The sequence below is a fragment of the Callorhinus ursinus genome, unplaced genomic scaffold (genome assembly GCF_003265705.2).
Source record: "Callorhinus ursinus isolate GAN/ISIS: 27379988/994484 unplaced genomic scaffold, GSC_fseal_2.0 scaffold85, whole genome shotgun sequence".
NCBI classification, from domain to species: domain Eukaryota; kingdom Metazoa; phylum Chordata; class Mammalia; order Carnivora; family Otariidae; genus Callorhinus; species Callorhinus ursinus.
In genome coordinates this window covers 127,177-571,360 of record NW_027397147.1, presented here as the reverse complement: position 1 = coordinate 571,360, position 444,184 = coordinate 127,177, and the positions used below count along the sequence as shown (strand labels likewise).

The 444,184-nt window shown below is 41.5% G+C and overlaps 11 protein-coding genes and 1 long non-coding RNA gene across 33 annotated transcripts in view; 6 read left to right on the top strand and 6 right to left on the bottom strand.

Annotated features, from left to right (window-relative positions):
- The window catches only part of ANKS4B (ankyrin repeat and sterile alpha motif domain containing 4B), a 15,974-nt gene extending 10,256 nt beyond the window's left edge, over positions 1 to 5,718 (bottom strand). The window contains exons 1-3 of the mRNA XM_025855433.2: positions 5,465 to 5,718; positions 4,565 to 4,609; positions 3,057 to 3,299 (exon numbers count right to left, since the gene is read on the bottom strand). Of these exons, the coding sequence (XP_025711218.1) occupies positions 3,057 to 3,220 (164 nt within the window). The 5' untranslated portion in view covers positions 3,221 to 3,299; positions 4,565 to 4,609; positions 5,465 to 5,718. The remainder of the gene's footprint in view (positions 1 to 3,056; positions 3,300 to 4,564; positions 4,610 to 5,464) is intronic.
- The window catches only part of ZP2 (zona pellucida glycoprotein 2), a 30,647-nt gene extending 5,535 nt beyond the window's left edge, over positions 1 to 25,112 (top strand). Inside the window, exons 2-18 of the mRNA XM_025855432.2 lie at positions 11,376 to 12,770; positions 14,814 to 15,120; positions 15,211 to 15,299; positions 16,245 to 16,328; positions 16,718 to 16,812; positions 18,381 to 18,533; positions 19,371 to 19,412; positions 19,769 to 19,930; positions 20,670 to 20,766; positions 20,860 to 21,041; positions 21,785 to 21,911; positions 22,537 to 22,724; positions 22,808 to 22,899; positions 22,998 to 23,122; positions 23,282 to 23,471; positions 24,712 to 24,847; positions 24,922 to 25,112. Coding sequence (XP_025711217.2) covers positions 14,870 to 15,120; positions 15,211 to 15,299; positions 16,245 to 16,328; positions 16,718 to 16,812; positions 18,381 to 18,533; positions 19,371 to 19,412; positions 19,769 to 19,930; positions 20,670 to 20,766; positions 20,860 to 21,041; positions 21,785 to 21,911; positions 22,537 to 22,724; positions 22,808 to 22,899; positions 22,998 to 23,122; positions 23,282 to 23,471; positions 24,712 to 24,847; positions 24,922 to 25,047 — 2,139 coding nt within the window. The 5' untranslated portion in view covers positions 11,376 to 12,770; positions 14,814 to 14,869 and the 3' untranslated portion in view covers positions 25,048 to 25,112. The remainder of the gene's footprint in view (positions 1 to 11,375; positions 12,771 to 14,813; positions 15,121 to 15,210; positions 15,300 to 16,244; positions 16,329 to 16,717; positions 16,813 to 18,380; positions 18,534 to 19,370; positions 19,413 to 19,768; positions 19,931 to 20,669; positions 20,767 to 20,859; positions 21,042 to 21,784; positions 21,912 to 22,536; positions 22,725 to 22,807; positions 22,900 to 22,997; positions 23,123 to 23,281; positions 23,472 to 24,711; positions 24,848 to 24,921) is intronic.
- A 15,650-nt stretch (positions 25,113 to 40,762) lies between these two features.
- On the bottom strand, positions 40,763 to 54,543 carry LDAF1 (lipid droplet assembly factor 1). 4 transcript variants are annotated; one of them, XM_025855435.2, is made up of 5 exons: positions 54,408 to 54,543; positions 51,870 to 52,069; positions 46,623 to 46,791; positions 44,992 to 45,130; positions 40,763 to 41,661 (listed from the first exon to the last, which is right to left on the bottom strand). In XM_025855435.2, exons 2-5 carry the CDS (start codon positions 52,008 to 52,010, stop codon positions 41,580 to 41,582), a joined length of 531 nt encoding a protein of 176 aa, XP_025711220.1. In that variant the 5' UTR covers positions 52,011 to 52,069; positions 54,408 to 54,543; the 3' UTR covers positions 40,763 to 41,579. The 4 variants fall into 4 exon arrangements, with proteins under 4 accessions (XP_025711220.1, XP_025711221.1, XP_025711222.1 ...); XM_025855436.2 differs by lacking the exon at positions 54,408 to 54,543 and adding an exon at positions 53,554 to 53,674; XM_025855437.2 differs by lacking the exon at positions 54,408 to 54,543 and adding an exon at positions 53,477 to 53,630.
- A 4,857-nt stretch (positions 54,544 to 59,400) lies between these two features.
- On the top strand, positions 59,401 to 240,301 carry DNAH3 (dynein axonemal heavy chain 3). Its single transcript, XM_073887961.1, has 61 exons — positions 59,401 to 59,883; positions 64,007 to 64,111; positions 64,633 to 64,855; positions 67,827 to 67,899; positions 68,277 to 68,451; positions 70,297 to 70,486; positions 72,214 to 72,409; positions 75,765 to 75,890; positions 77,065 to 77,260; positions 79,223 to 79,402; positions 83,983 to 84,119; positions 85,849 to 85,954; positions 86,143 to 86,321; positions 98,821 to 99,005; positions 100,224 to 100,347; positions 103,735 to 103,888; positions 104,680 to 104,824; positions 109,810 to 110,021; positions 114,158 to 114,249; positions 118,063 to 118,177; positions 121,256 to 121,372; positions 122,168 to 122,347; positions 123,545 to 123,681; positions 127,476 to 127,677; positions 132,962 to 133,054; positions 134,611 to 134,721; positions 137,592 to 137,706; positions 140,420 to 140,618; positions 142,074 to 142,182; positions 142,410 to 142,523; positions 143,227 to 143,403; positions 145,588 to 145,679; positions 146,505 to 146,724; positions 147,307 to 147,441; positions 148,816 to 148,927; positions 150,758 to 150,999; positions 154,041 to 154,141; positions 156,249 to 156,354; positions 159,355 to 159,484; positions 162,678 to 162,923; positions 181,818 to 181,921; positions 184,368 to 184,662; positions 186,456 to 186,635; positions 190,242 to 190,365; positions 190,455 to 190,611; positions 190,842 to 190,985; positions 199,018 to 199,684; positions 201,262 to 201,427; positions 202,952 to 203,168; positions 204,254 to 204,436; positions 210,426 to 210,624; positions 213,726 to 215,867; positions 223,803 to 224,028; positions 226,156 to 226,400; positions 228,011 to 228,127; positions 231,812 to 231,966; positions 232,782 to 232,949; positions 234,522 to 234,664; positions 237,430 to 237,634; positions 238,316 to 238,453; positions 239,903 to 240,301. The coding sequence occupies exons 1-61, from the start codon at positions 59,845 to 59,847 to the stop codon at positions 240,254 to 240,256; spliced, it is 12,219 nt and encodes a 4,072-aa protein (XP_073744062.1). The 5' UTR covers positions 59,401 to 59,844; the 3' UTR covers positions 240,257 to 240,301.
- Positions 240,302 to 243,682: 3,381 nt separating this feature from the next.
- LYRM1 (LYR motif containing 1) lies at positions 243,683 to 263,418 on the bottom strand. 11 transcript variants are annotated; one of them, XM_073887956.1, is made up of 6 exons: positions 262,458 to 262,578; positions 258,395 to 258,493; positions 250,302 to 250,450; positions 246,498 to 246,620; positions 246,057 to 246,149; positions 243,683 to 244,522 (listed from the first exon to the last, which is right to left on the bottom strand). In XM_073887956.1, exons 2-6 carry the CDS (start codon positions 258,456 to 258,458, stop codon positions 244,406 to 244,408), a joined length of 546 nt encoding a protein of 181 aa, XP_073744057.1. In that variant the 5' UTR covers positions 258,459 to 258,493; positions 262,458 to 262,578; the 3' UTR covers positions 243,683 to 244,405. The 11 variants fall into 11 exon arrangements, with proteins under 11 accessions (XP_073744057.1, XP_073744055.1, XP_025711172.1 ...); XM_073887954.1 differs by lacking the exons at positions 258,395 to 258,493; positions 262,458 to 262,578 and adding an exon at positions 263,304 to 263,418; XM_025855387.2 differs by lacking the exons at positions 258,395 to 258,493; positions 262,458 to 262,578 and adding an exon at positions 263,304 to 263,399 and having other exon boundaries at positions 250,302 to 250,461.
- DCUN1D3 (defective in cullin neddylation 1 domain containing 3) lies at positions 263,294 to 298,288 on the top strand. 3 transcript variants are annotated; one of them, XM_025855378.2, is made up of 3 exons: positions 263,294 to 263,427; positions 294,337 to 294,872; positions 296,027 to 298,288. In XM_025855378.2, exons 2-3 carry the CDS (start codon positions 294,442 to 294,444, stop codon positions 296,508 to 296,510), a joined length of 915 nt encoding a protein of 304 aa, XP_025711163.1. In that variant the 5' UTR covers positions 263,294 to 263,427; positions 294,337 to 294,441; the 3' UTR covers positions 296,511 to 298,288. The 3 variants fall into 3 exon arrangements, with proteins under 3 accessions (XP_025711163.1, XP_025711162.1, XP_025711161.1); XM_025855377.2 differs by lacking the exon at positions 263,294 to 263,427 and adding an exon at positions 263,775 to 263,885; XM_025855376.2 differs by lacking the exon at positions 263,294 to 263,427 and adding an exon at positions 263,784 to 263,958.
- Positions 298,289 to 306,553: 8,265 nt separating this feature from the next.
- Positions 306,554 to 345,593, bottom strand: REXO5 (RNA exonuclease 5). Its single transcript, XM_025855415.2, is given in 21 exon segments — positions 306,554 to 306,845; positions 309,659 to 309,777; positions 310,957 to 310,974; positions 310,976 to 311,145; positions 311,365 to 311,581; positions 312,413 to 312,505; positions 314,879 to 315,016; positions 315,515 to 315,619; positions 325,792 to 325,912; positions 326,653 to 326,756; positions 328,072 to 328,174; positions 329,173 to 329,267; positions 329,413 to 329,551; positions 331,062 to 331,177; positions 332,138 to 332,226; positions 335,126 to 335,269; positions 338,910 to 339,006; positions 340,105 to 340,231; positions 342,110 to 342,222; positions 344,953 to 345,094; positions 345,491 to 345,593. Coding segments are annotated over 20 exon segments (2,328 nt in total). The 5' UTR covers positions 345,091 to 345,094; positions 345,491 to 345,593; the 3' UTR covers positions 306,554 to 306,763.
- On the top strand, positions 324,529 to 354,887 carry ERI2 (ERI1 exoribonuclease family member 2). Of its 4 annotated transcripts, none has more exons than XM_025855418.2 (9): positions 324,529 to 324,538; positions 346,890 to 346,957; positions 347,044 to 347,127; positions 347,648 to 347,775; positions 348,475 to 348,631; positions 349,779 to 349,879; positions 350,139 to 350,220; positions 350,798 to 350,886; positions 351,068 to 354,887. In XM_025855418.2, exons 4-9 carry the CDS (start codon positions 347,752 to 347,754, stop codon positions 352,373 to 352,375), a joined length of 1,761 nt encoding a protein of 586 aa, XP_025711203.1. In that variant the 5' UTR covers positions 324,529 to 324,538; positions 346,890 to 346,957; positions 347,044 to 347,127; positions 347,648 to 347,751; the 3' UTR covers positions 352,376 to 354,887. The 4 variants fall into 4 exon arrangements, with proteins under 4 accessions (XP_025711203.1, XP_025711201.1, XP_025711202.1 ...); XM_025855416.2 differs by lacking the exon at positions 324,529 to 324,538 and adding an exon at positions 345,551 to 345,637; XM_025855419.2 differs by lacking the exon at positions 324,529 to 324,538 and adding an exon at positions 345,592 to 345,637 and having other exon boundaries at positions 347,049 to 347,127.
- ACSM3 (acyl-CoA synthetase medium chain family member 3) lies at positions 353,415 to 393,712 on the bottom strand. Of its 2 annotated transcripts, none has more exons than XM_025855421.2 (15): positions 393,580 to 393,712; positions 379,310 to 379,403; positions 373,483 to 373,752; positions 372,712 to 372,922; positions 368,863 to 369,070; positions 366,103 to 366,246; positions 365,831 to 365,987; positions 365,476 to 365,555; positions 364,100 to 364,223; positions 363,053 to 363,133; positions 358,451 to 358,552; positions 356,760 to 356,887; positions 356,556 to 356,655; positions 353,926 to 354,045; positions 353,415 to 353,533 (listed from the first exon to the last, which is right to left on the bottom strand). In XM_025855421.2, exons 3-15 carry the CDS (start codon positions 373,699 to 373,701, stop codon positions 353,447 to 353,449), a joined length of 1,761 nt encoding a protein of 586 aa, XP_025711206.1. In that variant the 5' UTR covers positions 373,702 to 373,752; positions 379,310 to 379,403; positions 393,580 to 393,712; the 3' UTR covers positions 353,415 to 353,446. The 2 variants fall into 2 exon arrangements, with proteins under 2 accessions (XP_025711206.1, XP_073744053.1); XM_073887952.1 differs by lacking the exons at positions 379,310 to 379,403; positions 393,580 to 393,712 and adding exons at positions 373,911 to 373,963; positions 374,062 to 374,177.
- On the top strand, positions 365,972 to 397,523 carry LOC141371665 (uncharacterized). Its single transcript, XR_012376786.1, has 3 exons — positions 365,972 to 366,098; positions 366,226 to 366,387; positions 397,096 to 397,523. It is a non-coding gene; the product is annotated as an uncharacterized lncRNA (long non-coding RNA).
- A 12,260-nt stretch (positions 397,524 to 409,783) lies between these two features.
- THUMPD1 (THUMP domain 1 NAT10 acetyltransferase adaptor) lies at positions 409,784 to 429,704 on the top strand. 3 transcript variants are annotated; one of them, XR_012376783.1, is made up of 6 exons: positions 409,784 to 410,096; positions 412,009 to 412,183; positions 420,220 to 420,468; positions 421,386 to 421,830; positions 426,121 to 426,155; positions 427,779 to 429,704. XR_012376783.1 is itself a non-coding variant. In XM_073887949.1 (5 exons), the coding sequence occupies exons 1-4, from the start codon at positions 409,866 to 409,868 to the stop codon at positions 421,802 to 421,804; spliced, it is 1,074 nt and encodes a 357-aa protein (XP_073744050.1). In that variant the 5' UTR covers positions 409,784 to 409,865; the 3' UTR covers positions 421,805 to 421,830; positions 426,121 to 426,559. The 3 variants fall into 3 exon arrangements, 2 of the variants coding, with proteins under 2 accessions (XP_073744050.1, XP_025711212.1); XM_073887949.1 differs by lacking the exon at positions 427,779 to 429,704 and having other exon boundaries at positions 426,121 to 426,559; XM_025855427.2 differs by lacking the exons at positions 426,121 to 426,155; positions 427,779 to 429,704 and having other exon boundaries at positions 421,386 to 423,696.
- Positions 424,682 to 444,184, bottom strand: part of LOC112811383 (acyl-coenzyme A synthetase ACSM4, mitochondrial) — a 35,568-nt gene continuing 16,065 nt past the window's right edge. Inside the window, exons 2-13 of the mRNA XM_025855446.2 lie at positions 442,761 to 442,971; positions 438,517 to 438,724; positions 435,695 to 435,838; positions 434,721 to 434,877; positions 432,653 to 432,732; positions 430,391 to 430,514; positions 429,594 to 429,674; positions 429,362 to 429,463; positions 428,752 to 428,879; positions 428,555 to 428,654; positions 425,959 to 426,078; positions 424,682 to 424,815 (exon numbers count right to left, since the gene is read on the bottom strand). Of these exons, the coding sequence (XP_025711231.1) occupies positions 424,729 to 424,815; positions 425,959 to 426,078; positions 428,555 to 428,654; positions 428,752 to 428,879; positions 429,362 to 429,463; positions 429,594 to 429,674; positions 430,391 to 430,514; positions 432,653 to 432,732; positions 434,721 to 434,877; positions 435,695 to 435,838; positions 438,517 to 438,724; positions 442,761 to 442,971 (1,542 nt within the window). The 3' untranslated portion in view covers positions 424,682 to 424,728. The remainder of the gene's footprint in view (positions 424,816 to 425,958; positions 426,079 to 428,554; positions 428,655 to 428,751; positions 428,880 to 429,361; positions 429,464 to 429,593; positions 429,675 to 430,390; positions 430,515 to 432,652; positions 432,733 to 434,720; positions 434,878 to 435,694; positions 435,839 to 438,516; positions 438,725 to 442,760; positions 442,972 to 444,184) is intronic.

Genomic DNA, 444,184 nt, shown 5'->3' with positions numbered 1-444,184 from the left:
GGTGTTATGCTGAGTGAAATAAGTCAATCAGAGAAAGACATGTATCATATGACCTCACTGATATGAGGAATTCTTAATTTCAGGAAACAAACTGAGGGTTGCTGAGTGGTGGGGGGTGGGAGAGATGGGGTGGCTGGGTGATAGACATTGGGTAGGGTATGTGCTATGGTGAGCACTGTGAATTGTGCAAGACTGTTGAATCACAGATCTGTGCTTCTGAAACAAATAATGCAAGATATGTTAAGAAAAAAGAAAAAGAAGAAGATAGCAGGAGGGGAAGCATGAAGGGGAGTAAGTCGGAGGGGGAGACGAACCATGAGAGACGATGGACTCTGAAAAACAAACTGAGGATTCTAGAGGGGAGGGGGTTGGGGGATGGGTTAGCCTGGTGATGGGTATTAAGGAGGGCACGTTCTGCATGGAGCACTGGGTGTTATGCACAAACAATGAATCATGGAACACTACATCAAGAACTAATGATGTAATGTATGGTGATTAACATAATAAAAAAATAAAAAAAAAACAGTGGCACAGATTTCTCCTTTAAGGTTACAAATGAAAAAAAAAGTGCAAACCGTCTGTAATCTGTTGTTAAATAATTGGAAGCAGGTTTCAGAATAGTTTGTATAATATAATTGCCTTTTATAAGGGGGAAAAATGTTCTTGTGTGTACATGTTCTCAAAGGAAAAAATCTGGAAGGATTTATGCCCAAATGTTAATGACTGTGAAAATTGGTTTGATTTTTACTTTATTAAATATGGCTTTCTAATATGATGCAAAAATTTGCAGTATTTGTGTGTCCTTTAAGAATCAGGGAGGAAGGGGCGCCTGGGTGGCTCAGTCAGTTAAGCATCTACCTTTGGCTCAGGTCATTATCCTGGGGTCCTGGGATCGAGCCCCACATCAGGCTCCCTGCTCAGCAGAACATACCTATCACTCCCCCTGCTTGTGCTCTCTCTCTCTTTCCCTGTCAAATAAATAAATAAATAAATAAAATCTAAAAAAGAATCAGGGAAGAAGATAACTTGCTTCCATTAGAAAATGAAACAAAACAAAAAATTCATGTACACTTTATAGGCAAAATGAAATTTTGTTAATTGGGGCCATCTTCCAAGTATAAGATAATATATGTAGTTATTGCTTTTCATCTTTAAATTTTAAAAAGAGAGATTATTCTTTTTAATTTTTACCAAAGCCAGATATTGGATATTAATGGTTACCACGTGATCCACTGTTAATGATCAATGACTGATTAACTTCTAAATTCAATTTTTAATGTTTCCCTTTCTAACCCCCTTAAATCTAATTGGCAAATTGATCTCACACAGTTCCTAAGCTATGGTCAATATGGGAACCTAAGAAAACCTGTACAAGACATTTTTTTTCAGCCTATGTGCTCCAGGGCAACTTAACACAACAGAACAAAGGGGCCTTACCTTCCTCTTCCTCCACCCACCACAACATCCAGTCAACTGTAATAGATTCTGCATCCAAACTGCCGCTCAAATCCATCCCTGTCTCCCCATCCCACTGCCACTGCCCTCGTCCAGTTTGTCTCTCATGTCAACCATTAAAACAGCCCCTGAACATTTTCTGTGACTACTATACAGCTGCCTGAGCAAGTTTTGTAAACACAAATCTACCAGGTTGGCTACCCTGCGTAAACCTGACAATGGCTTCCCCTGGCTTTAGGACAAAGTTCAACTCCCCAGCAGCGTTTACAAGGCTCTTGTGATCTGGTCTCTCCCCTTATAACTTGGCCTCTCCCCATTAAAGCCACATCCAGCCATGTTCAGCTTCAGTGCCTTGAATACACAGTGCTCCCATTTGGGGGAAGCATTCTTCCTTCCATCTTCTGGCCAGCTTCTTCTCACCTTTCAAGTCCCAGCTTCAAGGCTCTGGAAAGCCTACCCTCATTCTCTGGATTGGATAGCTGCCTGTGTTATTTATTTGGTGCTGTCTCTTTCCCCCTTTGTAACATACATGACTTACTTAATTTCCATCTTCCTCTCTTAAATCTGATCACCATAAGGAGAGGAATGGTGTCTCTCTCGTTGATCACAGCATCTCCAGTCGCCAGTAAAATGGCTGGCACATTGCAGATATATATAAATAAATATGTACGAAATTGAAATTAATTCACTTAGCTCCTTTATTAACATTTTCTTTTTTTCCTTTCTTTACTCCTGTTGGGTTATAGTTGCCAACACTGCCTAGCCCCTCTGGTAACAAGCAGAAGAAAAGAGCTAGCTAATTCCTGCATTAGAATTGGGGGGGGGCAGTGGGCATGTGTATATATCTAATAGTAGAGAGATAATAAAGTTCAGACAGGCTGAGGTTCCCTTTTATAGTTTTAAAGTCAACTACTTCATCTAAGAATCATGGGCTTGCATTAGGATTGAATATTAATAAAAGGCTGTGGGATTATAATGGCACAGACAAAAAATAAAATAAAATAAAAACACATCATTTGTTCCAATCAAGATTGATATCTTAAAATTAAGTAGAGGGCGCCTGGGTGGCTCAGTTGTTAAGCGTCTGCCTTCGGCTCAGGTCATGATCCCAGAGTCCTGGGATCAAGCCCCGCATTGGGCTTTCTGCTCAGTGGGAAGCCTGCTTCTCCCTCTCCCACTCCCCCTGCTTGTGTTCCCTCTCTCGCTGTGCCTCTCTCTGTCAAATAAATAAATAAAATCTAAAAAAAAAAAGTCAAGTAGAATAGTGATTCATTTTTAAAGAGTCAACCATTTACATTTCATGGAAAAGATTTTTAAAAGCACAGAATTAAAATATATCTCCCACCTCCAAGGCAGATAATAAAACCTTAAAGTTCAGAATCTTTCCATGTGTGGCTCATAAGGGATGAGCCATCCCCATGGTGCCAGTTCTTAGTGTGAAAAGAGCACCTGTAGGCAGTTTTCTCTCTTTCTCTAAAAAGACAATTATTTAGACAATCTATAAAGGACAGAGTTTTCACTGACTTCCCTGTCTCTTGCTGCTGTCTGCAAAATCCTATCAGAAGCACCGTCTCCAATCAAAACTAGCAGGTTGAACTTACCCTCGGCTGCAGATGATTTCTAGGGCTTCCAGATTCCCATGGTAGGCTGCCAGGAGTGTGGGAGTCATGCCATCTTCATCAGCAAGATTCAGATCTCTCTTGGTAGCCTCTTTCAAAAGTTCCAGGTAGCTATCACTAGCAGCTTGGTGGTAGCGAGTAGACATTTTTTCTGCTCACCAAAGTCTGGCCAGGTATCACTCTCCAGGCAGAGCAGGTTGTCAGTGCAGCAGCCTTCCTACAAAGCTGGTTAATCAGTGACAAGAAAGAGTGTCACCCCAGGACAAAGCTCATTCCAGCCTCCCTCCATGGAAGTCAGCCAGAAAGGTTCATGGCACTGAACTTGGACCTTTCGTTTCTGGCATGGCCATGACATTGAGTATTAAGGACTCCTGTGTTCATCTTGAGTGTTGTAAGGCACATTTAATTTCTTTATATCCGTTAGCAATGTAATACTGGTCATCTAGGCACAGAATGTACTAGTCTAGTTCACGGGGGAGGTCTATTGTTTAAAACTGTTTTATTGAGGTATAATTTTTATACTATGAAATTCACCCATTTTAAGTGTTTAATTCAATGATTGTTAGCAAATTTACAGAGTGGTGCAAGTATCATCATAATCCAATTTTAGAACATATCTATCACTCTCAAAATATCCCTCACACTCATTTGTAGTCGATCCCCAGTCCCGTTCCCAACCCCAAGAAATCATTAATCTGTGTCCTATCTCTATAGATTTGCTTTATATGGGCATTTCATATAAATGGAATCATAAAATATATAGTCTTTGTGTCTAGGGTTTTTTTTTAGCTTCATATAATTTTTTGAGATTCATTCATTTTTTAGTATGTAACAATACTTCCTTTTTATTGCTGAATAATATTCCATTATACCAATATACCAAATTTTCATTATTCATCCAGTAGCTGATGGACATTTAGATTGCTTCCTCTTTTTGGTTTTATGAATAATGCTGCTATGAGCATTCACACAAGTCTGTGTAGACATATATTTTTATGTCTCATTTTATGTCTCATGTTTATACCAAAGAGTGGAATGGCTGGGTCATGTGGCAATTTATATTTAACTTTTTCAGAAATTGCCAAACTGTTTTTCAATGTGACCATACTGTTTTACATTCCCACCAGCAATGGATGGTGAGGATTCTTCCATATCCTTGCAGCTTCTATTGTCTTTTTGTTTATGGCTATCCTTAGTGGGTGTGAAGTGGTATCATTCTGGTTTTAATTTACATTTCCTAATGAATAATGATGTTGAGCACATCTTCATGTGTTTACTAGCCATTCTTACATCTTATATTTAAATTCTTTGCCCATTTTTCTCTTTGGGATATTACCTTATTAATGAGTTATAAAAGTTCTTTATAGATTTTGGACAAAAATCCTTTATTAGATTTATTTTGAACTGAATGAAAATGAGAACACAACATCTCAAAATTTATAGGATACAGTTAAAACAGAGCTTGGGGAAGAAATGAGCAGTTTTTATACCTGATTCAGAAAAGGAGAAATAAATCAGTAATTTAAGCTTCCACCCTAAGGAAAGGAGGAAACAATAGAAAAATTAGTGTAAATAAAGAGCACAATATGAGACCAAAAACATGGTCCAAATCTATCTGTAATAAAAATAAATGTAAGTGGATCAAATTCATCAGTCAGAAGACCCAGACATATCTTATTTACAGTAGACACAGCTAAAATATAAAATTGCAGAAAAACTGAAAGCAAAAAATGGAAAAGTTTTATCAAGAAAATGCTGACGAGGGCACCTGGGTAGCTCAGCTGGTTAAGCGTCCAACTCTTGATTTCCTCTCAGGTCATGATTTCAGGATGGTGAGATCGAGCCCTGCTTTGGGTTCTGCACCTGTCAGGGAGTCTGCTTGAAATTCTCTCTTTCCCTCTCCCTCTGCCCCTACCCCCCACACACATGCATGTGCACTCTCTCTCTTGTTCTCAATAAATAAATACAATCTCTTTAAAAAAGGAAAATGCTGACAAAAATGGTATAGCTATATTTACATCAGACAAAATATAGTTTAAGCCAAAAAAATTGCTAGGGATAAAGATAGATAATATGTAATGATAAAAGGAACAATTCATCAAGAAAATATGATAGTCCTAAACTTGTATGTACATAATAACATAGCCCCCAAATAGAAAAAACAAAAATTAATAGAATTGGAAGAGAAAGAACAAATCCACAATCACAGTAGGAGGTTTTAATACACTCTCTAAATGTTATATATCAATCAGACTAAAGATCAGTAAAAATACAAAAGATCTGAACACAATGAAAAAGCTTGACTTAACAATCCTATGCAGAACTCTATACTCAATAGAAAATACATGTTCTTTTCAAGCACACAGAAAATATTTATAAAAACTGCCCACCTAATAGAACAAGTGCAGGCCTCAATAAATATCAGATGATAGGTTTCAACGTAGACCCTGTCCTCTGAAGACACAACAACAAAATTAGAACCCATCAACCTACATAGCCGATGAACTATTTATATATTCTCTTGTGGTATATATTTTACATAGTTTTTACCATCCAATACATACCATTTTGCATTGTCTTTTCCTCTCTTTAATCCACCATAAGTTATTTCCCATATTGTTACAAAGTCTTTTTTAAAAAGATTTTATTTATTTGGGGCGCCTGGGTGGCTCAGTTGTTAAGCATCTGCCTTCGACTCAGGTCGTGGTCCCAGGGTCCTGGGATCGAGCCCCACATCAGGCTTCCTGCTCCAAGGGAAGCCTGCTTCTCCCTCTCCCACTCCTCCCTGCTTGTGTTCCCTCTCTTGCTGTGTCTCTCTCTGTCAAATAAATAAATAAAATCTTTTTTTAAAAATATTTTATTTATTTATTTATTTGACAGAGAGAGAGAGAACAAGCAGGGGGAGCAGCAGAGGGAGAGGGAGAACAGGCTCCCTGCCCAGCAGGGAGCCCGATGCAGAGCTCGATCCCAGGATACTGGGATCGTGACCTGAGCTGAAGGCAGGCTCATGACTGAGCCACTCAGGCACCCACAAAAATCTTTAATATGTTTGGATAATAGTCCATGTAACTGAAGTGAGGAAGACCTATTTTCAAAGTCTGTAACGTTTATTCTTCTTATCTCTTTTTGTCTAAGCCTTTATTCCAAGATAAAGTATCTGTTCACTTTGAGAAAGTACAACGCTTTCATCTGCAAGCCCCTCACAATAATTAGCTCCAAGGGTCAATGTTTGTTCCTTTTTGTGGTTTCTATGAGAACACCAGTAGAAGCTGTATAAGCAACGTGGAGGGCAGCAGCATTATTTATTTGAAAAGGGGGAAAATATTTTTTTTTTTTTAGCCCAGGGAGAGTGAAATATTCAAACATGATTGTGGATACTTTGAGAACAAGGTAATGTTCCTCAACTAATTTTTGCATGAGCCACTTTAAACATAACTGCATTCATTAATGCACTCTAAAATAGAAAATCATATGTAACCTGAGAGAGGGCTTCTCAAAGATGGATTATTTGTAGTAGAATGCTAAGTGCCATTAAACAAGGAGTCCATTACGAGATGAAGATGATGATGATGATAACAATGGTGGGAAGAAGGAGAATAAGGATGAGAATGGAAGCAAAGATAAAGGAGGACAGAGCAATTATAGACAAGAAGAAGAAGAGTTGAAAATGGAGGAGAAGGAAGAGTTTCTCAACTCCAGTAGTACTCATGACTTGGACTTAAACTCTTCTGTGAAATGGTAAGACATCTGAGCTTTTTTTTTTTTTTATGGTAAATCTCCTGGCACACTTTGGCATTTCCTTGGAAAAACTTCTTCTTCAAAACAACGGGTTGGCAGGAGGGGAAGAAGGAAGGGGGCGGAAATCGGAGGGGGAGACGAACCACGAGAGACGATGGACTCTGAAAAACAAACCGAGGGTTCTAGAGGGGAGGGGGTCGGGGGATGGTTTAGCCTGGGGATGGGTATTAAAGAGGGCACATTCTGCATGGAGCACTGGGTGGTATGAACAAACAATGAATCATGGAACACTACATCAGAAACTAATGATGTGATGTATGGTGATTAACATAACATAATAAAAAAAGAAAAAAAAAAGAATGGGTTGGGAAGGGGAGGTAAAGCAGAAATAAATCCCAAACTTTAAGAGCCTCCTTAACCCATTCCCTCAAGATGAGGTTGACAAAAGAGGGTTGGACCTAGAAGATCTGAAGTCCATATGATCTAGAAGAACTTACAGCATCTACTTGAATCTCTATTTCTTTGTGGATAAAATCGGGGAATATTGCTCATGATCATATCATCATCTAAGCTTATAATAGTAAAGGTGAAATGAGCTAAAATTCCTTACAAACTCTAAAGTATGGTTTTACAAATGGAAAGAAGCCATGTGATTGTGGCTAAGGGAGCAGAGAGAGAGAGAAGTAAAGCTTAGTAATTTTTATTTTCTACTGTACTTCTCAAAGTACGAAGGAAACAAAATTGGTAGAAGATGGTGAGGGCAGAGACTAATGAAAATAAGACAGATTTGCATATAATTTAGACACTAACTGCTCATGAGAGGTCTGGAGAATTGTGGGGCAACTGTGGCTTGAGTTTATGTTTTGATAGTAATTGGCCTGTGGAAATAAGTAGGTGAGTCTGTTCCAACAGTATGCTGCTGGGCTCTCTGAAGGTCAGAGAAGAATATCTGCCCTACACACTGGTGGAGAGACTTAAGGGTCAGACTTAAATGTCCATGACCTTCTCCTCAATTGTTCTATTACCAAGCAAGTCAAGGCCCTCATCAACTTTCTCTAACCAAACCTGCCCTTCCCCCACCTGCCTATACTCCTGCCGTATTAGTATAACTTTAGAGAAACATCCAGCTAGGGACTTCTATGTCCCTCTGGCTGCCACTTAGGTTCAAAGGGAGTAGGCTTGCTTTCCTCCTTTGTTTTCTTAAAAACTCACTTATTATCTGACATTTCAAGCATTTAACTATTTCACTTTTGAGAGGCCCGTAGACCCAAACACTTCATTTTGCCAATGACCCACAGAAAACAGGGATAATTGGGCCCCGAGGGAAAGCACTTGGAGAGTCTCTCACTAATGGATCTCCTCCTCCATGCAAAGCAAAGGCATTGTCCACTCTTCATTGTTGTGTTTATAATTTTACAGCCTCTCCTGCCACCGCCCAGCTACCTGACAGCTGAGTATTATAAACAGTTGTCCTATCTACCCTGGAGTCCAATCCTGGCTGAGAGGAAGTAGCCCTTGAATGGAGAATTTACCTAGGATTCTGACTTATGTATAAAACAGAGTCCTGTGTGTTCCTTTGCCCAGGGAGAGAGATGGAAGGAACAAATATTAGTGGTAGTTGGTACCTCCAGTCTACCCCAAGGAAAACCAATGCCAGCAAAGTGGAAACCAACTTCTCCTTTGTTCTGAAAAACCATTCACTGCTAATTGGGAAAGAAATTCAATGGCTTGTGCAATCCAGAAACACATATTTTTATTAATGAGATTGTCCCCTAAACCTCAAGAGATCTGGTTTTCACAAAAGCAGCCTGTATTTGTTCTCCAAAGCTATTCATGCCTAATTACAGAGGAAATTCACTTGTATGGTAGGGAAGCACATTTTCACCTAATAAGGAAAAAGAAAAGATCTAAGCAAAACGTTTGCTTTTAACAAGATTACTTCAGCTAATGAGCATCTTATTATGAATTTTAATGAAAATAAAAGCAATAACAGAAAGTGAAAAAAATTAAAAGGGATTACAAAAGTCCTGTTGTTACACAGAAAACTTAAAGGAATTAAGCAAGGTCATAAGAGGCATCATTAATACACGACTTTATGTTCTGAACTTGGGTTTGTGAGAAACCTACCTGTTGAGGTAAAGACATTTTCAAGTCCATTATCCAGAAAATGTCACTTACACATGTATTTTTTTCCTCTTCAGCACAGCAATAAAACTCTTCAACACATTTGATGTGGATTTTTCCTATTCAAAAGAGATTGAACAACCCTGCTTCTCATTTAAACACATACATCACTCTTAAAATACAGAGAAACTTTCTTTCCCACGTTCAAGGTCATTGGTGGTATTTTTCTTAGAAACATTGTTAAATACAAACATGAGGCGATCAAAGGAACCATTGTCTGCCCTTTTGTTTTTTTTTCTTCTCCAAATGAAAACATTTATGAAAATATTTAGGTGGGTAAGTCGACTATTGAAATTGTAATGTTCCTGAAGTATTGATTGGGCTTAATTTATTCACATAAGTTTCAAGCCATTCGAAGCCCTGTTTCTCTGCCAGAAAAACAGAGCTGTTATTGTACCATCTGGTTTGCATGAGGAATCTCTTGGCATCTCTTAACTGCACATTTTATAAATGCTAAATCCCAGATGGCATTACATTGTAACAGTGGAGAGTTTTATAAAGGTTTCCAAAAACAAATTCTTTAAAATGTGAATGCTGGATAGTCTAAGCAGGGCCCATGAATTTAAATTCTACACTCCAATCAACTGGCTCTGTTAGCTAGACAAATTTTCTTTCTCTTTTTGCCCTTTCCCCTCTCTATTAATTACTGGCTCTGTGAATTGAAGACGTCAATCAATAAAATCATATGACCTGAATACTTACCCAAAGCTTAAGTTCTTATAAAAATTGCAAGAACAATGATCACTGGAAAACCTGTGTCAGCTGCCATTTTGTTTCAAGATGGCAGAATTTACCACAAGGGAGGTATGTTATAGCACCCATTAGCAGATCATCAAATACCATCAAAACCATTCAACTCTCTCAAAGCTGATAGTTGGATGGGAAACCAGGCAAATGTGAACACCGTGCATTGTGTTGAAACAAAACTCTAATACAGTAGTGGTTAAGAACATAGATTCTTAGGTTAGAGACTGATGGACACTAAACCAGAAATTAGATTCCATCACTAATTTTGGCAGATTACTTCTGAGCTTCAATTTCCTCACCAGTAAAATGAAGAGAAAACTCCACAGAGTATTGCAAGTAATATTATTTACAGATTATTTACAGGGTTGTTGCAAGTAACTAGAGTTAGTAATTGTAAAATACTTCACATGGTGGTGTGGTGTGTAATCATTACTCAATGAATGTAAATTAGTAGTCATCCTACTGGAAATAGAAGAAGAGGTAGAGTAGAAGCAGTAGTAGGGGGAGCCTTCTTTAGGTCAATCATAGATGTATAATTACTGCATTTTCTTGAAACTTCTCTTTCCTCCGCATTTTTCTCTTCAGTAACATCAACAACTAGGACTTGGGTTTTTTGGTCCTATCCCTTACCATGGTACAGTAAAAAGAGTACATATTTTATAGTCACACAGAGTTGTATTTCAATCTGAGAATATGTATTTGTCTTCTAGTGGGCTACCACAACAAAGTGCCTCAAGCTGGGTGGCTGAGCCAACAGAATTTTTTTTCTTATAATTCTGGAAGTTAGAAATCTGAAATCAAAGTGTCAGCAGGGTTGGGTCCTTCTGAGGGCTGTGGGGGACTGTTCTGGGCAGCTCTCCTCACCTTGTAGATGGCTATCTCCTCCCTGTGTCTTCACATTGTCTTTCCTCGGTGTAGGCCTCTGTCCAAATTTCCTCTCCTTCTAAGGACACCTCATACTGCATTATGGCCCACCCTAATGATCTCAGTTTCAGTTAAATTAGAGGCTCTACCTCTAAATACAAAAAGAGCAAGGCTTTCCACCACATTCAGTTGGTCAAACCAGCCAGATTCAAGGGGGAATGAAGGGCACAGGGAAGAAGCTACCCTCAAGGGGCACCTGGGTGGCTCAGTCGTTAAGCGTCTGCCTTCAGCTCAGGTCATGATCCCAGGGTCCTGGGATCGAGCCCCGCATCGGGCTCCCTGCTCGGCGGGAAGCCTGCTTCTCCCTCTCCCAATCCCCCTGCTTGTGTTCCCTCTCGCTGTCTCTCTGTCAAATAAATAAATAAAATCTTTAAAAAATAAATAAAAATTAAAAATAAATAAAATAATAAAAATAAAAAAAAATAAGCTGACCTCAAAACATATTGTTAAGAGATGGGAGTAGAGGTAGAGGTGGAAGATTGTGACTTTTCCAACAGATCTCCACATCAGCTTCAGAATTTTAATATCAACTAAAAGGAATATGCTGCATTGCTAAGGAGATCTTTTCTCTATTTCTGTGGGAACAACTGCCCTAGCTACTACCTATGAAGTAATCTGTGTTTATACTTTTAGCAAATGGGTTTTTATTTAGAACTGAGCCTTTTCTGTCCTCCATTTCCCTAAGCGTCCCTATCTTTATATTTACAGGTCGATGAAGCTTCGTATGCCTTTGTCCCAGTTCTTTCTGAGCCCATGACTATCAGGAGGCTTATTCAACTTGGATCTGTCTAAAGAACCAGAGGGGAAAATGACATTAACACTGTATAGTTACACTGTTAAAGGAACTACCATATGATGTTCAAGAACATTCTCATTGACACAATCTAATTTATTTTCTCAAGTTAAATTCATATCTGACATTTGAAAGCTATTTTAAGCTGTATTAGCATAGTTGGTAGAAGTTTCTAGACTTCTTATTTATCTTACACTGCTAAATTCTAATTAATGCCATCTTGTTCTTCTAAAGCTAACTGAAACTGCAAGAGAAGCACGGAGTTTTAAAACACCCCCTCATACACACACACACACACACACACACAGAGACAGAAAGAGAAAGAGAAAATCATAACGAATTAGAAAGAGCTTGGGAATGGACATCAGGACCTAGTTTATCACTGGAGCTCTGCTGCTAACTTTCTAGATGATCTTGAGCAAGTTACCAAACCTCTTAGGCATCATTTCTTCATTTTACAATAGGGATATGGACTTTAGAAGCCTCATGAGCCAAATGCACTCACTTGGGTGTTAATCCCTTTATACTAGGAAGTGTGAACCCATGAGCCTTTGATCCTATGGCTTACACTGATCACTTAAATACAACTCAGATCTGTTACTGCTGTTATCACTTTATTTTAATTGTTATATTATCACCAAGACAATTCAATCAATACAGAAAAAAATAAGTCAGAAAAACAGGAGTTTCCCACCTCCTTATTCCTATGGATGATATAGTACATATATTTACAACCAGTAGTAGAAAGAGAGCACAAACCAATCACAACCGACAACAGTTGTAAATGGCGAGCATAGCCTGACTGGGCTGGACTGCCTGATTACCTGCACGGTCTCCTCCCCTGGGTAACATGGTTAGCTCTCTGGAAATGCCTTCCTGGATTTCCAATGCAAATACACGTTTATATACCCATGCACAGACACATAAATATACAGACATACACGTAGTTTTTTTCTTTTTTTTAAGTAAAATATGAAAACATACTAATTATACACCTCTAAAACTCCAATTTCATTGTGGACATCTTCAGTATCAGCATCCACAGATCCACCTGAATCCACAGATTCATTTCAGTATCTGAAGATATTCATAGTTTATCTAACCATCTTCTGATGATAACATTTAGGTTGTCTTCAATTAATATGTTTATATTGTAGAAAATAAGCTTGGAATTTAAGAATTGTAAACTGTTGCTTATAAGAACTGTTTTCAGAAGTAAGGAGGGCACCTGCCCAAATAAGACAACAACACTGCCTTGTTCTTATGCATAACAACCTAAAATTCAAGAAATGCCTGGTGATTAGCAAGCGGTAAGTCACCTCAAGGACCCTCTGGGAGAGACCCACTCAGAGAAAGGGAATACCTTGTAGTGATTAGCAAAGTGTGCTAATGAAATTAGTCTCTGGTGTGCTCACCACCTTCACCAGCGCCCACAGTGGTCCTCCTCTCCATGCCTCCTGCTCAGGGCTTTTGTGCTGCCCCTTAGTCTCACAGAACCCCAGTTTGGGGCTGAGACCAGAGCTGCCCTTTCTAAAGCAAGACCTAACACTCTAGAGAAAAAGCACAGTATGGGGGCCAGGGGGGGAAGAGAACTTGGGGGCGGGGCCTCAGAAGGTGGAGCAACACATCAGCCTATTGCCTCTCTCACCACCTTCTTACCAGGTCTCTCTGAATCTTCCCCCCACACTCCATGCTCTCCTGCCTTCCCATCACAGCCTTAACCCATCATGGTGGAATACCTTCACATCTGCAGAAAAGGTGTCACTTTTTGGAAACTGTACTTCAGAGGAAAGGAGTAACTAATGCTATCGTGCCTCTGCTCAGAATCTAAATCCTGTCACCATCTCTACTCCCAGAGACTTGTTTGTCCTGACTTTTGCTCCAGCTCCCCAATTCCATATAACATAATGGGTTAATTCCCACGAAGAAGTTAACTGCTAGCAACCACTCATTTTCTTGCCTCCCTCCCTCCAGGTATTTGCCAAATTTCCTTGATCTTAAGACTCACCTGTAGTGCTTGTTAAACAATACATCTACCCAGGACCCTCCCCTGGAGAGCCTGATTCCACAGCTTTTGGGTGAGACCCAGGAATTTGTGCTGTTAATGAGAGCCCCATGTGATGTTTTAATCAAGGAATTTGGGGAAATACTACTCTAACCTACAATTGTATTTCAGACACCTATAACAGGGAGTGGAAATTACTCCTAAGGTTACACCACAAAGACAACACATAAATCAATAATTGCAAATGTGACCCCATGACTTGCACAGAATTTGAACACTAATCACCTATTAATAGAACATGGGTATTAAGGAGGGCATGTACTGCATGGAGCACTGGGTGTTATATGAAAACAATGAATCATGGATCACTACATCAAAAACTAATGATGTATTGTATGGTTACTAACATAATATAATAAAATAAAATTTAAAAAAACATGGGTTGCAGACATCTAGGTGTCTCAAATTGCAGTGAGAGATGCTGAAAAGATATGTTGATTGGGCTTAGAAAATCTGAGTTCTCAACATGGCTCTGACAGTCAGTTGTCAACAGGCTGGGGTAAGTTGCTTTGCCTCAGTTTCCCCATGTGTAAACTCCCAACTGGTACACAATATGACATTCTTATTTAAATCACTATGCTCTTTGACCCAGAATTTCTACCTCCAGGAATTCATCCCAAGGGTTAAGCAGGGAAATATACAAGCATGTCCATCATATTATGGTTTATGATGATGAAAAATTGGAAACTTTTGTAATGTCTATCATTAGGAACAGTTAAATACTGATTTATCTAGACATTGAACATGATGCAACCTTAAAAATGGTAATGGAGATCTTTATGTTTGATATAGAAAATGTCCATGACATGTAAAATAGTAAAAGCAGGTTATGAAACAGAACTTAAACTTTGATCCCACATTGTTGGTTTTAAGTGTGTGTGGTGTTTGTATAAAAAGTCCATAAAGTTACATATCTAAATATTAGCAGTGGCAAGATTACAGGTGACTTTTTCCTTTTCTCTATATCCTTCTATAATTGTCTAAATTTTTTGCAGTATGCTTAAAATTTATACTTGGGGGAAATAATATATCATCTATTTTCTGTAAAGGTACTGCATGCACGTTGCCAGAGTAATGTCCACCATAGCCAGAAGGCTAGGGGTTACATAAAGGAAAGGTGATATGAACAAGAGATATTCTTTCCTCAATAAAACCCACCGTCTTCTTTCTCTCTACATTGGAGTTGTAAATACTTTGCCCAGAGAAACTAATTTTGCCCAGTGTTATGGAGAAAAACACCAATTCATTCACCTGGAGCCAATTTCAGGGAACTCTGGTTTCATGGCAGGTCCGCGGAGCACCTGGTAGAATAACCGAAACCCAAGTGTCAGAAAAGGCAGAACTATGCTTCCTTCAGGCCTTCCAGAAAGCCTCACCTGTCCCAAATCCCTCCCTCTCAGCTGGGAGGGCTGGAGAAGACTCAGGTGTCTCCAATGGGAGAGGGCAGGGTCACATCCTGTTTTCTGCTATAAAAAAAAAAAAGCACAGAGGAGCCCACCCACCTACCTGGTTGATTTGGTGATATATTTGGCCATGGCGTGCAGACAGAAAGGAGATGGTGGGAGTCCCTCAAGCTGGTTTAGTGCAGATTGGAGGTGAGTAATCCTGGCAGCAGAGGGAGGGGACACAATGGCTTTATCTGCTGAAATTCATTCCTCCTTAACTCTCTCCAAATCTCCTTTTAGCACCTACAGGTCACTTTCTTTATTCTTCATCCTTATGACTTCAGTGAACTCAGTAGGTGTTATTCAACTGGGGAATCCTGCCTTCCCAGGTATGCCTGTTGGGGGAGGGGAAATGCCTTTAGCATCTCTAAAACAGGTTGCAACTAGATAGCCAGGAAACCTAAACGTGGCTCAGATAATCTCCACTCACCCCCTTTCTTACCTTGACCAAGTCAATAAATTTTTCCATTGCTTACCTAGGGCTCGCTATACTAGCTAAACAAAAGATCTTGCAAAACACCTGTACTACTTTTTACTCCCTCATTGCTCAAGCTGTATGGTATCCAAAGAACAGCAAAACACAATGCTAAGCGCCCATCTTCAGGAGCAATCATTTTCAAATACGAACTCCTGCTTAAGGAAAGCATCAGCATAACAGACAAAATTGGAGCTGTTCCACTTATAAGAGCTTTTCAAACTTTCACCTGAGCGGGAGGATGTAGAGTAGCAGATTATAGGTAGAATTTAGCCTTTAAAAAGGGTCCTTTGGCTTATGTGGGGCATTTTATTTGAGGTTTAAGTAATCTCTACACTCAACGCGGGGCTCGAACTCATGACCCTAAGATCAAGAGTCTCTCATGCTCTTCCGACTGAGCCAGCCAGGTGCTCCACTTAGGACATTTTTTTTAAACTTCAAGTTGAAAAGTCTTTAGACAGAACATTTGTTCTCCAATTCTTCACAGACCTACCATCCCCACCTCCATCAGCTTCACTGTCAAGGTTCTAGCCTGGTCCCTGTATGCATGGTTAAACCTAGACTAGAACTTCAGAAAGCCCCAGGCATTTAACTGGGGCCTTTCTTACAGCTTCTTGCACAATAGTTATATCTTTTTCCACCAATCTGTGAGCTCCTTGAGGGTGGGGGTCAAGCTTTGCCTCTCTCAAATGGTATCCTTCCTTGATGCCTATTGGAGAAGAGGTGCCTCCATACACTTCTGTAGGAATCCTGCCTCCTGCAGCTCAGAGATACCCTAAATGCTTCCTTTGCTCTTCAGGTACTGTCATTTGCTATGAAAATAGAATGGAAGTGGAATTTCCAAGGAATCTGGGCACCAAAAAATGGCATGCATCTGTGGTGGGTAGGTAATGTGTATATTCTTACCTTAGTCTTAGTAGAAAGCCCTTGGCTCAAGGCTAGCCCCATTTTTCAGGTGAACAGAATACATAGTTGGGAGCAACTCGCATCCAATTCCCATGATACCCTAGGGGTCCCTGATTTGCATGATGTCACCAAGAGTGGAAGACCTTGTCTTTCCTTAGAAACTTGTTTTATCTCAGAATCCCCTGGGAAATTTTTAGTTGCAAATCACAGCATCTCTCAAAGCTTGGGTTTTATCACCCACATGGGACAATAAAAAGGGAAGTGATTTAAAGTAGCTTAGAAATGGATTGGCAGTCTTGGCTATGTAGCTTTGGTTTACTTTGTCACTGAAATGTACTTTTTGGCCCTTTGCTCTGGCTTCTGTAGATCCCTTTAGTTTTGAATTGTTGAACTGCACTTCTATCCTGGACCCAGAAAAACTCACCCTGAAGGCCCCATTTGAGACCTGTGCCAGGAAAGTAGTAAGTAATCGCTTTGAGGAGTGATTTGGGAGGTAGTATCCTAGTAGTTACTACTAGTAACCCTACTAGCTAGGGATATAGGCTTGAGGGTAGAGCATTTATTCTCAACCAGGGGTGGTCAATGTGCCTGGTGGTGGTAGTTGGTTGTTTTTTGTTTTTTTTCTTTTTGTTTTGTTTTTGCTTTCTGTTTTGTCTGCCTAGGGGATATTTGGCAATGTTTGGAGACCTTTTAAAGACCTTTTTGGTCTGCCACAGCTGGAGTGGGGGGCTGTCTATACAAGCTGAAGCTGCTGCTAAATAGCCTACATTGTAAAGGGTGGCCCCCTTTAAATGCCAATAATGCTGAGGTTGAGAAACCCTGAAGTTGGGGCCTTGGTGTGAGTCCTGGCCTTACCACTATCTAGTTGAGATCTCTAGCAAGAGAGCTAACCTTTCTAAGCCTTTGCTTGTTCGTTGGAAAAGGGGGATTATCGTACCCTCTCCAAAGGGTATCTAAAGATGAATGATAAGATGCAGATGAAGAACTTGTCACAGCAACAAGACACAACAAATGCTCAAAATGAGCTATTTTGATCTGTAACCTCCATGGGAAATGGAAGGCTATTTTGGTGCTGGCAAACAGAACTGCTATGCTATAAAAACAGGTGTGGGAAGGCAAGCAGCAGCTGAGCAATAGGGTTTTCTCTATTGCCAAGCAATGGTACTGCCTAATCAGGGTTATTGGGAGCAGTAAAAAGAAACCCACCAAGCAGTTCTCAAGCTTGTAGTGCACAAAGAATCACTTGGGGAATTTGGAAGGTATAGACTTAGTTTATTTAGCTCATGACTTAGGTCTGAGGTACATGGTAGAAATCTGTTTAACTGGCCACTTAATCTAATTCCATGGTGCAGATCTTTGGTAATTTTTTCCTTTCTCGAATAGCCCTTACCAACTTTTAGAGAGCTTAGAGTTGCTTTCCTGTAGAACAGTGGTCTGCAAACTAAAACCTGTGGATGGCCACATGTAGCCCATGGTATGCACATGTGCATGTGTGTAATGGTCCTTGAGCTAAGAATGGTTAGGTTTTAAAGGACTTAAAATAAATATATGCTAGAAATAATATGTGGCCTAAAAAAGCCTAAGATATTAATATTTTAGAGAAAGGGTGGCTGTCCCTTGAAACTATAAGTTCCCTAAACCAGGGGAAATACCAAAGTTGGCTCTGCCCAGCACCCAGAACAATGGCTGCTACATAGGTACTCAATACATGTTTGAATGACTTGGGTAGAGGCCCCAAATTAGCTAGAACCATGATATTCAGACAAAGGTAAATGGCAAGAAGAACTCAAATAGAACTCCATTCCCTGAAGCTCAAGGAGCTATTTGCTGCCAAGACAGGAGTATTCCTGGGATATCTAAAAGGGTTAGCTCTAGAATCTGTTGATAGAGGAATGAGGTACCTTCCAGAGCCTGTGGTACTGGTAACCTCAAGAATTTTGCCACTCAGCTGGGTCCAATGGTATTATGGAATTGCCTTTCCCCGCAGAGGTCCCAGCACTTAACTCTTCTTACCATGCCATTTACACAGTTTGGCCAGCACCAGGTGACCATCAGTCTCACAGACAACAGTACTGCTTCAAGACATATGGCTTTCATATATCCGATCAGCTGTCCAGTTGTGCAAGCAGAAGAAACCCATGAGCATGCAGGATCCACTATCTGCACAAAGGATTCCATGTCTGTGAGTGAAGCAGGCTGACCGCTTCTCATGGCTACTATAAGGGAAATGTGGTGGTCTACACAGAGCTGGGGTTAGGAACAGGATCAGGATTACAATCCTGTATTCACTACTAATTTGTTGAGTGGCTTTGGATTGATTTCTTAACCACACTGAGCCTTTGTTTCCAAGTCCAAAATAGGGGACAATAATATAGGTGGTATAACAATAAAAAAATTTTTAAAAAAATTAAAAAATATCTTATAGGTGGCACTGAGAATTTAGAGGGTATATACAGTGCTCAGCACACCATACCTAGCAGTAGAAAAGATTCCATTGGTAGCTGCAATCACATTAATAATCATTTGACAAACTGAATAGCTGTCATGCCCCAGGTTCTATGCCAGATGATAGCATATAGTAAAAACGCAAAACATTCCATTTACATATTCAGGAATTTTATAGTCTAACATAACTAATATTGATAATGGACAAAAAATATATTCATACTTTGTTATAACAATGATAGAACTGCATGGCTTGACCTAAATCTTGATTCCTATGGACAAAGGTAAAAAATGTGCATCTAAGAATCCATTGTCTTAACTTAAAACTGGAAGGGAGCTTAGATCTTCCAATTGCCTTACGGCATCAGAAGCTCAGAGATGAAATGATACCTGAGGGCACAGCTAGTTTTCTTGACTGGGCGTGTGCCTTTTCTTAGTATGTGCCACAACCAGGCCTCTTGGTGTAACTACACAGCAGTTCCTCTGGGCGTTTTGCACATAGTGTCAGGTAGCGTGATTTCAGAAACTTGCTCCTCCAATTCAAAGCCTCACATCATGGTTTCTTTTCTTCCAGTTTACCTTTAATGTTGTTCCTGGCATGGCTGATGAAAATGCGGTATGGAAGTAATTTTTAAATTACAGACCTAAGTAACCTTTAGTTTATAGTAAAGGTAACCTAACTTCAATCCTGACTTAAAATATTGAATATGGGATGTCTGGGTGGCTCAGTTGGTTAAGCGTCTGCCTTTGGCTCAGGTCATGATCCCAGAGTTCTGGGATTGAGTCCCGCATCGGGCTCCTTGCTCAGTGGGGAGCCGCCTCCTCCCTCTGCCTGCGGTTCCCCCTGCTTGTGTGTGTGTTCTCTCTCTCTGACAAAATATTAAAAATAAATAAAAAATAAAATATTAAAATGACAAATAGTCTTAGGGTTAAGGTGAGCACCAGCCCTCTAAATGAAACTTCTGTCTTTAGAAACCCAAGACTCTGAGATGGATCATGGAGGTTAGTGATGGTGTAAAAGTCCAAACTCTGACTTTTAAGGAGGCCATGACACAAGGATATAATTTCTTCTTTGATAAGAACAAGCTAAGCATCCAAATGTCATTCAATGCCACTGGAGTGACTCACTACGTGGTAGGTGTGAATCTTCTTGTACCACCACCCAAGCATAGACCAGTATTTCTAAGTCCAAGTGTCCTCTCAACCATGTCTTCAAATGAACTGAGAATACAATTGATTTCACAGGTATCTTAATGCCTGCCATGTGCTAAGCCCTGCACTGAGGACTAAAGATACAAGGGTGAACAAAACAGACCTGTTCTTCCCATAGATGTATAATCATTCTATAATGTGATAGAGGGTGGTATTAAGTCTTCTATGAATTAAGGTGTTCTGTTTTATCCTTTTCCTATAATATGGTTCTACTGTAGGAATTGGTGCTTTTGGGGCCAACAATCAAGACACGAAGTTAATGAGTTAATGAACAGGTCCTGGCACCTAAGCAAGCACTTACATGTCAGCCATTTTAACAAGAACAGTCCTGTTACACATTTGAGTATAAACTGCACGCAGAGTCCCGTAAACCTTTTCTGAGTGCTGTTACCATAAAATCAGCTTTTGCTCACATCTGCCTAGAAATCACCTACAGGTCCTACCATTAGACAACACTAACTTGACAGGTGTTCTAGTTTTAAAATCTTGTAATCATAACACCTGATGAACAGTACCTGGACAAAATGCTTAAATTCTACTCAGGCCAAAATAGTGCCCTATACTTGAGAATATGTTTGCCCTGATGATTCTTCTAGCTTTGGTTAGAAATTCAAGTAAACGGATGTCTTTAAAAATGTTTCTCCCTCCACCCCACCCTCAGCAAGGTAACAGTCACCTCTACACAGCACCTGTGAAATTGATACAAGAATCTCTTGGGCAGAAGCTCATCTTAACAACACAAATGCTTTGTTTGTCAGGTAAGGCCCTAGGAAAGGGCAATTCCAGTTGTGGGAGACACTGTTATGGGGACTAAAGCTGATCATAGGCATTGTGTCGGCCATTCCTTCTAGATCCCGTGACCTGTAATGCCACACATGTGACGCTCACCATACCAGAGTTTCCTGGGAAGCTAACATCTGTGAGCTTTGAAAACAGGAACTTTGCCGTAAGCCAGCTGCATGACCATGGGATCAAGAAGGAAGAATCCAAGGGCTTGAGATTGCACTTCAGCAAAACTCTTCTCAAAATGAAAGTATGTTCTTATCATGAACCACTGAGCTTTATGGAAGCCTGGCTTGAAGCACAGTCTTTAGGATACAGCTGATGACCATAAATTCTAACTGTCCATATAATGGATTCAAACTCGGAAAGGCCTCAGTTGATCACTTTGCCTAAGTGAATTATCAAGTAACTGAAAATCACTCTCAAACACCAAGCCTCTTTGAACCACTGCAATGAAAGTTTTCTTTTTTTTCCCCTCAGTTCATTGAACTGCTTTTTAAGTCGTTAATGATGACCCTCTTAACGCCCTATTAAAAATAGGACAGCTTGATCCAAACAAAAGCGTCCTCAACTGTTCTCACTGAGGCCATTCTTGACAGATGCAATTGCCAGGGACAGCAGAGAGTAATCTTACGTCGGGGTATGTGTGTTTTGCAATAACATCTGACAACATTTGTAGAGTCCTTTTTACTCAGACCTGGCTTGGCAGAGGACTCGGCTCTTTGCAATCGGATCTGTTAATTCAGGCTTTAGTGTCTAGTACAAAGAGCATGCTGAGCTGGGTATTTCAGGGCATGAGTTCAAAGCAATAAATTTTCTGCCTAGGAAGTCATCCTGATCTGGAGAAGTGATAGGCTCTCTTCTGGTTTAAAGGGAAACCCGATTAATTCTGGAGTGTGCCCTACAGGTATACAGTGTATAGCCTGCCTCACTGTGGGCTATTCTGGGCCCCCAGGGCTGTGGCTGCTAATCAAAATTCTTGTCTCATTTCAGTCCTCTGAAAAATGCCTACCCAATCAGTTCTACTTAGCTTCACTCAAGCTGACCTTTGCCTTTAAAGTGGAGACTGTGTCCATGGTGGTTTATCCCGAGTGTGTCTGTGAGTCACCGGTTTCTATAGGTAAGAAACATTTTGTCCCTTAGCTCTTGTGTATATGGGAAAACAGTTTCAGACACTGTATTGCTTATACTCTGAGGAAATTGATCAGATCAGAAATCTCAGTGTAGCTGCTATAACAGAGCCTGAAGAAAACACCTTCAAAATATACATACGGGTAGATCTCGCTGTAACGGATCCATGTTTAAGTAGCCTGGATATGTTCTGCATTAGGAGCCTGAGCCCACCACCTAAATAAGATTGATTCCAACCTGTAACTAGAAGGCCTACAAAAGTTTAAAAGACTGCCCCCAAATGCCTACAGATTCCTCAAGGACGTGGAGTAGGTATTTTTTGTTCAGTATTGGCTCTGCCCCTGTGCTTCTCTTACTTAACCTGTATCCAGTCAAGCCAATGGGAAAAACTAGCTCCTTCATCAACTGCCCTCCCACCCTGCATTCCCTTCCCCAAACCAATCAGGATTTGTGAGTCTTGTAAGAAGGGACATAATGACACAAGACATTACACTTGAAGCCATAATCTGACCCTCAACTCACTTTAGCCCCTCAAGGTTTTCTCTTCATCCACACTTGAAGGTTAGTAGATGACCATTAACATGGCAAACATGTTTCTTTAAATTCTTATCTAGTTATAGGTGACCTGTGCACCCAGGATGGGTTTATGGATGTCAAGGTCTACAGCCACCAAACAAAACCAGCTCTAAACTTGAATACCCTCAGGGTGGGAGACTCGTCCTGCCGACCTACCTTCAAGGTTCCATCTCAAGGGCTGACGCTGTTTCACATCCCCCTGAATGGATGCGGAACAAGATATAAGGTGAGTGCCAGCAGATTATGAGGTGTTAAGACTGGACTGTAAGATCACTGGTCACCCACTTCTAACCTTTCTCTAATTTTAAGTTCAAGGATGACAAAGTCATTTATGAAAATGAAATACATGCTCTCTGGGCGGATCTCCCTCCACGCACAATTTCCAGAGATAGTGAATTCAGGTGTGATGCAATTGCTACTTAAGCTCCACATTAAGTTAAAGCCATCTTCTAACCTAAAATTCATCTTACCACCTCACCCCTCCCCCCATTTGTTACAGAATGACTGTGAGGTGCCATTACAGCAGAGATGACCTGCTAATAAAGACCGATGTCCAAAGTCTTCCTCCTCCAATGGCCTCAGTGAGGCCAGGTCCACTTGCCTTGAGCCTGCAAACCTACCCAGGTGAGACCTCACAACCTAAGAAGTCCTGCTTAAAGACTTTCAGGGAAATCTTGCCTGGACTTTCTGATGCTGCCAGACTAATGGAGCACTAGTGATGCTTTAGCTCCTACTGCCACCATCAACAGCTTGAGTACTGAGGATGTTTCCATTCCATTTCAGATAAATCCTACCTTCGACCTTATGGGGACAGGGAGTACCCTGTGGTGAGATACCTCCGCCAACCAATTTACCTGGAACTAAGAGTCCTTAATAGGTCTGACCCCAACATCAAGCTGGTCTTAGATGATTGCTGGGCAACATCCACCATGGACCCAGACTCCCTCCCCCAGTGGAATATAATCACAGATGGGTAGGTATTCTCAACCCATAAGGTAGCTCAGCTAATCAAAAATTGTCAGTGAAGGGGCATCTGGCTGTCTTAGTCAGTAGAGCATGTGACTCCTGATCCTGGTTTTAAGTTCAAGCCCCATGTTGGGAGTAAGGATTATTTAAAACAACACAAAACAAAAAAACAAAAAAACAAAAAAACAAAACCAAAAAAACAAAACAACAAACTTTTAGAAACAAAATTGACATGAAGAGATAAAACCCTCTTGGGTTTCAAAGAGCACTCTGTAACAAAGGCCCTGATCTTTGTGTTCATTAGTAACCAGTCCCTAGTCCAATAGCATGATTCATGCTTTCCTCTTACCTTTGAATTTAAAAGAATCGGATCCTCCCCAAGGATGTCTGGCTCTAACACTCTTGATCTGGAGAGACTAGATCTCCAGTTCCTATTCTACCACATGCCCCGTGTGGTGCTATGTACTCCACATGCATTATTTGAACCTCACCACTCTGTGAAATATACTAGCCACCTCACTTCATGAAGAAACCCATGCTTGCTGCTTAAATAACTAGCCCAAAGTAATATTTAGTAAATGGTGGGATTTGAAAGCCTATCTGACTCTAGCCTGAAGACCATAATGCTATTAAGTTGTAACTACACACACTCATGAATTGGTATTTGTCCTGGGAGCTCTGCCTGCAGGCATCTGCACCTGGATGGAAACTGCACATTACCTTCCTTGAAGCTGTTGTAATCTGTTGCTAAGCTCTTGAACTCCAGGTACACGGCTGTGCCAGGATTATGTGTAGCCCCACCTTACATGCAATTTTCCTTACAGCTATCATCAACTGCCATCAAAGAGATAAAGTAGCAGGAGTTCTCTACCTTTGTCACTGACCTATACTAACTGCCTGGGACATACTAGGCACTCAGATGAGTAGGAAGAATTAAGCCAGTGAGAAGAACTACATACAACACTTGTAGCTCCTGATAGGTTTAGCTGGCAAACAAATAGGTACTTAAATTGTATCACTGTAGGCTAGAAAAATAGAACTGGCATGTATAACCCATGACTTGATATTGTTGGATAGGCCACGTCAGAAAGTATATTAAAGGCACAGATAGAAGGTAGAACAGTTTGAATGGTGTTAGAATATATGTGGATGAATTTGGGCAAGTGTTGAGTCAAACTTGGGGCAGGGGGGCCAGGGGGTGGGTTGGATAATGTGGCTGATGTTCTTCCTTGGTGTGTGCCTCCCAGCTGTGAATACAACCTGGACAATTACAGAACCACCTTCCATCCAGTTGGTTCCTCCGTGACATATCCTAATCACTATCAGAGGTTTGATGTGAAGACCTTTGCCTTTGTATCACAGGCCCAAGTGCTCTCTAGCCTGGTAAGCGATTAAGTCACCCGGGACAGGTTGAATGTTAGTGCATCGGTTCTACTTCACTCTTGTTCTATTTCCAGGTCTACTTCCACTGCAGTGCGTTAATCTGCAATCAACTCTCTCCTGATTCCCCTCTGTGTTCTGTGACTTGCCCTGTGTCATCCAGACAGCGGCGAGGTAAAAATTTCAAGTCCTTGTTACTGTGAGTCCTCAAAGCAAGCCTTATCCTTTCAGAATTGGAAGCTTTAAGAATGAGGGCTGTGGGGTACCTGGCTGGCTCAGTCAGTAGAGCCTATGACTCTTGATCTTGGACTGGTAGGTTTGAGCCCCATGTGTGGTGTAGAGTTCACATAAAATAAAGGAAAAAATTGAGGACTTCGTTAGGACTCTTCACGTATTCCAAGAAACCTTCTCAGCCCCGTCCACCCTGCCCATATGATAAGGCTGAGATGGCAAGTTCTTGATCAGACTTTGGGCAAGTTTGGTTTTGCACATGGACTGGAGCCTGATCTTTTGCAGAGATGACTCTGAAAAGTTACTGTTGTGGAGTCTAGGTGGACTGGGAACTTAGTCTTCTTGGGCTATTCTTGGAGAGTTTATCCTGTTTTTACAGGAAAGTATATGCCCTCTCCTGCAAAGGTGGGGAAAACCCACATAGAGCCGGGGACTCGGCGGAGATGTGCTCTAAGAAATCCATCGGCACACCTCTCTCTACTGGTCACTATTCCAGAGGTCAGACACTAACTCCATTTTCTGTCCCCAGCCACGGGCACCACTGAAGAGAAAATGATAGTAAGTCTCCCAGGACCCATCCTCCTGTTGTCAGATGGCTCTTCACTCAGAGGTATGGATTTAAAGCCTAGGGTACTTCCTGGACGCAAGTTCTTAGATTTATATTTAAATTTAACTATGCACAAATAATACATGCTTACAGTAATCCTAAGTAATAAAACAATGAGTCTGTCTTCCTAGCCATACCTTTAAGTCTCTTGTGTACTTGTCCAAAAATCCCCCTTTAAAAAAAAAATCTTTTAACACAAGTGGAATCCTCATATGTTCTACCTACTTGCTGTATGTTTTTTTAACTTGTTAGAACCACTTAATCTGTATGGAGAACTACCTCACTGCTAATAGCTATATCAGATTCCATCTACATGGCTCTATCTTAGCCACAGTCCTCATTCTTGGGTATCTAGTTTACTTCCAGTTTTGTCACTAATGCCATAGTAGAATGCTCTTAAATCTTAGCCTACTACACAAATTTGGGATTTTTTTTTAAGATTTTAGAACACAAACTACAGGGGCAGGGAGATTGGGGGGAGAGAATCTCAAGCAGACTTTGGCTGAGCCCAGAGCCCAACTTGTGGGCTCTAACTCAAGACCCTGAGATCACAACCTGAGCCAAAACCAAGAGTCAGACCCTTAACCAACTGAAACACGCAGGCGCTTCCAGGAGATATCTTTCTAGAAGTGAAACTATTAGGTCAGAGGGCATGTGCCTTACTACTGCCAAACTTTAGTCTGTACTAGATTGTGTTCCTGTTAATATCCCATATTTTCATCCCAGATGGTCTTAATTATAGGCCTACAATTTGAAAGTAAGCTGTCTTAAATCCCTAACAACCTGCAAGAAGTCATGCACTTGGGACCATCTCTATTAGTGCCATAATGTTAAATAGGCTGAAACGGGTTCTTTCCTGCTGTTGACTCATCTGATTGTAGATTAATAAAAGCAAGTAGGAAGTGGGAACAGCCGCGGGAGCAGAGCAGAGAGAGGAGGAGTTTGGCTCAAAGAGTAGACTATATTCCTGGTTGTAAGCTTTCCAAATGAGTCCTTTGAGGCTTAATCTCCCTTCTCTGGGGAGCCTCAGGCTTTGACTTAGGCCTTTTGATTTAAATGATCTTAAGACTTGAATGTCTGCTTCCTTCCCAGATGCTGTGGACTCGAAAGGGCACTGGGCTGCCGGATATGTTGCTTTTAAGGCTGTGGTGGCTGTGGGTGGCTTAGCAGGCCTGGTGGCAACTCTAGGCCTCATTAGCTACCTGCACAAGAAAAGAACCATGATGTTAAATCACTAAGGATTTTCAAATAAAGTGGTTGAAGTAAGCTGCCTGCTTTTACCTCATTAAACTTACATGGAGTTCAAGGATGGCTTCTTACCGTCACACTTGTAGAGGGAAGGTAGAATCTTTCCACAATCCTAATGGGCTTTGGCTGTGTAGATGCGAATAAGGAAATTCAGGACTTAATTGCTTCCTGTCCTTCAGCTTTCTCTGACCTCCCCTCCCAAAACTGGCAGTGCCAGAAAACTCAACCAGCATGGGTCTTAGCTACAGTCCAGCTCTGGGGCTGCCTTTAGACCACTAGTCTTTCACCCCTCCATTCATATATGCAAGATGTGGAGACAAGAGGTCACCCTTAGTCACTAGAAGGGCAGAGTAACCAGGTGTTCCCAAGGAATTAATTTAGTGTTTGCTTCACTATTTCCTAACTCAAATTACTCTTTGAAAGAAACTTTCCCTGAGAACTTGAAGGTATTCAGTTATTGTTCCCTGTATTCATCATGCAATTTGAGAGCAGCAATCTCCCTTGGAGGACAGGAAAGAATATAAGGTTCTGGTTTTCTTAGGGGCAATTACAACATTCCTAGTCTCATTAAGCCTCCACAGCTGTACAACAGCCCCTTAGCTGAGCCTGGAGAGCTGCTTTCCCACTACCTACACTTGATTATTCCCTCCTCCTGAGCCTTTTTCCCTTGAGGGTCCCCCCAGCTTCTACACTGCAATTATCTCAATAGAACTAGTGTTTGCTTCACACTGTAGCTCTAGCAGACTATCTTCAAGATAACGAATACAGAAATGAACTCGATTGTATCCTTCAACTAGAAAAACCCAGATCTGAACAAGAACTTTTGCTAGGGAAAAAGTCATAAAGCTTTTAAATGTCCGTACAGGGCTGGGAGGTGAAAGTCTTTGGTGTGTTGCGAACTTTTTCAACCCTCAATTGGGAGTAGTAATTCTGACTTTTTAAAAACCTTCTTGAGGAAAGAATATTACATATATTGCAGTTCTTTAATGGTGGATTCCTCCTTTTCTTCCAATATACCTTTTCATTCTAAATCCTTTGAGATTTATATGGTAGAACTCAGCCCTGGTGTGGGGAAGATCTGTGTGAGAGATCTGGTCTTTCTAGAGTAACAAGGGTCAACAGTTCAAGTTATCTCATCAAAGCCCTTCTTTGGATAGAGCTTTCAAAGGGAATAAGGCCTTAATCTGCTACTGGTAAATGGTCTTGGAGTCAAGGTTTTCTGTGACTGACAAGGTGAAGTGTTACACATTAGAACCAGAAACCTTGCATGTGCTGTACTTTTTTAAATGGCATTTAAAAGTTGGCCACTTCAGGGGTTTCCTGTTCCCCAGTGGTAGGCTGAATAATGACATCCCAACAGGTCCACCTCCTACTCCCCAGAATCTGAATATTCTCTACATGGTCCCAAAGGGACTTTGCAGATGAGGCTAAGGGTCCTGACACGGGGTTATTATCTAATAAGGCCCCATCACACAGATCCTTATAAAAAGGGCAAAAGGATCAGAGTCAGAAGACGTCCCAATGGAAGCAGAAATCAGCAAGCCACAGAATGTGGGCAGCCAATATTAGCTGGGGATGGCAAGGAAATTGATCTCCACTAGAGCCTCAAGGAACACAGCCCTGCTGCCCCATTTTGGACTTCCGAATTCCAGAGTTGTAAAATCACCAGTATTTTATGCTACTAAGTTTGTATTAATTTGTTGCAACAGCAACAGGAAACAAATACATAATGAGTCCCTACCAACAATACTTTGCTAGAAATGCACACATTTTACAGAAGAGAAACTTGGGCCCTAGAGTAGCTTGTCCAAGATATACTATCTTGATGAAGGAGCTGGAGCCTCTCTTCTCCAAGTTGGTCTGTTTGTGTAGTGTCACAGGTCAGGATCATGGTGACCTGGCCTCTAGGCTGCCCCCACAGCAGGTTCTGATGTTTGCCACAAATGCTGGAGCAAACTCAGAGAAAAGCAAAGCTCGCTGGGGAGCAGCTGCTGGGATGAACACTTGTTGCCATGGTAGCCTGGAACAAATACAATGAGTGATTGATTCAAGTTATGTTCTCAACTTCTGAAGGTTCACATCCTACCGTACATGGGGGAGGCAGCCTAGCGCTGTGGGGAAGAGTGAGCTCAAATCGCAGGAGGCTGCTCCTTCACCCAGGCTCATGTTGGCAATCCCTCCTATGCAATAGGGATGAGCCGTAATTGTCACACAGGTCCCAGGAGGTAGATGAGGGGCATGTGTAGTCTAACACTTTACCAGACAGTTCGGATAGTAGAGGTTACAGGGGCTGGGAATGGACCTGCATGCCTTGGGAAGTCCCCTCTAATGTTGAACTTTCCTTCCCTGCCCTGTTCTGCTGACTCAAGCAGTTTTATGAAATTTGTCGGGTTCTGAATAAGAGCTGGGCTTGGGTTCTGGATCTATGTCTCTCTTCCTGTGCGGCCTTAGGCAGGTGGAACAATCTCTGAGCCTATTTCCACATCTGTAAAATGATAATAAAACCTATTTTGGTAAAAACGAGACAAAAATCAAAAAAACTATTTTGGGGGTACCTGGATGGCTCAGTCAGTAGGACATGTGACTCGATCTTGGGGTTGTCGGTCCAAGCCCCATGTTGGGTGTAGAGATCACACAAAATCTTAAAAACAAAAAACAAAACCTACTTTGAAAGCATGTGAGGGTTCAGTGAGATAGTCAGTAGTCAAAGTCTTGGCGTATGTGCTGCCCAGTCAGCATTGGAGCCGACTAAATAAAACCACAGAGATAAAATTATAAGCAACTGGCAGTTGGAAAAAGCTATGTGCTAGATGAGAGATTCCTAATCAGGCACATATTTTGAAGAATATACATGTCCTGACCCCACCTACTAAACTAGAATCTTCAAGGAGGGGGGTCTAAGCATGTTTGGACTCTGTGGGAGGCCAAATAATGGCCCCAAAATATCCATGTCCTAGTCTCAGAAACCTGTGAATGTTCCCTTCCTTGGGAAAAGGGACTCTCTGCACACGATTCATTTAAGGGTCCCGGATGGGGAGATTATCTGGATCATCCAGGTGGGTTCTAACTGCAATCACAGGGATCCCTATAAGAGAGAGGCAGGGTGAGATCTGATGACAGGAAGGAAAAGGCAATGTGACGATGGAAGCAGGGACTGCAGTGATGCACCATGAGTACGAGGGAGGGGCTACCAGCTGAGGAAAACAGGTGGACAGCTCTTCAGCTAAAGGAGTTCAGGAAAAGGGCTTTCCTCTGGAGCCTCTAGAAGGAACCCGCCTCACTGGCACCTTGACTTTAGCCCAGTGAAACTGATTTTAAACTTCTGACCTCCAGAGTAAATTGGTTATTTTTAAGCCACTGGCCCTGTGGTAATTTGTTACAGAAACAAGAGGAAACTAATACAAGCTCCTCTAGTGATTCTGACATACATCCCTGGGTAAGAATCACTGTATCAGACAAAGGCAGAGGCCGCCAAACTTTGTCACAGACAACGTGTTACAAACTCACATTGTTGCTCACACACAGGGATTAAGAACACAGGAGCAGTTTATTGTTTCAAGGACTTGGCAGATTCAAGTTGCAACCGGCTTCGTTTCTAAACTATAGTATATCCTGGTGGAATTGAAGAATTGCTGAGGACGCAAGTCCATCCTGAGATGGGAACTGAAGTCATAACCCACTGAGGTACCAGAATGAGAATTACCTTTTATGGCGCTCTCTGCTGTGCCGATAAGCAGGAAATCCATGGGGTTACATTCCTTTTGGCTTGAAGGTGGTGGTGCGTGGGGTGGGAAGCTACCTCACTGTGGGCAGGACAGGGGTCCGCAGAAGGTAGAACATGCAGTGCCTGGCATATCTGTAGCAGCTTCCCCCTGATGAGTTGATGGATTCCAGTGTGTGTAGGCTGGGCTATTAGGTAGCATAAAGTACCACTTCTTCTCTTGAGAGATTTCCCTGCCAGAGGTTAGAGTTCTGGCTAACCTCTCCTTGGTCCCAACCTGTGATCACACAACACCCCAGGAATCTTGCTTTGTGAATAAACACAACTAAAACACTCATGAGTGTGCCGGGACTGATACTGTAGGCTGCTTAATCAGAAAGGGTTTCCTTCCCCCTTTCTTTTCCTGTGATATTGTGATTTATATTAAGAAATATATATTTGGTCTTTGTCCCCATGTAGCACAGAGCTCCTAAAATACTTTGAATTTCCTAAGTGTTGAGAGCAGTTAAGGAGCCTTTTGTTACATTAATAGATAACTTTGGGAAAGCCCCTAGATAACCTAGAGAAGGGGGTGGTTGCCAGGGAAACCAATCTTGAATAGAGGGTAGAAACTTTCAGTCTTACCCCCTTGATTTCTGGGACTGGCCAGTGACTTAACTGATCACACCTATATAATGAAGCTTCCATTAAAACCCCAAAGCAGAGGATTCAAAGAGCTTCCAGGTTGGAGAACACATGGAGATTTGGGGAGAATGGTGCTTTCAGAGAGGACATGGAAGTTCCTTGTCCTTTCTCCATCCCTATGCATCTCTTCCATCTGGCTGTTCCTGAGTTACATCCTTTAATAATAAACCAGTAATCTAGTAAGTAAACTGTTTCTCTGAGTTCTGTGGGACACTCCAGCAAATCAATCAAACCCAAGGAGGGTGACATCAGAACCTCCCATCTGTAGCCAGACCATCAGAAACGCAGGTAACCACCTGGACTTGTGCTGGCATCCGAAGCCAGGTGGGGTGGATAGGGACAGTCTTGTAGGACTGAGCCCTTAATGTGTGGGATCTGCTGCTATCTCCAGGTAGATAGTGACAGAATTGAGTTGAATTGTAGGACACCCAAATGGCACCAGAGAATTGCTTGGTGGTGTGGGGAAACCCCCATATGCATTGAATTGGGTCCCAGAATCCCCTTCTTCCCTAATAAGAGAACTTTGACTCTGTTCTGGAATGGCATAGTATATCCCCAGGGGATATACCCTGATGGTGCTAAATAATCAAGATAAAGTCTCATTCCCCTTGCAGATCAGCTACCAGCAGCCATATGGTTCTGTTCGATGAGATTTAAAGGGATATTAGAAGGGAGGCATCTGTCTTTTTCTTACTTGTTTAAAAAAAAAAAAGGTATGTAAGCCTAGCCCCTTCTCTTCCTGTCTGTGGATGTGGTTGTGTGACATTGTGATTCTTTGAGCTGTGGCAGCCATCTTGTGACCATGAGGAAACAAGCCTAATGACACTATCTGAGAATGGTGGAATAAAAACATGGAAAACCTCAATTCCTGATTAATTCATTGTGTTTCCTGAGTCAACCCTGCAATCACTTGTATCTTGTTAAAAAGAAAGCCACAGGCCCCCCAAAGGAGGAACTCGTGCTAGGCCAAGTCACCAAACCAGAGCTTAATATCTAATCTCATTGCAGTTTTAACCTCCCCCGGAAATGAAGTCCTTTTTTTTTCTTTAAGATTTTTTTGTTTTATTTATTTGACAGAGAGAGAAACAGCGAAAGAGGGAACACAAGCCGGGGGGAGTGGGAGAGGGAGAAGCAGGCTTCCCGCTGAGCAGGGAGCCCGATGCGGGGCTCAATCCCAAGACCCTGGGATCATGACCTGAGCTGAAGGCAGACGCTTAACAACTGAGCCACCCAGGCGCCCCCAGAAATGAAGTCTTAACTGGTCAGTCAGGACTTTTCTAGTCAGCACCAATGAGGTAATCTGTCACATGGGCCCTCTCCATTCCCCAAAGAAGGATGAGGTCACCCAGCCCTTCCCCCTAAGGGAAAGTGACGTTGCCTAAAGCAATCTTTTCTTTTGCTAATAACACCTTTGCTCCACCCTCCTTCCTATTTAAAAACCTTCCATTTTCTACAACTTCTCGGAGCTCCCCTCTACGTGCTAGATGGGATTCCTGACTCGCTTCAAAAAACCAATTAGATCTTCAAGTTTACTCAGTTGAAATTTTGTTCTTCAACAATCTTTCATGTTTAGTGAGATGCTAAGGATTCCTATTTTTTTAAGGGAGGCAGTTTGTTTTTTGTAGGTAAAAGTATTCAAAATGATTCAGGATTAAAGAAGCTTTATTTTTAGAAGAATGATTATGGCTGTAATTTGCATCTATAGGAACACACCAAGTTACATGTAAGCTTTCTTTTGGATTAATAGCCAAATTTGCATAAACCACAAATAAGAATACCTTCCATTAACAAATTTACTTTGCTTTGGCTCCCTCAAGGCACAAGAGGACCAGAGTCTTATTCTATTGATCTTTGTATTCCCATTGGTCCTTATGGGAGGGAAGTGATTTGACCAAAAATATAGTACAAAGAAGTTCGATTCTGTGAAAATTAGTAAAGGGAACCCCCACTAAATGAAGTCAGGACATTTTGGCAGGGGAAGCTCCCACGCCCTACCACTCCAACTCAATTGCAGACCCAACAGGAAGAGACTGACGTGACTGTGAACATAGATACCACTCTTCTACTTCAGCCAGAGGAAGAGTTACTTTCCTCATTCCCCACCCCACCCACCAGGCAACAACCAATGAGAAGCCACTATACTTCCAACTCCCAGTTCCTCTAACGGACTTTTAGTTCATAACAGTCTTCCCAACTTACCCCTTCTCTCCTTAAAAAAGCGAGCCTTGGGGCGCCTGGGTGGTGCCATGGGTTAAGTGTCCGACTCTTGATTTTGGCTCAGGTCATGATCTCAGGGTCATGAAATCAAGCCCCACATCGGGCTCTGCACTCAGCGTGGAGTCTTGCTTGAGAGTCTCTCTCTCCCTCTCCTTCTGCCCCTCCCACTCATGCACTCTTGTTCTCTCTCTCTCTCTCTCTCTCTCTCAAATAAATAAATAAATAAATAAACCTGTCTCTCCTTTATTTCCTGGACTTGCCTACAGTTTTGCTGCAGCTTGTTTGTCAAAGATTGCAATTCTCTTTTATTCCCAAATAAATGCATCTTCTGCTGGTAAAATAATCGTCAGTGTCTATTTTTGAGGTTGAGCATTCAAAGCAGACAGTATGGTCTCTTCACTTCCATACCTAGGGATGGGTCCTCCCCCCCTTAATGGTGTTAGGGTCAGAGGAGCAGGAAAGATGCCGTGAAGCAAGCCCTGGATGCAGGAAACATGGGTTCCAGCCCAGGCACTTCAGACTAACAGTGGCCGTGAGTAAAGCAGTGGCCCGTCTCTGGCCTCAGGTGTGCCATCTTCAGGAAGACAGGATTAAAGAAGGCTTCTATGACCTTGCTACCCAAGACGTGGTCTGTGAAAGGCTTCACCTTGGGAGCTGGTAAGCAATGCAGAAACTCAGGTCCTGCTCCAGACCTACAGACTCAGGATCTGCCTTTTAGCAGGACCCTTGTACGAATGCACATTTACGTTTATGATGCACAAGTCCAAAATTTCTTCCAGTTCTCAGTGCTGTTCTCTGCTGAGCCAGCTTCAGATTGCTGGATATGAGCTCCCTCTTCTGGCTCAACAATTAAGCACTTTCTTTAGGAAACACGTTCCATTTCCACCTGCTGTTTTTATTTTGTTTTGTTTGTTTTGTTTTGTTTTTTGTTTTAAGGGTTTCAAATGGGGCTTGAAGCTCCAGCACCTACACAGGGGCATAAGGTCTCCTACGCATGTGTATGGGGCCTTGAGTCTCCTCCCAAGTTTTGGAAAGCCAAACGACACCCACTGCCCTCTCCAACCTGGATGGCTCTCCAATTCCCAACTGCCAAGTAGTCCAGCTTCCCTGTGTCTCATCCTTGTCACTTCTGCTTTAACAAAAAAGCAGGGAGAGGGGAGCAAAATGAGCCTGAGCCGGCAGCCAATGATGGCATTCTTGCGGCATAGTCACCAGCCAGCTCTGAGACCTTTGGCAAATGGTTTACCTGTTGGCCCAGTTTCCTCTCCTGCCAGTTGATGAGTATGGCAGGAAGATGGAACAGAGGGAACTTGCAAAACTGTTGTGAAAGGTCAAAAATGGTAATGGGTATGAAAGGTCTTTGGAAAACTGACATCCTTCACAAATGTGAAGGTGTTTTCCTGATGCCATTACTGTAACTGCTTTAGTGCAGACCTGGCCGATTCCAGCCTCATCCAGACGAGCTCAGCTGCTACTGAGCCTAACACTTTTTTTTTATTATTATGTTATATTGATCACCATACATCATTAGTTTTTGATGTAGTGTTCCATGATTCATTGTTTGCATATAACACCCAGCGCTCCATGCAGAACGTGCCCTCTTTAATACCCATCACCAGGCCAACACATCCTCCCACCCCCCTCCCCTCCAGAACCCCCAGCTTGTTTTCCAGAGTCTATCGTCTCTCATGGTTCATCTCCCCCTCCGACTTCTCCCCTTCATTCTTCCCCTCCTGCTGTCTTTTTTTTAACATATAATGTATTATTTGCTTCAGAGGTACAAATCTATGATTTAAGTCTTGCACAATTCATAGTGCTCACCATAGCACATTCCCTTCCCAATGTCTATCACCCAGCCACCCCATCCCTCCCACCCCCCTCCACTGCAGCAACCCTCAGTTTGTTTCCTGAGATTAAGAATTCCTCATATCAGTGAGGCCATATGATACACGTCTTTTTTGATTGACTTATTTCACTCAGCATAACACCCTCCAGTTCCATCCACGTCATACATTGGGGCGCACGTATCCCTTCGGATCCCTACATTTGTATCTTTGGGGTAAATACCCAGTAGTGCAATGGCTGGATCGTATGGTAGCTCTATTTTCAACCGTTTGAGGAACCTCCATACTGTTTTCCAGAGGGGTTGCACCAGCTTGCATTCCCACCAACAGTGTAGGAGGGTTCCCCTTTCTCCACATCCCCGCCAACATCTGTCGTTTCCTGACTTGTTAATTTTAGCCATTCTGACTGGTGTGAGGTGTATCTCATGGAGGTTTTGATTTGGATTTCCCTGATGCCGAGCGATGTTGAGCACTTTTTCATATGTCTGTTGGCCATTTGGATGTCTTCTTTGGAAAAATGTCTGTTCATGTCTTCTGCCCATTTCTTGATTGGATTATTTGTTCTTTGGGTGTTGAGTTTGATAAGTTCTTTATAGATTTTGGATACTAGCCCTTTATCTGATATGTCATTTGCAAATATCTTCTCCCATTCTGTCATTTGTCTTTTGGTTTTGTGGACTGTTTCTTTTGCTGTGCAAAAGCTTTTTATCTTGATGAGGTCTCAATAGTTCATTTTTGCCCTTGCTTCCCTTGCCTTTGGCGATGTTTCTAGGAAGAAGTTGCTGCGGCTGAGGTTGAAGAGGTTGCTGCCTGTGTTCTCCTTTAGGATTTTGATGGACTCCTGTCTCACGTTTAGGTCTTTCAGCCATTTGGAGTCTATTTTTGTGTGTGGTGTAAGGAAATGGTCCAGTTTCACTCTTCTGCATATGGCTGTCCAATTTTCCCAACACCGAGCCTAACGTTCTTAATTCTTGTTTGTCCCCATCAAGATTTCTCAGCCTCGGCACTGACATTTGGGCCCAGATAATTATTTTTGTAAGGGGCTGTCATGTGCATTGTAGGATGGTTAGCAGCATCCCTGGCCTCAAGTCCCCAGAAACCAGCAGCAGTCCCTCTCCCAAACACACACACACACACAGTCATGACAATCAAAAATGCCTCCACATGCTGCCAAATGTCCCGGGAAATAGGCTCTGGATTCATACTTCTTGGTCTTTTCTGGTCAGTGGAAAATGTTGTTCAGGGGTTTCTATGTATAAAGTTCTAGGCTACCCAAAATGAATATGCAGACATTGTTTCCATCCCCAGAGCACTGGTGGAGAGGGGTCAGGTAGGGAGGATAGAAGGAAGGACAAATAAAAGAGAATAGCAGCAAACAAGAGACAATTTAGTCGAGCAAGGGTATAATTATTCCACGGTGTTGTAGCAGTTTTATAATCTAGAGATCACTTGCCTCAGTCTCCCAAAGACTCCGGTTGGGCGGCATTCTCTTTACAGACTAAGGAAGTCAATGCACAGAGAGATTGTCATTTGTTCACCATGATTGTTCCACAAGGGCTGTAAGTATAAAGAGAATGCACATAGCAAGACATGACTTCACGGAGGTATGAACCTGGAGCTGGGCTGTGGAAGGTGGAAATCTTTTGAAGTGGGAGGTTTGGAAGGGGGATGCTCCAACATCATTGATTTTGAACTTTTCTGCCACACATGTGGATACTATCCACCATAACGACATACTCAAGAGGCACACCAGATTTATATATAATCCCCACACCTTTCCCCCAAGAAGGCAAAGAAAGCACTTCATTAATTCATAATTGTCACAACTCTTACCAATCACTCAGGATGTGTGTGTGTGTGTGTGTGTGCATGCCTATTTAATCACTCATGATATGTGTATGCACGCATGCACATGTGTTTTGGGGGTACCATGGCATAGGTAAGGGAATGCAGGTTATTCTCAAATTCTACCCCCTCTATCTCCACCTTTTCTCTCCTGCTCAAGGAAGCACAGCAAAACCTACGTGAAAGTACTCAACCTTCTCGTGACAACTCACACCTGATCATGCCTTTGCCAGAGTGTTGCAACTGTGCGCTGAATCTCCTGGGTCTTTTTAAACATTTTATTTTTTTAACTAATCTCTGTACCCAACGTGGGGCTCAAACTCACAACCCCAAGATCCAGAGTTGCACACTCTACCGACTGAGCCAGCCAGCACCCCTGAATCCTCTATTCTAAGCAAAGCAGACAAGAGAAGTCATGCACAGGTGCTAGTTGAAATGGTCTTGGGGGACCATTGTCTACGGGGACCACTCTAGGGGGAGCCAACCATTCACATTCCATTTTATGAAACTGGCAATCCCTGGAGTTCTTTGACACAGCAGCGAAGATATGGGTACTGTTAGAGACAGCATATATTAGGGCATGAGTCCAAATCTCAGAAGGACACAAAGGCAGGTGGTGGAGTTGACATTGAACCACATGCTGGCTACAAGGGTGGGTTTTGCAGTCAGGCAAACTGGGCTTGAATCCCACTTGTTTCTGAGTGCCCTTGACAACTTAACCTCTCAGTCTTCCAGGTTTTTCATCTCTAAAATGGGTGGTAGTGAGGACTGACTGAAAATGTGTATTGATTTGTAGAGGGTTTAAGATAGTGCCCAACACATGGCAAAAACAGGCTCCTGGACAAACTGATAAATTAACATTCTGGCTGTATAAAGTCATGGTTTTCATGCTCTAAGGATAAATTACCTTTCCAAATGAGTCACACATTGAACAATGCCTAAAAGGCAGGCACCTTTTGAATAATCGGGGGTCCTAACATTCCTCCAAGCTTGGCTAACAATAGGCCTTTCACATGTTCCTGTTCCACTAAGTTTTAAATGATGGTGCACTGTGTGTTTTGACAACTATGCTTTATGGTTCTATTCTGGGGCAGGCACTCTGCTGGGTTCTGTACATTATTTTACTTTGATCAGCAAAGGCCTTGGGCTCCAGGCAATGTGATGGAAAGCCTGAACTGTAAAGCCATGATTTAGATGCCACATTTCCTGGCCAAATTAGTGAGTCAGTTCTGCTCTAAATCTTAGTTTCACCTCTAAAATCCAGAGGCTGATGGATATAAAAAAAAGAGAAGCCAGCAGGGGCAGCTTGTGATGGTTCTTACCCAAGTGCACCTTGCACTTTGCAGAGTTTGAAGCAAGGATGTTCACGTAATCAGAAATATGTTTTAAAACGATCTCTTGGCTACTTCTAGGAAAGCATTCCATAAGATGGCTGTGTAAAGCCCTCAGCACTGAAAACACTTCCAAATCTTGTATCCCCAGCCCAGACCTACACTCTTAAGCTGTCTACCTCACACACCCTATTCATGTTAAAAAGGCCTAACTTAATATGAGCAAAGGAGATTTTGAATATTCACCCAGCCCCCATCTCAGAAAAGTGTCTCTATCTACCCACTGGCTCAAGTTAAAAAATTAGGTGCCATCCTATGTCCTCCCTTCCTTCATCACCCACATGCAATCCATCACCAAATGCTGCCGGTTCTCCAAATTAGGAAGGTCTCCATCACCTCCATCCCCGTGTGGCGCCACAACCATCCTCTGCAGACCTAACTGGCCTTCAACTCCTGATCCACTGACCATGGAGTTATCTTTAAAAATCCAAGTCTGATTGTGTCCCTTTAAAATGCATGGTCTTCCCTTTGCTCTTTGATGTAAATTTCTTATTCTATGGGGCCCTGCATGAAGGGCTCCTGGCTCTCTTTCATTTGCCCTTTACTCACCAGGCCCAGCCACACTGACATCATTTCTTTTCCAGTCTTTGGGCCTTTGTGTCCCTGTGCCCTCTGCTGGGAACATCCACCCCCAGCTCTTGGCATGGCAGTAACTTCTCATTCTTTGGTTCAGAGAGAAAATCCTTGCTTGCTGTGATCAAAGTGGCCTCCCCTGGTTGTCACCCTTTTACTTTCTTCCGATACACTTAACACAATCTAATATTTTGTTTACTGGTTGTAGCAGGTAGACCTAGGGTGGAATCTGTGATCCTGACTTCTGGTACACATGCCTTTGTGTGATTCCCCTCTCGAGCATGGTTGGGACCCGTGATTGCTTCTAACCCACAGAATATGGTGGAAGTGACAAGATACATGTGATTACACATACGTGATTATGCTACTTAAGAACGTAATGCCTGCCTTGCTAAGAGAATCTCTTGGTGGCTTCAAAGATGCAAGCTGCCATGTGTGAGGTGCCCTATAGCCTGAAAAGAACTGGATGCTGCCAATGACCATGTGGGCTTGGATGTGGATCCTTCCCCGGTTGAACCTCAAATGAGAACCCAGCCCTGGCAACACTGCGCTTGTAGTCTTGCAAAGGACCCAGCTAAGGCAGGACTCCTAACACCCTGAAAATGTGAGATAACATATGTTCTTTTAAGTCTATAGTTTGTCGTAAACTGTTCTACAGCAACCGTTAATACACTTGTTAAGCGACTCTTGTGTTAGGAAGTAAACCACTGGAGGCCAGGGGCCTTTTCATTTTTCATTACTGCCCAGCTGGGTAGATGGCATAGACAGATGAGAGCAGACACTTGCATGAAGAAAAGAAAAATTTAATAAACACCAATTATTAATACTCCATGTGCTGGCAGGAGTACGCAGTTCTTTTTCTCTAAGAGGTAAAGCCACCTTTAGGGACAGGCGTGGCTGTCATGGGATTCAGAAGTTTCCAGATTAAGGCTTTTATGTCCTGTAAGTAGGACAAGTAGCAGGCTTTTTATTTCATCTGCCCAGCAAATATTTCCACTCCGTCTCATATTCCTTTGGGAGTATGCACCCCACCCTATGCAAAACCATTGGGGCTGACGTAAACCATCCCCTGGCTCCGGCATGAACCTATGTATGGCGTGGCCCTGCCCCATCTGCACAGTCCACCCTCCTGACCACTGTGATTGTTCAGGATTGCTCACATGACCCAAGTCCGTCCAATCAGAGCCAAACCCAGAAGCTGACATATAAAGCCAGAGCTGTTGGGACCTCCACGTATGCAGGGCCTGACTGGAAAAGCAGCTCACACGAGGAAAGCAATGCTGAGGGATGAAGGGAGAGAGATGCCTCAAGATGCCGCTTGAACCCCTGGATCCAGCAGTGCCTGAAAATCTACCCCCTGGCTTTTTAGTTCAGTGAAAGGAACTCCCGCCTTCTGCCCGCCCCCCCCACTCCCCCCCCCCCACCCCGCTTAATGCCACTTTGGGTGGAGTGTCTATCACGAGCCCTGTTACCCAGGATCTGCCATGAAATCAACGGAGAAGGAATAAGGGGGGGTCTGATGTCTAGGGGGTGAAATAAAGAGTAAAGAAAAAAAGCTCATCTACATAAATATTTAATAAAATGCCACAGCAGACCACTGAAGAAGAAATCCCGCAGGATTTTAAAAGCTTGTTTAGTCCTTTAGCATTTTCATAGGACTTTTTACAGAAATGGCTTAACAAGCCAAGTTCTTTCAAACAATACAAAAGTATCAAGTGCAAATATTTTCAAGAGTAACGGCACTTAACAGTACTCAACATGGAAACTCTTTAGATTTCCTTCAAAAGTGCCCTTGGCCATAAAGTTAACTTTGGACTCTATTTTTTACCCAGCTCTGCCTGAGAAGCCATTATTGCCAAATGTTGCTGATTTTTCTGATAAAAAGCTAATAAGGCAGAAGAGCTTGATCTGTTTTGCTCTTTCCCCACCTTTCAAATAAGTGAAGATATAAACAGCCTCTCTCATTTTTGAAAAAAAGAAAAAAAAATCCACAGTTGCCCCAAACTGGGCCCTTGGACACAAGACTGAGTCTTTGGGGTCAAGCTGCCAGGCTGTAGAGGCTCAGGACTGGGCCAAGGTCAAGTCTGCACATTGGGGAGGAAGGGCAAAAGGCAAGGAAGTGCTGAGCCACTGCAGTTCTCTGCTAATTCTCATGTGAGGGTGGGTCAGCCAACAGAACCACAGGACTCATGCAAGAGCAACAAGACCCCCAAAGTGGCCCTTGTGGGATCCTAGGAATACATGAAAAAGCCAGAGGCCACTTCCAAGGAGTGCTTGACCACCCAGCCCCCTTCTGAGTCATAATCCCAAGGGCTGAGTATGATCCACAGCCTTCGAGAAGTGCTTAGAAAAAGCTCTGGCTCCGCTGGGCCGGTCATTCCTGGTAGAGCCCTTCTAAGTCTGCGGACTTCATAGCCAGCTGACAGTCGCCACTGGAGTTTTGTCGTGTCAGAGGTCTGTTTGGTAACAAGAGGAAATGGTTAGCTCTAGGGCCTCTTTGAAGAGCTTTAATTGAGAGTGCACAAAGCTGAATATATGGTATTCTTTGTTGGTTTATTTTTAGCTGCTTCTTGCAACCACACCAGATTTAAGGCTATACCTATTTTATAGATGAGGAAACTCAGGGCAGACTGAGTCAGGGGTAGGGATTATGCCCCTTCCCCCTATTCTAATTTGGGTATTGCAAATGAGCAGTGCGTGAAGTTACAAAAACATGCACGGTAAAAGATCTAAAAAAAAGTACAAGACAGACAAGGGGATTTTAATACAACAAAGTAAAAAAGGTCACATTTCAATTAACCTTTAAGAAACTACCACTTACTGAGTTTTGGTGTACTATCAAAGAAGAACATCCATAGTGCTCTGAAAAAGCTTTACCTCCCTTTGCCAGCCGCACATTTGTGAGGCTGGGTCTTCAAAACCCAGCTGACGTCTATTAAGGCAGACATTAAAGATATTTGTGAAAGGTAGGAGCACCTGAGTGACTCAGTTGGTTAATCATCTGCCTTCAACTCAGGTCATGATCCCAGAGTCCTGGGCTTGAGCCCCGAGTCGGGAATCCCTGCCCAGCGGGGAGCCTGCTTCTCCCTCTTCCTCTCCCTCTCCCTCTCCAGCCCCGGGCTTGTGTGCACTTTCTCTCTCTCTCTAACAAATGAATAAAATCTTAAATTAAAAAAAAAAAAGCTATTTGTGAAACGTAAAACTCAGTCATTTCATTCTATATTGGAAAATATAGTTACTTTTCATAGAGATGTTATTTATATCAACAGGTAATACTGTCCCTTTTATTTATTTATTTATTTTTTTAAGATTTTATTTATTTGACAGACACAGTGAGAGAGGGAACACAAGCAGGGGGAGTGGGAGAGGGAGAAGCAGGCTTCTGCGGAGCAGGGAGCCCGATGCGGGGCTCGATATCATGACCTGAGCCGAAGGCAGACGCTTAACCATCTGAGCCACCCAGGCGCCCAATACTGTCCCTTTTAAATGAGTATTTTTCAAATTTGTTAATTTCTACTACAGTAATTATTGGTCCATTTAAACCACATGAACAAAACCTTGGGAAGACTCAGTAATTTTAAGAAGGCAAAATGTGTCGAGAACGAAAAGCTTGAGAACCACCACCCAGGTTAAAACAATGGGTCCTGGTGCCTCAGTTGGGAGGACGAGGTGAGCGTAAGGAGATCAAGGACAAAGCTTGGAAATCTTTTTAATCTCTTCATTGACAAACAGGTGGTATTCAGATTTTGTTACTCCTTGTGGTATAGCAGAGCAGGGTTCAGAGGCAGGGAGAGATTTTTGGCTCAGAAGCATCAGCTTCAATAAGCCAAATTTAAGCCAATTATTTCTCCTTTTAACCCCTTTAAGACTGAGAGTGATCAAAACAATTTATAAGAAGCTGGATGTAATTCCAGGGATATCAACCAGGCAATCCTGTGACAACCAGCCCTGAGCTAGTTTAAATTATACCCACTTCACATTTTATTTTCTAACCTGAGTAACAACAGGATAACATTTTGGTAAGAAGTTCAAGGGCTGGTTGCTGGAGTGGTGGGGGGTGGGAGGGATGGGGTGGCTGGGTGACAGACATTGGGGAGGGTATGTGCTATGGTGAGCGCTGTGAATTGTACAAGACTGTTGAATCACGGATCTGTACTTCTGAAACAAATAATGCAATATATGTTAAGAAAAAAAAAAGAAGAAGATGGCAGGAGGGGAAGAATGAAGGGGAGTAAGTCGGAGGGGGAGACGAACCATTAGAGACGATGGACTCTGAAAAACAAACTGAGGGTTCTAGAGGGGAGGGGGTGGGGGGATGGGTTAGCCTGGTGATGGGTATTAAAGAGGGCACATTCTGCATGGAGCACTGGGTGTTATGCACAAACAATGAATCATGGAACACTACATCAAAAACTAATGATGTAATATATGGTGATTAACATAACAATAAAAAAATTAAAAAAAAAACTAATGATGTAATGTGTGGTGATTAACATAACAATAAAAAATTATTAAAAAAAGTTCAAGGGCTACTCTATAGAAAAACAAAATTCAGGATATTGGTTCTTTTAGCGCAAGGGTTGGCAAATTCTTGGGCCAAATCCAGCCTGCTGCCTGTCTTTGTAAATAAAAGTTTTATTGGAACACAGCCATGCTCACTTGTTTTCTTATTGACTATGTTGCTTTTTGGCTATAGCAGCAGAGTTAAGGAGTTGCAATACGGACCACATGGCCCGCAAAGCCTAAAATATTTATCATCTGGCCCCTTACAGAGATTGTCTGCTGACTCCTGTTTTGGAATCACTTGGAATCTTGGTTAAGAGGTTTTGGAGTTAACTGACCTGCATTTAAGTCCCTTCTCTGTTACACTTTGCTTTGGGATTTGGTTTCATTTCCCTGGTCATAGGATGGAGCTAGAACCTGCCTCACAGGGTGGCTGGAGGATTATATGAGCTAAGGCCTGGAAAGTGCATAACAGAGTCCCTGGCCGGAGCAAGTACTTGATGGGTATTAGCCACTATCATCAATTAAGCAAGAGCTTAAAGGAAGCACAATGGAGTCACATCCTACTTGAAACTTAGATTCTACATTCAACAAAGATAAAAAGATAAAAATCAAGCATTAAAAAAAAATCATCTCTGAAAATCGCTCAGGAGGGTGGCCCATTATACACAAACTGACTGTCTTACAGTAATTCCAGCATAGCTGGTTTTCCCTCCAGTATTTAAATAGATCACTGTTCCTTCAGCTGAGGCTCCAGATGAAGGGTAGCTGGCGTTTAGGAGCCATAATGTAGGAACAAAATCCATACCATCAAACACAAGATCAAACTCAGTATGGTGACACACTCACATTCTGAAGAGCAGAGAATGAAGATAGACATTGGGAACAGCAGATTCACAGCCCCCTGTATCATCCTGAGATATATGCACGGTGAGTGGAATGGTGGCTCATTATTCTCGTAGCCCCCCGCAAAAAAAACACCTTATTTTGAAGTTTTGTAAATTTAATGGCGTCTTTTAAAAGGAATCAATAACAGTTACTTCACATAGCGTTGCCACAACAACAAAATGAGTAATTGTGTGTGGTGGATGATGACGGTATTTTTGTTTGTTTGTTTGAAACTCCATTGTCAATTCTCATTTGGTGTCTGATGTGTATGGAAAACTATACAGAACACCGGCCTCTCACAATTTGACTTCTAGACATCCAACTAGGGTTAGGGTAGTATTTGTGAAAATCCCCCAAATGGTAAAGATTAAATTACTGCATTAACATGTATTTACCTGGGAGGAAACCAGTAGTTGACAAGGCTGGAGACCATGACATAGGACACTATGATTGTCCCCGACACGGTGAGTGATACGAAGCTCAAGCCACAGAGGACACAAAGCAGTGAGAGGCCGCCCACAGAGATGACCAGTCCTAGAGGAGAGCACAGTTAGAAGCATTCAGCTAAAACAAACTGAAAGCTGCCAAATCCCAAGCCACTGGTGTTTATGATAGTTAACTCAGATTTTTTAAGTGAGGAGATTTCTCATAAAAATCAGATTTCCAGCATCACTTAAAAAGGAGGTAACCTAACTACCCGAGGGGGCCTCACTGCAAGGCAAACACCCTTTTCCTTGTCTTGGGAGGGGTCAAAGAGCTCAGAACTCCAACCTCATGGCTACAGTGATACAATTTCAGGGACGGACCCTGAAAGGGAAGGAAGTCAGAGAATATAAATAGATGTGCTGCTTTTTCACAAAGATTTACAAAATCCTCGATCTGTGTTTTTCAAAGTGTGGTGGACAACCACTGTATCAGAATTAGATGCCTCAGGAAGGCTTGTGTAAAATTCTGATTTCTGGACCCCACTCCAGAACTACTAAATAACCATCTCTGGATGAGGCCTGGAAGTTTGCATTTTCAAAAAACAAGTAAACTTACACACACTCAAGTTCTAGATTACTTTTCTAAAGGCTTTGTATGTGCTATTCCTGTTTAGAAAGTCTTTTCTTCCCCAAAGGAAACAAAAGTTGTTACATGTCTTTAAATCCTGTCCTCTGTAGAGCTTTGCACAACAGGACCAAAAGTGGCTCCCTTCTCCTAAATTTGCTTTTGCTACAATCCTCTTTCACTCCTCCACCCATTCATTCATCCATCCATCTATCCGTCACTATTTACTCAGCAGCTTCTCTGCCAGGCTGTATTTTGCCCATCCGTCGATGATGCCCACCTTCTCCTTCAGGGGTAAATTGCCTTATCCACAGTCCCTTGGGCAGGGAAACAACTCTGGGTGCTCTTAGCTCTGGGAAGCCCTAGGATAAACCAATGACCCAATGGCAACCAGCTCTACGGCCAGCATCTTGTGGTTTGTGATCTGACACGAAAAAGCAAACTGAGCCAATCAGATCTGCCTTCTCAGTAATTTTACCTTAGCTACAAAGGGAGAAGGTGACAGTTGGCAGTGTGACCTCAGGAGGAAAGGTGGAGAAGGGGGAACATTAGTGCCTAGCAAGACACCTGGCATGCAACACATGTTCAATAACAAGGTGTGGAATAAATTGGACTCTGTTACCATTTGTGCTGAAACCACTCTGTTGTACCATGGGCTCTGCTAAACATTTTATGGGACTCTAACTTTCAATCCCTACCACAACCCTTTGAGACAGTATTATTATTTCCCCAGTTTACATATGAGGAGTTTGAGGTTCAGAGAGGGTAAGTAATTTGTCCAAAAATCACACTGGTGGAGGTAGGATTCTAATGTGGACTCCAAAGTGCCCATCTTGTAACTACTCTGACAATCCGCCTCAGTCACTGTGACCTTTTCAGGAACAGGAACATTGGATGAGAGTGGCAGCTACCCAATAAATACCCGTGCCCCTAGCTGAATCATTTTCCAAAGATGCTGAACAGATGAGCAGGATACCTTCCAGTAAAATGACTCCCACAAAAGCAGCCAGGGAGGTAAGCACCACGACGAGCAGGAAGAACCCAACAGGAACGGCTGACATGACCACAAACACCAGCACGGTGAGGGCCATGAAAGGGTGCCTGTCCAGGTACTGCCCCACCGCAGACTTCATGAAGGCAACCACCTGCAGGCAAGGGAGAAAAAGCCAGGACTGAACACCATGTCTGAACCCCAGGCTGATGGATCCACCTGGGCTGCAGGAAGTATAACTAAAGGCTAGAAAGTTGGAGGGCTCGTAAGGAACATAACAAGTCAACACTAACAATTCTCCCATGGCATGAGTCACCCTGGCAACAACTTAAGGCAGCGGTAGACAGATAGCAAGTTTGTGGGTCCCACCCAACCTCAAGTCTTGTGAAAGGAGGAAAGACCCTGGTCATGTTTCTAACACTTCACACACACCCTCCCAAGGGGCCCTCGGCACGTGTGCACATGGATGTAACGTCCACACGATTTATCTCCTACTGCATGCTGAGGTTTCAGAGCCACGGCCACCGAGGCACATAGAGGTTAAGTCCTCGCTACTTGGCATCACCTGGGAGCTTGTTATAAGCTCAACATCTCAAGCTCTGCCCCAGACCTGCTAAATCAGGTGATTTTTAATGAGCCCCAGGTGACCTGTATACACATGAAAGTCTGAGAAAGGAATGGGACTTGCCTAGAGTCACACAGCTTCCAGGTGGCAAAATCTAGGCCCTCAAAGATGAATTTTTTCACTCTAAACGTCAAATGCTTGCAATGGCTGCCACCTTGTTAGGAAAAAATGCTTGCATGTCGTCAACGTGGATACCACAGTGAGGCCACAGCCTGATGACTACTGCAGGCTTAATGAACAAGCTATCTTCCTTCATTAGGCACGAGAGTTTGTTGATCTGGCTCAGTGGGGGAGGGCTGCTTTATGCAGAGCTGGCCCTAGAAAATCCACAAGGATGGCCTCCCCCCGTCTTCTTAAGCCCCATTCCGTTTCTCTCCTCACTACTGACACGTTAGCTCCTGTTGTCTTAAAGGTTCCATCATTCCAGAACTTTTCCCCATCAAAACTTTCATAGACATTGGGGAGGGTATGTGCTATGGTGAGCGCTGGGAATTGTGCAAGACTGTTGAATCACAGACCTGTACCTCTGAAACAAATAATACATTATATGTTAAAATAAAAAAAAAAAGAAGATAGCAGGAGGGGAAGAATGAAGGGGGGAATCGGAGGGGGAGACGAACCATGAGAGACGATGGACTCTGAAAAGCAAACTGAGGGTTCTAGAGCAGAGGGGGGTGGGGGGATGGGTTAGCCTGGTGATGGGTATTAAAGAGGGCACGTTCTACATGGAGCACTGGGTGTTATGCACAAACAATGAATCATGGAACACTACATCAAAAACTAATGATGTAATGTATGGTGATTAACATAACATCGTAAAAAAAAATACTTCCCAGGTCTCATTCCTTAAGGCCTTATAGCAGCTGAAATGAAGAGGAAATTCAAGCTATGGCGAACACGGGTACCACTACCCAAAACACACGTGCCTCCTGGTGACTCCAATGGTGGGAATCTGGGGGCCAGCTGGAAGACATGAGGGTTTTGTAGTTCAAGGTGATGGTGATCAAAGTGCAGGGTTCATGCTGCTTAAGTAGAAAAGGCTGTTGTTCCAAGAAGCCACTGCCATCGGCCTTGGGGCTTCAGCATTGCCTCCTTAGGAGAATCTCTAGGCCTGACAAATTTCACTTCCAATCAGGCCACAAAAATGAAACAAAACAAAACAAAACATGGCACAATGCCCACCAGCTACTGCCTCTAGCTACTCCTGAGAAAAGCTACCAGACTTGGCTATTCAACTTCTCTAGCCAGAGATGACTATACTAGGAATGCCTGGCTCAGATAATCAGAACCCAATGAGACTCTCCTGTTAAGGCAGCTGAAGGTGAGCAAGGAGGGGTCACAGGAGCGGGGCTGGTCCCTGGAGCTGTCGTAAGTCTTGATTGCTTTCCGGCTCTAAAGTCCGCATATATTCTTAGTAAAACCACCCAGGCATCCTCTGACAGACTGAACTGTTCTCTCTGGTCCTTACCATCAAGAGACCCAGTAACCACAGTGGGGAGCAGATGAGGCTGGAACACTCGAAGGCCAGGCTTATGAATTTACACCCGGACCCCCCAGCATAACAACCACATGTGGCTACTGCACACCTAAAATGTGGCTAGTGTCACCGATGAACTGGATTTTTAACTTTAAATTCTATTTAAAAACTGAGAGATGCTTCAGTCACTGGAATGTTTTGAATTACATTTCAAATTACGTATGTTTCAAATAAGTTTTTCAAATGTAAGTTTTATGAAATCTGAATAGAGAGCAAGTATTTTCAATGGAAATTTAGTATCTGAATTGAGACTTGCACTAAGTCTATTAAAAAATGTAAACTATCTCATCACTAATTTTTAATATTATTACATGTTGAAGTTATATTGTTCTGGATATACTGTGTTATATAAAATATATTGCTAAAATTAATTTTAGCCTGTGTTTTCTAAGATAGTCTCCCATTTCCCCAAAGTCCCGGCAGGTCTCAGTATTCGTCTGCTTAAGCTATTTCGAGCGGGTTTCTGACTCTCTCAGCCTATGTCAATGAAGACTTGACATTCCAGAGGCTTCCTAGAAGAAATTATGGAGTTGTTTCACAAACACTCCATGTAGAAGCCCATCTGGTCTTTTCTGGAATTTCAAGGGCCTATTAACTCTGAGGAAAGGTTAAAAATTATCTGGGGGAAAGAAAGTACCTAAATATCCCAGAAACAAGGGGATGTTTATGTAAATTATGGTTATGTCAATCTGATGGAAGGTTCTACTACCAAGCAACTGTTCGGAAGACCTAAGATTCAATATAGAAAAACACCAATATGCAATATCAAACAAAAATAAAAATACAGGACTATATCTGCCATAATTACAACCATTACATACTGAAGGGGCCTACTACTAATAATAATCACCATCAGTGGATTTGTTACTGATGTGTTTACAGGTGATTTGCTTTCCTTTTTCCTCAATATTACTGAGTTAACACAACTCACATTAATTAACATAATACAAAATTTTAAAAGAAACTACTCTACCTTAGGACTATCCAAAGAACATCAGGGCTTAGCTGATAATCTGTCCCATCACTCTGGGAGTCGGCTGGCCTAGAAGTTATCCAGCCCAAATCTATTCCAATGACCACGACTGAGGATCTACAACAACGAAGTAAAGAAATGCCAAGAAACCCAAGTTCATATGCTTTGAAATGTCTACTTCAGAATGTAGACATGAATATTAAATAAGATGTGCCAAATGCCTAACACAGTGCTTGGCATATAGTAAGTGCTCAATCAGGGTTCATCAATCTACCGTCAATCCCTATTACTTGCAGATTCTATATTTGCAAATTCACCTACTCACCAAAATTCATTTGAAGCTCCAAAATCAATATTTGTGGTGCTTTCAAGAACATGTACAGAGCATGGGAAAATTTAAGTCACCTGAAACACATGTTCTCAGCTGAGGTCAACTAGGCAATGCTCTTATTTCAGATCTTTAAACAACTATCCTTTCCAAGGTATATTTAGTGCCACCTTTTCTCGTATCTTATATTTTTTGTTGGTCATTTAACCATTTAAAATAGCAGAAGTACTATCTTGTGTTCTTCACCCTTCATAAGGGTGTGATCCGCCTTAAAAGGAAATAGGTGTGTTAGATAAGCTTTGTTCAGGCAAGAGCTATAGCGCTATTGGCCATGAGTTTAACGTTAATGAATCAACAACATATACTAAATAAGTTGTTTTTAAACAGAAATACACATACAACAGTGTATATACTTACCAGTTGATGAAAATGTTGTGACCAGAAATTTGCCAGTCCCTAATCCTGTATTCCCCTAGGAGACATTATTCAGCAGTTGTTTGAGGTGCCGCCAGAGAACATAACTAACACATATGAGAACCAAACGCACATGCAGATAAGCAGGACCTTTCTTACTAAGCTAACTTTTAGTAACAAGAGTCTCAGCCTGCTGACTAGAAAGCTGCTTGGCCAATTTAAAAATAGCTTGCTAACACCACAAAGAGGGCCAGAGGCATTTTGGGACAAGTCCAGGAAAGATCTCTATAGAGTATATTTCTCTAGACTGCAAAGTCCCGTCTCTTCAAATAGACCCGAGGGGAACCATGCTGTCCAATACAAAAAAATAGATCACAAACCAGTTCATTTTGTTACACGCACTTACGTATTTTATGGGTATTTTGTATAGGAAAAAAACGTCTAGAGGGAAATACAACAAAATGTTAGTATTATCTCTGAGAGCTGTTTTTTTCCCCTGACAAAATGCTTAATGACATATAGAAGAAAGAAAGATAAAAATTTGAGAAAGTAGAATATGCTATCTCAAGCCCCATTGCCCCAGAATGGCTACTAAACACCTGAAAAATGGCTAATTCAAATGGAAATGTGTCGTTAAGTGTAAAATATTCACTGGATTTTGAAGACTTATTACAAAAAAGAATACAGAACATCTCAATAACTTTTTTCATTAATAACTCTTTATGATTACATATTGAAATGATATTTAGATATATTTGGCTAAATAAATTTTACCCACTTTTTACATTTCAAATGTGGCTACTAGAAAATTTTAAATTACATATGTGGTTCATATCATACTTCTATTGAACGCTGCGGTTCTAGTGGAAAACTGGACTCAAATTCTAAAGTTGGCTTTAGCCCCTCAGTCTCAGGTAACAGGGCAAAATTCACAAGAAAACAAAACAAAAAAGTATGGTATCTGTGGTACAGACTGAGACCCACCCTCTATATCCAGCTAAAGAACTCCATCTACCCCGAGGGTAGACATGCAACTAAATTCTAGTCTACGAGATGTAATTGGAAGTGCTATGTGTGACTTCCAGGAAGTCACCTTAAATTAGAGGTGGCTTGTAAGTCTTTCTCCCTTTTCCTCCTCCATCCTTATTACCTGGAATGTGAATACAATGGCTGATGCTTTAGCAGCCATCTTGGATAATGAGTTTGAAGATCACAATTTAGACACCATGGCAGGGTGGTGAATTACAAAGATTTCTGACCAAATTTCTCCCACTTCAGAGAGAAATAACCTTCTATGGTGTTTAAGCTGCTGTTATTTTGGGATTTTCCATTACATAGCCTGATTGGAAACTGACCTTTGAGTTATTCTGGATGGATTCTATCAGCAAAGACAGCTTCTTCTGCAGCTCCTGCAAGTCCTTTGAGGTACTCGGGGGCTCCTCTTTTGCCATCCTGAAACCCACTCCGGTCTCTTTAGGGATTAATGCTTCTACCATTAAGCTGTCCAGGGCAGGGCGCAGTCGAATCTCTCATGTCACCCAGTCTCTTGCTGTCACTGGTGAAACAGAAAGTACCCTGAACCATTAGTAGTATTCACCCAGCTATAGTTCAACAAAAGCTTCTATTATCCTCACACAATAGGTGGAGGGTGGATTGGCAATATCTATCAGAATTTCTAAGTGCCCACGCCTTCATCCAACAATTTTCTAGGAATCTGAAGGAAATAATCAAATAGGTATATCAAAACATACAAAAAGGATGTGCAGTGCAATTCTATGTATAGAATATAATAAACAGCAAAACACTGGAAAGAAGCTAACGGTCCATTAGTAGGAAATTGGTTAATGATAAATTCATAAAATGGAGTATCGCACAGTGATTAAAATGATAATGTAGACATCTAGTTAGTGACATGAACATGTCCATAAGTGAAAAAAATTATAAGATATCCCATATGGTTACATAAATGTATTTTATGTTTATATTCCATAGTAAAAGACCTAGAAGGATATATATAGATCATTTAATACCAAAATGTTAATGGTATTATCTCTGGGGACTTATGTTTATTTTTTTAGCCTGACAAACTGCTGCAAAGAATATGGTAGAACTTCTTAAAAAAAAAAAAAAAAAAGAACAGAGTAGAAAGCTGAATACACCATTTCAAGTCCCATTGCCTTTTTTCCCCCCAGAAAGCCTTTCTTAAATAGTGATGGTGGCCAATTTCTTTATTTACTACCCACACTAAACAGGTTGGCTTCCAACCACATAAATCATTCTCTATTTTCCTGTAAGTCTCCACTTAATGGGTTAGGTGTCTCAAGGGCGGACTAAGCCACAGTTATACTCTGTGACTCAACAGCCTTTAATTTCCAGGACTGTCCTAAGTTCATGTTAAAAACCAATTTGTTCAATAAGATATTTTTTAACCCCTGTTGGATTTTCATATAAACGAATATATCGTTATTTTATATTTCCCAGAACTGTAGGGTTGAACACAATTTCTCCCTTAGAAATGACCTGATAATAAAAAAGCCTCAGAGATCCTGTCACAGTGGCCAAAATTAACTGAGTGATGTTGACATCTGTTTACCATGTTGACTATACCACATGGCAATTATGTGAGTTAAGGGGGAGGAGTTTTTACTAACTAGACCCTATAGGGTCTAGAACGCAGATTAAAGTACATTTTCATCACCCCAGCTAGAGAGCCTCTGCTACAACCCCCTCCGTCAAACAGGAACCCTTTGGACAGGAAAGAACTAACCCCTCCACAGCCATATTCTGTCTTTGAAGCTGCAACTGGCACAGATCTTGGATTTGGGACGTTCCCAGGATATAGCTCCCCTAATCTCATCTCTGCAGCAAGCAGATACAAGCCCAGCTCCCCTTACAGGTCTCCAGAGGCCTAGGGAACCCAAGGGCCACCCAGACCGGTTTGGGGAGTCCGATGGGAACGAACCTGGGTAGAATGCCATGGGCCACAGCCGTCAAATATATCCACCTGCCTACCAATCCCCAGACCCCCTTGTCACTCACTCTACAGAGGAGGTCTCCCCAGGAACTGAGAAGTCTCTGGAGGGGAGGCAGCAACCCCTTAAACCCCGCGCGGCCCGCAAGTTCCCCGCCTTCTCCGCTCCCTCCAGGCTGATCCCCAAGATCACTGGCCAACTCGCCGCTCCCGGGACTAACGGCCACCCCGAGCGTTCCTGCTGGAAGGGAGAGGCGGCGCAACACTTGTTGGGGGAAAGGAATGAGGCGCGGCTCGGGCCTACCCAGGCCGCCCCCTCCCCATCTGCTTCCAGTCTCTCGGCCTTCGAAAACGCGAAGGGGAGCCTCCAGACGCCCAGCTTAGGGATCCATGGGTAGAGGGGAAGAGGAAGGGAGGCAGGTGGAGAGGAGGTTCCGCGCACGGAGGCTGAGAAAGGGGGGTTCACGCGGGAGTGGAGTCATTAATTTGGGGAGAAGCGTCCACCTTTGTTACTTGGAGCGCCCCACTCTGCAGTGAAGGGGGTTCCCTCGGTATAGAAGAGAGACCTGTGGGAAGGAGTGTACCCATTTTCATTAATCCTGGGGAGAGGGTTTGGAGACTCCCCCGCCAAGTTTTCCAAAAAGGGTCAGGGTCTCCGGGGTGGGATGGGGCTGGCAACCCTTTTACCAAGTCTAATGGTGGGTGTGAGGGTGTGTGAGAGCGTGCGTGCGCTCCCAGCCCGTCTTGAGGACTCGAAGGGGTAAGACTTCCCTTTATACTAAACTGCGGACAAAGGGCCACAGCGCAGGACACCCATTGCCTGCTCAACCTACGCCCGGCGCCCCTCCATTTGCCCCTCCCCTGTGAGGGGGTCTAGCCAGCCCGGGCATGCTGTACCCAAGCAACCAAGCTGCGAGCTCACCGGTCCTGGCTGCCGCGCTCACCAGGGTCTGCAGGCGGAGAGGAGGGAGGCGGGGGGAGGAGGAAGAGAAGGGAAGAACTCTCGTGGGCAAGGGCGGGAGCGGGACCCTGTTTCCTGCCCCGCCCAGGCTGCCGCCTTCCCCCGCCTCCGCCTCCCCCCCTTCCTTCGCCCCGCCCCTTACTCCGCCCCTCGCCTGTCCGCGTCTCTGACAGCCGGGCTGGTTTCGGCTCTCCCCGCCCACGGCTGGAGGGAGCCGGCGAGGGCGCACCGAGGCCTCTGGCCGCGCGCTCCGCGAAGCGCATTCCCCTCCCCCCCCCCCCCCCCCCGGCATCTTGGAGCCACCCTGACAGGCCCTGAATAGTTTACAAATGAGAAAACTGAGGCCCGTCCTACACCCTTGGCTTGAAGTGAGAGTGCCCAGGCCACCGCCGAGACAGGTGGACTGGCCTCTGAGCACCGGATGGCGCAGCGTCTTAGGGCTTCCCCTGCCTAAATACCTACACCTGAACCACCTCTTTTGGAAACATTCCTGGAGCCCAGGACACCCAAGGATGAGGTACGGCCTTGACCGGCAGGTTTTAGCCATTACTTCTCACGCAGATATCATGAGCCAGCGAGACTCTTAAAGATGGGTGAGGTTATTTTCTCCATTTTTTTATAATTGAAAAAGTCTAAACCCAAGTCCCTCAGTTCCACGTCAGAGCCGGACACATGTTCCCTGGTCCCAAATCCAGCCCATAGAGTAGGGTTTCTCAATGGCAGCTCTATTGACATTTTGGGCGGGAAAATTTTGTTTTGAGGGGATGACCCTGTGTTTTGTAGAATGTTTAGCAGCGTCCCTGACCTCGACCCACTAGATGCCAGTAGTCATTCCCTCCCTCCCAGTTGTGACAACCAAAAATGTCCCCAAACACTGCCAAATGCCCTGTGAGGGGGCACAATCTTCCTGTTAAGAACCACTGTTCCTGTTAAGAACCATAGGGGTGCCTGGGTGGTGCAGTTGGTTAAGCATCTACCTTTGGCTCTGGTAGTGATCCCAGGGTGCTGGGATCGAGCCCCGCCTCTGGCTCCCTGCTTGGGGAGGGGGAGGGTCTGCTTCTTCCTCTCCCTTTCCCCCTCCCCGCGCACACTCTCTCTCTTAAATAAATAAATCTTATATGTATACACACACACACACACACACACACACACACACACACACATATATATACTGTCATAGAGCTACTGGTAAAGACGATGGGCTGGGGGGTCCAGGGGTCCTGGGGTCCCAACAGTCCTGGGCCCTGATCTCAGGGCTGACTTTTACTCTGTGACCTTGGGTGAGTTAACGCTCTGGACCTGGGTTTCATCTGTAAAATGACAGGCCTCAGCACTGGCCTGCTACTGCATAGTTCTCAGGCATTTTCCATCCAAGGACCTCGGTGGACCTACCTTTCCTCTGTGACCTACATCCATAGCAGCCTGGGAAACAGTCATGGGGTTTTAGTGAGGACCGATGCAAAAATAGCTGTAAAGAAGTTAGTACCTATCTGGAGTATAGGAGGGACTCAAAAAGATTTGATGGTACAGTCTTCTACCCACTAATATCTCTAGAAATAAACAGGCTGGTGGATAAAGAAATAAGCTTGGGGACAATAATAATGAAGTTAAGGGATCCCGTCCAATTCCACAACAGCCCACAAAAGGGGAGCTAATGGTGGAGATAGAACATGGACAGATAAATGCCCCTAAATTCTTAAGTTTCGGGCAGCCCTGTGTGGCTTCATGCATTTTATTCTGCTGCAGTATGATGGGTGCCCCACCTAAAATGTTGTGGGGTTTTTTTTCCCTTTAGAACAAAACATTACAACTGTCATTCCCTGGTGGGCATTGCTTTGGAAAGCTGAACTGGGGCCTTCCCCAGAATTTTTGTTCAAGGGTGCCATCTAGGGGTGGCTTTGTGAATTCTCTACTACCCCCCACCCCACCTCTGTCATTGCAGGGACAGCCAGGTTTTGCTTTTTTCTTGTGTGTTGGCTGCCTTTTCCACCATATGATGGGTTCCCTGATGGCTAGGATCTTAGCTTTCTCCATATCATCAGGACTCAGCTCATGACGACCATTGATGGCTCAATAAAATAAAGCTATGTGCAGCCTCCTCTTTGCTTTTCAAAGGTTACTTTCTCTGGCTAAGCAACCATTTCAGGTCTTAGGAAAGACCTACCAGGAGCACTGCGCTCTGAATAAGAAATGTGTGAAAATTTCCCAGCAACACATTGAGACCCTAAGCTGTTAATATCACAGAGAGAGAGAACACCCAGATTCTAGCTGACTTCTTCTCCCCCAAATTGCCAGTCTTAGCAAATAAAAATCCAGGACACCCAGTTCAAAGTGAAGGTAACTTTTTTAATGTAAGTATGTCCCAAATATTGAATACTCACACTAAAAAATTATTTATTTACCTGAAATTCTAATTTTACTGGGTGTCCTGTGTCTTATCTGGCAACCCTGTGTACTTGGAATTGAGGGATTGAGGGACTTGAAGCCTGCATCTGTCTTGGGAATGATCAAACAGAAAGTTAAGTCAGATAATTCTGGTGCAGATGAAGTGGCCAGGGCTTGGATGGGGGGCGGGGAACATAGCATTTTCATTCTCCTTAGTAGATATTTTATTTATTTTCTATCTTTCTTCAGACCATATGTAGGTTTTTGGTTAAAGCTGGGGAGCAGATTCCAGAGTCAGGTTCAAATCCCAACTTTGCTCCCAACCTAGCTGAGTGACTATGGGTAGGTCACTTAACCGCTCTGTGTCTCAGTTTCTTCAGTTATAAAACTTGAGATAATAATTGTATTTATTTTCTGGGTTGTTGAGTAGATTTAGAAATGATGCTCATTAAGTGCTTAGCACAGTACCAGCAGATACCTATAGCTCAGTACTTGAAAGCCATAATCATTGTTTTGATATTTTTGAACACAGGTAGACTTAAAGTACACTAACTTTCAGATGGAGACATGTCTCCTACTCACCCGTGGGGTCATGAGGCTCATTAGCATCCTACCAGTCCCTTTCTACTTACTCACTTTGTTGAGTTACAGCTGCTGGTTTTTGTGGGACATTGGGTTTCATGCCCCATTATAGGAGGCCTGGTAATAACCCCATTGCTGTCTAAAGCAAAGTCTCAAACCCTGTCTCTAATTCATTTATTCCAGATACTTTTTGAAACTGTATATAGTATGGTGTCTAAATGTGGTATATGTCTGATTGGTTAGGAGCCCCCAAATGTGGGGTGAGGATCAGCTGGAAGCTGGTGGCACAGGAGTTAAAAGGATTTACCTGAGGCAGAACAAAGGAGACAGAAGTTTACTGAATACACCGCAAGGCAGGGATGGGTGGGAGTGCAGAGGAAGTAGCAGGTGGGGGCTGTTTTTAAAGGCAAAGATAGGGAGGTGTGGGAACATACAGAATTCTCCCCTTTTTGGTAACAGTGCCTGGTTGTAAGTAGCCCATTGGTTAGTTAGGGCCTATGGATATTTTGAGGTGGGTCATCTGATGGGCCTCTCTGTATTCAGCCAGGGGGTGGCTGTGGGCCCTGCCTACATTCCATTGCTCAAGCCTGTTTGCCTAAAAGTGGCCCCTACCTATTTGCCCGATGATAGAGAGTACAAATATAAGAGATGAGCAACCACAAGGTTATTTTGAAAGTATGGAGTGCTCAACTTTGAGGAAGAAGTAAGAAAAAGGAGCAAGGGAAGTACTTGGTGCCATGCAAGTGCTCATGGTAGGATCTCAGAAATGTTTGTGTTCAGGTCAGGTCCTTTGTGGAAAGAGCACTGGACTCGGGTCATGAGGACTGGCTTCGACTTGGATCGGTGTTTCTTAGGAGTCGCATCAACTTGGGAAGTTTACGTATCTTGCTCAGTTTTGATTTTCTTGTCCACAAAATGGGAACAACATGGAGTTTGGGGGAAAATTGAATGAAATGACAGATACGCAAGCATGGCACCCCAAAAGAGCTCAGTAAGTCTAACTTGGTTTTGAGAGAACTTTGAAAGCGACCAAGTAACACGTGCTTTGAATATTTGGGCAGCAGCTAATATTGTAACTGTCAGTACACATGTGCGAGTGTGTGTGTGTTTCTACGTTTATAATAAGGATTACGTTAGCCACAACATCTATGGAGTGCCTCTTGCATGGGGTGACCAAGCCATCCCACTTTGCCTAGGACTGAGGGGGTTTCCAGGATGCAGGACTTACACTGTTAAAAAACCCAGACAAATGGGGCGCCTGGGTGCCTCAGTCGGTTAAGCGGTTGCCTTCAGCTCAGGTCATGATCCCAGAGTCCTGGGATCGAGCCCCGCATCAGGCTCTCTGCTCAGCGGGGAGCCTGCTTCTCCCTCTTCCTCTTCGTGCCTCTCTGCCTACTTGTGCTCTCCCTTTATCTGTCAAATAAATAAAATCTTAAAAAAAACAAAACAGAGTATCCCACGGAAACTGGGACCGAGTTGGTTGCCCCCTGCTATGTGCAAATTGCTTTACAGACATTATCTCATTAAACTTTTAAACCTTACCCTATGAGGTGGGTACTCACCTTGTTGCCATTTTACATTTAAAAAGGACACTTAGATAAAGCAACTTGTTCAAGCCACTTAGCTAATTAATGGGAAGGGCGGGATCTGAACCCAGCTGTGTCCAGCCCAAGACTAACCACCATGCTATTTGCATTTAGACTTCACCAAAGGCTCAGTCTTTCATTGCCACTCACCTCCATATTCCCAGATCATTGCTAACACCCTCCCATCTCCGCTTCTGTCGTCAACGATTTCTGCTGCCCAGCCAGGCCTCCAGCAAAGGAAGACACCCACTGAGTCAAGCCCAGTCTTGTATCTGGGCACAGCTGAGGCCCCTCCTTCCTTAGCAACAGACGCTGAAACCTGGTTACGGGCCCCAGGGCCTGGGTGCAAGCAAGCACCTACAATGTTAAAACAGCCCGGAGAAGAGGAGAGAGAAGAGCTCATGCTGCCAGGGTATTGTTCAGCGGGTGTTTCCTCCCTCTTCTCTGTATTAATATGTAACTCTGCTTCAGTTTTTCCTCTACAGTGAACTCGGTGTGTTCCTGAAAAAGTTCCAAGAGAGGAGCTCTTCAAGTGGAAGGGAAGACTGGCCAGACCAGGAGGTGCTGGAAAAACAGCAGAAAAGACCAGCAGAACCCCAATTCTGTCCCTTTATTCTCTAGCTTCACTTTCTTTCTTCTACCAGGGAACTCCCCAGGGGCCGAAGTCTATGACCTCAGAGAGGCAGCCCTGTGAACAGAGCTTTCAGAACATTTAGAAAGTTCCATCTTCTGCGTCATCCCCATTATACTATAAGGAAGTGTGAATTTCAGAGCCACTAGTAGGAGAGGATTATCCCCGGAGAAACTGGGAGCTCTTTATTCATTTTGTAATAGGTCCAATTAGAATGGACAACATGAGTGACATGGGTTGCTCATCTCAGAAGGTAGGTGTGAATTTTAAGGTGTATTTCTTTTTTTTTTTTTAACCTGTATTTTCAACATGTAGGGAATGGGGGGGCATGGGTGGGAAGGACGTTTCAATGATAGACTAATTGCCATTTCAGATCCTCTTGACTGAGCAAGTGTGTTTACCACCTTTTTATGTGTGTCCTTTGAAATATGCTTTTTGCTGAATTAGGCTTTTGAACATCCCTAGGTTTTGCTGTGAAAATTTTAGGAGTAGATACCTGTTGTTCCTTTCCCTTCCCTTCCAAGGCCATTAGATGTTCTATTTCATCCAACAATTCCCAACACTGGGTATACATCAGAATATCCTAGACAGCCTCTTGAAAACAGAGACTTAGCCTCACTTCCAAAGGTACTGATCCGGAAGGGTTGGAGTGGGGTCCCCAAATCTGTATTTTTTAACTAAGAATTGAGTGATCCTGTTACAGCAAGGCCTCAGGTAAGCATTTGGGAATGGCCTCCAAGAAGAATGTGCAAACAACATATGCAGTCAGAAATCAGCCCTCTGAAAGTAATAGTTCTACCCGATCTAGGTGTCAGAATCTTGGTTTTATTTATTTATTTTTTTAAAGATTTTATTTATTTATTTATTTGACAGAGAGAGAGATAGCAACAGCAGGAACACAAGCAGGGGGAGTGGGAGAGGGAGAAGCAGGCTTCCCGCTGAGCAGGGAGTCCGATGCGGGGCTTGATGCCAGGACCCTGGGATCATGACCTGAGCCAAAGGCAGATGCTTAACGACTGAGCTACCCAGGCGCCCCAGAATCTTGGTTTTAAAAACCAAGATCCACTAGGTTGCCATACACTAAAGTGCCCAAAGGAGCATTTTAAATTGAAACTTTATGAAATTAAAGTGGATTTGTTGATAATGACTGAATCCACAACCTGAAATGAAAACTCCCTGCAGTTTACCAGAGAAAACACTTAAACATTAACATTTTTAACAAACCATTTTGCATACTGGGTAGTTCTTACAAAAATCACTATCTCTTTCCCCTTGAAGATGCCACAGAGAATTCTTAGCCGGGTATGGTCAATCAAGAAAAGTATCTTTGTTCTGTTCTGGAATTGATTTCTAGGTCTGCTGATGCTGTGTGTATCCCACGTTTTCCTGTCCCATGCACTGAGATGTTTTTTGCTCTCAGGGTATTTATGGCTCTGTGTGTATAAGTCTTAGTCTGTGCCTATAAACTAGCTCAAATTTAATTTGTTCTTCAGAGGTCTGTTCTATTATGTTCTATAAAATTCTTAACGTTGGCTTTCTTGCAAAATGTTGTTTTGCTTTCTTTATTTTCCCAAGAATGGCTTATCTCTTTGTATGATGATTCAGCTGCCTCTGTGTCTGCCCCTTGGATGACCATCTCTCAGTATGGAGGAGCATAAATATAATTCAATCTGGCTCAAACCCAAAAAGGAATCTCTGGGCTTAAGTAACTGAGAAGTCCAAATTGGATCCAGGAGTCCAGCTGCTGTCACTGGGAGTCCATCTTTTTTACCTTCTGGGAGTTATGCTTCCTTCTATGTTGGCTTTATCTTAAGGAGAGCTTTATTCCCACATCAGGCAAAGATGACTATTAAGAGTGCCTCTTTCTCAGTAGGTCTGGTGAAAGTGTTAAGAAAGTCTCTGATCAGCCCAGCTTATGTCACAAGCCTGTCCCTGAGCAATCACTGTGTCTAGGAGGATGGAGAATCCTGACTGGCCAGACCTGTGTCACATGCCCTTCCCTGGAGCCAGGGACTGGGATCAGTCTATTATACAGTACAGACAGAAATTGGAGAAAAGCCAGTTATGTCCCCTTAGGGCTGTGTTCTACTTCTTGGTAGGAAGAGTAACTTCCCAATTGGTGTCAGGGCTGATGTCAGGTTTACTCCAACCACGAGCAGAAGCATGGTGACCAAGACACCTGAATAATGTTAACTTCCTCCTCGACTGCAAAAGGTCAGGGTTTGGGGGTTAGCTACTCGTTACCACTTTTGTTGGTACTTACTCAAGATGTCCAAAATTTGAGGTGTTTGCTTGTTGCTCTTTTAATGAAGATTTTTATTTGAAACAGATTTAAAAGCTAGGCTAAGGGAAAGATTTCCACTGACCACAAAACCTTCTTGCTTGCAAAGACGAAAAACAGGCAGCCGTAACTTATCAATCAGTATATGTTGTACATCTGGGGTCCTGAAGGAAATCATAAACGACTTCATAGTGCTGAAAGTGCTGTTGCCAGAATCTACCTCAGATGGTGTGATACCCACTTTGCATGACCAGGTTCCTTTCAGTCTGATGCCAGAGTTCTCTCATTTTGTTCAACTGATAGGTGCAGATCTGATATTCATTTTTTTAAGATTTTATTTTATTTGAGAGAGAGAACGTGCACATGTGTGCATGCACATGAGTGGGGGGAGGGGCAGAGGGAGAGAATCTTCAGGCCGACTTCCCACTGAACATGGAGCCCGACACAAGGCTCGATCTCTCCACCCATGAAATCGTGACCTGAGCCAAAACCAAGAGTCTTATACTCAACAGACTGAGGCACCCAGGTGCCATTCTGATATTAATTTCAGTAGTGAAAATCATCTTGGAGATAATTGATGAATTCTTAGATCCTTAAAGTTGAGGTCAAGAGGAGAGAGACAGAGTTGTTTAAATCAACAAAGTGAATTCTTTATGAATTCTTTAAGCTAAAAACAAGGTCTGTGAGTCTTTGTTTAAATTGAAGCCCAACCAACCCTATTTTTAATGAAGTTCTGTTGGTGAGTCTGATGTGCCACAATTTTTGAGAATAACTGGATTAGGCCATTAGACCAGTGGGCCTGTTGTATGTTTTTAAAGATCTCAGGCTTGCATCTTTGTTTATGAGTTTGCATGTCTTCATTTAATTTTAAGATCAACACCTTCCTAAAGTAACTTGTCATATTAGTGATACTTGCTATTTCCAATGTGTTGGGATGCAGAGTCATGTGTATTTAAAAGCACCTCTGTGTGGCTAGGATGTGTTACCTATATATTCTCTGAGCTTTAGTTTCTTCAGGTTGAATGTGGGTATAAAAAACTGTCATAAGGCTGTACAGTGCCTAGAACAAAATAATTCAGAATAATGATAGTGTTGTTGTTGTTGTTGTTGTTATCACTATTTTCTGAGGTTGAGTCATCAGTGAGCAGTTGGTTAGGGCATGAGGGTGGCTAACATCTGCTTCATATACCCCCTATCTGCTACCCCCTGCCAGTTGCCCTGCACGACATAATTTGCTGACTCAATTAAATCAAATCAATCCAGTAATGTCTCGTCTTACAGAGTTCAGTCCAAAGTCATTGCTTAAGGTAAAAAGTCATGGAGAGTCAAAAGTGCCCTTGAAAATCCCTTAAGCCATCTTTAAAGTGCTGTGTAGAAACACCTCTCAATAAGTCCAGCCCTGCAGTTTTCCTCTATGTTGGGACCCATTGCACTTTCTCCATCACAGCCCCACATAAGTAGTGATCATGCACGTAGGGGCTGGGTCCTAGGACAGAAACACACACAGAATTGCTCAACACTGCAGTCACATTTAGCTCTGCTCAGGAGAGGTGCTTGGGAACTGAGACTGGCCATCGGAGCCACACGTTCACCCCTACCTGAGGGTCACCCCTAAGTGCACATTCACTGAATGGATTGGTGGACTTAGATACCCACACCGTTTAAGTGATATTTTTTTCTTTTCACAGGAAGTGCAGAGTTGCTCATGCGTGTGTCAAAAGCACAGATAATACAATGCCCCTGCATAAGCCAATTTTTTTTGGAATTGTGTATTTGGTGAAATGCAATAGTCCATTTTTTAAAGTTAGACCCTTGAATCACGACCCAGGATAGGGTAACTTGGGGTCTCCCCAGGGGAAAAATATATGTTAATTTACTCATAGAGGGGTAGCCAAGGAGAAAACACTGGAGGAGAGACAGACTGCTAATTTAAAAAATGAAACCTACACCATGGATGGGGGGTGAGAAGGGTGTTTAGTGGGCAGAACTCTGTAACCTAACCTCTTTCTTGGGGATCTTTTTACTCCATGCCAACCTAGAGGTTTGGAAATCTTTCCTAATTCCTAAAGAGTGACTTTGTTCCCATTTCTCACAGATCACCAAGAGTGACTCGATACATCACATGAGCCACTCCCAGAGGCGGCCAGAGCTGCCCCCTCTGCCTGCTTCTGCTAAAGAGGAACCATCTGAACTCTATCAGGTATGTTCACCTGGCTACTGCTCTTCTGCTGGTACTCCCCGGGGGCAGGGAGACAGTCAGACTTGACAAGTGGGATCAATGGCGCTTTGATCACTTCTGCTACCAGAAAAGTCTCCAGCTGTGTGGGGGAAAAAAAGCTATCCAGTAGCACAAAGGTGAGTTAGGATCCAGCCTTCTCCCTTCCCTGCTGTGTTGTTGAACCTTTCTGAACTTCTGCATCTTCCGTTATTTTTACACTATAGCCATGTCCATAAACAATAAAGATAATAGAAGTAAATTACCTGACTCACAAATATACCGATTATTGAAAGCCAGCTGTTGTCCTTGACATCAGAAATCATGCTCACAGTGGACAGAGAAGTGCAACTGGTGACCATCCAAGAAGCTTTTTCCTGAATTTGTAGAAGGCAGAAACAGCATAAGGCACACAGGACTCCCTGAGTCTCCATGTGAGTGGAGCTTAAGCTACTTCAGAGGTGTCTTCCCCCGTGTCATACTCCTCTGTGTTTCTTCCCTTGTAGATGGTCATGTCGCACAGCTTTTATCCCCCCTTGATGCAACGCACATCGTGGACCCTGGCTGCACCCTTCAAAGAGCAGCACCACTACCGTGGCCCTAGCGACTCCATTGCCAACAACTACTCCTTGATGGCCCAGGACCTGAAGCTGAGGGACCTGCTGAAGGTTTACCAGTCGGTCACTATCAATGTCCCTAGAGAAAAGATGGTTCAGAGGCTGCCATTAGGTATTTGTAGCCATGTGCCATACCAGCTCAGAATGGGACATTGGGTGGGATTTTTAGTCCTGGGTTCTAGTCCTGGCTCCTTCGCTTGCTGCAGCTAACCTTGGATAACCCCACAGAGTCTCAAGTCTTCTCATCCATGAAACGAGAATGATTGTAATAGCTAACATTACATTTACCATATGCCGTATCCCTCACGTTTACCACACACCAAGCACTTGTGTTATTGATTACTGCATAACAAATTACCCCCAAAACTTAATGGTTTAAAACAACCAGTACTTATTTTCTCACGGTTTCTATGAGGCAAGAATCTGGGCATGGCTTACCTGAATGGTTCTGGCTCAGAGTCTCTCACAAGGGTGCAATCAAGGTGTCAGCCAGAACCACAGTCATCTACAGGCACCCAGGGAAGGATCCTGTCCCATGACCACTCAGGTCCTCAAGTCCTTGGTGGCTGTTGGCCACAGACATCAGTTTCCTGCCACATGGGCCTTTCGATGGGGCAGCTCACAACATGGCTTCTGGCTTCCCTCACAAGGGAACAAGGGAGAGAGCAAGAGAGAGAAGAGAGCCAAAAAGACAGATACCAGAGTCTTTTGGGAACTTAGTTTTGGAAGTGACATCCTATCGCTTTTTCTGTATTCTATTTGTTAGAAGTGAGTCACTAGGTCTAGCCCACATGCACAAGAGCATGATACCAGGAGGTGGGGAATCACTGGGGCCCATCTTGGAAGCTGCTTACCACAGTACTTTATATGTATTAATTTATTTAATCCTGCTGGGTACACTGAAATCTGCTTATCCTTCAGTAATTCTTAACTACAGTGTGTGTTGGAGCCTCTTCATCTGCCCTCTGTCTCAGACTTATTTTCATATTTTTCATTTTTCTCTCTGTGCTGTGTCTGGGTGAGTTCCTCAGATGTATCTTCTAATTTACTAATTGGCTCTTCAACTCCGTTGAGCCTTGAGTTTATCACATCTAATGAATTTTTTTTTATTTTCATGATGATATCTTTACATTTTCCGATTTTCTAATTGGTTCTACTCATGAGTGTCACCTCTGCCAATTTCTCATTTTACTCTTGTGGGCATAGCTCTTTCAATATTCCTGGGAGGATCTTAAACATTTATTTTGGAGCAATGTTTGTAATGCTGTACTGTTTTCACTTTGTGAATCTATCCCTTGATTGTTGAGTTTATTAGCAATCTTTCTTAGTATTTATTTTTCTCATATGTTCTGGGATTTTAGTTTGCAGGCTTGTGTTGAGAGTTTTTTCCCTTCTTGGTACATGTTTCCCCCCCACCATTGTTTTTATTGAGGTGTGATTCACATACAATAAGATGCATAGATCTTAGGTGTTCAGTTCAGTGAGTGTTGACAATTGTTTAAACCATATAGCCACCACCTAAACAGGATATGGGGCATTTCCACCACTAGAGAAAGTTCTCTTGTGCTCATTGCCAATGAGTTCTCTCTCCTACCCAATACCATCCCACTCCAGTGTAACCACTTTCTGATTTTTGTCACCATAGATTAGTTTTGCTTGTTTTCACTTAGAAATGTAGTCAGTGTGTATCCTTTTGACACATCCTTCTTAATCTGACTTTTTTGTTCTTAGGCTTCATCTGTCCTCTTAGGACCTCAAACTAGCACCAGACCTTATGTTGGTGGTTTAGAACTCCCATCCTAGAGTATGTCAGAGGGGGAGACGAACCATGAGAGATGATGGACTCTGAAAAACAAACTGAGGGTTCTAGAGGGTAGGGGGGTGGGGGGATGGGTTAGCCTGGTGATGGGTATTGAGGAGGGCACGTTTTGCATGGTGCACTGGGTGTTATGAACAAACAATGAATCATGGAACACTGCATCAAAAACTAATGATGTAATATATGGTGATTAACATAACAATAAAAAATTAAAAAAAAAAAAAAAGAACTCCCATCCTAAGGTGATATTTGGATCTTGTAGATGTGGTCCCTCAGCTGTGTGAAGCTCGGCCTTGTTCTTATCAGTCTTTCTCTGTTGTCTCTGGCTTCCTTATGAATTGAGGATCCCTGTGCTTTATCTGTATGGCAGTTCTGCTCTGTCTTCATGGGTAAGACAGCCTTGCTTCAGTCCTGGCTTTATGCTGTGAGCCTAGCGCCAGTCCCTTACAATCATAGAGTGTTTCTGGATTCTCTTACTCCCCCAGGTATCAAATACCTAACTACTCCTTGCTCTTGGACACAGAAGCCAAGTTTATAACTTTTACTTCATATTCTGTGCATTTTTGGTCCACATAGAAAACATCTTGTTGAATATTGTAATGTCTTTTTGATTTTTAAAGAGTCTGTTATTGTTGTATTTGGAATAGGAGGAGCTCAAAGTATGAACTCAGAATACATCTAGATTAGGAGTCTTCAGTTCTTTCTGATTCTGTCAAAATGTCTATTTAATATTATGTCTTTAACACTTCTCTGTTGTTGTTTTAGGCTAAAGACTTAAGCATGTTACAGTATCTAGTTAAAGTTTACTATTTACTGCAAATGTTGTTGGTTTTTCTATTTGTAATAATCAGGTAGTGTTTCCTTTAAAACAAATATACTAAGTTTAAAAGTCTGCACCTATTTAAAGGAAAACATTGAACAGTAACTTCCGATGTTTAGAAAATAGGGCATATAGGGTCAGTGAGTGAATCAAGTAGGCAGTTATTAATACTTGTCAGTTGTATGAATGAATGGAAGGTATGTGCAGCCCCATTTCACACTGGGGGAAGCTGAGGCCTGGAGTGTTGAAATTACTTCTTCAGAGTCACACAGATGTTTAGTGGTGCATGTGGGACCAGATGGCCCATCTCCTGCCTCATCCCACTGTGCCAAGTCTACTTCTCTTAGTATGCTCTGGGACTGTCCTGAGAGTCATGTCCCTATGGATAAAGGTTGGCCCAAGGCTACTGGCCATCCCTGATGTGTTTCTTCTCCACTGTTCTAGCAGCTAACTATTCTTCAGAACCCAACAAGAAGAAAAGAAAGTTCTCCCCTAGAGACAAAAAGGATCCCACCAGGTAAGTGTCCCTGTGGGTGTTGGGGATTGAAGGACACCAAGCTGAACTACAGAAGTCTGTGGTCTCATTAACACCATGCTCTGCATCTTGATTTCAGAGCATTCTCATACTCCAAGTAATTAATGTTTTTTTTTCATCAGTCCCCTTAACCCAATTTTTTAAGGCTCTGAATAAAACTAAACCAGCTGAGCAAAACCAGTTCTAGCATACCTATGGGTGTTCCATGGTTAGAAGTTGTCATTGAAGGACCCATGCTAGTAGATGACACAGAGGAGAGGGGCTTCCCTGCACAACAACACTCAGCAGCTTGAAGACAGTAGGCCTGACACAGAGCACCTTTGTGGAGAACCAAGGGCTGAGCTGTGCCTACTCTTCAGGACCAAGCTGGCCTGCAATATCTCAGTCTCATCACCCATAAAGAAGGAGGTGGCGACATCTTTGGCCCTTCCAGGAAGCAGGCCAATGAGTCCAGAAGAACAGATTGGTGTGATGTTACAGCAGGAGATGGAAATAGAAGGTAAAGAAACCCAACCATCTGAGTCAGACTTAGAGGTACGTTCTTATTGCTTCCTTTCTCTCAATTTGCTGAGTATTCTTGGCATCTCAGTGATTTTAAACTTGGGGAGAACAGAATCACCCAGGGAATGTTTTAAAAATACCAAAGTCCAGACCCCATAACAGACTACTGAATAATGGTCTGTGTGTGTTTGTGTGTGTGTGTGTGTGTGTGTGTGTGTGTGTGTGAATTATTTTAGTAAGTCTTAGAAACCTTTGGGTCCTCTTAGAACATAGGTTGCAAAATGCTGACCCATAAGCTAGGGTTGCCAGATTTTGAAAAACAAAACAAAACACAGGCCACCTAGTTAAATTGGAATTTTAGATATACAATGAATAATTTTTAAAATTATACTAAAATACTAAGTGTATAAATATATCCCACTTCATCCTATATTTTATCTGGCAACTCTACCATAGGCTGAATTTGGTCTATAGATGTGCTTTGAAAATGAGGGAAATCTCACATAAGCTGAATTTCTAACCTCTTTTGAAAAAAAATTAAGATCTTTGAAGCTGAGAAGTAGCTACTTCTGTTAGATGAAAAATACATTTTCCAGTTCGTGAAAGTCTCCGGTATTCTGTATTATTTTCTTACATCCAGCCAACTTTCATTGATTAACTACCTGCTTGGTTCTAGGTAGACTTTTGAGTTTCTAACCTATTTTAAAAGAAAAGGAACAAAACTTTAGAGCAAATAGCTTATGAGTTTATAGTGTGTATAATGAAATGATTTATAATAAAAATCCTAGTGACTGAGTATGTGCTATTGGCAAAATTCCATACTAAACCTTCTAGATGCTTGACCCCATTCAAGATCTGGGTACTATGATTATTCCTGTTGTCCAGGTGTGGAAATTGGGGTGAGGTCTGATTAAGCAACTTGCCCAGGGTTACACAGTCGTTGAGAGGCACAATTAGAACTTAGACCAACTCTGACTGGTACCAAAGTCTCTGTGGCAGCATTTCTCACCCTTGCCTGAAGATAAGAATCACCCAGGGTGCTTGTTGAAAAACCCCAAACTGATTCAGTGGAGCCTATGGATCTGCATTTTAATAAGAGCCTCTCTCCCCACCCCAGGCAGTTCTTACAATGAGGGAAGTTTGGAAGTTTCTTCTCTATAAGGAGCTTCCATTTAAGATTGGAGAAAGGTGAGCTCAGCCTCTTCTGACCACAGACAATTGTCACTAAAGGTCAAACCTGATTTCCTACACTTCGTGCTTCTCATCTATCTTAAAGTATTCATTTCTAGAGCTAATCAGCTATCCAGCAGCTTAGCGCCCAAAACAAACAAAACTTCCTGAAGTCACCAGATCACATTGGCCATTTTTGTTCAGTTTGTGTGTTTTTGTTGCTTTTCTAAACTCAGAAGCCCACGGTCAGATTAGAAGTACTGTAAGTCTCACTCGGACTTTGGGGAATTTTCCCTCACTGTGGCTCCAAGCCACAGGATCAAAGTGCTTTGTAGGCCATTATTGTCGTTGAGAAGGGTGAATTACTGGGTCCATTTGAGGAGCTTGTTAATCTTCCTAAAGTTCACCAGATAGGTTCCCTCTGTCCTGGCCTAGTACTCATTCCACTGTTCCTATCTGCATAGCATTTGACAAGTCCATCCTTATACCCCACTGAACTCTCTGGCTCTGGTTGAATCCTCCAGGGTCAAGGAAGCACTTGCCTGCCATCACATTGCAGTGAGTGTGTGGCAATGGGCCCAGAAAGCCCGATCGTAGGGGGTGAAGGGTGGGGATGAGTGCTGTGTGAATAGGGCCTCTTGGAGGCTCACAGGTGTGGGCAGGTGGGCACAGTTAACCAATCACAGTCATTATCTTGCATTATGGAAGAGGTACTATTACTATTTGACCAATGGCATCCAAAAAGACATGATTGCCCCCGAGGAGGATGAAGTGATGCATCGGATTTCAAAGCTGATTTCTAACACACTGCTGACAAGTCCCTTCCTGGAACCCCTGATGATCGCCCTGGTGAAGGAGAAGGAAAATGACTACTACAGTAGCCTCATGAAAAGCATTGGTAAGGCTGGGTGTAGATGGGGCAAGGGGCTCCCTTGTGGAGGGCACCATCTTTCTCTCACTATCAGTCCACCCTGGTTCCTCTGAAAATGCCAGAAATATCCTTTTCATTCAAATACTGTCCCCCACATCACTCATGTAGACATTAGCACTTCCTGTACTTTGATGTGCACCTACATGGGGCTCTTGTGAAAAATGCAGATTCTGATTAGACAGATCTGGGGTGGAGCCTGAGAGCCTACATTTCTAACAAGCTCCCAGGAGCTGTGGATGCTGCTCACCCCAGGGCAGCACTAGGAATAGTAAAGGTCTACTTAAGTTTTAAAATCTAGCTCAAGACCTGCCTCTTAAGTATTTTTCTATCTCTGCAGCCCTCAGTGGTCCCTCCATCCTCTGCATTCACTGTACTTACTGTCTCTACTTTCAACTCACCCTGTTTTGGAACATCTGCTGGGCCATTATTTCTCTTCCATGATCTAACACTGGTGTTGTCTTTTCATTTCTTATGGGTCTTGGCTCCCGTATTAGACTGTCAGTTCTTTGATGGTGAAGGACATGTTATTGATCATAGCTCCCCTTCATCCTTCGGCCCGTATCTTGTACACACAGTAGGTCACTGGGAAATATTTAACGATGGTGAATAATGTGAGAAACACATCAAAGGGGAGTGGTGATCATATGAGTTCCTCGCCTTCCTATTTTATCTGGATGATAGCTGCCTTTACCAGGTTGTCTAGTTATTTTTAATTTCCTAATTAACTTTCTAATGGTGTCAGTGTAATGGCCCCTTGTCTACTGTAGGATAGAACCAAATTCATAAGGATAAACATGGAAAGTCCTTCAAATTCCAGCCTCAACCTACTTCTGCAGTCTTATCACCTTGAACTCTACCACTTGCATCTGATATTTCTACCCCAAGATAATTCACGGCACCTTGAGCCTGTTTTACAAAAGTCATAGAACTGCACTTCATTACATGCTGTTCCTTCTGATCCCTGTGCTCTTCCCTTTCTATCCTGTCTACAAATTCCTACTTATTCTTCCCAGTCCAGCTCAAATGTCACTTCCTCTGTGAGACTTTTACCAATTTTTCTCTCCTTAGCATGTGAAATATTTGGTCTCTAAATTTCCATTTTTTTAAAAGATTTATTTATTTATTTTAGAGAGGGAGGGAGAGAGCAGGAGGGAGGGGCAGAGGAAGAGGGAGAGAGAAACCCAAGCAGACTCCCTGCTGAGAATAGAGCCCAATGCAGGGCTCCATCCCACCACCCCGAGGTCAGACCTGAGCTGAAGCCAGGAGTCAGACGTTTAACTGACTGCACCACCCAGGTACCCCTAAATTTCCATTTCTAAGTATCTGATGCCATCTGTTGCATTGAATTTTTTGTGTGACTGCTTAGGTGTGAGAAATCAATTAATGAAGATTGAGGCATCAGCAAATACTAGTTCATTTTCATACATGATACTAGATATCCTAGTAGAGTTCAACCCCAGATTCTAAGCCTCAGACTGTAAAGTTACAGTCCTCCATGAAACATCTCAGAAAGAAGACACACCAACAGAGTGGAGCTTCCCCAATTTAGTTATACCCAGGGGATTATCAACATAATGGGGATTATCAGTGTAAATGGTCAGAGGCTTATTTACATTCTAAGTGCTGCAGCTAAGAGCACAGAGTGTTCAAGGTCCCTACTTACTAACAAAGTGTTTGCTCTGTTGCTTATATAGTTGATTACATCCTCATGGACCCAACAGAGAGAAAAAGACTCTTCATCGAGAACATTCCCCGCATGTTTCCTCGAAGAGTGATCCGAGCCCCTGTGCCCTGGCACAGTGTCTACAGGAATGCCAAGAAGTGGAATGAGGAGCATCTGCACACGGTGAACCCCATGATGCTCAACCTGAAAGAACTGTGGTTTAAAGAGTAAGAAGTTCCTCCCCTCCCTTTTCTTTCCCTTTATTATTTGCCTGCAAAAGACAGTATCTTATGCTGGGCACAGTGGGGGTAGCCCTGCCCTTGCAGGGAGATGACAAAAATCCTAGACCCAAAATGCATAGGAACTGTAAGTGACAGCTCTCCACGCAGTGAAGTGACCCTTCTTTATCCTCCCATGACACCCTGACCCTGTCTCTAAGTCCTGGCTCATACTGGTAAAGAGCTCAGACTTGGAGCCGGCTGCTCGAGCCCAGATCTTAATTCTGTCGCTTCCTAGGTAATACAGGTGTGTTACATCATCTGTCTGTGTCTTGCTTTCCTTATCCCTAAATTTAGGATAATAAGAGTTCCTGCTTCATAGGGTTGGTAGGAGGAATAAATAACTTAATACATGCAAAGTACTTAGAACAGTGCCCGACAAACTGTAAGTACCCCTTAGGTGTGAATGAGCCATTACCTCCATGAGGACATGTATCACACTGAATTACAACTGTGTGTGTGCTAGTTTATCACTCTCTAGCCTCCGAGACATATGGGGGGGATTGGGTCTTATTCCTTAGGTAACTCAGTGCCAGCACAGGGATGGCAAGCAGGGGTCTCAGTTATGTTCATCAATGACTAAAGTGGCCACAGCAAGTGAAGGAGTTTAGAGAATATAGGAGCCACTTTTTTTTCCTTTATTCTTCTAAATTGAGATATAATCCACACACCATAAAATTTGCCTTCTGAAGTGCACAGTACCATAGTTTTTAGTGCACTTACATATTTGTCCAACTCTCACCACTCTGTCATTCAAAAATATTTTCATCATCCCAAAAAGAAATGCTGTATCCATTAGCAGTCCCCCACCTCCACCCTTTCTCCCTTCCACTCAGCCCCTGGCAACCATTAATCTGCTTTCTCTCTCTACAGATTTAACCTATTCCGGACACTTCATATAAATGGAATCACACAATATGTGACCTTTCGTGTCTGGCTGCTTTTTGCTTAGCATCATGTTTTCAAGGTTCATCTGACATTGAAACATGTATCAGTATTTTGTTCCATTCTATGGCTGAATATTACCCCACTGCATGGCTGCACCATGTTCAGTTTATCCATTCATCACCTGCAGAGAAAGACTGTCATTTGGCGGTGGGCGGGGGGGTACGTCCATCAAGGGAGGTGTAAATCCTGGTGGGAGAATGAGGCCACGCAGGATTCGCTGAGAGGTCAGGCTGATGACAGGATGAGTTGCCACCATCTGAGTTTTTTATTAGAAAAACTAGAGGCAAATATGCTTGCTTAATTTTGATTGGCTCAACTTACCAGTAGCTCAGATATTTTATTTTGGGAAGGCTCTGTAGCTTCCAATGTGTTTAATCTTAAGGGAGTCCTGTTACTTGGAGAACTTACTTGTTTATCACATTCTTAGTTGTACCTATATTTCCAAAGAGAATTGAGAGGGAAGTCAAGCTGGCATGGAGCCCACCAATGGTAAGAAATAAGCACATTCCCTTCTTTGGACTAAATTCAGTTTTCTAAATCATTGGAGGTGCCAGTCAGGACACTGAAAAAAAGTCATTTTCTAATGAGGCAGAAGTGTAGGGTAATAATTTACAGAATGGGCTCCCAAACTATACTGCCTAGGTTCTGGTTCTTGCTTTGTCAGTAACGAATGGTGTGGTTTTGGGGAAGCCACTCTCTCTAGGTCCCTGTTTCTTTATATGTAAAATGGGAATAATAATAGTACATACCTCATGGTGTTTGTTGGATGAGTTGTTTAGAACAGTTTTGGCATATAGTAGTTGTTCAATAAATGAAGGTACAGCTTTAGCTATAAGCATTTTTATGGCCTCAAAAAATATCCTGGAAATTAACAAAAAAGGTCAGTCTCAGGGATGGTAAAATTTGCCAAATGCTCACTGCTGAGAAGATGTACACATACACGTGCATTTAATTTGATCATGTAGTGAAGATGGCAAATTATTATAGCTTCTGAAAAGAAAGGATCCTTACCCCTTGTTTTTAGGGGTTCCCTAAAGATTATATAGGCAACAAAAGCAAAAGTGAACCAAACCCATTTAGAAGATTATTGTCCGTTGAACAGCAACAACAACAACAAAAAACAACAGTGAGAAAGATTTGTTAAGGAAATGATACAGACACCTTTTCTCTGTGACCTGCATGATTTAATTTAAAAAATTCTAAGAAGTCACCTAGTGATCGGTGAAGGGTAAGGGGCTTGGGGGCCAGAATGAGAGTTGTGGTCTGAAGAGCCACTGTAGGAAGTTTGTTAGGACTGAATTAAAGATAAGTAATGTAATTTCCAGGTGGTGACAAGGGCCGTACTTGGGTTGGATATCAAATGTGTGGTGAGGGAGGTCTCGGGTTCTATTTTTCCTTCCCTAACAGTGCTTTGTGACTGGCCAAACAAGATGGGGACCAAGTTCACCACCTCCACCAAGAAGGAATAGAAATGTAGGCTGTGGGATTTAAGGATGAGGAAAAGTGCCCAAGAGATCGTTCCAGTGGATGATGAAAACGGGAAGCAAGAAATGAGATGAGCTAAGGAAGTGAGCAAAGATCTAATTGGAAAAGTGAAAGGCAATGGTGATTTAAAAGAGTGATTTATAAATGAATGGGGTAGACATCTGGAAGAGATATGGTGGCCCTCTGAGCTAAAAGAGGCCTTGGGAATATGGTAAAGGACAACACATCCATTGATCTGAGAGAAATGGGAGAAGATAAGAGCCTCATAGGAAAAGGTGGAAGGAGATTCATGTGTTCAATCCACAGGTTGCTATTGTGTGCCTGGAATATGTAAGGCACTATGCCAAGGGATACTGTGTGTGTCTTGGTGAGCCTGCCAGCCATCGAGGGTAGGCCTATAGGGGGATTTTGTGTTTGTTTAGAACAAAGCAGTCCTTCAAGTTGTCCTGAGTAGCGCACCTGGGGGCCACATTGAGGATTAGATGGAACCCACTTGATCATGAAGGTGTTGCTTCTCTTGACTAGTCTTCTCTGTCTTCACTGTTAAAGAACTTTGATTTGTCCATTTGATATCCCAGTTCCCAGCCAGGCAAATACCAGGTTGGTACCAAAACCCCGCTCCCCAGGTGGTTTACCCAGAGCAGGACACATAGGAAGGCTAAGTAAACACCAGTTGAGTTGGCTCATCTATCTTCTCTTTGCAAGGTTCCTCTGGACTTTCTACTCCCTCCTCAGACTCTCAGATTTTTCAGATATAATTAGTTTTACTCTCCTTGAAAAAAAAGGATATATGCCCTTTGAACTTATCCTACAGAGTTCATTTTTTAAGTGTCTTCTCGGCCCAGGACATTTCTCCTTCTCTTTTTGGCAGATTTAGAGACCTCAGGTTTGTTCGAACAGCAGAATTACTGGCAGGAAAATTGCCTCTGCAGCCTCATGAATATCGGGATGTGATCCAGAAACACTGCATGGAAGCACGCCAAATTCTTCTCAACAAGTCAGTATCTGGCCTCAGAATGGGACTGCATCACAGTATTATAAACTCTCTGAGTCTCCCAGCCTGGAGGTTGGACAGTGTGCTGACTTCCCACTGACCTCTTCCTCTTGCTCCTTCCTTCCACATTTCATCCCCCGACAGTCTTTGTGTCTCCCCATGTCCACTCTTCTTCAGCCCTCCCTCCTGGTCTCCCTCTACCTTTTTGAAATTCTCATTATGATTCCTTGTTGGGGGTACCACTTCTCTTCCCTTCCTCTGAAGTCAAGTTAGGCTTTGCTAGGTTACATGACAGTGCATTTGAATGACTTGTGTTCAGGTGGCCCAGATACACACTGCAAGGTTCCAGGGTTAGGGAGGTTTCCGTCACTTAGATGATTCCTTTTTCTTTTGCAAATGCATGCAGGACTGTATCCAGAGCCAGAGAAATCCCCTTATGTAAAATGATGGTGATAATACCTACCAATGGGTTTTTATTATCCAAGACAATGTATACACAACCACTGGCACCATAGTAGCTGCTCGATAAATATCCTAGTTATTGTCTTTACAACTATGGCTGTTCCTAGTACTTTTCTGGTTGTTAGAGGAATACTTTTCTAGAAATCAGAAAAGAGATATGATAGGATGAAAAGGCCAGTGGTTCCCAATGGGAATTAGAAATTAGGGGAGGTAGGAAGAAAGAACAAGGAGGCCTCCATTTCTTGTTTTGCTTTTCTTATTTCTAGTCCCAACTTCTGAGCAGCTACTGTCATCCTGGAATTTCTCTTCTGACATTTTCTTCTTTTTCTCCTCTTTCTCTCTTTCCCCCTATAAAGTCTGAACAGAGGCCAGGCATTTGCCAGGGAGAGAGGTTGGACAGAACATTTCAGTTCCTTATTGCCCCTTCACCACCATCTCTGATTATAATGAAGAAAGTAGAGACTCCTAGAGCAGGATACGCCACCAGCATCCCTTGTGTATTTGGGTATTGCTCATGGAAGAGTAGTCTCTCAATTCAAATCTTACTACTTTCTTCCCAGGAAAGGGATGTTGGCAGGTGAGGTAGCCAGGGATATGAAAATACCAATTTGGAAAGCTGCTTAGATCTGCCTGGTCACAGAGAGTGGGGAACATCTGATTGGACTTCTCTGAGCTCAGAAGAGCTTCTTACTCAGGTGCCTTCCTGTCTTTACAGGTGGATCCCCACCTGTGCCCAGCTTTTCATCTCACAGAAGGAGCAGTGGGTCCATTTTGCTCCCAAGAGTGACTATGACTCCTCTCGTAACATTGAGGAATATTTTGCTTCTGTTGCTTCCTTCATGTCACTCCAGCTGAGGGACTTGGTCATTAAGTCTCTCGAGGACCTCGTCTCCTTTTTCTTGATACACAAGGTATGTAGGGGACCAGCAGTAGGCCCATTTGAGGGGAAACAACTGAGACAATCAGAATTCCATCACGCAGGTTCTCAGCTGTGAGCCAAGGATAAAAAATAAAAAAATTCTTGATTGCCACACACATCGGATCATTATTAGCTCATGAAAATGATTTCTGTGAATCACAGCATGCTTTCCTGAGATAATTACTGCTAAACTGACCAAGTTCTCCGTAAGTGGGGAAATTGTTAAAAATATTTAAAGAAAGATGGAGTAAAATGGAATTCATGCCCCTTATAGGAGGGAAACAGGTCCCTTTTTGATCCTCTCTGTTAAAGAAAGTTGAAAAAGTTTTATTATAAATCTTTGGCTTGATATTTAGGGAGTGTTGTGTGTATCATTGCAGATGTTGACTTTTTGTTCCTTGGTCTTTGAAAGGGGCATTCCTGAAAACAAAAGGCTTTGTTGACCTAATTAATAACTTTCTTCATGAAACTACTTCAGTGAAGTTAAAATAAAAGCTAAAAGCCAGAGTCCTGGTTTTCAAAACCTCATAGTATCCCCTAAACTCAGATAGCCTGAGGATTAAGGAAGATTCATTTGGATTTTATACCACATGCACATTTTACCTTAAAAAAAAAGAGTAATAAAAATATAAAATTGCCTGGTTATAAAAGGTTAAATTCTAAGTATTTTTCCAAATGAAGTAAAGATGAACAATTGACCTTTTACTCAAAAAAATGTAGAAACCAATGCTGCTGAATTTAGGCTGTGATGTTAGCTTTCTAGCAAAAACCAATCGATAGATGTCACTATAATCATCTACTTTGCTAAGCAGAAGAGACTCAGATGTGGGAACAAATCCCACTCTACAATTCCACACAAAGGGAAAAGTAAAATATTTGTATGTCTGAAAGAAGGGGAAATTTATGGGTATTTGATGTATGATAACTATTCAACCAGTGTTCATCAGTCATCCTCAAACAGATCTGGAAATGTCTAACATCATTGACTTAGACAAGTACTGTACAACTACACTATGACAATTTCATTAGGCATTGTAGTTTATGAGAGGTAACATATATTACTAGCCTGGTAGGGAATTGTAGATATCTCCATGCCAATATTTCTGTTATACGAAGGTTGACATTTTGAAAGTTTAAAATAGACTTTTCACTCATTAGCAAGCTCCATTTGAGGCATACAGATAACTGTTTCTACTTTTGAATTCTGTCGACAAATTTTTGTTGAGCACCGACTGTGTGCTAAATGTTGTCTTGGATCTTTTGGAGGAAGTACAGGGTTCAGTCACAGATCCTGCCCTCAAGGTTAGAGTAGAGAAGATAAGATGTACCTATACATCTCTGCAAGACAGAAAGATAAAATACCATGAAGGACCATGAGAGATGATGGACTCTGAAAAACAAACTGAGGGTTCTAGAGGGGAGGGGGGGGGAGGGGGATGGGTTATCCTGGTGATGGGTATTAAAGAGGGCACGTTCTGCATGGAGCACTGGGTGTTATGAACAAACAATGAATCATGGAACACTGCACCAAAAACTAATGATGTAATATATGGTGATTAACATAACAATAAAAAAATTTAAAAAAATACCATGAAGGAAGTGGAAATTTATAAGTTCAGAAGTGGAAGAGATTATATCTTGCTGGAGAACAGGGAGGCTTCCCAGAGGAGGAGATTTTGAGCTGAATTTTGAAGGATAGGAAGGATTTGGAAATACTAATGCAGGAATTTCTAAGCAAAGTAAGCATACTGAATAAAAGCTTTGGGGAAGGGAGAGTGGATGAGCTCAGGGTGGGCTCAGCCATACCTAGCCCTTATTTGAACATGAACAGTGTGTGAGACTCTGCATTTCCTTTTCTGGTGTTTGTGTCATACTGTGAATGGGTAAAATTCACTCCTTTGATTCTGGAAGGCTGCACCTTGTGACAGCCACCATATCTTAATGTCTCCTAAAGGATGGGAATGATTTTGAGGAGCCCTACCAAGAGATGGAGTTCTTCATGCCTCAGCTAATCATGATCAAACTTGAAGTCAGTGAACCTGTTATTGTCTTTAATCCATCTTTTGATGACTGCTGGGAGTTAATACACAACTCTTTCTTGGAAATTATTAAGAACTCTAGGGAGATCCCCAAGGTATAGTATCAACTTAATCATTTGTTTATACCTTTATTTACTTATTGACTAAAATAAATTTAAAATGGCTGTTTGTACAAGGTATTCAGGTAGGGGAGTTTTACTTTGGGAGATAAATACCAAAGTAAAGGGGAGTATGCCTCCCTTAACCCCAGAAAGATTTGGGCCATAAAGAAATGTCCATGTATTTGAGAATTGTGCTTTTATTTTATTTTTTTTAAGATTTTATTTATTTGAGAGAGAGCTAGTGATTGCATGAGGGGGAAAGGTGCAGAGGGAGAAGCAGACTCCCTGCTGAGCAGGGAGCCCAATGTGAGGCTCAATCCCAGGATCCTGAGATCATGACCTGAGCCGAAGGCAGATGCTTAACCAATTGAGCCACCCAGCCACCCCTACTTTTATTTTATTTTTTTAAGATTTATTTATTTATTTGAGAGAGAGAGCACGCGTGCAAGCCAGGGAGGGGCAGAGGGTGAGGGAGAAAACCTCAAATAGTTTCACCCCTGAGCATGGAGCCTGATGTGGGGCTTGATCCCAGAACCCTGAGATCATGACCTGAGCCAAAATCAAGAGTCAGACGCTTAACCGACTGAGCCACCCAAGTGTCCCAAGAATTGTGCTTTTAATAAGAGCAGTAAGAGTTACTTTGTGGGCCGCCTGGGTGGCTTAGTCGTTAAGCGTCTGCCTTTGGCTCAGGTCATGATCCCAGGGTCTTGGGATCAAGCCCCGCATTGGGCTCCCTGCTCAGTGGGAAGCCTGCCTCTCCCTCTCCTACTCCCCCTGCTTGTGTTCCCTCTCTCGCTATGTCTTTCTCTGTCAAATAAATAAATAAAATCTTTAAAAAAAAAAAAGTTACTTTGTGAGCAAGTAGAGTCCCCCCCTTCCCCTAGCCCCCCATGATCCAACTTCAAAGGGGTAGATGTGTCCCAAGCCATATCCAACTTGGGTTGATTCACGATGGAACAATGCCATGAACTCACCAAGAATCTTCATAAAACGATATCTCATTTAGTTCTTGAAGTTCCATATGTTTGTTTGTTTGTTTTTTTGTTTAACCACTGAAGGCATCAAAGGGAAAGATGGAAGCTTTCCTTCCTGGTCCAAGCCCCTTCCAGTTTCCTTTCCAGGGTGGCATTGCTAATCATATTCCAGACACTTAGCAGACTTTTAGTGCTGGGCAGGATCACCCACATGAGTGTGATTCTTTTGTGATCTATCTTCTATTTCCCTCTGGGCGGTTGATGTGGCAAGATCCCTATGTGTCCAGCCCCACATAGGGAAGGGAACTGTGGGATGTTTTTCTCTCTCTCTCTCTCTCTCTCCTTCTTCTTCCCCACCCCCTCCCTCCCCAGGCATTATGTGTGATGTAGTCTTCTACTTAGAGGATTCTAAGAGCTCAAGATGAGAGTTGGGGGTTGTAGAGCAGCACATGAGGCCAAATGCTCTAGTCGATTTTACCAGATAACTCTAAATTTGGGGTTTCGAACCCAACCAAGCCTGGTTAACAAGAAAACTGGGTGTGTGGAGGGGGACGAAACAGTAGGCAACTCTCCTACCATCCATATCCCTGGGAAGGAAATGAAAGAGAAGACCCTGTAATTTGGAAGGATAAGTGTGGGGCTTGGGAACAGATAAAGTACATACCACTCAGGTTCCCTTTCACTGCTGTCGATTAGCAATGTTTGCAAGCAGCTGGGCTAGGAGAGCCCAGGGCTCATGTGGTTGCTCCAGCAAACACTGAGCAGGGATGGTAGTAGATTTAGTGGATTGTCATGGCAAGAAGATAAGAGTCACAGGTCACAGTGTGTCCTTGGGTTGAAAGCTAGGCCCAAGTGAATGCCAATGGGACTTTATCAAGCTGTGAGGAAAAGCAGCCCCGGCTCAGCATTCTCCATCGAGAAATGCTCACAGCGCTGGCTCCTGCGTCAAACTCCTCAGACTATTTTATCTCTGAACTGGGTATTAAAACGTTGAAAGAATAGCCGCTCGGGTTGAGTATCTAATAAGAATATCTAAGAACAGGGGCACCTGGGTGGCTCAGTCTTTAAGTGTCTGCCTTTGGCTCAGGTCATGATCCCAGGGTGCTGGGATCGAGCCCCGCATTGGGCTCCCTGCTCTGCGGGAGGCCAGCTTCTCCCTCTCCCACTCCTGCTTGTGTTCCCTCTCTCGCTGTATCTCTGTCTGTCAAATAAATAAATAAAATCTTTAAAAAAAAAAAAAAGAAAAGAATATCTAAGAACAGCAACAGGTAGACAGTATCCCCAACCCCTACCAGACCTGCCTTTTTTATGGTTAAATATACATTTTATTTTATTTATTTAAGGATTTTATTTATTTGAGAGCATGTGAAGGAGGGAGCACGAGTTGGGGGAGGGGCAGAGGGAGAGGGAGAAGCAGACTTAAACGACTGAGCCACCCAGGCACCCCTTTATTTATTTGTTTTTAAGGTTTTATTTTCAAGTAATCTCTATACCCAGTGTGGGGCTTGAACTCACAATCTTGGCTCTTGATCAAGAGTCCCATGCTCCACCAACTGAGCCAACTAGGCAGCCCCCTAAACATAAACTTTACGTCAGCATGAGGTTTTGAAAATAACAGTTTCAAGGTACAGAAGGGAAGCCTATTTATGAGAAGGTTACTAAAGGAAACCAAAGTAAATATTAGAAAATACTTGTCTTAGCAAAAAAATTGAAACATGGTTGTTGTAATACTGATTGAAATGAAAAGAGGGGAATGAGAGGCATAAATAAAATGAGGTGGGGTGAAATAAGGAAGTTTTCTAAAACTAAAAACACAATAAGGAAAATTTAAATCGGAGCACCTGGGTGGCTCAGTAGGTTAAGCGTCTCTGTCTGATCCCAGGGTCCTGGGATCAAGCCTCACATTGGGCTCCCTGCTCACCAGGGAGCCTGCTTCTCCCTCTCCATCTGCTGCTCCCCCTGCTTGTGCTCTCTCATGCTCTCTTTGTCAAGTAAATAAATAAAATCTTTAAAAAAATTTAAATTAGCATTAGCAGCCATGTCAATGCATTACTTTTATAATCAGAAATATATACTCTCTCTCTCTCTCTCTCACACACACACACACACACACACACACACACACACACACATACATTACTGTGGAAAGGGGCTACTTGGGCCAGTCTCTCTACTGATGGGAGAATTTTCTCACTCAAAGTGCCAGGGAAATCCCAAACTTGGAGAAGTGTGCAAGCGTAAGCACTGAGGGTGATGACAAGACCAGGAAGTCAGGGACCAGAGAGCTGGGGAGATCAGCAGATGATAACCGTGATTATCTGGAAAAGACATCATTGATCTCATCTTAGTTTTACAGACTGCTCTACCAGCCACATTTAAAGGGCAATAAAAGGTGTTACTTCCTCTTTCAACTGAAGACTTCTTCCCAAGAAACAATCCCTTATGCTGCCCACATGTAATCTCTTGCATGGCCTAGATGTACCAGTTGTGTGTCCCTAAACCATTTCATCTGTACGCTTGACCAATGCCAGATCCTCCCTATCTTTGCTTTCAACCACTGTCTTCAGTATGGCCACAACTAAGTTGTTCCTCCACTGGCTTAAAAACCTTCAGATTGTCCAAAGAGGGAGGACACAGACTATTTGCACTAGCTTTTCCCCCTTTCTAAATCAGTGCATTGTCATCCATGGTATATAACTGTTGTCACCAAGTAGAGCCCTCTGACAGTCTTTTCTGAGACCAGTCACTATCAGCTTTCTTAACAGGGAGGGCGGTGGGTCCCCAGCAGGGACTTGGATGTCTTCGTGAGTCATGCAAGTGAGAACATTTCTCAGGGACACATACATGCCATTAAGAAGTTAGAGAACTTGAATTATCAGAAAAGATACTGTTCTAGCTTTATGACCATAAAGCCATAGATTTTTTTTTTCCCCCTGAGGTGAGAGAAGCATCTAGTATCTCTCCTTTTCTTCAGATGAAGAAATGGAAGTTCAGAGAGGAGAAGTGGCTATGGTCACATGGTTAGTTAGTGGCAGAATCAGAATTAGAACTCATGTTTCTAGTAGTTTTTCATTAGTAAAAGCTGATGGGGGTGGGGGACAGGGACCATTGCTGTAATATTCACTCAGTCACACAGTATTTATTGAGCACTTACTATGTGCCAAGCTCTTGTTGAACCCTTCATAATACTGAAGAAGTCAGATACGATCCAAGCCCTCATGGTATTTAATCCCATGACAAACCCAGACAAGCTCATTACACATTATTTAATTATGATTATGCTGTGTGGGAAAAGTTCAGAATGTGAACTTTAAGTAAGGAAACCTAACATCCTAACTGGAGGCCCAGGGGAATTCTCCATGGACCAGAGACTTGAAAGGATGAGGGAAAGATGAGTAACCCAAAACCAGGGAGAGGAGAGAGGACAGAGGTAAAGAGAACAGGAGGGTGATTCTGGCACTATCCAAGAGGAAAAAGAGTGAAAAAGTAGCTGATATCCCTGGAAATGTGTTTGTTGCAAAAGATTTTACATTTTGGTGCCATTCCCTTCTTGTGTCTCATGGATGTCTTATGACATCAAAAGTGGTTTTTGTTCTTTAGGTGGAATCTGTCCTGTTCCCAGAGTTGAAAGGCTATAATCTGATTCTTGGAACTGTTAACACTGAAGAAAAACTAGTTTCTGATTTTGTGGATCAAACCTTTGAGGTGTATCAGAAAAATCAAGTTGGGCCCCACAAGTAAGTTGGTTTAGTTGTAACTTGGCCATTTTGGTATTGGTTTGTTTGTCATCAAATACACGATCACTGTTCCCACACATCAGAAACACATACATAGTAAGAATAGCCAATACTTACACAGGTATTACTATTTAACCCCATTTTACAGTTGAGGAAGCTTTCCCAATATTACAGAGCAAATAAATAAATGAGCCAGAATTCAGATTCAATTACAGGTCCACCTCCATTATCTGAAAGATGTTAGGCCAGACAGGTTTTGGCATTTAGAAATTTCTGGATTTTAGAAAAGTCACGTAATACATATATCATACCTGATGATGCAGCTTCAGCAAGATCTGAGGAAGCACCTCTTAATTAAATGTGTTGATATTTCTATAGTGAACAATATGAATATTCACCCAAGTAGCCTCACATTGGTTTAGGCCAGCTTTTGCCATCAAATGAATTCTGAAGCGGCTTTCTGTTTTCAGAGCTTTTTGGATTTAGGAATTAAAGGGGATTGAGGACAAGTTATCTGAATGCTCCTTAATCATCATACTATAGAATATCTCACAGTTGCCCATGTGAGCAGTCCCTAGTTTAGGGGGATCATATAATACAGCTTCCAAACTGAGACACTTTGAGAGTGAAGAGGGCTTTATTAACAATTACCGTGGGACAACGAGTATAAATCTGGGCTGTCCCAGGCAAACCAGGATACATGGGTTTCTTGACCATGGCTCTGTCAACATTTTAGACCAGAAAACTCCGTATTGTGAGGAGCTGCTGTGTATGGTAGGAAGTTTAGCAGCATCCCTGACCTATACCCATTACTTACTGGTAGGATCCTCTTGCAGTCATTACACCCAAAAACATCCCCAGATGTGGCCAGATGTCCCCTGATCACCACTGGGCCCCCATGGAACTAATTCTGCTTACTCCATTATCATCTTTATTTCATTTTATTATTATTTTATTTCTTATTATTTTTATTTTTTTTAAGTAGGCTCATGTCCCCAAGATCAAGAGTTGCATGCTCTACTGACTAAGCCAGCTAGGTGCCCCCATTTCATCTTTATTTTAATTCAAACTTTTTAAAAAGACTTCATTTTTAAGTAATCTCTACATCCAACGTGGGGCTAAAACTCATAATCCTGAGATGCAGTGTTACATGCTCCACAAACAAAGCCAGCTAGGCGCCTCTAATTCAAACTTATTTTAAGTCACAGCATCCCAAATACATCCTCCAATTTGGGAGAAATCTGTCCAGCCATTTTTGCATGATCTGATAAGAAGGGAAAACTTAATTTTATCCAGTTAGATTTTTAGGTTCACTAGTTCCAAATTCTCATCTTAAAATTTAGACAGAATTTTAGAGCTGGAAGAAGGGATAGGAACTACTGTTTATTGCATATTCACTGTATATCAGGCATTGTATTAGATGCTTCCTATGTACATTATTATTAGGTAAGCCTTACAACAGTCCTATGAGGTATTACTATTTCCACTTAAAACTAGAGAGACTGATCTTTAGAAAAGTGCCTAAGTTCATGCAGCTAGGAGGTGGCAAAATTGGAATTTGAAGCCAAAGTTCTGAATTCCCAGTTTACTATACTTTTTGCCACATTCTATTTTCCTTTGCTGGCTTGGGCTAATTTTTATGATCTTATGTCTTCATTTGCTACTCTTCCTAATCTGATTTGGTGACCTGTATTTGCATGTCTGATTTTATGCTCTTCGATTATGGAAGATACTTAAATGTATACAAAAAGTATGATGACTTATTGGATAACATGGCGGAACAAAACATCACCGCGTTCCTGAAAGAAACTCATGAAATTGAGGATTTTGTGACGGTAGGAAATATCACTTGATATTCCATATCTTGGTGATACATACTGCAGACAATCCACTACGTAGTCAGTGTATTTTGTTAGGATATATGTTGTGCTCAGCATTGGACTAGGTTGGCTGGAGGTGAGGCTGGGGCAAGTGCACGTTGGCTAAAGGCAAATCAAGCTACTGACTGTGCTCCTTTCTACAGAGGATCAGTAGCATCAAAAAGCGGAGAAATGAAATTGCATCCATGCACATTACCGTGCCTTTGGCCATGTTCTGCCTTGACACCATGACCCTAAATTATGACCTCTGTGAACGAGCCCAAAATCTTAAAGACCGTCTGATTCAATTCCAAGTGGACGTAAACCGGGACACCAATACCAGGTACTGTTATTGTGGACAGAGAGATAGCAACAATATTTGGCGTGAATGGGAGAATGAAAACGTGGCCAGAACTTGCCCCTTCCAGCAATGAACAGACAGAACTTCTAGCTCAAGTTGTTTCTGCCCTAGAGTGAGGTTGGCGGGGAATTCAGGTTCAGGCCAGAAGGTGAACTGTGGGGCTTGGAGCAGGAGGGTGGAAAGCATCCTGGAGATGTCCATCTCTATCTTTCAGACTTTGCTTTCTTGGAGGCATCTTTAGGGAGACGCCACCTCGTGGGCTTGGCTGTCTAAGGTCACAGGCCTTCTCCCCGGCCATATAGCACATATTCAGAGACACAGGGTGCTTACTGCACCCTCCCCCCCACCCCCCCCTCCCGGAATCACTCCTGTGCAGGCTTCTGCTGTCTGAGGATTCTGTCATTCAATCTTAAGCTCTATTCAAACTTATTTTAAGTCACAGCATCCCAAATACACCTTCATTTCACTGGTGACTATATATTAGTCACGATGTTTTGGGTTCTAAGGGATAGAGGATAGAAGCCCAGATAGACTGGCTAAAGTGAAAAGGGAATTTGGGGCTCATGTGTTGAAAAGTTCAGGAATTGCTAGCTTTGGTAGGATGCAGTGTTTCTCCCTCTACTTTGCTTTCATTCTCTGACAGGCACTGTTCCGTTTGTGGGCCCAGCAGCTCTAGGCTTATATCCTCCCAGGTTCCCATCCAGAGGGGAAAATGGTTTTTTCCCTTTCCAGTTGCCTCAAAAAGTCCTGGCCTGTGTGACACCAGCCTAACTTGGGTCTTTTGTGCAGCACTGAACCAAGCTCCATGGTGTAACTATTTGAAAGTTACAAAATGATTACTCCATGCCTTTCTAGCTTTCTTTTTCAGAGTGCTTTTAACTAAAGACTAAGATGATTTAGCAAGCATGACCACTACTAACAGTGGTATATGTTTTATTATTCTTATTAAATGTAAATAGATAAATAGATAGAAATATAGATGTAATTTTAGCATTTTATAGCATCTTAAATTTACAAAATACATTTCAGAAACTCATGAGCAAATTTTTTAAAATAATTTTTTATTATTATGTTAATCACCATACATTACATCATTAGTTTTTGATGTAGTGTTCCATGATTCATTGTTTGTGCCTAACACCCAGTGCTCCACGCAGAATGTGCCCTCCTTAATACCCATCACCAGGATAACCCATCCCCCACCTGCCTCCCCTCTAGAACCCTCAGTTTGTTTTTCAGAGTCCATCGTCTCTCATGGTTTGTCTCCCCCTCCGACTTACTCCCCTTCATTCTTCCCCTCCTGCTATCTTCTTCTTTTTTTTTTAACATATATTGCATTATTTGTTTCAGAAGTACAGATCCGTGATTCATCAGTCTTATACAATTCACAGTGCTCACCATAGCACATACCCTCCACAATGTCTATCACCCAGCCGCCCCATCCCTCCCACCCCCCACCACTCCAGCAACCCTCAGTTTGTTTCCTGAGATTAAGAATTCCTCATATCAGTGAGGTCATATGATACATATCTTTCTCTGATTGACTTATTTCACTCAGCATAACACCCTCCAGTTCCATCCACATCGTTGCAAATGGCAAGATCTCATTCCTTTGGATGGCTGCATAATATTCCATTGTGTATATACCACCTCTTCTTTATCCATTCATCTGTCGATGGACATCTTGGCTCTTTCCACAGTTTGGCTATTGTGGACATTGCTGCTCTAAACATTGGGGTGCATGTACCCTTTCGGATCCCTACATTTGTATCTTTGGGGTAAATACCCAGTAGTGCAATGGCTGGATCGTATGGTAGCTCTATTTTCAACTGTTTGAGGAACCTCCATACTGTTTTCCAGAGTGGCTGCACCCGCTTGCATTCCCACCAACAGTGTAGGAGGGTTCCCCTTTCTCTGCATCCGCGCCAACATCTGTCGTTTCCTGACTTGTTAATTTTAGCCATTCTGATGGGTGTGAGGTGGTATCTCATTGAGGTTTAGATTTGGATTTCCCTGATGCCGAGCAATGTTGAGCACTTTTTCGTGTGTCTCTTGGCCATTTGGATGTCTTCTTTGGAAAAATGTCTGTTCATGTCTTCTGCCCATTTCTTGATTGGATTATTTGTTCTTTGGGTGTTGAGTTTGATAAGTTCTTTATAGATTTTGGATACTAGCCCTTTATCTGATATGTCATTTGCAAATATTTTCTCCCATTCTGTCGGTTGTCTTGGTTTTGTTGACTGTTTCTTTTGCTGTGCAAAAGCTTTTTATCTTGATGAAATCCCAATAGTTCATTTTTGCCCTGGCTTCCCGTGCCTTTGGCGATGTTTCTAGGAAGAAGTTGCTGCGGCTAAGGTCGAAAAGGTTGCTACCTGTGTTCTCCTTTAGGATTTGGATGGACTCCTGTCTCACGTTTAGGTCTTTCAACCATTTGGAGTCTATTTTTGTGTGTGGTGTAAGGAAATGGTCCAGTTTCATTCTTCTGCATGTGGCTGTCCAATTTTCCCAACACCATTTGTTGAAGAGACTGTCTTTTTTCCATTGGACATTCTTTCCTGCTTTCTCAAAGATGAGTTGACCATAGAGTTGAGGGTCCATTTCTGGGCTCTCGATTCTGTTCCATTGATCTGTGTGTCTGTTTTTGTGCCAGTACCATACTGTCTTGATGATGACAGCTTTGTAATAGAGCTGGAAGTCCGGAATTGTGATGCCGCCAGCTTTGCTTTTCTTTTTCAAGATTCCTCTGGCTATTCGGGGTCTCTTCTGGTTCCATACAAATTTTAGGATTATTTGTTCCATTTCTTTGAAAAAGGTGGATGGTATTTTGATGGGAATTGCACTGAATATGTAGATTGCTCTAGGTAGCATTGAGATCTTCACAATGTTTGTTCTTCCAATCCATGAGCATGGAACATTTTTCCATTTCTTTGTGTCTTCTTCAATTTCTTTCATGAGTATTTTATAGTTTTCTGAGTACAGATCCTTTGCCTCTTTGGTTAGATTTATTCCTAGGTATCTAATGGTTTTGGGTGCAATTGTAAATGGGATAGACTCCTTGATTTGTCTCTCTTCTGTCTTGTTGTTGGTGTATAGGAATGCCACTGATTTCTGTGCATTGATTTTATATCCTGTTACTTGACTGAATTCCTGTATGAGTTCTAGCAGTTTTGGGGTGGAGTCTTTTGGGTTTTCCACGTACAGTATCATATCATCTGCAAAGAGTGAGAGTTTGACTTCCTCTTTGCCGATTTGGATGCCTTTGATTTCTTTTTGTTGTCTGATTGCTGTGGCTAGGACTTCCAATACTATGTTGAATAGCAGTGGTGAGAGTGGACATCCCTGCCGCGTTCCTGACCTTAGGGGAAAGGCTCTCAGCTTTTCCCCATTGAGAATGATATTCGCTGTAGGTTTTTCATAGATGGCTTTTATGATATTGAGGTATGTACCCTCTATCCCTATACTCTGAAGAGTTTTGATCAAGAAAGGATGCTGTACTTTGTCAAATGCTTTTTCTGCATCTTTTGAGAGGATCATATGATTCTTGTTCTTTCTTGTTAATGTACTGTATCACGTTGATTGATTTGCGGATGTTGAACCAGCCTTGCAGCCCAGGGATAAATCCCACTTGGTCATGGTGAATAATCCTTTTAATGTACTGTTGGATCCTATTGGCTAGTATTTTGGTGAGAATTTTTGCAACCATGTTCATCAAGGATATTGGTCTGTAGTTCTCCTTTTTGATGGGGTCTTTGTCTGGTTTGGGGATCAAGGTAATGGTGGCCTCATACAATGAGTTTGGAAGTTATCCTTCCATTTCTATTTTTTGGAACAGTTTCAGGCGAATAGGTATTAATTCTTCTTTAAATGTCTGATAGAATTCCCCTGGGAAGCCATCTGGCCCTGGGCTTTTGTTTGTTGGGAGATTTTTGATGACTGCTTCAATTTCCTTAGTGGTTATAGGTCTCTTCAGGTTTTCTATTTCTTCCTGGTTCAATTTTGGTAGTTGATACATCTCTAGGAATGCACCCATTTCTTCCAGGTTATCTAATTTGCTGGCGTAGAGTTGCTCATAATATGTTCTTATCATTGTTTGTATTTCTTTGGTGTTGGTTGTGATCTCTCCTCTTTCATTCATGATTTTGTTGATTTGGGTCATTTCTCTTTTCTTTTTGATCAGTCTGGCCAGGGGTTTATCAATCTTGTTAATTCTTTCAAAGAACCAGCTCCTAGTTTCGTTGATCTGTTCTACTGTTCTTTGGGTTTCTATTTCATTGATTTCTGCTCTGATCTTTATTATTTCTCTTCTCCTGCTGGGTTTAGGCTTTCTTTGCTGTTCTTTCTCCAGCTCCTTTAGGTGTAGGGTTAGGTTGTGTATTTGAGACCTTTCTTGTTTCTTGAGAAAGGCTTGTATTGCTATATACTTTCCTCTCAGGACTGCCTTTGCTGTATCCCAAAGATTTTGAATAGTTGTGTTTTCATTTTCATTGGTTTCCATGAATTTTTTTAATTCTTCTTTAATTTCCTGGTTGACCCATTCATTCTTTAGTACGATGCTCTTTAGCCTCCATGTTTTTGAGTTCTTTCCAACTTTCCTCTTGTGATTGAGTTCTAGTTTCAAAGCATTGTGGTCTGAAAATATGCAGGGAATGATCCCAATCTTTTGGTACCGATTGAGACCTGATTTGTGACCTAGGATGTGATCAATTCTGGAGAATGTTCCATGGGCACTAGAGAAGAATGTGTATTCTGTTGCTTTGGGTTGGAATGTTCTGAATATGTCTGTGAAGTCCATTTGGTCCAGTGTGTCATTTAAAGTCTTTATTTCCTTGTTGATCTTTTGCTTAGATGATCTGTCCATTTAGTCAGGGGGGTGTTAAAGTCCCCCACTAGTATTGTATTGTTCTCAATGTGTTTCTTTGCTTTTGTTATTAATTGCCTTATATAATTGGCTGCTCCCACGTTAGGGGCATAGATATTTACAATTGTTAGATCTTCTTGTTGGATAGATACTTTAAGTAGGATATAGTGTCCTTCTTCATCTCTTATTACAGTCTTTGTTTTAAAGTCTAATTTGTCTGATATAAGGATTGCCACCCCAGCTTTCTTTTGGTGTCCATTAGCATGGTCAGTGGTTTTCCACCCCCTCACTTTCAATCTGGGGGTGTCTTTGGGTCTAAAATGAGTCTCTTGCAGACAGCATATCGATGGGTCTTGTTTTTTAATCCAATCTGATAGCCTGTGTCTTTTGATTGGGGCATTGAGCCCATTTACATTCAGGGTAACTATTGAAAGGTATGAATTTAGTGCCATTGTATTGCCTGTAAGGTGACTATGACTGTATATTGTCTGTGTTCTTTTCTGATCTATGCTGCTTTTAGGCTCTCTTTTTGCTTAGAGGACCCCTTTCAATATTTCTTGGAGGGCTGGTTTTGTGTTTGCAAATTCCTTTAGTTTTTGTTTGTCCTGGAAGCTTTTTATCTCTCCTTCAATTTTCAATGAGAGCCTAGCTGGATATAGTATTCTTGGCTGCATATTTTTCTCATTTAGTGCTCTGAAGATAATCATGCCAGTCCTTTCTGGCCTGCCAGGTCTCTGTGGATAGGTCTGTTGCCAATCTAATGTTTCTACCATTGTAGGTTACATATCTCTTCTCCCGAGCTGCTTTCAGGATTTTCTCTTTGTCTCTGAGACTCGTAAGTTTTACTATTAGATGTTGGGGTGTTGACCTATTTTTATTGATTTTGAGAGGGGTTCTCTGTGCCTCTGGATTTTGATGCCTGTTTCCTTCCCCACATTAGGGAAGTTCTCTGCTATTATTTGCTCCAATATACCTTCTGCCCCTCTCTCTCTTTCTTCTTCTTCTGGGATCCCAATTATTCTAATGTTGTTTCGTCTTATCGTATCGCTTATCTCTCGAATTCTGCCCTCGTGATCCTGTAGTTGTTTTTCTCTTTTTCTCAGCCTCTTTATTTTCCATCATTTGGTCTTCTATATCGCTGATTCTCTCTTCTGCCTCATTTATCCTAGCAGTTAGTGCCCCCATTTTGGATTGCACCTCATCAATAGCCTTTTTGATTTCGATTTGGTTAGATTTTAGTTCTTTTATTTCTCCAGAAAGGGTTCATTTAATAACTTCCACACTTTTTTCAAGCCCAGCTAGCATCTTTAAAGTCATGATTCTGAACTCTAGGTCCGACATCGTACTAATGTCTGTATTGAGTAGGTCCCCGGCAGACGGTACTACCTCTTGCTCTTTTTGCTGAGGTGATTTTTTTCGTCTTGTCATTTTGTCCAGAGGAGAACAGATGAATGAGAGAACAGAATGCTAACAGGTTAACAATGTCTCCAGCAAATATACTCTATACAAATCAGAAAAGACCTGAAACCAGAGGACAAGAAAGGGAAAGAAAGAAGAGAGAAAAAAAGAAAAAAAAAGGAAAAAGAAAAAAATAAAAGCAAACAAAAACAGAACAAAACAAAAAAAGCCAAATATGATCAAATATGATCAGGCTAGTGCGTAGATCAGTGCCACACACTAGCTTTTGGGCATATTTTGGTCTGTTAGAAGAAAGTGCCTGCTAAAATTTTAAAGGAAGAAAGACTTATATATGTACAAAATAAGGGTTGATACAATGAAGGGATGGCAGATGACTGAAAACATGAAAATTATAAAAGATTTTATAAGAGGGATTGATAAGATAAGAAGTTGTTTTTTAAAAAGAAAGAAGAAGATTTAAAAAGAAAAAGAAAAAAGAAAAAAAAAGGGAGAGAATGTGATCAGGCAGGAGAATAGAACAAAGCCATACACTGTTAGAAGCAATTGTATCTCAAAATTTTAAAGAGAGAACAACTTATATATATATGCCAAAAATAAGGGTAACTACTATGAAGGGATAAAAATATGACTCTAAAAATGAAAAATAAAAAAAATTTTTTAAAAAGGGATAAGATGTTGTTTGAAAAAGGGAAAAAGAAAAATTCAAAAAAAAAACAGTTAAAAAATTAACTTTGAAAAACTAATGAATTATGGTAAAAAAGCCATGAATTCTATGTGCAGTATTCCCCTAGCGCTGGAGTCCTCCTGTTCTCCTTGATCGGTAAACTTGGTCTTGGCTTGCTGGCTGTTTGTGCTGATCTTCTGGGGGAGGGGCCTGTTGCCGTGGTTCCCAAATGTCTTTGCCGGAGGTGGAATTGCCCCGCCCTTGTGAGTCCGGGCTAAGCAAGCTGCTCCGGTTTGCTCTCAGGAGCTTTTGTTCCCTGCAAGCTCTTGGTACAGAATTGGAGGACCAGGGTGAAAATGGTGGCCTCCCAATCTCCACCCGGAGGAGCTGAGAACTCGGGGCCCTGCTCCTCAGTGCGCCCCCAGAGAATAGCAGTCACTCCCGTCTCCCCGGTCTCCGGCCGCACTCTGTGCTCACCCAGCCTGTGACCGAGCGTTTCTATCTCTGGCACCCGACCACGTGTGGAGTCTCCAAACCCAGCAGATCCCTGAGGTGCACTTCCGCGCCGCTCCCCCCGGGGGAGGAAGGGGAGTCTCCCTGGATCTGCCGCTTGTTGGGTCCCTGCTGGGGGAGCCGTGCCCCGACTGGGCCACGGATCACAGTTTATGGCAACCCTGAGCTGAGAGCCCGCGCCTCGGCTCCGTCTCTGCAGCCGGCTTCCCCGCTCCAATACCTGAGAGCTCTGGCGCACTCAGGCACCCCCGGTCTTTCTGTGACCCCGAGGGTCCTGAGTCCACACTGTCCCGCGAGGGTTCCACCCCCCACTTAGCCACTGGAGCGACGTCCCTCAGTGGAGCCGACTTCTAAAAGTTCTGCTTTTGTGCTCCGCGGCTCCATCACTCGCCAGAAGCGGCCGAAGGAGGCCCCCTCCCCCGCCATCTATCCTCCCGAATATCGCCTCGGATTCACTTCTCCGCATGTCCTACTTTCCAGAAAGTGGTCGCTTTTCTGTTCAGAGTTTTGTTACTGTTCTTATCTTCGATCTCCTGTTGAGTTCGTAGGTGTTCAGAATGGTTTGATCCCTATTCAGCTGAATTCCTGAGACCAGAGAAATCCTGGTCTCCTACTCCTCCGCCATCTTGCTCCACCCCCTCTCATGAGCAAATTTTGGATAATAGTAAGCTACCATTTTTCCAGCACATGTTATAGTCTGAGGACTGTGTAAGCATTCTGAACATTATAGATCTAATCAAGTCTTTAAACAACCCTAAAATGTTGTTTGCTATTCTCTCCATTATATTGATGAAGAAACTGAGACTCCTAAGAGTTTAGGAGATGGCACATACAGGGTTCACCTCATTTATTTTGACCCCAAAGTCCTCGCTCTCAACCACTGCACTCACCACACTCAGCTTTCTCACAGAGTGATAAAATGGTAGGATTCCTGGTTTAGGAGCCAGAAGATTTGTGTTTGAACCTAAGACCTTCCATTTATTAGCTGTGTGTCCTCTTGCTTTACCTTCTGGATCTTCACTGTCTTTGCCTATAGAATAAATGTTTGGGACCAGGACAGTAAAAGTACTTCAAACTAGTAAGACACTTTCTTTGGGAATTTTAAGCATCAAAGAAAACTTATTTTGTAAGCAATAGTCCACTTGTTCATGTCAAATCAAAGCAACATGGTACCTTGGCTGGTCAGTCCTTATCAAAATAAGTGTATAGTTAGGCCTTTTAGATATAAGTGAAAATAAAGGTCTCCTTATGAACCCAGGGATTTCTAAGGATGCAGAAACCACAGGTTGGTGGCTAAGATTCTTTCTTCCTGCCTTAAAAATGGTGACTCTGAGTTATTGGACTTTCTCAACAACCCTACGAGTAGGTAAAACAGATATGAGCAAGATCCCTTACTGAATGCAGGAGAAAATGAGGCCCAGAAAGAAAACCTCACTTGCCCAAGTAAGTGGGTTTGAATTTGAGTCTTCTCCTCCCAAACCCTGTCCTTGTCACTTCATTGTCCTGCCGTCTCTGGGAGTGGGGTGCCTTCCTGTTGCCAGTGACTAGGTGCACCCTAGAATGGGGGTGCTCTGCACATAAAGGCAGGGAGGGCACTTTGGAGTGCATTGGTAGGAAAGTGGGCATGCCATTCATACCTACTACAGGTACATTGGTTTAAGGCTGCTAAAGCAAGGACCTGAAATATTGATGAAAAATTCAAGGACCTGTATAGAGATACATAAAATTATCCCTGGGGTCCAGCTGCTTGTTTCCTTCAGTGTGAGAACTCTTACACTAATAATTATAACAGGTAGAGAGAGGCCATGGATTGATGCAGGATTTATCAGTCCCCTCATGCCATCTCCTACACCAGAGAATAGCCCTGTGCTTATGGGACCTCTGGCCTTTTAGATTTTAAATCACTTCATCTGTATATGTAGAAAACAATGTTTTCTGTCCTCAGCTTATCCCTGGATATTGTTAAGGTGTTGTGTAGGTCAGGTGCCTGATATCAATGACTCATATCAGGGACCTTTTAGAGAGTTTAATAGGTAGTGGGTTTGCTACCACCCTTCTGGGCCTTTGCAAGAAACTGATAACTAGTAGCCACATAATGTTTATCCTCTGAATTCTCATACAAAAGGGAGGAAGGATGGATTCTCATCTGGTAAGAGTCTATCAGACTGAGAGGACCTACCTATATTAAGCAAGGCAAGATGCTATAACAAATAGACTTAAGATGTCATGACTGAACACTATAGAAGTTTTATTCTCAGCGTAGCTCCAGATTGGTGGGGGAGACCTATGGTACATCCAGAAATTCAAGCACATGGTGACTTTACATCTTTAACCTGTAGCTTTCAAGGTCATTCTAAGTGTTGACATCCTAGACAGTTGGAAGGAGGAAAGAGCATGAAGGGATATGCAAGGACAGTTTTATGTGCTGCCCCTGAAAGGGATACTCATCCCTGTTTCCCACTTCACACTGACTGCAACTCAATCATGTGACCATACCTTCGAGGGACTGAACTGTCTCCCCTCAAAATTCATGTGTTGAAGTCTGTCTTAGTCTGTTTGGGATGCTACAGCAGATTACCATAGGCTGAATGGCTTATAAACAACAGAAATTCATTCCTCTCAACAGAACATTGGTTCATTCGTGTCTCTCAGTTCTGGGGGCTGGGAGGTCCAAGATAGAGTCTCCAGCAGATTTGGTGTCTGTTGAGAGCTGGCTTCCTGCCAATGGGTGAGGGGTCTCTCTTATAAAAGCTCTAAACCCCTTTATGAGGGGACACTCTCATGACCTATTTACCTCCCAGAGCCTACCTCCAAATACCATTACATTAGGGATTAGGTTTTAACATGAGAATTTGGGGGTGCACACACATCCGGTCTACAGCAAATGAGGTCTACCTCACAAATGAGGTCACAAGGATGGGGCCCTAATCCAATAGGGCTGGTGCTCTATTAAGAAGAGGAAGAGACACCAGAGCTCTTTCCCCCTCCACTACATGAGGTCACAGGGAGAAGGCTGCTGTCTGCAAGCCAGGAAGAAAGCCCTCACCAGGGACTAAGTCAGTCGGTACCTTAACCTTGGACTTTCCAGCCTCCAGAGCTGTGGGAAAATAATTTTCTGTTGTTTAGACCACCCAGTCTGTTGATATTTTGTTATGGTAGCCCAAGCTGATGTGTAAGATCCCCAACTAAAAATACAAAGGAGGCTGGACATGTCATCTAGCTCTGAAGTGGAGACTACTACGTAATAGTGCAGTAGATAATTTTTCTCTGCAGAAAGTTTCTAAATTGTATGAAAATTCGTTTCTACAATCCTGGAAGCATCTGAAAAGATGTTTTAATCATTTTTTTCCTTCGGTTTGATACAATTAGCTTTGCTATGGAGGAGTCTCTATACACGAAGAAGGAATATAGAGTGTCAACTGTTCTCTTCAATTAAAACAAAACAAAACAAAACAAAAAAGAAGGTATATTGAGGACTGAAAATACTGAGAGAAGTGGTTTTTATCTATAATGTATGAATATCAACATGTAATGATCATTTACTAATAACAAAAACTGTGGTAGCTATTGCTAACATTTCTTGAGGGCCACTCTGTGTTTGGCATGGATGTATTGCAGATCATTTGTTTCCTAATTATAATTAAAATACTGATGACACAATGGAATATTATGCAGCCATCAAAAAGAATGAGATCTTGCCATTTGCAACGACGTGGATGGAACTGGAGGGTGTTATGCTGAGCGAAATAAGTCAATCAGAGAAAGACATGTGTCATAGACCTCACTGATATGAGGAATTCTTAATCTCAGGAAACAAACTGAGGGTTGTTGGAGTGGTCGGGGGTGGGAGGGATGGGGTGGCTGGGTGATGGACATTGGGGAGGGTATGTGCTATGGTGAGTGCTGTGAATTGTGCAAGACTGTTGAATCACAGACCTGTACCTCTGAAACAAATTATGCAATATATGTTAAGAAAAAAGAAAAGAAGAAGATAGCAGGAGGGGAAGAATGAAGGGGAGTAAATCGGAGGGGGAGATGAACCATGAGAGACGATGGACCCTGAAAAACAAACTGAGGGTTCTAGAGGGGAGGGGGGTGGGGGGATGGATTAGCCTGGTGATGGGTATTAAAGAGGGCACGTTCTGCATGGAGCACTGGGTGTTATGCACAAACAATGAATCATGGAACACTACATCAAAAACTAATGATGTGATGTATGGTGATTAACATAACAATAAAAAAATTTGAAGAAAGAAAAAAATACTGATGACAATTATCATTGTTTTTTTTAAGATGTTATTTATTTGAGAATGAGAGAGTGTGAGAGAGAGAGCACAAGCAGGGGGAGCTGCAGAAGGAGAGGGAGAAGCAGACTCCCTGCTCGGCAAGGACCCTGGGATCATGACCCAAGTTGACGGCAGACACTTAACCAACTGAGCCACTCAGGCATCCCTCATCATTGGTTTTTGCATAAATTAGAGCATATTCGAATTATCCTTAGGGTAGCATCCTTTCTCATAGTCTCGTGTTTGAGAAGTAGGCAGTTAGATTTAGTGGTCCTGGTGGTTGAATGTCAGTTTCTCTTTGCCCCAGGAACTACCTCCAGCACATGAGGATAAATTTGCTGACGTACTGTGAAGAGTAGTGATTACCAATTAATTTAGTGCTCTACTTCAACATAATATTCAAGGAGCTGCTATTGGTGGTGGTGGTGGTATTCGTGTTGTTTTGGTCTAAATCTGGATTCTACCCATGGTACATTGAATGAGCTAATATGTATCCAGTGATTAGAATGGGGCATGGCCCATAGTAAACCCATGAGATATTATTTCCTTTATTACTGTTTTTTTTTTCTTGAAGTGTGGTGTGCATGTAAATATTACCCATCACGGATTTGCAGGTAGAGAAAAGTTGGAAACCATTTTCCTAGTCCCCAAATAAGAATGATGCCTCTTTAGCATAATAGATCTTATAAGATAAGTGATTTTAGATGATAATGGTGATAGTAGCTGTTTCTCTCTCTGTAGCATTTGTAATCAGTACAACACCATCGCAGACAAAGTCAGTGAGATTCCTGCCAACACTGAGGAGCTGGTATTCCTCATTGAATTCTTAAAGAAATCCAGTGATGTCACAGTGTTCAAACTCAGGAGGCAATTTAGAAATGCAATTGAACGGTTAGAGTTTCTGATGGACTATGCAGACTTGCCCGGTAAGTCCACGCCCTATAGATTTATATGCGAATGTATATGTATATTTATACTTTTAGAGATAAGGAGTCGGGAAAGAGAGTTAGCAGTCCTACCACTTAAAAATCAATACTGGGAGAGCATCCCCATATGTTAGAGGGACTCATTCCACACCCTTACCCACAGGAATTCTAATCAAACCAAGGGGATCTTATTGTTAGACAAAAAGAAGAAATATCTAGGGATTTGGTAAGTTCTAGATGCCTCTCTTGGTATCTTGTGGCTGGTGTTTCTGAAAAAGTCACTTCCAAATGCAGAGTCCTTTTATAAATGGATAGATTTCATCATCTATAATCTTAATACAGTCCTGCCTTTGAGGAGAGGCCAGGGCACTTTCCTTCAAACTCCTGCATATCTTAAAAGGAAAGAAATGGCCAGAGCCCCTTCAAGGCTTATTGGGCCAAGGTAGAGTTTTGTAGGGACGAGGTTCTGAAGAAAAACTGATACACTATCCACAAGTCAAGTTTTCAGATCCTTCTTCCAGCTCAAAATACCTGTGAATTACCTGGTGTTCATGCTGTTTGGGAGGAAGGGTGATGGGAGGGAGAGACGGGGACTGGGAGTAGAAAACAGTACCCTAACCATCCACCTGCACATTCATGAGCTGTGCCCTTGACCTTGTGAACACACAGTGGACCTCTGCTTCCTAAGTTCCCAAGGGTACAGAGGGAGCCTAGGGCATTTCAGCTGCCCAGGGCCTTAGGCTGGGTGGGGCATCTGGCACTGACTTTATTACTGACATTTAACCAAAAGGGAGACTGGGACTCAAATGAGGCGACAGTTTAAAGAGGAGAACCGGAACTTGAGCCCAGATCTCTACTCTACTCAGACCCAGCCTGGGAAAGCAGTGAAGTATAGTGGTTAGAACATCGGCTTTGGAGTTGGTTAGACCTGGGTCTGAAATTGTCTCTGCTGCCTTCTAGCGGTGTGACCTTAACTACTTGGCTAAATTTTGTTTTCCCATCTGTAAAAACAAGGATGATAATACCGTTGCCCTTCTAGCCTGGCACTTGGTAAGTGCTCAGTAAATGTTAGCTATCATTCATCCATCATGGGCCCATCCATTCATTGCCTCTCCCTCACCCACTTCTGTTGACCTCTTATTCTGCTAAATTAATGCCCTGCATGCTGACTGACCTATGTTGAGCAGTGTCCTGGAGCAGACTATATGTGTTTTGCAGAAGAGGATATCAAGTTGAACAGCACTCTGCTCCTCTGGCCCGACCAGATTGAAGATATCTTTGAAAACAGCCGAAACTTCCTCCTTAACAAGAGGGATCAGGCCGAGATGGACCTCATTAAAAGGTACAGGGAGAGTGTGAGGTTGTTTCAGAAATGATGCCCAGTTTGATAAGTTGCTGCAGGTTCCTGGTTCTGCTCAGAGCCCCCCACAGCAAGGCATGGGTAAAGGCTGAAGACAATTGGTGGAAAAGGAATTTCCTTTTGTTTCCCACTGAGGGATGTTCTCTTTAAGCCTGCTTCACTATAGTGACCCTGCCAATGCCTTCCCTCCCTGCCTTGAACAATTGGAATTTGGCGGTGCAGAGAGAAAAAGACAAAAATAGTGGCATGGGATAATGGCCTTGCAATAATAATAGCAAAATCATCAGCCTTACATTGGAGACCAAGGAGATAGCAAGACAGGGATAATAGAGGCGTGGTAGGAGGCTGAGAAATTGCCTGTTTTTTTCAGCTGGTCTTGTTCAGTGCTAATGTGGCCGTATCATTTACTCATCCATTATTTGTCAATTCAACCAGTATTTATTACGAATTTTTACTGTGTGCTGTGCTGTATTCTAGACATGTAAGTGTGTTTGGCTACTAAATAAAGATTTTAATCCAGTAGCAGAGAAAATACAGACCTACTGAAAAATCAAACAGTGTCAAGCAAAGTGGGCCAAGTACCACGTGGATGGTAAAGACATACATGCACACACGGCCATCCCAGCTTGTAACACTTGGTTGATGGACTGTAGAGTCGTTCCAGTTACTCTCCCCTTCACACGTGAAACTCCCCCCTGCCCAACTTTAGGTCCTATAATCCCTGCAAATACTCACAGGAAAGGAAAAGAGTAGATAAAAGCGGGGATTCCTACACAGAATGGGAGTTTGGGCTGAAGGAGAAAACTATTTATTCGCTACCTTCAAAATATGGCCTAGGTCTGCCATCCAGAAAAAACAATAACAACAACAAAAGTGTGTGTGGGTGTGTGTGTGTGGGGGGGTGGGGGGGTGTGTATATACACAATTGTATGCACACAATTTTTTTTCTTCCAGCAGCCTTCTCCTCTCTCTACCCAGAACTTTTAGCCAAATGGGTGCTACTGATATTTTTAAATTAATAGACTTTATTTCTTGGAACAGTTTTAAATTCACAGCAAAATTGAGAAAGTACAGCGTTCCCATCTACCCCATGTCCCCTTATGACCAGCCTCCACCATGGAACTGATTTGTAGGTTAGATGAACAGGAACAAGTTTCTTCATCTTTTTGAGCCTCAGTGTCCTCATCTGGAAAATGGGATAACAGAGCCCATCTCAGGTCATCTCATTTCATGAGAGGTATCATTGTGCAGAAGGACGAAATGAGATGACCTGAGATTGTGCCTGAGGGGTACCCAGCACATGGTAGGCATTCAGAAGCTGTCCATTTCCTTCATCCTTTGGACAATGACTTTTTTGGGGAGAAAAAAGTGCTTCACTTCTAAACCACCACCTTGCAAGCATACTTTTGGAACAGCGCTGTAAGACTACTTAGAGGCAGTAAGTGCTGTTAAAGTTCAGAGGAGTGAGGGGGTGGCTCTGGGGAAAATGGGAACTGTCATTTATGATGAGAGGAGAAGAGCAGTGGCCATCCCCTCTTGGAGGGGTGACTCAGCCTGATGGCACCAACTGGTTTCTGCACTCTCCACAGCAGAGTTCAGCCAAGGAGGGCTCCAGGAATAACCCAAAGCACTGGGCTCAGCCCTCTCTTTGGTGAACGCTCAAACCTCACGTCCATCATTTTTGCATTAATCCTGAGAACGGTATGTGAGGGGGAATGAGCAGTGTTCATTTATTCATTCGTCTTCTGTGAGAGCAGCCCCGTTCCCTCTCTAAAAAATGACCTATTTTACCAGCCCACGTTAATTTTTGGCTTTGGCACTAATAATTCTCCATTTGCTGCCACCTGACTCCCACCCCCCAATTCCTTCTTCCACCTTCTTCCTCCTCTGTCCACTCCGTGCCTGGTCGACTGACACCCATAAACCGCAGCCTCTGACTCCCTTGTCTGTTGGATCCAGGTAGGGCTCCCCCAGTGGGGAGCCCTGAGGAGTTTGGACAGGGATCACCTTTTCTTTCTCCTCTCTCTCCCTGTTTGGCCCTGGCACTCTGGTAGTAGCTTCATCCCTCCTGGATGACAATTCTTGCTTCTCATGGTTTCAGTTCCCACTGTTTTCTTGACCCTAGGGGTCCTAGTGGCTTCCTTCTGAGGCTACCCTATCTTAACTGTGTAGGTCGTCCCATCAAAGCCTCTCTCTTTGAACATTGGAGTGAATTCCATTTCATGCTGGAATTCTGACCAATCCACCATTTTTAAATCTCTAAATTATCCTCCCTTAGACTCCAGGTAGTCCCACAAATACAACTCATTTACTCAACCTGAGTGCCTACTATTTACTAATGACTGTACTAGTATGAAATATATACATATGTATATATTATGGAGATGAAAGTACTTTGGAAACTATAATGTGCTAAGCAATTGTAACTTAACACTATATAGTCTACCCTGTTAGAAAAAAGGAGAAGTAACTGTGCGACTTGCTTTGTTGCTAAAAGGTCATCCCTGATCATTCTAGTAAACTAGCCCTCTACTTACATCCCTAGGCACTCTGCCTTGTTTTATTTTCTTCAGAGCATTTATGCCTATCAGGAATATCTCATTTTATCTTTATCTATGTATGAATTTATCCACCCATCTATTCACCCACCTACCCACCCATCAATCCATATGTTTCTTTTCTTTTTTTTTAAAGATTTTATTTATTTATTTGACAGAGAGAGACACAGCGAGAGAGGGAACACAAGCAGGGTGAGCAGGAGAGGGAGAAGCAGGCTCCCTGCAGAGCAGGGAGCCCGACACAGAGCTCCATCCCAGGACCCTGGGATCATGACCTGAGCCAAAGGCAGACGCTTAACTGACTGAACCACCCAGGTGCCCCAATCCATGTGTTTCTTATCTAGGTCTCCCCAAACTAAAATACAAGCTCCATGAGGATAGGGAGCTTAATAGTGTATATCACAAATGTTTCCCTGATGCCTAGAGCAGTCCTTGGTATGTATCAAGCCCTTAATAATAAATAGCTAATGGATGACTGAATAATATATATATATATATATATATACATTTTATATGTGTGTATAGAATAGGTATTATATAGATTTCATATATATGCACACATATATATTTACCCATACAGGTAAACATCTGGAAATGTTTAACTGTCAATAGGGTCATACCAGACATCTTTGGGAGGTAGGATTTTAAGTAATATATATATATATATATATATATGTGTGTGTGTATGTATATATATCATGCACCAGAAAATCAGATTCTCCCCAGGCTTGAATATGGGTGAGAAATTGCTGATATTTTGAATATCAAAAGTGGAAAGTCCAGGTGTGATTGGGCTGTTCTTTGCTTTTAGGTGCTCAGAATTTGAGACGCAACTTGAAGGCTACAACAAGGAACTGGAAGGGTTTAGGAAACGTGAAGTGATGAGCACAGAAGAAATGAAGAACAATGTTGAAAAGCTTAATGAGCTTTCAAAGAACCTAGATCAAGCACTGATGGAATTTGAGGTTTGGGGTCTCGGGGCCTGGGGTTGGAGACTTATGACTGTCCTACCCTGTTGGTTCTGCTTCTTGATTTTGGGTTTTCCTAACATCACCTGTCAGGTGGATAGTATTGATTGGTGAATTGACCAGTTCTTTCATTGGCGCTTTCAACTACCTTTTCTTACAACCCTACATTATACCAGCATTTTTGTTAGTCATTGAGTACACAAAAAAGAAATTACAGTAAAATAATTGCTCACATACATTGAGTATTTCTTATATGCTCAACAATGTACAAAGGGCTTCTTATGCGATATATCCCTTCATACCCATAACAAACGTTTGGGGTGGGTACTGTTATTGTCCCCATTTATCTCTATTTAAAATAAGAGAACTAAGGCTTGGAAAAGCTAAGTAAATTGCTGAAGGTCAACGAGTAAGTTCTTTAACCATTAAAGTTCTTATTTTTGAGGCAAGTCAGCATAAGAAGGGGAGGCATCATGTAAACAGCTAAAGTATATACGAAAATTGTGAACATGGGGATATGGATTTGACAGAATAGGATCAAAGATGATGGAGCAAGTAGCAAATTATCCTCGAGTTTCATCCAGCTAGATCTTAGCTGTCACAGCTCTCAGAGGTAACCCAGAGGAACTTTCTTACTTGAGTCCACGTCTTATTTTCCTCTCTCGCTCTCCAGATGAATTTACATTTTCCTCAGCTTGGTTTTCAAAGCACTGAGGAATTTGCTATGGTGGCCTTTAGGGTTCAGAAAACCAGCTGCGCAATAAACAGCACCCCCTTTTGCCCTGCAGCTGATCAATAAGGAGGAGGAACTGTTGGAAAAGGAGAAGAGTACCTTCCCTCTCCTGCAAGCCTTGATGACCAACAAAGTGCCTTATGAGCAGCTGTGGCTGACGACATACGAGTTCAGCATCAAGTCAGAGGAGTGGATGAACGGTACACTCCAGGCTCAGTCTACTGGGACATGGTGGATGATGGGGTAGTGGACCCAACCCAGCCAGTTCTAGAACAGGATTTGGACTTCAGATTTAAGCTAGATTTTTTTTTTAATCATATTCTTATACTCTGGATTAACGCAGCCACACAGTCAAATTTTTCTGATGTGATAATGATGGAAAGTGGGGTTTGAAGAGCCAGACCCATTGTGCCACGGTATAATAGAAGAGGCAGCCACCCAGAGCCATAGATTGCAGAGAGGCAGAGGGGGTGGGGAGAATAAGATGGCCTTTCCACCACTGTGCTGCTTCAAGAAAGGCCAGAATGCCACAGACATCTGTAAACTACTCCTTTTCTCTAGATCCTGGAGGCTAGAGAGAAATGGAGGGGGTAAAGTCAACAGGACTTAATGATGATCTGATATGGGGCAGGGGTCAGGGAGGAAGAGGGAAGAACCTAGGGTGACATCCAGATTATTGGTCCAGGCAATTTGGTAGATATTGCCATCACTGAACAAGAGAAGTGACAGATTTATGGGGGGAAAAAGACCCATCAGCTTGAATATACCAAGTTCAAGATGTCTGCAAACACCCAAATGGGAATATTAATTAGCAGCTGAGTATATCAGCCTGCAGTTAAGTTATATGTTTGGGGGGCAACTTATATTGGGGAATAATTGAGTGTAGATTACAATTAAAAGCCATGAGTGATGTCACCTGGGGAGAGTGTATATGAGCAGAGGACAAACTCTGAGCCCCTTAGAGCTGAGCCTGCAGTTTGCTTCTGGCACTTCAGTGTTATAAGCACAACTGTGGTGAACATCTTTGTCATCAGTTTAATGCATGCAATTATCATTTTCTTAGGCTAAATTCCCAAAAGTGAAATGGCTAGATCAAGGATCATGTGATGAAAATTATTAGGATTTTATTTATTTTTTTAAAGATTTTGTTTATTTGACAGAGAGAGACACAGCAAGAGAAGGAACACAAGCAGGGGGAAGTGGGAGAGGGAGAAGCAGGCTTCCTGCAGAGCAGGGAGCCCAATGTGGGCTCGATCCCATGACCCTGGGATCATGACCTGAGCCGAAGGCAGACACTTAACAACTGAGCCACCCAGGTGCCCCCAAAATTATTAGGATTTTAAAAACTTGTTGTTAACTGTCTTCCAGAAAAGTTATGTTTTAATTTATTACCCTTCTATCAGTACTTAAGAGTGCCCATTCTTCACACCCTTAACGAACCTGGGAATAATAGCTTTGAAAACTGTTTTTGCCAATTTATTTTTATTTTTATTTGCTGACTTATATTTAAATTGGTATTTTCTTTTTCATTTAAAAAATTTTCATTTTCACTGGTGCTCTTAATTTTTCCAAGTAATCAGTCATATCTATACAATTATAATATTTTACCTTATTTATTTATTTGTATACCCCCTTTTTTACTCACTGTTCTGTGTTGACTAGCACTTCCAAAATAAACAGTGGTAATAATGGGCACCCTCATCTTATTCGTGATTTTAATGAGAGCTCTTGCAGAGTGTCACCTTAAACATGATGCTTTTTGTTGGTTTGAGATACAAAATTTTTATGATGTTAGGGAAATATTTATAGCTTACCAAGTCTTTTTATTAGAGATATTGTATTAAAATTTTTTTGCATTTAATTTTTTAATTTTAAATTCATACACAGCAAAAAGGACATTTTTGGCATATAGTTCTATAAATGTTAACACATATATAGATTCACCACAGTCAGAAAGCAGAAGTTTCATCAGTTCAGTAAAATTTCTTGTACTGCCCGCTCTGTAGTCACACTCTACCCCCAGCCAGAGGACCTGGCATTGTTGAGCTGTTCATTGTTAAATGGTTTCCTCTTTTTGAGATTGTTATATAAATGGAATGATACAGTGTGTAACCTTTTGAGAGTGCTTGTTTCGAGGACTACTTTGAGATTCATCCAAGTTATTGGTTATAACCATTGGTCCTTCCCTTTCATGCTGGGTAGTATTCCATTGCAGGGATATACCAGTTTGTTTACCCATTTACCCATTGGTGGATATTTGGGCTGTTTCCAGTTTTTGGCTGTTATGAATACAGCTGTTGTAAACATTCATGCATGAATTTTCATGTTGACATTAAGTTTTCATTCCTCTGGGGTAAATGCCCAGGAGTAGATTGCTGGGCTATATTTAATATATATAACTTTATTTCAAAAGTGTCTTATAATAGTAAAGTATCCCTAATTTCTTTCTTCCATCTGTTGTGTCATTTCTGTTATTCATTTCATCTGTATATAAACTAATCATCAAACATACTGTTGCTATTGTTATTTTGAACAAACTGTTACTATTAGATCAGCTAAGAATAAGAAAAATAAAAGTATTTATTTTACCTTCACTTACTCCTCTAATGCTCTTCATTTCTTTACATAAGTCTGAGTTTCTGACAAATCCTTTTCCTTCTTTCAAGAACTTCTTTTAACATTTCTTGGAAGGTAGGTCTACTGGCAACAAATTCCCTCAGTTTGTTTGTCTGAGAAAGTATTTGTTGCTCCTTCACTTTAGAATGATAATTTCTCAGGATAGAGAATTTTAAGGTTGGTGGGTTTTTTTCTTTCAATGCTTTAATTTCATTCCACTCTCTTCTTGTTTGTGTGGTTTCTGAGGAGAAGGGGAATGTAATGCTTATCTTTGCTCCTCTAAAAGTATAGTGGTTTCCCCCCGCCCTGGCTTTTTTCAAGTTTTTTCTTTAGATTTGATTTTCTACGGTTTGAATATAATATGTTTAGGTGTAGTTTTTGGCATTTATCCTGGATCTGTGGTTTAGTATCTGACATTAATTTGGGGGAAATTCTCAGTCATTGCTTCAAATATTTTTTCTGTTCTTTTCTCTTTATTCTCCTTCTGGTATTACCATTACTGTATGTTATACATCTTGTAGTTATCCCACAGTTCTTAGCCATTCTGTTCCATTTTTTCCCCATCTTTTTTTCTTTTTAATTTTGGAAGTTTCTAATGATATATCCTCAAGCTCAAAGATTCTTTCCTCACCTGTGTCCAGTCTACTAATAGACCCATCATGTCTTTTCATTTTTGTTACAGTGTTTTTGCTCTCTTGCAAAGATTTGTTATTGCTGTTTTTTATTTTTTTTAATTGTTTATTTGAGATAGAAAGCACACACACATTTGAGCAGGGGGAGGGGCAGACAGAGAGATGGAGAGAGAGAATCCTCAAACAGACTCCCTACTGAGAGCAGAGCCCAATGTGGGGCTCAGTCCCATGACCCCAAGGTCATGACAAGCCAAATCAAGAGTCTGACGCTCAACTGACTGAGCTACCCAGGCGCCCCAGCTATTGCTATTCTTTAGATTTCCTGGATCATCTATATAAACAGTCATGACATTTGGAAAATTAAGACATTTTATTTCTTCTTTTCCAGTCTGTGTGCCTCCTATTTCTTTCTCATGCCTCATCATACTGTCTAGGACTTTGTGATGTTGATTAGGAGTTAAAAGAGTGAAAATCTTTGCCTTGTTCCTCATCTTAGGGAAAAAGTATTCCGTCTTTCATCATTAACTATTAGAGATTTGTTTGGTTTTGTTTTGGTTTTTTAAAACCACTTTATTGTGGTATGATCGATGTGTAAAAAGCTATGCATATTTCCAGTATACTAGAGTATAGTGGTAGTATAGGCTTTTCCTAGATGCCGTTTATCAAACTTAGTAAGCTCCTTTCTATTCCTAGTTGGTTTAGAGGTTTTTATCATGAATGGATACTGAGTTGTGTCAGATGCTTTTTCCGCATCAATTGATATTATCATGTGATTTTCTTTTTTTAGACTGTTAATATAGTTTATTACAGGGGCATCTGGGTGGCTCAGTCGGTCAAGCATCTGCCTTCAGCTCTGATCATGATCCTGGCGTCCCAGGATCAAGTCCCACATCGGGTTCCCTGCTTAGCAGGGAGTCTGCTTCTCCCTCTGACCCTCCCCCCTCTCATGCTCTCTCTCTGTCTCTCTCTCATTCTGTCTCTCTCTCTCAAATAAATAAAAATCTTTAAATAAACTATATATATATATATAGTTTATTACATTGTTTGATTTTTCAAATATTAAACCAGCCTTGCATTCCCATGAAAAACCCAAACTGGACATGATGTATGTGTTTTTATATATTGCCTGGACACTACGTATATTTCTCTTTTTCTTTTCAAAAAGTTTTAATTTTTGATTAGTTACTTCAAAAACATCAAGCTGATGAAGCATGTGAAATTAACAAGGCTTTATTTAGTCTCGGTAGCCATGAAAGAAAAATGTTTCTGAGTAAATTTGCAATATCATGATGCAAGAGTTCATACCGATTTGAAATGTCCAAGGGGAAGAAAGCAGCAGCATGGAAGGATTTTGACTGAATGTGAAACCCAAATGCTGGAAGATCCCTATGAAGAAAAGGAGGAGAAGGAAATTAATATTTTGGAGTGCTTTTTTAAAAATGAGGGGTCATTCTTTGTTTTTAAAAAAAAATCTTAAGATAATTTCAAACTTACATAAAAATTGCCAGAGCTGTACGAAGAACGCCCCCATCCCCCAATTGTCAGTATTTCACAGCATTTGTGGAGCATCTTTACTGCTTCTATAATAGCATCTACAACCACCGCTAACAGTCGGTTCCCTAACTGCACTTGCATTACATGCCAGATACTGTGTTTGCCCCTTAGCTCACTTAATGTTCACGATCACCTACTAGGGTGACCATTATTACCCCTGTATCATAGGTAGCACTGTTGAGGCTTAGAAAAGTTCAGGAAAACACCCCCAGGGTTTCATTGGCTAAGGGGAGCGTTCAGATCCAGACTCAACTCCAAAGGCTGTGCCTGTTCCAATATCCATACCATAGGCACCATTCTAATTTCAGGGACTTAAAGGTGCACATGACTAACATCCACTTGGTGGGTCTGACCGTTCCCTCATCCCATGTTTTCTATTTCAGGACCCCTCTTTTTGCTGAATGCTGAGGAGATCTCTGAGGAAATAGGGAATATGTGGAGAACGATATATAAATTGACCAAGACCCTAGCTGATGTACCTGCACCCAGGCGGTTAGCAGAGAATGTGAAAGTCAAGATTGACAAATTCAAGCAGCACATCCCCATCCTCAGCATCTCCTGCAACCCAGGAATGAAGGACCGGCACTGGCAACAGGTCCCTGTCACCGTCCACCCCTACCCAGCCCAATCCATACCAATCTCTGCCTCGTTCTGGTAGCCCTTTGGAAGGCAGGAACCAATACTGGGTCAAGCTTCTCCTTTCTGAAAGGGAGAATCTACTTGAGACTAAAGGGGCAGTAATGGGAGGGGGGAGGGAACAGGCAGAATAGGGGGGTGAAATGCCTGCCTCTTCACATTAACAGGTTGACCCTTTTCTTTGGGGACCCCATTGCTGATGGTTGAGTATTGCTCCAGCCAGTGGCCACAAAGTCTCTCCTGGTCAGCCTACCTAAGCAAATGGCTGCTCAGGGTCCTAAAGGGTGATAAGGGCATTGAATTACAGTGGGAGGGACCTTGATTTGTCCCTTGACCTAGGACAGACAAAAGAGAAAGCCACACCTTTTCCAGGGGCCTCCTGACAATGCCAGATGGTTTCTGCTTGCGCTGACTACTGTAGAGCCTCATTGTCCAACAGGCTATGTTCAGAAATAACATTTCACTCTTCTTTCAGCCCTTTGAGTCTATAAATGAGAATAATAAATATTCTCCCTAAAAATAGTTGGGACTTTTATAAGCAGCCAAGTGTGAGGGTGATAAGTGCGGTGTGAACACTAAGCAGAAAAAAGAAAACTCACTGTGTTTCTAAAATAATCATCATATTCAAGGGCTAGCAATGGCCTTGAAACGTCCTCTACCGAGGAGTTGCTCTGTGTGGAGGTGGAGATGAGACTGGCTCTCCATAGGCAGCTTTCTCTATGATTTGGCCTGGAATTCTTCCCTGGAAACCATGCACAAGACTGTAGGACAAGTCTCTGGAAGGACCCAGTCTGAGAGCACACATCCATTACCTTTCAGAGAATGAAGTCTGAGCTAGGAGCATTTTGATCTCTCTGGGAATACAGAGATCTTGATACGTGAGAGATTCTGGAGTTTTCTGTAAAAAGGAACTGCTTTTAATTTCCCAGAAAGCCTTGAAGCTCAACACCTAAGCAAAGGATATAAAGGAGGGCAGGGGAGAGGTCACCTGAGTACACTTCTGGTCTTGCACTGCCCCAGCAGAGGGGTCTGCCCTGGGACAGCTGCCCCCACTTACAGGTGCTCATAGGGTGCCTCTCCCCATGGACCTAGCCTTACTAGAGCTTTGACCCATTTGGAGGGCTGGGGAGGTTGGATAGGCAAGTGGCCTTTGGTAGTGCTAGGTCTCTCCATGAGATGACACTTAAAGAAAGTGCCCTGGTCAGTGGCACATTTAAACAACCCTCCCAGGAGACTCGGAAGGCAGTCTTCTCTACCTGGTGCTTTCCCTGTGATAACACTGTTCTCACATGTGGGCACTTTAAAAATCCCAACCATTCCTAGACATTCATAATTCTCATTTACAGATCACTCAGATGGACAGATTGGAAAAAATCCTTAGAATTAAAAGAGCAATAGCAGTAATAGCTCGAACATACTGAATACCAACTATGAACTAGGTATTGTGTTGTAGACTTTGTGTGGATTCCCTCATTTTATCCTCCCAGCAACCCTTTGAAGCAGGGACTATCATTGTCTGCATTTCACAGATTATAAGAAAACTGAGGCTTAGAGAGAGTAAATAAATTGTCATGTGGCTAGTAAGTGGTAAGAGAGGGAATTGGAATCTAGATCTGTTTGACTGGGGGAAATGGGACAAGAAATATCAGGTTAAAGGGGATAGTATGCCATAGATAACCATGGACTATAGCCCCAGGATGGTAGCTCCTGAGTAATGAGCCCCTAAAGTGGAAACCCAGTGGCCTGAACAGTTAAAAGTGAGCTCAGAAAGGAGAGAGGTCACCAGATACACACAGGGCTGCCCCCACTCAGAGCCCCTTCATGCCTGCACTGTAGGTCAAACCACAGGCCACCCCGGTGATAGCCACTGGCCTGGGGAAGCCATTCTTTGCCCTGATGCATAACTCAGGAAATCCATTTGCACAGATTCTGCCTCTGGCAAGGGACTCTGAAGGTTAAACCACCTCTAGCTCTTTAAGGCTACAGGATGGATCTTCCAGGGACATGGGGTGTGGGGCGGCTGTGCTGTGGTTTCTGACCATTTCCCAGAACTTAGGCAGGAAGGGCTAGTCCCTCAGTTTGGGGCAAAGATAGCAGCAAAAAGGTTGCTACTGTGGTCTAAAACAAGATGGAACAGGGTGATGTTTGACCTTAAGAGGAAACCACACTTATGTGTACCAAAGCTGGCCCTCTAGGACATTGCTGCCCAAAGAAAATAATACAAGCCATACATCCAATTTTGAAGTTTCTTGTAGCCACATTAAAAAAAAAGCACAAAGAGGAGAAATAAATTTTATGAATATATTTTATTTAACCAAACATATTCAAAATATTATTATTCAATAGGTAATCAATATAAAAATGTTAATGTGATCTCACATTGTTCATACTAAGTTCTTGAAATATGGTATGCTTTCACACTTAGAGCACATCTCAGTTTGGGCTAGTCACATTTCAAGTACTCAATAGCCACAAGAAGCTAGTGGCTCCATATTGGACAGAGCAACCAATTCTCTCTCTCTCATTCTCTTCGAATTAGAAAACCAGATGCTTTGTTAGTCTCTGTAATTAACAAAAGCAATTAAAAAACCACAAAACTACCAATCTCTGAGTCCTTCCTATGGGCCAAGTACTATGCCAAGTCCTTTGTATAGTTATGTCATTTAATCCTAGAGAGAGTATGAAAGTACCTGTGTACTTTCAGGTATTAGAGAATAAATCAAAGTCCAGGGTCACCAGGAACAGTTGTGCAGGTTGTACACTCCACAACTCTAGGGAATGTAGTTTTTGTGAACCACAGTGTGAAATGTATTTTTTAGAGTTATGCAGTGTATAACACTCACAACTATATATAGAAGACCTGAGAGACCCACTAGATAGGATGGAGAAGAGCTTTTTAGTCAGAACTGGGTCCAAATCCCAATTCTGCCATTTATTAGCTGGGTGGTCTTGGACAAGATACTTATTTTCTTTGTCTCAGTTTCCTTATGTGTAAAACAGGAATAATAATACATTAGTATCTTCCACGTCATTTTGGGGGGATGAAATAAGTGAATAAGGTTCTTAAAACACTGCCTACTTCATAGCGGCCCTCAATAAATGTTAATTCTATGATTTCCATTATCTTAGGGGTCCTCCAGGTGTCCTCGGGCCCTGCTTTCATTCCATAGTTACTGATGCCTATTAAATGCCAGTCCTAGGGACACATGGCTAAATAAGATAGAACAGGCCCCAGCTCTCATATTCCTTCTTGCTCAGACATCCCATAGTCCTCCTGGGGCTGGACAGAGACAAAATGGGGCAGTAGGTGAGGTTTCTCCTAGAGCCTCATTTTCCTTCAGGTCCTCCTACTCCTCTTGAGTGCATGGAACCCTCATCCTCCCCAGATCTCTCAGTCCTTGAGAGAAGTGTTCAAATCCATCAGAGACTTCACGTGAGACCTCCCTCAGGGATATTTTCACTTAAAAAAAATAAGCTTGGGGTAGTATTTACACCAAAGTCATGCGCACAATGAGTGCTAACCATTCCAACAATTTAGCGTGCTGGGGTGGAAAGGAAGATATTTGGGCAGAGGTTTCCTCCCTTCCCAGCATCCTCAGATCGCAGAATTGGGGGGTCTGCCTATCCCATGTACTCATGACTCTCTCCTTATACTCAACAAACACTTACTGCAGCTTCTGTCATAGACCAGACTTTGCACTAGGCTCTGGGAGCACAAAAACAAACCAGATCCGGTTCCACCCCACAGGGTGCTCACAAGTTGGCACGAGGCAAGTGCTGGTGGGCAGTGATCCCCAGTAAACCAGATAGAATGCAATGTGGCCCCTAGGCTGCCTCCCACATTTTTAGACCTGCACCATCCAATTCAATAGCCACTAGCTTATTTACACAGCTATTTAAATTTAAGTAAAACAAAATAAAAATTAAAAATCAGTTCTTCAGTCACACTGGCCACATTTCCAGGGTTCAATGGCCAAATGTGACTGGCAGCTACTGTAAGGGACGGCGCAGAGTAGAACATTTCCATCACCATGGAAAATCTACTGGTGCTACTACCTTGGACAATACACGTTTGTTTTCCTCTCTCTTCTGCAGATCAGTGAGATTGTTGGCTCTGAAATAAAACCCACAGAAACAACTTGCCTCTCAAATATGCTGGAATACGGGTTCGGCAAATTCGTTGACAAGTAAGATTCCTCTTCCCCACTTGAGGAAGCTTTTCAGTCAGAGTATCTGACTTCCCACAGGATATGACTGGCCTCCTATCAGGCTGTTTTTCTCCCTCTGGTTCAGGGTGACTTAAGTGTTTTTAGTAACCTCCCCCTCAAGTGACTAGCTACTGGTGAAACTCACTTTCAGTGAGTTCAGTGATGACGGATTGTGACTAGAAAATTGAGTCGAAGATTTTATTTCAAAGGGAAATTAAAAAAAAAAAAAATAGTTCTTGGAAACTGAGCTCCAAGCCCAGGTCTCAGTGACTTCAGGTAAAACCATTCCACCTTTCTGGGCTTCAGTTTCCCCTTTTAAACAAACAACAGTAAACAGGAGTGGCTCTCTGAGCCCTTAGGAGTCCGAGAAACACAGTCAAGTGAGAGAATTCTTCACTTGCTTTCTCCTTTTCTCCAAATGCCCCTGGAGTCTGTGTGCAGGAATCGGTGCTATTTGAATTGTTGTTTTTAGGACCAGATATTCGGAGGACTCTGATGGTTTGTCCACACCTCCTTCAGGGCAGAGGATGGGAGATGCTGTATTTCCTGGACCAGAGTCCCCGTTAGACAGCTGGGTTCAGGTCTAACTCAACACACATGCTTCTCTGGGCGTGACCCCACACCAGCTGCATCAGCGTCACCTGGGAACTTGTTAGAAATGCATGTTCTCAGGCCCCACCCCAGTCTGCTGAATCACGAATTCTGGGTTTGGACCCTGAAGTCTGTGTTTTAACCAGTTTTTCAGGTCAGCACTTCCAGTGTAGGAGCCACTAGCCACGTATCCTACTGAGCCTTTGGAATAAAACTATTCTGAGCTAGAGATGCTGGAAGTATCAACAAGGGCTGGATTTCAAAGGCTTATTAAGGGAAAAAAATACATATCTAATAAGTTTTAATATTGGTAACATGTTGAAATGATAATATTTTGGATACACTGTGTTATGTTAAATTGTTAAATTATTAAAATTAATTTCCCGTTTCTTTTTTACTTTTTAAAAATATGGCGCCTGGAAACTTTAAAGTGTGGTATTTATTTCAAATGGGCAGCACTGCTCCAGGTGATTCTGATGCATGACAAAGTTTGGAATCCCTTCTCTATTCTTGTGGGGATAATAGGTCTAATCTAAGGTGCTCCCAGACCCCCAAATCTCCCTGCCACCTGAATCCCCCAATACCACCATTACAAGTTCTCTTAGAGGAGTGGCCTGGAGACACATGCCTTTCTACCAGGTGTAAGTTATTTCATTAAAAGGCTACATTCTTCCCCTTTAAGATATTTCTAAGAGATACCAGCTATTGAACATTTATGCTGCACCAAGCATTTAATAAACATTAACCAACTTCTCCATCACTATAACCTAATACTGTCGCTACTATTATTATTCCTGTTTTACAGATGAGGAAATAAGTTGATTCGAATGATTAGGTAACCAGCCAGAGGTCACAGTAGTAACTGAAAGAACCAAGACCTAAGCCCAGACTTGACTGATTCCAGAGCCTTAACCATTAGCCAGTACTGCCTAAAGAATAAACCCATCTAAGGAGACAGAAACCAAGCAAACACACAGCAGCTCTACCACTTCCCATGCCAGTGGGCTCAACTGTGACAAACCCAAATGTGGTGACACCTTGGCTAAGTTGTTTACCTCTGTGTGTCTCAGTCTCCTTATCTGTAAAATGGGAAGAAGAATAGTAGCTAGGTGATTAGAGTTATGGTGGGGATTGTGACATAAGGCATGTAACCTGAACTAAGTTAACATCGAAATTCTCAGCCACTACCTGTGAGTGAGATGTGACGTCCCCCTGTGCCCCACCATCCCATAGTTAATGCAGCTTTATCACATGGCACACAGTTCATGAATTTCTTTAGCACATTTGGGTAAGGTCAACTCTTGACATCCTTCGAGGCCTTCGAGGACTCCCAAACTCATTAGTCCTTCCCCTGTGCAATTATTTGCATAATTATAAGTCATAAAGCATGTTGCAAACATTTCACTTAATTATACCAACAACCCCTGACGTATGCAGATGGGGACCTAAGGCCTGTCAAGTGACTTGGTCATGGCCACACAGCCAGCCACACTATTAATTATTTCCTACATGCACACTCATTGTGTTCATCTCCCACAAAGGCCACATTTAGGTTGATGACCCTGCGGTGGAGGTCTTGATTAGTCATTCTTGGGAATGTGCCTCATCCACTGCTCTGAATGAGGCTGTATGAGGGTTCTCAGCTCTGTTTAGTTGGCCCTATTTGGCTGACTACATGTGAATAATTCTCTTGCTCCTTCTGACAAGGAGAGAGGAAAAGGCACATTGTGGGGGAGGAAGAAACATTGGACTAAAAGCCAGAAGAACTGGTGTCTAGACCTGGTACCGGCACTCCCCAGCTGCAAGTGTGGCTCTGGGCACACCACTTGCTTCATCTGGGCTTCGGTTTCCTGTAAAGACCAGATTGTCTCTTCTGCAGTCGGGCTTGCAATGAAAGACAAGTGCTGAGGCAGAGAGAATAATCCCTCCTTCTCCTTCCAAGAACTTGGCTTCCAGGTTCTTCCCAATTCCCAGGCCACACCTGAGTTTAGGACCCAACTCTCCTTGTGGAAACAAAAAAGAAAGGAACTTGTCTTTCCCCTTTCTATGGAACAGAGGGGCTATAGATGTGGACCCAGGAAAAATAGCAGTGGTTTTTAAAAAAGGTAGGGACAGGGGTACCTGGCTGGTTCAGTTGGTAGAGCGTGTGACTTGATCTTGGGGTTGTGAGTTCAAGCCCCACAACTGGGGACATCCCCACCCCCACTAGGAGACATTTGACAATATTTGGAGACATTTTTGGTTGCCACAACTGACAAGAGGTGGGAACACGGGGAGTCTGCTACTGGCATGTTGTGAGTAGAGCCCAGGGATGCTGCTGAAAATCCTACAATGTACGGGATAGCCCCTCTCTCCCAACAAAGAATTAATTATCCACCCTGTCTTAGTTTGCTAGGGCTGCTATAATGACTGGGTGGCTTAAACAACAGAAATATTTTCTCCTAGTTCTGGAGGCTGGAAGTTCAAGATCAAGGTGTTGGCAGAATTGGTTTCTTCTGAGGCGTCCCTTTTTTGCTTGCAGAAGGCTACCTTCTCCCTGTATCCTCACATGGTTTTCCCTCTGCGTCTGTCTGTCTTAATCTCCTTTTCTTATAAGGACACCAGTCATATTGGATTAGAACCCACCCTACTGACCTCATTTTAACTAAACTACCTCTTTTGTAAAATTTTAATTCCAGTGCGATGAGCACTGGGTGTTATATGCAACTGATAAATTATTGAACACTCCATCTGAAACTAATGATGTACTGTATGTTGGCTAATTGAATTTAAATAAAAAATTTAAAAAATAATAAAATTTTAATTCCCATATAGTTAACACACAGTGTTACACTAGTTTCAGGTGTACAATATAGTGATCAACAACTGTATACGTTATTCAGTAACTGAACTACCTCATTAAAGACCCTATCTCAAAGAGGGGATCTCACATTCTAGGATACTGGGGTTTAGGACGTCAACACATGATTTTGGGGGAAAAAACAATTCAGCCCAAAACACAGCCCACAGGCTGCTAGCACAGAGGGTAAGAAACCTTGCGAAACATTGGAGCTAGCTGGCACATCTTAGAGTTGGATAGTAAACATTTTAGTAAAATTAAGGGCCTTTTGAATTTGTCTTCAGGGTGAACCGAAATTCCTCCTTTGCTGTGTTTTCACTGCCCTCCCCCTGTTGACGTTGCTGTTGCTGTATTCTCTTTAGACTGGAGCCCATTGGTGCAGCTGCCAGTAAGGAATACTCTCTGGAGAAAAACTTGGAGAAAATGAAGTCAGACTGGGTTAACATGACATTCAACTTCATGAAGTACAGGGACACTGTGAGTGTCAGTCCCACTGCCCAGCCCCCTGATAGCAGCCCGTTTATTATGTAGTAGCTTACAGAGTGGAGTCATTCAGAATTGCAACAGAGCTCAGGAAGGAAGGATCCCTAACATCTTTTTTTTTTTTTGTAATTTATTTTTATTGAGCTATAATTGACATGCAACATTGTATAAGTTTAACACGCACAAGTGTTGATTTGATACATTTATGTATTGCAATATGATCACCACCCTAGTGTTAGCTAGCAGCTCTGTGATGTCACATAATTATCATTTCTTTTTTGTAGTGGGAACAATTAAGATCAGTCTCTTAGCAACTTCGGAGTTTTTAATGTGGTCTTGTCTATAATCACTGTCCTGTGCATTAGATTGTGTCCTCCCATCTGCCTTCATGTGCCAGTTATTCTTTCTTCCAGGCCCCACAGAAAGGGTGCATTTTTTTTAAACAATTTTTTTTTATTTATTTATTTGGGAGAGAGAGAATGAGAGAGAGAGAGAGCACATGAGAGGGGGGAGGGTCAGAGGGAGAAGCAGACTCTCCGCCGAGCAGGGAGCCTGATGCGGGACTCGATCCAGGGACTCCAGGATCATGACCTGAGCTGAAGGCAGTCACTTAACAGACTGAGCCACCCAGGCACCCAGGAAGGGTGCATTTTTTAAATGAGAAAGGCCTTTTGATTCAGAGCAACAAGCTTTCTCAGTGAAAAGGAACTGAACAAGACTGCTGAATTAGCACCCCCCAGGGAGGGCTTCCCCACCCCTGTCCTTCAGAAGCATACTTGGGTAGGGGCGCCTGGGTGGCTCAGTCATTAAGCATCTGCCTTCGGCTCAGGTCAGATCCCAGGGTCCTGGGATCGAGCCCCACATCGAGCCCCACATCAGGCCCCCTGCTTGGTGGGAAGCCTGCTTCTCCCTCTCCCGCTCCGCCTGTTTGTGTTCCCTCTCTCGCTGTGTCTCTCTCTGTCAAATAAATAAATAAAATCTTTATTAAAAAAAGAAGAAGAAGAAGCATACCTGGGTAAACAATGCTTAAAGCATCTCAAAACAAAATACATATATATTTTTTTTTCAGGCACCCCTGTTTTTTCTAACGTGCAGTGCAGATTGAGAATCTCCCTGTCCCTCAGGCTGCATGTTACCTTTTAGTGACTTCTCCACTGCTTTACTTTGAAGGGTCACGATGCCTTGATTTCATGTGGATAAGAACTGGAGCTGAGCCAATGGAAGGGAAAAGAACTGGGGCCTCTCTCAGCAAGACCAGGCAAACAAGGGTACCAGCAGCTTGGTGCCACACCACCTGATGGGATTAGATACTGCTGGAGGCTGTTGGGCTGGGGTGAGGGGTTGAGCTGGGGAAACTGGGAACAGCTCAGTTGCACCCGGCCCATCTTAAGAGTTGTTGGGGGTTTTTTTAAATTTTTTATTGTTATGTTAATCACCATACATTATATCATTAGTTTTTGATGTAGTGTTCCATGATTCATTGTTTGTGCATAACACCCAGTGCTTCACGCAGAACGTGCCCTCTTTAATACCCATCACCAGGCTAACCCATCCCCCCACCCCCCTCCCCTCTAGAACCCTCAGTTTGTTTTTCAGAGTCCATCATCGCTCATGGTTTGTCTCCCCCTCCGATTTACCCCCTTCATTCTTCCCCTCCTGCTATCTTCTTCTTCTTCTTTTTTTTTTTTTCTTAACATATATTGCATTATTTGTTTCAGAGGTACAGGTCTGTGATTCAACAGTCTTGCACAATTCACAGCGCTCACCATAGCACATACCCTCCCCAATGTCTATCACCCAGCTGCCCCATCCCTCCCACCTCCCCCCCACTCCAGCAACCCTCAGTTTGTTTCCTGAGATTAAGAATTCCTCATATCAGTGAGGTCGTATGATACATGTCTTTCTCTGAGTTTTTGAGTGATGCATCTAATAGACAAGGATTGACAGCAGAAGGGAGTCAGTCACAGTATCATTTTATTAAGAGCCACACACACCTTCCAGTGCAGAGCTACTGGTAGAAGGTAGATGAGAGAATATATCCTAGCCCCAATTTAACCATCCAGATGTAGGCTTCAAGGAAGTGAAAACAGAGCCAGAAAGGCCAGACCTGCCAGAGAGGGGCAGACCCTTCTCAGCTTGCTCACCACGGTGGCCCAGGAGAAAGAGTGCCATTCATAGGAGCTCTGACCTTCAAGGCACAGTAATCTGAACAACTAGTAAAAAATGGCCCCCTTAGAGTATAGGCAGAAGTTCCCAAACTTTTTTCTGTTTGTGATGCCTTTTGTGTCTTAGTACTTTTTTCATAGTTCCCCTCCCTGGGCCAAAAGAAATTCCTAACAGCTTTGTTTATGAAGTAATTAGGTTCAAACAACTTTAGTAAGTATTTGTATCCTATCAACAACTGTTTTTTAAAAAATACATATAAATTGAAAGAAAAAAACATTTGTATCTCCTTTTTGAATGAAATTGCTGAGTTTGCTGCCATGCCCAGGAGCCCCTCGGAACACAGTTTAGGAACCACAGGTCAAGGGCCAGTCAGATTAGCAGTTGATCCTACCTGAGGATCAGCTTGCCAGCAAAGCAAGTGGACAAGGAAGTAGGAATATAGAGAAGGGAATAGAACATGCTCCCCCTCCCCCACCCTATCCCCAACAGATACTAGTTGCAGGTATGGGCTGGGATCGTATTTGATCTCTGCAAAGGAGGTAGAGAATAAATGTCTAAGAAAACTTTCAAGGAAGGTTGTCTGGGTGGCTCAGTCAGTTAAGCATCTGCCTCAGGGCCGTGATCCTGGGGTCCTGGGATCCAGCCTCACGTTGGGCCCCCTGCTCAGTGGGGAGCCTGTTTCTCCCTCTCCTTCTACCCCCCACCCGCTTGTGTGCTCTCTCTCTCGTAAATAAAATCTTAAAAATAAAAAAGAACACTGTGAAGGAAGAAAATAGAAATTCCATCCTCTGTGAGACAGATTTCTGCCCTACTTGGGTGGATATCTGAGCTGTGGGGCTTTTGGAGATCAGCATGAAAAGTAGGGGGTCTTGTGGTTTTGACAGCTCAGGAAATCTTTCTTTGCAGGATACAAGCATCTTGTGCACAGTTGATGACATTCAACTGTTACTTGATGATCACGTGATAAAGACCCAGACCATGTGTGGCTCCCCATTCATCAAACCAATAGAAGCAGAATGCCGGGTAAGAGGAATGAGGTTGAAGGTTTGTGATGTCTCATTAGCTTTGGGTTTGTTGGAGGAGGGAGAAGGTTTTTAAGTTCAGTTAACAAAGAAGCTCAGTTTTTCCTGATTGGAAAAAATAAATAACACAAGACTGAAAGCAATAACCATCCAAGTAAGCATATGGCACGCTGAGGCTTTGCAACAGTCTGCCAAAAGAGAAGATGAGATGATTTTAATGCACTGAATAAAAATACATTTGGAAAGTATTTTATGGGCTAGAGTAATCTAGAATGTAAACTACACAAGGGTACAGGTTTGGCCTCCTCTGCTCATTGTTTATAGAAATGGCATAAGCTAAGGGCACAGACTCTGGAACCAGACTGCCTGGGTTCAGATTCTGGCTTCACCTCTTGTTGTGTGACCTTGGACAAGTTACTTGAACTGTTCTGCATCTGTAAAATGAGATTTATAATAATATCTCCCTTACAAATATGTTGGATTAATTGGTTTCACATACATAAAGCACTCAGACCATCACTTGTCACAGGGTAAGCATTATGGCCCCTATTATTATTATTATTATTCCACTAGAAAAAGAACTACATGAGGGCAAGGACTCTTGTTGGTTACTTTCATTGCTGAATCCACGTTGCCTAGAACAATGACCAGAACATAGGGGCAAATACTGAATAAGAATTTGCTAAACAAGTGAATGAGCAAATAAATGAATGAATCCATCCAATTTGTTCAGTCAGTGGGCCTGTGTTGCAGAGTGGCAGATTAATGACTCAGATATGAAATGCTAAATTCACAGAAGTGGGAAGAAAAGCTGGTTCGCGTGCAGGAAATTTTGGATGCCTGGTTGAAATGCCAAGCCACCTGGCTGTACCTGGAACCGATCTTCAGCTCGGAGGACATCATAGCCCAGATGCCAGAGGAAGGCAGGAAATTTGCCATCGTTGATAGTTACTGGAAATCACTCATGTCCCAAGCAGTAAGTTTTTACTCCCTAGCATATCTCACCATCAGGAATGTGGGATGCTGTACAGATGTTCCTCATTGTGCATCATAGCCATGTCCCTTGAAATGTATAAGTAAACTAGATTTTTTCAATATTTTTATAAATTTTTTAATAATTTTGAAACTTATTGTTACTAAAAATTGGAACATAGAACTATGTAATACAGAGAATGGAGGACTTTTGAAAGCCCACCTTCCTAGAGGCAACTGTTAGCAGTCTGTATAATTTAGCTCTCATTCCTAACAAGATAGGAGACTTTGTCACAGGATAATGCAGTAAAACTTTCATAGATTGAGGATCATTTTAGAATTCAAATTCTCTTCCATATTCAGTTACTTATTTAACAAATGTTTATTTGGTACCCAGCATTGAACTAACAGTCAGAAAATACTTGAAGATGACTAGAATATGATTTCTGCCTTCATAGAATTCACTGTCTTGTAAGGAGAGAGTCTTAGGTAAATAGGAGAGCTATAGTAGAAGTATATACAAATAGCTTTTAGAACACAGGAGAGAGATATAGTTGTCTGGGAGTGTCAAGGAAGGCCTCCAAAGGGAGCAACATTGGAAATAAGCCTTGAAGGATGAGTTCACTGGGCGTACAAGGCAATCAGGAGTATCTATTAAGAGATGATATCTTTTCCCTTTTTGAAGTCAAGTGTGCTCAACTGGGGCTCCCTTGTATAGAATTTATCTCAAGAAAATTTATCTGCTCTAGTGGGCATTTATATTGCCCAGCAAGTAGAGCCAGTTTTCATGATACCCTGCTTCCTCCAACTCTGTATTAGTTCAGATTCTTTGGTTGCAAGTATTAAGTAACACAAATTCAACTGATTTTAGATTTTAAAGATCAAATTGGCTGATTTTAAACTTTAAAGATTGAATTGGCTTTATTAAACAATTCATAAATCAGGCAGCATCCTGTCTAACAAATAAAGGGACACTCCAAGGAGTTGTACAAAATGGACGGTTTTTGTAGAAGGAGGGAGTCAACCATGACCTGAGGAATAAGATCATGGTGTATGAGCATTCACGCTTGTGGGATTAGGAGGCTAAATTAGCTGGGCAGGGAGGTCAGTAGTTGATAGACTGGTCATATACTCATTACAATGATCAGTCTCAGAATCTGGGAACCCCATGGTGATTCTCACTTTTTTTGGTGAAACCTAGGTGAAAGATACCAGGGTTCTGGTGGCAGCAGATCAGCCACGGATGGCTGAGAAGCTTCAAGAAGCCAACCTTCTGTTGGAGGACATCCAGAAGGGGCTGAATGATTACTTGGAGAAGAAGAGACTATTTTTTCCCAGGTATTTGGTACTGTTCTTTTGTTTGGAGTTGCATTTTTGACCCATTTATAGGTAGAATTACATTTTTTCATCCTGAGAGTTGGCTACTACCAACCTATTTCATAGTCTTTCCCAGTTCTCCATTCTCCACAAGACAGCTCTCAGGGGGAGGGCATGTCTTCACGGTCATTATTTTGAATGGGCTTGAATGGACACTAGTAGGGACCAAAACCACACCTTGGCCATCCATCATGGTCAAATGCCCAACTGAAGGGGTATAGTAGTCATGATTAAGAGCCTAGACTTTGGAGTTAAACAGACCTTGGTTTGAGTCCCACCTCTTTGACTTATTAATCTTGAGACCTTCAGCAAATCTATCTGAGCCTCAGGTTTTCCACTGTAAAATAGAAATATAATAATGGCTCTTACTCATATATTTGTGTAAATCAATGAAATAATGCATGTAAAGCATTTGGCTGTCTAAACTGTTTAAGAAATGTCAGTTGAATGTTTTTACCATCAAATGTTGTAGTTTCTGGTGGGTATGTTTATAAATATTTGACTCTTTTTTTTCCACAAGAACCAGTGTTCTTCTGCATAAAAGTCAAAGTCATTTTAAAGGGCTCATTCCAGAAAAGAGGGTCCTCGCTCCTGATAATCTGTCCATGTCTAGTTCACATGGGTGGTCACTCCATGTCATTTGGATGTAGGTTTGATCCCAATGTGCTTTTAAGAAAAGTAAATTTTAGTGTTCCCTTATATGGAGACAAAGTTAGTTTCTTGCTTTCCAACACAAATTTTTAAAAAGTTATTTGTGTAGGATTCAGAAATGTCCTGGTGTGCCTGAGAAGGTAAAATTTTAATTTATTTAATATTAATTTTGTGATGTAGATAGCCATATATGGCTGACTAATGGCTTTAGGATTGGACAGCATGAATACAGCACAAATAGTGGAAGGAACCTCGATTTGAAAGCACAAAACTTAGGAAGAGGAAACCCCTGAGATTTGGGCTTTTAGTCCTATTCCCACTACTGTTATTACTTACAAAAATATAAACAATAGTCAACACTACCACAGTATTTACCATATGTCAGGACACTGCCCTAAGTGCCTTACCTGTATTAACTTATTTAAACTCACAATAATCCTATCAGGTTGGAAGCATTATTATTATCTGCCTAATAGTAACTTGCCAGAAAACACAAGACTGGTAAATGGACAAGCTAGAATTCAATCCACGCAGTCTGTATAAAATAGTGAGTTATTTAACCTCTCTGAGCCTCATTTGCTCCCTAAGTCATGCGCGCGCGCACACACACACACACACACACACACACACACACACACATTCAACGTGTGTTTATGCATTTTTATAGAATAAAGTCAAGCACTCTGAGAAAACACTTTGGAGAATGTTATTGAATCAGTTCACATATTTGAAATTCATTGTATCTTGAAAATACAGATTGCTAAATAATGATTTTATGTTAAGTTATACACATTTTTTAATAATTATTCTTATGGCCATTGAGACTTATTCATTATCACACATGATGAATCCATAGAGATCACCTGTTTGAATTTTACTTGGCAATGGGAGATATTGATATCATTAGGTATTGGTAAGTTAGTCAGCCAACAAATAATTATGAGCTCTTCCTATGTGCTCAGCACTGCAGCTATAATGCATTAGTTTGCTTTACTGTGTAACAAACCTCCCCAAAACTTAGAAGCTAAAAACAGCAACTATTTATTTAGCTCACAATTCTATGGGTTTGCAAATAGGGCTGGGCTCAGGTGGATGGTTCTTCTGGTCTAGCCAGGTGGTTCCTCTGGTCTCAGCTGGATGGTTCCTCTGGTCTCATGAGGGCTCATTCATGTGACTAGAGTCAGCTGGTAGTTGATGGCCTCAATTACTTGTCTAGTGCTTGGCTTCCTTTTGGCTGGGGCCACCAGGATAGTTGGGCCACATGTCTTTTATCCTCCAGAAAGCTAGCCTGGATTTATTCATGTAGTGGTGGTCACAGGGTTCCGAAGGCCAGCAAGAGTGGAAGCTTTAAGGTTTCTTGATGTCTAGGCTTGGAACTTGCACAAATTCATGTTTGCTATAGTCTTTTGGCCAAAGCAGGACCCAGAGCCAGGCCAGGTTTGAGACATGTGAAAACAGACTCTACCTCTTTTTTTTTTCTTTTTTTGTGTAGTGTTCCATGATTCATTGTTTGCGTATAACACCCAGTGCTGCATTCAATACGTGCCCTCTTTAATACCCATCACCAGGCTAACCCATCCCCCACCCCCAGGCTAACCCATGCCCCCACCCCCCTCCCCTCTAGAACCCTCAGTTTGTTTCTCAGAGTCCACAATCTCTCATGGTTTGCCTCCCCCTCTAATTTCCCCCCCTTCATTTTTCCCTTCCTAGTATCTTCTTTTTTTTTTTTTTTAACATATAATGTATTATTTGTTTCAGAGGTACAGGTCTGTGATTCATCAGTCTTATACAATTCACAGCGCTCACCATAGCACATACCCTCCCCAATGTCTATCACCCAGCCACCCCATCCCTCCCACCCTCCCACCACTCCAACAACCCTCAGTTTGTTTCCTGAGATTAAGAATTCCTCATATCACTCTACCTCTTATAGAGAGGAGCCATAAATATTGTGGCCATTTTTATAATCCACCATATACAGTGAAGACCATAATCGTGTGGTTCCTCCATTATGGGACTTTCAGTTTGGTGGTTACAGTAGAGGTTTATACCTTTAACATTTCCTGAAGGCTTGTGGTTGCTGCTTGAAGGGTCTGAGCAAGAGAATGAGCTTATCATTTCTAACTTAAACATGGTCAAAACCTCTGCATGTAGATAGTGATGTAATGTGTTGTGGGGTCCTGGAGCAAACAGTCCAGAAAGAATTCTTGAGTCATTTTTGGTGCAAAAAGGTGGTTTTATTAAAGCACAGGGACAGGACCCATGGGCAGAAAGAGCTGCCCTGGGATTGTGAGGAGCGATTGGTTGTATACTTTTAAATTTGGGGGTTGGGGTAGAGACAAAGGAAGTTTCTGAAAGGATTGTCATATGTTAAAGAAGACTTACGGGATCTTGGAGGTCTGGCTATTGTCAAGCAAAGGTTGCTTTTTGCCTCTAGCAAAGCATTAACATTAAGACAGTTGTGAGTTCCTGGAGGAATGTCATACTCTGCGTGTCTCAAGTACTTGTCAATGGGTTGCAAAATGTAAGGAAATTTAATTTTACCTACATTTCCTTTTGCCTTTGTTGTACATGTCAGATAGGTTCATTAATAGCATATTTCTTATTTCACACCTGTAACATGTCATACCTGGAGATAAGGAGATTTTCTCTCTTCTACTCAATACTGACTGTATTAGAATCACCTGGGATTTTAAAAATATAAATCCCCAGACCCAACCCCAAATCAATTATATTAGAAACTCTGGGCAGTGCAACCTTAGCATTGGAGTTTTTTAAATAAGCTTCACAGGTGATTCTAAAGTGCAGCCAAAGTTGAGAACCACTGTTCTATCCAGGTTTGTCCCAAAAGGTAGCACCCCACCCCCAAACCATATCAAACTCATATATACCAGGTTTCATCCTTTTTCTTGCTCTGAGTCAAAGTTGTCTCCACCCTCAATGCCACAGATGAAAAATCGTGAAGGGGAATGTGCCTTAAAGAAGACTCTAGAATATGGCTGGTGTTCACAGGGTGTCCTCTACATTTTGGGGAGTATCACCTCTTTGGGAAAAGAGGTTCTCAAAAGAGATTCCAGTTGCCATCATCCTTTGCTTTGAAATAGGTTCTTCTTCCTGTCAAATGATGAGCTGCTGGAGATCTTGTCAGAGACAAAGGACCCCCTCCGCGTGCAGCCACATTTGAAGAAGTGCTTTGAAGGAATTGCCAAGCTAGAATTTACAGACAATCTGGAGATTGTGGGCATGATCAGCTCAGAAAAAGAAGCCGTCCCATTCAAACAGAAAATCTACCCAACTCAAGCCAAAGTAACTCTCCTCTTACTCATTTTCATTCTTTTCTCCATAACAGAGCAATACAGAGAGAGAGGCAGAGAGCATATTGATTGGTTAAGCCCTTGGACTCAAGTTCCATACTGCCTGAGTGTGGAACACCTGGGTTCCACAGCTTAGTGACTGGGCAACTCTGGGAAATTGCTTAATCTTTCTGAGTCTCAGTTTGCCTTTATGATGTGGGTTATACAGCAATCCACACGACACACTAAATTTATGGAAGGATTTCAACCAAACCTGTTGCAGAGGCAATAGTAGGCATCAGACCCAACAGCTGATGCTGTTCAGATCTCCATGAGCACAGCCCAGTTAAAAGTGATCTGGTAAGGGGTGCCTGGGTGGCTCAGTTGGTTAAGCGTCAGACTCTTGATTTTGGCTCAGATCCTTATCTCAGGGTTATGAGATCGAGCCCCGTGTCAGCTCCGTGCTAAGCACGGAGCCTGCTTAAGATTCTCTCTCTCTCCCTCTGTCCTGCCCCCCACCCCACCACCATTCATGTGTACCTGCCTCTGTCTCTCTCAAAAAAAAAAAAAGTGATCTGGTCAGACAGCTTGCTGGGGCAGGTGTTTTTATTTTATTTTTTTAACTTAATTTAATTTTATTATGTTACTCACCATACAGTACATCATTAGTTTTGATGTAATGTTCCATGATTCATTGTTTTTGTATAACACCCAGTGCTCCATGCAATATGTGCCCTCCTTAATACCCATCACTGGGTTTACCCATCCCCCCACCCCCTCCCCTCTAAAACCCTCAGTTTCTCAGAGTCCATAGTCTCTCCTGGTTTATCTCCCTCTCCGATTTCCCTCCCTTCAATTTTCCCATCCTTCTCCTAATGTCCACCATGCTATTCCCTATGTTACACAAATAAGTGAAACCATATGATAATTGTCTTTCTCTGCTTGACTTATTTCACTTAGCATAATCCCCTCCAGTTCCATCCAGGTCAATGCAAATGCTGGGTATTCATCCTTTCTGATGGCTGAGTAATATTCCATTGTATATATGGACCACATCTTCTTTATCCATTCATCTGTTGAAGGGCATCTCGGCTCTTTCTACAGTTTGGCTATTGTGGACATTGCTGCTGTGAACATTGGGGTGCATATGGCCCTTCTTTTCACTACATCTGTGTCTTTGGGGTAAATATCCAGTAGTGCAATTGCTGAGTCATAGGGTAGCTCCATTTTTAATGTCTTGAGGAACATCCACACTGTTTTCCAAAGTGGCTGTACCAACTTGCATTCCCCCCAACAGTGTAAGAGGGTTCCCCTTTCTCCACAACCTCTCCAACTTTGTCAGTTGTTTCTTGCCTTGTCAATTGTTTCTTGCCTTGTCAATTTTTGCCATTCTAACTGGTGTCAGGTGGTATCTCAATGTGGTTTTGATTTGAATTTCCCTGATGGCTAATGATGATGAACGTTTTTTCTTTTTTTTTTAATTTTTATTGTTATGTTAATCACCATACATTACATCATTAGTTTTTGATGTAGTGTTCCATGATTCATTGTTTGTGTACAACACCCAGTGCTCCATGCAATACGTGCCCTCCTTAATACCCATCACCAGGCCAACCCATCCTCCCACCCCCCCACCACGCCAGCAACCCTCAGTTTGTTTCCTGAGATTAAGAATTCCTCATATCAGTGAGGTCATATGATACATGTCTTTCTCTGGTTGACTTATTTCGATCAGCATAACACCCTCCAGTTCCATCCACGTCGTTGCAAATGGCAAGATCTCATTCCTTTGGATGGCTGCATAATATTCCATTGTGTATATACCACCTCTTCTTTATCCATTCATCTGTCGATGGACATCTTGGCTCTTTCCACACTTTGGCTATTGTGGACATTGCTGCTATAAACATCGGGGTGCACATACCCCTTCGGATTCCTACATTTGTACCTTTGGGGTAAATACCCAGTAGTGCAATGGCTGGATCGTATGGTAGCTCTATTTTCAACCGTTTGAGGAACCTCCATACTGTTTTCCAGAGTGGCTGCACCAGCTTGCATTCCCACCAACAGTGTAAGAGGGTTCCCCTTTCTCCACATCCCCGCCAACATCTGTCGTTTCCTGACTTGTTAATTTTAGCCATTCTGACTCGTGTGAGGTGATATCTCACTGAAGTTTTGATTTGGATTTCCCTGATGCCGAGCGATGTTGAGCACTTTTTCATGTGTCTCTTGGCCATTTGGATGTCTTCTTTGGAAAAATGTCTGTTCATGTCTTCTGCCCATTTCTTGATTGGATCATTTGTTCTTTGGGTATTGAGTTTAAGAAGTTTTTTAAAGATTTTGGATACTAGCCCTTTATCTGATATGTCATTTGCAAATATCTTCTCCCATTCTGTCTGTTGTCTTTTGGTTTTGTGGACTGTTTCTTTTGCTGTGCAAAAGCTTTTTATCTTGATGAGGTCCCAATAGTTCATTTTTGCCCTGGCTTCCCTTGCCTTTGTTAATGTTTCTAGGAAGAAGTTGCTGAGGCTGAGGTCGAGGAGGTTGCTGCCTGTGATCTCCTTTAGGATTCTGATGGACTCCTGTCTCACATTTAGGTCTTTCAACCATTTGTAGTCTATTTTTGTGTGTGGTGTAAGGAAATGGTCCAGTTTCATTCTTCTGCATGTGGCTGTCCAATTTTCCCAACACCATTTGTGGAAGAGACTGTCTTTTTTCCATTGGACATTCTTTCCTTCTTTGTCAAAGATGAGTTGACCATAGAGTTGAGCGTCCATTTCTGGGCTCTCGATTCTGTTCCATTGATCTATGTGTCTGTTTTTGTGCCAGTACCATACTGTCTTGATGATGACAGCTTTGTAATAGAGCTGGAAGTCCGGAATTGTGATGCCGCCAGCTTTGCTTTTCTTTTTCAAGATTCCTCTGGCTATTCGGGGTCTCTTCTGGTTCCATGCAAATTTTAGGATTATTTGTTCCATTTCTTTGAAAAAAGTGGATGGTATTTTGATGGGGATTGCAATGATGAACATTTTTTCTTATGTCTAGCTGTTTGTATGTCTTCTTCAGAGAAGTGTCTGTTCATGTCTTCTGCACATTTTTTGACTTGGTTATTTGTTTTTTGGGTGTTGAGTTTGAGAAGTTCTTTATAGATCTGGGATACCAGCCCCTTTGTAGTGTCATTTGCAAAAATCTTCTCCCATTCCATGGGTTGCCTCTTTGTTTTGTTGCTGTTTCCTTTGCTGTGCAGAAGCTTTTTATCTTGATGAAGTCCCAAAAGTTCATTTTTGCTTTTGTTTCACTAGCCTTTGGAGTTGTATCTTGAAAGAAGTTGCTGTGGCCAGTGTCAAAGAGGTTACTGCCTATGTTCTCCTCTAGGATTTTGATGGATTCCTGTCTCACATGGAAGTCCTTCATCCATTTAGAGTTTATCTTTGTGTATGGTGTTAGAGAATGGTCGAGTTTCATTCTTCTGTGTATAGCTATCCAATTTTCCCAGCACCTTTTATTGAAGAGACTGTCTTTTTTCCATTGCATGTATTTTCCTGCCTAGTCAAATATTATTTGACTGTAGAGTTGAGGGTCCGTATCTGGGTTCTCTATTCTGTTCCATTGGTCTATATGTCTGTTTTTGTGCCAGTACCATGCTGTCTTGGTGATCATGGCTTTGTAATATAGCTTGAAATTGGGCAACGTGATGTCCCCAGCTTTGTTTTTCTTTTTCAACATTTCCTTGGTGATTCGGGGTCTTTTCTGATTCCATATAAATTTTAGGATTGTTTGTTCCAGCACTTTGAAAAATGTCATTGGAATTTTGATTGGGATGGCATTGAAGGTATAGATTGCTCTGGGCAGCATAGACATTTGAACAATGTTTATTCTTCCGATCCATGAGCATGGAATATTTTTCCATCTTTTTGTGCCTTCTTCAGTTTCTTTCATGAGTGTTCTGTAGTTCCTAGAGTATAGATCCTTTACCTCTTTGGTTAGGTTTATTCTAAGGTATCTTATGGTTTTTGGTGCTATTGTAAATGGAATCAATTCTCTAATTTCTCTTTCTACAGTTACATTGTTAGTGTATAAGAAAGCAACTGATTTCTGTGCATTGATTTTGTATCCTGCCACATTACTGAATTGCTGTATGAGTTCTAGTAATTCGGGGGTGGAGTCTTTTGGGTTTCCCACATAAAGTATCATGTCATCTGCGAAGAGAGAGAATTTGACTTCTTCTTTGCTGATTTGAATATCTTTTATTTGGGGCAGGTGTTTTTATGTCAATAAAACGTTATGGAATCCATGTTATTTTACTCAGGTTTTTATACAAGTGTCCTTATATAATGAGTAAAATGTAAATTACTCCCACTCCTGCTGAACCTGACAGCACCGTGGAGTAGAAGTAGACAAGCACTCTTGGCTTTACTTTGTTAGCATTTTTTGCCAGGCACACATGTAAGTAACCAGGAGTCGTGTTACCAAATAGACACCAGCTAGCTCACAGGTACCTGGAGTTAAGAGCTACAGTGACCTGACATTCTAAAACTGAATCATTTGCTGCACATTAGAATTACCCGTAGAGCTTTAAAAAAACAAAAACAAAAACAAAAAACATCCAAAAGTCCCGGTTGCATCCTGTAACAATTAAATCGGAATGGCTAGGAATGGAAGTCAGGTGTCCAAATCAACTGGAATGATTCCAAATGATTGGAATCTCCAAATGATTCCAGTGCACAGCAAAGTTTGGGAACCATAGGAATAAGGCAAGAATTAGGACTGTTCGGGCGCCTGGGTGGCTCAGATGGTTAAGCATCTGCCTTCGGCTCAGGTCATGATCCCAGGGTCCTGGGATCGAGTCCCACATCGGGCTCCCTGCTCCTTGGGAGCCTGCTTCTCCCTCTGCCTCTCTCTCTCTCTATCTATCTCTCATGAATAAATAAATAAATAATCTAAAAAAAAAAGAATTAGGACTGTTCATTAGAAATGAGCAATTTTGTTTTATGAATTGAAACATAAATGTATTGTTTGCTTTCTGATAAGTTGTGTTTCAGAAAATGACATGAAATGCATGTTAAGAATCCCCCATTTCCCCTTTTAAATCACACATACTTCTCAGAATAAAAAAATATAAATAAGTAAATAAATATAAAAACATAATTAAAGAATATTGGCTTGGAGGGGTGTCCCCTCCAAGACCCCGAGTATTGGCCTTCCTCCAGCCTTGGTGCAGAGAGAAAGCTGGGTCTGCCCATGATCCCTCCCTCCGGGCTTGGCTAACTTGCTGCTGGTTTGTCTCACCCCTACAGGGCATGGTGGAAAAGTGGCTCTGGCAGGTGGAGAAGATGATGATTGCCAGTATGCAGGATGTTATTAGACTTGGGATCGAAGCATATGTCCAGGTAAATGAGAATCAGGGTACACGTGCCAAGGTGTGAGTACAACGACAACAACATTGGAAAGAAGGTTAAATGGATCAATTCGAAGTACCCCTCTGCCTTCTACCAAAACCCACCCAGACCCTGCTGGGTAACACCTGACCCCTCTGTGACCCTGCTGGGCCTCTCTCTTCTTTCCCTCTGAATCCTGGGGCGATGCACATATTTCTGGTGAAATGTTGCCAGTTAGAAGCAGGTGGCACAAGACAAGATGGTTAGCCAGAACACTCTGGCTGCTACCTGCAAGTCCCTTCTGTGAAATGAATTGATGGCAGGAGGTCTTTTTAGAGCACCTTCCAATTAAGCATTTCTCCCTCTAGGCTTTTCATTTACAGTACACATGCCCTGAACGGTACAACTCATTAAACTCCCAAAGCATTAGGGGAAAGAGGTATGACCGAAGGAAGCCAAAAGAAAAGAACTGTGGGCGGTCACTCTTCAGCCAGCTCCTAGCAAGGTTAAATGTAGGCAGACCAGGTCTTTGTGCTCCTTGACTTTGGGTGCCTTTTCTTCTTACTTTTCAGGGCCCCACCCCCATGACCCCTTCCATCAAACAGAAGAATATACTAAAGTACGGGGTACTGACCCTGCTGTCCCTCTTAGAAGTATTACACTATGAATGAAAGGCCAGTCCTTTGTCCTATGATTTATTTTAACTGAAAAATTAAGTTAAAGAAAAATGGTGAGCTGTATGGAATGACTTCATGCCGTTGCATCTAGAGAAAGAGTCAGCAAACATTTTCTGTAAAGTAAATGTTTTTATAATGTCTTCAGCTGGGTGGGCCACACACACTATTTATATTTGCCTTCACAGTGCAGAAGCAGCTGATGGACTCTGAAAAACAAACTGAGGTTTCTAGAGAGGAGGAGGGTAGGGGGATGGGTTAGCCTGGTGATGGGTATTAAAGAGGGCACATTCTGCATGGAGCACTGGGTGTTATGAACAAACAATGAATCATGGAACACTACACCAAAACAAATGATGTAATATATGGTGATTAACATAACAATAAAAAATTTTTTAAAAATGGTAAAAAAAAAAAGAATGGGTGTGGCTGTGTTACAATATGCCTTTGTTTACAAAAACAAAAGCAAGGCCAGATTCAGCCCTCTGGTGTAGTTTGCCAGACCCATAGTTTAAAACAAGTTTGGCAGGGTTCTAGGCAAGGCTGAGGAAACTGGCCCAGCACTGCAATATTATGTAGCCATCAAAAAGGGTAGTTATGAAAACTGTCTATGAATAGCACCTTGATTATAACTGTGTAAAATCCTTGGATTGGGACCTTAAGAAAAAAAAAAGAGTTGATGAGATTGTTGATGTTTTTTTTTTTCTTTTTCATAAAATTCAGGGAGGAAGACATAAATCAGTAATCCCAAGATATCAAGTATGGTAGCTTCTGAGGGTGGAGGAGGATTTTGTATTTGTTGAGGGGGTATGGTGGTGGGGGATGTTTTTCGATGTTCGTTTAAGTCCCACAAGATGAACTGACTGTACCACATGCCCCTCTGCACTTTCCCAGTTCCCTCGTAATCAGTGGGTCTTGCAGTGGCCTGGCCAGGTGGTCATCTGTGTCTCCTCCATCTTTTGGACCAAGGAGGTGTCCCAAGCCCTGGTGGAAAACACCCTACCGGTAAGTGAGCGTGTCATGAAACTGGTAGAGGAGATTCAAACTCGATTAGGATCTGAAGGACATATAATTAAAGTAGCCATGTTTTCTAAACAACAACAAAAAAATCACAGCATCCAACCATGGCATAGAGAAGCCAGGGTTTTCATGGGGACAGCAGGATGGAGAATTTGGAATTGGAGCTGTCCCGGAGTTCTGTAGTGTAATACCCCTCATGGTCCTTCCCAGGCAGAAATTCTAGGCTGCAGAATTTTAAGTTTTTATCAGTCTTTGCTTCCAGGGGTCAACCTGGTAGAATTTCCACCAACAGAGACCTCTGGTCTTCTTCCTGGGCCAAAAGACCACCTGGTCCCATTTTCCCTTCCTCCTCCACCATTACCTCCTTCTTACCACCTGCAGTTGAACACAAACCCACCTACAGCTCTTCCTTCAGTGTTCTCTTAAGACCAAGAGTGCTCAAGTCCTGCTTGTCCTCAGATCCAGACATGCATATTTCCACTTAACTCCTGCCGTTGAGGCCAGTGCTTGAGAGTTCAAGACCTGGATTAACTTGGGTTCAAATCCTGATACTTTCTCTTGTTAGCTGTGTGACCATGGGCAAGTTCCTTAACCTGAGTCTCAGTCTCCTTGACTATATAATGCGCCACAGTGCACCACATTGTATTATAACATCATAGTACTGTATTGTGGGAGATTTAAATGAGATGCTGACAAGTTAGCCAGTACTAGAGCCCAGGCTATGAACCCCACAGGGCAGAGACCATGTCTGTTTTGCTCACTATTTATCTCCTGGGGTTATTGCAATGCCGAGCACATAGTAGGTGCTCAATAAATATTTACTGAACAAATGAATGGTAACTTCATTCCCAACATTTTCACCATGGTATCATTTCTCATGATGATCTCATCAGACCTTCTGTTCTTCCCCCTATAGATGACTGGCTACGGACCAGAAAATATTTCAATTTACTATATTTTGCTTTATACCTTAAAATTAGAACATGAGCACTTGACCAAGGTTCAAATTTATACACATTCTGTGTTGATAAGTCCTACAAACATATTGCACTTGACACTTGCAAACTGCTTTCATGTATTTCGTTTCAAACTTTTGAAACACTAAAAAATTCTGATTTTTGTGACTGCATCTCTGTGCCCCAGTTTTCCTACCTGTAAAAGGGGGAGACTGCCTCCCATCACACACCCCAGCCCTGGAGTATATGGATCCTGAGTAATGTGGCTCAGCATCCTAAAGGAAGCAGGTGTTGGTACAGGATCGTCATCCATCCATCCATCCATCCATCCATCCATCCCTTGTTCATTTAACAAATATTTATTTGACATCTCCTCCATGCTGGAATGATGCTACTAGGCAAAGGGATTTAGAGTTGAATGAGAGAGACATGGTCCCTGTCCCCATGGATTTACAGTCTAGTGGGGGAGATAAAAAGTCTCTTTGCTAGAACTGTGATAAGTAAAGTACAGGGATCCAGGAAGCATGGGAGGAAGGAAAGAAGTAAGAGAAGGGTTAGGATTAGAGACGATTTTCCAGAAAAAATGGTGTTTAAGAGGAGACATGAAATATAAATAGGAATTAGCCAAGCAAACAACAGGAGAAAGAGTGTTCCAGAGAGAGAGAGAGAGACCAGAATGTGCAAAAGTCTGAAGATGAAAAATATGGTGCATTCCAGCAACTGAAGGCACTTGAATCTAGAATAGCTGTGGAATGGGTGTGGTTCAGAAAGATGTGTGGAGCAGCCCTATTACCAAGGGTTTTACAGACCCACAGCAAGGGCAATAGGGAAGCATTGAAAAGGTTGTTTGTTTTTTGCTGTGTGTCCGGGATCTTTATTAACAACAACAACAACCATCAGTAATTTACTGGATACTTGATTCAAATTGTGCCACGTGCTTCACCATCTCATTGAATCTTCAAAACAGCTCCAAGAGGTAGCTGTAATTATCTAGACTCGACAGGAGACTGAGACTCAGAGGGTTAATATCATTTGCCCAGAACTGCATAGCTAGGAAGTGGGGAAGGTGAGTTATGAACCTAAGGTGGTCTCCGTTTTTCTTCCTTTTTAAAATTTATTTCTGTTTTTTAACTCTTTATTTTGAAGTAATGTCAGCCTTACAAATAATATTGCAAAAATAATGCAAAGAATTCTCATACACCCTCCATCCAGAATCCCCCAATATTAACATCTTGAATAACCATAGTACAATTATCCAAATCAGGAAACCAACATTGATGCAAGACACATTCTTACCTAATACGTAGACCTTTTAAATTGGCTAATCTCAATTTAGCCATTTGCCCCACTGATGGCTTTTTGCCTGGTCCAGGATCCATTCCAGGATTATTGTTTACATACATTTAGTTTTCATATCCCCTGTGTCTCCTTTAATCTGAAAAAGTTCCAGAGTTTTTTTATTAATTCAGATTTATTGCATAATTTCTATACAGTAAAATTCACCCCTTTTAGTGTACAATTCCAAGTTTGAACAAACACATACATTTGTGTAACCACCATGCCGATCAAGATATAGAACCGTTCAATGCCCCCCCGCCCCCCAATTCCCTCAAGCCCCTTATAGCAGCCCCTTCCCCTGCTCCATGCCTCTGGCAATTACCAATCTGTTGTCTGCTCCTATAGTTTTGTCTTTTCCATGATATCATAACAATAAAATCAAGGAATCTAGCCTTTGAAATTTGGCTTCTTTCAATTAGCATAATGCACTTGCAATTCATCTAGAGGTTAATGAAGGGGGTGAGGGAAAGGGACCTGGAGTGGTAGAGCATGCTGTTCCCCAAGCAGGGGTTACAGAGGAGAATCCAGTTTAACCAGTTGTCCCTTCTATGCCCCCACCAGGATTTTCTGAAAAAGAGCAACAATGAGATTGCACAGATTGTCCAGCTGGTGCGAGGGAAGCTGAGCAGTGGGGCTCGACTCACCCTCGGGGCCCTCACGGTCATCGATGTCCATGGTGAGCAAGGAGGCTTCCCCGGCATTGTTGACTGTCTAAGAATGGCAGCCAGGCTTGCTGCTCTCCATTGAGAGCCTGGATGGAGTGATTCAGGGTCCCCTTTGCCATTAGGGAGGGGCTTCTGCAACTGAGAGTAAGGTGAGGGGGTAAGGAGAGAAGCCAGAGCTCCTGTGAATGTCCAGCATGTTTTCCCCTCCCAAGCCCACCTTGTTTCCAGGAAACCTCCAAGCAGGGCTTTCCCTGAGACAATGGCAGCCCAAGCCATTTCTGAGATTCACCAGCTTGGAACGATTTCTTGAGGCTGACCATAGCTAATATTTTTAATACTCACCAGGTGCCAGGCTCTGTGCTAAGTGCTTGACATACATTATCTCATTTTTATACACACTTCTCAAATTAAGAACCTGAGGCTTAGGTAAGTAACTTACCCAGAGGCATACAGCTACTAAGGAGCAGAGGCTGTTTTATACTTTGATATAATTGATTTAATTGTAGTTCTCTGTCTGTCTGATTCCAAACCCAAGAGACTGGAAGTGGGCAGTGTATGCAGGGAGGCAGCGGTAGAGAGATAATGCCTTCCAGCACTTCCCTGAAATTAAAAAAAAAAAAAAAAAAAGAGGAGGAGGAGGAAGAACTGGGGTCTTTATATAAAACAAACCACCCCCTCACCCTCACTCCATCACCACCAAAGAAACAGAAACTAGGGCTGGACTAGCTGGTTGCCTGGAAACAGTGTCTCTCTTGTTCATACACCCAGCTTCCTCCTGGCATTTCGTGGCATCTTATTCTCCTTAAGGTTGATGCTCATTTCAATCTAATTTCTCTTGGATAGACTAGCATGAAATCAGGGAGAGAGAAGGGAGAATGTGATCTTCATTTGGTAGGAAGTGCAGGTGTGGTTACTGCCCAAGGCACCCCAGAGTGGTGGTGTTCATACACATGCACACACGCCCATACACACCCACGCACAAAACATGCACACACATACACACTGCATCATGCAGGCATCCCCAAGTCAGTCCCTTGAGATTCACCTTCCTCTTGGGTCCCTCATGGAGACCCCTACTCCTGCTACCAGTCTATGATTTCCCTCAAGAACCTGGAGGGAAAATAAATTCCTCAGGAAGGATGGAAGAGCTGTTGGTATAATCTTCAAGGACTCTTCTTTGGAGGGTTTTGGATTTCACCGTCATAAAGACTTCTCTTCGCAGAGAGGCAGTAGACTTGCAGAAGCATCCCTTTACAAAGTTATGTTTCTGAGATACTAAATTCGAGCTGCTGTCCTACTTTTTTTTCTTTTTTTAAGTAGGCTCTGTGCCCAGCGTGGGGCTTGAACTCATGACTCTTGAGATCAAGACCTGAGCTGAGATCAAGAGTTAGATGCTTAACTAATTGAGCCACCCAGGCGCCCCTACTGTCCTAGTTCTGAGATCTCAATAGCTCTCACCTAAGAGTTCCCTAAAAAATAGCTAATGATTTTTAGAAACCTCTGTTCACTCTTCAACTTCAGGGTCTCCCATGATGGTGAGAAAATTAAGTTAGGCTCATAATCCTGTGAGAGAAAGAAGGAAACCCAGAGGTATATCTCCCATCTGGTTTCTCAGGCCCCCAGATGGAAAGACTATATCTAACTATGGGTTCATGGGACCCCTTCCCTTGCCTATTGCATCAGGCCAAGCTGACTGTGTTCTCCTAGGATATCCTAGAAGCCTGGAACAGGGCCAAAAGGGTCATACTGGAGATATGACAGCATTTGGGAAAACTACATATTACAAAACTCTCTGGGTCAGTCCCCCAAGAATTTGGGAATATTTATACAGTAGCTAATATTTATATAATCTTTCTTTTCTTTCATCTGTCTACATCTGCATATACATGTAGATGTGTAGATATTTATATATGTATATATATATATGTACATGTAGGTATATATATGTGTGTGTATACGGTTGATCCTTGAACAACATGGGTTTGAACTGCACAGGTCCACTTACGTGGGAATTTTTATCAATAAATACAATACAATACTGTAAGTGTATTTTCTCTTCCTTGCGATTTTCTTAATTATTTTCTCTAGCTTACTTTATTATAAGAATACAGTATATAATACATGTAACTTACAAAATATGTGTTAATTGGCTGTTATCTGTAAGGATTCCAGTCAACAGTAGGCTATTAGTAATTAAGTGTAAGGGGAGTCAAAAGTTATACACAGATTTTTTACTGTACCGTACCCCAACCTCCACATTGTTCAAGGGCCAACTGTATATACAGTTAATCCTCTTAATAACCATATAATAACCCTATAAGGTAGGTACTGTGTTATCCCCATTTTACAGATTACACAACTCAATAGAGAGGTTGAGTAACTTGCCCAAAGTCACTAACTAGTTAATGGCAGATTCGGAATTAGGATCCAGACAGTCTGATTTCAGAGTATGCACTTTTAATGCCTCTGCTGTACTGTGGGAGCAGACAACACAGCAGATTCTCTGCCTGGCTCCTTGGGAGAAGCAAAGACCAGCTTCTGAAAGAAATTGCTACCTGCAGGTTAGGGGTAGGCAGGGAGACTAGTTGAGTCTGAAAGTGTTTGGGGAAGAGGGAGGGGTGGCCTGGATGATGTCCTCAGATCTCCTCTGAACAGTCTGTGGATATAGGAGTATGCTGACAGCTCTGCATTTGTGTGTTTCCATGTCTGCATCTGTCCCAACAGCTCGCGACGTGGTGGCCAAGTTATCTGAGGACAATATCTGTGATCTGAACGATTTCCAGTGGATTTCCCAGCTGCGTTACTACTGGGATTCGAAGGATGTGCAGGTGCAGATGATCACCACAGAAGCCTTGTATGGCTATGAGTACCTGGGGAACTCCCCCCGGCTGGTGATTACACCCCTCACTGACCGCTGCTACAGGTAACCTCTGCCCCTACCCCTGTCCAGACCCAAAGGGTGAATAGAGAATTCCAGAAGGAAAACCTTCTGGGGAAGAAGGTGAGGGGCATCTTGAGTTTGTGACCTTTCCCTCTACATTTCATATTCTGAGATTTTAGAATTTTGCCCTTAGTTACCATGGTCCCACAGATGGGCATGGAAATTAGGCCTTGGGCCAGAAATGAGAACCCAGTAGGAGTCCTAATGCACATTGATGTGGCCAAACCAACAAGCAGAACATTGATGCCTGTCCTTAAAAATGCCACAGTGCTTAAGTAGAAAGCTCTCTGATGGCAGGAATCAAGATGGTGCCTGGAAATCCCATGGACGAAAGCAAGAAAAGGAGCCAGGTGAAGGACTCTGGCAAGGAGTCTCCAAGCTCAGCCAGCTGATGAGACGTAGTCATTCTGTGCTCAGCAAAGTGCTTTAGCACTTTCCTTGGTATTCATACCATTAGAAATCTGACCTCTGTGAATGTGTCAACTTTGTGATATTTAGATTTTCTTTGATTTTGTATATTCCTTAAAGAGGAATTTTTTGTAATCATAAAGATAATTCTTGAGTATTATTTCTTTCAAAGCCCTCAGTCACTTATTTTCTATGGTCTCTGATTTTTGGTCTTCATTCATTCATTTATTTCACCTGTTATTCAATAGCCATTTCTTAAACTCTCCTGTGCACCATGCATGCCGTCAAGAAACCCTCAACCCAATGGGGTCAGGGGACAGAAACGTAGTCAGATGAGTATAAGATGGTGTGTTAAATTAAACTATAGAGGCTCATACAAGGGGCTGTAGAGCCACAAGTGAAGAACACATCATTAATTTCTAACATTTATTTTGTCCCTACTCATCAAATTGAATCAAAATACAGGTCCTAAACTCGAGAGTTCATAATCCAGTGAGAGAAATATATTTATTTCCACCACTCCATTAGTTCTGGTGATCTTTGGAATCTGGAGCTTATGAAGATTTTTAACTTTTATTTGATTCATTTGTGTATGTATTCATTTATCCATTCAATCATTCATTCAAACAAATGTTTATGGGTGCCCACGCACCAGACCCTGGGGTTACAGTGCTGAGTAAAACAGATTTGTTTACAATGATGATATATTGGTCATATAATCAGAAAAAAATTAAAGCTATTTGTATGAGTCAGAACAATATAAAGCAAAAGTCAGTTTCTTTCCTATGTCTTGGGACTTGGGCACCAAATTCCTCTTCTTTTTTTTTTTTTAAAGAGAGGGAGAGAGGCAGGGGAGGTGCAGAAGGAGAGAGAGAATTTTAAGCATTCCACGCCAAGCATGGAGCTCAAAGTGGGGCTCAATCTCACAACCCAGAGATCATGACCTGAGCTGAAATCAAGTCATTCACTTAACTGACTGAGCCACCTAGGTGCCCTATTGGGTACCAAATTCTTATTTTTTCCCCTTAGGACACTGATGGGGGCTTTGAAGCTGAACCTTGGGGGAGCTCCGGAAGGACCAGCTGGCACAGGCAAGACAGAAACCACCAAAGATCTGGCCAAAGCTTTGGCCAAGCAGGTAGGGAAATGCCATCTATTCTTAAGCTCTCTTCCTATTCCTCTCTCGAACTCCTATCAGGAGAGTTGGCATGAAGTTCAATATGGTATAGGGGGAGAGAAAGAGTGGGGCCCCAGCTCCTGCAGTGGAATAGGAAGAAAGGAGCCCCACCTGTATTTCATGTGCAGGGTAATTCAGATATGAGAGAATCCATCCCTAATGGTGCCCACATCCTTCCTTCCCTCTAGTGTGTGGTCTTCAACTGCTCAGATGGTCTGGATTACAAAGCCATGGGGAAGTTCTTCAAGGGACTGGCCCAGGCTGGAGCATGGGCCTGTTTTGATGAGTTCAACAGGATTGAGGTAATGCTGCAACTGGCCTGCAGAGCAGGGGTTGAACACGCAGGGGCCTTTTTCTGGGCTCTCAGCTCCTCAGTGACAGGGCGTTATATATCCTCTAAAACCCCTGCACAGAGTAAGTACTCAACAAACTAAACAAAAACAGTCCCAAGAAGACAAAGTACATATTTTATATACATATATATCCTCATCGTATTCATTCACTCACTCATTCAAAAATTTACTGAGCAGCTAGTACATGTCAGATACTCTGCAGTTTTTCATGACACAAAGCTAAGTAAGAAATGAGTGATACAGTTTAGCAAAAGGAAATAAAAGTTAAGTGAAACTAATAGAAAATGATAGAAGTCCATTGTAGTGGTATAAAGGAGCCATCACAGAAGAGAGGGGGGTGATTAATTCTATTTGGGTGGGGAATTTAGGTCAGGAAAGGTAAACATGCAATTAGAACCAATAAACACTGAATGTATACGATGGATCAAACATTACGCCGGGTACTAGAACAAAGATAAAATTCTATGGAAATTAGTAAAACACGCACACACACCCCAATTTTCTTTTTCTTTACCAAAACCCCATATCATACTCCTGATTTTGATGTGAAGGTCTGGTTCTCAGATGATTGGGTTTTGTCATTGCTAAGTGAGGGGTCCTCTGGCAGAGTGGGGCGGTAGGAGCTCACATCAGCCAGCCATTCTCACCCCAGGTAGAAGTGCTGTCTGTGGTGGCTCAGCAGATCCTCAGCATTCAACAAGCCATCATTCGGAAGCTAAAGACATTCATCTTTGAAGGCACTGAGCTCTCTCTAAACCCAACCTGTGCTGTCTTCATCACCATGAACCCCGGGTATGCTGGCAGGGCTGAGCTGCCAGATAACCTCAAGGTAAACATCAGCATGTGTAAATTCTGCGTGTACTTTATGGTGTAGAAACCTCTAGAAGTAACCAAGGATCTCCCGGAGAAGGCAAATAATGGGTGACATTTTTTTGGCTGTGAGAAGTAATAGTGGAGCAACGATGGTGGTAAGATAGGCCCCAGAACATAACTACACCCCCAACAAGGTCTCATAGGGAAGGGTACATATACTTGATGAACCATGGCAATTAGGAAACAACGGACCCTGGAACAAGGGTCACTGTTTCTATCATCTACAAGGGGTCAGACAGGTAATATAAATGAGAGGAACCAGCTGGGCGTGGTAGGGATGCTGACGAATGCCCCATCCAGAGGCAGCAGCCCCTACTTAGCCCCAGCCTGTTGTCGCCAAGCAGGAATTGTCAGGTCTTCTCATTTTTCAGGAAAAACCAGAAATTTGTATTTCTACATGTAATCTGATTTTGTGATCCTGGCTCAATGCAAAAAAAAAAAAAAAAAATCACCGTAGGCCAAACAAAAACATCTAATTATAAGACAGCATCAAAGTTAGACACAGAGAGCTCTGGGAAGCCTGGGCTGAACCCACAGCACTTGGGTGGCTCAGGTCGTGACCTCAGGGTCCTGGGATTGAGCCCTATGTTGGGTTCCCTGCTCAGTGGGGAGTCTGCTTCTCCCTCTCCCTCTGCCCCTCTCCCTGCTTGTGCTGTCTGTCTGTCTGTCTCTCTCAAATAAATGAATAAAATATTAAAAAAAAATAAAAACAAAAAACCTAGGCTGAACCACATAGAGCTCCCCTTTATTACTATGGTTAAGCCGAGGTGGTGTCCCCACCAAAGCAGGCTGTTCCAACCAGCTACAGAGATGACAAGGAAGCATATATGTCCCCATTACCTACTGCTGAGCTGGCCTCAGTTACAGCATGGCAATAGCCATTGGTCCTGCTGCTAGTGGAGAAGGACGGCACCTCTGAAGGGAAGAGAGTCACCAAGGCCATCTTCAAGGGAATAGGCTGTAGATGACCTTAGCATGCTGCTCTCATGGGAGAAAAAACCCCAAAGTACAAGATGGCTAGCTCTCCTTCTGTGGTAAGAGACTTTAGCACCCCAACCGCATGAAAAGAAGTACCAGAGAGAGCCTTCCAGGTCTACTTCTTTATGGATATTCTTCTAAGTCATTGCTCCATCCCTTTGAGTGGAAGACACAAGAGAGACCCAGCCAAACCCACATTAGTACTTCACCTGCCAAAAACGCATCTGCTTAGTGCTCTGGAATCTTATTCAGACACTTTCTCCCCGCCCTCCAAATGGAAGAGTCAGGGAGATCTTAGGAATGGCTCTTCCCCTCTAGGCCAGCATAGGCCAGTGAGAACCAAAGTAGAATTTGGACCCATATTTCTTCTTTTTACCCCCCAACCATTGTGACTCCCCACTACACACACACCCTTCCCAGCCAACAAGCCTGTTAGGTCTGCATAAGCAGCTTTCATGAGACAGTGTGGTATAGGAGAAAGCACCAGGAGTTGGTGTCAGGGAGCCTGGGTTCTAGTCCTGGCTCTACCTCTAACTAACTGCTTGACTTCTCTAAGATCTAAGGTAATAACAATAGCTGATGTTTATTGAGCACTCACTATGTACCACACACTTTTCTAAGCACTTCACTTACATGGTATCATTTGTTCTCATGAGAACGGTATGGTTGTTGGCCCATTTTGAGATGAAAGAACTAGAGGGCTTATATTACTTGCCCACAGCCAGTAGGTAGCAGAGCAAGGACACAAATCAAGATCTGTCTGACTTCAAGATTCTTCTGATATATTATTGGTCCTGCATTCCTAACTGACTTCCTCTGTCCCTGTTGAACACAGGAAGGTTCCAATAGTTGAATGATGCTCCTTTGGCATAGGAGAATGAGGTTTTGTTAGAATACCAGCACCTAGGGCCTTCCACATAACCACTGAGAGACCCAGTGTGACAACAGGTACCTGGACAGGGCCAGTGGGGAGGTTAGCAGAGCACTGGTTCTATCCAACAAAGATGGTACCTCTGCATTGACTTGTCCTCCTGCTTTCCTTTCCTTGATTTTACTAGAATGGCCTGAACAACCATGCTGCTTCTCTTTGCATCTGTAGACATACCTTCTCCCCAGTGTTTACTGTTTGTGTTCAGGTTCTCAATGGCCGTTTCTTTTCTAGGCCTTATTCCGGACAGTAGCCATGATGGTGCCAGATTATGCCCTCATTGGGGAAATCTCCCTCTACTCCATGGGGTTTCTGGACTCTAGAAGGTATGTTACATTGGTTTTCCAGTAGATTCTAAAGGCTCTGAAAGAGTACCTTCTGTGTGGTGGATTCAAAGTAGGTTGCCCATTGGAAGAAAAGAGAGAAACTTGAGAAACGGACTTTCATTCCCTAGTTGATCTGAAAGCACATAGCCCTGGCTTTTGTCCTAACCCCATCCCTGACCAGGAAATGGCCCAGATTCCAAAGAAAGGGCCTCCTCTCTCTTTATGTATACTTGGACTTCTACTAAAGAAATTGGCCTTTCTATCCCAGCCCTGCTACACACACACACCTTAAGGCAAGACTTTAGAATATGAAATTATTCCAAGATTGAAGAGGAAAAATTTAATATAATTTGGAATTAACATTATTATCATAACATTTACTGACTGAAAAATGTAAAGCATGGACATGGAAAAAAAGCTGTCATGTTACAGAGGTGAATAAAGGGAGTTTCTTCTCAGTGGTCTTGAGTCCCACTCTCTAGGGATTAACATTGTTAATAGTTTAATGTTTCTTCCAAAACGTGTGTGTGTGTACTTGTACATTCACATATATGCATAGAAGTATTACACATATAATTTCTTGTACAGTAGATTGTACACATATGTGTCTGTTCTTGCTCTTTTCCTCCTAACTTTGAAAGAGTTAGAATGCTTCCTTAGCTCATCATGGTAACTATTAAAAGGACTTCAAATGATAGGGCTTCTCTATCAAGTCCAGGAGCAGGCGTGGTTCCTGACGGGACAGGGCACAGGGATGCTGGGAATGTCTGCTGAGCAGGACCTGGTCCTCTCTGGCGGTCTGCAGATGTGTCTCTGCCCTCCTAGTCTTGCCCAGAAGATTGTTGCAACCTACCGCCTGTGCTCAGAGCAGCTGTCCTCACAGCATCACTATGACTATGGCATGCGGGCGGTCAAGTCTGTGCTCACTGCCGCTGGCAACCTGAAGCTCAAGTATCCCGAAGAGAATGAGAGTGTCCTGTTGCTCCGGGCCTTGCTTGATGTCAACCTGGCCAAGTTCTTGGCTCAAGATGTCCCTCTGTTCCAGGTATGCGGTGCTTTGGGACCTCAACCAAGCGCTGAGGCTCATTTTCTGTGGATGAACTGTTTCTCTGGCACCCTCTCCATCTCCAGCCAACAACCCCACCACCAGACACCCTCCCCCAAATGTTAGATAAGAATAGTGATAGTACTATCCCTGTCTAGTTCCTGATTTTAGTAAAAATGGTTTCACTGATAGAATAAGATCTGCCATTGGGTTTGGGTTTTGTTTTAACCAAATGTAGTTGTTTTTTTTTTTTTTTGGAATTATTTTAATGCCTCTCTTCCTAATCAGGCTGGGAGCTCCATAAATGCAGAAATCATGACTATCTTATTCATTCTCAGTACATTAACTGGTAGATAATACAGTTTATTAAATCTTTGCTGCCTTGTAAATTTATTTGGGAGGGAAATCATGTCTTACAGATAGTGTTGGTCTTTGTAATTGTGGATGAGTTTTGGCATAGAAAAATGAGGTTTGGAATTTTACAAAGATTTCTGCTGTCTGTAAATCTCATTTTCAGAAAATGTTGAGGTCATGCTTCTGACAATTCATCCTTTCCACCTTCTCTCAAATTCTTTTTAACAGGGAATTATATCAGACTTGTTTCCTGGAGTGGTTCTTCCAAAGCCGGACTATGAAGTTTTTATGGAAGTGCTGAATGAGAACATCAAAAAGATGAAACTCCAACCAGTGCCTTGGTTTATTGGGAAAATTATCCAGGTTGGTTCCATGTATCCATACAGGGATGCGCCTATTTGTTCACTCAAGTCAGGAATTGAAATTGTGGTAGATTGCAACTCAGTAATGGTGATCAGAAGTGCCTGGATAGAGATGGAGGTGCCTTCAGGTCTCACTTCCAGGAGTTGAAGTTGAAATTCAATGTTTTTCCTCTGACCATCTCCCTTGGGGTTCCTTTTTTTAAATTTGTGGATGAAACAAAACCTTTGGAGGGCATTGGGCTACAACTAGTCAGGACTTTCTCAGTTTCCAGTGATAGAAACCCAACTCAAACCTCCTTAGTCAACAGAAGGGGATCTGTTCACTTACCTAACTTGAAAAGCCCAGGTGTATGTTGACCTCAGACACAGCGGGATCTGAGAACCTTTCTCTTCATTTCTGGGCTCTGTCTCTGAGTTACAACTTCATTCTTGGTTGGGTCCCCAACAGCCTCAGTCTTTGATTGTCCCAGGTTCAAGCCCAGAAGGAAAAAGAGCATTGCTCTCCAGATGGCTTCAGCATAGGTCTCAGGATTAGCTTTGAACTGTGCTGTAAAGCCACATGACCACCCCGGAACCAATTATGGGGAAGATCATTTATATTTTACAGCATGGGGCCTGGCTTGGAAAATACCTTTTACGGGCTGAGAGTTCTAATCAAGTTAGAACTGCATTTAGGCCTCAAAAAAGGAAGTTTCCAATTTAAGTACAATTTGCTAAAACGACCACTGTTTCCTTTTCCCCTTTAAAAGCAAATAGAAATGGCCTAATGAAAAAATTAGAGGCATTAAAATCAGACAGCCATGTGTCCAAATCCTGGCTCCACCACTGTTGACCATGGGCAAGTTACTTAACCTCTCTTGGGCTCAGTATTCCCACCACTAGAAGGTGGTTAATGATACCTGAATGTATTAAATGAAATAATTTAGGTAAGTCACTTGATGCTTAGCACATTGGTAGGTACAGAGCAAATAGGAATTCCCATTTTTTAAATAATATGAAACATACACATATATTTATTTATCTAAAAGATATTTATTTATTTATTTATTTATTTGAGAGAGAGCATGCAAGTGAGGGTATGGAGGGGCAGAAGAAGAGAATCTTAGACAGGCTCCATGCCTAGCACAGAGCCAGATGCAGGGCTCAATCTCTCAACCCTGAAATCATGACCTGAGCCAAAATCAGGAGTCAGACGCTTAAACAGCTGAGCTACTCAGGTGCCCCTATCCAAAAGATATTTACACTATAGATCATCAGAGGTAGAAGTGACTGTGGGAACTCCCTTTTGGTCCCTCATTCCTCACTGACTTCTGACTAGCTTGCAGTTCTGGGAGGTTTGCAATGATTAACTGCTTAAAATGATGTCTCCTCCCAGATCTACGAGATGATGCTAGTAAGACATGGCTTTATGATTGTTGGAGACCCCATGGGTGGCAAGACCTGTGCTTATAAAGTGTTGGCTGCAGCTCTGGGTGATTTATACGAAGGTAAAGCTCATATCCCTGGGTTCCGGGGAGCACAGGACTCCCCAGTAGGTTGGCTGGCTCCATGGAGATAATGCCAGGCTGTTAGTTTTGCCATCCCTGGATTGTGACATCAGAGCTAGAAATAGAACATGGCACACAGATGCCTGCAGGCAGAAAATAAAGGTGGGGGTGGGGGAACTTCTAATGGGGATTTTATATGCATGTTATTAAGTGGAGGAATTTTCTCGAATTTCTCAAATGCTGAATAGTGGCTTCTCCAAAGGCTTTCCAATGGGAGAGAAAGTCCTGCCACTGTCCTGAACAAATTATTCTGAAAGCCAATTATTGCATGGTTTCTTTTCTTCTCCTTTTTTCTTTTCATCCCTTCTTCCCTTCTCGTCCCTTCCCTTCCCCCCTCTCTCCCTCCCTCCCTCCTCTTTCTTCTTCTCTCCCTCCTTTCCTTACTTCTCTCTCTCTCCCTCCTTCCCTCCTTCCTTCCTTCCTTCCATTTAATGTAGAAGATAAAACCTCAGATTTTATCAGACACAGACCTTGGACAAATGACCAGACCTCTCTTAGCCTCTGTTTTCCCACCTGTGAAATGGGATTGTTGTGAGAATTAAATGAGATTATGCAGGAAAATAACCTAGTGCAGTTCCTGCTCAACAAATGGAAGCTATGTGTATTGCCAGAGAAACAATTTTGGGGTTTTTTCTTTTATAAAAAGCGAGCCTGTGGTGTTTGTTTTTAAGATTTATTTATTTATTTTAGAGAGAGAGAGAGTAGAGTGGAGAGGGAGAGAGAGAGAAGTAGACACCAAGCAGACTCGGTGCTGAGCCTGACACGGGGCTTGATCTCAAGACCTTGAGATAAGGATCTGAGTTGAAACCAAGAGTCAGATGCTCAACCAACTGTGCCACCCAGGCGCCCCACAAGCCTGTGGTTTTGAAAAGCAATGCCTTCTATTTACACATTCCCTTCCAGTACTTCATCTTAACATGTTTTTTCTAGTAATATTTGTTGATTGAGTTGCTGTTGGATTTTTGAGGTTTTTGTTTTGGAGACTAACTTGGCCCTAGTAACTAATTAGGGCATTTCAAACTTAATATTCTGGTCATTTGAACACAGTTTAGGAAACTAAATGAAGAGAAAAGAGGCTACCCCATTGTTTTTGCCTTGGGATTGTGCAGAAATGGTTATTTAGTTCATGGCTCAGGCACTCCAACTTTTCCTTACTTTGAAGGATCATTTAAAAGGCTGGTTATTTTCAGTTCTGTTATCAAATGCATCTGATGTGCCATCTATCAGCCTGTGTTGGGTCCTAATACTCTCATGGTATGAATGTCTCAGGGAACACTTGCTGAACAGCTAAAGAAGAGGTTTCAGGGCTAAACTAGTTCTTCAGATAGAGGGGAAAAAGGTAACCAGTATTTTGCAGAATCTTTTAAATGTCAGCTGTTTCCTCATTTCAAGTCAAGGCCAAGGTTCTTAGGGTAGCTGTGAGAGCTGGTACATAAAGACACCTGGTAGCATGGACCTCTCTCCCTTAGTGCTTGAGTTCATTTAGGCTCAGGCAGATCTCTTTGGATCTGACCAGCACATTTGCCCTGTTTGAAATGAGACTCAGAAGAAAATATGGTGAGAAACTAATGGGCATAATAACCTAACAATTTAAGTCATTGTCCATCCAGATATCCTAATCTTTGTAAGGACTGAATACAAATTTTATAAGGACTCTCCTTGGAGGGCATATTCATGAATGTTGGTTGGTCTTTGAGATGGCATTATCTCTTGTCTAATGTTCTGGTCTCAACAGAGCCTTTGTAACTCATGTTGGACCTTCTTGCCCAGCCAAACAGATGGGAGAATTTGCTGTGGAGTACAGGATCATCAACCCCAAGGCCATCACAATGGGGCAGCTCTATGGGTGCTTTGACCAAGTGAGCCATGAATGGACAGATGGTATCCTCGCCAATGCTTTCCGGGAGCAAGCATCTTCAATATCTGATGAACGCAAGTGGATTATATTTGATGGGCCAGTAGATGCTGTTTGGATCGAAAATATGAACACAGTTCTGGATGACAATAAAAAGGTACTACTGAGTCTCCTGTCACTTTTACATAGGTAGGGTATAAATCCTCTTATTCAAGTGAGTAATTGACCAAAACTATATAATACATACATTCACTACACTAATAATAAATGCCCCACAAGAAAGTAACAGCTTATGAATTATGCTTCCATTTGTACTTGTAGTGGGTAAACTATGTGTGTTTAGGGATAATGTTGCATCATGGTGTTGGCATCTTACTGGACCACTAGCTCTAGAATTGAGCTCTTGTATTGGGCAAGTCACATAACTTCTCTGAACCGCAATTTCCTCATTTGTAAAAAGGTAGTAATGAAACAGGGATATTGGCAATTAAACAAGTAGCACATACATAGTGCATGATATGTGGAATGTGTTTTGGTTATCCATTGCTGTGTACTTAGAGACTTAAAACAACCACTTACTTTGTTCATGATACTGTGGATTATAAATTTTGGAAGGTCTCAGCTGGGCTCAGCTGATCACTGTGATGTCAGCTAGGGCAGCCATAGCTAGAGGATCCACACCCAAGGTGGCTTCCTCCCTCAGTGCCTGGGGGCTCATTCCTCCTTGGCCTGTCTTGTCTTTGTCTCTTTCTCTTCAGATAGTGTCTCATCCTCCAGGTCTCTTTAGGTGGCTTGGATGTCTCACTTAGTGAGCTTGGAGTAGTGGCACTTCTTACATGGTGGTTACTTTTCCAAAAGGCAGGAAGTGACAGTTTCCAGGAAATTAAGAGCTGTGCTTGGAACTGGTGTAGCCTCACTTTCTCTCACTTCCATGAGTCCAAGAAGTCACAGGGGGTGCCCAGATTCAAGGGAGTGGGGAGAGAGGCTCCACTTGATGGAGCGGGGACAAGGCCACTTTGCGAAAACACATACAGGATGGGAGCTATCTCTGTAGCAGTCTTTGGAAAATACATTCTGCCACAGTAAGCATAGTGCCTAAAGAGCTTGGATTCCAGAGCTGGACAGCCTGGGTTCAACCCTGCACTGCCACTTGCCAACTGAATGAACCCAGGCAAGCTATTCAGTTTCATCATCTGTAAAATGGGGACAATAATGTCTACATCATAGTGTTAATCAGGAAGATGAGATAAGTTAATATTCGCAAGATGCTTCTAATAGCACCTCGCATAGAACAAGTGTTATCTTACTGTAGGTTAGAATAAAACAAAATTTATCACCATGTTAAGGAAGAGTTTCTACACCGAATATACATGATTATCAAATCAAAATATACTTTCTTACTGCATTAAAATTTCACAAGACTATGAGTCATGCTCAACAATGGAAGGCCTAATTATCCAAATTACACACGCACACTAATTATAGCATGTGCGTAATTTTGATTACATAACATATAAAAATAGAAGTGTTTTATTACATGATATAGACTATGTTATAAAAGCTAATTGTACAAATGTACTTGTTGGTCTTGAGATAAGTATGAAGAGTCATGATCGGGGCACCTGGGTGGCTCAATGGTTAAGCATCTACATTCAGCTCAGGTCATGATCCCAGGGTCCTAGGATCGAACCCCACATCAGGCTCCCTGCTTGGCAAGGAGTCTGCTTCTCCCTCTGCCACTCTCTCACGCTCTTTCTCTCTCTCTCAAATAAAATAAATAAAATCTTTAAAAAAAAAAGAGTCATGATCAGTGAATTTCCGGATGACTCTTCTCGTCCCTGGGTGTAAATCAAACTACTATCAGAGGTACAGATGTCTTTTACTTTTCCTGATATTCAGAGATGGCACTACTGGTAGTGTCAGCCCATAACCGCCATGACCTTCCTGGAGATACATGTAGTGACCTGTTTCCAGATGTGTTTTATGTAGGCCAGGTAACATACGAGAGGCTTTTTAAGCACAACTTCGGGTGAGCAGCAGTGTGATGGGGTGATGGGGTTTTCCCTTTGCCCCTGAGAGACCAAAGCTTCAGACAATCTTATGTCTTAACTATCTCACTTGAACCCCTGTTGGCAAGTGGGAAACAGCATCATTAACTTTGTACGTACACTGAGTCTGCCCTATGTATTTTGCACTACTTTCTACAGGGACATACCTACTAAACACTAGGACTTCTGATGGCCTTTCCTTCCATTCCAGAAAGGATTTGTGGAGATGTTCTTGTCCCTCTAGCCCTGCACCCATCCATGAGGGATTCCAAAAGGAGTCTTTCATGGGAAACAAGCAAATAAAACAGGAAGAAGGTGTGCAGTTAAGTTCTATGTGAAACACTGAGTAAGAACTATGAGACTTGCTGTAGTCTCATGGCTTCCTGATCTTCCACCTAAGGCTGCAATTCAATGACTCTCTGACCTCCCTATTTATTTATTTTAATATTTTTTTGAGAGAGAGAGAATGCACGCTTCAGCAGGTGGGGGGGGTATGCAGAGGGACGGGGAGAGATTGAATCCCAAGCAGCCTCCATGCCCAGTGTGGAGAGATCATGAGCTGAGCTGAAGTCAAGAGTCAGACGCTTGGGGCACCATCGGTTAAGCGGTTAAGCATCTGCCTTCGGCTCAGGTCATGATCCCAGGGTCCTGGGATCGAGCCCCACACTGGGCTCCCGGCTCAGTGGAGGTCTACTACTTCCTCTCCTTCCTGCTCATGCTCTCTCTCGCTATCTCTGTCTCTCTCTCTCTCTCAAATAAATCAAATCTTTAAAAAAAAAGAGTCAGACGCTTAACTGACTCAACCACCCAGGCGCCTGCCAACCTCCTTATTTAAAATCACAACTCATCCAGCCCTGGCTGAGCATTCTCCAGCCTCCTCTTCTATTTAATTTGTCTCCAAAGCACTTTCATCATTTTATATGCTGTGTGTTTTGTTTATCATCTGTTTCCTCCCAGCAGAATGTAAATCCCAAGAGCCCAGGGATTTTTGTTTCTTTTATTTTATGCACCTGTGCCTGACACATAGTTCGTGCTCAAGAAGTATTTGTTGAATGAATTTAAACCATCTCTGTCCGCGCCGAGGCCTTTCGCTTTCAGATGGAATTTAACCCCTTTGCCTGACACCTCCACCTCTGCTTTGCACTTTCAGCTGTGTTTAATGAGTGGAGAGATTATCCAGATGAGCCCCAAGATGAGTCTGATCTTTGAGCCAGCGGACCTGGAGCAGGCCTCTCCGGCTACTGTGAGCAGGTCAGTCAGCCTTGCCCTGGCACCCTGAGGGAACACGTGGCCTCACTGACCCTAAAAACCCACAAATGTGATTAAGCCCTAGCAGATCACCTACATTATTGGTTGTCCCTCTGATTTATCCTAAAACCAGTCCTCAATCCACAGTGCTGATAAGAGTCTAAAATCGGGCAAGCACTTTGGAAAGGAATCTGACATTATTGCCTAAGACTGAACCTTCATATGCCTCATGACCAGCAACTCTACTTCTAAGAAATCCTTGTCCATGTGCAATAAAATTCATATACAAGAATTTTCAGAGTGGCACAGTTAACAATAACAAACACTTGGAAACAACCCAAATGCCAATTAATAGTGAATGCATGTGTAATAAAGTCACAAATTATAATTTTTTATCATTTGATTTTATTCTATTTTATTTTCATCACCATAAGTGCACTCCTTAATCCGCATCACCTATTTCACCCATCCCCCAGCTACCTCCCCTCTGGAAACCATCAGTTTGTTCTCTATAGTTCAGAGTCTGTTTCTTGGTTTGCCTCTCTCTTTCTTTTTCTTTTTTCCTTTCTGTTTCTTAAATTCCACATATGAGTGAAATCACATGGTATTTGTCTTTCTCTGACTTATTTCGCTTAGCATAATATTCCCTAGCTCCATCCATGTCGTTGCAAATGGCAAAATTTCATTCTTTTTATGGTTGAGTAATATTCCATTGTATAGATATATCACATCTTCTTTATCCATTTATCTATGGGTTGCTTCCATAATATGGCTATTGTAAATAATACTGCAATAAACATAGGGGTGCATGTATCCCTTTGAATGAGCATTTTTGTAGCAAATTGTAATATTTATATATCACTCAAAATAAATGAATTGTACTGACATGGAACTCTATGCATAAATCTTATTAAACACATTAAGCATAAAATCTTAGCAATACTATATATGAAGTAAGCCCACAATATTACATACAACATAGTGTCTCCCTTTAAACCTCTAAAACCAACAAAAATAAATATATATATATCTTAGGAACATATAGAAATGATATAAAACTATCTGAGAAAGAAAGAGACGGGTAACCATGAGATCCAAGATATGGTGTTCCCTCAGGTGGGGAAAGCCAGGGGTATAGGATAAGGGAGACCATCGGGGTTAGATGAAGGTTATTGTAAAGATCCTAGCTTCTGTCTGGGATCTTGGGTTCTGGGAGGTGGGTTCATGGGCACTCACTACATTATTGAAAACAATTAACTGAGAAAGGCCATGCATGGGCTAATGATAGTGTGCCAAGGATGATAATTAATCTAATCCTGTGCACCTGAAGTTCTTAAAAAAAAAAAAGAAAAGAAAATCAGTCCACACTCCAAAGAGCAATGGCAAGTTAGACCAACTTGGGCTCCCACCCTGGCCATGCCAATGTCTAGCTGTGTTACCTCTTCCAGGTCACTCAGCCTCTCTGAGCCACACTCTCCTCATATCTAAAATGTGACCGTTAAGAAGCATATTTAGAGATAAAGGCCATTAGGCCCTAGCATAGTGCCTGACATGTAGTAGATACTCAATAAATGGCAGCCGTATTAGTAACAAACAAGAGAGCACCTAGATGTAACAGAATGGGAAAAGAAAACAAAACATGGACTATATAAAATATCAGTACATGCTAATGATAATTTTAATAATTTCCATGGATTAAGAGTTTTCTATGTCCTGGAAATGGTGCTGAATTATTTATTGGCATTTTCTTATTTAACCACTATAATAGCCTTATGAACTATGTATTTTTTGTATTTCTTGATTTATGACAAGGACGTAGAATTTCAAAGACAATAAAGAAAACTTGCCCAAGGTTACTCAGATAGTAGAATCTAGGGCAGGGATTTGAACCCAGATCTCTCTAACTCCCAAGCGCCAGCTATTATCCCTGGTCTCCATCCTTTCCTGACAAAATCTGGGCACCTTCCCTTTGGACTGGAGCTGGTGAGGGTCTGTGCCCCAACCCAAACTCCAGCCCCTTACCTTACCATGACTGCCTGCATTTCCCTCACCCCTGTGAGCTTGGGAACCCAGATGTGGACCAAGCTGGTCCTCTCTTTGTGCTTGCCAGGTGTGGGATGATCTACATGGAGCCCCATCAACTAGGCTGGAAGCCCTTGAAGGACTCATACATGGACACCCTGCCCGCTAGCCTCACTGAGGAGCACAAGGAATTGGTGAGACCATCATGTTCCTTTCCTTCCCCTCCCTCCCTGTCTCCATACTCCTCATTGCTAAGGCCTTCTAGGCACATCTTCACCTTCCTAATTCCAGGATGTAGGAAGGGGCAGGGAATTCCCTGCCTATCTCTAGTTATCTTCTTTCCTGGCTGTCTGACATTTTTCCAGTTTTCTTCTCCCTGTGGCAAGAGTAGGATAGTATGGAGGCACCTGGGTGGCTCAGATGGTTGAGCGTCTGCCTTCAGCTTGGGTCATGATCTCTGGGTCCTGGGATCGAGCCCCGCATTGGGCTCCCGGCTGGCTCAGCGGGGAGTCTGCTTCTCCCTTTGCCTCTGCCCCTGCTTGTGTGCTCTCTGTCTCTCTCTCTCAAATGAATAAATAAAATCTTAAAAAAAAAAAAAAGAATGGGATAGTATGGTCATTTTCTCCTTCTACGTTCTCCCTCACTCCCCATCTCCCCAGGGGAGAATTCTGATGCTTTAGAAACATTCTACATGGTGGATGGAATGTCATACCTTTTCCCATTGCCCTACTTGCAGAAATGTCTCTAGAGGTTGCTCTAAAGATAGGCCAGATTAGAAAGAGCTTTCTTCCTCTCTGTATTGCCACTCCCCATCCTGGTGACCTCGACTCCATACCTCCCATAGCTAGGGAGCTGGAACCAGTTTAGAAAAGTTGTATTGTAGCTATTAACAAGTGTCTGTCCCCGGGCGCCTGGGTGGCTCAGTTGGTTAAGCAACTGCCTTCGGCTCAGGTCATGATCCTGGAGTCCCAGGATCGAGTCCCGCATCGGGCTCCCTGCTCAGCAGGGAGTCTGCTTCTCCCTCTGACCCTCCCCCCTCTCATGCTCTCTCTCTCTCTCTCTCTCATTCTCTCTCTCAAACAAATAAATAAAATCTTTAAAAAAATATTAAAAAAAAAAGAGTGTCTGTCCCCTTCTTCCCTTCCTAAAAGAGGGGTGAACATTCAGGTTAGGTGGGTACCCAAGCATAGTCTCAGACTAGGGAAGCAGGAAGGGAGAACTGAAGCTTTTGGTGCCTCTTGTCTTTCCCTGTGTTAGTAGAGTGCCCTAGGAAAGTTCCCCACTGAAGAAGGCTAAAAAAGTATAGTTGAGTTCTCTTCCCACTGCAGAAACATTCCTGTGAGCTATGGCCCCTTTCCTGTCCCATTTATATACATGTACAATGTATATAATCACATACATTTATACAGATAGATGCCCACATGCACATCCACAGACCAATCTACACATCTGCACGGGAAGCCTTCAGGGACTCCTCAGTGCCCTTAGCTCAAAGTCTAACTTTTTTTTTTTTTTAAGATTTTATTTGAGGGGCTCCTGGGTGGCTCAGTCAGTTAAGTGTCTGCCTTCAGCTCAGGCCGTGATCCCAGGGTCCTGGGATCGAGCCCCTCATGGGGCTCCCTACTCAGCAGGGAGTCTGCTTCTCCCTCTCCCTCTGCTCCTCCCCCCACTCATGCTCTCCCTCTTTCTCTCTTTCTCTCTCACTCTCTCTCTCAAGAAATAAAGAAATAAATAAAATATCAAGAAAGATTTTATTTATTTGAGAGAGAGCATGAGTGGGGGGAGGGGCAGAGAGAGAGAGAGAGAAAGAAAGAAGCAGACTCCCTGATGAGCATGGAGCCCGACAGAAGGCTTCATCCCACAACCCTGAGATCATGACCTGAGCCGAAATCAAGAGTCAGATGCCTAACCACCTGAGCCACCCAGGTGCCCCTGAAAGTCTAACTTCTTATCAGGGCCTCTGAGACTGTGATCTGGCCCTGCCCACCTTTCCAACCTCATCACCTACCCCCCTCCTCAGCTCATTACCCTGCAGCCCTTGTGTTCTGTTCTCATTCCTGGAAGAACCCAGGTTTCATCATCTCAAGGATTTTGCACCTCTTCTTCCTCCTCCTGAAAATGTTGTCCCATTTTATTGTGTGAGAGATGATTCACCTTCATCATCCAGGTCTCAACATAAAGGCCTCCTCCTCTAAGAAGCCTTCCCTGACCACCCTATTAAACACGTCCTGTTATTCCCCCATTTTAACACCTTTGTTTGTTTCCTGCTAGTACTTTACATGACTTGTAAGTATTTTATTTCCTTGCTTGTTTAGTTATTTATTGTTTGTCTCCCCTGCCCCTCAGTAATTTCCATGAGGGCAGGGATCTTGTCTATCTTGTCAATTGTTTATTCTCAGCACCTACAACACTGCAGTTACTAGATGCTCAATAAATATTTGTTGACTGGATGAATATACCACATATCCATGTATACATATATATTCATATATACATAAATGTGTCTATACATTTATAATATAGATATGTATCCATATATATACAGATCTATTAATGTATTTATTCAGTGATGACCTGCCTACTTCTTAAAAAAATGACTTAAGATGATTTACAGTGACAGCCACAAATACAGTATAACAAAAATGAAAAAACACTCGAAGAGAAAGGAGGAATTTTTTTTAAAAGAATAACTGGGGTGGGGAGCAGAGACAAGAATCATTATACCCACAAGTAAGTACATACAGAGAATTACTGAAAATGAGCTCCAAACTTAGCTCTGCACTTCCTGTGGCCACTTTATACAGGAGTCCAGCCTTACAAATGAAGAACAGTCATTTGAAAATCTTATTTAGAATTCCTAACATTTTTTATACAAGCAAGTGGGACACCCAGTCTGGGTGCTTAAATTTTTCATGCATCTTGTAGCTGACCCACAGTAGGTCCAAGCCTCTCTGAGTATCCAGCTCTGGGCAGTGAAATGGGAGGGGTGGGGTTGGACTGTGGGCTGCACAGTCCATTAAGTAGGAAGCTAGAGTCAGAGGCCTCGGTGCCTGTGGTCTTTTCCCCAATATACTTACACTCAAAATTAATCAACAACCTTACCAACATCTCCAGCCTTCCAGAGTTGTACCAAGCCCTTGGTCTTAAACTCATTGTTTTGATAACATCTCTTCAAATTTCATTTCTACCTTTAGGTCAATGACATGTTCATGTGGCTCCTCCAGCCCTGCCTGGAATTTATTCGCCTTCAGTGTAAATTTGTGGTCCAAACATCTCCCATCCACCTTGCCTTCTCAATGATGAGACTGTATTCCTCCCTGTTTGGTACGTGCTACTTACAATTCTTTTTTTTTTTTATTAACATATAATGTATTATTTGTTTCAGGGGTACAGGTCTGTGATTCATCAGTCTTACACAACTCACAGCGCTCACCATAGCACATACCCTCCCCAATGTCTATCACCCAGCCACCCCATCCCTCCCAACCCCCTCCACTCCAGCAACCCTCAGTTTCTTTCCTGAGATTAAGAGCCTCTTATGGTTTGTCTCCCTCTCTGGTTTCATCTTATTTCATTTTTCCCTCCCTTCCCCTATGATCCTCTCTCTTGTTTCTCAAATTCCTCCTATCAGTGACATCATATGATACTTTCTTTCTCTGATTGACTTATTTCGCTTAGCATAATACCCCTAGTTCCATCCATGTCGTTGCAAATGGCGAGATTTCATTTTTTGATGGCTGCCTAATATTCCGTTGTATCTATACACCACATCTTCTTGATCCATTCATCTGTTGATGGACATCTAGGCTTTTTCCATAGGTGGGCCATTGTGGACATTGCCGCTATAAACACTGGGGTGCATGTGCCCCTTCACGTGCTACCTACAATTCTTAAGCCACATGAAGGTGGGGTAGGTGTGGGTTATTTCTTCTGCTCCCTGTCCCTCTACTCCCCCAACAATGAGACCAGAATTTTGGTCTAGAACAAGCAAGCATTTGGAGTTTAGATAGTAGAGTTTAGTGGAAAGAATCCCTATGTTTTAGCTTTACCCTTAATCTTGGATTGATTTCCTGGGTATTTTTATGCAGTTTACCCCATTCTTTCTCATGTTACATTCCTCATCCATACAATGGGAGTAATAATTTTTGTCCCTCTTTACCTAACTAGAATATCCTAGAGGGAAATGAATTTAGATAATACATGAGAATGTATCTGAGAAAAAAAAGATCCTGAAAAAAAAAAAGACTGAAAATTTTCCCATGCTAAGAAAACTTACAAGAATCTGAATTCACAAAATACATGGTTACACTATTAAGAGAACTGATTACATCAGTCTACAAAACTGGGGAACCTTCTCTAGGACATGGGAAGTACATAAATCATAGAACCATTTGTTTAATAGGCCTGGAGAAGTTCTCTGTAACTATCTCACATAAAACAAATTTCACTGAATTCTGTGGGAAATGACCAAAGATGTGTCGATTTGGAGAACTTTTATTGGATGCCGTTTCTTTCTCAAGATGGCACATAATTCAAACTCAAGATGGATCTTCCTACAACTCCTCTTACATGAACATTTTCTCAGCATTATAGGTGCAGATAAAAAATATAACATGATGAACAGTTGAGTGGAGACTTTCTTTGGCTACATATTACATGATTTTCTGAAGTTAAAATTACCATTTTTTCAAAAGCACACTAATTGTATATGATGCCATATATTTGCATCATTAGTTGTAAATTTTTAGTATTTTCCCAAGCTCTGTTTCCTGTCCTTGTGTAGTATCTCCACCAGGAAGGAAGGCACCGTATGAGAAATGGACTCATTTTCCCCAACGCTGAGTGACGTAATCTCTTGCCTTCCCAAATCTATAGCCATGAGTCCTTATCAGGAGTCCTGAAAGGCACACAACTACTAAAATCCGAGGACTGGGTTTGAATGCACACGTACCTGATTTCAGAGCTCTAACTTTTTACTCTGTCAATGCTAAAATGCAAGAGCATGGTAACTATGATCAACAAGGCCTTAAGATAAGGAATAATAAATACATTTTTTAGCCTTTTATTTAAAAATAATTTTAGACTTGCAAAAAAAATTGCTAAAAGCATATATTGAGTCACATATCCCTACACCTAGCTTCCTTTAATGTTAACATCTTATATAACCAAGGCACAATGATCAGAATAAGAAAGTTAACATTGATACTATATACTATTAACTATACCACAGCTTTATTTGAATTTCACCAATTTTTCCTCAAATGTCCTTTTCTGTTCCAGGATCCAATTCAGGGGGTCACATCTTTTTTTTAATTGTTGTATCTCATTCACCTCTTCCCATCTATGACCATTCTTCAGTCTTTCCTTGTCTTTTTTTTTTTTTTTTGAGTAAGCTCTACACCCAACATGGGGCCTCATGACCCTGAGATCAAGAGTTGTATGCTCCACCGACTGAACCAGCTGGGTTCCCCTTTCCTAGTCTTTTATAACTGTCACTTGATAAATACTGGCCAGTTATTTTATAGAATGTCTCTCAATTTAAGTTTACCTCATGTTTTCTCATAATTAGATTAGGGTTATGCATTTTCAGTAAGAATACCACAAAAGTGATGATGCATCCTTCTCGGTGCATCATCAGGGGGTACACGATGTTGATAGATCTAATGACTGGTGAAGGCTCTTTGTCAAAGTTAGTTTTGGCCAGACCCACATTTCTCCACTGTAATGTTCTGGTTTTCCCTCATAATTAGTAAGTATTTTGGGGAAGATAATTTGAAACTATGAAAATATCCTATTTCTCCTAAAATTTTCACCCACTAATTTTTAACATCCATTGGTGGGTCTTGCCTACCACAGGTAGAATGGTGGCATTTGCCTAACATTAATTTTCCATTTCTATGTGTATTCCTTCTACATTTACTAATTAGAATTCTTCTGTAAAAAAGAACTGCTCTTCCTTACTTATTTGCTAATTCAGTTATTTACTCATTAAAGTATGGACTCACTCATGGATGTTTATTTTATTCTATGGGTTATAATCCAATACTGTAATTATTTTGTTCCTCAAATGTCTTCAGCCATTGAGAGCTCCTTCAGGTTTGTTCCCATGTCCTTTCATAATTACAAAAAAATTATAAAATACATACATATATATATATTAAAAATATGTTAAAATATAAATATATAAAAAATAAAAATAAGAAAAGGGGCACCTGGGTGGCTCAGTTGATTGTGTCTGACTCTTGATTTCAGCTCAGGTTTTGATCTCAGGGTTATGAGTTCAAGCCCTAAATTGGGCTCCATGCTGGGCATGGAGCCTACTTAAAAAATAGAAAAAAAATAGAAAAATTATTAAAAACTAACAAAAAGTATATGTGGATAAAGGATCTGGCAGGTGATGGCCACTCAGCCAGCCCCCTCCCCAGAGTCCTCACCGACAAGACCACCCAGTTTGTTTAGATCTGTATATAAGCGGATATATGCAGCTTCTCCTGAGGTTCCTTTTTCTTGCTTTTAGATGAAATCAAGGAAATAAATGAGGAGGAAAGTGAATTACATGAAGGCCTGACAAGCCAACAGATCTTTCTCTGGCTGCAAGGGCTATTCCTCTTTGCCTTGGTGTGGACCGTGGCTGGCACTGTCAATGCGGATAGCAGAAAGAAATTTGATCTGTTTTTCCGCAACCTGATCATGGGTATGGATGATAACAATCCAAGGCCCAAAAGTGTCAAACTCACCAAAAACAACATCTTTCCAGAAAGAGGTAACTTAGTACCTGTTTGTTTTGTCTTGTTCTAATAATTTGGGTCATATGGTTCCAAATCCAACCAAAACGTGTGGCCCAAGTAAGGGCTTTACAAAGGCAGGGAAAGATTTTGTAGCTTGCCTGATTGGGTTCAGGTCTTCACAGCTGACCCACATATGTAAGAGATGGACAGTTGTGAAGTCAGGGTCTTACAGGATGTTTTAACTATTATTTTCATTTAGAAAAGTTGATAAAACTTTTTTTTTCAAAAATTACCCATAATTCCATCACTCAAACAGGGTCCAAGAGATAGAATGAGAAATATAGCACTTGTGTTTTTCTTATTCCTTTCTAGTCCTGTTCTATGTGTTTACATTCATCATATCATGGTGATTATGACATTAATATTTATTGTAATTTTGTCATTGTACTCTAATATCATATTGAAATGTTTCCTTTTTTGCCACATACATTATCTTCAAAATGGTCACTTTAATGACTATTCTATGTGTGACATCATTTATTAAAAGATAGAAAGATTTTTTTCTTTTAAGTAGCTTTTACTGTTTTTTTCTTACCACCATAATAATATATAAAATTAAGAAAATAAAAACCAATGGTAATCCATGTACCCAGAAATAATCACTTTTAATATTTTTCTTCCAGTTTTTTTCTGTACCAAAAAGAGCATCATACTATAAATGCTTTCCAAATAGCTTTACTTTTTGTGATTATAAAACAGTATATAAAGGGCCATGAAATAACTTCTGGAATGATAGTAATGTATACATGGAGAGAGATTTGGTTTACACTAGATAGGTGCATTTGTCAAAACTCAGTGAATATACACGTAAGATTTGTGCATTTTACTCTATGTAAATTTTATATCAAGAAAAAATATAAACAAATATTGAACAGTAAATGATACAAATGCTGAAGCTTATGGGGAAGTGTATAGATGTATACAATTTACTTCGAAATCTGTCCAAAAAAGTAAGATGGCTTAATGGATGGCTAGAAGGACAAACAGGTATATGATAAAATAAGTAAAAACTAATGGTAAAAATCTAGGAGAGGGGTATACAAATGTTTGCAGTATGATGTTTTGAGTATTTATGTTTAAAACTTTACATAATAATAATAATAGAAGAATGAACAAGTAGGTTCACTACCCCTCTACACAGTCTTTCCTCAGCACATGTGGCACACTTTATGTGATATGGTCATCTGTCAGATGAACTGCGTATAAGCCCCGGACCATTAGTTAGATAGTAGTACATTCATTCTTTTTTCTTTCCTTTTTTAAAGATTTGTTTATTTTCTTTATTTGAGAGAGAGAGCAGGGTGGGCAGGGGCAGAGGGAGAGGGAGAGAGAAACCCAAGCAGACTCTGCGCTGAGCGGGGCTTGGTCTCACAACTCTAAGATCAGGACCTGAGCTAAAACCAAGAGTCAGACGCGCAACTGTCTGTGCCACCCAGGCGCCCCCCTTTTTTCTTTCTTTCTTCTTTTTCTCTTCTTCCTCCACCTTTTACTTGTTCTTTGATTTAGAAGATTATTTTTTATTGTGCTGAAATACGTATAACATAAAAATTTACCATTTTAACTATTTTTAAGTGTACAGTTCAGTGGTGTTACACATTGTTGTGCAATCATCACCACCATTTATATCCAGAACTTTTTTCATCTTCACACACTAAAACTCCATGTTCTGTGAACACTAACTCCCCATTTCCCCCTCCCACTATCCCCCTGGCAACAACCATTCTACTTTCAGTCTATCAATTTGACTACTCTAGGTACTTCATATAAGTAGAATCATATAGTATCTGTCCTTCTTTGACAAGTTTATTCCATTTAGTAATATCTTCAAAGTTTATGCATGCTGTAGCATGTCAGAATTTCCTTCCTTTTTTAGGCTGAATAATATTCCATTACGTGTATATACCACATTTTTTTTCTCTATTCATCTGTCAATGGACACTTGAGTTGCTCTTACTCTGGCTATTGTGAATAATGCTGCTATAAACATGGATGTACAAATATTTGTTTGAGTCTCTTGCTTTCATTTCTTTTGGCTATATGCTCAAAAGTGGAATTTATAGATCATATGATAGTTCTGTATTAAAGTTTGTGAGGAATTGCCACAATGTTTTCCATAATAGTTGTACCATTTTACATTCCCACCAGCAATGCACAAGAATTCCAATTTTTCCACATTCTCATGTATTGTTTTGTTCTGTTTCTTATAATAGCTACCCTGAGTGTGGAATGCATTCTTGATTTTTTTAGAAAAAATATGAATAGATCATATAATTAAAAAGATATATGTTTTTAAAAAGACTACCACTATTAACATTTTGATAACCATCATGTTAGACATTTCCCTGTGCATATATGTATGTATAGATTTATTTTTTCAAACATGGGATTGTTCTGCTCTTGTTTTTGTTATTTTCTGGTTTTTGCTATCATTAACAACATTGTGATGAACAGTGTTCTGGTGGCTACATACTTGCTTAACCCATGTGTATTTTCTTAGGATAATTCCCTAGAAATAAAATAGCTAAATCAAGGATCAATAAAATTTTAAAGATTTTGATTGTTAAATTTCCCCCTTGCCTTCACCATTCCTGAGTATTACCATTTTTTAAAATCTTGGGCAATTTGAAATGTGAAAATGCTATTTCATTTTAACTTTCTTCTTTTTGTAAAAAATGTTTTAATAGACTAATTTTAGAGCAGTTTTAGGTTTATAGAAAAAATGAGCGTACGGAGTTCCCACATGCCCCTTTCCCAAACCACCCCTCCCTCCCAATTTCCCTCTTATTAACATCTTGCATTAATGTGGTACACTTGTTAAAATTGATGAACCAATATTGATAAATTATTATTTAACTGAAGTCCATACTTTACATTTTTGCTCTTTGTGTTGTATACTTGTAAGGGTTTGACAAATAATATCATCTATCCACCATTACAGTATCATACAGAATAGTTTAACATTGCTCTAGAAATCCCCTAGCTCTGTCTATTCATCTCTTCTCCCCCTTAACTCCTGGCAACCATTGATTGGTTTACTCACTGTATAGTTTCACCCTTTTCAGGATGTGATATAGTTGGAATCATACAGTGTGTAGTCTTTTCAGATTGGCTTTTTTCACATAGGCATATGCATTTAAGACATTTTACATCTTTGTGTGCCTTGATAGCTCATTTCTTCTTATCACTGAATAATATTCCATTGTATGGCTATTTATCCATTCACCTATTAAAGGTCATTTAGGCTTATTCCAATTTGGGGAAATTTAAAAATAAAGCAGGTATAAACATTCATGTAAAGGTTTTTGTATGGATATAAGTTTTCAATTCGTTTGGTAGATACCTAGGAGCGTGATTACTGCATCATATGGTGAGCCTGTGCTTAGCTTTGTAAGAAGCTGTCAAATATGTTTTCCAAAGTGTTTGCACCATTTGTCATCCCTACCAGCAATGAATGGGAGTTCCTGTTGCTCTACATCTACATCTGCCTCAGCATTTGGTATTGTCCATTTTGGATTTTAGCCATTCTAATAGGTGTGTAGTGGTATCTTGGTTTAATTTGCAATTCCTTAAAGACATATGGTGCTGAGCATCTTTTTTTTAATATTTTTTTATTTTAAAGTAATCCCTATACCCAATGTGGGGTCAAATTTATAACCCTGAGATCAAGAGTTGCACACTGTACTGACTGAACCAGCTAGGTGTCCCTTGAGCATCTTTTCATATTCTTATTTGCCACCTGTATATCTTCTTTGGGGAGTTGCTGTTCAGATCTTTCACTCATTTTTTAATTAGATAGTTTGTTTTCTTATTGTTAAGTTTTAAGTGTTCTTTGTGTATTTGGATATAAGTCCTTTATCAGATACATATTTTACAGGTATTTTCTCCCACACTGTGGCTTGTCTTTTCATTCTCTTAACAGTATCTTCTATAGAGCATAAGTTTTGAATTTTAATAAAGTCACCTTATCAATTTTTTTTCTTTCATGGGTCATGCTTTCTGTGTTGTATCTAGAAAGTCAGCAGTAAACCCAAAGTCACCTAGATTTCCCCTATGTTATCTTCTAGAAGTATTTTAGTTTTGTGTTTTGCATTTAAATCTATCATCCAGGGGTGCCTGGGTGGCTCAGTCAGTTAAGCATCTGCCTTCAGCTCCAGTCATAATCTTAGGGTCCTGAGATCGAGCCCCACATCAGGCTCTCTGCTCAGTGGGGAGCCTACTTCTCCCTCTGCCTGCTGCTCCCCCTGCTTGTGCTCTTTCTCTGTCAAATAAATAAATAAAGTCTTTTTTAAAATAATAAATAAATCAATCTATCCCTTTCAAATTAATTTTTGTGAAAGGTTTAAGATCTGTCTTTTTGTTTGCTTGTCTATAGATGTCTACTTGTTCCAGGGCCAGTTTTTGAAAAGACTATTCTCCATTGAATTGTCTGCTCCTTTTTCAAAAATCACTTGACTATATTTGTGTGAAAGTATTTCTGGATTCTCTAGTCTGTTCTACTGATCTGTCTATTCTTTTACCAATGCCATATTGTCTTAATTACTATAGCTTCATAGTAAGTCTTGAAATTGGACAGTATAAGTCCTCCAACTTTGTTATCCTTCAATATTTTATTGGCTATTCTAGATATTTTACCTTTCCAAAGAAACTTTAGAATCAGTTTGTCAATATCTACAGAATAACTGGCTGGGATTTTTATTGAGATTGTGTTGAAGCTATAGATCAAATTGAAAAGGGCTAGCATCTGAACGATTTTGTGTCTTCCTATTCATGAGCATGGATTCTATCTCCATTTATGTAGATCTTTTTTGATTTCCTTCATCAGCATTTTGTAGTTTTCCTCATATAGCTCTTAAACATTTTTATTAGATTTATACCAAGTATTTCATATTTTTGGTGCTAATGTAAATGGTATTATTATTTTAACTTCAAATTTCTATTTTTCATTTCCGATATCTAGGAAAGTACTTGACTTTTGTATATTAACCTTATATCCTACAACCTTGCTATAATCACTTACAAGTTCCAGTAGCGTTTGGTTGATTCTGTTGGGATTTCCTGAATGGATAATCATGCCATCAGCAAACACAGGTGTTTTTTTTGTTTGTTTATTTGTTTTTTTAAGATTTTATTTATTTGACAGAGAGAGACACAGCGAGAGAGGGAACACAAGCAGGGGGAGTGGGAGAGGGAGAAGCAGGCCCACCGCAGAGCAGGGAGCGGACGCAGGGCTTGATCCCAGGACTCCGGGATCATGACCTGAGCCAAAGGCAGACGCCCAACAACTGAGCCACCCAGGTGCCCCAACAAACACAGTTTTATTTCTTCCTTCCCAATCTTTTATTGCCTTTAAAAAAAAATCTTATTGCCTAAGCTAGGACTTCCTGTATGATGTTGAATAGGAGTGATGAGAGGGGGCATCCTTATCTAGTTCCTGACACTAAGTATGATGTTAGCTGTAGGTATTTAGTTGATATTCTTTATCAAGCTGAGGAAGTTCCCCTCTATACCTAGTTTACTGAGAGTTTTTATCATGAATGGTGTTGGATTTTGTCAAATGCTTTTTCTGAATCTGTTGATATGATCGTGTGATTTTTCTTCTTTAGCTTGTTTCTGTAATGGATTATGTTGATTTTTATGCCTTACATACCTGGAATAAATCCTGCTTGGTTGTGGTGTGTAGTTTTTTTAAATATATTGTTGGATTTGATTTGCCAATATTTTGTTAAGGATTTTTGCATCTGTTTTGATGAGAGGTATTGTCTATAGTCTTCCTTTCTTTAGTATCTTTGGTTTGGGGATCAAGGTTATGCTGACCTCATAAAATAAATATGCTCTTATTTTCTGGAGAAGATTGTAGGAAATTGGTATAATTTTTTTCCTTATATGTTTAGTAGAATTCATCATCTGGGCCTGGTGCTTTCTCTTTTGGAAAATTATTAATTGTTGATTTAATTTTTTAAATAGATATCATTCTATTCAAAGTATCTATTTCTCCTTATTTGAGTTTTGGTAGATCATGTCTTTTGAGGAATTGTTTTATTTCATCTAAGTTATCAAATTTGTGGTCATAGAGTTGTTCCTAATATTCCTTTATTATCCTCCTAATGTCCCTGGTATCATTCGTGATGGTTCCTCTTTCATTTCTGATATTAGTAATTGTGTCTTCTTTCTATTTTTCTTGGTTGGCCTGGCTAGAAGTTTATCAATTTTATTAATCTTTTCAAAGAAACAGCTTTTGGTTTTGTTGATTTTTATCTGTTGATCTTCCATTTTCAATTTCCTTTATTTCTGCTCTAATTTTTATTATTTATTTTCTTCTACTTATTTTGGATTTAATTTGCTCTTCATTTTCTAGTTTCCTAAGATGGAAGCTTAGATTATTGACTTTAGAGCTTTCTTCTTTTCTAATATATGCATTCAATGCTATAAATTTCTCTTTAAGCATGTCTTTCACTGCATTCCACAGATTTTGAAAAGTTGTGTTTTCATTTTCATTTATTTCAAATATATTAAAATTTCTCCTGAGACTCTTCTTTGACTCATGTATTATTTAGAAGTCTGTTGTTTAATCTTAAAGTATTTGGGGATCTTCCAGCTATCTTTTTGTTACTAATTCCTAGTTTAATTGCATTGTGGTCTGAAAGTATATACTGCATGGTTTCCTTCTTTTTTTTTTTTTTGAGTTTATTTGAGAGAGAGCGTGAGAGACATCACAAATAAGGGGGAGGGGTAGAGGGAGAATCAGACTCCCTGCTGAGTGGGGACCTCGATGCAGGACTCGATCCCAGTGGGATCATGACCTGAGCCAAAGGCAAATGCTTAACCAGCTGAGCCACCCAGGCACCCCACTGCATGATTTCTACTCTTTAAATTTTTTTTAAGATTTTTTATTTATTTGATAGAGAGAGATACAGCTAGAGAGGGAACACAAGCAGGGGGAATGGGAGAGGGAGAAGCAGACTCCCCACTGAGCAGGGAGCCCAATGTAGGGCTCAATCCCAGGACCCTGGGATCATGACCTGAGCCGAAGGCAGACGCTTAACAACTGAGCCACCCAGGCGCCCCACTACTCTTCAAATTTTTTAAGGTGTGTTTTATGGCCCAGAATGTGGTGTCTCTTGGAGAATGTTCCATGTGAGCTTGAGAAAAATGTGTTCTGCTGTTGTTGAAGTAATCTATAAATGTCAGTGAGGTCCAGTTGATGGTGATGGTGCTGCTGAGTTTAACTATATCCTCATTCATTTTCTGCCTGCTGTCAATTACAGATAGAGGGGGTTTGAAGTCTCCAACTGTAATGTTGAATTTTTCTATTAATTTTTGCCATCCTATCAGTTTTGCCTTATGTATTTTGGTGTTCTGTTCACATTTGTAGTAAGCAAACAATCTCTAATTTTAATTTCTTCTCTTTTTAACTATAAATGAGATTGAATTTTATATATATAGCAGCCGTTTGTTTTTCCTATGCCCTGATTGGTTTGTGTTCTTTTTTTTAATGCTCTATTGTAGGGTTTTGTTTTGTTTTTTAACAGACTTTAGATGTAGGTTTCCTTTTGTTTATTTTCCATGGAATGTTATGAGTCCTTTCTGTCATCATCACTGAGGGAAAGCTTTATTGTCTGGCTTCCATATATCATCTCTTTTCTTATTTTTGTGTTTTTGCCCTTTTAAGATAGATTTTTTTTTCATTTTAATATGTCACGCACAACTTCAGTTATGCTTTTACTGCCTTGAATGATTTTAGTTCTGCTGTCGTTATCTTTTTTCCTTGTTATCCTTTCTTAGTGTAACAGTTAAAAGCAAGTCACATTGTCAGGGCTTGAATCCTGCCCCCCAATACTTACTAGTCAGCCTTAAGGAAGTTGCCTATCCCCTCTCAGTTTCCTTAATTATAAAGTGGAGACAATAATAGTAGTATGCAGCCATGGTGTTCTTGTAAGAATTAAATGAGCTAATGGGGCGCCTGGATGGCTCAGCTGGTTAGGCATCCAACTCTTGATTTTGGCTCAGTCATGATCTTGGGTTGGGATTGAGCCCCACATCGGGCTCCACACTCAGCATGGAATTTGTTTGAGATCTTCTCCCTCTCTCCCTCCCCCATCCATGCTCACTCTCTCTCTCTCTCTCTCAAATAAATAAATAAAATAAATTTTAAAAATTAAAAATTAAAAATAAATTATATGTAACACATATAAACACACTTAGAATAAAAGCATGGCATATAGAAAGTGTTAAATATTAGCAATTTTTATTGCTGTCTTCTCATCATTGTCATCATCATTCTCATCTCTATTAGCTCATCCATCTTCCTTTCTTTAATGTCATCTTGCATTTTTATCTTAGCCTCCTTGTGGCTTTTTTTTCCTGTTTAATTTTTTTAAAATGGTGTCTTTTTGTACTCTATTAGGATTCCGAGGGATTTCCTGAAATTTGGTTTTGAGTCTTACATTAAGCAAGGTTCAGAGGTATATTCTTCAGGTATAATCTCCATATTATATTCCTTTATATGGCAGTATTTTTATCACAATTATTTTCTGCTTTCCATATCCTTCCAGATCAATCTGTTCATGCTTTGTGTCAGTAAAGATGGTGCACGAGGGGCGCCTGGGTGGCCCAGTCATTAAGTGTCTGCCTTCAGCTCAGATCATGATCCCAGAGTCTTGGGATCAAGCCCCACATTGGGCTTCCTGCTCAGCGGGAAGCCTACTTCCTCCTCTCCCACTCCGCCTGCTTGTGTTCCTGCTCTTACTATCTTTCTCTGTCAAATAAATAAATAAAATCTTAAAAAAAAAACTGTAAAAAAAAAAGAAAGATGGTGCACGAAGTGCCCTTGACCCCATTCTTGGCCCACCTTGTGACAATATCTTACCTTTCCTTCTGCAGCTGGAGGGCTAGTGATGTATACAGCTCCCACTCAGTTTCTTGGTAGCTTTGCCCTATAACATCTATCTACTGTGATGGCCTTGCCTCCCCACTCCACATCCTACTCAACTGATGTAGTATAAGAAAAACTGTAATTTCCATATGTACTGCAAATTGGCTTCTTCATATACCTTCTTTTGCAGCAACTACTTTACTTAAAAGCAAGTTTGGTTCTATAAAGGCCATTCATAAGACTACAATGACACCTTGCAAGTGATCAGTGCAAATTTGTCCACAGAAAGTTAAGCTTTACTTTTTCAACATGGTAATTATACACCTCTCTTTCTGCTAGTTTTCCAAATTCTCGCTGCTTTTGGACATGATCAGGGTAAATAATATTCATATAACACTTTTATTTTTTTAAAGATTTATTCATGTATTTTGGGGAGAGAGAGAGAGAAAGCATGCATGAGCACAGAGGTAGGGGATAGAGAGGGAGAGAGAGTCTTAAAGCAGACTCCCCTCTGAATGAGGAGACCAACACAGGGCTCCATTTCATGACCCTGAGCCAAAAGCAAGAGTCAGATGCTTAACCAACTGCACCACCCAGGCATCCCCATTTAACACTTTTAAAATAAACCCAGATGCTATAAACTGTGCTCTAGAGTAAGGAACAATAAGATGGCCAACATCCAATGACCACATATGATCAACTAATGCCATCTGTTGGGGGCAGCCTTTTCTATTTGTTTCATCTATCACCATTCTAGAAAAGGGAAGTTCCTCAACAGAGGGGCATCTGTGGCTCTTTACTTTGGAAGACCGTTATCTCACTGAATCTCAGGTATTCTGCCTGAATCCTCCTTACTCATTATAGACTGGAACCCTGCTGCCCCTTACAGCTCTAGAAAGAGCCTGGTGAGGAGAAAATGAGACAGTCCTCCCAGATTAATACCTGGCAGGGCGATGGAACAGCTACCCAGTTTTCTCTGTGGGATGTAACCTGAGTCTGTGCATCCTGGTGGCCTCTGTTGCGTTTCCTCATGCAGTCTTTTGAGGTAAGATTTCCCATTCCAGCTGTAAATTTTGCTTAGATTTTTTTTTTCAGTTGTTGTTGTTTTTTTTTTTTCCCAGTGACATCATTCCACTTCTTTCCCTTGCGCCTTAATAAGTATTTTCGTTTGGAATTTCAAAGCTTCTAGCCAGAACCCATTTGAATCAAAAGACATGTTTTAACTACTAAGTATGCTTTTATATATATATAACTTTATTGAGGTATAATTTACATACCATAAAATTATCCCATGTAAGTGTACAAATCAATGGTTTTTAGTAAATTTGCATAGTTGTGCAATTGTCACCATAATCCAATTTCAGAACATTTTCATCACCCTGATAAGATCCTTCAGGCCCATTTTCAATTAATCCCTGTTCCCATTTTTAGCCCCAGGCAACCACTCACATTCTCTCTGTATATTTGCCTTTCTCAGGTATTTCATATGTATGAAATCATGGAGTATGTGACCTCTCATGTCTGTCTCTGAGTATAGTTTCTTATTATGACCTTAAAAAGCTTAAAATGCCTTTCTAGGTTTTCCTCAAGGTCCCAGGGTTAAAATTCTCATGGTAAGAGCTCCAGGGAGGTCTTCCCTGACCTTAGGGGACATTGTAATCCCAGCTTTTCATGTTCGGGAGCTGTGGGCTAAGTGGACTTCTAAGATAAATGCTAGAGGAACTACATTGGGGAGCATATATTAAGGAAAGCAAACAGGCCTTTGGAGGATTCTCTCAAGTTTGGGTTCACATCATCTGACATAGATCCTTGTTTGTTAACCCAGAGATTTATTTGTCCAGAAAGTGCTAAATTTCCCTTTATTCACCCATTCACCGTGTGCCTTTTGAAAACTCACTTCTTTGTTGAAAAGTTTACTTTATTCTCTCAGGTGTCAGAGAGGAAAACAGGGTGAAGTAGCGGTGGCCAGAGGTAATAGAATTACCTGGATTTCTACTATTTCTACTATTCTCTTCTTTCTGCCCTTGTAGCTGGACCTGAGTTTGTGTTAAAATCACAGTGCAAAGTGAACAGGAGCCATTGCTCTGGTAAGAACCTGAAACCTAGAGCTGAGTTTTCTCAGCTGAAACTATCTGTGTACTCAGAGCTATGCTACATGTTTGACATGTGTATCTCATTTACCCTCTACAGTGATTTTCTGAGATTGACATAAAATCAGGCCCATTTTACAGGTGTACAAATGGTAACCTTAACCAAGGTCACATAGCTAGTAACTCTTTTACTCAGTTGAACCTTTTCTGTTTGGCCTAATGTCCCTATATCAAGCCACAAACTAGCTCTAGCTAATCCTATCAGCCAGGGAAGGGAGACAAATACTTTTCTGATTCATGCTTTTAGTCTCCTTTTTTTTATTGTAAAAAAAAAATCAATTCCATTAAGTAAAAATTACCAAAAAGCATCTCTTTGTTCATACCACCCTCTCACAAGTATTTCAGTTTTCAAAAAATTTTCTGTCTTTTCCACCTGATTTCAGCTCTCTACCTAGTTACCATAATGACATATATTCTATTTTTATTCTATTTTCATCTGTCATTCTTTTTTTTAAAAGATTTTATTTATTTGAGAGAGAGAGAGGGAGAGAGCACTAGCCAGGGGGGAGGGGGTGCAGAAGGAGAGGGAGAAGCAGACTCCCCTCTGAGCAGGGAGCCCAAAGTGGGGCTCCATCTCAGGACCCTGAGATCATGACCTGAGCTGAAGGCAGATGCTTAACTGACTGAGCCACCCAGGCTCCCCGATCTGTCATTGTTTCTTAAAAGCATCTTTTATGTTAATACTTAGTTTTTGCAAAATAATCCATTCATCTCATAAAACATAATTTTGACTGGTCTCCTAATGTGAGACATGTAAATTATTTCCAAATTTTTGCTATCACAGATGGTGCTGCATACTCATGTATAGAGATTATTTTCATTGTGAATTATTTCCTTATGATAAATTCCCAGAAGTGGGCTTTCTGACTTAGACTACAGAACATTTTTGTAGCTCTGTAAGCATAATGCCAGATTGCTTTCTAAAAGTGTTATGCCAGATTAACTTCTAGGTAAAGCTGCAGAGTGATGTAGGATAACAGAGCTCCCTCCTTTAATACCTAATGAAATGAACAAAAACAACAACGGCACAATTACGCCTAAGAATTTCCCAGCAACAGCTAGAGAAAATGACTGGTTCTATAAACATTGAAAAGTGGTGGGCAAGAAGAGAAACACAAGATCTGGCATGCTGCATCTCCCAACCCAGAACGCACCATCCCACTGTCCTCCTAAGAGGGATTTTGAAGAAAGGTGGTGAGTTGACAAAATCGTGAGTTCTCACTCATCATCACCACTGTGGAGAGAAGTGGATTACAGTGGTGCCTGCAGATGCGAACAATGTCTAAGAGAAACCCTTGGGCATGAAGCCCCTGCATGCTTCTGTAGGACCTTAGTACAGGTGGGAGAAACTACCAGGGTTTACATCTTCCAGAGCTCTGTGCTGCGTCAGGGTTGTGAGATGAATCGTACAGGAGTGTGGGGCATTTCACTAGTTGGGTTGGGAGTGGAACCATAGTTCAGGAAAGTTGGCCAACTTGTAGAAAGAGAGTGTAGAGCCCAGGTTTCCTAGCAAGGGCAATTGATATTTCCTTTTACCCAAACCCTGTAACTTCATGCTACGGAAAAGAAAGCCACACACCAGTCCTTGAATTGTGGTCGGGAAAGTTGGGGAGATAAGCTGGCTTCTGATAATGTTGGGAAAGATGTCAAGAACTTAAACCTGATTGTATCAGAGCAAGAATGGTATGAAAACTATGAACATGAGAGAGAGGCAGATAGACAGAATGAATGAATCTAAAAGAAAACCTTACCGGGGTGCCTGCGTGTCACAGTCAGTTAAGCATCTGACTCTTGGTTTCAGCTCAGGTCATAATCTCAGGGTCCTGGGATCAAACCCTGTGTTGGGCTCCATGCTCAGTGCAGTCTGCTTAAGATTCTGTCTTCCTCTCCCTCTGCCCCTGCCTCCCCCTCTCTGCGTGCACACATGTGCACTCTATGTCTCTAAAATAAATCTTTAAAAATAAAAATTAAAAAAAGAGGGGCACCTGGGTGGCTCAGTCGGTTAAGCATCTGCCTTCCGCTTGGGTCATGATCCTTGGGTCCTGGATTTGAGACCTGTGCCAGGCTCCCTGTTCAGCAGGGAGTCTGCTTCTCTCCCTCTGCCCCTTCCCCCAGCTTGTGCGCTCTCTCTCAAATAAATAAAATCTTTAAAAAATTCGTTTTTAAATTTAAAAGAAAATTACCTAAGAAACAGAAAACATTTCTGCTGAAAGAACTTAGTAATAACATGAATTTAGTTTTTTAAAAAGTTTTTTAAGTTTAAAAGTTTTTAAAAAGCTGAACGGTGTGGTACTGGCAAAAGGATATAGAGCTCAGTGGAATAGAATTGAGAGTTCAGAAATAAGCCCCTCACATTTATGGTAAGTTGATTTTTGACAAAGATGCCAAGATAATTACGTGGGAAAAGAATACTCTTTTCAACAACTGGTGCTGGGACAACTGAATATTTACATGTAAAGTAATGAATTTGTTCTTGTACTTCACACCATAGTCCAAAATTACCATGAATCAAAGTCCTAAATTTAAGAGTTAAATTTGTAAAATTGCTAAAAATTGTTAAAAATAAAAAATAGAGGTGCAAATCTTCATGACCTTGAACTAGGCAATGGTTTCTTAGGACACCAAAAACACAAGCAACAAAAGAAAAAATAGGTAAACTGGACTTTGTCAAAATTAAAAACTTTTATGGGGCACCTGGGTGGCACGGTCAGTTAAGCATCTGACTCTTGGCTTCAGCTCAGGTTGTGATCTCAGTGTTGTGAGACTGAGCCCCACGTCAGGTTCTGCACTCAATGTGGAGTCTGCTTTAGATTCTCTTTCCCTTTCTCTCTGCCCCTCCTCTTTGTTCTCTCTCTGTGTCCAAAATCTTCTTTAAAAAATTAAAAACTTTTGTGCTTCAAAGGACGAGGTCAAAAAAGTGGAAAGATGACCCACAGAATGGGTGAATTTTTTTTTTTTTACAAATCATGTGTCTGATAAGGGACTTATATCTGGAATATATAAAGAGGTATTACAACACAATAATAAAGAGATAACCCTACTAAAAATGGGCAAAGTAACTGAATAGACATTTCTCCAAAGAAGATACACAAAGAGTCAATAAACACATGACAGCATCATTAGCCATGGGAAATGCAAATCAAAAACACAATGAGATACCACTTCACAACTAGGAGGAGAATAATAAAAAACACAGAAAACAACAAGTGTTGGTGAGAACATGGGAAAATTGGAACTCTCACATATGTAAGGGAAATGTAAAATGGTACAGCAGTGTTGGAAAACAGTATTTGATAATTCCTCAAAACTTAAACAGAGTTACCATATGACCCAGCAATTCCACTCCTAGGTATATGCCCAAGAGAAACAGAAACATTTGTCCACACAAAAATTTTTTTTTGTTTTTGTTTTTTTGTTGTTTTTTTTTTCATTTCTTGAAGCCAGTTAAAGGCATGTGTTTTTTTTTGTTGTTGTTGTTTTGTTTAATTTTTTTATTGTTATGTTAATCACCATATATTACATCATTAGTTTTTGGTGCAGTGTTCCATGATTCATTGTTTGTTCATAACACCCAGTGCTCCATGCAGAACGTGCCCTCCTCAATACCCATCACCAGGCTAACCCATCCCCCTACCCCCCTCCCCTCTAGAACCCTCAGTTTGTTTTTCAGAGTCCATCATCTCTCATGGTTCGTCTCCCCCTCTGACATACTCCCCTTTTCTTCCTCTCCTGTTATCTTCTTCTTTTTCTTTTTTCTTAAAATATGTTGCGTTATTTGTTTCAGAAGTACAGATCTGTGATTCAACAGTCTTGCACAATTCACAGCACTCACCGTAGCACATACCCTCCCCAATGTCTATCACCCAGCCACCCCATCCCTCCCACCCCCAACCACTCCAGTAACACTCAGTTTGTTTCCTGAGATTAAGAATTCCTCATATCAGTGAGGTCATGTGATACATGTCTTTCTCTGATTGACTTATTTCACTCAGCATAACACCCTCCAGTTCCATCCACGTCGTTGCAAATGGCAAGATCTCATTCCTTTTGATGGCTGCATAATATTCCATTGCCACACAAAAATTTGTACATGAATGTTCAGAGCAGCATTATTCATAATGGCCAAAAAGTGGAAACAATTCAAATTTCCACCAACAGATGAGTGAATAAATAAAATAGAATATATCCATACAATGGAATTTTCTTTAACAATAAAAAGAAGTGAAGTAATAATACATGCTACAACATGGATGAAACTTAAAAATATTATGAGGGACACCTGGGTGGCTCAGTCAGTTAACTGTCTGACTCTTGATCTCAGCTCAGGTCTTGATCCCAGGGTTGTGAGTTCAAGCCCCACATTGGGCTCCACCCTGGGGATGGAGCCTACTTAAAAAAAAAAAAAGCAGATAGATCAATAGCTCGATCATGGAGTAAAATAAGGTAGTCATAAAAGAACACATATTATATGATTTCATTTATACAAAATGTCCAGAATAGACAAATCTATAGAGACTGTAGATTAGTGGTTGCCTAGTGCAGGGGATTGGTGGGGGAGATGAGGGATAACAGCTAAAAGATATAGGGTATCTTTTCCATATAATGAAATGTCTTAAAATTGGTTATAGTAATGGCTGCACAACTATGAATATTAGTTCATCATGTATACATATATTTTTAGTAAACCATTAATATGGATGACTTTCATCTCAATAAAGCTGTCTTTTCAAAGTTTGCAGATGAGGTGATAAAACCCAGAATTAGAGGAAAAGAGGGATTAAAAACCAAAGAACAGGTGCACCTGGGTGGCTCAGAGGGTTAAGTGTCCAACTCATGATTTCGGCTCAGGTCATGATTTCAGGGTCGTGAGATTGAGCCCCGCATCAGGCTCCATGCTAGGTGTGGAGCCTGCTTGGGATTCTCTCTCTTCCTCTGCCTCTGCCCCTCCCCCTCACCACCCACCCACCAGGTCACACATTCTCTCTCTCTCTCAAAAAAAAAAAGAAAAATCTTGTCATTTGCAATGATGTGGATGGAATTAGAGGGTATTATGCTAAGTGAAATAAGTCAAGCAGAGAAAGACAATTATATGATTTCACTCATATGTGGAATTTAAGAAACAAAACAGAGGATCATAAGGGAAAAGAGGGGGGAAATAAGACAATCAGAGAGGAAGACAAACCACAAGAGACTCTTAACTATAGGAAACAAATAGGGTTGCTGGAGGGGAGGGGTAGGGAGATGGGATAACTGGATGATGGGCATTAAGGAGGGCATGTGATGTAATGAGCACTGGGTATTATATACAACTGATGAATCCCTGAACTCTACCTCTGAAACTAATAATATACTATATGTTAATTGAATTTAAATAAAATAAAAACCAAAGAAACAAATTGACAATGAAACAATACCATTAATGATCTAATAAATATATTAGGAATAGCAAGGAATAAAGTGTAGACATCTCATAAATGGCTTAGAGGGAAGGGTTGAGAGAATTACACTTACTATAGAAGAAAAGCCAAATACATTAAAGTGATTATCAATAATATGATTGATATGGAGGCCAAACAATGCTAATTCCTTAAGTAGGTAACTCAGCAAATAGTATAGACAATATATATAAAGATATAAATGAGAAATTATTCCTAAAATGTTAACAAATTATGAGCATGCTATGTTTCAAGAAAAACTGATATAGAATAATTGACCAAAAGACATAGCCCAAATAAGTTATTGGGCTTACAGATAAGAGATTGCATCACACATCTAGATAAGGAAAAAAAGGTCAGTGAAGGGGGAAGTATCTGATGGATCTCACACTTCCACACAGCAACTTAGTACACAGGGAAGCATAAGACAACAGTCAGAAGTCTGAAGGAAAGAAAATGTGACATGAGAATATCACTCTCAGCCAAGTCACTGTTCAAAAACAAAATCAGCTGACAGATATTACCAAACTTGCAAGAACTGAGAGAATAGAGCACCTATAAGTCCCTTCTTGGGAAAAAAAGAAAAGAAAAGAAATCAGCCAACTGACTGGTTGATCAATCAAAATGAAGAACTGTTGAATGGTCTGTGTTAAAAGCCTTAAATTTCAGCATTGAATCTATTGAAATATAGACCTCAGACTAAGGAATGGGAGAATTATGGTTATCCTCAGCAACAACAAAAGACCCCAGAGGAGGGGAGATGGAAAGAAGAGTGAGTTAATAACCTCATAGCTTATAAACGAATCAATGAAATTGGTCTAATGTTGAGTCATGTGGATTTACAAATGAAATATAATGTCTGGATTTGCTTCAAAATACTCCAGACAGAGAAAGAAGAAAGGAAAGGGATGGGAGAGAGAGGGGGAGAGGGAAAGGGAGGGGGCAAATGAATATGGTGGTGATTAGTGGTGGGGACATGGATGAGACAAGAATAGCGAAATGCTGATAATTATTGAAGCCAGATAATGGGTACATGGCAGTTTATTATACTATTCTCCTTACTTTCATGTATTTAAATTATTTTTTTACATGATAAAAAGTTAAACTACAATCATAAAGTTGGACTAAATGATTTTTAAAAGCATAACGTTAAGCCTATAATCACTTAAAATTATTTTTTAGTTAAGAAGCATCATGGGGCTCCTGGCTGGCTCAACCAGTAGATCATGCAGCTCTTGATCTTGGGGTCATGAGTTCAAGCCCCACATTGGGTATGGAGATTTTTTTTTTTTTTTTGAGAGAGAGAGAAGTGCATACGCACATGCAAGTGGGAGGAGGGGCAGAGGGAGAGAGAGAATCCTAAGCAGGCTCCACTCAGTGTAGAGCCCATTGTGGGGCTCAATAGCATGACCTGGGCCAAAATCAAGAGTCAGACGCCTAACCCACTGAGCCACCCAGGGGCCCCTGGAGATTATTGTTTTTAAGAAAATGTTTGTTAATGCCTGTTGGTGATGGTTAAAGGTTTTTATAAATAAAGATTTTTTTTTAAGTGTCTTGCTGAGAGAGTATATCTTAAAAGTTCTCATCACAAGAAAAAAAATTGTTACTATATGTGGAAACAAATGTTAACTAGTCTTATTGTGGTGATCATTTCTCAGTATATACAAATATCAAATATTATGTTGTACAGTTGAAACTATTATGTCACTCATACCTCAATTTTTTTTCAAAAAGCATCTTTTAGGAAGTAATATCTCTTGTAGTAAATCATGATTTATCTGAAGTTCAGCAGGTCCTTCAGTTTTACTTCAGTTTTTACTCTCCTTTTCTTCTGCTATGGTTAGGTGTAATAAAATTTAACATCTTTATTTTAAAATAGTATAATATATATCATATATAATAATTTTAATATATGATGTAATTATATAATATATATGTGCATTAATAGAATATGTATCATATATTAATGCATAATAGTGTAATATATAACAGTATAATATATAATATCAAATGATCCTATCCTTATTAAATCCTTTCTTTCATCTGTCCTTCCATGTTCAATGTGTTGTGTGCCAGAGAGAAAGCCAGGATTGCCATCAAAAGTTATTTCTGGATGTGAGATTTGATTTATTGCCTTCTTCTATTGTGCAATACTTCCTGTTTTACCTTATTAAAGTAATTCTTTGTATAACTAGTACCTCTCATTTTTTTATACAAATGATAAAGTCATTACTCTTTAAAAGCTTTTTTCCAGTTTATGCGGTTACCCTTAATGTGTAAGTTTCACAACAGCTCTGCCAGTACTGGTAGTTGTACATTTTCAGAGGCCTCTAGCTGAGGTGGTAAAATATCTTAAGTATGAAATGTAAACCCCCAGCATGCTAATGACCTGTTCTGTGTCTTTGAATCCAGGAAGCATCTATGATTTTTATTTCCTCAAGCAAGGTAGTGGACATTGGTGCACATGGACAGAATATATCACCAAAGAGGAGGAAGATATCCCAGCTAATGCAAAGGTAAAAGAGAGGTATTTGCCATGGAGCTTTGGTTTCTAAAATTACCTGAATTTTCTCTAAGGTGGAGGAATTGATGTCAGTTCTGTATTAGCATTTTTAAGAACTTTCTTTAGAAAAAGTTTCAAACATGAGCTGGATCAGCCTTCAAACGCATGGACTTTAGAGTTAGACACAGATTCCTTACTCAGCCTTCACGCTCTCTGCCTCAGTTTACTCAACTACACAGTAGCAGAAAGAATACTTAAAGGGTGTTTGCAAGAATTGAAGGCATGAACACATGGCACGCATTATGTGCTAGATTCATGTTGGTTGCTATTTTGATTATTAGCATTGTCATGTGGTCAGTGATCAATGCCAGGTGGTCATTGGTCTTACCTCTCAGACATCTCAGCCAAAAAAGATTGTTTTCTTCAAAATTCCCAGAGAAAGATTTCCTTGATGAGAATTCTTAGAGAAACAGGTCTGATGAATGGGTTTTCTGGTTAGCAGATGATTCAGCTACAACTCCTGCTCATTTCATTGTGGAAAATTTGCCTCTGTTAGTAGTATCTCGTGGACATACTTTCATTTTTCTGGGGGTGATTGCAGATCATTCAGGCCCCAAATGGAGTGGTGAACAGTGGATGGAAAAGTGAGAATATTGACACAAGTCAGACAGCTGGCAAGACCACAGCTGTTCCTGAAGATGGTGTGATGAATAGAGGTGGATGTGTGCTGAATTCAGGACACACTCTGTTGGCTGAGTGTTGTGCAGAAGCCCCAAGCACAGAGGTCCAAAACTTTAATTCTCCTTAAAGAGCTCAGTCACCTGAACTCCAGGAGTTTGAAATCGTGCTGAATTCCTGCAAATAAGAGAGTCCAATGCAGAAAAGATTTTAAGTTCTGCTGAAAATTTTCCCCTTGTCAAACAGGTGTTCTAGTCTCTGAAAATAAAAATCTCTGAAACCCAACTTGCTTTAAATTCCATATTGGTAGCAAAATAAGCATCTTTGCCTGGCCCTGCATTCAGCACCACTTACCAGCTACGTGGCTTTGGACAAGTGATCCAGTAATTCTCCAGCCTCAGAGGGTTACTGGGAAAACAGCAGAGGATAATATAGGCAGAACCTCCATAGCTCAGTACCTATTAATTTTCTTCCTCTATACTTCAATTCCTGCCCTGTCTGTTCCTTTTCCTTTGAGCTAATTACTTATCAAAAGAAGCCCAGCCTTTTTCTGCTAGTACACACAGGGCTGCCATGTTGCACAGACTCAGTTGGCTCCATTGACATTATGGTCTAGCTTTGCTTTAGGGGCACCATTTACATAAACCATAGTGTGAACGGTGCTTTCTAGAGTTGTGCAAACAGTGGCTTCCTGTTCACTGGCCCCTCCCAGCCTAGACATATAGGGAGATGTCAGCATATGATATACATCTTCTTTTCCCTTCCTCTGTTCCCATGGAGGAACCAAATGTGGCCAAATGATTGATGACAGGGTTCAGGCTCAGAGAAGCCAAACTAAGGTAAGGTATTCTATTCAAAGTAATAGGGATTCCAGGAGCCTAAGACCAAGGCCTTAGAGTCCATTTGGGGTCTGAATAACAGGAAGAGTGTTATAATCCCCATATTGGAAAAAAAGGCTAAATGGGGGTGGGTCCTAGAACCAAGAATCTGAGTGTTGGAAAAAGCAGATCAGAAATAAGTGCAGGGAATGGGGACTGAGAGTCAGAACCCACCCCCTCAAGCCAAGCAGTAGGATGTCATACGGGAAGTGGACCTTGCCTGGGGCAAAGCAGACAAGTTGGTTCAGAGCAATGATCTCAGAGGGCAACAGCTATAGACCAGTCCTTAATGTAATTGGTGTCTATACCATGATAGTTCAGTGGTTAAGAATATAGACTTGGGAGGGGCGCCTGGGTGGCTCAGTCCGTTAAGCATCTGCCTTCAGCTTAGGTCATGATCCCAGGGTCCTGGAATCCAGCCCCGTGTTGGGCTCCCTGCTCAGCAGAGAGCCTGTTTCTCCCTCTCCCTCTGCTGCTCCCCCTGCTTGTGCTCTCTCTCTCTCTCTCTCTGTCAAATAAATAAAATCTTAAAAAAAAAAAAAGAATATAGACTTTGGAATCAGACAAGCTGGAATTCAAGTTCCTGCATTTCCGCTTACTTGCTGCATTACTTGGACAAATTGCAGAAGAGCTATGGACCGCAGTTTCCTCATCTATAAATCAGAGCCAATAATGCCCATCTTGACATGTATGATCTCATTTAACCCTCAAAACAGCTTAGTGACCTGGGTGCCATTATTATCCTGTCTCACAGATGAAGAAACTGAGGCCCTGTGCAGGTTAAATACTCACTCAAAGTCATAAAGATAGTAAGGGATGGAGCTGAATGGACAGTAAGTCTGAATGCCAAGACCCAGCCTCCCTGGCCCAGTAACAACACTATCCCATGTCTTTGTGGTACAGGTCTCAGAACTCATCATCTCCACAGTGGAGACAGCCAGGCAGTCCTTCTTCTTGAAAACCTACGTGGACCATGAAATTCCAGTGCTGTTTGTGGGGCCCACAGGCACTGGCAAATCAGTCATTACCAACAATTTCCTTCTCCACCTTCCCAAAAACACCTACCTGCCAAACTTCATCAATTTCTCTGCCCGAACCTCAGCCAATCAGACTCAGGATATCATCATGTCCAAGCTGGATCGACGACGGAAGGGCCTGTTTGGGCCTCCCATAGGGAAGAAAGCAGTGGTATTTGTTGGTAAGGCATTAGCCTGAATCTGAACACAATCAGATTCTTCTATGCTGCAGCAAACCAGAATCTCCCACTGTACAGTTCTTTTACTCTCTCTAAGAAATAACATATTTCTGGTTAATGTAATTTAGTATTACTTCCCTCCCCTTTTCTTCTCCATCCTGCTTCCCTTCCTTTCTTCCCCCCACCTTTTTTCCCTCCCCCTTCCCTCCCTTTCTCTCGTCTTTAATTTTGTTTTTCCATTCCTTTCCTCCTTTCGTTACCATGTATTTATTGATTAAGTACTATATGTCAGATTTTTCAGTAAGATATAATCCAGGTCTTTTTGCCTCAATTAGGCTTCCAGTTTCCCCTGAGATGAAGATGAGCCTTTGGATCAGGGAAGGTTACTTTGTAGTGAGAATTAGTTCTAGAAGGGTGTCTACCCTCTTGCATCTCCAAAAACAACACTCACTTTGTGATAAACCCCATATTCCATTTTTTGTCAGATGAAGGTTATCAGTAAAGGAAGAAACCTAAATATTGCTAAATAAGTATTTGTGAAATAAGCACATTGAGTTTCCCCAGGATTTTACCTCTCTACAAAGCATTCCTCATTTATTTCATTTGAGCCTAACATCCCTGTGAGGTTATTAACCATCATTATCATTTTACTAGTCAGATAATTGAGGCTCCAGAAGGTTAAATTCTCTGTCAAACATCAAGAAAATTCTGGAGCCATGACCCAAACCTAGGTTTTTTTATGACAAATACATTACATTTTCCACTCTCTTACTGCTAACTCATAGGGTTGTCATTTAGTAAAAGTAATGCCCTACTGTTCTGGGTTATCTCATGTCCTGTCTTTAAAATTCATGTATTGATAGTGAATATTATCTTTATTTATATCCTTGCCCACTAACATTAGCTTCTTAAAGGCAGAGATCCAATTTTATTTTGTTTTCACTTTCTTTTCTTCCCTTTTCCCTTTCCTTCAAACTGTTCTCCCTTCCTATTTCTTATGGCATATTCAGAAACAATTTAAGCTTTGTAACCAAACAGATCTAGGTTCAAATCTAACCTTCTAGCCGTAGGCATATTGTGATTTAACTTGCATGACCCTTAGTTCCTCACCTCTAACATAAAGGTAATACTATCTTCCTTATAAAGCCATTATTTGGATTAGATGAGATAATATGTATAAAACCCCTGAACTGTTATCTGAAACAAACTGGGCATTCAATCAGTGTTCATTAGAGAAAAATTAAGAGAGCTTCCATTTTATTGAGTGTCTTCTATGTGCAGTCACTGGATCACAATATGCTATTGGTGGAAATCAATCCTTACCCTTGAGAAAGTCACCATCCTTGCCATTTTGATTTTGCTCCACAAAAACCCTAGCTCAAAACTTTTCTCCCATTGGGATTCAGTTGTTACCTGGTGATTGATTGAATTATATACCCTGTTCGCTGGGAGTATGACTATCTTCCTCACCATCATATCCTCAGAAATTAATAAAATGTCTAGCTCATAGTAGAGAATCAATATACTGTGGTTGATGGAATGGGAAAAAAATCAAATGCCTGTTTGTTGATGCTAATCCATGCATCCTTAAAGTCACAATGGGCAGAGATCTCAGTGAGGCAGGAGAACCCAGAACCCAGGAAATCCTCTTCCCATATGGTCAGAATATCCCCTGGCTGAGCCCTGCCTAGAGTGGGAATGGGACAAGTAGGCACAGACTCTCCCATGAAAGGAATATTAATTAGGTTTAAATAGCCCAGAGACTTACAGTATGTGGCCATGCCTTCTTTCCCCAGATGACCTCAACATGCCAGCCAAAGAGGTGTATGGGGCCCAGCCCCCCATTGAGCTCTTGAGGCAGTTGATTGACCATGGTTACTGGTTTGACAAGAAGGACACAAACAGGCTGGACATTGTGGATGTGCTGCTTGTGACAGCCATGGGGCCCCCCGGGGGAGGAAGAAATGACGTTACTGGTACGTGAAAGAGAAAGTTCATTCCTCTTCATCGTCCAGCAGAGCCAGACTACCTTCATGGACAGAGGGTTGGTACAGCGCACTCTGTCCTGATGGAAGGTGGAGAAAAGTATATTTAGGCTATAGCTGGAAGGGTTTGGGCTAGCTCCAGGGAGTGGAATTCGAAGACTTCATATTGAAAGTTGTGTGAAATGGACTTGAAGATGAAAAGAGAATGTGAGAGTCTTTGGCTAGGCCCTGGAGGAACAGAGTTCCCTGGAGGAACTCTCCATATGAAAAGGAGAGTTCAGTGTGGCCAGCACGTGTACCAGGAGGGAGGCTAGATCAGAGGTTCTCAAGCAGGGGTGGTGATGGATTCACCTGTTGGGTTTTTTTTTTTTTTTTACAGTTCTTCAAATTGCCAAAGATAGAACAACTAACCCAAAGTGGCCTAAACAAAATAATAATTAAAAAAAAAATAAGAGCTCCCCCCATCATCTAACAATTCAGGAATACATTTGCTTCAGGCGCAACTGGATTCTTCTAGGATCTGTGTTTTTAATTCTGAGATCCATCCTTGCTTAAGAATCTTAATACCATCTCTAGACTTAAGATTCTTTGACCTCACTCTCCCCTCTGACATTTAGCTTTCTTATCTGTAAAATTTTCCATAAGGAAAATGGACAGGATGATCTTAATTGGTACATTGTGTATCTAAGAATACAGACTCAAGAATGATCACTACCAAGACATGTACTAGTAAAATTCCTGGACTTTAAAGAATAGGAAAAACTCCTTTGGGCATCTAAGCACAAAAGAGTACATGACTTTTAAGAGAAATAAAATTAGAGCATCTTAAAACTATTCAACCACAATGCTTTATGCCAGAAGAAAATGAAATAACGTATTTAAGATACTCAAGGAAATAAAATGGGAGTCAAGGATTTTATAGCCAGAAAAGCTGACTTTCGGATATAAGAGGAAAACTTTTATCAGAATGCAATAAGTCAGATTTATTTCCACAAGTCCTTTCTTGGGAATCTACTAGAAAATGGGTTTCACGTGATCAAAATGACTGTAAAGAAATAGGTGTTATACACAACTAATGAATCATTGAACACTACAACAAAAAAATAAAGTATTTCAATATTCAAAATTTTTAAAAAAAGAAATAGAACAACTGGTAGTAAGCATTAAATATACAGTTATTTGTTGAACTAAGACTACCTGGGAGTGATTATAATATGTAAAGGCTATAAGACCCAGTGATACAGAACAACTGAAAATGGAGGGGAGATTAGGATAGCAAGTACAAAAAGTTTTAAACTGTTTTCAGTTATCATAATTGGTAGTGGTAGTATATTCTTAGTCTAAGGGCTTTGTATAAAGTAGGATTATACAAACAAGTTATTGTGGAATTTTCTATTTCCACTGACCCTTGTATCCTTGAGAACCAGGAGTCTCAGTATGGAAGAAAGGAGATCAAGATGTAATATAGATGAAATTAAGTGAAAGCCCTGTAGTCCTAAATTAGAAATATCAGTAGTAGCTCATGATGTACTAGGTCTAGGAAATAATAAACAACTCATTAACACTGAGCATGCCTACCACCCAGATTGTTTTGAAATCCAGTTTCCTACTAAAAGGAACCATAGCTTCTTGAGAAATGGCTGATTGCAATCTAGGGCAGAAAATATACCAGTTGAGCTTGTAACTTCTTGATATACTAGATAATGAGAAAACTTTTAAAGATTAAATGGTCATGTCAGCAGGACTCAGTTGGCAACATAAGGAGGCCCTCACTGGCCAAAGATGGGAAAATTTGAGCTTCAACAATGATAGCAATTTTAATGGATTGAAATGTATCAAAATATATTTAAATCCATTACTCTATAAAACAATGATAGTTGGTCATTTTACAGAGGATGGTAAGGAACCAATTTATTATCTTGAAAACTGATAAATAAATGGAAAGAATCAAACATTTATCCTGAGTTTCTTATATGAAATGTACCATGGTATAAGCAAATCGTAGGTGAGGGGAAGTGTCTCTTTATAAAAATATTCCAATCAATATATGAAAAAGAAATGATAGAATCAGAATATCACCATTTTACACTAATGAGTGACTTAATGGATCTAGCCATTGAGCATCCGTAGCTACCAACATCACAAAGGGAGAGATATCATTATGTCTCTAATGAAAGAATATACCACTACATGCTATCTGGAATCTGAATCTGATCAAATTTCTAGATCCAACTGCAAATTACTATGAAATACATATGAGGACAGAGGAACAGAATTAACTGCACCATGAGTATGCAATGAACAAAATCCTAACTGTTGAAACTCTACAGATCAAACAGCCCAGATACTCTTATCAGACAAAAGATGAAAGAAAGGGTTGGAAGGGGAACCTATAGATTAAAAGAGACTTGAAGACATATCAAGTTTTTTTTAATTGGGAGGATTAAACTCTGGTATGTAGGAATGAACACTTGGGTGATAAAAACAAAGAAATGCAAGACAGCAAATCACTATTAAAGTCAGGATAACAGTAACCTTTGGAGAGAGAGAGAGAGAGAAGGCTAAGATTGGTATGGGATATATGGAGGGGCATCTATGGAGGGTTGGCAAAGCTTTATTTTTTTACTTGGATGGTAGATATAAGGGTGTTGACCTTATGACTCACTAAACTTTATATTTGTTTTTCTCTGGTTTTCAGTATCTGCATTTTATTTTATATAATAAAATGCTTTTTAAAAACAGATATGCAGACAAATTTACAGAAATAGAAAATAGGTTATTCGTTGCCAAGGGCTCCAAGGAAATGGAGAGTGACTGCTAGTGGGTACAAGATTTCTTTCTGAGGTGATTAAAATGTTCTAAAATTGATTATGGTGTTGGTTTCACAACTATTAAAAAGTGATTGAATTGTGTACTTTAAATGGGTGAATTGTACAGTATGTGAATTATATCTCAATAAAGCTGATATATAGATATATAAATATATAGATATCTAACATTAGACAGGTAAATATAGATATAGGTAGATATGTAAGGATATCAAATTAATAGTGGTTAATTGAGGGAAGAATGGATTTGGTATGTGGGAAGTAAGTCAAAGGTGATGCTCACTTTCTATAAAAGTATTTCTGAATTTACTATTTTACAATGATCACATATTGCCTTCACTTTTAAAAAATAATCTTGAACACTAGTTTAGTGCTGTTAATAGGATTTCTGCAATCATGGAGATGTTCTACATTTGCATTATGCAATACAACAGCCAGCCACTAGCCACATGCTACTCTTGTGCACTTGAAATGTGGCTAGTGAGACTGAGGAAATTATTTTTTTAAATTTTTTATTGTTATGTTAATCACCATACATCACATCATTAGTTTTTGATGTAATGTTCCATGATTCATTTTTTGTGCATAACATGAGGAAATTATTTTTTAATGTGATTTAATATTAATTGGGTTTAAATAGCCATATGTGGTTAGAGGCTGCCATGTTGGATAGCACAGCTCTAGAACAATAAGACAGAGGAAAACATACTCTTTCATATCCCAGCATCACAAGGCCCAGGAGGTAGGTGTGAGTGTGTGTGTTTTCCAGGACGATTCACTCGCCATCTGAATATTCTTTCCATCAACGCCTTTGAGGATGACATTTTAATCAAGATTTTCAGTTCAATTGCTGACTGGCACTTTGGGAAAGGATTTGACGTGATGTTCTTAAGGTAAGAGGTTCCTGTGTATTCCACAATATTGGCCCAGATCCTCAGTTCTGGCTCCTCCTTGATGAATCTCCCTTTCTCTTCCTCCCAAGGTATGGAAAGATGCTGGTACAAGCTACTATGACAATTTATAAAGCTGCAGTTGAGAATTTCTTGCCAACTCCCTCCAAGTCTCATTACGTCTTTAACTTACGGGACTTTTCACGGGTTATCCAAGGGGTACTGCTCTGCCCTCACACCCACCTGCAGGTCAGACACTATCATTTCTGTTATCAAGTTCATTCAGCAATATCCTTAGCTACGTGAATAAACAGTGATAATAGTAGTAGCTAAATTTTATTAAGCATTTATCTCTGCTAGGCATTGTGCTAAGTATTTTATTGTTTAATATAACACAGTCAACCCCAGGATCTAGAAAGAAAACTACCAACTCAGGTACCACCTTCCATTCATACAAATAATTAACTCTGGATTTTTAGGATGTGGAAAAATTTATCCGACTTTGGATCCATGAGGTTTATCGGGTCTTCTATGACCGTCTGATTGACCATGAGGACAGACAGGTCTTCTTCAACATGGTGAAGGAAACCACATCCAGTTGCTTCAAGCAGACTATGGAGAAGGTAAGCCAGACCCTATGAGCATTTGGCCTCAGAAATGGTCCCAAATATTTGACTATGTTAGTCTCAGATTTCAAGTTTCCTTCCTAGAGGAGACTCACAGCTCTGCTTTCTGAATCTCAGGGAATGGGATTAAGTCATCTAGTCATTTGGATTTGATGATATTATACTTGGCCCAATTTTGTTTCACTTCCCTGATAACATATACATTTGTATCTATTCAAAGTGGTTTATGATCTCATGTAATTGTTTATACTTAACTTAAAATACATTTTTTAATAATTTTTTATTGTTATGTTAATCACCATACATTACATCATTAGTTTTTGATGTAGTGTTCCATGATTCATTCTTTGTGCATAACACCCAGTGCTCCACGCAGAACGTGCCCTCTTTAATACCCATCACCAGGCTAACCCATCCCCACACCCCCCTCCCCTCTAGAACCCTCAGTTTGTTTTTCAGAGTCCATCGTCTCTCATGGTTCGTCTCCCCCTCCGATTTACTCCCCTTCATTCTTCCCCTCCTGCTATCTTCTTTTTTTTTTCTTAACATATATTGCATTATTTGTTTCAGAAGTACAGATCCGTGATTCATCGGTCTTGTACAATTCACAGCGCTCACCATAGCACATACCCTCCCCAATGTCTATCACCCAGCCACCCCATCCCTCCCACCCCCCACCACTCCAGCAACCCTCAGTTTGTTTCCTGAGATTAAGAATTCCTCATATCAGTGAGGTCATATGATACATGTCTTTCTCTGATTGACTTATTTCACTCAGCATAACACCCTCCAGTTCCATCCACGTCGTTGCAAATGGCAAGATCTCATTCCTTTTGATGGCTGCATAATATTCCATAATGTGTATGTATACCACCTCTTCTTTATCCATTCATCTGTCGATGGACATCTTGGCTCTTTCCATAGTTTGGCTATTGTGGACATTGCTGCTATAAACATTGGGGTGCACGTACCCCTTTGGATCCCTACATTTGTATCTTTGGGGTAAATACCCAGTAGTGCAATTGCTGGATCGTATGGTAGCTCTATTTTCAACTGTTTGAGGAGCCTCCATACTGTTTTCCAGAGTGGTTGCACCAGTTTGCATTCCCACCAACAGTGTAGGAGGGTTCCCTTTTCTCCGCATCCCCGCCAACATCTGTCGTTTCCTGACTTGTTAATTTTAGCCATTCTGACGGGTGTGAGGTGGTATCTCATGGAGGTTTTGATTTGGATTTCCCTGATGCCGAGCGATGTTGAGCACTTTTTCATGTGTCTGTTGGCCATTTGGATGTCTTCTTTGGAAAAATGTCTGTTCATGTCTTCTGCCCATTTCTTGATTGGATTATTTGTTCTTTGGGTGTTGAGTTTGATAAGTTCTTTATAGATTTTGGATACTAGCCCTTTATCTGATGTGTCATCTGCACATATTTCCTCCCATTCTGTCGGTTGTCTTTTGGTTTTGTGGACTGTTTCTTTTACTGTGCAAAAGCTTTTTATCTTGATGAAATCCCAATAGTTCATTTTTGCCCTGGCTTTCCTTGCCTTTGGCGATGTTTCTAGGAAGAAGTTGCTGTGGCTGAGGTCGAAGAGGTTGCTGCCTGTGTTCTCCTTTAGGATTTTGATGGACTCCTGTCTCACGTTTAGGTCTTTCAACCATTTGGAGTCTATTTTTGTGTGTGGTGTAAGGAAATGGTCCAGTTTCATTCTTCTGCATGTGGCTGTCCAATTTTCCCAACACCATTTGTTGAGGAGACTGTCTTTTTTCCATTGGACATTCTTTCTTGCTTTCTCAAAGATGAGTTGACCATAGAGTTGAGGGTCCATTTCTGGGCTCTCGATTCTGTTCCATTGATCTATGTGTCTGTTTTTGTGCCAGTACCATACTGTTTTGATGATGACAGCTTTGTAATAGAGCTGGAAGTCCGGAATTGTGATGCCGCCAGCTTTGCTTTTCTTTTTCAAGATTACTCTGGCTATTCGGTGTCTCTTCTGCTTCCATACAAATTTTAGGATTATTTGTTCCATTTCTTTGAAAAAGGTGGATGGTATTTTGATGGGAATTGCATTGAACGTGTAGATTGCTCTAGGTAGCACTGACATCTTCACAATGTTTGTTCTTCCAATCCATGAGCATGGAACGTTTTTCCATTTCTTTGTGTCTTCTTCAATTTCTTTCATGAGTATTTTATAGTTTTCTGAGTACAGATCCTTTGCCTCTTTGGTTTAGTTTATTCCTAGATATCTTATGGTTTTGGGTGCAATTGTAAATGGGATCGACTCCTTGATTTGTCTCTCTTCTGTCTTGTTGTTGGTGTATAGGAATGCCACTGATTTCTGTGCATTGATTTTATTTCCTACTACTTGACTGAATTCCTATATGAGTTCTAGCAGTTTTGGGGTGGAGTCTTTTGGGTTTTCCACATACGGTATCATATCATCTGCAAAGAGTGAGAGTTTGACTTCCTCTTTGCCGATTTGGATGCCTTTGATTTCTTTTTGTTGTCTGATTGCTGTGGCTAGGACTTCTAATACTATGTTGAATAGCAGTGGTGAGAGTGGACATCCCTGCCGCGTTCCTGACCTTAGGGGAAAAGCTCTCAGCTTTTCCCCATTGAGCATGATATTCGCTGTAGGTTTTTCATAGATGGCTTTTATGATATTGAGGTATGTACCCTCTATCCCTATACTCTGAAGAGTTTTGATCAAGAAAGGATGCTGTACTTTGTCAAATGCTTTTTCTGAATCTATTGAGAGGATCATATGATTCTTGTTCTTTCTTTTGTTAATGCATTGTATCACGTGGATTGATTTGCGGATGTTGAACCAGCCTTGCAGCCCAGGGATAAATCCCACTTGGTCATGGTGAATAATCCTTTTAATGTACTGTTGGATCCTATTGGCTAGTATTTTGGTGAGAATTTTTGCATCCATGTTCATCAAGGATATTGGTCTATAGTTCTTTTTGATGGGGTCTTTGTCTGGTTTGGGGATCAAGGTAATGGTGGCCTCATACAATGAGTTTGGAAGTTATCCTTCCATTTCTATTTTTTGGAACAGTTTCAGGCGAATAGGTATTAATTCTTCTTTAAATGTCTGATAGAATTCCCCTGGGAAGCCATCTGGCCCTGGGCTTTTGTTTCTTGGGAGATTTTTGATGACTGCTTCAATTTCCTTAGTGGTTATAGGTCTGTTCAGGTTTTCTATTTCTTCCTGGTTCAATTTTGGTAGTTGATACATCTCTAGGAATGCACCCATTTCTTCCAGGTTATCTGATTTGCTGGCGTAGAGTTGCTCATAATATGTTCTTATCATTGTTTGTATTTCTTTGGTGTTGGTTGTGATCTCTCCTCTTTCATTCATGATTTTGTTGATTTGGGTCATTTCTCTTTTCTTTTTGATAAGTCTGGCCAGGGGTTTATCAATCTTGTTAATTCTTTCAAAGAACCATCTCCTAGTTTTGTTGATCTGTTCTACTGTTCTTTGGGTTTCTATTTCATTGATTTCTGCTCTGATCTTTATTATTTCTCTTCTCCTGCTAGGTTTAGGCTTTCTTTGCTGTTCTTTCTCCAGCTCCTTTAGGTGTAGGGTTAGGTTGTGTATTTGAGACCTTTCTTGTTTCTTGAGAAAGGCTTGTATTGCTATATACTTTCCTCTCGGGATTGCCTTTGCTGTATCGCAAAGATTTTGAACAGTTGCGTTTTCATTTTCATTGGTTTCCATGAATTTTTTTAATTCTTCTTTAATTTCCTGGTTGACCCATTCATTCTTTAGTACGATGCTCTTTAGCCTCCATGTATTTGAGTTCTTTCCGACTTTCCTCTTGTGATTGAGTTCTAGTATCAAAGCATCGTGGTCTGAAAATATGCAGGGAATAATCCCAATCTTTTGGTACCGGTTGAGACCTGATTTGTGACCTAGGATATGATCAGTTCTGGAGAATGTTCCATGGGCACTAGAGAAGAATGTGTATTCCGTTGCTTTGGGATGGAATGTTCTGAATATGTCTGTGAAGTCCATTTGGTCCAGTGTGTCATTTAAAGTCTTTATTTTCTTGTTGATCTTTTGCTGAGATGATCTGTCCATTTCAGTCAGGGGGGTGTTAAAGTCCCCCATTATTATTGTATTGTTGTTAATGTGTTTCTTTGCTTTTGTTATTAATTGCCTTATATAATTGGCTGCTCCCATGTTAGGGGCATAGATATTTACAACTGTTAGATCTTCTTGTTGGATAGACCCTTTAAGTAGGATATAGTGTCCTTCCTCATCTCTTATTACAGTCTTTGTTTTAAAATCTAATTTGTCTGATATAAGGATTGTCACCCCAGCTTTCTTTTGGTGTCCATTAGCATGGTCAGTGGTTTTCCATCCCCTCACTTTCAATCTGGGGGTGTCTTTGGGTCTAAAATGAGTCTCTTGCAGACAGCATATTGATGGGTTTTATTTTTTAATCCAATCTGATAGCCTGTGTCTTTTGATTGGGGCATTGAGCCCATTTACACTCAGGGTAACTATTGAAAGGTATGAATTTAGTGCCATTGTATTGCCTATAAGGTGACTGTGACTGTATATTGTCTGTGTTCCTTTCTGATCTATGCTGCTTTTAGTCTCTCTCTTTGCTTAGAGGACCCCTTTCAATATTTCTTGGAGGGCTGGTTTCGTGTTTGCAAATTCCTTTAGTGTTTGTTTGTCCTGGAAGCTTTTTATCTCTCCTTCTATTTTCAATGACAGCCTAGCTGGATATAGTATTCTTGGCTGCATATTTTTCTCGTTTAGTGCTCTGAAGATATCTTGCCAGTCCTTTCTGGCCTGCCAGGTCTCTGTGGATAGGTCTGTTGCCAATCTAATGTTTCTACCATTGTAGGTTACATATCTCTTCTCCCAAGCTGCTTTCAGGATTTTCTCTTTGTCTCTGAGAATTGTAAGTTTTACTATTAGGTGTCAGGGTGTTGACATATTTTTATTGATTTTGAGAGGGGTTCTCCATGCCTCCTGGATTTTGATACCTGTTTCCTTCCCCACATTAGGGAAGTTCTCTGCTATTATTTGCTCCAATATACCTTCTGCCCCTCTCTCTCTTTCTTCTTCTGGGATCCCAATTATTCTAATGTTGTTTCGTCTTATCGTATCGCTTATCTCTTGAATTCTGCCCTCGTGATCCAGTAGTTGTTTCTCTCTCTTTTTCTCAGCCTCTTTATTTTCCATCATTTGGTCTTCTATATTGCTGATTCTTTCTTCTGCCTCATTTATCCTAGCAGTTAGTGCCCCCGTTTTTGATTGCACCTCATTAATAGCCTTTTTGATTTCGACTTGGTTAGATTGTAGTTCTTTTATTTCTCCAGAAAGGGTTTCTCTAATAACTTCCACGCTTTTTTCAAGCCCAGCTAGTATCTTTTAAAGTCATGATTCTGAACTCTAGGTCCGACATCGTACTAATGTCCGTATTGAGTAGGTCCCTGGCAGACGGTACTACCTCTTGTTCTTTTTGCTGAGTTGATTTTTTCGTCTTGTCATTTTGTCCAGAGGAGAACAGATGCATGAGAGAACAGAATGCTAACAGGTTAACAACGTCTCTAGCAAATATGCTCTATACAAATCAGAAAAGACCTGAGACCAGGGGACAAGAATGGGAAAGAAAGAAGAGGAAAAAAAAAAAGGAAAAAGAAAAAGATAAAAACAAACAAAAACAGAACAAAACAAAAAAAACAGAATATGATCAAATATGATCAGGCTAGTGCATAGATCAGTGCCACACACTAGCTTTTGGGCATATTTTGGTCTGTTAGAAGAAAGTGCCTGCTAAAATTTTAAAGGAAGAAAGACTTATATATGTACAAAATAAGGGTTGATACAAGGAAGGGATGGCAGATGACTGTAAAGATGAAAATTATAAAAGATTTTATAGAAGGAATTGATAAGATAAGAAGTTGTTTTTAAAAAGAAAGAAGAAGATTTCAAAACAAAAAGAAAAAAGAAAAAAAAAGGGAGAGAATGTGATCAGGCAGGAGACTAGAACAAAGCCATACACTAGTGATTTAGGGTATATTTTGATCTGTTAGAAGAAATTGTATCTCACAATTTTAAAGAGAGAACAACTTATATATAGATGCCAAAAATAAGGGTAACTACTATGAAGGGATAAAAATATGACTCTAAAAATGAAAAATAAAAAATATTTTTTTAAAAAAAGGGATTGATAAGATGTTGTTTGAAAAAGGGAAAAAGAAAAATTCAAAAAAAAAGTTAAAAAAATTAACTTTGAAAAACTAATGAATTATGGTAAAAAAGCCATGAATTCTATGTGCAGTATTCCTCTAGCGCTGGAGTTCTCCCGTTCTTCTTGATCGGTAAACTTGGTCTTGGCTTGCGGGCTGTTCGTGCTGATCTTCTGGGGGAGGGGCCCGTTGCCGTGGTTCCCAAATGTCTTTGCTGGAGGCTGAATTGCCCCGCCCTTGTGTGTCCGGGCTAAGGAAGCTGCTCCGGTTTGCTCTCAGGAGCTTTTGTTCCCTGCAAGCTCTTGTACAGCTTTGGAGGACCAGGATGAAAATGGTGGCCTCCCAATCTCCACCCAGAGGAGCTGAGAACTCGGGGCCCCGCTCCTCAGTGTGCCCCCAGAGAAAAGCTGTCACTCCCGTCTCCCCGGTCTCCGGCCGCACTGCGTGCTCACCTGGCCTGTGACCGAGCGTTGCTATCTCTGGCACCCGACCCCGTGTGGAGTCTCCAAACCCAGCAGATCCCTGCAGTGCACTCCCACGCCACTCCTCTTGGGGGAGGAAAGGGAGTCTCCCCGGCTCTGCTGCTTGTCGGGTCCCTGCTGGAGGAGCAGTAGCCCGACTGGGCTGCGGAATACAGTTTATGGCAACCCTGAGCTGAGAGCCCGCGCCTCGGCTCCGTCTCTGCAGTCGGCTTCCCCGCTCTGATACCTGGGAGCTCTGCCGCACTCAGGCACCCCTGGTCTTTCTGTGACCTCAAGGGTCCTGAGACCACACTGTCCCGCGAGGGTTCCACCCCCCGCTTAGCCACTGGAGCGACGTCCCTCAGCAGAGCCCGCTTCTAAAAGTTCCGATTTTGTGCTCCGCGGCTCTATCACTTGCCAGAAGCGGCCGGCGGAGGCCCCCTCCCCCGTCGTCTATCCTCCCGAATATCGCCTCGGATTCACTTCTCCGCACGTCCTACCTTCCAGTAAGTGGTCGCTTCTCTGTTCAGAGAGTTGTTACTCTTCTTATCTTCGATCTCCTGTTGAGTTCATAGGTGTTCAGAATGGTTTGATCCCTATTCAACTGAATTCCTGAGACCAGACGAAATCCAGGTCTCCTACTCCTCCGCCATCTTGCTCCGCCCCCCCTAAAATACATTTTTAAGGTTAATTTGTGAGTTGAGAAATGAACTGAAATTTTTATGGTTTGATTGAGGCCCTGGTAAAGCCTAAGTAGAAGAGTGCCATGTTTCCCATTAGTAAATATTTTCTCTTCCCATTTTGATGTAAGGAAAGTTGTTTTAAGCCTATGTGTTTACATCATCTAGTTGTACCTCTATTTTTAAGAAGCTGTGATTTCTCCATAGGAAAATTGCAGGTGTTTCATGTGGCATCCAGAGGCCAAGTGCAGAAGCACTGCCAGGTTCTAATATGAGGAAGAGAAAGCATCTAGAACATTCCTACTCTAGCCACAGAGTGGGGGCCAGGGGTAGTACCTGTACCTTTGTTTGGTGAAGGAGCAAGCACATAAAAAAATTGGTGCCATCCTTCAACCACCACTGGGATCTCACAGCCTGACCACCAACATTTTAACCATTTGGCAAACAGATTGACTCTCACTTTCATGCTTTTTTCTCTAATGCCCTTTCATCATAGTCTTTACACCCATCCAATCCAAATATTGTGTTATAAAAAAAATTATTGATGGACCCTCACTTTGGAGAATTTGCTCAGAGGAAACAAGCATATCTCTTGTTCCCTCCCTCTATAACCTCCCACTGCCAACCTGGTTGGGCCACTGGTGGAATGCCTGGCTGAGATTTATCTTTTCCACAGGTCCTCATTCACCTGTCACCCACTGGAAAGATTGTTGACGATAATATCCGTAGCCTCTTCTTTGGAGATTTCTTCAAGCCAGAAAGTGACCCAAAAATCTATGATGAGATCACTGACCTGAAACAGCTCACAGTGGTCATGGAGTACTACCTGGAAGAGTTCAACAACATCAGCAAGGCCCCCATGTCTTTGGTCATGTTCAGGTTTGCCATTGAGCACATTTCCAGGATCTGCAGGGTCCTGAAGCAGGACAAAGGCCACTTGCTCCTGGTGGGCATTGGGGGCAGTGGGCGGCAGAGTGCCAGCAAACTGTCCACATTCATGAACTCATACGAGCTGTACCAGATTGAGATCACCAAGAACTACTCAAGCCATGACTGGCGGGAGGACCTGAAGAAGATCATGCTGCAGGTTGGAGTGGCCACCAAGAGTACTGTGTTCCTCTTTGCTGATAACCAGATCAAGGACGAATCATTCATTGAGGACATCAACATGCTTCTGAACACAGGGGACGTGCCCAACATCTTCCCAGCTGAGGAGAAGGCTGACCTTGTAGAGAAAATGCAAATGGCAGCCAGGACAGAAGGCAAGAAGATCGAAGTCACTCCTCTTTCTATGTATAACTTCTTTATTGACAGGGTGAAGAAGAACCTTCACATTGTCCTTGGTAAGAAGAAGCAAACTCAGTTTTCCCCTTTCCTCTGGAGTGCCCTAAACTCAGTCCTCTTACAGTGGTCCAAGGATTGATCTAGCCATGGCATTCACCCAGGGGTTTGTGCCTGAATTCCTGTGGAAAATGACCCTCCCCTAAACCACTATTTTAAAACTGTTCCACTCTTCTTGATTCTTTTTTTTTTGTAAGGTTTATTTATCCATTCCAGAGAGAGGGAGAGAGAGCAGGAGGAGGGGCAGAGAGAGAAGGAGAGAGAGAATCTCAAACAGACTCTGCACTGAGCACTGTACCTAATAAAGGGCTCCATCTCATGACCCTGAGATCATGACCTGAGCTAATATCAAGAGTCGGATGACTAACTGACTGAGCCACCCAGGCACCCCTCTTTTTTTTTAATTTAAATTTTACTTAGTTAACATACAGTGCAATATTGGTTTCTGGAGTAGAACAACACCCAGTGCTCATCACAAGTGCCCTCCTTAATACCTATCACCCATCTAGCCCATCCCCCCATACTCTTCTCAATTCTCTAAATTCTCCTCTGAACCTTCTCCTTCCTTTTAGTGCATTACCCTGCTGGCCTCACATCTGGAGTTCTTCTCTCTGTGAATGACATCCCCAATCTATCCAGAAACCTAGGGGTTATATTCATTACTTTTCTCTCATATACCATGTCCTGTCAATTTTTGGTTCCTTGCTTTCTGTTATAACCACCCATTTATCTCCATCCCCACCACCTTTGCATTAGCTAAATTGCCATCATCTTGCCCAGCCTCACCTCTGCAACCTTCTAACTATTCTCTCTATGTCCACTCTTGTCCATTCCAGACCAGACCTTTCTGTTCCACTGACTCAGGATGGGTTGGTTTTTTTTTTTTTTGCATGTATTGCAGATATGATCATTGTGTGTGTACACACACCAACACTTAATATGCTTTCTATCAGGATAAATGCCAAAATTCCATTAGGAATATGGTTTTATAAGGCCACCTGCCATACTCTCCCCTTTATTCTCTCCACTCTCCTCTCAAACCAAGCTTCCCATTCTCTCTCTCTTCTTCAGCCACAATGACCTCCTCATATTTCCACCTGTGCATTATGCTTCCTCCTACCACATTGAGCCTAAATAAAAAAATGTATGGAATTTAGCCAGAACTTGTGCTTGGATGGAGATGGGGTCAGAAACAAGCCAATGGACCCCACTCAACTTCCATGAGTAACTGTGTATGGGGCATCCATGGCTCCCTTATGTCTGAGTCAGCACAAATAGAGCAAGAAGATCAAAGGGCACAAACCATGCTGGCTAAGTGATGCAAAAGATCTGGAAAGGAGAACAATAGGCATGGGAGACTAGTCAGAAGGCTATAATAATATACTGAGTTCCCATCACAAAGTTGAATGAAAATATCCTATGATTCCCCTGTGCTTCCCAGGCATTCATCATAACTATTCCTGTTACAGCCCTGGAGTACCAACAGGAAACCAACCCCTTACCCACCAGAATCCTTGGAAAGAACTGCCTGGCTCCTTGCCTTGGAGGAAGGAAATTAACCAAGTCTGCTTTTCCTTAGCCATGAGCCCAATTGGGGATGCCTTCCGGAACCGCCTGCGGATGTTCCCTTCACTGATCAATTGCTGTACAATTGATTGGTTCCAGTCCTGGCCCACAGATGCCCTGGAGTTGGTAGCCAACAAATTTCTTGAAGATGTGGAGCTTGATGACAATATTCGGATAGAGTAAGCATTAGCTGCATTTTAGTACCCTAACCAAATATTCCAAATTGAAAATCCAGATATTGGCTGTATTGTTATTATTGTTTTAAGATTTCTCAATTTCTGTATAGAAAACCATATTTAGTTAGATATTTAATAAAACACCTTTGCTGAAAAAGAATGAAATTTCATTGTTCAGAATTGTCCTGGAGATGCACTATTGTCATAGCTATGAGAACCTAGCTCTAATAATATAGCTATTTCAAAAGTTTTAGAGCATACATCCTCATTAGGGGTGACAGCGCTACCAAAGGGATGAAAATTGGTTATTATGAGGGTGAAAAAAACTTAGTCTTTTATGTATAAATCACAGATAAAAACAACCCCAAAAGTGCACTTAATTTTAGCTAGAGTAAGGGAAGAGATGAGAATGTTGACTTCCTGGGTGCCCCGTGAAGAGAGTGGTCATGTCATCTGCTTTGTCTGACTCTATATCCTTAGTGTCTAGCAGGTGCCTGGTACAATAATTCAGTTACTGTTTATTAAATGAATGAATGGAAAATGAAGAAGTAGGTAGGGGTCAGAATATTGATGGCTATAAATTCCATTTTAAGCACTTTGAACTTTATGCTTTCGGCCAGAGGACCCTTAACTTGGGTCCATAGGCTCATAAACAGAATTCAGAGGATCACTTAATATGAATGGAGAAAAATTATATGTTCATTTTCACTGACATCCAACTGGTATTTTGAATTTCTTTCAATAATGAATGTAGGCAGTAAATCCCAGTATAGGATTAGCAGGACTTGTTAACAGGAATCACAGTTGTGTGTGTTTTTCTTAATAACTCACTCGGTCATTATAGTTACATCAGTATATCATTTCCTTCCAAGTTGTGGTAGGTTTTAGACCTGCTGCTCAATCTTATTATTTAATGTAGAGGTCAGCAAAGCATGATCTACTGGCCAAGTCCAATTCATAGCCCATTTTTATAAATAAAGTTTTATTGGAACACAGCCATGCCATTTTTTTCCCACACAGCAGCAGACTTGAGTAGTTACTACTATTCAACCATGTGGACCATTGATTTTTACTATTTGCAGATAGTAGAACAGTTTTACTTTCCAGAAGAAGTTTGCTGACCCCTGACATATCACAAATTTGGTTTTTAAAATATTTTGAAGATGATTTCAACATAATTCTTTCCTTTTGTAACCCAGTATATTTTGTTTTATGCATTTTGAAACATTATTCTGCAAAATTCAGAGACTTCACCAGACTGCCAAAGAGTAAGAGCTCCTGCTTAAGCTCTGGTGATTCCCCAAAATGATGAAAAATGGAAATTACTTGCTTGAAAATCATTCTAGTAAGAATATACTCCTCTCCAAAACCTCTCACAGCTCTGTTGACCTGTCTTTGAGAATTTGGGACTCTATCAGGCCATAGTCAGCGTGCACCCTCTCACATCCTCACACCTATGGCCAGAGCCATGCTAGGTCTCTCTGGAGGACACTGGGCCCTGCCTAACCATCCTTTTGTCCTCGGCAGGGTCATCTCCATGTGCAACTATTTCCAGGAGAGTGTGAAGACCCTGTCGCTTGATTATTACAACACACTTCGCAGACACAACTACGTCACCCCCACCTCCTACCTCGAATTGATCCTGACCTTCAAGACGCTCCTGAATACCAAGAGGCATGAGGTTGAGATGATGAGGAACCGTTACCTGACAGGTCTGCAGAAACTGGAGTTTGCATCTTCACAGGTGAGCACCGCCACAAGAGAACAGGCACAAAGGGGTCCAGGATTAGGTGGATGCAGTGAGGCTCTTGTTCAGGTGCAGAATTTAAGAGGTCACTATATAAAGACAGCATCTACTCCTATACTTGCAGAGCTCACCTTGCTTGCCTCAGCCTCAACCCAGCCCTATGAGATTCTGTCTTTCTTTAAGATTTTGGTATTTTGTTCATCATGGATGAACCCCAAATGTGTTATCTCACCTCTTGGGCCTCAGTTTCGTCTTCTGTATAAACGGGCTGTGTTCCACACAAAGACACCACGATGCAGAGAGGCCAGGAGATTTGCCAAGATCATACCTGCAGCCTCGTGAGTAGCCAGTGCAAGTGATCAGGCCAAAACTGAAACTCAGCTCTGCACAATTCCAGAACCTGTGCTCCTCACCAGGCCAGCATGCTGTGCTTCTCCCACATGCTTGCTGGGGACAGTGGTTGCAAGATTGTGAAACCCTCCCCAAATATGCATCTGAGCTGCCCTAGAAAGTAGAATCAGGGCCAGTGGATTTAAAAAATGGCACAACTCTCCTGAGAGGACGTGAGCTCTCCACCATTAGAGGTGTTCAAACAGAGGTCAGAACACCACTTGGCAGGAATGCTTTAGAGAGCATCAGACTCTTGGGAAAAGTGGCCTTGAAAGTTCCTCTTATTCCAGGTATCTCAGGCATGTGTGTTTTTTTTCATTGACTATGGAAAAAAGTAAGTTTTTTTTTTCCCTAACTTGCTTTTATTCTATCTCTCCCTGCTCCCAATACTAAAATTTAGGCTCAAGAGCATGGAGGAAACTGTACCTTTTAAAAAATGTTTAAGTTTACCATTCTATGTCTAGTGTCTAGCACCGCGCTTGATAATTTATAACACATAGTATGAACTCAGTAACTAAGGACTGAAAGATCAAAGGCAGAAAATCCAGCCAACAAATGCATACCCAGTACCATGGTAAAATCATTAGTATTTTCTGCGTTTATGATAGTTTGGAGAATTGTTTCAACTCCTGCCAACCGTGCCATTTTCGGCATTGACAGGGCTGACCCCCCCCACCCCCCTCCCTTGGTAGGTGGCAGTAATGCAAGCACAGTTGACTGCTCTCCAGCCTCAACTCATCCAGACATCTGAGGAGACCGCCAGAGTGATGGTGAAAATTGAAGAGGAGACGAGAGAAGCTGATGCCAAGAAACTTCTGGTGCAGGCGGATGAAAAAGAATCCAATGCTGCCGCTGCCATTGCTCAAGAAATCAAGGTATAAAGAGCCAAGAGGAAAAGGGAGGGAAGCAGCATTTTTCTGGGCTTATCCATTCTCTCACTAGAGCCTAACACAGCCCTCAGGGTGTGTGTGGTCAGGTCCATCCTGCAGAAGAGAAGAGTGAGGCTTGAAAAAGACAGATGACTCTCCAAGCATCACGTAGCTAGTGAATGATGAAGCAGGTCTCTGTGACACCTGGCTCTCTCCAGGAAGAATTATTGTTTTCCACATATTCTCCATCTCACTCAGAGTCAAGGCCCACAAGACCAAACATAATCTAACCTCATCTCATTACTTTTCCCTCATTCACTCTGCTCTGGCCACATTGGCCTCCTAACTATTCCTCCGAGAAGTACAAAGGCACTCTCCCACCCCAGGGCCCTTGCACTGACTGTTCCTCTGCCTGTCTCCTTCACCTCCATCATGTATTTGCTCAGATGTGCCTGGCATGTTACAGGTGTGGAATAAATCATTGTCAAATGATAGAATGTTGAACCTAGAAGACCTCACTTGAAGGTGATTCTTATATCAAAGAATAGCCCTGGGAAGGGCTTTACCTACATTCTGATATTAGAAGAAAATCTGATTAACATTCATGTGATGTTATATATTTCTCAACACTTTCAACTGCATAATTCCATTTGACTGTCACGACTGCCTTGGACTTAGGAATGACAGGCATCAATGACACTGAAGTTTCGTGGCAAACAGAGTTGCACAGCTACTTAGTGGGTTTAGAATCCAAGGCTATTGGCCCTTAGCTCAAGATACTTGTCCCTGCTCAGCAGTTAGAAAATCTTTTTGACCATTCTTCAAAAAAGAGCTTGAGTGAGGAGTAGCTTGTGTCTGGGTTCTAGGATAAATAAGTCATGGGGTACTTTCTTGAAAAGGACAGGCCTTCCATACTGGTTTTTCTCCAGTGAGTCCTGAGACCTGGCCTTTCATAGATTCCCTTGGGTCCAATCCCTGGCCGCAGAGTCACACAGTGAATGCCCTGGATAAGAGAGGTGTGCTCACCCATAGTCCCAGGGGCACAGGCAGGAGCCCCATGGAACCGTAAAAGATGGTGACCACCAGAGACCAGAATCCAGTGGTCAGTGGGTGTTTTGCCATGCCAGGATGATAGTAATAGCTACTACTTATCAGCACCATGCTGGTTTCTTGTAATCCTTCATTTAACAAATATTTATTGAACACTTGCTGTGTGCTTCCTAGGCAGTGGAATAAGACAGACAAAATTCCTTCCCTCATGGAGACTGTATTCTCTTGTCCTTGATTTATGTTGCCTTTTATCACTCCAACAGCCCTGCGAAGCACATGGTATCATTCCCAGGTTACAGATAAGGAAATCATGGTACAAGAACTTTAATGACTTGTCCAAGTTCACGCGGCTACCAAGTGACCGAATCTGGGTTCAGACCTAGAGTTCTCAGATTCTGAAGCCCTTGAGTTTGGCTACTATTCCAGAAGTGGCAAACTGGTAACTAGGGAGTGCATACTTACACTGCGACACACACAGTGTTTTTTTTTTTAATCTGAAATAATCCTCCACTTGTAAGAAATCAAGAGATTTCAAGTAAAAATTCTGAATGTTCAGTTTTTCTTCAGAAGAAAAATCAAGCATTCTGGTAGCACTGGACCTGCATTCCTGGGTTGCCCCCATCAGCAGCATTGACTAGATGCTGCCCCATGTGGCTTCCAGCTCAACAAAGCCCCACCCAACCCACTTCCCACACTCAGATCACAGGCCTGGCCCCAACAGGCGCATGAATTTGCAATTCTTCCATGGTTTTTTACTAGAATTGGGCATGTCAGGACTCAGTATTTGCTCTGCCCCTTCTGAAACTCAGTTTTCTCATCTATAAAATGGGGATAGTAAGAGAAAAACATGTAAATTTTGTAGTATGTGTCCAACACACAGAGTTTAGTGGCAAACATTCATTCTCTAAAACTGTTGTTCTTTACCTTGAACCAAGTGGACTTGCCCGTTTGATAATGGGCAGAGTGGGTACCATCACACCCAGGATTCTGCTCCACAATGTCAGGGGCAAACAGGGACTCGCTGGAACAGGAGGGATGCAGGAGGTGACATGGAGACAACCCACCACACCCATTCCTGGGCAGTAAACTGCTGCCTTGGGTTTCGGTGTCAAGGGTGAGGTCTGACGTTTTGCCCTCTCATCCCTGAGTGTCAGGAGTGACATGCTGGAGGTGAGTCACAAGGTGCATCCAGGGAGGAAAAAGAAGCTGTGCTTGCTCTGAATTTTCCCAAGGACTAGAACCCCTCCCTGAACCTCTCAGAGTTACAGTCCTTCTCCACATGAGGACTGTAATTTTCTCCAATCTCCTCCCACCCCTAGAGATGAGACATCCTGGGAGAGCCCCCGGTGTGGTGACTCCTGCAGTGGAGAGGCTCAGCCAGGCTTGTGGAATCCATCCAGGGATGGGGAGAAGACTGGCAGAGAAAGAGGGCCCAGACCCTTGCTTCCCAAGTACAGCAGTTTGCTTAGAGCAGTCATTTCTTTTTAAGCTAATGAATCATTTCTTTTCCCCCTAATGAGGGTAATAAGTGATGCCCAGAATTGCTTCAAAGTTGACTTTTGTGTTTCATCAGAGGGCACTGTGCTTTATACCTTTCAAAGTGCCCTGGTGTTCCTTGCATTGCTAAGCAACAGGGGGGTTTTGTTGTTGTTGTTGTTGTTGTTGTTGTTGTTGTTGTTTTTCTTAGAAAGGGAGAGAGAGGGGAGCAAGAGAGAGGGTGGGGAGGGGCAGAGGGAGAGAGAGAATCTTAAGCAGACTCCTCACTGAGCATGGAGCCTGATGCCGGACTCAGTCCCACGACCCTGAGACCATGACCTGAGTTGAAACCAAGAGTCAAATACTTAACCAACTGAGCCACCCAGGCGCCCCAGGGGTCATTTTTAATCATAATGTTTTTTATCATAGAAACAAATGATGACGGTAATAACACATACAAAAGAATATTTAAGAACTCAGCTTTAACACCTTTCAATTTTCCAAGTTTCCTTCTAGCCCCTGTCTATACACATGGATAATTTCATGTTACTGCAATCATAGTATCATTGCAATTTGCATCATGCTTTTTTACTTCCTTAACATCGTATCACAAATGTTTTTCCAAAATGTCATATAATCATTTTAATGACCATTTTAAGTAAGTGCTTCTCTCATCAAGTAGCCATTCCCCTGCTGGGCATGGAAGTCTATTCCTTCCTGCCCTGTTTTCAGTGTTTCGAGAGTATAAGCTGGAGTTTCTCAACAGCGCCATGTGTCAGAACCACCTTTGGAGTTTGAAAAATGCAGGTGCCCAGACCTCACCCAGACTGTATGAATCAGAATCTCTGGGTGTGGGGCCTGACCATGAGGATGCCCTAAATGTTCTTCAGTGACTCTGAGGCAGAGCCAGGGTTGAGAATCACTGTTCCCATAATATTATAATTAGAGCCTTTTTGAGGCACTTGACAAACAAGCTTGCTGGGACCCAGGCCGTGCCCCTTAGGAAAGGGAGCAGAACTACTGGGCCACTGGAGGACAAGAAGCATGTGTGGGCCATTAGTTGTCTGGCACATTATAGGAAAGGAACATGGAACAGTTGATGGCACCTGTGGGCACCTGGGATCATTGAAATCCACCAAGAATCCACAGCTATGGCTGAGTCAATACCTTTGGTCTCCTCTGCCACCAAACTCTATCTGAAGCTGACCGTGAAAAACAGCAGGCTCAGGGCGCCTGGGTGACTCAGTCGTTAAGCGTCTGCCTTCGGCTCAGGTCATGATCCCAGGGTCCTGGGATCGAGCCCTGCATGGGGCTCCCTGCTCGGCGGGAAGCCTGCTCTCCCTCTCCCACTCCCCCTGCTTGTGTTCCCTCTCTCGCTGTCTCTCTCTCTGTGTCAAATAAATAAATAAAATCTTAAAAAAAGAAAGAAAGAAAGAAAGAGAGAAACAGCAGGCTTTGGTTTCAATTCTTTTCCTCTTGCCTTGCCCTCTGGGACCTATCCTAGGACGGAAGAGGGAGCAAACCGAGTTGCCCCTGGGATTGAGCAATTTTTGCCATCTGAAGCAGAACATTCCATTTTGATATTGGGAACATCTGATAGGGTTCATGGGGGCAGGGGTGTTGCTTTAATATAATAAAGTCAAGGGGCGCCTGGGTGGCTCAGTTGGTTAAGCGTCTGCCTTCGGCTCAGGTCATGATCCCAGGGTTCCCTGCTTAGCGGGGAGCCTGCTCCTCCCTCAGCCTCTGCCTGCCGCTCCCCCTGCTTGTGCTCTCTCTCTCTCTGTGTGTGTCAAATAAAGAAATAAATAAAAAATCTTTAAAAAAATAATAAAGCCAAACAAAACTTTGCTGCAAGTGTATTTAAAAGACAGAAAACCTGAAATAAAGAATCCATGATATATACACATGTATACACATGCACATGCATGCACACACAGATATAAGGGGAAACCCACCTTTATTTTGTTTGCCTATCGTAAACCTGTGGGATGTGGACTTCCATACATTCTCCTTTGTCTAAGGATCCTTGTTCTCTTGTGACGCTTCACTTCGATCGTGGTAGTGTGATGACTCGTTCGGCTGGGCGACTGATGGAGAATTCACGGAGTGGGAACCAGGGGCCCACAGTTGGAGCTTTGTGACCCGAGCTAACACATTTTGCCTCCTGAGAACTTGGGGTTTTTTTCTTTGTTTATTTTATTTTGTTTTTTTAATTTGGTAATTTGGCTACTAAATAATCTATAAGGTCCCTTCCAGTTCTAAAATCTTATAATGTTAACCTTTCTTTAAAAAAAAAAACATTGAGGGGTGCCTGGGTGGCTCAGTTGGTTAAGCAACCGATTCTTGCTTTCAGCTCAGGTCATGATCTCAGGGTTGTGGGATCGAGCCCTGTTTCGGGCTCCCCACTTAGTGGGGAGTCTGCTGGAGATTTTCTTGCCCTCTCCCTCTGCCCCTCCCTACCGCTCTCTCTCTCGCTCCCCCTCCATTTCTCCCTCTCTCTCCAAAATAAATAAATAAATAAACATTGAGATATAATTCACATTCCATTAATACTCCCTTTTTAAGTTGCATTGCAGAGGTGTTTAGTACAGTCACGGAGGTGTATACCTATTACCACTAATTCCAGATGATTTTTGTCACCCCACAAAAAAACCTAGATCTGTGAGTAGTCACTCCTCATTGCTCCGCCTCCCCAGCCCTTGGCAATCGCTAACTCACTTTCTGCTTCTATGGATTTTCCTTTTCTGCACATTTCATGTAAATGGAATCATATAGCAGGTGGCATTTTATGTCTGGCTTCCTTTGTCTTTGTGGCTGAATAATATTCCGTTGAATTAATTTTGTCTTTGAATGAAAAATAAGGGACAAAACATGCACCATCTCCTTTTCCCAGAGCTCACTACCCAGCTGTAATCTCTGTTCCCATTCCTCATCCTTAAACTCTTGCCTTAAACTCCACCCTATCTCCAAGCTTCACTTTATCCCTGACTCTACCCCTGCCTCATCTCTGAGCTACTGTACATCCCAACCCTCACCCCATCTCTGACCTTCTCCCACCCCTCATGCCTTATTTCTTCCCCAAACTTGCCCTAACCCCCTTCCCAGCTGTCACTCAACCCCCGGGCTTCATCCTTTCCTCCATTTCTCCATCCATCCTTGATCCGTGGGTGTGAAGTTACGCACTACATATATCTCGGGAATTTGTTTAAAACCCAAAGCTTGATTTTTTTTTTTTTTTTTAAGATCACAAATCACATCAAAACCACAGCCCCGAAAGTCCGTGCACACCTCCCTGCTGCCACTCAACGGTTAAAGCCACCCTCCCGTGCTGAACTCCAGGAGGGGGCACCATCCTGGGAGGACGTGGAGGGGCAGGAAGAGCCTCTCCCCGCTTCCTCTATGAAGTGAGTGCCGGGTGTGTGGAGCACCAGGCACTCATCCCCCTACTCCCTCTCCGTGCTGCCCGCAGGATGAATGTGAGGGGGACCTGGCAGAGGCCATGCCAGCGCTGGAGGCCGCGCTGTCTGCACTGGACACCCTGAACCCAGCAGACATCTCGCTGGTGAAGTCCATGCAGAATCCACCCGGCCCTGTCAAGCTGGTCATGGAGAGCATCTGCGTCATGAAAGGGCTAAAACCAGAGAGGAAGCCAGACTCCAGCGGCAGCGGTAACCCCCTTCGCCCCCCCCACTCCCCCTCAGTGGCCTTCACAGGCTGCTCTTCCTTGGCAGGAGGGGTACCGCGCCCTTCACCCACCTGCCCCAAGCCTGTGCATGCTCATCCGCACATCTCTCTCCTGTGCCTTCACCTTCCTCACTCAGTCAGGGGAAAGACAGGCATCTTTAGGTGAGGCTGAGCTTAGTCAAGGCCCCTGCCTCTGCAAATCATTACAAAAATGAAGGTCATGGGGGGCACCTGGGTGGCTCAGCTGGTTAAGCGTCTGCCTTCCTTCAGCTCAGGTCATGATCTCATTGTCCCGCATCAGGCTCCTCAGGCTCCTCAGGCTCCCTGCTCAGCGGGAGCGTCTGCTTCTTCCTCTCCCTCTGCCGCTCTCTCTCTCTCAAATAAATAAATAAAGTCTTTAAAAAAATGAAGGTCATGGGTACGAAAGGACTGACAGAGTAGTGAGTGGTTGCTGGAAAGAGAGACAGGAAGAACTAGAGAAAGATAAACAGAGAGAGAGAAACTGATGGATAACCAGAGAAGGAAAGAGAATGAGACAGAACTGCAGAGAGATGGAAAGATCAGACAGACAGCTGGAGGGGCACACAAAGATATAATGAACCGAGCAAGGAGTCAGGAGGGAGGGAGGCAGACAGAGAGAGGGAACAGAAGAGCTGGAAACGGAAGCTTGGGGCAGAGAGACAGGGGCACAGGGAGGCAGAGACTGAGGTGGGAGGAAGACAAGGAATGAAGTGGAGAAAAGATTAGGACAGGGAGGGACACTCCTATAACCGAACCTAGAAGCATTAATAGGTAGAGTATTCGCTCTCCTTAAAATCTGAATGAGATGTAGGACTTTGTATTATTAATAGCAGTGTCTTAGAACTGAACAAGGACTTTAAAAACCAGCCTCACTAATATTCCTGCCTTTTGAATGCTCCTGTCCTGGGAACAGTCCTGCTATTCCTCTGAAATGCTCGGAAACCCCTGATCCCTCATTCAGAAAGCTCTGGCTCCTGCTTCCCATTGGCTAGCATCTCCTCTTCCAGGATGAGTGTCAAAAACCAGCCCAAACCCCATGAAGAAGATGCAGAGGTGATCAGGAATGGACGAGCAGGAAGTGGCCTTCACAGGAGGATCCCTTAGGGAAGCAGCTGAGTAAGGATGAGCCAGCCCAGCCCTTCTCCAACCTGGGTGCACCCTAGAATCACCCAGAGAGTGCGAAGATTGCTGAAGCCCATGCCTTCACTTCCAGAGACTCTTACTCCACTGGTCTTGGGCACAGCCTGAGCTGTATTTTTTTTTAAGCTCCCAAATGATCTAAGCTGCAGCCAGGGTGAACGGCTAAGATAGGCAAAACATGACCAAGGTCACAAAAGTTCATCCTCTTCTTGGATCATTGATGATCTGCAAAGGGACCACCATTCACCTTTTTTATTTTAAAATTGAAGCAAATGGTGTATATTATTCATTTATCCTGCAGAATTTTAGCCAGAACATGAAGATGGAACAAAAGAGCAATTGAATTCATTACCTTTGAATGTAAACGAAGTAGATCATTTTCCTGAATGCAGACAAAAACCTTCATGGGAAATATTTGTTTGGTTACTGTGCTTGTGTTAGAGACAGGACACATCTGACCTATTGTACTTACTATGATTTCTCAAGTATAACTTTTTTTTAAAAGCCTGAGGTTGGCAAGTGTTTACATGCTGTGAGCTAAAAGGGCTTCCAACTCATTTCTAGCATGTGAGCAAAAGGGGTGCAGCCCCGGGATGGGATCGAGGCTCATTCAATCATTAGGCAGCAGGATGGATGCTGAGGAGAATGAGGGCCCTGCTTTGTTACTGGGTAGGCCAAGGACAGCCTTTTGTATAGTTACAAGCCTACATGCTGCTTCCCCACCCTTGCTCTTTCTCTTGAGACTGCCTCACTCACAAGGACTGATTGAGTACCATCCAGCCCACCTCCCAGACTTGAAAAGGAATATTCAAAACACATACCCGTGGCTCCTTTGCCTTCTCTATGACTGGGACAAGGGGCAACATTCATTCGATACATATTTATTTATAACTGAGTATCAGGCACTATGCCAGATTCTAATAAACACAACAGAAGCCAAAAAAAAGTTGCATAAATAGGTTGCATAAACACTGTAAAGGGAATGGACATTCTAGCAGCTGAGATAATGCTGTGGGAGGGATAAAGTAGCCCAGCTGAGTGATGGAAATCTAGGGAAACCTCTCGGTGGAAGTGACTGTTATTTATTTTTTTAAAGATTTATTTATTTTATTTATTAAAGAGAGAGTGGGAGGTGCAGAGGGAGAGGGAGAGAGAAAATCTCAAGCAGACTCCCTGCTGAGTGTGGAACCCAATGCAGGGCTCCATCTCACAGCCCATGAGATCATGACCTATGAGATCATGCCCTGAGCCGAAACCAAGAGTCAGAGGCTCAACCAACTGAGCCACCCAGGCACCCGGGGGGTGACTTTTAAAAGAGCTGAAGTCTGGTTAGGAGCCAGCTAGATGCCATTTACAGGCTAGGTGAAGGGCTCACAGTAGGGAAGCACTTAAGATCATTGAGGAGTTGAAGGAAGGTTCTTCGTGACTGAAGCCTAAGGAACAAGGCAGAGATGAGGTGGATGAGTTCTGTGGGCCTCCTGGACCACTGTGAGAAGCTTAGATTTTTCTTTATTTTATTTAGATTTTATATTTCCAGAGCAATTTTAAGGTCACAGCAAAATTGAGAGAAGGGTACAGAGATTTCTCATATATTCCTAACCCATACACATGCATGTCATCTCCCATTATTGTACCAGAGTGGAACATTTTTTAAAATTGATGAACCTACATTGACACATCATTATCACCCTGAGTCCATAGTGTATATTAGAGCTCACCCTTGGTATTACACATTCTATGTGTTTGGACAAATATATAATGACATGTATCCATCATTATGGTATCAGACAGAGTATTTTCCTGCCCAAAACATCCTTGTCAGGACCTTGGATTTTTCCCCAAATAGGAGTAACCATTGCAAGCCTTTAAGTCTCAGCCAGAATGTCTTAATAGTAGTCCAATCTCCATTTCTTGTTCCAAACAGGTAAAATGATAGAAGATTACTGGGGAGTTTCAAGGAAGATTCTTGGAGATCTGAAATTCTTGGAGAGTCTTAAGACATATGACAAAGACAACATCCCCCCAGTGATCATGAAGCGGATCCGGGAAAGATTCATTGATCACCCAGATTTCCAGCCAGCTGTCATTAAAAATGTGTCATCTGCCTGTGAAGGTTTGTGCAAATGGGTGAGGGCCATGGAGGTGTACGATCGTGTGGCCAAAGTTGTGGCTCCCAAACGAGAGCGGCTGAGGGAGGCCGAGACGAAGCTAGATACACAGATGGAGAAAATGAACCAGAAGCGAGCAGAACTGAAGCTGGTGGAAGACCGCCTCCAGGCCCTGAACGATGACTTTGAAGAGATGAATACCAAGAAAAAGACCTTGGAGGAAAACATTGAAATCTGCTCCCAAAAGCTGGTCAGGGCAGAAAAGCTGATCAGTGGTCTTGGCGGAGAGAAGGACAGATGGACAGAAGCCGCCCGGCAGCTGGAGATCCGGTATATTGATCTGACAGGGGATGTGCTGTTGTCCTCAGGGACTGTGGCTTACCTGGGGGCCTTTACTGTGGATTATCGGACAAGGTGCCAGAAGCAGTGGTTGGCCCAGTGTAAAGACAAAGTCATCCCCGGCTCCAGTGACTTCAGTCTCAGCAACACGTTAGGAGATCCTGTAAAAATCCGTGCCTGGCAGATCGCTGGGCTGCCCATTGACTCTTTCTCCATTGACAATGGCATCATTGTGTCCAATTCCAGACGCTGGGCCTTAATGATTGACCCTCAGGGGCAGGCCAATAAGTGGGTCAAAAACATGGAGAAAGCAAATAAGCTGTCCATCATCAAATTCTCAGATGCCACCTATGTGAGGACGCTGGAAAATGCTCTGCAGCTTGGCACTCCTGTCCTACTAGAAAATGTTGGAGAGGAGCTGGACGCCTTTATTGAGCCCATCTTGCTCAAGTCCACATTCAGGCAGCAAGGGGTTGAGTACATGAGGCTGGGTGAAAACATCATCGAATACTCCAGGGATTTTAAGTTATACATCACAACCCGTTTGAGGAACCCACATTACCTCCCTGAAGTTGCCATGAAGGTCTGCCTCCTCAACTTCATGATCACACCCTTAGGTCTCCAAGATCAACTCCTTGGCATCGTGGCTGCCAAGGAGAAGCCAGAACTGGAAGAGAAGAAGAATGAGTTGATTGTGGAAAGTGCCAAGAACAAGAAGCAGCTAAAAGAAATTGAAGATAAGATCTTGGAGGTCCTCTCCCTGTCTGAGGGCAACATCCTCGAGGACGAGACTGCCATCAAAGTTTTGTCCTCCTCCAAAATGCTGTCTGAAGAGATCTCTGAGAAACAGGAAATTGCTTCAGTAACAGAAACACAGATCGATGAGACTCGGATGGGCTACAAGCCAGTGGCTGTCCACTCTGCCACCATCTTCTTCTGTGTCTCCGACCTGGCCAACATCGAGCCCATGTACCAGTACTCCCTGACGTGGTTCATAAACCTCTACGTGCATTCCCTGGCCCACAGCAGTAAGAGCGAAGAACTGGACCTTCGCATTGAGTACATCATTGAATATTTTACCCTCAGCATCTACAACAATGTCTGCCGCTCTCTGTTTGAGAAGGACAAGCTACTTTTCTCCCTCCTCCTGACCATCGGCATCATGAAAGAGAAAAAGCGAATTAATGAGGAGGTTTGGTATTTCCTTCTAACTGGAGGTGTCGCCCTGGACAACCCCTTCCCCAACCCAGCTCCTGAATGGCTGTCTGAGAAGGCATGGGCAGAAGTGGTCCGTGCCTCGGCATTGCCGAAAATGAAGGGCCTCAAGGAACATTTAGAACAAAATGCCGAGGAGTGGAAGCTAATCTATGACTCCACTTGGCCCCACAAGGAGAATTTCCCTGGATCTTGGAACTTCCTTAAGGGATTGGAGAGGATGGTGATCCTACGATGTTTGCGGCCTGACAAAATCATTCCAGCTATTCGGGAGTTCATTGCTGAACACATGGGCAATGTGTACATCGAAGCCCCTACATTTGATCTCCAAGGGTCCTACAATGATTCCAGTTGTTGTGTACCGTTGATTTTCGTGTTGTCTCCGGGTGCAGACCCAATGGCAGGTAAGGGCAGAATGTGTATAAAGAACATAAATGGCCCAGAATTCATGGTCGGGTAACAACAGCATGTCCCTTATAGCAGGAATCTCAAACTCAGATGCTTTGAAAGCCAGACCATTAACAGGCTCAGGTGGGGCTAGAGGGGGCTAACTGAAGATTTCTTTTCCCACCTAAAGGAAGCAGCTGCTACTCAGCTCCCAAGCATTGTGCCGTCTGATAATGTGAGCTCAGGATGGCCAGATCGCCTGATTTTTCAAGAGAAATCGGAAATGTGGAAATCACCCATTTTTACATCTTGATATGTCATTCACATTTTTTCCTAAAAATTGTGAGGACCAGACCGGGGCTAGTTTTAAGCCTGCTGTCTGTTAGTTTATCATCTTTGTCTTAAATCATTTTCTATGACTATTGCTTCTCCCAGTTAGGCTTTTCTTTTGATTTTTAAATTAAATTTTTTTTAGATAATTAATACTGTGTATAACTGTGTAGAGTTTAAAAAAAAAGCAATGCAGAAAAGTACAGAACTGTGGCTCAACCAGTGCCATTTTGTCCCCTCAAGGGACATTTGGCAAAGTGGGGAAACATTTTTTTTTTTGGTCACAACTAGGGGCTGCTACTAGAATATGGTAGATTGAAGCTGAGGTTGCTGCTAACCATCTACCCTGCACAGGACAGTCCCCCACAACAAAGGATTATCCCAAAATGGCCCCAAATGTCAGTAGTACTGAGGTTGAGAAACCATCATGCAGGGTGAAAGGTACATCTTCCTCCTAACCCTTCCAGAAGTAACCATCATTACCAGTTTGTGTAGCTTTCCAGAAACCGATTATTGCATGTTAACACTTATGAGTTGTTGACAGGAATAGATTAGTTTTCTGTTCTGTTGGATCTCAAAGCTTTAGTTTTCTCTGTTACTGAATGAAGAAAGAGTACCAGAAATGCAAATGACAAAGGTTGCCATCCTCCTGTGAAAGCTGGGGAGTTTGACATCTATCCCGACCCAGAAACAAAGCCAGCACCCTTGCCCCGCAGAGAAAGTCAGAGGAGCAAGCTGAAATGAACTGGTACCCTTTCCCATACCACAGTGTTATTGTCAAAGATCAATTCATGGCCACTTTCTAGTAGCTTTGTTCTTTTCCCCTATGTCCTTTACATGACAGATTTAAACAAGAGAAATGAGGGGAAACTGGGAAAGGTAAAGAAGAAAAATGGAGGAAAGGTCAGAGTATGTTCTGTAAAATGATGACAGGCCGGTTACATCCAAAGCCTTATGTTGCATATTCCTATCTGTCTGCTAGAGGCCTGATCAGATTCAGCTTGGAGAACTTCCCAGGAGACCTCATGGCTACTGTGTCCCTCGTAGTACCTCACACTAGGAACCACATTCTATCTGGTTGTCTTTCCTGATTAAGATTTGATCAGGCCTCTCAGGCATTGTCAGTGTGATCTACCTCCCCATTCCACTTCCCTTGTAAAGCTCCCCATCGGCCTCACACTTAATGTGATGATGGTTCTTAATCTTGGCTGCCCATGGGAATCACCTGGGAGGGCTTTAAGAAAAATCTCCAAGTGCAGGCCATGCCCTCCACCAATTAAATTAAAATCTTTGTGAATGAGGCCCAGGCATTATGTTTTATAAGCTTTTCGGATAATTCCAGTATGTTTTGGAAACAACCGACCTGATGATTTTTAGCAACCTTAACAAAATTATTCCCCAGATCCCTTATTTCATTAAGGGTTGCAAAACGATGTTTTAATTCTATCACTCCTTCCACATTTAGTAGCTGGAACTCTTCTATAAAGAAGAATTTTCCTTTATCATCTCTTTGGTTTACTTTGACTGTGTGTAGTTCAAAAAGGACCAGCAGAATAGACGTTTGGTTCATTCCTTGATTTCTCAGCTTTTGGATTAATGAATTGGTAACCTGCAAAGTTACTTAAACTGGTAAGATTTTCTTTGAGCCATTGTGAGCCCATAGATTTTTCTTTCTTTTTTTTTTTTTAAGATTTATTTATTTATTTGAGAGAGAGAGAGAGTGTGTGGGGAGGGACAGAGGGAGAGAAGCAGACTCTGCTAAGGGCAGAGCCTGACATGGGGCTCAATCCCACAACCCTGAGATCATGACCCAAGCAGAAATCAAGAGTTGGACGCTCAAATGACCGACTGAGCCACCCAGGCGCCCCGTGAGTGCATAGATTTTAACATGGTGGCTGTTTCAAACATGGCGGTGTCTTATTATTTATCATTCTTTTTGATTCTCAAGTCATTCAGTCCCCGGCCTGTGGGTGCTCCTTCACACCTAAAGTTCTCACATAACCCCAGTAGTTTTTTATAGCTTCCTTGCTGTATAGAATTACCATGTATTCTGGGCTCAGCTTGTACAGACGTTTCTTGAAGGAACTCCAGTTCTTTCGGCAGAGGCCAGGGCATTTGGAAACCACAATCTGGGTGCTACCAGATGGATCATTGATTGAAGACCTTACTGCTCTTTCTGGCTGTGTCTACCCTGTTCGTTCCATCAGTGCTTTGAGTTTTTATCTTCAATGACCGTGCTTTCCATTTCTAGAAGTTTTATTTGTTTTATTCCAAATCCATGTATTTTTTTTCCACAGAATTCTGAATTTCATTATGCTTTGTGGTCCATCTTTTAATGATTTTTAGATGTGTTTCTTTCATGGTCTTTCTTAGAGATTATATTAATCTGCTAGAGCTGCTAAAACAAATACCAAAAACTCAGTGGTTTAAACAAGAGAAATTTATTTTCTCCAAATTCTGGAGATTAAAAATCCAAAATCAAGGCGTCAGCAGGGTTAGTTTCTTCTTTTTTTTTTTTTTCTTTTCTTTTCTTTTTAAGATTTTTTATTTATTTATTTATTTATTTTTTAATTTTTATTGTTATGTTAATCACCATATATTACATCATTAGTTTTTGATGCAGTGTTCCATGATTCATTGTTTGTTCATAACACCCAGTGCACCATGCAAAACGTGCCCTCCTCAATACCCATCACCAGGCTAACCCATCCCCCCACCCCCCTACCCTCTAGAACCCTCAGTTTGTTTTTCAGAGTCCATCATCTCTCATGGTTCATCTCCCCCTCTGACATACTCCCCTTTTCTTCCTCTCCTGTTATCTTCTTCTTTTCCTTTTTTCTTAAAATATGTTGCGTTATTTGTTTCAGAAGTACAGATCTGTGATTCAACAGTCTTGCACAATTCACAGCGCTCACCGTAGCACATACCCTCCCCAATGTCTATCACCCAGCCATCCCATCCCTCCCACCCCCAACCACTCCAGTAACACTCAGTTTGTTTCCTGAGATTAAGAATTCCTCATATCAGTGAGGTCATGTGATACATGTCTTTCTCTGATTGACTTATTTCACTCAGCATAACACCCTCCAGTTCCATCCACGTCGTTGCAAATGGCAAGATCTCATTCCTTTTGATGGCTGCATAATATTCCATTGTGTATATATACCACCTCTTCTTTATCCATTCATCTGTCGATGGGCATCTTGGCTCTTTCCACAGTTTGGCTATTGTGGACATTGCTGCTATAAACATTGGGGTACACGTACCCCGTCGGGTCCCTACATTTGTATCTTTGTGGTAAATACCCAGTAGTGCAATTGCTGGATCGAACGGTAGCTCTAATTTCAACTGTTTGAGGAACCTCCATACTGTTTTCCAGAGGGGTTGCACCAGCTTGCATTCCCACCAACAGTGTAGGAGGGTTCCCCTTTCTCCACATCCCCGCCAACATCTGTCGTTCCCTGACTTGTTAATTTTAGCCATTCTGACGGGTGTGAGGTGGTATCTCATTGAGGTTTTGATTTGGATTTCCCTGATGCCGAGTGATGTTGAGCACTTTTTCATGTGCCTGTTGGCCATTTGGATGTCTTCTTTGGAGAAATGTCTGTTCATGTCTTCTGCCCATTTCTTGATTGGATTATTTGTTCTTTGGGTGTTGAGTTTGATAAGTTCTTTATAGATTTTGGATACTAGCCCTTTATCTGATATGTCGTTTGCAAATATTTTCTCCCATTCTGTCGGTTGTCTTTTGGTTTTGTGGACTGTTTCTTTTGCTGTGCAAAAGCTTTTTATCTTGATGAAATCCCAATAGTTCATTTTTGCCCTGGCTTCCCGTGCCTTTGGCGATGTTTCTAGGAAGAAGTTGCTGCGGCTAAGGTCGAAAAGGTTGCTACCTGTGTTCTCCTTTAGGATTTGGATGGACTCCTGTCTCACGTTTAGGTCTTTCAACCATTTGGAGTCTATTCTTGTGTGTGGTGTAAGGAAATGGTCCAGTTTCATTCTTCTGCATGTGGCTGTCCAATTTTCCCAACACCCATTTGTTGAAGAGACTGTCTTTTTGCCATTGGACATTCTTTCCTGCTTTGTCAAAAATAAGTTGACCATAGAGTTGAGGGTCCATTTCTGGGCTCTCGATTCTGTTCCATTGATCTATGCGTCTGTTTTTGTGCCAGTACCATACTGTCTTGATGATGACAGCTTTGTAATAGAGCTGGAAGTCCGGAATTGTGATGCCGCCAGCTTTGCTTTTCTTTTTCAGTATTCCTCTGGCTATTCGGGGTCTCTTCTGGTTCCATACAAATTTTAGGATTATTTGTTCCATTTCTTTGAAAAAAGTGGATGGTATTTTGATGGGGATTGCATTGAATGTGTAGATTGCTCTAGGTAGCATTGACATCTTCAGGGTTAGTTTCTTCTGAGGCCTCTTTCCTTGGCTTGTTTTTGGCCAACTTCTCCCTGCATCTTTATATGGTTTTCTCTCTGTGAGTGTGTCTATGTCCCAGTCTCCTCGTCTTATGAGGACACCAGTGCTATTGGATTAGGACCTCACCTAATGACCTCATTTTAACTTAATTATCCCTTTCAAAACCCCATCTCTAAATAAAGCCACATTCTGAGATTCTAGGAATTAGGACTTTAACATATGGATTTGAAAGGGACACAATTCAGTCCATAACAGAGACCATACGTAATCTTTGAGGGTATTAATTCTTCTGAATGCTCTATGTGCTGACTATCCCTTATAGTCATATATTTCCTCATGTAGTTTATAATTTGTTATTGTGAGTTCACAATCAGCAAGCTTGTGTTATTTCGTGGGAGTCTCATAATACCTTGGGTTTTAGAAGTGCCCCAACAGAACAACTTTGCATTTGCAAACCCTGATGCCCCAGGGGTTTTGCCATTCTGGATCAATTTTATGGGAAATTTCTCAATTTGGGAATCCCATCCAAAGGGTACCATAAACTCACACCATTCATCCGCACGTGGCAAAGGCTTCGTGTGTTGTTTTCTCAGTGGAGAGTTGTTTACTTTCTACCCAGGTGACGAGCTTCCACATTGCTTCTTGACCAGTAGCCAGTTTCTGGCCACCTTCACATGAAGATGCAGCCCTTTGAGGATCCTAACTTATGCAAAAGTCTCAGTTCCAGCCTCCCTGTCTCTTATGAGTGCAAAAGTCATGTCTCCACAAACTCCCAACATCTAGACTGGTTAAATGAAATATGGTATATTCCAATAGTGAAATACTGAGTAATCACGAAAAAGAATAAGACTTTGCTGTACATATAGTCATACCTCGTTTTATTGCACTCCACTTTATTGCACTTTGCAGGTGCAGTGGTTTTTTTGTTTTTGTTTGTTTTACACATTGAAGGTTTGTGGCAACCTGCATCAAGCAAGTCTGTTTGTGCCTTCTTTTTTTCTTCTTTCCTTCCTTCCTCTTCCTCTTTCTTTCTTTCTCTCTTTCTCCCTCTCTCTTTCTTTCTTTCTCTTTTTTAAGATTTTATTTGTTTATTTGAGAGAGAGAACACGAGTGGGAGGGGGGCAGAGGCAGAGGGAGAAGCAGACTCCCCGCTGAGCAGGGAGCCTGATGTGGGGTTCGATCCCAGGACTCCAGGACCATGACTTGAGCCGAAAGCAGATGCTTAACTGACTGAGCCACCCAAGTGCCCCTCTTTTTTTTTTAAAGAGAACAAGTTGGGGCACCTGGGTGGCTCAATCGGTTAAGCATCTGCCTTCAACTCAGGTCATGATCCCAGGGTCCTAGGATTGAGTCCCACATCGGGCTCCTTGCTCAGCGGGGAGCCTGCTTCTCCCTCTGCCTCTGCCTCTCCCCCCTGCTTGTTCTCTCTCTTTCTCACTCACTCTCTCTCTCTGACAAATAAATAAAATCTTTAAAAAAAAATAAAGAGAACAAATCTACACCTTTATTTACTTTTCAGTCAGTTTAAATCCTTGAGGGGTATAGCATCACACGGTTCTGTGGCCAATGGCCTTGGCAGGAAAGTTGCTTCAGAATTTGGCACAAGCCATGCCACTGTTTCCATGAGCATGAGTTAATTTTCCTCATATTACTCTATTTTTGTTCAGTTTGCCACCAGGAGTCACTGTGTTGTTCTTTGCTTCGTACACATAAGCACATCTCTTGCCTAGACAGAATTCAGTTTCATGTTGAGCATAAACACCTCCAATTTTAAGAAGAGCTGTCTTCTCCCTCTGGTTCTGGAGAAAAATAGCCTTGGAGCACAGCCTTCCAGATGTATTTGTCGATTTAGGAGTCCTGTTCCCAGGGACACCTGGGTGGCTCAGTTGGTTAAGCGTCTGCCTTTGTCTCAGGTCATGATCCCAGGGTCCTGGGATTGAGTCCCACGTCGGGCTCCTTGCTCAGCAAGGAGCCTGCTTCTCCCTCTGCCTGCCTGTCTCTCTCTCTCTGATAAATAAATAAAATCTTAAAAAAAGAAAAAAAAAAAAGGAGTCCTGTTCCCCGCAGGCTCCACAGGCTCCAAGGTGGTAGAAAGAGTATTGGTGCAACTTTTCAAACAGCATTTGCTCACTTCATGTCTTGGGTCACATTTGGGTAATTCTTGGCCATATTTCAAACTTTTTCATTCTTACTATGTTTGTCACGGTGATCTGTGATCAGTGATTGCAACTTACTGAAAGCTCACATGATGGTTAGCATTTTTTAGCAATGAAATATTGTAAAGTTAAGGTAAATGCATTGTTTTTTTTATATATAATGCTATTGCACCCTTAATGGATGACAGAATAGTATAGACATAACTTTTATATGTACTGAGAAGCCAAAAAAAAAATCATTTGTTCACTTTATTGCAATATTCACTTTATTGCGGTGGTTTGGAACCAAACCCACAGTATCTCTGAGGTATGCTTGTATTGATGTGGAAAGATCTAAATGAGAGCAGCAAATGTAGTTTTCTATATATGCATTTATTTCAATGCATAAAATATCTCTGGAAGGATTCACAAAGAGCTAGTAACTTTGGCTGCCTCTGAGGAAGAGAGAAGTGAAAGAGACTTACTTGAAATTTCACTATACACATGCCTATTTTTCTAGTAAAATACATTTGTAACAAACTAGTTTCTAGTTCTTTGGTTGTGTGCTCACCTCTCTAGTTTTGAGTTCCCCCTTCATTTTTGGCACTTGGGAATTTCTCTTTCGTTCAGACTCTGAATTTTTTTCTGGTATGTGTAATTTTTTTTTAATCAAGAATGTCTAAGAGATGATGGACTCTGAAAAACAAACTGAGGGTTCTAGAGGGGAGGGGCTGGGGAGATGGCTTAGCCTGGTGATGGGTATTGAGGAGGGCACATTCTGCATGGAGCACTGGGTGTAATGAACAAACAATGAATCATGGAACAGTACACCAAAAAAAAAAAAAAAAAAAAAGAATGTCTATGTATTCAGAACAAAAGAGGAATCAACAGTAGCTTCTTTTACCCTCTTACCAGAAATCTAAAGCTTCCGCATAGAGATGCTTTTTTTGTAGTTGACAGGAGCCAGTGATTTTGATGTAACCCTTCCTTCTGCATTGTTATTGTTAATATGGTCTTAGTTGGCCTGTCCTTTTTCAAAAGCCCCCTTTTCTTCCTGGGTGCAGGCCTGCTGAAGTTTGCCAATGACCTTGGCATGGGAGGTGCCAGAACACAGACCATCTCCCTTGGCCAAGGCCAAGGCTCCATTGCTGCCAAAATGATCAACACTGCCATCATAGATGGGACCTGGGTGGTGTTACAGAACTGCCACCTGGCCACGAGCTGGATGCCCACGCTGGAGAAGATCTGTGAGGAGGTGATTGTTCCTGAACGCACTAACATAAGATTCAGGTGAGGTGCCACCCTGCCCACCCCCCCAACAGCCTGTTTCTGGGCCCCACCCTTGAGCTCCAGACATCATGCTGGTGGCTGGGAATGCAAAGGTGAACAAACACAGTTCTGCTTTTAAGAAGCTCTCAGGCTAACAGAAGACAGACCACAGATAAGTGATGTTGACACCATGCAATATCTTCCGTACTTGTTTACACAAGAACCATGGAACAGGGAAGGGAAAGTTGGGGAATGCCCGGAGGCCTGACAGTTACGTGGGGTTTTGAAAGATGAATAGGAGTTTGCCAGGAAAGACATTTCAGGCAGAAGGGACAGCATCTGTAAAAGCAAAAGTGTGTATGAAGGAAACACTGAGCCATTATTCTATGACTGTGGGGTATATGCTGTGAGACATTGTTGGGGGATGTACTATGAGATGTGTCTGGGAAGGTAGATTCAATGTCAGCAAATCTGATTTTTTTTTAAATTGTGTTGAAAAAACCTTACCTGGAGTATAGACACCATTGTCCACCATTGTCCACGCTGCTCTATCCTATATTTCTTGGGCTCTGCAGAATTGTAATCAATATTAGAAACGTCTACTTGTTTTTTGTGAACTTTAAGCCCGGAAACACTGGGCCTTGGTTTTTGCATATACAGAAGGATGAGATAAACCAGACAGACTTCAAAGCCTTTTTCAACTCAAATGTTCTCTTATTCCGGGCCAAGGGTCAGCAAACGATGGCCTGCAGACCAAATACAGCCTGGTACCTGTTTTGCTTAGCTTGTAAGCTAAGAATAACTTTATACATTTTTAGATGGTTGGGAAAAAAAACGAAACAAGAATAATATTTCATGACACATGAAAACTAAATGAAATTCAAACTTCAGTGTCCACAAATAAAGTTTTATTAAAATACAGCCATGCTCATTCATACACTGACTGCTTTCACATTACAAGCCGTTGTGACCGAGACCATATGGCTTGCAGAGCCTACAATATTTACTCTTTGATCTTTTATAGGAAAAGCTTGCCAACTCCTGTCCTAGGCCACAAAGCTTGCTAGTTATTTTCATTTTAGTCATGTCTGCCCCAAAACAGGAAAGTGTTTGGTGTTTATTTACAAAGCCAGATTAGGCCATAGTTTATTGTATTCGTGAAAGACTCATATAAGATTCATGGAAGATTTTAAGGGGGATCCATCAGTTTCAGGAATTCTATCTAGTTCGGGATGGTGAGTTGACTAAATACTGTCAATGACACACTCAATGAACAAAAAATTATTCATGCTGACATTAAGGTCTTCTATACTACGGTCCTAACCCAAAAGTCGTTACCTCAGGTGCCTCCAGGATCCAGGAATATAACATACATGAGTGCAGAGGACAGGCACAAGGGATCTAGCAGTTCCCACACTATGCTAGCAGTCATCATGGGCAGTAAGCCTCGCTGTCCGACATCAACGGAGCGATGTGGCGACAGTGGTGAACTAGAAGCCCGTGCCCTTTAGAGAAGAGCAGTGACTGCCTAATACCAAGTGACTGTTGCCATACAGGAAGGCAGGCCCCTTGTGATTGGATTTTCTGATTATTTTCAAGGGAAGGTGGGAATCTAGAATTCAAAAAAAAAAAAAAACCTAGATTTTTAAAAGTTGGCAACTACTTCAAAACTATGCTATAATGTGGTGTTGGTTTGCAAGGTATGGGCTAAGCACCACCTAACTGCAGCCTGAAGTCAGGCCTCAAGCTACATGTTCATAGTCTCTTCTCTTCCTTCCTGGCCACTCCTGGGGTGCCAGGGATAGTACCTGGCCATCACAGATGCTCAGGTAGTCTAGCACAGGCGGGGGGTGGGCAGGGGGGGAATGTGGTGTGGCATTTAAGAGAGGGCCTTTGTCAGTTGCTTCTAAGTATTTTGTCCTTGAAAAACCCACGTGACCTCTGCCTGCCTCCATTTCCTCATTGGTACAAGGGGATAGCTAATCCCTTCACATAGCCACCCTGGATTCAAGTGAAGGAAGGACACATATTCTCATGGGGTTTGGCATCTAGTAGTGCTTAATACACGGTGGCTATTATTTTTTGTTATCGTTTTTCTATATAACTTACTGTATTGCTCTAACTAGTTTAGGTCTGTTGTTCTTCCAGACTCTGGTTAACCAGCTATCCATCAGAGAAATTTCCAGTTAGCATCCTCCAAAATGGGATCAAAATGACCAACGAGCCCCCCAAGGGGCTCCGGGCCAACCTTTTGCGCTCCTACCTCAGTGACCCCATCTCGGACCCCCTATTCTTCCAAAGCTGCACAAAGGCAGTCATGTGGCAAAAGCTGTTGTTTGGCCTTTGTTTCTTCCATGCCATTGTTCAAGAGAGGAGAAACTTCGGACCCCTAGGTAAGAGGTGATAGTGCAGGTGGGCTGCTGGGGCACAGATCACACACAGATAGAGGTGTGTATTCGAGTTTGTACTCAGAGAGGGTTGCCAGTAAAATGCTGTGTAAGTATATGCCGTGTAATATTTGGGACAGACTTAGACTAAGCATGATTTGTTTATCTGAAATTTAACTTTCACTGACTGTCCTGTACTTTTACTTAATAAATCTGGCAGCCCCTATAACCAGGTCACTACCAATGTCAGGGAAAGAGCTGATGCTCCAAAATCAGAGGTCTCCTAATTACTGAAGTAATATGTTGATGAGAAGATTGTAGGCCCTTCCCTTCAATGGGTATTTGCTTATCTTAGGCAGGAGGGAGTTGTCCCTCCAGAGTTGTCCCTCGTGCCTACTCCCCCAGGGAGTTGTCACCAGCTAATTTATGACATTGTAAGTAGTTCTCTACACATGTACGTAAGAATGAAAGAAATACAACCTGGACATTTGTGCTTCTTCCTGAAAAAATAAAAATAAATTTCATTATTAATGTAACCTATCCATGGCCTAACTTAATTTAATACTTTATATTAACTTAATACTCTTGTTAGAGGAGAACATCAAATTGCTAAATACAGATTCTATATCCACTTGGTTTTAAGGTTGGGCTGCCTCTGATTTTGTTCAATAGCCTTGAAATGACCCACCTCGAGGTATTTTCAGCTGTTCTTTTGGGTTAGATAAGGAGGCAAACTGTCCTCTTGGTGATTCTCTCTGAGCATCCTCTTTCCTTCTACCATCACACCATAGCTCCACAGACCACCTGACCCTTCCACAGAGGGGTGCAGGGATGAAACAGTCGTGGGGGGGGGGCGACATTCCCCCTGCATCTGAGTTTCATACACCACATTCTCCCACCACTGTTCTTCCACCCACACCAGATTTCCAAAAATCCACGTAATAGTTTGGCTTGCAACCAACTGGCCAGTTGTGTTTTGTGTTTTGTGTGCCAGACCACGGATTTTATTATTTTGTTATATTTTTTATTTGCACGTAAATGTTCGGGAGGAAATTAAACGTCTTTATTGAACACAGGTCTGACCATACCTACCCTGCTGTCTCCCACCACGCCCAGTTAGTTCATGCATTTGTGGCCCTTTCCCAGACCCACTGGGCGTTCATCACTAAGCCCTTGAAAATGCAAGTGATACTTTCTTCGAAGTTGGCTATCCCATTTTCCCATGAGCACAATGAGGGGAATTCTCAAAGCTGACTTAGTTCTGTTGCCTAATCATAGATACTGTTCTCTAGCTATGCTTTAGTGTTATTTTTGGAACTCTGTGCATTACCACAGTATTCCAGTGAATAATTCTCATTCCACAAATCCCACGATATTAACATCCACCTTAACAAATGGGGAGATCCATAAGGAAATTGATTTTAGAATGGATGTTTTCTCAGGCAGAATGGCTCCCACATTGGCAGTAAATGTCAAGGCTAATAGTTGGCCTGGTGCTTGATATTCATGGGGCTGAAAGAGGCTCCTGATTCATAATGATGCTTAACTCTACAGCTCAACGTCTGAGTGGAAATTATGAGCTCTTGGCACTGAAGCCTCTTCCATGCTTTGTGCAGGTTGGAATATTCCTTACGAATTCAATGAATCTGACCTGAGGATTAGTATGCGGCAGATCCAGATGTTTCTGAATGACTACAAGGAGGTGCCATTTGATGCTCTAACTTACCTAACAGGTATTTATGGGAGGAAGCTTTGCAGTTATAAATCTCCTGTATCATACTCCACCCTTCTACCCTTCTGATCCCATCTCTATTCATTTACTTACTCACTCAGTATTCCTCTTTCAACTAACATTGAGCTCTTACTAATGCTGGTCACCATGCCAGATATTGTAAAAAACTAAGATACAATTCCTACCTTCAAGCGGCTCACAGTCTACAAAGGAAAATATATACATATATATATAAATAAATGACAGGGTACCTGGGTGGTTCAGTCGGTTGGGCATCTGCCTTCGGCTCGGTCATGATCTTGGGTCCTGGAATCGAGCTCCACATTGGGCTCTCTGCTTAGCAGGGAGTCTGCTTCTCCTTCTCCCTCTGTCCTTCCCCGCACTCGGGCTCTCTCTGTCTCTCTCTCTCAAGTAAATAGATAAAATCTTTTTTTAAAAAGAAATAAAAGACAATACAGTGGTAAGTTCAACAAGAGAAATATTTATGAAGTAGAAAGGTAGCACAATGATTAAATCTCAGGGATGGGGTAGGGGATGATCATGGAGAACTTCCTGAAGGCATAAAGGATGAGTTTTGAGGGACGAATAGGAGTTTATAAGTGGAAGAAGAAAGTAGGGTAGGCCATGGGAAGGAAGAAGGAGAGCATTCCCAACAGAGGTTCCCTGAGGTGAAAACAGCACTTGCTGTTTTGTATTAAAGCAGTCTATCAGCAACCTTTTATTAGTCACCCAATATATACTAGTACATAATATGGAAGAACGTAAATGTATAAAATTTGGTTGCTTCCCTCAAGGAACACATCATGTAACCCCAGAGATAGAAGATAAATTATAGACGGGCTAAGTGAGTGGAATACCATGGCCAAAGGTCAAAATGCATCCTAGTAGGAAAACCCTGGGCATTTTCAAGATTACACACAAGTTTCTTCCTTAGCTCCATATGTTAGGGAGTTTGTCTGGATACGTTCCCCGATCATGCGGCAGGCACTCTATATACACAGTCATCACATCCAGTCTCCATAGCAACCTTATGAGCTTCACGTTAGTGACCCCATTTTATAGCTGGTGAGACTGAGGCCTCTGGACAGTGGTTCTCAACCAAGGGCAGTTTAGCCCCCAAGGGGACATTTGGCAATGTCTGGAGACATTTTTGGCTGCTACTGAGTAGAAGCCGGGGATGCTGCTAAACATGCATCATTGTCCTACAATGCATAGGACAGCCCCCACCACACAGAACTATCCACTGCAACATGTTAATAGTGCGAAGATTAAGAAATCTTGCTTTAGAGTAATTAAGTTCAGTTGTAAAAGGTCACGCAGACCTTAACTCAGCACACTGTCCCCTGCAACAAAACCCCAAGTGACACACACAACATAAGGTCAATGGCTATTAGAACTTCTCTAAAGAAGTGAGTCCTATTCCTATCATTTCAGGCCATTCAGAGGCACATGCCAGTGCTCTTCTTCAGAATGCAGAATGAATGTGGGGCACTTGGGTGGCTCAGTCGTTAAGCGTCTGTCTTCGGCTCAGGTCATGATCCCAGGGTCCTGGGATCTAGCCCCGCATCGGGCTCCCTGCTCTGCGGGAAGCCTGCTTCTCCCTCTCCCACTCCCCCTGCTTGTGTTCCTGCTCTCTCTCTCTCTCTCTCTGTCAAATAAATAAATAAATAAATCTTAAAATAAATAAATAAATAAATGTTTAAAAAAAAATAAAAGAATGCAGAATGAATGCATCGTTGCCCTGGGGTATGGTTTTAGTTTTGGACTGTCAGCAGCTCATAAAGCGACCTGCCCCAACCGTGTCAGCCAGCATGAGGATACTCACTTTCCACCTATTCCCGTCAGGATGGACTAGTTAGGCTGAGATAATCAACAATCTGCACATCTCAAGGGTGTAAGAGGTCAAAGGTCCATTTCTCACCCTCTCTACATGTCCAGTGTGAATCGGCAAGGGTCTGTGCTCATTGTCATTATTTATCAGGGGCACGGCTGGCAAAAGCTCCAGTGACTCTCGATGCCACGTCTCAGGACGTATGTGTGTGTCATAATGCCACAGGGAGAACACTGAAGGGCTTGTGCCAGGAATCAAGTGCACACGAACTTGTCTCCCACACCTTGCCCCCTGCAAGGGACCCAGAGAAGTGCAACCTGCCTATATGCGTGGCAGGAAAGAAAAAAAAAACAAATATGGATGATCATTAGAACTCTGTACTGACACTAATCAGAGAGACAGGTCTCATTTTTTGGACAGTTGTTATCAAATTAGATGGCCCAAAGTCAATACATTCTTAATCCGATACCCCCAGCCCTTTAGCAGGGAGAGTAGAGACCTTAGAAGAGACAAAAGCACATCCTGGTGCCTGTAGGAACTTCTGCTCTTGCTACCAGAATAGACATATAAGTAGCTATAAAGAAATGTACCTATCGGGGCGCCTGGGTGGCTCAGTTGGTTAAGCGACTGCCTTCGGCTCAGGTCATGATCCTGGAGTCCCGGGATCGAGTCCCACATCGGGCTCCCTGCTCAGCAGGAAGTCTGCTTCTCCCTCTGACCCTCTTCCCTCTTGTGCTCTCTGTCTCTCATTCTCTCCCTCTCAAATAAATAAATAAAATAAAATAAAATAAAGAAATGTACCTATCAATGGTCTGGACAGCTTCTGCCAGGGCTCAAATTACTCAAGAAGTATGAGCTTCCCCTTAGACCCTTACTTCTCCCTTAATGAACCACCCAGATCCTCCTCCTAGGCATTCAGACCCCTCCAAAACCAAGAGAAGCTGAGGTCTCTCGCCCTGAACTTGGGCCATATTTCCTATTTCTTGTCTGTAGACCTATGTCTTCCTGGAATGGTTGGGATTGGAAATGAGCCCATCTTTCACACACACACTATACACGCAAATGTGTTTCCTCCCTGCAGACTAGTGTGTTGTCCATAACTACAAAATACCAGGTAGCACCCACATACTGTGGAATCTGGACCAGCTAGAAAATGCGTCGTGGGGTTAGTGAGAACAATTTGATGTGGCTTCCAAAGAGTTACCTAATTCTTTTTGTAGAAATCTGAGTGTAGAAACCTGAGTCTCAGAGAATGATATTAATGAAGGGGGTGGAGTATCCCAAAGCAGGATGTATGGGATAATCTCAATTTTCTAAAATAAATAAATATATGTATTTATAATAGCTATAATAAATTGAATGCTTTCTGTGTGCCAAGCACTATACTAGATGTTTTATAAGCTTTATTAACCACAACCTTGTAAAACGGTTACTGCAATTATCTCTACTTCTTGATGGATAAGGAACTGCTGGAATTGGAACCCAGGACTGTCCCATGCCAGGGTGCTTGTCCTGAACCATCTTTCTGTAATGCTTTTCACGTATGTATACACACATACCCACATACCTGAAGAAGTCTAAATGTTCATAGTTACCTCTGGCGGAATTATTGGCGATTTTAGTGTTTTTCTTTCAGTTTATTTCTGCTTTGTAACTTCTAATAAGGTGAATAGGTACTATTTTTGTAGCAAACATAATACCAAAAAGGCCTGGTGTCATCCCAAGGTGAGCATTGGTTTTAGCAACCCTGTGTCTCAGCAGAGCTCCTTGGCTGGAAGAATCCTGTTTTAGGTTAATGACCAAGTTCATTATGACCTTCCTTGGGCTCAACTTCTTCCTGTTGGTTGTCCCCAGGGGAATGTAATTACGGAGGCAGAGTGACTGATGACAAAGACAGGCGTCTCCTGCTGTCCCTTCTGTCCACGTTCTACTGCAAGGAAATTGAGGAGGATCATTACTGTCTCGCTCCTGGAGACATTTACTACATCCCTCCTCATGGCTTCTACCAGGTGAGGGGCTCGGCAATCCCCATGTGGCTAGGGGCTGCAGTGTAGGCAAGGAGGGCCTAGAGGTAGCCTTGGGCTTCCTGACTTAGGCCCATAAACTATTTCCAAAAAGCCCCTAAGAGAGACATTATTACTCTTTAATGAAAACTGAGCATTTGATAGATAAGGCCTTTTCAAAATGTGGGGTCCATCTTGGGGGGTTAAGGGGACAGATGGCTAAAATGAGGCCTTAGTAGTAAACAGGCTAGAAATTGGTACTTGAAAACAAAGGTTCAAAGGGGAAGGACAGAAAAACTGGATGGAAGAATGGGACAGGAAAAAGAAAACAGGAAATCTGTGAGAGATTGAAAAGAGTTTTCTTTTTTTGAACACCTATTATATGTCAAGGCCTAGTCCTCTGTAACCTGACTTATCTTCCCATTTACAAATAAGGAAACTGGGTGTCAAGGTAACACAATTAGTCTGCAATAGAGCTAGGATCCAAATCCAGTTCTGTCTCAATGCAGAGCCAGAACTACTGGGAGGCAGGGGGGAAACAAAGAGAAGCTAGGGGTGGGAAGGGAGATACTCAGACCTCTGCCTTCATACTCACTCCCCAGAAAACTGTATGAGGAAGAGCTTGGGATGTGTTCACCCTGTGTGTGTGTTGGCGGGGGGGGGGGGCCGGGGGGGGTGTTGGTGTGTGGGGTGGTGGGCAGGCGTGACCCGTGCTACCAACCCCGTGTGATTCTTGCTTGGGTTAGGTCTGGCCAAGCCCTGAGTGATCTCTGGGACACCAGGGCACCCGGGTTTGTGTCAATTGAAGATTTCCTTTCCAGTCCTATATCGACTATCTCAGGAACCTACCCATCACAGCCCACCCAGAAGTCTTTGGCCTCCATGAGAATGCTGACATCACCAAGGACAACCAGGAAACCAACCAGCTGTTTCAAGGGGTGCTGCTGACCCTCCCTAGGCAGGCAGGAGGGAGTGGCAAATCCCCTCAGGTAACCAGGTGTTGGGCAGGAGACATAATTCTGTTTCCCGGGCAGTTTTCCACCTGGTGGTCACGCAGGATTGTGGCTGATGACCAGGAGGGCAGAAGAGTGGAGGTCTAGCAGACCCCTGAGGGGAGAGTATGGGTGCCCGGGTCTTCCTGCTGAGAGTCCTTAGATACAGAGCTGGAAGAGCACCAGTGTTTCCAGATTGTCAGCTGCTCCTGGATACTCCTCATGATTCGTTGCTATACCCATATATCATCTACACTCCATTTACATAATATTTAAAACTAAATCTCTTTTGCTTAAAAACATTTCTTTTAAAAGCTGCTCATCAGTACCATAAGTGGAAACCCAATGTCATTTCCAAAAAAGTCATGACAGCCACAAAAAAGAAAATGAAAGTTAAATAGTTATTAGGTTCCTCACAGATGATGTCGCTGAGGCCCTGCTGGCTCCTTGTGGAAAGAGGAAGATCAGCCAGTGTTACAGAGCGTTTAATTAGCACTGATCCGAGACTTTGTCCTTGAGAAGAATGAAAAGTGAAAGGTGGCTGAAACTTGGAAAAAGAGTGACTTTCTCACCATATGATTCAACATGATTTACTCCATGCCCTGGAAACACCTAGAATCAATCATTTTGGGTGCCTTTCATGGTTAGCGCACACTTTATGAAGCGCAGACCCCGTCTACCATCCTCAGTCTACAGATGAGGGTGAAATGAGCATGAGAGGTAGACACCTGCTTCAAAGCATTCATCAGCTCAGGCAGAGCCAGACCCAGGACCACCATCTTCTGATGCCACCATGCCCTCTTCTTTCCCTGTCCTTCCCTTCCCTACCTTCCAAGCTAACCCATGTTCATGGCCTCTCAGCTATGGATTTCTCTTGATTTGGCTCATAGCGCCATAAGTGATAATAGGTATGAAGATAAAGTAGCCTGCTTGGTCTCAGTTTAGGGATGGAAATTCCCCCTCACAGAAGAGAGAAGAGGGAAGGAAGTGCTTGTTCCAAGCCTCTCAGATCCACAGGATGGCCGAGCTCTCTGTCTCTCCCACAGCCGGGTCCTACTCCTTGTTCCTCTAGGCCTGTCCCCTCTCCACTTGGCCAACTCCATTGCCCTGGACTATTCTTGTTCAACACTGAGGAATGGCCTACTGCCTTCCCAGGTGGCCTGTCCTGTCGCTGGCACTGAGCAAGAGGCCCATCTGTACCATGAGCTGGTTCTGAGACGCTGGCTGAGGGAGCTGTAGGAGATGCTCTCCTAGGGCTAACCTTAAAAGACAGGAGTTTGGCAGGGTTCAGTGCTGCCCTGAGGCTACCTGGCTGAGGAGGAATTCCCCGCCCAGCCCTCAGGCTGTCATTGCTCTGCTTTGTTACTTTCTGGGCCAAGAGGCGATGCCTTCCCAAAGACCAGTAGAGAGGTGAGGGCCCTCCTTTTCCCTGGGGCAGAATTGGCTTCTGTGGGAGAGGTCCCAGGAAGGTCATACAGACTCAATGCTCATTGGTTCAGGTTTACCCAGACAAAACCACAGTGCACAGGCCTTGTTTCTCATTCACCTCTCTACTGTCTGCTCTTTAAGGAAGTGATTGAAGAGCTGGCCCAGGACATACTCGCCAAGCTTCCCAATGACTTCGACCTGGAAGTGGTTGTGAAGTTGTACCCCGTGGTCTATGAGGAATCCATGAACACCGTCCTAAGGCAGGAGCTCATAAGATTCAACAGGTGGGCCAGATGGTCTTACTTGGATCCTGGGAACTTGGATCCTGGGAGTTGGAGTGTAGGGGTATGATCTCATGGGCAGTAACAGATGTGTATGCTTGATAAGGGCTGCTGTGCAAAGGAAGTGGCTTGCCTCACTCACAGGGAGGGCTGTCAGTAGGGCCATCCCAGCATGTGTTCACCTACTGTTAAATCATTTTTTCTATTCATTCTCTCCCATTCATGCATATGACACCTGGAAAGTCAGGTTAAAACCAATACCAAGCAGGCTAATAGGAAAAGTAACTATTAGAACCACTTTTCTTAAGCCCTTAGTGTCACGTATGGTTCCAAGTACCATGCTTGTGTTTGCGTTCAGCTGTATAGTAGTCTTTTGAAATATGCACAATTAGTAATCCCTCTGCCACCATTTTACAGATGAGAAAACTGAGACCCAGCAGAGTGAAGTAACTTGCACAAGGTCCCATAGTCATTCAGTGACAGAACTGAGTTTGAACCCAGGCTGTCTGATCCCAGAGCCCATGCACTTAGCCAATACGTGAAATCAATATGAACAGAGAAAGTGGTGGAGAGAAGTTTATCCCATTACCCCAACCACAGAGGTAGGGAAGGGGTGTTATGGGCTGGCCATGGGGCTAAGGGTGTCTGGCCCTACTCACTTCTCCAATTACTATATATAGCATAGAACCCAATAGATCATCTTGACTTGACTTCTAAATAAGACTGAAAGGATTCTCAAAGACCATCTGTGCCAAATGAGAAAAGTCATCACTTCTGCCTTCAAGTCCAAGGTTCTAACTGCTCCCAGTTCTTCATCTGTTACTATCTCCATTTGCCTCATTGCTCAGTTTTAGGGACAGCCCTGACTCTGAAGGACTAGAAAACTGGAAGAATGTCATCTAAAAATTCCTTGCCTTCCCAGTCTCAGGACTAGTTTCTAGAGTCAACAGGCAGTTGGCCATACGGGGGAACCAAGCAAAGTATGGGGTATGAGCTAAAGATGCAGCAGCACTCCTGTGAGTCAGATACCTTGGCATGATGGGAGATAATTGTCATTCATCCAGATATTAAGCCTAATGGCTTGCCTCTTCTAAGGTCACTGGAACTCTTCCTTGGTGGTTGCAGGGGACTTCACTAGCCTTTACCACTGGTCATTGTAACAGAAGAGAACAGGCTAACAGCAATCTTATTTTCCAAAGATGGTCAATGGATTAATCACATTGAGTAATACTCTTACATTCCCCCCCAGTACTTTTTCTGACCTATTCACCGAGTAGTATGAGAAGCCCGAAATGATTAGATGACAGTTCAGCTTCCAATTCAGGGGAGCCATTATTGTGTCTTTTAGGGCAAATGTTCCTTCTCTGGGAGCTAAAACCTTGAAACTAGCAGAACTCATAGTTGCAAAAATAGAAAAAGCTCTTGCAAGTAGGTCTTTAGGTGGAATAGCTACAGATCTTCAGTGTAATCCCTCAGATGGTCACTTTGCCTCTTAACTCCTCAGCAAAGCACATGCACCAAATGTCTGACCCTTAAATTCCTCTTAGTAGGACTATTTAGTGATTACACATCCAGGAATCTCTTTCTTGTATTTGATCATTCTCATATCCCTTTGGCTGGGATTCCAAAAGTCTTTGGAGATGACAAGTTCTCTCTGGTGCATGCTCTTTGGCACTGTCAGGTGAATTCCCTCTGGGCTTGGCTAGGTCTCATAACATAAAGGCCGGAGAGAGAGACAGGCAAACTTGGCATCTCCCAGGATGCCCTTCAGCTGCCTTTTCTCAAGCATGGACCTCATAATCTATAAAAAGAACAACTTTGACAATATGGATCAAATCCCTTCAAATTGTATTACCTTTTTTAAAAAAAGATTTATTTATTTCAGAGAGAGAGATAGAGGGAGAGAGCACATGCATGGGGTGGAGGGACAGAGGAAGAGAGAAACCTAAGCAGACTCCACGCCCAGTGCAAAGCCCAACATGAGGCTTGATCTCACGACCCAGAGATCATGACCTGAGCCAAAACCAAGAGTCAGACACTTAACCTACTGTGCCACCAAGTGCCCAAATTTTATTACCTTTTGACCCAGAAATTCTACCATTACCAGGAAAATCATTAAAAGTTTCCACAAAGATTGATATGGATGGATGTTCCTAGCAATGTTGTTTACAGTGACAACAAACCTAGAAATAACATGTTACAGCAATAGGAAAATTGTTAAATAAAATGAAATACCTTGCAGTCATTAAAAAGGATGATTTAGGGGTGCCTGGGTGGCTTAGTCGTTAAGCATCTGCCTTCGGCTCAGGTCATGATCCCAGGGTCCTGGGATCGAGCCCCACATTGAGCTCCCTGCTCAGCCAGGAGCCTGTTTCTCCCTCTCCTGCTCCCCCTGCTTGTGTTCCCTCTCTAGCTGTCTCTCTCTCTGTGTCAAATAAATAAATAAAATCTTAAAAATAAAAGGATGATTTAGGTTCCTATTGAATTGGAAAGATGCTCCCTCTATGCTAAGAGAGAAAAACAGATACCAAGAAAAATTTATGTTTACATACAGAAAAATTTGGAAAGATAAACATCAAAGTTATCTTTAGGTAATGAGATACTGTGTGATTTAATTTTCTTCTCATCTTCGTAATTTTTCTATGATGAGTGTATATCACTTGTATGACCTTTGAAAGAGGGGAAAAGTGAAAGGAGACCTGGAGTTAGTATACTTGGATAGAATAAAACCAGAGAGACTGGCTGAGCCAGCTCCTTTGTTCTTGCAGGCTGACCAAAGTGGTTCGCGGAAGCCTCATTAATCTTGGCCAAGCTATCAAAGGGCAGGTCCTGATGTCCTCAGAGCTGGAGGATGTCTTCAGTAGCATGGTCGTGGGTAAAGTGCCAGCCATGTGGATGGCCAAGTCCTACCCATCATTAAAGCCACTGGGGGGCTATGTGGCTGACCTGCTGGCCCGCCTGGCCTTCTTCCAGGTACTTGGGAATCAGGGCAACTGGGCACCTGGCATGCTCATTCAGGTGTAGAGGACATTCTGAAATGGACTGAGCACCTACTAGAGACAATCTTCCCAGAGTTGAGGTGGGGGGGGCAGGGGGAGACTTTTCAGAGTCTTTGGAAAGATTATAGCCTATAGAGACAAGAGTAGGAACCAGAATACATGTCACAAACTGGTGGCTCATGGGCCAGATTCGACTGAAAGATATATTCGGTTTGGCTGCCTGGTAATTTAAATTTTTTGAGCAAGTGTGTCAACATTGAATTATTATACATAAAACTCCAGATATTTGTCCTACAAAAAAAAAGGAAGACCTGAAACAATGGGCCTGCATTCCTGAATGGCAACTATTATGAGAGAGTGCTGTTGGCTCAGTTTAGACAAGGCACATAGTTTCCACTGCTAGTCTCTGTTGTACCCCTGATACCAGCTTGCACCAAGCTTTTCTTAAAGTAGAAATATATATAGAAATATATGTCTTTGTACCTTCATTTCAAAAGTGGGAAAATATAAGCTAAACTTAGAGGGCTGCCTGTTTTAAGAAAAATGAGAAAATGAGAAAAGATATTTTTCCTAATGGGACTCATTTACATTATCTGCCTTTGAACTATCTTTGATGTGTTGTTGATTTTGAATTTTTATTTCTGCGGCTCTCCAGGAATGGATTGACCATGGGCCCCCTGTGGTCTTTTGGATCTCTGGATTCTACTTCACACAGTCTTTTTTGACGGGTGTCTCTCAGAATTATGCCCGGAAATACACCATCCCCATTGACCACATCGGATTTGAGTTTGAGGTAGGGGAGCTTTGGGTTAGGCCAGCTCATGGGACCAACCAGGGAAAGCAATGTTGCCTATTTCTTAATGAGTCCGAACATTTGGATGTGTTAAGGCCCAAATGCTTCTGAGATGGTACAAATGAAGTATTTAGCACAAATTAAAATAGCTCCAAAGTTATTCCTGACAGAATCAGAGGATTCCCAAGGCTTTGTCTGTGTGTGTGTGTGTGTGTATGTGTGTGTGTGTGTGTGTATATATATATATATACACACACACACACATATATACACATATGGAATCTTCCCAGAGGAAAGCTCTGCCACCATTATACCATGAAAAATTGAAGCATCTTCCCCCACTGTTTATTCACCATGGCAGACTCTTCCTTTGGAAGGACTCATTTGGTCTTGGGTAGTCCTTTGCTTGGAGTGAAGTCAAAGGAATGTCCAGTAATCAAATATCACTCTGTCCATATATAGAGAGAAAGGAGTAAGATCATCTTGTTGAGAGGTTGCAGACTGGTTGCCTAGGTCTTAATTTAGTTTATGAATGAATTTGATGGTCCTTGAAGACAATGTTAAGCTGAAATTAATGCAATAAAGTAACAAAATAACTGGATAAACATTGGAGAAAAAAGATAAAACCATCTTTTTTGATGTTGAAATGATTGTATACCTAGAAATCCTAAAGACTCTAAAAACACACCTATCAGAATACTGATAGGTATTAGAATACTGATATGGTGGCTGGATACTGGTTAAATATACAAAAATCAATAGCCTTTTCCTATTCTAGCAATAAGTACTTAGAAGTAAAAATGAGAAAAATATTCACAATAACAAAAAGATTACAATTTGAATGATTTTTAAATGGAGTTTGTGATCTCTGGTTCACCATAATCCCTACCACTCCTTGTTTTCCTACACTTGGACCATTTTCTGCACTCACCTGAAGGAATTTGACTTTGCCACCTCTGAACCTAAGCAGTGGTGTGCTGGAGCTGGCTTATATCAACTCACCAGAGCCAGTTGTGGCTGGTTATTACATAGTTGATAGCCTAAAACTGACCATATGCACCATAGACATCAACAAAAACTACAAATCAAGGCTCTATTTCTCCCCACCAGAGAACTGCTTCACCAGCATGTGTCTGAATCTAACCCCTCACTTTATAGATCCAGGTCCAGAAAGGGAAAGGACTATGCAAGGTTGCTAAGCTATAGTTAACATGGCCTCCTGACTCCTACTTTAGTGCATTCTCTATGCCCACCATATATAAGGGCAGCATGCTGACTAGGGATCAGACCCAGTACATGTGTGAGGGCAGGAGGATTATCACAGAAGCCCCAGTGTCCTGGGAAATGCATTTGGGAAAGGCAGGCATTGCAGCAGATATTCTAATCTCTTCATGCTGCCCCATTTAGGGAAATGACAGGTAATAGAACTTACAGCTTCCTCTCTTCCAGGTAACCCCACAAGAAGCGGTCATGGAGAGTAGCCCAGAAGATGGGGCCTACATAAAAGGCCTCTTCTTAGAAGGTGCCCGCTGGGACAGGAAAACAAAGCAGATTGGGGAGTCTTTCCCCAAAATTCTCTATGACCCATTGCCCATTATTTGGCTGAAACCTGGGGAAAGTGCGATGTTTCTGCATCAGAACATTTATGTGTGTCCAGTCTACAAAACAAGTGCCCGAAGAGGCATCCTCTCTACCACAGGCCACTCCACCAACTATGTTCTCTCCATTGAACTACCAACAGACAGGCCCCAGAAGCACTGGATAAACCGAGGGGTAGCCTCTCTGTGCCAGCTGGATAATTAATGGCATCTGTCTCAATGCAGAAAATAAAAGGCATTTCGTTCTTGACCACAGCCTAGCTTTCCTTTCGTAAGAGGCACCTGGTATGATGAGGATGGCAGCAGTTATATAAGTAGAGCACTTGCTATGAGCCAGGATTTCAGAACAGCCCTATAAAGTAGGTTATTATCATCATCCTCATTTGATGGCTGCAGAAACCGTGATACAGAGAAGGTAAGTAAGATCTCCCAAATCAGATAGCTACTAAAATAGTGGAGCCTGGATTTGAACACCGACAGTGGGACTCTTTCTTCAACCTAGACCTTTAGCCATTTGGCTAAGCCCCTTTTTGGTTTTCTCTTGTCGGTTTTGCTATAACTGCCACTGAACTTTTAATTGCTTCTTTCCTCCTCTGTGTAGTCTCAGGTTCAAAGAGGATTGAGCTGCTTTCATTTTTTTAAGGTTTTGATATATTTGAAAATCACTTCTCACAACAATCATGTGGTGGGGTATTATTATGCCCATTTTAGAGATGCAGAAATGGAGGCTTAGAAAAATAACTAGCCCAAGCTTCCACAGTTCATCAGTGGTAGAACTGGGACACAAATACTTCTCTACTAGCCTGCAACAGATGCACAGAAATTTCAGGAAGAAAGGAGACATGAGAGAACCAGTATTTGTTGCAGGCCTACTGCATGCCATGGGTTGTGCCTGGGCCTTTAGATGTCTTGATTGTTCCTCTGTGGTACGTACGACAGTCTCTCCCTCTGGAGGTTCAGGGAAATTATGTAACTTGCCTAAGGTCACCCAGTTCTTTCACATTGCAGAGCCAGGTTTTGAGGCAAGGTCTGTCTGGCTCTAGAAGCCATGCGTTTTTCACTGCCACATGCTGCCTCCCTGCCAACAACTTGGCTGTGTTATGATGTAGAATCTTAAATGTGTAGCTGCAACAGCCATGTCCAAAAAATTTCTAGTTTATCACTGTTTTCCCCCAGGGCCAGCTAGAAGGGAATCCTGAGGGATATGAAAATCACATTTTTGATATATTTACTTCTCAGCTAACTCCTTCACTTAGCTCTTTGGCTCTAAGTGACCTCCTTCAGGGCATTCCACTGGTCAGTTCATTGTTGAGCAAGGACATAAGGCTGGTTTCTCTGCCTCTTCACTAGAAGAAATGTCCTCAAGGTCTTTAATTGTTCCTGAATGTGGGAAGCTTCTGAGAACCAAACAAACATATTCCAGAAACCTTTTCATGGAAACATGGAATTGCTCAAATTCCAATTAAGAACCCTGAATTCTGGTATCAGCAAATTATCTGAGAGATCCTAGAGATTAAGTACAAAAGCGCCGTTCTCCAAATTGTGCCAGGAGGCAATAAAGAAACAGTGAAGAGGAGCAGTCTCTTACAGCTCATTGCAGGTTATTTAATAGTTTTTTGGTTTTTGGCGGGGGGGAAAGACGGGGTTTTTTTTTACACCCCAATGGGGGAAAGAAAGTCAGAATGAATAGAGCTGAAACTGCTGTTATCATTCCAAGTAAGATTGTTAGTCATGTGAGATGGAAAGATGGTCAGGATCCCAAATGCCTGAATCTTGGACTGGGTAAGTCATATTGTAAGCTTGAAGAGAGTGAGGGGGTTGCTAACAGAACAATTGAATTTTAGTTATCTAACCCCCGGTTTCAGCAACAAAAAGCTGAGGGAAGCAAGGACAGACTGTTTCATTCCTCAGGGGTCAAGGGACAGAATGTTTCTGTACGATGGATTAAATTTTTGTAATTTAAAAAATTTCCTCCACTTTGAAAAGAAAGAGTGCCCTAAATTTGAGGTCATTGTCTACTGGGGCCAATATCGTAATTAATGTCTCCCCCTGGAAAGTGCAGTTTGTTCTTCAGAAATCCTGGTGAGTTAGAGGCTGGAGTCCTGGGGCAGAGATGGCCAGAGATGAGCTTGGTGAGAAGCTGCAGGTCCTACCTATAAATAGCTCAGCAGATAACACCAGACAAACATTGTCACCAAGCTAGTCCTTGCTCTTTAAAAATCTAGCTGTTGGGTAAATAGTTTTCAGTCCTTGTTGGTGTTGGAAGAAAATTTCATTGGAAGAGGGGACATAGGGAAGATAAGTTCTGCCTTTAAAAGACCAAAGATGGAGATCTTATAGTCTTCGAGAGAAAATGGGAGGGGGGAAAAAGCTATTATAAACATAACTTATATGGAAGTTTTGGTAGTAATTTGACAATTATGTTCATGTGTATTAGAATATACATCTTTGCAAAGGAGGTTAGGCATATAAAATGCATTTAGATAAGGTTCCTGGCACATAGAAGATACTCAGGAGGCTAGCTAGCAATTAGATGGGCTTTCATTTTGGAAGAGGCTTGGGGGGGGGAAGGGTGGTTTCTCCACTCAACAGAGTTAAAGATGAAAGTTGCAGTCAAAATCACCTTGAGTTACTTAGAAAGGGGCCAGGAAGGAGACAGGCAAGCCATGTCTCACTTGGTCCAGCAGAACCAGTTTTTCCTCCAATGCAAGAACAGATCACTGTTTCAATGGTTGACCATCAGACGAAGTTTCACAGGTCCTATGTTGCGTGAGAAAATGCTTTAACACTAGAACCACCTCTGAGCAGGGAGATGCTTCTACTGTGAGACCAGAGAAGAGAGTGACTGATAGAATAGCAGATTCACGTCTCCCAGTTCAAGCGAGGCTAGGCTTTGTGCTCACTCAATGGCCAACACATCTGCCAGCACATTTAAATTTCTCATCTCTCTTCACCAAAGGCCTGTAGCTGCAGTTGTGTTCAATATGCATAGGTTATTGCTACAGTGATATATTTGTTCTCCAGGTCATTGCCAAGCTCTGCAGTACTTAATCTCAGCATGAGAGGGTGTGCTTCTGCTCACAGGAACAGGCTTGGGGATTGAAATATAACGTTTACTTTGAGACGATCAGTGTGAGAAGGGAATCCTAATCTAGGTATGGGCAGGAAGTTATCATCTGCTGCTTCTGAGGGTCACAAGGCCATTTTGGAAAAGAAAAGAGAAAGACCAAAATTGATACAGATTTGTCTTTATTGGTGATGCTCATCCTCTTTGGAGGTCAGAAGGAATGATATAAGGTACATGTGACTTACCATGGGACTCCACACATGCAGGGGTATAAATCCTTTGTATTTTGATTTCTCTTTGTGCCATTTGTTTAGACATAATTTGAAAGCCACCTTGGCCCTTGTACCTTCTAATTATGTTAAGATAAAATACTTATAATGAATGCAGAATGGTTTTAAGTGAGCCTTTCAGATCCTAAGTGCATCGTAAGTGATCAGAGGCTATAAGGTAACTATAGCCTAACTATATAACTATCTAACACAAATACTCTTGTGTATGTGTATGTTGGGGGCAGGAATGGGTCTCATGTAAAATTTCCATGAAAAAACATAATCAATCCAATGATTCACCTTTTTTTAAAAAGATTTATTTATTTTAGAGAGAGAAAGCACAAGCAGGGGGAGGGGGAGAGGGAGAGAGAGAGACTCCTCAAGCAGATTCCCTGCTGAGTGTGGAGCCCAATGCAGGGCTCAATCCTAAGAATTCGGGATCAGGACCTGAGCTGAAATCAAGAGTCGGATGCTTAACCGACTGAGCCACCCAGGCACCCCCAATGATGCACTTTTTAAGGGGAATGTATCTGGAAATTGGGAAGATCAAAAGATAAAACATACACAAAGAAACACCACTTTCAAGCAAGCCTTTGTTTTTTAAGCAAAAACTCTGGGGGAAAACGCCTAAAAATATTCTGAAGGTGGTGTATAGTTTTATAGTAGCTATGAGAACTTCCAGCAATTGGCTAATTTCTTCCTATCAGCTGGCATGTCTGGCGAATGGCATTTCCATGAAAAAGCTTTGTCAGCCTTGTCTTCCTTCTACAGGCCTTAGTCTTGTTTCCAAATGATGCTTCAGTGGGGGTGCAACCTCTAGGATTAGTGTCATCCATGTAGGCAACAAGACCCTGATGAACTGTAAGGATGTGTGAGTACAGGTCATGGGGTGATTACCAATATTTTGGAGGTTTTTAAGATACTTTAATTTTTGCCCCTAATCAAACAGAAGGGATTTGTCATCTGGTTTACATTCAAGACCTAGTTGGCTCATCATTCTGAGAAATTTTCTTCTGGATTAAGAAATCTCATCATGAGACTTGAGATATACTGGTTTGGAAAGTTTCCTCAGTTTTTCCTGGCTTCGAAGTCCCCGGCCTTGTAGTGGGGTAAGGCCCATTGGAGGCAGATGAATCTGAATAATGAGAATAAGAATAATGATAGTATTAAGAATTATAATCATTACAGCAGCTTATATCCACTGAAGATTTACTAGGTACTATACCCTCTGCTAAGCACTAAATCTACACTGATTCATTAATCCTTAAAATCCTTATATACATTAATCCTTGCAATAATCTCATAAGGAATTAGATAATATCTATAGATTAGAAATGGAGGCTCAGAAGTTAAAAACTTGTTCAAGCTTATATATACATTAAGTGGTAGAATCAGGATTTGAACCCAGGTCTGATTCCAGAGCTGGTATTGTTCTTTGTCATATTGCCTGCATGGAGGGGAAAATGACCACAGATCACATGGTGAGATAAGAATCCAAAGGCGGCGAGAAAAAAAATTTGTGTATACAAAGCTACTCTGTGCATAGTGGGAAACTGGGACCAGTCTAAATGCCTACTAAATGGCTGCTGGGTAAATTATGGCACGTTCTTGTCAAGAGGATACAGCAACAACCATTTAAAAAGATGGGAGGCAGAGACTACCAGAACAGATGAAGTAAAATAAGCAAGCAGCAAAGAGCATGCCCAGGATTCCATGTACATTAAGAAAATGTATGTATGGGGGCACCTGGTCGGCTCAGTCATTAAGCATCTGCCTTCGGCTCAGGTCATGGTCCCAGGGTCCTGGAATCAAGCCCCGCATCGGGCTCCCTGCTCTGTGGGAAGCCTGCTTCTCCCTCTCCCACTCCCCCCGCTTGTGTTCCTTCTCTCGCTGTGTCTCTCTCTGTCAAATAAATAAAATCTTAGAAAAAAAAAAAGAAAATGTATGTATGTACACGAATATAGAAAAAAGACAAAGGATATACTGCCCAACTATTAGGTTGAGCCAGTACAGTATAAAATTATTGTTTCTGTAGGTCAAGAGTAGAACACTGGCAATTTCATATGGCCCAACCTAACAGTTACAGTGGTAACTTCCACAGGGTGAGAAATTTGGACCATTTTCACTTCCCACCTTTAATGCTATTAACAACAAACCTGTCTTTCATTAAAAGAAAAGAAAAATGTTTCCATAAAAAAGATGAAAGTCAAGGGCGCCTGGGTGGCTCAGTTGGTTAAGTGACTGCCTTCGGCTCAGGTCATGATCCTGGAGTCCTGGGATCGAGTCCCGCATCGGGCTCCCTGCTTGGCAGGGAGTCTGCTTCTCCCTCTGACCCTCCCCCCCTCATGTGCTTTCTCTCTCTCTCAAATAAATAAATAAAATCTTTAAAAAAAAAAAGATGAAAGTCAAAAGAGAAAGCTATATAAATATAATCTGGCTTTCCCTTCTATATGTGGGAAAGTTGTACGAGTAGGAGAAATCAGGCATTCACTGACATTTTAGTTTGTTGTAATGGGTTGGCGGCATGCAAGGATAGCTTACTTCCAACATGCCTCCCACAGAAGCTCTAGACTTCTGGGCAAACACTAGCCCTCTTGGTACACATTCTTGGAAATAACTGGGTTGATGAGGATAAGTACCCACCACAAGTTAGCTGGAGTCACACTTACTGGCCTTGGATAAGGAATCTGGTAATGCAGTCCAATTTCAATCCTGGCTGTGCATTCATCTATACACTGTTTAATCAGGTCTGCGTCTGTGAGCTATTAAAAGAGGAAAATGGGTGAGGCTCTTAGTATCTTTCTAATGCTCCTTATGTAGAGGTATACATCTTCAACTTTCTCAGTTCACCAGCCAGTAAATGAAATGTTGAGAATGTGAAAAATCAAAAGCAATTTAATATAAAATTACTGTGGATTAAACATTTAAAAAGTTATGCAATAGGTAATACCAGCACATAGTAAAACATTATTCAACTAATACAAAAGGATATAATATAAAAACAAAGTCTCCCTTTTACCCCTGTCATAGTTCCCCTTCTCAAGGGCAACATTTATTGGCAGTTTCTTTATTTGTCCTTCCAGGGATATTCTATGTAGATAAAAGCATACCTGTATATATTTAGTTCTTTCTTCCTTACACAAATGATAGCTCACTCTGTTTTGAACCTTTCTTTTCCCATAACAACTTGAAGCTCCTTCTAGATGTACACAGCTGCCCATTCTTTTTAATAGCTGCACAAAATTCCAACATAAGGCTGTGTTATAATTTAATCAATTTTTTCCTGATGGACATTTAGGTTATTTCCAGTCTTTTGCCATTATAAACAATTCTGTTATGGATCCCTCTAAAATTGTTTTTGGCTTACATGCAAATATATCTAAAAGATAAATTCCTAGAGAATGCTGGGTCAAAGGGTATTTGTTCATGCATTTTTAATTCTTACAGATATTCCCTCTAGAGTCAAAGTACCCTCTAAGAGGTTATACCAATTTATAGTCCCACCAACACTGAACTGAGGATTCTTCACATCCTCCCCATATTGATCAAACTTTAACCCAATTATTGCAGCAAGTGCTGTCTAGAACCAACCCCCCCCCCACCAAGTAAGATATCGGAGAATGATCCACCTCTTCTTTTGAACTGTAAACTGCCTTGCTCGTTGGTAAGGGGAAGAAATGGCTTTTTAGATTCCCAAATAGTCAAATCGTGGTAGTCCAGTTTGAAGTAAAGGAATCACAAGTTCATTCCGAAAAACAGACTGCCAGGTAGAAGGGCAGAAACCCTTTCATTCCAAGGATGGAAAAGGAGTTGACACGTGGCTCTGCCAAGAGTTTGCAAGTGAGCCTCAAAGCAAAGCTTGGGACTGCACAGTCCCAAATGACACCCACAGTGACATCTGGGCCAGTGAGGCTTGGAAATTCCAAGGGCGCGCCTATCCTATGGTACCTCTTACAGCAGAGAAGGGTTCTAGGAACTGCAATGCACAGAACTACAGCTGGGTCCCTTGGGGCAGAGGCTCAGCTTTCTGACCTCTGTGCTTCTCAGAATCTGCTGCTCTGATGTCCACATTGGGAACAGATTTCCATGTTCCCATTTGCCCATTAGAATTCAGAACAATTCAGGAGATGCCTCTGGATTATTATTAAACTCTTACAGCAAGTGAAGTTCTAAGAAACTACTTATATCTGCATAAGGGACTGGGGAGAAAGAAGCCCCTGATAAAGTATGTATGGTTAAGGGGGATGAGGGCTCCTCGGACTCCAGCTGTCCTTCTGAACAAGTCTGGGTTAGAGTTCTCCAAATTCAGTCGTTCACAGGCTGCCTTCATGATTCTGCTATATCCACACACCATTTACATTAATATTAAACTTTCTCTTTAAATGTACTGTATCCTAAGCATAGTATTTGTAAAATTATCTGATATTATATTTTCTTTCTAATACATGGCAAAACAAGTACATATCTTAAAATTAAAAAACCACGTATCTCCTCCCCAGGCACAAAAAAATCATCTCACTCACGTAGCATCCTGGCACATACACTTCCCTCTGGCTCACACCACACTGGGCTAGTTCAAGCAGAGGCAAAGGAAGGATTGGTTACTGCCATAACTGAGAACTCAAAGGGTCTTGAGTAGTCCTCACATTAGTGAGCTTAAAAAGGATTACTGGGCACATCCTACTATGGTATCTCCAGCACCTGGCTAGACACTGTGAGGCCATGGTCCCCACCTTCAACTATCAAGTTTATTACCTGGGCAGAACAACTATGATGCATAAAGTTCCAGCAAAGGCATGGAGGCATATAACCAACAGGGCAATGACTGCTGCAGATGGCTACACAGGAATTCAGAATAGGTTTCTGCCGTGGGATTGAATGAAGGCAAAGAAGTGGAGGAAGACTTCCTGGAGAAGGTAAGTCAAGCCAAAGTATTTGTAAATGCTCATGAATTTAGTGACAACCACAAGGCAGGGCCCGTGGGATATACAAGAAAGTATAAGACATTGTGTGCTCAAGGAACTGACAACCTGGTTGCGGAGACCACACCAACAAATGAAACAAACAAGAAAGAGTATGACCAACTACTCAGGGGTAGGCATAGGCTAGTGGTCTTCCAACGTTTTGACTACTACTTTCAATAAAAAGTTTCTGAGCCCACAGCTCCATTTATGTACTCATATTGATTTATAAATACATTAATAAATTCATTAAATGTACCAATAAGCTAATAAAAATATACAAAATAGACATTTTTTTAAATGAAAGAAGGGGTTAATGGGAACAAATCCGTTGACTTTTTTTTTTTTAAGATTTATTTATTTATTTATTTGAGAGAGAGAGAGAGAGAGAGCGAGAGAGGGAATACAAGCAGGGGGAGTGGGAGAGGGAGAAGCAGGCTTCCGGCCGAGCAGGGAGCCCGATGTGGGGCTCGATCTCAGGACCCTGGGATCATGACCTGAGCTGAAGGCAGCCCCTTAACCGACTGAGCCACCCAGGCGCCCCAAAATAGACATTTTTAATACACTCTGGTGTGTGGCACAAAAAGTTTGGAGAAGCTGGTGGAGGGTCAGAAAGGCAGAGATAAGCTTCATAAGCAGGTTGGTTTTATGAAGCGGGGAGACCTCAGGGCTTCTGAGAAGGGGAACGTAGGTTGGGAGGGTTTCTTTTGTAGTGCTTACCCGAATTGCCATTTTACACTTCTTGCCATCTAACTCTGAAACATCTGTGAGGGATCCTGTCTTGGTTTTGCTCATTTATATCCCCTGTGTCTAGTCCAGTGTTTGGCACATGATGGGCACTCAAATACTTGCTTACCGAAAGAATGAGAGCAAACAGCTTGCAGAGTGGTAACAGGAGCTAGAGCAAAAATAGGCAAACTGGAAAGGGGAGGTGTCCTTGTGGAAGGAGGAGTTCTGCTTTGGATCATCATGCCTGGCATGAGCTCCTTCAGGTGGCTGGTGAGAGGCTGAGGCTGGGTATTCAGATATAGGAGCTGGAACCAGAAAGTGACTGCATGGTCCCTGGGCCTCAGCACAGAGGCCTGACCTGCAGAGGATCCTTACAGTTGGCCGGCGGGTGTGTGGAGAAGACAGGGCCAAAAAGGACACAGAAACAGGGCTCAGAGCGGGAAAAGAGAGTAGACTGTCAGAAGGTTTCACGAGGGAACAGTGACGGCATTGACTCTGTGAGATCAATGAGAAGGAGGCAAGAAAAGTCAGAAGCTGAAAGTCTCTTTCCATGCTTAGTGCCAGGCAGTCTTCGTAAGGAGCTAACAGCTAATGCTTTATAGTCTGTTGGGATGGGTCAAATCAAGCCTCTTGCAGATGGTCTTCGGCTCCCTGGTGTCTGGGTGGGCAGTCCATTAAACTAGCTAATGGAGGCACTATCTTACCCAATTCTGTGGTCCCAAAGGGCAAACTCACTCTGCTAGCCAAAGAGGCTCGAGTTCAAAGTGAAGTTATGAAGGGAACCCTGTGTCTTAATCCTATTCTCCTCCCTCTGAATGGGTTTATACTTGGAGGTCTTGAATAGGTTATGAATTGAAAACAAAAGTTTAACTGCACACCTCCTGTGGGAGGGACTGGTAACAGGCCCAGTGTGTGAGGAACAGCTCCTCCCCTGAAAACCCTCACTGGCCTGACTTGTGTCACCTGGCTCATGGGGTCTTCTGAGGACGCCGAGCCGCTTATGGGTTGGACTGAGACCTGAACCAAATGAAGAGAGAAACCCAGGCTGGGCTCTGCTTCCCAGTGGTTAAGCAAGCGAGCTCAGCTATGCCTCTGGGCCCTTCCAGCCCCACACTTGGCCACTGTGACCCGTGATGCTCAGTCCTCTCAATTTTCGGATGAAAAAGAACAAACATCACAAGAAACTGCCCTCCTCCTTACAATCTCCAGTTGGGGCCTACTTACATTTTTGTTTTTCTGGAACAGTGTTCTGGCTTCATTTAATATGTACTGTTTTTCTTTAATGGTGTCTTCCATCTGCCCTGATGCCGCCTGCCATTTCCTCGCAAGCCTGAAAATTCTGCGGTACAGGCCAAGAACTTCTTGTCGTGTTGCTGTTGTCATCCTCAGACCCACCAAAATAGAAGAGGGAAAATTTGCATGAAAATTCAGTTTGACAGTAGGTAGCTAGGCAGATGTACATTTTTTTAATCAAGCTCTTTAATTAGTCTAGAAATAATTGCTCTTTCTCAACAGATCTGTTTGGTAGCATTGCCAGAATGGTGCTCTAGGAATACCAGCGATCTCTCAGCTGTCCTTGTATATCATCCCATGGTTGAGAGTTAATGTTTGCCATGACGGCCATTTTTACAAACCTGGTAAACCAAAATTCAAATGTGCTATACTCTAAAGCAGTAAATTCTTTACCAGACTATCTTAGGAACGATGCTTTTAGTGTGTATTTTTGTAAAACTACAACCCTCACCAGAGTGCCTGGAAAAGGCACATTTTGAATAAATTTTCTAGTTAAGTAACTTGAGTTTCATGCAGGGGTTATAAACTCAAGCACCTCTAGGGCCTGGCAGATAAAATGAGAGAACCTGGTTGGGTGGGGACAGTGGCAAAATGGAGAGGATGTACCGCACCCCCCCCCCCAAAAGGAACAGTTGCTACTCAGCTCCAGGCAGTTGCTGCCTTGTAGAAATGAGGGCCTAGCACGGTGCCTGGGTGGCTCAGTTAGCTGGGCATCGGACTCTTGATTCCGGCTTGGGTCACGATCTCAGGGTCGTGGGATCGAGCCCTGTGTCGGGCTCCGCACTTGTGCGGAGTCCGCGTGGGATTTTCTCTCTCCCTCTCCCCCCATTTTCTTTCTAAAATAATAAATAAAATCTTAAAAAAAAAAAAAAGAAATGAGGGCCTAGGAATGCCAAATTTCCTGATACTTTAACAATAGGTAGCAATCCAGATTTTTTAAAATGTGAAATCTCAAAAAAAACATTAATTCATTCTTTTTGAAAGTCTGAGTACCATGAAGGTCAAAAAAAATTGGTCTGCAGCTTCGATTCTACCCAGAGGCTGCCGGGTTGTAACCTCTCTTTTAGTTCATCATAACCTTGTTGAAAATCTCTCTCAAACTGTTGGTCTGCTTCCTTGTTCACGTAAGAACCATACAGTAAGTACAACTGAAAATCTTTCTGATGACTGAAGAGCTTATAGCCTCTTTGGGTTTTTACTCTGAAACATTAGTTTTAATTTCAGAGAACTTGGCTAAGTGAGTCCTGACCTAAGTAGATTCCCCAAAGCTAACTGCGTTTTTAAAGATAAATTTATGGAAAAAAAATTAAGTTTTTCAGATTTTTATTATGAAATATTTCAGATATGGAGAACAATATAATTAACAGCCATATATTCACAATGGATCTTAAGGAATACATTACATATATATTTGTATATACCTTCTAGTCAAATTTCCCTTCCTCTCTCCTAGAATGAACACTATCCTGAATTTGTTATTTGTCTTCTCACATAGAGCTTTACACTTAACATTATATAGTATTGCTTAGCAAGTTTACAAATCTTATACAGTTGACCCTTGAACATGGGGCTTAGGAGCACTGACCTCCACGCAGGCAAAAATCTGTGATTAACTTTTGAGTCCCCAAAAGCTTTACTAATAGCCTACTGTTGACATGAAGCCTCACTGATAACATAAGCAGTCAAGGAACACATATATATGTATATGTATATGTATTATATGCTTTATTCTTAACGATGAAGTAAGCTAAAGAAAGGAAAATGTTATTAAGAAAATCACGAGGAAGAGAAAATACATTTACAGTGTTGTTCTGTACTTAAAAAGAAATCTGTTTACAGGTAGACCTGCATAATTCAAACCCATGTGGTTCAAGGGTCAACTCTCTATATAAAAGTTATTATGTCCTTCTGCAACTTGTTTTTTTTGCCGATGTTCATCTACATTGTTACATGTAGCTCTAGCTCATATGTTCTCAATACTGCAATTCAGTCCACTGTATGAAGACATCCCAATATACTTGTCTCTTCTCCTGCTAATGTCCTAATGTTGGACATTAGGTATTTCTTTTTTTTTTTTCTCCCCCCCCTTTTTTAACTTATGCAAAAACTTCAGCCTGTGTCTTTACTATTTACTTCAACATCTAAAAGAAGACAGAAAAACAAATTCCCACTACTAGAAGATTCTGATAAGTCAAATTTTAGAGAATGAATACTGTACTGCCTTTAACAAATGGGTAGGCTGGGAAGACAAGGACAGATTTAGTAACTGAGTAGCAGGGTCAGGCACTGGGACACCTCACTATGAGTACTGGGCTTTCCTCAAACAGGCTCATCAGGAATGGGAAGTAGGCTGCTCACTGCCCTTTAGGACAGGATCCATTACCAACCCAAGGGGGAGGGGATACCATGTGGAGACTGTATACCTTAGGATGGTCCTGAGCTTATGAGAACTTGGGCAGCTAAATAATGCAAATGGGAGCTGGAAAGAGGTATATTTATCTAGACATTCTAAGTACCTACAAGGAATTTACCTTACAGAGAATTTCTTTTTAATGATTGCCCTTCCTAACCCTGGTGACCTTACTTGCAATGAGAATGAACCAAGGCTTAACCATTTGCTAAAAAGCCTGAAAGCACTACTTCACCCAATTCAAAAGTTAAAAACGAAAATTATAATCAGCACCAATTCTGACGTCCATGATGCCTCACAAAGAAAAAAATGTTTAGAAGAAATGTGTAAAAACCGAGAGGAAACATCATGCTTTGTGGCTAAGAGTAATAAAAACCCATGAGATGATGAGACGATGACTTTTCCTGGTAAGGAAACAGGTTTCTGAGTGTCTAGTTCTCCCTAAAACTCCATGGTTTCAAATGAAAATACGTGAGTCAGTTCCTGTGAGGGGCAGGGAGTCTGTAACTTCGATTAATGTTTGCTTCACTTCCCTGTCATCAACAGATGAAACTTCCCTGACTGCATGACACTTGAGGAAAGTGAAGGATGTCTGGCAAATTAAAACAGCAGCAAGCGTCTCCAAAGTCTGACTTTCATTGGTTTCCTTGTACTACTCGAAAAAGCCACAGCTTCAAACTGTAACTGATCATATACCATAATCAGATACACAAGCCCTGCAATTAGAGTACTCAAGGTAACGAGTAGTACTAACAATTGGTACTTAATAGGACTATTTTCAAAACACTTTAATTAATGTTTTAAGTGTTTTGAAAACTAATCCTGAAAGGGAGATAAGTGAAGTCTCCCTCTCCAACATCAGGTGACCCAAAAAACCCAAGTCCCAAAGACTTCCAGAGAGAAGGGTCTAAAGCTGTATTCCCCATTGTGTATTATTAGCAAGTCTAGATTAATAACACTTCCTTCCAAGTCTTCAGAGAAAAGACAAGAAAAATGCCTCTTTTGCTTTCTTACTGGATTTCTTTCAGTTCGAGGGAATCATGTTTTTCTTACTTTAGAGGTATATACCCATGCTGTTCTCCCTTTCTAGAAGGCTCTCTCCTGACCACCTCCCTTTTTACCTGACCAACCCCTACTCATCCTTCAGTTCCGCAAACATGGGTATCTCAGAAAATCCTCCCCCCTCCCCTCACCACATGCATTGAATCAGGTCTCTGTTGAAACTTCCTGTGGATCCTTGAATTTCTTCTTTGTAGCTCTAATTACTCAAGTAATAATGGTTTGTTAGTGTCTGTCTTGCCCCAGTTGATCCTCATGTTTATGGGGATAGTAACCATGTCCATCCTATATACTGCTCAATTCTCAGGACCTAGCCAGGTGTGTAAATGGTATTCAACAAACGTTTGCTGAATAAATGAAAACATCTCAAGATACAGAAAGCTTGGGATTCTAGGAACAAAACTGACCATATAAAAATTTTTTCTTCATGCTCTTTTCCCTTTGGTTTCTATTTTTGTCTTTGTTCCTAGGAAGCAACCTGTTTGGAGAAAGTGCCTTTTCCCTAAGAGTTTTCCTTCCAAAAGATATAATAGCTTGAAACCAACATTTATTCTTTTGAAACTATGATGTCTCACTACTGGTGCTAAGGCTGAAGCAGCCCCTTTTCTTCACTAGTCTCAAGGGTTGATCTGATGCAATGAGGTCTGCTGAGATTTTCCCACAGGCAACACGAGAAATATCAAACTGTCTAGAGGACCACAATTTTTTTTTAAGATCTTATTTTTAAGTAATCTCTACACCCAACATGGGGCTCGAATTCACAACACCTACATCAAGAGTCACATGCTCCACTGAGCCACTCAGGCACCCAAAGAGGACCATAACTGACCCACAGTCTCAACTGGCCACAAGGTCGATTCCTTTTTTTTTTTTTTTTAAGATTTCATTTATTTATTTGAGAAAGAGAGCGAGAACAAGCAGGAAGAGGGACAGGGGGAGAGAGACAAGCAGAATCTCTGCTGAATGAGGAGCCTGACGCTGGGCTCAATCCCAGGACCCTGAGATCATGACCTGTGCCCAAGTCAGACACTTAACCAACTGAGTCACCCAAGCACCCCACGAAGTTAAGTCTTAAAGAATTCTTAAAGTTTTGTAACTTATTCTGAGATTGACATTTCGTCAAACTGTTTCATTTTACTTCCTTAACCGCAAAACCCCAGAATGAGGAAAAATAAGAGATATGAAGTGTCCCTGGGAGGAAATGTGATTGGAAACTGGTCTTTTTCTTAAAATCGCACCCCATATAAACACAGTACGAAGATAAAATTCACTACCAAGCATCTACCAACTGCAGCCTGTGCCACTAAGCAAAGGCTGACAAATGTTGCTGGCTGGCGTGTTTTGGCCTCTGGTCACAGTTGCGAGATGTTTCCCCTACAGCAGGTGTCCCAAAGATTGGCTGGGAAGGTGATTTTTTTGGATGTACAAATATTTTCCTATTGTGACTCTTTTAATGTATTTTAATAGTCCATCAAACCCATAATCTAAAGTGATTTTGATATAGCAATATAGAGCTTCCTTTAAATAAATGTATTACAAAAGTTTCTAAAGCTGGTTTAAAATATGGGTACATAATACTATAATTTGAGATACAGAGTCTGAAAAACAGAAGTTTCAAAGCCACTGCTCTAAGGCACCCTGCTGTTCTGCCTTGGTGTTTATTCTGGCTGAGCCATCCACGTAAATGCCTGATTTCTGCTAGCCACCCCACTGCACTTAGTAGATACCTATTTGCTCTCAAGCTTTTCTAGGGGCACCTTTTTCTCTGCAACTATCACAGCCAGCCATTGCTATTTTGCAATTTCATTGTGTCTTTTTCTTCACAGTCTCTGAATTCCTGGAGGGCTTGGACTATTTTGCTCATTAGAATAATGATAATAATACTACATTTTGCTTTGTACTTACTCTGTGCCAGAGGCTTTGCTAGGTGTTTTACATATGTTAACTCCCCAAATCATGACAATTCTTTAAGATAGATAACTACCATTATCCCCTTTATAAAGGAAGAACCTGATGCAAAGAGGTAAGTAACTTGTCCAGGGGTCACATCAGCTATTAAGAGGTGGGGCTAGGGGGCGCCTGGCTGGCTTAGTCAGCAGAGACTCTTGATCTCAGGGTTGTGAGTTGAAGCCTTACATTGGGTGTAGGTAGGTGGGTAGGTAGGTAGGAAGGAAGGATGGATGGAAAGTAAAGAAAGAAAAGAAAGGAAGAAAAAGGAAAGAAAGGAAAGGGAAAGGGAAAGGAAAGGAAAGGAAGGGAAAGGAAGGGAAGGAAGAAAAGAAAGGAAGAAAAGAAAGAAAAAAGGAAAAGAAGGCAAAGAAAAGAAAGAAAGAAAGAAACAGGTGAGGCCAGGATTCAAACCCAGAACATCTGGAATCCAGCCGAAACTTTTAATCACTAAATAGGATGCTCAGGGCACCTGGGTGGCTCAGTTGGTTAAGCCACTGCCTTCGGCTCAGGTCATGATCCTGGAGTTCCGGGATCGAGTCCCGCATCGGGCTCCCCGCTGCGCGGGGAGTCTGCTTCTCCCTCTGACCTTCTTCCCTCTCGTGCTGTCTCTCATTCTCTCGTTCTCAAATAAATAAATAAAATCTTAAAAAAAAAAAAAATAAATAAATAAATAGGATGCTCAATCTCAGTGAATTTGATTGAATGTTAATTGCTTTAAAGAGCTTAGCCAGTTGTGACAATAGGAGCTGAACAATTCTGTTCCCTTCCCACAAAAAGCGAAAGACCTTTTGCACCTTGATATGAATAACCTTTTCAGATTTTCTGTATACCATCTGCCCTTCTTCCTCCCCTGCAACTGCACTTCCTTAATTATGTTGCACCTCAGCACCTTTTAAAGAAGGCTGTGCACTTGGTGGGACTGTGCTGCTCTTCGGTTCCCTATGGCAGCTCTCTTCTGCCACTCCACAGGGAGCTGACACCATAGAAGAGGCACCAGGGCTCATTACAGTGCTACCACTCCACAGGCCTTACTGGTCCCACCCAAGCATCCATCCATCAGTACCCACTGGGACCAGGCACAGGAGATTCTAGGGATACACAATCTTGATAATCAAGCAGCTATGGTTCCTGCCCTTCTGAGCTTCCATTTTAGTGGCAGAGCAGACGAGAAACAAGACAAAAACAATTTCTGGTGGTGGTATGTGCTCCTTAGGAATGAAACAGTAATATGAAAAAATGAACAGGGGCAGGGCTATTTTATTTTGGGTGGTGACATTTGAGTTCTGAATGACATGAAGGGGCCTGTTAAAGGGAAGAGTTAAGGGAAAGGTGCTTCAGGAAGAGGGTGGGAACCAACAAAGGCTATGAGTTGGTAAATATTGTCAATGCAGCCAGAACCTGTCGGGGAGGTGAGGCCGCAGGTGAGAATCCAGCACAGGTTGGGAGGGTAGGTCCTGGAAAGGAGTTTGGTTTGTAGTGTAAAAACAAAAGGAAGACATTGGCAGATTTTAAGCAAGTTGGAGTATCACGGTCTAATTTACATCGTTTAAAAATGTGCTGGGTTTCAAATTGTATCTTGCAGATGGTGAAAAAAAGTCTTGCCTAATGCCATCTAATTGACAGGAGAGTTGGGATTAAGAACCAATAAAGTTGGATGATTATTTCCCTGACCAAGAGCTTTCCCATTTTTATTTTGGAGTAATGGGGAAGTAATCAATCTAAAACAAAATAAAACAAAACACACCACCCACTCACCCTTCTACTCTACGGTGAGTGGAAATAGTGAAAGGTCTGGGTAGCCTCCAAGAACCCACTCTACACAGCTCATGTAGGCACGTGGCATGTCTAGATTTAATTTTACAGGAGGCCTGTGGGAAGATATGCTAGTATTAGGGGATTTATCCACTGCACCCTTTTCCCCACCTTTGGAAAGACCATCACAGCATGAACACTGAGGAGTTTAAGAGCAGAGATGAAAATTCCTTCTCCAGATGAAATTTATAGAAGTATGACTCTGGTCTCAGGAATGTCAAAATTCCCAGTGTTGGACTCTCATGAGGCTTTGCCTTCTACTTAAGAAAAAGTGTTGCAGTATAAACAAGGGACAGAAAAGGCAATGGGAATTAACCGACTTTCAAGCCCCAGGTTGAAGGAAAGACTCTTTCCATTCTTTCAATATCTGCCCCTGGGTGGAATTTTTTTTATCTCATAATGATGTAATAGAGTCAAATTTCTCCCCCAACTACTTTATGATTGGGTGGGTGGGTTAGGGTAGTGGAGACTGTGAAACGCACCCAAATGAAATCACTGTCTTACGTGTTCACTGGGCACCCATGCTGGCCTTGTCCCTCTCCTGCTCACCCATCTCCTTACATCTGACACCCCTTCTTTTTGTCAAATGAAGGTCCAAATTCACAGAACTGAAATATTTTTTCTTTGCCTAACTGCTGATTCTCATCCTTGAACTTCCTGTACTTTTTGCAGGGTGCCTTCTTCATGCTGAAATGGGTTCATTTATGCCCCTGCGATGTGTACCCCAGGCACCTCCAGCACACTTGTGTCATACTGTTCTTCCTAGTCTATTCTAAGTTTCTGTTTGGCTTACCTTTCTTCCTCCACTGTGTGTGTTTTGGGGAGCGATAAATTAGAAGGTTAGGACTATGCCTCATTCATCACACCCTTAGGCCTGGTACAAAGTTGGAGCCTAAATTTGTAAGAAGAAGAAATTTACACACACAGAATAGTCACCAGTAATGCCCATTCTCATACATGGTAGTATTTGGACCAGTATTTAAAAATACTAAGTAACCCTCACAAAGATGTTTTCAAGAGTGGTGCTGTGGGTGTGAGGATAAGGAACTTAAGACTCCGTTATTTGGGGAGGAGTCCTTATCAGTTCCATCTAAGGCAGTATAAGACACACAGTTAAAATGTAACCCTTACTCACAAGTTCTTTAAAAGCCAGTAATGGTTGATGCACTGGACTGAAATGATTTACTTTTTCCACGAAGCTTAGAACCAAATATATAGAAAAATGTGGTTCTGATACATTTTTTTCTTGGAAAAAAAATCCTTCTGGGGAATAGATCCATTGCACCCAAATGATCAGGGGTCAAACCTACAAAATTGTAATTTAAAGCTTCTGTCATTTGGAAAACCTCTAGGGAACTGAAATGCTCTCATAATGCCAAAGCAAACAGTTTTTCTTGCCCCGGGAAGCAGAGTAGAGAATGACTGCCTTGGTTTTAGGCATTCAAAGTTTTTCCACATATGTAAGGAACAGAAGATACAGTGCAACTAATGAGCAAATGGGTTCTGGAATGGTCAAACCTGGGTTTGAATTCTGACTACACTGGTCGTCTTCCTGAGCCTCAGTTTCTTAAAAAGTGAAATGGGGTAACAATAGAACCCTCTTCAAAGAGTGGTGGTAAGGATTATTCATGAGATAACCCATGTAAATCACTTAGCATTGGGAGCTAACGAAGGCAAATGTTACCTGAATAGGAGGAAATAAAGAAGAAACAATGAGGCCTCTTTTATCTATGCTAAGCTTTGTCTGCAGAGGGAAAAGAAGCGTGCGGCCTGTTGGCCAATTTATTGCTTTGTGATAGTAATGGATTTTCCTAAAGCTGTTTCCCTCTGATCATTAATAATCCCTGTACAGTAAAGGGCTATTGTTCTTCAGTATGAGTAAATAACCCTGTCAGAGGCACTGCTTATCTTCAGACCACAGCACATACTTCTTACTGGAAATATAATGCAGGTGCCAACATCGAAAGCATGCCCAGACTTCCCTTCCTATTTTTCTTCCTTTATCTCTTACTCCTTGCTTATCCTTTGGCGTGTTTTTCTCCTACATCTGTTATATTTCCTACTTTCTGGTGTACACCCATATCCTATACAGTATCATCCTTACCCAAATCGAATAACCTTCAAGATAAGCTGTGCTCCACACATCTCTGCCCTCTCTCCTCTCTCTTCAATAATAGACAGACGGTCACAGACAGACACACACACACACCCAATGGACTTGTTTCCTGTCCTGGACTCAGTTTTTGGTTACTAGAATCCAAAAAGGGAAGTGTAAAGCCACACATTGTTTTGCAAATCTCAGGATATGCTTGTGTGGTGTACTTAATCATACCACAGCTATTCTCTGAAACAGCATCTTTTTACACAGAAAGAGACAATATGGTGTGTCAGAGATAGGAGGCAGGGAGAAGGTAGATTGTATTTTCATTTTACTTAAAGGAATGGAAATTAGGTTAGGTCCTGTAATATGGGAAATCTCCAGAACACAGGGAAAAACCAAAAATACTGATGTCTGAAAGACTTCGAAATTATCCCAAACAAGATCATAGGAGGCAAGTATGCTCATTCTAAATATACCAGCACAGAAGCACATGCAAGATTATACTTGTAAGGGGAACTCCAATCAGGCTTTTGTAACCAAGAGAGATACAGCTCTTTTTCCTCTCAGAGACAGAAATTCTAAATGGAAACCAAGTTTTGGCCCCTCAATTCAAAAGAAATGGAAGTATCTGTTTCCTTACCAGCATATTTTAAGAGACAAAGTAAGGGTCAGTCAGAGGTGGTGAGAACCAGTTACCAGAAGTAGGAGGAGGTGTTAGACATGTGGGGTGTTATGTGAGCTGGAAATAGATGAAAACTAGGTCAATGCTAAAAATCAACCCCAGTCATTCATTCATAACTATCCAGGATTTCAACCCTTCATAGGAACTGGGGAAGTCCGAGAACAAGAAACACTTAGGTTTAAATTAACATTTAAATCCCTCCTTTGTGATAATTTCCTAGGGAAATGGATTAGGGAACTGACAAAAGAGCTTTGGTTAGAGCATTAGATACAGCTGGAGCTTCCTAGTATCTGACCCTTGATCCAACCATCTGATGAATAACCTCACCTTGCTTGAGTAGGGGTCCCTGCCCTCAAGACAGTTTCTAAATACCCTCCAACTATCAAGTAACTACCAAATGAGCAACTCTTCTCATCTGCAGAGGCAAAAGAGCTCCTTATTAGACAAAATTCCTTGAGAGTAGGAGCATTGACTGCCCCTCTTTACATGGGTGGAACGACTAGCACCCAGAGTACCTTCAAGCTCCTCCAGTCCAGTGCTGACCAACATAATGTATTTCAATGACAGAAATATTTTATAACTGTGCTGTCCAACAGGGTGGCTAGCCACTGGCCACATGTGGCTACTGCGCACTTGAAATATGGTTACTGCAGCTGAGGAACTGGCACTTAAATTTTTATTTAAATAGCTACAAGTAAAAAACCCAAATAAATAGCTACATGTAGCTAATGGCTCCTCAGGAACAGCACAGTGCTACAGCTACACCAAGTACTGCAAATCAAATGCCCACAGGTCAGGCAGATAGTTGAAGAGGAGGGGGGTGGGTGGCGAGAAGCTTATTGGCTCTGACTGTTGTAGTACAGGAACCTCAGGTAGTGTTGCCAGATTGTCTCATTTTTCAAACGAAGCTGAAAATCTGGATTTTGATGTCCAATTTTTATATGTTGGTAAGTAAATTTTAAAAAGAATTTAAACTTAAATCACTTTGTGGGATGAACGGGATGTTTGCATGCAATATCCGTCTTGCCAGTTTGTAGTCTCTAATTTAGGCCAGCCCCACCAGCTCAAAGAAAAAGACCTTATCCAATGCCCCTGCTCGTCAGTAGCAGATCCAAGACTGGAACCCAGGCCTTCTGAAACTTCTGATATCCTTTCTAGATTTTATGAATTTAACCATATCTAGTTTGTGATTGGCAGTGGCGGCAGCAGCGGGACAAAAGCCCCTTTGTCAGAATTGTTGAAATCCATGACTGATATCTTATGAATAGTGTTCCTACCTAGCTATAACCATATAGTGGACCCTACAGGCAAAGCTCTGTACTAGGAGCCAGCAGGACACAAAGAAGAAATAGCCCGTGGAGAGTCAGACATACAAACAATTAACAAGCAAAGTCAGGCTTGCTGTAATGGACACAAATCACCTGCGCACAAGTCCAAAAGCACCCACAGCTGTGGGAGGAAGGGAAGGAAGAGATTTGAGCCAGGGCTTAGACGATGAACAGAAGCTGGCTAGTGGGTTTGGATAAATCTCACTGATTATGAGTGAGTCTCATTATTATGGGATATTAAGGAAGCCTTCTTTTATCTCTGAGACCTTATCTGTGTCAAGGGTCTCCTCTGCTGGCTTCTCTTCTTCTTTGTGTAGTCTCTAAAAACCCCTCTACTTATTTTCCCTAGGACTTTTCCCCTGACTTGTATATCTAACTTCTCAACATCCTCACCTGGATGATTAATAGACCTAGCAAATCTAGTATGTTTAAAAGAGAATTTAGGATATTTCCTCCCAAACTGTTTTCCCTTAGGAGTCATCCTTGGTTCCTCCTCTTCCCATACATATCACATCCAATCCGGCAGCAAGTCTTGCAAGCTCTACTTCCAAAATGCATGATGAATTTAATTATCTGCATTTCCACGGCCACTACCCATCTCTCCCCTGGCCTACTGCAGCAGGCTCCTAACAGGTCTGACAACTTCTACCCTTCTCTATCTAGCAGCCAAGGGATTTTTAAAAAATGTAAATCAGGTCACTCTCCTTCTCAAAATCCTCAGGTAACGTAACAGCCAAACCCTTACCTTGGGCTAAAACGCTGTGCTTGACCAGGCCCTGCCATTTCTTCATCACAGACCACTCTGGCCCTTCTTTCAGTTCCAGCCACCTGGCTTTCTCGCCGTTTCCTTCCTCAGAACCCTTCCCGTTGGCTCTTTTCTCCATCTAGAATGTCCATTCCCTAGCTTCTCTCTTTTCTCGCATCTCTATGAAACCTGGTCTTGTCTGAAAAGCCTTACCCGAATTAGACTGACCCTCCCCCAATCTTCTACCACTTCACCCGGTATTATTGTCTTAGGGGGCATGTGGCACTTGCTGATATCCTCCTTACTGATTTACATTTTAACTTTCTTCTGCACTCGAATAAAAAGTCATGGAGCAAGGCCTCCGTCTTGTTCTCGTTTGTGGACCGAGGCAGTAAGAAGGAGGTTTGCGCTATCCTAGAAAGTCTCCGTAGCCTCTACGGGGCCTCGTTTGGGTCAACCTTCCCCAGCCTGACGCCTCTCGCTCCCGGAATTGCCCCTACTAATCTCCCATTTATATTCAGGGATCTAAAGGACTCAGAAAAGTCTCAGATGGGCCCAACCGGCATCTCAGCGTCCCCACAACAGGCCTCCGCTTCCTGGCCCTCGGGCCGCTTCCCTTGGCAGGTTCCTGAGGCCAGTGGCGATGACACCGAGCCGCCCTCGCGAGGCTGGGGTCACACAAGCACGTCTCCTAGCAACGTCGCACCCCCGCCCCCACCCCATCCCTGCCCCTGGGGAGCCAACCCCTTCCCCCAGTCTCCCGCGCCAGAAGTCAGCGTCTCCATCCCCTACACTCACTCTGCGTCAATCCTGCCTTCCCCCACCCACAGAAGCGCCGCAGCCTACCTCGGGCTAGGAGGAGGCGGTGCCGGGAGCTTAGCTGAGCCGCTGCTGACGCTGGTCGGGCAAGTCTGGTAGGCCAGGCCGGACTAAGCCACCGGGAGGACCTCTGTGGGAGCATTAGTTCCAGGTCAGGGGCAGTCTCGAGTCTCCCTTAAACTTTACACTCTAGCCCACCTTCCGCCGTATACGCAACAATATAGCCCACTTCATCCTTTCCCTAGTTTCCCTTATGCCCCTTTCGCTATCCTTTCCCCCCCCGAGCCAAAAAAATGGTCCAGTCCAGCTCCTCCTAGCCCTCCCTCCGCGTCGCTAGGCCTTTGCCCTTACTTGGCGACGGCTTCGTACGCCTTTGCGTACGTCGTGACGCAATCTTCCACCCGTTCCTCCCCGCCCCTTTTCTATTCTCCCTCCTGGAGCGGGCGGCCTGCGGGGTTACCGGAAGTGATGATGCAGGAGGCGATGGAGGGGGCGGGGCTTGGGGGCGGCCGCCGCCGGTGGGCCGCAGATGAAGAGGAGGCGGCGGCAGTGGTGGAAGAAGAGGAGGCGGCGGCGCGGGTAGAGAGCCTGGAAACGCGAGCGGGGATGGTAGGTGGTTTGGACCTGCCGGGCCGCCGTCGTTTCCAGAAAGGGTTTGACTGGAGGAACCTCTGGAGCAGCTGTGAGTTTGGGGGGGTTTAAGGAGAAGCGGGGAACATTGAGAGATGAAGGGGCGGGGGTTGGGTACCTTCGAGAAAAGGGGGTGGAAGGGGAGGAGTGGAAATCAGCTCCTTGTCTGGACTGGTCCCTTTGGAAGAGGCTGTGAGGGGAGCCTGTGGCGTGTCAGCCGCAGGGCTCAAGAAAACTTAACCTACTGTCCCTGCCTCCCCACCGCCGGCACCCCTCAACCCAGGCCTGGGGATCTGGGGCTGGAGCTGCCCTGGAGAGGGTGCAGACTCTGGTCCTATGGCCCGGGTAAGCGCTGTGAGGTGGGAGTCCAAGCGGGAGGTGGTGGGTGAATCTCCAGCTCCCTCCGCCCTCATTTTCCTCCCCACCCCCATCCTTCTTTTTAATCATTAACAGCCGTGGAATTAAGGGGCTCAGACCTGAAGGCCTTTCTGTGCACCTTTGCTATAAACGATAACCATCTGTGCCTGAGGTAATGGGGCTGGAAGCTTTGCCTGTATCCTGTATAGGAAGTGGGACGGGGTGACAGATGTATTGTTTTTTTCCATTCCCCTTCACCCCTTACCTTACCCCATATACATCCCTCGTTTCCACCTCAGTTCTCTGTGGCTAGGTGGTAATCTTGGTGGGTTTTGGTGGTTTTTTTTTTTTTCCCTTTATGGCACTTGGTACCTTGGTTACCTCTTTTGAATTTGGTGTTCAGCCTCTATCCCAGATCTTAACTGCAAGCTTTGTAATACTTCAGTTACAGGCTGTGTCACATTGGGAGTACCTCTCAATGCCTGGTAGCTCCAAATTAAGATGAGCATTTTCTCCTATGAATACTGGAATTCCAAAGTCCTTGCAAGGATTCCTAAATGGCATCATAGCCCAGGAATCAAAGTCTCTTGTTCTAAATACTTTATGTGTGAGGAATTTACATGTTGTCAACTCTTTCCAAAATGATTTGATGTTAAGCTAATTCTGGATTTCTGTGTTTCTCTCCACCCACACTTCATGATGCACTTCAGAGAACAGAAAACCCCATATTACTTTTTTGTTTCTGCAATTGGACAATAGCTCTTTTATCTTTTTCTCCGTTTGTGTGTCGGGCACACAAGTCTTCAGTGACACATTTGGCTTGTGCTGATTTCCGTCTTATTTATTTAGCTGATTCTTTGTGTATAGATGGACTTAAATGAGAAAATGTGATGTTTTAAAAAAAGAATACAAACCAATAATGGAAAAATTATTTGAAGAAAGCAGAGAATGATTAGAAGATCTCTTTATTGATGTTCTGTTTAAAAAAAATCACCAAGTAGTGCTCTTTTAGCTTGTCGTAGGAATTTCAGAATGAAATGTAATGATTCCTATTTTGGTGTTGATATTTTCTTGGAAGTCCTCTGTTGAATGTGGAACTGTGTTTTCTGAAGGACTTTAAGAGATAGTGCCTAAATTTTAGGGATCCTTTGATTAGAGTGCATCCGTAAATCCTGGCCCTCTATAACTGAATTTATATGCGTATTGCTAGAGGAATTGTAATGGATCCCATCCTACTCATCAGGGCTTTCAGGCCTGATAAAATAATATTTAATGCTTTGTACAAGTAACAGCATGTTTAGATGTTTCACAGAACTATAACAAAAGAAAAGAATGACCACTGTTCTCACCTTAATTGATTTGGAACCAAAGAATTAAAAGTCCAAAATTCATTCATTCAACAAGCAGTATTGACCAGCTAGTAAATCCTAGCCGTTATTTTGGGCTCTCAGTGGACAAAGGTGAATGCAAGCATAAGGTCTGAGCTCTCATGGAGCTCACACTGGAGTGTGTGGGGACAGAAGAAATAAGCATAGAAATCAGATTTTGATAAGTGCTGAAGAAAGAGTGATGTGACAGAAAGTGTCTCATTGGGATGCAGTCAAGGAAGACCTTTCTGAGGAGGTGACACTTAAGTTGAGCTTTAAATAAAAAGAAGCCAGCCATGCAGATATAGGGGAGGAGCCTTCCAGGTTCAGGGACTGGCTAGTGCAGAAACTGGCAAGAGTGACTGGCTAGTTCTAGGGCCTAGGAAGAAAGGGATGGGGTGGAGAGGGTGTAGGGAGGTGAGGGAGAAGGGAAAAGGGGGGGGCAGTAACAGCCAGAGCCTAGTGAGCAAAGAGGAAATGAAAAAGTCTAAGTCAAGATTGGTGGAGGCTGGGCTCAGAATAGGTAGGCAAAATAAGAGTAAGAAGAAGGAAATAGAAAGCGATGCTCCTTTTTGGATCAATTCTGTTTCTTTTCCTAGAGTATTATCACTTACTATTTTGCAGGTACTATTGGACTATTGCAATAAAAGAAAAAGTCACCCCGCTGAGTGGGGAGAGGAGGCAAGGTGGCTGTGGTCACCTGGGTCTTTTCTGGCAGATAAATGTCAAACTGTGTTCAGAATTCAATGGAATGTTCAACTGAGAACACACTTTTTTTTTTCCTTAGAGTATCCTGTCATATGCTGCTATTTAAAATTGCATAACAAGTACTCTGCATATGTTCTAATATATGAATCCTCCTTTGCTTCCAGCCATGTATGAATTTAGGGTTGAAGACTGGGCAAATGATAATAACATACCCCTGTTGGTCTACAAAGACGTCCATCGGGATCTAAGTTTGTTTTGTAGGGAGGCAGGTTTTATGTTGCAATATTTCCACTCTTGTCTGGTCTGCCTGGTGACTAATAACACTCAGCTGAGGTGTAGGTTGGTGCTAAAAGTTCACTCCGTGGATTACATTAGATAAATGACCATTGTGGGCTCAATCCCACTATGTCGGCATCTTTGGGCTGGCATGTAACCAGGGGATGTAACCTACTTTTGCCTTCTGTTGGGACCATTCATCTCCAATAGTCAGCTGCTTTTCAGCCTCACCTTGACCAGATTGTCCACTTGAGAAGCCCAATCAGGACTCCTCCTTGATTTGGCCCTCTTCTGCCATGTCACAGTGCGCTGAAACAGAAAGAATACACTGTTTTCTTCTTTTGAACCCCACAACAGTGACTAGTGTGTTCTTTGAGTGAATTGGCCCTTTGAGCCATGCGGTTGAGAGACTTAAATATTGCTTGGGCTATTTGTAGTAAAGTTGGTATTAGAAATGCTAAATAAAACCTTTTAGTGTTTGGGGAAAAATAAATCAGAAATTGAGGACCCGTCACCTGTTTTAAGTTCTGGTATTTTAGTAGCATCGGTAGATGGATTGTGAGAACTAACTTGAATAGAGCCAGTTGGGCAGTCCTGAGGGTAATGAAGGGAGTGGAATAGAGCCTGGTACTGAATTACTGAATTCCGACTTGAATACAAATGGAAAGTCTTAGTTAGCAAGCTAGTGACTAAAGTGAACAGCTAGGACCTTGCAAACAATAGACTCCACTCTCCATACTGCAGAGTAACACAAGGGAATGGAGAGCTGATAATGAAATACATATATACTGGGCTTTGATCTAGATTAAAGAATTTTGGACTTTGTACGCTAACGCTGGACTTCAAATGCTCTAGCCAATGGGTTATTAAGGTGTCCACTACTCAGTGGTTTATTATAACGCAAGTATGAAAATATCCTGTAGGCTGAAATTTCATCAGCCAGTTTGGAGACTGGTGGCGTTTTTCTAATTTCTGAAAGGGGGTGGATGGGTGGGAGGGGACTTGAACACAGGGAGAAGCCATTGACTCCTACGTTGGCCGCTGATTGTGTTTGGGGAAAGACTCCACAAATCTAAGTGAAGTTGAGTCTTGGACCTGAGCTGGCCTTTTAATATAGGGTACCAGTTGATTTCTTTCTTAAACTTTGGGAGCTTTTGGACACACTCTGAAAGGCGGGCAACCTAGGAGGCCAGTTGATGCCACTTATTCTTGGAGTTGTGTTCTGTATTGCATTAGGTGACTTAACATGAACCTGATACGGCTACTGTTTTGATGTCTGTGCTGCAGTAAGGAGAGTTAATTGTACACTGGCTGCCAGTTGTTTTGAGGTGAAGATGTGGTAACTCAGATTGAAACAATGGTAATTATTTGGTAACTCCTATTTCCCCAGTCCGTGGTAATTTACAGTTACCTCTTGGTGTCTGTTTACAGATGTAGATACCAGTGAACCAGGACCAACTCTCCCTAAATGTTGCACGGTGTGCTGAAGCTGTTTGCACAGCGGACCAGGGTGTTTGAGTTAGTGTCTTTCAAGTCTAGTTTCACTGGTTCTTGTGTCTTTTTCTAGGTGATGGAGGGTCCTGTTTCTTTTGGGGACATAAGGAGATTACCATAGCACCTGGCCATTTAATTAATGAGTGATTACAAACTAGAACTAGACATATTAATTTAGCAAAATGATGAGAGAGGTTGGAAATGGATCAAAGTCTAATTCTTTGAAGTGATATGCCAGAAGGAAGAAAATGGGAGGGGGAGAGTCCCAAAGAATCTTCTTTTAGATGTGTGTGAATGAAACTTTATTTAAATACCATCCATCAGAATAGGGAAACTCAGTAAGTCACTTCTTGAGGTGGTGATTAGCACTTGTTGTGGTAAAATAAGCTGCCTGTGGCCAGTGCCCTGATACCAACCTGAGTGCTGGAAAGGTAGGCATCATGTTAATGGTGAGGGTGTGGCTTTGCTTGGGACTGTCCTGTGAGCTGTGCTGTGTTGTTGGGTTTGGGGCTGAATTGCAGCATGGAAGCTTAGATTGCGGAGCTTTAGGAAACGTCATCTATGTTCCTGTTCTGCCCTGCTGGAGGGCTCAGCCTGAGGATCTAGGGACTGGAAATAATTCTGTCATTGAGGCCTATAAATCCAGACCAGATATGACTGACAGAGGATCTTGGATAGCAACCCTTCAGGACTTCTCATCTTTTTTTGGAGAGTGTTTAGCATCTTTTGTAGCCACTGCCCCAGTCTCTGCCTGTCATTCCAGGAGACAGTGTGCAGGAAAGACTTGCCACCTTATTTTATTAATAGATTGCTTCCATCCTATCAGGACTACAGAGTTTGGTTATAGCTTTTAGCTCCTGTTGGTTGATGAAGAGTTTGGACTCTGCAGTGTCTGCTTAAGGTGCGTTGTTATATGATCTGTAATTCTGATTCTGAACAAGACTCAAGTCCTAGCATTTACTGTATTGGATGCATTCCTCTTCCTCCAGTTTAGGAAGAAGCAGGAAAAAGACCCTCAGAAAACCTTAGAATGTCTGTTGTGGAGTTTTTTCAAACTGGACTATATGGAACCCTCTTGCAGGTCATTGCTGGAGTACATTTTGGTGGAATGAGCGGGTTTTGCTGTCTTTCTCCCATTTCACCCCACGGTGCTTCACTCTGAAAGTTAACTTTACTATTCTGTTATATTGGGCTTCCTCAGAAGATCTCAGTCAAACAAAATATTCTGAGGCAGAAAACAGGTTGAAAAGCAGTGATTTAGTAAGGAAATGGAAATCTAGAAAGGTTATGATAAAGTTGCTTAAAGTTACGGAGCAAAGTACTGACAACTACAGGACTAGAATCGGGTCTTCTCTGTATTAATTTTGTTTTCTCATTTACACTGCCTCATACGTGTCCTTGTAGGCACTTTGTTTGGGTTTAATTGGAATCCTTGTTGTTTGGTCTTTTGTATATCTTTGGTTCTTTTCTCAAACATTTTGTCACAAACAGCTGTTTTTTCAGAGAAGACTCCTTATAACCACTTTTGAAGCATATACGAAATGAGGTTATAAATGAGTAATGGCACTAGTAAGTAGCTGGCCTTATATCCTCAGAATGCTTCTGAAAGTGATGATAGTACTTTGAAATAGGAGTTGAGGCTTTATCACTCTAATTTTTTAAGATAACTTAGCAGGCATGCTGTAGAGAATACCTGTGCAAAATGCTGAACAGATTACTTTCTTTTCCCAGTGACCTGCCCTGGAATCTGAACTGGAAAACCTGGGTATATCCATTGGCAGAACAGTTTTAGAATAGCTCTGGTGAAGCAAATTTGTTTTCATTTAAACTATTGCTTTATATCTGCATGATGATTACCTAGTGGCTGCTCTTTATTTTTTTTTTAGAGAGGGAGGAGGAAGAGGGAGAGAGAACCTCTAGTGGACTCCTTGCTGAGTGCAGAGCCAGACATGGGGCTTGATCTCATGACCCTGAGATCATGACCTGAGCTGCAATAAAGAGTTGGATGCTTAACTGAGCCACACAGGTGACCTGGCTAGTGGCTGCTTTTTATTAAAAAAAAAAAAACATTTTTTTTTAAGATTTATTTATTTACTTGAGAGAGAAAACACGTGCGTGTGTGTGTGTGCATGCGTGCGCTCAACGCGCACAAGTGGGGACAGGCAGAGGGAGAGAATCTTCAAGAAACTCCCCACTGAGCACACTTGGGCTCATTTTCAGGACCCATGAGATCATGACCTGAGCTGAAACCAAGAGTTGGATGCTTAACCAACTGAGCTGGTCTTTAAACAGAAGGAGAAGGTTAGCAATACCACTGCAGTGAGGGTGCTGGCGCTCTAGTAGTGTGGGTTCTAGGTGTTAAGATCACCTTCCACCTTCCTGCTGGAAGTCCCAGGTCCTCAGAGGAGACATTTTTCTCCATTTCAGCGACCTTTTTTTTCTTCTATGAGTGGAATTCAAGAGCAAGAAGTGATAGAATGAATGCTCTGTGTCCATTTTTTAAGAATGTTTCCATGGTTCTTTTACTCCTAGTAAATTAGTTTTTCTTTGAAATAACTAGTCACTGGTTCAGTCATTTACTCAAAACAGTTGGTTTACAGCTGATGCCTATCTGTGGTAAGGAGAAGTTTGCTTGGGGGTTTCCTAACATTTTATGTAAGAGAAAATTCTGAAGACTTCTAAAGGTATTTAGATAGGTAGGTTCAGTTCAGGGAGGAGGATGTGTAGGAGGGTGGGGTGGGGGTGGTGGGGGGTGGTATTATGGGCTGGGTGTATAAGGTGAAGACAAATGCCCATCAGTGGTCCAGCTGGGAAAGGGTAGAAAATGTTAACAATGGCACTCACTGGGGGAAGAGTGGGTAGGGAAGGAGCAGGCCCACAAGATTGCCCAACTTCAGGGAACACCGTTCACAAGGAGGGGGTTGGAGGCCTGTGGAGTTGGGTAATCCAGTGGCCATGACCAGGACTCAGACCACAGGTGTTCTCTGCCATTACTGGAAAGTATATTTCTGATGGGGAGGGGTGAATGCAGGGATGCAGTATCTGGTTTGACCAGATTGGTCTTAAAGATTGCTTGTGGAGTGCTGGCCTAAGTTTTGAGATCTCTTGTCTCTTTTGATTTTACATTTGACAAATCAGAAGTTGGTAAACAAGAGGGAATGTAATGTCCCTGGGCGCATTAGAGTTTGGGTAAAAGTACATAATGAAGCAAATACTACGTAGTGGTGATTGTCATTTAACAATGTCTACTATCCAAAGGGAACAGTTACATGTAAACTATTGAAGTAATCCCTGATTCTCTCATGGAGACTATAATAAATGTGGAATAAATCACAACTAAAATTATTAAAGAGTAATCATTTTTGACTTCACATTTCTACAACATTCCATGTTTTCTTTAGCAGGTCAAATTAGTTCATCAGTCTTTTCTCTAAAAGAAATTTTATTCTACCAGGTACTCTGGATCTGTCCATAGAGCCAGATTTCCTACTCGCACTGAAAATGGCAAGCAGTGCTCTGATTTAGTGACAGCTGTAGATTTAATGATTAGATCAAGCAGGGAAGTGGCTTCTGAGCCACCAGTTTAATTGGTTTTAACGTGGACCTCTTTTTCTGAGTTTTTTTTTTTTTTAAGATTTATTTATTTGACAGAGACACAGCGAGAGAGGGAACACAAGCAGGGGGAGTGGGAGAGGGAGAAGCAGGCTTCCCGCGGAGCAGGGAGCCCAATGCGGGACTCGATCCCAAGACCCTGGGATCATGACCTGAGCCGAAGGCAGACGCCCAACCGACTGAGCCACCCAGGCGCCCTTTCTGAGGTTATTAATTATGTTGTTCCAACAACAATTCTCTGACACCACCTGAGTGTCCAACAATTCCGTTGACACAAACTGTGTGGAGTTAGTGCATACCCCACAAGTTAATGACTCACTCTCATAGGATTGCCCATGCCCACTTTAGGTACCAGCCACAAATATCAGGTAGCCCCAAGGCACCTGCACGTCTGCCTGGCAGACTACAAATTCGGGGTTCCTCACAACCCCCCTCCCCCAAGTTCAGTAATTTCCAGAACATAGGACTCACAGAACTGGGGAAAGTGTATTTAAAGGATTATAGTTTCATTATAAAGGATACAACTCAGGAATAGCCAATTGGAAGAGATGCATGGGACAAGATATGAATTGGCACAGTTTCCATGTCCCCTCTGGGCATTCCAGGCTCCCAACACATCATTTTGTTCACCAACCCTGGAGCTCCTCTAGCCTGGTTTTAGTTTCAGTTGAGGCTCCTTTATGTAGGCATAATTGATCCAATCATTGGCCTGGTGATTAAACTCCAGCCACCCTCCTCTCCCCTGTGGTCTGGAGATGGGGCTAAATGTTCCAACCTTCTATCAAGTGCCTGGTCTTACTGGTGTGGCCAGCCTCTGTCTTGAAGCTATCTAAGGGCCTCCACTGAGTCATCTCATTAGCATAAACTCCACTGTGGTCCAGCAGGGGATCCTTATGAATAACAAAGGACACTTCTGTCAGTAAGGGCATACCAGGAGTTTTAGGAGCTGGCACAAACTGGGGACAAAGACCAAATATATATATATTTTTTTCAAATGTATTTCTTAATTAATACATTAGTACTCCAGCTTTGCATCCCATAAGTAATGAAATAAGGCCACCTAAAGTTGATTTAGGTGATAAGTAACAATATGCATTTACTGTTGATTTGATGGAGTTTTTTGTTAAAGTGCAAATTGAGTAGCTTCAGGTTACAAGAGAACAAATTCGTCCCTTAGTCAGTATGAAATGGCATTCCCAGAATGTGTTATAGTTTCTTGAACTTCACAGGTGCTCTAGCTCTAGACTTCCCTAGTGTAAGAAATGAGCACACTTAATAAGATACCAAATATACGGAATTCATGTTTCCTTTCAGTGTGACTTTAAAAAGATAGTGCATTAAAGAGCATCAGCCCAGTCAGTCTAGGTTTGAGTCTGAACTTTACCACCTACTTACAATTTGATCTGGGATTGAACTGCTTAACATCTCTAAGTCTCTTTTTTATCTTCTTCATGTATAAAGGGAGGACAATCACAGTAAGTAGTTGTGAAGATTCAATAAGACAGTCCATTTGAAGGATATGGCTCAGTGCCTGGCACATATATAAATGTCTAAGAACATCAGCTATTATTAGCTACATGCATACGTAGATAGCTAAGCTCACCTGGGTTGGCAACTCCCAAGGAGCCAGGAACTCTATCGTTTTACTTTTATAGGGGGATGTATGAGACAGTGTATAAAACATTGCTGGGCACACAGTAGGCACAGGTTATCTGTCACTTAAAAATAAAACCTGCTCTGGGTATCTGGGAATTATAGGAGTGACTCTGTGATGGAAACTTCCAGCCTGTTTCCAGAGCTGGCCTAAAATCGAGAGATGGAAAATCTTCCTGAAACTCTATAGAGCATGCACGAGCGATGGGGACCAGGGCCCCATAGCAAAGGTACTGCTGAACCCAAAAATGGGAAACTGATCCAGGAGACTTTCTATCTTTCGCAGTATACCTTGAGGTTTGTTGAGTTGGGCAAAACTACATGGGACTTTGGGAAGGAAACTGCAAATTTGTTTAAGCCAGTCCAGAAAACCTTTGGGAGTCAGTCGGCAAGTACCATGTTGTGTGTGTGCTTAGCAGAGACAGTGAAAAGCCCAGGTATACAAGGTAAAGGGCTTACCAGCTGCTTAAGGTTCACTGGTTGGTGAACTCCCCCGAGGCCAGTCTCTGTTTCTTCCTGTCACTCACCCATCTGGAGATTCTACTCTGGTGGGACCACCACTGGACTAATAAGTCTAGATCCTAGTCTGGCCTCTGCCACCAGTTACTGTGTGTCTTTACAGCCCCTCTTTGAGTCTGTTTCCTTAACTGTGATATACGATTTGAGACCAAATCACTATTTCTCAAAGTGTGGCGTTGGTTACATTTTTAGTGTATCTACTGCTGAAATGAGTATTTGAGAGTGTTTTTTGTACTATTGATGGTACATATGATTTTCAGTGGTACATGGATGAGTCCCTTTTGTTTACTAGTTCTGTATTTTAATGTGTATTAATGAAAACATAGCTAGCATGTCAGACCTTTGTCTTTATGGATAGTGTTGCTTAGGATGACATTAAAGTGGATATGATTTTTTTGAAGCTTTTAAGAAAAATATTGGAACAATAGTTGGAATGGCAAATGGATATGGAAGATCATAAAGATTGTCTAGAAAAGGCTGAAATTTGTAATTTCTAAGGTTCAGTAATTCTGCAGTGCCACACTTGCATGAGGTCCTGTGGTGATGGACACGGTAGAGCAGGTCCAAATTTGGGTGGATTTAAAGACTTGCCTCATTCAAGCAAATTGACAACTTTCTATTTCTGCATTCATGGTGAAAATACCCATAAGTTGTGTAGAATTTAAAATACTGTAGATGTTAGTGGTGATGGCTTTTTTTAAAGAGTAAAAACTAAATAGTATTGCTTCCTCTTTCACCCTTAGCAGTTTTCCTGCAACCTGGATTGATCTTTTGTCCCTTTCATTCTTTGGGGTTGGGACTCCCCATGGAAGCAGCGACCTGTTCTGCTGGGGAGAGAGAAAATGCCAATCCATTCTCTCTCTCTCTCTTTTTTGGCCAACCATCTCTCTTGAATGCACACCAGTGCAGGTATTCTAGGTTCTGGAAGGCTGGGGCTCTGCCCTATCTTAATGTCTGGTATGTTACTTTTTGCTGGTAACTTCTTTAAACATACAGTGTGGCACGTGCCCTAAAATGAAGTTAAACACTGAGGCAAACTATTTAAAAATTTCATTTCATAGGACGCCTGGATGGCCCAGTTGGTTAAGTGTCTGCCTTAAGCTCAGGTCATGATCCCAGGGTCCTGGGATCCATCAAGTCCCTCATTGGGCTCCTTGCTCAGTGGGGAGCCTGCTTCTCCTTCAGCCTGCAGCTCCCCCTGCTTGTGCGCATGCTCTCTCTCTCTCTGACAAATAAAATCTTTAAAAAGATAATAAAATAAAATTTTCATTTCACTTTCTGTCATATTGCTCATAACTCAATATAGTGGGGGTCTGGAGAAGTTAAATGAGCAGTGGTAGAAATGAAACAAAACTATTGTAGGAGGTGCTTTCTTTTTAAGTAAAGCCCCAGAATAAAACTGAAATCTCGATTGCTTAAGAGGAGCCAAGAAAGTTCCTTTCAGATGTAGTCTATGGTTACTTGAGTTTTTTGTTGTTTTTTTTTTTTTTAAACCTTAATTACCTGTGTTCCCTTGACATTTTCTGTGTATCTTCACACTGTCATCTTTCATTATCTACTTTGGTTGTTGGCCTGTATTCTGCAAATGATTTTGTTCTATAATTACTTCAGCATAAAGGCCCATGCATCTGGTATAGCTCCGTATAATAAATTGTTTAACGTTTCAAATTATAATTTTTAAAAATTGTTATAAATATGGTTCCACGTCTGTTATCTTTCTGTGCCATTTATCTAGTCAAGATGAGGTCAAAATCGAGCAAAATGGTGACAGTGATATAGCCCAAGATTATTTTTCTCCTTCATTTGTTTAATACAGAGTTTCTACTTGATTTCATAATGAGAAACTCTCAGATGTTTCCCAACTGAGGTGAAATCTAATGTTCCAAGCCACAAGCCCTCATACTTTGTAAATTTTGGTTTTGTCATTCATACTGTCTTGTCTCCTGAGAGAAGTGGTGACTTGTGGTATTTGGCACGTTGGGAAAGGGCAAAAGCCTTTACTCAGGCCTGTATTTTGCAGTATTAAAAAATCTCTTTTTCCCACTAAAATCTGTTTCATGACATGTATGACATTCATCCTTTGTGCAGATTCACAACACCGCCTTCCTCAGAGTAAATATCTTCCAGAGTCCATTTCCCTTGGTGCAGAGTTTAGTCATTATTTATAGATAACTGCTGATGAGTCTGGGGCAATTCTGAAAGGGGCTGGAGGAGGCTTGTGGCATTTGCCCTTGGTCTCTAGACTAGGGTTTACAAAGCTAGAGTGGGGTTGTTTATTTCCTTCTCTTCTTGGAAAATTGCCATTGGATCAATGAGTCTTGGTTAAGATTTCTTGCAGGCAGCTGAGTTGCTGGGCCTTTAAAGTTGAGAGCCACATGAAAGACTATTCTTTCCCAGTCATACAATAATTATCTCCATAGAAGGATAATCTCCACAGAAGTGTAAGCATTCAAGACCACACATTTAAAAAGATAAAATGTAATTTAGAGTCAGAATGGAAGATGTACAAACATAGTGGTAGAGTTCAAAACCTTTTCAAGCCATTCTTCCATGTTTCCAGCACTTACTGGAGTAAGACCACTTTGGTCTTCTCATGGTAGACTAACATTTTAATTCTTGTAGGAAACTTGAACTTTCATGGTAACTGCAAGTAAAAAAATAAAAATGTGTAATCAAAGACTTTAACTCTTAACTTTAAACCTCCCTAGTCAAAGAACCAGAATTGCTTAGTTTGTCAGGGCATTTTCTTTTCTAAGTTTCCAGCGCAAAACCATTGCCTGGCTTAGCAGAAAGAGATAATAAAATGTTATGCAACAGGTAAAAAATCTTTCCAGTTGCCTTTTCCCCATTTGGAAGGATACAGTTTTTCCTTCCCTCTGAGTAGTTTGGCCTAAGTTCCTCCTCTTTCTGATTTGTAGCTTTACTATTTGCATACAATGCTTAAGTTGACTCACTCAACACCAAGTTCTGCAGGTCTCTAGCATTTCTTGCTTGTGACTCAGCCTGCTTAAGCAAAAGAGCTTTTGATTACAATAGCAGCTTAACAGAACAAAACTTTTAAAAAACACGCTTTTAATAGCACTCTCAATTTCCAAACATATACAAGATATTTTCTAAGAAAAACCAGCCTGTGTAGTTTTCAAATTAGACGTATTTGAGCTGGGGACCAGCTTTCCTAGACGGAATGTGGATCATTCATAGGGAACTTCTGAAACTCAAAACTAATCTTGTAACCTAGGAAAATTTGGCCTCCAGATTTGATGCTTTCACCATTGTATTCAAAGTGAAGTGTGTGTAGTCCGAATTTTTCTTAAGGACTGCCCCTAGGATTGGATACACAGTGTTTTCAGGAAAAATGTGTTTGGTTTTTTTTAAGATTTTATTTATTTATTTGAGAGAGAATGAGAGATAGAGAGCATGAGAGGAAAGAGGGTCAGAGGGCGAAGCAGACTCCCTGCTGAGCAGGGAGCCCGATGCGGGACTCGATCCCGGGACTCCAGGATCATGACCTGAGCCGAAGGCAGTCGCTCAACCAACTGAGCCACCCAGGCACCCAGGAAAAATGTGTTTATGGGTTGCCAGCTATTCATGCCAATACGTTTGAGTGCCTTTTGTGGATCTTGTTCTTAAGGAGCTTATGACGTGGTAGGAAAACAGACATCAGAACGATTAGAAACTATGGTAAAATCAGCGCCGAACAATACCAATGCTATAAATGGAGATGTAGGGGGTGGGGCAGAGAGGCTTTAGGTCAGCTGGAAGGAGTCAGGAGTCCTGTGGGAGGTAAAATCTCAGCTGGGCTTGAAAGACAGACTAGAGAGTGAGGTGGCATTCCAAGTAGAGGTAACGGTATGTGTAGAACTACAGAAGCATGAGAAGCCATGGCGTTTGGGGGGAATGGCAGGTGTTTCAATATGCCTGAGGGATGTGGAATGAAGGGGATGGGGAGAATGACAGTGGTTGAGACCGAACTCCGAACTTTCTTTGTATGCCTTGCTGAGTTTGGATTATCTTTTGTAGGTGAAGGGGAACTATTAAATAATTTTGAGTAGGGACGTGGCATTTCACATGGTGTGTGTGTGAGAGAGAGAGAGAGAGATCTTGCCAGCGATAGCGTGAAAGTGGTTGGAGGGAGCAATCCCAGTAGTAGGAAATCTATTTGTGAGCATGCTGCAGTAAAGATGTCAGGGGCTTGAACTGTGGAATTACTGAGGATGGGTAGATACTTAGGAGTAAGAATTTACAAAGTCTGGCTTAATGTGATAAAACTTGATTGCTTGTATGTCCCGCATGGGTCAGTAGCCTGAAGGGTGCCCTGTTCCATACAGTCACTCAGAGACCCAGGCCGATGAAGATCCCACTATTGTATGTCTTGGTCACCGTGGCAGGGGGAAAGATGGCTCGGATGTCCTGTGCCAGCTCTGCTTAGGCTTAGAAATGATAAGAATCACAGCTCATTGGCCAGAAATAGACACATTTCCCCCACCTCACTGAAAAGAGGCTGGGAAATGAAATAGCATAAATTAGAGTGAATCCTAGAAATGAGAGTAAATACTGCTTCATGAAACTTTTGAGTTATACATACATTTACATGTGTGTATTTGGTCCGGAAGTGAAGTATTACTTCTCACTGAAGGCTGCTGCGCTTAAAGCTTGGAAGACACTGGACTAGGTAAAGCCTTATGCATACCAAACAAAAATCTACTCTTATTTAAAAAAAATGGGGGGGGGGCACCTGGGTGGCTCAGATGGTTAGGTATCTGCCTTCCGTTCAGGTCATGGTCTCAGGGTCCTGGGATCGAGCACGCCTTACTCCCTGCTCAGTGGGGAGTCTGCTTCTCCCTCTCCCCCCACCCCGCCACACTACCCCCCCACCCTACTTGTGCTTGCTTGCTTGCTCTCTGTCTCAAATAAATAAATAAAATCTTTAAAAATTTTCCGAAATTGATGGATAGTACATTGTAAAACTTACATAAGCTTTTGTGGACATTATTGTGTAAAAGTGGCTCATACCATGCATGTAGGTAGATTTGTGCAGTGCCCTTGGTACATAGTAGGTGCTTATTTTACATTAGATTCTTTTTTAAAATGATTTATTTGTTTGATAGAGCTAGAGAGCGCATGCAGGGGGAGGGGCAGAGGGAGAGGGAGAGAATCTCCAGCAGACTCCCTGCTGAGCACGAGCCCAACATGGGACAATCTCAGGACCCTGAGATCTGACCTGAGCTGAAATCAAGAGTTGGACACTTAACCAGCTGAGCTTGGTTAGGCACTCCTACATTTGCTTCTATAGAAAATGTTTGTCAGGTACCAGTTAGCCCTTTTCACGTTACCATATGCATTCCCTGCCTTCTTGGAACTCATAACATAAGATGCAGTCAGTGAAATAATAGCATCCTTTCTCTTCTGTGGACTTGTTATTTACTTATTTTTAAAGATTTTTATTTATTTTTTTGACAGAAAGAGACATAGCGAGAGAGGGAACACAAGCAGGGAGAGTGGGAGAGGGAGAAACAGGCTTCCCACTGAGCAGGGAGCCCGATGCAGGGCTTGGTCCCAGGACGCTGGGATCATGACCTGAACCGAAGGCAGACGCTTATTGACTGAGCCACCCAGGCGCCCCTGGACTTGTTATTTTTGACCACCTGTTTGGAAGCCATGAATATTTATATTCTAGAGGAGGAAAGGATATATAATGCCTTCAAGCCTTGAATGCATATTAGAAGTAACAAATTGTTTATTATAATAAGGTGTCATAATAGACAATTCTTAAAAAAATTCAGTCAGAAGAACTTGCCAGGGGAGAAACCAATGAAATACTTTCTGGTTTTTATTTTTACTTATTTATTTCTTTTTAAGATTTTTTTTTTTAATTTATTTGAGAGAGAGCATGAGCAGCGGTGGGAGGGGGCAGAAAGAGAAGGAGAAGTAGACTCCCCACTGAGCGGGGAGCCCAACGCAGGGCTCGATCCCAGTACCCTGGGATCACGACCTGAGCTGAAGGCAGACGCTTAACCAATTGAGCCACCCAGGCACCCCAACTTTCTGGTTTTTAAAAAATGTTTGGCCTGGAAAAAACAAGTATCAAAGATGTCCTTAAGATTGTTAGGTTGACTTCTTGTGCAATGAGCAGCTGGTGTCAGCCGACTGATGAGCACTGAGAGATGTGCTGTGCCTTTCGAAGGGCAGTGATGGATAATGACTGTTTCATTTGGATAAGCCAGTTGGTGATACTGAGTAAGTAGTGCCCCGGGTGAATAGGAGTTAATCCTGGCTGCCTGGCAGAAGTGGATTTGTTATATAATTTATGGCACCCAGAAGCCCTTTGGGGAGATCTTTATTGTCTTATTATCAAGACAGTATCCATCTAGGCCTGAAGATGAATTCTCGTTGCTCTCATCTAGTTCCACCAGAGTGGTTCTCATAACTGAAAGGGTAGCAACTTGCTGTTAAATGCCTGCACTTGGTTTTTGCTTTGACACAAAGGTACGTTAATCAACAATGGGTATTAGAAATCAAGAAATGTGTAGTTCATGATTTATTAATAGTTTGGAGGGCTTTTTTTTTTCTTGTTAAACTGATTTAACTTTTGAAAAATGACTCATGTTCAGGGTTTCAAACATTTCCTCTTTGAATAGCCTCAAAAAGCGTTTATTAATGTTTTTGTCTTGTAAATTGCTGCTGCAGTTCATTTGTGTCAGTCCTGCCACAGCTGAAACTAACACGGGAGTATCAGATTGGCTTTCCGACATCTGACACAAGTGGGCTCCTTAACTCTTAGTGCTGGTGGATGTCCACTGTTAAACAAGCCTGTACTATTTTTTATGACTCACTGAGAAGTCATGTGGTGGTGTGATCCCCCTCTTCAGCGACCAGCACTTAAACTTGTAATTTTCAACGTATTGTGTTAAAACAAATTTCTAATTCTGGCTGTTTTTCTTTTCAGTTCTAGACCTAAAATTGGAAGCTCTATTTTTATAAAACACTCTCCTAGAAAAGTCGCCGGTGTTGCTACCCAAATATCATAACTGGGCCCGGGGGCGGGGAGAGCAAAAGCTAGCTGTTTCAAATGGTTAAGCAGAATGTGTGTGTGGGTCTGCCTGCCAGCCGGCGGAGGTGCAATCTGCCCTTTGCTTTCTTGGCAAGTGCATCTGGCTTTGAAGGCCCTGATTAGGACTTTAGTTCTTGGCCTTTTCTTGCTGTCCTATAAAACATAGTCCATTGTCCCCTGTGGTTCCAAAGAGATGGAGGGCCTTGATGGTCCACGTCTCTTGTCTTTGATGAGGTCCGTGCTTCAGCCCTCACTTAAAAGCCACTCCGTCATCGACCAAATTTTAGAAAATGTAACAGTGGAATAGAAATATAAAACTGGCCATGAGTCCTTTGTGTTCAATATGCAGTATTCAGAAAAAACTGCTGGGTTATGCCCCTGCATCTCCAAACACCTTAAATGTGTGATGCCTTAGTTGACTGAGGTAAAGAAGAGGCAGTTCAGCTCAGCACCAGAAGGCTTTTCATTGGCGTTCACGTGATTGGCAAGCCCTCAGAGCTTCGCAGAGTGCTGCTTGAATGAACCCTCTGGACTTGGTCCCTTGCTCCGAGGAGAGGCTGGAGTGCTATCCATCATTACTGTGAATTTTTTCCAAGGGACTGGGGTGCATGTCAAAAAGAGGCATGACAGGATGAACATGTTCCCATTTCAGCTTTCACTTTGGCTCTTGCCAGGTTTGAGGTGAAAGTTAGCTTGTGGCATGCGGAGAGATGGGGTGGTATATGCTGGCCGAGAAGCTGTGTTTGTGTCACATTAGTTGAGAACTGATGAGGTGGAGAGTAAGTGGAACAAGGAGACAGTTCCTACTTTATCTTCCCTCTGAAGGTAGAGGAGTGCTGGGAGGAGAGGAGTCCTGGAGAAGTTGGACCTTAGGGAGCAGCTCTGGAGAGGTGAAGTTCTGCATTCTTAGGGCTCGACTGCCTTTACTGTTGAGTATTTGGTAACGTCATCATATAATTAGAATTGGTATAAATGGCTACCAGTTACTGAGTACTAACTTGTGCTAGGGACAGCACTAAGTAGGTTGGACTTATCATTTATTCAATCATGAGTCAATACATTTCAGGTACACAGACTAGTGCCTTGTACAGAAATGGTCAATAAATAACAGTGATTATTATTCACTCAACAGATATTTATCCAGCACTTGCTTATGTGACATAGCTTAGGTACACAGGACAAAGGGGTGAATAAGATAAAATCCCAGCTCCTGTGGCACTTTGCTTCTAGTAGTAGGAGCAGACAATAAGAAGTTAACAGGAATTTCAGAGAGTGAAATGTGCTGGGAAGAAATGAAATAGTGTGCTGGGCCCGAGTGAGATGGTACTTTAGGTCGGTCGGCCAGGGAGCACCTCTCAGCATTCTAACAGAGACCCATCTGATGTGAAGGGGCCATTTATTCTTCACTATGACACTTTGATTTTCCCAGTTCTCAGGTGAGAAAACTGAGGCACAGGTGATTAAGTATACGCTGGGGAGCAGATAGAGCCGAGCTGTACACACACAGTCATCTGCATTCAGAGCACGTCCTGCCCTTCTCCGAAGGGGTGAAACTGTACTGGGGCAGCTGCAGGGGCTGTAGTGTCTGCAGCTGGGTTATGAGTGAGGGGAATGGACGTGGTGCAGTGTAGGTAAAACCCTGATGCATGTCAGAAGAGTTAACATGTAATTTCACAGACCCCAATCATTGGATGCAGAATTTGAGTGTATGAGTGTATGCACGTATGCACAGTTGAGTCTGGGTCCAGAGCTATCCTTAGATTTTCAAAGATATTGATGCCCAAAAGCGCTTATGGTGCTGCTGCTTAATTTTAGGATTTTCTCATAATCTTGTTTCATGAAATTAGGGCCTAGCTGTGAGGGCAGAGTTTTGATAGCATTGCAGTGCCATTTGGTGGCAGCAGTTTTGGCAGGTCAGTATGGGCGGGAAGTGGGCAGGAACGGGGCTGGAATCATCAGATGTCTGTCCCTGCCAAGCCTCTAGGACTGGGTTGCCAGCCATTGGGTATAGAGCTCTATTTTGATTTAATTACCTGCTTATCTTTACACGTGTTAATGAACCCTTTGGCCTCATGCCATATGAGTGCCCGTTTGTGAAATAAGTAACTGTTTGAAATAAAAAAATAAAGCCCAAAACTTGAGGCCTCAAGTTTCAACCTGCAGGGAATGTATTTCCAATAAAGGCACACAAACACAAGCATTTCCTGTTACAGTTTTTAAAACCTGAATACTTTCTAAATAGGCTCTTTGGTGCTTGAAACCAGAGAGAAATTGTTTCAGCAATAGTAATTGAAACCAAGAGGATAGCCAAATTCTGTCAGATCTGGCCTTTCAGTTTCATAGGATGTGGTTTAGATCAAATACCTGTTTCAGCTGGAAGACTGATCATGTTGTTACTGCACAGAGGAAGACTTCCAGGAGCTCTTGCTTTACAGCTATTCACGTGGTGTCTGAGTGCTGGGAGGAGGTTCCTCCTTGGGAACATGAAGATGACAGAACATGCGTGCACAACGGAAGAAAGCAGCTGTAAGTGCTCTGTGGCCTATCTGCTTGAAGGAGGCCGAAGGTTGTAAAAATTGCAATTGGAAAGGTTCTTTTGCCCATTAGTCATATCAGCTTGTAAATGGCATCCTGGTGGTCCACCCAGTTGCAATATAATGTTACAGTTTGCTTGAGTTTGGGATTATTGGTCCTGGTGTTCAGCTAAGGGGTGAAATTGTGGCCTAGTAACTTGGTCCTGGATGATGAATCAGAAGAACCTAGGCATCAGATCTTCTTTCTTCGCTCTGTGAGCAGAAGAGATCTGAGTGACATAGCAATGTATTTGTTAGTAGGGACTCTTTCTGTTGTGACTGAAAACCTGACATCCGGCATATGCAAAAGAGGAATTCATTGGCTCGCATAACTGTGGGGCTCAGGCTTTGATCTGACTTTAGGTAGTACAGTTGGATTCTGGGTGCAGATAATGCCTTCAGAATTCATTTTCTCTTTGTCTCTTGGCAGTGATTTCATTCGTGGGTCCTACATACATTTGAAGTGAGACCCATATGATAAGAAGGGGACCATTTAATCCTCACAGTGACTGTTTGGTAGGCATTACTATTTTCTCTGGTGGTTCTCTGTGGCAGGATGACTGCAGCAGCTCCAGCTTCCTTTACTTTCAGTGCTAAGATTTATTCTGTCTGCTGAGGTCACCTGTATATCCCTAACCCAGTCATTGAATCCAGGGGTATGTGAGGCCCAGGTGGGCCTGAGTCACATAGTCCCTTGTGAGCCCCACCCAACTATGTGGCCAAGAGTTCAGGAGAAGGATCTTCTCTAGTGAAAACTGGCTAGTCACCTGAGGAAGAGCCTGGGTGCTGGGGATGCAGACGAGTCTCTGTTGCACGCAGTCATACCATTTGATACAGTCTGAAGCTAGAAAGCCCAAATAATAACTCTACAGGCTAAATCCAGCCTATTAACCATTTCCAGGGATCCCACAGTTCCGTTCTGAATGAGCCTCCCACACCCTGTAGGAATGTGATTCTTCAGGTTCTGCCTCTTCCATGGGCCAGATCCTTCTGCCCTGGTGCTGAATCTCTGGTTCCGGGACTGTCATTCGTGAGGCCTTAGTTGGTGGTGGCAGCGGCTGCTGCAACTTCTGCTGCTTTCTGATGGGAGTGGGCACAGGTCGAATTTCTTTTGAAAGAATAAGTGGGAAAAGTTAGATCAAATTAAAAGGTGCCCTGTGATTAATCTTTTTCTCCCCATTATGTAACAACACCATCTTGGAATCCTTGAAGCCAGACTCATCGGATCTGTCAGCCTTTTTGATGTGATTCACAGTGAAGCAAGTGATCTTTCTTAACCTGTTTCCATTCTCCTTTGGTGGTTGGATATTTTCTCTTAAACACAATGTCTTAATGTGCTTTTGGTAAGGATTTTTTGCAAGAAGTTGAATTAGTTGGCAAGTATCACAAGATAATGTTGGGAGAAATGCACACTCCCAGTACACTATACAAGTTGATGTTAGTTCTTTGGATTCAGACTGGATTACATAAATATATATAGATATATATACACACACACATATATATAATTTTTTTATACATCCTTTGATCTGTTGGTTCCACTTATAGGGTTTTATTCTCAGGAAAGAATTATAAATGTGCTGAGTTTTAAGTGCATGTTATTTGTTATCAGAGTAATGTTTATAATAGTGAGCTATTGGAAACAAGCTAAATGTCCAACAATAAGAGACTAAACTGACCTGATTTAGTATGGTACCTCCATTCAGTGGAAGACATATGAATATTAAATATGTTTCTTTTTTTTTAAGATTTTATTTATTTATTTGAGAGAGAGCATGCACAAGCAGGGGGAGCGGTGGGAAGAGTGAGAGGGAGAAGCAGGCCCCCGCTGAGCAGGGAGCCCGATGCGGGCCTCTATCCCAGGACCCCAGGATCATGACCTGAGCTAAAGGCAGATGCTTAACCGACTGAGCCACCCAGGCGCCCCTAAATATTAAATATGTTTCAACAGAGAATCCCAACCTTTTTGCGCACCCTCTGTAGTACAGCACGAAATTTTTGACAGATTGAATAGTAGCAGGCTATAAATGGTGTATGGGTTACATGACATAACTAGTGTGTTTGTGGTTGTACCAGTACTACCACTGAATTGCTGCTTTTTTTTTTTTTTTTTAATTGGGAGAGAACAAGCAGGGGGGAGTGGCAGAGGCAGAGGGAGAGGCAGGCTCCCCGCTGAGCAGGGAGCCCAATACGGGACTCGATCCCAGGACCCTGATATCATGACCTGAGCTGAAGGCAGACGCTTAATGGACTGAGCCACCCAGGCGACCCAGAATTGCTGCTCTATAAAAGCATTCTGTGAGAGGAGAAGATTTATATGAAAAAATGTTCAATGGAAAAGATTGTGAAATACAGTGTACAGTATGATCCCACTTTTGTTCGAAAGTTCTAAGCACATAATGTAGACATGCATGTGTTTTCCGTGTGCCGTCCTTATGTGCTCATATAAAAGACTAAGAGGATATAGTCAAATATTAATTGTAAGTGGTGGGATACTAGGGTTTTTTTAAGCTTCTTTGTATTTTCTAAACTCTACAGAGTAACTATGTAATACTTTTGAATTTGGCAGCAGGAGAGAAAGCCTTGGTGGCCTCACTTCTCTGACCAGTTTACTGATGTGGTTGAAAACATACTCTTTTATTATACAGCTCTTTCTTTTCTCCCTGTTCCTCTTCCCGTCTACTGTGCATTAGCAGTTAGCTTCCATCCTGGGCCTCTAGGAAAAACCTGATAAATGTGGCCTTAATGGATTTGGATTTTTTTTTTTAAAGAATTAGCAAACATTTAAGAGATTGATTAGTTACCACATGATGAACCTGAGGCCTTCTTAGAGGAAGTGTGGCTCTAGAAACCACATCTATACATTTGTGGTAATTCTGGTGCCCCTTTAAGGCATTTGGATGCAGTCATTTATCATCTTTATATTGGGTTCCTTCCTCATCTTTCAACTCATTTCAGTTTCCTTTCTTGCCTTTCTTTTACTTAGGGGCAAAAACCAAAGCTTATCTCCAGTTAACTCTTTTTCAGTCACTTTGTGACTACTGAATTGCTCAGAAGGAGATTGAAAAGTGAACAGTTGATGTGGTAATTGGGTGTTTGAGGACTAACCATCTGCAGTCAGGTAAGCCTCTAGGGGGGCTGGTACCCATATGCCAACTGGAAGCCAGCAATCAGTGCCTCATCCGTGGTTTACCTTCAGCGGGGCCTAAGGAGGCTCTCTTAAGAAAGAAAACAAGCAGTAAGCATAAAAGCAGAGATGAAGAATGCAGCAGGCATGCCATTTTTATTCTGGTACCACGGAGCACAGGTCCAGGACGGCCCTCGGCTCTTAAACCAGGAAGGAAACTGAAAAAGCTGGAGCAGAAACAAAAAGAGTAGCCAACTTAAAAATCCGGTGCCCCTTAATGATGTCCAATTTGCACATAAGTGGGTAGCCTGACCTGTCCTGACCAGTAGTGACAGCAAAAAAAGATTCCACGTGTGGGTCAGTAAAATGATATGGCCCTTTTTTGGTTATTTTGAGGCATGTGGGATTAAACATGTAGCTCATTCCTGGAGCTCAGAGACCAAAAATGCTTCATTATTTGGTATCTGGAAACTTTATAGTACATGCGTGTGTTGGCTTGGTTGGATTTGGCAAGTAGTAGTGGTTCTAGCCAGCCCACACTTGGCCTCAGGCCTCCAACTGGATATATATTCTTGCTCTAGTATATTTGAGGTATGCCAGGTGAGGAAGAGTAAGAACACTTTAAACAGAAAATTACTCTGGAAAGCTGGCTGGTCTTAATCATGTGACCTAAGATTATTTTACAGAAATAAAACTAATAAAAATAAAACTTTTTTTCTTAAAAAAAAAGTCCCCCCGCCCCAATCCCTCTTTTCTTTTCTTTTGCACTTTGGAGATTTGTTGATATAGCAAGTCATGTGTTCCTACCCAACCCTAACTGCTGCCTTAGCTTGCTGCTATAGTACATTTTAGGACAAAAAGTCTTTTAAAAGCATGAAAATAGCAGCAGACGGGTCTCGTTTGCTTTGGCAGAGGGAATGGCTTTCCCTCCCAAGTAGCTCTGGGTAAGAGACCTAATCTCCAAAGGTGATCTTGTAAGTCCCAAGTTCCAAGTGACAGCAGGCGACTCTACATTTCAAGTACTCCCTCCGTCTTAGCTCCTTGTTATTTTTGTGAAGTTTACTTTCTAGGAAGTAGTTTACAAACAGCCACCACCCATTCCCTATCTTTTTCTCAGGTCATTCAGCATCTCTAGCTGCCAGGTGGGATCAAGGGGCTCTTGTGGTCTGGCTTTGAGACTCCCAAGGGGGATGGCTTCTGCCAGGACAGTGCATTAGCCCCTGGCGGCTGGAGAAGAGCCATCTGAGGAATTCATGTACTCATGTTCTCTGGCCTTTGGTTGTCTGGCATATATAGTAAGAAATAAAAACATGCACCCAGCTAGCTCTACAGACTGTTTAGATGAAAGCTGGAAAGCGGTTTCTTATTGCCCCTCTGCAGAAACACCAGCATTTGCCGGTGGTTTCTTGCTTCCAAATAGACACTAGATGGGAACAGAATGGGCTGGGTAAAATCAGATGAGTCCCCTCTCTCCAGGAAGTCTCCAAGTAGATCACAGGTGCTTGCTGACACTGATTTTTGGTGCCAGCATTTGCCTCCTGTTTTTCAGCTCCTCATTTCATGAGGTGGTTCCTTGGGTGACAGGCTCCCCATCAGCGGCCAGTGCACATTCCTGAGCAGGCTTCCTGACCCAACCAGCGGCAGCAGCAAGCCAGCAAGCTCTGGTCTGTTTTCCATATGCCAGGGCCTCTTGCTGACCCTGCACAGATCAAACTAAGATGATTAAAGAGAGAGAGGCAGGCCTGCAAAAGCAGTGTAATCTTTCACCCCTTGTTCAGACTGGAGTAGCCCCTGCTTGCTCTCTCCTCCTTTTGGACTTCTGGTCTCATTTTCTCTTGGGTCTGATAGGCTTAGGCAAGAAGTATGAGAACCGTTCACTGAGCAGGCAAAGTGCCAGTCCTTAGAAGGCTTGCAAATTTAGAACTTCAGCCTCGTTGGATGCCAAAAAGTGAGGGTAGTCCCAGAACATTAAACTTGGAAGCACTAGTCTAGACCCCTCGCTTTAATGTTGGGATCCCACAGACTCGGAGGGGTTAAGTGACTTGTTCAAGGGCCCACACCGCTTAAAGGTACCAGACCAGAACCAAACCTGGGAGTTTATTCTGTATCTCTGGTATGTTTAGGTGTTGCTGATGTATCTTTTCATCTTGGGCCATCATCTCCTTGGGAGAAGGGTGTATCTTTGGGACACATCATAGCAGAGAATAGTAGTGAGACCAGTGAGGAGGAATGGCGGGTTTAGAACCAGACGGCCTGGATTTGAATCCCTTTTCCTTTGTAGACGGGCTGTGGGACTTCAGGCCAAATTCCTTAATTTCTCTTCAGTTCTCCTCTCTGTAAAAAGCTTTTATAGTATCTTCCTCATACGGTTGTAGTGGGTTAAATGTGACAGTTAATGTGAATCCCTTCCGTACATGTGTAATCTAAGAGATACGGCTGTTACTAAATGTTTTAAATCACCTTTCCACATGGACCAACGAGATTGGCCCTTTGACTCTTTCCTTTCCATTTGGTGTTTCCAGTCATTTAAAGATCAAACAAAAGCCAGTTCTCTGAAACTTTCCCACGGGGTGGACTTTGGAGTCTGACAGGCTGGTTTTATCTCCTAGTCACCCTGCTTAGTAGTTCAGAAACTTGGGTTTCCTCATCTGTAAAAAGTCTGTGACAGGCTAGGTGGTTGTGAGGGCGAAGGCGATGATGCAGAGGAAGCAGGCAGCCCCATGTTCCGCACATACCACTTCCCCTCGTCAGCCCCTCCACCTTTCTTTCCGTAACGCTAGTTCACACTCCTCTCTCCTTTTCCTGTCTCCAGTCACTCTGTGTCCTTGTGTGGTGTAGCCCTTCATGGTCCTTCTCTCCCATAACAGGTCCTTCTGTCTCAGCAGTAGATAGTAAGCCCAGGAGACCCAGGGACTTGCCCGCACCTCACTTCATGGAACTGCCTATGAGGTAGCTCAGCTCCTGATCCCTCTCTGGAGCCAGAGCAGCAGCGGGACCACAGCCCCTGGGATTGCCCCTGGCCCAGCAGTGCCAGCTCCAGGCAGGCGGCCAGGCCCGCCCCCACGAACAGCCAGGGCTGGCACGGCGCAGGCAGCGGGGGGCTGGGGCCGCTCTGCAGAGAGGGAGGGTGACAGAAGCATCTGGAGCGAAATTGAAGGAGAAAAGCTGGAGGCTGAGCCTGATCCAGCATAAACTGAGCAGAGTTACTGGCATCAATCTTTCAGGTAAACCTCAAAACTATACAATTGTGCTGAGAGGTAGGTTTCCAGGGGTGTGTGTATGTGCGTGTTTTCTTCTTCCTGCCTTGCCTTTCTCCCTGCCCCTGGCTCCATTCAGCTCTTTATGCCCCTTAGCAGAAGCAGGAGAGCAGAATCCCTGTTGAGGACAGGGATGTTGGGAGCTGCTTTGGGTACCTGCGGAGTCCTGCATACCTGAGCTGCCCCCCGCCTCCCCCCCCCCCCCCCCCCCCCCCCCCCGCAAGAGCCGCACTGGCCACTGAAAAGAGCACTGTTCTAGGAGCAGGGAGGCTTGATTCTGTCACCGACTTGGCAATAACGGCAGCAGCTATGATAAACGTTAACATTTCCTGAATACTTTCTGTGGGCAGAGCATCTCACGTGGATTATCTCCTTTACTCCGTCTTGAAGTACAGCTGCCCCATTTTAAAGTGAATGCTGATAGTCACATGTTGGTGCCATCAGCATGATTCACATCCAGGTTTGTCTGCTCCAAGAACTCATCCTCCTAATTACTCTGCCCCTGTTTTCTCCCTTCCTAGATAGCTCCTTGACCTTGCTATGCCTCCATTTCTTTTCCTGTGAAATGGGCATAGTAACTATTCCACAGAGCTACATTTATGTATAGTGATTATAACGTACTACCAAATACAGGGTGGTATTTGTTAATAATGGCGCTCTGATGCTGATGAAATTTGGCTTTTGGGGTGCCCAGATTGTGCTGAGGCTTTCTACTTCAGAGAGGCGGCCGGGATGACCCGCTGGAAAGGCAGCTCCATTAAAGTATAAATGAGTATCAAGCTAGAAATCCTGTCTTTTTTAAACCTACAGAGCTAGGACCAAGGGGAAAGGAGTCTGGAACTAGCTGGAAGCTTGCCCCACTGGGTTCAAGGTGTCCCTAGAGCACAGCAAATACCCAGCTTGATTATACTCAGCATCAATCACAAGGAAGTCTGATCCTATGGAGAACCCTAGCCTGCAGGTGCTCTGGGCAGTGGTGTATTTGAGCAGGGTCAGTGCTGTGGTTCAAGAGACTGTTCTTCAACAAGACCCAAGCACAGGACTCAAGGCAGGGGTAGGTGTCCTGGCCGGGCTTGGGAAAGCTGAGCCCGAGCCCGTTTTCAGATGGGACAAGCTCGGGCTTTCATCAGGCTAACCAGCTACTGCTTGGCTGCTAATAATAATGATAGCTGTCCTCGGTCATTTCCGGGAAGGGGGGGGGCCACTGTGCGGCAGGTACCCTTTATCTGCATTTCCTGATGGAATCCTTACAACAGCTCTGTGAGGCAGATACCATTTTGCAGGTTGAGGAGATACAGGCTTCGATCAGGGTCAACAATAATCACTGGCAGAGTTGAGCTTTGATTTCCAGGTCGGAGCTTTTAACCATGCCGATGGACTGAAACATCACTGCTCTAGGGCATCTCTGGCAAGGCTGAGTCCAAGGGCATCATGACTGCCTGGATCACGGTGGCAGGGCTCACTGGGAGAGGGCAGTGGGTAGGACAACCCTTCCTGAGCACTGGGCACAGACAGTGTGTTGTGCTCCTTCCAGCGGCTGATGGTAAAACTTGCTGTTCTCAGATCGCTGTGGTGACTCTGGAGCTCAGGACCCATCCGTTGGTGTGCTTTCCCTTGGCACTCTGCTGGAGGTGGACTCGGCAGTCTAGCCTAGTGCTAAAGGTGTGTTTCTCAAGCCAGACATTGTGTGATGTTGGATGATTTGCTTTGTGCCTCAGTTTCCCTGACTTCAAATGGGGTTGTGGTGAGGATTACATGAGTTGTAATGTCCATAAAGTGCTTATTAGCGTAGTGCCAGGCATGATATCAAGTGTTCAGTAATTGATAACTGCTGTTATTAGCTGTTAGCCATCAGCTAGCGAGTCCAAGGAGACTTCCAACTTTAAAACACTTGAAGTGCTCTCAGCCTGGGACACTGGGCTTGTGCAAGACGGAGCCTGGGGAAAGCTCTGGGGGCAGAACAGTTTTCCTGGGGAAAGAGGCAGACATAAAAGGGAAGCCATTGAATAATCAGGGGCTGTAGTCACCATCAGATCTGAAAATATTTTCTTCTGGCTTGAGATCATCACTTGCCTCAACCCTCATCCGGAGTGGGGGCATTTCACAGAAAGGGACCAGAATGGAAGAAAGAGATCTGACCTTCTGGTACTAGCTGATTGATCATCTGTTCAAATTGATTTTTCTCTTCCTTTTTCTCATCTGCTGGGCATGTTAAAAGCCTTCAGGTTCTACTGTGTCAGGTCATCAAAAGATGCTCTTATGTGGAGGGCCGTTTGGGTAAATGGGATTAGGACCTCTTTGGGAGGCCCATCTGTTCTGTCCCTACCTGAAGGCCTTGGCGCCAGGATTTGGAGGAAGCTGGTACAATGGAGCATCTGTCCTGTGGGGGTGGGGGCAAGTGGCCTGGGGTAGGTGGGTCAGACAGAGGCCAGGAAATCCTCTTATCCTGCCAGGTACCTGGGCCTCACTTAGCAGCAGGAGCTGAGCAGCAAACCCTGGTGAGTCAGCGTGCCTGGGAATTAGAGTTGCCAGTCTGTGAGCATGTGGGGTTTGTGTAAGTTTGGGCCTTTTGTTTCTTTTAGCACTGTAGTCTTTAGAAACACAAATCTGGAAACCAGACCTTCCACATGGTATAGTCCTGCTTGTTTTTGAGATAATTCAGCTCGAACAGTTGCTTTCCTTGTATGCTGGTCTTCCAAGAATTAACCCCTTGCCTTTTAAAATTTTAATAGGTTGTGCTTATGGTTTATTCGCTATACTATTAAAGCATAAAAAGACTTAAGAAAACATACTTGGGTCTGTCTTTTTCCACAGCAGAAAACCCTTATAGGGTTTCAGTGGGGGGTTTTTTGTTGCTGTTGTTTTGTTTTGGTTTTTGAAGCCTAAGTGGAACTGCAAGTCTTTTGAGGGCATGTATGGGCATGTCTCTCTGTCACTTATTCTCTTTGAGGGTGGAGAATAGGACACACCCTGATACGATGAGTCTCCGATAAGTTATAAGAATGATTCTGGTCGTCATTTTAAACTTGTACACTCAGAATTTACCCATAGGATTCCTTTTGAGGATAACCCCAAATTTATCCAGGCACCATTTGGAGGAAATGAAAGTTCTTTAGGTAAAGTGTAAAGGTCCAACCTTTATAAAAAGCACCCTTCTGCTCATCTCCTAAGAGCTTTGGATTTGGATCACAAAGGGCCATGAAAGCTTCTTCTAGAGCTGGAGAGGCATGGGACTGACCTTGATTTTGGTCCCCTTTACCTGCTATACTTCTGGCTCCTGGTCTCAGGTTCTCTTAACATTGTAATGTTGGTGGCTGCAGTTAATGGCAGCAGGTAGAATTTTACAGGTACTAAGTTGTAGCTGGAGCTTCTCGTGGATTAGTTGAAGTTAAGAATAAAGTCCTGAGAAGACAGAGGTTGCAGAGAAATCACCTCACCCCTAGCCAGGAAATTTCTAGCAATTCTTTAAAAAACACTTTTAAATAGCGTAAGTAATAAATAAACCACCATGATGACTTTGTAATCTATCTGTGCAGACTTTTCTTTTTTATCTAGCAGTTATCCTACCATTTAGAGATGTGTGGATAAATCAGCCCTTCTTTTAAGGTGGAGGACACCCCCTTGGAGGACTGAGCTTGCAGGCCTTGTAGGACCTTCCTGTTTAGTGTGGGCTTGGCTTGTACTCTTCCTGCAGCCTCGCAGAGGACCTGGTAGGGAGAGAAAAAGAAACCGGAGGCCCGGGAACCGTGGTCGGTGTTTGCTTCTGGGGGTGGGCAGAGGAAGGGTGGAGAAAGGGCATTTCACCTACTGTGTGGGGGAGTTCCAGAAAGGAATTTGAAGAGATCAGAGACAAATTTTACTTTGCTATTTGGCTAGGACATTGCTTGTAGTCTTGACTCCACAAATCCTTTACCTCATCTTGAGGCCATTATGAAACTGTATAGTCATCTTAAATGTGGCCTCCCTTTCTCCCTACTCGTCCCACTTAAAAAGAAAATCTGAGGATTTTGACATGAGAGACTAGAAAATGAACTTTTTATTTGCACCTTCTGGCTTAACCTAGGACCAAATAACTTTCTTATGTGATGGCAAGTTGGCAAGACAGATTTCCTCTGGAGTATTTCTGGCAAAACTGTAGTCTTCCTTGATGCGTTCTGCACATGAATCAACCTCTTTGTAACCTGTGTTACCTTAAGAATTTTAGGAATTTTCTTATTGGTTCTCCGTATGTGTGCTAGCGCTGCCTTTCCAGCGTGAAGGTGTAGAGCTTAAGGGGGGTAGGTGGTGATGGACTCTGGGTATCTCCCCTGGTTCATGGTTGGCTCACGGAAATAGAGTGGTGGCCTAGGCCGCAGTGCCCCACAGAGGAAGGGAACGGTGGCTTGCGAATGCCCGTCTCCCTGTCCAGTGATAACTGCTCTGTAATTTTCTTCTAGGTTGGCTGGCTCCTCTGGCTGATGGCATGTTGAGGCACATGGGCCAGTGGCAGCGAGGGCATCTGATCCAGAGGGGGCCACTCTAGAGGCCAGGCCACCAGCACCATGGGCCAGTGCGTCACCAAGTGCAAGAATCCCTCATCGACCCTGGGCAGCAAGAACGGAGACCGTGACCCCAGCGGCAAGCCACATAGCAGGCGGAGTGCAGGCCACCGAGAGGAACAGCCACCAGCCTGTGGCAAGCCAGGGGGGGATATCCTCGTCAATGGGACCAAGAAGGCAGAGGCCACCGCCGAGGCCTGGCAGCTGCCAACGTCCTCTGGAGATGCTGGGAGGGAGCCCAAGTCCGACGCCGAGGAGTCTTCCCTGCAGAGGCTGGAAGAACTGTTCAGGCGCTACAAGGATGAGCGGGAGGATGCAATTTTGGAGGAAGGCATGGAGCGCTTTTGCAATGACTTGTGTGTTGACCCCACGGAATTTCGAGTGCTGCTCTTGGCTTGGAAGTTCCAGGCTGCCACCATGTGCAAATTCACCAGGTTAGTCACAAATATGTCATGTCACCAGGTGAGCGGAGGAGGATGCGTGCACTCCTGGGCAGTGGGGCCCAGCTGGGGGAGAACTGGGTTGGCTTCTTAGGGTTTTGGGTAAGTCTTTCTTTTTTTGACCAGTAACGACCGTCTTGGCCTGAAGTTAAGGAATAACCCACATGACGCCCCGGGGCTGGACGCTGCTGCCCAGCCCCACTGCCGTTTCGGACCTTTCTCTTTGCTTCTGCTCCGTTACTTGTCGATTCCCTCACTCCCTCAGCCACTTGATATTTATCTGCACCTGTCGTGTGCCAGGCACTGTGCGCGCTGGTCCAGGGAGCGCCTCCGTCAGCGCGCGTGCACATCACCATGGCCCTGTGGCCTGCAGAGGTTGTTTGTGGGGAGGGGGTGGCAAGGTCACCCCAAGGTGTGGTTTGCAGAGCACCGGCTTATAAATAAGAACTGGCTTTGAGACACCTCCCCCCCGACCCCCCTCAGTAGGTTGCCCGACAGACTTCAGATGCCTTGTATCTTCAGCTGAAAAGCAGTCTCTGAGATGATCATCAGTGAGAGACCATGTTGTAACCTGAAAGTGTTATGTAGATGTTAAAAATACATATGCAGTTTTTGTTTTTTTAATAACAGAACTTTGATCTGTGGTGGCAGAGTTAGCCAGGTTTATCCAGAATCTTTGGCTCCAAAGATCTCCCTTGGCAGTCACCAAAAGTATTCCAAAAACAAACAACCCATAGAGAATCAAAAGGAAAGCAGGAAAGCAGGAAGACTCCCCGTCTGGGAGGGGAGTCTGCGGCTTAATCACTGTGGCAGAATGGGAAATAGGGCATCGAGCAGGAGAGACTGGAGTTTCGCTTTGGAAGGATGAATAAGTGAATGAACCAACCACCATCAGCTGCCTCCATGTGCCAGACACTGTTAGAAGCAGTTGACACATATTAACGTGTTTAGTCCTCACCAAAACCCTATGGAGTAAGGTGGTGTTCTCACCATTTGACAGATGAAGAAATAGGACTCATTAGTGGAGGAGTTGAAATTCAGATGCAGGCCGTCCAGCCTCAAAGCCATGCTCTTAACTTTGCTATATTGCCTCTCAGCAGATGGTATTGTTTACAAATATTAATTGTGCCCCCTCCTTCCTGTTGCAGGAAGGAGTTTTTTGATGGCTGCAAAGCAATAAGTGCAGACAGCATTGATGGGATCTGTGCACGGTTCCCTAGCCTCTTAACGGAAGCCAAACAAGAGGATAAATTCAAGGATCTCTACCGGTTTACATTTCAGTTTGGTCTGGACTCTGAAGAAGGGCAGCGGTCACTGCATCGGGAAATAGCCATTGCCCTGTGGAAACTAGTCTTTACCCAGAACAACCCTCCAGTATTGGACCAGTGGCTAAACTTCCTAACTGAGAACCCCTCGGGGATCAAGGGCATCTCCCGGGACACTTGGAACATGTTCCTTAACTTCACTCAGGTGATTGGGCCTGACCTCAGCAACTACAGTGAAGATGAGGCCTGGCCAAGTCTCTTCGACACCTTTGTGGAGTGGGAAATGGAGCGAAGGAAAAGAGAAGGGGAAGGGAGAGGTGCACGCAGCTCAGGGCCCGAGGGCTTGTGTCCCGGGGAGCAGACTTAGTGGCTCTAGCCCAGGAGCAGCAGTAGCAGCAAGGGTCTGCCTGCTGCCCTGCAGCCAACCGAGGAATTGGACCTTTCTGGAAATTACTGAAGATCCAGATATTTTCTACTTTACACCTTTCTCTGCCTTGTATCTGAAAGGGCTCTAAAATGCTGTATCATGTTTTAGGCACTTTCTTCACTTTTTGGTTATTTTGGTTATTTCTTTTTGGGGGGGTCCCCCAAAATATTTGAACCTGGATACATGTTGTGTTTTTTTTTTTTTTTTTTTTTAAGCCTTCAGATAGAATAAGCCTGCCATTTCTTGCACAAGTTAGATTTTTTTGTGGGGGAGGGCATAGAGCAGGGAGGGGGGAATGGGACGGTTAGGTTGAATTAACATTACAAGATGATACAGTGCCAGATCTCAGTTTTGCATATTCTGTTTTCCAGGGCAGGTCTGTACTGTGTGTAGTGCTGTTTACAAGGATGAATTTAGGTTGTAATAATTATTTTAAAAGATTTATACAGAATTGAATAGCAGTGTTAACTGTTAACCATAATGCATTAATTCCCAGGTGATTTAAAGCTCTTGGAGAGCCAAGGCCAGCCAAGAGCATTTGTTGTCTGGTGACAACCCCCTTTTAAGCTAATTTATCCGAAACCCTTATTTTCTTCACTTCTTGCTCATTCCTTCTTTGACCTATTGCATTTCATGTTGAGTTCATCCATCAACATGCTGCACCTGTCAGTCAAGTGAGCAGTTTTTTTGTTTTTTTAGAACACATAGTACTGAGAACCACTTAAGCATTGAATGCAGAGAAAGCAGTGCTACCTCAGTTTTGCTGGAAGTAGACTTTGATAGTTTTCTGTTTTTGATGAATTTTCTGTATTTTCATGTTATAAGTGAAAATACTTTTTTTTTTTTCATTTGCCTTGGAGCCAAAGTTTCTGTTCCTGGTGGTCGGAAAACTGTGCCTGCCGGCCAACTGACTTGAAGGAAAACTGTGGTATGGAGCTCTGCTTGAATTTTTTTTTTCTTTAAAGTTTTTTTTTGAGTATCATCAGCTTACTTGTCTGGCAAGGGCAGAAGCCTGGGACTGGCCTGAACTCTGCCAAACAAATATAGAAGTGTATTTAATAGTTAAATGTGTGCCCTTTCCCTTCTTGCTGCACCCATGTTGTCACTTAACCCCCAGGAGTTATTTATTATCTTCTTTGTTAATGTCAGGCTCATTTGGGGTAATGTGATGACTGTTTAGGTTTACATGACCCTCCTCTCCTTCCCCTACCCCCAAATATGTATATATACATATATAAGATATGTATATATTTTACCTATATAAAATATATATATATACACATATATGTATCTATATTCCTTTGTTTCTTTGCCTGCTAAAACTGGCCATAAAAGAGGGAGCTGCCTTCAATATATAAAGCATAAGAAGAGTGCCAGGGAACGTCATAAATGGAGGCTTTTGCATCTGAATTTGGACCATCTTCACTAAAGAGAGGATGAATTTTCTCAGCCCTTTCCTCACAAGAGGGAGGCCCAGTTCCCCAGACTCCTCTGCGTGCTTGCTCCATAAGGCCAGCTTTGGCCAAACTGCCACACAGGAGCTGACTCTGGTCCTACCTGGTTTCAGTAGAGGGTCCTCTTGTTATTTTTCCATCTAAAAAAACATGTCCTCAAAACACTGTACTGGAAGGGTGGGTGGCAGGAACTTGTACAGTTCAGCTCCCAACACTTTGGAACAGATTGAAAAGGGAATCTTTTAAATAAAAACTTATAAAATATTTATACTCTTGAGGTAATGAGAGTTTGTCTATTAAAACATTTGGAGTTTTCTTCCCTACTTCCATCTGCCTCCCAGGTATGTGTTTCTCAGCCTGGGCAGGAACTGCTTGAGTTCCTTTATTAGGAGGAGGCTTATGGCTCCAGGCTCCCGTCTTTCCAAAGATGATTACTTGAGGAGTTCCTGCAGTCCATGTTTTTCCAAGATTGACATTGACATAGGAAACATACTTGTGTTTTGTTTTTTTTTTTTTTAAGATCCTAAACCTGGCAGTTGCCCCTTCTAGAGGGGCAGAAGGGAAACTTTAAAATCAGCCATAGCAAGTTAGCAGTACTGCTGGAAAGCTGAAGAGGGTCTCAGGCCAGATGTCTGGCTTTGTTCTAGCCTAAGACACAAGCTCCTTATATAAAGAGAGTTTCTAGGGGCCCCAGCAGGTTCTGTGGGCTCAACTGTAGTCAGGGTGCCCAGTCTTAAGAGAGACTGCCTTCTCATCTAGCCAGTCCTGCAACCCCTAGTTTTTCCTCATTCTAGACTGGGTAGAGGTTTAAAAAGGGAAAAGGCAGGCTGCTCCTAGCCAGGTAAGGCTCTCTTCTGTCTTAATTACAAGGGTATATGGAGAGAAGTGCACAAAAGAGGGAGGCACTGAGGATCCTGAGGACTCTGGAGGAACTGGATTCCTTCTCCAGCCTACAAGGTGGCATTCCATGCATTAGGTGTGCTAGAATGGGTGGATTTTGTTAGCTATTCCGCCTCCCCACAAAAAGAGCCACTAAATTATTTTTGGTTGTATTTTTCATGACCTATTTGTTACAGAAATGCAATTGAGAAACCCAGAAAAGGGGAGCAGTTAGGGAAGGACTTACAGGTTCTATCCAGGTTGGCTTTCCTGATGCAAGGAATGCCAAGCTTCTGTGGTGGCTCTGGGCCAGCGTTTGACTTGACCACAGGAAAAGCAGGTTTTTTTTGCAAAGGGATCGAAGGTGGGGTGTGCGTAGGGTTTGTAGTCACACTATTGGGAAATGAAAGGTCCCTGTTCCTTTTAACCTAGAAATAGGTTTGCTGTTAAATGAGCAGTATAATTGTGTGGAAGAGGCCAATTGCATGCCCCTCAGGTAAGCCAGTGCGCTCCTCACTTTAACGATGTAATACCAGGGTGGTGTGAAGAGGGGCAGGATGTGGATGCCATTTTGAAAATAGGCAAATATCTGAGGGTGACTACAAGACATTGAATATGTATTGGGAAATTCTTGGTTTTTGGCAAATGGCTTTGAGTTCGTGGTATTTCTTCAGGGATTAGAAAGCTGTATGAGATGAAGTGTTGCTTCATTGAAATGCTGTTCCCCCATCCCTGCCATATTTGAATGTATCATTAACCCCACCTCCTGCAATGACACTTTGCTATGCTTCAGCTGGATGCCTCAACAGTTTTCCCTCATCTGTGCCAGTTGTGCCCACATGTGTAAGTTGGGTCCAAGACTCCCTTATCTACTCTTATAAGAAAAATTAGAGCTGGGTGAAGATCCAAATTTCACCCAAGCCCAGAGGCCCCAAGAAATCCAATTGGAAATGTACAAGGCAGTGTTTTCAGTATTAAACTTACCTAAGGAAGGCACAAACTAGCCTTCTTGGAAAGGAAGAAGGGATTAAGCCACAGAGTTTTAGTCAATCTTTGATACAGTTCTGATCTCCCAGAGGCTGGTGCCAAAATTCAGGCCTCAGTGCTGGAGCCTGCAGGGTGTGGAACTGCATAGTTCATGTGATGGCCTCAAGTGCTGTATTATGCCAAACTGCATCAAACAACGGTGGGAAATGACTGGGATAAGGACTTGGGTCTAAAAGTTTAAAAACCAAAACATCTGTATTTAGGACTGGTTTGCCATTTAAAGACAAGTCTTGAGTGTAGTGAAGCCCAGGAGTAGACCCAGTTATACAATTACAAGGGCTGGAGAGAAGCTGCTGCTAGGTTTTGTTTTAGCTGCCTGCTTTGCGTTCTTCTTGTCTCTTAATGTTTGCTTAGTGATGACTTGAACATCTTGGTAACTGACAAAGGTCTTCCTTTGCGGGGAACTCTAGCAGGAACTTGTTTAAACAGCCGAAAGGACTATTAAAGGTTATTAAAGTGTGTTAATTGGGACTCATTTGAGGACATATCTCATTGATCCTCCTCCTACTCCGTAATCTGTTTTCTGAATTCTAGAGGGGGTTCCCACCCACCCCCTTTCAGAGTTTATTTCTATAGTTAGCTATAATTACAGCATATATCCAGTTTAACCTGGACTGGGGGCCGTGTTTTAGTGAGGATCTGCAGGTGTTTTTCCTTACTGAAAAAGTTATGCTTGAGCACTGGTTGCAGAAGCCAAGATGATTCAAACAGCTTTGAGTAACCATCAGGTTCTGCTTCTGATTCAGGTGCTGGGGCCTCACATCCTCCCTATTCCTCTTGGAAACTAAGCCTGCTTTCACGGATACCTTCTTTTACCACCCACCTTCCCTTTTTACTACTTACTACAACATATTCTTGGATATTGCCAAAGGAAGCCATTCAGTAGATGCTGTGTCTCTCCCCCCACCCTCCAATTTATTCTGGGAGAAGTGTCTTCCCTCTGATTCTGGTCCCCAGCCCCGAGTCTGTAATTAATTGCTCTTACCTGTTGCACTAATGAATATGATTCTAGGTTTCAAAGGGGGAACTTGAAACAATAGGCAAATGGGGGCTTGGATGAATTGGTCCTACAGATACCCTGCCTTAACCCACTGAGGTGATGAGTCCACTACTCATGTGACCCTCCACCTTTGTGGATTCCTCTTGGTTTGTGACCAGTGTGTCTGTTTCTTGAGGTTGTACAAACTTGACAAAGGTCAATACTTTTGTTTGTATTCTCTGCACTGTTGCACTCTCCAAATGGCCCCTTGAATATTTTTATTAACTTGTTACACACACTTTTGTCTTTGTCTACATTTTTCTTTTGATGTTTTTTTTATTTGGAAGGTTACCTGCTGTTGGATTTAATAAATTTGTTTACTTGACTATTGACAATTCTGAGAGAAAAAAAAAAAACACTAAAAAACCAAACCAGTGACTTTATTCTGGGGTGAGATTTATCCGTCGGGAGCCTCTTCCAACGTGATAATGGATAGCAGTTCCTATGCTTTGGAAAATAATCCAGATGGTACAGGATCCTCAGACTTCGAACATGGATGTTGACTTCCCACTCACCAACTTAATGGCCTTTGGGGTCCTAATACTTGTAGGCAAAAAGCAAATGAGTCCTCAGAGGGCCACTACCTATATAGTCTTATTGTAGCAACTGATGTGGATTCCCATGAGAAACAAAGTGATTTTGAGCACTCTGCTAATGGATGGCTCCTACATCTATCAGGTTGGCAGTGATTAAGGCAGAGGAGACAAGCTGAAACTGTCAAGTGCCACTGCTGTGTGACCTTTGGCAAGTTAGTGAAATTCCGAGTTTCCTTACTCATCTGTAGTATCAGAGACACTTAATTCCACCAGAGGGTTAGGATTTAAAAGTCTTTAAAAAGCACCTAAATCACGTAAGTTTAAGGTTTCCAAAAGGATGTCAGGTGAGTAATGCAAGGAATCCAGAGAGGAAGAGATGGGGGTTGGCATGGTCACACAGTCCTCCTAGGGGCTTAACTTCCCTCTGTGCCAAAATGGGGCTGGAGGTGGGGGGCTTAGACTAACATGATCCCTGATGGTTCTATTTGGCTCTTATATCCTAGAAGTCTGATTATGGTAGACCAGTTATATGACCCTTAGCTTCCTTTCATTGTATTTTCTGTCTTGTTATTGTTTATATTCAGGAAAGCTATTGGCCAGCCATCTTACTCACTTCTTTGATGGAGGCCCTAATGACCTTCCCAAAGATTTCCAGCCTCATGTTGGTATCTCCTAAAAATAAGTAAGTATAGTGGTGGGACTAGATGTGCTTTTATTTTTCCTTTCAGTTGGAAAGGACTTGGGAGTCATGGCTACATCCTTTAGCTAGGGAGAAGGTTGAAAGTTTTCCTCAATGAACTGGAATTTTTTTTCTTTTCTCTTCTTCCCTTATTACCAAGGTTAGCATCAGATGGAGGCTGGAAGGAAATGGGGTGGGGGGTGGGAGGAGGTTACATTTTTTTCTCACTTAAAAAGTCTATCTCCAAAACAGGTACTTATAACCCAGTTGGCTCTTGGGGCTTGTGTCTTCTGTGCTTGGGCCTTTCTGACTTGAGCCCAGCCAGGGCCTTAACAAATAGAGGTTTGGAGAATTAGAAAGTGAAAGATACTGATTTGGGTGCTTGTATAGAGCCTGGAGCTATTCAAAGTGTTGATGTGGTGTTGTACAGATTATATATGGCTAAAATCCAGTTTGATTAGATGAGGGGCAAGCAATATCTTCACACCAGAGATGAGCTTAACTGGCATGTAGAATGGATGTTTTCTAGCAGAAAAGGTTTACAGAAGGTAGTGCTGAGGGTTCAGAGAAGTACAGAAGAGTCACCTCAGCACTGGCATCCTCTCTCTTCTCAAACCCAGTTGCCAAAAGCACATGACTGGGCTGGCTCTGGAAATCCCATTTTAGCTCTGGGTTGTGGCCTAGGTCCAAAGGGTTAGTCTTGGGGAAGGAGAGGTAAGGGAGCCAGCCTAAACTCTCCATTTCCTTTCCTTTGTTGTGACTTCTCAGGAGGCCCTGTCTTAATGAAAGCCATAACGCTCTTCTCTGGGCTTAATGTCCTTCCTCTGTAATGTTCCAACCTTGATTCTCTTGCCTTAGGGGTGCTGAAAAAGTCCTAGTGGAATACGGCAACAATTCAGTCAACAGCAAAGCATCTGACTATAGTGTTTTATAATCCATGCTGATGGAGACTCTCCATGGCCCTGTGTTTATCTGGGGTGGTGCTGCTGAAATTGCTAGTATATTAAAATAAAGAGCTACAAAATGGTATGGTACCTAGTATAAAACAAGAAGAAAACCCTCAGGCTTTGTATATATGGACTTACATAGTAAAGGACACATTCTCCTTGATTGGGTAAGTAAAGATAAGTAAACGGGTAAAATTCTAAATATTTGGGGAAAAGTTGCCATATACCAAAATGAATTCCAGGAGGAATAAAGGTTTAAGTGTAAAAATTAAAATTATTTTAAAAAAACATATAGGGGTGCCTGGGTGGCTCAGTCGGTTAAGTGTGAGACTTGATCTCATATCAGGTCTCGATTGCATAGTTCTGAGTTCAAGCCCTGTGCTGGGCTCCACACTGGGCATGGAGCCTACTTAAAAAACAAGCCCCCCCAACCACCACCAAAAAAAAACAACAACAACCCATATATTACTTGTCAATGGCTATTAAATTGATCTCGGGATCAATCAAGACTTTCTAAGTACAAGAGCGAATAGAAGAAATCATAAGACTTCTAAAACTACCTTAAAATAAAAAACTAGCAACATTTTTACAATAATCAACAGATGGACACTGTACTTAATCCATAAGGAGACCTTAAAAAAAACTGGCCAAAAAGCTTCTGAAAAAAATAAATGCCAATCTACAGGATATTCAAATAAATAGAAATTGTATCTATGTAATGGAAAGTTTTTTGTTAACTTACCAAATTAGCAAAGATTTGAAACAAGTCCATGCTAGCTAACACAGTAAAAACTTCTGTGGAATTAAAACCACCTTAGGTGTTCATATGCCTTAACCCAATTTCACTTCTAGGAATTTTTCCTTAACAAATACCATTTATCAAAGATGTATGTGCAAGGATATAATTGGTTGGAGACAACGTCAGTGTCAACAACAGGGGACTGTTTTAGAAATTATGACACACATCAACATGTTGGAATATTCTGCAGCTATTAAAAAATCTGCTTTTGAATGATGTAAAAAGTATGATAGAAGACTGAAATAGTGGCAGTTGTTGACTCTGAGTGGTGGCATTAGAAGCGATTTTACCTTTTCTGGATTTTTCAAGTTTCCATTAATTGGTTTTCTTTATAATAGGGAAGAGGTTATTTACAAAAGGGGCAAAAGAAATGAAAACAAACATGGCTGAGTGTACTAAACCATTCCACTGTGGGCGAGGAGGTCAGAAAATTGGGAGTAATACGTCCAAAGCCTAAATCAAGAGTTGTGTAAAAACCCTTGGGAGTTGCCTTTCTCCCCCAAATGAGAAGCTGCTTCTCCAGCAGCTGCCTTGGCTGCCTAGAAGGGTGTGGGAGGAGAAATGCACAAACGCACTTATGAATGGAATGTGTGTTTTGCAAGAGGCCAAGTTGGCAGCTTTGGCTTCCAAAAGGTGGGAGCATCAGCTGAAAGAACAGTGTGTGCAGACTGAGGCCTCAGAGACCTTATGGTTGGGCCCATCTCTGTAGAGTTCTGGAGTTGCGGGCCCACTGGGAAACCTCCCATCCAGAAGGAAATGGCCTTGGCTATTCCTAGGAGCAAAGGTGTTATTCTTGGCACATGGAACCTAATTTGTTCTGTGATCCTGCACTTGGAAGATGCTCCTCAGTAAATGTCATTTATTGAACACTTAATGTGGGGCTTTCCCTAATTTAATCCTCATAACCTCATGAAGTGGTACTAATGTCCCCATTTTAAAAGTGAGTTAACAGGCTCAGAGAGGTAAAGTCCTTATATATATAGCCCACTATTCTGTCATTTTTCCACAAGCTGGATTATTGAATTTTCACAATAATCCTTAAAAAGATAATTCTCATTTTATAAGCTATGAAAATATACTCAGATGAGATTAAGTGGCTTGCCCAGAAGCAGAGCTGAACTGTCCATATTCAAAGGCCAGATCTGTCCATATTCAAAGGCAGACACAATTATTTTGTCTCAGGACTGGAGTCTCAAGAAGTAAACAGCAGCTAAGCTCTTACAGCTTTGGAGTACAGCTGGGGGTGGGGAAAGAATTCAGTAACATTGTCAGTTTCAAGATAATCTCAGGGCCTTCACTGTATGTATGCCTGGGGAACTTTCCGCTTTACAAGGGAGCTTCAAGTTGCAGTGTCTTGATCCTAAATCAAGCTCTTCAGTTCTGGCTCCTGGTTCCCAACTTTTACATAGGGCTGGCTCTTATAGAAGTTAAACGGTTAAAAACACTGCCTCAAATGCCCAACCTTGGGAATCAATTTTAGGTATTCTAGTTATAAAAGCAACATACGGTGATTTAAAACCAAAACAGCCAAAAGCAATTTGGTAACACCTAATCTTCTGATCCCGCCACATTTGACATATAGCCTTCCAGGTTTTGTTCTAAGCCTATGCATGTCTTTGTGTATCTTTATCTACAAAAAAAGGACTCAAACTATACATACTATTCTGTAAGCCTCTACATTTCCTACAACATATACTGGGAATGCATAATCACATCTTCACAACAATCCCGTGAGGTGTGTACTCAAGTTCACATAATATGTAGGGAAGCTAGGATTCAGAGTTCCGTCTGTATCCAGAGGTCAACTGCTACTTCTCGCAGAACTCTTTTTACTAGAAATTTTATTTACACGCACATAATTTTTAAAAATGGCTACCAAGAATTCCATTGGGCTCCCCCTGTGGTATCTCCTCCATACATGTTTGTGTGCATCTATACTATTATTATAGTATACTATAGAAGTGGAATTGCTGGATCCCAATGTACGAAGCAACTTACAAGGGTTTTGGTATGATACATATTGTATGCTGGATTAGTTCATCTTTTCCAGAGGGCAGATAAATATTTCTGTTTCAGAGTTGTATGTACCTGTACCCATGTCCTTTCCAACACAGAATGTTAATATTTTGAGTTGATAAAAAAGCAGAGGAGTAGCTTTCACTGAATTTGAAGCTTTCAGTTTTAAGGGGGAGATCCGATATGATGGAGGCACCTACTGGTGAAGGGTGACACTGCAATCTCACTGAAGGGTGGGGGAAGGAAGCATTCCTAAAAATGGAATTGGAAGGGTGCTTCCAGTGTTGGTAAAAAGCAGTCTCCCACTCTCCTGTGTGTGGACCTGCCAGATTTTCAGTTCAGCCTGTCTTTTTCCTTCATTTTTATAACAGCTGTCAATAAGAAAAGTTTGCCTTACATAAATTTGCTTCATAGATAACAGCTTTGACAACCTGCATAATGGCTGGATTTTCTCCATAGCAAAGTCCCTCCCTCCTGGTTTCCTTACCTACATATACCATTTAATAGGAGTGTTACATGGAACGAGCACCTACTACAAATTTCCTGTGTATAAGTCCACTGACATAAAGAAAGAAAGTACAAACTGGTTTCCTTCTCACCCTGTTTTAAGATGAGGATGCTTAAATTTTAGGCATTTATTGAACATGCATACATGCCATATAAATGGACCAAACTTCTTAAGTGGTACACCATTTCCACAAAAGCTGTCTGCTAGATAGAAAGGCTGCAGCCTGACCACATTCTCTGCCACTGCCCACGAGGGATAAGGAACAGCACATGGAAAATGATGGGCAGACTCACGAACACATGTTTGGGGTGGTGCTTTCCTCTTCATCTTTTATTCCCATCAGTCCTAGGCCAGAGAATGATCCGTGAGTGCTGCAACAAATGAGTGAAGATGGGTTTCTAATCCACAGGGTTAAAAGAATGGTTACCAACTCCTAGGTAAGAAGTGGTAAGTTTTTGGGGGTATGTATATGGGGCAGGGCATAGACAGGTAAAGCAGTTGATGGAAAGCTGCCTACTGAAAATGGTTCCATGGAAGGAACACTGACGAGTCCCAGAGGCCTGGAATCAAGTCAGCTCTGCTATTGAACAGATGTGAGGCAGATCTCAACCCAGGGTGAATGACCTCAAACGGAGCCTCAATTTCTTCAACTATAAAAATATTAAATACTTAAATTACTATTCTCACAGGGCTTTTGTGAGGACTATGGACAATGATAGCTAAAATTTACAGATCATTTCCTCATACTTTCCTCATACATCATACAGATCATTCACCATGTACCAAGCATTATTTTAAGTACCTTATATATGCATTCTCATTTAATCCTTCAAAACAGCTTATGTACCTAAAATATGTACTGATGCAGGTACAATTGTTATGTCCACTTTTCTAAAAGAATCAAGCTCATAGTTGCTCAACAAGTTGAGTGACAGAACCAGGTAATAATGGTAATCTGCCATCAAGAGTCCTTTTAAATAATGTATGTTGTAAAACACTCGATACAGTGGCTGGAATGTAGGCATCATTCAGTACATGTTAGTTCCCTGCCACCTTGTAGTGAATATTCAAGGGTTTGGGTTAGACAGCTGAGGACCTCTCCAAGGCAAAGCAGATAGAAGTGAGAAGACTGTCACCACCTGATGTCTGAACTTAACGCTCATAAGCACTAGCCTTTTGGGCAGGGGGGACTGGGACTGGAACTCTGAGTGCTGGAGAGTGGCTCTGGAATCAGACCATCAGGGTTCAAATCCTAACTGCACTTACTAGCTGTGTGACCTTAGGCAAACTCCTTAATCTGAGCCTTTTTCTCCACTTGTTAAATGAGGACTCAACAACCTCAACTGAAAACACTTATTAAGGGTTTGATGAATTATGGCAAATACAGCAATATTTTCAATATTAATCTTAGCATCTACTGAAAATACAAGAATTAAGAGCTGAGTCAGGCTCCAAGCATGAGGAAACCTATTCTCTTTGCTACTCCTTGCTGAACTACTTTTACCCTTTCCCAAGGCATTGGGATCATGGAGAAAGCTGCAAAGATGAGGCCCAGAGAAGTTAATCACACAGCAAGCCTATAGTTTGGGTAAATGTGTGCTCCTCCCGGGTTTGCTCAACAAGGCTACAAACATCAAAATGTAACTTTTAGAAGAAAGGAGCAGGGTGCCTGGGTGGCTCAGTTGGTTAAGCAGCTAGCTCTTGATTTCATCATGATCTCAAGAGTCCTGAGATTGAGCCTCGCAGCAGGTGGGGAGCAGCTCTGTGCCCAGCAGTGAGTCCACTTAAGATTCTCTCCCTCTTCCCCTCCCCTCCTTCAAATAAGTCAATCTTTAAAATAAAAATAAAAGGATCATTAGATTTTCTTACTGCAGGATTTGCTATTTCCAGAGTTTTTTCATGATTTGTCATATGTGTCTCATGACCTTTGCCTTAGTCAGAAGCTAAGCCTTTCTGTTCCCTGACCCCAATGCTCCCTTCCTCAGGCCCTCATCCACTGTGGAATAACCTGGCCACTTCTGGGAGGAGGAAGCTTGGGCCCACTCTTAGCTTGCCTACAAAATGAAGAACTGCAATCTAAGATTCTACCTGGAACATGAAGACCCTGCCCCTTATTCTATCACCCCCTCCACATACTGGCTCTGAGAAGCTATGTCAGGGCACGTCTGTTCTGAACCAAAAAGCTTTTTTGGCAACTTATGGTCACCTCATGCTGTTAACCTACCCACAAAAGCCTGTTTAAAGTATATCAGTCTAAGATGGGGTTTTTTTGTTTGTTTCAAATGTAAACACTTAATAGTTCCTGTTCCTCATAGACAGCAATTCTCTCAAGCTGCCCAGCAGGTAGCCCATCTCCTTACTGGCCCTGAGATGCATGTCACAAGGATTTTATGACAGGAAATTAATTTCTGATCAGGTTTCAAGGCCTGAGGCATTCATGTTCTGTCGTCTGGGACCTTGGGCCTGGAAAAGAATCCTAGAATGTCAAAATTTTAAGGGACTTTTTAGAAACAAATACAATCTAGTGATTTTCAAACTGTGCTGAAAACAGCTACTGCCCTCTCGTCCCTCTCCCCCAAGATATACTCATCCACCACCCACTCATTCCAGAACTGCCTGTCTTTATGCTTTAGGATTTAACAGCAATTTTTCTTTTAAAGAAAAGGTTTTATAGTTGAAAGGGTTTGAAAATCACTGATTTACTCCAAATCTCTCATTTTACCAAAAGGAAATTGAAACCCACAGTGGGAAAGTGGCTTGGCCACTTGTCAGAGGAGGTATGTGATAGAGCTGGAACTGGACCCAGAGTTCTGTTCCATTATCCTTCAGGCTTAGAATCAGCAAAGAGGGAAATGGGAGAAGGCAGGAACATGCTCCTGAAATGTGGGAAAGATCATATCTGGTCTGGGCCTTCCCCTAGACCTTCTTTGACTATTTTTACTCAAGTGGGGTTAGGCAGCTGCCTCTTATTCCACAGAGGCTGCAGGACCTAAGACCTCTGGCTTTAAACTGGGATGAGCAATCTCCCTGAGTGGCTAATAAGAGTAATTAGAGAAAACTAAGGATTAAGAGAGGATTTCTATAAGTTCTCATTTATATGCCTGAATGTCAACGAAAGGCCTTTCTCAGAATAGCTAAAGTCCCAGAGGCCAGAATCCTGAAGGGACAACCCTTCAGTCCTTACCTCTTGGTTCCTGGCAGCAAGATGAGGCAGAGGGTGCCTGGGCCCAGGCTGTGGTAGAGCTTTCCTATCTTCCGGCCCCAGCGCCAGGCTGCTATCTTTGGGTGGTCCACCTTCAGAGCCTACAATCAAAGCCACATGTTGACACTCAGCCAGAGTATCCTCTGCTCACCTTTGGAGGGGCTGCAATTTTCTTCTTCAGGCTCTAGGACCATGGGATTCCCAGGAAGGGTTCTGTGAAAATCCTCTATCTGAAGCTAAAGCCCATACTTCAGGGTTCCCTGTCAACCCCAGCATCTCCAGGCCACAGGTAGTTTAGGAGTACAACCGTTGTTCTTTTTTCCATATGGATTGGGTCTTCCAGGGCCCTGAGGCAGAGGAACCACATCACTAATGGCCCCTGCCATTAAGTATCTTTGTGACCTGGGCAAATCACTCAACCAGCTCTGGCCTCTATTTCTCATCTGTTAAGTGTGGGAGATTAGACCAGGACAGGGTTTCCCAAACTTCAGCCATTCACCTTCAACCTTCACCCTTCTACTTGTGTATCCCTCTAATTGTTTTCTTCAAAGCGAGTCAGTTTCTTCCTTCACCTCAATGAAATATATCTATGAAGGCATAGGCTCAATGTGATTGTTGTATAATAAGCGTTAGAACAAGATCTTAGCATAAAATTGGGGGAAAAAGTCTGTCTATGACCACTAAAAATTATCTTGTGTATGTACTACACTTTGGGATGCTAGATTACTAAAGACTTGCCCGGCTCTTTAACCTCCTGTGTTAGCCCCTCAAGTTCCCTTGGAGAGCCACCTGGAGGATTAAAACCCTAACTGTAGCAGGTATGGAGCAGGCAAAAGTATGAGATCTTGGAGAAAGAAAAATGTGTCCAGGGCTGGAAGAAGCTGGAGAGCGAAACAAAACTAGTGCCAGGGCAGGGGGGAAAAAAAAGGGCGCCTGAGTGGCTCAGTCGTTAAGCGTCTGCCTTCAGCTCAGGTCATGATCCCAGGGTCCTGGGATCAAGCCCCGCATCAGGCTCCCTGCCCAGCGGGAAGCCTGCTTCTCCCTCCCACTCCCCCTGCTTGTGCTCTCTTGCTGTGTCTCTCTGTCAAATAAATAAATAAAATCTTAAAAAAAAAAAAATTTATAAAAAAAAAAAAAAGATTCAAAGGCTTAAGTGTCACTTGAGCTGGACTCTCCTAACTTCCATAAACACCAGAAGGCAAATCAATGCTTCGAGCTAGCAAACCAAGGCAGCTATCTCTGACACTAGGATACACTCACTCACTCACTCACTCACTCACCTGTAAGGCCTGCTGCTCGGAGGGGGGGAGGTATGACACGAACCCCTGGGGGCCTTCTTGATTCAGGAGGTAAGCCCCTGAGCCAAGCATGGAGATGCCTGGGGGTTAGGGCATGCCGGCCTTTCAGCTTCCAGTCCTTGCCTTTGAGAATGTTGAGGGCCCTTTGGGCACTGCCAAAAGTTCTGAATTCTGAAAGCAAGAATAGCTCCTCCTGTTATTAAGGGCCACAAAACCTGGTCACTGTCCAGGCTGGAGGCCAGCCAGGGCCAAGAGAGAACAGAATCAGCTGGTAACGTGGTCCAGCATCCCAGGTGGGCTTATCTGGTGAACATTTCCCTTCTCTGACCTCATGTTAATCACCATTCCTAATCTCCTTACCCAAGGTTACATTCCATACAGCAGACTTACTCAGGAAACAGTATCTTTTTTGCTTCCCACTTTTAAGATCTTTAGGCAAGATGACAGCTTCCAGGCCAAGGAAGAGGTTGGACTGCTGCAGTAGGTGTTCCTTAAAGGTTTCGCTCACTCCAGACAGGTATATAGTACCTCGGTTCTCAGAATCTTGTTCTAGCTCATTCACAAGAGTGTTACAATCAAGGGTGAGCTCCGTCACAGGCCTCTGCACCTAACCAAGGAAGATGGCATTAGTGGTAGAAGTCACCACTTAGGGGTGCCTTAGTGGCGCAGCTGGTTAAGCCTCCAACTCTTGGTTTTGGCTCAGGTCATGATTTCAGGGTTGTGAGATCAAAGCCTTGCACTGGGCTCCTCCACGCTCAACGCAGAGTCTACCTGGGACTCTTTCCCTCTCCCTCTCCCTCTGCCCCTCCTCCCTGTTCTCTCTCTTTCAAAATAATAAATCTTAAAAAAAAAAAAAAAGGCCTCTACTTCAACCTTTAGGCCTATCTATACTAGCAAGTAACTTAATTCTGTAGTTTCCTTATCTGTGTAAGGAGGCTAGTGATAAATGCCTCAGAGGACTAGAGACTTAATAAATACATAAATACAAATGTTTTTGTGCAAACATACTCTCTCCTCCCTTTCCTCCCTGCCCAAACACCCTGCAATGGAAATGAGTTCCCTGACTTCTATGCCAATGAAACTGATTATCTGCATAAGAAACTTCAAAACACTATTTGATCCCCCTGAAAGCTAAAGGAAAGGGCAGCTACAGAAAAACACCCAGAATAAACCATCTAGGGTCTAAGTGGTAATGAAGAATACAAGGAAGACCTCAATGTAGCCCAGGCTGATTCTGACAAAAAAAGTGTTCATGTTTTAGGTCACTGCTAAAAGAATGCTGGGCTTGGCTGAAGACTTTCCATGACACAAAGTCTTGTGCTCGGGCCTCTTGAGGCTTTTCTCTAAGCTTTTATATACTAGAGCACTATAAATACAGGCTGTGCTAGGTCAGGGCTGAATGAAGGGTGCTCCTTTTTGCTTTCTCTGGCCACTGTACCTTAATGCAGGCACCTTCTACCAGAATGCCATCCAAGGATTCTATGGCCAGCTGGGCAGCTTCCAGGACTTCATACTGTATACAGAGATGTGGCTGCAGAAAAAAAAAAAAAAGATTTTCTTATCTCTGCTTTCTAGGCTCAAACTGCTAGAGGAGGGACTGGGAAAGGGCCCTAAACTAGTGGCCAAAGCCAGCAAAATGAATGTTCTCTTTGCTGTGCTGGGCTAGACAGCAATTGCAGATCAACTTTAAGTAGAATCACCAAGGTTCAAGAACTGATTTCTCAGCCAATAAATAACCTTTATTTGTCAATTAAAACTGAAGTCTTCTCGCCCTGGGGGGTATGGGCAAAGCACTAATAAATGTTTACTAACCAACTTGCTTTTCAATATTATTTATTATGAACCACTGAAGTCATCCCTGCAAGTCATTTAGATTCTCATTTGTCTTGAGAGCTTAATTTCCCACAGGCAGCTTTCCTATAAGCTTGGGGAGGTTAAGTGCTTCTATTGGATAGGCTGCATCTTCAAACTGACTGCTTTTCTGCTTGATGATGTGACATACAGCATCATCATGGAGACAAAAGTGCTCCGAGAGAAAAGCTTCATGATACTGGATTTGGCAACGATTTCCTGCATGTGACACCAAAAGCAGAGGTAACAAAAGAAAAGACAAATTGGACTTTATCAGAATTAAAAAGTGCATCAAAGGACACTATCAACATATCAAAAAAGCAATCCTATGAATGGGAGAAGGTATTTGCAAATCATATATCTTAACGAAGATTTCGTATCTTTAAAATATATAAACTCCTAAAACTCAACAAAAAAATCAAATAATCCAATTAAAAATAGGCAAAGGACTTGAATAGGTATTTCTCCAAAGAAGTGGCCAAAGTGACCAATAAGCATATGAAAAGATACTCAATATCACTAATCATTACGGAGATGCAAATCAAAACCATGAGCTACTACTTCACATCCATTAGGATGGCTAGTACTTTAAGAAAGAAAGACAAAGAAAGAAAGGAAGAGGAAGAATGAGAGGAAAAAAAACAAGTGTCAGCTGGAATATAGAGAAACAGGAGTGTAAAATGGTATAGCCACTGTGGAAAACAGTATGGCAGTTCCTGAAATTATACACAGAATTATCATTTAACCCAGCAATTGCACTTTGGGTATACACCCGCAAGACTTAAAAACAGAGACTCCAATGGATATTTGTACACCTATATTCACAGCAGTATTATTCAGAATAGCCAAAAAGTGGAAACAATCCAAATGTTCATCAACAGATGAATGGATAAACAAAATGTAGTACATCCCCACACAATGGGCTATTGTATCTGTCCTTGAAAAGGAATGAGATTCTGACACATGCCACAGCATGGATGAACCTTGAAGACATTCCACTAAGTGAAATAAGCCAGACACAAAAGGACAAGTACTACATGATTTCACTTACAGGATGTATAACAGAGTAGGCAAATTCATAAAAACAGAAAGCACAATAGTGCTTACCACACCTAGGGGACAGGGACTGAAGAGTTATTGTTTAAGGGGTACAGAGTTTCAGTTTGGGATGATGAAAAATTTCTGGATACATTCCAAGACCCCCAGCAGATGCCTGAAACCAAGGAGAGTACTGAACCCTATAAATACTATGTCTTTTCCTATAGATTTTTGTACTTGATAAGGTTTAATTTATAAATTAGGCACAGTAAGAGATTAAAACAATAACAAATAATAAAATAATATACTGTAATAAAGTTATGTGAATGTGGCCTCTATCTCAAAATATTCCACTGTACTTACCCTTCTTGTGATGATGTGAGACGATAAAATGCCTATTTAATAAGATGCTGTAAGGTGAGTGACATACACAGGCATTGTGAGGTAGGGTTAGGCTACTGATGACTTTCGGATGATACGTCAGAAAGAATATCAGCTGCTTCTGGACTATGAGTAACTGAAACCATGCCTAAGGGGGTACTACTATACTTAGTAACACAGAACTGTATATTTAAAAAGTTAAAAAAGCAAATTTTATATATATTTTACCAAAAAAAGAGGAAAAAAACCCCAAGACTTATAGCAAGAGGTTATAGTCCCCGGACATATACTTCCCATCCCTTAGGTCCATCTTCCCGGGGAATCTATTTCTATTTTTAGGTGTAAGAAAGACATTAATAAAAGATTCAGAGAAAGCACATTTTAAACATTCAGGATTCTGTACTTAGATCACTTTTAAAGATAGCAGATCTGATTCTCAAAACAGAGAATCTGGCAATACTGGGTACACATCCTTGTGAGTAAAGAACTGTTTCATCACACAGCATGACTCATACTCTAGTTGGTGACAATCAAGCTCACATCACTAATATTTGTTACATGAATGGCCCCAGGAGGCATCTGAATTTCCAACACTAATCTAGAGGTGAAAATCCAAGTTCTATCATCTCATTACCTGATGGGTTTCAAGAACAAGAGTCATTGACCGGATTGAGCCAAAGCTCTTAAACAGCCTTTTCAGAGCCCTGAGGTTGCAAGTTTTGCTAAATGGCCCAGCATAAATAGTCGACATCTCTGTCCACTTGATTCTCATCTACAAGAAAAATAGAATACAGTGAGGAAGTGAATGTGGTAAGAGAAGTCAAATCTAAAGAAAACATGAGTCAAAACATGGGATAATTCTGGTTTAAGAAATTTCTCAACACAAACACTTGCTGAATGTACAAAAATTTGTATACAGGGATTTGACAACTGCATTATTTGGAATAGCAAAAATTTATAAAGCACCAATGATGAAAATAGTAGGTATAGAATACAGGGGAATACTATACAGCCATTAAAAGTAAGGGAAATAAGATCATGACTGACATGAAAAGACGTACACAATACATTGCTAAATGAAAAAGTTGCCAAATAGTATACCTAGTTTGATTCCCATTTTTATAAAAATGAATTTTCTAAAATATTAATAAGCACATAGAAAAAATCTGAAAAAATATAGAACAAACTTATTAAAGTATACATTACTTTCCTTAATACAGGGAGATTATAACTCATTAAATAAATCCTCTAGCACAACTCATTTACTTACCCTCTTGTTCATCTCCTCGGTGAGGCTGGGTGAAAAGGGTTCAAAAGAGAACTGGACGATGCTGAAGGGAAACAGGGGGATTTCTACTCTGGCCTGCTCAAGAACCTGCAGAGAACAGCAAAGCCTGAATGAGGCAGGAACCTAGTGGCTCCTGGAGGTGAGCCATAATAATATAAACAAAGCTGCCTTTTTACCCATATTAAAAAGCAATATCGGACTGACTTTAAGGTCTGAAAGAAAATGGTGATCCTAGAATACAGTAAAAAGCTGGTAAAATCACGCAGGACCCATGCCTTTAGCATTACTAAGAAAAAGAGACTACTAGAACCTTCAAATTACCTCTAAGAAGTAAGTTAGATTCTAACAGAACTCCCACCATCTTGTACTGTTAAAGTGTGTTACTAAAGACAGCAGGAAGAGGAGGCTTAAAAGACTCTGGAAAGAAATCAAGATGCATGGAAGACTTAGATGAAGTACAAATAAAATTACCCCCAGAAAGAAAAAGTACAACCAAATGCCAAAATAACAAACACAGGTCACAACTTTAATATTTCACAGCACTTGATTACAGGGAAGAGGGTTGGCAGCCTCAGAGAAATGCTCTGGAAAAGAATAAGGTATATAGAGGAGATACTGAGGGGAAGGGAAAGAAGGAAGTAACACCCCCCACCAATCCAACCTCACACAATGCAACCCAGAAGAAACCTCCCACACTGGGGATTGTCCCTTGGACAGAAACATGAGTGGACCTTGTATTTAACAGTTTGGCTTGTCTTGAAGCTGCCTCAGGGACTAGTTTCTGTCTCAAACTTGACTCAAAGCACTTGATGGCACTGGCAGCATCGTTTGGAAACTCCTGAAAAGGAGTGATGTCAACAAGGTCACAGACTAGGAAGCTTCAGGCCCTCATTCTTCCACAGACACCAAGTTAACAACAAAGAGACCAGAATACCAGTTTGCAAGAACTCTAAAGACCAAATGAGAAGCAACAGCACCAAGACCAACAAAAAAACCCAAGGAATTCCAGCAAAAGGGAAAGGAAAATATGCAGAGTTTTGTGTGCCCACCTATGTTCCTCCCCACAACCTTCCTACACTTGAGATCCTCCCTCTGGATGGAAACAAAAGAGGGGACTCTGCATCCAATAGTATGGCTAGTCTGGGGTTGCCTGAGAGACTAGTTTCTGTCTCACTTGACTAGAGCACTAATGGGATAGGCAGCCTTGTTTGGAAGCCACTGAAAACAAATGCCATCAACATAGCACATTAGAGCTGCAGTTCCACAGGCAGATGTCAAAGGGAGCAAGAGATTATGAGCACTGAGAAGAAACAGACAAGCTCCTTAGGGAATCTAAAAGTACACACACAGGCTCAGAGAACATACATCCTCAAACTGGTTGGGGAGGTCCTGGAACCTCTAGCTGGGCTAATCAGTGAAAGTCTTCTGTGATGCCAGGTTATAACGATGGGACAGGTAGTTGTTTTTTTCAAATGATTAGGTCTCAATAAAAAAGATCACAAGGCATGCAAAGAAATAGGGAAAAATGGCCCAAAGGAACAAAATAACATTCCAGAAATCAAACCTAAAGAAACACAGAATGAACTAAAAGAGAACAAAGACAATTAATGGGCTCAGGAAAATGATGCATGAACAAAATGAGAATATCAACAAAAAGCAACTATAAGAAATGAACCAAACAAATTCTGGAGCTGGAAAACACAAGTGAATTGAAAAATTCACCAAAGGGGTTCAACATCAGATTTGATCAGGCAGAAGAAAGAATTAGCAAACATAAAAACAGATCACTTGAAATCATCAATCAGAGTAAAAAGAAAAAAGAATGAGGAAACATAAATAGATCCTAAGATGGGACGTCAAGACCAATACACATATAATGGGATCCTGGAAGAAGAGAGAAAGGGACACAGAGCTTATCTGAAGTAATAATGGCTAAAAACTTCCCAAATCTGAGCAAAGAAATGAACATGGAAATTCAAGAAGCTCAAAGAACTCCAACCAGGAAAATCCAATAAATCTAAGGAAGCCCACACAAAGACACATTACAATCAAACTGTCAAAAGTCAAAATCAAGGAGAGAATCTTGAGAATATCAAGAGAAAAGTAACTCATTACATACAAGGGAACGTCCTTAAAATTATCAGTGAATTTCTCAGCAGAAACCTGCAGACCATATGAGTGGCATGATAGAGTCAAAGTGTTAAAAGGGTAAAAAAAAAAAATCAAGAATACTGGAACCAGCAGAACTCTGCTTCAAAAATGAAGGAGAAATAAAGATTGTCCCATATTAAAAAAAAAAAAAAAAAGCTGACAAAATTCATTACAACTAGACCTGATCTGCAAGAAATGCTAAAGGGAGTCCTTCAAGATGAAAGAACATTAGACAGCAACATGAAGCCACATTAAAACAGTTTCCAGGAAAGGTGAACATGGGAACCAATACAGTAACCTCTATGAAGGTAATTTTGGTGTATAAGTTTATTTTTAATTCTTATTCAAAACTTAAATGACAAAAACATGAATAACTATATTCCTATGTTAATGAATATACAATCTATATAGGTGTGATTAATTATTCAATGAATATCTACTTACTTTCAAAATCTAATTTACTGGTAACCTTTTTTCTCTTATTTTTTTATTTTTTGAGTATAGTGGACACACACTGTTACATTAGTTTCAGGTGAACAACAGTGATTCAGCATCTCTATATGTCGTGCTGTGCTCACCACAAGTGTAGCTCCCATATGTCACCATACAGTGCTACTACAGTATCATTGGCTATATTTCCTATGCTGCACCTTTATATAAAGGTGCAATTTATGACATCGGTAACGAAGTGGGGGGGGTGGAGCTTACAAAAGTTCAGTTTCTGTATGCAGTTGAAATTAAATTGTTATCAGCTTAAAACAGAATGTATAGATGTTAAGATGTTTTATGTAATTGCAATAACTAAAAGGAAAATATTTATAGAATATAATACACAAAAGGAAGTAAGAAATAGAAAATTATGTCACTACAAAAAAAATCAATGAAACACTAAGGAGGATAGTAGAGAGGAAAAGAGGGACAAAAGCTACAAGATATACAGAAAACAAACAGAAACAGTAAGCCCTTCCAATTTAGTAATCACTTTAAAAAAGTATCAGCAAACTGAATTCAAAAGCACATTAAAAGGATTATACATCATGACCAATGGGATTATCCCTGGAATGCAAGAATGGTCCAACATATGAAAATCATCCCACCTTAATGGAAAGAAGGACAAAAACCACAAGAGCATCTCAATTGATGCAGAAAAAATATTTGACATGATTCAGCACTCTTTCATGATAAAAACACTCAACAAACTAATAACAGAAGGAAGCTACCTAACAGAATAAAGGCCATATATGAAAAGCCCACAGCTAATATATTCAAAGGTGAAGAGCTGAAAGGCTTTTCTCTAAGACAAGAAACAATGATGCCTGCTCTTGCCACCTCTATTCAACACAGTATTGGGAGTCCTAGCCGGAGCAACTAGGCAAGAAAAAGAAATAAAAAGCATCCAAACTGGAAAGAAGTAAAATTATCTTTGTTCACCTATGAGATGTAGAAAACCCTAAAGATTGCACAGAAACACCATTAGAATACATGACTTCTTCAAAGTTGAAGGATATAAAGTCAAGACACAAAAATCAATTGTTTCTATATACCAAAATGAACAATCAGAACAGGAAAGTAAGGGGGGAAAAAATCTCATTTACAAAAGCATCACAAAAGAATAAAATTCTTAGACATAAACCTAACCAAGGAGATGAAACACTCATAATGCTAAAAACTACAAAACACCGCTGAAAAATCAGAGATAATAAATAGAAACATTCCCATGTTTACAGATAGGAACACAATACCATTAAGATGTCAATAGTACCCAAAGCAACCTACAGATTCTACGTAATCCCTTTTAAAATTCTAATGTCTTTTTTTTCTGTCAGTTTTTTCAGAAATAGAAAAAAATCATCCTAAAATTCTTATAGAATCTCAAATAATTTTGAAAAGAAGAACAGAGTTGCAAGACACAAGTTTCCTGATTTCAAAACATATTAAAAAGTTACACTAATCAAAACAGTATGGGAGTGGCATAAAGACAGACATACAGACCATGGAACAGAACAGATTTCAGAAATAAATCCTTGTGTATATGGTCAAATGATTTTTGACAAAAGTATCAAGACCATTCAATGAAAAAGCATAGTTTCTTCAACAAAATGGTACTGGAAAAACTGGATATCCACATGGAAAAGAGGGAAGTTAGAAACTTACCTTACATATATATAAAAATTAACCCAAAATAGATTAAACACCTAAAAGTAAGATCCAGAACTAGAAAACTCCTAGAAGAAAACAGAGTTTTGAAAAGCTTCATAATATTGGATCTGGCAATGATTTCTTAGGTATGACATCAAAAGCATGGAGAACAAAAGCAAAACAGACAAGTTTTCAGTTCATCAAAATACACAATCCGCAGTGAAAAGGCAACCTATGGAATGAGAAAATGTCTGCAAATCATATATCTGACAGGAAATTAAAATCCAGAATATACAGAATATAAATATATAAAGAACTCCTAAAACTTTAACAAAAAACCCAGTTTGAAAATGAGACTTGAATAAACATTTCTTAGAAGATTATATACAAATGGCTAGCAAACACAAGAAAAAAAAAGGAGATTCAACATCACTAATTACCAGATGACCATTGAGATATCACCTCACACCCATTAGGATGGCTACTATCAAAAAAAAAAAAAAGAGAGAGAGAAAAGTAAAAGTGTTGGCAGAGATTTGGAAAAGCTGGAATTCTTACGCACTTTTTGTAGGAGTATAAAAAATGCTGCAACTACCATGGTGAACACTATAGTAGTTTCTCAAAAAATTAAAATATCTTTAAAAAAATAACTATTTAGTTGCACCTGGGTGGTGCAGTTGGCTGAGTGTCTCTTAGTTTCGGCTCAGGTCATGATCTCAGGGTCTTGAAATGGAACCCTACATCAGGCTCTGCACTCAGTGTGGAGCCTGCTTAAGACTCTCTCCCTCTTCCTCTGCCCCTCCCCCTCCCCTCTTTAACTAAATAAATCTTTAAAAAAAAAAAACTAAAGCAAAATAACATGTAGAAGTAAAATGAATGATGGCAACAACGGTACCAAAGCTAGGAGGGGAAAACGCAAATATACAGTTGTAAGGTTCTTATATGTGAAGTGGTATATCATTATTAAAGTATTAAGATAAGTATGGTAATTAAGGTAAACTATGATAAGTTAAAGATATACTATAAATCCTAACGCACCCACTAAAATAACACAAGGAATCACAGTTAATACACTGCCAAAGGAGATAAAATAAGATCATTAACTCAAAAGAAAAAAAAAGTAGGCAAAAAAAAGAGATGGGACAAATAGAAATCATAGCAAGATAAGAAGAGACTTAAACCTAACAACATCAAATAATCCTATTAAATGCAAATAGCCTAACTACTCCACTTAAAAGGTAATGATTGTTGGATTGAAAAAGCAAAGCCTAACTGGTTACTACAAGAAACCCACTTTATTTTTATTAATTTATTCAAGAAACCCACTTTAAAGATACAAATAGACTAAATGTAAAATAAAAAAAATATATACCAGGTCAACAATAAACAAAAGGAAGCAGGAGGGGCTATATTAACACCAAAGTAGAAATCAGAATAGAGGGGAGCCTGGGTGGCTCAGTCGGTTAAGCATCTGCCTTCAACTCGGGTCATGACCCTGGGGTCCTGCGATCAAGCCCCGCATTGGGCTCCCTGCTCAGTGGGTAGTCTGCTTCTCACTCTCCCTCTGCCTCTCCCCCTGGCTGCTTCTCTCTCTTCTGCTCTCATTCTCTCAAATAAATAAAGTCTTTAAAAAAAAAAAAGTCAGAATAGAAAATGTTCCCAGGGATAAAAAAGGCCTATTTGTAATGATAAAGGGGCCAGTTCATCAGGAAAACATAATGCATAATGTTTATATATCTAATAGGAAAGCTTCATTATACATAAAGCAAAAATTAATGAAAACTCCAAGAACAAATCCACAATTATAGTTGGAGATTCCATCTCTCAATAAATTTAAAAGTATTCAAGTAATTCAAAGGACATAAGTACATTCTTTTTTTTTTTTATTTTCAAAGATTTCATTTATGTATTTGACAGAGACACAGCAAGAGAGCGAACACAAGCAGGGAGAGTGGGAGAAGGAGAAGCGGGCTTCCCGCGGAGCAGGGAGCCCAATGCGGGGCTTGATCCTAGGCCCCTGGGATCACGACCTGAGCCAAAGGCAGATGCTTAACGACTGAGCCACCCAGGCGCCCAGACATAAGTACATTCTTGGACGATAGAGAATTTAGGAAATCAGGAATAGAGCTCAGGAAAATCCCTATTTGGAAAATAAATAGCACACTTCTAAAAAACCATGAGCTAAAGAAGAAATCAAAAGGAAAATTAAGAAGAATTCTGAACTGAATGAATATGAAAACACTTTTCAATATTTATTGGAACTTATCAGTATTTCTAAGATGCAGCTAAAGTAGAACTTAGAGGGAAATTTATAGCTCTAGAATATCTGTAGTAAAAAAGAATGACTTCAGCTAACTATTCTAGATGCGTTAGCCAAAGCATTTAGAAAAAAGAAAATAATTAGGGACATGAGAACTGGAAAAGGAGGAATACAACTATGGTACATAAGCACACTGCAGTACCATGCAGCTATAATAAAGAATAAAGAAAATCTTTAATAAACTGGTTTGATAATTATTTCCAAGATATATTGTTAAGGGAAAAAGAGCCATCACAAAAGAGCTTATATAGTATGTTAACTTCTGTGTAATAAAGAAAGAGAAATAAGAAAGCATATATATATGCTTTTCTTTACCAAAAAGAACAAAGGATAAATCAGGTAGTGGGAAGGATTGGGTAAGAGAGATGTACAAGGGAACTGCATTTCTCTGAGTACAGAGAGTTTACAGAGTTTTGGTAGTTTTGCCTTTGGAAGTATGTTTTTGTTCTACAGATCCCAAAAATAAATCAACAAAGATGGAAGAGGGCAAAAAAATCTAAAACTGAAAGCAAAATGAAACAAATGAACCCGACCATATTTTTCCATACAAAACACAGCTAATCTGAAGGGGAGAAAAAAAATAATCAAAGTTATAAATGAAATGTTCATATACCCAATATTCAGTTACAGATGGTGTGGGGGATAGAGAGGAGAGTGAATTGCAAAAACCAAATTCTTAACTCATTCTACAATGATTTGGATGCATCAATTCTAAAACCATTTTGGATATAGTTTAGGTTTGAGGAAATGAGTAATTGTTGATGTTGTTGGGAGCCAATGTTCCCACACTGGAAAAGGAAGTTACAAAAAGAGAATGAGGAAAAGAAAGGAAGAATCCTATATGAAAAGGCTGAAATCAGAGGTATTTGTATAGACACATGATTTCTAAAATGTGTATGTGTGTACACATATATTTATATATGTGTACATGTGTGTACTGACATGCATATATTTCCTAACTCTGTCTCCTTTAAGGGTCTAGAAGCAAAGACACCCCGATACAAATATGCATACCCAGTGCCCAGATCTTGGTTTCTAATATCAAGATAAAACTGAGTATCTTGTGTTAGAAAAGAAAATGCTCAAAAAAATTATGGGTCCATGTCACAAGGACAAAGGAGCCAACTTGAAGGGGCTACCACTAGCCAAATCTGTGAAGTTTGAAAACCAAAACAATTTAATACAATCATAAATTGTAAGCCAGTGAAATAAACAGGAATCTATGAGTCCACACGTAATGAATGAATGAAGGAAGGACTCTTGTGTATCTGTCCTTTATTTTTATGTAACTACATATTTATTTATATAAAAATACATATTTATATATATTTGTATAAAAATATATTTTAGCAGCATACCTGTTTTTATTTTTTTTGTATATTTTATCCATAGAACTTTTATAGTCAGAATTAAAAAACTTAGAGAAGGAAACGGCAATTTGTGGCCCTTATTTTTAGCTGATTCATTTTGCTATTTTTACATTCAATATTTAAATTTGTGCACATGCACACCAATTTCTCTATAGAAATTTTTCCTGCTTGCATCTCAGACTTTCCTTCTTCCTGAAATGCATCCTTTTAAAACTTTCTAATAGGGTTTTTTGGTCATAAAATGTTCTTCATCTGAGAACATACTTATTCCACTTTCATTTTGAAACAGTTTTGCTGGGTAGACTTTTATAAGTTGAAAGTCATCTTCGTTGGGACTTGGAAGAATGCTTTCACTGTCTTCTGATTCCTATTGCTGCTGTTGAGAAATTGGACGTTAATCTATTTGTTGCTTTTTGAAGGTGATTTTCTTTTCTCTGGCTTGCTACCAATATATCTATTTGTTTGGGAGGTAATAAATACAATTTCCCTGCAACGTGTCTAAATGCAATTTATTAATTTTTTTAAATGTGATTTCTTGTTATATTTATACTGCTTGTAATTCACTGGGCCTCCTGAACCTGTGTTCACATAGCTCTGGTTAGTGGAAGAGGTATCCTTTCTCCTGTTCAAGAAACAGTAATCCAGAGGATGTCACTTCTTCTGCCTTCTTAGGAATTCTTTACTATTTATTTACACTCTATTCTGTATCTTTAACTCTCCCTTTCTCCCGGCTCTTTCCCCAGCGGCTTCTAGCGCCTTCTTCAAGAAAATGAAAATAGTAAAAAAAAAAAAAAAAAAAAAAAAAAAAATAGAAGTCGCTGACATATTCCGTTGAATGCGGTCCCCTCAGCTCCATCCCTTAAGAAGAATCTCCATACTCGGATGCATCCTCAGACGAGGTATTCCATGTTGACAGATCTCTCGCCTCACAAAAAATCAGGACTCTTGCTTATAGACTGCTGAAATAACAACTAGTAAATAGGAAGGAAGTGCTAGAGTTGGAAATCATCACTGTGCAACCATCAGGTAGGAATCAACAGTTTTTGCTAAATATAAGAGGGGAAGTTTTGATGAAAAGCAGGGTCTGTGCTTTTCTTAAATTATCTCCTCATATTACTTATTAGAAGGGACAAAAGTAGTAAATCTACAGTGGAGAAAGCAGACAATATCTTCTTAAGGTCATCAAAATAAACACAAAATAAAGGACAGATGGACACATGTGCCTCTGAATGTGATACACTGAAAAGGAAACATGATTTACCAGTATTTTGGTAAAGAATGCATAACCTGTGTCTAATCATGGGGAAACAAACCCATAAGGAGGAACATTCTGGGTGGGGTGACATGCGACATGTATTACTTAAAAATTACCATGAAAGACAAAGAAAGAAAGGTCGAGGGATGTATCCAGATTAAAGGAAACTAAAAAGATAGGACAACTAAATGCAGTATATGACCCTAGTATAGATACTGTTCTGAAGCAAAAAGAAATGCTAACAGACATTACTGGGTCAACTAAGAAAACTGGAATACAGATGAAATCAGAGAAAGCTACTGAATCAATATTAACTTTACTGATATTTATTACGGTTATGTAAGAGAATATTTCTATTCTCAGGAAATATACACTGAAGTATCTAGAGGAAAAGGACCATGATCTATGAAGCAACCAAATGGTTTCAAAAATAAAATGTCATATAGAAAGAGGAAGATAGAAAGAAATAGCAAGGGAGCATAAGCATGCCAGCACACACACAAATAAAGCAAATAGGGCAGAACATTAACAGAAGATGAATATAGATAGAAGGTATATACCACCATTCATGCAAGTTTTCTGTAAGTTTGAAATTCTTTCCAGATAAAATTAAAATATATAAAGAGATCTTCTGAATAAGATGACCTAAGTTCATGCTGCAATACATCCCTTCAACTTTACACATACAGCAATAGATAAAATTTAAGAAGAGAAAACCAAAAAAATAAAGTCAGTCTAAAAACTAAGATAAACATCTCTGTAAGCCAGAAAAAGCACAGAAGTTCAAAGTTGTGTGAAATACCAAAGGTAGGGTCTGCAAGCAGACCCTGGCAGCTGACAGTTCTGCTCCTGTGGGGTAACTGGGACTAAAAGTGCTCCATATAAGATGTGAGACAAAAACCAGACTTGATAATGACAGCCAAGGTTGTTGATGAAAAAAAGCTTGACGCTTAGCATGAATTGCAAAGGGCTACATTCCTGTCTGCTTTGAGCACAACCTTCAAAGAGATAGCAGGTCACTCACCTCTTTATTTGAAAGGCACTTAATAGTTTGACAGTTTCTGGCAGAACAAAGTTCACTAGTTTCTGCTTCCTGCGTCAAGAAAAGGAGCTTCTGACCCATTAAATCCAAGCATTCTAAAACACTGTAAAGAAGTAGAAGAGATCAAAGGAAGAACAACAGTTTTCCCTAACCTAAGACTTACTTCTCTGTACTTGCATTGTCTAAATAAGGTAGCCACTAGCACATGTGGCTATTTAAATTAAAATTAATATCAAATAAAATTACAGTTCAGTTCCTCAATACGTATTAGTCACACATACTGTACTGTGTGGACCTTACTGGAAAGCACAGATCTAAAACAATTCCATCACTGCAAAAGTCAAAATGGACAGTATTGCTCTATATTTAAAAGAAAGGATAAGCATGAAAAATACTCAAAGCTCTCTAACAAGTTTATATTCTAAGGATCTGACACATTTATTATGGTGTGCTGATGTACTCCTTCCAGGCCTGTTTTTTTTCTTCCCTAATCTGGGCAATACATCAAGGCTATAGGTGACTCTTCTAATCAAAATACTCACTAGTCTATCATCTCCCCTAATGCTGCTTAGTTCACTATATTTCAATGTCTTCCTTTTTGGTAAAAGAGTTAAGACTAGTCACTACATTTAGAAGATAAGAAAAACAAACAGGTACTATTTAGGGTGGAAGGTAAGGGTATTTTTCCCTCCCTGGTTTTTGTGATGGTAGAATGTTACTCATACTATTGGTAAACATTTGTCAATAGACTCCAAAAAGGAAAAAAAAAATTCACAGGTTGTGTAAATAAGAAACCAGACACTCTATTTGTTTTTGTTCTTGTTTAGAACTGAAAAATATTACCTTGTGTTTGGCTGATAAACTATTTCTGCTGTATTTCTCAGCTCTTGGCCTGCTGCTAACAATTCTTGGCGACTAGCTAGTGCCTCCAGATTTAGTTCTGCAATCTTGAAGAAAATAAAATGGTAAAAATCATCTAATTCCCTGCAAAGCATTTGAGTTTTAAAGTAAAATAAAACACCAAAAAGCAAAAAAAATCCAAGAAAAGCCCACTCAAGTAGTGTTCTCTACTTCTGTAGACAGTGGCTTTGCCATTGCCATAGTCCCAGGTTGGCTTCAATAGCTACCAGATGGTTTCTGACCGCTTAGCCAAGAATGGCAATCTGTTACCAGCTGCTGATGTTGTTACATGAATATGGGAAAAGGCCAAGTGAAGCTAAGTATAAAGGGATGGCAACTTGGGCTCATCACTGATCCCATACTCACTTAAAATTTACTTCTTTGTGAACATACAACTTTTGGAAATTATAAAAAAATGGCTTTTATAGCAACATCAAAAAAAGATCTTTTATTGGTTTAATACAAAATCAGTTTATTCTTCTTCCATAAAGTGGGAGACGACTTGGGAGTTGCAATGTAGAGAGTGAGATCCAAACTATTATCGTTATTTATATATCCCATAAGACATTTTAGAATGTCTTTCTACCACTGTGACACAAAACACTATTCTGGATGCTTATGATTCTACATAGACTACAATTTATTTCATAGTGGAGTCATGATAGAACATATCATGCAATGGGACATCTAATAAGTTAGAATGCATTGTAACAAGGTCTGTAAGAAACAGTCTCCATCAATGTCTCCCTTATGTGCTATTCTAATCTATACCCACCGAACTGCTGCTGAAACAATGGCATGCTCCCCTCACCCCAAAAGAGCAAAATTCTATGTAGATTTTTCATAATTATTACAATTATCAGTATACAATGAGCCACACATTATAGTGCTTAATATATTCAAGGCACTGTACTAACAGCTTTATATAAAATATCTCATTTACCCTCACCAATATCCCAGAGAAATGTGTTTCCATTTTACAGATGTAAAACTGAAGTTCTTTAGAGAAACTGACCCAGATTATGTAGCTAAACATAGTACTTTTTTTCCTTTAAGATTTTAAAGTAATCTCTACACCCAACATGCGGCTCAAACTCACAACCCCGAGATCAAGTCACAAGCTCCACTGACTAAGCCACGTGCCCCTGTACCATCTTTATTTAAAAACAGATAAGCCCAACTTCAGAGGCTACATACTTAACTACTACATTATGCTAGTCATACAGGTCTTAATTCCAAATGCTCAGCTTGAATTACACTCCTACTTTTGTACAGAAAGGTAACAACAGGAAATGGTCTGTGACTACCTGTTCTAGTCTCATAATTTTAAGAAATGCAAACAGATAGGTCAAAGATACTAACCTTCCTTGGGCCATACTTAAGGAAATACCGAGCCAATTCAAGGGTGGTTCTAGCATCTTCTGTGGCATCATGACCAAGCCTATCTGGACACTGTATATCTTTCCTGGAAAGTCAAGATAAAGCTGACATACTCGACAGCATTTTCAATGATAGGTTCTTTGAACCACCTCTAATATTCTGGTTACATGTAAAATTTCAGCAATCTGATAATCAGATTTTATCACAACAATCAAGATTCCTTTATTTCTAAGTGCCAGGAGAGTACCTGGAGTAAGAGGCACTGATGATGTATAATGATCAGGAATGGCTTTGTCTACAGCAAGCATATCATCTGGACAAAAGGCTACCCAATAAAGTCTCTGGCCACTCCCCAGCCAACCCCTTGCCTCATTCTTTTAGATGTAACCACTATTTAAAGTCACCTTCCAGAAATTTTATATTTGCATGCAAGTGTCTATAGGTACTTAAATTTTTTCTTGGTCTTTTTCAAAAACCTTAAAAAAGTATATATGTTTGTGTCTGTAAATTTATCTAGATCTAATCTACATCATACTGATATCTAGGCATATATAGATCTTGTTCTGCATCTCCATTTTATTCTCAGTAGTACTTTAAGAGAGTTCTTTTTTGGCACATACAGTTCCATCACATTCTTTTAACAGTAACAAAGTATTCAATAATACAGATAAACGTAATTTATTTAACCACGCCTATAGAATATTTGCAGTTTTTGGCTGTTTTAAACCATAGTATAATGAACATCTTTGTACACATGTGTTTGTACATAAGAGGATACATTCAGTATAAGAACATTATGTTTTCAAATTCTGGTTAACTTTTCTGACAGTTCTGTCCAGTTCTATCCATCAACCCTCAGATGTGAATGTAAAGCCCTTTTAGTATTACCATAACTTCTTCATCTCTGAGTCATACTTCTCTGGAATTAGGATCCCAGGACTCATAAGAAGGGAAAAGAATAATGTTTACAGACTAAGAGGGAGAACAGAGACCCTGAATTTTGCAGTATGAATTAAATAAGAAATCATATGCTAACTTATATGCAACTTGTCAGGACGATATTATAATATGCAAACAACCTACCCCAAAACAGCTTTGGCTAAGAACTTTAGCTTAAATCTTCTGCCCTGCTCTCTGACATAAAGCAATGATGTATCAATAACATATGGATGGATCATCTGAGGAGGAAAGAGAATAGAATGAGTAGCATCCTATGCTAAAGGAAAAAACAAGTGGGCTGAGGGAATAAAAGAACCCAAGACTTCAGATTTGAAATAAATGGAAAAGGCAATATATACTGGAAAAACTAAGTCAGATACTCACTTTCAGTGCTCTGAGATCCAAGTCTAAGGAATGGCCCACTAACACAGCATCAGGAGGAAGCAGTGCTTTTAAATGTCTCTGTACATCTTTGAGTTTGGTTGTCACTGGGTTAAGAATCTTCTTTGTGATTCCTGAAAAGCTTTCAATAAAAAGAGAGAAATGGACAGGTCAGGATATTAATAGGTTTTCCTCCCTGAAAAGTCATTTCAAAAGAATATTTTTAAAAATTAATATATGCTCGGTTTAAAAAGGTTGAAAATACAGATAAGAGGAAATTTAACCCAAAATCCCATGACCTAGAGATGATCACTTTTTACATTTTAGTAAATATCCTTTCCTATTTCTTGATACATATGTTCATGTATATATATATATTTAAAAGATTTATTTATTTGAGAGAGAGAAGCAGAGAGAAAGAGAAGAGAGAGAAACCTCAAGCACACTCCCCGCTGACTGCAAAGCCCCTGATGCAAGGCTCAATCCCAGGACCCAGAGATCATGACCTAAGCCAAAATCAAGAGTTGGATGCTTAACCAAATGAGCCACTCAGGCACCCCCATGTATAGATTTTATTTTATTATTTTTATTTATTTATTTTAAAGATTTTATTTGTTTGACAGAGAGAGACACAGCTAAAGAGGGAACACAAGGAGGCGAAGTGGGGGGAGGGAGAAGCAGGCCTCCCACCGAGCAGGGAGCCTGACACGGGGCTCAATCCCAGGACCCTGGGATCATGACCTGAGCCGAAGGCAGATGCTTAATGAGTGAGCCACCCAGGTGCTCCTGTATATATTTTATTTTTATAAAAATGCAATCATAATGCATGTTACTTTATAACATGGTTTTATCATTTGCCATATATCATTATCAATAAATCTATTTCAACACATCCTTTCAAATGGTTAGAGTATTCCATTATATGGATTTCACATATTTTAACCAATCCCCTACTACTTTCAGATGTTTATATTCCCATATTTTTGAAATATTGTGACAAACAAGCTTGTACATACATCTTTGCCACAAATGACTGTTCCCCAAGAATACTAATTATGTCTGCTAATAAGACAATCTTTATCACTATCATGGCCTCTTCTGTGCCTAAGGTAAGCAGAATCTATAGATGCAACTTCAAGAATCATGTTTTACTAGATTTTCTTTGCCTAATCACTATAATATGTACATTGTGAAATTACAATTAAAAAGACTAAAACTTTTGAGCTTCAAATTTCTGTTATGGAAAAACTTTGTTTTGTTTTGATTTTTGAGGTCAAGGCAGCTTAAGTTCTAAATCATTTGACCGCCAAATGGTGATTTGCAGATTTTTCAAATGAAGTCTTATCAGAGAGCAAAACGCCAGCTGTTTGGCAGTTGCTACATAATGATTACAACCTGGAGACTTTAGACAAGGAAGATCTGCTTACTTAAGGTCACAGGAAGACTAGAGAGCAAGAGGGCTAAAGAGCTTTATACAGTGACATTGTGCAATTTCAGTTTTAAAATTTACAGTTGTGCTACCCCAGCCTTGTCTTTGATAACATAAAAGTAGATAAATACCTAAACAAACAGAAACTACAAAGTATTCCTGTTGTCACATTCCACTCTAGTCTGCCAGTACTAGGGATGGCAGAAGGCAAGGTGAAAAATACCTGGTAAGGTAGTCCAGAATCTTGTTGTCAGGTTTAACGAGTTCATCCATAACACAGCAGCCTCCTTCAGCAACCAGTGAGATACGTGTTAGCTCTCTCCCCTTGGATGTGAGGCACTGAAAAACCAGGCCATAGTCAGACTGCTGAACTGTGGAGACTCTTGCTTCCTCTCATTATTAACACTATCTCAACTGGCATCAACTGTAATCTACTGGGGTCCCAGTGACAATGGCACAACCTTTGCTAACTAGACAGCTTAGTATGGATAAAATTAAAGCTAGGCAGCCTGCTGAACATTTCATCTAATTGCTCTGAAAAGGATGTGCTCAAGGAAGATGGATGGAAATAACATCAATCATCATTTTACCATTTATTGTGTATGACATCCCAGTATTAGCCGAGTACCACTAGAAAGTAATTTTTTATTAATATGCTCTATTATCATCTAAGGCAATACTAAAAATGATGAGGTACCTGTTATTATCCCCACTTCACAGAGAGAGAAGCTGAGAATGAGAGGTTACAGAATTTGTCCAAAGTGACAACGCCATTAATAGGAAAGGCCAGGATACACACTCTGATATGAGATTCAAAAACTTTAGCTCTTAGCCACTCTGTTAAGAAATGAGAGACTGGTACCTGAGTACTGATAGGGGATGCCCTGTCTTTGAAAGGAGACTTACTAATTAGACAAAGTAAAACACAAAGGGAGCTTGAGGGAAATCCTACTTCTGATCTTAAATGTGTAAAACTAAGCCAAACCAATGGTAATTGAGTCAAAGTCTTTAGGGGAACAATAAAACCCTGTTCAAAAGACAGGAGTAAACTTAGAGTAAATGACAGAGATTTGGTTAAACATAACAACTAGTTAAAAAACTTATGTGATATTTATTCTTCATCCTGGAGCATATATCAAAGTTTTCTAAAATGTGAGTAAAAGGGTCTACTTTCAGTTATTTAAACCAAAATACTGGAACTAAATGCACCGGTTAACTGGTGCATTAGACTCAAGAAATCATCTTCTTCTAGACTCTAGTTTGTAACCCTCCAGGTGAAACATTAAAAGTCGTACTTACCATTTCACAGTCAAGTCCAAAGAGAGGACTGTTGTCTGTTATAGAACCATTACATTTGGTAGGTACAAAGTTTTCACAGTCAGGAAAACCTGGGAGGAAAAGAAGTAAAATATCTGCTTTTAAAACTAGAGATGATAAACATCACTCTTAGATTCATTCACCGAGGGAAAACTGAAATACCATATTTGCTGGACACCTTGTCTGTTAGACACTTGAAATATAAAAATTATATGAGAGACAATGTCGGTCCTCAAGTTTTTCTCCATCTGCTCATTTTTATCATCTGGGAGAATACTACAGGCTGCTCTTATAGGGGATACTAGAGCCTGGACTTCTTGGCAGTTACCAAGTAACAATTTTTCCTCCATATAAGAGATTATAACTAAATTGTAGCTGGGGCTTCTGGGTGGCTCAGTCAGTTAAGCATGCAACTCGATTTTGGCTCAGGTCACAATCTCAGGTTTGTGAGATTGAGCCCCACATTGGGCTCCACACTGGATATGGAGCCTGATTAAGATTCTCTCTCTCCTCTCCCTGTCCCTTTCCCTTGTGTGCATGCATGCACACTCTTTCTCTCAAAAAAAAAACCCAAACCAAAACAAAAAATACCTAAATTTTGGCTAAATCCCAAGTCACTGGACCTTTTCATGTAGGCACTAAAGGAGGATAATAAAGTATGCAAAAACTGCATGTAGCATCTTTCTTTCCTAAATAAAGAAAATGTAGGAATGAAATTCCATCACAATAGAGACCTAAACGGATTTCACTGTAGGCAGAAAGCAACATTCACCACGTGCACGTCTGCACCCAACTCTACCCTTGAGACTCCCCTGAGATCTCTGTTCAGAAACATGCCTGCATTTTTCTGGAGTCATAGCCTGAAAATTCCCTACAGGAACCCACCTATAGGCTTAAGGTACCCCCTCCATTGTACACCCTTACTTAGTCAATAACCAGGCATATTCAGTTCAGGGGTCTCAAACTGTTTGAACCATTGAAAATTCTTACCTTCAGACAGAGGCTTAAACAGTAAAAATACCTAGATCTTGTATGACAAGAAACAAAGTAGAGTTTGAGGAACTTTGACCAGTTTCTATGTCATAGTACCTCAAAACTGCCAACTAATTACAATTAAAAGAACCAAAATATGATCTAGACCAGAAAAGAGAGGCAAACCCAAATCTGGGAGACTTTATACTGCTGCCCTTATCTATATGATTAGTAGCAATAACAAAAAATAACTTTTCAAAAGCACTATGTGCCACCCAATATGCTAAGCACTTTTGTATACCTTAACTCATTTAATCCCCATGGCAATCCATGATATATGAGCTATTAACTCCATCTTACAGATAGCATATGAAAAGATGTTCAACATCATCAGCCATCAGAGAAACAGAAATCAAAATCATGAGATACTGCTTCACACTACTATAATGGATATAATCAAAAAGACAGAATAACAAGTTGTTGGTAAGAATGTGCAGAAACTGAAACCCTTATACATCACTGGAGGGAATGTAAAATGGTATAGCTGCTCCAGAAAAAGTCTGATAGTTCTTCAAAAGGTTTAACAATTATCATATGACCCAGCAATTCTACTCCTAGGGATATACTTCCCCAAAATGAAAACATATGTCCACACAAAAATTTGTACCTGAATGTTCATAGCAGTATTATTCATAATAGCCAAAATGTGGAAACCCAAATGTCCATCAACTAATGAAGAAAATGTTGTATATCTATATACAGAATATCATTTGAATGAAAATAAATGAAGGTGACAGACGGCAGCTACACTTAATAAGCACAGCATAATTACAGAGCTGTCAAATCACTATGCTGCACACCTGAAACTAATGTCATACTGTGTGTCAAATACTATACTTCATTAAAAAAAAATTGCTTGTTAAATCTTTAAAAAATAATAAGTAGGATTAACTAAAATAAACGAGTTTTCATATATGGATGGTGCCACACATATTATTTTCAAACTAAATTTGTATATCTATACCCAACGTGGGGCTCAAACTCAGAACCCTGAGATCACGAGTCTCATGCTCATCTGACTGAGCCAGCCAGATTCCCCCTAAAACTAAATTATATTTAATCTTACTAAAATTAAATTTAAAATAAAAGGAAAAGAAATTAAAAAAAGAATGAAGTACTGATACATGCTACAACATGGATGAACCTTGAAAACTTTATGTTAAGTGAAAAAAGCCAGTTACAAAAGACCAGATATTGTTTGATTCCATTTATATGAAATATCTATAATAGGTAAATCCACAGACAGAAACTAGTGATTGCCTAGGGGGTAAGGGTGTGTGTGAAAAATAATAGTACAGGGTTTCTTTTGTGGTGTGAAAGTAGCCTAAAATTGATTACGGTGACGGTTGTAAAACTCGGTAAATACACTAAGAACTACTGAACTGTATTATGTTAAATGGGTGAATTATATGGTATATTAATTATATATCTCAATAGATTGGGTTTTTTTTTAAAGAAATTTAACATTACTGCTATAATTAAAAGGTAATAAAGAAAATAAAATGAAATTAAAGCATTTTTGTTAAATTCTTGCTATATAACTGACCAAGACTCTGAGCCCAGACTTGTTCTATTCATTGAAGAAAATGAAGATGGGGTATGGTGGGGTAAGAGGAAGACTGGAAGTACTAGAGAAGTGTTAAAGACATATTGACTTCCTTTTAATATAGTAGGAAGGAATGAAAGAAAACTGAAAAAGGAATAACTTTTCTCACAGAATATTTCAATGATATTTAAGGTCATGTTTATGTACTATCCGAAATCATCACTTTACCAATCATGATACACATCTACACTTACATTGTTTCCTTATTAATATAAAATGGACTAAGTCATTTGGAAAGCAGACAAAACAATGAACTTTCAACAGTAATAGTTTCAAATAAACTGTTAAATATTCTTACATTGTTACCAACATCAGATTAAATATAAACCTACCTTGTAATGGAAAGTGAAATGTTTTCATTTCCTCCTTTGTGAGAAGGCATCTGGTTAAGCCCACTTTCTTAGAGCCATATTTTTGAATAATAGGGTCATTCTGCAAGTTGATGCTGACTTTTGAACCGGCAGAAGGTAAAGACCCTGAAACAAAAAGAACAATTAAACTTACATCAGAATGTGTGTTCAAGAAGGGACACCTGGGGGCGCCTGGGTGGCTCAGATGGTTAAGCATCTGCTTTTGGCTTAGGTCACGATCCCAGTGTCCTGGGACCGAGTCCCGCATCGGGCTCCCTGCTCCTTGGGAGCCTGCTTCTCCCTCTGCCTCTCTCTCTCTCTCTCTCTCTCTCTCATGAATAAATAAATAAAATCTTAAAAAAAAAAAAAGTAGGGACACCTGGGTGGCTCAGTCGGTTAAGTGTCCGACTTGATTTCAGCTCAGGTCTTTATCTCAGAGTAGTGGGATCAAGCCCCATTTTAGGTTCTGCACTCAGCACGGAGCCTACTTATCCCTCTCCCTCTGCTCCTCCACACTCCCCTGCCCGCCATCCAGCTTGTGCTCTCTCTTAAAATAAAATCTTAAAAAAAAAAAAAGAATGTGTGTTTAAGAAACCTCAAAGGACATATTTCTAAACCTGTGTCAGGTAAGCACAGTGAAGGTCAAAAGACGTATAAGACCCAGACCCAACTTTAAGGAGCCTGTACTGTAATAAAGTTATAGGAACATAAAGAGAGTTTAAGTCTCAAATGGGTTGTAATAATAAAAGCTATAAAAGGGAAAGGAAGAAAAATACACTGGCTGGGGTGGTGAGATATGGTTCAACAGAGGAAAAGATTAGCTGAGTCTTGAAGAAAAAGCAGAATTTAGATAGTTGGTGTCTTAGACCTGCCCATCACAGTGCCTGCCACTCCTAACAGCCCATTCTAGCTAAATCTATTCCACCCCTAGCCACTTGCTCAAGCATCATCCTATTCTGTAAGCAGAAATGGTCACCGATTGGATTGAGAGTGGGAACCTGGCTTAAGAGAGACCCATCTATGGGTGCCTGGGTGGCTGTCAGTTGAGCGTCTCTTATTTTGCCTCAGGTCATGATCTCAGGGTCCTGGGATCAAGCCCTGTGCTGGGCTCTGTGCTCAGCATGGAGTCTGCTTGTCCCTCAACCTCTGCTCCTCCCCTACTCATGCTCTCTTTCTTTCTAAAATAAATAAATAAAATCTTTGAGGAAAAGAGACCCATCTACAACCTCAAAGATAAGTAGACCAGTAAGTTGATATTCCTAGCCAAGACAGGCTCACAAGGGACAATGGTAATTAGCTAAGCTGATCAGATTGCTTGCTTCCAAAATCAAACTAGGAAATATAGAGAACTGCCCATGAAAGGGCACTTAGACTCCTGATAGGTTTCTAGTCTACGTGCATCCTTTTAATAATATCCCTCTCACTTAAGATGGCCTGAATGAGTATCTGGTCTTTGCAACTAAAGAAGTCAAAATACCGTAAATAGAAAAGAGGGGATTCCAGGTAAGACAGAAATGTACAAAGCAAACTTGGTTATGGTAATGACTAGACCAACTGAGAATTAAAAAAAAAAAAAAGTCTGTGTAGGAAAGCAGTAGAGGAAACAAGGTTGAGGAGTATAAAAATGAACTGTAGACCACTGCAAATGCCAGACTCAAGAGTTTGGACTTTAGTCCATTATTCAATAAATAATGGAGAGCAAGAGAAAGTTCCTAAGATGGGAAATGGCTTAACAGTATTTAAGAAAGATCAACCTCAAAGATAATGTGGAAAATGGAGAGAGAGAAATGAGAAAAAGTTTTGCAGAAATTCTGGACAAAAAAAACCAACTAAGAAAAAAAAAGATTATAGAGTCTGAATCAAGATGGTGGAAAGGATAGAGGAAAAGGGATATATGAAAGAAACAGTATACAAGAAAAACCAATAGAACACAGTGATAAAATAACTCAATTCAGTCAACAAGTATTTACTAAGTACTTATTATATGCCTGGCATTGTTCTAGCCACTAGAGATTCCTCAATGAACAAAGTCAACAAAATTCTCCATGGAACTGAAATTCTAGTTGGGAAGATAGACAATAAATAAATATATAATATGTCAGGTAAGGAACAAGGACCACGGAGAAAAGTAAAGGAGGGAAAAGAGGAGAGGGTGTACTGGGGCAGGAAAAGAGTTACTGTCCTAAATTTTATAATCAGGGAAGATCTCTCTGGTAAAGTGACAATATAAATAGATATTCATAGGAGCAAAGGGAATGAGCTATGCAGACTGGGTATGGGGAGCCAAAAGAAAAGTAATTCTAAAATTCAAAACTATTATCTTAGAGAAAATTGATACCAACAGAAAAGGCAATTTGAAGATGGGAGCCTGTTATGTTATTTAAGGATGAGAAAAATGCTTTTAGCTATGTTATGATTGAGGGGACAGGGGAATATCCAAGTGGCAACATTCAGCAGGCAGTTGAAAATTCAAGCCTGGAATCTGGGACATCAGACCTAGAGATAAAGATACAGGCGTTAACCAAAGAAGAGCGATAGGTCAGCTTGGGGAGATATATAAATATTTTGAAGGAAAGACTGAATTGAGGGGAGATCAGTGTTACAGACTACGCTTTGGGACTCTGATATTTAGGATGGGAAACAAAGTGAAATCCTTAAGAGGATAGAGAACTAGCCATAATCCTCTGACTCCTCAAAGTCTACAGAATAAAATCCAAAGTCCTTAGCATGATATCTACAGCCTGTAGGACAGAGCTTTAACCTACCTCTCTCAGCCTCGTCTCTCACCACTACCATCCTCCCCCAATTATCCCCAACAATCTATATTTTTTAGCCACATCAAATTTTTTTCTGATGATTTCTTTTGCAGTGCTATGTCTTTATATGAGCTTTGAATCTAGTTAATGACTACTCTGTTATTTACTCAAAAATGTTTAAAATACAGTGGAGGTCAAATAAAACAGAGGCAGGTCAGATACAGGCATCTATTAGAAGGAGAGGGGAACAGTGGAAAGGAAGGAAGTCAGGGGTCTTTAAGACAGGATAGTAGGAAGCACAGTCCTAGAGGAGATACTAAGGAATCACTGGCTACTCCTCACCACTTTTTCATGTCTCCTCAGTGTAACTATTATTTCTGAACACACACAAAAAAGCATCACTGAACAATACTTAGCTTACTATGTCCAATGAACTCTATCTAGCAAGTTCTTTTCTATTCCATCACTTACCTGCTTCCCCCTACAAAAACAGAAGGTTAACTACAACTTACTCATGGACACAACCCATCGTTTGAAAAACATTGCCATCATGGGTATTTCTCTTTTAGATGGCCAGCATCTTAACCTCCTGCCTACTCCCCACTGTGAGTAGTATTAAGGGTGTCCTTTACAGTAGTCAAAGGCAAGATCTTCCTTCACATCTGTACACTCATGGGTACAAAGACCCACTGACAGTTTAAAAATTATTCCCAGTAATTTATAAGAGTCCAGTGTTAAGTGATATGCAGGGATAGCCTATGCTATCTCACCTAACCAGATGGTTTCTGGGGCATGAATACAGGCTATGGTTCCTGCTCTCTATTTTCCCGAGGTACTTATCCATTTTTTCTTCAAAAAAAAAAAAAAAAAAAACCTGCTTTTCTGTTTAAGGTAGTTAGAATTGACCTTAGTTGTTTGCAAGAATAAACTTGACTGATAAACCCACTTATAAGCATATCCATAATGTCTTTTAGAATGAGCAAATCATCAAACCAGAGTCACAGCCATACCTTCCACCATCTTGGATAGATCCCCCATTATTTGTTTCTTTTGCAGTCCAGTGATATCAGCTAGGAAATTAGATGATGGTGGTGGCAAGCGGAATTTCTGAAAATACATACCAAGTTTTTATAAAAATGCTTGAAAGCAGTTAAAATATTGTCAAAGACTTGCACTTTTATCGTCAGCTCAGTGCTATGAAAGGTCTGGACCTTAATTGTTTGTATTGCAAAATGAGGACTGTTTCCTTAATGTATAAAAGTGACTAGGTAATAATAATAATAATAAAAAAAGTGACTACGTAAGTGAAGCCACCTTTATCCCAGCTCAGATATTTTCTTTGGTTCTGATTACACATTGGAAACAAAGACAAACATTATAGAAATGTATAACTCAGAAAAGGAAAGTCTCTTTTTCCAAAGCACTTCTGTATCTATTATACTTTAGTGGACAGCTTGCCAAGTAGTTAGGACAGATGACACAGCAAAGCTGAAAGGTTGAAAGCTCCAGCCTTAGGCTCACCTGTGCTGAAATTCCAGCTCCAACACTTACTAGCTATAACTTGGACAAGTTACTTACAGTTTCCTCACATACAGAAGATATTTATATCTCTCACAGAATTACTGTGAAAATTAAAGATGATGCACGCAGAATGACTGATGTAGGTCCTAGCATATATGTAGCCTTTGATAAATGAAAGCAAAAAAGAAAACGGAGACCCAAGGAGATTAGGACTCACCAACTCAAATCCCTTAGCAGTAAATGGATGAAACAGTCCAATAAAGACTGGTGGTGGCTATGGGAAGGAAAATAGCACATGCCTCTTCTAAAGATGACAGCCGCTATTCAGCTCCAGATACTGTTCTAAGGATGTCCAATCTTGTGATGTTGTCAAGAGGCCAAAAAACACAGACTTACGTAAAGTGTTTAATTTCTGAAAACACCATAACCCGAATAAAACAGGATATATCAGCCTGGGGACTACGTATAGATTGTAATCTGGTAATAAATATTTTGCCTAAATTATCAAAGAAAATCAGAGGCAAACCTAATCTCAACAAGAGATCTCTGAATCTTAATCTTTCTTGCTTTCTACAACCTCTTCTGCTCGTTCAATCAGGTTGCCAAAGAGCATAGTTTGAGACATGAACTAGTCTTTGGATGAGAGGACTCAACTCAGGCCCTGCTAGAGTTTTCTTAACTTACGTGTCTGAATGCCTTTCGGAGAAATCCAAATTCCAAATAGAACCTATAAAAGTGTAGCTGGCTCATTCCCTGCAGTACAAAAACCACCACGTTGTTCAGATGGTTTTGGTGAAAAAGCTGGCACCAGCTGTTGAAAAATCAAACCAACACAGCTAAAAGTGATACCATCAAGTCAGTTATAGATATACAAAAGGGAAGGGTGGAAAAAAAGCAGTGAGGAACAGTTAATGGAGTTTACCATGACTCAATGACTGCCTGGCAAAGAACAGCTATTACTATACAGAATTCAAATAAAGATCTCTTGAGATAATAGTTTATTGCATTCAAATCAAGTAGGATACCAAGGGAAAAACAATGCATTCAAATCCAAAATCCTATTACGATTTGTTTTAAATTGGAAATAAACTCATTTTTTGTATACAAAGGCATATCCTCAAGATCCCAAGCTGCTGAGTCCTTCCTAAGCTAGTAATCACATGACTGGCTTTAAGAAAGCCAGTTTTAGATAAATTGACAGACTACTGGCAATATTTGTTAATACAGAAGATGGCTTTTGAGTTATCTAGCCAATCTCCCTTAGATAGATATGTCTGAGAAATTAAAAAGTTTTGAAAAATTTTTTATTGGTACATATACAAAAGCAATTTTCACTAGACATTTAACAATGGCATTGAAGATATCAGAATAGTATAATTCTTTTTGTCCCTTAATGTAAAAGGAACAGAAAAGATTAACTGGGATTCTTAACACATGATCATGTGATTTTCAATTGGGTCTCCACTAGGGGTTACAAACCAAAATACCTTTAAGCGGTACTGGGAAAGGTCAGTGAAAAGACATGACTGCCAGCTAACCTGTCAGCTGGACCCTGACACCTGAAGGCTCCTCACCCCCTTCTCCTTTGTCCTTTGAATGTGGATTCTGCTTGTCTTTCCTGATCCCAGAGGCTGCTCCAAGGACATAGCCTTGAGACAGTGATGTGGTGTTGAAAACACCTGCATGGTTCATATGACTGAACCCAGTTAAGCCCTCTATATAAACTTTTTTAAGATTTGGCAGGCATGTGTAAGGATCCATTTGTCATCCTCCTGCCCAAGACAAGCCCTGTATGTAAGTTCCCTTCACTTATTATTAAAATTGCCACTTACCAACCTGAACAGCCTGCCTCTTCAGTCTCTCCCTGCCCTCCAAGTAAGTGGGGCAGGTTTCAGTTTACACCCAGGAAGCTCCCAAGAGGGTTGCAAACAAAAAGCAGCCAGACAGATAACGTAAATAAGGGAAGCAGGCCTTATTTACCAGTAGGTGGTACACTAAAGTGTACATGCCCCATCTGTAAGGGGAAGGCTACTGTTCAGCTTTGACAAATTGTTGCCATTTGGGAATACAGGGATAAAACTGCCACATCTTAGAATTTTTTGAAGAAATAAAGTATCTGGATTTTAATAAAGGAATTCCCAAATTAAATGTTGGCAACTCCTATAAGAAAAAATGTAGGGGCGCCTGGGTGGCTTAGTCATTAAGCTTCTGCCTTCGGCTCAGGTCATGATCCCAGGGTCCTGGGATCGAGCCCCGCGTCAGGCTCCCCGCTCAGCGGGAAACCTGCTTCTCCCTCTCACACTCCCCCTGCCTGTGTTCCCTCTCTCGCTGTGTCTCTCTCTGTCAAATAAATAAACAAAATCTTAAAAAAAAAAAAAAAAATGTAGGGGGCGCCTGGGTGGCTCAGTTGGTTAGGCGTCTGACTCTTGATTTTGGCTCAGGTCCTGATCTCGGGGTCATGAGATTGAGCCCTGCACTGGGCTCCACACTGGGCTTGGAGTCTGTTTGGGATTCTCTCTCTCTCCCTCCCCCTCTGCCCCTCCCCAACCATTAAAAGAAAAAAAGAAAAAAAAAATTTAGGACATTCTGCACAGCAAACAAATAATATTAATTAAGGAATACATGGCCCTCTAGACCCTAGCTTGAAACCTCAGGTTTGTACCCACCATTTAAGTACTTAAACTCATACCTGGGTTTAGGAACACTGGATTTGCCCAGAACTGCATACTTCAGCAATTCACATAACTGATCGTGGGTTACTTCACAGTTTTCAGCAAATAAAATGGTAGATAAGCGGGCTTTCTGCAAAGATAAATCAGGGCATTAAAAATTAAGACTACCGGGACGCCAGGGTGGCTCAGTAGGTTAAGCGTCCGACTCCTGATTTTGACTCAGGTTATAATCTCAGGGTCTTGGGATTGAGTCCCCGCGTTGGGATCCCCACTGAGCAAGGAGTCTGCTCCTCTCCCTCTTCCTCTATCCCTCCCCTGCATGCTCTCTCCCTAAAATAAATAAATAAATCTTAAAAAATTAGAACTAGGGGCACCTGGGTGGCTTAGTCAGTTAAGCGTCTGCCTTCAGTTCAGGTCATGATCTCTGGGTCTTGAGGTCAAGCCCCATGTCAGGCTTCCTGTTCAGCAGAGAGTTTGCTTCTCTCTCTCACTCTGCCCCTCCCATCGCTCATTCTCTCTCTCTCAAATAGGTAAAAATCTTTAAAAAAATTAGGACTACGGAGAACAGGAACAAATACTCTTCTTTATGCTTTTCTTAGTAACATTTTCTCTGGCTTATTTTATTGTAAGAATACAGTATATAATACATGTAATTTACAAAGTATGTGTTAACCAACTGTTTATGTTATCAGTAAGGTTTCTGGTCAACTGGCTACCAATGTTATTGGTAAGGTTTCTGGCTTTAAGTAGGTAAGTTTTGGGGGAGTCAAAAGTTATACAAGGATTCTGGACTGCACAGGACAGGGAGGGTAGATGGTGGTTTGGCACCCCAATCCCCCATATTGTTCAAGGGTCAACTATTTAATTCTGACACTTAACTCCTGAAAGAATATACCAATTTATATTTACCAATCAAAAATATAAGACTGATAAGGTGAGACTGAGTGAGGTAGGTAGGGTCTATGTGGCAGTGACTAAACATGGTTGCCAAGTGGAGGTCAAAGGCTAAGTGGGGGGGCGGGGAGGGCATGCTATAGGGGAGAGAGCTAAGACTAAGGGTAGGAACATACCCTTAGGGAGGGCATACATGCAGAAGGATGGCTCACTGTGGGGTGTCAAAGCCTGAGTGATATGAAGGCATCCATGCAGTGGGAATTGGAGAGCAGTGAGGGCTGGTGTTAGATGTCAGAAAGTATTTAAGGTAAGGAGGGCATCAATATTGAGGGACAAGAGTGGCCTGTCACAAGATTCAGAGCCTGAACAGGGTGAGGGTGTCCATGTATGAAGGATAAGGATAGTAGCCTGTCACAGTAGTGACAGGGACATTCACACAGGAGGGTGGCCTGGTACATGGTGCAGGGTGACAGAGCCCAAGCAAGGTGAGGAGGGTGTGTGAGTGTGGGGTGGTGGCAGCATGGGGAACTGGTCAAATATACTGAAAATAATGACAAATCAGGCTTCTCACTGAATAAAGAAGGAAATTATAAACATGAAGAGAGAAAGCAAGAATGAACCTTGTGGAAATAGACTGCAAGTAGAGATTTTCGTATGTATAGATAGAAAAATATTTAAAGGTAAACATGTATATGTGTGTATATGGGTATACAGATATATAAATACATATTTCCTAGCTCTCTTTTGGGAGTATTGATATCCTGATAGCACTAAGCACATCTAGTACCCAGAACCTTGCGTTTCTAAATGTCATTTCGAACCAAGCATCAAGAAAAAAATTACTGATTCCAGGGCTGGGGCAGGACAAGCACAGATGAGCCTGGAACATCTTTTTGTGCCAAAAAAGTAAGGAAATGCTCAAAGAATTATGAGGTCCAAAGAACACAGAAGCTAGCTTAATGCTCAAATATGGGATATTTTGAGCATCAAAATATAGTAATGGATTATAACCCATTGAATGAAATAGGCAATGAGTTCATACTAATAAAAAAATGAATTACAAGTTTAATAAGGAAGCATCTCTCCACAAAATTAGAGAAAAACAAGAATAGGACAAATCAAAATCATGTACACCCTAATAAAATACAAGAGAAAAGAGTTCACTTCTGTGATATTCCTGCCAAACATGTATAACCCAAAACTAATCGATGAGGAAACACACAAATCTAACATGAGAGACATTCTACAAAACAACTGGTTCAGGATTCTTCAAGAGTAGTAAGGCCACAGATGTCAAGGAAAATACTAAAGAATTGTATGGATTGAAGGAGACACGACAACTAAATGTAACACACGGTTCTAGACTGGATCTTATTGCTAAAAAGGATATTACTGGAACAACTGAGGAATAGTGGGGGAAACCTGGTTATCATTTCTACCTATTGTTTGTCTTAGGTCTCTTTCCACTAGAACGAAGTAGTCACCTCTGTTTATTCACTGATGTTCCCCCAGTGCCTAGGGCAGTGCCCAGCACATGAGAGACAACAGAAAGCTGATGACTGAAGGGATGGACCACGTATATTTAGTTCTCGATACACAGCAGGGATGCTCCTCAGCCTTATTATTCCCCTACTGGCGAGCCATGTAAACTGCATGAGGGCAAGGAATTTTGGGTTCGTGCACTGGGATATTCCCGGAACCTAGAACAATTCCTGGCACACGGAAGACTCAATAAACTATCTGTTGAGTGAACATTCTTTTTGGGTCCAAGGTACCACACCAGTTTTAAAAAACCATCATCAGCGTTCCCATTTTACAGACTGGAAAGCGGGATTCCGAAAGGCCAGTGGGCGGATGAGGCTGACCCGCAGCGTCCAGGGCCGGCAGGGCCCAGAAGGCGGCTGGGGCGAGGGCTTGGCAGCTCTTAACCTCCTCGGGCCGCCCATTCGGGCTCCCCGTTACTCACCTTGGCCTCAGGCTGCCTCTCCTCCAGATCCCAACGGGCTCTCCGCGCCTCAGCCGCCCCGACCAGCGTGTTCCGGGCCCGCCTCCTCTTCCTGCCCTTCTTGAGGTGCCTCCCGGTCCTCTCCCTCTCGGGATCCATGACGCTGTGAAGAAAGACCGGCGAGAGCTGAGGATTCTCCGCCTCCTGACGGGGGAGCAGGTGAGGCCTCGACGGCCTACAGGCTCCCTCAGATCCTATCCTCAATTCAGTGTACGGAGCCCTCCCAACCCTCCCGGAAAAGCGAGGGCGCCCACTATCCTCCCTGTTCCGCAGCGGAGAAAACCGCACCGAGACCAACGGTTTTACCGTCCGCGCCGGAGGCCGAATTCGAAACGGTTCCTCAACGGCACAAAGGGGCCTCCGCCCGTTGAAAAAGAGAGAAAAAGTTGCTGCCAAGCGCCTTCCCCACCAAAAAACACTCCCCGCGCCCCGAAGCCCCGAAAACACCGAAGACGAGCCGGTAGACAGCCCAAGCCGCAGACGCCGCTACCGCCGCCACCTCAGTCGCAGCCGGAGCCGCGGCCGCAACCGTCTCCTCAGACGCGCCAGGCGTTTGAACGGACCGGAAGTGGGGGGTTAATAACTTCCGGCAGTTAGGCTGGGAGGAGTAAGGAGTGCCGGGAATGGCGACCAAGAAGCTTGCGCGGTATGCGAGGGGTTTCTGGCCTGGGGGTGGCTCCTGGTAGGGTGCTGGCGTCTGCAGCAGGTCTGGGCAGTGGGCATCCGCGGTCAGCCTTCATTCTCTGCAGCCCCGGCGTCTCCGACCCGCACTGTCTGGCCCGGACTGAAAGGTCTCTGCTTGGATCTCGGTCTCGAGCCTCAGGCCGCCCTCTGCGCGAGTTTGGAATACCCGGGGTTCGGACTGTGTGGCCTTGAGCCACTGTCAGCCCATTCTAGGCCTCGGGAAACGAATGGACGTGACAGCGCCTGGTAGGCCGTTCCGAGGTCTCAGGCAGCTCCCGCCTCACCCGTCAAGCTGTTCACCCCACCACTTCCTAGTGATCCGTTTAATTCGTAATTTGATTTCTTGTGGCCTTCTCCCTGATTCCTGGTCATGCTGTGCACATTTCTGATTTCTAGAAGCACTGTTGTATTGTAATGTATTAGTAAACAGCATGGGCTTCAGAGTTGGACGAACATGGGTTCACATACCAAATCTGTGTTCCTTGGCAAATTACTGAATCCGTTTTCTCATCCATAAAATAGAGATAGCAAAAGTGACTACCTCGTACAGGTGTTGAGGATTAAGTGAGATCACCAGAGTTCAGTGCCTGCTGTGTAGTAAGAAATCAAATAAATATTCGCAATTATTCCCAACTCCTTGCACTTCCCATCACATGTCTTAAACAAAGAACTGCTTAGTTAAACTCGACCTGTTCCTCGAAGTTGTCTTACTTAACACCTCAGTAAGCTCATACCTTTCTGTGAACTCAAGTATTGCCTTTGAAGATCCTTTGTCATATATTACCTTCCACTAGTTTACCGTGGATGTCTAGTTTCTTTACCCAGCTGTATTTTGAGCTCCTGGAAGACTGGATCTGCCCTATCTCCTCAGAACCGCGCTGTGCACATAGAAGGGCTTGAAAAATGCAAAGGCAAAAATAAGCTTTTCAATGCATCTTTACCTCTGTAATCACTCAAGTTCCTCAGTATTTACTGTAAAATAAGGGAAGCAGAAAGAATTAGTCTAAGTTTGCAAATATGACCTTTGAGGCTCATGCAGGTGAAATGACTTAAAAGAGAGGGTGGCAGTCAGTATAAGAACCAGGGTCTTTTGCTCTCAAAGTCTAGTTCAATTTCCTGTCACACTAATGATGAGGGTTATACCATTCGTTTGTTAGCATATTCAAACAGGAGTGTGAGTTTGTTGAACATACTGGGTTGTTTTACATTTTTAGGCAGCTTGGATTAATTAGAAGAAAGTCAGTTGTACCAGCAAATGGAAATCTAGGAAGAAGCAAATCCAGTAAGTAGCGTGCTTCATTTCTTTACATTTTGTATGCCTTGCACTTTTAACACGGATAAAGCATAAGGACAACCTTTGTTTTGCAGAGCAGTTGTTTGACTACTTAATTGTCATTGATTTTGAGTCAACATGTTGGAATAATGGGAAACGCCACCAGAGCCAAGAAATAAGTAAGTCTGGACTGCCAGTGGTCAAAGCTAGCCCTAGAGGAGTCACTTTAATAGATATAAACTAGTCAACAGTTAAAGAAAACAAGATGCCCTGTGAGTTGATAGTTTATTATAAAACGTGACTTGACAAAAAAAGAACAAAAATCTAACATCTAAAAGTATCATCATATAAAATATTTATTTTAGAATTCCATACAAAATCTCAGTTGCATAGGAACTGAAAAAATACCTTTGCAAAAAGGAGAACATTTTAACTTACATATGGTCTTCACATTTAATTGTGGAAATATATTCAAGAGTTTTAAATAGATACACTCATAACTTTAATATTCCGACTTTTTCTTTGGCACAATTTATTATAACTTATATCACACTGCTTTGGTCATTTTAATATGCTTTTACTGAAATAATGATTGTCTAATAATGATATTTGATGGTAAAATATGTTTAATTTAGAGTGATTATAGCATTAATTTAACAATTATGTATTCAAGTGTCAATTGATGATTCTCTCATGTAGTTGAATTTCCAGCAGTATTGCTGAACACATCAACTGGAGAGATCGAATCTGAGTTCCATGCTTATGTTCAGCCTCAAGAACATCCAATTCTTTCTGAATTTTGCATGGAACTGACAGGCATAAAACAGGTATGCTCTTCTCTTTTCCCTACCTCTCTTCTCACCCTGCCCCCCCCAAAGGAACCAAGAAAGTATGATGCAAATATTAAAATTCAGAAATCAGTTTTTAAACGAAAATAAAAAGTATATACCATTCGGAATTAGATTTATGTACTGTTAGAAATAATGTTCCCTCCAGAACTCTGTTGGAATTTTTAAAAATTAGAATAGTGTTGTAAAAATGAATATCAAACTTACGGAAATTAATTGACATCAAATTTCTGTCAGTCAGGATTTAATTACTATATTTCTGTGTGATTTTAGGTAGAGCAACCTAATTTTTCTTATCTCGCGGAGTTCTAATCATTATATTATCTCTCTTCCGTGTGTTTTAGCATCTTTTTCACTAAATAAACTCTGGCAGTCAGAACCTCTTTTTTTTTTTTTTCCTTAAGATTTTATTTATTTGCACGCGAGAGAGAATGAGTAGGGAGAGGGGTAGAGGAAAAAGCAGACTTCCTGCGGAGCAGGGAGCCTGATGTGAGACTTGATTCCGCGATCCTGAGATTATGACCTGTGCCGAAGGCAGACACTTAACCAACTGAGCCACCCAGGTGCCCAGAACCTCTTCTTTTTTACATCCCCCTAAAGCGCTTAATTATGTGCTAATGATGTGTTCAATAATTACAGAATTTGATTGTTGAATTTAGATTTTGTGACTTTACTCAGGCTCAAGTTGATGAAGGAGTCCCTCTGAGGATTTGCTTATCTCAGTTCTGTAAATGGATTCAGAAGATTCAGCAACAGAAGAAAATTATTTTTGCTGCTGGGATTTCAGATCTGCCTAATTCCGAAGTAAAATTATGTGCATTTGTTACCTGGTCAGGTAAAAAATAAGTTATTTCTATCAATCATAAATGAGTAGGGTAACCACTATGTAATTCTTTATCTATAGTAAGAATTGTACTTGTTAACCTCTTAGGCCTCAAAAAGAAATCTCAGTGCCAAAAAGATGTTAACCAAGGAAAATAAATTTTATTCATTTTTTCAAATTTTACCATTCTGGGATACTTTAAAATTTTTTTTTTTTTTAAGATTTTATTTATTTATTTGAGAGAGAGAATGAGATAGAGAGAGAGCATGAGAGGGGAAAGGGTCAGAGGGAGAAGCAGACTTCCCGCTGAGCAGGGAGCCCGATGTGGGACTCGATCCCAGGACTCCAGGATCATGACCTGAGCGGAAGGCAGTTGCTTAACCAACTGAGCCACCCAGGCGCCCTACTTTAAAATTTTTTAAGACTTAACTAGATTGTACCTCCCTGTTCTTCTGGCTCCAGGCAAAGATGATTTAGTGAAAACTTTTATGCTACTTTCTATAACCTTGAATAAAAAGAGTCTTCATTCAACTCACATCCTTTGCTTTATACTTTCATACTAGGAAAAAAAGGGGCCATTAAAAGTCATTGATAGCAATTCTGTGCCATCAATAGTCATTTTTGGTTTTAGGTTTCTATAAGATGCCTGGTTTCTCAGTTACCTTAGTATTTTCTAGAATGTTGAAAGCAGATAACCTTCTCCTTGTAGGCCTTGTAACTTGACACCTTACTCTTCTTTCTGAACTACTCAGTGTGTTTGATTGGGTATTTAAGAAATCATTTTGAAACTTAGTTACTAACCTAATTTCTTAATAGTAAATTATGTAAAGTGAATAATTGTTAAATATTAATAGCAATTAAATCCTATTTTGTTTTATATAGTATATTAAAGCATATACAGTATAGTTCATATTCTCTATATAGTACATGTTATACTTTGGTATATAGTATGTAATGATGTATACTATATACTATTATATATAAAATATGTACAATATATATCAAAATGCATATTTATATTTATAAATTTATATACTATATATTATGTCTTTCTAAATCTTTTTTTATATAATATTTCAGCCTTTTATTTATAAATGATAGCATGAGTAAAAACTGCTGGCATCATTGAATTTGTTCTATTTTAACATACTTAATGCAGACTGGGACTTGGGGGTTTGCCTGGAGTATGAGTGTAAAAGAAAACAGCTGTTAAAACCCGCATTCTTAAATTTTTGGATTGATCTCAGAGTAACCTACAAGGTAAGGGTCAAAGATGGGGGCATGGTCACTTTCCTTCTATTGAAAAATGATTAAACTTCATCCCATACATGGGTATAGTTTACTATAAATAAAATGTTTTTTTAAACTTTCACGTAAATACATTTCTTAAAGTATGTACAAATGACAACAAAATAAGGACATTCCAAATCTAATAGAAATAAAAATTATGAAAAGTAAGTGGCTAATACATAGCCTTTCTAATAGTAACTTTTTTTGGATGTTTCTTTTATTTGGTTAGATTTTCTATAGAAGAAAACCAAAAGGACTAAGTGGTGCCCTGCAGGAAGTGGGAATAGAATTCTTAGGACGAGAACATTCTGGTTAGTATAAATTGAAAATAATTTTATTATGTAAGTCATCTTATTTCTAGAAAGTCTTTCATATGAATCTCATGTTTTTGGTGATGTCATTAATAAGGAATATCCTTTTAGGCTAAAAAAAGTACCTAATCTATACAATTCAAAGAGTTCGGACTTTCAAATTATACTACCATAAAGTAGTGTAAGATAAAGACTGCCATCTAGTGGCTTTCTAGTTGCTAAAAAGAATGAAAATTAGCTAAATCAAATGGAGATTAAACAAATGCCCAGACAACACAGTGAATTAGTGAAAAAACTGAACAAGACCATTAGATTACTCACAAAGTATGGTCCCTAAAGAATGTTGCTTACATTTTTGTGAACTGTACAAATTTTTATCTCCTCTGTAAATGTGGGAGATCTTGTCTTTTGTTGGTAAGGTTGTCACAGCATTTGCTAGTCCAATTTATCATGATTAAAATGAGTAGATGATCATAAAACTAGTAGTATGTTCCAATATTAATTGTGATTTCTAATTTTTGCTATATTTCTTTACAATGGTATTACTAAATTCAGTGTTTAATATCTATTTCCTCAGGGTTGGATGATTCTCGGAATACTGCCCTACTTGCTTGGAAAATGATCAAGGATGGTTGCTTAATGAAAATTACAAGGTCCTTGAACAAGGTTAGTGGTTTCTTGCCTCTTTATTCTGTCATCTCAAACTCCAGAAGTAATACGTTCATTGAAATACAAATATCATGTGTGGAAATCATTGATAAATCAGTGAATGATGACATTAATGTGTACTAAAGAGATTACAAATGCATAGTTTCTAAAGCTATTGGATTTGTCTGTGGAATCATAGGTCCCCACTAAGAAGAATTCCAGCGTTTTTGCCAGAAATTTGAATACGAATCAAGTTGAAGAAAGATCCGCCTGCAACAGTAGCATTCAGGGTCTGAGTATATATGATAGGGAGCCTAAAAATACAGTAAATTCTCATGAAAAAGTTCACATGAGGCCAGGTGGTGTGAATTCTCCTATAAAGGTACAACAGGATCAGCTCCAACTAAAGAGCAATATAAAAGCAGGTCTTCATAATGGCAAAAGCTATTTATCTCTTTTTAATACAAAGTCCTCTACTTCTCTGGAGCAGTTGCCGTCTGCCAGCTTGAATACACCTATGCAGAAGCACATAAGAAACGAACACCTTGCATTTAATACCAAATCTAAGTCTTCAGCAATTGGTTCAGAATTGGTACTTGTATCAACTACCATTTCATCTGTTAATCATGTTTCTGATACGGAAATGAGTTCTGCTCTTGATTGTTTACCTATGTTGGCTGATAGGGAGGATGTAGCTTTACTGCCAGCATCTCAGCCTGAGCAAAGTATAGATTGTATACCGTCCATTAGTGACTCAAACTTAGATACTTCATTTAATTCTATAGAAAGATTAATGGTTTTGAAAGAAGGCACAGAAGAAACTCCTCAAAAATCTGGGACCTCTAAGTCTGTTGTATATAAGAGTCCACATACTACTATTTATCATGTGGAAGAAGCCAAAGATCCAGATGCAGATGTTTCTGACTTTAAATTACCTGAATGCAAATCAAGTAGCTTCAACAGTGTTAATGCCACTATGTCTCATCCTTCAGTTTTGGGGAAATACCCCCTCATTTTAGGTGGTACTAAAAGGAATCTGTCCAGTCCTCTGTCTGTCCCACCAGCAAAAAAACAGACCCTCACTGTTCATGAAGAAAAGCCTACATCATCTGATGGCTCCCCAGTGGGAAGTTGTTCCCAGAAGGTCCTCCCCTCTGTCTTAGCTTCTACAGTTAACCTACAAGAGCCTTGGAAGAGTGGGAAAATGACACCTCCTTTATGCAAGTGTGGCCGAAGATCTAAGAGACTTGTTGTTTCTAATAATGGACCAAACCATGGAAAAGTCTTCTATTGTTGCCCAATTGGGAAATACCGAGAAAACAGAAAATGTTGTGGTTATTTCAAATGGGAACAAACACTTCAAAAGGAGAGAGCCAACAGCAGAATTCTGTCTCATTCCCCAGCGGGACTCACTTTTAGTTCCCCAGAAATAAGCCATATTTGTGACAGAAATGTAAATTTTTCTATTAAAAATTCATTGAGACTCAGACCTTCAATGAGGAATTGATAAAATTTCTCTACATCTAAACTATGTTTTTACTTTAATACGACTTTTTGTGTGATAAAGAGAAAAAAGGCTACAAGTTATGGGGACTTAGCATATCTGAGTCCTGTAGACTGTATTGGGGCTATTAAACACACACACACTGAAAATAGAGAAAAAGTCAATTTCACAGTCTTCTAATTTCATTTATCGGTTATCTAACATTTGTCTTCTATTCATGTATGAATCCTGATTGTCCCTTGAATTTCCAAACATCATGAGTATTCTGATGATAGTTGTACACTGTTTTATTTTTATGTTGTATCTTAACACTTGCCAAATTTATCATACTTTTTTGAAGAGCCACAAATTAAATATTTTGTATACTGCATTTGATTAGATACGAGCAACTGTAGCATGATGTTCTTCTTTTAGTTAGACCTTGAAATGAGTTTAAACTATTTTTAAATTACTTGAATAAAAATGTGACTAATAAAAATCCCTAGCCTGTTTTCAGGTAGATATTTAGACTTTGAGAATTATGATATCTTCTAACTGAGATTTTTATTTTTCTGAAAGCTTTTATAATAAGTTGTTTAGTTTTATTTCAAAACTTGAAGATTTGTTCTGATTTGTATATCAACATATCAGAAGAATTATTCAACTAGAATTTGAAAACCAACAGGTCAGAAATTTGGTTCAGATACTATGTTTAAAAATTTCTTAGCACTTGATGGCATTCTTTTTATATTAACAAAATCATAATAACATTGACACTAATGCAGAGGAATTTACTAAATATTTTATTTCAGAATTCAGCCTCTGATGATATACCCACAAAATATTTTATTTTGCTTTTTTAAAAGATTTTATTTTTTTAAGTAATCTCTGCACCCTATGTGGGGCTCAAACTTAGAACCCTGAGATCAAGAGTTGCATGCTCTACTGACTGAGCCAGACAGGTGCTCCAACCACAAGATATTTTAAATCAACAATTTGTAAGTATATTATCACATTTTTAATCACCTCCCTATACTCTTGTGGTTTGGACAGACTCTTTGTTTTATAGATACTGTGATAAATAATAGAATGGATTTAAATTGTTTCCCATTCTTTCTTCCTCAGTTCATTTCTTTTTATCTTCCCACTGATAGTCTTTGGCAGCTCTTGAACAAATTCTACCTGTTGGTATTAAGGGAAAAAATTAGCCCAGAAGTTTTCATCTTTATACATAGTCAGTTATATAGCAGTTTTATTATCTGTAGGTGAAAGAATTAGGATACCCATCTGGGTGGGTTTTGGTAACAACCAAAAAGGGAGAAGGGTATTGTTGAGGAGATGTTGCTTGATATTTAGTATTTACTACTAGTCCAGTAAACCAAATGACCCTGCAAATAATGTCAAGAGTTTCATTTTAATCTCAAAGATTCTGATTCTTATCCATGTCTTTAGTTCAATTTGGAATATTTGGTGTAGCATGTTTGAGGAGAATGTTCATTAAAATAAAAAAATAAATAAACAGCTGAAATTTGTCAGAACACTAAGCAAATCGTCATCATAATTAGAATACCTACCTTTCTGGGATATTTGTAAGGTGCTGTAGTGTTTTTTACATGCTCTTGAATCTCCTTTTTTAGTTGTTCTTGATCATGTGACTTGTATTCAGGGGTCAGAACAATAAAAGCCTTTACCACCTGAAAAAAATATTTGAAACACCAGGAAGATGAGTTGTATGTTTTTATGTTTTAGTGTGTCTTGCTTACTTTTTCTAACTGGGAATCTAATGCCTGCTGGGGTGGGCCAGAAGGCTTCATAGGGTTTGATCCCAAGTCTGTGCTCTAAGTCAGCCAGTTGAGTCCCGTGACTTCTAATACAAGAGAGTTTCTGGGAGCCCTGCTTTGTTAATGATCTTAATGAACTAGAACTTTCTCATCTAACTACATCTTGAACTCTGCTTTCTGACCTGCTTCTGTTTCTGAGCTGTCTGTCTTTGCTCTTGACTTCTTGCCTCATCTTTTATCTCCTTCAAGAAAAATTCCTTTTAGAAAAAAAAACCTTCCTTTTAGAAACTCGACAATGCACTAAGCACAGCCTCTTGGGTAACATCTTAGCCTGATCTAGCCTAGTTTCTAGGTCCCCACGCTCAGTGTGGCCCTTATAAAGAGTATTCACACCGAGTTTGCTATGTCCTTATTGAGGGAACAGTTCACTGAGGCTGTGCACTCTTCATTCCAGAGATACTTATGTCGATATAAGGCTGTGAAGATTCCAACAGCCATTTTGCTATTACTCTGACCAATTTACCTGCCCCTGAGGAACAAGATTAGAAAGTGGTGGTGGTCCTTGCTCTCTAGTTGTCAGAAGACAGGGAAGACTTTATCACTTTATGCTCACAAATCCTATTTTCAATGTTTACTCTTCCTTGAAATGTTTTGGAAAATCCTGCCCTGCCCAGAGTTTTTGGACTATCTATCCATTTTATCATATCCATTTTTTGATATTTCATAAAAATTTTGTGTTTATACTGGCTCTTCTGCTTTATCAACATTTTTATGAATTAAAAAAATTTAACCTTGCTATAAGTGAATCATTCAGGAGCAGCTTATTTTAAGAACTAATGTTTATAATTACTGGTTTGCATATTGATGACTTCTGCACCTTGGATAAGGTCTACTCTATAAAAGTTTTTTTTTAAGATTTATTTATTTATTTTAGAGAGAGAGAGCACACACATGCACGCAGGAGTTGGAGGAAGGGCAGAGGGAGAGAATCTCAAGCAGACCTCCATGCTGAGTGCAGAGCCTGACTCAGAGCTTGATCTCATGACCTGACTTGAAATCAAGAATTAGATGCTCAACTGTCTGAGCCACCCAGGTGCCCCTATAAAAATCTTTATCAACCATTGCAGAAGATCGTAAATTAATATGGAGCACCCTAACATGATTAAGATGATGAACTCTAAAGTCAGACGGCCTGGGTTCAAATCACACTTTATTGTGTAATCTTGGGAATGTTAGGATACCTCTCTGTGCCTGTTTCCTTCTCCAAAAAGAGAGGTTGTGAAGATTAAATAGGTTAACATATACAGGCCCTGTAGAGGGCTTATAATACCTGGAACATCAGAAGAAGTCCTTAGAAATATTAGGTATTAGTGGTAGTAGTATTAGAAAAACAGGATTTTTTTTTTTAACTAAAATCCTTAAGTCAGCTTCAAAGTTTCCCTAAAATTCTCTGCAAAATTTTGCATTTTTATGTCTATAGTTGTACCATTTGGTAGCCACTAGCCACATGTAACTAATTAAATTTAAAATGAAATAAACATTTTCTCAGTCACACCAACCACATTCTCAGGTGCTTAATAGCCGTGTGTATTGTATCAAATGGTACAGATATAGAACATTTCCATCATTGCATAAGTCCAATAATGCCCTATGGCCTTCAAATTCGAAGGAACATTGTGATCCTACTGGTGGAGTTCAGAGTGAAAGGATAAACTTCAGTAATCACAGAACCAATTCCCTGCTCTCATCTATCTGGAATATTGGAGGCCCAGCTTGGCAAAGGGGACCTGAAGAGTAGCATGGAACCTTTAAACCCAAACTACCCTCTGATCAGCCCCAGTAAGAATGAGCTTTCAAGGGTGCATGTGACTCTTGGTCTCGGGGTCATGAGTTCAAGCCCTTTGTTGGGCATAGAGCTTACTTTAAAAAAAAGCGGGGGAGGGGTTGGGAATGAGTTTTTAGGACTGTCTTATTCACAGCTTATTTCCTGAATCTTCCACTTTCACTTGCCTACGTACCCAGCCTACTTCCGGTTGCCTCAGTTGCTATCTCTGACCTTCCTTCCACCCCTGATATCTGATGCTGGCCTATCCTTCTCAGCTGCACTAGAGACCATGTTGGTTTCCAGACCTGGGTAATAACTGAATCCTATCTAGTTGATACCTGCCATCCTACCTTGCTGTGACTCTGGGTTGTTGGCATTCACACCATCCCTCTATGGATAGGATTCAAATTGCTTATCTATATTTTCGGTCTTATTCTTAGCAGTTCTTTCTGACTAGCATGTTTACTAATGACTATCTGACTTGCAGTTAGTGAATGAATCATTTAGGTAATTCTGTTTCAATGAACTGTTGGAACGTATATGTTAGACTGCCAACAAATTATAAAGTGGAGATGAATCCTTTTTTTTTTTTTTTTACCTCTCCCCTGATGGGGTCTGGGCTGCTGACAACAGCTGCCTCTACAACTGCAGGATGCTCAGTCAGGGCACTTTCTACCTCAAATGGTCCAATTCTGTAACTGGGAAATAAAACATATGACAGGAATTCAGAAAGGTGAACAGCAGGTCCATTCCAGAACACCAATGATCAATTAATGTAGACATTATACAGATGATAAATTACCCAGAGGATAATATGATATCATCTGATCTTGCAACAAACCAGAAATAGCCATCTTCATCCATATAGCCCCTGTCCCCAGTGATGTAGAAATTGCCTCGTAGTGTTGAAGCTGTTTTTGTAGGATTATCCTGTGAAACAAATAGCATTTTGTTAGTATTACCGTGAATGTGATTCTTCTGTTTGGTTGGATTTTTTAAATGTTCAAGGGGGAAAAAAAGTGGTTCCTTTGAGAAGCCTTGGAATGAAGAGAAGCCAGCACATGAAATAAGGATGAAATTCCAGCATTGAGCTAGCCCAGTCAAAGAAAGGTAAACTACAGTTATAAAGACTAGGCATGCTGCCATCCTGAGAATTTTCTTTTCCTTTTTAAAGATTTTATTTATTCATTTTGCGAGAGAGGGGAAGAGCACGAACAGGGAGAGAGGCAGACAGGGAGAACCAGACCCTGGAATCATGACCTGAGCCAAAGGCAGACGCTTAACTGACAGAGCCACCCAAGTGCCCCTTCTTTTCTTTTTTAAAGATGTTTAAAATTTGAGAGGGAGAGAGAGAAAGAGTGGGAGTGGGGGAGAGGCAGAGGGAGAGGGAAAGAATCTCAAGCAGACCCCACGTGTAATGCAGAGCCTGATGCAGGGCTCAATCCCACGACCCTGAGATCACAACTCCAGGGGAAACCAAGACTTGGATGCTTAACCAACTGAGCCACCAGGCACCCCTCCGCCCCCCGCCTGAGAATTTTCTTTGATGGATCACTAAATACTGCAGGAGTTCAGAGATCTAAGGTGTGGGATAATTAAGTCTTTTCGGTGGTTAATGCCTAGCACTGGAAGGGAAAGAGAGAGGTGAATACTCAGAGTTAAAAGAAAGCACCAGCACCTAATAAAGAATAAACTTTGTTTTTTTATTTTGTTTCATTTTACACAGAAACAGAGAACTGGTTCTGTAACTTTGGCAGGAAGAAAAAGGAAGTATTGTTACATTATGTAAAATTCACTGACAAGTAGGGATGCCTGGGTGGCTCAGTTGTTAAGTGTCTTTCTTCGGCTCAGGTCATGATCCCAGGGTCCTGGAATCAAGCCCCACATGGAGCTCCTTGCTCAGCAGGGGGCCTGCTTCTCCCTCTGCCTCTGCCTGCCGCTCCCCCTGCTTGTGCTCTTTCTATCTCTGTCAAGTAAATAAAATCTTAAAAAAAGTAAAATAAAAATAAAAAAATTTCACTGACAAGTAGAACCTGGACCTTTGATTATATCAATGTAAATTTCACTTTTATTTGTATACTTGGTTTGCAAACAGTAGGGAGTTTGGAAGGCCTCTAGTGAAAGATATTTCTTAATCTCTCTGCACCATTTTCTATCCCTCTCACTCAAGAAGGGAGACCACTAATCAAATTTCAGGAAAATGATTAGGTGCTGTTTTATCATGTAGAGGACCAGTGTATACAAAAAGGGCTATCTTTCTAGGGCTCCCTTCTCTTACTTCATGAGCCTGGAGCAGTGATCTAGCCTCAGGAGAACAAGCATTTGGGTGTTTCTTCAGTTTCCTATCTGAGGGATTACTATTCAGGACAATGAATCTCTCTCAAGAAAAGTCCAAGCACCTATTCTAGGTGTGTTTTGTGGCAAATGGGGATAGTTACCAAGCACTTTTGAGAAATAAATAGGAAATAAGATGTTATTTAATAAATCTCTTACTATATAGTGAGCAAAAAGGCCAAATGGTCGTTTAGGTAGAACTTGAATGCCAATATCTCCTTCTTGTCCAGGAGGTAGAACATTGCCATTTACATCTAAAATCTAGGATAAAATAGAACAATTTATTTAAGGAAATTTTTATGTAAAGATACACGTTAAAATTTTACTTTGCATGTTTTGTTTTGTATTTTGCCATTTAAGAATGCAGACTTCAAAAAAAAAATTAAGTATACTTTAAATTCCCAAGAGAACTGTTTATTTAAATTCTTAGTGCAAAATATATGATAAAGTGCAAGTTAGAAAAATGTGAAGAATAAAAATCATCTTTAATTCTATCTAGCAATAATCGCATTTTTGGTGATTTTTTTAAGACAATATAGACATAGGAAAAGATAGGATCACTTTATAGTATACTGTTTTACAACCTTTTATCATTTGCGATATGTCTTGGTTATCTTTTACTCTCAAGTAAGTATTTCATTACTGGTTGTCAAACTTTGATTAACTGTGGAACAAATAAAACCTTACTTCAGGAGCCCCATATATGTAAGCAGGGAAAGGAGAATGTTCTCTGGTTGAGACACTGGTGAGTATGCCAGAAGCCTTGCTTTCTTACCTTTTTCCCAGTCCTCCTGGTTCCCCCAAAGTACCTAACAGTGAAGTACCTAACAGTAGCTAGCATTTCGTAGGCCCTGACTACATTCCAAGTAATAAATGCTACAGCTCTAAGTACTTCACATGTATTGTTTTCTTTAGTCCTTACAACAGTCCTATCTGGTTAGCACTATTACTACGCTCATTTTACCTGAGGAAACTGAGGTGCAGAGTTTAAGCAACACAGTATATGACGGAGCTGGAATTCAAATCTCAGCAATCACACTCCAGATCCTGCCCTTTTCATCACTACACTTCTCTGTAAAATCTCTCCAGGGAGTTCAATTCAATTTTTAAAAACCCAGATTAACATTTTTCAGGCTAGCTACTTAACTCATGTACCAGATTTTGCCTTAAATAACTTTTAGCTATCTTTAAATATGAACTCTCTACTTTCTTTTATATATATCCACCAAGAGCCTTCAAACCTGAGATGTGGCTTGTGTGGAAAATAAGGGTATAATACTTATTTGGCACTTTCCTGATGGAAATGTGCTGTGTCCCCAAAGAGAAACTTGAAAGGCAGAAGAATTCTAATTGTAAAATCTTTTAAGTTCTTGTAAATAAAAAAATATAAATTCCCACACAGTCATCTAAAGAACATTTGGCTCCAGGATCAAGGAATTACTGATGGAAAGGAGATGTTTTAAGAGTTCCAGATACTTATAATAGACTACTCCTTAATAGATGGGAAGAGGCAAAATGTCTTATTTCTGGAGAGAATCACATTCCTTATTGTCCAAGTGGCCTTAAAAATCTTTAAACATGAAAATTATGGGCTTTGGGCTTTGAAGTTGCAAGAATCCGGTATCCAGCTGGTTGGAGCACATCCCCAGATGCCACACTGTCATTGCAGATGCTCTTAGCTAGGTAATAAGAGCAGTAATAAGAGCCCTTGGGGAAAAGTTAAAAATGAAGGTAGCTACCTTAGGGAAATGCACATCAAAACTACCAAGAGATATCACTTCACACCCACTAGGATAGCTGCTATCAAAAACACAGAAAACAAGTGTTGGCAAGGATGTGGAAAAACTGGAACCCTTGTGCACCGTTGTGAGAATGTAAAATGGTACAGTCGCTGTGGAAAACAGTATGGCAATTCCTCAAGAAATTAAAAACAATTACCATGTGATCCAGCATTTCTACTTCTGGGTATATACCCAAAAGAATTAAAAGCATGGTCTTGAAGTGGTATTTGTATACCCATGTTGATCACAGCACTATTCCAATAGCTAAAATGTGGAAAGAACCCAAGCACCCATCGACGACAAATGAATGGAAAAGCAAAATGTGTTATATCCTTACAATGGGATATTATTCGGCCTTAAAAAGGGATGAAAATTCTGACACATGCTACATGGACGAAACTTGACATTATGCTAAGTGTAATTAGCCAGTCACAAAAAGACAAACACTGATTCCACTTTATATGAGGTACTATAAATAATAGTCACAGAGGTAGAAAGTAGAATGGTGGTTGCCAGGGCTGGGGGCATTGGGGAATGGGAAGTTACTGTTTAATAGATACAGATATAGTTTTACAAGATGAAAAGAGTAATGGAGATGGATTGTAGTAATAGTTGCACAATATTATCAACGTGTTTAATACCACTGAACTATGCACTTAAAAATGGTCAAGATGGTCCATTTTGGGGCGCCTGGGTGGCTCAGTCGTAAAGCGTCTGCCTTCGGCTCAGGTCATGATCCCAGGGTCCTGGGATCGAGCCCCGCATCGGGCTCCCTGCTCAGCAGGAAGCCTGCTTCTCCGTCTCCCACTCCCCCTGCTTATGTTCCCTCTCTCGCCGTGTCTCTCTCTGTCAAATAAATAAATAAAATCTTTAAAAATAAAAAAAGATGGTCCATTTTATGTGTTTTATCATAATTAAAAATTGGGGAAAAAATGAAGGTAATAATGCTGACTGGGAATGCATGACAGAGCAGTTCTCCTCTTGCCACACCCTTTCTGCATTCAAATATAGTTGCTCCAGAAAAACCACTGGGCTTGAATTAGTGGGGTAGTGGTGATACATTGCTGTTGGATTGCTGTGAGTACAGCGGCACCTGTGAGACCTTCACAGCAATGCATATTGGGAACTGTGGTTAAGAGGGAAGAAAGGAACACAGCTTTTTTGAAATGCCAACTTGATTATCTATAATGCAGACATGATAATGCTTAATTACCAATATTTCTTTCTCCAACCTAAGGCAGGCTATAAACTAATGAACTATTGTTAAGCCTGTTTACAGAATGTAACCAGGGCTCCCCTACCATCCTTCTTAGAAAAACTTTTCAAGGGAAGGGAATGCAAGGGAGAGATGAATGATAATAATGGCCCCTATCTTTCAGACCTTTATTATGTGTGAAGCACTTTGTTACGCTTTTTAGAGATATCATCTCATTTAATCCTCACGAGAAACCTATGATAGCAGTTCTGTTATTATTAGGGCAACCAACCATCTTGGTTTGCCCAGGACAGAGGCAGGAGAGTGTCCCTGGGATGTATGACTACATGCTAAAACCAAGTAAGTCCCAGGCAAACTGGGACAAGTTGGTCATCCTAGTCCCTATTTTACAAATCAGGAAACTGAGACTTTAATAACTTCCCCAGAGACACTCAGCCAAAGACCCTTAACTCATGAAACTCAGAGCCAGACCTGAACCACCAGGCAAGCCTATCTTTAGACAAGGTTCTCAGTGAAGTTAAAGTGAGGGAAAGAACCCAGGTCTGGCTTATTCTATAAACTGACATCAGAAATCCATTTCAAACTTACTCAAACTTTCTCAAACTTACCTGATCATAAAAACTGGGATGCCTGTTTAAAACACAGATTTCAGGGTCCCACCTAGAAGGAGCCTGAAAATTAGTATTTTTTAACAAGTGTCCATGTAATCCTTATGATCAGAAAAGCTTGGGAAGATTGATTTCGTCTATAATTACCCCTCATTTAGGTTTGGTTTTGAGCGCTCCATTCTGTAAATTCATCCATTTTGTATTTTTGTTGCTATGCTATGGTTTTCTCTTACGTATCAGTGTAAGTTCCTTTGGCTATAGCTAGCTTTGGGTGGACTGATCAGAGAACAATTCTAACCCTGTACAAAGTGTGCATATGGGACAATAGGAGGCTCCCTAGGGATCAGGTGGTAATAATGGCCATGGTTCTAGAGAGCCAGGAAATGGCCAAGCAGGGCTGGGGAAGGAGAAAAATACTTCAGCTACTGTAAACTGTAGCTTCCTTTGGCCTACTTGAACCCCTTAGAAGGTCTTGACCTCCCTTATCAGAAAAGGCAGTGTGGTATTGTGGTTAAGAATACAGATATTGGAACCAGATTGCTTGGGACTGAATCCCAGCACTAGTAGCTCCTAGCTGTATGACCTTCCCTCTCTGTGCCTCATCTATAAAATGGTTCTTTTTTATTTTTTATTGAAGTACAGTCGACATACAATATTATATTAGTTTCAGGTGTACAACATAGTGATTCAACAAGTTTATATATTATGTTATGCTCACCACAAGTGTAGCTACCCTCTGTCACCATACAATACTATTACAATACCATTGACTATATTCCCTATGCTGTATCTTTTATCTTTGTAATTTACTCATTCTATAACTGGAAGCCTGTATCTCCTACTTTCCTTCAGCCGTTGTAAAATGGTTCTTATATTGGTATGTCATGTCTCTCATAGGTTCTTTCTGGGAATGAAATAGCTTAATATTTATAAAATGCCTAGAACTGGCACAAAAAACTGCTTTGCAAAAAAAAAAAAAGGAGAGAGAGACCATTAAAGTAATGTCTCTAATCCATTTCCATTACATGGAAATTAAGATATCATAGAAGTTAGCATGATATCATCACCGAAACTAGGACGGTAGGGGAGGGTAGAGTGGGTTAAGTGGTAAACAGATTGGGTCGTTAAATATTCTCCTGGAAGGGGATGTGCAAACCTTAACATCAAAAGCAGGAGACGGCTTTCCCATTGAGCCAGGCTTAATTTTCATTCCCTTAAAATTTCCACAGATTAGCACCTAGTTCAGAAGGAGAAAGAACCAAGTAACATTATAAGTAACTTAAAATTCTTTTATTTATCTACCATGCATTCATTAAATATTTATTGATGATCATCATTATTATGATGACTGAGGCTCAAAATAAAACAAATTTTCTGTTCTTGTGAAATGCAGAGATAGACATAAACAAATACATATAGTAAAGTTATAACAATAAGTTGGTAATTACTAAAATATCCATATTTATGAAAACATTTGTACTCATATTAGCATGATACTTGTTATGCTGTTTCTATTTAAAACATCTGTCAATTTTATTTTTGCTATTTTAATTTTTGACCAGGTACTACATTCTCATGGTTTATAAATAGAAGCATTATAAAAAGACATGCTATGAAAAATTTCTTTCAGCTTTTCCCTTATCTGCTCCATTGTATGCCCCCTTTTCCTTACATAATAACCAATTTTGTTAGTAGTTTGTTCATTTCCTCTAGAATTTCTTCTTATCCTTATTTCTACAAGCTCTTTAAATAACGCTTTTTAGAGTATACTTGCCAAGGAGTTATCTAGTGAACTCTTAATATTTCAAGTAACAAGGAACTCAGCATTTTCCATTTTTGAGGCAGCCCTGACTAAGAGCGTTCCCTCTTACATAAGGGGAAATCTTTCTGTGGATCTAGCATTCTTTCACTTAAAATATATTTTAATGCTCTCACTCTATTGTGAAAGGTCTATTGTGGCTTTTCTCAATGAATGTCTCAACAACTGTTATCTGTTACAGAGCGTTTTTGCAACTAGCTTCCCTTCCAACTTTTTTTTTTTTTTAACTATTCTAAGCACTCATCTCCCTTCCTATCCCTCAATCATAAGGATATAATAAACACTTATTTTAAAATCTATTTATCAGTTATTTATATTTATTTATCAGTTTTAATTATCCAGCCTAGTCAAGTCCAGCCCTGTCTTTTTGATGAGGTCCTATACCGTTTCAGTCTGTCCGTATCCTTCATAGATATCCAGACCTGTCCTTTTTCTCCATTGTTCAGTCACTTCAGGATTGATTGGTTCGCCAGCACTCACACAGTGCTTTAAGCTTTTGAACTTACAGCTTCTCAGAAAACAAGTTAAATTTAGGAGAAAAAAATGGAGAGAAATGGAAATTAGAATTATTTCTAATGAAATTCAATATAAAGTGTTTTAGTTTCCTCCTTCCTCCCCTTTCCAATACAAAATAAACAAACCATTCTAACATCATAAAATGAGTCCCAAGACATCCATTTTTTCCCACTTTTATTTTTTGGGAGTGTGTGATTTGTTGCCAAGAAAAAAAAAAAAAAGCCATGTCATCCTCAGGGAAGGCGCTGCATGTCTGCCTGATAACATTTTAAATCAATGATTAAAAATTTACCAATGGTGTGGTTAAATTGTGGAATATTATGCAATACTATAGAGCTATAAAAAAAAGAATAAGGAAGCTCCTAGACAGTGCTTTCCAGTAGAAATCTTTGCCACAATCAAAGTGTTCTATTACCTTCACTATCCACTGCAGAATCATCTAGCCCTATGTGGCTACTGAGGGCTTGAAACATGGCTAGTGCAACTTTGGAACTGAATTTTTAGTTAAAACTAAATTTAAGTAATTACATGTGGCAAGCGGTTACCATATTGGATAGAACTGTATAGCACACAGTTCCAGGATGTACTGTTAGGCAAAAAAAGGAAGGTGCAGAACCGTGAACATATTATGTTTCCATTTATGTTTATAAAAGGGTGAGAATACTGGCATATTGGCTTGCGTTTGCACAGATTTCATGGAGAAGGAGAACGGAGACTGAGGACAAGGCTTAGAGGAAGACGACCTCTCACTCTATATCCTTATATACCTATTGAATTTTATGTCGTATGAAATATTTCCTATTCAAAAAGTTTTAACAATTTTAACAATTTAAAAATATTTACCAATGCACCCTCTCAAATGGAATCAGTAATACAGCAAAAGACAAATATCCTTTTTCCTATTTGCTGGGATAGGGTTCCAAATAGGGGTCATTTCTCTAGTTTCTCAGCTCAGGTAACATTCATCATCCAAAAGATTAAATATCTTTTTATCCATAACCACTGGACTCAGTGGTATACCCATGGCTGAACCCTCCCTTTCCTCTCCTTGCTTGGGGGAGCCTGCCCTGGACGTAACAATTATGACTTAAAGAATGAAAGCAAGGAGAAGGGGGACAAGAGATTGTTAAATTCCATACCTACTAATGTGGACCTATGTTTTTAGACAGAAAGATCCTTTATTTTATGACTTCCTCTTCCTCTCCCCTGCCCCCACTAAGTGCCTCTTTACCAACGTTTCTTACCTGGTCATATCATTCCGTATAAGCATTCGGTATGCAGTTGGTGCTGAACAGAAGACTGTGATGGGAAACTTGGAAAGTGTCTGCAATTTAGAAGTAAACTCTTAGTCTTACTACAACTTTAATAAGTTCCTAAATGTTTATGGTAAGCACAGCACAACTTAAATGTTGTTTATTCTAACATAAATGCATTCACACCCTTCCTCTGTATATCTTTTCAGGATAATTGACTTTCCAGATGTGAAATATCTTAAATCATGTTGTCTACTCTGATTTCTGCAAGTTACTTTATTCATCAGCCCTGTCAGGGATGCTGCTAAAGCATTCCTAAATGGAGACCTCTTGTGCTCTGCCTTACTTGCAAGATGGAAGTTGGCTCAAAACGTGGCAAATAATGTGCAAATACACATGCTCCTTGGATCCATGGAGAAAAGACACTACTCCATGCCGACTTTGCCCAGCCTGTGTCAGAGGTATTCCACATCACATCTGAAGGAGTCAAATCCAGCCAGAACCTGGGAAAACAAAGAATAGTCCTGATATATATTAGGAAAACAAATTTAAAAGACCAATAAATGAATCATCACCTTTGTAGTTTTGACACGTCTATCTGGAGTTTTGTGAAGGTACCTTCCATTTACAGATAATCCTAAACCAAAACTGCTATGAGTGTGTCCAGTCATTTTAGGAGATCCGCTTGTTCCACTGGTAAAGTAAATAGCCATCATCTCATCATGTTTTGTCTTCACACAGGTGTGGTTGTCACTGGCGTGTCTACAAAGGAAGAACTACAATGATTCTGCACATTGCACATGGCATCATAAACTGTTACCACAGAAAAGAATTCAAGAAACCATGTATGTGGACCTCTTCACCTCATGGATCAGGCCCCAGTGACTTAGGTTGAATTCCAAGGTAAAAGTCATCTCTTTCTCCATCTTCTTAGGTGCTTTCTGGAATTAAACTAAATTTTGTCATCAAAGCCCGTTTATAATAGTTGGCTTCATAGCTCTTTACAATAAAGAAGAGGCATTTTAAAAAACTCAAGTGGTTTATCATACCACTAGCAGAATGAGGAGTCTATGATCTTATAATCGAGGCTATGTGAGAACTGACCCTTTCTCTTCACTGTGGATGTTTTCAAGTGGTTTTTGTTGTTGTTGTTGTTGTTGTTGTTTGTAAGAAAGTGAGTATGAGGGATGCTTCGCCTGGGTGGCTCAGTTGATTAAGCAACTGCCTTTGGCTCAGGTGATGATCTCAGGGTCCTAGGATCAAGCCCCACATCGGTCTCCTTGCTCAGTCTGGAGCCTGCTTCTCCCTCTCCCTCTGTCCCCCTGCTCATGCTCTCTCCTCACTATCTCAAAAAAAAAAAAAAAAAAAAAAAGTATGTGAATAGAAGTCATGGGTAATGGTATAAGTCAGGTTGGTAATTCCCACATTGTTCAAGAATCAGCTGTACTTCCAAAGGATAACTGGGCTACTAATAGGTCATACATTAGGGCACCTGAGAGGAGGTGAACTTTGCACACACAGTGCCTAAGAAGCGTAGAGATTTTATCTGGGAGTATTGGGGTGAGAATGAAACATTAGGATTAGAAACATCTAGGCCACAAGAATCATAGAAAAGCTGTTTTAAAAGCCTAATAAAGCTAGACTGTTTAGTCTATGATTCCATAATTTTCTTCCTTAAAAATAGTACCTATAGTTGCGTACCTATCACTTCTATTGTAGATAGAAACCTAAGGTGGGGTTATCATACCAATCTCTCACCACTAGAGGCAGTAAACATAGTTAGCAGTGTGGGCTCAGGTGCCAGTCTCCCTGGGTACGAAACCCAGCTCTGTCAGATCCTAGCATTTGACCTTATTCATTTGTATTACTATAGTACCCGCTTCTTAGGTTATTGTGACATGAAAATGAGTTAATATATATGAAATGCTTAGAATAGTTTTTGGCACATAACCAGTGCCATATAAATGTTACCCATTATTGCAATTATAACATTTTTAATTAGAAAAGTACTTGGCTTTTGGTAAGAACTCAATAAATGTTAGCTATTTTTTTTATTTTGTTAAAGATTTTATTTATTTATTTGACAGAGAGAGAGAGCACAAGTAGGCAGAGTGGCAGGCAGAGGGAGTGGGAGAAGCAGGCTCCTCACTGAGCAAGGAGCCCGATGCGGGGCTCGATCCCAGGACCCTGAGATCATGACCTGAGCCAAAGGCAGACACTTAAGCGACTGAGCCACCCAGGCATCCCAAATGTTAGCTATTTTAGAAGAGGTAGGAATAAGTCAATAGTTGCAAACGTGCTTCCAAATCCTTGCGTAAAGGTGGGAAGCTCATTCTAGAGAGGGGACTGGCTGCCAACCTAGAGCTAAGATAGAACCAATACCTGGCAAGAGTGCTAAGTGACCCCTGGAAGCATTCCATAGCTGGGACTGAACATCAGCGTAACTTAGTTTTCTAATAGCATCCATTAACATTAAGTGTTCTTGGGGTGCCTGGGTGGCTCAGTTGGTTAAGCGACTGCCTTCGGCTCAGGTCATGATCCTGGAGTCCTGGGATCGAGTCCCACATCGGGGTCCCTGCTCAACGGGGAGTCTGCTTCTCCCTCTGACCCTCCCCCCTCTCATGCTCTCTATCTGTCTCTCTCAAATAAATAAAATCTTTAAAAAAAAACATTAAGTGTTCTTATTTATAACCTGAAGTGTTGCTATCTGCAAGGAAATGATATAGTCCTCACATAAGAATTGATTATGATCAGTTTCTCTGGGAGATAACAGCTCTGTGGTTGGTGTTGTGAATGCACCTCCTAGATCCTGCTGCAGGAACAAAGGACTTACTCCCCACAGGTGCTGGGAGCCCTATTTAGAGATTGCTTTGGCTGCAAGAGAGCTGCCTCGCTCAAGGTCACCCCTCCTTCTAGGGAAAGCCTACACTCAGTTACTGATCAGTGAGGGTATATAAAGGCCAGGACCTTTTGCTTGATCTGGGAACAACTTTGAAGGACTCTCTAAGCCCCAGACGTCCCAGTGGATTAGCTGAAGGTTTTTCTGGGAGGGCATGGCAGACGAATTTCTTCTTTTGCCCAATCCCACATCCTTCCCCTTCTTTCATAGGGTATGACCCCAAGACAAATCCTTAATAAACTTCTTACACAACTAATCTCTATCTCAGGGCCTGTTTCAGTCAAGATCCAAACATTCAAAAACCACTCCAAGCTCCTTCCTGCCTCAGAGCTTTGCAGATGATTAGCACAGCAATAATCACCAGTTGCTCCCTTTGCCTTGTTTTAATTTTCATTTTTCTGAGCACCTGTGGGTTGAATATCTTTTCAGTGTTGCCTTTCTTTTTGAGAAGCTGCTCTACAGCAGTTATGGTTACTCACTTCATCATCTCCTTGAGGTTTCTCCACCCGTCTTTGGGTTTCTGAGACACAATTAGCTTGGAGTGCAGATTTTCACATTTAGATGCAACGGCATCTACTGCTGGGGCTAAAACTTCATTGGTAATAATGCACTTTGCTTTCGAAGACTGTAGTCTGTAGAGAATGTCTTTCTGGGTTAGCTGAGTGGTTCCTGGAATTAAAACTGTCCCTAAAAGAGCAGAAAAGAAACAATGTATAGAAGGAGGGATTTTACTTTCTATGTCTCAGAATGAGTTTACCATCCAGTTTACCAGTCTAGGTATCTATTTGTCTTCCTTTCATTATTCTGCTTTTGCCTTTCAAGGCATCTCAATATCTGTGACCCTTTTGACCTAACATGAAAGCATGTTAAATGCTAAATAATTTTCTTCTATCTGAAGACCATTCATAACATTCAGCTTGAAGACAGGTTTGTTTTTTTTTTTTTCATTTTATAAAGAGAGTTTTGATTGAAGAGTAATATTATCCAATATTTATTGGCTAAATGCCAGATGCCATTCTAAGTGTTTTACATGTCTTAACTTATTTAATCCCTACCGAAAAAACCCAAAACATAAAATGTGAATCTATGTTCAAATCTATGAATGATTTGCCAAATATCACTGGAGTAGAAAGTGGCAGTGCGGTAACTGAACTCTGTAGCCTGACCCCAGAGCTGTACACTTAACTACTTCAGTCCAGCACCTTTTAAAACCCACATAAATGTTTTATGATTTCTTTCCAAAGGGAAGGATTAAGGCATTCATCTTTTCTGGTCTTCTACTTCTCCCTGCTGTAAATTACACTGTAGTATAATGGGTAAGAGTCTGTCCTGGAGCCAAACAGTCTTATAAGTGGCCTTGGACAAGCCACTTCACCTCCATGAGTCTCAGGTTCTACATCTGTATAATGGGGATTCTATAAGATTAATGAGGAGTAAATGAGTTAAAATGTGTAAAGACTGCTGAATAAATTTTAGCTATTATTTTCCCAAAGGATTAATGGACTTTTAAGAATATATATCTGTATCTATAGTTACATGCATCCATATCTATATCTCGGTCTCTACTACTCTTAAGTCCAGACCCTAAAGACCCTAAAGGCTGGAAGGTATGTACTTCACAATGGTGTTTGCTCTTCCCAGCATCACAGCAGGAAAGGAAGATTGAAGAATACATACCTGGTCATTCCTGGACTCTTGACACTGGCTTGTCTTTCCATTTGGGGAAGGACAACCTCCTCCAGTGGAGTTCTTCAGGAAACAGACAACCAGAACCCAAACACAAAGTTCTTCACAATATCTTTCTTTTCTAATCAGGCAGTGCAGCAATGTTTATGAGTCTTTAACTCTAAGGTTATTCCTTAGAGATGTTCCATCTGGGGATAAGTAATTAGCCTACCATGGCCTAACAGTTTTCTATAATTTAAAGGCACTCTATAAGAACAAGCCCACTGCTAGCATTTCATACCTAGTAGAAACACTTTATTTAAACACATCACCCTTCGATAATGAATTTCTGCTATTATTCATATCCTATCTTTAAAAGAACCTATTAATAGTGATCAGTCTTACCTATTAAAACTACTTCCTGTCCAAATTAATCATTTAGGGAAGCATTACATAGTTTCTTGGCAGGGAGCAAAATGTTACTTTAAATCTTGGGGGAGGACATCGCTTCTCAGCCTGTTGGCTAATATCAAGTGTAAATCTTGGGGGAGGCCTCTCATTACCGTGTTGATGATACAGGGTGAACAAAATGATATTACCAATATATACACTTGCATGAAGGGTCAAAAGACTCTGGTGCTAGTAGCCCCTTCTCTCCCTATTAACAGAGCTACATGAGAAGACAAAGTTTTTCCAGAAGTTTGTTTGGTGGACAAAAGAAATAACTTCCATAATTTAATTTGGCAACGAGATTTGAAAGCCTAGCCCATCCACCCACCCTCTAGGTGGTAAATAATGCTTATTTTCAGCATTGTTAGTATATTAGACTTACCATTTACTCTCCCCCGCTCATTCTCCCTTCTAAGAGAATCTGCCTTCCTTTCAGCAGCCCCAATAACCATGTTTGTATCAGATGAACCTGCCTCTGACCACGTCTGACTGGCCCAACCCAAGCCATGCCAGTTAGATTCTGCCTCAAGTATTTGACTTAAGAGACTGAGTGGCCTGGGACATACAGTTAGGACCTAAGGCATCTGTGTAGCAAACCAAGCCACATGTCAGCCAAAATGAAGGAGAGCAAAGAAATCATGTGTTAGCAGAAAACAGAAGTCAAAGGAACAGATGCTTAAGGGAGACAGAGACAAGAGGCCCTATGGCTTCAGAGCAAAAGAAATAGAGAAAGAAGCCACTGCACTTTTTTTCCCCTGTAGATTCCTGTAGAATGTCCAGTAGATATTCAACCATTCTCCTTCCTTATTGAACTAATATGAATGGATTTCTGGTCCTGGCAGTCCAACATGTTGCCCCTTTACTAAGACAGTGAGCTTAAGCAGAATTCATGAAAGCTATTATTCTAAAATTCTATTCTATTAGTCTAAAAAAAACTCTGTAAAAGTGGGCTCTGCTACTCCAGTGTACAATTTATAGGTACATATGATATGAGAACATGTAACTCTCAAATGCAAGTAATTATGAATTAAGAGTGTTTACTCAATATAATGATTTATTACAACAGTGGGGATATTAATTAATTCAACAAATATTTTACTGAGCATTTACTATATGCCAATAATTGGAGGTACAGACATGGCTATCTCATAGTCATTGGCTTTTAGGGACATACATAGTCCTAGGGAAATGACAAATTTATAACAAATAATATACTCAGGCAATATAGTACAGGTTAAAATATAAATACATACATGTGTTCTAGGGGAGGTCAAAAAAGAATGCACCTGAATTGGGACATCAGGGTGGGTTGCCTGAGAAGTGACATTAGAGTTGAGACCTGAAAATCTAATAGAAGTTGTCCAGGTGGTTAGATGTGAGGGAAAGGCTTTCCAAGCACAGGAAATAGTGTGCACAAAATCCAGGAAATGAGAAAGGTTATGAACCTTATAGGAAATCACTTGATATAGCTGGAGCAGAGAGTATGAAAACAATGAAGGGAGGATAGCTCAGACCTTCCATGACACATCTAAAGAGTTCAAATTTTACCTGGTAGGCAATGGAGAGTTATTAAATAATGTCAAGCAACATATTGACAGGATAAAATGTTCTAGAAAGAACACTAGCTATGGAGGATGAATTGGATTGGAGTAAGGTGTGGGCACACAGAGGATCAGAATTAGGGAGACTTTTGGGCAAATCCATTCAGGAGGTGGTAAACGTGAAGTAAGGCAATGGCAATGGGATTAGAGAAGAAGAGGGACTCTGGGGACATGTAGGAAGTCAAATTTACAAGATGTAGGGACTGATTTGGAAGGAGGAGTAGCAGCTGCTTGCTTTGGGCACCAGATGAATGGCAATAAAAACCATGAGAGAAATAAAGGCATGAAACAAGAACTTTGAGTTTGTGGCTGAATTGAGTTTCAGATGACCATGGGTCTATAGGAAGAGAAGAGTGGTAGGTATGAGGGTATTCAATTGTTGATTGGCATTTGGTTAATAAACCTATTTCATTATGAAAAACCCAACTCATAGTTTAGGTCAAAAGATATGGTGTGTTTCCAACACATTTCTAAGGTCCTGAGAATAATACTATATTGTGTACAGTTCCTCAAATAATTTGCCCAAATAAATGTCTCATGATTACTTAGATGTTTTGGAAGATCTCCCATTCAGCCTACTTTAAATGTAATCAGATTGCAAACACTACCAACCTGTTCGCAAACAGGCCACATTTGCAAGCCACCATTCTGGGATCTTGGGCAGAATCACAATTACTCGATCTCCTCTTTGCAGGGAACAGGCTTCTGTAAGTATATTGGCAAATTTCCTAGACAAAGATCCCAGTTCCTCAAAACTCCATCTCACTTCTTCTCCATTTCCATTTATCCACCAGAAGGCTGGATTGGACGGTCTCTTCCCAGCCTGAAGAAAGACAAACCAGATGATTTAAAGGTCATTACACAGCTTAATTCTATTTTAACTGACCCAGTGGAATATGTTTTCAGAAGAAAATTCACAGGTCACACACATGGGATATTTGGTTAGTTAGGACACACTTGGGATATTTGGAAATAACTCTGGGGTCTTTAATTTCTAGCTGTTGGGAGCCATGTCATTTCTCATTTAGCCTGATTGTTTTTCTTTCCAAAAAGTTAGAATTCTTACATCCCTCTATGTTCTCTCAATGCTATATCTATGCCTCATTCCCTACCATTTCTGACCATTTCTGACCTTCATACTACTACTTTTTGTGTTTTTTTTTAAGAAGTTAATCTATAATCATACATTTTTATAACCCAGGCTTTCTCAACTATGGAACCATTAACATGTTGAGCCAGATAATTCTTTGCTATGGGGGACTGTCCTGTATATTAGAGGATACATAGCAGCATCCCTGGCCAAAATTGTTTGCAGACATTTGCCCTGGGGGCAAAATCACTTCCATCTGAGAAACTGTAGTTGGACTGGCCCTTGCTCCATACCTTTTCCATATTGGTCCATTGGTCCAGGACATCTTTAGCAAAGTTGAAATACTCTGGAATCTCCAGTTTGAATTCCTGTTTCATGGATTCATAGTTGGAAAAATTCTGAGGGAGCACTGTTCTATAATCTTTATACAGTACTCTCACAGAACCAGGGATTGCTAGGTGCCGAAAACACTTGGCACGAAGTAATGTCTCCATGGTGAAAAGAGCTAGCATCAGTCTTGCTGGATGTGTTAACCCTCAGGATTTCCACAGAAACCAATCCATCTAAAAGATAAGCAAAAGGACATGCATTTGTCTCTGTCCTAAAGGTAGCCATACCCCAAAGTAGCTAAGTTTTATTATTATTATTTATAATCATCATACAAGTGCCATTCTCTGAGCACTCAATATGTTTTGAACACTGTACTCAGTGCTTTACTTACATACAAATTATCACTAAATCTTCAGAGTAACTCTGTGAAGTGGATATTATCATCTGTTTACAGAAAGAAAAAATGACTAATAAGAGTCTGTCTTAGTGAACTCTGGCAACCATAGCAAAATACTATAAACAGGATGGCTTAAACAACAGACCTTTATTTCTCACAGTTCCAGAGGCTGGGAAGTCCAAGATCAAGTGCTAGCCAATTCAGTTCCCCGGTATGGGCTCTGTTCCTGACTTGCAGATGACCACGTTCTCTTTATGTCCTCACGTGATAGAGAGAGTGAGAGCCCTGGTTTCTCTTCCTCTTCTATTAGGATACTAATCCCATCATTGGGGTCTCACCTTTATGACCTCATCTAAACCTAATTACCTCCCAAAGACCCCACCTCTAAATACCATCACACTTTGGGGGTTAGGGTTTCAACATATGAATTTGGAGGGAGACACTAAACATTCAGTACACAACAAAGGCATCGGTTGGATTTGAACCTAGAACTGTCTGGTCCTAGCCCATTTTCCTGACTATGTACCATATGCTATTGTTTCCCATATGCATTTCTAAAGAAGTAATGGTCTGGGTCACCCAGTTACTCTCAGTGAAAGCAAAGATATCTAATATCTTTCATCTGCATTTCAAAAGTTGTACAGACATGTTAAGGAGAACTTTCCACAGTGGGTAATCCATAAGTGAAGTAATAGAGTAACCTAGTACCAATTAGGCATGAAAGAACTGTCAAAACTCATTTCATTTATAGGCTGTAGTTCCCATGCTCCCAATAGGAGCCCACACAACCTTCTAGTCCAGACTTGGAGCTGCATTTACCAGAGATGTCGTAACAGGGCTTTAACCTTTGGGATTTTTGTGGGGGAGGACCCTCCAGGCCACCTAGCCATCCCTGCTTCTGTGGGAAATCATTTGATCACGATGTCATTTACTTGGCTGAGATCTCATAAACAAGGTTGTTAAAAACATGGTTCTAGAGATTATAGGGTTCTCTTCTTCATACTTTCTGTAATTTCCAAATTTCCTACAATGAAATACTACTCTCACAATCATTAAATCATTTTTTTATAGAGGGAGTGGGGAGGGACAGAAGAAAAGGGAGAGAGAGAATCTTAAGCAAGCTCCACACATGGAACCTAATGCGGGGCTGGATCTCACAACACTGAGATCATGACCTAAGCTGCAATCAAGAGTGGGACGCTTAACCAACTGAGCCACCCAGATGCCCTATCATTAAATCATTTTTAACTGCAACTCTAACTGTGTGGTACGTAAGGCAGCGTGGCTATGTAGAAGAGTTTCTATACTGATGCATTGCCAAATAATGGATGTCACCCATAAGTTTTATCCTAAACTGGCCTGGTGTTTGGGCATCATCTTGCTGTACCCAATGCACTGGGAGATCTGGGTACTTCTTCTGACCGTCCCACCTTTTTATGTGAAGACCTGACAAGTCACTGAGCTTGGGCTCTTTGAGATCATCTGGTTTGAGCTCCTCATTTTTCACCTGCAAAAAAAATGGAGCACCAGAGAGGGGAAGCAACTCGCTTCAATAGGTCATGTCAGGATAAGGACTAGAACTCATGTCTTTGGATTCCCATTTCAATGTTCTCTTTACTAAAGTTCAATAGGATTCAGTAGAGCAGTGATTCCCAACCCTGGCTGTATATTTGGATCACTAGGAAAGCTTTTTAAAAAAATACCAATGCCTGGGAGCCTGGGTGGCTCAGTTGGTTAAGCGACTGCCTTCGGCTCAGGTCATGATCCTGGAGTCCCGGGATCGAGTCCCGCATCGGGCTCCCTGCTCAGCAGGGAGTCTGCTTCTCCCTCTGACCCTCTTCCCTCTCGTGCTCTCTATCTCTCATTCTCTCTCTCTCAAATAAATAAATAAAATCTTTAAAAAAAATACCAATGCCTGGGGCTTAGACCAATTAAATCAGAATCTCTGGGGGTGGGGCCAGGGCATCATATTTTTTGTTAAAATTTCCTCAGAGGATGCTAATGTGTAATCAAGGTTGAGAATCACTGATCCAGAGGTGGGGATCTGTGAGACAGCAGGTCAGCATCACCTGGAAGCTGGTTAGAAATGCACATTCTCAGACCCTAGTTTCCCATTTTACCAACGTAGTGACTAATAGAACCTCTATCAGAGAGTTGTCCCGAAGATTAGATGAGATAATGCAGGCAAAGTGCTTATCATGGTGTCTTGCATATTACTACCCACCCACTGGAATAGAGGTCGGCAAACTTTTTCTGTAAAGGTCCAGATAATAAATATGGCTTTGTGGACCATATGGTCTCTGTGGCAATGCTTACCTCAACTCTGGTTGAGATAGCAGCCATTGACAGACAATACATGATTAAATGGGCATGGCTGTGTTCCAAACAAAACCTATTTATGGATACTGAAACTTGAATTTCATGTAATTTTCCTTTTTTTTTTTTAAGATTTATTTATTTGAGAGAGAGAGTGCACAGGGGGGAGGGCCAGAGAAAGAAGAAGAGAGAGAATCTCAAGCATACTCCACACTGAGGGTGAAGCATGACACAGGGCTTGATCTCATGACCCTGAGATCATGATCTGAACCGAAACCAAGAGTTGGATGCTCGGGGCACCTGGGTGGCTCAGTCATTAAGCGTCTGCCTTCAGCCCAGGGTCCTGGGATCGAGCCCCACATCGGGCTCTCTGCTCGGCGGGGAGTCTGCTTCTCCCTCTCCCTCTGCCTGCTGCTCTGCCTGCCGCTCTGCCTACCTGTGCTCTCTCTCTCTCTCTCTGTCAAATAAATAAATAAAATCTTTAAAAAAAAAAAAAAAGAGTTGGATGCTCAAATGACTATGTCACCGAGGCGCCCCTCATGTAATTTTCATATGTCATGAATCAGTATTCCTCTTTCGACTTTTTTCAAATATTCGAAAATGTAAAATAAAAACCATTCTTGGTTTGCAGCCTGTATAAAACAGATAGAGGGCTGGATTTAACTCATGGGCTGTAGTTTGCTGATCTCTGGTGCTAGAATGTAGGCTTTGTGAGGGTGGGTGTTTTGTCTGTTATGTTCATGGTACTATCCCTGGGAAATAACATAGTGTTTGGCCCACAGTATGTGCTTATTTGTTGAATGAATAAATGATGTTTTCAGAAGGAAGAACTTTGTATATGGTTTATTTCAATAGCTCAGAGTTATAGTAGACCTGAGAAGTGCCTCTGTTGCTTAAGCAGATTGATATGACTACCTACACTCTTCAAATATGGCTATATAAATTTAAATTAATTCAAATACTATTTAAAAATAAGTTCTTAGTCATACTAGCTGCATTTCAAGGGCTTAACAGCCACATGTGACTAGTAGCCACTGCATATAGGTAACTGCAGACACAGAACATTTCTATCATTGCAGAACATTCTTGTGGACAGTGCTGATCTATATTGATAATAGCTCAGAACTGGATGATATGAAACATTAAAATACAGGAAAATTGAGGTGAAGGGTTCCCCAGACAAGACTTTTCTAAGGGTTCAGGATTAGTAAAGTACTGCCCCTCACTGTTGTCTTGTTTGGCAGTGGGGGTGGAGGAGAGAGGGAACTACCCCTCTCTGTCGTTTGCTGGCAAGTTACAGCCCACACATTTGGGAGTTATCTCCCCTATAGAATTAGCATCAGGTTTCCTTCAGCTGAAGGAAGAAGTTAAATAGTACTTAAAATTATGTTTTTAGTGTTGTAACTTTTCTCTTTATTTTTAATTTTTTAGAGAATGTCTTCAAATGGTTCCAAAACCATAAAAATTACAGTGAAAAACTGCCCCCCCTGCCCTGCCTGGGGTGGCTCAGTCTGTTAAGAGCCTGACTCTTGATTTTGGCTCAAGTCATGATCTCAGGGTTGTGAGGTCCGGCCCTGCGTCAGGCTCCACGCGGGGCATGGAGACTGCTTAAGATTCTCTCTCTCCCTCTCTATCTGCCTCTCCACCCTCTCTAAAAAAAAAAAAATCTGCCCCCTCCTACCCCCATCTCACAGCTGCCCAGTTTCATCCCAACCTACTCCCTCCAGGAACTATGATGACTTCTATATCTCTTTTCAGGATTTCTTTCCATGTATTTAAGCAAATGACTATAGATTCTTATTTCTCCACCACTTTGACACAACAGGTAGCCTAGAATACACACTATTCTTCCCATTTAAAAAAACTTTTTTTACAACAAATTCTTGAAGGTCCGTCCATGTCAACACATGAGGATCTTTCTCATTTTGTTTTGTTTTTGTTTTACGTTTTCTTTTTAAAGAGCTGCATGGCATTCCAGTGAACAAGTGCACCATAATTTCTTAAGCCAGTCCCCTATTGATGTCATTTGAATTGTTTCCATTATTGTGCAGTTAAGATGAAATTTTGAAACTTCCTCCACCACATTTAGAATCCTTCAACTATACACAGTCATTTGGAGCTTAAAATGAGCCTAACCATTCTGTTCTACCAAAAAGAAAATATCAGCATCCTCCTGATCAGAGATAATAAGATTGCCTTCTCCTCAACAAAAATTTTTTCAATTATCTTAGCACTTCCCAACATCTATTTCCCAGGTTTCCAATATTCTTTGTAGGTGAAAGAGCTGAGATATGAGTTCAGATGTTTGTACTGAGCCACAGAAAACTCTTCTAAGAAAGAAAGAACCACGCTGGTCAGCTGGGCTTGAAAGTATTTAAGGTCTCATCTGAAATGCAACCTCTACATCCATATAACAGCAGTACAGAGGAGGTTTTAGCCTCCTTACATCTCCGTAAGTGTCTCTCCCACCAAGTAATCCAAGTAATAGCATTAGCTTAGCATATATAGCCTCAAAGCAAGGTGAAGCCCCTACTATTCTCCCCAGCCCTAACAAGACCCTACACAAAACTTCTATACAGAATTTTTGGAGCTTCTCTTGACCATTTCATGGCGAGAGCCTACCCCAGGATTATTTCCTTGGATTTTCATGTATATGTTCCCCGAAATTTCCCTAGACATAGTATGCATACTTTTCAGATGATGCAGAAGATGGATTCCAGTCTGCTACTGAGCAAAACTCAGCTGCTCCTTGGACCCAATTAAATTTTTTCCCAAGACATTTTACCAAGTTAACACATGCACATAGTTTTTTAAAAAATTACATGGTACCAAAAGACTTAAAATGAAAAACTTAGTTGCTATGTTTACAGCTTTTTGTGTGTACATACTCCTGGCCACTTACTAGATAGAATTACACAACAGCTGAGAAATTCTGATAGAAACACTTTGGTTGCCCAAGATTTCCATGAGAGCATTTTTGACCTGTTGGTTTTGGTCGCTTGTTTGTTATTTTTGCTCAAAACTGCGCATGCCAGACCAGCAAATCTTACATAGGAGACAGATAAGGTAGTACTCACTAAAGTGACAGATTTCGACACAGCCGGAGGTGATGGCAGACCAGTTTCCTAGAAGAGCTGCCCTCAAACTTGAACTCTCACTTCTGCGTTAGTCCTGGCCATAGCCAAAAGAAGAGGGAGAAGTAGTAGTCTGACAATTGGAAGAAGGCACACCCAGAGGGCCTTTCTTGGATTGGTGGAGACATTCCAGAGGGAGGAGCAGGAGTTCTGGGCTAAGTTTACGCTGAAAGTTTACACAATCTCCTGCCACCCTCCAATATATAGTTAATGATTTAAACAGACTGCAAGCTTTTGCTGCAGGTGGGGAGTGGGGGTGGGGGAGGAGGTTGGGAAAGTAATTTATTCACAGGAAGGAAAGTGCCCATGGATTTGCTGGAGGTTGGTCCTGTGAAGGGGTAGAGGAAGTTTTCTCTCAGAAGGAAGAAAGAACAAAGGATGGAAGAGGACATAGAAGGGTTTTGAAATAGAAAAGAAAGAAGTGGCAGGTTTGGGTTGCTCTAGATCTCAGAGAGCCAGTTGCTGTGTTTATCTGTTGAACTGGTCAGGACTAAACATAAACACTCTCAGGTCGCTCCTTTGCTCAAATTCTTCAGTGCTTCCTAGTTCACTCCAGGTAAAATTTCAAGTTCTTACATGGACTACAAGGAACTGCATGATCTGGCACAGGGTCCTCTCTGGCTCACCACCTGCTCCTCTTTCCCTTACTCTTCTGCAACCACATCAGCACCCTTGCTTTTTCTTGAACATACTATGCGTGTTCCAGTGTTGGATTTTTTCCACTGCCTGGAACACTCCTCCTTAGATACCCCCTTGGCTAAATCCCCATTTTATGAGGTATCCTATCAAAGAGGTCTTCCCTTACTGCATTTTCTAAAATAGCACCCCTCAATTTTTCTCTTTAATCTGTTTTAACTTTTTACATCTCTTACCACCACCCTTAAGAGTAAGAACTTTGTTTTGTTTGCTGATGCATCATTATTGTCTAGAACAGTTACTGGCAAATTTTAGGCATTCAATAAATATTTGATGGGTAAATTAATAAAGATGACTCTTCCAGTTACATGTGACAGAAACCCAATTTAGATTCACTTAAACAAAATGAGGAATTTATTGGTCTCTTTTTGGTTCTGTGAGTTTTTGGTTGTTGTTGGTTACTTGGGATTTTCTATGTAGATAATCACATAATCTGCAAATAGGGACAGTTTTACTTCTTTCATTTTTTTACCAATTTAATTTTTGAATTTAAATTCATTTATTGGGTCACCTGGGTGGCTCAGTCGTTAAATGTCTGCCTTCAGCTTAGGTCATGATCCCAGGGTCCTGGGATCGAGCCCCGCATCGGGCTCCCTGCTCAGCGGGAAGCCTGCTTCTCCCTCTCCTACTCCCCCTGCTTGTATTCCCTCTCTCACTGTGTCTCTCTCTGTCAAATAAATAAAATCTTTAAAAAAATAAAATAAATTCATTTATTAACATATAGCATATTATTAGTTTCAGAGGTAGAGCTCAGTGATTCATCAGTTGCGTATAACACCTGGTACTCATTACGTCACATGCCCTCCTTAATGCCCATCACCCAGTTACCCTATTCCCCCACCTACCTCCCTTCCAGCAACGCTCAGTTTGTTTTCTATAGTTAAAAGTCTCTTATGGTTTGTCTCCTTCTCTGATTTTGTCCTATTTTTCCCTCCCTTCCCCTATGATCCTGTTTTGTTTCTTAAATTCCACATATGAGTGAAATCATATGATAAATGTCTTTCTCTGACTGACTTATTTTGCTTAACATAATACCGTCTAGTTCCATCCACGTCATTACAAATGGTAAAATTTCTTCTTTTTTTTTTTGTGATGGCTGAGTAATACTCCATTGTATATATGTACCACATCTTTATCCATTCATCTGTCGATGGACATCTGGACTCTTTCCATAGTTTGGCTATTGTGGACATGGTTGCTATAAACATTGGGTTGTAGGTGCCCCTTGGGATCACTATGTTTGTATCCTTTGGGTAAATACCCAGTAGTGCAATTGCTGGGTCATAGGGTAGCTCTATTTTTTACTTTTTGAGGAACCTCCATACTGTTTTCCAGAGTTGCTGTACCAGTTTGCATTCCCACCAGCAGTGTTAGAGGGTTTCCCTTTCTCTATATCCTCACCAACATCTGTCATTTCCTGACTTGTTAATTTCAGCCATTCTGACAGGTGTGAGGTGCTATGGTTTTGATTTGTACTTCCCTGATGCTGAATGATGTTGAGCATTTTTTCATGTGTCTATTGGCCATTTGTATGTCTTCTTTGGAGAAATGTCTGTTCATGTCTTCTACCCATTTCTTGACTGGATTTTCTGGTTCTTATGGGTGTTGAGTTTGATAAGTTCTTCATAGATTTTGGATACTAGCCCTTTATCTGATAAAATATCTTCTCCCATTCTTTTGGTTGTCTTTTGGTTTTGTCAACTGTTCCCTTTGCTGTGCAAAAGATTTTATCTTGATGAAGTCCCAATAGTTCATTTTTGCTTTTCTTTCCCTTGCCTTTGAAGATGTGCCTAGCAAAAAGTTGCTGCAGCTGAGGTCAAAGAGGTTGCTGCCTCTGTTCTCCTCTAGGATTTTGCTGGGTTCCTGTCTCACATTGAGGTCTTTCATCCATTTTGAGTTTATTTTTGTGTGTGGTGTAAGAAAATGGTCCAGTCTCATTCTTCTGCATGTGGCTGTCCAATTTTCCCAACACCATTTGTTGAAGAGACTGTCTTTTTTCCATTGGATATTCTTTCCTGCTTTGTCGAAGATTAGTTGACCATAGTGTTGAGGGTCCATTTCTGGGTTCTCTATTCTGTTCCACTGATCTATGTGTCATCTGTTTTTGTGACAGTACCATACTGTCTTGATGATGACAGCTTTGCAATACAGCTTGAAGTCGAGAATTGTGATGCCACCAGCTTTAGTTTTCTTTTTCAATATTCCTCTGGCTATTCGGGATCTTTTCTGATTCCATACAAATTTTAGGATTATTTGTTCCAGCTCTGTGAAAAATGTTGATGGTATTTTGATAGGGATTTCATTAAATGTGTAGATTGCTCTAGGTAGCATAGACATTTTAGCAATATTTGTTCTTCTAATCCATGAGCATGGAAAGTTTTTCCATTTCTTTGTGTCTTCCTCAATCTCTTTCATAAGTGGTCTGTAGTTTTTAGAGTACAGATCCTTTACCTCCTTGGTTAGGTTTTTTCCTAGGTTTTTGATGCATTTGTAAATGGGATCGATTCATTGATTTCTCTTTCTTCTGTCTCATTGTTAGTGTATAGAAATGCAACTGATTTCTGTGCATTGATTTTATATCCTGTGACTTTGCTGAATTCCTGTATGAGTTCTAACAATTTTGGGGTAGACTCTTTTGGGTTTTCCACATGGAATATCATGTCATCTGCGAAGAGTGAAAGTTTGATTTCTTCTTTGCTGATCTGGATGCCTTTCATTTCTTTTCCTTGTGTGATTGCTGAGGTTAGGACTTCTAGTACCATATTGAACAACAGTGTGAGAGTGGACATCCCTGCTGTGTTCCTGACCTTAGGGGGAAAGCCCTCAGTTTTTCCCCACTGAGAATATTTGCTGTGGGCTTTTTTTATATGGCTTGCAGTATATTCCTTCTAACCCTAGAGTTTTAATCAGAAAAGGATTCTATATTTTGTCAAATGCTTTTACTGCATCTATTGAGAGGATTATATGGTTCTTGTCCTTTCTTTTATTAATGTGGTGTATTACCTTAATTGATTTGCAAATGTTGAACCACCCTTGCAGTCCAGGAATAAATCCCACTTGGTCATGGTGAATAATTCTTTTAATGGACTGTGGGATCCTATTGGCTAGTATCTTGGTGAGAATTTTGGCATCCATGTTCATCAGGGATATTGATCTGTAATTCTCCTTTTTGTTGGGATCTTTATCTACTTTTGGGATCAGGGTAATGCTAGCCTCATAGAATGAGTTTGGAAGTTTTTCCTCCATTTCTATTTTTTTGAAACAGCTTCAGAAGAATAGGTATTAATTCTTCCTTAAATGTTTGGTAGAATTCCCCTGGAGGCCATCTGGCCCTGGGCTGTTGTTTGTTGGGAGATTTTTGATTACTGCTTCAATTTCCTTGCTGGTTATGGGTCTGTTCATGTATTCTATTTCTTCCTGTTTCAGTTTTGGTAGTTTACATGTTTCTAGAAATGCATCCATTTCTTCAAGATTGCCTAATTTGTTGGCATATAGCTGCTTATAATATGTTTTTATAATTGTTTGTATTTCCTCGGTGTTAGTTATGATCTCTCCTCTTTCATTTATTATTTTATTTATTTGGGTCATTTCTCTTTTCTTTCTGATAAATCTGGCTAAGGGTTTATTGATCTTATTAATTCTTTCAAAGAACCAGTTTTGTTCATCTGTTCTACTGTTCTTTTGGTTTCTATTTCATTGATTTCTGCTCTAATATTTATTATTTCTTTTCTCCTGCTGGATTTAAGCTTTATTTGCTGTTCTTTCTGCAGCTACTTAGGTGTAAGGTTATGTTGTGTTTTGAGACTTTTCTTGTTTCTTGAGAAAGGCTTGTATTGTTAAATACTTCCCTCTTAGGCCCACCTTTGCTGCATCCCAGAGGTCTTAAACTGTCATGTTTCCATTTTCATTTGTTTCCATAAATTTTTAAACTTCTTTTTTAATTTTCTGGTTGCACCATTCACTCTTTATTAGGATGCTCTTTAACCTCCATGTATTTGTGTTCTTCCCAAATATTCTCTTGTGATTGAGTTCAAGTTTTAAAGAATTGTGGTCTGATAATATGCATGGTATAATCTCAGTCTTTTGGTACTGGTTGAGACCTGATTTATGACACAGTATGTGATCTATTCTGGAGAATATTCCATGTACACCCTAGAAGAATGTGTATTCTGTTGCTTTAGGGTGGAATGTTCTGAATATATCTGTGAAGTACATCTGGTCTAGTGTGTCATTCAAGGCCCTTGTTTCCTTGTTGACCTTCTGCTTAGATGATCTGTCCATTGCTATGAGTGGGATGTTAAATATCGTTTTGCTTTATGGTATCACTGATCTCTCAGATCCTCCCTTCGTGATCTAGTAGTTGTTTATCTTTTTCTCAGCTTCCTTATTCTCCATCATTTGTCTTCTATATCACTCTCTCTTCTGCCTTGTTTATCCTAGCAGAGCCTCTTGTTCTTTGTTTTGTTTTGTTTTTAAAAGATTTTATTTATTTATTCATGAAAGACAGAGAGAGAGAGAGGCAGAGACAGAGGGAGAAGCAGACTCCCCACGTAGCAGGGAGCCTGATGCAGGACTTGATCACAACCTGAGTAGAAGGCAGACGCTTAACTGACTGAGCCACCAAGAGCCTCTGTTTTGATTGCATCTCAGTAATAACCTTTTTGATTTTGACCTGATTAGATTTTAGTTGTTTTATTTCTCCAGTAAGGGATTCTCTAGTGTCTTTGATGCTTTTATTCAAGCCCAGCTAGTATCTTTTTAATCGTTGTTTGAATTCTAGTTCTGATATCTTACTTACATCCATATTGATTAAATCCATGGCAGTGAGTACTGCCTCTTGTTTTCTCTTTTGGGGTGAGTTCTTCTGTCTTGTTATGATTTCCAGAAAAGAACAGAAGAGAGAGAAAATACAAAAATAGCAACACCACCAGAAAAATATACACTAAGCAAATCAGAAGAGAACAGAAACCAAAAAAAAAAAAAAAAAAAAAAAAAAATCAAACAGACGTTAAACAGAACAGAACAGTAAACTAGATTCTGGGTGTATTTTGGTCTGTTAGAAGAAATTTGGTCCCAAAATAGGAAATAAAGAAAAACTTATGTATGTACAAAAATAAAATTGAATACAATGTAGGAAACCACATATGAAAAATATATATATCATGTAAATGTAAAAATGAGAATTAAAAAAGACTTAAAAAAGAATTGATAAGGTAAGAAAATAGCTGAAAAGGAAAAAAATATAAAACTGAGAATCTAAAGAATAATAAGAAAAAAGCATGAATGCTAATACTGCTTTCCCCAAGAGCTGGAGTTTTGTAGTTCTCTTTGATCAATAAACTTGGTTATTAGCTGGAAGTTCCTGTTGGTATTCTGGGGGAGGGGCCTGTTGCACTGATTCTCTGGTGTCTTTGCCCGTGCAGAATTGCACCAACGTTGCCAGGGGGCCCGGGCTCAGTGCAAGTGGCTCCAGAGCCAATGTGGGGGATGAAAATGGTGGTGTCCCAATCTCAAGTCCCAGAGCTGAAAGTTTGTGCCCCCCCACTCTTTAGTGGGCCCTCACAGAAAAGCAGTCAGTCACTCTTGTCTCCCTGATTTCTGTCTGAACTCTGGGTTCACTCAGCCTGTGACTGAGCAATTTTAGCTCAGGGACACAACCCCATTTAGAGTCTCCAAACTTTACAGACTCCTATGGCACATACCTGCGCCACTCCTCCCAGGGGCTGGGGGTCTCTCCAGGGTTTTGCCTCTTGCTGGGCCCCGGCTGAGAGGTGCAGTGGTTTGAGGTTTATGGCAACACTGAGCAGAAAGCCGGCACCTGGACTCACTGTTTGCAGCCAGCTTTCCTGCTCCAGTGCTTGGGGAAATCTGCCACACTCAGGCACCCCCATTCTTTTTGTGACCCTGGGGATTCTGAGACCATGCTGTCCCACCTGGGATACCCCCACTTCACACCCTGAACACCTTTCAGGCAAACTTCTAAAATTTCTGATTTTGTGCTCCACTGCTTATAACACTTTCCAGTACCTGGCTTGTGGAGGCTCCTTTCTCCCACAGTTTATCTTCCAATATATTGCCTCTGATTCATGTCGCCACACCTCCTACCTTCCAAAAAGTGGTTGCTTTTCTATTTGTAGAATTGTAACAATATTTTCTCAGAACTCCATTTGATTTCACAGGTGTTCAGAATGGTTTGATGATGATCTAGCTGAATTTCAGGGGCCACACAAAATTAGAGTCCCCTATTCCTCTGCCATCTTCACTCCTCCCTCTACTTCTTTCTTGCAGATCTATGTGCCTTTTATTTCCTTTTCTTGCCTTATTGCATCAGCTAGAATTACAGCATTGTGTTGAATAAGAATGGTAAGAGCAGATAGGCTTGCATTTTCCCTGATATTAGGGGGAAAACATTCATACTTTCATGCTTGAGGGTAATATGAGTGTAGGTTTTTTGTACATGCTGTTTATAAACTAGAGGAAGTTCTCCTCTATTCCTGTTTTTCTTTTTTTTTATTTTTAAATTTTTTATTGTTAGGTTAATCACCATACATTACTTCATTAGTTTTTGATGTAGTGTTCCATGATTCATTGTTTGTACATAACACCCAGTGCTCCACGCAGAACGTGCCCTCTTTAATAGCCATTACCAGGCTAACCGATCCCCCCAACCCACTCCCCTCTAGAACCCTCTTTGTTTTTCAGAGTCCACCGTCCCTCATGGTTCGTCTTGCCCTCCGATTTACTCCCCTTCATTTTCCCCTCCTGCAATGTTCTTTTTTTTTCTTAACATATATTGCATTATTTGTTTCAGAGGTACAGATCTGTGATTCAACAGTCTTGCACAATTCACAAGGCTCACCATAGCACATACCCTCCCCAATGTCTACCACCCAGCCACCCCATCCCTCCCACGCCCCACCACTCCAGCAACCCTGTTTGTTTCCTGAGATTAAGAATTCCTCATATCAATGAGGTCATATGATACGTCTTTCTCTGATTGACTTATTTCACTCAGGATAACACCCTCCAGTTCCATCCACTGTCGTTGCAAATGGCAAGATCTCATTAATTTTGATGGCTGCGCAATATTCCATTGTGTATATATACCACTTCTTCTTTATCCATTCATCTGTCGATGGACATCTTGGCTCTTTCCACAGTTTGGCTATTGTGGACATTGCTGCTATAAACATCGGGGTGCACGTACCCCTTCGGATCCCTACATTTGTATCTTTGGGGTAAATAACCAGTAGTGCAATTGCTGGATCGTATGGTACTCTATTTTCAACTTTTTGAGGAACCTCCGTACAGTTTTCCAGAGTGTTGCAGCAGCTTGCATTCCCACCAAGAGTGTAGGAAGGTTCCCCTTTCTCTGCATCCCCGCCAACATCTGTCGTTTACTGACTTGTTAATTTTAGCCATTCTGACTGGTGTGAGGTGGTATATCACGGAGGTTTTGATTTGGATTTCCCTGATGCCGAGCGATGTTGAGCCCTTTTTCATGTGTCTGTTGGCCATATGGATGTCTCCTTTGGAAAAATGTCTGTTCATGTCTTCTGCCAATTTCTTGATTGGATTATTTGTTCTTTGGGTGTTGAGTTTGATAAGTTCTTTATAGATTTTGGATACTGGCCCTTTATATGATATGTCATTTGCAGATATTTTCTCCCATTCTGTTGGTTGTCTTTTGGTTTTGTGGACTGTTTCTTTTGCTGTGCAAAACCTTTTTATCTTGGTGAAATCCCAATAGTTCATTTTTGCCCTTGCTTCCCTTGCCTTTGGCGATGTTTCTAGGAAGAAGTTGCTATGGCTGAGGTCGAAGAGGTTGCTGCCTGTGTTCTCCTTTAGGATTCTGATGGACTCCTGTCTCACGTTTAGATCCTTCAACCATTTGGAGTCTGTTTTTGTGTGTGGTATAAGCAAATGGTCCAGTTTCATTCTTCTGCATGTGCCTGTCCAATTTTCCCAACACCGTTTGTTGAAGAGACTGTCTTTTTTCCACTGGACATTCTTTCCTGCTTTGTCAAAGATGAGTTGACTATAGAGTTGAGGGTCCATTTCTGGGCTCTCGATTCTGTTCCATTGATCTGTGTGTCTGTTTTTGTGCCAGTACCATACTGTCTTGATGATGACAGCTTTGTAATAGAGCTGGAAGTCCGGAATTGTGATGCCGCCAGCTTTGCTTTTCTTGTCCAACATTCCTCTGGCTATTCGGGGTCTTTTCTGCTTCTATACAAATTTTAGGATTATTTGTTCCACTTCTTTGAAAAAAGTGGATGGTATTTGATGGGGATTGCATTGAATGTATAGATTGCTCTAGGTAGCATTGACATCTTCACAATGTTTGTTCTTCCAGTCCATGAGCATGGAACGTTTTTCCATTTCTTTGTGTCTTCTTCAGTTTCTTTCATGAGTATTTTATAGTTTTCTGAGTACAGATGCTTTGCCTCTTTGGTTAGATTCATTCCTAGGTATCTTATGGTTTTGGGTGCAATTGTAAATAGGATCAACTCCTTGATTTGTCTCTCTTCTGTCTTGTTGTTGGTGTATAGGAATGCCACTGATTTCTGTGCATTGATTTTATAGCCTGCTACTTGACTGAATTCCTGTATGAGTTCTAGCAGTTTTGGGGTGGAGTCTTTTGGGTTTTCCACATACAGTATCATATCATCTGCAAAGAGCGAGAGTTTGACTTCCTCTTTGCCGATTTGGATGCCTTTGATTTCTTTTTGTTGTCTGATTGCTGTGGCTACGACTTCTAATACTATGTTGAATAGCAGTGGTGAGAGTGGGCATCCCTGCCGTGTTCCTGACCTTAGGGGGAAAGCTCTCAGTTTTTCCCCATTGAGAATGATATTCGCTGTAGGTTTTTCGTAGATGGCTTTTATGATATTGAGGTATGTACCCTCTATCCGTATACTCTGAAGAGTTTTGATCAAGAAAGGATGCTGTACTTTGTCAAATGCTTTTTCTGCATCTATTGAGAGGATCATATGATTATTGTTCTTTCTTTTGTTAATGTATTGTATCACATTGATTTGTGGTTGTTGAACCAAACTTGCAGCCCAGGGATAAATCCCACTTGGTCATGGTGAATAATCCTTTTAATGTACTGTTGGATCCTATTGGCTAGTATTTTGGTGAGAATTTTTGCATCCATGTTCATCAAGGATATTGGTCTGTAATTCTTCTTTTTTGATCGGGTCTTTGTCTGGTTTTGGGATCAAGGTAATGGTGGCCTCATACAATGAGTTTGGAAGTTTTCCTTCCATTTCTAATTTTTGGAACAGTTTCAGGAGAATAGGTATTAATTCTTCTTTAAATGTTTGGTAGAATTCCTCTGGGAAGCCATCTGGCCCTGGGCTTTTGTTTCTTGGGAGATTTTTGATGACTGCTTCAATTTCCTTAGTGGTTATAGGTCTGTTCAGGTTTTCTATTTCTTCCTGGTTCAATTTTGGTAGTTGATACATGTCTAGGAATGCATCCATTTCTTCCAGGTTATCTAATTTGCTGGCATAGAGTTGCTCATAATATGTTCTTATAATTGTTTGTATTTCTTTGGTGTTGGTTGTGATCTCTCCTCTTTCATTCATGACTTTGTTGATTTGGGTCATTTCTCTTTTCTTTTTGATAAGTCTGGCCAGGGGTTTATCAATCTTGTTAATTCTTTCAAAGTACCAGCTCCTAATTTCGTTGATCTCTTCTACTGTTCTTTTGGGTTCTATTTCTTTGATTTCTGCTCTGATCTTTATCATTTCTCTTCCCCTGCTGGGTTTAGGCTTTATTTGCTGTTTTTTCTCTAGCTCCTTTGGGTGTAGGGTTAGGTTGTGTATTTGAGACCTTTCTTGTTTCTTGAGAAAGGCTTGTATTGCTATATACTTTCCTCTCAGGCCTGCCTTTGCTGTATCCCAAAGATTTTGGACAGTTGTGTTTTCATTTTCATTGGTTTCCATGAATTTTTTTAATTCTTCTTTAATTTCCTGGTTGACCCATTCATTCCTTAGTAGGATGCTCTTTAGCCTCCATGTATTTGAGTTCTTTCCGGGTTTCCTCTTGTGATTGAGTTCTAGTTTCAAAGCATTGTCATCTGAACATATGCAGGGAATGATCCCAATCTTTTGGTACCGGTTGAGACCTGATTTGTGACCTAGGATGTGATCTCTTCTGGAGAATGTTCAATGGGCAGTAGAGAAGAATGTGTATTCCATTGCTTTGGGATGGAATGTTCTGAATATGTCTGTGAAGTCCATTTGGTCCAGTGTGTCATTTAAAGTCTTTATTTCCTTGTTGGGGGGTGGGGGGATGGGTTAGCCTGGTGATGGGTATTGAGGAGGGCACGTTTTGCATGGTGCACTGGGTGTTATGAACAAACAATGAATCATGGAACACTGCATCAAAAACTAATGATGTAATATATGGTGATTAACATAACAATAAAAAATTAAAAAAAAAAGTCTTTATTTCCTTGTTGATCTTTTGCTTAGATGATCTGTCCATTTCAGTGAGGGGGGTGTTAAAGTCCCCCATTATTATTGTATTGTTGTCGATGTGTTTCTTTGCTTTTGTTATTAATTGCCTTATATAATTGGCTGCTCCCATGTTAGGGGCATAGATATTTACAATTGTTAGATCTTCTTGTTGGATAGACCCTTAAGTAGGATATAGTGTCCTTCCTCATCTCTTATTACAGTCTTTGTTTTAAAATCTAATTTGTGTGATATAAGGATTGCCACCCCAGCTTTCTTTTGGTGTCCATTAACATGGTAAATGGTTTTCCACCCCCTCACTTTCAATCTGGGGGTGTCTTTGGGTCTAAAATGAGTCTCTTGCAGACAACGTATTGATGGGTCTTGTTTTTTAATCCAATCTGATAGCCTGTGTCTTTTGATCGGGGCATTTAGCCCATTTACATTCAGGGTAACTATTGAAAGATAGGAATTTAGTGCCATTGTATTGCCTATAAGGTGACTGTTACTGTATATTGTCTGTGTTCCTTTCTGATCTGTGCTGCTTTTAGGCTCTCTCTTTGCTTAGAGGACCCCTTTCAATATTTCTTGGAGGGCTGGTTTCGTGTTTGCAAATTCCTTTAGTGTTTGTTTGTCCTGGAAGCTTTTTATCTCTCCTTCTATTTTCAATGACAGCCTAGCTGGATATAGTATTCTTGGCTGCATATTTTTCTCATTTAGTGCTCTGAAGATATCATGCCAGTGCTTTCTGGCCTGCCAGGTCTCTGTGGATAGGTCTGTTGCCAATCTAAGGTTTGTACCATTATAGGTTACATATCTCTTCTCCCGAGCTGCTTTCAAGATTTTCTCTTTGTCTCTGAGACTCATAAGTTTTAGTATTAGATGTCGGGATGTTGACCTATTTTTATTGATTTTGAGAGGGGTTCTCTGTGCCTCCTGGGTTTTGATGCCTGTTTCCTTCCCCACATTAGGGAAGTTCTCTGCTATAATTTGCTCCAATATACCTTCTGCCCCTCTCTCTCTTTCTTCTTCTTCTTTTGGGATCCCAATCATTCTAATGTTGTTTTGTCTTATGCTATCGCTTATATCTCGAATTCTGCCCTTGTGATCTAGTAGTTGTTTATCTCTCTTTTTCTCAGCTTCTGTATTTTCCAGCATTTGGTCCTCTATATCGCTAATTCTCTCTTCTGGCTCGTTTATCCTAGCCGTTAGTGCCCCCAGTTTTGACTGCACCTCATTAATAGCCTTTTTGATTTCGACTTGGTTAGATTTTAGTTCTTTTATTTCTCCAGAAAGGGTTTCTCTTTCTGGAGGAACCAGGGGAAAAGAAAGGGAATGAAAGAAAAAAGAAAGAGAGAAAAAAAGAAAAAGATAAAGATAAAAACAAACAAAAACAGAACAAAACAAAAAAACAGAATATGATCAAATATGATCAGGCTGTTGCAAAAATCAGTGCCACACAGTAGATTTTGGGTGTATTTTGGTCTGTTAGAAGAAAGTGCCTCCTGAAATTTTAAAGAAAGGAAGACTTATATATGAACAAAATATGGGTTGATATGATGAAGGGATGGAACGTAACTGTAAAGATGAAAATTATAAAAAATTTTAAAAAGGAATTGATAGAAGGTGTTTGAAAAATGAAAGAAGAGGTTTAAAAAAATAAAGAAAGAAAGAAAAAAGGGGGGAGAGAATGTGATCAGGCAGTAGACTAGAACAAAGCCATACACTAGAGATTTAGGGTGTATATATATATATTTTTTAAAGATTTTATTTATTTATTCATGAAAGACAGAGAGAGGGAGAGAGAGGCAGAGGGAGAAGCAGGCTCCCAAGGAGCAGGGAGCCCGATGTGGGACTCGATCCCAGGACCATGACCTGAGCCGAAGGCAGACGCTCAACCATCTGAGCCACCCAGGCACCCTAGGGTATATTTTGATCTGTTAGAAGAAACTGTATCTCAAAATTTTAAAGAGAGAACAACTTATATATATATGCCAAAAATAAGGGTAACTACTATGAAAGGATAGAATATGACTCTAAAAATGAAAAATAAAAATGTTTTTTTAAAAAAGGGATAATATGTTGGTTGAAAAAGGGAAAAAGAAAAATTCAAAAAATAAAACTGTTAAAAAAAATTAACTTTGAAAGACTAAAGAATCATCGTAAAAAAGCCATCAATTCTATGTGCAGTATTCCCCTAGTGCTGGAGTTCTCCCGTTCTCATTGATCGGTAAACTTGGTCTTGGCTGGCTGTTCGTGGTGATCTTCTGGGGGAGGGGCCTGTTGCTATGGTTTTGAAATGTCTTTGCCAGAGGCGGAATTGCCCTGCCCTTGCCAGTCTGGCTAAGTAATCTGCTCAGGTTTGCTCGTGGGAGCTTTTGTTCCCTGCAAGCTTTCCGTACAGCTTTGGAGGACAAGAGTTAAATGACGGCCCCCAATCTCCGCCTGGGAGGAGCCGAGAACTCGGGGCTCCGCTCCTCAGTGCACCCCAGAGAAAAGCAGTCAGTCACTCCCAGCTCCCCGGTCTCTGGCCGCACTCCGTGCTCATCTAGCCTGTGACCAAGCATTTCTATCTCTGGCATCCAACCCCGTGTGGAGTCTCCAAACCCAGCAGATCCCTGCGGTGCACTCCCGTGCCACTCCTCTTGGGGGAGGAAGGGGAGTCTCCCCAGATCTGCCGCTTGTTGGGTCCCTGCTGGAGGAGCAGTGGCCCCACTGTCACCGATCACAGTTTATGGCAACCCTGAGCCGAGAGCCCATGCCTCGTCTCTGTCTCTGCAGCCGGCTCCTCTGATACCCAGGAGCTCTGCCGCACTCGGGCACCCCTGGTCTTTCTGTGACCCCGAGGGTCCTGAGACCACTCTGTCCCGCAAGGGTTCCACCCCCCCGCTTAGCCACTGGAGCAACGTTCCTCATTGGAGCTGACTTCTTAAAAGTTCCGATTTTGTGCCCGCGGCTCTATCACTTGCCAGAATTGGCTGACGGAGGCCCCCTCCCCCGCCGTCTATCCTCCCGAATATCTCCTCAGATTCAGTTCTCTGCATGTCCTACCTTCCAGAAAGTGGTCGCTTTTCTGTTCAGAGAGTTGTTGCTACTCTCCTCTTCGATCTCCTGTTGAGTTCATAGGTGTTCAGAATGGTTTGATCCCTATTCAGCAGAATTCCTGAGACCAGACGAAATCCAGGTCTCCTACTCCTCTGCAATCTTGCTCCGCCCCTCCTGCATTAATTAATTTTATCATGTGATTTTTATTTATAGCCTATCAATAAGGTGGATTACACTGTTTGATTTTTTTTGAAGATTGTATTTATTTGAGAGAGAGAGAGTGCATGAGCTGTTGAAAGGGGCAGAGGGAGAGGGAGAAGCAGACTCCTCACTGAGCAGGGAGCCTGACAAAACGTGGGGCTCAATCCTAGGATTCTGGAATCATGACCTGTGTTGAAGGCAGATTCTTAACCAACTGAGCCACCCACGTGCCCCTACACTGATTGATTTTTTTTTTTAAGATTTTATTTATTCATTTGACAGAGAGCACAAGTAGGCAGAGTGACAGGCAGAGAGAGAGGGAGAAGCAGGTCTCCCACTGAGTGGGGAGCCTGATGCGGGGCTTGATCCCAGGCCCCTGGGATCATGACCTGAGCCGAAGCAAACACTTAACCGACTGAGCCACCCAGGCACCCCAAGATTGATTTTTAATCACTGAACCAGCCTTCCTTCCCTGAAATAAACCCCTATTGGTTCTGGTGTGTGTATATATATATATATATATATATTTATATATATTGATGACTTTTGTAGTTTATATCTCTTGTCAAATTTGAGAAATTTTCAGTCATTATTTCTTTTTCAGACCTGTCCTCTCTTCATCTCTCCCTCTCCCCTTTTGGGATTCTGATGACATAATATTAGGTCTTCTGTGATAGCCCCACAGGCTCTGAGGCTCTGTTCTTTTTATTCCTTTTTTTCTTTTTTGGGGGGGGTAGCATTTTTTTTGTTGTTATTTTTTGTTTTGTTTTGTTCTGTTTTGTTTTCCGTTCAGTCTGGTTTCTCTCTATTGTTAATATTGGGTAATTTCTACTGTTCTATCTTCCACTTCACTGATTATTTTCTTCTCTTCCTCCCATTCTGCTGTTGAGTCCATCCAATCAGCTTTTTATTTCTTTTACCATATTTTCTAATTGTATGTTTTAGTTTTAAAATTTCCATTTGGTTCTTTTTGATATTGTCTATTCCTTTGCTGAAGCTTTGATGTTTTGAGCATATGAATTTGTAATTGCTTGTTGAAGCATTTTTATCATTGCTGCTTTAAAACGTTTGTGAGGGGCGCCTGGGTGGCTCAGTTGGTTAAGCAACTGCCTTCGGCTCAGGTCATGATCCTGGAGTCCCAGGATCGAGTCCCGCATCGGGCTCCCTGCTCAGCAGGGAGTCTGCTTCTCCCTCTGACCCTCTTCCCTCTCGTGCTCTCGTGCTCTCTGGCTCTCATTCTCTCTCTCAAATAAATAAATAAATAAATAAAAATCTAAAAAAAAAAAAATAAAACGTTTGTGAGATACTTCTAACATCTTTGTCATCTTGGTGTTGGCATCTATTGATTATCTTTTTTTTATTCAGTTTGAGATCTCCCTGGTTCTTGGTATGGTGAGTGATTTTCATTTGAAACCTCGATATTTTTATATTATGTAATCAGATTCTCAATCTCATTTAAACCTTCCATTTTAGCTTCCTTTTTCTCCACACTGTTCTGGCAGGGAAAGTGAGAGGGCACCACCTCATTAATGCCAGATGAATATAGAAGTCCAGATTCCCCACTAAGTCTCCAATGAAACTGGGATTGGGAGGAATTCCTTTTTAGTGCTGGTTGGGATGGGAGTTCCAGCTCCTCATGGGGTCTCTACTGACACTAGCTTGCTCCCTACTTGGCATTCTCTGATACTATCCCAGTGGAGGGTATTGTGACACCTTATTACAGGCTCATGAGAGTAGAAGTCTAGGCTTCCCACTCTACCTTTGTTGGGATAGATAAAGATGAGTGGAGCCATGATTTTTTTTCTGTGGTATTTGGCTAGAGAGAGCAGTTGATGTTTAAAAGTTTTTTTGTCTTGCTGGGCTGCTTCTTTCTTGGTCCTTTGGTGAAAGACAGCAGGCTTTTTCTGGGGCTTTTATTGTTGGTACCATTGGTGTTTCCAGGTTTTTGGCTTTTTCAACTCCAAGTCTAGGATATATGAGACCAGAAAGAAAACCCAGGGAACTGACCTCTGTGTCATTCCTTAGGTCCCAAAGTCTATAACCAGTCTGCCTTCTTCTCTATACCTTCCAGAGTCTTCTTATGTTTGTTTTATATGTAATGTCCAGGGCTTTTAGTTGTACTTAGCAGGAGAAGAGATAGGTCTGTCTACTCCATCTTCCCAGAGTAGAAGTCATCCCATCTCATTTTTTAAAAATATTTTATTTATTTATTTGAGAGAGAGAGCACACAAGCAAGAGAGAGCACACATGCACACAAGTGGGGGAGGGGCAGAGGGAGAGAGAGAATCTTTAGCAGATTCCCTGCTGAGCAGTGAGCCCACAATGCAGGGCTTGATCCCAGGACCCTGAGATGATGACCTGAGCCAAAGGCAGACACTTAACCAACTTTGTGATGTTAGAACAGCATTGATAGCATTTTTAAACAAGAACACTGCTAAAAAGAAAATCACAGGCAAAGTGAAAAACTGTGAACATAAATACAAAATCAAAAGTAAGTTATTAACAAACTGAAATCAGCAATGTACAAAAACCAAACATCCATTATGACCAGTTTGAGTTTATCCTAAGAAAAAGTAAAAGGAGGGGCACCTGGATGGCTCAGTCAGTTAAGTGGGGGACTCATTGCCCCCAAAAGTAAATACAAATAGAAGGAAATTTCTGTAATGTGATAAATAATGGATGTCAACAACTTAATTTGATATTGAAACATTAGAAATATTTCATGGTGAAATGTTAAAGGCATTTCATTCAATCAGGAATAAGGCTATATAGTCACTATGCCTAACTAATATTATACCGAAGGTCTCTGTCAGCCCATTCCAGGCCAACTAGAATGCAAGTACTTTAACTGTTTGCTCGTTACTAAATTTCAAATAGGTAGAACAGGGCCCAACACATAACAGGTATTCAGTAAATATTTGTTAAATGAGTGAGTGAAGAAGCCATATCTATGAAAATGATATACTTAAAAAAAAGACCAGGAAAACAATGAAGAATAAGTGTTTTTATATGTAAGTAATTCATGTTAATTTTAAAATTCTAGCAACAGAAAAATACAAAGAGGATGGTAAAAAACCATTTCAAATCTCACCACGAAGAAAACAACTGTTAGTAACTCTGGGCTCACATCATTTTACATATTACACTAGGCATATTTACAGATGGAAGTTAGGTAGATAAACTGATAAAAAATGGATCTGGGATATGCATAATATTTTAAGTAAAATGATACTGAACTTTAACCCACAGAAAAACAATTGAAGTGAAACTGAAGAATAGTCAAATACCAGGTAGGTATTTATTTTTTATTTTTATTTTAAGTAGGCTCCATGGTCAGTGTGGAGCCCAGTGTGGGGCTTGCAATCATGACCCTGAGATCAAGACCTGAGCTGAGATCAAGAGTCAGATGCTTAACCTACTGAGCCACCCAGGCACCCCCCGAGGTAGGTGTTTCTTAACTAGACATGTCATTAGTTCCTAAAAGATCCCACCAAAGTTAAGTGATTGGAGTAATTTTTAAAACTACATTTTTCTAATTAAACTGTATCAATATATATCTACTTTAAGAAATTAATCAATTGATACGTTCTGTTTCTCTTATCTCCCTTCCCCTAGCCCCTTGATTTTTGTTATATTATTGTCAGGTTTGGAGACCGGTGCATTCTCTTCTGTAACCATAACTTCCTCAATTATCAAGCATTAGTTTATGTCACTGATTCCCAACTGGGGGCAGTTGTGCCCTAGGGGGATGTAGGGCAATGTCTGGAGACATTTTGGGTTGTCACACCTGGGGGGGAATGCTATTGGCATTTTAGTGGGTGGAGACTAGGAGTGCTGTTAAATATCTTACAATGCACAAGACAGCCTCTACAACAAAGAATTAATTATCCAGCCCCAAACCTAAGGGCTATGGCTAAGAAACCCTGATATAATGTCTAAGTGGGATTCAATGCTCACCAATAGTCCTCTTCACATAGCTTCTCTTTCCTTGTATTCTTTACTGTTTTTCTTTATTAGCTGAATTTAACATCTAGTAGATTTTTTTTTCTTCACAAGGGCTTATAATAACTGTGTTCCCTTGCTTAGTTGATAATGCCTGTCTACTGACTTATTCTCTATAGAGAATAACTTGGCTGGGTTTGAGTTTCTTATGTTAAATTTTCTTTCCCTGAGAAGATTGTGGACCTTGTTCCACTGTTATTTGGCATTAGATATTACTTTGGGTAAGCCCAAGGTCAACCAAGTTCTTTTCTCCTGGATGTGTCTGTTGCATAATAAAAAACTTGACTGGCCTTTGTCCTTGGTTCCTGTCACTGGAGACTCTAAATCCTTAGAATTCCTGTGAAAAAGAGTGCCTTTGTTATTCATGAAACCCCTTAAATGACACCCGAGTTTATGCTAGCAAGGTGACTCAGGAGAAAGGGTCTGGCCACCAGAAAGGTCAACCATGTGATTACAGGGTTGGAGCTTTGAAGTTTAGCCCCATGTCTGGGGAGAGAAGGGGGACTGGAGATTGACTGCAGTCACTTGGCTAATGATTCTCTGATAAAAACTCAGTGAAGCTTCCTGTTTGGTGAACCCATCAGATGTGCTGGGAGGGTGATATGCCCTGATTCCACAGGGAGGGGGCATGGAAGCTCTACATTTGGGACCCTCCCAGACTTTGCTGTTTGTTTCTCTTCATTTGGCTGGTCCTGATAAAATTGTAATCCTAAATATAGCTCTTCTTTGAGTTCTAGTGGCTTAAGGAACATGAGGGAGTTGTGGGATCCCCTGATTTTGTAGCCAGTGGCCAGAGGTTTGGGTGGCCTGGGGACCCCTGTACTTGCAGTTAACATCTGAAGTAAGGGAAGTCTTGCCGGGACTGTGCCTTTAAACCTATGGGATCTGATGCTAATGCCAGTTCATGTCAGAACTGAATTCAAACGTAGTATTATAGAGCCTCACTTACTCTGCCTGGGTGCTTATGTAATTTTTTCTTTATTCATAAATTAACTTCAGCCAGAGATGTTTTGATGTTGTTAGTCCTATATCAGGTCTTACCTGGAACAAAATGTGTTCTATTATTCTGCAGATTCTTTGTCTTTAGTGCTAGTTTATGGTCATTCTCAATTATTGGTCATTCTCCATCATTCTTTTTGGTAATGTTACTGATCCTTGGGCACTCCTTGGGCACTCCAAGCAGTACAAATTGACTGGGGCCAAATGGGAATTTCCAGGTAAGGCTCTTATTGGGGCTTATGCTTGAGCACAAGGGAGACCACAAAGGAGAGGGTCTTCCATGCTGGCTCTCAGAACAAAGGCCGGGAAAGTTTTTAAAGAAGCTAAGGCAGGAAAGGAGTGACTTCCAAGAGATGAGGGAGCAGAAGGTAAGCTGAGGACAAAGCACAAGCTAACACCCCACAACCCCCACTCCCAGGTGGTATCTATGTGACATTCCCCAGGCACTCCTGGATGCCCTAAAGCTAAGGGAAGGAAAAACAAATGGTTAACTAATAAGAGATTACAGTCCTGCAAGACAAGAGTCTCCCTCAGTTTATAAATGTCTCAGTAATTTACAAGAAAAAAGCATTCTTATCAATAACCTAACTTCCAGAAGGAAAAGTAGATAAAATTAAATGTCCTTAGGACCCGGAGTCCATTGACAAATACTTGAGGCGGGCAGAGCACAATGTTCCTCCAGGAAGCTCCAATTGTCTTAATGTTAATGCCTTGCTAGAAGGAAAAACAACCTTGGGTTGACAATAGCAAGGCCTCCGGTCTTCTGTGAGTCTTCTTTAGCAGATGAAAACCCTTCTCAAGCTTCCCTTACCTTTGCTTCCCCCAACCCCAAAGTATATATATATAATCAATTGCTCCTCACAACCCCAGTGCAGCTCTTTCTGCCCACAGGTCCTGTCCTCGTGCTTTAATAAAACCACCTTTTGGGGCACCTGGGTGGCTCAGTAGGTTAAGCGTCTGCCTTCGGCTCAGGTCATGATCCCAGGGTCCTGGGATCAAGCTCCACGTGGGATCCCTGCTCAGTGGGGAGCCTGCTTCCCCTTCTCCCTCTCCTTCTGCCCTCCACTTATGCTTGCTCTCTCTAGTGCGTGCTCTATCAAACAAATAAATAAAATCTTAAAAAATAAATAAATAAAACCACCTTTTGCACAAAAGACATCTCAAGAACTCTTTCTTGGCTGTTGGCTCCAGACCTCACCTACATTCCCAACTACATAAGCATGTAGGGGTGGGGAGAGATACAGGAAGTTGGGCACACCTGGCACAGGGGACAGAACATGCTTCTTCGTGCATCGTGTGTCTCATTAGCATGTTGAATCTCCACCCTGCTCATTTTTTAGTACTATAATGAGGGGGAAGGTCAGTGAAAGGTCAGCGCTGAGGTCCACCTTGCAGACTGGTTTGATTTGATCTTTGCCAGTCTTTGTAGTCAAGTCCCTCTTTGGTAAGCATCCTGCTTTCACATTCCTGCAAGAGTAGAGTTCTAGCAAGGATTGCTGGATTTTGTGGTGAGGATTGAGAGGACCTGAGTCCAGTCCCTGCTCTGTCTCGGTAACTTCAGCCCTCGTGTGAACAATCCATTTAATACCCTGGTCTTTCATTCCCTTGAGATCCTGTCTCCTAATGACCTCGATCCTACAGAGCTTCAGCCTCCCATTCTTGTGACTGTACCCTATACCTTCTTCTTTTTTTAAAGATTTTATTTATTTGGCAGAGAGAGAGAGAGAGCACAAGCAGGGGGAGCAGCAGGCAGAGGGAGAGGGAGAAGCAGACTCTCCACTGAACAAGGAGCCCAACACAGGGCTCGATCCCAGGATCGAGACTTGGGATCATGACCTAAGCCGTACCCTATACCTTCTTATTAACACCAATAGTACTACTTCCAAAATGTTTCAACATCCTCCCCCACTTTTTAGGAATTAGTTAATTCCTCCTGTCTTGCCAGTTTGTTTGCCTTTACTATTTTTATCATGGTAATTCCTCGACCCCACTAAAATCTTTAGTCCATTGACTTTGAACACTGTCTTCTTCATGCCCTCACTTACTCTTGCCCATCTTGGATTCTAGGTAGTACTCAGCTTCTTTGCACTGCTCTCCCTCCCCATACTCATTTGGCAAAACCCAGCTCTGCAAAACTCCAGATTGCTATCTCCCTATACTGAGACTGCCCATGAGCAGCTTAACATGGTTCTGGAGAAATAGTTCTGCAGAAACATCGTTCTGCACTTAGGATGTTGATGGTACTTGCTAATAGTCTTAAAAATCCAAGCAGGCCCTCCTCACTGCTTGATAACCCCATTACATATCTATAGCTGGAGATAACCATTTCACACCTTCTGTTTCTGTAACCTTCACCTCTCCTCTCCCCCTTATTTCACTGAGATTGATAAGTAGCCAGAAGAGAATGTCCTCAACGCCATAGCACCTCATCAACCTATACTCCTACAACTCTGCCCATAACCCTCTGCATTCCTTCCTGTGACAATGAATATTGTCAAGTTCCTACCTTGGGCCACTCTCTCCACTGAGTCCTTGACATCATGTGCTCTCCCCTACTCAAGAACATCACTCCCTCAGTTACCTCTCTCCTGTACCATCCATTTCTTCCTTTTGTTTGGACTAGGAATTGTAGTAAGAGACAGTCAGCCACAAACACATAGTAATAATCTCCTTTATTACAGTATCTTGTCCTCTTCCAACTCTTCATTCCTCTTCTTTTTATGGCAAAATTTCTGAAAGTAGTTATCCAACTTACAGTCTTTACTTCTTTATTCTCTGTCTCTTTCTCCATCATTGTGGAAAAATTTCAACCATATATACTAATAGCTAGAATAGTATAACGAATCCCTATGTATCCATCACTCTGCTCCAACGATTGTCAACACATGGCCAATTTTGTTTCATTTATACCCCCACCCACCCCTCCCTCTCCTTGCATTACTTGGAAACAAATCTAAAAATCGTATCATTTAATTCATTTTACTAATTCAAACCTGTGGCTTAATTTAACCTTTCTGTCCCTGTACTTTCTGTAAACTGATATATCTAGAGGCCAGATCAGTTTTTAGCAAAAAGATTGCATAAATAGTATTGTGTAATTACTATTGCATGACATCTGGGGAACATAATGTCTAGGGGCTCACCTTTTGTGATGTTAAGGTATCAGCCTGATCCATCCATTACAAGGTTCCATCAGCTTTTCACCTAATGCGGCTTTGGGCAATCATTTTTTATATCCATTATTTCATGGAGATCCCTATTTTCTCTGGAATGGAATCAGGTTTTCTTCTCTAGTACTCGACTGAAGTGTAATCCTCTTCAAAAATAAAAACATTTTCAAAAACTCTTCTACAGGAAAAAGGGCAGAGTATTATAGAACTGTCTCAACTATTTTGTCAACTACTTACAGACAGAAGAATTTTAATTCTATTTCATATACATTTTGTAAGGAGGGAGCAAGAGGCATTTCATGGGGTCCTGGCAAGAAAACAGAAGCCTGGCCACTGGTCCAGGATTTCCCTCTGAGTCTAAAAGAAAATAACAGAACTGGGCTTTCTAATCAGGTCTTCTTAATTCAAAACCCATATTCTCTTCACTTTGTTGTGAGCTGTCTTATTAATTTATCTGAAGGACAGTGTTCATCATCTCTATGGACAATGAGACTCTAACAAGAAGAGTAAGGACATCCTGAACAAACTCTAGATTCCCAGTGTATTGTTCAAAGGGTGGCTAAGTTATGTTGTAGAAACAAACTAACCCAAAGCTCAGAGGCTGAAGTCTAATGCAAAAGTTCTGGGTTGATGGGCTTTCATGGCTAGCTTGCCTCCTAAGTGCCCTGTGCTGGATCCTTGGAAATCAGCCAGCTGACAAACAGCACAGTAAGAGCCAGAGCAAAGAGCTGAGAGAGACAGTTGTGGAGGATCTCATATGAATTTAGGCCTAGAAGCATGCATCACTTCTGCTCACATTTCAGTGGCTCCATCTTCACTTGCAGGGAGGTGAGAAATTAGCCTAGCTGCGGACCCAGGAGGAAGAGAAATACTTCAGTGAGCATCCACATCAAGAAAGCAACAGTTTATTTTTTTAATTTTTTTAAAAGATTTTATTTATTTGACATAGAGAGAAACAGTGAGAGAAGGAACACAAGCAGGGGGAGTGGGAGACGGAGAAGCAGGCTTCCTGCTGAGCAGGGAGCCTGATGTGGGGCTCGATCCCAGGACCCTGGGATCATGACCTGAGCCGAAGGCAGGCACTTAATGACTGAGCCACCCAGGCGCCCCGCAACAGTTTATTTTAATACAAAAATAACACATTCACATGGATAAAAATAAAAGATATAGCATGATATAAGATAGAGAATAAAGTAGTTGCCAAATGTGTTGCAAAACAAGGGTTGTGTGTAGGGAAGTGGGTGGAATATATATGTAACTAGTCTTTCAAATAAGTCTTAAATCAAAACTTTATTTTTTCTCCCAATTTCTGTTTTCCTCCTGCTGTATCCAATATCCATTTTCTATCTCTTAGTGACTTCTTGGGATGATCCCACAATTCACAATCACTTTTAGTTATAAGTTTGTCCACTTAAAAATTTTAATCACAAGCTCAATGTACATTGCACCTGTTGTTCCCTTCTCCCCAACATAGGCTTGCTCTGTGCTTCTGGGGACCAGCAGTGGACAGGAGGACTGGCCACTCTTCTGCACTCCTCCCACTCTCTCCCCTCGAATAGAGACAAGTGGCTTGTCTGTCTCCCAGACATCTTTCCCCTTCCCACTTCTAAACTCTAGATACTCTGTTGTTGGGGGTTAGGAGAAAAGATTAGGGCAGGAGGGTTTACCATGCTGGCTGTGACTTTAATCCTCGGTAGGGTCTACCTGTGCAAGCCCAGGTACCTTCTGGGAGTCTACTTGACATATAAGATACTCACACATCTTTAGAACACCCTGTGTTGGGCTGCAGGCCTCTCCTCTGTTGTCTCTCCACCCCGTCTCACTCTCTGTGCCCTGCCATGTGTCTCATTTCCACACTTGGTCAGGCAGAAGGGGTCATTGTCCCGGGAATGTGATGCCAGTGTCTTCTTCCAGGCACCTCTAACCCTTATGAGGGAGTCCCTTAGTGTCCCTCTCAGCAAAGGGTGTCAAAGTACTCTCTGCTCTCCCGTCCCCAGGCTTCTGATGTAGGCCCCAAGGCAGAGTGGTGTCAAGGTAGCAGGACCAGTTGAGCCACCTTTTCACAAACCAGAGAGAGTTACCTAACTTAGTCTTTTTTGACAGTTCTCGTTAGAATAGAAAGGGCAGTGACTTAATGCCTCTCACATATGTATGTGTGTGTGTATATACACATATAAATATATATACATATATATACACACATATATATTCCCTTTTAAAACATGAATTCGTTTATAATACACATACCTTACTTTTTTCCCCTTCATTTTCCAGTGATCTTTCCATATTAACACATTTAGATAAAATAAGGCTTCTCTTGGGTACTGGAAATCAGTAAGGGGTGGCTGGAGACACTTCAAAGCAAACTGACCAACACAAAAAGCCTGGGTCTTCACCTCAACTCTTGTTTGATTATAAATTAACCTCACCAAACCTCACAATTAGCAACAGTGACAACAAAACAGCAGTAGCTAACATTTATTGAATATTTCTATGTGTGATTCGTATGAATTATTTTATTCGATACTCACAATGACCTCTAACATATATATATTATAGCTATTCCCATTTTACAGATGAGGAATATGAGGTTAGAGCAGTTAATTTGCCCAAGGTTACAGAGCTAGAAAGCAGTAGAGTCAGTATTTAAACACAAGACTGTCTGACTCTCTTGGGGCACCTGGGTGTCTCAGTCAGTAAGCATCTGCCTTCGGGTCAGGTCATGATCCCAGGATCCTGGGATCAGAGCCCCAAATCGGGCTCCCTGCTCAGTGGGGAGTCTGCTTCTCCCTCTCCTCCGTTCTCTCTCACTCTCTCAAATAAAAAATAAAAAAAAACCCAAAACAACTGTCTGACTCTCAATGTATATTCTTTTTTTCTTTTTTTAAGATTTTATTTATTTATTTGACAGAGAGAGAGAGAGTGGGCGAGAGAGAGAGAGGGAGAGAGCACAAGCAGGGGGAGCGGCAGGCAGAGGGAGAAGCAGGCTTCCTGCCAAGCAGGGAGCCCGATGTGGGGCTCGATCCCAGGACCCTGGGATCATGACCTGAGCTGAAGGCAGCAGTTTAACCAACTGAGCCACCCAGGCGCCCCTCTCAATGTATATTCTTAAAATCAGTTTGTCTCTCTGTTCATCTGTACATTGAATGCTGTATTCTCATTGACTTCCCTCCAACTTTTAATTTTAATATAAATGATTCAACCTGACTACTCATTTAGATTCTTATTTAGGTCTCTTCTGTGCTGAATGATCCTCTAAACCTCAGTCACCCTGGACTCTTAAATGTGTACTGTACTTACTCTGAATTTTATATTTCTTGCATTAGTACTTTACCAGTGCTAGTGTTATGCCTTGGTGGAGTGTGCAGTTCATAGATGATTTCAGTTCCAAATGGATGTATTTCTTATGTGTTGAACTGTCTGAGATCCCACCATTAGGGATTCATTCTTAGGAGCACTGACTAAAGTGGAAAGAGGAGCAGGAGGAGAATCTAGAAGTGGTCAAAGAAGTGGAACTAAATAGTAAAACAATTAAATTTAAACATAGATTATTTAGTCAAATCTCAGAGAAGTAGGAAGGAAGTACACATGAATCCTCAGGAAAAGTTTTAAGGAGAAAGACTCAATGCATGTGTAGAGTATAAAACTGGAAAAGAAAATTGGAGGGAAAGAGATTTATTCACTTTTGCCCTCAAGAACCTATGTCCATAAAATGCCAAGTTTGCCTTAGAGAAGCATACCTGTCAAAACTAGACTCCAGGGGCGCCTGGGTGGCTCAGTCCTTAAGCGTCTGCCTTTGGCTCAGGTCATGATCCCAGGGTCCTGGGATCGAGCCCTGCATTGGGCTCCCTGCTCAGCGGGAAGCCTGCTTCTCCCTTTCCCACTCTCCCTGCTTGTGTTCCCTCTCTTGCTGTGTCTCTCTCTGTCAAATAAATAAATAAATAAAATCTTTAAACAAAACAAAATAAAACAAAACAAAAAACTGGACTCCAGCAGTGGTGGGATGAAGCACAGTGAGGGAGGCTGGGATCAGAAAGTCAGGACACCCAGCAGGGCTGAGCCAAGATGCAGGTAGGAACAAAGAGCCAGACCAAATGTGGCTTCGCCAGGGATAGACCCAAGTTCACATGGTTTCAAAGTCAGGCTCCAGTCTGGGGCTCGGGCTGTTGGGCATGTTTCCTGTGCAACTTGTGGGAGTGATGAAAGTGCATGTGTGGCACAAGTGCTGAGGGCACAGAGCCAGGGAAAGGCGTAGGGTGTCATTCAATCAAATGGGAAGCAGGAGCCAGTTGGCAGAGGTAAGGGCATGCAGGTGTTATGTATTTTATCTTATTTTACTTCACATTATATTATTTTTAAAATTTTTTTCCCTTCTGGACTCCTTCCTAGAAGGATTAAATTTCGCTTTCAATAAGTGACACACTGAGATAAGAGATTAGGGGACAAGTAATGCATTCAGGGGACTGGGTTAGAGAATGGATACTAATATCAAAAATACTAGACTTCAGTGAGTCACAACTGAGCCCCAAACCAGCTGTTTTTAAGTCCACACTGACTGAACTGTGACTATGAACTAGGCACTTGTCATGGCTATCTTAATGAGTTCTCCCAGTAACCCAGAAAGTGGATATTTTATTATTACCTCCATTTAAAAAATTTGGGAGGCTAGGTGGCTCTATGAGTTGGGCATCTGACTCTTGGTTTTGGTTCAGGTCATGCTCTCAGGTTTTTGAGACTGAGCCCCGTGTTGGGCTCTGCAGTCAGCATGGAGTCTGCTGGAGATTCTCTCCCTCTACCCCTTCTCTCTCTCTCTCATAAATAAATAAATCTTTTTTTTTTTTTAAGCTAATGAGGAAATTTGACTTATAACTTGCTTGGAGTCCCTCAGCCAGAACATGGCAGAACTGGGATTTGAACCTTGTTTGGCTTTAGAATCTGATCTCTTGATCATACACATAATACCAACTCTGAAGGTGGCAGGTGTAGAGAAATCAAGTCAGCAGGTGACCAGGGTTACAGTGTCAAGACATCTAACTCCTGAAAATGCTGGGTAACAAGAAAATAAGGTAGGAAATGCTGGATGGATAGTGCAGTCAGAACACGAACAAAATCTATCAGTGTCTGCTATCTGTGTTTAGGACCAGGATGGATTCTGTCCTCAATATACAAGTAGAAATTACATGGCAGTAACTTTTAAGGTTAGGAAGAGAAAGGGAAAGAGAATTTAGAATGTCTTAAACCATTCCTCCATTCCTTCCTTAAACCATTACAAGCCACATCACAGAGCCCTTGGTGCCCAATGATAGACACCAGACCACTGACCATGACTGGTAACCTAAGGAGGTGAAAGTTCACACAAATAGAAACTGTACACAAATGTGTTTCCAGCATTGCCAGGGAAATCTCTCTCTTAATTCCTAGCTTCTTTTCTAGCTCCTCTGGTGGGGCTTAATGGGATCTGGATTTGGTATACTTCCCTTCTTAATAGCGTGAGTCTTAACCTTTTTCCTTTATTAACATTTTTTGGGGTTGAGTTCAAATGTTCAATAGCATTTTTTGAGTACTTACTATGGACTAGGCACTATGCTAGGCACTGAAGATGAAAAGAAAAATAAAAACGAGTTTCACTCAGCAATATGCCTCTAAATACCACCAGCAATGCCAGCATAATGAAGCTGAGGTGAGGTGCTCACCTTACAGGGTGGGAAGAAGGGATACTTGACACTTCAAGCTTCCATAACACAAGGTGGGCCCTGCTTTCCACTCAGACTCATCCAATGATGGATTCCACCTCCTCCCCAAGGAACGGGGTTCATTGACTGAGCAAACAAAAACAAAAAATGTCAGCCATAATGTAGACAAAGACTACAGAGGAAGTAGTCATAGGTGGTCATTGTATATGTTCTACCCCAGTCTTCTCGTTATTTCTCTGCCTTCATCCCCTAGAATAATAGTATTAAATAAAGACATACTGGAAAACACTTCCTCACAGATTCCATTTCTTATGAAATCGCTTCAATATTTGGCCAGATGGGGCACCCTGAAAGGGAAATGAATGTTTTCCATTTGTTCTACTCTGCAGTGTAGAACAGGCTAGTTAACATCTAGCACTAATCAGGAACACTAGTATTAATATTAGTAATTTAAGGAAAAGAACCTAAGGGAAGATAAGGTTATAGAAAGAATATATACACACATATATACATGTATGTATATATACAACTATAACACACACATATTTACATATACATATAGTGAAGAAAAAAACCCAGTTAACCATCAAGTTCAGTATCAGGCTAATTACTTTTCCTCTTCTTAGTATTTTGTTGTTTCATATATAACAAACCTCTGAATGTGAGATTGAAATATCTAGGTCAGTAAAATGCACAGTACTCCTGCATTTGCTCACAAAGCAATACACTGTCAAAGGTGGAACACCAACACAAGGAATTTATAAAGTTCAAACTGACTTTTAATTGCATGAAGTATAAGGAGTTGGATTCCCAACTTTAGGGTATGGGGAATATTATGATGTTAACTATGAACATCATAGTTTTTGCTTAGGGATAGGGATTGCTTACCTATCCAGACTAATGAATGCATTCTTAAACATTTTGGGGGACAGATAATGAAGAAAATAGCAAGATATATTTCATTGGAGAAAAGAAGATGAATACTTTCCCTTACTATTAGCAAAAATTCTTTTTTATGTATATGAATTTCTAGACTATTATTTCATATCAGCATAAGTTTGTCATGGGGGGTCACAAGAATGTCAATCTGAGAGATACAGGCCTTATAATAACTAAGAAGTTCTTTATTTCTGACTTTCTACTACCATCCTCTCCACATTTTTGGGTCACTGGATTAGCTAATTCCTCCTAGGGCAACAAAGGACAAACCCTTTTGGCTCTTCATGATTTTGTTCAGAAGTAAGGATGTGATTTCCTGTCCAAACCAAGTGCACTTGGAACAATAACTCACCAACAAGTTAAAATGTTCCCATAGTGACAATTTAATGCTAATAAGTTTTTCCAGGTTTCCCTGTATTTTATATTTCTCATTCTGATAATCAAGTCTCTTGACTTATGAGTTCCTTATACTTTGTGTCCTTTCTTTGAAGGGGATCCTTCAACAGGAGTACTGAAGTCTATTGATTACGCACATTTCACCAGGAGCAAAAAATAAGTAGGATGGTTTGGAAGGCCCCCACTGACTTCTAAGAAACAGTGGCATAGAAGGGCAAGATGTATATGAAGTGTGTCTTGCTTTGCCAACCTTAATACTTAGGTTCATAACTAGCACATAGGTACTTAATAAATATTAACGGAATCAATCAATGAATATGAATGGTAAATAAACGGTTATTTTTTTTAAAGTATTTATTTTTTAAGATTTTATTTATTTATTTGAGAGAGAGAATGAGATAGAGCATGAGAGGGGGGGAGGGTCCGAGGGAGAAGCAGACTCCCTACTCAGCAGGGAGCCCGACGCGGGACTCGATCCCAGGACTCCAGGATGATGACCTGAGCCGAAAGCAGTTGCTTAACCAACTGAGCCACCCAGGCGTCCCACTGAAACGGTTCTTTATAAGCACGACCTACATCCAGTTGGATGCCAGCATGTAAATTTACAGACCCGCTCCACCCGAAGGCCGCTTTCCCAGGAAGTCGGAGCACGGGCTGGTGAGCAGCAAGAAGTGCTGTTCAACCTTCGCTACAGGCGGGCCTCGCACCACCTCTCCACAGCCTGCCAACCCACCGGCTCTAGGACCCCGCGCAGCACCGAATGAAACTTGGAGGCGGGACTAGGGGAGGTCGTCGCGCGCACATGACGCAAGCCAGCTCGCGCCAGCAGAGGCGAGGAAGCCGGGAATAGTAAGAGAAACACGTTTCTCGCTAGCCTCGGTTCTCATGCGCCATGGCGACCCCCGCCCAGCAGCCTCCTCAGTCTAGCGGCGGAAAGCGCAAAGGCAAAGCTCCGTATGTGCAAGCCAAGCGGGCTCGGCGCTGCGACGGTGGCGGGCCCCGGCAGTTGGAACCCGGCCTACAGGGCATTCTCATTACCTGCAACATGAACGAACGCAAGTGCGTGGAGGAGGCCTACAGCCTGCTCAACGAATACGGCGACGACATGTATGGGCCGGAAAAGGTACGGGCCGCGGAAAGTCCAAGCGGCCTTTGAGTAATGAGGGAATGCTGCAAGGCCGGCTTTCTCATACGCGTGCGCGCGTTTGTGGCCGAGCTGGCGAAGGGGCGTGGCCTCGCCTGTGTTGCCGCTTCTTCGCCTTATCTGGGTTGCCGACCCCTGCCGGGTCATACGCTTAAAAAACTTAGAGGTTTGGGTCCCCCACCCCATTAGTAATTATGGTGGCTCCTATTTATAGATTGCTTCTGCCGTCCACGTGTTGTGCTCTCAAAGCTGAAGCTTTCAAACGTTTACTGCTAAACAATAGGCTTGTGAAGTAGTGTTCACGAGGATACTGAAGGTTAAGTAAACGGTCCAATAAGGGAAACTTAATTTGTCCTCATGGTTTTGTCATAGCTTACCGCGACTTTTACACCATGGTTGTAATGATGTTTGCCCTAAGCAGTGTCTCTGAAATAGTGGGTTTAGTACTAGTGCTAGTTATTTTTCCAAATGCGCGTGTAAATGCAATTTAAAAAGTAAAAACTTTCGTACTCACACCACCTAAAACCTAGTTTTCCCATCACAGTTTGGAAATCATTATATTCTTGGCTTAGGATCTGGACTAATACATACACAAATACCTCAATGAATTAAAAGGGGGAGGACAATACAGGGGGGATTTGGATTCAAGTTCCATTATTTACTAGTTCTAGGGCTTGGTAATGGGTATATTATTTAATTTTGCTAAGCTAAATAAAAAAGAAAAATGATAGTGTACCTAATGTTGGCTGAAAAGTTGCTTATGTATATAAAATACATCCTGGCATATAATAAAGGCTCCATAAATGTGTTTTAATTATTAGTAGTGCTTGTCTGGCAAACTAATAATGGTGGGGCCCAGAAATGGGCAACAAGTGAGTGTCCTGTTTACACTGGTACCTTGAACAAATTCTTGACTGTTTCTGTTCCCTGTTCCTTAGTAGAATAGAAGCAAGGGTTTTTTTATGCCATAACTGTTGGGTCTAATTGATGTAGTTTTTGAATGTAGGTGAGGTCCAGAGCTGACAGCCAAGAAAGAATTCTTGAGACATCTTTGTTGCAAAATGATGTTTTATTAAAGCACAGGGACAGGGCCTGTGGGCAGAAAGAGCTGCTCCACCGGGCCTGTGAGGGGTGACTGATTATATACTTGGAAGTTGGGGGAGGTAAAGGAAAAGGGAGGTTTTCAAAAGAACTTTTGTATGCTAAAGAGGATGACCTACAAGATAATAGAGACCTTGCCATTATCAAGTTAGGATTTTTTTTTTTTCCCCATTAGTAAAGCGTTCAATAGTAAGATAGTTGGGAGTTTCCTTCTGGAAGTTTAGGTTATTGATAAGAATGCTTTTTTTTTTTCTTGGTAAATCACCTAAAACATTTGTAAGCTGAGAGAAATTCCTGTCTTGCAGGACTGTGATCCCTACTAGTTAACCATTTGTTTTTCCTTCCCTTAGCTTTAGGGCAGCCAGGAGTGCCTGAAGAATATTACACATCTCCCACCTGGGAGGGAGCTGGGGTTTGCAGGGTGTCAGGTTGGGCTTTGTCTTTTGCCTTCTGCTTGTTCATCGTAATCTCACCAAAAGGAGACTGTCTTATTAGGCACAACGATATCTAGTGATGGGATTAAGGTCTATCTTGAATTAATTCATCTGGTGAGCACATTACCCTGTGTCCCAGAATGTTAAGATGTTTTTGAAAGCATTTTCAAATTATATGTGCCCCAGTCTGAGGGAACTCCCTTTTTCCTCCACATTTTGAAGGGAGCGATGTGTCACTTTTTTAATAAAAATCTTTATTATCAGTATTGATCCATCTGCCACTGGAGATTTCACATAGGTGGTTGTAGCTTTTCACATGAGCTGTTTTTGTGTTTCTGCTCATTTGTTTCATGCAGTTTACGGACAAAGAGCAGCAGTCCTCAGGAAGTGAGGGAGAAGATGATGACATGGAGGCTGCCTTGAAGAAAGAAGTTGGTGACATTAAAGCATCAACAGAGATGAAGCTAAGAAGATTCCAGTCAGTGGAGAGTGGAGCCAACAATGTAGTATTCATCAGGACGCTTGGAATAGGTGTGTCTGACTAATAAACCTTAAGATTATTGAGCCTGTAATATCTGGACATCTGCTTGCCTCAGAACACTGCCTACAAAATGGCTTCATGGTTATGGCTCAGTTAATCATTTGATCTTTTCCTCACTGTTCTAGCGCTAGGCATATGGAAAGGTAGAATGGGGTGGGGAAAATCACATTGGCTTAGGAGTGGAAACCTGGCTTTGCCACTTTGTATGTAACTTTAGGTGAAACAAGAGTATGTATTCTGTTTAAGAGGAGAAGCTGCTCTTCAGCACCAGCCAGTTTGGAATGGCTCCAGCCATCTGAAATGTAGTCCTGTAGGGCCAGATCTTCTGGTTTTTCAAAAGAAGTTGGAAATCTGGAGAAGTTCCTAGATTTTTTTTAATGCAGTTAACTAATTTAAAAGTAGTGAAAACACTGAGTAGCCCCAAACAGACTTGTAGGTAGTGAGGATGGTCTAAGGACCATATCATGATCTTGTGTAATTCATGGTTTGGGGGCTTCTCTGAGTTCTGAGATCTAGAATATTGTACAGACTTAACTAATGGATGAATTAAATCTTTTTAAAGTGACTTGCAGGTTTGATTGTTTTGTAAAAAAGTGTACTATTTAATAATGTTATGTCTGTAGTTGCGGTTGTTATGGGAAAACAGTAAAGTGTTACTGGACAAATGAGACATCACAAAAATGTTAACTGCAATGTCTTCATGAACAATTGTTTTTAGCGAAAGCAGTAATAATGCTGAAGAGTTAACTTATTAGATATAGTAATAATCATTATAGGCAGTGAAGAAAGTTGGAAAATGTTTGATTAGGTTTATTAACATTCAGTATGATAATTTCTTCTACTATACTGTTGACATAGGTCATTGCCAATGAAAATTCATTTTTTAAAATTTTTTATTGTTATGTTAATTACCATACATTACATCATTAGTTTTTGATGTAGTGTTCCGTACTTCATTGTCTGTGCATAACACCCAGTGCTCCACACAGATCGTGCCCTCCTTAATACCCATCACCAGGCTAACCCATCCCCCCACCCCCCTCCCCTCTAGAACCCTCAGTTTGTTTTTCAGAATCCATCCTCTCTCATGGTTCCTCTCCCCTCCGACTTACTCCCCTTCATTCTTCCCCTCCTGCTATCTTCTTTTTCTTTTTTCGTAACATATCTTGCATTATTTGTTTCAGAAATACAGATCTGTGATTCAACAGTCTTGCACAATTCACAGCGCTCACCGTACGTAGCACATACCCTCCCCAATGTCTATTAACCAGCCACCCCATCCCTCCCACCCCCCACCACTCAGCAACACTCAGTTTGTTTCCTGAGATTAAGAATTCCTCATATCATTGAGGTCATATGATACATGTCTTTCTCTGATTGACTTATTTCACTCAGCATAACACCCTCCAGTTCCATCCACGTCGTTGCAAATGGCAAGATCTCATTCCTTTGGATGGCTGCATAATATTCCATTGTGTATATATACCAACATCTTCCTTATCCATTCATCTGTTGATGGACATCTTGGCTTTTTCCACAGTTTGGCTATTGTGGACATTGCTGCTATAAACATTGGGGTGCACTTACCCCTTCGGATCCCTACATTTGTATCTTTGTGGTAAATACCCAGTAGTGCAACTGCTGGATCCTATGGTAGCTCTATTTTCAACTGTTTGAGGAACCTCCATACTGTTTTCCAGTGTGGCTGCACCAGCTTGCATTCCCACCAGTGTGTAGGAGGGTTCCCCTTTCTCCACATTCCCGCCAACATCTGTCATTTCCTGACTTGTTAATTTTAGCCATTCTGACTGGTGTGAGGTGGTATATCACGGAGGTTTTGATTTGGATTTCCCTGATGCCGAGCGATGTTGAGCACTTTTTCATGTGTCTGTTGGCCATTTGGATGTCTTCTTTGGAAAAATGTCTGTTCATGTCTTCTGCCCATTTCTTGATTGGATTATTTGTTCTTTGGGTGTTGAGTTTGATAAGTTCTTTATAGATTTTGGATACTAGCCCTTTATCTGATATGTCATTTGCAAATATTTTCTCCCATTCTGTCAGTTGTCTTTTGGTTTTGTGGACTGTTTCTTTTGCTGTGCAAAAGCTTTTTATCTTGGTGAAATCCCAATAGTTCATTTTTGCCCTTGCTTCCCTTGCCTTTGGCGATGTTTCTAGGAAGAAGTTGCTATGGCTGAGGTCGAAGAGGTTGCTGCCTGTGTTCTCCTTTAGGATTCTGATGGACGCCTGTCTCACGTTTAGGTCCTTCAACCATTTGGAGTCTATTTTTGTGTGTGGTGTAAGCAGATGGTCCAGTTTCATTCTTCTGCATGTGGCTGTCCAATTTTCCCAACACCATTTGTTGAAGAGACTTTTTTCCATTGGACATTCTTTCCTGCTTTGTCAAAGATAAGTTGACCATAGAGTTGAGGGTCCATTTCTGGGCTCTCGATTCTGTTCCATTGATCTGTGTGTCTGTTTTTGTGCCAGTACCATACTGTCTTGATGATGACAGCTTTGTAATAGAGCTGGAAATCCGGAATTGTGATGCCGCCAGCTTTGCTTTTCTTTTTCAATATTCCTCCTTGCTATTTGGGGTCTCTCTGGTTCCATACAAATTTTAGGATTATTTGTTCCATTTCTTTGAAAAAAGTGGATGGTATTTTGATGGGGATTGCATTGAATGTGTAGATTGCTCTAGGTAGCATTGACATCTTCACAATGTTTGTTCTTCTAGTCCATGAGCATGGAACGTTTTTCCATTTCTTTGTGTCCTCTTCAGTTTCTTTCATGAGTATTTTATAGTTTTCTGAGTACAGATGCTTTGCCTCTTTGGTTAGATTCATTCCTAGGTATCTTATGGTTTTGGGTGCAATTGTAAATAGGATCAACTCCTTGATTTGTCTCTCTTCTGTCTTGTTGTTGGTGTATAGGAATGCCACTGATTTCTGTGCATTGATTTTATAGCCTGCTACTTGACTGAATTCCTGTATGAGTTCTAGCAGTTTTGGGGTGGAGTCTTTTGGGTTTTCCACATACAGTATCCTATCATCTGCAAAGAGCGAGAGTTTGACTTCCTCTTTGCCGATTTGGATGCCTTTGATTTCTTTTTGTTGTCTGATTGCTGTGGCTAGGACTTCTAATACTATGTTGAATAGCAGTGGTGAGAGTGGACATCCCTGCTGCGTTCCTGACCTTAGGGGAAAAGCTCTCAGCTTTTCCCCATTGAGAATGATATTCACTGTAGGTTTTTCATAGATGGCTTTTATGATATTGAGGTATGTACCCTCTATCCGTATACTCTGAGGAGTTTTGATCAAGAAAGGATGCTGTACTTTGTCAGATACTTTTTCTGCATCTATTGAGAGGATCATTGATTCTTGTTCTTTCTTTTGTTAATGTATTGTATCACATTGATTGATTTGTGGATGTTGAACCAGCCTTGCAGCCCAGGGATAAATCCCACTTGGTCATGGTGAATAATCCTTTTAATGTACTGTTGGATCCTATTGGCTAGTATTTTGGTGAGAATTTTTGCATCCATGTTCATCAAGGATATTGGTCTGTAATTCTTCTTTTTTGATCGGGTCTTTGTCTGGTTTTGGGATCAAGGTAATGGTGGCCTCATACAATGAGTTTGGAAGTTTTCCTTCCATTTCTAATTTTTGGAACAGTTTCAGGAGAATAGGTATTAATTCTTCTTTAAATGTTTGGTAGAATTCCTCTGGGAAGCCATCTGGCCCTGGGCTTTTGTTTCTTGGGAGATTTTTGATGACTGCTTCAATTTCCTTAGTGGTTATAGGTCTGTTCAGGTTTTCTATTTCTTCCTGGTTCAATTTTGGTAGTTGATACATCTCTAGGAATGCACCCATTTCTTCCAGGTTATCTAATTTGCTGGCATAGAGTTGCTCATAATATGTTCTTATAATTGTTTGTATTTCTTTGGTGTTGGTTGTGATCTCTTCTCTTTCATTCATGATTTTGTTCATTTGGGCCATTTCTCGTTTCTTTTTGATAAGTCTGGCCAGGGGTTTATCAATCTTGTTAATTCTTTCAAAGAACCAGCTCCTAGTTTCGTTGATCTGTTCTACTGTTCTTTTGGTTTCTAGTTCATTGATTTCTGCTCTGATCTTTATTATTTCTCTTCTCCTGCTGGGTTTAGGCTTTATTTGCTGTTCTTTCCCCAGCTCCTTTAGGTGTAGGGTTAGGTTGTATATTTGAGACCTTTCTTGTTTCTTGAGAAAGGCTTGTATTGCTATATACTTTCCTCTCAGGACTGCCTTTGCTGTATCCCAAAGATTTTGAACAGTTGTGTTTTCATTTTCATTGGTTTCCATGAATTTTTTTAATTCTTCCTTAATTTCCTGGTTGACCCATTCATTCCTTAGTAGGATGCTCTTTAGCCTCCATGTATTTGAGTTCTTTCCGACTTTCCTCTTGTGATTGAGTTCTAGTTTCAAAGCATTGTGGTCAGAAAATATGCAGGGAATGATCCCAATCTTTTGGTACCGATTGAGACCTGATTTGTGACCTAGGATGTGATCAATTCTGGAGAATGTTCAATGGGCAGTAGAGAAGAATGTGTATTCCGTTGCTTTGGGATGGAATGTTCTGAATATGTCTGTGAAGTCCATTTGGTCCAGTGTGTCATTTAAAGTCTTTATTTCCTTGTTGATCTTTTGCTTAGATGATCTGTCCATTTCAGTCAGGGGGGTGTTAAAGTCCCCCATTATTATTGTATTGCTGTCAATGTGTTTCTTCGCTTTTGTTATTAATTGCCTCATATAATTGGCTGCTCCCATGTTAGAGGCATAGATATTTACAATTGTTAGATCTTCTTGTTGGATAGACCCTTTAAATAGGATGTAGTGTCCTTCCTCATCTCTTATTACAGTCCTTGTGTTAAAATCTAATTTGTCTGATATAAGGCTTGCCACCCCAGCTTTCTTTTGGTGTCCATTAGCATGGTCAATGGTTTTCCACCCCCTCACTTTCAATCTGGGGGTGTCTTTGGGTCTAAAATGAGTCTCTTGCAGACAGCATATCGATGGGTCTTGTTTTTTAATCCAATCTGATAGCCTGTGTCTTTTGCTTGGGGCATTTAGCCCATTTACATTCAGGGTAACTATTGAAAGGTATGAATTTAGTGCCATTGTATTGCCTGTAAGGTGACTGTTACTGTATATTGTCTGTGTTCCTTTCTGATCTGTGCTGCTTTTAGTCTCTCTCTTTGCTTAGAGGACCCCTTTCAATATTTCTTGGAGGGCTGGTTTCGTGTTTGCAAATTCCTTTAGTGTTTGTTTGTCCTGGAAGCTTTTTATCTCTCCTTCTATTTTCAATGACAGCCTAGCTGGATATAGTATTCTTGGCTGCATATTTTTCTCGTTTAGTGCTCTGAAGATATCATGCCAGTCCTTTCTGGCCTGCCAGGTCTCTGTGGATGGTCTGTTGCCAATCTAATATTTCCACCATTGTAGGTTATATTTCTCTTCTCCAGAGCTGCTTTCAGGATTTTCTCTATGTCTCTGAGACTCCTAAGTTTTAGTATTAGATGTCGGGGTGTTGACCTATTATTATTGATTTTGAGAGGGGTTCTCTGTGCCTCCTGGATTTTGATGCCTGTTTCCTTCCTCACATTAGGGAAATTCTCTGTTATTTGCTCCAATATACCTTCTGCACCTCTCTCTCTTTCTTCTTCTTCTGGGATCCCAATTATTCTAATGTTGTTTCATCTTATCGTATCGCTTATATCTTGAATTCTGCCCTCGTGATCCAGTAGTTGTTTCTTTCTCTTTTTCTCAGCCTCTTTATTTTCCATCATTTGGTTCTGTATCGCTGATTCTCTCTTCTGCATCATTTATCCTAGCAGTTAGTGCCCCCATTTTTTATTGCACCTCATGAATAGCCTTTTTGATTTCGACTTGGTTAGATTTTAGTTCTTGTATTTCTCCAGAAAGGGTTTGTCTAATAACTTCCACGCTTTTCTCAAGCCCAGCTAGTATCTTTATAAAGTCATGATTCTGAACTGTAGGTCCGACATCGTACTAATGTCCGTATTGAGTAGGTCCCTGGCTGACGGTACTATCTCTTGTTCTTTTTGCTGAGGTGATTTTTTTCGTCTTGTCATTTTGTCCAGAGGAGAACAGATGAATGAGAGAACAAAATGCTAACAGGTTAACAATGTCCCCAGCAAATATACTCTATAGAAATCAGAAAATACCTGAAACCAGGGGAAAAGAAAGGGAAAGAAAGAAAAAAGAGAAAAGAAAGAGGAAAAAAAGAAAAAGATTAAAAACAAAAACAGAAGAATACAAAAAAACAGAATATGATCAAATATGATCAGGCTAGTGCATAGATCAGTGCCACACACTAGATTTTGGGCATATTTTGGTCTGTTAGAAACAGTGCCTCCTAAAATTTTAAAGGAAGAAAGACTTATATATATACAAAATAAGGGTTGATAGAATGAAGGGATGGAAGATGACTGTAAAGATGAAAATTATAAAAGATTTTATAAAAGGAATTGATACGATAAGAAGTTGTTTGAAAAAAGAAAGATTAAAAAAACGGGGGGGAGAGAATGTGATCAGGCAGGAGACTAGAGCAAAGCCATACACTAGTGATTTAGGGTATATTTTGTTCTGTGAGAAGAAAGTGTATCTCAAAATTTTAGAGAGAGAACAACTTATATATATATGTCAAAAATAAGGGTAACTATTATGAAGGGAAAAAATATGACTAAAAATGAAAAATAAAAATGTTTTTTTAAAAAAAGGGATAAGATGTTGGTTGAAAAAGGGAAAAAGAGAAATTAAAAAAACAGTTAAAAAAATTAACTTTGAATAACTAATGAATCATGGTAAAAAACAGCCATGAATTCTATGTGCAATATTCCCATAGAGCTGGAGTTCTCCTGTTCTCCTTGATGGGTAAACTTGGTCTTGGCTTGCTGGCTGTAGGTGCTGATCTTCTGGAGGAGGGGCCTGTTGCTGTGGTTCCCAAATGTCTTTGCCGGAGGCGGAATTGCCCCGCCCTTGTCCGCCCAGGCTAAGCAAGCTGCTTGGGTTTGCTCTCAGGAGCTTTTGTTCCCTGCAAGCTTTCTGTCCGGCTTTGGAGTACGACAGTGAAAATGGCGGCCTCCCAATCTCTGCCCCAGAGGAGGCAAGAACTCGGGGCTCCGCTCCTCAGTGCGCCCCCTGAGAAAAGCATCCAGTCACTCCCGTGTCCCCGGTCTCCAACCGCACTCCGTGCTCACCCGGCCTGTGACCGAGCTTTTCTATCTCTGGCACCCGACCCCGTGTGGAGTCTCCAAACCCAGTAGATCCCTGCAGTGCACTCCCGCGCCACTCTTCCCGGGGGAGGAAGGGGAGTCTCCCTGGATCTGCCGCTTGTTGGGTCCCTGCTGGAGGAGCAGTGGCCCGACTGCGCCGCAGATCACAGTTTATGGCAACCCCGAGCTCAGAGCCCGCGCCTCGGCTCTGTCTCTGCAGCTGGCTTCCCTGCTCCGATACCTGGGAGCTCTGCCGCACTCAGGCATCCCCGGTCTTTGTGACCCCGAGGGTCCTGAGACCACCCTGTGCCGTGAGGGTTCCACTCCCCGCTTAGCCACTGGAGCGACATTCCTCCGCGGAGCCGACTTTTAAAAGTTCTGATTTTGTGCTCCGCGGCTCTATCACTTGCCAGAAGCGGCTGAAGGAGGCCCCCTCCCCCGCCGTCTATCCTCCCGAATATCCCCTCGGTTTCACTTCTCCGCACGTCCTACCTTCCAGTAAGTGGTCGCTTCTCTGTTCAGAGAGTTTTTGCTACTCTCCTCTTCGATCTCCTGTTGAGTTCATAGGTGTTCCGAATGGTTTGATCCCTATTCAGCAGAATTCCTGAGACCAGACGAAATCCAGGTCTCCTACTCCTCCACGATCTTGCTCCGCCCATCGAAAATTCATTTTATAGAGAGTTTGAAGAGGTTCTGAAATGTCCGAGAGTTTTTATTCTTAACTTGTTTGCTTTGTGCTTTTTTCTTTTTTTCCTTTAGAACCTGAGAAATTGGTACATCATATTCTCCAGGATATGTACAAAACCAAGAAGAAGAAGACTCGGGTTATTCTACGTATGTTACCCATTTCAGGCACGTGCAAGGCTTTCTTAGAAGATATGAAAAAATATGCAGAAACATTTTTGGAACCCTGGTTTAAAGCTCCAAACAAAGGGACATTTCAGATTGTATATAAATCTCGAAATAACAGTCACATGAATAGAGAAGAAGTTATCAAAGAATTGGCAGGTATGTTTTTCTTAGTGATTTTACATTAGTATACAATACTAAATACTTGTTCTTGATTTTATGAATTTTTTTTTTTTTACAACCTAAGGCTTATATTTTTGGGTATAAAAGAAGTATATTAAAATGTCCTTAGGGGCGCCTGGGTGGCTCAGTCGTTAGGTGTCTGCCTACAGCTCAGGTCGTGATCTCAGGGTCCTGGGATCGAGCCCTGCATAGGGCTCCCTGCTCAGTGGGGAGCCTGCTTCTCCCTGTCCCTCTACCTGCCGCTCCCCCTACTTGTGTGCTCTCTCTCTGTGTCAAAGAAATAAAACCTTAAAAAAAAATAAAAAAATAAAATGTCCTTAAAATAGGGGTACCTGGCCGGCTACGTGACTCTTGATCCCAGGTGTGAGTTCAAGCCTCATGTTGGGGGCAGAGATTATTAAAAAAAAAAAAAGTCCTTAAAATAATATCAAACCTAACATTTCGATATGTTGGATATGAGACTTTCTGGTAGGTAGATATGAAATCTTCCAAATCAAGATTGAATTTTCTTTGAAAAAAAAGTACTTTGATTAAATGTCTCAGGATTTCATTTGTATTTATTTATTGAAAGAGTTTACAGAATTTTTTTTTTTTAAGATTTATTTATTAGAGAACATGAGAGAGCAGGAGCTGGGGGTGGGGGGAGAGGGAGACACACAGACTCCCCACTGAGCAGAGAGCCCTACACGGGGCTCGATTCCAGGACCCTGAGATCATGACCTGAGCCACCCAGGGGCCCAGAGTTCTAAGAATTTGATTGAGGTCCATGTAGAAGAGTAGATTAGTATATATATTGGTATAACAAGTCCCAAACAGAAAGATGAAAGATTGTATCTGTCAAGCGTCATGGTATCCTTCTCCCTCTAAATGTTTCCCTCTTCTTTTTGTTACAGGAATAGTAGGCAGCCTCAATTCGGAAAATAAAGTGGATCTTACCAATCCACAGTACACGGTGGTAGTAGAAATAATTAAAGCTGTCTGTTGCCTGAGTGTTGTCAAAGATTATATGTTGTTCAGAAAGTATAATCTCCAGGAGGTGGTAAAGAGTGGTAAGGACCCATCACAACTTAACCCAAAGCAGCCAGTGCAAGGAGGAAATGGGAAAGAAGCTAAATTGGAATCTGGTGACAAATCAAATCAACATCACCCAGCAGAAGGAACAAATAACCAGCAGCTGGTACCAGAAAATAAGGAACTGGGGCAGACAAAACCACGATCTGAGACACAAGTGGTGAATGAGGGAGGAGCTAAACCTGAACTTGAAAGTCAAGTCACAGAAAGATCTGAGTCAAATGAAAATGATCTCTCATAAGGAAAAAAATTTATTTGGTGTTGCAGGTGGGTTTCTCAGATGGCGTTGGTAAGATATTGCTATGATTCCATATAAAATTGTGACTGAATAAATATATTGTTTTTGACCTTTGTGTGCTGCATAATGCTGAACTCATAATAGTGAACCGTTATTGAGCAGCCCTGTTAACAGTTCTGTTGGAGATCTTTTCAGCCCCCTATGCCAGGGTGCAGTTAGGCCTACATGCATTTGGTTGAGGTAGGAGTAGTATGGATAATGATGAACACTTTCGTGGAGGGGAGGGTGGAAGGAAGATAGTGTTGGCCTCTCCCTCCTGATTACCTTTGCCAGCTGCCCCTTCTGTGTTGCCATCTGACTTACGGGAGCAAACAAACTCTGTAAAAGAGAAAGTCATAGGGAAATTTTCATTCTAAGGAAGGAATTTTTATGTGTTGCAACTCAGCTGTCCCTTCCCACTTTGTTGTAAACATTGCAAAAACATGGGTCTTAAAGGTTTAGAAGTGAATTGTTTTTGTGAAGTTTTTCTATTTTTTTGTGATTCTGTTACTTAGTTGTTATGCCAGTTTTTACATTTTATTAACATTTGTTACAAATCTGTTTTATTAACATTTGTTACAAATCTGATGGTCCAGTGCTGCAATTTTTGAAGGCATGGTGTTAGATAGAAGAGGACCATTCTAGGCATAGAACTAGACATTTCTGATAAGGTTAGTGATGAAGAATGAGTGTTCTGAGTTTCTTCAGTATGCCAGTGCAACAAGAGACACAAATTCTGTCTTTTAGTGCTCATAATCCCATGCTGTGCGGGTTCCTGTAATTGGAAGTTTTTTCAAGGTTTCCTCCAGGGTAAAACCACTGAAAAGCCTGGAAGAGACGGACACCAAAGAGGGCTGCATACTAAATCCAGACTGAGAATAAATATTAAGAGGCTATGAAATTCACTTTTGGAGAAGGGTTTATAAAGTTTTAAGAAGTTCAGTAGTATTATAGTTGTTGAGTCTTCCTGCACCAATGTCTGTGTTTATTTAATGGCTAGGAGTATGGGAATGTATTTTTATCCTCCTAAAATAGGGGTCCAGACTAGAAGGATTTGGGAGGGGGAAAAGCTATATAGACTGGACCTTGGAAATGCAGATGAGGCTGGAACTTCCTTCGAGATCTTTAGATACTTAAGAGTGTTAACTCTTAATAGGTTGAGGTCATCTTGAAAGGATGATAAAAGCATTTTAAGTTTCATTTGCATGAACACGGAGGATAGGATTTTGGTGCCTTCATTGGACTTGCTCCAAGACAAAGATACTTTTATTTTGATAGTGCAAGACTCTGGGGCTTTGGGGATAAAATTGGCCATATGCTTTTAGAACATCTAACTCTGCAGAGCTGGATTCCTTTTACTTTGTGAAAGCTGCTACTCTACAGAAAGATTTTGATTTAATAGTTTGTTTTTAATCTTCTTGTATTTATTTGTATTTGGTAAGACCTGAGTGCGACAAAAGCTATTCTTCCCCAGCTATAAAGCACTGTGTTCTGTTGGAATCTGAATTCTTTCATTGATAGGTTTTCAAGTTTCCCAACTTTATTGTCACTGACATTTGAGCATGTTGTTTTGTAAATGATGAGATTCCAGGGTGGGAATTGAGTGGTTTCTTTTTTTTCTTTTTCTTTTTTTTTTTAAGTTATGTCAGTTAAAAAAAAACTCCAGTATTGTGGTTTAGTAAACTTGTTTTGCTCTGTGGAGGAAAGAATGTTAAGCTTAGTATCTTGAAACCTGTTTAAGGTCACACATGATTTCTAAGTGTTGTTTTTACTTGTATTTTGCTTTTGGTATGGCCAGATATTTAGCTTGTTTTTATAGTTCCTGATATTTTCAGAAAAATCAAAATAAATTTGTTCCCTAAATATTGGTGTTCTTTGCTTTTTCTTTCTTCCTGCCTCTTAGTAAATCTCTTGCTTTATAATAGATATCTCATAAAAGATGCTTACATGTCAAATTATGTACCAAAAGTCATGTACATTGTCCTAAAAAAGTACAGATATAAAACTTTTGGAATAATTGCTCTTGATTAATTACTTGTAAGTAATCCAAACATAAGATATTTTACAGTGAACTGGCTTCAAGAGGAGGTTAGCGGTGCCTGGGTGCCTCAGTTGGTTAAGCGTCCAACTCTTGATTTCAGCTTAGGTCTTGATATCAGGATTGTGAGATCAAGCCCCATGTTGGGCTCTTTGCTCAGCAGGGAGCTTGGGATTCTCTCTCTCCCTCTGCCCCCCCGCCCCCGGACTCTAAATAAATCTTTTAAAAAAAGGTATAGTAATACAGTACTTAATTAAATGCACTTACTGGCTTTCGAATTATTTATATTCCTTATTTTAAAATTAATACTTTAATTCACTTTATTTTTTTTAAGTAGGCTCCACACCTATCATAGAGCCCAACGTGGGGCTCGAACCCATGACCCTGAGGGCAAGACCTGAGCAGAGGTCAGGAGTCAGATGCTTAGCCAACTGAGCCACCCAGACACCCCTTTAATTCACTTTAGAGAACTAGTAATAAAGGTGTTAAGCAGAAGAAATTCTGTCTTGAACATTTTTCTTAGAATAGTTCTAATCTTTATTTTGACTTAATCAGGTGCAAGATAAATTCATTGTCCACTGTGCTTTTCTAAGTAATCATTTGCTATTTTAAACGCTGCAAGTCATTAAAATCATTGCCTTTGTCAGTTTGGTTATCATAACCATTTTCTTCCCAAATATTTTTGGATATTTATTTATTAAATTTTTTGCTACATACAGAACAAAAAAGTTGAGTTTTTCAACCAGGAAGAATCTTCAGCATTGTAAGAGAGTAATCACTAAATTATCAGGAAGCAAGGACTCAATGAAAGCAAGCCTGTAACTACTGAATGCCATAGTTTCTTATCAGGCTATGTTTGACCCCATTCATGGTCTCTCAGAACGTTGCGTTTGATTTTCCCAGTGATTGTCTTCGGGAGTTCCGGAACAAATTCCACCTAATTAACAGAGAAACATACTATGAGACACTTGATTCCATTTTGACAATCCCAGTTGTCAGTACAATAGGGAGAGCTTTCATGTAACTGGTGAGTTTGAGTCTGGGGGATGTCTTAGCCTAAGCTCATTGAAATTCTTGTGTTGATAGTCCAGTTGACATTGGAGCTACATATGAGTTTTGAGTGCAAAGGTTATATGCTTTGTCAGAAGAATATAATGATCCCTTTACTCCATTGCTTCCCTTTCCAGTTCAAACTAGACTTGGGCCTCTACTCCCCAAGGAAATAGACACCACACCTAAATGCACAGAGAAACAAGTTAATTCTTGGGTTTTGGGCTTTTAAGAGTTGGGTCCTGCAAATCCTTTCTGAGGGAGACTTTTGAGAGTTAATTTTGAGTACAAAAAATTTTCCCCTTATGCTCATGGTAAAATCCTCTCTTTGTTTCCCTCTCTCAAGATGTGACTATTTTAAAATTTCTAAACAACATTTCTGAAAATCAACTGGTGACTGATTTAGTAAATTTAATGGAGAAAATGTAGCTAGTTCTTAAGTTGAAGTCAACTACCTTTTGGTTGAAATACCAAATGAAATAGAATTCTCATCTTAAGGATCAATATCAACCAACAGTATTCCAGGATGAGAAGGAAGGAAATTGCAGTGCCATCTCTGTTTTTATATAGAATTATTATTATTATTTTTTTAAAGATTTTATTGAAGGTTTCAGGAAAGGTTCCACAGTTTCTTTGGATAACATCTTTTTTTTTCTGAGCTTAAGTTTGGTCACTTGATACTTAAAGGCTTGTGCTTTGAAGAGTATTATGGCTCAGGAGTACTGATAGCTGAATCAGGTGCTGTCTTAAATTTTTTCCACCATTTTTTCTTCTCATGGAATGGGACTGATTAGTCTTATAAGGATCCTTAGTAATTATTCAGTATTTCAGAGTTGATCAAAACTAGTTTATCAAAATTTAAGTGTCCTAAAGAAATTTTTTAAAGCAAAATTATTAGGGCTAAACAAGTTGAAATAGGTGTCTTCTACTTATATAATGAGCTACCATAAAGTCAAAAGCTAATAAAATCTCTGTACTTAATAGCTTAGACCCTTGTTTGGTAACACACTCTTGAGCAAAAAATACTTGCCTTTCTTGGATATTTGTAAGGTGCAGTTGATTTTTTCACATGATCCTGAAGTTCAAGAATTAATTTCTCTGGGTTGGATGATTTAAAGGATGCAGATAAGACAACAAAAGCTTTCACTACCTGTAGGAGAAAAGTCAATTTATATCGATGTTTGTTTTTCAGACACATCAGGAGTTTGGAACCAATGCTGAACACAGGTACTTAAAATTATTTGTTAACAGCAGCTTGAATGATGAATGCAAATCCAGAGATCACCTCTGACAGAGCTTGGATACAAGTGGGGTTTTGAGATCTAATTCCAGATAAATGGTTTGTGAGTGTGAGGAGTGCAGTGTTTCAATAAAGCTAAAAGTTGAGTTTTATTTACACGTCAGACATGTATTTAACATTTCAGTCTGACTAGTCCTATATATTATATAGGCAGTCCTTGATTTGCAGATGATCGCTTACTCCAGACCTACACTGTTAGAAGCATGTAATAGGGAGACAAATGGAGGTTCCAGAGAATATGGTTTGAAAGGGATTTGGGGAGGCTTGGTGAAAGGATTTTGTATGCTGGGAGATGAACTCTTGGGAAGGATCTATCTAGGCAAAAAAAGTTGCCTAATCTTTTTTTTTTTAAAGATTTTATTTATTTATTTGAGAGAGAGAGAATGAGAGATAGAGAGCACGAGAGGGAAGAGGGTCAGAGGGAGAAGCAGACTCCCCACCGAGCAGGGAGCGCGACGTGGGACTCGATCCCAGGACTCCAGGATCATGACCTGAGCCGAAAGCAGTTGCTTAACCAACTGAGCCACCCAGGTGCCCAGTTGCCTAATATTTCTTGCTTCTCTTTGGAATACTATTCATAACCCACCAATTAGATAATTATTGAGGTTGATTATAGTTTAAATTATTAGTTATTCATACATTGGTTCCAATTGGTATTTACTTCTAATGTTCAGATGAAACCAACTATATTGAGAGAATGAGAATATGGTGGCAGGAGAAAAGTACTTTGGAGAATAGAATCCATTGGGTGTGGAGGTTGTACAGGAGGTTTGAGTATGGAATCCATAGAATCACTGTAGAGGGTTACTGGTATGTAAAAGGCATCAGAGAGGGTACCTGGGTGGCTCAGTCAGTAACTGTCTGCCTTTGGCTTGGGTCATGATCCCAGGGTCCCGGGATCAAGCCATACATCAGGCTTCCTGCTCAGTGGGGAGCCTGCTTCTCCCTCTCCTTCTGCCCCTCCCCCTGCTTGTGCTCTCCTCTCTGTCAAATAAGTAAATAAAATCTTTGAAAAGCATAAAAGAGATGTGGGAGGATGCTGATACACAAACTTTTTGAAATATTGCTACTTACTGAGTCTAAGAAACTTCCATGAGGAAAGGAAATGTCTCCCTTCCATACTACATGGCTTCCTCCTAAAACTAAGGCTATTACTGTCATTCCCCAAGTTCCCTTTCATTAGGTCCTAAGTAGGCTGTGGGACTTGTTTGGGAACCTGGCCACAGCCTCCTATTTGCATTGTTTCTATGAGGAAATGTATTCTGAGTTCCATGACAATCATAAGTACAGTAAAATTTGCTTTTTCTTATGCAGCATCTGTTCCCCCCTTTTACTTATTTATTCTAAAGATTTTATTTATTTGACAAGAGCACAAGCAGAGGGAGAGAGAGGGAGAAGGAGGCTCCCTGCTGAGCAAGGAGCCTGATGTGGGACTCGATCCCAGGACCTTGGGATCACGACCCGGGCCGAAGGCACCAGCCCAACTGACTGAGCCACCCAGGCGTCCCTTGTTCCCCTCTTTTAGTAATAGTACCCTGATTTTCCTACAGAGCATTACCCTAACTTCTCTCTCTGGTGGTGTTGACACTAACTTCTACTTCCAATGACCAACAGATGATCCAGGTCTGGCCAGTGAGCATATACCATTCCCTGGACCACATTGATTAGATATGTGATCTAAGATAGGCAAATGTTATTCTGGGAGTTGCTTGAAACTGTTGGAAAAGGAGCCATCTCCTTTACTGGTTGTGAAGCTGTGTGCATTTGCAATCAGTTGCTACCAAGTAGGGAGAACCTGTCTGAATGGAGCCAACCTAAAGGACAACAGCCAGGAAATGAAGAAAGACAAAGTTTTGCTTACTTCACATGAACCCTTGGATGTAGCTGTACTTGAAGACGTCCTCACTTACATATGAGCCAATAAATACCTTTTTTAAAAACTTAAGTCAGTTTGAGTTGAGTTTCTGTCACTTAGCACTAAATGCATCCTAATACATCCCCTTTGGGACACAACTCATTTGTAAAGTTGAGTAACCGGGTGATGGGTATTGAGGAGGGCACATGTTGTGATGAGCACTGGGTGTTATACGCAACTGATGAATCATTGAACACTGCAACAAAAACTAATGATGTGCTATATGACGGCTACCTGAACATAATGAAGAAAATGAAGAGGAAAAAAAAAGTTGAGTGCCTAGTATATATTTTTGGCACATGTGTGCTTCATCATGAGAATTACATGACTACTTTTGATTGATTATCCAGAGGGGTCAAATGGATAGAACTAGAAAATATGAAGTTGCTACTTTAATGACATTCACTCTACCTCTCCTCTGATTGGATCCGGACTACTGACAACAGCTGATTCAACAACTGCTGGGTGTTCGATGAGCGCACTCTCCACTTCAAACGGCCCAATTCGGTACCTAGAAGAAGAAACGAAGCCCTTGATCACTACATCACCCAAGTAGGAGATCTCCCCTGTCAATCTGTTAACTCTCTAAGAGTGGCACATGTACAGACCCAGAGGATATGATGACATCATCAGCTCTGCCGACAAACCAGAAATACCCATCACTGTCCATCACTCCTCTGTCTCCAGTGACATAAAAGTCCCCTCTTACTGTGGCAGCAGTTTTCTGTGGATTATCCTAGGAATCAAAGATGACTTTGGGGATTAATTTGGTCAGAATGGAAAAAGGAATATGACACCCATGAAGTGACTAGTACTTTGCTAAAAGAAATTAAAAGAAATTTCTAAAAGAAATTAAAAAAAAAGTGGTTCCTACTGTAGAATACAAAAAGTTCAAGAATATAATGAAAAGGAAACCCCTCTTGCACCTCTTCTGCCCCGTATCGCCCCCTCCCTGCCCTCTGCAGCCTGACTAGTTGTCTTTTCTGAAGACAAGCATGGCTATTGGTTTATTACACATAGAATTTAATCTTTACAAAACTCTTAGGAGATAGGTGATATTCTCCCCATTTTACAGTTGATGAAATAGACTTGGATTTTGTGACTTGCCCAAGGTTATACAGCAACACATGGTGGATATGAAATTTGGACCCAAGTCTGTATGACTCCCTATACCACCTTTCTATTAACTTGTGACTAGCACATTGTATGTTCTTGTACCACATATTCAGAGAAGAAACAGAAGGGCCATGTAGACTTTAGTCTGAGGGCAATTTCCCCTTCTTTGCCAGGTGGTAGGATGTTGCCATTTTCATCTATAATCTAGAATGAAAGAAACAATTTAGGTTCCTAAAATTTTCTTTTTACAAAATGAAAACAGGTTATGAATAGTTGTACAGTGACTAGCAGAAAACTAAAACATTCTTTACTGAAACAGTCAGATATTACCCACCTGAACGTTATAGGGTAGTACTGCTTTCCCCATCGAGCCTGGTTTAATTTCTTGTCCTTTCTGATTGGCACAAATTATTCCCTATTGAGAGAACATGTTTTATATAAGAATGTAAAAATTTATTTTCTGTAGCTATTTATATCATGACAATAAAACATAAGACTCAGTTTTGACTGGACTGATTTTCCCAGTATGTGTGCTTGTCTTCTGGACACACACACGCACACACACACACACTATTTTAGACCAGCGCTTCTCAAACGTGTGTGTCAGAATTACCTGGGACATTCATTGTCCAAGCACAGATTGCCAGGCGCCATCCCAGAGTTGTTGATTCAGGAGGCCTGGCTGGGGTGGGGTGGGGTGTCTGAGAATTTGTACTGCTACAAAATTCCCACATGCTGCTGCTGCTCCTGGTTTGGGGACCACACCTTGAAAACCATTCCTTTAGACTAAGGGTCCCATTTAGTGCACCTTGGGATAAATTCCCCACTGGGGCTCTCTGGGGTCCTCAGTGCTGCTGAGAAGATGAGCCACTCGATTCTGACCCTCTCCAACCCCTAACACCTTTGAGACTTCTCCTGCATGGGGAGAAGACAGGAAGACTGCAGGGAACAATCCTAATTCCCCACTAGCCAAGCCAAATTGGGCAATTCAGAGGTCTTGGTAGTTACTGGGCAAGGTTAGGTATTTTGGGAAACTAAAAATTTAGAGCACCAAAGGGGCTCTTCAGGACCTCAGCCTGGGGTTGAGAGGCCCCCAATATGCTAAACTTAAACTTTGCCCATTAAACATACCACTTCTGTCTGTCCGTAGCCTTCATACAGTTCCAGCCCAGTTTGTGCCTTCCACTGTTCTAGCACCTCCGGGTTGAGTGGCTCCCCTCCTGTCAAGCAATGCCGTAGCTTCTTGAATTTATATCTGCAGACACAAGAGTCTCATGGGGTCTTAGGGGAGAAAAAATCTGAATGGCTTTCATTAAAAAATGATTAGGATGGGGCGCCTGGGTGGCTCAGTTGGTTAAGCGACTGCCTTCGGCTCGGGTCATGATCCTGGAGTCCTGGGATCGAGTCCCGCATCGGGCTCCTTGCTCAGCAGGGAGTCTGCTTCTCCCTCTGACCCTCCCCCCCTCTCATGCTCTCTCTCTCTCTCATTCTTTCTCTCAAATAAATAAATAAAATAAAATAAAATAAAATGGTTAGGATGTTCTAGCAACGAGCAAACGAGCTAGGAAAGGCAGTAAAAAAAAATCTTTTTTTTTTAAGATTTTATTTATTTATTCATGAGAGAGAGAGGCAGAGGGAGAAACAGGCTCCCAAGGAGCAGGGAGCCCGATGTGGGACTCGATCTCAGGACCCTGGGATCATGACCCGAGCCAAAGGCAGATGCCCAACCATTTGAGCCACCCAGGCACCCTAGGAAAGGCAAGTCTTAGGAAGGGTCTTTCAGCAAATATTTTTGAGCACCTACTATCTTATCAGACATGGTTGTAGGTTGTGTGGGGCATGTTAGTGATTAAAAATTTCCTGACAGAGCTTGCATTTTAGCAGGCTATTAAAGGAGGGGAGAACTAGGAGAAAATGCTGATAATGATCTTCAGCACTTACTATGAACCAAGTGATAAAACAACTAACATTAATTGAGCATTTACTGTGCTGTAAGGGCTTTAGGAGCATTCTCATAATCTTCACACCCTATTTTACAGATGAGGAAATTGAGGCTGGGAGAACTTAAAGTTGCCCAAGGCCTCAAGAAGGGCTGAGTTGACTACTCTGCCCCCAGCATTTGTCCGGTGTCTGACCATGTAGGCCACTTACATTGAATTCTCACCACAAACCCACGAGGCAACTCTTAATCCCCTCTTGTGGCTGGAATTAAGGGAGGCTTACTTAGCAAGGTCATCTCGAGTGTCTGAGGTCTCACTAGTAGTATACAGCAGAGCCCCACTTGTTTGACTTTGGAGATCAAGCTTTTCACCACTGGCCTTACCACTCTGCTGCCCACTTTCTCAAGTAAGAAAGTCTGTAACAGCCCGGCTCTGATGCACTGAGGTCTCCAATGGGCAGGACAAGAATTGTGCCTATTCAAAATAACCCTTGAAAGCCCTTGAACTACTCTTGAGATGTGAGCAAGATGCTCACATTTTGAGCGGTGCCTGGGTGGCGCAGTCAGTTGAGCTTCTGACTCTTGGTTTTGGCTCAGGTTGTGACCTTGGGGTTGTGATCTCAGGATTTCGGGGTCATGAGATTGAGCCCCATGTCAGGCTCCATGCTCTGTGCAGAGTCTGCTTGAGTTTCTCTCTCCCCCTGCCCCTTCCCACCATGTGCTCCCTCCTTCTCTCTCTCTCTCAAATAAATAAATCTTAAAAAAAAAAAGGATGCTCACATATTGAGGGCCACAAGGGAGTTGACCCTGACTAAGATAAGAGAAGGTTCAGATCTGCTTTATTTTGTTTCATAGCACTCTCCCTCCTGGGCATCCACATTTGGGAGAGACAGAGGATGAGTGGGCCTGCACTACTTAAATTGTCACTACTTACACTGTTCCTCTCTTCCTTTCTCTCTCTCATGTATTCAATTCATATTGGTTAAGTAAATATATATTGCAAGTCCACTAGGGGTTCAGGTGATTTGAATAAATTGATGGTAATCTTGAAGTCATAAGACTTCATTAGCTTTTCTTCAAGGCAGCATAAATGCAGTTGTATTTTGGGGTGGAGGGGGGTTAGTTCTTGGATTATAGGGTTCTGGTTGTCCTGAGAAAATGTGGAGTTGCTCCTAGAGGCTATCCTTAGGAGCAACTGGAAGGCGATTTAGGCAATGTCTGGAGACATTTTTGATGGTCACAGGGAGGTTCTGCTGGCATCTAGGGGGTGGAGCCTGGGTAGAATGCTGCTCAACATCCTACAGTGCACAGGACAGCCCCTGACAACACAGAATTATTCAGTCCAAAATGTCAATAGTGGCAAGACTGAGGAAACCTGCACTGAAATGAGAAGATCTGTGATGCTAGACTGCAGCTTTTGTTTGTGCTTCAAATGGGGATTTCCACCCAAGTACCTTTTCAGATCTTTCTGCACAAGCATCCGGTACACAGTGGGAGCGCTGCACAGGGTCGTGATGGGATAAGTGGTGAGCGTCTGGATGATGGAGACAGACAGTTGTCAGAAGTGGTTAATTAGAGGCCACAACTAGAGCTGATGTCTGCAACCCCTCATCCTCTTTCATTGACAGTTTTCCATCATATGATCACTACTAGGAATAAGAAAGCAAGTATTTATTATTTGTCACTAGTGACTGTATGTCTGTTGGGAATTTCCAATTACTGGAAAGAACAGGTCTATGTTAGAGTAATAGTCATACACAATCAACTTCAACAGAAAGTAAATTGTTGAATTTGAGACCAGCCCCAAAGTGTGAACTGGTTTATTCTACCTCAAGGCAGCAAATTACCTTTCATTGTGGAATTTTGAAACCTCCTGTCCATATATTTCTACACAGTACTCACCCTGGATGTAAACTAACCTACCAAAAGCTTCCAACACTTTTTCTATAAAAGACATCAGTCCTGGGGCACCTGGGTAGCTCAGTCGGTTAAGCCTCCGACTCTTGGTTTCTACTCAGGTCATGATCTCAGGGTCGCGAGACAGCCCTGCATAGCTAGCTCCACACTTAGCAGAGTCTGCTTGGGATTCTTTCCTCCTTCCTCTCCCCTTCCATCTGCTCCTCCTCCTGCTTACATTTCTCTCTCTCTCTCTCAAATTAAAAAAAAAAAAAAAAGACACTCCTTTTGAGTGGATTGATTAAATGCATTAGTAAGGCATTTTTCAGTCCTTTCCTTAACTGTTTAAGATTTGCCAGGCTCATTTTACCTCCAGCTCCTTGAAAAATCTAGAGAAATACTCATGTTTTAGATGTCCTATTTCTAGAGAGATTCCACTATGTCACATAATGAATTGACAGTTTGTATTAAGTTTAAGCATTTGAGAGAATATTTTCAAGATGTATTTCTAGGCTATCTGGATTGTCAAAGATCAAGAAAAACTTTTGATCTGTAAGTGAGCATTTCTACTGTCTCTACTTGCTCCCTTGATTCGAACTAGTCTTAATAAGCATAAATGCATGTAACTAAGAATAGTGTAAAGTTTTTAGAGCACTTAAAATACACATACTATCTTTGTAAAATAAGAGTATTCTTATTTTAATAGACTTATTTAATATAAATACCATATGTTATCACATCATTAATATATCTTATTTAATATAATATTAAAGAAGACTATTAAGTATATTCTTTTACTTAAATATTATATAATATTTAATATTTTATAAAAGTATTCTTATTTTTAAAAATACAGGTTTTAGAACTGCAAAGTTAGTTTGTCTACTCAGGTCACTTTGTAAACCTGATGTAGAGATCCCAGTTCTTATGTTACCCACCATTTCTGTTAACACCTTCAAGCCATCTCGTCAGACCAGTTAGCAAAATAACAGGGTGAGTATAGCTTTTATTCACACACAGGTGTGGTGTTTAATAATACGTATTTCATTAAACATAATTGGTTTTTCATGGTTGAAAAATAATTGGCCTGAATCACATCTTTCTAAAGGCTAAAGAAATCAGAGCAATCTGATACTGCAGTCTAGCTGTGCCTGGCTGAGAAGGAGGAACTTGCTTGGTTTTAAGACAAATACTGGGTTCTGAGAATTAACAAAGTGAAAAGCACAGGGTGAGGGGAGAATGGAAGGAGCTGCTCTGGGAGAAAGGTGACCCCACCTTCAATCTTCTCTATATAGGGTTTTGGATTTATTGCCTATTGTTTTGTTTCACTGAATCAGAAACCAAGGATACGTTTAGACTTGAGACTTGTGATCTGTTATTTAGAACCTCTCAGGTGGGATGTGAGCAAATCCTGAGTAGTTTGAAGCATGAGAGTGTTGTGGGTGTTCCTTCTCTGTTAAATACATTCAAAAGCCAAATCCCCAGAGACTTAATTTCTTAAAAAGGAATGATTTCCACAAGTCCAGGAAACTATATTCTGAAGAATCATTCTTTTGTGGTTTTGGCAGGGGTTTGGGGGTGGGGGAGAGAGACAAGGGAAAGTTGTAGCAAGAAACCATGACTTACATCTAGGAAGGTATCAGTGTCAAACTGCGCCATCCGATGTACAAAGACACAGGCTCCCTGAAGCCAGGATGAAAACACACTGCCAATGGCAGCCTTGATCCAGCCAGTGTCAGACATACTCCATATGATATCTGAGGACTTCAGGTCTAGCCAATACCTAAATGATGTGAAGAAGCAACAAGACAGACCAAAAAGCCCCAAAACAAAACAAAACAGAAAAGCAAACAAACTGGAATCTTAAAGAACTGGCCAGAATCTCAGTGGCTACAGAGAAGGGTCAAAAGAAGCCCAAAGGCAAGATGATTGATTCTATCTCCGACTTTTGTTAGAGGACTTTCTCAGAATCCTAGGTAATCTGAAAGTAGAGAGGAAGGCTGGGTTTGACATGATATTCTGAGTTTGTTCATGGATGCAACAAATATTTATTGTGCAAATATATGCTAGGCACTGTTCTCCCTAGCACAGTGAGTGAGGTAGACCAGATATCTGCTCTTACTTTAGCAAGACAGACAGCAGATAAGCACACAATAAAATGAGTAAGAATATAAACCAGAATCATAATTTCAAATAATGATACGTGCTCTGAGGAAAATAAAACAGGGTGAAGTGATAGTTTTAGGGTACCTGGGAAGGCCTTTCTGGGTGGGTGAATTTACTTGGCAATGAGAAGGAACCAGGCATGCTGTTGTGGAGATGGGGTCAAAGTCGGTTCCTGTATATCACCCTGGCACTCACCACACAAGTGCATTCCTTAATCCCCATCACCTATTTAACCCATAAATTCTTGCTTGATCAGTTGGTGAGATGATGCTGTTTACTGAGCTAAGGCTGGGCAGGGGCATCAAGGATTCTGTTTTGTAGATGTTACACTGGAGAAATCTAATAGTCATCCAAGTGGAGGTGTCAGCTAGGCAGTTGGATATACATGTTGGCAGCTCAGGGGAGAGTTTAGCAAAAATGGTTTTCTTCCCTACCTTCCACAGAGGGTGTAGCCAATTCCGAGGCTGCTCTGAGAGTGCTGGGCCATCTTGGGAGAGCCTGTGGTCCCACTGGTGAAATAAATGGCCATTGGTTCTTGACTTCCTGTCTCCACACAGCTGTGCTCTGCAGAGGCGGATCTGTAAAATATGGGTCCAACCCAACATGGTGGCTGAAGATGGCACACCTGTTTAACTCTGAGATTATAATATATATACATATATATGTATTTTTTTTCTTGGTTACTTGTGCCCTCTGGATACCAGAAAAGAGTTAATAGAACAAAACCTAATCCAAAGCCTCCTTGAGAGGAATTTCTCAATAAATCTTAAAGGGATTTTGCAGATCAGTGCTAAGCTTTAACAACTCATTTCTCTCTCTTTTTAAGCACCACCTCTGCACAGGCCACATTGATAGCCAAGATGACTTTCAGTATCAATGACAAAAGGATGTGTATTTTATTTACTTAAACATTTTTTTCTAAGTGCTTTTTTTTTAATCTGTAATCTTTTAAAAATCAGTCATGAGTCTTTGTGAACTGTTTATTAACATTTCAGGAGTTTTTATGATTTAAAGGAAGATCTTTTGGCATTTGAATCAAACTTTTTCATACTTTTTATTCAACATCTGCATCACTGGCAGTCACAGTTAGGTGCTTACCATATAGCATCCAGTTCTTCTTCCTTGCACTAATAAAACTCTGATTTTGTTCTGGTATCAGGCAGTTATATGCTTCAGGGGAGACTGTTCCTTCTTTAGTTCCAGGGGGTGAATCTTGATAATCCTAAGCCAGTTGTGGTAATTCTCATGCCAGAGACTGATTTAGGAATGGGCACACATACAGTTACAGTCAATGAGATTTAAAGGCTTTCTGGAAAATGTTGCCTTAATACAAATCAAACCCACAATGAGATACCACCTCACACCTGTCAGAATGGCTAAACTTAACAAGTCAGGAAATGACAGATGTTGGCAAGGATGTGGAGAAAGGGGAACGCTTTTACGCTGTTGGTGGGAATGCAAGCTGGTGCAGCCACTCTGGAAAACAGTATGGAGGTTCCTCAAAAAGTTGAAAATAGAGCTACCCTATGACCCAGCAATTGCACTACTAGGTATTTACCCCAAAGATACAAAGGTAATGATCTGAAGGGGCACCTGCACCCCAATAACAGCAATGTCCACAATAGCCAAACTGTGGAAGGAGCCCAGATGTCCATCAACAGATGAATGGATAAAGATGTGGTGTGTATATATATATACAATGGAATACTACTCAGCCGTCAAAAATGGTATCTTGCCATTTGCAGCAAAGGGGATGGAACTAGAGGCTATTATGCTAAGCGAAATAAGTCAGTCAGAGAAAGACAATTTTCTCAGCCTTTTCTCACTCAGACTTGGGGGTGAACCCCCCTTTGGGTCCTCCAGCTTCTGTCAGGCTGGTGTGAAGGACAAGTGCCTCTATTGAGACCTGCATGAACTTCTAACCCACACAATCCTGAGCAAATAAAATGATTGTTGTTTTATGCCAATAAGTTCTGGGATGTCTTATAGCTCAGTATTGGATAACTGATAAAATACCTGAGAATTTTGGAGACTTGTGTATCATTTCCTGAGTTTAAGGAAATAAGGTAGAGGATGCCATTTTAATTCATTTTGATGATGAGTGAATAAGATTGTCATTAAAATGGTAAAGCAATGAGGATTAATTATATAAACATACAACTATATTGTCAAACATTGTTTCATGAAATACTAATATGATTTTCTTGGTAACTTGCCTTCTCCCCCCCAAAATAAAAAGAAAATATCATTCAGTTATATTGATTTTTTTCAGCATATGCCGAATTTGAGAAGAACCAAATTAGAGTGACCACCCTGGGGACTAATCCAGGTGGGGGAAGATGTGGGTCTGAATCTGTGCCCTGGTGAATGGGATGGAGGGAAGGAGGCAAAGTAAAGAACTAGTAGGACTTGGAGATTGATTGGACTTGGAGGATGAACGAAGGAGGCAAGGCTGATCTGCTTTCTAACATGGGTGACTGGGAGAATCACATGCTTTATCAACTGAGCCAGCCAGGTACCCCTCAATAGTTATTTTTAAAGATATGCTATAATTCAGCAGTCAGTAAAGAGCATCAAATTATGTTCAGGGGATATGTGTGTGTGTGTGTGTGTGTGTGTTTGTATATATGTATATATGGTGAAGTTGGTGTGTGGGGGCTGGACAAAGAGGGATTTCTTCACAATATCTAATACTGTGGTGGAAAAAAACCACTATTTAATGCTTCTCAATCCAGTGTGGAAAGCTTTAATGTAAGATTTTAAATTTCTTTTTTCTTTTACCAAAAGAGGACACATTACAATCTGTGGATGATAAAGAGATTTTCAATTAGTGATGTCATTGACTGATTCTCTTTCTTTGGACACCTGAGTTTTATATTTCTGGATTTTTCAGAACTGATTATATGTTGATGACTTCCAGATTTGTATCTTACGTCCTTGAGTCTGAGACTCATGTATCTACTACCTGCTAGACATTTGGATGTTCACAGATCCCTCAATCTTAATATGTCCAACTTTAAAATCTTTCTCCAGCTGATACTACCCACCCATTCAGTCACCCATGTTAAAAAGCAGATCAACCTTGACTCCTTCCTTCATCCTCCAACTCAAATCTTCTATTAGGTGATTCTTTTATGGGAAGGAGTCTGGATCAACTGACAGTATTGCTAAGTGCTTGGAGGCAAGAAGACTCCGAGATATAGTTGCAATTGATGTTATCACTGGTACTGTAGATCAGGCGGGAGAAAATACTCACTGAAATAATTCCTGGAAGCTGAGCCACCCATTCTGGCTGCATGGAGACACCAGGAGTTTGGTCTTCAAGTCGGGACATTCTGACACAATGGACTCCACGGCTGGGACCACCTCCTCACTGGCCACAATACACTTGGCCTTGGATGCTTGCAGCCGATAGAGAATGTCTTTTGCTCTCAGCTGGGTTGTTCCTGGCATGAAGACCAGCCCTGGGAAAGAGAGAGAACCCTGAGCTGAAACAGAACTCTTGTCCCTTAGGTAAGATTATGGACTATGGAAACAGGCTTTGTGCTTGGGTGGGGAACATGGCCTTTAGCTACTCCTGTCTTGGTCCCCACGGACATCCCACAGGACCCTGGTCACTGGGAGATCCTTAGAGCAGTGGCTTCAGAGTCTGATAGTCCTTGGGTCTAATTCTGTCCTTGTGACTTACTAGCTTTGTGACCTTGAGCATGTTACTTGATCTCTCTGTGCCTTCCTTTCCTTATCTGTAAAATGGGGAAAATAATAGTAAGTGTCTGGCATATAGTAGGCATTATAATGGTGGGCTATTATTATGTAACATTTTTGTGGAACATTTGAATCATCATTATGTAGTACTTAAATAACATTTTACAGCTCATTAGAAATTTTCAGGAACATTATCTTACTCAATCTTCTGAACCAATGGTCTCCAGAGTGAGTTCTGCAAGGTAATCCACTGAAGAGGAGAAGAAAAATTAGAATTTAAAAAGATTTTGAGGGGCACCTGGGTGGCTCAGATGGTTAAGCATCTCTTTGGTTCAGGCCATGATCCCAGGGTCCTGGGATCGAGCCCCACATCGGGCTCCTGGCTCAGCGAGGAGCCTGCTTCTCCCTCTCCCTCTGCCTCTCTCCCTGCTCATGCTTTCTCTCTCTCTCTCTCTGTATCTCTGTGTCTCAAATGAATAAATAAAATCTTTAAAAAATTTAAAAAAGTTTTGAGATAATAGTATTCTTTATGTTTTAATCTCATGTATATTTTATAATACGCATGCTATATTGTGCAGAAGAACAATAAAAATAATTATATCCAGATGGGAGGATGTGTATCCCAAATACCTTTATTGATAGATTATGTGCTCAGAAGAGCCTGGAGGCCACTGTCCTAAGCAGCCATGTAGGTCCATGCTGTTGGAATATGAAATTGAGTCATAGCCAATGAGTGGCAGAATCAGCCCTCAAACCTGGGGCTTCCCAGTGGTCTGGAATCATCAAAGTTTGCCTACACTCCTTTGGTGATGCTTAGTTTATCCCACTTTTCACTCCATTCTAAACACTGGCCTGAGATGGGCCTGATTTTACAATACCAGTTCCTTATGAAAAGAGCATATATGGGAGAATTAGATGAAAGACAGAGGGAAGGTGGTTTGCTCTTTCTAAAGTGAATCAGTGAAGGAAAGAGAACTGTATGTAAGGCATTACAAATAGCCACTACCATTTATTGAGCACTTATTATGTGTCTGCTATCTCACTCAAAATCAACCCCAGTATATAGATGACAACAAGCCCAAGGGTCACAAAGTCAGTAAGGGGCAGAACCAGGATTCAAAGATACATTTCCTAGACTCCCAAGACCCGTGCTCATTTCTTGGTGAGTTTCCTAGTCAGTGAAATGGGGAGATGTGGATTTGAATTCCTAGAAAGGAGACTATACTCATTGAATATATCTTAAAACCTTTCACATGTCATCACCTCTTGGTAAAATGAATATATATATATGACATTAAAGAAGTTAATTAAGAAAATACCTAACTGGATCTCAAATAGTACACTCTATATAAAAATATTATTTATTTTGCAAACACTTGCTCTTTTTTTTTTTAAGATTTATTACTTTATTTATTTGTCAGAGAGAGAGAGCACAAGTAGGAGGAGCGGTAGGCAAGAGGGAGAAGCAGGCTTGAGCAGCGGATGCGGGACTCGATCCCAGGCCCCTGGGATCATGACCTGATCCGAAGGCAGGTGCTTATCTGACTGAACCACCCAGACATCCCACAAACACTTGTTCTTAATGGCTCAAAAATTATTAGTACTCTTGGTAGATTTGTGACATGAATGTGTTCAGTGGATAGAGTGGGGGTTAAGGAAAAGTTCTCGTCTGGTGGATTTCAGACTGTATACACTTTACAGCAAAAGCAAAATATTTTGCCACATGGTACAAAACAAAACCTCTCAGTATTCACTCAGAAGATTTAATAACTCTGAATTAGAAAACAATCCTCAGCTGCTTGCTTAACATTTAATTAACTGAATGTTTTGACCATTTAGCTTGTGGGTTCATTTTTAATCTTGGCATTTCCCAAATTGCTTAGATTATGTTAAGTAATATTGAGTACATTTTTAATGACAAACCACTTTTAATCTCCTTTCAACCCACAATTGTTTTCACATTTCCAAGTTTCTTTTTATACTGAATGCAAAAAGAATTTTATCTATTGCTTTTTTAAAAATTTAATATTGGCAGTAAGAACATTTTTCAACACCATTATGAAATCCTTATAATTGGTCTTTTAAATGATATCCCATCAGGTTGAGGTATCATAATTTCAACCAGCAGTGAATATACCTCTACTAAACTTTGTTAGCTAAGTCGTGATTTATTTAATCATTTCTATATAGTTGTTTCCAATTTTTTTCTCTTATTAATGATATTGTAACAAACATCTTTGTGTTCTCTACAGTAGTTTTTCCTTTGGTATTCTTATTTATTTTTAATCAATTTATAAACATTTATATCATGCTCTGGAGTAGGAATTGGCAAACTTTCAGTAAAGGGCCAGATAGTAAATATCTTAGGCTTTGTGGGCCATTCCATCTCTGTCTCAATTAATAATTCTGCTGTTGTGGAGTAAAAAGAGCCATAGACAATATGTAAATGAGCAAGCATGACTGTATCCCACTAAAACTTTAAAACTTTATTTATGAAAATAAGTGGCCAACCCATAGGCCATGGTTTTTGTCAACCTCTGTCCTAGAGGGGAAAACAATACTGTGGAATTTTTATTTGGGGTACATTATAAATTACTACTTTGGTAGAAAATGTGTCATTGAATACATTAATCTTTTTGCCTAGAAAGAGGCAGAGGTTTTCCAACTGGGATCCACAGTCATATTCTTAAAAGTCCTTACATTCTTTTTTTTTTTAATTTTAAAAATTTTTTTAAAGATTTTATTTATTTATTTGACAGAGAGAGAGACAGTAAGAGAGGGAGGACAAGCAGGGGTAGTGGGAGAAGCAGGCTTCCCAGGGAGCAGGGAGCCGGGAGCCCAATGCAGGGCTCGATCCCAGGACCCTGGGATCATGACCTGAGCTGAAGGCAGATGCTTAATGACTGAGCCACCCAGGGACCCCTAAGTCCTTAAATTCTAAAATGCTTTTTCTTCCTTTAGTATTTTCATATCAGGGAGAATCCAAATATATTCAAGATCATCTATATATATTCATAACCAGCTCTGCCAAGAGGCATTATTATCCACATTTGCTTTGATAGAGCTTTGTGTTTAAATCCCAATTGCGGGGCACCTGGGTGGCTCAGTTGGTCAAGCATCTGACTCTTGATTTCAGCTCAGATCCTGATCTCACAGTTGTGGGATCAAGCCCCCCATGGGGCTCCATGCTGAGATCTCTCTCTCCCTCTGCCTCTGCCCCCTCTCCCCTCTCTCTCAAAAAATAAATTAAAAAATCTTTAAAAATAAATAAATATATCCCAACTGCATAGCTTTCTAGCTGTGTGACTTCGGACAAGTTCTTAACATCTCTGAACCTTAGTTTCCTCTCTTGCAAACCTCTTTTTTTTTGTAATATCCACCTCTTGATAATAATAGTTATTATTATTCCGCTATTCTGCCTTTTCTTATCATATTGAGAGATGGTTGTTATTTATCTCAACTCTTATTTTTGTTCTTTGTAAGCATAACAATTCAGAAAAACCTCAAATTTCATTCTCTCTGTTTCTGCATGATTTAGAAATGTTAAGTATCGGGGCACCCGGTGGCACAGGCGGTTGAGCATCTGACCCTTGGTTTCTGCTCAGGTCATGAGCTCAGGGTGGTGAGGTGGAGCCCCAAGTCTGGCTCTGCGCTCAGTGTGGGGTCTGCTTGAGATTCTCTCTCCCTCTCCCTCCCCTCCCCCTGCCTACACATGCACACTTGTATGTGAATAAAATGAATAAATGAATAAATAAATCTTTTTTTAAAAAAGAAATGTTAAATATTGGCACTGACCTGTTCGCATACAAGCCACATTTACAAGCCACCACTCTGGGATACGGGGCAGGATCACGGCCACTCGGTCTCCTCTCTTTAGGCCGCAGGGCTTGGTGAGCACATTGGCAGCCTTTCGGGACAAGGAGCCCAGTTCTTCGAAGCTCCATTTCACTTCATCCCCTCTGCCATTCACCCACCACAGGGCTGGGTTGGCTGGTCTCTCTCCTGTCTGGCCATGGGCACATGGGAAAGAAAGAAAGCTTACATGACTGGTCTACCAAATAGATGGGACACATCTGCCATTACTTGCCCTCAGCACCCATACTGGTGGACTCTGGTAATAGCACCCCGGTTTGTCTTTGGTAGAACTACTCCTCTCCTACTGAATACAGCCTAGGTGAGACAACCCATCAGGGTAATTGTCCACCCAGCAGTGGGTGGCATGTGACCCATGTTGGGTGAGTCAGACCTTCTTTCCCGGATTTTGAGTTTTCTGAGAAGAACCAAAAGATAGAATATGATTGAAAAAAAACCTGTGTATGGGCCTTTGGTGCTTACATATCCCCGGGAAGCTGTCCTGGTCTTGCTGAGACTGACTTTCCAGTTTGCAACCCAGTTTTGTGAGCACTCCCATGTCCAGTAAATGTTTTTTCCTGATTAAGTTAGATTCTGTTCCATCCAAATAACCCCAATTTTTGTACTAAGGTTGATTAGGAACTTAACATCTTTTTTTTTTTTTTTTTTTTACCCAAAAGGCTGGGTATGGGTATGGGTTTCATAGGTAACAAAGAACAAGATGGTGGGGCCCTGGGGGGAGGTTCATCAAGGGATTGATTTCTGGAGGAAACTTCTCATATGATTTTACAGAGTACACTGTCTATGCTGCAAAACCTCTTTGCTTTATGTGTTACCTGGGAAAAAAATTTACTCCTCCTTTCTTCCCCTATCTGGAATATCTGGAATGCTCCTTTTACCTTTCCTGGTTGGAAACTATTTCAAAACTCAATTTCCATTTTACTTCCTCTGTGAAGGTTTCCTCAGGCTCCTCTTTTTCTCCTCTCTGACTTCTCTGTGTTTCTGCAGCAATGTGCTCAAATGCCAGATGACTCCATTACACTGTATCATAGGCCCTGCCCTATGGGTATAAGCCCCCTAAGATCAGGGGCTGTTTCCTGTACCCTTGGGACTGGTGACCTTGGATAAGGAGCTTAACTTCTCTGAGGTTAATTTCCTTATCTGCAACCCCCCAGGTTGGTGATAGGGATTTGATGAAATAATATAGGTCAGTATTTCTCAATCTTTAGTCATTGGAGTATCACTGTTTTTGCCAGATCTGTCTACACCTGTGTGTGCTATTGTTCCTTTTTTGTGTGTGTGTGTGTGTGGGCTTAACTTTTTTATTTTAACTACCAAACTGTTTTCTTTTTTTTTTTTAATTTTTT

Bases quoted from the DNA above. Each gene is read 5' to 3' on its own strand.
- THUMPD1 (XM_073887949.1), top strand. From the start codon at position 409,866: ATGGCGACCCCCGCCCAGCAGCCTCCTCAGTCTAGCGGCGGAAAGCGC. The intron at 412,184-420,219 runs GTGTGTCTGACT...TTTTTCCTTTAG, and splicing joins CATCAGGACGCTTGGAATAG to AACCTGAGAAATTGGTACAT. The intron at 420,469-421,385 runs GTATGTTTTTCT...TTTTTGTTACAG, and splicing joins AGTTATCAAAGAATTGGCAG to GAATAGTAGGCAGCCTCAAT.
- DCUN1D3 (XM_025855378.2), top strand. From the start codon at position 294,442: ATGGGCCAGTGCGTCACCAAGTGCAAGAATCCCTCATCGACCCTGGGC. The intron at 294,873-296,026 runs GTTAGTCACAAA...TTCCTGTTGCAG, and splicing joins ACCATGTGCAAATTCACCAG to GAAGGAGTTTTTTGATGGCT.
- DNAH3 (XM_073887961.1), top strand. From the start codon at position 59,845: ATGGACAACATGAGTGACATGGGTTGCTCATCTCAGAAG. The intron at 122,348-123,544 runs GTAAGTTTTTAC...GGTGAAACCTAG, and splicing joins AATCACTCATGTCCCAAGCA to GTGAAAGATACCAGGGTTCT. The intron at 238,454-239,902 runs GTAGGGGAGCTT...CCTCTCTTCCAG, and splicing joins ACATCGGATTTGAGTTTGAG to GTAACCCCACAAGAAGCGGT.
- LYRM1 (XM_025855380.2), bottom strand. From the start codon at position 262,596: ATGGAGAAAAGAGCCAACGGGAAGGGTTCTGAGGAAGGAAACGGCGAG. The intron at 250,451-262,457 runs GTAAGGGTTTGG...GGATGACAACAG, and splicing joins GCACAGCGTTTTAGCCCAAG to CAACACGACAAGAAGTTCTT. The intron at 244,523-246,056 runs GTAAGTGTGACT...CTCATTATTCAG, and splicing joins AGATTCCTTATCCAAGGCCA to ATTCATCTGCCTCCAATGGG.
- ACSM3 (XM_025855421.2), bottom strand. From the start codon at position 373,701: ATGCTAGCTCTTTTCACCATGGAGACATTACTTCGTGCCAAGTGTTTT. The intron at 369,071-372,711 runs GTTGGTAGTGTT...CTGCTCTTTTAG, and splicing joins TGTGGCCTGTTTGCGAACAG to GGACAGTTTTAATTCCAGGA. The intron at 354,046-356,555 runs GTAAAAAAAAAA...TATTTTTTTCAG, and splicing joins CAGACCCCATCAGGGGAGAG to GTGGTAAAGGCTTTTATTGT.
- LDAF1 (XM_025855435.2), bottom strand. From the start codon at position 52,010: ATGGTAGAAGCATTAATCCCTAAAGAGACCGGAGTGGGTTTCAGGATG. The intron at 46,792-51,869 runs GTCAGTTTCCAA...CCTTGCCTGCAG, and splicing joins CCATCCAGAATAACTCAAAG to GTGGTTGCCTTCATGAAGTC. The intron at 41,662-44,991 runs GTAAATACATGT...GTTACCAAACAG, and splicing joins AACTACTGGTTTCCTCCCAG to ACCTCTGACACGACAAAACT.
- ERI2 (XM_025855416.2), top strand. From the start codon at position 345,615: ATGGCGACCAAGAAGCTTGCGCG. The intron at 347,128-347,647 runs GTAAGTCTGGAC...TCTCTCATGTAG, and splicing joins CCACCAGAGCCAAGAAATAA to TTGAATTTCCAGCAGTATTG. The intron at 348,632-349,778 runs GTAAAAAATAAG...TACTTAATGCAG, and splicing joins TGCATTTGTTACCTGGTCAG to ACTGGGACTTGGGGGTTTGC.